Source organism: Leptopilina heterotoma, unplaced genomic scaffold, assembly GCF_015476425.1.
Source record: "Leptopilina heterotoma isolate Lh14 unplaced genomic scaffold, ASM1547642v1 Lhet_18, whole genome shotgun sequence".
Lineage (NCBI taxonomy): Eukaryota > Metazoa > Arthropoda > Insecta > Hymenoptera > Figitidae > Leptopilina > Leptopilina heterotoma.
In genome coordinates this window covers 2,478,888-3,055,603 of record NW_025110896.1, presented here as the reverse complement: position 1 = coordinate 3,055,603, position 576,716 = coordinate 2,478,888, and the positions used below count along the sequence as shown (strand labels likewise).

The 576,716-nt window shown below is 25.5% G+C and overlaps 7 protein-coding genes and 1 long non-coding RNA gene across 16 annotated transcripts; 4 read left to right on the top strand and 4 right to left on the bottom strand.

Moving 5' to 3' along the window:
- Window positions 1-13,383: 13,383 nt before the first annotated feature.
- Window positions 13,384-14,016, top strand: LOC122499918. Its single transcript, XR_006301403.1, has 2 exons — window positions 13,384-13,574; window positions 13,732-14,016. It is a non-coding gene; the product is annotated as an uncharacterized LOC122499918 (long non-coding RNA).
- Window positions 14,017-47,518: 33,502 nt separating this feature from the next.
- Window positions 47,519-48,382, bottom strand: LOC122499952. Its single transcript, XM_043608557.1, has one exon. It carries the CDS (start codon window positions 48,380-48,382, stop codon window positions 47,519-47,521), a length of 864 nt encoding a protein of 287 aa, XP_043464492.1.
- A 172,302-nt stretch (window positions 48,383-220,684) lies between these two features.
- Window positions 220,685-288,246, top strand: LOC122499951 (POU domain, class 6, transcription factor 2). The gene is made up of 11 exons (XM_043608556.1): window positions 220,685-220,753; window positions 256,536-256,701; window positions 258,517-258,672; window positions 259,510-259,704; window positions 263,601-263,759; window positions 268,076-268,359; window positions 271,596-271,788; window positions 274,325-274,505; window positions 275,848-275,967; window positions 285,664-285,800; window positions 287,865-288,246. The coding sequence occupies exons 1-11, from the start codon at window positions 220,685-220,687 to the stop codon at window positions 287,987-287,989; spliced, it is 1,785 nt and encodes a 594-aa protein (XP_043464491.1). The 3' UTR covers window positions 287,990-288,246.
- On the top strand, window positions 265,745-267,298 carry LOC122499932. Its single transcript, XM_043608532.1, has 2 exons — window positions 265,745-266,353; window positions 266,599-267,298. The coding sequence occupies exons 1-2, from the start codon at window positions 265,942-265,944 to the stop codon at window positions 267,270-267,272; spliced, it is 1,086 nt and encodes a 361-aa protein (XP_043464467.1). The 5' UTR covers window positions 265,745-265,941; the 3' UTR covers window positions 267,273-267,298.
- Window positions 288,247-301,447: 13,201 nt separating the features above from the next.
- LOC122499928 (UNC93-like protein) lies at window positions 301,448-401,889 on the bottom strand. Of its 6 annotated transcripts, XM_043608524.1 has the most exons (9): window positions 401,791-401,889; window positions 401,203-401,332; window positions 400,668-400,752; window positions 314,654-315,110; window positions 312,517-312,803; window positions 309,808-310,024; window positions 308,760-308,919; window positions 308,019-308,286; window positions 306,505-307,324 (listed from the first exon to the last, which is right to left on the bottom strand). In XM_043608524.1, the coding sequence occupies exons 4-9, from the start codon at window positions 314,911-314,913 to the stop codon at window positions 307,068-307,070; spliced, it is 1,449 nt and encodes a 482-aa protein (XP_043464459.1). In that variant the 5' UTR covers window positions 314,914-315,110; window positions 400,668-400,752; window positions 401,203-401,332; window positions 401,791-401,889; the 3' UTR covers window positions 306,505-307,067. The 6 variants fall into 6 exon arrangements, 4 of the variants coding, with proteins under 4 accessions (XP_043464460.1, XP_043464459.1, XP_043464458.1 ...); XR_006301406.1 differs by lacking the exons at window positions 306,505-307,324; window positions 400,668-400,752; window positions 401,203-401,332; window positions 401,791-401,889 and adding exons at window positions 301,448-301,801; window positions 304,617-304,970; XR_006301407.1 differs by lacking the exons at window positions 306,505-307,324; window positions 400,668-400,752; window positions 401,203-401,332; window positions 401,791-401,889 and adding exons at window positions 301,448-301,801; window positions 304,624-304,970.
- Window positions 338,181-552,189, top strand: LOC122499927 (metabotropic glutamate receptor 2-like). 3 transcript variants are annotated; one of them, XM_043608519.1, is made up of 16 exons: window positions 338,181-338,405; window positions 412,177-414,689; window positions 513,444-513,586; window positions 532,822-532,992; window positions 535,590-535,734; window positions 536,707-536,958; window positions 540,904-541,078; window positions 542,055-542,161; window positions 543,192-543,341; window positions 544,079-544,212; window positions 544,747-544,905; window positions 546,563-546,729; window positions 547,021-547,397; window positions 548,112-548,263; window positions 550,483-550,684; window positions 551,635-552,189. In XM_043608519.1, the coding sequence occupies exons 2-16, from the start codon at window positions 412,211-412,213 to the stop codon at window positions 551,859-551,861; spliced, it is 5,040 nt and encodes a 1,679-aa protein (XP_043464454.1). In that variant the 5' UTR covers window positions 338,181-338,405; window positions 412,177-412,210; the 3' UTR covers window positions 551,862-552,189. The 3 variants fall into 3 exon arrangements, with proteins under 3 accessions (XP_043464454.1, XP_043464455.1, XP_043464456.1); XM_043608520.1 differs by lacking the exons at window positions 338,181-338,405; window positions 412,177-414,689 and adding exons at window positions 444,418-444,530; window positions 459,934-460,681; XM_043608521.1 differs by lacking the exons at window positions 338,181-338,405; window positions 412,177-414,689 and adding exons at window positions 444,489-444,570; window positions 459,934-460,681.
- LOC122499949 lies at window positions 396,819-398,555 on the bottom strand. The gene has a single exon (XM_043608555.1). It carries the CDS (start codon window positions 398,553-398,555, stop codon window positions 396,819-396,821), a length of 1,737 nt encoding a protein of 578 aa, XP_043464490.1.
- A 3,616-nt stretch (window positions 552,190-555,805) lies between the features above and the next one.
- LOC122499930 (COP9 signalosome complex subunit 7b) lies at window positions 555,806-560,968 on the bottom strand. 2 transcript variants are annotated; one of them, XM_043608526.1, is made up of 4 exons: window positions 560,868-560,968; window positions 559,875-560,530; window positions 558,244-558,418; window positions 555,806-556,003 (listed from the first exon to the last, which is right to left on the bottom strand). In XM_043608526.1, exons 2-4 carry the CDS (start codon window positions 560,520-560,522, stop codon window positions 555,963-555,965), a joined length of 864 nt encoding a protein of 287 aa, XP_043464461.1. In that variant the 5' UTR covers window positions 560,523-560,530; window positions 560,868-560,968; the 3' UTR covers window positions 555,806-555,962. The 2 variants fall into 2 exon arrangements, with proteins under 2 accessions (XP_043464461.1, XP_043464463.1); XM_043608528.1 differs by having other exon boundaries at window positions 559,875-560,526; window positions 560,868-560,947.
- Window positions 560,969-576,716: the final 15,748 nt, after the last annotated feature.

The following is a 576,716-nucleotide window of genomic DNA, read 5'->3' as shown; positions in this document are numbered from 1 at the left end:
CTGGTTATTTAATTTTTCTTTTTTAAAATCGTAATGGTCACATTTTGGAGAGCAATACTTTCTCTTTAATTTCTGACAAAGAAAAAAAAATTGGTCAAAAATTGCTCCACATATGAATTTTTTTTGAATTTTCACATTTTCAGTTTTCTGATACGGGCGGATGGGAACGCAGGCTATTAAAAATTTATAAAAAAATTTCGAATGATCACAATTTGAAGAGCATTAATCCGTCTTTAATTTCTGCCCAAGAAAAAATATTTGATTCGAAATATTTGATTTCGAAAAAAGTCAAAAAAAAAAATAAACCCGCGGTTCGACAGGACCGCGGGTATACAAATGTACAGAAATAAATAAATAACACGAATAATTTTCTACTAATATTTTTCCTTTATCAGAAATTAAAGAAGGATTATTGCATTTTAAAATTTGACCGTTGTGAAGTTTTTAAATAAATTTTTAATAGCCAGCGTTCCCACCCGACCGGATCAAAAACAAGAAAAATTTGAAAAAGTAAAAAAAAAATTCATAACTCGAACAATTTTCGACCAAAATTTTTTTTCTTATGTCAGAAATTAGGGAGGAATTACTGCTCTTCAAATAGTGACCAGTACATATTTTTTATAAACTTTTAATAGCCAACGTTTCCACCTGCTTTATCAAAAAACCGAAAAATGTGAAAAAGTCAAAAAAAATTCATAACTCGAACAATTTTTGACCACATTTTTTTTTCTTTAATAGAATTTAAAAAGGGATTATTGCTTTTCAAATTATGACAATTGCGAATTTTGTGTGATAAACTTTTAATAGAAAGCGTTCCCACCCGCTCGTATTACAAAAACCGAAAAATTTGAAAAATTACACAAAAAAATTCATAACTCAAACAATTTTCGACGAAATTTTTTTTAATGTCAGAAATTAAAGAAGGATTATTGCATTTTAAAATTTGACCGTTGTGAATTTTTTAAATAAATTTTTAATAGCCAGTGTTCCCACCCGCCTGTATCAAAAAACCGAAAAATATGTAAAAAGTAAAAAAACCATAATTGGAACAATTTTTGACCAATTTTTTTTTCTTTGTCAGAAATTAGGGAGGAATAACTGCTCTTCAAATGGTGACCATTGCACATTTTTTTTATAAACTTTTAATAGCCAGCGTTTCCACCCGCTTTATCAAAAAACCGAAAAATATGAAAAAGTAAAAAAAAAATTCATAACAATTTTCGACCAAATTTTTTTTCTTTAACCCCTTCAGTGTGTAGCTAAAATATAACAAAATGGTCCCAAAATGTGTAAGACCTTCTTGTGAATAAATTTTCATGACACTAGGTACTAAGAGGTTTTTGGGGTCGCTGATTACGATTCCGGTGTTAGTTTTCAAAAATTCAAAATGGCGGATCCAATATGGCGGACACGATTTTGAAAAATCCATTGGATTCGCTTAAAATTCATTACTCGTGGGTTTTCGTGGTTGCTGATTACGAATCTGACATTAGTTTTTTAAAATTTAAAAAGGCGGATCCAAAATAGCGGGCAAGATTTTGAAAAATTTATTGGATACGCTTAAAATTCGTTATTCGGGGGTTTTTGGGGTCGCTGATTACGAATCTCTTATTAGTTTTTCAAATTTAAATGGTAAGAATTTTTAAAAGAATTTATCCACTTTTGAAATTTTTCAAAATTTTTGGCAGCCATTTTGTATAAAAAATTATTTATTTTGAAAATCTTATTTCAGAATTGTGATCAGCGACCCCAAAAACTCCCGAGTAAGAATTTTTAAAAGAATGTATCCACTTTTAAAATTTTTCAAAATTTTTGGCGGCCATTGTGGATGAAAAATGATGTATTTTAAAAATATGACTGCAGAATCGTGATCAGCGACCCCAAATCCCTCAAGTAACAATTTTTAAAAAAATTTATCTACTTTTAAAATTTTTCAAAATTTTGGCAGCCATTTTGGATGAAAAATTTTGTATTTTAAAAATATGACTTCAGAATCGTGATCAGCGACCCCAAAAACCCCCGAGTAAGAATTTTTAAAAGAATTTATCAACTTTTAAAATTTTTCAAAATTTTTGGCGGCCATTTTGGCTGAAAAATTATTTATTTTGAAAATCTGACTTCATAATCGTGATCAGCGACCCCAAAAACCCCCGAGTAAGAATTTTTGCGAATATACGTTAAGATGTTTTCTTGTTTGGGCCATGACGTGTATACACGTCATCCACTGTTTGGGCCAGTTTTTTTCATGACGTGTATACACGTCATCCACAGTCAAGGGGTTAATAGAATTTCAAGAGGAATTATTGCTTTTCAAATTATGACAATTGCGAATTTTGTGTAATAAACTTTTAATAGACAGAGTTCCCACCTGCTCGTATTAGAAAAACCGAAAAATTTGAAAAATTACAAAAAAAATTCATAACTTGAATAATTTTCGACCAAATTTTTTTTTCAATGTCAAAAATTAAAGAGGAATTATTGCTCTTCAAATGGTGACCACTGCGAATTTTTTTTTTATAATCTTTGAATAGCTAGCTTTCTCACCCGCCCGTTTCAGAAAACCGAAAAATATAAAAAAGTCAAAAAAATTCGTATCTGGAACATTTTTTGACCAAATTTTTCTTTCTTTTTCTGTAATTAAAAAGGGATTATTTCTTTTCAAATTGTGACCATTGCGAATGTTTTTAATAAACTTTTAATATCCAGTGTTCCCATTCGCCCGTATCAAAAAACTGAAAAATGTGAAAATTCAAAAAAAAATTCAAATGTCTATAAAATTCAAATCCGAGCTAATCTAGCAAAACTGAAATAGGTTTTTGCTAGTTTCGATAAGTACTTTCAGAAACTGAAGTCAAAACTTAGTGCACATTTTATGTGTTGCACTGTGTTACAGTACGTACATCTTGAGACATAGCAGAATTCTAAATAAAGGTATATAAACAAATGAAGTTAAACAAAAAACAACTACACGGAGAAAAATAATTGGATAGATTATACTAAGTATTGAATAATGTATCTATTTTTGATAGACTCTGGAGCGCGATCCGATTAGTTGGGTAGTGCGACCAATTTTATTGGATCCTTAAAAGTTTGATATTTTAACCAATTCCAATATTTAATTTATTATATTTAATAATTATTATTATAATTATTACACACAACCCCACACGACTTTTCAGCTAGAGGGTGAAGGAGGGGGGGAATTTATTTTTGGTGGTTATTTTCGGTTTCAGCGATCCAAAAAACATAGCAATAGACAATAGACTCGACTTTTCCTGAATATTGAAATTCCAACCCCTCCAGGGGGTCCTAGGGGGGTAAATAGACGAACAAATTTATTTTAAATGGTCTTTTTCGGTTTTAGCGACCCAAAAAAATAGGAATAGACATCCTACTTTACTTTTTTGAAAATTTTAGGAAAATGAATTAACATATTAATGCACATTATTTGTGAATCTGAGAATTTTTTATCGTATGGTTTTCGGTACATAGTCGTCCAAACTTTGTATTTTTCTTAAGGTTTGGACTGTGCCAATGACCGCCTCGAACAAAAAACTGACTATTAAAGTAGCGCAAAAATTCAAACAAAAATCAAGTTTACAAATTAGCATATCGCAATCTGCATCAGCTGTTCATGCAATAACTACAATGTTGCCACGTCGCGTCTCTAACTACGAAACACTATATATTTTCTTCAAACTATTACTATTTTTGTTAATTTTTTATTATTTATTAGTCATAACATTAAGAATATTATTTCAAAATGTGATTTTTATATTATAAAGTTTGTCTCTTTTTTAATTTTTTTTTTTTCGTCGTTTGTCGTTCGTGTAATTCCGTACTTCATCGTTCGATCGTTCGGCTTTTATAACTTATTTATCGTATCGTATGCATACATACTCATTGTACATACATATACGCATGCGCAGTAGTGTTCTGTGAATGTCAGGCATGCGCAGTAGTGTTCTATCAATGTTAGGCATGCGCAGTAGTATTCTATCAATGTCAGACATGCGCAGTAGTGTCCTATCAATGTTACGCATGCGCAGTAGTGTTCTGTGAATGTCAGGCATGCGCAGTAGTGTCCTATCAATGTTACGCATGCGCAGTAGTATTCTATCAATGCCAGGCATGCACAGTAGTGTTCTGTGAATGTCAGGCATGCGCAGTAGTATTCTATCAATGTCAGACATGCGCAGTAGTGTTCGGACAATGTTACGCATGCGCAGTAATGTTCTGACAATGTCAGCCATGCACAGTAGTGTTCGGACAATGATACGCATGCGCAGTAGTGTTCTGGCAATATTACGCATGCGTAGTAGTGTTCTATCACTATAACGCATACACAGTAGTGTTCTACCACTATAACGCATGCGCAGTAGTGTTCAGACAATGTTACGCATGCGCAGTAATGTTCGGACAATGTCAGCCATGCGCAGTAGTGTTCTATCACTATAAAGCATGCGAATAACAATCAGAACTTCAAAATTGAATTTTTTAATCCATACATAATCTAAAAATTATTTTTCTACAATACAAAATTTCCAAAGCTCAAAATGTCCAAAATATGAAATTTTTAAAATAAGATGTGTTGAATTGTAATGTAAGTGAAAAGAATTAGATTATTGAGTATTGAGATTTAACAATTCTATTTCTGTGTAAGATGTTTTTAAAACATCATTATTGTCAGTGTTTTACAAAAATTTAAATAACTTCTAAAAACATGAACACTTTTAATGATCTTAAGCTTACTTTAAAGATTATTTTCTACAGAATGGGAATTACTTGTAGACATTAACGTGTAATTTTTTCTTAGAAATTGCAGGTCGGCAAAATTATACACAAAAATTTCAATTTGAAATAATTTTTTTGTACAAAAAACTATCCTTCAAAAAATATAAAACATGATATGGCGTAGATTTTTCAAGAAAATTTAGTAAAAAAAATATGTTTGAATTTTAAAAATTATTCTTCTGTTAACCCGTTGCCTATTAACGACCGTTGGGTAGTAAACTTCTTAGCGCAAAATAAATGCAATTTCTTATGTAATTTATAAAATAAATAACGCATGATATTGTTTTTATATAATTATTAACACACTATTGATTGCAATGATCCTAAATTAAGTAATAAATAAATTATTATTTATTATTTTTAAATGATACACTGAGAGACCTTTGGGTCAGCAGCAGACTTTCGATAGGCTGCTACTGACCATTTTGGAGGAACGCTACAGGACTATACTTTTGGGTTGCTGCGGTAAAATTTTGGGCGCGTAACAGTCCCAAAGTTGTTCAGCTGCAAACCAAAGGCGGCATTTCCACTACTTCGGTGAGCTGCTCACCAACATTTGGGACTGTCACGCGCCCAAGATTTTACCGCAGCGCACCAAAACCATAGGGGAGCTGCTGTCACATACGTTGTTCCGCTACAGTCCCAAAGGTCTCTCAGTGTATAACAATTTAAAAACAAGTTATATTTATGAAAATTTATTTCTAATTTAAGTCACATTTAGTATATAAGGGTTTTTGGAGTCGGTGAATTTAATTAATTTTAAAAAATTCAAAATGGCGAACATCATTTTTTAAATTCATTTGGATTTTTATCAATTTCTGTACCTAAGGGTTTTTCAGGTCGCTGAATTCGAGTTTGACCATCATTTTTAAAACTTCAAAATGCAGGATCCAAATTGGCGGACATACTTTTTGAAAATTTTTAAAATTCATTTGGATTTTTATCAATTTCAGTATCTAGGGATATTTTGGGTCGTTAAATTTAAATTTGTCTTTCAAAATAAAATATTATGAATTCAAAATGAGGGACGTAATTTTTTTAATTCATCCCGATTTTTATCAAATTTTGTACTCTATTCTATATCCTTTCCATTAGCTGATAAAACGAATCATGACCCCAGAATGTGCCGCGTGGAGGCTGCAAAGGTTTTACATTACACTTTCTGTTCATTGTTTTTTTTTTGTTTATAATATCTGTTTAAAATTTAAAAATTTTGTCCGACATATTAGATCCACCATTTTGAATTTTTTTTGACGTCATTTTTATATTCAGCGACCCCAACAACCCTTGTATAGTAAGTTTCATAAAAATTTATCTACCAGGTTTTGCTGAACATTTTGGGCCAATCATATGATTATTTTTCCAAACAGCGAAGGGATTCAAGTTCTACAAAGTAACTTTATATTCATAATCTGCGACCCTAAAAGCCCCCGAGTAACACGTTTTAAGGGAATAGGATAAATTTGAAAATTTTTTCTTCATATTGGATCCGCCATTTTGAATTTTTAAAAAGTGACTTTAGACTACCCGTCAAAATTGAGAGACCACCCATTTTCAGTCGAATGAAAATCGTTTTAAAACATAAAATTTATTGAAACTAAAATTTTTTTCTGCTCATTTTTTTAAAGATGATAAAATTTTGAACAGAAGAAGATATTTCAGAAGTCGTTTGGCCAATAATTCATTTAGATATTTTTAAAAAATCGCCATTTTCAATGTTTTACAAAAATTTGAATAACTTCTAAAATAAAAACTTGAACCAAAAAAATATAAAAAATTTGAAACATTCTTATTTACAGAAAAATAATTTTTAAAATTCAAACGTATTTTTTTTATTAAATTTTCTTGAAAAATCTACACCACATAATGTTTTATATATTTTCTAAAATAGTTTTTAGTACAGAAAAATTGTTCCAAATTTTTTGAATTTTTTTGTTCCAACTTTGACAACCTGCATTTTCTAGGAAAAAATTACACGTTAATGCCTATAAGTAATTCTTATAGTGTAGCAAATGACCTGTAAAATAAGCTTAAGATCATTAAAAAGCGTTCATTATTTAAAAAGTTATTCAAATTTTTGTAAGACATTGAAAATGACAATTTTTTAAAAATATCTAAATAAAATATTGGCCAAATCACTTCTAAAAGATCTTGTTCTTTTCAAAATTTGATCATCTTTCAAAAAATAAGAAGCAAAATATTTTAGTTTCCATACATTTTATGTTTTAAAATGTTTTTCAATCACCTGAAAATGGATGGTCTCTCAATTTTGACCGGTAGTCTAGATTCGTAATCAGCGACCCTAAAAACCACCGAGTAACACGTTTTAATCGAATCTGATAAAATTTTAATTTTGTCCGTGCGGAATGTCCCATATATATTTAGTTAATTAAAAAAATTATTTTATTGATGCAAATAAATATTTATTTGAATTAAAATCCATGCATTACTGAATCAAGTAATTGACCTAATTGATTTAAAGCAATATTTATTAGATTCAATTATCCCATTCATTTGACTTAAATAATTCGAATTTGCTACAAATAACTATTTATTTGATACTACAAATTAAAATTTTTATATCAAGGGCAGTTCCATACGAAAAGTAAATGGTGGATCACCAATTTTTCTTAAAGTTTGTAATTTTGTAGTATTTGGGGTACTAAATTTTTGCAAGATATTTAGATTTGAAAAATTAGAAACTGAAAATAAATAAATAAATGTCAATTTTTTATAATATTAAAAAAAAGTTAAGAAAAATTAAATTTTCAATAATTTGTTTAAACAATAATTTTTTATTGTTAAAAAAATATGCTAAGGACATCCTGGAGTTTCCTAAAAAATTTTAATAAAATTCATTGTAAAAGTTCCATTATTTCTATAAATAACAAGAATTCAATTATATCCAACACAAGAATTCGATTATTTTCACAAATTTTTCTTAATTCAATAATTTGTATTTCTATTATATTTTAATAAAATTTCCAAAAAGAATTTAATTATCTAAAAACATTTTGACAAAATTCTACAAGAATATTCAATTATTTTCTAAAAGAATTAAACTTTCATAAGAATTAAAATATTAAAAATAGAATTTATCTAAATTGTTATTAAAAAATCAATTATTTAAAACTTTTTTTATAAAATCCTCGCAATAATTCAATTTTAATAAATTTTCTCGAAAAATGTAATTATTGAAATTATTCTTAAATATTATTATAAATTATATCTAATATAAATAATTTCTATTTGTTACTTAACATTGTTTGCAACAATTTAAATAAATTGTATTATACATTATTATTTGTCTGGTGGTCATGCTGGACTAATTTAAATTGATTCCAATCATCTGCAATGAAAAAATTAAAAAATTAACATGATTTTTTCTAAAAATATTGTAAATTGTTAACTTTGAATAACAAAAAAAATATAAACAATTTAAAATTCAAAAATTGGTTTAGAAGAATCTCTTAGAAATTTTATCCCCTTCAATTTAAGACCAAACCCATGAAAATCCGATAAAATTTGTAGGTTCCAGACAAAAAAACCCATATTTTAATTTTAAAATCCGTCATCTGGAACTTGAGAAAAAAATTTCTAAAAAATTCAATTGTTAATAACTTTTACAAAAAATTTTTTTTGCCTTAATATTTTCAGGGATTCTTCTTAACGATATTAAGAGTCAAAAAAAACTATTTTGGTTCAAAAAAAAATTTTTAGTTTCAGGTTTGAGAAATTCTGACCCTAATAGCAATTGCGAATGAGTTCATAAACTCATTCTTTTCCCTATGGGGAATAAAACATTAGGTACGTATTCTCGTTTCTTAATATTTTTGTAAAAAATTCTCAATTTTCAGAAGGAAATAATTTGCATCAATTCTTTTTCTTAATTTCAAATGTTTTAAAAAAATTCAAAGTCTTTTAAAAATAAAGGAAAAAAATGTTTATAAATTATATTTATCAATTAGAAAATTTTACTGAAAATGAAACTGAAAATTTTTGAATTTTTAGAAAATAAAGGAAAAAATTTTATTGAAAAAAATGTTCTGTTAAATTTATTTACGTGTATTCTTAATTGTAAAATTATTCGAAAACAATAATTTCTTTTTTAAATAAATATTTAATTATTATTATTCTTCCGCAGGAATTCAGATTTTTAAAAATGTCAAATTCAAAGCTTTTTGAAATTAAACAACTTATAAAAGTATTACACTGTAAAAAATTTAGGGAGTTAACGGACTCTGGAGTTGGGAGTGAAATTTTTCGAGTTAAAAATCAACTCCAAAAGAGAGTTAATTTCTAACTCCCTTCATTCAACACCCGCGCGAGTTATTTTTTCCTTGGGGAGTTAGCATTTGGGTGTGAAATTTTAACTCTCTTTATTTAACTCCCCTGGCATTAACTCCCCAAAGGATGCGACTTTTATTGACCCCCCGGGGGAGTTAAAATTTAACTCCCTTTTTCAGTGTATCATTATTTTATATTAAGAATATCTCGAAATATTTTTTATGGAGTTTAATGAAATTTACACATTTTTCAGGTAAAAGTATGTACTTTAAAATGCAAATAAAGTTAATAAAAATAAATAAATTTTTAAATAAACAAATTTTAAAAAATTTGTTTAAACAATTTTTTGTTTATTTACTCCTTTCTGAAAAAATGTTAATAACATATTTGGATTCCTTATAAATTCACCTTCAATTTCATAAAAAAAATTGATGGAGACTCAACTGGGTCCGGAGATATTGAAGTTTTTGTAAAAAAAGCGTCGCCGCGCCATAGCACCATACTGCACAAGTCGCGTAGTACGTTACCGCAGTCGTGCATTGCTGCTGCAATAAATAATAATAATAATAATAATAATAATAATAATATAATCTCCTATAATATTAACATATTCGTCGTCGTTTTGTCGTCCGTCGTTCGTGTAACTCCGTACTTCATCGTTCGGTCGTTCGACTTTTATCATTTATTTATCGTATCGTATATGCATACTCATTGTACATACATATACGCATGCGCAGTAGTGTTTTGTGAATGTCAGACATGCGCAGTAGTATTCTATCAATGTCAGACATGCGCAGTAGTGTTCTGTGAATGTCAGGCATGCGCAGTAGTGTTCAATCACTATAACGCATGCGCAGCAGTGTTCTATCAGTATCACACATGCACAGTAGTGTTCTATCAGTATCAAGCATGCGCAGTAGTGTTCTATCAGTATCACGCATGCGCAGTAGTGTTCTATCACTATAACGCATGCGCAGAAGTGTTCTGTCAATGTCAGACATGCGCAGTAGTATTCTATCAATGTCAGGCAAGCACAGTAGTGTTCTATCTGCGCAGTAGTGTACTGTGAATGTCAGGCATGCGCAGTAGTAATCTATCAATGTCAGACATGCGCAGTAGTGTTCTGTAAATGTCAGGCATGCGCAGTAGTGTTCTATCAATGTCAGGAATGCGCAGTAGTGTTCTATCACTATAACGCATGCGCAGTAGTGTTCTATCACTATAACGCATGCGCAGTAGTGTTCTATTAGTATCAAGCATGCGAAGTAGTGTTCTATCACTATAAAGCATGCGAAGAACATTCAGAACTTTAAAATTGAATTTTTTAATCCATACACAAACTAAAAATTATTTTTTTACAATACAAAATTCCCAAAGCCCAAAATGTCCAAAATATGAAATTTACAAAATAAGAAGTGTTGAATTGTACTGTAAGTGAAAAAAATCTTAAGCTTACTTTAAAGGTTATTTTCTACAGAATGGGAATTACTTGTAGACATTAACGTGTAATTTTTTCTTAGAAATTGCAGGTCGGCAAAGTTATACACAAAAATTTCAATTTGAAATAATTTTTTTGTACAAAAAACTATCCTTCAAAAAATATAAAACATGATATGATGTAGATTTTTCAAGAAAATTTAGTAAAAAAATATGTTTTAATTTTAAAAAATATTTTTCTGTTAACCCGTTGCCTGTTAACGACCGTTGGGTAGTAAACTTCTTAGCGCAAAATAAATGCAATTTTTTATGTAAATTATAAAATAAATTGTTTTATATCATTATTAACACACTATTGATTGCAATGATCGTAAATTAAGTAATAAATAAATTATTATTTATTATTTTTAAATAATATAACAATTTAAAAACAAGTAAAATTTATGAAAATTTATTTTTAATTTAAGTCACATAGTGTATATAAGGGTTTTTGGAGTCGGTGAATTCGAATTTGACCTTAATTTTAAAAAATTTAAAATGGCGGACATCATTTTTGAAATTTATTTGGATTTTTATCAATTTCAGTACCGAAGGGTTTTTCAGGTCGCTGAATTCGAGTTTGACCATCATTTTTAAAACTTCAAAATGCAGGATCCAAATTGGCGGACATACTTTTTGAAATTCATTTGGATTTTTATTAATTTCAGTATCTAGGGGTTTTTCGGGTAGCTAAAGTCAAATTTGACCTTCATTTTTAAAAATTCAAAATAGTGGACATAATTTTTAAAATTCATTTGGATTTTTTTCAATTTCAGTATCTAGGGATATTTTGGGACGCGTGGAGGCTGCAAAGGTTTTACATTACACTTTTTGTTCTTTGTTTTTTTGTTTATAATATCTGTTTAAAATTTAAAAATTTTGTCCGACATATTGGATCCACCATTTTGAATTTTTTTTGACGTCATATTTATATTCAGCGACCCCAAAAACCCTTGTTTACTAAGTTTCATAAAAATTCATCTAACAGATTTTGCTGAACATTTTGGGCCAATCATATGATTATTATTTTTCCAAACAGCGAAGGGGTTTATAAGATTGTTTCAAATTTTTAAATTCTTTTGGTCTAAGTTTGCCAACCTGCATTTTCTAAGAAAAAAGTTTCGTATATTCGCATAATTCAAGTTATTTGAATCAAATAAATATATAGATAACAAAATTATTTGAATGAGATAATTTTTTTTAGTGTGCTAATACTTTTACGTATGCAAATGGAAGAACATTAATTTATTTATTATAAATTTGGTATAAGGACTACATAAATAATTATTTGACGCAATTAAAGAGATATTGGCCTAAATTAAAATAATTAATTTTGAAAAATAATTGCATATTTGATATAAATAAGGAAAATTCCACGTCAACACGGAGAGAGCTCTAAACAAAAATTGCTTTGATGGATTTAAACGTTCTAGGGCTTAAAAGATTTCTACATTCATGTACTTTAAGATGCCGATGGGCGTTTTTTTGCAAATTTTCATTTACGATGCCAATAGAGCTGTCAAAAGTCAAAAGGTCCAAAAATCTCAAAATACTTTTATGAATTAAAAGCAAAAAACGGGGTAAATTATTTTGTAACTCATTCTTTAACAGTTTTTAGGGTCCCCGAATATAAATCTAAAGTTTTTTTTTAAATTCAAAATGGCAGATCCAATATGGCGGACAAAATTCAAATTTGAACAGATTCGATTAAAACTTGTTACTCGGAGGTTTTTAGGGTCGCTGATTACGAATCTGCACGGAGAAAAATAAATAGTAATAATTATACTTTTTTCGATGAAAAATTACTACTTTTAAGTAGTAATTTTGAAACTGCTCGAAAAATAGTAACTTTTGCTTCGTATTCAAACGACTTTTACTTTTTTGAAAAAGTATAATTTACTTCAAGGAATCTAAATTTTATTAAAAGCCGAGTAATATTTAAAATGTCCCGAGCAATTAATACTCTGAGCGAAGCAACATTTATTACGAATCAGAGCAATTATTACTATTTCGGTAAAGATTTTTACTCGTAAAAGTAGTAATCCGTACCCACACAATGACGCGCCTCACACCGACGGGCGAAACGAATGCCGGCGCGCCTGCGCGTCTGTCCACGCCGTGACGAAAAAAAAATGCTGGTGTAGAGAGCCTCGTTTTATTTTAATAAATTAAAATAAAATAATCAGTGCGTTCAAAAAATATTTTTTAAAGTAATTAACACTCTGCATGTGTATTATTATTCATTATTCATAAGTTTTACTTTTTTTTCACATTCTTACTTACAATTAACAACTTAACATATCGGAAAATCTTAACATCTATACAGTTTCGAACCCTACCTAACTTATATCTAACGCAACCTAAAATCGCACGCATTTATACTAAGCCTCTCGGCTACGCAATCGCTATGGAGAAAATTTCATGTTACCCGCATATATGTATCTCTTTTCGATAAAGTGAATCATAAATTATATTTATTTAGATAAGTTACTGAATTAAAATATAAACATTTATTATTATAATAATAATAATAATAATAATAATAATAATAATAATAATAAACAGTATTATTAATTTAAAATTACTTATTTTAATTATTAAATTATTAGATTATAATGTTAATGATTTTATTTGTTTATATATTTTTTATTAATTAATTAGTAATTCATTAAAAATTAATTAACTAATTATTAAGTGATTATACATGAATTGCATACTTTGGAAATTGATAAATAATTAAAATGCATATAGCAATTAATGATCGCACCCACGAAGTAGTATAAGGAGACTTAACGCCCATGTAAAGTTCAAAAAAACATGGCCCCAAAACAAGGCGAAGCCTATCTCAAGTTTTCCGGTGTTCGACTGTTCCGCGCGACCTCCTCGGGAAAATTTACAACTAAATAGTGACGTCTGCTTTTAAAGCACTGTGAAGTGTTTACATTTGAATGACATAAATAATAATTTAAATAATTACTTATTATTTAATTATGGGAGCAAAATAAGACTATTTGACAGTACGTATGAAAGCTTACTTTCTTTACAAATAATATTCAGCATTATTTTTTAAAGAGATCATGTTTTTTTGACTGTATTTACGTTTATTGTTTTAGGTTATATTTATGTAATTGATTTTCACAGACACGGAAATACATAAATAATTTTTGTTTTTAGATATTATTAATTATTAAAAAGAAAAACAAAGAATCATGGAATATTCGATGGAAAAACTTACATTTGAAGAGTGTAAGATCAAATTTAATAAATCACAATTACCTTCTGATAAGTGGTATCATATGACAAGAAACAAAGAATTTATTTCGTTTATAAAATTGGAATAAATAAAGTCAATCTTTGACATTTCTAACGGGCGCTCTTTAATTTGAAATTGGTAGCAGGCGAACCACATATACCACTTAGTTGTAAATTTTCCCGAGGAGGTCGCGCTGAACAGTCGGACACCGGAAAACTTGAGATAGGCTTCGCTTTGTTTTGGAGCCATGTTTTTCAGCCCGTCAAGTCTCCTTATACTACTTCGTGATCGCACCACTGATATAAACAAAATTGTCCAAAGAACTGAACCGTGCTTCACGTGCTTCTTGTAACCTAGAAATGTTGGATCACTTTGACGTCAGGTTACGGTCGCTGCGCATGACAGTAGTGACGTGATCACACACATAGGTGTGTAACAGTAGTGGTACGGATTACTACTTTTACGAGTAAAAAGTTTGTTCTGCAATAGTAAAAGTTGCTTCTTGCAGAAGCAATCTTTATTTTCCGCAGTATTAATTATTAGAATTTCTACAAGTAATATTTACAACATATCGAATGTAAAAAGTAATACAAAATTTAATAAAATTTACAATGACGATGTAAAAATTAAAATTCTTAAAGCAATTTTTAAACGTGACTACTGTAATAATTACTATTAGTAATTTTTACTACCAAAAATAGTAATTTTTACTTCATGCGAAGTACATTTTACTATGAATAGTAATTTTTAATATAAAAGTAGAATTATTACTATTCCATAGGAACTTTTACTAGAAACTCAGCACCATTTTTCTCCGTGTGAAGTCACTTTTTAAAAATTCAAAATAGCGGAAAAAATTTTCAAATTTGATCCGATTCCCTTAAAACGTATTACTCGGAAGCTTATGGGGCCACAGATTACAAATATGAAATCACTTTTTAGAAATAAAAATGCGGCGGATCCAATATGGTGGACAAATTTTTAAATTTGATTAGATATAATTAACGTGTTACTCGGGGGTTTTTTAAGGTATCTGATTCCGAATCTGAAATCACAATTTAAAAATTGAAAATAGTGGATCCCATATGACTGAAAAAATGTCCAATTTTGATACATTTCGCTTAAAGTTTGTAATAATAACAAATTGTTTAGATTATAGAACAGTATGAAGCTAGAATTTCTTAAAAGTGACTTCAAATTCGTAATCAGATACGCTAAAAACCCCCGAGTAACACTTTTTCATTAAATCTGATCAAATTTAAAAATTTGTCCACCATATTGGATTCATCATGTTCAATTTCTACAAAGTAACTTTATATTCATAATCTGCGACCCCAAAAGCCCCCGAGTAATTATATTATATTAATTCCAATATTATTATATAATAATAATTAGAGTAATTATATTTAGATTTAACAATTCTATTTCTGTGTAAGATATTTTAAAAAAATCATTATTGTCAATGTTTTACAAAAATTTAAATAACTTCTAAAAACATGATAATTATAAGCTTATAAGCTTAAGATCATTAAAAGTGTTTATGTTTTTAGAAGTTATTTAAATTTTTGTAAAACATTGACAATAATGATTTTTTTAAAAATATCTTACACAGAAATAGAATTGTTAAATCTCAATACTCAATAATCTATTCTACAAAATGGGAATTACTTGTAGACATTAACGTGTAATTTTTTCTTAGAAATTGCAGGTCGGCAAAGTTATACACAAAAATTTCAATTTTTTCATTTTTTTCATTTTTTATATTTTTTGAAGGATAGTTTTTTGTACAAAAAAATTATTTCAAACATGATATGATGTAGATTTTTCAAGAAAATTTAGTAAAAAAATATGTTTGAATTTTAAAAATTATTTTTCTGTTAACCCGTTGCCTGTTAACGACCGTTGGGTAGTAAAGTTCTTAGCGCAAAATAAATGCAATTTCTTATGTAAATTATAAAATAAATTTTTTTATATCATTATTAACACACTATTAATTGCAATGCTCCTAAATTAAGTAATAAATAAATGATTGTTTATTATTTTTAAATAATATAACAATTTAAAAACAAGTAAAATATATGAAAATTTAATTAATTTAAAAAAAATCAAAATGGCGGACATCATTTTTGAAATTCATTTGGATTTTTATGAATTTCAGTACCTAATGGTTTGTCAGGTCGCTGAATTTAAATTTGTCTTTCAAAATAAAAAATTATGAATTCAAAATGAGGGACGTAATTTTTTTAATTCATCCCGATTTTTATCAAATTTTGTACTCTATTCTATATCCTTTGCATTAGCTGATAAAACGAATCATGACACCAGAATGTGCCGCGTGGAGGCTGCAAAGGTTTTGCATTACACTTTCTGTTCTTTGTTTTTTTTTGTTTATAATATCTATTTAAAATTTAAAAATTTTGTCCGACATATTGGATCCGCCATTTTGAATTTTTTTTGACGTCATATTTATATTTAGCGACCCCAAAAACCCTTGCATACTAAGTTTCATAAAAATTCATCTACCAGATTTTGCTGAACATTTTGGGCCAATCATATGATTATTTTTCCAAACAGCGAAGGGGTTTATAAGATTGTTTCAAATTTTTTAAATTCTTTTGGTCTAAGTTTATTGCCAACCTGCATTTTCTAAGAAAAAAGTTTCGTATATTCGCATAATTCAAGTTATTTGAATCAAATAAATATATAGATAAAAAAATTATTTGAATGACTACATAAATAATTATTTGACGCAATTAAAGAGATATTGGTCTAAATTAAAATAATTAATTATGAAAAATAATTGCATATTTGATATAAATAAGGGAAATTCCACGTCAACACGGACAGAGCTCTAAACAAAAATTGCTTTGATGGATTTAAACGTTCTAGGGCTTAAAAGATTTCTACATTCATGTACTTTAAGATGCCGATGGGCGTTTTTTTGCAAATTTTCATTTCCGATGCCAATAGAGGTGTCAAAAGTCAAATGGTCCAAAAAAATTCAAAATACTTTTATGAATTAAAAGCAAAAAACGAGGTAAATTATTCTGTAACTCATTCTTTAACAGTTTTTTAACTGGAACAGATTCGATTAAAACTTGTTACTCGGGGGTTTTTAGGGTCGCTGATTACGAATCTGAAGTCACTTTTTAAAAATTTAGAATTCAAAATGGCGGAAACAATTTTCAAATTTGTAATAATAACAAATTGTTTACATTATCGAACAGTATGAAACTAGAATTTCTTAAAAGTGACTTCAAATTCGTAATCAGATACGCTAAAAACCCCCGAGTAACACTTTTTAACTAAATCTGATCAAATTTAAAAATTTGTCCACCATATTGGATTCATCATTTTCAATTTCTACAAAGTAACTTTATATTCATAATCTGCCACCCCAAAAGCCCCCGAGTAACACGTTTGAAGAAAATAGAATCAAATTTAAAAATTTTTTTCGCCATATTGGATCCGTCATTTTGAATTTTTAAAAAGTGACTTTACACTACTGGTCATGAGAGACCACCCATTTTCAGGCGAATGAAAATTGTTTTAAAACATAAAATTTATTAACACTAAAATTTTTTTCTGCTCATTTTTTTAAAGATGATAAAATTTTGAACAGAACAAGATATTTCAGAAGTCGTTTGACCAATAATTCATTTAGATATTTTTAAAAATCGCTATTTTCAATGTTTTACAAAAATTTGAATAACTTCTAAAATAATGAACGCTTTTTAATGATCTTAGGCTTACTTTAAAGGTCATTTGCTACACTATATGAATTACTTATAGGCATTAACGTGTAATTTTTTTCTTAAAAAATGCAGGCGGTCAAACTTGAACCAAAAAAATATAAAAAATTTGAAACATTCTTATTTACAGAAAAATAATTTTTAAAATTCAAACGTATTTTTTTATTAAATTTTCTTGAAAAATCTACACCATATAATGTTTTATGTATTTTCGAAAATAGTTTATAGTACTGAAAAATTGTTCCAAATTTTTTGAATTTTTTTGGTCCAAGTTTGACGGCCTGCATTTTCTAAGAAAAAAATTACACGTTAATGCCTATAAGTAATTCTTATAGTGTAGCAAATGACCTTTAAAATAAGCTTAAGATCATTAAAAAGCGTTCATTATTTTAAAAGTTATTTAAATTTTTGTAAGACATTGAAAAAGACGATTTTTTAAAAATATCTAAATAAAATGTTGGCCATATGACTTCTAAAAGATCTTGTTCTTTTCAAAATTTTATCATCTTTCAAAAAATAAAAAGCAAAATATTTTAGTTTCCATATTACATTTTATGTTTTAAAATGTTTTTCAATCACCTGAAAATGAATGGTCTCTCAATTTTGACGGGTAGTGTAGATTCGTAATCAGCGACCCTAAAAACCACCGAGTAACAAGTTTTAATCGAATCTGATAAAATTTGAATTTTGTCCGCCATATTGGATCCGACATTTTAGATTTTTTAAAAAAAACTTTAGATTTATATTCGGGGACCTTAAAAAACTGTTAAAGAATTAGTTACACAATAATTTAAGTTGTTTTTTGCTTTTAATTCATAAAAGTATTTTGAAATTTTTGGATTATTTGATTTTTGACAGCTCTATTGGCATCGGAAATGAAAATTTGCAAAAAACGCCCATCTCCATCTTAAAGTACATGAATGTAGAAATCTTTTAAGCCCTAGAACGTTTAAATCTATCAAAGCAATTTTTGTTTAGAGCTCTGTCCGTGTTGACGTGCGGAATGTTCCATAAATATTTAGTTATTTTAAAAAAATTATTTTATTGATGCAAATAAATATTTATTTGAATTAAAATCCATGCATTACTGAATCAAGTAATTTTCCTAATTTTTGATTTAAAGCAATATTTATTAGATCCAATTATTCCATTCATTTGACTTAAATAATTCGAATTTGCTACAAATAACTATTTATTTGATACTACAAATTAAAATTTTTATATCAAGGGCTGTTCTATACGAAAAGTAAATGGTGGATCACCGATTTTTCTTAAAGTTTGTAATTTTGTAGTATTTGGGGTACTAAATAACTGTGACAAACAGTTTTGCAAAAAAAAATTTTTTTTGCAAGATATTTAGATTTGAAAAATTGGAAACTGAAAGTAAATAAATAAATGTCAATTTTTTATAATATTAAAAAAAGTTAAGAAAAATTAAATTTTCAATAATTTGTTTAAACAATAATTTTTTATTGTTAAAAAAATATGCTAAGGACATTATGGAGTTTCCTAAAAAAATTATTTTCTCAAAATTTAAACCTTCTTTAATAAATGGTTAAATTTTTAAAGAAGTGCTTTTTGATGTTTTTGAGAAAAAAATTTTTGAAGTTTGCGCTACGAGTTTTTGTGCGTTGCGCTAACTAAGTAGCGCCTACATTAGTGTATTTTAAAAGACCTTTACTGCTCGCCTCTAATACATTTATCAATTACATACGTATATATTATTATTATAAACAGTTTAACTATATATTTATAACTTTTTTATAAACATTATTTTCCTTTTTTATTGTACACGGAAAGAAAAGGTCTGGAAGAGATATCCATAAAAATATTGTTGAGCAGAATATTGTTGTGTTATCCAATTCAATGGAAGAGACAACTTTCAGAATGGAAGCACATTCCATATTCAATGGATGAGGGAGCCATATTATATTGTTGAATCAAATATGGATGTGACATCCATAGGCATGGTTGGGCTTACAATTCATGCTATGGATTTTCACATATGGCTGCTTCATCCATATAAACTTTGGTTGGGAGATCCATAGTTAGTTCAAAATTTCGATACATGTTGCGCGCAATTCATTATCATGGCATCCATTTAAAAATGGTCGTCTCAATTTGTCCGTCGCGTCGGTTTCCTGTCACGTCTATATAATCACGTTGTGAGTTTATTGTGTATAAATAGTGTTATAATTGTTTATTATTTATTATCGTTATTGTCTATTAGTTTTTATGTAAATTCATTTTCATGAAATATGTGTAGAGTATATTAGGAATATTATATGCTTAAATATTGTAGTTGCGTGTATAGTGTAGTGGATAGCGTTAGTGTTTAGTATGCGTTAGGTCTAGGGTTCGTGTCTCCCCCATCGGTTAATAATTTATTTCGTAAATATGCGGTTATTCAATAAGTGGTGTGTATTAATTAACAAAAATGTGTATAAAATATCTCAAGTGACATTGAATTTAATTAATTGAGTGATTCCAATTTTTGTTTCCCATTTCCATTACTATGGATCACCCAACCATAGATCTTTTGTTGCTCCAACAATATACAGCCAGCCATAGAATATGGATGCAGCAACCTTAACTATGGATATCCCGTATTTTTCAATATAATATGGCTGTAATATCCATGTATCTAAATGTGTCAACTATTCCTTTTTCTCCGTGTGGTAATATTAACTATATACCCAGGGTTAATCTTAACCTAGTAAAGTTAATTAGGATTCCCAGTAAATTCAACCAGTTTCCCTGATCAATTCCATAAATTAAAACTTTGTAAATGTAACTCTGCATTCCCTGGTCAAATCAACTAGTAAAATTAGTTATTTTGAAATTTTTCTGAACTGCGCATGCGTCTATTTATTTTTTGACAGTATTCAGCTCTGTCTTTTGTGATTCATGATTATTATTTCGTAAAACGATTTTTATATTCGTTAATCGTAGTTATTGTTTGTGCAAAAAATATATATTTTCTGCGTATTTCACATTTGCCGTTTTCATTGAGTAAATCGAAACAGATAATTAAAATTAAGCTATTATACATTTGATAATTTAATTCGTTCAAACTTTATAGCTAACCTGAAAAGCCTAAAATTTCACACAAGAGGAATCAAAATTTTTTAGTATTTTAATGACTGTGCTTAAGGTATTTGTCGCGTAAATTCGTTTTCGTCAGATTTTTTTTAAATTTCACATAATTATTCTTTGGATATTTATCTACAAAATAAGGCCTATTAAAATAAAATTGACCGTCTGTCAGTCTCAAAAAATGAAATCAAAGTTTCGATTTTTAACATGTAAGGTATAGGAAAACCATATGAAAACCACAGATTTTTAATTTTTGCACTTATACTAATCGTCAGATTTTTTAGAAAAACTAAAGTTTTATCTATTGAACCAAAATGAACTTTTATAAAAAAAATGAAAATTTTTCACCGTCTTGTTTAAAAGATATTTAACATCAAACTTGAAAACTTATTTTAACATTTATTGTAAATGACAGGTGAATTCGTAAACGTGGCAATAGCGCTTGTTAAATACTGCTTGTTTGCTACTTTTGGCGCGAAATTTTAAAGACGGCTATACGCCAAACTTGCGACGTTGCCACGATCGTTTTTCATGCGAGAGGTTATGAATATACATTGAGAACATCTGTGTGTCAAACTGTACGTCCGCAAAAGTTTTTCGGAAACTCGCATTCATAATCGTTTCATAAGTACAGTCAACGGATAGGGGCCGTCCATAAACCACGTGGACAATTTTTCACCAATTTTTGACCCCCCCGCCCCCCGTTGTGGACAGTCGTGGACATTTGTCAAACCCCCTCCCCCCCCTATACAATTGTCCACGTGGATATTGCAAATTAAAAAAATAAGTTTTTTTTACTCCTGTATGTTAAAAAATAAAAAAGATTATTTTTGAACATATTTCAAAGCAAGAATGTCAGTAAAGTAAGGGAAATGTCAGGAAAAAATTTTGTCGGGGAAATTAAGAAAATTGTGACTTTTTTCGACTCATTTAAAATAATTGCGACAAAATACCACAATTTTTAGTAAAAAAAAGTACAAGTTATTTTGATTTTTATAATGTGAAAAATAACTATAATCAGGGTGGCCGCTGGACCGGGAAACCGGGAAAACCGGGAAATGACAGTGAATTTTGAACTTGACCGGGATTTTGGATTTTTTTTTAAAAACACACATTATTTTGTGAGAAAAAATCAAAATATTTATTTCAAGACTTAGGTATTAACTATATTTCATTAAAAAAGATTGAACGATCTTCTATAAAATCTATTTATATTTTGTCAGAGAATTTTATAAAAAGTACTATAAAAATATTCAATTTCTAGAATTTATAAGAAAATTATGAATTTTGCTGTCCAACGTAACAGATTTAGAAAAAGAAAATATTAAATTTAATTTTAAATTCTTTCTATTTCTAACAATAATTAAACAAAATATAATTTTAATTAAACTTGTCAAAAAAATTTCAATGAGAAAAAATTTCACATCCTATAGAATAGTGAAAAATAAATCAATTTAAAAATTCTTTTGCAATAATATTATAACAAAACAAATAAGAATTATTAAAAATTTGAACTAATTAGAACAAAAGTGATACGAAATTTATAAAAATTAATTTTAGAATAATAAATAATGTATATAAAAATAAATAAAATTTCTTTTTTTAGAAAATAAATTTTTAAAAAATCGTATTTTGCATTAATATCAATTAGTTTTTTTTGCAATTATTGATAAGCAAACTTTTCTATATTTTAGAATGTTAAATTAATAATTATTATAGATTGAATTTTAAAAAATTTCAAATTTAAGTTTTAGAAAAGTTGAATTTTAAAAGATTTTAATTAAAAATTCTGAATAAGTCAGTTTTTAAAAATATTTTTATTCACATTTTTTCAAATTAGTTATGTTTTTAAATATGTACCTAATATTTAATTGAAAAATTTTTAAATTATTCAAAATTTCATGAAATTGTCTTGTAAACAAGTAGATTTTAGACATATTTTAGTTATTTCTAGAATATAATTGAATTGAAATTTTGAAAATAATTGTTAATAAGTTACAGTAGCAATTCTTAAAAATTATTTAAATTTAAAGGATTTAAAATTTGAATTTTTTTTAAATTTGAATACCTACTATATGAAAAAATAATGGATAATAATTAAATATTTATTTCAAAAAATCTATTTAAGTTCAAAATTATTTTTAGAGTAAACTAAAATATTTTTAGGTTTTAGGAAAAAGTCAAAGTTTTGTCTAAAAATCAGGAAATTCTTTCAATCTTTCATGAAATAATTTATTTTCAGAGTTATTATTTATGACCGGGAAAAATAATTTATGACCGGGAAATGACCGTGAATTTTTTTTTACAAAAAAATGGCCACCCTGTATAATCAAATCTTTTTGAATAGTTAAAATTTTGTAAAATTTAATTGAAAATAATTAATTTATTTTAAGTCTTTCGTTACAATTTTTGTAGAATAAAAAATCTTTAAAGGTAAATTTAAAAATGAAAATTAATGAAAATTAGCTTCTAATTTTTTAAAATTCAATATTGTCAATTACATATTTTCAAAAATTCAAATATATACAAAAAAATAACATTTTAAAATTATTTTTAACATTTTAGAGGAAACAATCATGTTAAAAATTTTTAATTAAAATTTATCAATCAAATTCAAAAATAATTTTAAAATATAACAGAATTTTAGAAGAACTTTCGGAAAATTATTTAAATTAATTGATTCAAAGACGAAGGTTTAGTTGCCCAGTAAAAAAAAGTATTGGAAGAGAGCGAATAGTATTGGCGGTGAGTTTCTGCCAATATGTTTTCGCGTGAAAACCGTATTGGCAGAAACTCACCGACAATACTATTCGCTCTCTTCCAATACTTTTTCTTTACTGGGTGGAAATTGTAGAAAATAATTGAATTCAGGAAGGGTTATAATTGTCATTTTAAAAAATAATTAAAATCATAAATTTTACTCATTTTCCATAAACATTCATATTTTCCTGTAAAAAGAATTTTGTCAGGGAAATTAATTTTAATATCACTAAATTGTCAGGGAAATTGATTAACTGAAACTTATGATCATTCTGATTAAGCTTAAGATATCTTTTTTGGAAATATCTTTGATTATATGTCCACGTTGACATTTGCTTTAACACCCCCCCTCCCCTTCGTGGACAAACGTGGACTTTTGATTCACCCCCCCCCCCGCCCCCCAAATGTGTCCACGTGGTTTATGGACGGCCCCATACAAACTTTTGAGAGTGACCAGTCGCGCGACAAATACCTTAAGTGTTGTACCGTTATAATAATGCTTGCATTTTAATGTTATAATTTATTGTTTGTTAATTTTTTATTAATTACTAATGACATCTAAATGTCATAAATAAATAAAAATCAATAGTTCTTGATGAGTAAGTAAAATTGTGTATTTTCAAATAAATAAAATATCTGATTAAATATTACATTTTGACTGGAAATTCTAATATCTGATAAAAAATTTAGTACAACACGTGCGTGTTTAGTGTAGTGGTAAGCGTTCCGGGTTTTCAATGTGCGTATGCGTTAGGTGTTCGCGCCCCCCCCCCGTGTTAAAAATTTATTTTATAAGTTTGTGTTAATTCTAAGACGTATATACATATAAGGTGAATTATGCATGTGTTCCAAGCAATATTATTTATTTTTTTTATTTAATCTTTACGTTTTGTTTGTTATCGGATAATAGAAATTCGATTAAGAATCCTAGTCAATTTGACTATTTTTCTTATCCACATTAACTAATTTTCTAGTCACTTTGACTATGCTTGACCTCAGTCTTTTAACTAGGTTATCCTCGTGGATGCCTCTCGTAACCAGGCAAACTAGTCAATTCCTGGTATGTGGGTGCCAGAAATTTTTTTCAGTGTTTAAAATGACGAAAAATAAAATATTTTCATAGAAACAATCTTAAAATTTACATTTTTCAAAAAGTGCATTTGGCCATCTCTCCCGGAATGCCTGGGTGAGATAGCCAATACTTATAACTTTTGGCTTTCAGCTTAAACTTAATTTCTAATCGTTCACATTATTTTCTTCTTTTTGTGGTCGCATTTTGAACATTTTTAATGCAATTAAGTGATTTTTAAAGGGGTTTTCACGGGCTATAAGCTGGTGACCTTTTTTCTATGAGCCATGTAAAAATCAGAGTGGGACCATTAGAATTTTTGAGGAAAATAATAATTTATCATTATTTTACATATAAAATGATGATTTATAATTAATTTCTTCAAATAGTTCCATGGCCCTCTCTGATTTTTACATGGCTCATGTGAAAAAAGGTTAAGCTTTCGATTGGGATAGGCATTTTTTGTAACCACAAAAAAATAAAAAAACTCCGATTTTGAGATACAGTAGAACTTGGTTAATACGATTCTGTAGGGACCGCACTAAGAATGCGTCCTATGCGGGAAAACGTATTAGGCGGGATATAAAATGTATGTCTGTAATTGCAGGGACCACCATAAATGAGCGTCTTAAGCGGGAAATCGTATTAAACGGGATCGTATTAACCGGGTTCTACTGTATATTAAAATTAAGAATTTGACCTTGAATTTCAAGGAAAAATTGACAGAAAACAACTTTTTTTATCACCAGCTTATAGCCCGTGAAAACCCCTTTAAAAATCACTATTCATACTTTAAATTTGATTAATTTTACTTATCAATATATTAAATCGAAAAAAAGATATTTTCAAAAAAATCAAAGTTTTGAAACTCCATAACTCAAAAAATATTTTATCAAATTCAAAAAAAATTAATATTTACACTTCTACTAATAATAGTAACATTTTAGCAAAGTTTAGAGAAAATTCATTTTTTTACCTGGGCAGTTGAGGAATTTTGCCCCATATGTTCGTAATTTGTGGTTACGTTTTATTTTTTTACTCCAAATCCCTTTGAGATCCCAAGATGAAATTTACAGGACATGTAAAACACATTTGCCCTAACATTTAGTGAAATTTTGAAAAAAATCAAAGATGATGTTTTTTCAAAAACGGATTTTTAATTTTTCAAAATTTCAAAAAAAAATTTTTCGAATTTTTTTTTTATATTAATTTTAACTTAAGATATACTTAAAACCAAACAAATCCTTTTTTTAAAATCCAAAATCGGTTAATTAGAACCAAAGTTATAGCAATTTAAAAAAATCAGTCAGAGAAGCAGGCGCAATGCGCCTACATCATAGGGTTTCGTGGCCTAAAATGACAAAAAAATAAATAAATAATAATTTATTTAGAAATTTTTTTGTACTTAAGATTGAAATTTTTTTTATTATCATAGTAACGGTTGCCATGGCAACGGTTGTTATGTTGTCTTAAGACTTAAGACTTAAGACATAAGACTTGAGACCTTCTTATACCGAAGTTAAGTCTTAAGTCTTAGGACTTAAGACCTTCTTATACCGAAGTTAAGTCTTAAGTCTTAGGACTTAAGACCTTCTTATACCGAAGTTAAGTCTTATTAAGACTTAAGACTTATTACATAAGACTTAAGATGTAAAAACTACGGACGGACACCGAAGTCTCGCTATAAGGGTTTTGGCCCTTGGCCACGAAACCCTAAAAAAGACAAAAATTTTGAAAATGCCATATTTTTGGTAATTTGCAAAATTTTGAAAAATATTTGGTGGAGTTGTTTATCACTATAAAATTAATAAATTTACAAAATTACAGCCAAATCCCAACAAGTCATGAAAATAAGTGTGTTGAACTGACGTGGAATCCATCCATAATAAAATTAAAATAAAAGTCACTTATGGCCATCTTACCCAATAATACATGACAGAAGTAAACATCAAAATATTGAATAAATAAAATAATTTCTCCGTTAATTCTTTGTTTATATCAAAGGGTAGGTTATGTACCTACTACTCAATGAAATTTAAAATTTATAATTATCTTCAAAAATATAAATATATAGAGGAGGGTGGTCCCATACCGACCCCCTAAAGTGCAAAGGCTAAAAATGTGCCAAAAATGTGTTTCTTTGTCTTCGTCAAAATTTTTTTGAGTAAAGGAACTATTTTTCAATATTTTATGACGGTTGCCGAGGTTTCTGATTGTCATTAATAAAAGATCTAAAGAAAAAGCTAAAATTTACGTTTTTAACTTTTTCAAAATGAGTGGTCCGAAACCGACCCCCCCATGGTCTGAAACCGACCCCCCATTTTTTTGGGGAAAATCTCAAGAATAATCAAGATATCAAATTCTGATAGTAATTAAAATAAAATTCAACAGTCTTTAATGAACTGTTATTTAACAGTTCATTAAAGACTGTCAAAATAATTTTATTTTGACTTCATTTAAATACATTTTTGGACCTTTTTTTGAACAAAAAGGTAAATAAATGAATCATTAGTAACTTTACTCTGAGATTATTTATGTCTTTAAGTTATGTTGACTTAGTTAAACTTGAATTAATATTATTACTTTATTTAAATAAATTTTAAGGCCTTTTTTAAAATGATAATAAATATAAATTGTTAAACAGTGTCTAAATTTCCAATATAATAGCAGCAATGGTTTTGCCTGTTTTAATTTTTGCCCTATTTCTAGTAAAATATATACGAATTTTGTTATTAATTTTTTTTCGATTTCGTACTTAACTGCTTTCAAAGATGTCGAAAAGTACACCTTTTCTTAATTCATATCGCCTTGTCAAGAACATTTTACAACTGACAATGAATAAAATATTTAACCAAAAGAGACCCGTGTAGAAAAATTTCGGGTCAGTCTGGAGTCCAGAGATTGCCCTAACTAGACGCATCTGGACGGTCTAATCTGGACGGTCTAATTTAGACTTTCTAACTGTACACAGTAAAAAGTAAATCTTAATTTAAGAGCTGCCTTAAATTCAACACTGTCTGCTATAATGTTAAAGGATACGAAAAACGTGCGTAAATTCAACATTGACTGTCTTAAAAATGTTGCATCTTAATTTAAGGCAGCTTTCGTGCCTTAAAATAAGATTTTCTTTTTACTGTGTATGCTATATGGGACTTCATTGGCATCACTAGAATTCAAAATTTTTAAAGTACAAATTTTTAACAAGATTCTTGGCAAAATAAAATGTAAGCAAAAATTTAATTACTTTTATAAATAAAAAACCTTTCACAAAAATTCAATAAGTATTTACAAATTTTTTATAAGTTTCTTCTCAATAATTCAATTATTTTTATAAATAATAAAATTCTCAAAATTTTTTTATTATTCAAAATTTCTTAGTTAATCTCAGAATTTCTTAATTATTTTTAATACAATTTTAATCGAATTCTTCGAAAAGTGTATAATTATACTTAAGAACTCTATTGAAATTCGCCATAAGAATTCAATTATTAAAAAAATTTTTGATAAAACTGAAAGTAATTCATTAAAAAATGGTTAATGATTATAATTGTAGTAAGAATTATTTATTTAAATATTCATATATAATAATTAAAATAATTCGGATTATTATGTGTAATAATTTTAGTCATAGTTTTCACTTCGTCCTTATAAGCAACAGAATATATGACACTGGCATTGATACACTGAGAGAAGTCCAGGGCGTAATAGTTACCGCTAGACGTCGCTATAAGCTACTGTTCTTGTTGCGTTTGAGATGTTTCGAATCTAGGGCTCAGACGCCCCGAGTCTGTCAAACATTGTTCCCGCATGTGAGAGAACAACTCGTGACCGAAACTAAAAGTTGTAAGTAATCCCGCTTCGGGACGTTCCACGTTTTTTATCGGGGTTTGAGACGTCCCGATCGAGGGTTCACATAAGAACATTCAAAATTATCACTCAAGTCTCGCACGGGACGTATTAGTTCCCGGACTTCTCTCAGTGTATAGTAAATTAGGAGAGTTCACACCCAGACTTCAGTGGCCGTGCGGTTTAAATGCTTCGAGTCGGGTCGTCAAGGGTGAGGGGCGTGAGTTCGATCCCACATGCGAGCGGATATTTTTCATTGTAAGTGTTATATAAAATAATAAAATTACTATATTTAATCTGTATAAGTGTTATAAATTAAAATTGTAAACATGTTTGTAAATAATGTTAAAGGCCTGTTAAAGAATGAATTTAAAAAATGTACCAATTAACGCAGATTGTTTTTTTATTAAAATTATCTTTCAATATTACTCTTTTAAATAATATTTACTGCTAGTGCAGTATATTATTTATTTGAAAATAATATAATTATTTTAATAATAAGTTATTATCATTAAATACATATACACACATATATATGAATAACAATAATATTTATTTATTATTAATAATTCATATTTTCACATTACATTGAATAAACGTGAGAACCGAGTAAATTTGGGTAAATTATTTAAAATTAAAAAACTGAAATATTGAAATCGATCCTAAAATTTTAAATATTAGCACTGCTCATTGGCCCTGATTAGCTTGTCCAGTCTGGACCAACGCGTGGTTCGATCGTCACTGGTCTGATTAGCCCATGGTCAGACAGTCTTTTCAGCGCCCAGTTAGAGAATAGACTGTCTTTCTGGCACCACACTAGAACCCAACAATTTTTCTACACGGGGAATTAAAGTTAAGTAATAAGTGCTGTGATTGTTAGTAAAATATTTTATAAATTCCTAAAAAATAAAAGTAAATATGCAAAACCTATCCTCACTTCATGTGAACAACAAGGAAGAAGAGAATAAACAATTACAATGTAAAAATATGGGGGTCGGTTTAGGACCACCCCCACTATTTTCACAAAATGTTTTGCCAATCACTTATATCAATAGAATCAATTTAATTTGAATATTGAGCGTTGAAGTTAAGGTCATACACAATCAAAATTAATTTCGTAAAAATTTTCCTGTATTCAAAAAACACTGTTAGCTCGAATTCCGTATAGGTCAAAAATTAATTTAAACAATGCTAAAATTTTATATTGCTTGAATCTTCAAAATGAAATCAAACGCATTGATAAAACCTGTGGCCCAGTTGTTGGTGTTGTGAAAGTGTTCGACTGATGGTACTGACGAATTTTTTAGTGGTACCATCTTCAAAAAACATAAGGGGATCGGTATGGGACCACCCTCCCTTAACAATAAGAAATCTGAATTTCTCACATTTTTTTGTGACCATGCAAAAAAGTGAACAAGGTTTCTACTTGCAATTTTATTATTTTTCAACAAATTAATTTTTACATTTATTATTAGTCACAAAAGGTTGAGGAATAACCAATAATAAGTGCTATTTTTTTACAAATTCTGTAAAAAATTTGAATTGGCCATCTCCCCCGGACTTACCCTAATATTTTCGTTTACATTCATTTTTTCTTGTTTATTTATCTTATAATAGGGTAAGGCTTCCTGAAGTGAAACAGTAAAATTTCATATTTACTGTATTCAATTGACAACATTTGCAATGTAAACGTCATTATGGGTTTATTATACGGTTCAAAGGATTTTTTAAAAAAATTAAATTTCTCTGAGTTATAAACAATTGAAGTTTTTTACAGTGCTTAATTAAAAAATGCATATCTTGGAATATAATAAACGGATTTTAATGAAGCTTATATTTTTGTAAACCTTAAGGCTATGTCCAAGTTGTGAAATGTAAACAAACTAAAAGGTTACTACACCAGCACTAAAAACGCAATTTTGCGACAGCCAATTCTCCCACAAAAAATAACATTTTTACACTTTCTTTACGAAAATGGAAAATTAGAGTATCAAAGTTTCCAAAAAAATCATTTTTGAATATAAGCAATAAAAAGCAATTAGTAAAATAACTAATTATAATGAGCTGTAAAATGTCATTTTTGACGCGTCGCGAAAAATAAACTGTTTGAGTATATCAACCGCACTGACGATGAAGAAGTCTCATGTCAGCGATTGGACCTTCAACATGTGGAAAGGGAAATTTTTCCCTTTCCTCCTTGAAATTACAAGAGAAAGGGTAAAAACTTCTTCATCGTCCGTGCGGTTGATATAGTCAAACAGTTTAATTTTTCGCGAAGTGAACTCTGTTGCTCGCTGCGCGTGCGCAGACCGTACCAAGGTCGCAATGACATTGCCATGCAAAAAGGCACATTTTTTTTGACTGAATCTCAGTGGTTTTCTCATTTTTTCAGCTATGCAAGGTGTAGTTACCAAATTCGATACTTTAGTTCGCCATTTCCATAAAGAAAATATGAATTTATATTTATTTACGCAAATGGGAACCGCGAAAAAATGCTTCACTATTCGGTCTATAATGGGGCATTTTTTCGCTGTTCGCATTTGCGTAAATCAATATAAATTCACATTTTCTTTATGGAAATGGCGAACTAAAGTATCGAATTTGGTTACTAACCTTTGAATAACTGAAAAAATGAGAAAACCACTGAGTTTCAGTCAAAAACAAAATGTGCCTTTTTGCATGGTGATGTCATTGCGACCTTGGTACGGTCTGCGCACGCGCAGCGACAACAGAGTTCACGTCGCGAAAAATTAAAGTGTTTGACTATATCAACCGCACGGACGATGAAGAAGATTTTACCCTTTCTCTTGTAATTTTAAGGAGGAAAGGGAAAAATTTACCCTTCCACATGTTGAAGGTCCAATCGCTGACATGGAACTTCTTCATCATCCGTGCGGTTGATATACTCAAACAGTTTATTTTTCGCGATGCGTCAAAAATGCCATTTTACAGGTCATTATAATTAGTTATTTTACTAATTGCTTTTTATTGCTTATATTCAAAAATGATTTTTTTGGAAACTTTGATAATCTAATTTTCCATTTTCGTAAAGAAAGTGTAAAAATGTTATTTTTTGTGGGAGAACTGGCTGTCGCAAAATTGCGTTTTTAGTGCTGGTGTAGTAACCTTTTAGTTTGTTTACATTTCACAACTTGGACATAGCCTTAAATACTGCACTTTCAATTAAAAAAATAAAAAAAATTTTTGGTTGAAAATTACTATTTGTTATTGAAAAATTAATTGTTTAATTGTAAAATAAACCATGTTCTCAACATTTTAGGAAGTTCGTTCAAATTACATTGCAAAGAGAATTTTATAACGATTCGATACCCGTTTTGAAATCTAATGACACTCAATTACGAAAAAAGTTATTGCATTTTTTCTACTGCGCGGTACGTCTCTCTACCGCGTGGCTGGTCAACCGCCGCACAATGGTTCAGAATTACAATTTAGTGTTCATAATCACCTACAACCTACAATTTTTGATGAAATTTGACTTTCTTTTTTTCTAAATCTTCAGCGATAAATTCGCCAGATCGCCATTGAGCCGGAATTTCGAATTTAATTTCACAATATAGTTTATTTAAACAATTAAGTAAAAAATTTAACCTACAATTGCAATGTTTGTTAAATATTTTTGAAAAAAAATATTAAATTAACTATTTAAATATATTAACAATAACATGTATGTCCAAAGACACAAAACACATAATTAAAAATATTATTCCAATTGTTGTTAACAATAGTTTTAAACAAATACCTATAAATAATAAAAAAAGGAAATATTGCTTTTTTTGCTGCAATAATTTAAATAATGGTTTAAACAAAAGATAGAATAGAAAAATAATTGTGAATAATAATTATTATAAATAAATAAAATTAATTAATTAATTAAGAGTTTTTTTATGTACATTAAAAAATGTTATAAAAATACATTGAGATAGGAAATAGTATTGTATTGTTACTTATTTACTTTTAACTAGTTATATATATGCATTGATCGTAATTTCTTCTTTATATCTCAGGTATCATACTTCTGCTTTTTCGTAGAGGAAACTTTGCTTTGTTATCCTCCAAATTTTTAATAATTATTTAAACAAATTATCCTTAGAAAAACATTAAAAATTAATAAATAAATAACAATAATTTGTTTAAACAACTATTTAACTAAATGTTTATTTATCTAAAGATAAGTGAATACTATTTCCTATCTCAATGTATTTTTATAACATTTTTTAATGTACATAAAAAGCTCTTAATTAATTAATTAATTTTATTTATTTATAATAATTATTATTCACAATTATTTTTCTATTCTATCTTTTGTTTAAACCATTATTTAAATTATTGCAGCAAAAAAAGCAATATTTCCTTTTTTTATTATTTATAGGTATTTGTTTAAAACTATTGTTAACAACAATTGGAATAATATTTTTAATTATGTGTTTTGTGTCTTTGGACATACATGTTATTGTTAATATATTTAAATAGTTAATTTAATATTTTTTTTCAAAAATATTTAACAAACATTGCAATTGTAGGTTAAATTTTTTACTTAATTGTTTAAATAAACTATATTGTGAAATTAAATTCGAAATTCCGGCTCAATGGCGATCTGGCGAATTTATCGCTGAAGATTTAGAAAAAAAGAAAGTCAAATTTCATCAAAAATTGTAGGCTGTAGGTGATTATGAACACTAAATTGTAATTCTGAACCATTGTGCGGCGGTTGACCAGCCACGCGGTAGAGAGACGTACCGCGCAGTAGAAAAAATGCAATAACTTTTTTCGTAATTGAGTGTCATTAGATTTCAAAACGGGTATCGAATCGTTATAAAATTCTCTTTGCAATGTAATTTGAACGAACTTCCTAAAATGTTGAGAACATGGTTTATTTTACAATTAAACAATTAATTTTTCAATAACAAATAGTAATTTTCAACCAAAATTTTTTTTTATTTTTTTAATTGAAAGTGCAGTATTTAAGGTTTACAAAAATATAAGCTTCATTAAAATCCGTTTATTATATTCCAAGATATGCATTTTTTAATTAAGCACTGTAAAAAACTTCAATTGTTTATAACTCAGAGAAATTTAATTTTTTTAAAAAATCCTTTGAACCGTATAATAAACCCATAATGACGTTTACATTTCAAATGTTGTCAATTGAATACAGTAAATATGAAATTTTACTGTTACACTTCAGTAAGCCTTACCCAATAGTCAAATAAAAAAATTTAGAAAGTTTTAAAAGTTCTTGGACTTTTCTTTCATTTTTTTAGAAATTTACAAATTCGACACCTTTTCTATGATTTTTGGTTGAATTACAGACACTCCGTAGCGAGACATGAATAGTCAACGTACACGATGATTAGTATAGTTACACAGAGATTAAATCAATTCATCTAAAATACAATAATGGATTAAATATATCCAAAGTTGAAATTCCGGGAAGAAGGGACAAAACTTGTAATTTACCAAATAAGGAAAATCCAGTTTCAAAGACACCGCAATTCTGACACAAAAACAATGAAGAATATATATATATATATATATATATATATATATATATATATATATATATATATACAATAGAGTCCTAACCACGAGTTTTGATTTCAGTGTGTCAAAAAAAGGAATACTGGACCCGTAACAAGGCAGGCGCAAAAAAATCGTAGAATCGTGGTGGTAGGGAGGGGGAAGAAGCATCTTAAGAAGAGTGATCTTCAACCACTGGAATGAATGGCACCCGCGGCCTCGTGAAATCAGAACGAATGTGCTTTATAATAATAATAAGGGCAACACACAGTCACCCAGAGTAAAGGTGGATGGGTCTTTCTTTCTACATTTACGTACGTGTGTGTATATAGTTAAGAGATGCTGTAACCTTGCCAAGGTCATGACAAGTACTGGCCATTGCCGCAGCGAGTCGCCTTTATACGTGGACCCTATAATACCACGAGTAAACTAATGGCTCTCCCCTTTTATCGATAACGCTCTCCTCTTGGCCATCTAAAGACTTGGATCTTAGAGAGATAATGCTAGAGATAGAGTGCGCCATAAATGCCTCGAAGGACGTTCGGTAACCTTGATTAAAGATATCTTCAAATGAAATCTTTCATACTATTTTTATTCTGCCAATAAAACGTAATGTCTAGTTAGAAGTCGATTTAAGTCACCGACGCGACGACGATTAGATCAGTGTTGATTGTCGAGGAATATAGAAAGAAAGAAGAGGATATTCTCATGAGTCAAATCGATTTGAAATGAAATTTTTCGAAGAAAAAAAATATTTTCCATTCGAAATCAAGTTTACAGTCCTCCAATAGCCTAGTCAATAATATTCCTTACACTGTAAAAAAAGGGAGTTAAATTTTAACTCCCCAGGGGATTCTATAAAAGTCGCACCCATTGGAGAGTTAATGCCAGGGGAGTTAAATAAAGAGAGTTAAAATTTAACACCCAAATGCTAACTCCCCATGGAAAAAATAAATCGCGCGGGTGTTGAATGAAGGGAGTTAGAAATTAACTCTCTTTTGGAGTTGATTTTTAACTCGAAAAATTTAACTCCCGAGTCCGTTAACTCCCTAAATTTTTTACAGTGTATATTCCATTGAAATATTAGGAATATTTGTAATGAAATATTTCGATGAAATTCCACTGATTAAAATCGCGAAATTAGAGTCACCGACTCTCAGTCAAATTTCACTGATCTTCAGAGGAATTTCACTGATTTAGATTTAGAGAGCAATCTTACCTCAATATTGTTGCAGGCTTACAGGACAAACTTCCTTATGGATGGGACATTGAAGCCTGCAGCAATCTTGCGGTGAGCTTCCAAAATTTTTACTTCAAGCTTGACACAAGCTTGCTGTAATATTACTTACAATATCTGGAATATTTAATAACCAAAAAGTTTCTTGACAAACAACAAATTTCTAGTTACTCAAAAAATTCGAAGGATTCTTTCAGTTAATAAGTTTTTAAGTATAATACATTTTCTTAACTATGAAATTAAAAGTTTCTGTAGATAACTGAAATTATAGTTCAAAAATTTAAAAATCTTGTAACCACGGTGAGCCTGAACCAAATTTAAGTAAAAAGATTTGCAATATGGTATTTTTGTGGATTCCAATACTGGTAACTTTTCTCTGAGTATTTCACTACAAAAATTAAAATAATCCACCACTAACTCAAATTAAATTTCAGTTTACATGGGTATTTTAGTTTCTTGGGTAGCTGCAGGATCAGTAATTGATGTCAAATTTAAGGATATACGTTCACGTTTTTTGGAAATTAGAAAACACACTTTTTTTTTACATATCAAAAGTTTTACGTAAAAAAAAATTTCTTGCAAAGTTTGGTGTCTGTTTAGAGGAGAACGGCGCGAGGCAGCAAACGGGGTGAGGCAGCCAATTGCTTCTTATTTCTGCAAAATTTTTTCAAATCATGCGCATCATTATTATTATCATTATTGATAATGTAGACTGCTTATGGTAGTTTACTTTAGTTGCTAACAGATGGGCATTATTGCTGCAGCAGTTTAGCAATGACAGTATCATATATGAAAACAGACTTTTTCGATGTAACTTTTCTAAGAGTTATTTTGGTGATTTTAGTTAATAGAGTTACACGAATAAAATTCTTGTAAAGTGATTTTTAATGCAGAATTTAGTGCTGAAGACGATGGTGTTAATGAAATTGCGATATTTTTAATATTACGGGTTTTGTGGATGTTTTCTTAAAAAAGTACTCGTGGGCAGCCAACACTAAATTTTTCGTCCTTTTGTGTTGATTTTATTGGTTCTTCTAAATGTTTTCTCTTTTTTTCCTACTCCAATACATTTTAAACTTAACATTGAATTTTATAAACCATTTTTTAAGAATAACAAATTTATATTTCCTTAAAATGTTAAATTGAATTTAATTAATGTTATTATTATAATATTATTTAAACGTAAATTTTTGAAGTTTACTAACAAAATAAAAGTAAGTTAAGGACAACTACCTTGTTATGTTTCACTAACTGTAACTTTAAGTTATGTTTTTTTAAATATTAAAATAGTTGGCCGCCTCACCCCACGTTTTTTCAAATATGCCAAAATGTGGTCCTTTGGGAAAAGGGTTGTAGAAATTTTTAAGTGCAACCTACGTCAAAATGTTCTATGGCGATTTTTTAGCCAATAAGACAAGCTTTCTAACGCGATATTAAAATTGAAAAAACCTATTTAAATAATTGCCTCGCAAACCAAAATGTGCCATCTTGGCTGCCTCGCCCCGTTCTCCTCTACTACGGATTTTTTGAATAATACGAATTTTAAATTTTAAACTTTTAACATTGATTCTTATGGAGAAATGTAAAATTTATCCTTTTAATTGAAAAAAAATGTTGAAAGAAATCCAAATAAATTCATGTTTTTTAAAAAATAAGTGCATGGGGATATCACAAATCGTTTCAAATAAAAATTATGCCATGTTGCCGGAAATATATTAACAAATTTTAGAAAATAGTAAAAAAATTATGATCTGTTACCTTTTTTAAATAACAAAGAAAGAAGAGCGGCAACGTCACTTTTACTTGCGATATGAAACTTGTGAACAAAGAAACTGATATTTTTATTATTTTATGGTTATAAATGTAATGAAATTAAAAGTAAAATAGAAAAAGGTTTTTTAAAAAATTTTCTTCTCAACGATAAATTACATGCACTGACATTTTTCTGCATTAATAAAGAATATTTTAATTCTAACCAACTAATCATAAAACAATAACATTCGTGCTATTGACAGTTGTGAAGTTGTCAGATTTCAACACGACAGTTATAACATATAGTATTAGTTTATATACGAATATAAAATTTTTCTAGTGTGTGTGAGAGTAACAAAAAAAAGTTTTTTTCTGAAGTATGAATATATCCCATATGAAACATATCTCATTTTGAGGTTTATATTTTTGTCAGGGAAAGTCGTGCACGTACATCCTTAAGAAATTCGCTTGAATATATAGATATCAGGTTTTTGGGATCGATTATTATAAATGTGATGTTAGATTTTAAGAATTCAATATGTTCCCCAAAAATTATAGAAATTGATTAGACTCCCACGAGTATTGTTACTTTTTTACACTTTTCTCATCTCTTACAACTGTTTATCTCTATAACTAAATACTATTTTTATATAAATAAGTTACTAATGATACTTTTCCATTCATAAAAAATACATTGCAGAACTTTTGACAGCAAAGAGATTTTTCTAATCTAACAAATGTCACGTGTGTGTTATGACCAAACGTATAGTTATCGATGCAAATACAAAAGTGATTAGACAACTGTGCTTTTTACTATATATATAAATTAATTTTTTGACACGTTGAATATAACAAAAATGTATTTTTAAACATTGTTAAATATTCAACAAATCGAAGTGAATTAATTAAAATGATAAGTTCAATGCGTTTTTGCACAGTAAATATGTTATATTTTGTGCTCGAATACCAAGTATCACAACCATGTTTACAAGCAAATTTTTTTTCATGATGTTTCAAAATGATGGTAAAGTTTGGTTGTGAACACCTAAATTGATTCGGTTGTGGACACCACTCTTATTCTTGACAAATCGTGAAATATCGTAGTCGATATAATCATAAGTAATTCCTTACAACATTTAATAGTGTTTTATGAATTTTAAAAGTTTCGTAGTTTAGAACGGAAATTATTATAACAAGACTTTGATTTTTATGCGTCGTCTGTAGCTAGTAACTGTGCTGCTGAGGATCAGTGTTAAAAATCTTATATATGTCCTTACATGGGGAGGAAGTAATGTCAAAATTAGATAAAATCATCCTTACGTAGTTAATGAATGGTTACTTAGTTAATTTTTTTTGCATTTTTATTTGATTTTTCAAGAGTGCCTACAACCGAACCAAAAGTTTCTTTGATTGATTATCTGTCGATAATTTTACATTCGGATTATATTATTTGATGATAATTTATTTTACAAGACCTTTTCCGAAAATAGAATTTTTCTGAAAAAATTGAATCTCCGAACTCTCATGGTGGGAGTCGAACACCACATCCACTCATTTCCGGTGAGGTGCTCTAACCAATTGAGCTACACGGGAGACAGAAATTCAATTTAATCAGAAACCTCTTGAAAGAAAGCGACATTGTATCGCCATCTGTTGTTATTTTTGGTCAGCTATTTAATTGATTGATTATCTGTCGATAATTTTACATTCGGATTATATTATTTGATGATAATTTATTTTACAAGACCTTTTCCGAAAATAGAATTTTTCTGAAAAAATTGAATCTCCGAACTCTCATGGTGGGAGTCGAACACCACATCCACTCATTTCCGGTGAGGTGCTCTAACCAATTGAGCTACACGGGAGACAGAAATTCAATTTAATCAGAAACCTCTTGAAAGAAAGCGACATTGTATCGCCATCTGTTGTTATTTTTAATTGATTGATTATCTGTCGATAATTTTACATTCGGATTATATTATTTGATGATAATTTATTTTACAAGACCTTTTCCGAAAATAGAATTTTTCTGAAAAAATTTTCAATTTTTTTTTTTTTTTTTTCAATTTTTTCAGAAAAATTCTATTTTCGGAAAAGGTCTTGTAAAATAAATTATCATCAAATAATATAATCCGAATGTAAAATTATCGACAGATAATCAATCAATTAAAAATAACAACAGATGGCGATACAATGTCGCTTTCTTTCAAGAGGTTTCTGATTAAATTGAATTTCTGTCTCCCGTGTAGCTCAATTGGTTAGAGCACCTCACCGGAAATGAGTGGATGTGGTGTTCGACTCCCACCATGAGAGTTCGGAGATTCAATTTTTTCAGAAAAATTCTATTTTCGGAAAAGGTCTTGTAAAATAAATTATCATCAAAAGTTTCTTTGTTAGGAAAATGCCCACTTTATTGAATTTTTAATAAAATTTTTCTAGTCAATGGAATCAATTTAGTTTCTTCATCAGTAGTTAGCTAAGGTCCCTAGCTTTAAATACATATATATAAATACATATATCTACAAGGACACAAATTATGAGTCAAAAATGAAACTATTCCCACAACCGAACCTTTTCCCCTAATATATACCAATTTGCTTAATTTTTTATTATAGGATAAGTTCAGGGGAGATGGCCATATGGGAGAAATGGCCAGTTCAAATATTATACAGATTTTGTAAAGAAATATCACTTATTATAGGTGATTCTTCCACTTTTTGTGACTACTAATAAATGTAAACAACAAATTGTTGAAAAATAATGAAAATGTAAGTGTAATCCTTCTACATTTTTTTGCATGTGGTCTAAAATAATTTAAAAATTTCAGAGATCTTATTTCTATATTGTTATCTTATAACATATTTTTTAATTTTAAGTTTTATTGAGTAGTGCATAACTTCCGCTTCGATGTAAACAAAAAATAAAAGGAAAAATTATTTTATTCATTTAATATTTTGATGTTTAATTTTGTCATGTATTATAGGGTGAGATGTCCATTAATGACTTTTATTTAAAATTTGTATGTTAATGTTACATACTTAAGAAATATTAAAGAAAAACAAATTAAAAAGGTCTGAGAAAAAAATAATTCATTTAATTGACACAAGAGATGGAGATCTATTTGTAGGTTGAGTCGAAAGTTACAATCAAACGACATTGATTAAAGATTGGATTCAGTGCAGTATTTAAAATTTTTGGCTACATGAAAATTGCACTGAATCCCATAATAAATGCTCAAAATGTGACCAGAATAAGAAAAAAGTAATTTGAACGAATTAAATTTAAGCTAAAAGTAAAAAATTATAAGTATTGGCCATCTCTCCCGGACATTCCGGGAGAGATGGCCAAATGCACTTTTTACAAAATGTAAATTTTGAGATTGTTCTTATGAATATATTTTATTTTATTTTTTGTTACTTTAAAGTTAAGTGTTCAATGGTTAATTATCAATAAAAGTTTAGACATAAATCGATTTTTTATATATTTTTACAGTACTTTAAAAAAACTATAGCCATCTCCCCCGGACTTACCCTAAACCCAAAATATGCTCACTATTTGCAAATAAATAATGTGCAACCATATGAAAATATTACGAACATTCTTTATGACATTTTTTATTTCTAAATTCTGTTTATTGTAAAATATTCAGGGTAGCTACCAGTTGTGGAATTCACAAAAAAATCCTATTTCGCATATTTTTTTAATTTGAAACTAGTTCAAGCTCACCGTGAAATTCAAATAAATTTTTGGATAAATAAGAATCAGGTGATATTTAGTGTTTTACGCCACTGCATAAAATTCCGGTTCTGCAGACCGCGATCGATCGGTCCTCTCTTGCGGACCACACTTTATATCCTTCTCTCTCGCACAGACTAACAAACAAGAAGAAACTTCTCTCTTTCTCTCTTTTTGTGTTATCTTTCCGCAGTTTTTCATGTCGCTTGTTTTTGCAATCGTGCAAGTAAGGCGAGCCCGAAAGCGTGTGCATTATCAGAGGGCACTCCTGTTACCCGCGCGAGACCAATCATCGGCCTGTTTAGGGCTCGTGTCGATCGTCTAAAGTCGAAGACCCCATATACAGTGTGTGTGTGTACACAAATATACAAGAGGGGGGAGTGAAAAACAGTAAGAAAAGGGGTTTATGTAAAGTTTATATACATTAAACAAACTCATTACTTTACATACACGCGCACCAAGTTTATAATGGATTGGCAAAATTAATGACGGAAATCAAGTCACGATTCGTAATTTTCTACTCAAGTGAAAAAATGGAATGACATTTGATGTGAAAAATTATTATCATTTTTTTCAACTGATGGAGAATAAAATTAATATTGTAAATAATTTTCTTTTTTTTCTTTTGAATGTCACGAAGAAATGAAAGTAAAAGAATTTAATGTCTGTTTGGGTACTTTTTTGTAAAATCATTTATTGAGATTTCTGTATGTACTTATTTTTATTAGAAATTTTCAAAATTAATGTTAAAGTTACAGTTCACTTTGAAATTATCGCAAAGACTGCAAAAAAAAGTATCTTAGAACCCGCGTGGAAACAGAAAAATTACATAATTCTAGCAAACTATTGCTATTAGCAAATATATAAATTTTCAGATTTTAAACTAATATTTTTGTCTCTGACCATGGTTTGCTAGATTTTGGCCATGATCAAAAGTATATAAATTTTGTGGGTTTAAAATATTTTTGACTGCCAATACCAGTCAGGTGGCAGTGAGTGGCCCAAAGGCGCCCACTGCTACCCGACTGGTATTAGCGCTTACGATCCGAGCGAAGAGTCGGTTCTAGAATCCAGCTCCTAAATTTTCATGATTTTAAATATTTTTATAGTTAGTCATGATTCTCTAGATTTTAACCCTGATTAAAATATATAAATTTTCAGGTTCGTAAATATTTCTGTCGTTCGCCATAGTTTCCTGAATTGTGACCATTAGGCAAAACATATATAAATTTTCAGATTTAAACTTTGATTTTTCGATGGCTATGGTTTCCCAATGGGAAAAAGACCATTGGCGCATTAATTAATGGCCCAAATATTGGGAGCCAACAGTCCAATATTGTCCCATTATTGGCACTCAATAATAGACCACTAATGGTAAAATCGTGGGATGTCCACGCCGATGCCAATAATTGGCAACCATTTTTGGCCCATTATTGGGACAATAATTAAAAAACCATTTATAAAAAAAAATTTTTTATTAACTTTTATTAAATAATAAATTTATTTATTTAATAATTATTTTATTTATTATTAAAAATATTAATTTTTTTAATTATTATTTTATAGAAATGGTTATTATTTTCTATCACATCGAAATGTGAATAACCCTTTCGTTCAGAGTCTAAAAATGATTTACCTCACATCCATCAGTGCAAAAATAGGAGAGGACGGGCAGAATAAAATTCCACAAATATTCGTGAGAATGTGCCTCCTTATATACTTTTCAAGTTTCATGTTAGTTGCGAGAGAAATTTAAGCAACACCTCCTCGGAGCGTTGAGAGAACTACATACTTACCGACGCTGCGCTGCAGAAATTATCATGCGGTAAGTATGTAGTTCGCTCAACGCCCATAGGAGGTGTTGCTTAAATCTCTCTCGCAACTAACATGAAACTTCAAAAGTATATAAGGAGGCAGCATTCTCACGAATATTTGTGGAATTTTATTCTGCCCGTCCTCTCCTATTTTTGCACTGATGGATGTGAGGTGAATCATTTTAAGACTCTGAACGAAAGGGTTATTCACATTTCGATGTGATAGAAAATAATAGCCATTTCCATAAAATAATTAATTAAAAAAATTAATATTTTTAATAATAAATAATAATAAATAGAATAATTATTAAATAAATAAATTTATTATTTAATAAAAGTTAATAAACATTTTTTTTGCCAATTATTGGCATCGGCGTGGACATCCCACGATTTTACCATTAGTGGTCCATTATTGGGAGCCAATAATAAACCTAGAGAAAACCAATGGCTCCCAATATTGGGCCATTAATGCACCAATGGTAGACTAATGGCTATTTCCCATTGGGTTGCTTAATTTTCGGATATGGTCAAAATATGGATATTTTGAGGGTTCAAACTAGTTTTCCCGTTGGCCATGGTTCACTAGATTTTGCCCCTTTAGTCAAAATATAAAAATTTTAAGGTTTGTAGATGTTGGCCATAATTGAAAATTGTAAATTTTGAATGCTTAAAAGTATTTTTTTGTTTTCGGTTATTGTTTGCTAAAGTTTAGCAGTAATACATATTATTTTGTAGTACGGGAAAGGGTCATAAAGAATATGGTGTTTTAGTTGTTGGTCAATGTTTCAAAGTATGGCTCAGAACTTCCCAGGTAGAAATTTGTCAAGTATTACTTGTTTCCTTCCAGTAGCTGTAGAGTCGAGAGCAAGTTTTACTTGCCAAGACAATCTGGCCAGTCCTAAATAAAAACAATTCCCCTTTGTGAACAGTCCTTTTGTCAAGTCACTGACCAGAAAATTTGATCATAATCGTGACAAGAATTTCTTTCCAGACACTGGCCAGTCACTGATTTGAAGAATTATTCAAGATTCCACCTAGAAAAACTGGTCTGCCACTGATCAGAAAAACGTGCCGAATCTTATTAAAAGAATTATTCTAGATTTTTCTAAATCTCTAGCCAGAAAATCTTGACACTATAAAAAAAAAGGAAACTGCGGACACAGAAACTGACTAGTTACTAAGGGAAAAAAAGAACCAGTCCCATAAAAATACACTCTTAGTCAATCATTTATAATCAGATATTAAAAATAATTTTTATGTTCCATGCGGTCAAAAGCAGAAAAATCTAAAGTAACTTTATATTAAAGTTATGATCGTTTCACTGCCACATTACCAAAGTTTACATTTTTCTAAATTTTGACAAGATAAGCCGGCAAGTCTCTGACAAGTGACTAAACAGTTTATCTGGTCACGATTTCTGATCATTACTTCTGACAAGTCACTGGCCAGAAATTCTGGTCACAATCAGTGACCAGTTCTTCAGTTCTTAAACTTGTAGTTATGATAAGTTGCTATCCAGTCACCGTGGCTGCGTGGTAACGCACATGCGTTGCGTCTCCAGGGTCTATTGTTCGATCCCCCATGCGTGCGAATTTTTCATTCTTAGATTTAAGTGTTATTGGTAGAGTAATTGTTCATAAGTCTTAAATATTTGAATAAACACAAAAATATAAATAAATATGTAATTATGAACAAAATAAAAAGAGCCGGAAAAAATTATATTTTATTCTACATTTTGAGCCAGTTACTGTGAGTCCAGTTACTGGTGAGTTACTTGCCAGTCACTGGCTAGATAATCTAACCAGTGACTGCTAAAGCATCGCGTTACATTTCTAATCAATCACTTGCCAGATTTTCTGGTCAATTACTGACCAGAATCTAGAAAAACTTCATAGTAACTGGTAATTCCCAGGCGCGAAGTGACGCCGAGTTCAGGCTTTATAAAGATTGTCCGAGCATTGGTCAACATTGATTGAGCATGAGTGAATCAGCGAGAGCAGGAATGATCGAAGCTTTAATGTAACACCGATTCCAGACTGCAGCGCGAGCCTTGATTCAGCATTGGCACCAATGCTCAATCAATGCTGCAGACGCCTAATGCAGGACTGAAACAAGACTGCTTCCACTATTCCCAAATTTACTCGTTTCTCACGTTTATTCAATATAATGTGAATATATGAATTATTATTAATAATAATAAATATTATTGTTATTATTTTAATTCATGTATGTGTATATATACATTTAATGACAATAAGTTATTATTTGTAATAATTATATTATTTTCATATAAATAATAATATATTACTAACAATAAATATCATTTGAATTATTATTATTATTAGGAAGAGGGTTGTGGACTTAGGACCTTGCAGGTCAACGCCACTAAAGCTTGGGTAATCCCTTTACGTTCCCCATAACCACCCCTATATCCGAAGTCCTTTCCACAACAGGAGGACTTCAGCCAGGTTTCTGGTAGCAATAACGGTCTCCCCCAAAAAGAAGTAGCCCGTAATGTGTTCCCGCTCCTTCACAAGTGCAGGGCAGTGACACAAGATGTGTATCGGGGTTTCATATTCCTCTCCACACCTACGGCACTTCGGGTCGTCTAGGATCCCCATTTTGTGCCTATGATAGCGCAGATCACCATGGCCAGTTAATAGCCCTGTTATGATCTTTGCCTCTTTTCTATTTAATTTGCGGAATTCCGCTTTCCTCATAGGGTTAATACTACTTCCCATGAGTACCTTGGCTTGTCTACAGCCCTTAGTTACCTGCCATTCCCTTTGGTGTTCCGCAGCTATCCACTGTTTAATTTCCAGTGTCAGGCATTTGTTGGAAACACCAATGGGAGGTTCAGGTCTAATAAGTTGTTTTCTAGCCCCTTCTTTGGCTAGCTCATCCGCCCTATCGTTTCCCGCGAATCCACTGTGACCAGGGATCCACAGGAGGGTAACGCGGTTCGTTTCAGCTAGTTTGTTAAGTGCTTCATGACAATCACCGACCAGCCGTGATGTTGATACGTATCGTTTCAAGGAGAAAATGGCCGCCTTGCTATCCAAAAGGATAAAAATATCTTTGTTGTGACAATTTTTCAAGGCTTCAACAGCACCATAAAATATTGCCACAATTTCGGCTTGTAACACAGTAACAGTGGTCCCCAACTTAAAGGAGTGTCCCACTTGGGAGGTTACATGATAGATTCCTGCACCAACTCCATTCCCGCCTTTTGATCCATCTGTGTACCAGACTTCACAGTCAGCTGGAATACTTGTCAGTCCATTTATCCAATCTTCTCTACTAGGTATATTAATCCTATACTTTTTGTCGAAGAGGTACAAAGGGACAGTTCTGTCCCTAATCATACTTAGAAGGGGGATTCTCACCAATTTCTTTGGGAGACGCCATCTGCCCACCTCCCTGCGGCCCACAGGACCACTCAACCGCAGGGCAGCCTTAACCGCCGCTACTTTAATTGTAAGGTGTAAGGGTTCTAGCCCCAAGAGGGCACCAAGGGCAGCAGTAGGAGTTGTACGCACCGCCCCCGTTATGCCTCTAAGTACCATCCCGCTTACCCTTTCCAATTCTGTTTGTGCTGTTTTTAGCTCAACTCTACTCCACCAGACCACACAAGCATAGGTCAGCCTAGGGAGCAGAATTGCTTTATAGATCCACAATAGTGTATCCGGTTTGAGACCCCAGCTACCACCAATGGCCCTTCTACATTGCCAAAGAGCAGCTGTAAGTTTCTTACATTTTTCCTCTAAATGCTTTTTCCAAAGCAGTTTGCTATCCAGGATTACTCCTAGATATTTTGCCTGCTCTGTGTATTTGATCTCTTTTCCGGACAGCGTAAGTGAGCACGAGGCTTTCCACTTGTACCGTCTGGTAAAGATAACCGCTTCCGTTTTCCCCAGATTTACAGATAAACCCACCTTCTCACACCATTTATCTACCTGGTTTAACGCCTTTTGGGCCACTTCGAGTATAACTTCAAGGTGGGGACCGCGAACGATTAACAAAATGTCATCCGCATAACCAATTACATGGTATCCTGCTTCGGTCAGAATTCTCAGTAGTTCATCCACCACCAAGGACCAGAGCAAGGGTGAAAGAACACCTCCTTGGGGGCATCCAGAGTTGACTGTCCCTTTCAGGACCGAGTCTCCTTTAGTTGATAAGAGGTTCCTGTTTTTTTAACATATGACATGTCCAATCAACCACTCCTGTAGGAATATTAAAAGCTGTCATAGCTCTTTTTATGGATTCCGGAGAGGCCTGACTAAAAGCTCCTTCTATGTCCACAAAAACACCCACAGCAACGCCCTGATTCTGCAGTTGCCCATCAATTAGGTCTACTGCTCTAGCCAGAGCTGTTTCCGTAGAGCATCCCGCTCTATACGCATATTGATCCTTTTGTAGCGGGAACTGTTCCAAAATCTCACTGCGAATATATCTATCCACCAACCTTTCAACTAATTTTAGGATAAAGGATGTAAGGCTAATAGGACAGAAATCCTTCGGTGAGGTATAACCGTTCTTTCCCGCTTTAGGTATGAATACAACTTTTGTACCCCTCCACGCTATCGGGACATATCCCAGAGTCAGACTCGCCCTAGCAAGCCTTACCAATGGTCCAACAGCCTCATCTATCGCTCTTTGCAAGAGGACAGGGTAGACGCCATCAGGACCCGGAGACTTGTAAGGGCTGAAAGATTCCGTGGCCCATCTGATCCTCTCGGCAGTCACAATCCTGTTAGCCAACTGCCTCCGCGACCGGTAATCAGCCTGCGAAAGGTTTGTTGGCGGCTCAGGATCGGATCCGCCCTCCCCAGACCTCGAAAAGCCCGGGAAGTGTTCCTGGACCAAGCCAAGGTTCCATCGTCCGACTCAGAGAAAGTCCCGTCCGGCAACATTAAAGTGCCCAGAATTGCATCAGGGTTCTTAGCGAGCAGCTTATCTAATCTGGCCGCCTCTTTCCCTTTTTCGATGCTAGAGCAGAAAGCATTCCAACTGTCTTGTTTTGCTTTCCTTACTTCATTTCTATAGTCGTCTCTCATTTTCGTAAAATCAGAACAACCATTAGTTGTGCGCCTTTTCTTGGCACGCTTAAAGAGTCTCCTGGTTTCTCTCCTGAGATGTTCTAATCTCTCGTTCCACCAGCACACCTCTTTTCCCGAGAATACTTTTATCGGTTTTGCAGCTACTTTCATAAGCTGCCTTAATAGCCTTTGTAAAATCATTGGCCGCCTCATCCAGGGTCTGATAATCTCTTATCTTACCCGGTAAACCAGAAAGTGACCTTCGAAGTTCTGAGATATAACTAGCCCAATCCGTCCTTCTGGGATTACGAATCCACTTAGTTTTGGATCGGACCGCAGACTCCACCTCGAAGACTATCTGTGAATGATCAGAAAGAGAAGGTTCATTAGAAACTTTCCATCTTCTTACCTTATTTCCAATGCTTTTGGAGCAGAGAGTGATATCAATCACTTCCTGCCTAATCGCATTGCTAAAAGTCGGGGTCGAACCCGTGTTGAGAATATCTAGATTCGTTCCGATTAGATATTCCAGTAGCTCCTGTCCTCTCTGGTTGTCCTTTGAGCTCCCCCACACCGTATGTTGTGAGTTTGCATCGCAGCCCAGCAGCAGAGGAAGTCCCTTTTCCATACAGTAGTCCACCAACCTACGAACTTCAATTGGCGGATTATTTTTATTATCATATGGAAAATATGCCGATCCTACGACCGTCTTACCTATACCCTCCAGGTTAGTTACCACCACCATTAGGTCCCCTGAACACAGATCCAATAGTGGAGTTGCGTTGACACCCTTAGTAAGAATGCACGCTCTGGGTTTGGCAGCTCTGCAGTCCCTGTAACAAACTAGACCAGCCCCACCAAGCCCCCTAATGACACCTCTTACTAACCATGGTTCTTGGATTAGTGAGATGCCTGTGTGCAACTTAGCCATGCTCCTCGTCAGTACTGATGAGGCGCCTTTGCTATGATGCAAGTTAATCTGAATAGCGGAGAGCTTGCAAACAGTGAATTATGTTTGCTCTTCTCCCTCCTCTACATTGCTTGTGCCGCCACGATCAGGGACAGTTACCTTAAAGGTTATCCGCCCGAAGTGATAGTGAGGCTTAAATTCGAGGGCCTCTATAGCCCTCGCCTGACTTTCAGGGACTTGAGCGACAAGAAGAAAACTCTTGTCACCCCTGTTCGCCACCTGAGACCCATTAACATTCAGCAAACGCCAAGTCAATGTCTGCAACGTGGGGTTGAAAGCCTCCAAATGTCGCAAGACCGTCCGCGCGTCCGCCGTTTCTCCCGGGAACCACGCAGTAGCCTTTACCATTCTTTGGAGCATCTCAACCCCACCAATTTTCAACCTCGCTCCCTCCCAGGGCTCATGGTCGGCCACACATTTTGTCAGCCATTCCACAGCCTCCGGGTTGGAAGCGATGAAGATAAAGACTCCTTCTCTGCAGAAGGAAGTCTTAAAACGCGGCCACCTTTCGACCTGCTCGTCACAGGTGAGCGTCACAGCGGTCTTCCTAAGAAGTCCAAACTGCTCATCTGTAAGCGCCACATCTGGGTAGCCCTCGCCATAGACCACCATCGTTAGAGGATTTGTCCTTTGGGCCATTGTTAGCCCAACATTGTACCTCTCTCTCCTGGTACTCTGTTGGACCGACTTTGGCCTTTTTACACCCTCTTTTTTCCAGAGGTGATGCATCCTGGCCACTCTTTCTCTTCGACCCAGTAGCAACACCCGAGGAAACCGAGTTGTTTACACCGGCTGCTAGCCGTTCTTTCCTTAACCGTTTCTTTTCAGAACCGGTAAGACGCTTTCTTCTGATTGGGGCCATTTCTACAGCCTCCGAATCTCCTCCCCCACCTAAGACCACATTACCATCAGATCCCGAAGAACCCGAAGGAGCAGCCAAAGAGGAGGGGGATCATTTGAATAGTAATTTAAAAAAAATAATCCTTTCTTAAAAAAGACATGAAGTGGAAAGGTCGAATGTATCGAAAAGTATCGAAGTAAAGAATGGGCAATGAGAATGTAAAATCTTAATAGAAGGCTGTTTTTAAAATTGTTTGCACATGTGAAGGTGGCGCTGCAGTCGTATGTTATTTAAAAAGAGCGCGAATATATAAATTTTATTTTTGTTAAGAGAAAGTACTCATAATAAATCTTATTTTGCATTGTCAAAAAAACGTCAACATTTCAAATATAAATAAGCAAATTATTAACTGAAAAAATTTAAATATTATTATTAATGAAATAATGGACTTGGACAATGGACATATAAAAACTAGCACCGTAGACGGCCGCTTGCGGCCGTTGTTTTAGTAAAAAAAGACAATTTTTCTGTTAATCGTTACATTTTTTTCTTGATTTTTAACAGTCTTTTAACATTATTTATAAACATGTTCACATTTTTTATTCACGACACAACACACAATTTTATTATTTTATGTAAACGCTTATAACACAGAATGAAAAATATTCGCTCGCATGTGGGATCGAAACTCACGCACCCCGCCCCTAACGCATACCGGAAGTTCTCAACGCACGCATTTAAACCGCTCGGCCACAGAAGGCTGGAAGGCTTCTCGCCTAATCTACTATATCAATGCCAGTGCCGCCACTCAACATGGGACACCAATGTTCGTCCCATACTCGTTTCAAGTCTCAGTAATCTTGTTACAATATTCAGTTCCTTTATTGCCGTGTGCACTGTACAATATTAAATATAAATATTTATAAATTATTTAAGGAGGTTCTATCGCTTGACGCAGCTAGTCAAAACAGTGACAAATATTTAATGATTTGACTCACTTGGTAACGTAAAACGTTTGGCAACGCCGAATTATTTCTAACCTGTGATGAAAATTATCATTTAAATTTCGCGCTCAAATTTAATGTGTATATAGTGCATGCAACGTTGCCAAACGTTATAAGTGTTGTTTATATTATCAGATGAAACGTAAATTTTGTTTACAAATTGATTTATTGTAAATCTCACAGGTACCTATTGACAATTGTTTTTACAGATATATAATTATTGCATATGGTTTAGTATTTAAAAAATTTAGAACAATATCTGTTCATTTAATACTTTGCAGTATGTAAATATATATGACAAATTACTCAATTCCCATAAGACTCAATGTTAAATGTTGAAAACCAAAAATGTTTATAACTTTTTTCATAGGTACCTAGAGGTCACAAAAATTTAACTACGCCTTTATATTAACTTTATCTAGCTGCTCATCAAGTTTTATCAAAATCTGTTCATTAAATCAATTATCGATAGAACCTCCGTAACATTAAAATATTTTTTATGATAATTTTATAAGTTAAATTATATACTTTTTTTTTCTCACACAGTGTCAAATTATTATTTTCAAATTCAAGAGTTTCGTTTATCTGAAAAATTTTCAGTGAAAAAAAATGTTCATTAGGTAGTAATAAATATTTATGCCTAGTAGATTTACACTAGGATTAACTGATTACTGAATATTATCAAAAATATATTTTTCGTCAAAGGCGCGCGACTAAACACAAATAACCTTGAGACGTTGCGATTGTCGTGCTCCCACCATCCCATCTACTCAATGCACTCCCCGCCTGTGACGTCATGAGGGGAAAGCATTGAGTAGATGGGATGGTGGGAGTACGACAATCGCAACGTCTCAAGGTTATTTGTGTTTAGTCGCGCGCGTTTGACGAAAAATATATTTTTGATAATATTCAGTAAACAGTTAAACCTAGTGTAAAACTACTAGGCATAAATATTTATTACTACCTAATGAACATTTTTTTTCACTGAAAATTTTTCAGATAAACGAAACTCTTGAATTTGAAAATAATAATTTGACACTGTGTGAGAAAAAAAATAATAATATATAATTTAATTTTATTTATATAAATCTTATATAATTAATATAAATATTATACACTAAATAAATATTAATATTTATTTACCAATTGATATCTTAATAACAATAATAATAATAATAATACTTATTATATTATTTAATAATAATTAATAATAAGAATAATAATTTTTAAATAGTATAAAAAATTACTAAAAAATATCAGAAATAATATTTTAATATTAAATAATTTATAAATATTTATATCTAATATTGGTAAGTGCACACGGTAATAAATAAACTATCAAGATTGATTCAAGCTTGAATAAAGACGGGATGTTGAAGCTCCACTCACGAAGATTGACCGAGTGTTAAATTGAGCATGGGACGAACATTGGTGTCCCATGCTGAACCAATATTGAGTGACAATGATATAAAGACTGCTTCAACTCTGGGTTACCCACGCTGCCTGAAAAAATGCTGAGCCGTTGGCTGTACTGGTTCCAAAACAACCAGTTTCCCTTTCAACCAGCACGTCAGACGTCCTTTTTCAAGATAGTAGACATACTTTTTCAGCGCATGCGTTGTTCTGTGGATTAGGGAAACAGCTATCGGCACGGCGGTTCGCGCCTGGGTTATAGAGTTGAAATTTTCTACCAACTATTAGTTTTTGTGGAATTTCGTGTCTCGAGAAATCTTCACGAACAGTTACGAACTTACAGGAACAATACCATTTTGCAATATGCTCCCCTCTATCCCAGATATCGCTACAATGCCAACATTTATTAAGTCACCACTTTCACACAATGTCTACTGTAAATTAAATTTTGTAAATCCCAATTGAAAATTACGACTATAAATACACGTCACACATTTGTTTAATAACCAATTATCTTCATATAAACATAAAAAAGTCACTCTCCAAAGATCATAAAATTCTTAATGACATTATTATTTATAACGATCCAATCATTTTGACATTGAAAGTATACTTTTTGCCCCGTGTGATGAATCGTTACAAAGTTTTTTTGTTTTTAATTTCTGTCATTATTTTTATTGATAATATAAAATTTATTATTATTGTCGAAATTTATAACTCCAGAAAATAAAAGAGTTTTTAAAATGATATATAAAGAATGTAGGTTGTGGGGAGGAAATTTTTTTTTCTTTTTAACCTGTTGATTTCGACTTGTCCCCTCCCTTTCTCTTATTCTGTGCCGCTCTCCCTTCATGGGGAGTTTTTTCTTGTCTCTGACCGTATTTAATTACAGTTTAATCTTGAATCGAACGATGCGGCTTGGTTCGAAGTCACGCGCTCTCGTATTCGCTTTAACCCAGAGAGGAAGAGAGAAAGAGCTTGCACTTGCAAGCTGCACCGGATCCAATTCTTTTTATTCCTGATATTTTTTTTGTCCACGTTTCGTTCCGTGCTCGGTCGTTCTAGTTTATTTCTGGTGACTCTCTTGGGCCTTGCTGACCGAGACAAGGCCCTTTTGGATCCAGAGACCCCGCAAACGTCCCCCTATAGTCAGCATTGTTTCGTGCCTCAATGGCTTGGCCTTAGGAACACTCACCTCTCGTTCTCTCTCATCAAGGCAATAATCTTTAGCAAACTCTTAATTTAAGTTCTGTATTAAATGGAAATTTTTTGAAATTTCAAATTGAAACTTTTGGAAGTTCATTTATTTATGAAAATTATAAACGCAACTCTTTAAAAATTCAGTTAATAATATAGTTTATGAGGCAAATAAAAAAGACACAAAAATTCAGAATTTTCTAATGAATTCTAAAAATTTAATTTTTTTTAGTGCTTTTAATAAAAATCCCTGTCTTTTCCCTGAACTGTGGCAACCCTGTAAAAGCAATAAATTTACGATAAAAATATAAAGAATTACAATATTTTTTGCAATTGTTTTTCTATCACTATTCGAACGATTTACCTATATTTTAATTACTATTTTGTGAGCAAAAAAGAAATGAATCAATGAAAGTAATTTCACAGGTGAAGAAAAATAGGAATGAAGAGCGAGATAATCCAAATAATTTATACCTTGGTAAATATAATGTCCTGGAATAGAAATAATGAATGTCTTGGTATAGGAGAAAGAGAGAAAGAAGGAGATTGGGATGTAGATATAATATAATGTGTTAGGAAGGATGTTGAATTTCCCATACACTTAATAAAGAATTGACTCCCGTAGGTCTTTAGATCGTGAACTCGATGAGCTGAACGAAATCGATACTGATTACTTATTACACGAAGAATACTGTCCGATCTCCGACAAGAAACTAACGCTTTGTGTGTATATATAAATCTGGAAGTGAAGAAAAAAGACCTGAAAAATATTATCCACAACTAATTTTCTACTCTATAAGATTTGAAATCTATTTCAGATAATATACATTTTTTGATAGTCTAACGTATATGAGGCATTTTACGTGAAATGTCCTAAGTTGAAATTTCAACTTCTTGGAAAAAATTGAAACTTGGGGAATTTGTTGTTCTATCAAGTAGAAATGTGACCCAAAAAATATTTTTGATTTTTTCGAAAAATTGGAGGGGGCAGAGGGGGGTCAATTTGACCAATTTTGCCAACACCGGCTACTTTGTGAATTTTTTCTGAACATACTTCTAATAGGAAAAATTTTTTAGAATATGTTTCTGAAAGGTTTCACGCATAGAAAGGGTTCGCTGTGGCAGCGAACATTTTGCTGCCACAGCAAACCTTGTTCGTTGAAATAGGGACAGCGAACAAGTTCGCTGTGAGATCAAACAAGTTCGCTATGACAGCAAACTCGACTAAATTTTTACTAATGTTTGCTGTCACAGCTAACATGTTCGCTGCCACTGCAAACTTCTTAGCTGTGGTAGCTAATTTTCAGAGATTTTACAGCAAACATCTGTTTACTGCTGCAGCTAATTTCTTTTTTTCCGTGTTTTTCGTCCTCTTTCCAATGTTGAATTTTATTTTTTAATATTTTAAAAATTTACCCTAATTTTTGATAATTAATATTTAATTTTCAATTTCCCAAAAATCGGTCCGTTTTATTTCAAAATAAATCATTGCAAACGAAAGCTGAGGTTTTTTCCTATGGACACGTAAATTTTCAGAATGCCTTTTTTTTGTTTTTGAGTTATTAAATTTCAAAGAATAAATTGCGGCGCGCTGCAACGTGGTGGCACTGTGAGGCGAGGCGCCCCCGACACAATTTATTCTTTGGAATTTAATAACTCAAAAACAAAAAAAGGGCATTCTGAAAATTTACATGCCCATATAGGAAAAAACCTCAGCTTTCGTTTGCAATAATTTATTTTCAAATAAAACGGACCGATTTTTGGGAAATTGAAAATTAAATATTAATTATCAAGAATTAGGGTAAATTTTTAAAATATTAAAAAATAAAATTCTCCATTGGAAAGAGGACGAAAAAACCTTTTAGAAACATATTCTAAAAAATTTTTCCCATTACAAGTATGTTCAGAAAAAATTCACAAAGTAGCCGGTGTTGGCAAAATTGGTCAAATTGATCCCCCTCTACCCCCTCCAATTTTTCGAAAAAATCAAAAATATTTTTTGGGTCACATTTCCACTTGATAGAACAACAAATTCCCCGAGTTTCAATTTTTTTCAAGAAGTTGAAATTTCAACTTAAAACATTTCACGTAAAATGCCTCATATGTAGAACTGGAGAAATCTTATTTAGAATTTAGTGTAATTTAATTGAAACTCATAGAAATTTCAACAAAACTTGTAGCATTTTAATTATAACTCGTAGAAATTCCATTCAGTAGATATAGAATTTTACAATATTAGAATAATATTAGAACTCATAGAGTTTTGAAGGTTGAAAATTTCCAAGCTATTTTAAAATTTTTATTGACAATAAATTAAAAAAAAGAAAAAAAGAAAATTATTTGTAAAACTTTTTGTAATTACTCCAGAATTCTTCATAAACAACATTTTTTAATACTCATAGAATTTTAAAGTTTAAAATTTTCAAACTGCAACATGCTCTCTGACAAAATTTTGGGATAATTTTAAAAATTTCCATCCACCACTTTTACTATTTCCAGTTTATATACCGTAACCCTTTAAAGAACTCTTCTATATTGGCCTTTTAAATAAAACGTTTCGTATGTATGCACAAAAATGTTTGACGTGCACAGGTATTCCCTTAATGATTCTCAAAAAAGAATATTCCGCCACAAATGAAAGAGAAAATAAAACCCTCAAGTAAATATTAGTTTTTTTTCTTGATGGGTATTTTAGTGAATGGGTGGTAAAAAATGATAAAAAAAGACAAAAAGATAAGACTGTTAACTCCGAAAAAAATTCAAAAGGGATGTTTAGAGTTTAAACACGTAGCACATTAACTTCGGCAGAAACTCTTTGGTTCATCAACAAAACTGATTCTGCACCGAAAGAATTTTTTGTGTCTCTCTAAGAAAAGGAAAATTATTATTGAATTAATATTTACCACCAGCTGTTGCCTTTTCTTTTCCTTACAGTAATTTATACCGAGAAAAAAGAATACTAATAATGTTTAACTAAAGAATTTCTATTAACATTAAAATTTGTATCATTTAAATATTTGGCATTTAAATAGTTAACATTTAAATATTTGACATACAAATATTTATTATTTAAATAGTTTAATGCTAAATATTTGGCACTTTAATAGTTAACACCTAATTATTTACCATCTAAATATTTAACACTGGGATATTTAACAATATCAACAATAGTAGCAACTAAAATCTTCTTCACTTGAACATTTAGGTTCTAAATATTAAGCACTTTAATAGTGAACTAAAATATTTAGTGTCTATTAAATATGTAACATTTACGCATATACCTCCCTATATTACAAAAAGATATCGCCGTCGACGCTGCCGCCGCTGTTTTAAGATTTAGGTCAATTTTAAAAGCAGTTTTAACCTACAGATCAAAAATAGACAAACAATTCCCTCTGCCTTCATGTCGGTAAAGTAGAATTCTCTTTTAGTGCTCAAGTGCTCTCATTTAATATCTTCTCCCGTGTGGAAAAATTTTAGGGCGCTGACCAAGCGCTTAATAGACTGTCTAACGTCTTTCTAGACCCAGGGCAGACGGTCTTGTCGAGCGGCTGTTCAGAATTGAAACGAAACTTCCACGCTATAGTCTAGAATAGACCAGCGTTTCTGGTCTGATCAGCAGTGCTAGTAAATTCTAATCTACGTCTATTCAAAATTTCTCATTATATGTTATGACAACTATTCTTAGAATGATAAAACTTAATTATATTTGAAATAATTTTGATGACTTTTTTTTACATAAAAAGTATAAAAAAATATTTTAATTTTCTGTATTTTTCACTTCAACTTTCTTTAAGCGAAAGGCTTTGTGTCCCTCCCAATCTTTGGCATTGGAGATATAGTAGTCTTTTTGTAAAATAAAATTTACTGCAAATCAAAACAGCCGGATGAAACTAGCAGTCGTACTCAGCACCAATCTTTAGGCGCAATTTTACCACTAATTGATGAAATTAATAAATAAAAACTTACTAAATTTGCTATTTAGTGTACAATTTATTCTCAAATAACAATATTCGATGGTTTTTTAAATCATTAAGTATTACTAAATTTGAAGGAGAGGCATATTTGTAGATGACGCCTAAACATTGATGCTGAGTACGACTGCTAGCTTCAGCCGACTAGTCAAAACACATAGAAACACATCAAAATCTATTTTTTCAGTGCACATTTAAAATTAAATTATACAGAAAACAGCAACAACATAGCACATTATTATTCACATAAAACAGAAACCACAACGAATACTAAAATTCACAAAGAAAATGCACCATACGCTGACTGATCTAACGACGCCAAACGACGCGACGCCATTAGGCGCCATGTTACTTAACAGCTGGGCATACATCGACGCATGCGCATATAACATCCTAGACCAAATCTAGACGGTCTTAATAACACCGTACTAGACGGACATATTTGACTTAGATTTTTTCTAATAAGCCCATCTGTTAAGTCACTGATTCGGGACTTGATGGACCGTCTAGAATTAGACGGACTTGATGATTGCTAATCGGGAAATCATTGGACTCTAGACTGCCACAATATTTTTCCACACGGGCTGTTATAATTTACTCTAACTTATTACTATGCATTCATATTATTAAGAAAACATGATTTGAAAAATTAAAATAAATATATAAAATTGTTAGGGGTTGGCGCGCAGGGGGCGAAGCCCCCTAGTCTCTCCCTATTATATAAAAACATTTCGCCGCCGCCGCAGAGTCAGGATTTCTAAGGGCCCCTTATAGTAGAGGGAACATAGTCAAGGTTGGCCCACTGTTAAGGTAGGCCAATAGAAAGAAACAAGTTACATTTGACCTAATTTCAGGTCAATTTTAAGGGCAGTTTTAACATACAGGTCAAAAATTGACAAACTAATCCCTCTGCCCTTAAAATTTATGTCAATTTGAAGGGCAGTTTTAATCTTCAGGTAAAAATTGACAAATAATTCCCTCTGCCCTCAAAATGTAATCTGCCCTTTTTAAAAGCAGTTTTAATCTACAAGTCAAAAATTGACAAACAATTTCCTCTGCTCGCAAAATTTAGGTGAATTTTAAAGGCAGATTCAACCTACAGGTCAAAAATTGACAAACTAATCCCTCTAATCTTAAAATTTATGTCAATGTGAAGGGCAGTTTTAACCTACAGACGTAAAAAATTGAAAAACAATTCCCTCTGCCCTCAAAATGGAGGTCAATTTTAAGGGCCCAAAATTTAAGCAGTTAAAAGGGCTCTCAAAATTTAGGTCAAATTTGACATATTTTTTAACCTACATATCAAAAAAGCAAATTAATTAGGATCCTTCAAGAGCTCGTTACCTTATATTTAAATTTGACGAAATTTTTGTCCTCTAGGTTAAAAGAAGTTTGACCTAAATTTTAATTGTATGTTTCAATCAATAAAAGATGTTATAAACTGACATCTATTTTTAAAAATTCTATTAAAATTTATTTTCTTTCAGAGGGTAAACATAACCTCAAACTTAGTTCAAAAGTTATTATTAGGTTAAAATAATAGGTGGGAAAGCAAACATAACTTTAAAATTAAAAAGAGTCAAAATTTAATCTAATTTTTCACATAATTATAGGTTAAAAAAAGGTCAATAACGATTGTTTCATTACTTCAAAATCCATCTGTACTTTGTCATATACTTATTGTAATTTATTATGATGCATTCATATTAAAAAAACATTATTTAAAATTTATAAAAATTAAAATAAATATAAAAAATACAGATAGGGGGTTGTATGTAATTTATTATGATGCATTCATATAAGAAAACATTATTTTAAATTTATAAAAATTAAAATTAAAATAAATAGAAAAATAGAAATATGGGGTTGGCGCGCGAAGCCCCCCTAGTTTATATATATATAAAATTTTTATGCTAAATAAATAAATGTTAAATATAACTATGTGGAACATATTTAATAAGCGGTAAATATATAAATAGTACTAAATATTTAGAAGATAAATATAACGTAGAGTGTTTTCAGGACATTAATTTTTGTCAAATAAAATTGTTTATATTGTGGCCTTAATATGAAAAACAATAATAATTATATATATATATTAAAGGGTAGGTCTATGCCTAAAAAATCAAAGTTGTCCCCTACTTCTTTGATTTTGTTGAAACTTCGAAATTTTGCAGTGGAATACATGCCAATAAAGAGCCCAAAATCGTTTCGAAAAATTTTGGACTTACGAGTTTTTGAAATTTTTTTTTGAAATTTTGAAAATCATATATCTCAAAGAAAAATGAATACAATTTAATGAAATTTTCAAGAAATGCTTATTATTTACTCACAATTAAGAAAAATATTTCGTAAAAAAAATTATTTTTTTTAAAACAAGTTATTAAAAAAATTATTTTTAAATAAACAATTTTTTGAAAAGTATCATTTTTTTTTGCTTTAAATAACAATGATTCGATTCCCACTTATTCCACGAGTATTTTAAAAAAAAATAAATAAGTACCGATAAAAATTTAAAACATAATTATTATTATTTAAGCAAGACTTAAACAAATTATTATTGTTAATTACTAACTATTTATATTAAAAGCTTTTTAAAATTTAAATTCTTTCGGAGACATTAAAAACAAAAACACTTTATTAAGTTTACAAAAGTGAGTGAAATTAATTTTTGGAAAGCAAAATAAGACAATTAATATTAAATTAAATTGTTATTATCAATTATTTAAACAATTTTTTAACCAAGTTTGCTTTTTTGGAAAATTTTTTTTTCTAGAATCAGAAGTTTATTACACGGAGTAAAATGAAAATTCAGATTTCGGACTGAATATAAAATCATCTGAGTAATTTCTATTATCGTAGGGAGGAATATTAAATTCTGGATTTTAATCCCAAAAAGTTTAGGAATGATTTTCAATTAAAATCAGTTCTAGATATTTCAGCAAACGCTAATATTCTTTTTTGTGTGAGTACTTTTAGATTCCTTGATTTATTTTAATTTGTAAAGGAATTATTATTAAATAACATTTTAAGATGGTGTTCTATTCTTCAATGTGATTTTAACTAAATTTTGTATTGCCAGATACATTAATTGTGTAAATTTCAATTACATCAAAAAAGCAATAAATTCAAATATGCAAAGAATTAAGTATAGGGTCAGCCGGGGTAAATCCGAACGCTAATTATTTCAGCTTAATTAAAATTTTTAAAAATAAGTTAGACATGAGAATTTTTACCTCAGATCCTCTTCAAGAGATTCTAAGTATTATCCCATTTTTCGTTTGTTAATTAGCAACAGCATAAACAAAGATAACGAGTATTGCAAAAAAGATTGAAAATCAAAGATGACACTCTTTCAGTACTTTGTCTCGTATTTAAAGAAAAAGAAGCTAAAAATTCATTTTATTATTTATAATTGTTTGTTATGAATACTAGAACAAAAACTATTTTTGATTTTTGCCTTCTGTTAAATTTCATTAATAATATCAGACTGTTCGTATTTACCCCGGAAAATTGAAAAACCGGGGTAAATCCGAACGGTATTTTCAATAATTTTTTCTTATATCAGAGCCACACAAAATTGTTTTTATTTGATTACACTATTATTTTAACATTATAAAAGTACATAGAAAAAAGTTTTTCTTTCTATAAATGTATCCTCGTTAGTAATTAATAAGCAGAAACTTAATCTCTGTTCTCTCGAAGGAGTGTTCCACTTTTTTGGCCAAATGGTTTGTTGAAAAAAGTTTTTCAGGATCTTAATAAAATTTAGTATTCTAGGGTTTTTGGGGTCACTGATTACGAATTTAGAGTTAGTTTTTTAGAATTCAAAATGGCGGATCCAATATGGCGGACGAAAATTAAAAAATTCATTGGATTCGCTCGAAAACTGTTACTCGGGGGATTTCAGGGTCGCTGATTACGAATTTAGAGTTAGTTTTTTAAAATTCAAAATGGCAGATCCAATATGGCGGACGAAAATTAAAAAATTCATTGGATTCGCTCGAAAATCGTTACTCGGGGGTTTTCAGGGTTGCTGATTACGAATTTGAAGTCAGTTTCTCAAAATTTAAAAATCACTTAAAAATTAAAAGAAGCGGATTAAAATTTCTAAAACTGGAGGAATTTTTATGAAATTTGTGTATCATATTGTACCCGCCATTCTGAATGATGAAGCTCTGATGCCCAATTCGTCATCAGTGACCCCGAGTAATAAATTTTAAAACAATATAAACAGTTTTTATAAATTTTCTTAAGATACGCACATGTGCGTCATGAAGCACTTTTGACCAGTCTTTTCTTGCTGCTATTCATAACATTGACAGGCAAGGGGTTAACATTCCATAATATTGCACAGTGCATAGATCGCATAAGTGCGCAATAGAATCTCTCATACAAATCGGAAAGAGTAAATTATTTCTTAAGGATTTGAAGCGTCATGTGCGTCATAAAGTACTTTTGACCACCTTTTTCTTGCCGCTATTCATGACATTGACAGGCAAGGGGTTAATATTCCATAATATTGCACAGTGAATATAGATTGCATAGATGCGCAATAGCATCTGTTTCATACGCATCAGATAGAAATAATTATTTCTTCAGGATACCAGAACACAATAGTGGTAAGTAGTGTGGAAAGAAAGAGAGAGAGAGGGGGGTTAGGGGGAGAGGGTGGCAGTGACAATGTGTCAGTGAAAGTGTCAATGAGATAGTGTGTTAGTGACAGTGTGACAGTGACAATGGGACAGTGTGTTAGTGAAAGTGGGACAGTATGTTAGTGAAAGTGGGACAGTGAAACTGTCAATGTGATAGTGTGTTAGTGACAGTGTGACAGTGACAATGGGACAGTGTATTTCGAAAAAAGGATTCTATTCAATTCCTGCCATGTCGAAATTTGGTTGGGCTTAAAGTTTTTATTTGTTAAATTTCTAATTTTATTATGATAAAATTAATAATGTTAAACGATTATTTTAATATCAATTCTAATAAATATTATTCTTCCACAAAAAATTTAAACAATTTAAATTATCTTCTTTCTAGACCTTTTAACAGAAATGTTGATTTTATTTTTAAAATTTGTAATGTTTTTGAGTTGGATTCGCCATTTTGAATTTTACGAATCTGACTTTAAATTTGTATTCAGCAACCCTAAAAACCCCCAAGTGGGAAGATTTAATCACATTTGATCATTTTTAAAATTAAGTTTTAAGAACATCCGCCATATTGGATCCGCCATTTTGAATTTTAAAAATATGACTTTAGATTCGTATTCAGCGACCCAGAAAACCCCCGAGTAACGATTTTCGAGCGAATCCAATGAATTTTTTAATTTTCATCCGCCATATTGGATCCGCCATTTTGAATTTTAAAAATCTGACTTCAGATTCGTATTCAGCGACCCCGAAAACCCCCAAGTGGCAAGATTCAAACAAATTTGATCATTTTTAAAAATAAGATTTAGTAAAGTCTGCGATTTTGAATCCGCCATTTTGAATTTAAAAAATTTGACTTTTATTTTTGTATTTACATTCAATCACTCCAAAATACTTTCTGTACCAAGTTTTGCAAAAATCCGTTATGATTTGATAAAGTTATTGAAGGTTTTAATTGTGTAATGCATTTTAATTTTTAACCTGTTTGATTTTTGTATTTATATATGATGCATTATTACGTAATAGGTTTATTATCGTATTTTTTTTAGTTTTTATATAAGTTTAACAATTGCAATACTTTAAATTTATTTTCCCTAAGATTTTTCTGAAATACAATGACGTTCGTATTTACCCCGGTATTTTAGGAAAGTTGCAAAGTATCGGGGTAAATACGAACGCTAAGTTTCTTGCGATTGTAATTTATCAAAAATTTTTGCTACCCCATAAAATTGTTCTATGGAAGTAAAGCAACAACTTCATGCACCAGAATACCGGAAGTATTGTCTTTTAAAAGAAAAAACTTATGTTATTGTTGAAACTTACTAAAAGCGTTCGGATTTACCCCGGCTGACCCTAATTATTATCTTTACATTGATTTTAACTCAGCTATTCAATAATTAGAATATTCTTTCTTAAAAAAGACATGGAGTGGAAAGGTCGAATGTATCGAAGTAAAGAATGGGCAATGAGAATGTAAAATCTTAATAGAAGGGTGTTTTTAAAATTGTCTGTACATGTGAAGGTGGCGCTGCAGTCGTATGTTATTTAAAAAGAGCGCGAATATATAAATTTTATTTTTGTTAAGAGAAAGTACTCATAATAAATATTGAAAATTATTATTAATGAAATAATGGACTTGGACAATGGACATATAAAAACTAGCACCGTAGACGGCCGCTTGCGGCCGTCGGAGGAGCTAGTGTGTATAAACTTTCACTTGAAATTTACTGTTTAGTGCAAGAGTACTGAGATCCATTCCCAGACAGTTTAGGGACATTCGAAACTTTGGGGCGCGCCTGCGCCATCGTTAGTGTATAGCAGTGCATAGTGTCTTTGATCCTGTTTCGGCCGTTATTTGAAGTGCGTATGTTACTATTCTCGAAATTTTCAAGCGTTTAAAATAAAAAGTTATAGCGATTCAACTTGGAGTGTTCTGACATGGAAAAGATGGAAAAGAGTACGTTTTTAATAAGTGGATTTGAATTTAAGTTTTTTTTTCCTTATAAATTATTTTATGTTTAGTTCCTTTTTTCCAGCTACATAATGTACAATAAAAACTAAATAAATAAATAATTTAAACTTAAAATAATGTTCTTCTTTTAAACAATTAAATAGATATAAAATTAGACAATAAATTTACTATATTACAAATTTATTTAATATAATAATAATAATATAATTTACTATATTACAAAATATATTTATTTTTAATGCAAATTCAATTTGAAACTAAATATAAAATGCTTAAGTCATGTAAAACATTGACTTAAAATCATAACCTCAATTTGTTCAAATAAGTTCACCGGCAATGGCAAATAAGATCATCTTATTTGACTATGAATACTTGGCATTCTTAAGATGGGACTATGCATCTCAAAATCGAAGCATTTACTTTGTCAAGCATATGCTTAAGTTGCGGCTTAAGGGAATGCTTATTGCACGATTTGAAAATGAACGAAGCGACAGTTTATTTGATTTGAACTGAATTTCACTTTCTAGGTGGCAGCTTAAGTCGCTGCTTAAGAAATAAGTATCGACTATGAAATACCGACCAATATAACGCATGAATGGGCGGTGCGCGCGCGTTGGGGTCTGCCCGAGCATTCACACGTGCTCGACGATTGGTCACAAAATCTGATCTATCTTCGAAAACATCTCAAATTGGCCTCTAAAATTTTAAAGACATATTCTTGGATAGTTTTGGAATAGATTTAAGACAAAATAAAAAAGTCGATTTTTTTAAGCTTATAAAGAAGACAACTGCCTTAAAGAAGTTACCTTTTAAACAAAAAGGACATACATTCTTGTAATGAACTTAAATTAAAAAAAAATGTGGAAGAAAACCTTTTTTTTGTGGAAAGGAATCAATAACTTTTATTCATTTCCACTAAAAAAAGAAAATGTGAAAAAACTTTTTTTAGTGGAAATGAATAAAAGTTATCTATTTGTTAATTATTATTGTTATAACAATTTAAATAAGTTACTTTTTAAACAAAAAGGACATATATTCTTGTAATGAACTTAAATTAAAAGAAAATGTGAAAAAACTTTTTTTAGTGGAAATGAATCAAAGTTATCTATTTGTTACTTATTATTGTTTATAACAATTAAAATAAGTTACTTTTTAAACAAAAAGGAAATATATTCTTGTAATAAACTTAAATTAAAAAAAATGTGGAAAAAAAATTTTTTAGTGGAAAGGTATCAAAGTTATCTATTTGTTATTTAATATTGGTTATAACAATTTAAATAAATCATTTTATGTTAAATTAATTGTCTGGTGGTCATATTAGATTATTTTGAACTAATTTAGATCATGTGCATAGTATAACGAAATAAAAAAAATTAAACAAGTGCGAGTTGTACTCGCACTGCAATGGCGGGTTCCGTACACAAATATTAAAACAATACTTGCAACATTTATCGGTAATTGGTAGAATTAAAATAAACAATTAAAAAAATATTAAATACATTGAAGCCCATGAGCTTATCGAGATTTATATAAGATATTTAATTTATTTGTGTAGATTGATTCGGGAATATTGTTAACTTCTTCAAATTTAATATTTAATCACCGAATGATAAATTCACGTCCTTCAATTAAAAAAATATATTAAAATCATTTGATAAAAAAAATAACTAAAAAAATTAAATTATTGTATATATCTAATATTGTAAACAATAATAAGCAGAGGAACAAAATTTTCAAAATTATAGTTCCTCTGCTTATTATTGTTTACAATATTAGATATACAATACTTTAATTTTTTTTAGTTATTTTTTTTATAAAATAATTTTAATATATTTTTTAATTGTTTATTTTAATTCTACCAATTACCGATAAGTGTTGCAAGTATTGTTTTAATATTTGTGTACGGAACCCGCCATTGCAGTGTGAGTACAACTCGCACTTGTCTAATTTTTTTTTATTTTTAGTTAAGAAATTAAAGTCAGAAAACAATCTTTCATTTATTCTCTTAAAATTTCACTCTTCCTTAAAATATTTAATGCCACGTGTTTAAACTAAAAAAAATTAAAAAAAAAATTTTTTTGATTTTTTTTCAAAATGTTTTTTAAATAAATTTTTTGTCGTCAGACTGTAATAATACACTACACGGAAAAAAATTTTTACTGTGGGGAACAGCTAATTTCAAAAATAAATAACATAAAGAATCTATTCAACTAATTCAGTGAATAATTTTCAATGTAGTAGTCAAACTGTTTCTCTGATATAGAGAAAATAAATTTCACTGGTCATCCATATTGGAAATATTTGACAGTTTACCATTCTCATAGAAATTTCTCTAAAATCACAAATGTCAAATTTACATTTCTTACCTCTAAATACGTATTAATTTACTAATTTTACATTTTATTAGTTATAATATAAAAAATATAATTAATAGAATTTAAATATACGCTTTAAACATTAATTTAAAAATGTTTTCATTCAAGTGTTATTTTGAGGTTATGTTGTTTTAAAAAGGTAACGCAAGAAATATCATTTTCGCTAGATCAGCGAAAATGGATTATCGATGGAGCCAAATCAGTGAAACTTATAGCTATTATAGTGATTGTTATCTCTACTTTAGTAGAACTTTTTTTAGCGTGTAGGATACCAATTTTCAGCTCATTAGGTCAAATAATGTAAAAGTTAGGGAAACAAAATTTTTTTTTTAAATTTTTTAGTTTTTCCTTGACAACGCTATGGCCATCATTACATATCAAGTTCTCTATATTTTTCCTGTAATATTCGAGTAAAAATACACCAGCATGCAAAATTTCAGCTCTTCATGTCGAATAGTTTAGAAGTTAAGGGGGGGAATGGTCACTTTTTATGCATTTTTGGCCAAAAATCTTGTTATTTCCTTGACAACGCTATGACCATCACGTCCAATCACATTTGCTATATTTTTCCTGTAATCTACGAGTGAAAATACATATCTGGACCAAATTTGAGCTCTTTAGATCAAATAGTTTAGCCGCTAGGGGGGGGGGCACGATTTGGCTACGGACACAAGAGTCTCACGAATAGGGTTCCGCCGATACACCGAAGGTGTACGGAACCCTAAAAATGAACGTCCTGTTTCAAAAAAATTGTGTTAATTTGTTAAATTTTATTAAAATAAAAAATCAGAAATTTTTATTATTTTAAAAATCGGTTTCGAGGGATATCTTAAGAATTTATTCCCTTTTAATTTCAAATAAAGAACACTTAAATCGGTTAAAAATTGTAGGTTATAGACATTTTTGAACAGTAAATTGTAAAAAAAATTCTATTTTGCAGGAAGTAAATTTATAACTTTGTTAAAATTAATTTTGACTATTTCATTTTTATTTTTATACTAAATAATACAACTCTTTAGCATCAAGTTACACTTGATGCTTTATTTATGTGACTCTTAAATTAAATTTTTTTTAAATAAATAAATGAAAGATACGCCACGAGTCTACTCGGATTAAACCGTAGGGAGGTTAACTAAATGTGAGTTTTAATTTTATTAAATTAAGTAGACATTAATTATTATCAATTTTTATTTCAAAATAAAATTGTATAAAGAATTTTGTTTTTATTGTTTTGAAAATAATGTTCAAATAAAAAATTCCGAGAATACGCTTTTAAAAGTTGCGCGCAAGGACAAAAAATTTAATATCTCCTAAAGTTTCAGACCTTCCATCAATTTTTTTTGGAAAATACTCGTGATATTTCACGAGTGGGAATCGAATCATTATTATTAAAAGTAAAAAAATGACACTTTTCAAAAAATTGTTTATTTAAAAATTATTTTTAAAATAATTTATTGAAAAAAAAATTTTTTTTTACGAAATATTTTTCTTAATTGTTAGTAAATAATAAGCATTTCCTGAAAATTTCATAACATTTTATTAATTTCTCTTTGAGATATATCATTTTCAAAATTTCAAAAAAAATTTCAAAATCTTCGTAAATCCAAAATTTTTTTAAATCGATTTTGGGCTTTTTATTGGCATGTATTCCACTGCAAAATTTGGAAGTTTCAACAAAATCGAAGAAGTAGGGGACAACTTTGATTTTTTAGGCATGGACCTACCCTAAAGCTTTAAAATTTATCTTTAATAACCATCTGAACATTTAGTGCATATTAAATATGTAGCATTTAAATATTTAACATTTATATATTTTAGCATCTTAATATTATTTATTGGTTTATACACCTGTCTTCAGCCTTACATACTTGGCTATACAAGTGTTTCTCTTACAATTTCTCTTTACAAATATTTCTTATTATACATTTCCTAATACTTAGTTTTGCGTTTCTACAGAACGACTTTTTGAGATTAGGAGTACTCGCATTTGCCTGGACCACCCGTCTAATGGGTTTTCTCGCCAGTGGAGAGGGAAACTGTAGAAAACCTTTCCTGAGTACAACCGGTTTATCGACAGTCGAGTTCTAATGGTGTGTACCGGACAATAATCGACGGTGCACATCATTATGCCTCGACGTCAAACCTCCCGCTCAGATTGTCTCACGTGCCAGAAAAATTCCAAGCCAAATGGGCGCGAACCAAGGGGCAGGGACTCAGTTCAACCTTTTCTGATTACCCAAAAACTGATTCTACATTGCTGATTCTACAAACGAATATACTCAATTCAATATTACTCTCCCTGGACTTATTCTACACAGGGCGACTCTATATAATAATAATAAATAACACACATAACAAATGATCGATTCTCCGTTGACTGATTCTCCACAAATAAACTCTCCAATAATAAATAAAAAATTTGTGACTCTGCACAGACCGACTCTATACGAACTAACTCTCCAAAATTAATGAAAAATATTGTGACTCTCCACAGACCGACTCTACACGAACTAACTCTCCAATAATAAATAAAAAATTTGTAACTCTTTACAGACCGACTCTACATGAACTAACTCTCCAAAATTAATGAAAAATATTGTGACTCTCCACAGACCGACTCTACACAAACTAACTCTCCAATAATAAATAAAAAATTGGTAACTCTTTACAGACCGACTCTACATGAACTAACTCTCCAAAATTAATGAAAAATATTGTGACTCTCCACAGACCGACTCTACACGAACTAAATTTCCAAAATTATTAAAAAATATTCTGACTCTCCATAGACCAACTCTACATGAACTAACTCTACAAAATTAATGAAAAATATTGTGACTCTCCACAGACCGACTCTACACGAACTAACTCTCCAAAATTAATAAAGAATATTCTGACTTTCCACAGACCGACTCTACACGAACTAACTCTCCAAAATTAATAAAAATTATTCTGACTTTCCACAGACCGACTCTACATGAACTAACTCTCCAAAATTAATGAAAAATATTGTGACTCTCCACAGACCGACTCTACACGAACTAAATTTCCAAAATTATTAAAAAATATTCTGACTCTCCATAGACCAACTCTACATGAACTAACTCTCCAAAATTAATGAAAAATATTGTGACTCTCCACAGACCGACTCTACATGAACTAACTCTCCAAAATTAATGAAAAATATTGTGACCCTCCACAGACCGACTCTACACAAACTAACTCTCCAATAATAAATAAAAAATTGGTAACTCTTTACAGACCGACTCTACATGAACTAACTCTCCAAAATTAATGAAAAATATTGTGACTCTCCACAGACCGACTCTACACAAACTAACTCTCCAATAATAAATAAAAAATTGGTAACTCTTTACAGACCGACTCTACATGAACTAACTCTCCAAAATTAATAAAAAATATTGTGACTCTCCACAGACCGACTCTACACGAACTAAATTTCCAAAATTATTAAAAAATATTCTGACTCTCCATAGACCAACTCTACATGAACTAACTCTACAAAATTAATGAAAAATATTGTGACTCTCCACAGACCGACTCTACACGAACTAACTCTCCAAAATTAATAAAGAATATTCTGACTTTCCACAGACCGACTCTACATGAACTAACTCTCCAAAATTAATGAAAAATATTGTGACTCTCCACAGACCGACTCTACACAAACTAACTCTCCAATAATAAATAAAAAATTGGTAACTCTTTACAGACCGACTCTACATGAACTAACTCTCCAAAATTAATGAAAAATATTGTGACTCTCCACAGACCGACTCTACACAAACTAACTCTCCAATAATAAATAAAAAATTGGTAACTCTTTACAGACCGACTCTACATGAACTAACTCTCCAAAATTAATAAAAAATATTGTGACTCTCCACAGACCGACTCTACACGAACTAAATTTCCAAAATTATTAAAAAATATTCTGACTCTCCATAGACCAACTCTACATGAACTAACTCTACAAAATTAATGAAAAATATTGTGACTCTCCACAGACCGACTCTACACGAACTAACTCTCCAAAATTAATAAAGAATATTCTGACTTTCCACAGACCGACTTACATGAACTAACTCTCCAAAATTAATGAAAAATATTGTGACTCTCCACAGACCGACTCTACACGAACTAACTCTCCAAAATTAATAAAGAATATTCTGACTTTCCACAGACCGACTCTACATGAACTAACTCTCCAAAATTAATGAAAAATATTGTGACTCTCCACAGACCGACTCTACACGAACTAACTCTCCAAAATTATTAAAAAATATTCTGACTCTCCATAGACCAACTCTACAAAATGAATGAAAAATATTGTGACTCTCCACAGACCGACTCTACACGAACTAACTCTCCAAAATTAATAAAGAATATTCTGACTTTCCACAGACCGACTCTACATGAACTAACTCTCCAAAATTAATGAAAAATATTGTGACTCTCCACAGACCGACTCTACACAAACTAACTCTCCAATAATAAATAAAAAATTGGTAACTCTTTACAGACCGACTCTACATGAACTAACTCTCCAAAATTAATGAAAAATATTGTGACTCTCCACAGACCGACTCTACACAAACTAACTCTCCAATAATAAATAAAAAATTGGTAACTCTTTACAGACCGACTCTACATGAACTAACTCTCCAAAATTAATAAAAAATATTGTGACTCTCCACAGACCGACTCTACACGAACTAAATTTCCAAAATTATTAAAAAATATTCTGACTCTCCATAGACCAACTCTACATGAACTAACTCTACAAAATTAATGAAAAATATTGTGACTCTCCACAGACCGACTCTACACGAACTAACTCTCCAAAATTAATAAAGAATATTCTGACTTTCCACAGACCGACTTACATGAACTAACTCTCCAAAATTAATGAAAAATATTGTGACTCTCCACAGACCGACTCTACACGAACTAACTCTCCAAAATTAATAAAAATTATTCTGACTTTCCACAGACCGACTCTACATGAACTAACTCTCCAAAATTAATGAAAAATATTGTGACTCTCCACAGACCGACTCTACACGAACTAACTCTCCAAAATTAATAAAAATTATTTTGACTTTCCACAGACCGACTCTACATGAACTAACTCTCCAAAATTAATGAAAAATATTGTGACTCTCCACAGACCGACTCTACATGAACTAACTTTCCAAAATTAATGAAAAATATTGTGACTCTCCACAGACCGACTCTACACGAACTAACTCTCCAATAATAAATAAAAAATTTGTAACTCTTTACAGACCGACTCTACATGAACTAACTCTCCAAAATTAATGAAAAATATTGTGACTCTCCACAGACCGACTCTACACGAACTAAATTTCCAAAATTATTAAAAAATATTCTGACTCTCCATAGACCAACTCTACATGAACTAACTCTCCAAAATTAATGAAAAATATTGTGACTTTCCACAGACCGACTCTACATGAACTAACTCTCCAAAATTAATAAAAAATATTCTGACTTTCCACAGACCGACTCTACATGAACTAACTCTCCAAAATTAATAAAAAATATTGTGATTCTCTACAGAATATTTTGTTGCGGTAGCGATACTACACATATGAACTGTACATTGATGAACTGTTCACGTTCGATTGTATACAGTTGAATTGTATGCAAATATGTATTATAAAAATTTATCATTAAACTGTATACATTTTAACTCTACACAAATGATTTTTAATAATTTTATTTTTTCAATTTGTTTGTCAGAATACAGTTAGATTCTACACTATTAAATTTGGTAAAATAGTAACAAAAAATTGTACACAGTTTGATTCGATACAGTAGAATTATATCCCGCAAATTATGCAAAAAATTTCTATGTACAATACAACTGTATACAATTAATCGTATTTTATCTTGTATAGGGGAACATAGTGTAGGTCGGCCACCTTTTTGACTTTTGTTTTTAACTTTTTTTTAAAAATGAATTTGGACAATTGAAGTATATGGTTGGAAAGTCCTGTTTAATAGGAACATTTTTTCTGTACAAAGTAAATTGACAGGTTTAAAAATGAAAAAGTTATAATGATTTAAAAAAAAAATTTGCAGTCCAGGTTGGCTATTACAGTCAAGGTCGGGCATGTTTAAAATTCAAAGGGCATTAATCTTTAAAAAATAAAATAACATGTTTGGAGTTACGAAAATTGATTTTTCATTGTTTACAGCTTGTAACTTAATGAAATAACAAAATAATAACAATAAATAATATAAAAAATAAATATAAATAAAAAAAAATTTTGCACTAAAATATTAATAAAATTAAATAAAAATATTAATAAGTTGATCAATTATATTAAGAGTTATACAGAATTGCAGTTTTTGCAAATGAAGTAGCTCGTCCTCATCTTTGCGCATTTTAAACACATAGTGGCCGACCTTGACAGTAAGTAACATTACCGAATTGCTGTAACCATAAAGAGATACGTTTCGGGACTCGATTTTTTACTTTGTTTTCCTTTCAACCATGAGTCCCACAAATTTTCTGCATACTTGCCTTGACGATTCAATTTGTTTTTTATCTTTTATTAATGGTTTTTCACATTATGCACAAAACTTTTTTTGAGCTTTTTTTGTACCGACGTCACAGAAAACACAATTTTCGATTTTCCGAAAATGTAATTGAACAAAAAGTTAGATTTCACTAAGACAAGCTTCGACAAAAATGCGCGTAGGTGGCGCTAGTAAACTTGACAAAAAACGCGAGTGGCCTACCTAGACAGTAGACCAACCTTGACTACATTCCCCTACAATCTACCTGTCTGCAGTTCAACAAATAAAATAATATTTTGCGGTATATAATTTTACTGTGCAGCATTTTTTAGGGCGGTAGCTATACTACACATTTGAATTCTACATTGATGAACTGTATACGTTCGATTGTATACAGTTGAATTGTATGCAAATATGTATTATAAAAATTTATCATTAAACTGTATACATTTCAACTCTACACAAATGATTTTTAATAATTTTATTTTTTTAATATGTTTGTTTGACTGCAGTTAGAATCTACACTATTAAATTTGGTAAAATAATAACAAAAAATTCTACACAGTTAGATTCTACACAGTAGAATTATATACCGCAAAATATTATTTTATTTGTTGAACTGTATACAGGTAAATTGTATACAAGATTAAATACGATTAATTGTATACAGTTGTATTGTACACAAACATTTTTTGTATAATATTATTATTAAACTGTATACATTTCAACTCTACACAAATAATTTTTAATAATTTTATTTTTTAATATGTTTGTTTGCATACAGTTAGATTCTATACTCTTTAATTTGATAAAATAATAACAAAAAATTCTACACCGTTAGATTCTATACAGTAGAATAATATATAAAATTGTACTGTATAGAATCTAACGGTGTAGAACTTTTTGTTATTATTTTATCAAATTAAAGAGTGTAAAATCTAACTGTATGCAAACAAACATATTAAAAAATAAAATTATTAAAAATTATTTGTGTAGAGTTGAAATGTATACAGTTTAATAATAATATTATACAAAAAATTTTTGTGTACAATACAACTGTATACAATTAATCGTATTTAATCTTGTATACAATTTACCTGTATACAGTTCAACAAATAAAATAATATTTTGCGGTATATAATTCTACTGTGTAGAATCTAACTGTGTAGAATTTTTTGTTATTATTTTACCAAATTTAATAGTGTAGAATCTAACTGTAGTCAAACAAACATATTAAAAAAATAAAATTATTAAAAATCATTTGTGTAGAGCTGTTGAAATGTATACAGTTTAATGATAAATTTTTATAATACATATTTGTATACAATTCAACTGTATACAATCGAACGTGAACAGTTCATCAATGTACAGTTTAAATGTGTAGTATCGCTACCGCCCCGAATTATATACCGCAAAATATTATTTTATTTGTAGTATCGCTAATTCGCTACCGCACCAATATTTTTCATTAATTTTGGACAGTTAGTTCGTGCAGAGTCGGTCTGTGGAGAGACAGAATAATTTTCATTAATTTTGGAGAGTTAGTTCATGTAGAGTCGGTCTGTGGAGAATCACAATATTTTTTATTAATTTTGGAGAGTTAGTTCGTGTAGAGTCGGTCTGTGGAGAGACAGAATAATTTTCATTAATTTTAGAGAGTTAGTTCGTGTAGAGTCGGTCTGTGGAGAGTCACAATATTTTTCATTAATTTTGGAGAGTTAGTTCGTGTAGAGTCGGTCTGTGGAGAGTCACAATATTTTTCATTAACTTTGGAGAGTTAGTTCATGTAGAGTCAGTCTGTGGAGAATCACAATATTTTTTATTAATTTTGGAGAGTTAGTTCGTGTAGAGTCGGTCTGTGGAGAATCACAATATTTTTTATTAATTTTGAAGAGTTAGTTCGTGTAGAGTCGGTCTGTGGAGAGTCACAATATTTTTCATTAATTTTGGAGAGTTAGTTCATGTAAAGTCGGTCTGTGGAGAGTCAGAATATTTTTTATTAATTTTGGAGAGTTAGTTCGTGTAGAGTCGGTCTGTGGAGAGTCACAATATTTTTCATTAACTTTGGAGAGTTAGTTCATGTAGAGTCAGTCTGTGGAGAATCACAATATTTTTTATTAATTTTGGAGAGTTAGTTCGTGTAGAGTCGGTCTGTGGAGAATCACAATATTTTTTATTAATTTTGAAGAGTTAGTTCGTGTAAAGTCGGTCTGTGGAGAGTCAGAATATTTTTTATTAATTTTGGAGAGTTAGTTCATGTAGAGTCAGTCTGTGGAGAATCACAATATTTTTTATTAATTTTGGAGAGTTAGTTCGTGTAGAGTCGGTCTGTGGAGAATCACAATATTTTTTATTAATTTTGAAGAGTTAGTTCGTGTAAAGTCGGTCTGTGGAGAGTCAGAATATTTTTTATTAATTTTGGAGAGTTAGTTCGTGTAGAGTCGGTCTGTGGAGAGTCACAATATTTTTCATTAATTTTGGAGAGTTAGTTCATGTAAAGTCGGTCTGTGAAGAGTTACAATATTTTTCAATTAATTTTGGAGAGTTCGTTCGTGTAGAGTCGGTCTGTGGAGAGTCACAATATTTTTCATTAATTTTGGAGAGTTAGTTCGTGTAGAGTCGGTCTGTGGAGAGTCACAATATTTTTCATTAATTTTGGAGAGTTAGTTCATGTAAAGTCGGTCTGTGGAGAATCACAATATTTTTTATTAATTTTGAAGAGTTAGTTCGTGTAAAGTCGGTCTGTGGAGAGTCAGAATATTTTTTATTAATTTTGGAGAGTTAGTTCGTGTAGAGTCGGTCTGTGGAGAGTCACAATATTTTTCATTAATTTTGGAGAGTTAGTTCATGTAAAGTCGGTCTGTGAAGAGTTACAATATTTTTCAATTAATTTTGGAGAGTTCGTTCGTGTAGAGTCGGTCTGTGGAGAGTCACAATATTTTTCATTAATTTTGGAGAGTTAGTTCGTGTAGAGTCGGTCTGTGGAGAGTCACAATATTTTTCATTAATTTTGGAGAGTTACTTCATGTAGAGTCGGTCTGTGGAGAAACACAATATTTTTCATTAATTTTGGAGAGTTAGTTCGTATAGAGTCGGTCTGTGGAGAGTCACAAATTTTTTATTTATTATTTGAGAGTTTATTTGTGGAGAATCAGTCAACGGAGAATTGATCATTTGTTATGTGTGTTATTTATTATTATTATTATATAGAGTCGCCCTGTGTAGAATAAGTCCAGGGAGAGTAATATTGAATGGAGTATATTCGTTTGTAGAATCAGCAATGTAGAATCAGTTTTTGGGTAATCAGAAAAGGTTGAACTGAGTCCCTGCCGAACCAAGGGTCCTTAAACGACCGCCAAGCGAGGCATCTATCCGACTGAGCTAATCTGTCGGTTTTTTAGCATCTTAATATTTAACATTTAAACATTCTGAATATTCAGCAATGACAACCTAAATATTTAGCACTTTAAGATGTAACATTTGATAATGTTTCGCTTCTAAATATTAAGATTTTAATAGTTATAACAACAAAATATTTATTATCTAAATATTTAACGTCTAAACATCTAGCACTTAAATATTTAGCAAATTTAATATTTTGAATGATATATGGGTGATTCTCCTGAAAGGGACCCTTTTTTGGTTGAATTTCCAAAAAATCAAATTATTCTTTTTTTGTTACTTTTTTTTCATAAATAAGTTTAGAAAATGTTTAAAGATAAAAATATAAGTTGCGCAAAATTAATTTTCAGAAATAAGACCTCCAGGAACATTTTACTATCATGTGTTCTAGAGGTTAAGTATAATTAATTATAACTTTTAAATTAATTATTTTGTAAAAAAAACTCGGTAGGAATATTTTTTTTAAATAATAAATTGTTATGTTTTAATTTATTGCACTTTTTGCTTGTATATTTTATTTTTAATAAATTAATAATTTAATTTGAGGGTTAAATATTTCAAAACAATGATTAAAAAATTAAAAACAAAAGAAAACGCCTATCAAATATAAAAAAGGCTTCGGAGATGAATTGATAATTTAATGAAAAAATTCTCATTTTTTCTAATTTTAAAAATATTACAATTTTTTAAACAATATTTTTAGTTTTAATCACCAAATATTTTCACATCGATTACATATTATGTTTAAAACGTTAAAAAATATGATGTTATTATATAGAAAATGAGGCTTCGGAGATGAATTTAATTTTTACTCTCATTGATAATACTATTTTAATTAATAATTTAAATAACTTTTTTTACCTTATTTTAAACAAATGTAAGTAAAAAATAATCCTTATATTCTAAACTTTAATTTGATATATATAATAAATATGTTGAAATTGTTTAAATACGTTAAAATATAATTATAAAATATACATTCTGTTTAACCAAAATTCGATGACAAAATTAAATATGTTTTTTAAATAGGAAGAAATTTAAATATAAGCAATAGAAGATTATATAAAGATAGATAAATCTTCGTAGATTATAAATAAATTTTTCAAAAAATTTGAACTTGATAAAATATTAATGAAAAATTAATTTAAATAATGAACCTCATGTTGGAGACACGTGAAGTGGTTCCTTTCAGGAGAATCACCCATATAAATTTTCATATAATATATTCAATACAATAAATCTTTTAGTATACAATCTCTTCGATCGAAATGAATTTTTACTTTCAATTTGCAAACAATGAGCTCTTTCGAGTAATGTGGAATTTCTTGAAACTTCCCTATCAAAGTCTCCATCGACCTCGACTCACTGAGATCGATTTGTCAATCTCTTAATCAATTAAAAATCACTGCAAATGCCAGAAATAGTTTTGTTCAATTCGATAATAATTTCCGGCTCAATGAATGTACGAAATTCCAAAATAATTGAGATGAAAACCTTGGATCGATAAAAAAAGAAAAGAAACAAGTCAATAACACTTGTACACTTGTTTGATTTTGTACTTTGTTTGTATGTGTACACTTTAAGTGTACACATACAAACTGTTACGTGAGAAATGTAAAATAACACAGGCCTACAAATTTCAGACCCAGAAACGGGATAAGTCATTTCCGATGTAATTTGTCACCCTGAATCCAAAACTGGCAGCGAAATTGCTCTATCACGTCAGGATTCTGAGATATTCTAACCTAAAAGAGTAAAAAAGGCCATTTTTGGCAACATTCGACTCTCAATAAAATCTACAAAAATTTTTTTTTATCATTCGAACAAATTTTAAAGGAAAGTATAATTATTCACCTTTCAAAATATTTTACACCCGATCCGATCCGACTTTTTTTTCACTAAGGTACAACAATTTAAAGTTTAGGTTACACGACCTAAAAACTGAAAAAACGAAGAAAAGAATAATTGGAAAGGACTTTAACTTAAGCATCTGATTCTTAATATTTTGGGATCGTTGATTAGAAAACCGATGTCGGATTTTCAAAATTCAAAATGGCGGATCCAATATGGCTGCTGTCAAAATAAAAAATTGATCGGATTCGCTTGAAACCTTTTACTCGGGGGTTTTTGAGGTCCCTAATTACGAATCTGATGTCAGATTTTCGAAATTCAAAATGGCGGATGTAATATGGCGACATATTTTTAAAAAATTTAACGGATTTGCTTGAAACTCTTCACTCGGGTGTTTTTAAGGTCGCTTATTACGAATCTGATGTCACATTTTCGAAATTTAAAATAATTGTGGATCTAATATGGTATTATATGTTAGTAAAATCGAAAAACGTGAAATTCGAAGTCTTTGGCGTCCTTGAAAAAAAGATTTCCACACCCATAGATATCTAAATTGAGAAAAGATGTATTTACAGGTCTAGATATAAGCAAAGAAGTGATTCTGTATTATATTCTAAAAACGAAGCCAACTATACGAAAATCTTTTGAAGAAAAATGTGTAAAGGTTCATAAAGAAAAATAAAACTTTAAATTGTCTTTACTAAAAGAGTGTATAAATTATGCCCTAAATGTTCGAATTTTACGTTCTTCGATTTTACTAACATATAATACCATATTAGATCCACAGTAATTTTAAATTTCGAAAATGTGACATCAGATTTGTAATAAGCGACCTTAAAAACACCCGAGTGAAGAGTTTCAAGCAAATCCGTTAAATTTTTTAAAAATATGTCGCCATATTACATCCGCCATTTTGAATTTCGAAAATCTGACATCAGATTCGTAATTAGGGACCTCAAAAACCCCCGAGTAAAAGGTTTCAAGCGAATCCGATCAATTTTTTATTTTGACAGCCGCCATATTGGATCCGCCATTTTGAATTTTGAAATTCCGACATCGATTTTCTAATCAACGATACCAAAATATTAAGAATCAGATGCTTAAGTTAAAGTCCTTTCCAATTATTCTTTTCTTCGTTTTTTCAGTTTTTAGGTCGTGTAACCTAAACTTTAAATTGTTGTACCTTAGTGAAAAAAAGTCGGATCGGATCGGGTGTAGAATATTTTGAAAGGTGAATAATTGTACTTTCCTTTAAAATTTGTTCGAATGATAAAAAAAATTTTTTGTGGATTTTATTGAGAGTCGAATGTTGCCAAAAATGGCCTTTTTTACTCTTTTAGGTTAGAATATCTCAGAATCCTGACGTGATAGAGCAATTTCGCTGCCAGTTTTGGATTCAGGGTGACAAATTACATCGGAAATGACTTATCCCGTTTGTGGGTCTGACAAAATTCTAAATTTTGTAGGCCTGTGTAGTTATTGTATTTCTGTAATCAAACTGTACCTATTTTTGATTTTCAAAACAATGAAAATAATTACTATTAGAAGTAATTCGACTTGTTTTCTCCAATACATAAAAATTGTGATTGGGTAAAAATTCTCCAACTACGGAGAGATTTAGTGATATTTCAAAGGAGTTCTCACGTTTTTTTATTCTTCTTTTGCATTAGTAATGGCAAATGGTTGGTTGCTGAAATTTGTGGTTTCGTTTCTTTGAAGCGAATAAAGAAATCTACAGTCAGAAGAAAAAAAACACAGACATCCGAATCGGAGGAAAAGTAAAATTTTATGGAATTGGCCTTGTAGAAGAATCGACTCTCCAACCGCCTACGATGCGACAAAGATCTCAAGGTGAGGTAACACGATTTTGTTTACTCCCAACTTTTGCAATGTTCCAGATTTTCAATTTAGATTATAAATACAATGTACATTAAAAAATCGCAGACCTATTTTATATGTGTATAAAATTAAAATTTCACCAATTGAATTAAAAAACAAATATTTGTTTACATTTCAGGAAAAAAAGTGTAGGGGAGACTGGGGTAAACCCGCTCACTAGCGATTTGACGCTATGAACTCAACTTAAGATGGAGATATTGGTACTGTGAATAGTACTTAACATTCAATTTATATTAACGAACTTTCGTTTAGTTTTATGAATTCAACATAGAATCAGATGGTATATGTGTATTAAAAAGTTTCTCTAAGTAAAACTAAAAAAGATAAATCCAAAACTCTTTTTTATTTTCTCAGTAGAAATTATAAGCTTTCAAATGATATAAATTAACTTCGATTTAGAGAATAATTTCCTAGATTTTTACCGATCAGCATTTTTCTTACTCAACTTACCAAATATTATGAATTAATCAGCAAATGAATTTTGCTGGTAAATACAAGCTCATTGGGTGGATAATTACATAATAAATATATGAGTCACGTGTGAATGAACTTAAAACTAGAAAATCGGTGAACATAAATTTCTCGTATATAGGAGAGTAAATGCGTGGAACGGCTAACATTCTGGCTTGTTGAATATATACGTGCAGTCACACGTGCTCTTTGAGAGCCTTGAAAGGCAATAACTCGCGAGACGGGCGTAACTGCAAAAATCGTCAACGTCATTGGTGCTCAAGTATGTATATCTATTTCACAGACTCTAGAATATGGCAAAAGGTCGGTGTGAGATAATGTCTGCGATTTTGTTTGATCGTTTGGAAATTAGATGAAAAAAGAGAAGAGGAAAAAAGTGGAAGGAAAAAGTCCAGGTACTGTATTTTCTGTCAATTCAAAAATTGCAAATTCATTAATAAACAGCCCCAAGGAATTATTCAAGAAAGTATCACATCATTTATGGCTTTACGCAAAATCAATCGTAAGTACCCTAAAATTCTAGACTGAATATAATAACAAAGCAAATAATTTTACGGTAAGCTTACCGTAAGATTGTCATAAGCTGGTAAAAAGTATCCCAGGCGCGAGCTGACAGTGAGTTCAGGCTTTACGAAGCTTGATTGAGGGTTGGTCAGTATTGGTTAAAGCTTGGTGGGACAGCGAAAGCAAGGCTGCTTGAGTCCGGAATAGTAACACCGATGTAAACCTGACGCTCAGTCTTTGTTGAAGACTGGCGTTCAATCTTCAATCAATGCTGCGGAAGCCGAAAGCAGGACTGAACAAGACTGCTTCCACTGTTCCCAAATTTATACGCTTCTCACGCGTTCATTCAATATAACGTGAATATATTAATTATTATTATTAATAATAAACAGTATTGTTATTAATATATATGTATTTACATATTTAATGACAATAAGTTATTATTGTAATAATTATATTATTTTCATATAAATATTATATTACTAACAATAAATGGCATTTAACATAATAATATTGAAAAATAATTTTAGCAAAAAAAGACAATTTGTGATAATTTGTACATTTTTTAACTTCATTTTTAACAGACTTTTAATATTATTTACAAACAAGTTCACAAGTTTTTATTTACAACACTTATTAATTATACAGATTAAATAGTAATTTTATTATTTTATGTAACGCTTATAATGAAAAATTCCGCTCGCATGTGGGATCGAACTCACGTCCCTCCGCCCCAGACGCATTCCGGCAGTCCTTGACGCAACCACTTTAACCGCACGGCCACTGAGTCTCGATGAGACCTCGGACTAATGTAATATATTAATGCCAGTGCCGTATACTTTGTTACTTATAAGGGCAAAGTGAAAACTATGACTAAAAATTTTACACATACCAATCCTGAATTATTTTAATTATTAAAAATGAATATTAAATAATTCATAATAAAATTGTAATCATTACAAAATTCAACTTTTAAAACATTTTACAATTAAAAATATTTAATGGATAATTTAATAAACATCGATAAATAATTGATATTTTTTATTATTCAGTAACAAAATTATTAACATTTATTATTAGATATATTAATAATATATTATTTAAATAAATATAATTTGGAATAATAATGAATTATAATGTTAAATATTATAATTATTATTAATTATAATAATATTTATTAATTAGGTATAATAATATTTATTAATTGAATAATAATTATTTATAATTATAATAATTAATTAAATTAATATTAAAAGTTAACATAATTAATAAAATTATTAAATATGATGCAGTGCCAGGAATATTTATTGCACATTTTAATTATTATTTATTAATTATCTATAATAATTTTAAAAACATTTATAAAAAAAAATTTTCCATTTAACTTTTTTTAAATATGAATGTTACAATTATAATAATATATTTATACTAAATAAATATAAATATTCATTTATCAATTGATAACTTAATGTTAATTATTATTATTATTTGAAACAATTATTATAATTATAATTATTATAATATTATTTAATGAAGTGAACACGGTAATAAATAAAGATAAACTGAATATTGTGTAAAGATTGATTCAAGCTTGAATCAAGATTAGATGTTCGAGCTTCACTCATAAAGATTGACCGAGTCTTGAATCGAGCATGGGACGAGCATTGGGTCCAATGTTGAACCAATATTGAACTAATATTGATTGACAGTGACGTAAAGACTGCTTCTACTGTGAGTTACCCACACTGAGCGTTCAAGACTCAATCAACCTTTAATCTATCGTCAGCATTGGTCTTTCGCGCCTGGGATATTATCCCATTAATGCCCAAATGTTCAATTTTTTGTCACAAGGTTTGACACTATAGTTTAACATAAAACCTATACAGAAAAAATTCCGCAATAGTACCTAATTTCCTACTGGTCAAAAACCGCTCTTTCGAATGGCGTTTCAAAAAATTTTATAAATTTATAAATAAACAAATTAATATGTTTTTAAAAAAAACATGAAATTTTTAGTTTTTTTTTTAATTTTTCTAATTTTAGTACGGGTATTCGCATTGGAACACATCTAAAAGTCCAAAATGTCGCGTCAAAAATATATTCCCTATCAGATAGGGGTATTCCGAAAAAAAAAATTTCAAAATGTCGGACACAAAATGGCGTCTAAAGTGAATTTTTATTTACAATATCGTAGCCATGTGAACAAAATCGCAAAACTTGATAGATTTCTATGAAATTTGACAGCTAAGTGTTTTTGATGTTCCTGATCACGAAAACAAAGTCAGAGTTTAAAAATTCAAAATGGCGAACGAAATTCTTTGAAAAACTGTGAATTCGCTTGAAATTTGTTACTCGGGGGTTTTCAGGGCCGCTGATTACGAATCCAAAGTCAGAATTCGAAAATTCAAAATGGCGGATCCAATATGGCGGATAAAATTTAATATGGAGAATAAAATTGTTAAAAACTAATTGGATTCACTTGAAAATTGTTACTTGGGGGTTTTCAGGGTCGCTGATTACGAATTCAAAGTCAGATTTAGAAAATTCAAAATGTCGGATCCATTATGGCAGACGACTTTATTAAAAACTGATTGGATTTGCCTGAAAATTGGTATTTGGGGGTTTTTAGGGTCGCTGATTACGAATCTTAGACCCATTTTTAAAAATTTTAAATGAAGGATCCAAAATAGCGGATGGCTTTTCGAAAAATAGATTAGATTTGCCTGAAACTCGTTACTTGAGAGTTTATGGAGTCGATGATTACGAATCGGGAATCAAATTTCAAAAATTCAAAATTGCAGTACCAATATAGCAGATGACTTTTTTAAAAATGTATTGGATTCGCTTTTTTCTAAACAGTGCTGGGAATTCTTGTATAATGTTATTTTGTTTTTATGTAGCTTTGATTCAAGCTTGTGCTATTCGCTTGTATTTTAACAGTATTAATTATTTATGCATAATATTAATTTGTTTATGTCTTACTTTATTTCACAGAAGTTGTTTATAATTAAATTTTCTTTTAAAAATATTTTGATGTATTTTTCCACACGGGAACATCATTTTGTTTTTGTGTTACTTGGATTCACGAAAGTTACTTACAATTTTATTTTTCTTTCAGTAATCTGAGGAATTATCCTTCGTAGAACACATGGGGGTCTTTTTAACCCCATACTTTTTTACGAAAAGCTTTTTATCTTTTTTTAATATATTGAATAAGGATTTTCAAGTATACAGACTTATTCTACAGAGTTATAGTCGTTTGTTTTTGGACAGTGTTCAGCATTCTTGTATAATATTATTTGTTTATATGTTACTCGATTCCATAGAAGTTCTATATAATTATATTTTCTTTTTAAATATTTTGATGTATTCGAGTAGAGCAACGTCAGTTGAAATGAAAAAAACTGACGGCAAGGAAATGTTATTAATGATAATAAATTTCAAGCGAATCCAATACATTTTTAAAAAGTCATCTGCAAAATGAGAAAGCAAAATGTCCACTGTCTATCAAGCTTTCCTAATAATGATATTGTAAGCTTGCGGTGAAAGGTTCTCTCAATCTTGATATGAAATATTCATACAAGACTGGAGGAATTAATTGGTGTAAGCTTACTATTTAAGGTTTTTACAAGTTTGCCATCAAAAAAATTGTTACAAACTTACTAGTATATGTTGCTGAATGAATGCTACAAATTTCGTGCAAGATAGTTGCAGACTTGCAGCACACTTACTTGGATCTTTTTTTTACTTTAACAGAAGGTTGTAACTGTATATAGCAAGCTTTCCTTGAAAGGATGATGGAAGCTTGGGGTGAAAGGTTCCTGCAATCTTGACATGAAAGAATGCTACAAGAATTGAAGAAGTGGTTGATGAAAGCTTATTACGCAAGGTGTTTATAAGCTTACGATGAAAGATTGCTACAAGCAATGATTTGATCGGCTCGTTACGTCACACGATCTCACGCTAATGATCCCAACAAGGCGCCGGATATCTTTGATCAGAAAGGAGGACCGTCCTTTCACAGAAATGTGAACGCTCCTATCGAGAGTGTATATGGAATTAAACATTGTCGATATCATGTATGGGAAAATAAAACCTTGATTGATGTATGTATATAGTTTTAGAAGATCATGGACGTAATGATAGTTGATCAATGGAAACTTGTTTTAGATCTCGTCGATAAGTTATGGAATGAGTTTAATAGTCATCATCTTGATTGTATAATGTTGTATAATTTAATTTGTATCATTATGTGAATATTATTCATCTATTGGGGGATTATTTTTGCCTATACTTATCATAAACTAATGTTGCTGTTATTTAGTATGTTTCTGATACATTTGTGCTGTTTTTAGTCTTACTTTAGGCACACAAGAGGCAAACAGATGTGCTGCGAATTTCCGAAAAAAGATTGGATATAATAATAAAAATGCTGCTCTAAAAATATTATAGTAAACGCAATATAAACTTATTTCTTTAGTAGTAGATATGAGAAGCAATATGCTTTTTAGTGATATACTTATGTATTAGCTTTTACTACATAATCTACAAGTAAAAATCCCGCAAGATTTCAATTTTTGTACATATGTCCGATCGGTATACTGCCGTACTAAGGAAAAACTTACATAACTAACAATTTTGTAAAATTTTAGTTTTTGGTATTAATCAACTCGGAAAGAAAAACTGCATTTAACTGTGTTAATAAAAATCAAATATAATAATTAATGACTGCAGAAAACGATAATTAAAAATCGAGGAATATGAAAAAAATTAAGAAATACTTGATAAAAAGTGATACGAAGTACTTTGCGTGCTCTGAAAATCGTACGAATCATCGAACTCGAGTATCAAATCCGTAGGAAAAACTTACACAAAGTGATATATTTTCTTTTTCAATCGAACACATGGTCGAGCACGACGGTCGCGTACGAAATAAAAACCACGCATCTGCATTACTCGAAACATGTGTAAGTTCTTCTATCGTAAAGTTGGCCGAGGCACCACGTAACTGCACTTCGGTTACATTCGGCATTATTTGTCGGGTATGTTCGGAGAGGTACAATGGTATAACTACTCCCCACCAAGCGACATAGAAAATGTGTAAGCTTTTAATTCTGATCGTCGTGCCTAGCTCGAGTGCCCGTGCGAGAGAAACAACGCAAGTGACGATGTGTAAGTTTTTCCTTCGTATTTTCAAAAAGTAGACATCGTAAGTCACATTTTGCATAGAATTTGTTTAAATAATTAAAGTTTTTTGCAAAATTAGAATCAGCACATACAATTTCATTAGAGAAGTACCATTTAATTATTAAATTTTTATTTCTAAAACGGAGTTCTTGAAGCAAACAGTTTTTCTCAGTTTGACAGGGATTGCACTTATGTAAGTTTTTCCTTAGTACGGCAGTATACGTATACGTGACTGATTTAAATCTTTGATTTACTGGAAAGCTTCCCAAATAAAATTCTTTAATCGAGCCCAAAAATAGAAAACTATCACTCCCTTATTCAGTAAACTAACAATTGTTAATGGTATATTTTATCAGGTCAAAATTATCCCAAACCATAAAGCAAATATTATCTGAAAACTTTCCATAATGGTCATACCCAAATCTGAATCAGAATACAAGAAGAGAATTTGCATTATTCACAAGACGTGATATTGCATAAGAAATTATGGGGAAAGAATCGTTTGTCGCACAAATTACAAAAGCAATTCGACCTTTTTTAGTGTGTTTTTATCTTTCTTTCTTTCTTTTTTTGAAGGAAATCAAAAGCGATCTTGTTTAAAGAATGCGTCGTCACGTGAGATCTCTGGTGAGTAGGATGCATCCACAGAAGGAAACAAACGATGACAATGAAGAGAAGGATGAAAGAAAAAAGAGATCCGAAGATGAGATGGAATGGAAGAGAGTGCAATGGTTAAAAAAAAAGAAGAAAAAAAGCAATAGTTGTCCTGCAGCCATAGTGTAGTCTACAAAAATGTATGCCGCTGCTGTTGCTGCCGTACAGCATCGAACACCGTCTGTCCTTGGCTAGTATTGTCTGCCTCTTTCTACTTCTACTTGTTTCTTCTTTCTCTTTCTTCTTCTTTTTTCTCCTCTCCATCTACTTCTTTCCCACTATCCTTTTTTTTCATCGCTTTACTTTTTTTGCTCCTTCTCGCCTTTTTATCACCTTTATTCTCATTTCTCTAAATCACTATTCTTTATGCTTTTCTTTTACTTTAAAGTTTGTTTTTTGTTTTTCAATACTTTTCTTTTCATAAAAAAGTGAGTTTATTTATTATTATAAGTAGTTACATAATCAGGAAAACACTTCTACGACTATAGATACATGTTCAGAACTACACTGAAAAAATTTAAAGACAGATGCTGTCCTTGTAGATAGCGCTGCTTTCTTTTACGCGTGACAGCAGTGCACTTCTATCAAAAGGAACGCAGTTACTCTATTTAGGGTTAACTGCTAGCCCGAAAAAGAGAGATGCTCGCTTTTTGCGGTTAACTGCTAACCTTTATGGTAGAGCGCGCTGCTGTCTCGCATTGAAAGTAGCAGGGCGCTTTAAATTTTTTCTGTGTATGTATATTTAACAAAGAAGTCTAGTCAAACATACAAACTCCTAATATTTTTTTCCAAAAGTGTTTGTAACGTCATGTCTAGAGGAGACGGAAAAAATTTTCTAAAGAAACTTTTGTTGAAATTCAATTGAAAAATTGAATTGAAAACAAATTAGAAAATTTTTCAACAAAAATCATTTCTCTCTCATTGGAATTTCTGCGTGAAACCGAATCTCACCATATCAAGCAAATGAAGTGTATCCTTAAAGGATTTATATGGAAAAAGGAGACGCTTTCTCTTTTGAAAAAGCTCATGACTTGAAAGATTATTCTTATTCCGAGGGGAGGAGTGGGAGGTTATCTTTTCTCGAAATCAGTAATGCGTATATGTACCAGTCAAGACTCATTTCACAAATCTAAAAAAAACATTTTCAACTTCTTTTTTTGAAATGCAGAAAGCAGCAGAGATATATACATACTGATGAAAGAACATGTTATATATAGCTGAATTGTGAACTCCGTCCCAAACCTGAACCATTATACTTAAGGAGAAAGCTCTAGTTCTTAAAGAAGAAGAAGAAGACAAAATCCAAATGGGATAATTTCTCTAAGCTATTGATATTCCCCCAAGTGTATGTATATACTCTGGAATTTATCTACGAAATAGAATTTTATTTGATGTCTAGATTTTATAGAAGAAACAGTATTATTTTATGTAAGAAATTCAATTTTACGTTTTCAAACTTGATAAAGTGAATAATATTCTATATGTACAAGTTTGAGATGGAAATAGTCGCAGCCTACATAAATAGAAAGCTATTGATACAGTTAGAAAGTTTTTGAAATAAAACACAAGAATTCGCCAAACACTTTAGATTACATTTTGAATATTGAAAATTTCTTGATCATGATGAACATTAAAAGTTACTTCAGCTTCGAATGTAGATTTGGGTTTTTATAAAACTTTTTTATAAAAATTATTTTCCTTTTTTATTGTAAAAAGTCTTTTCCTCCACACTTTATCCAGGCTTATATTTCTAATTTTTTATTTTTATGGTCTTCAGTGGAACAAAAGTCAAACGTTATTGTGTCAAATTTATTTTCTACTAACTGCACGGAGAGACCCACATTCGTAAAAATTACTAAAAATGGTTGCAATGACCGGAAATAAGGGGACTTTTAGCATAATGTGCTACAGAATTAGATAAATTTACAAAAGAAATAGATAAATTTGCTACATTGAAATAGCAAGTTTTAATATTTTGTGTAAGAGTTGTAAATGTAGCAAAAATTGATTATAGTTTTCTCTAATTTAATTAGACAAAATCTGACAAATGAAAACATTTTCCACTAAAACCACGATCCACTGTAGTAATTTTTGGTGAGCAAGTGTGGCTAGCGAGTGCAGTCATATGGCGCCTGCATTTCTATTGGTTGCTAACTTCGTCAATCTCCGTAAATGAGCCGATGCCATCCGATCATTGACAGTGACTATGTTTCGCGTATGTAAAATAAATTTGGATATTATCTACAATAATTAAATATAAAGTGAAACGTAGGTCGTTCGGTATCTCAGAAATTGACCATTATAAATTAATAAACTTTGCATTTATTCCTGTCCCAAGAAATATGTCTTATAATAAGTTGTTAAAAGTAAACTGCTTTCTCGTAAGTGCTGTAAATTTTCATCATTCAATATATAAGGGGCCGTCCATAAACCACGTGGACAATTTTTCACCAATTTTTGACCCCCCCCGCCCCCCGTTGTGGACAGTCGTGGACATTTGTCAAACCCCCTCCCCCCTATACAATTGTCCACGTGGATATTGCAAATTAAAAAATAAGTTTTTTTACTCCTGTATGTTAAAAAATAAAAAAGATTATTTTTGAACATATTTCAAAGCAAGAATGTCAGTAAAGTAAGGGAAATGTCAGGAAAAAATTTTGTCGGGGAAATTAAGAAAATTGTGACTTTTTTCGACTCATTTAAAATAATTGCGACAAAATACCACAATTTTTAGTAAAAAAAAGTACAAGTTATTTTGATTTTTATAATGTGAAAAATAACTATAATCAGGGTGGCCGCTGGACCGGGAAACCGGGAAAACCGGGAAATGACAGTGAATTTTGAACTTGACCGGGATTTTGGATTTTTTTTTAAAAACACACATTATTTTGTGAGAAAAAATCAAAATATTTATTTCAAGACTTAGGTATTAACTATATTTCATTAAAAAAGATTGAACGATCTTCTATAAAATCTATTTATATTTTGTCAGAGAATTTTATAAAAAGTACTATAAAAATATTCAATTTCTAGAATTTATAAGAAAATTATGAATTTTGCTGTCCAACGTAACAGATTTAGAAAAAGAAAATATTAAATTTAATTTTAAATTCTTTCTATTTCTAACAATAATTAAACAAAATATAATTTTAATTAAACTTGTCAAAAAAATTTCAATGAGAAAAAATTTCACATCCTATAGAATAGTGAAAAATAAATCAATTAAAAAATTCTTTTGCAATAATATTATAACAAAACAAATAAAAATTATTAAAAATTTGAACTAATTAGAACAAAAGTGATACGAAATTTATAAAAATTAATTTTAGAATAATAAATAATGTATATAAAAATAAATAAAATTTCTTTTTTTAGAAAATAAATTTTTAAAAAATCGTATTTTGCATTAATATCAATTAGTTTTTTTTGCAATTATTGATAAGCAAATTTTTCTATATTTTAGAATGTTAAATTAATAATTATTATAGATTGAATTTTAAAAAATTTCAAATTTAAGTTTTAGAAAAGTTGAATTTTAAAAGATTTTAATTAAAAATTCTGAATAAGTCAGTTTTTAAAAATATTTTTATTCACATTTTTTCAAATTAGTTATGTTTTTAAATATGTACCTAATATTTAATTGAAAAATTTTTAAATTATTCAAAATTTCATGAAATTGTCTTGTAAACAAGTGGATTTTAGAAATATTTTAGTTATTTCTAGAATATAATTGAATTGAAATTTTGAAAATAATTGTTAATAAGTTACAGTAGCAATTCTTAAAAATTATTCAAATTTAAAGGATTTAAAATTTGAATTTTTTTTAAATTTGAATACCTACTATATGGAAAAATAATGGATAATAATTAAATATTTATTTCAAAAAATCTATTTAAGTTCAAAATTATTTTTAGAGTAAACTAAAATATTTTTAGGTTTTAGGAAAAAGTCAAAGTTTTGTCTAAAAATCAGGAAATTCTTTCAATCTTTCATGGAATAATTTATTTTCAGAGTTATTATTTATGACCGGGAAAAATAATTTATGACTATGTCAATTACTCTTTTTAAATCACTCAATGAAAATCTTTGGAGTCCTTTCGTGAGACTTAAAGGCAACTTTTGCCTAACTTCGGCTACTATGGCCAAACATACTTTGTTTCGCCAAAATTCACGGGCAACTGCCATGATTTCCCTTTGTCGATTCTTTTTATTGAACGACATTTTGGTGGGAAAGACCTACTTATTATTAAGTTATTACTTAATGATTATCTGCTACCTTGCAGATTTGTTTGAATGTCATTACCCAAGTTCTGTTGCTTGGATGAACCACTTTTTACATTGAGAAATATCGTAAGTAAATTCTACTTACTCTTAAAGAATATTTGACACAGTTTTGCACATTATAAAGTATCACAATCTTCATTTCATTATTTAGATCTTAATACAAAATTCCTTACTGAATGTTGTAATATGTGTGTTACAAAGTGTCATCATGTGTTAAAAGTGTGATTGTTACCTCATAAATCGACATGAATAAATGCTTATTGAGTTCATTTAAATACAATATGTTTTTTACTAAAAATATAAAAATGATACGAAGTCATACGTAACAAATGCCCCCCTTTTATTAGGTTGACGTCCCTTGTCAGCTGCTAAGAGAACTGTGTGTGGTTGTGCCGTGGTCCCGATGTATCCTTCTTTCTTGTAATGGTATTTAACTTTTTTGAGTTTTACAAAATAATATGTTCTTGATATAATTTTTACATAAATGTCTGTAAGATAAGTATTTTATTTTTAAAAAAAATCTTTCTCTGATATCAGTGATTTTCAATAATTGATATTTTGATAGTGCTTTTTGTAGTTTGCTAATTTTATAACATGCGAGAAAATAAACCCGTGGATGCTTATTTAATTGATTTTTTTTATATTAAGATCAGAGAAAAATTTTTATGTATAGGACAGGACAATAAAATTGTTGTTACTGCCCCCTTTTTATTAGGCTGACGTCCCTTGGCAGCCTTTTTTTTACAATATAAATATTTTCGTTGTTTTATGTTAACATTGGAAATGATTCTTTTAAATAAAGGCAAACTTTTTGTTTAAAAAATACTCGTTTCCTCTTTTTTTTGTTTTAGGAAGATTTTTTAGTATCTTAGTTTGCTTTTATTTGAATTAGTTTACAGCGGTAGAAAGTTTTGTTGTTGATTTGCACATTGTTTGTTTGTATTTAATACATTTTTTAGATTTAAAATTTTTAACTTTTTAGACATGCAGCGTAGAAAAAAATGTTTCTTTTTTTTAATTTAATTTTATTGTATTTTATCAAATGAAACTTTTGTTTTATTTCTAGATAAATGACCTTTTCTTTATTTTATTGGCAATGTTTATGGTTTTTATAATTTTAGTTAACGTTTAATTTCATCTGTTTAAATTTTTTTTTAATCGTATATAAATACACAATTTCTATTAATTTTAAACGAAGAATACATATGAAAATTATTCTTTGAACAAACTTAATAACCTAACTTTACAATATTTAAATTTAATTCTAATATAATTTTTTTTCAACTCAACAAATATTTTGCTTACAATGTTTGTTGCTATTTTACAAGATTTGCTTATTCGTTAGGAAAAATTATAATTCGTAGTGATTTTATAAGGTTGTTTTACCAAAACAAAATTATTTTTTTTTAACATTAGGATATTTTTTTTGTATTTTCATAATAAAATGAAATCTAAATTCCGTTACTATTTCCTTCTAAATTTTGTAAGTAATAATTCTGATATTAAAAACGTAATCAAAATAATCGCAAATTTTTGTATACATTGAATTATTATATCATAACATAGCTAGAAAAATTTGAATTTATTATAATTTTGAGAAAAAATATATTTGGTCTTAGTTTAACATTATTTTGTTCATAAAGTTTAGTAAGATGTATCGAACAAGATGCAAACCAAATTGAAAGATATAAAATTTGTTCCTTTAATTCCACAGAATGCAAAAATTTAAAGAAATAATGTTGAATTATTCTCTAACACTGTTTCTTTATTACATTTTTTTTCAAACTTCATTCCCTCTGTTTCATGCGCTGTCGTTCATTACTAGCTTTTCATAGAGAATGAATTTTAAATTTTGACAAGATACATTTTTATTTTAATGTTTAAGTCTTTATAGAATTTAAATGTACTTGAATTTGTAGAAATACTACAAAAAATTAGTTAAATAAGAAAATAAATTTTTAAAATTGTTTTTTTTACATTATACCGTTTACGTTTTAGTTTAATTGTTTAAATCTATTGTTTGCAGAATAAAAGTTTTGTTTTCTTAGCTATTTTGAATAAATTTGCTTTAGAAAAAATTTTATTTCAGTAAGTTTTCCGTTTTCATTAGATGCAAGCACAAAATGGCATTCAAAAAATTTTTTTTTTTTAGTTTTCAACAAGAAAAAAAATAAAAATAAATAAATTTTTTTTTTTTTAGAAAAATAATTTTATTTAATATTAAAGTTTATAAATTAATACTGTTAAACTTGTTAATTTATGTTATTGATAATATACAATAGTTTCATTTCTGCTGAAAATTTAAAGCATTCCTTTTAATATTATTTAATCCATCATAGTTTTAAGCTGTTATAATAAAAATAGAATTATTTAAAAATTACGATTTAGCATAATTTAATCAGAGCATATTTTTTTTTTTATTTTATTTTTTTTTATTTTTTTTTATTGTTTATACTCCTGCCCTATTGGCCTTACGCACTTCGACAAGACTCCCCGAGAAATACTTTTTTGGATTAAGCATAACCATTCTACTTTAGAAATTTTTCTATATATTAACCTAATTTTGCGTCTACAGCCGACTTTATTAGGAGTACTCGCATTACGCCTGGACCACCCGTCAATGGGTTTTCTCACCAGAGAAGAGGGAAACTGTAGAAAACCTCTCTGAGTACAACCGGTTTATCGACAGTCGAGTTCTAATGGTGTGTACCGGACAATAATCGACGGTGCACATCATTATACCTCGACGTCAAACCTCCCGCTCAGATTGTCTCACGTGCCGGAAAAATACCAAGCCAAGTGGGCGCGAACCAAGGGTACTTATACCCTTGATCCTTAAACGACCACCAACGCCAGGCATCTATCCGACTGAGCCAATCTGTCGGTAAATCAGAGCATATTAATGAAATATAATATTTAAAAAATATTTTAATTAATAATATACTTACTTTTTATAGAATAGTATAGTATTGGTATTTTTAAATTCATCTCGAATAAACTTTTGGTTAATTTTGTTAATATTAATAAAAAAACCATATATACAAATGTTTAAAACAATATTATAACTTTTTGTTGATTTTTATACATAATTGTAGAAAAATAAACATTTTAATCAGGTAATTATTTATTTTTAATTAAATTTTTCTGAGTACCTATTGTTAGCAAAGGTGTTTTTTTAGGTTTCCTGTATTTAGAGAAAACCATTATTTTAAAACTTGTTATATAAAAAAATTTGTTTCTTTAATATTCTAGTGCTTTGGACAAACTTTATTTGTTAGCAAGTGATTATGCAATATTATTCCAAATTAGTTTAGCAATTTGTACTATGTTAGTATTTAACTCACTACTTATTCTTTCTTGGATTAACTTTTTCTTTCAAGAAAAGTATTAACAAATTTTTAGTCTTTTGTTTCATTTGTTATACTATTAATTTTATATCCTATTTTTTCCCTTGTTATATATTGAATTAGATGTCATTTAATGTTCTCAATTTTAATTTTACTTTGTCTACTTTAGACGAGAATAAAATAGAATATAGAAAATTTTTCAACAGAATAAGAAAAGAATTATAATCTTAAAAAATTTATGATTATTTTACAATTAGCTTACGAGGTTTTTTTTATAGTAAATTTAATATTTTACCCAAGCAGATTGTTAAAAATATTTCATGCTTAAAATTACATTATGATCCCCCTGCTTAAGTTTACCTATGTCTAACCTATTCCTAACCTCTCTGATTTAACTCTTGTTTCTAGTTCCCTCCATGTTTTGTCTCGTAATTTTTTATTTTCCTCAAAATAAAACGCATTTAATTTTTGTTTCAAATGACCTTTCACATTTGACCTTTCTTTTTGGATTTTATGAACCCATTTTCTTTTAATATCTACTTTTAATTTCGGTTTTACTAAATTGACTTCCCATACGAATGACATTGACCCTGGTAAACTCAAATTTTTCTGAGTGGCACTGTTTAATGTCGTCATCTTTTCATTACTTTCCGTGTCCAGTTTATCACTTTTCATTTCAATTGTAAATCCATCTGGTACATTCTCTGTCTCATTGTCTTCATTTATTATTAGTAGCCGTTTTTCCTCAGAATAATCTTGAATTATTGATACAAAGTTGTCAGATTTTCTGTTTAAAGTTTGGACCTCTTCTAATATCTCTTGATTTACACACGTGACAGAAGAAATTGTCACATTCCTTGCAAAATTTTCGTCTTTATGTGATATTTCTATTGGATGCTTGGCATTTTGATTTATTGTTGCATCCCTAAATTCTTCTAATTTTCTTCCTTCTTCATTTTTGCTGCTTAATTGCTCTTGAGTTCTTTCTTCTTTCAGATTTTTTCTATTATTGATGTTAATAATAGTAATGTTTTCTTCTTTTTCGCTTGATTTTTCGCTTTCTGTTTCAAGTTGTGGTTCATTTACAGAGGGTGAGACATTATAATCAGACTGTTTTTCATCCTCTAAAGAGTTTTGGTTTGTGGACGAATCTTTAAAACGAATTGGTGGTGTTACGAAATCATAATCATGTATTCTTTCAAATTTAGATCTATTTTCTACAAAATTATTTACTTCGAAATAATTATTTTTAAAAGATGGTTCCTCCCAATTTATATACGATTCTTCGTAATTAGTATATTCATAATCCTTCTGCCGCTCTATTCTATAATCATCTTGTATATCGTTGTATCTTCTGTATTCATTTCTGACATTAAATTCTTGTTCTTCTTCCGCAAATCTATATTGTAAATTTCTTGAATCGATGTTATACTCTTCAAAATTCCTATCGCTGTTATAGAAATTTCCTTTTTCGTATCCCTGTGATGTCATAGTTTGATAATTTTTTCTGAAATTCATGTTTATGTTTTGGTTGTTGATACCGTTATTACTATAGATTCTGCTATTGAATCGTTGACTCTGTCGTTGATTTCTTTTTCGCCGTTGGTGGTTCCATGGTTGTTTGTAACTATTGGGCGTAACTTGTTCATACTCATTAAATTGTTTGTTTTCATTTTGGCAATAATATTGATTCTCGTAATCAGCCTGCTCTTTAAAATCATCAAAATATTGTTCATAACAATTTTCTTTCTTTCTATGATCCTTTTTTCCCAGGTAATGGTTGTCTTGATGTTGCTTTTCATACTCTCCATTTTTGTAAACATATTTACGATCCCTTATTTTAAAATTGCATCCTTCCGATTTCCATCTTTCTATGTCACCACTAAGTAACAATTTTGAGTACAATGACATTGTTCATTCTATATAATTTAAATATAATAGATGAATAGTAAATAATTCATTTCTTCATTTTTTTTAACGCATCTGTACTTCGTTTTTAATTATTTTAGCGTTCAAAATATGCATTGTCTTGATATTGTAACCTAATAACCATTCATCTTGAAAGTTTACACTAATTTTTCAAGATATTGTTTTTTAGTATTCCTATTGAAAAAATAAAAAATAGCACTATATTTTTTATTTTTTCACATTTTCCCGCGATAACGTTGAATTATAAGTGTTTGCTTAAAAAATAAATGTTTGACTGTAATCATTCACAGGTTTTTATTTTTTTTTGTTATGTCGTCTTGCGCAAATCTAGTAAAAATCAAAAATTTGAGAAATTATTAAATTAATTTTTAAAAAATGAATGTCAAACTATCTGTACTAAAGAATTTCATTCCTGCCCATTTTGCGTAAAAATGGCTTTGTGTCTGCAACATGATGCCGTACCGTATTACGACATTCTTAGGTATCTTTTATATTGTAAATATTTAATTTAATCCACTTCCTTAGTGACATATTTCTTTTATTAATATTGATATAAAATCCCTCAATTTACAATATTTTTTTTTTAATTTAATTTTACTTCTAAACTTCTTCTACTTGAACAAATTTCTGTTTAAACGTGATAAATGCTTCTTGTTTAGGCATATGGGAACGAATGTCAAACTCTACTAACAACGGTACGGGGAGACTATGGTCCGTTGTGAGATGTATGACTTATTTCAATATTAATTGGACGTTTATGTTTAATTAATATTGAATTGATTCGTTTTAAACAAAATTATAGAATACTCAATGCTACAAAAACTTTTAGTTTCGCTTAAAGAAATAAAATTCTAAGCGTACGTAAAAGTTGAGCTTATGAATGACACAATATGTTTTTAAATAAAATTTAAAAATGTATTGATTCTCACTTCCGTAATTTTGGGGAGGTGGATAAACCAAATTCTGGTATAGGTATCGGTATAATGAACATCAAACTCTGCTAAACAACGGAACGGGGAGACTGTGGTCCGTTGTGAGATGTATGATTTAATTCAATATTAATTAAAATTTTATATTTAAATAATATTGAACAGATTCATTCAAATACAAAATTACAGAATATTCAATGCTACAAAAACTTTTATTTTCGCTTGAAGAAATAAATTCTAAGCGTACTTAAAAGTTGAGCGTATGAATGGTACAATAAATCTTTAATAAATTAAAAATATATTGAATCACACTTCTGTACTTTTAGGGAGGTTTTTTTTTTAACCAAATAAAATAATATTATTTTTTTTTAAATAATATTTCATGAGGAACAAACAAAGATTTAAAAGAAAATTTTACTTTTAATATTATTTCTCAATGTCATTAAATCGATAGTCTAATTTATTTAGATAAATATTGTTTTTTTTAAATCTGTCACTTCTTATTCTCTTATTTTGTTAACTCGGAATTTATTTTTCAAGGCTGCCTTTAAAATCGTTTTCATGTATAATTTCGATTTATAATTCTTACAAAACAATATCAAGCTGATATTTCTCTTTTAAAGAAAATACTACATACAATATTCGGTCTTGCGAAATTTCATTGATGCTTACTACTCGCGTACGCTCGGCTTTGTGCTGTAACCTAACCCCGTTTCATATTTCGACACCTTGCTTAAAGTTCTTAATACTGACCAAATTTATTTCAGTTAATTTTTATTATAATAAAACTTGAAATCTTATAGATAACAGTCAAACTTAGAAAAAATAGAAGCTCTGTTTTTATTTTAACCCAAAGTATTATAAGTTAAATACAACTCCTTGTATCTGTGAAAATATTGTTCTTAAATTATATCTAATTTTTATTTTCCGCGAATCTCTATTTTATAAATCTGCAGCTTTATTTTGCGCAATTCTAATATTTTATTCCCACAATATTAACGCGTTAAAAATATTGTCTTTTATTTTAAATAATTTCTACACTACATTTTCCGTTAACTTATTAAATATCTTCTGTGCTACCTCCAATTTCTGCATATAAGAAACGTAAGGAAATAAATGTGTTGACAAACACTTTATTTTATTTTTAAATTCTTTTATCGCTAAACAAAATATTTTAAATTGTTCGAATCCGTAATAATTTTTTTTTAAATGTTAATCCCTTCACTTGCCCAAGTGGCTACACACTTCCGGCAAGGTTAAATCAGAGAAATCAACCGATTTATTAAAGGAACCAGAGCTTGCCGTCGCAAGGGTGGTTACTATTTTTAAATTTTAAAACACGCACTATATTTATTGTAATTTCCTGAAAACAATAATTATTTTAGTCTTCACATATAAAAATTCAACATCATTGAAAAAAAATCAGATCTATTAATTAGTATTTGTGTAAAGTGTAAGTTAGTTTGTTATACTCAATTTTTATCATTAAATTTTAATCCTCCAAAATAAAGAAAAGAAATCCCACCGCTGCCACCAATTTGTTAAGAATGAATTTATTTATTATTTAATAAATATTAAATATTTAAATTATTTCACCCCGTAGTGAACGTCAATGCTCTAAGGAAACAAATAATTTTATTTAAAGGTAGTGGATTCCTTTTCATTCTTGGTTATCATTTCAACCAATCGGGTGAGAGACCGTATTTTGGAAAGGAATGAAATTATTAATAGGATAATCTAATTTTTAAGTAAAATCAGCAATAAAATAATATTAAATGACAAACTTTTATTTGATATTGAAAACAATCGTTTATGATAATGAATTGTGTATGTGTTCTTTTTGTGTTTGCGTATTCAGTATACTCACTTTAACTGAGTTGTAGTGTCTGGAACCTTATATCAAGATTTATTTTATTATTATCTTTTTAACTTTTTTTAAATATTTTTCACATATAAAAATACTATGTCAATTACTCTTTTTAAATCACTCAATGAAAATCTCTGGAGTCCCTTCGTGAGACTTAAAGGCAACTTTTGCCTAACTTCGGCTACTATGGCCAAACATACTTTGTTTCGCCAAAATTCACGGGCAACTGCCATGATTTCCCTTTGTCGATTCTTTTTATTGAACGACATTTTGGTGGGAAAGACCTACTTATTATTAAGTTATTACTTAATGATTATCTGCTACCTTGCAGATTTGTTTGAATGTCATTACCCAAGTTCTGTTGCTTGGATGAACCACTTTTTACATTGAGAAATATCGTAAGTAAATTCTACTTACTCTTAAAGAATATTTGACACAGTTTTGCACATTATAAAGTATCACAATCTTCATTTCATTATTTAGATCTTAATACAAAATTCCTTACTGAATGTTGTAATATGTGTGTTACAAAGTGTCATCATGTGTTAAAAGTGTGATTGTTACCTCATAAATCGACATGAATAAATGCTTATTGAGTTCATTTAAATACAATATGTTTTTTACTAAAAATATAAAAATGTTACGAAGTCATACGTAACAGAAATGGTTATTATTTTTTATCACATCGAAATGTGAATAACCCTTTCGTTCAGAGTCTAAAAATTATTTACCTCACATCCATCAGTGCAAAAATAGGAGAGGACGAGCAGAATAAAATTCCACAAATATTCGTGAGAATGCTGCCTCCTTATATACTTTTCAAGTTTCGTGTTAGTTGCGAGAGAGTTTTAAGCAACACCTCCTATGGAGCGTTCAGCGAACTACATACTTACTACATGATAATTTCTGCAGCGTCGGTAAGTAATTGTATGTAGTTTGCTCAACGCTCCGTAGGAGGTGTTGTTTCAAACTCTCTCGCAACTAACATGAAACTTGAAAAGTATATAAGGAGGCAGCATTCTCACGAATATTTGTAGAATTTTATTCTGACCGTCCTCTCCTATTTTTTCACTGATGGATGAGAGGTAAATAATTTTTAGACTCTGAACGAAAGGGTTATTCACATTTCGATGTGATAGAAAATAGTAACCATTTCTATAAAATAGTTAATTAAAAAAATTAATATTTTTAATAATAATAAATAATAATAATAATAAATATAATAATTATTAAATAAATAAATTTATTATTTAATAAAATTTAATAAAAAATTTTTTTTTAATATTGGTTTTTTAATGGCAGCCAATAATGTGCCAATAATGGTTGCCAATTATTGGCATCGGCGTGGACATCCCACGATTTTACCATTCGTGGTCCATTATTGGGTGCCAATAATAAACCTAAAGAAAACCAATGGCTTCCAATATTGGGCCATTAATGCACCAATGGTAGACTAATGGCTATTTCCCATGGGGCCTAATGGGAAGTAAACGATTGGTTCAATAATGGGCCATGCTTGGCGAACTCCGTTCCATTATTGGAACATTAATGGCAACCATCATTGGACCACCAATGGTTTAAACTTGGGATGATCACGCTACTGCCAATGATCGGTAGCCAAGCATCGGGCCAATATTAGTTTCCAAGGAATTGACAAGGAAACAAAATTGATTTTCAAAAGCTTGATTTTTTATTGGCAGCCAACAAAAAACCAAGGTTTTGAAAATTTATTTTTTTTAATTATTAATTAAAATTTATTTTTTTTAATTATTAATTAAAATTTATTTTTAAAAAATATATTTTTCAAAAATTTATTTTAAAAAAATATATTTTTTAAAAATATATATTTTTTTTAAATTAATAGAACATATTAATTTAATTTGTCACCTCTGGTAAAACAAAGGTGAAAGACTGATAAATTCCTTCACTTTATATCTTACAGTGGAGGGATAACTGTGAATGTCTTTGCGGGAGAGGAGCAGGTACTTATAGAGCCAGTGTAACAGGTCACAAGCGAGAAGAAATCACTAGCATGCACTCTGGCGGCGCTTGTCGGAACTGTTTTCTGGCATGCATGCATATCCTGACATTATCGACACAGCGCTTGGCAACCAACGTTGCGCCACTTCCGACAAGCGCCGCCAGAGTGCATGCTAGTGATTTCTTCTCGCTTGTGACCTGTTTCACTGGCTCTATATAAGTACCTGCTCCTCTCTCGCAAAGACATTCACAGTTATCCCTCCACTGTGAGATACGGTGAGGGAATTTTTATCAGTCTTTCACCTTTGTTTTACCAGAGGTGAAAAATTAAATTAATATGTTCTATTAATTTAAAAAAATATATATTTTTAAAAAATATATTTTTTTTAAATAAATTTTTGAAAAATATATTTTTTAAAAATAAATTTTAATTAATAATTAAAAAAAATAAATTTTCAAAACCTTGGTTTTTTGTTGGCTGCCAATAAAAAATCAAGCTTTTGAAAATCGATTTTGTTTCCTTGGCAATTCCTTGGCAACTAATATTGGCCCGATGCTTGGCTACCGATCATTGGCAGTAGCGTGATCATCCCAAGTTTAAACCATTGGTGGTCCAATGATGGTTGCCAATTGTTTTGCCAAGAAAAAACCATTGGGTACCAAGCATGGCCCATTATTGAACCAATCGTTAACATTGTCAACTTCCCGTTGGGAATAAAGTACCACGTGTAATTTGAAGCTAAAGAGTTGTATTTAATATCAAAGTAAAAAAATTAAAAGGGAATTAATTCTTAAGAATAACCGATTTTTGAGATAATAATTATTTCTGATTTTTTATTTTAATCAAAGTTAATAAATTAATACAATTTTTTAAAAAAGGACGTTCATTTTCTTATTTTGTTATTGCATATGATTTAAATCAGTTCAAAATAATCTAATATGACCACCAGACAATTAATGAAACATAAAATGATTTATTTAAATTGTTATAACCAATATTAAATAAAAAATAGATAACTTTGAGTCCTTTCCACTAAAAATGTTTTATTCCACATTTTCTTTTTAATTTAAGTTTATGACAAGAATATATGTCCTTTTTGTTTAAAAAGTAACTTATTTAAATTGTTACAAACGATATTAATTAACAAATAGATAACTTTGATTCCTTTCCACTGGTGGATTCCACGTCAGTTTAACACACTAATTTTCATGACTTGTTGGGATTTGGCCGTAATTTTGTAAATTTATTACTTTTATAGTGATAAACAACTCTACCAAATATTTTTTTTTTAAATTACCAAAAATATGGCATTTTTAAAATTTTTGTCTTTTTATTAAAGTGCTATAACTTTTGTTCTAATTAACCGATTTTGAATTTTAAATAAAGGATTTCTTTGGTTTTAAGTATATTTTAAGATAAAATTAATATAAAAAAAAAATTCAAAAAATTTTTGTTTTTGAAATTTTGAAAAATTAAAAATCCTGTAAGTTTCATCTTGGGATCTCAAAGGGATTCAACTGCCCAGGTAAAAAAATGAATTTTCTCTAAACTTTGCTAAAATGTTACTATTATTAGTAGAAGTGTAAATATTAATTTTTTTTAAATTTGATAAAATATTTTTTGAGTTATGGAGTTTCAAAATTTTTAATTTTTTTAAAATATCTCTTTTTTGATTTACTATATTGATAAGTAAAATTAATCAAATTTAAAGTATAAATAGTGATTTTTGAAGGGGTTTTCATGGGCTATAAGCTGGTAACCTTTTTTCTATGAGCCAGGTAAAAATCAGAGTAGGACCATGAGAATTTTTGAGGAAAATAATAATTTATCATTATTTTACATAGAAAATGATGATTTATAATTAACCCTAGAAGGAGTACGTTAGTTTACTCACCCTCTAAGGAGTAACTGGGGTGTCCCGACACCCCACGCTTCAAACTTGTTTTATAAGGTTAATATTTGACGTAAAAAAAATTTATTATAATGAATTGATTGGTTTTTTTAGTAAGGAATACAATAATATTATTCATATTTTGATAAATTAAAAAAATTTTGAAAAAAACCATAAAAACCCAAAAAAACACCAAAAAATTGCAAAATTGACTTTTTTAACAAAAAACGTTGTAGTTTCTTAAAAATTTGACTACTTTAAAAACTATTTTAGGTTTTTAAAGTTAAATAGATACACTTTTAGGGGAAAAAATTAGTTTTGGTATTACTTCCAAAAAACATAATTATTTGAACATCTGAAGTGAAAGAAATTAAAGACAATTGACGAATAGTGAAAATAATAAAAATGAACTATAAAATGGACTTAAACAATTAATATTTACTAAAAATGGTGTTATAAATTTAAAATTTTACAAACTTAATATATCTTAATATATTAACATTAAAATTAATAACTTATGAAATGATTTTGTAAATTAATATTTAATAAGAGTTTTAATTAACAATTCTTAATACCTCTAATATATGTTAAAATATTATTAACAATATAGAATTTATAATTTAAATTTGACTGTCATATACTACATTTTCCTGTATTAGAATTTAATTTCTGATTGTAGAGAGAGCACAGAAATTTTTAATAAATCTTAACTCAAATTTCATAAGTTGTTACAAATACAGAATGTCTATTTTTTATAAAAATAGAATTTTTGTATAAAAATGTTTCTTTTTTATAAAATACAACTTTTTCATGCATAACCTATCAATTTATACTTAAACAGATAATTTTAACTGATTAAAAACGATTTTTTAAAAAAATTTGAATTTACTTATCTTGACAATTTTTCTAACGTTAGGGAGTAACTGGGGTGTCCAGACACCCCAGACGTATTTTAACACTAGATAGTGCTCTTCCTAGAGCAAAACTTTTGGCGGCACATACAGGTGTCAAAAGATAGAGGTTCAAACTAAATTATCAACGGATTTTGAGCGTAAAAAAATTATTGGTTAAGCCATGGGAATACTTTGAATTTTGCTTGGGGTGTCCAGACACCCCAGTTACTCCTTCTAGGGTTAATTTCTTCAAACAGTTCCATGGTCTTTCTCTGATTTTTACATGGCTCATGTGAAAAAAGGTTAAGCTTTCGATTGGGATAGGCATTTTTTGTAACCACAAAAAAATAAAAAAACACCGATTTTGAGATACAGTAGAACTTGGTTAATACGATTCTGTAGGGACCGCACTAAGAATGCGTCCTATGCGGGAAAACGTATTAGGAACGTATTTTCAATTAAAATCTTTTATCAAAATACTCGTGGTTTAAATTCAAAACAATTGAGTGTGAAATGTTTTCCAGATTTGTTAAACTATTCAATTTTTGTTATTACTGAGTCCTGGCTGAAACCACATATTAATTCTTATGACTATTTTGATTGTTCTTCTTTTTCATGTTTTCGGAGTGATCGGATTGATCGAAGAGGTGGGGGAGTGTTTGTATCTGTAAGTAATGAATATAATGTTAATCTTATCCAAGACCTAAATTTTGAAGCTTATAATATTGACATTGTAGGATTAACTATAACAAAAAATACGCTATCTTTTTTGTTGATAGCTGTTTATATTCCACCTGACATTACAATATTCTCCTTTACGTCCTTTTTTTCTGATTTACAAGAATACCAAATTTTTTATAATAAAAATGTAATATTTATTGGAGACTTTAATTGTCACTTAACATCATGTAACACTAAATCTACGGTTTTAACAAATTTTTTATCTTCTTTGAATTTAAAACAATGCAACTTTATTCCTAACTTTTTTTTAAGAATTTTAGATTTGGTTTGCTCCAATGTTAAATGTATTACTTCTAAAGCTACATATCCATTAGTAAAGGAGGATATGCACCACCCGGCTCTCTGTATTGAAGCTACAATCCCTTCGACACATAAGTTTTTGCCATCTATTTTTAATACCAGCCAGGATCCAGTAAAATTAAAGTTTAATTTTAAGAAGGCAAATTTTTCGGGCCTTTATGTATATCTGACATCTATTGATTGGTCATTTCTGTCACAGTTTGACAATGCTGATTCTGCGTGTTCAAAATTCTTACAAACTATTTACAGTGCGTTCGAACAATTCGTGCCTATCACTTCTAACAATAATTATCGTAAACGGCGTTATCCACCTTGGTTTGATCAATCAATAATCAATGACATCAATTTTAAAAATAAACTTTAAAAAAAAGATGGATAAATTCAAATTATTATAATTTACAAATAAAGATTCTTTCAGCGTCTATTCATAAAAAAATTAAACATAATCTTTACAACTATTCGAGTGCAATTGAACGTAATCTTAAAGCTAATCCTAAACAATTTTGGAGTTTCGTTAACAATAACAAGCCAAGGTCGAGTATACCAGACTGTATGTCATATGATAACTTTGTTATGGATGAACCACTAGATATTGTAAATGCATTCAGAAACCTTTTTTCCAAACATTGTCAATCTAATTATAATAATCCTGTGTCGTCGTTTAATTTTAGTAATCAGGATTATTTTTGTAATACTCCTTTTCAATTAACAAAAGAATGTGTCCTAAAGGCCGCAAAAAGCCTAAAGAATAATTCTACATCTGGTTTGGATAACGTTCCGAGTTTTCTGATTAGAGATTGTGCTTCTGTTCTATGTGAACCACTCATGTTTATATTTAATATTGCCTTAACAACCGGCATTTTTCCACAAGAATGGAAGTCAGCGAAAATATTACCAATTTATAAAAGTGGAGATAAGTCATTCATTAAAAATTATCGTCCTATTGCCAATATCCAAAATTTCGCAAAAGTTTTCGAGCGATCTATATTACAAACGATTCAGGCATATCTCTATCCAATTGTTATCGATGAACAGCACGGATGTATTAAAGCAAGATCTACAATTACTAATTTAACACACTTTTCACAATTCATCAATAATGCATTACAAAGGGGTCTACAAGTCGATGTTATTTATTTAGATTTTTCAAAAGCATTCGACACAATTAAACATGACATACTTTTTCGCAAAATGAAACTTTTAAATTTACTGAATAACTTATTACAATTATTAATGAACTACCTATCAGAAAGATCACACCAAGTGTCTGTCGGAAATTTTTTATCAGATCCTTTCATTCCTACATCAGGAGTTCCCCAAGGTTCAGCAATGGGATCTCCTTTATTTACGTTATATATAAACGATATTACTAAGGACATCTCATCTGAAGCCTTAATTTTTGCTGATGACTTAAAGATCTACAAAGTGATTAACTCTCTCGATGATATAAAAGTATTGCAGTCTGATATTAAAAAAATTGAATCGTGGTCAGAAATTAATAAAGTTTCACTAAATATTGAAAAATGTCATTTTATGACTATATCTAGATCCTCCAATCGAATCCTTTCTATGTATAAAATTAATGATATCGAGATAGAAAGAGTTGTAACAGTACGTGACCTTGGGGTGGTCTTCGATAGTAGATTCTCTTTTATAGACCACATATCTGATGTTGTAAGTTCGGCCTCGGGGGCATTGGGGTGTCTTATAGGATCATGCAAGGCTTTTAATAATATTTCTACACTAATTACCCTGTATGACTCTCTAGTGCTTTCGAAAATGAACTACGCTCTATTTCTTTCTAATCCTTATTATGATAAGTATAATGATGAATTAGAAAAAGTTCAAAAAAGATTTTTAAAGTACCTAGCTTTTAAAACTGACGGTATTTACCCTCCACGAGGGTGTGACTATGATGCTCTTTGTCGTCGTTTCAATTTTTTAACTTTATCACAGAGAAGAATCTATTTTGCAACATTACTTTTTTATAAGATTCTATCATCTCAAATTTACGCTCCACAACTTTTGCGCCAAATTCCATTTAGAATACCCAGAATTAATTCACGTAAATCTGAACCTTTTTATTTGACTCCTCCACAAAGTATAATTGGTGAAATTGCTCCTATTTATTTTTCATGTAAACATATTAACAACATGTACTCTACGTTAAAGCCAAATCTCGATTTGTTTTGTTCCTCTGACAAGGAGTTTAAAATAATACTTGAAAAATATTTACACACTTTGTTGTAATAATGTACTTAGAAGTGATAGATTTGATTAATTTGATGTGATTTGGTTTGATTGATGGTGTGAAGCAGTACTTGCGCACAAATTATAAATATGATTGTTACTTTTTATATTTTTTTTTTTATTTTAGTTTTCGTTACCCATGTATGGTCCAATTGGACTGCGGGATATTTTCATAAATAAATAAATAAATAAATAAATAAATTAGGCGGGATATAAAATGTATGTCTGTAATTGCAGGGACCACCATAAATGAGTGTCTTAAGCGGGAAATCGTATTAAACGGGTTCTACTGTATATTAAAATTAAGAATTCGACCTTGAATTTCAAGGTCAAATTAAAAGAAAACAATTTGTTTCCATCACCAGCTTATAGCCCGTGAAAACCCTTTCAAAAATCACTATTTATACTTTAAATTTGATTAATTTTACTTATCAATATATTAAATCGAAAAAGAGATATTTTCAAAAAAATCAAAATTTTGAAACTCCATAACACAAAAAATATTTTATCAAATTTAAAAAAAATTAATATTCACACTTTTACTAATAATAGTAACATTTTAGTAAAGTTTAGAGAAAATTCATTTTTTTACTTGGGCAGTTGAGGAATTTTGCCCCATATATTCGTAATATGTGGTTACGTTTTATTTTTTTACTCCGAATCCCTTTGAGATCCCAAGATGAAACTCACAGGACATGTAAAGCACATTTTCCCTAACATTTAGTTAAATTTCGAAAGAAATCGAAGATGATATTTTTTTAAAAACGGATTTTTAATTTTTCAAAATTTCAAAAACAAAAATTTTTGGAATTTTTTTTTTATATTAATTTTATCTTAAAATATACTTAAAACCAAAGAAATCTTTTTTTTTAAATTTAAAATCGGTTAATTAGAACAAAAGTTATAGCACTTTAAAAAAAAGACAAAAAATTTTAAAAATGACATATTTTTGGTAATTTTTAAAATTTTGAAAAAATATTTCGTAGAGTTGTTTATCACTATAAAAGTAATAAATTTACAAAAGTACGGCCAAATCCCAACAAGTCATGAAAATTAGTGTGTTGAACTGACGTGGAATCCACCCACTAAAAAAGGTTTTCTTCCACATTTTATTTTTAATTTAAGTTCATTACAAGAATATATATGTCCATTTTGTTTAAAAAGTAACTTATTTAAGTTGTTATAAACATTATTAATTAACCAATAGTTAACTTTTGTTCCTCTCCACCAAAGACTTTATTTTCTAAGTTTAGTTTTTCATTTAGGTTCATTTAAATAATATAAGAATATAAGTAAAAGTTCATATTTTAAAGTCGTAGCCAATTTAAAATAAGTAGTTATACTTACATTCTTATATTTTTTAAATGAGCCTAAATAAAAAAGTAAACGTAAAAAATTTTTTGGTGAAGAGGATCAAAAGTTATCTATTTGTTAATTAATAATTTTTATAGCAATTTAAGTAATTTACTTTTTAAACAAAAGGGACATATATTCTTTAAATGAACTTAAATTAAAAAGAAATTGTGGAGAAAAACATTTTTTAGTAGAGAAATAATTTTACAGGAGACTCAAAAAACTGTTTATTTAAAATAGCATTAATTAAAAGAGTTTAGCTTGTTTTCGTAGAATTGTCTAAATTTTCTTCTGTCATTGTAGAATAAATTTTTATTTTCCAATAAAAACCGAGATTATCGTTCGGTGTCGATCTATATTTCAGTACGATACGATATATAAAAAAACAAATGAATGAACGATTTTTACTTTTTTAACATTTTTTGAAAACGATCAATATAAAGTGAGATATTTGAAAATCTCGTATCGTTATGCATCACGTTAACGAAATTGAAAAAGTTGAAACAGGAGCGTATGTTTTGAGTGTTCCTTTGATAAATATTCGTTACGTTTAAGTATGGTAGTTTCGTTATTGTGGTTTTTTTTAAATAAAAGTTATTAATTATTATCCGACATCTTCTACACACTAAAAAAAAAGTTTTACTTTTAGCCTATTTTTGAGGCTGAATTTAAGGTGTAAACGGAGTCAGCCCCGTTAAACAAGGACAGACTTATGTGAAATATATGGGCTGAATTTAAGGTGTAAACGGAGTCAGACTTTTTTTTTCCTGTGTAGGTGCATAAAAAAATAAAATATATTAGAATGTGTATTAAAATATGCATTGTGCAAATAGACACATTTTTATTATTCAATGTACAATCCTGAGTGTTTTCAGTTCTCAACGCCAGGGGTGGCGTCAAGAACGAACTCCATAGAGAGGGCTAAAGACTCGGACTCTACTCTCTATAGAGTCTCCAGTGTACTGGCTATATTTCAACTAAGTCCTTAAGCTAGAAAAATTAGTTACTGCAACTAAATGGAGCAGTTTCTATGACTGAATATAAAAAGAATGTCCTCAAGTACAATACCAGTCATCGTAGCGTGCGAGCGTGGTTAGGTGGTTAGGTTATCGGTTTGCGAATGTTAGGGTCGTGCGTTCAATCTCCGGCGTTTGGGGATTTTTCTCTGTTAGGAATATAGGATATAAATATATCAAGTATATATAAAAAAGTAGGCAGAAAGAAAATATAAAAAATGGAACTTAATAATAATAAAAAAGAAATAAATAATTTCATTTTACTGCTTTAAATAGTTAATTTAACTATTTTTACAGTTGTTACAACTACAATTTGTTACGGGCGCCTATAGCAACTATGAAAATTTAGTTACTACAACTAAATGAAGCAACCCAGGCGCGAAGTGACGCCGAGTTCAGGCTTTATAAAGATTGGCCGAGCATTGGTCAACATTGATTGAGCATGAGTGAATCAGCGAGAGCAGGACTGATCGAAGCTTTAATGTAACACCGATTCCAGACTGCAGCGCGAGCCTTAATTCAGCATTGGACACCAATGCTCAATCAATGCTGCGGACGCCTAATGCAGGACTGAAACAAGACTGCTTCCACTGTTCCCAAATTTACTCGTTTCTCACGTTTATTCAATATAATGTGAATATATGAATTATTAATAATAATAATAAATATTATTGTTATTATTTTAATTCATGTATGTGTGTATATATACATGTAATGACAATAAGTTATTATTTGTAATAATTATATTATTTTCATATAAATAAGAATATATTACTAACAATAAATATCATTTGAATAGTAATTTTAAAAAAATAATTTTAGTAAAAAAAGACAATTTTTCTGTTAATCGTTACATTTTTTTCTTGATTTTTAACAGACTTTTAACAATATTAACATTATTACGCACCCCGCCCCTAACGCATACCGGAAGTTCTCAACGCACGCATTTAAACCGCTCGGCCACAGAAGGCTGGAAGGCTTCTCGCCTAATCTACTATATCAATGCCAGTGCCGTCACTCAACATGGGACACCAATGTTCGTCCCATCCCAGGCGGAAAAGTCGGACGAATGTCGGAATTTACAACCGGCTGGGATCCGCGCCCGTACAGACCGCAAGTACCGACGGTCTGTACCGATTCGGATCTGAAAAAGCAACCGGCGCGGTACAGATTATGCTCCGACTGTCGGAACCGTCTTCCCACTATTGTCAGTACTGGCTCGGTACTGGATTTCTTCCGCCGGCGAATCTTATTCTTCTGCGGCGTCGGAAGAATGACGGATATGTTTAGTCTGTACTGGCTCGGTGCTGGGCCGGATCCGACTGCGGATGTCGTCATTTATTGGCACATTATAAATCACATTATAAATTTATTTTCAATAAATGTGTCATAACTAAATAATTATTACAATAATTAATTGCATTATTTTAGAAAATAATGATTAATTAATAAATGAATTTAATCAAAATATTAAGTAATTATTTATTAAGAGTTTTTTCAAAATTAAGCAATTAAAAAAATTTGTTGTGCACTTATAGTTTATAATTATTATAAATAAATTTATACTATTAATATAAATTTATTATTATTGAGATATTATTAATTAATATTATTGAGAATTAATAATAAATTATTAATATTAATAAATATTAATATTCATGTTAATAATTTATTATTAATTCTCAATAATATTAATGTTAATTAATAATATCTCAATAATAATAAATTTATTATTATTGTGATATTAATTAAAATTTTTAATATTATTATGTTCAATATTATTATATTGAGATACAATTATTTAATATATTAAATAATAATAAAATATAGCTGTAGCATTGACGCGTAGTTATTCGACAAGTTTTATTTCAGCTTGTGACACTTGAGAGTATTTAAGATTTGAGAGTCCCATGCGAGCGTAGCATAGTGGTTAGCGTGCGAGATTTCGGTGCGTAAATATTCGGTTAGGCGTAGGTTCGTACCTCCAAGCGTTAGGATTTTTCAAATGTGTATGTAATAACAAATTACGTTTAAGTGTATAAAAAAATAAAAAAAATGTGTAAAGTGAACTGTCAATGAATTGTCATCAGTATTTATCTTTTGCAATTAATTATTATTTTTTTTATTGATATTTGTTGAAATTATCATTTGGATCCGATCCGGTTGTCAGTCGGTAGAATGCTAGCGCTCGGCTGGCTATTAAATGAAAAATCCACGGTCGGTAGAGTGCCAGGTCCCAGCCGGTTGAATTATACACGGAACGGCTTCTCCCGGCCGGTCAGCGGGCGGTAGAATGCCAGTTCCGAGCCGGTTGCCAGCGCGCTCCTGGCCTAGTCACTATTCGGTAGAATGCCCGTTCACATTCGGTTGGCAGGCGGTTCCGAGCCAGTACAGTTACACCGGCGTCAGTACGGGCTAGGATCCGCGCCGGTTGGAAATTTCCGCCTGGGATACTCGTTTCAAGTCTCAGTAATCTTGTTACAATATTCAGTTCCTTTATTGCCGTGTGCACTGTACAATATTAAATATAAATATTTATAAACTATTTAATATTAAAATATTTTTTCTGATAATTTTATAAGTTAAATTATATATTATTTTTTTTCTCGCACAGTGTCAAATTATTATTTTCAAATTCAAGAGTTTCGTTTATCTGAAAAATTTTCAGTGAAAAAAATGTTCATTAGGCAGTAATAAATATTTATGCCTAGTAGTTTTACACTAGGATTAACTGTTTACTGAATATTATCAAAAATATATTTTTCGTCAAACGCGCGCGACTAAACACAAATAACCTTGAGACGTTGCGATTGTCGTGCTTCCACCATCCCATCTACTCAATGCACTCCCCGCCTGTGACGTCATGAGGGGAAAGCATTGAGTAGATGGGATGGTGGGAGCACGACAATCGCAACGTCGCGCTGTAAAGTCTCAAGGTTATTTGTGTTTAGTCGCGCGCGTTTGACGAAAAATATATTTTTGATAATATTCAGTAAACAGTTAAACCTAGTGTAAAACTACTAGGCATAAATATTTATTACTACCTAATGAACATTTTTTCACTGAAAATTTTTCAGATAAACGAAACTCTTGAACTTTGAAATAATAATTTGACACTGTGCAAGAAAAAAAAAATAATATATAATAATTTAACTTTATTGATATGAATCTTATATAATTAATATAAATATTATACACTAAATAAATATTAATATTTATTTACCAATTGATATCTTAATAATAATAATAATAATACTTATTATATTATTTAATAATAAGAATAATAATTTTTAAATACTATAAAAAATTACTAAAAAATATCAGAAATAATATTTTAATATTAAATAATTTATAAATATTTATATCTAATATTGGTAAGTGCACACGGTAATAAATAAACTATCAAGATTGATTCAAGATTGAATAAAGACTGGATGTTGAAGCTCCACTCACGAAGATTGACCCAGTCTTGAATCGAGCATGGGACGAACATTGGTGTCCCATGCTGAACCAATATTGAGTGACAATGATATAAAGACTGCTTCAACTCTGGGTTACACACGCTGGGCGTTCAAGACTCAGTCAAGTTTCAACCCATCGTCAGCACTGGTCTTTCGCGCCTGGGAGTTAGTATGACTAACAGCAAATAGTTAAGATAACTTTTTTAGTAGTTAAATTTACTGTAAAAAATGGTATTTATTACTACATTTAAGTAAGACTAACTATTTTGTTATAGTTCTATTTACTAAATAATGTTACGGGCGCCTAGAGGAACTACAGGAAATAGTAAAAAAGTAGTCAAATTTACCAGGTTTTTTTGTGTGTACTTAAATTAATTTTTGTGAGATTTTCGATTATTTTTACAAATTGTTTTTATTTTACGAAGCATGAGAAAAGACGTAAAGGATAGGCAATGGCTAGAATCAATTTTTCTAAACTTTTTTACTTTTTTATAGAATTTGATACATTTTCTGAACTATGGGAAGAGTCTAGCAAAGTATGGGTGACGGCTAGAATCTTTTTTCCAAAATTTTTTACTTTTTCATCAAATTTTATACATTTTCCGAACTATGCGAAGAGTTTAGCAAAGTATTGGGCAACAGTTAGAATCGCATTTTTTCCGAAATTACTTTTCTATCAAATTTTATACACTTTTCGAAATATTGGAAGCCGTATAATATACTTTCGGTTGTTTATTCTTCGTATATTTATTTTGAAATGTTAATTTTCTACTCTTGGGTTTTTATTTTCGCTGGTTAGGAATCCAAGTTTAGTTTTTAAAAATTCAAAATGGCATGTCCAATATGGTGGACAAGTTTTGCAAAAAAGTATCCAATCTCATATTTGTAACCAGAGATATAACTTCTTTTTTACAATATTGGGACATTATTGACTAAAGATTTAGTTATTTAACCCCCTGCGGTCACTAATAAGCGTTATCATCAGAAATCGTCAGATTGGACGCCTGGTATATAAGAATTTACGTTCTATAGGCAATAGAGTACCCGAGTCGAACTTTTAGACCTGCTTACCTCCTGGTAAGTATAATTTAACCCTAACCTGCACCTAACATACCCTTGGTGTTTTTTTCCTCCTGCGTAAGTTCTATTTGACTCTGACAACTCCTTTTTAAGTCCTAATTGAACCTTAAACCCTGTATTGCTTCTACCACATTCTTACGCAATAGGAAATGTTACGCGCGGTACAAGATATTCAACTTATTATTGTTTTGCAAATTACAAAATTTTTTAATTTGAAAATTTCACGAAAGAATTCAATTATTTTCTAAAATTTTAATAAATCCTTCGAAAAAATTCAATTATTTTTATAAATAGTAAAATTCTTCCGAAGAATTCAATTAATTTTATAAATAGTAAAATTCTTTGCAGGAGTTCAATTATTTTCAAAACAATTTTAATTGAATTCCTTAGATGAATTCAAATATTTTAAAATATTTTCATAAATTGCAATTATTTTCTTAAACTTTAATAAATTCTTCGAAATAATTCAACTATTTTTATAAATACTAAAACTCTTTGCAAGAATTAAATAATTATTAACCCAATTAAAATAAAATTAAACGAAAGAATTTAATTATTTTCAAAAATTCCCATAAAATTTAGTTTCAACAAGAATTTAAAATTTTTGAAAAACAATTTAATTATTCTCAAAATATTTAAAAAAAATTCTATATAAGAATTAAATTACTAGCTCAATACAATTTTTGAATATATTCGTCAAAAGAATTGAAATAATTCTATTATTTTCGAAAAGTAATTAAAATTCTTATGATGAATTTAATTATTTTGAATATACTCAATTTTAATAAAATTCTTTAAAGAAATTCAATTATTTTCGAAACAACTTTAATTGAATTTTTCGAAAAAATTTCATGATTTTTAAAAATTTCTATAAAATTCTTCATAAACAATTTAATTATTTCTTAAAATTTTAATAAATTCTTCGCAAGAAATCACTTATCTTCAATACAATTTTAATAAAATTCTTCTTCATAAAATTCAATTGCTTTCGAAATTTTCAATTAAAATTATTAAAGAAACTCCACTAGTTTAAAAAAAAATTCAAAGAAATTTTTCAAAAAAATTTAATTAGGATTTTTAAAAATATTAATAAAATTCTTTGCGAGAATTTAGTTATTTTTCTAAATAAAGAAATTCTTTGAAGGAATATTCTATTATTATCAAATTTTTTGATAAAATTCTTTGCAACAATTCGAAGATTTTCAATACATTAATTTTAAAATTGAAAATATTTGAAAAGAAAAATTAAAAAAAGATTAAGAAACCAAAATGTAAACAACAATTAACTTCAAACTGCGAATAGGTTACCGAAACATGTACTTTTTTATTATTAATTTATAAATATTATTTTTAACTGAAATGTTTTGACATTTTTTTTAAATAATAAAAATATTAATTTATGAATGTTTAATGGTTATTATTATTAAACAATTTATTTATTTGCTGTAGTGTATTAGTGTCAATTAATGCTTTATTGAATCACTCAACAAGTCACTGAAAATAGAGCGTCTGTGTTCAGTTAGGTTCCGTAGCATAGTGGTTAGGGCGTTAGTTTCGTAGTCCGTAGTTCGTAGCTCGTAGGTTCAAGTCTCGCGTGCGTTAGATTTTATTTATTTCGTAGGTTTGCGTTTATTCCGATTTTTCTGTATTGTATAGTTATAGTACAGTCAAACTGGCATTTTTTTTGGAAAAAAATACCTTACTCGAGATTATTTCATAAATCGATAGTGAAACATGTGACTAGCTTGAAACCAAAAAGTTGGGATACCCCCCTTGGGGAGGGAGGAGAAACTGAAAATTTCTTTAGATTTGATTTTGTACGAAAACCGTAAGTCGTACTGAAAAATTTCTTAAATAAAAGTTTTAGAGAACAAATTTCTCTACATTTTATCTCAATGGGCCTTTACTGTACAACTTAATGTGCAAAAGCTAGAGGGCGCCAAAATTGCAAAGAATCAGTTTTTCCCTTTTCCGTATCAAAAAAACCATTTTTGCGTTTTGGTGTAAATAAAAAAGTTGTAGAGCTTAAAAAATCCTACAAAATTCATATACATAATTTTTTTCTACGTTGCACTCTTTCGGAGGTACAGTCTACTTATTAATTGTTACGTATAGGTAATCCATATAACACAAGACCACAAAATTTTTTAAATGAAATATTGACTGGACCATGTCTTTTATATGGGTGATTCTACAAACGAAGGACGAAAATCAAGAAAATTTGGACACAACATTTTTTTCTCATTTACCCAGGCGGAAATTTCCAACCGGCACGGATCCTAGCCCGTACTGACGCCGGTGTAACTGTACTGGCTCGGAACCGCCTGCCAACCGAATGTGAACGGGCATTCTACCGAATAGTGACTAGGCCAGGAGCGCGCTGGCAACCGGCTCGGAACTGGCATTCTACCGCCCGCTGACCGGCCGGGAGAAGCCGTTCCGTGTATAATTCAACCGGCTGGGACCTGGCACTCTACCGACCGTGGATTTTTCATTTAATAGCCAGCCGAGCGCTAGCATTCTACCGACTGACAACCGGATCGGATCCAAATGATAATTTCAACAAATATCAATAAAAAAAATAATAATTAATTGCAAAAGATAAATACTGATGACAATTCATTGACAGTTCACATTACACATTTTTTTATACACTTAAACGCAATTTTTTATTACATAGACATTTGAAAAATCCTAACGCTTGGGGGTACGAACCTACGCCTAACCGAATATTTACGCACCGAAATCTCGCACGCTAACCACTATGCTACGCTCGCATGGGACTCTCAAATCTTAAATACTCTCAAGTGTCACAAGCTGAAATGAAACTTGTCGAATAACTACGCGTCAATGCTACAGCTATATTTTTATTATTATATAATATATTAAATAATTGTATCTCAATATAATAATTTTGAACATAATAATATTAATAATTTTAATTAATATCACAATAATAAAAAATTTATTATCATTGAGATATTATTAATTAACATTAATTTTATTGAGAATTAATAATAAATTATTAACATGAATATTAATATTTATTAATATTTATTAATATTAATAATTTATTATTAATTCTCAATATTATTAATTAATAATATCTCAATAATAATAAATTTATATTAATAGTATAAATTTATTTATAATAATTATAAAGTATAAGTGCACAACAAAATTTTTTAATTGTTTAATTTTGAAAAAAGTCTCAATAAATAATTACTTAATATTTTAATTAAATTCATTTATTAATTAATCATTATTTTCTAAAAAAATGCAATTAATTATTGTAATAATTATTTAGTTATGACACATTTATTGAAAATAAATTTATAATGTGATTTATAATGTGACAATAAATGACGCCATCCGCAGTCGGATCCGGCCCAGCACCGAGCCAGTACAGACTTAACATATCCGTCATTCTTCCGACGCCGCAGAAGAATAAGATCCGCCGGCGGAAGAAATCCAGTACCGAGCCAGTACTGACAATAGTGGGATGACGGATCCGACAGTCGGAGCATAATCTGTACCGCGCCGGTTGCTTTTTCAGATCCGAATCGGTACAGACCGTCGGTACTTGCGGTCTGTAAGGGCGCGGATCCCAGCCGGTTGTAAATTCCGACATTCGTCCGACTTTTCCGCCTGGGTAAGGTCTGAAAAGTATTTTAACTTCAAGTTAATGGTACTAATAAAGACATCCATAAGTGGCCAGACAAAATATTAAATTTTACAAAAGTTATGGTTATTTATAAACAATTTATCCAGAGAATTAAAATCGTGTCAAGAAAATTCACATTAACATAAAAATTAATGAATGGATTTTTATAAAATTGGTTACTCGGGGGTTTACGGGGTTGCTGATTAAGAATCCAATGTCAGTTTTTCAAAACTAAAAATGGCGGATCCAATATGGCGGACGACTTTTGAAAAAACTGATCGTATTCGTCTAAAAATCGTTACCCGGCGGTTTTTGAGGTCGCTGATTAAGAATCTAATTAAATGAATTTTAACAAAATTGTTCGATTTTATTAAATTTGATTTTGTAAAATATATTTAAACGTTAAATAAGTTATTAACCTAGAGGAAAAGTTAGAACTAACAATTTACAAGTTACCACCATTATGATTATTATTATTATTATTATTATTATGATTATTAAAAATTATTTAAAATTTATTTATTTATTTTTATACATGTATGAACTATAAATATAGTAGTAGAACTAAAAAACATAATTAAATTGTTTAAACAAATTGTAAAAACAATGGTTAATTTGAAAAAAGTTAGCTATTGGATAACAATCTAAATGGTCAAATACACCATTGACAGATATTCGTGCCATTTCTCTTGGAGGGAAAATGAGTTTATAACAGAGGGACAAATTAACCATCTTGAGAAATCCCTTCCTTATCCGGCGCGAAATGAATAAATATGGCAACCTAACCCCTAAATTAAATACATAAAATGTCAGAAAAATAATTTCGCGCGCATCAGATCGTACACATTTTCTGCGCAACTTTTAACCCTCAGATATAATGGGAGAGAATATACAAGTAGATTTCCATTATCAATTCAAAATTTATTTTAGAAGGACTATTTAACTCTCTTCATAAGCAAAGGAAACATACACTTTTTGAACCTCTAAATTTGACTCTCCAGTTTTCTCAGTGTAATAAGCGAAACAGAAAATCACCGAGTAACGATTTTCAGACGAATATGTTAAGTTTCTCCAAAATCGTCGGCCATATTGGATCCGCCATTTTGAATTGAAAAATTTTAAAAACTGACATTAGGTTCTTAATCAGCAACCCCGAAAACCCCCAAGTAACGATTTTTACGAGGATCAATAAAAGTCATCGGTTTAATTAATTTTGGTTGTAATTTAATTAATAATTGTTTATAACAAATTACGGATGGTCTATTTGTTTCTATAAGCACAATTTCACAAATCATAGAATTGTAAAAGTAAGTTCAAGTGTCTAATAATAAAGAACTACTTTGATTTTAGTGGGCTAAACTTTATTCATATAAAAAAATACTTATTCCATTTGTTTGTTTATGTCAATATAATTATTTATGCGAAATGAAAATTGAAAATTCAGTTATAGCAATTTCTTGAAAATTTAATTAGGATTATTTTAAGACCAGAAAATCGAACAATAGTTGAAAATTGTTAGTTTTACGCTATTTTTAGTGATATAGTATACATCCTATTTAAAAGTGCCAGACGAATGAGAACCAGACGAATGAGAATTTGGCATTTTTTGTTTAAAAAATAGAAAAATAACATTAAATGAAAAAATCCTTCAGTACTATCTTATAGAGAATAATAATCTACAAAACATAAGTCTATAGAATAACCAAAAAATAAAATATTTTTTTAAAAAATGTATGCCAGACGAATGAGAATTTGTCTGGTCACAACACAATCTCCGTCACAAATTGAGAAATCTTGGTTAATAGATTAGAAGATTCAATAAAACCCGATTGGTATCACATTTAGTTTAGTTTGATTAACAACTACAACGAACAGTCACTTCATCAGAATGTTGATTTTTAATAATTTTTACATTTTTTGCACTGCCAGACGAATGATAAAAAATTCAGGGGACAAACTTCGCGAAGATATTTTTTAAATAAGATATAGAGAAACGTCATAATTATTTTCATATTAGTAATCTACAACTATTCAAAATTACTAATTCAGTATGAAATTTCCGCAAAACATTTGAAAAGTGATATTTATTCTCAATACGAACTGTCATTCTCCCAAAGGGACATGCCAGACGAATGAGAATTTAGCACTATAATGTGTATTTTTTGCAAAAAAATATTTTTTTCATCGGTTTTTTTTCTGTGCCATAATAGAAACCATTAAGATTTACAATTTCCATTAAAAGTAAAATTATTCTTTCCAAAATTAATATACAAAACATGCTTCAGACATCAAAATTCCCTCTTTTGTAGAATCACCCATATATGGATTACCTATACGTAATAATTAATAAGTAGACTGTACCTCCGAAAGAGTGCAACGTAGAAAAAAATTATGTATATGAATTTTGTAGGTTTTTTTAAGCTCTACAACTTTTCTATTTACACCAAAACGCAAAAATGGTTTTTTTAATACGAAAAAAGGGAAAAACTGATTTTTTGCAACTTTGGCGCCCTCTAGCTTTCGCACATTAAGTTGTACAGTAGGGGCCCAATGAGATAAAATGTAGAGAAACTTGTTCTCTACAACTTTTATTTAAGAAATTTTTCAGTACGACTTACGGTTTTCGTACAAAATCAAATCCACAGAAATTTTGAGTTTCTCTTCCATCCCCAAGGGGGGGTGTCCCAACTTTTTGTTTTTAAGCTAGTTACATGTTCCACTATCGATTTATGAAATAATCTCGAGTAAGGTATTTTTTTCCAAAAAAACGGCTTTTTCAGGCTAGATTGATTGTACTATTATAAGTATGCAATTTAATGATTATATACACCGTTAAATAATTTAATTAACAAATATTAAATTAAAATTTTTTTTTTATATATAAATGGATATGTATTAATCCCCACATATATACTAACATTATTTATGAATTCGCTATTGGTCACGATTAAATTAAGAAAAAAAAGTAAAAATCATTAAATAATAATGCCATTTATTAATAATTAAAGTTATTATAAAAATTAGTTAAAAATGATCTCAAATATGCTATGAGCAGTTTTTCCAGGGTTTTTGGAGAGGAAAGAATTCTGTAAGTAAGGGTCAAGCAGTATTTAATAAGGTTCTAGGAACACCTGCTTTCCCCCTTTTACCATCTAAATTTGTCGCTAACCAGGGGTTTGCAGGAGGTAATCAGAGTTAACTTGCAATGCAAATAAACTCTGCTTTCATCCTATTACATCCTTACAAACCCTCAGTTTTAAGGAGGTAAGCAGGTCTAAAAGTTCGACTCGGGTAAGGATAAATTTACAAACGCCAGAGCGTTAATACACAGCAAAAACAAAAATCCTTGTAGTATTCTCGTCATTATAGATATCTATCAATAAATTGTAAATGGATGTCATTGGAACATTTGCATAGACTATAAAATGAAACTAAATGTGATGTGTTATTTAGATCAGAACTAGTTTAGTATTTCAAGGAGGGGTAGTATGGTGTTTCAAGAGAAGTGTGCAAGTGACTTTTAGTGCCACTGGAGTTTGCGTGTTCACAACCGATGATGATGAGAAAAAAGGGTCTTCAGAAATCGACTTTACCCTCCAGTATTCCCCCGAGTCGTGGGTCGATGTATCAGGACATACGTATACGTAATCGATGAACACAATACATTTTCTGGGCGGGTATTATGTACCAGCATCTTAGAAGGAGACAAGTTGGTGGTTATAAGGACATCACGTACATAGGTACTATTCCTCTCTCTTTCTCTTACTCGAATCGAGTAACTCTTAGGGTATATAAACATTCGAGTCTTATAGTCCCAGAGGTTACCAATTGAGAGGAGGGAGTATACAATATATACGGAATCGTTGATTACCGTCACTACGTGGGCTTGTTATGGTTTTCCGGCTCGACAATAGTGTCTCATTGAAAATGATTCAAACCGTAAACCATGAAATACGTTGCAATCAGACGTGAATATATGTGACGATGAGACATCGACACGTGAGGAAATTGAGACTTCATGTTTCGCGAGTCAAAAGAAAATTCCATAGAAAGAAAAGCAAGTATCAATCACGAGCATACAATTTCATGTTTTAGAGTTGTTGTTGTTGTTGTTGTAAAGGGAAGAGACCGAAGAGGACGTGATGAGTTTGACGACTTGGCTATTTCAACGGTTCGAATGTCAGGGACGAAGGTTTCAAACCAGTCGTCGAGCGATTTATTGGCTTTAAAAGGAGCTGAGGTCTGCGGTCCTACTTGAAAGAAGACCATTGGACCCAAGGACTTACTCTCTGTATGCAATTAACCCTTTCATTGTGGAAAGAGGTCAACTTTTAACATTATGATGCCTCTTTTCTCATGCTTTTTAAGAAAGTAAATTGGATTGTTGTAGAATTGTACTTGCTGCATTATGACATGCGCAAATATTTTTCATCTATACACTCTGTATATCACTGTAAAAATAGGTGTCTTTTTTCATCTCTTACAATGAGATGTAAGATAGAAAAATTGTATCTTACATCTTTAACCCTTTAACGAGCAAATGTGCTGATTTTTAACTTCTATTTCAAGCTCTTAATACTAGAAGAAAAAAATTATTAAAAATTCTGCAATCACATATCCATATGTTTTTGGGGTCGCTCTTTCGAATGGCATTGTCAAAATTTTCAAAAAGTGACATTTACAATTTATTTTTTTCCGAAATACTAAAAAAATACAAAATTTTGGAAACTAATTCAACCGCTGATCGGGCGTAAACATATAGGACCGTACGAACTGTTTTATGATGGGGTACCATTACTTGACTACTGAATTTTTTTTTAAGGGGCCAAAGCGTCTTTAATGTATACGCTACTGCCACAACTTTTCGACTCCCTCATGGCCCCTCGCCCGCTCCATCTACAAACGACGTAAACAAGCGACCACTGATCGGGTGACCGCTGATCGGGCTTGCAGTGTATTTCCGAAATTCATGAGAGATAATTCCTTTTATTTATTCGGAAAAATTTCCACCGGTTGGAGTTCCGTCCTGTCCGTATTTTTTCGGAAAAAATTCCGCAAAATTTTTTACAGTGTACTCGTTATCACTATGTGAGTCATAAATTAAAAAATTTTCACCGACCAAAGTTTTCGTATATGTATCAGGCAAATCTTCCGGATTTTCGATGTTTGCAGGGTTAGGAGGCATTAATCGCTGGCGTTCTCGTCGAATCGTCTTATGTATATTAGGCATCTCAGGCAACTGTGCCTGCACAGCTTCTGGGACATTTTGCACTTTCCGCGCTACTGCAGAAGGTGGTCGTTCAGGCTGAGTCTGTGCTGCTCGCTGCACGTAAAAAATTTTTTACAAACTAAATAAAAAAATTCCTTTATTTCAATATTTTTTTACTGTATCCACATTTCCATTTTATTTTACATTTAGCATGAATTTACCTTTATTCTTGACATAACGCGAAGAGCTTCGACCTCTTCGGGGTTAGGTCCATGACCGATATGAGACTCGGCTGAACCACCCTTCCTAATCAACAAATTTCGCCCTGTATTTATAGTGATGAAGCGTGCTGAACAACTTTGATTATTTTTGCACTTCCTGTACTTCACATCACCTTTGCTATGAGACCCCACATACAAGAAGCCTTGAAAATGTCCATAAACGTTTCGACCTTTCATAATAATTTCTAATTGTTCTAAATCCATGTTATTTATAAATTTTGAAAATTATATACTTTAATTAAATTTGTACTTAATAATTTTGCTACTAGAAATGAACGTGTAATGAATAAATGTTACTAGATATATATTAAAATGACATAAAATTATAAACAAAAAAAGACAATCATTAAAATTAAAACAACAATTTCATTCAACGTAACTGTTTAAATTTTTTTTTATTTTTGGATTTTTGTCATTTTTTTGGTCTTTTTGACCAGGACAAAAAGTCCAAGAAAAGAAGTCCAAAGTTGAGCAATTTTTTTTTTATTTTGGATTTCATTTACTTTGGATTTTTCGGCTTGGACATTTTATTTTGGACTTTTTTGACCGGATACCAATATTTTTATTTCGTGCTTTTCAGATTAGTTAATTGCAAAATTAAACAGTTAACTATTCGGAGAAACAGGCTAACACTCAAAACCTAGCCTTCTAAGTTAGACTCTCCAGTTTTCTCAATGTGGGCCATCCCTGCTGGGGCCCACCTTGTACCCACCGTGGACCCACCTTACTTTTTCACATGGGTTGCCAGTACTGTTATACACTACTGCGCCAGTTGTTAATTTTTGCTTGAGTAGTAATACCTTATTTTTACACATAAATTTTTTTTAATTTATAAAAAAAAATTTTATAATTTCTTTTAATACTGCATGAGATAAAAATTACAATTGAAAAATCCCATCATAAAGAAAATGAAGATAATTAAAAACTTGTCTTTATAACTATACACGTATAGGGTAGATGTACCGTTTGTGGCCACTGCACCGGTTGTGGCCACTTTCAGATTTATTTTGGCATTATTGAAGTTTTTATAGTTACTAGTGAATTATAAATACTTTCATAAAATTCTAAAATAAGTAGGCAACACTGTGTTCACTTGTTTTTGACAGAAATTCAGCTGATTTAATTTAAAAACACACATAACTGTACAAATATTTTGACAGTGGCGAATAAGTACAATTTTTAGTAGATGAGTTGAAATATCACTGGGAAGTAAATGATTGTTTTTCGACATTAATATCAATATTTTCATATTTTTCTTTTTATACAATATTTCTAGGGGATAAATATTTATATAAAAACAATGCTTTTAAAATAATAACCTCAAATATTTGTAAAAAAGCCCGTGTCCAAAAACGGTACAGCAAAAATATAAAAGCACCGTTTTTGGCCACACTATATATTTTATCGGCAAAATTGTCATGATTTTAGTTTGATTAATAGTAGTTTTCATATCATAATTATCTTAATAAATGAATTCATTTCGAAAAATAATTTGAAGTATGACAGTATTTATTTTACTTCCATTGAATTAATAACTGAATAAAAATAATAATTTCACGTTTAAGTAATACATTTCTTGCTGTTGTATTTTCTAATTATTTATCCTCTGTAATAGTTAATTAATTAGTTTTTTAATTTGAATTATGCTATAATTATTATATTAAAAGTGTGGGTAAAATAACAAAACTTTTTTTTTCTTAAAGGCAAAAATGTTAATAAAAGGAAGAAGGAAGATTTAAAAAAAATCCAGTGCATGTTAAAAAAGTAAACTGTGATTTTAAATAAATTAAAGATTTATGGAATTTAATTAATTTCTTTTATAAATGTACTTAATTACTGTACAAGTTAGATTTACTAATTCTAATTATTTATTAAAAAAATATAATTCCTCAATATCCTGATAACACTTTTTTAAGCAGTGGCCACAACTGGGACAGTGGTGGCCACAAGTGGTGCTGGTGTGGCCACTACTGGTGAAACAGGTTTTTTGAAGCAATTTGTTTATTTTTTAATAGCAAATATAGCTAAAAAACTTTATTAAGTTTGAAAATCAATATAATTGACTCCAATAAATATGATATAAAAAAATTATAATAAAATTCAGTACTTTAATAAATCTATTTTCTTACTAAAAGACGACTAACAGCTTAAAGTGGCCACAACTGGTACATCTACCCTATATAAGAGCGTATATACAACAGAAACACTAATGATGTTTCCCTTGGGTATTAAATTTGAATTGATCATTACAATTTGTTTTTCTTTACGGCAATTATTTCTCTCGTTATCCGCCAGAAATAAAAAAAAACCTACTGCAAATGTATCTATACGCAAGAAAATGTAAAGTTTCGACATGATTTATAATCGATATACATATATAGATATTTGTTGTTGGAGTGGAAGAAACACACTGTAAATAGCAATAGACCGCTATGTATCACCTTTATATTGTTGTATAGAAACAAGTGAGTGGAATAAAGGCGTTCCTTTATCCTTCTTGGCATAAAGTTTCATCGATTCGAATAAGTTCAAGCCTAAGTTCACTGTGACGCAGCATAATCGCGAGAGCGGTGCTCCATTTCCCGTGAAGCAAAAGCGTCGCAGGATGCGAAAAATTTATAACAAGAGAGAGAGAGAGAGAGAGAGAGAGAGAGAGAGAGAGAGAGAGAGAGAGAGAGAGAGAGAGAGAGAGAGAGAGAGAGAGAGAGAGAGAGAGAGAGAGAGTGGAGGCTCCTATTACATGGTTTGCCGTTCTTGAAACTAGAGTAATGCAAGAACAGAGTTCACCAGGTCGGGTCAAGTTGGTCGCGACTGACACTGCGTCTAAATGCAACGGTTGTCAACCTTTTCAACCGAGAAACCGATTAGACACTTTTGCCCTATCTCACATCAACTTCCCAGAATCCGTTACAATCAACCATCAGCATCACCCACATTACAATTTTTTATTATCGCCTGGTATATATATAAAAACATTTTTTAAACTGATTTTAATAAATCGTTAGATGAGATAACAATTTTTTTTGAACAACATTGTTCTGCAAGGTAACTTGATAATGTACCTATAGAATAAATATTTTTATAGTGGACAAAAAAAATGTTAATTCACAAATTTTTTTCTCTCCTACTTCGCTTATATCTTTTTACAGTACTGACCTCTAGTTTATGTTAATTTTAACCCACTTGACTTGATAGATTCGAGTCACTGTCAAAAATAATTTTTTTAGAAATTTCTTTTATAATTGAAAATATCGTAGTTTATTAAATTTTGAGAGGAATTATATTATCTTTTAATGCTGAAATTGTAATCTCTTGTTATTTTATCAAGAAAGTAATATTATGACATACTTTAGAGTTTATTTTACTGTATGATGATTAAAAGGTTTAAAGCGCAAAAAAACGAAAATTATCGAATATATATTTTATTGATAAAAAAACAGGATTATAAAATTTAAAACCATTTTAAATATATTTTATTATTTTATTTAATAACCATCTTTGGGAATCAGTTTTTCGTAATAAAGGCGTACAAAGGCCATCTGTTTCTTAAGAAAGCATAAAATTAATAATATGGAAAAAATGGCAAATCTCCCCATCTTAGTGAGCCCATTGGCCGCAGACAGAACAAGCAGCCCAGCCTTCATTTGAGTCTAAAAATAATAACCATTACAATTTATAGAGACAATAGGTGTATTTTCCACTTTACCATCGCTAATTGATGATTTAACCTTATTTTTCTTTTTGTCACTCTTATTTTATTCAGTCTTGATTTTAGTAGTTTTCTTAACTTCTCTTATTTCTCTTTTCTTTTGCTTAATTTGTGTACCCCGTCTTGCCCCACTCTCCCCTACCCCATCTTGCCCGCACCAACGAAATTGAATAAAACGATTAATTACTACAATTTACGATTCAACAAAGAAAAAAACATATGCTTCCCTTCTTCTGTAACCCTTGCCAGTTATAAAAAATTTTATATAGTTCATTAACTGTTATTATTAAATAATAAACACCTTCTAAAAAATGTGAAAAAATGACAAGAAAATCGTCGATAACAGTTTTTTTAGTAAAACATATAAAAAATTTGTTCTCATGGATTTTAGGTTTTGTAAACAAGAAACTATCGTCTCAGTGCAGTATTATGTAAAATATAATCGTGATTGGTTAATTCGTTTGTTAAATAGGGCCGGTACCCCGTCTTGCCCCACTCACCCCTACCAGTCGGAGAGCAGTGAGAGCCACGGTGGTCCTAAGAACACTCGAACCCAAAAGTTTCTTCACTTTAAAATTTGTTCCATATCTCAAATCTGGACACTTTTCTGAGTATTTTGAGTAAATATTCAAAATATTTTATCGAGCCGTTTTTAAGAAAATCGATTTTTAAATAAAAAAATGAATTTTTCGTTTTTATAAAAAATATTGTGTAATACTCAGGTATTGTACAAAAACCTAAATCTATATAAAAATAATAAGTATTAGGGTCAGTGAGGGTAAATCGGGACAGGGGATAAATCAGGACAAGAGATGTTGGAGCTTAATTTACAAATTAAAAATTAAGTTCTACGTCAACATTTCAAGCTCAGATCACCTACAAGAGATTCTGAGTATTGACAAATTTTTATTTATGACAATTGGCAACAGGATAATTAAAGTTGTCGCTTAATGCAACAAAAGTTGACAATCAATGTTCAGACTAGTTCAGTATTTCATCTCGCATTTGAAAAATAAGAAACTTAAAAATCATACAAATATTTTTCATTATTTGAAAAATTCACTGGGATTTTTGATTTTTGTCAATTCAGTTAATAATGACAAGCTGTACTATTTTACCCCAAAAATTTGAAAACTCGCACAAATACTTTTTGCGTGAATGATTTCTTAACCTTTATGATACCATACACTACCGGTCAAAATTGAGAGACCACCCATTTTCAGGTGAATGCACGGAAAAAATTAATTTAGTACATTTTACGAAACTAATTTTGGAATAGCGGATACGGAGAGGAGTTTAGTATAAGATAAAACAGAATCAATAGTAATATATGATGACTGCGTTTCTCGAAAACTCAAAAAAAATTCTATGGAATTCACAAATGATCGGTTGGACGTTCTAATTCAAGAGTTTTGTAAAATGTTTAGCCTGAAGCGCATGCGCCACGGAAAAAAATATTCACGGAGAAAAAAACGAATAAAGCAGAAAAAAGAATTTCTTAATGTACCAATGAGCTCTCAAGACCATTTTTTCTCGTCTTCTATAGGAGATAGATGATTGGTTCGACACATGTGACTGCACTCTACAACGCAATGGTTCGCTTGGATTGGCTTATTTTATTCTGACACTAACTTAACGGAAATACGCATACATATAAACGAATTCTGACGCAACGCACATACAATATAACTCGCACTTGTAGATGAAAGAATTGAGTTTCTTTATATACTAACTGAGGAGATTAAAACTGCGCTTGTGAGAAATGTCAATATACTGAATATTAATTTTTAAAAAAATCATTTTTTTAAAAGTTATACAAAATATTTTATGGTTTTTAAAATAACATTTTTTGATTATAATTAGTTATAAAATCTCTATAAAATTTTTCAATTTTTAGAAAATAATTTTATTCTTAATTTTAAATTGTAAATAAATTGACAAAAACTTTTCAAAAATAAATTCAAACTCAAAAAATGTTTATATTAAATTGTCTAAAATTTGAAGTAATAACAGTTAAAACTTGAGAAATTAATATATATATATTGTCATCGGTAAATATTATGATAAACTATAAAATTTATTGGACTGTAAATTAAAAGAAATTAATAATAATTAAAAGTTTGGATTACAAAAGCACATAAAAAATGTTACGAATTTGGAACAATGAAATGTGAAATACGTAAAAGAAAACAATTATCCAAATGTTACCGGCAGGTAAAGCAGTTCTCTTTTTCCTTCCACATATTATATCTATATACAGCAGACAAGTTAATACCGACGCGACGAGACAAGCTTCAACATATCTATTTATAACGCGACTTTTGGTACACCCCGTATAGAATTTTACGAAACTTTGTGTTCGAGAATTCACGATAGACAGCGAAGTGGAAACTCAAACCACGCGTTTTTAGATTGCACGAAACATTTTTACCATTTTCTGATAAAATGTTCACCAGAAAATACGAAACATTTCTACATTCAAGCTTGTTTTATAAATTACAACACTGGTTGCAGTTTCTCGACAATTGTTCTGCTTAAAGTAGTGAAAGTTTCTGGGTTTTTGAAAAACTTCGTCTAGGAATCTTAAATATCCGCTAGTGCGAAATTAGTTTCGTAAAATCTGCTGAACTTATTTTTTCCGTGTGAAAAAGGTTTTAAAACATAAAATTTATTGAAACTAAAATTATTTTCTATTTAGTTTTTAAAAGATAATACAATTTTGAAAAGAACAAGATATTTCAGAAGTCGTTTGGCAAATAATTGACTTAGATAATTTTAAAAAATCGTAATTTTCAATGTTTTACAAAAATTTGAATAACTTCTAAAATAATGAACGCTTTTTAATCATCTTAGGCTTATTTTAAAGGTCATTTGCTATACTATAAGAATTACTTATAGGCATTAACCACTTGAGCGGCAGTGCGTCAGAATTGGCGTCAGCGTGCAAGTGACAGAAGCGGCAAAAATGCGTAAAAGGCGTCAAAATTTGACTACTATTTTCTCATTCTGTAAGGAGATTTATAATATCACAACAAAGTATTTTTCTTTTTTAAAGTAAATGAGCAGATCTTTAAACAAAAAAATGCTTTTTTAAATATTTCGATTTCGTGAAGAAAAATTGGACTTTTTGTGGTAGAAATTGAAACGCCACTAATATCAAACTATTAAATATTGTTAGCTTTGATCCTTGAAAACTTATTTAAATATTTTAAAAAACATTTTTTTTGCTTACAGGTCTGTTCTTTCACTTTAAGAAAGAAAAATACTTTGTTGTGATATTATAAATCTCCTTACAGAATGAGAAAATAGTAGTCAAATTTTGACGCCTTTTTCGCATTTTTGCCGCTTCTGTCACTTGCACGCTGACGCCAATTCTGACGCCCTGCCGCTCAAGTGGTTAACGTGTAATTTTTTACTTATCCCAGTCAAAAAAGTTCTATAGAATGACTCTATAGAGAATTCTATAGAGTATTCTGTAGAATATTCTATAGAGCAATCTATATACAATATTTTATATATGTAATTGCTTTAAAAAAATATTTTTTTTGAATTTCTGCACGAATTCTATAGAATTTGAAAAGAATTATTTTATACAATTAGTGCAAAAATTTAAAAATATATTTTTAGATAAATTCTACAAAATATTCTAAAGAATGCTCTACAGAATATTCTATAGAATACTCTATAGAATGTTCTATAGAGACATTCTATAGAATCATTCTATAGAACTTTTTTGACTGGGAAAAAATGCAAGCCGCCAAACTTGAACCAAAAAAATTCAAAAAATTTCGAGATCTCAGACCATATCAATCCGTTTTTTGATGCAGAAATAAAATCTAAGGAAGTTCTATGGAGTTTGAAAAAGTGCAGGGAAGGTAAATCTTCAGGGCCGGATAGAATCCCTTATGAATTTTTAAAAACTTACCCGATTCTTGCATTCTTTACCTAGTTGACTTATTTAATAATATCATGGAAAAACAAGAATTACCAAGTTCATGGGGTGACACTTTTCTCAGAATGATATTTAAAAAGGGAGACAAAAAAATTGACCTGGCGAATTATCGACCTACAGCATTGATGAACTGCGTTTTAAAAATTCTTATGCAAATACTTACGTACCGTTTGGAAAGGTGGTTGGAGAGTGGAGCCTTATTACCAGAGTGGCAGGCGGGATTTAGAAAAAATCGAAGTTGCCTTGATAATATATTCTCGCTAAACGCATTAATACAATCTTGCCTGTCTCTCGAAAGGGGAAAACTCTTTGTCCTTTTTATAGACTTTCGTAGTGCCTTTCCTTCGGTTGCTCATAATTTGTTTTGGAAAAAATTACATCAAATTGGAACCGGTAGTAAATTGATTAGTATATTAATGAATTTATATGAAAAGGCAAATATCTCAGTCAAAAATTCGCGAGGTATATCGAGGGAAACACAGGTAACCAGGGGGGTCTTGCAGGGGGAGGTCATGAGTCCTTTGTTATTTGCCGTATTTATAGCTGATTTAAAACAGTTTTTGAAGGACGAAGGAATCAGGGGTGTCTCGATAAACCACTTGGTGGAAATTATCTTGCTGGCATATGCTGACGACATCGCGATTCCTGCGGACTCTTGTATTAACATGAAAAAAAACCTTGAAAGCAATTAAAAAATATTGTGTTAAGAATAGTCTTGAAATAAATATTAAAAAAACTAAAATAGTCATTTTTAAAAAGGGAGGACATATGCTTATAACTATAAATACGGTCGCTTTACATATGGGGACAACCAGGAGGTGAAGGTAGTTTCTAGTTACGAATATCTTGGTGTACCCTTCGCAAATTCGGCAACTTTTAAAACTGCTACAGATTCTGCTGTAAGCAAAACTAATTTAGCTGTGCGTGCGACGTCGTCCTTGATCAATAGATTAAATCTTAAGACTTGGGAACCGGTGGACAAATTGTTTGTATCTTTGGTCACGAGCACATTGTTTTACGCAATTCCTGTCTGGGGATTGAGATATATGGAAGAAGTAGAAAAAATGCAAACCTCGTTACATAAAAAAATATTATTGTTACCGCAAAATACCGCTGGTTATGCGCTAAGATTCGAATTAGGAGCAACAAAAATATCTGCCACCGTTTTTAGATTAACTTTAGGTTTAATAGAAAAAATCCTCTTAATGGACGACGATCGATACCCGAAAATATGTTTCTTGCGTCCAAAAAGTCTAGCCAATGGTAAAAAATCTCACAATAAATATAATTGGTGCGAACAAGTCGGATATTTGTTTGAACTTATAGAAGAAAGTGTGAACGGTTGTTTAAATTAATTAACAAATTAAATGATCATTTAAGATGCCACTTTTCGTCCCGTATTTATCGAATAGAAAAATCATTGATATTGATAATTTTAACATTAACCTTTAGATTTCTCTACAATAAATAACAAATAAGTTATTAATAATTACCACACCAACTATATATTATATCAATTAATATATGATAATATATTACTATATATTAACATATATTTATCTAGAATTAATATAGTTGTATATAATTCCTAATATAGGAAACTTACATTGTTGTTGTTTATGTGAAGAAATCTTAATATTAGTTTAGTTACATTCTACTTCTTTTCTTAAAATATTAACCATAATATTATTTTACATAGGTTTAGGGCTAACGAGTACTTGCGACTTTCTCCATTTTCCTTTCACTTTTCACCATCCCCTTTTTACGACCTAGGCGTTCAACCCTACACGGAGAGAAAAAAAAGTAAACGGCTCTACCTGTCGGTAAGTAGAGTCTACATTGTATGAACGCGAACGTTGCCGTGCTGACGTCACCCATTTGAATAGCATGGGTGACGTCATACGTTCGCGTACATGTTCACGTTCGCGTACCATGGAATGTGTTCTCTACTGTAGAGCAGTTGCGTTAAATGCGAAACAGCCGTTCAACTTGAGGTTAAGCACGCTGCTTACTCTCGAGGGGAGAACGGTTCTCTTTTTTGGGGAAAGTGGGTACACTTTTTGGAAGGTAAGCGGCTCTATTTGTGTGGAGAAGAGAACCGATACTCCTCAAAAAGTATAACCGTTCGACGTTTGCGGCGCTACTGCTGTGCTTTATAAAGGGAAAACAGCGCTCTCTTGCCAAATCAAACGGCTCTCTTATTTTTCTCTCCGTGTAGTGTACAGCCAATTACCTGCCGCCTTCCACCTTTCTACCTACACTTTTCCAGCTTCTAGCAAGAATGCCGGATACTTTTTGGCCAACAAATTGTTATTTAACTTCGGAATTAGTTATTAAAAAAGAGCTGTTAGTACTTTTTAAGTAGTTTTTAATCCTATCGCTACGAGCGCTTTTTATATTTTCTCGCAATTATCTTCGCCAATCTTGTGTATAAAAGCATTGATGCGAGACCACCCAAGTTATCATTCTTGGACAGATCTACTTTCTTTAGAAATAAAGTTCTCTTTATATCTCAGAAAATATCTTTTACTCTCACCACGGTGAGTCTCCTGGGTCAACCCATTTCTTTTCAGCCGGTTCAAACTTTGCCGCGGTCTTGCGCCGTGTGAAAAGACGAACCGCCATATTGTATAGCCGAGTTCAAAACCATGAAGTAAAACTAAGGAGTATCATCTCCGGGAGTGGGGGTAACCCTGAAAATTTCCGAAAGTTCGAAACTGCACGCCAGATGCATGAATTGGGGATTCGAGTGTGACATGCGCATAACTCATTTTCTGTGTAGGCAGATTTGAAATAAATGATAGTCTCTTTTGAAAGTTACTCTCAGTAATTTTTAAAAATATTTATATCAACGAAGAATTTTAATTTCTAATTCCCAAATATATATTTATAAATAATTTTTTTATTTACATTATAAACTTTTCTTTATACTTATTTTTTCTTATTATTTACTCTTTTTTTCTTAATTGCTATTTCTTGCGATGGTAAACATGGTTGAGCCCTACGTTTTTCTATTCTTTCATTACATTTTGAGACGGTCAGTTTCGCTAATTTTCTACTCTCTTGAGCCTTTAATTTTTCTATATTGTCATTAATATTGCTTTGTTTACAAATAAAATGCATTCTCGTTGTAAGAAAGAATGAAATTACTTTTCTAGTTACTTCAACATTGTGCTTGTTGCAACCAACAAGAGTAATTGCAGGTAATTGTTCAATAGCCGCAGTTGCATGAAAAAGTGTTTCTGCATTAATATTGCCAAATTTAACCGTTTTCATAAGACCTTCTTCTAAGCGTGATATTAAGTTTAATAAGGAAACTGACAAATGTATTAATAAACCTCTAGACCTTAAAGTTATTAATTTATGAGTTTCAGGTACATCTGTGTTGATATCGAGAATGAAACTCTTATAACAGTCATCACAAGAAGTAGATTTTTTTTATATATGTAATTTGAAAATCTTCTAGCTTTATTCGATACAAATCCGGCAACATATGCCAAAACATAATCGGATGTTGTAAAGCGAAAGTGATCATGATCATCCAATAGCTCTGCAACGTCTGCAATTTCATTGCAGTTTTGCCCTTTTTGGATGATTTTATTTATTATACATAACCATTTCTCTTCTTTATCGTTTTTATTTGTGATATCCTTTAACTGTAAAACAGCATTCATAATTTCACCACTTGAAATGTTACATCCTGGAGGTGGTTTAACCAATAAATAAGTCGAAACCAAGCGAAACATTTGAAGAAAAAGAGTAGAATCAGGGTGGTCGTTTGAACCACATACCTCTCTCATAATCCAAAAAATCTCTAAATATACATTAGAATACTAATTAGTATTATAGGAATAATATAATTAATATAAATATTATTCAAAATATATTGCAGGGTGGACACTTTTTTCATAAAAGAAAATTCACGGTCATAAAAAACAACTTTGAAAATAAATTATTCCATAGACATTAAGATTTAAAAAATAATTCAAATTTTAAATCATTTAAAACAGAATAATTTTTAAGAATTGCTGCTGAAACTTATTAAAAATTATTTTTAAAATTTCAATTAAATTATTTTCTAGAAATTTTAACTAAATTTCTAAAATCCACTTGCTAACAAGACAATTTCATAAAATTTTGAATAATTTGAAAGTTTTACAATTAAATATTATATATTTAAAAATATAATTAATTTGAAAAAATGTGAATAAAAATATTTCAAAAAACTAACTTATTCAGAATTTCTAATTAAAATCTTTTACAATTCAACTTTTCTAAAACTTCAATTTGAAACTTTTTAAAATTCAATTTATATTAATATTAGTAATATTAATTTAATATCGCACGCACGGGGGATCGAACCCTAGACCTCGAGGACGCAAGTCGAATACACTAACCGTACAGCCACGCAAGCTTGGAAATGATTTTACTTAAACTTCCTTTTGAATTATGGGAAGGATATATACAGTGCTATAATAATGAATTCACTGTATATTATATTTATTTAAAGAAAAATTATTATAAATATATGTTTTATATATAACTATTTTAACTATTTTAACTCTACAAAAAATTTGTACGCATTCATGAAAACCGTTCTAGAAGAGAAAAAATCAGAAACTTAGCTATGTAACTTTGTAATTTAAATTAATCATTATTACTGCGACAACCTCTTTTTATTAGCTCATTAGCCACGAAACAAATAAATAAATCTATTTAATGTTTTATATATTTTCTAGAATAGTTTTGTACACAAAAATTGTTTGAAATTTTTTGGTCAAAGTTTGACGGCCTGCAATTTCTAAGATAAAAATTACACGTTAATGCTTATAAGTAAATTATGTAGTATTGCAAATAACCTTTAAAATAAGCCTAAGATGATTAAAAAGCGTTCATTATTTTTGAAGTTATTCAATTTTTTGTAAAACATTGAAAATGACGATTTTTTAAAAATATCTAAATAAATTATTAGCAAAACGACTTCTGAAATATCTTGATCTTTTTTATCATCTTTTAAAAAATAAAAAGAAAAAAATTTTAGTTTCCATACATATTTTATGCTTTAAAATATTTTTTAATCCCCTGAAAATGAGTGGTCTCTCAATTTTGACCGGTAGTGTATAATACTTAACTGGTACATCTACTAAATAAAATTATTCTATGAAACTCAAGGAAGAAATTAATGCAGTAGAAAACTGAAAGTACCGCTTTTTAATGTAAAAAACTTACATTTTTCGTGAAGAATAGGTATTTTGTCCCAATTTACCCCAATTGACCCTAAATATTTTTAATTAATTATAAATTTATTAAATTATACACATTTTGAGCTTAACATTACACAATACTTTTAATGAGAATTGAAAATTCAATTTTTACCTAAAAATCTGTTTTTTTTAAATCGGCTGGATAAAATATTTTAAATTTTTACTCAAAATACTCAGAAAAGTGTCCAAAGTGTTCAATTCCAGATTTTACGAAAAAAATAACAATTAAATTTTTCAAAAGTTTTGAACGTTCAAATAAATGACATATTTTTTTGTGCTCCAATACCAATAGTTTTAAAAATTGCTAATCTGAAATGGAAAAATATTGCAATTGAATATTTGTTTAGCTTAAAAATATTTTTTAATTTTAAGAAACAATTTTTATTGTAACTAAAATTGAGCTTAAAAGAAGTAAGAAAAATATCGTCGTTTAGTTGAACGTTCGAAATTTTAGAGACATACAATTAATATATATATAAAAAACATATAATATGAAGATAATAATTGGAGATAAAATATATATTAAATTTTGTAAAAGTATTTTACAATTTGGGTAAAAAGTGCAACAAACCGAAATTTTGACATAGAAAATACTAAACACAGAAAGAAATAATATGAAATTTAGTAAAGTTATATTAAAATTTAACTAAAATTCTTATATTTGATATAATTATACTAAATTTCACATCAGTTTTTCTATTAAAATTTAGTATTTGTTATAACAGAATTTTGCATTTTTCCCCAAATTGTGAAATACTTTTACAAAATTTAATATAATTTTCTCTCTGTGTATTATTCAAGAATTTTTAAAAATTTGACATTACCCAAAGGAAAATTAACCAGTGGCGCAATAATGGTCCTATATCGGGAGCCAGCAGTACCAATGATGGTGCAATAATAGCAACAAATATTGGTCCACTATTGCCAGAGTCTTGGGATGATCACGACTTTGCCAAGCATTGGCAGCCAATATTGGATCACTATTGGTTGCCAAGGAAAATGCCGGACTTTCCAAGCCTTGGATATTCATTGGCAACAAAGATTGGACCAATATTAATGACCAATTAATTACCAATGCTTTAAAATTAAATTCATGCTTGGTTATTTTTTGGTTACCAATACTGAACCAACGTTTGAAATCAATATTTTACAAATACCAACATATAGCAAAAATTTTACAAAAAATTAAATTACTAATCTAAGAAAAGAAAAATAATTAATTTAATTAGAACACTCTGTTAAAAACAGAATGTGATAAAAATCAGACAAAGATAATATTTGTCTAAGTTTGAGAATGCAAGCGTCTCTTCTTATATAGAACTGGTGAAACAACTTGCTAACGAGAGAAAGAAACTTTAACGCACCCTGGTGGCACTTATCCCAAGTAATTTCGAGCATATACTTTGAAGCAACGCGGGACATTTCAAAATCGAACACCAGGGTGCGCCAGAGCTTCCTTCACTCACTAGCAAGTTGTGTTACCAGTTCTATATAAGAAGAGACGCTTGCATTCTGAAACTTAGACAAATATTGTCTTTGTCTGATTTTTATCACATTCTGTTTTTAACAGAGTGTTCTAATTAAATTAATTATTTTCCTTCTCTAGATTAGTAATTCAATTTTTTTTTAAATTTCTGCTATGTGTTGGTATTTGTAAAATACACTGTAAAAAATTTAGGGAGTTAACGGACTCGGGAGTTGAGAGTGAAATTTTTCGAGTTAAAAATCAACTCCAAAAGAGAGTTAATTTCTAACTCCCTTCATTCAACACCCGCGCGAGTTATTTTTTCCTTGGGGAGTTAGCATTTGGGTGTGAAGTTTCAACTCTCTTTATTTAACTCCCCAATGGGTGCGACTTTTATAGAATCCCCTGGGGATTAAAAATTTAACTCCCATTTTTTACAGTGTATTGATTTCAAACGTTGGTTTAGTAATTCCTTTCAAAAAATTGATTCAGTATAACGATCTTCCAAAATGAAAACGCTTTCTGAATTCTAAATTGTTGATTTTTATATTCAATAATTTGAATGTAAAAATTCAAATTATTGAATTTGATTAGCGGACGGAAATGCGTCATTACGCGCAGGCGCGATTAGTTCGATTCTGCGCACAGTTTTACGTTATAACTAAATTCAAATTGGAAAAATGGTGAAAGTTGACGATCGTGTAAGTGCTTTTGCAAAATTTTTTTGCATTTAAACAGAAATAGTTTTAAAAAATTAATATAAAAATAATTAAGTACCTATATTTTAATATTTTTTAATTTATTTACCGTTTTCCAATTTCCAAATAAATACATTAGGGGAGAGGTACGCACGTTGAGACGGGTTCTGTTTTTCAGTTATAATTTTTATCAAACAAAATTTAACGAAAAATTCGAAATGCTTTCTTAAAAGTATTGCCCAGGGCTACAACATTGCAAAAGAAAGTTTTTTTTTGAACAAAAATGAAAAAATTATAGATGATTTTTTAAACATGTTATTTTTGACCAAAAAAGTGGTACGCACGTTGAGACACCTACACGGAGAAAAAGGAATAGTTGACACATCCAGATACATGGATATCACAGCCATATTATATTGAAAAATACGGGATATCCATAGTTAAGGTTGCTGCATCCATATTCTATGGCTGGCTGTATATTGTTGGAGCAGCAAAAGATCTATGGTTGGGTGATCCATAGTAATGGAAATGGGAAACAAAAAAATTAGAATCACTCAATTAATTAAATTCCATGTCACTTGAGATATTTTATACACATTTTTGTTAATTAATACACACCACTTATTGAATAACCGCATATTTACGAAATAAATTATTAATCGATGGGGGAGACACGAACCCTAGACCTAACGCATACTAAACACTAACGCTATCCACTACACTATACACGCAACTACAATATTTAAGCATATAATATTCCTTATATACTCTACACATATTTCATGAAAATGAATTTACATAAAAACTAATAGACAATAACGATAATAAATAATAAACAATTATAACACTATTTATACATAATAAACTCACAACGTGATTATATAGACGTGACAGGAAACCGACGCGACGGACAAATTGAGACGACCATTTTTAAATGGATGCCATGATAATGAATTGCGCGCAACATGTATCGAAATTTTGAACTAACTATGGATTTCCCAACCAAAGTTTATATGGATGAGGCAGCCATATGTGAAAATCCATAGCATGAATTGTAAGCCCAACCATGCCTATGGATGTCACATCCATATTTGATTCAACAATATAATATGGCTCCCTCATCCATTGAATATGGAATGTGCTTCCATTCTGAAAGTTGTCTCTTCCATTGAATTGGATAACACAACAATATTCTGCTCAACAATATTTTTATGGATATCTCTTCCAGACCTTTTCTTTCCGTGTATAATAATTTATTTTAAATTAAAACAAAATGAATAATTACCTCAGATTCTAATTGTTTGTTGTTTATTTACTTACTTTGATGGTCTTAGCCCAAAGAAAAAAATTAAAACATTAAAAATTAACTTAAAGAAGATAATCAAAAATTAAAATTTTATTTTGCACAAAAATTAATCCAAATCTTTATATTCGCAATTTTTACAGGTAAAGAACATGTAAAACGCTTAAAAATTGTAGATTCAAAATCAATTTTAATGACAGTACTATTTTCACACCGAGAGCGTTTTAACCTGCGTACCACAGTGTGTCTCAACGTGCAGACCTCGCCGCTATTTTTTTTGCCACTAAAGAATACACTTAATACACTAAACTAAAATCCTGAAAAACACTTTTTTTAACTAAAAAATTGGTTCGCTCTAGTTCTACATAAAACAAGTTGTTCATTTCATGACTATTTAGCTTCCTCAATATATAAATAGAGTATATCATAATATTAAATAAATTATGAAAAAATACAAAATTTGAATTTTTTGGGAAAAATAAGAAAAATATTTATTAATTTTATAAATCTTGATAAAATATATACTTTGTATACATCAATCAATTCGTCTTCATGTCAGGAATGTAATTTTAAAAATAATTAATGAAAATATTAACAAATAAAAAAATTATTTCAAAAAATACAAAAAAATTTTTTTTCTGAATTTTAAAAAAATTGTATAAAAAAAATTTTGTAGATATTTTTGAAAATCCTTGTGTCAGATTTTAGGTATTAATGACTGCAATAAACCTGCAAAATTTCAGGACAATCCATCAAAATTTGTTTGAGATAATTTGTACACAATTTTTTGTGACATACACACACACATACATCTAGACATTTGCTCAGAATTGAATATACATAATATGTTCTAGTTATCGCGCTTCTATTGAATAAAAAGTTTGGCATTAATGATACGACAAAATGCCAATAAACTTTTTGGTATTATCGCAGTTAATTATAATATCTTAGTGTCTCAACGTGCGGAACGTCTCAACGTGTGTACCTCTCCCCTACTTTTCTTTGGAAAATAAATAAAAAAAATTTTTTTAATTAATTAATTCAATAAATATGAATTTCAATGTATTATAATTAATCTATTATATAAAATAGATGAAGCGAAATCTTTATAATCAATACAAAATAGTATATTAAGCAACAAGGGTATAAAGGCAGCCATTTGTTCCCATGTTACTTACGATATTTTTTATTCCTAATGCACAAAAGTGGCGATTTCAGATAGCAGACGACAGGGAATAAAAGTCAGTCACTTGTTCGACTTATATGAAAATGGCGGCCGTTTTCTCCCTTGGACAAAAATAACGCATGGGATCAGCGGTTATGTTTGCACACGGGAGAAAATGGACGCCATTTTCATATGGTCGAACAAATGAGTGACTTTACTCCCTGTCGTCAGCTATCTAAAAGCGCCATTTTTGTGCATGTGGGATAAAAAAATATTTTATTACAATGATTAGGCTCATTTGAGCTAATTGGAAACAGCTTGTGTCACCTTGATTACAAAGAAAATGCAAATATGATTCGTTTACAATTACTCCTTATTTCTTATTACCCTATTTTGTAAAATATATATATTAAAAAAATATAACGTTAAATAAATAAATTAAAGAATATTCTTAGAAAAATAAATTGCATCCTGCCGGCAGGAGGGTTGCTGTACTGTGCCGTACTGCCGACAGAACCGCGTAACGTGCGGTGATATGTCCTGCTGGCAGGACGCAGCCGCCTGTCCAAGCGTCCTGCCGGAAGACCCTTCCGGCAGTATAGGCGCTTGGACGATCTATCATTAAGTCTTGCCCCACTCTCCCCTATTAGAGAGTTCGTTCACGCGCTTGGCGAGTTCTTTTTCCCGGCTCCTCAATTATCAAAGTTTTTATTATTTATTTTATTTATTTATTCTTACATTAATAAAAAGTTTAAACGATTTAATAAATTTAAGAAAATTAAAAGAAATTATCATACTAAATCGTATAGAATTTATTAATATTATATAGCTTTTTTGATTTTTTATATATTAGTTTAATCAGTGATTGACTCATATAAGTTATAAAAATTGTCCACTTAAAAAATTTTATTTCATTCAAATAACCGTTTTCTTGATTGTTATTCTTAAGTAAATATTTACTTGAATCAAATAAGTTTTATTGAAATCAAATATCATTTAATATAGACTTAAATAAGAATTATATAACAAAAAAATATTTTTTTGATAATAGTCAAGTTATCGTTTATCATCGAAGAAATAGTACAGGTAGAAAAAAATAGCTGGTCGTTTGAAATATTTTGTTAACAGTTGGGAAAAAATTACGTAAGATAAATTTATTTTGGATTGTCTAAAAGGATATAAAATTCCTTTTAAAAACAGACCTTTTCAAAACGTTAATATAGAAGAAAAAGAATTTTCCCCCATAGAGAGGAAAAAATTAAGTTTCGAAATAGAGAAACTACTAGCTAAAGGCGCGATTGAAGAATGCGTAGAGTGTGAAGAACAATTTGTTTCTTCTTATTTTTTGGTTCCAAAACCTGACGGCTCGTATCGTTTTATTTTTAATTTGAAAAAATTAAACAAATTCATTGATGCCCCGCATTTTAAATTAAAAGACATCCGAACCGTCTTGAATCTAGTATCTCAAAATGATTATTTAGCGACCATAGATCTAAAAGATGCATTTCATTTGATTCCGGTGCACAAAGATTATAAAAAATTTCTGAGATTTAAATTTGAAAAGAAATTATTCCAATTTGTTTGTCTTCCTTTTGGATTATGCACTTGTCCTTACATATTTACTAAAATAATGAAGCCCGTTGTTAATAAATTCAGAACACAGGGAATGTCTGTAGTCTTATACTTTGACGATTTTCTTTTTATTCAAAATTCAAGATTCAATTGTGAAGTTAATATTAAAAAAGCAATTAAGTTATTAGAATATTTAGGACTTGTTGTAAATTATGAAAAGAGTTCATTTAGTACCTAAAAAAAATGTAAATACTTAGGTTTCATTATTGACACTGATCGACCTTCCTTAAATTTAACAGATAAAAAGAAAATTCAAATTATAGAGTTTGCCAGTCACTTTAAAGAAGGAAAATTATACAAAATTAGAGAATTTGCAGAATTCTTAGGAATTTTGACAGCAGCATGTCTTGCTGTAGCTTATGGATTCATTTATTGTAAGCGATTAGAAAGACAAAAATTTTTGGCGTTAAAATTTAATGGCAACAATTATGAGGCAAAAATGTTAATAAACAGTTTAATGTTAGAAGAACTACAATGGTGGAAACTGAACGCTAAAATCGGAATAAATCCAATTAAAACACAAAGTTACGCAATTGAAATTTTTTCCGATTCTTCATTATCTGGATGGGGTTGTTTTTGTAATGGATTAAGAGCCTTTGGGTTTTCGACAAAAAATGAAAAGAAAAACCATATAAATTTTCTCGAATTATTAGCAGCTTTCTTCGCTATTAAATGCTTCGCATCAAATTTATCAAACTGTGAAGTTTTAGTTCGCCTAGACAATAGCACAGCTATTGCATATGTCAATCGAGCTGGCGGTGTGCAATTTCCTCATTTAAGTGAGTTGTCTAGAAAAATATGGGAATGGTGTGAAACGAGGAATATATGGTTAAAAGCATCTTATATTCCATCAACTGAAAATGTTGAAGCTGATAGAGCTTCACGGAATGTGAATATAGATACTGAGTGGGAAACTCCCGATGCTTTTCAAAGTATTGATAAAAAATTCGGTCCCTTTAAAATTGATTTGTTTGCCTCCAGATTAAATACTAAATGTAGAATGTTTTATTCGAGGTTTCCAGACCCAGATGCCACATCCATAGATGCATTTACTGTGTCTTGATCAGATATCTATTTCTATGCTCTTCCTCCTTTCGCACTTATCTTACGAACGTTACGTAAAATAGTTAACGACAAAGCAATTGGTGTTCTAGTAGTCCCCCTATGGACAACCCAACCCTGGTATCCTCTATTTGAATCTCTCCTAATTAAACCATTTATAATATTTGAACCTTATGACAAATTATTATTATCTCCTTCCAGGGACCGAAATCATCCATTAGCATCCCACCTTTCATTGGTGGCAGGCAAGTTATCAGGTCGGCGTATTTGAAGAAAGGATTATTGGAAGATTCAGTGGATATGATAATAAACTCCATTACCGAGTCCACAATTAAACAATATGAATCTTGTTTAAAGCAATGGTGGAATTATTCTTATACGAAGAGTATAGATTTATTTAATGCTAATACCAGAGAAATAATTAGTTTTTTAAATGAAAGATTTAAAGAAGGTGCAACCTATGGTACACTAAATACTACTCGTTCCTCGATCTCCTTGATTTCATCGTACAATATTAACGATGATGGATTAATTTCTCGATTTCTGAAAGGCGTATTTAAACAAAGGCCATCAAAACCTCGTTATTCTACAACATGGGACGTCACACCAGTTCTAAATTACATAGAACAAATGCATCCACTTAATAAATATAATCTTAAAGATGCAGGAGAAAAAGTAGCAACTCTGTTAGCGTTAACGACAGCTCAGAGATTACAAACGTTGTCCTTAATAAATATTGATAACATTGTTAAAAGCAATACCGGCGTGAGTATAAAAATTACATAATTAATTAAAACGTCGAAACCTGGATCCTTTCAACCAGAATTAATAATACCCTTTTATAAAGAAAAACCAGGCTTATGTGTTGCCTCTGCAGTGTTGAATTATGTTAAAATGACTAAGAAAATAAGAAATGTTAATACGAAAAGTTTGTTTATCACAACTATTAAACCTTTTAACGCAGCATCGTCTCAAACTATTGGCCATTGGATTAAAAGTTTACTTGAAAAAGCGGGTATAGATAATAATCAATTCACGGCTTATAGTACCCGTCATGCATCAGTATCGAAAGCGCATCAACGAGGTGTTGATATCGCCGCTATAAGAAGAACTGCCGGTTGGATAACTAATTCGGAAATGTTTTTCAAATATTACAATAGGCATATTCAATCAGCCAATGATCCCTTTGCTAAAACTATTTTGAAAGAAAAATAAAATTAATATTATAAATGTAAACTCAAAAATTTTCTTTTCGTTGTTGTAATAAATAAACTTGAAATTATAAATAAAATAAAGTTTAAATAAATAATTTATTACTTCCCAATGGGAAGTAAACGATTGGTTCAATAATGGGCCATGCTTGGCGAACTCCGTTCCATTATTGGAACATTAATGGCAACCATCATTGGACCACCAATGGTTTAAACTTGGGATGATCACGCTACTGCCAATGATCGGTAGCCAAGCATCGGGCCAATATTAGTTGCCAAGGAATTGCCAAGAAAACAAAATCGATTTTTAAAAGCTTGATTTTTTATTGGCAGCCAACAAAAAACCAAGGTTTTGAAAATTGATTTTTTTTAATTATTAATTAAAATTTATTTTCAAAAAATATATTTTTCAAAAATTAATTTAAAAAAAATATATTTTTCAAAAATATATATTTTTTTAAATTAATAGAACATATTAATTTAATTTGTCACCTCTGGTAAAACAAAGATGAAAGACTGATAAATTCCCTCACTTTATATCTTACAGTAGAGGGATAACTGTGAATGTCTTTGCGAGAGAGGAGCAGGTACTTATATAGAGCCAGTGAAACAGGTCACAAGCGAGAAGAAATCACTAGCATGCACTCTGGCGGCGCTTGTCGGAACTGTTTTCTGGCGCGCATGCATATTCTGACGTTATCGACACAGCGCTTGGCAACCAACGTTGCGCCACTTCCGACAAGCGCCGCCAGAGTGCATGCTAGTGATTTCTTCTCGCTTGTGACCTGTTTCACTGGCTCTATATAAGTACCTGCTCCTCTCTCGCAAAGACATTCACAGTTATCCCTCCACTGTAAGATATAAAGTGAGGGAATTTATCAGTCTTTCATCTTTGTTTTACCAGAGGTGACAAATTAAATTAATATGTTCTATTAATTTAAAAAAATATATATTTTTAAAAAATAAATTTTTGAAAAATATATTTTTTAAAAATAAATTTTAATTAATAATTAAAAAAAACCAATTTTTAAAACCTTGGTTTTTTGTTGGCTGCCAATAAAAAATCAAGCTTTTGAAAATCGATTTTGTTTCCTTGGCAATTCCTTGGCAACTAATATTGGCCCGATGCTTGGCTACCGATCATTGGCAGTAGCGTGATCATCCCAAGTTTAAACCATTGGTGGTCCAATGATGGTTGCCAATTGTTTTGCCAAGAAAAAACCATTGGGCACCAAGCATGGCCCATTATTGAACCAATCGTTAACATTGGCAACTTCCCGTTGGGTTAACTCTAAAAATCTACAATATTCTATCATCGAGAGCGAGACATTCAATATAATCGTACGATCAAACGAGCCCGCTAAAGCGGGCGAAGTTCGATCGAGATTATGTTGATGTCTCGCTCGAAGATCATAGTCTCCCTCCCATAAATAACCCAAAAAATAAAGAAAACCCTTTATCATCTTCACGATAAAAAGTGATAAATTTAAGGAGCAAACACAAAACAATATGAGAGCTAGAGGGCGGTCAGCAGCGTATGTAGTAACTGTCGGCCAGAAGCGCCAAATTTAAAAATTATTCAGCTTTAAACGTTGTGATGTTACGCATGACAAGCATGACTACAATATTCTATCATCTTCGAGCGAGACATCAACATAATCTCGATCGAACTTCGCCCGCTTTTAGGGGGCTCGTTTGATCGTACGATTATACCAAAAAAGAGTCTTACGTAATTTATGAACGGCGCCTTTGTTAACCTGCAGAAAGTTCGAGACCTGTAAATATTATTTTTAAATAACTGATTAATAAATTTCCTTCTAATAATACTAATAAACTCGTAATAAAAAAATTTTTTTTTAGTAAAATTTTTGAAAGTCAGTAAAGTCAATTGGTATTAAAACAAAAAATTATGCACAGTCATTTAAAGTGAGTGAAATTATTTGAGTTAATTAAAGACAATCAAAACAGTTACAGTCATTAAAGTCATCTAAAGAAATTTGCAGTAAAAGTTAAAGTTAATTACATGCAATTAACTTTCAATTTTTGTTGTAAAAGTCATTTGAAATAATTAAAATTGCTTTTAGAGAAGCAATCATTTCAATTTATTGAAATCACTGCCTTTAATATTACTTTTAATTATATTTAAAGCCGCGTGCGCAATTATATATATATATAACAAAAATACAGATGAATATATTTTTGTTAAAGTTATACATTTTATAAAAATACGTTTAGAAAAAACGGGAGAGAAAAATAATATTCTGAATTTACTTAATAAATATTAGACATTAGATATTAAATTAAATAGATTAAAAAAGGATATTAGAGATTTTTTTATGAATTTTCATATAGGGAACGGTGGTCCTGTAACAATCTAGTAACTTTGACCTATTCTCTCCCTCCATTTTGTTTTTTCCACTCTTTCTAACCTGTTAATTGAAGAAAGAGAAGGAAATAAAATTGGAGGGGAGAATCACAAAGAACAGGTCGCCACCAGATGGCCTATTGCTGTTTAGCCGTTCCCTATAGTGAGAAATCTTGTATTGTAAAAATGTTGGAAATAAAAGAAAAATACTATTTAGAGCGTATATATTTATAAAACATTAAAGTTACATAGTGCATACGTGTTTTGACTATGTCAGTTGGCAATTATCTAATCTCTTTGGTAAGACTGACAAGTCAGAGATGCGACAGGAGAATATAAACACAATCTTCAAGTGGGCGGTCCTTAGAAAGTTGCGGCTTAAACGCTACAGAGAGAAATACACAGTCCCTGGCAAAGTCACCTGCATTCGGTAATTTACCGGTACTTTCTGCATATTACATAATACGAGTTCATCACTGTAATTGTAACCGATAGTTCTCTGCAGATGCACATTTTTTTCTTTATTTAATTTCTAGGCAACGAAGTCATAGAACTTTTTTAATTTTTCAATATTGCAAAAATTCTTATTCTCAATAAAAAATTATTAAGGCTTGTAAGAAAATAAATTGTATTTAGATATAAGTATTAGTTTACAATATTAATTTAAAATCAATTAAAGAAAAAATGAATTTACAATATTAATATTTATTTTATCGCGATTCAAAATTTTACAAGAAATTATAGGTTCACACTCTGATCGGTATTAAATTAACATTTTGTACATCATTCACACATTTACAACTACACTGCAAGCCCGATCAGCGGTCACCCGATCAGTGGTCGCTTGTTTACATCGTTTGTAGATGGGGCGGGCGAAGGGCCATAAGGGAGTCGAAAAGTTGTGGCAGTAGCGTATACATTAAAGACGCTCTGGCCCCTTAAAAAAAAATTCAGTAGTCAAGTAATGGTAACCTATCATAAAACAGTTCGTACGGTCCTATATGTTTACGCCCGATCAGCGGTCGAGCACCCCCGGAGCTGACCGCTGATCGGGCTTGCAGTGTATACAAATTTTTATTACTTTACAATGAATCTGTTTTTCTTAAATGACATAAAATGAAATTAAATTTTTGTCTATATAACTGCGATACGTAAAAAAATGTCAAAACAGATTAAAAATTATTCGTGAGAATCTCGAATATAACAAAAAGAATTCAGATAACTTATCTTTTTTCGGAGTATGGTGTAAAAGTCTATTGCTTTTCGACGTCACGTCCTTGGAGAGTTGTACAATAAATTTTCGCCTGAATAATGCTCAAATCGGCATGCAGCGAATCGTCAAATTAATTAATTTATGGATCAGAATCCACCGTCTTCAATCAACAAATTGTAACTCCTGACCACGTCAAAGCGAGTACCACCAAATTATGCTCCCAGACACAAAAACTATTGAAATATAACAAAAAAATGCTTGTGAGCACGTGTACAAATTTAAGACAAACTTATCTCACACTTACCCCTGTCCAGGGTTTCGGTCCTCACTTCACGACGATTCTCACGAATGTGAAGAATTTAACATAACGAGGTGTCACATTTGACGAACGCATCCGAACATTCATACTTCACACGAATTTAGCCGAATTTCTCCTTCTCAAATTATAGTGAATTACCCGCTACAATTTAAATCGTTACATCATCCCCCTTTTCGGTGGATTAATTCATACATTGAAAATAACAATAATTTCGCCAATACACTCTATATATATGTACATATAAATTCGTCAAATTCACCTTCTACACATATCATACTCAGTCTTTTCGAACAAAAATGGTTTACTACAATTCGATATAATTTCAATCATATAATAAGACAAACAGAATTCACGTCGAGAACGAACGATTTCTCTTTTGTAAAATTCAACTGATCAACGACAGAAAAAACCAACTTGACAGATCACAAACCAAGAAGATCAATGACACAACATTCAGTTATCGCGAGCATGATATTTTTTCAAATGAAAACGATTAAACGTTCCCCTGATTTTTTGTGAGTCGGACAAATCCACCAGCACAAACGCGTTATTACCAACACATTTATCAATTTTAAACGGTCCTTCATAGAAATGAAAATTTTATAAATTAGACGTTCAGATTTATCTGACAAATGCGGCACTCTGGCTAAAACCAGATCACCCACTGTCAACTCAATACTACTCTTTTTTCCTGTAGCTTTATTTCTTTGATCAAAAGCTTTTCTCAATCGCTCATTTGTTAAATTAATTTGAAACTTTCTATCACATGGGCGAGGCTCTAACAAGGGAAAAAGACGATAAATTTTTTCGCGAACCGATCGACCATAATGCAATTCGTACGGAACCTGGCCGGTGCTCATGTGAAATGAATAGTTCAAACAATCCTGTAGTACAGTCAATCTGGCATTTTTTTTGGAAAAAAATACCTTACTCGAGATTATTTCATAAATCGTTAGTGGCACATGTGACTAGCTTAAAATCAAAAAGTTGGGACACCCCCCCTTGGGGAGGGGGGAGAAACTCAAAATTTCTTTGGATTTGATTTTGTACGAAAACTGTAAGTCGTACTAAAAAATTTCTTAAATAAAAGTTGTAGAGAACAAATTTCTCTCCACTTTATCTCATTAGGCCCCTACTGTACAACTTAATGTGCGAAACCTAAAGGGCGCCAAAATTGCAAAGAATCAGTTTTTCCCCCTTGGGCAAGAAAAATGCATGTGAACAGCTAATTTTCTTGCCCTTGGGAGAACACGGCCGCCATTTTCATACGGTCGAAGAAATGAATGACTTTCCTCCCTGTCGGCTGCTATCAGAAAGCGCCGTTTTTGTGCATGTGGGATAAAAAAACCATTTTTGCGTTTTCGTGTACATAGAAAAGTTGTAGAGCTTAAAAAAACCTACAAAATTTATATACTACATAATTTTTTTTCTACGTTGCACTCTTTCGGAGATATAGTCTATTTATTAACTGTTACATATAGGTAATCCATATAACACAGGACCACAAAATTATTTTAAAGGAAATATTGACTGGGCCATGTTTTCTAAATGTTTTTTGAGTCGCTAAATTCGAATCCAAACTCAGTTTTCCGCCATCACGTTAAGTTTCTTCAAAATGGCGGATCCAATATGGCTGTCGAATTTTTTTTTAAATTATCAGATTTACTTGAAACTTGTTACTCGGGGTTTTTTGGGGTAGCTGAATACGTATTTCACCTTAGTTTAAAAAATTCAAAATGGCTGATCCAACATGGCTAACGAATTTTTTAAAAATTTATCAGATTTTGAATTTTTGAAAACTAAGGTGAAATTCGTATTTAACAACCCCAAAAACCCCCGAGTAACAAGTTTCAGGCAAATTGGGTAAATTTTAAAAAAATTGACGCTTTTTCGGATCCGCCATCTTTAATTTTGAATATTGACGAGTTTTTTTTATTGTTTAACATTATATAATAATTTTCAATTGCGTTAAAGTTAAGTTTGGATTCGAATTTAGCGACCCAAAAAACATTTAGAAAACATGGCCCAGTCAATATTTCCTTTAAAATAATTTTGTGGTCCTGTGTTATATGGATTACCTATATGTAACAGTTAATAAATAGACAGTATCTCCGAAAGAGTGCAACGTAGAAAAAATTATGTATATGAATTTTATAGGTTTTTTAAGCTCAACAACTTTTCTATTTACACCAAAACGCAAAAATGGTTTTTTTGATACGAAAATGGAGAAAAACATATTCTTTGCAATTTTGGCGCCCTTTAGCTTTCGCACATTAAGTTGTACAGTAGGGACCTAATGAGATAAAGAGAAATTTGTTCTCTACAACTTTTATTTAAGAAATTTTTTAGTACTACTTACAATTTTCGTACAAAATCAAATCTAAAGAAATTTTGAGTTTCTCCCCCCTCCCCAAGGGGGGGTGTCCCAACTTTTTGATTTTAAGCTATTCACATGTGCCACTAACGATTTATGAAATAATATCGAGTAAGGTATTTTTTTCCAAAACAACGGCTTTTTCAGGCTAGATTGACTGTACTACTGAATAAATGTAACGTGTCGACCCCATGACGTGTGCTTTTCCGCGCAATATGTCCGGAACAAACGTCCAAACTCTCTCATAGTCCTTTCAGACGGATTTGACTGAGGATGCCTCACCGAACAAAACGATACTTTAATTCCTTCTTCCTCTAACGTCGAACGCCACGCGTGAGCGGTAAACTGCGTTCCGTTATCCGATAAGATTCTCTCTGGCTTACCGATTTCCTTAAAATAATACTCTTTTAATTTTTTCAGACAAATTTGAATCGTCGCTCTTCGAATAGTAACGTAACGTAACGAGCTTTGAAAAAACATCTTGCAAAACGAATATGTATTGAATCCCTGCAATTGACCTCAGTAACGGACCATAGAAGTCCACTGAAACCAACCCGTTCGGTTTTGTCGCGTGAATGAATTTATGCACACTCTCCATCTTATAATTTAGGTATTTCGTTTTTTGACAAACATCACAGGATCGCGAAAAATTTTTATGTCCCGGCGCATGTGTTTCCAATAAGAGAATTTAACTATATAGCTATGCATCTTGAAACTGCCCGCATGCCCCAATTGATCATGAATCGATGATAATAGTGTCGATATTAAATTGCAAGGGATCAGCAATTTCCAATTTTGGTCTTTCATTGATTTGCAGTATAGAATCTCAAATTCTACATGGAAATCCAATGATGAAGCCTTTTTCTCTCGAATACACTTTAATATTTCATCATTTGCCTGGTGCAACGCCAGTTCACGCAAATCGCCAATAAGTTCTTTTCTCATTTCTAAACTGGCAATGAGCCTAGTCTCGAGATCATTTCCCGACCCTGCTTCAATACAAATTTTTCCGATTTCACTAATTAAATAATTTTTATTATTATTCAACTCTTCCGCTGTTTGTTCTTTCACATTTCTGCTAAAGAAATCTGCTAACACGTTTTCAGAACCTTTGCAGTGATATATCTCAAAATCATAATCTTGCGCGAAAAGTACCCATCTCGTAATTCGGGCAGTGTGATGCGGCGTTTTTAACATAAACGTGAGTGCCTTATTATCGGTAAAAATCTCGAATTTTATCCCCAACAGGTATTTTCGAAACTTTAATAATGAAAAAATTATCGCTAACTTCTTTTTCTGTAACTGTATATTTAGTTTCATATTTTGTTAAAACGCGACTCGTTAATGACACTATTTTTATTTTACCTTCTTAGTCTACCTGTTGCAGTATACCACTAATCCCGACATCACTCGCGTCAATTTTGAGCCTAAATTTTTGCCCTGGGATTACATGGTTCAAGGTTATCGCTCACATGAAATTTTGTTTAATATTATCAAATGCAACATCGTGTTCATATTTCCAATCCCATCCGTTCTTTGACGACAAAAGATCTCGGAATGGTACCACATAATCAGCATGATTGTATACAAATTTACGCGAAAACCCACACACGTCCAAAAAACCTTGAAGCTGTCTTCTATCCATGGGTCGTGGGAAGTCTCTAATCGCCTCCAATTTTTCCGGATCCGCGTAAACCCCCGTTCTATCAATAATGACTCCCAAAAACTTTACCGATTTTTGGAAAAAACGTGATTTTTTTAGACTCAGTTTAAATCCCAATTCAATCAATCTTTCAAATAATAAAATCAAAACTCGAATATGTTCTTCAAATGTGCGCGTTGCAATAAACAAATCATCGATATAACTCTTTATAAGGCCATCAATTCGCTACCAAGACCCATGCTTACCGCACGAACGAAACCAGAACCCGCAGTTTTTAGCCCAAATGGCATGCGTTTAAATTGGTAACACATACCATTATACAAAAATGCGGTGTATTTTCGCGATTCTGGTGCAAGTGGAATCTGCCAGTAGCCGTTCACGAAGTCTGTTGTTAACATAAATTCATTTCCCTTAATATCTTGCAGAAGTTCCTCTATCGGAATCGGCGACTCATTATCCGACTCTATATTTTTGTTTAAATTTCGCGCGTCCAAACATACTCGGACTGTACCATCTTTTTTTAACACGACTCTTATTAGGTTCAAAAACTGCGCGACTGCCCGCTCAATGACATTCAACCCTTCCATCCTCTTTATCTCATCGTCAGTTGGCGGGCGCAATGACATCGGGACCGGATATGAACTTTTTACGTAAATTTTATCAGAAATAGGAACGATATGATGCTCGTAATTATTTGTACACCCGGGTACATCTGAAAATGCTTCTCGATATGTTAATAATACTTCTCCTACTTTTTCTTTTTGTTCCAAAGTCAACGTATCTATTTCATTTATATATTCGTCAACTTCTTTTTCGAACGCGTCTTCGCTTTGGCATTTCAAATTTTGAATTTTATACCCTTCGTGTCTCGTATTTTCTACATCGATATTTGCGCTACTATCCCCCTTTACATCAAAAGAATTTTTATTTAAATTACCCAATCTACGCAAATCCTCATCATTCTCGTCGTCACATTCGGTCAATGTAATCGATTTGCAACCTTTCGTTTCGTACTCTATTGCATTCTTATCCGTTTCAAATGACTTTTATCATCACTTGACCCATCTCGGTCCTGCATCAACATACAAATTCTCGCGCCCTCAACAACGGATCTTGCAAAAACCAACATTTAATTCGCGGTAACTCTACGCCTTGAAACACGATCTTATATTTTTCAAAATCAATTATTAAGTTAAATTTTGATTGCCAGTCCACACCCCCGATTAATTTTGTCGACAGCCCCGGCACAACCAGGAATGGGAAATTAATTTTCTGTTCTCCTATCTGAATCGTTAACTGGATTTGTTTTTTAATCTTGGTGGTCTTTATACTCACCGCTCCATATACCGCAATATTACTGACTGGCAACTCAATCAACTGTTTATCTTTTCTAAACTCGCTATAAAATTCTTCAGAAACGCAAGTTATTTCTCTCCCCGAATCTATTAACATTTCAAATTCAATATCATCAATCGCTACCAAAATTCTTGGACTTATAACACGCGGTATTTGATTTTTATTTTGCTCTTCAATCGACGGCTCAACATCTTAGCATAAAGTTTCTGTAAATTCAGATCTAGGCATAATTTGCATCGTTCTAATATTTGATCTCAAACTATTATTACCTTCTCGATTTTCGACGTTTCTGGTGTTTTCACTTCTATCCCCCTCACGTCTCATATCGCGTCGTGGTTCACGTTGTGTTTCTTGTTGTACTTCGCGTTGTGCTTCGCGGTTTTTTTCCACTTGCGGCCCGTTTCCCACATTCACTTCTCTTGGAGGATTATTTCGCTCACGCCAATTTGGATTTCTTCGAGTATTTTGCGATGATTCGCCTATCTCTGTGTATTCTCCCACTTGCGACATGCCGCCGTGACTTGCGTTATTTATTTTCCCAAAATTATTATTTTGGTGCCATTTCCGATCTTGTAGGCCCGAGCTTGACAAATCCAACCGTGCTAATGCTTGGGATATTTTATCTCTATCTGCATAATCTATTGTTGCCAAAATATCGCGAATACGTTGTAGAAATTAATTAACAATTATAAAATTTACTTCATGGGATTCCATTTTTGGTACCGAAACTTTCGCTTTTTTTAGTTGTTCATTATAGTATAATTGCAAGGATTTATCTTGTTTGCCATAACGACGCCCTTCCCACTCACATTTCGCTTTCATACGCGCCTCTAATGAAAAATTTTTTCTGAAAAATTGGATTTTGAATTTTTCATAATTAACGAATGGAATTGCGACCGTATCAAACCATATGCGTGCTGCCCCTTTTAAAGCATCCTCAATTATGAGTAATTTTTGCGTTTTGATAATATTTTTCCTAATACAATATTTCTCAAATTCACGTATAAAGTCATGGGGGTTTGTTTTATCCGTCTCGAAACTAGGCAACGGTATATTTACTTGGAGCGATTGAAAATGCTGTAATATTCCATGAATTAACTCATTATTTAAATTTAAATTTTTTGAATCGGAAATCGAATTATTATTTTGAATTTTATTTGCTTCTAACCCTCTATTATTGTTTGTACTACATTTTGCTTAAAATAAGACAAAAGTTAATCGATATTCAATTTTACACGTTAAAATTTTCAATTCAAAAATTCTCTGTTTAATATTTTAGATTTATAATTTATGTGAATATTTATACAAATACATATATTATTATTATTTTTTTTTTACCAATCAAAGATGCCCCACGTTGGGCGCCAACTTGTAAGAAAATAAATTGTATTTAGATATAAGTATTAGTTTACAATATTAATTTAAAATCAGTTAAAGAAAAAATGAATTTACAATATTAATCTTTATTTTATCGCGATTCAAAATTTTACAAGAAATTATAGGTTTACACTCTGATCGGTATTAAATTAACATTTCGTACATCATTCACACTTTTACAACTAAACAAATTTTTATTACTTTACAATGAATCTGTTTTTTTTAAAAATGACATAAAATGAAATTAAATTTTTGTCTATATAACTGCGATACGTAAAAAAATGTCAAAACAGATTAAAAATTATTCGTGAGAATCTCGAATATAACAAAAAGAATTCAGATAACTTATCTTTTTTCGGAGTATGGTGTAAAAGTCTATTGCTTTTCGGCGTCACGTCCTTGGAGAGTTGTACAATAAATTTTCGCCTGAATAATGCTCAAATCGGCATGCAGCGAATCGTCAAATTAATTAATTTATGGATCAGAATCCACCGTCTTCAATCAACAAATTGTAACTCCTGACCACGTCAAAGCGAGTACCACCAAATTATGCTCCCAGACACAAAAACTATTGAAATATAACAAAAAAATGCTTGTGAGCACGTGTACAAATTTAAGACAAACTTATCTCACACTTACCCCTGTCCAGGGTTTCGGTCCTCACTTCACGACGATTCTCACGAATGTGAAGAATTTAACATAACGAGGTGTCACATTTGACGAACGCATCCGAACATTCATACTTCACACGAATTCAGCCGAATTTCTGCTTCTCAAATTATAGTGAATTACCCGCTACAATTTAAATCGTTACAGGCTATAATCGACGCCAATATTCATCCAACATTCAGACAAGACTTGAAGCTAAGCTTCGAATTCAACAACTGGAACAATATTGAGCCAAGTATAAAGTACTGGCAGTGTTCTGTTTGTCCTAATGTCGAATATATTGGGGAATTATCATTGCTAGTTGCAAATTATAGTAATGGGCTATATCGCGACCCAAAAATGGCACATTCACATTCACCCTGGCAAAACTCTGGCTAAAAATACCATGGTCTGTACCCAGGTAAAACCTTGGCTACTCAGGTAGAAAAATTTAATGGAAGTCTAGATACATACTAGCGCCACCACTGGAATTTTTATGGCAGTTTATCTCGCCGACGTCTCACAGTGGGGCCAAATGTACTTTTTGTGTCAAAATCAGTCTAGAGGTCACATTTTTCATTCAAATTAAGCAATTTTTTTAAATCTTCGTTACTAAATTCTTTATCGATTCCTCCAGGCCGATTTTTATATGTTGTTATAAAATAAAGTTTCTAACATTTAAAAATTTTTTAAGTACATTAGAAATCATGTTCTAGTATTCCTGAAGTAAAGTTTTTTATATAATGACACTTTTATTAAATAAACAATACTAAATAAATATATATATATATTTAATTGAATAACTTTTGGAAAAAAGAACATGATTGAAAAAATGCAATTTGTAGTATATTTCTTCGAGTTTCTTACCCGAAATTTGATGGGTAATTAACATATAAACATTCAGTATTAATTTAATAAATTTTTAAAATGTTTAAACAATTTTTTATTGTTAATTGTAACTTTTTTTCAACATTAACCAAGATTTTTTTACATTTCTCAACATTTTACGCAGGAAATAATTAAATACAAAAATAAAAGGTATTGTGTAAGTATTTAACAATTGTGTAAACAAATTAATTATGTTTTTTTTTAATATTATTTTTAAAAAATTAAAATTTTGATTTTTTTTATTCCTGCAAATTTTTCTATTTAAATGAACTAAACTCAAAAGTGTGGCTTGCAAATGATAATTTTTATAATTATTTAAACAAATTATTAATATTTTTAACTTTTAATAGAATCAAGATACTAATTTACATTTTATCGTGATTTCTAAAACATTTATATTAAGAAATTGTAAGAATATGTAACTATGAAAATAGCTTCCTTATATCTAATTTAAAAATTGTTTAAACAAATTATTTTTGTTATTTTAAAAAATTTGAGTGGCTTAAAAAAAAATTTTCATGTTTTTCAGTTTTTATATTTTTTTCTTAGTTAAAACTCGAAATAAAAAAAGAATTTAAAATTTTTTCTATTTAAAGAATGTCACATGCAAATTTAAATTCTTTTTTTATTTCGAGCTTTAACTGAGAAAAAAATATAAAAACTGAAAAACATGAAAAATTTTTTTTAAGCCACTCAAATTTTTTAAAATAACAAAAATAATTTGTTTAGACAATTTTTAAATTAGATATAAGGAAGTTATTTTCATAGTTACATATTGTTACAATTTCTTAATATAAATGTTTTAGAAATCACGATAAAATGTAAATTAGTATCTTGATTCTATTAAAACTTAAAAATATTAATAATTTGTTTAAAGAATTATAAAAATTATCATTTGCAAGCTACACTTTTGAGTTTAGTTCATTTAAATAGAAAAATTTGCAGGAATAAAAAAAATCAAAATTTTAATTTTTTAAAAATAAAATTAAAAAAAACATAATTAATTTGTTACACAATACCTTTTATTTTTGTATACACTTGATATTTTCGTTAGTACAATACTTTATTGTTTTTTCTTTAAATTCTTGTGATTCTAATAAGCAGTGAAGTTCCCGAAGCTCATTATTAGCTCCGACAAAATTTGTTCCGTTGTCCGAGTACATATTTGTGGCTTTTCCACGTCTTGCAAAAAAACGTCTCAGACATCCAAAAATGCATCTGTCGTTAATTCTCCCACCAATTCGAAATGAACAGCTCGACTCGACATACACACAAAGACTGCAACGTAGACCTTGACTTTATTTTTGTTTCTATATTTCTTTTCTTTTACAAAGAAAGGGCCAAAAAAATCGCAAAAATCTACACCTGTATTCTCGAATGGTCGAACAGTACTTAATCGTATCTTTGGTAAATTTCCCATTTTATACAATTCTTCTTTTGGTTTTGCTCTAAAGCAAGGGATGCACGAATGTAGCACCCTCCTGACCACGGCTCTACCATCAACAATCCAATACAATTCCCTGACAGTGTACAAAGTTGCATTTATTCCGGCATGCATTAATTTTTCATGATTTTCCCTAATAACCATATCCGTAAATAAATGTTTTTTGGGTAATAATACCGGGTATCTCGTATCGTTGCCCCTATCATGAGGGTGTCATTTAGTGAAACTCCACTGCTTGTCCTGAACGAAGCGTCGAAGACCACTCTCAACCAGGTTGTTATACTGAACTCTCGAATTACTGCATGATGAGGCATATAATATCCCTCCTCTGGTCCACTTGATGTTCGCTCCATATGTCCTAAATTCTCATATTCTTGCATGAATTTTACGTAATCCTTTTTCATCTCTTCGTTTTTATCCAATTTTCTCTCCAGAGTAAAAAATCTTCTCCTTTCGTTTTCATAGCTCCGCCCAAGGTCTTGTTTTTTCTAGTTGAATAGTAGCTTTACCACATATTGACCAGAACTGTTGCGAGTTGTATGATTTTTGAAGTGTTCCTCACATGCAATCTCTTCCCTTGAATAATAAATTTTTTTATCTGTTTCTTCGAGTCTCCAAAATTTCTCTAAATTATTATCAATAGCGTTTCGAACTAAGTGGCACTTTACCTTGGTTTGATTCCAGGTTCCGCCTAGTTTTCCTGTAACGATCTACCCCAGTCTCGTGTTTTGCAGCATTGTTCCGGTTTGACTCAATTTTATTTTTCCCTCCATCAAAAGTTCATAAAAAACTTCTGCTCCGATGAGAGCCTCAATTGGTCTTGAGCAGTTGAAATCAGGATCCGCCAATGATATATGTTTCGCTTTATTGAATTCCTTCTTGTTGACGATATTAGTAGGCACATTTCCAGTGATCTGAGGTAAAATCAAAAAATCAAGTTCTGTTTCGTAATTTGAATTTTTTGACCTAACGCGTACGGTGACCCACTCCCCACAAGGTGTTTCCAAATTGTTTACTGCTTCTAATGCGATATTTGACTTTTTCTTATTTATTTTCAAATTATTAATAAAGTCCCGTATAATAATATTTGGCTGAGAGCCACTGTCAAGAAGGATACGACAAGCGTGCACTCTACCCCTATCATCGATGATTTCAATTAAAGCGGTTGATAACAATACTCTAGATGCATTATACAGTCAGGTCCCCATACTGTTAGATTCTAAACTGTTATGTCCTCAGTAGTGTTATGTTTTTGCATAAGCTCCAAATTCAAAAGTGTTAGGTGACGTCACGTTACGTCACCAATTTTCAGGGCTGTATTCTTAAGCCCAAAGAAAAGGTGGCCAAACTTCTAGGCCAAACTTGAGGTGTATATATTTACGTTCCTGAAAGGTGCGCAGTAGGCATACTTTGAGCAAATAACAGAGCTAAGTCTGGAGGAGTGGGAAATTTTTGGAAATGTAACAGTATGGGGACCCGACTGTAGATATGAAAAGTTTTGACATTTGATACATTTTCTACTATTACATTATTATCTTCTTTTTTGTCTTCTTTTGAATTAACATGTAATAGTGTGTTATGCCGACGATTACACAGAGTACAACTTCTGGATTTGCATTCGTTTACTAAATGTTTACTTCTAAGACAATTAAAACACAATCCTTTTTTCTTTAATACTTCTAAACGTTGAGGAATACTAAATTTTATAAATTCAGGACAAGATTGAATATAGTGATTATTTTGACAAACTGGGCAAGTTATTGTTGTTTGTGTGTTTAAAAATGTTTTTGCACTTGTGTTTTTATTTACATAAGATCGATTGTTTGTCGGTTTCGAATTTGTATCGTGTTTTGATTTTTCAATTACGTTAAAATTTATAGTTTCTAAAATTTGAAATTTTTCTCGCAAAAAATTACTTAATTTATCAAAAGTCAATGCTTCTACACCCATCATCGATTTTTCCCATTCTTTTTTCGTTTCTTTGTCTAATTTTGATACAACCAAATATATTTGTGGTGTATCCCATTTTTCAGTAGGTTCGCCTAACACAGTTAATGCACGTAAATGACGCAAAACATTATCTAGAAAATTTCTTAAATCAACAGAAGATTCCTTGGAAACAGAATCCAACTCAAAAATTGCTTGCATATGATTTTTTATTATTACTCTTTCATTATTATATCTTTTTTTTAATAGATTCCAAGCAATTTCATAATTTTTGTCCACTGTTTCCAAGTTATCTATAACTCGTGCTGCCTCGTTCTTTAAATAAGCTCGCAAGTATCTCAATTTTTGTATTTTTGGTATATTCTCATCTTCATGAATAATAGCCTTGAACGCGTCTCTAAACCCGAGCAAATCCTCATAATTTCCGGTAAAGATCGGAAGATTTAATTTTGGTAATGGAAAATGTGATCTACTTTGTTCATTTGCAGTAGAACACGATGCCGCTAAGTCCCTTAAATTTGCTACCTCTGCTTGAGGCTTGAGGTTCTCTTTCTTTTCTAATTTTTTTTGCGAATGCTAAATATTTATAATAATTTTCCTCAAATTCAATTCTTTCTGCCTCAAGTTCCGGAGAAGGAATTGCAATTTCTAAACTTGTTTGCGCGCTATCAAATTCTTGCCATACAATTTCTATTTTTTCAATACGTAAATTTATTTCTTCTGTGGAAACTGATTCTTTTGATACAAGACTAGCATAGTTTTCTAAAAAAGTTTTAAATTTAGTTAACCTTGTTTTACAAATTCTTTTAACTTGCTTTAATTTTTTTTCTTTTTCAGCTAATGACATTTTACTAATTTTTCTTAATAATCACAAATTTAAATAGTACAATATAATTTTCAATATTTTCAAATTTTCTAATTTAATTGATATTTTTCTTTGATGGATAATTTAATTAAATTTTATTATTACATTTGATTACTTACAATTGTTGACGATTCGAAGTTATATCAATTTACAGACCTTGAATTTGTGATTATAATACTTGCAGCTGTTGATGTTTTTCCAAATGATTTTGACGACCTCTACTGCCTTTGTGTACAATTTTCTCGTTGATGAATTCTCTGTTCGGTTCCTTGGTTGCGATTATATTAATTGAACAGACTTTATAATTTCAATATTTCTTCGGTCTTGGTAATTTATTCGCCTTCGTTGTTTTCTCTAATTAGAGCCTCGTTTTCAGTTTTCTTTTAATGGAAAGCCTTGTCAATTTGTGAATTACGAAAAATCCATAGTTGAGTTCCTGACGTCACTTTTTCACTTGTAAATTGTTTATTTAACTTTATATCCTTTATCCAGCTCGAAGGACCATGTTCAACCCTTACTTTAATTTTTAATGATTAAATAAGGGTGGCTGAATGATTTGAAGAAATAACTACAAATTCACTTTAGTTTGTTTTTTACTTTATTGTATAATTGTCACTAGTTAAAAAATGTTTAAGCAATCCACTTATTATAACAATTTAATTTATCTTCTCTTTTTTTTGGACACAATTTTGCTTTGAAATAAATGCTACAAAATTTTCTCTTAATTTAATTTTATATATAAAGTAAATATACGTGTTATTTCTATAGTGATTTTCATGTCCCTTCTTCCCTTTCCTTATAATTTAATCTTTATTTTGATTCTCTATTTCTCGCGATGCGACAGTAATTATATAAAAAATTTTACTTCAGGAATACTAAAACATGATTTCTAATGTACTTAAAAAATATTTAAATGTTAAAAACTTTATGTTATAGCAACATATTGATTTTTTCATACTTTGTTATAAACAAATAAATATAAATAAACAAAAAATAAAAAATCGGCCTGGAGGAATCGATAGAGAATTTTAGTAACGAAGGTTTAAAAAAAAAATTGCTTAATTTGAATGAAAATTGTGACCTTTAGACTGATTTTGACACAAAAAGTACATTTGGCCCCACTGTGTGTCGTCTGCTATCAGAAAGCGCCATTTTTGTGCATGTGCACGGAAAAAATTGCATGGTTGGGACAACCATATATGTTGAAAAATACGGGATATCCATTTTTAAGGTTATTCACATCCATTTTTCTGGATACCACATTCATTTTGATTGATACCACTTCCATTTCTTTAGTTGACACATCCATATAAATGGATGTGATAACCTTAAAAATGGATATCCCGTATTTTTCAATATATGATAATATGGTTGTCCCAACCATGCAGTTTTTCCCGTGTGGGATAAAAATTTCATTTAAAAATTATTATTTCGGTAATTTATGGAAATTTTCGCGATAATTCATAAAAATATGTGAAATTAAAATAATTATTAAAAATTTTGAATTTGGTAATTTATGGAAATTTATAGAAAGTTGTGCGGCAATGAACAGTAAATTGTTGCAAAATATAAAACAGAAAAAACAATTTTTTAATTTATTTCTTTTTTAGTAATTTACTTAGGAGAGTTTATTAATGCTTTTTATTAATGTTAAGTAATTTTTCGATTTGATTCTTTATGTAAATAATTCAATTTTACAAAGTGATTAGACCATGACGCGAAAACGGGGGACAAGAAATATCTACAAAAATATTAAAAAATAAATTTTTTTTCCACAAGTGTTTTGTTTTTTTCAATTCTAATAACTTAGACAATAAGAAAATGTCAATATTCATTATATTTATTATTATATTTTACTAAAAAAATAACATTTTATATATGAAATGGTAGTGGGGACTGATTAGACTATGACGTTTTGGCACCTTAAAACAGATTTTTAAGTAAAATTATAAACTTTTAAATGAGAACGACTATAGACTTTTATTTGTTATCATGAAAATAGGGTATCCACGTTTAATTTATTAGAACCCAGTGAGAAATTCCCAATAAACAATATTCGGTCCAATATCGGACCAATATTTGTTGCCAAGTTGGCAGCCGATTGACTCCCAATATTGGCTGGTGCTTGGCATGTAACGGGTTCGCCAAGCATCGGTTGTTAATATTGGTCCAATATTGGCAACCAAGAGAAAAACATTTTTTTTTAAATAAAATTTTTTAATTAAATAATAATAATAAATTAATGTTTATAATTTTTGTTTAATTATATTTATTTATTTATTTTTAATAATGTATATAAATAAAAAATTATTTATAAATTATAATTGCTTTTAAAATGCAGCACTGCTAGGGTAAATGCACCAGTTAATGAACAGTTAGTGATTTTCCTAACTTTGTCTATTTTTTACTTTTAAATACTAGTTCCATTGCACTTCTTTGAGACAGTGCTCTTTGATATATTATTCTTGGGGTTTGCTGAATATTAATCTAAAATCAGATATGCAAATTAAAAATGACGGATCCAATATGGCGGACATTGACATAAAAATTTACCAGTGATTCAACAGCTGAAAACTTTTAATAATATTAATATTCTGTTTTAAAAAATTTTTTAAATAAAACTTTGAAGGTTCAAAATTTTTTTGATACCATATTTTGCATATTTTATTAAATAATTTTATGTAAAATATACGTTTTAATTTTAGATGCACTCTCTATCGTGTAATTAGAATTCTTACCCTAGATCACAAAAACAGCAAAGTCCTTTAAAATTTATTTTATTATAAAAAAATGGTAATATAACTTTTCATAATTTTTGCATAATTTGATAAAAGAAATCATTTAAATGATTAATTTCCAATCTTTATATTAGACAATAGTTTTTAACCTCAGTTATTTATTTTTTTTTGCTAAGTGATTATTCACTGTTGAGTGTTCGTTCACTGGTGCATTCACCCTATTAGGAAGTAGCATTCTGCAAAAAATTCTATCATTGAAAAATCAATGATAGGCGAGAGATATCCGCGGCACTAAAGATATTTACAGATTACAGATATACTCTGCTCTTGCAACGAATCTCTTGATACTTATACACTTGAGTCGCCGTGTCAGTTGCGAGAAAGGTTACAGCGTCCCTCTTGCAGCAGAGAATGCAATTGTCACGCATCCCATTACCGACGGCCTTATTATACACGCAGTTTGCGTGATAATTCTTATCTCTGCCGCAAGGAGACGCTGTATGTTTTCTCTTTAAATGCGACGGTATTAAAATATGTGAGTGAACGAGATAGTGATATGATGTGATTTGACGCCAACATGGGACTCCACCTTTAAGATGCTTCCGGAAATATTGGAAACCTTGGAAACTAACGCTAAAAAGTGGTTTCCCGCTTGTCTTCTCGTTTTTAAGTAAGAAAAGATATCGAGCTGAGATTTTTTGATTTAATTAGAGAAGAACTTACTGATAGAGAACATCTTCATATTGATAAGTACTTTTTTAAAAAAATATTGAAAAACAAAGTTAAAAAGTTACTTTTTGACGAAAATGACAGACAATAATGGCGGCAAGCGCACAGACAATTGAATCTATGTGTCGTTGTCCAGAAGGTGGCGCCAATTCGAGCAAGTGCCCGCGGCTGATCTAAAAACATTACCCAACATCATATTACTCCACATTATTTCTTTATTTTTCCACACTTTTTCGCCAAATTCATACCCTGACCCCCCTGCAGGGTCACTTCCTCTATTAATTCTAAAAAATTCCAACCCAAAATATTTTTTTCTTTGTAAATTTGGTAAGTGTATTCTACGAAACTACTAGTTTTTCCTGAATGACATTACACTGAGAAAACATTATACATAATTCAAATAGAAACATAATTTTAATAGTGATTTTGTTTAATTGAAATTAGTTTGTAAGCTTAATCCCAATATATAGAAAATATCTGCTGCTTTGATTCAAAAATATTATTTGTTTTAATAATTATGTTTAATTTAAATACATTTTCTATTTTGATTTAAACAAAAATTATGTTTAAAATTTTTATCTTTAATTCAAACTTAAAAGTTGATTATAAAATAATTTAAAATCAACCATAATTTATGTTTGAATTAAATATATTATTTCTTTAAATGAACCAAAAAATATGTTTTATTAAACTTAAATATGTTTAAATGTATAAGGTGTAGTTTCAATTTCTTAAAACTAAACAAGATCTCACAAACTATTTATTTTGCCGCTCGAAGGAATTGTACAATTTTAAACAATTAATTCTATTAAATATATGAGATTCACCATTTTTATTATTAATTAATTTAGTTTTCTTTTAACTAAATATTAATTATTTTTGGTGACATTTTATGTTTGATTTTTAGTTTTGTTATTTTTTTCTTATTATGTTATGTAACATGTCCAGTCAAATTAGCATTTTTAGACTTTTTATCTTAGAACCGCAATTTTTTTTTGCTTAAACCCTTCATTTTGTAAAAGTAGTTATTATTAAAGAGAAAGTTTATAAAATTCTGAGTAATTTAAAAAAAAGTGAACCTTGTAGCTCAAAAATTGACCGAGATATGCTCTCCGCAAAAAACCCGTTTTTTCGTGATTTTAGCCAAAATTCGTTATTTTTCAGTTTAACTACTTCTAAAATAATGATTTTTTCTTAAAATGACTAACAGAGGACTTAAAGCTGAATAAATTCCTGACAATTTGCGACAAAGAAAAATAAAATAGCTTTAATAGTTTTAGAGATACAGTCCCTCAAAGTTGACCCTTTTTGAGGTAAAATAGCAAAAATTCTGTTTTTCGCAAATAACTATAAGTTTTTGTTATGTTTTTAATCTAAACATACAAAAGTTATTAAACATGATTAAATTATGCGTGGATGAACTGCAAAATAAACAAACCACTTCAAAATACATGACCGTTTAATAGTAAAATTTAGTTCTTTTTAGGGTTCCGTACACCTACGGTGTATCGGCGGAACCCTACACGGAGAGAAATTTATAGTAGTGGGTAACATAATTGTGGTTAGGGTGACCATCTTTAATGCTACGTATACAGACAGCTATCTAGATAGTCACCGTTACCATCAATATCATCAGGAGTAACATCTTGGTAGTACGGGGTAGCATAACTATATTTTTTTTAGCATCTGTGATGGTTGGCAGTAGCATAATGATAGTATCGTGTAACATCATCTTTTTAACATCAAAATCTGACTATCCATTTCTCTCAGTGTATTGGTGAGACTCTGTTGTCCGTAGCCAAATCGTGTCCCCCTCCCTAGCGGCTAAACTATTTGACCTAAAGAGCTCAAATTTGGTCCAGATATGTATTTTCACTCGTAGATTACAGGAAAAATATAGCAAATGTGATTGGACGTGATGGGCATAGCGTTGTCAAGGAAATAACAAGATTTTTGGCCAAAAATGCATAAAAAGTGACCATTCCCCCCCCCCTCTTAACTTCTAAACTATTCGACATGGAAAGCTGAAATTTTGCATGCTGGTGTATTTTTACTCGAATATTACAGGAAAAATATAGAGAACTTGATATGTAATGATGGCCATAGCGTTGTCAAGGAAAAACTAAAAAATTATTAAAAAAATTTGTTTTCCCTAACTTTTACATTATTTGACCTAATGAGCTGGAAATTGGTATCCTAGTGTATTATTACAGTCTGACGACAAAAAATTTATTTAAGAAACTTTTTAAAAAAAATTTAAAAAAAAATTTTTTTTTTCAAAAAAAATTTTTTTTTTAATTTTTTTTAGTTTAAACACGTGGCATTAACCACTTGAGCGGCAGGGCGTCAGAATTGGCGTCAGCGTGCAAGTGACAGAAGCGGCAAAAATGCGAAAAAGGCGTCAAAATTTGACTACTATTTTCTCATTCTGTAAGGAGATTTATAATATCACAACAAAGTATTTTTCTTTCTTAAAGTGAAAGAACAGACCTGTAAGCAAAAAAAATGTTTTTTAAAATATTTAAATAAGTTTTCAAGGATCAAAGCTAACAATATTTAATAGTTTGATATTATACGGATATTATAGGTGTCTATATTTCCTAGAGTTTATTTTTCCTTTCTTGTGACTTTTTCGACGTTTTTCTCTTTTGCTCATGTGAGTGATACTATTAATTCTAAATACATTTATCCTTTAGCGTATCAGGCAAAAATTGCCGCCAAGAATTTATCTTGAGGTTCCAAAGGAGATAATATGTCGATTTTGCATAGGAAATGTGGTTATCTCTACCCCTTGCCCAGGATGTAATGCACCCTACCGCCCAAGCTGTGCAAAAAAACTGTTCTCATTACTGGCGTTGGTTTTACTAAGTGCTGTGGCCCTGATGCTTCCCGGCCTTCTACTCCCACCGAGACACCTACAGATGAAAACAGTGCCATGCTTTCTCTGTCTACACCAGCTAATTCCATAGAAGCGCTCTCTATTCAAATGGCAACAATAGCGACAACACTAATGGACAGATTAAGGGGCACACCTAGTGTGAGTGACTGAAAAAAACGGTGATTTTTAGGAATTTTTTTCAGGGAAATTATTGCATCTAATTTTTTTTAAAGTTTTTTACATGTATATTTGTATAAATAGTAAACATTTTGTAATTTTTTCAAAGAAAAATATCTTTTTTTTAAAAAGTTATTCTCTATCTCCTGAGTATCCAAAAAAAAAAGTTCTCCCACTGCTCCAGTGATTGCGGCCTTCTCAGTGACCTAAATCAAAAAAACCAAAAAGATTATTAAACTAGAAGATATTTGCCGTACAATGACCCTCGGATGTCAAAAAATATTGAATTGCAACAAAATGGCGGAGTTTTGAAAAAAGCTTTTAAATTTCGCCAAAAAAATCCTATGGTTTTTGGCATCCCATAATTTTATTTTTCATCCAATCAAAAAACTGGAGCCTCATTGTACGGCAACTGTCTTCTAGTTTAATAATCTTTTTGGTTTTTTTGATTTCAGTCACTCAGAAGGCCGCAATAACTGCAGCAGTGGGAAAACTGGTTTTTTTTTGGATATAGCGAATAACTCTTTAAAAAAAAGATATTTTTCTTTGAAAAAATTACAAAATGTTCACTATTTATACAAATATACATGTACAAAACTTTTAAAAAAATTAGATGCAATAATTTCCCTGAAAAAAATTCCTAAAAATCGACGTTTTTTTCAGTCACTCACACTAGGTGTGCCCCTTAAATAAAATAGAAACTTCTGTAACATCACTAAATAATGATTTTTTCGAATTTGGACGTAGGATTGACAATACTGAATCCAATTTAAACATTTTAAATAACAATACTACAACTATTTCTGATAGAGTTGATGTTAATGAATCAAAAATTGCCAACTTAGAAACCATCACATCTCAATTCGAAACTTATGACACAATATTTGGTGAGTTCGAGGACAGATTGAGAAGAAAATTGAATTTTCTTATTTTTGGCATGTCTGAATCTATTAACCACTCTGGATCTTTTGATCAAGAGCATGACTCTATCACAGTAATTTCTAAAAAACCGATGCCAAGTTATACATTTTTATAATATTGGTGTTCATTTCATGAACACTTTACTTCCTCATAGAAATAATAATTGAAATATAAGAATTAATTTTTATAAAAGAGTTAAAAATCATTAAATCTTCGTCCAAAAAATATGTTTTTATATATTCTATAAGATGGTTATAATAGTTTAATAATTACACATAAGTTAATAAACAAGAATGTTGAAAAAAATATATTTTCCACAATTTTTGATTTTTCAAATACCAATTAACTATAATAATCTTCGAATTCTTTCATTCATTCATTCAGTCTGTCCACAGCCTGTATATTCTGTCCGCAGTGAGAAAGAAAAGTTGATAGAGAGAAAGAGAGGGAAGTATCGCCTGTCCTTTTAGTTTAGAGTAGGAGCGAAAGAGAGGCGAATATTATTATTATATCTATATATATTAAGTTAGTCTTTCCTTATATATTCTGTTCACAGTGAGAGAGAAAGAGAGGGAGGGAGGTATTGTCTCTCCTTTTAGTTTAGAGTAGGAGCAAAAGAGAGACGAATAGTTAAGAAAGTAATGCCCACTTTTTGGGATTAGAAGGGGGTATCATGTTTTCTCCATTTTCCGTGTCAGGTAGAAAGAGAGGAACAGAATTTGATAGAGGAAGGAAAAGTGGGGAATTTTACTTTCAAGCCAAAATACGAAATGGGCGTCTTATTTCCTTATTGGCTAATTATTTTTCTTTTTTCACTCACAGATAGATTAAGGAGTAAAAGAAAGGGAGATGGAGAACGAGGTATGAGTGAGAGGTATAAATTTTATCGTTGTTCCATAAACCAAATGGACAATTTTTCATCAATTTTTGACTCCCACCCCGCCTCCAGTTGTGAACAATCGCAAATATTTTAAAAAACTAATTCGTATAATTATTTAAGATTCAATTATCTTCGAACAATGAGTAAGGCTTTCTGAAGTGTACCGATGCTTTTTAAGCCTGTTACGCGCTGTAAAAAAGACATGGAGCGAGCAGTTTCGCAGGCGGTTGCACTGCCGCGTTACATGCGTTGAATTGGTTTCAATTTGTTAGTTGATGCTTTATTTATTAAGAATTTGATATATAATTTCGAAAACTTTAATAAAAATTGAATTCAAAATAGCGGATCCAATATGGCGGAAAAGAAAATTTTTTTATTTTAATTTTTTTTTCGTCCACCATATTGCATCCGCCATTTTTAATTTTAAAAAAATTATGTCATATTCGTAATCAGCGACCTCAAAATCCCCCCGTAACGATTTTCAAGCTAATCCAATGATTATAAAAAAAGAATGTCCGCCATATTGGATCCGCCATTTTGAATTTTTAAAATCTTTATTATCTTTATTATCTTTATCTTTATTTTTTTTTTTTATCTTTATTTTTTTTTTTAATATTCGTAAGTAGCGAGATCGAAAACCCCCGAGTAACGATTTTCAAGCAAATCCGATGATTTTTAAAAAAAAATTTCGAAACTTATGAACAAAAACTTAAAATGCGTTTTTCTCAAAATGTCTTTTTTTGATCTGGTAAGAGTGATATCTCGAGTTCTTCTGAAGCAATTTAAAAAAATCAAACGGCTTTTGTTTCAGCGTCATCATGCCTATAAGTGAAACCTCAAAAACTGAAAAATTTCCAACTCTCCTTATTTTATAAGAGAAATTTTGAATAAAAACACCTTTTTTGCATATTTTGGGAAAAAAGTACTCTAAAAAAGGGGGGGAGAAAATTCTACTTTTTTAAGGTTCCACACCTAAAGAAATATCTAACGAAGAGAATGTCACTTCGTTTTTGGTTTTATCTGTTATAGAAAGTTTGGAATCGATCTTACCACCGAAAATGGGCATTTTTGAAAATGGCGTATATCGTCGCCATTTTGAAATAAAAATGAAAAAATTTTTTTTACAAATTCTTAAATAAATTATTTATTACATGTAAAAGAAATTTTTTAAATAAATGTCATAGTTATTTTAATAATATATACTAAAAAAGACTTGTTTTTGCCTGTTTGGAACAGGAATGTCCCCTTAAAAATTAATTTTTTAAAATTATAACAAAATACATTAAAAAAATTAATTATTTTTCAATTCAATTTTACAAAATATCAACTATTCAGAAAGATTTTTATTATACATATATTTCAAAAATTTAAATATGTCTTAAAAAATGATTCAAAATTTTTTTTTTTAAATTTGTTTATAGTTACTTTTCGCATTATCAAAATCAAAATAACTTGCATTTTTTAAATAAATAAATAAAATAAATAAATGAACTAAAAAGAGTTGTAACTCTTTTAAGTTCATTTATTTTATATTTTGACTGACTCGATTATGGGATTGCAAACTTTTTTTTATATAAAGATACTAGTGCACCAATTGAACCTTTTGCGACAACGTCATTGAATTACGAAAAAAGTAGCCATGGTTCCTCAAAACGTCCAGATGCAAGAAAATTTTATATCTGCCTTGCAAGATGCCCCATACGCTCATTTTGAGTAGAAATGTTAGTTTAAAAATAAGGTATACTACACATGGTTGTTTTGAAATTCTAAACAACAGTTTTGACAATCTCGCCATTTCGGAGATATTAACATCTGGACGGTTTGTCCCACTCTCCCCAAATATTATAATATTATACCCATGTGAAAGGGTTTCCGGAAAATTTCCGGAAATTTTTTTCTGTACAAAAATTATTCGGAAATCTTCCGGAAATTTATTTTTTTGTACGGAAATCTTCCGGAAACTTTCCAAAAATTTATTTTTTTGTACGGAAATCATCCGGAAATATTCCGGAAAATTTCCGAAAATTAATTTTTTTTACGGAAATCTTCCGGAAATTTATTTTTTTTACGGAAATCTTCCGGAAAATTTCCGGAAGATTTTTTTTTGTACGGAAATCTTCCAAAAACTTTCCGGAAATATATTGTTTTTACGGAAATCTTCCGGAAATTAATTTTTTTACCCAAATCACTTTGAAAACTTTCCGGAAATTGATTTTTTTACGAAAATCACTTCGGAATTGGACCCTGCACAAAATACACGTAAAAAGTCTTCGAGTGAAATTGTTTGAAACTTCGTGGGAATGAAGTTTTAAGAATGCTAAACAAAATACTGAAGTCTAAAGTGCCCCACTAAAGGTCAGAAATAGGACTAGGAGAGGTTAAAATCAATTTGTAAATTGCCATAAATTTAATAAATAAACAAAATCTGTTGGGAAATTCATTGTGACTATTTTTGTATGATTAAACAAATGTTTTAATTAATTAATTAACTAATTAATTATAACATAAAATTAAATAATTTTTTGAGAAAGTTCTATAACAATTAAATTTATTATTAAAAAAAATCTAACCTAAAATAATACTGAAGTCCTCTTGTTTACAATTCAATTTTACGTAATTGAAATAATTTAAATTTAATTTATTATGTTCAGAAACATTAAATGTAAGTAAAATTTAATAAATTTATTGAAGTTGTTCCATATTATCTATTGTTCATGGTTGGTCAACCTGCAAAACTAAATTTTGAAACGTTGATATTACATCATTTTTAAAATTGTATGTAAAAATCTAATTTTTTGCTAATTTAAATTATCTATTGGGTCAAATTCGTACCTTTTTAGGTCCTCTTTCTAATGGTTTGTTCATATAAATTATTCTTTTTTTAGTTATGAGCAAAAAATCTTAGATGTGTCAAACTGCAAGCCTTTCCCCTAAATAATGTTTACTATAAAAAATTTTTTATTATATCTTTTATTTTATTTAGATAGCCCATTGAATTTCAAACATATCAAATTATTATCAAAGTGTACAAACTATAAAAATAATTAATTTCAAAGCAAACTAGACTTGCCCTTTTCTACAAAATGTACTCTTAAAAACTAAAAGATGCATACTAACAGTTTCGTCATGGTACTCAATCTATCTATGAAAATATTCCCAGGCTATACTTAGAATTGGTCAATTTTATGTGGGTAGGTATATCTTACTCAGATTCAGAACTCGTTTGAGAACAAGTTTTATGATCAGATTTAGGTCTTGTTTGAGGACTAGTTTTAGAATCAGATTGAGGATTTGTTTCAGGACAAGTTTTAAGATTAGATTCAGGACTTGTTTGATGATTACTTTTAGGATTATATTTAGGACTTAAATAAGGACTTGTTTTAGTATCAGATTGAGGACTTGTTTGAGGACAAGTTTTAGGATCACATCTAGGACTTAAATAAGGACTTGTTTTAGGATCCTATCTAGGACATGATAGAGGACTAGTTTTCATCATAAAACTAGTTCTTAATCTGATCCTAAACCTAGGCTCAAATAAGTCCTCAATCTAATCCAAAAAATAGTCTTCAAACAAGACCATAATATGATCCAAAAAACTAGTCCTCAAAGAAATCCTTAATATGAGCCTGAAACTAGTCTTCAAATAATTCCTTAATTTGACCAAAACGCAAGTCTTCAAAAAAGTCCTCAATCTAATCATAAAACAAGTCCTTAATTAAGTATTAGATACGATCCTGAAACTAGTCCTTAAACAAGTGCTAAATCTGATCCTAAAACAAGTCATGCATAATATCCTAGATATTATGCTAAAACTGGTCCTGATGTAAGTTCTAGTTATTATCCTAACACAAGTCTTGATTCAAGTCCTAAATCTGATCCTGATACTAGTCCTAAAACTACTCCTTAATCTGATCCTAAAGTAAGTTTTCGACATGATCCTAAAACTGGACCTCAATGAAGTGATGTGATTCAAAAACTAGTCCTTAAACAAATCCTAGATTTGATACAAAAACCACTTCTAAAACATGTCCTCAATCTGATCCTAAAACAATTTCTGAAATAAGTCTGATCCTAAATCCAGCCCTGACATAAGGCTTAGATATGATTCTAAAACTTAGTCTAAAACAAATCCTTATTCTGATCCAAAAATTAACCCTAGCCGCGTGAAGCTAGCAGACCAGCAGCGGTTCGCAGCCACACCTGGCAGCTGAAAATATGTGGCTGCGGACCGGTGTCGGTCTGCTAGCTTCACGCGGCTAATTAATCCTCAAACAAGTCCTGAATCTGATACTAAAACTAGTCCTTAAACAAATCCTCACTCTGATCCAAAAACAAGTCCTAAAACAAGTCCTCAATCTGATTCTAAAACAATCCCTGATTTAAGTCCTAGATATGATCCTTAAACTGGTCCCCAAACAACTTTCCAATCTGATCCTAAAAAAAGTCCTTATTTAAGTCCTCGGTGTGATCCTAAAACTAGTCCTCAACCAAGTCCTAAATCTCATCCTAAAACTTGTCCTCAAACAAGTCATAAATGTGACCCTAAAACAAATCATGCATTATGTCCTAGATATGATCCTAAAACTAATACTCAAACAAGTCCTAAATCTGATACTAAAACTAGTCCTTAAACAAATCCTCACTCTGATCCAAAAACTAGTCCTAAAACAAGTCCTCAATCTGATTCTAAAACAATCCCTGATTTAAGTCCTAGATATGATCCTTAAACTGGTCCCCAAACAACTCTCAAATCTGATCCTAAAAGAAGTCCTGAAATAAATTCTAGATATTATCTTACAACTTCTCCTAAAATAAGTCCTGGACTTAAAAATTCATGAATGTGAAAGTCTTTGGAATTTTTCGAAGTTAAATTCATTTCATTGACAAGGAAGATCATTAATTTTGTAGAGGTTCATATCTATCTTAAACGGCTGGGATGCTTGAGGCGCAGTGTTTTAAGCTCAAGGTATCCTAGTTCGATCCCGCAGCTTCGTAGCAATTTTTTCATTATTTCTCCACATTTTAGAAAAAGTAAAATTAAACTTAAAATAAATTTAATACAATATTACTGAGTTTCAACTTAGAAAACGTTATAAAAGAAATGTCTATTTAAGATCTGGCGAAAAGTAAAAAAGACGTCTTTTAGACGTCCCTTTTATGTCTTTTAGAAGTCCAAAAGACGTCTTTGAGACGTACTTTAGTCGTGCTTTCTTATGTCTTATAGACGTTTCTTTGACGTCTTTTGGACTAGACATAGAACGTCTTTTAGTTGCCTTTTTGATAACTCAGAAACATTACCATCATTGTCCACGAATAGTCCGCGGACAAAAAGGGACGTCTTTAAGACGTCCATGTGCCCGATAAGAACTTGTCCTAAAAAAAAGTCTTAGATATGATCCTAAAATTAGTCCTAAAACAAGTCCTAAAACTTCTCCTCACACAAATCCTTAATCTGATCCTAAAACTTGTCCTCAAACAAGTCCTCAATCTGATCCTAAAACAAATCCTGCATTAAGTCCTAAATATGATCCTAAAACTTGTCCTAAAACAAGTCCTCCATCTGATCCCAAAACGAATCATGCATTATGTCCTAGGTAAAATTTGTAAAGTTAACACAATAATGCAATAAAATAAAAGTACAATTGTAAGATATAACATTCTAAGACACTCTAGAGTGATTAAGAAAATAATAATTAAATAAAAAAAGATATCGACAAAATCCTTTGTCAGACGAGAGTCAATACTATGTAGAAGACAACCATATTTTGTTTTTTTGTTTTAGATCACCCAGACGTGAGATTTCATGTACACCGTTTGTGCACCTAAAAAAGGACGGGTTTGCGCTTGAAGTAGTGCCACGACGGCAATTTTGAATGTTTCGACTTAAATTTTTTTTTAAAAATACTTGAATATATAATAGAGATGACGGTATAATTTAATTTACTGTACCAGTCATATTTTGTTACAAAAAAAATCCGCAAAAAACGGCCTGTTTTTCCCTTGTCACAGTAAACTTCCCCCATAAGATAATATGCGTGAGACAACCAACAAACTAAAGACGTCTGTCACTCGCACGCTGAGGCAACCCAGCCTTAACCTATATGGTGTTATGTGTTCCTAAATTTTTAAATTAAATATAAATCTCACGCAAGAATTAAGTAGTTTCTCAAGTTTATGATTTAATTCTTCTGTTAAAACATTATATATAGCACAGCAGTAATCAAAATGGGGCAAAATAGGGAAAGTTTCCGAAGTGATTTCCGTAAAAAAATCAATTTTCGGAAAGTTTCCAAAGTGATTTCCGTAAAAAAAATAATTTCGGTGTACCTTTGGTTGCATTTATCAATAAATTGAGAAATCATATTTTCACGACTGTGGGAATTATATGCCAGCGTTTGCATTTGATTGTAATTAATACCTTTAGTACGAAAAGGATTTTCCCGTTTAAATAAATAAATAAATTTCCGGAAGTTTTTCGGATGATTTCCGTAAAAAAATCAAATTCCGGAAAGTTTCCGAAGTGAAGTCCATAAAAAAATCAATTTCCGGAAGATTTTCGGAAGATTTCCAATGTGATTTCCGTACAAAAAATCAATTTACAAAAAATTCCGGAAAGTTTCCGAAGTGATTTCCGTTAAAAAAAATAAATTTCTGGAAATTTTCCGGATGATTTCCGTAAAAAAAAATAAATTTCCAGAAAGTTTCTGGAAGATTTCCGTACAAAAAAAATAAATTTAGAATTTTTTAGAATTAGAATTTCTTTATTTTGTCCTAGGAAATCCACGAGGACAAGCATTAAAAATACAGTAAAAGAAAACGTACAATTCATAAATCATGTAACAAAAAGAATACTTTTAATTAATCTTTAACAAAACAAAAATAACAATTGGAAATTTGTATAGTTAACACAATAATACAACAAAATAAAAGTACAGTTGTAAGATACAACATTCTAAGACACTCTAGAGTGATTGAGAAAATAGATGTTTATACAATACTATTTTGAATGTTTTTTAGACAACTGATACTCGTTCTAGAGGAAGGAAGAGAGTTCCACTGATTAATTGCAGTTACAATAAAATTTCTTTTATACCGTTCAGTTCTACAGAGTGGAATTCTAAGCACATCTCAATTCTCTGGTAGTAATTTCATCTCTAAAAGTAAATTTTTCAAAGAAATAGGAAGGTTTTTTAGTTTTTAAGATAACATCCGTGAGACAACCAACAAACCAAAGACGCCTGTCACTCACGCTAAACCAACCCAGCCTTAACCTATATGGTGTTATGTGTTCCTCAATTTTTAAATTGAATATAAATCACACACAAGAATTTAGTAGTTTCTCAAGTTTATGATTTAATTCTTCAGTTAAATCATTATACACAGCACAGCAGTAATCAAAATGATTTCCGGATGATTTCCGTAAAAAAAATAAATTTCCGTAAATTTTCCGGAAGATTCCCGGAAGATTTCCGTACAAAAAAAATAAATTTCCAGAGAGTTTCCGGAAGATTTCCGGATGATTTCCGCAAAAATAAATAAATTTCCGGAAGATTTCCGTACAAAAAGAATAAATTTCCAGAAAATTCCCGGAAGATTTCCGTACAAAAAAAATAAATTTCCGGAAATTTTCCGGAAGATTTCCGTAAAAAAAATAAATTTCCGGAAATTTTCCGGAAGATTTCCGTAAAAAAAATACATTTCCGGAAATTTTCCGGATGATTTCCGTAAAAAAAATAAATGTCCGGAAATTTTCCGGAAGATTTCCGCAAAAGAAATAAATTTCCGGAAATTTTCCGGAAGATTTCCGGGTGATTTCCGTAAAAAAAATAAATTTCCGGAAATTTTCCGGAAGATTTCCGTACAAAAAAAATAAATTTCCGGAAAGTTTCCGAATAATTTCGGTACAAAAAAAAATTTTCGGAAATTTTCCGGAAGATTTCCGGATGATCTGGTATTAAAAGAAAAAAAATTTAGCACAGTTGTGACACGAAAACTTTATTTTGACTACACTGCTAAGGAGTTAAACGTGCGTGAATAATATTTAATTCTCATCCATAGAGGCCCAAAAATTGTATACTTTTAAAAAAAGTAAATTAGAATGTAAAATTTAAAGATGGCGGACCAAATATGGCCTAAAATATGAAGGAAACTTTGAAAGGGAAGGTCACTATTTTTTAAAATACCAAAATGTAATTAAATTCGCCAAAGTTTTCCTACTCGAAGGCTTTTGGGGTCGCTGATTACTAATTTAATGTTATTTTTAAGAAAATTCAAGATAGCGGATTTAATATATAGAACAAAAATTTTTAAAATTTATGCAATTGACCTTAATTTTTTCAGTCGCAAATTTTTGTGGTTGCTGATTACGAATTCAATTTTAGTTTCCCATAAATCAAAATGGCGGATCTAATATGGAACAGAATGTTTACTTTATGCAATTAATCTTAATTTTGTCACTCGGTGGTTTTTAGGGTCGCTGATTACGAATACGATGTTTGTTTTCAAAATTTCAAATGACCAATATACATAATATGGGAAAGAGAAATTAAAAAAAATTTTCTATACACGCTCGCTGGTCGTGAATCGACGCAAGTGCTAATATAATTGTCAGTGAGCGCTCCTATGACATTTACAGCTGATTGACTGGTATTAGAACTCTCGAGTAACAAAATTAAGGTCAATTGCATAAATTTAAAAGAAAATTCTGCCATATTGAATACACCATTTTAAATTAATGAAAACTTACATCAAATTCGTAAGGGGCGTCCCTAAAAACCACCGAGTGACAAAATTAAGGTCAATTGCATTTAAAGTAAAAATTTGTGATCCATATTGGATGGGGGGAGGGTCAAAAATTAATAAAAAATTGTCCTCGTGGTTTATGGACGGCTTATACCTCGACTTATATCATGACTATCAATAAATCTCGGTGTCAATGTTTTGACAAAGAAGGAAGAATACTTCAATAAAATAATTCATCTGATGTATAACACAGGACCACAAAATTTTTTTCGATAAAATATACATTGACGGGACCATGTTTTCCATACGTATTTTTACGCGCTGAATTCAAATTTGGGTCTGGTTTTGACCCAACACGTCACAGTTTCGAGATAAATTAAAATTTCCGAAAAAATAGCAATTTTTTATCATTATCTTTGAAACTGTTTAAAGAGGCACATTTTTCTGATAATTTTCTTTACATCTGTTGAAAATTTCATATTTGTTTGTGAGAATAGACCCTTAATTGCTCTGCAAATGTGTATAAAGTCTAGAACTTACCAAATAATTAAATGAAAAGCCTTCTTTCCCATAATTTCCAAGGAAGGTAGTTGTTTATTTTCAAACAAGGTAGTTTGTATCTCATTAATCTCCAAGTGTAATTAAATATCAGCAATGATTTCTGTGTTAGGTTAATCTTTTAATAGTAAATAATAAATATCATAATTAAAAAAAAGTTTGCCATTTTAACTTACCAAAGTTTACCATGGGAACAATCTAATTAATGATGATCATTTCTCTTCTTCTACTATTTCTTTTGATTTTCGAGTTTTTTTGTTCTCGAAAGACCTTCGAATTGACTTTCTTTTATGTTCAATTTCAGTATCGCGATTTAAACACAAACAGTAATCAGACATCATGTTTTCATCCCACGCTCCTTGATATCGCTTTTCCATTTCTTTAATGTCCTGATGAAATCTCTCACCTTGTTCTTCACTAAAGTCTCCTAAATTTTCAGGGAATTCATCAATGTGAGAATGCAAGAAGTGCTATTTCAAATTCATAAGACATCCTAAGTTTTTGAAATTCTTTAACATCTGTTCGACGATATTCTTGAAATCCGGATCTTTCTTGTTCCCTAAAAATTTGGTAATTACATTTCTCAAACTAATCCATGCAGCCTTTTCGTTTTCAGTCATTCTTTCTTCAAATTTATCATCATTGAGAAGTGCTCTAATTTGCGGACCATCAAGTACACCTTCCTTTATTTTTGCTTCTGATAACTTTGGAAACTTAATAAATAGGTACTTAAAGGCTTCACTAACATTAAGCTTCATGGCTTTTATGAATTGTTTTACTGCACCAAGTTTGATATGCAAAGGTGGAAATATTACCATTAGCCGATCGATTAACGGCTGACGTTCTCGTAGGCCATTCTTTTTTAATATAATGATGCTTCCTATCACGACTGTCCCATTCGCATAGAAAGCAAGGGTATTTAGTGAAACCACTTTGTTGTCCCAGTAGAATTGTGATCATCTTCAAATCGCTACACACTTGCCATTTATGTTGATCATATATCAGTTTTGCTAGCACATATTTTACATTCTCATATTCTTCTTTCAAAGTGACTGAATGAGCAAGAGGAATAGGTGCATAAATATTGCTATTATGTAATAAGACTGCTTTAAAACTTGTTGTTGATGAATCTAGGAAAAGTCGCCAGTCAGTGGATTTATAAGAATAGCTTCCAAATTTGTTTATGAGACCCTTAACATTATTACAATACACCAAAGAATTTTCTCGAGAAAAATATGGCCTAAAAGAAATGTCTCTGTTGCGATAAAAAGAAATTTTAGTTTTAGGAGCAAGACTTTTCTTTTCTTTTAACCTAGAGGCAAGAAGTTCAGAACTTTCCTTAGAGAGGCCCAGGTCTCGAACGAGGTCATTTAATTCCAATTGATCAAATGAAGTTTGCTTACTATTTACATCAAAGTCAGAATCACTATCGGTTTCAGTTAAATTTATTGTCTCGTTGTCGGATTCTAGAAAACCTGAATGATCTATAACTTTCAACTCTTCGTCATTAACATTCACATTATCTAATATTACTGAATTTTCAATGGTTGATGTATTTAAAGTTTCAATAGATTCACTGGTAAGAAGATTGGTTTTCTCAATATCATTATAACTAACAGGAAAAGTCACTGACTTAACTTGAGGGTATTTAATTAAATGCTTATTTTTACTATTATAACCAATAACTTTAGAGAGACAAAAGTAACAATCCATTTCATGACTTTCAGGTTGCCGCCAAATCATTGGAGAATAAAACCGTACCTTCTTTTTATCATCATTTTTCCATTGTCGGAGATCAGCAAAACACCAACAGCACGTAATATTTGGTGTCCAGGCATAATCCAAATTTTCTATTGAAATCTTATAACACTCTTCATACATTTCTTTCGCACATTGAGAAAATGATCTTCTGTTCTTCGAAACAACAAATTCTCCGCATATAATACAAAAAACATTCGGACTATTTTTACATAACGACATTTTGACGTAAAAAACAAACCAATCTTTCATAACTCCTGAAATTAGCACTCAAAAACAAAACCTTAAAATTTCATTTGTTTTTTTTAAACGATGTAATAAGTGCGTATTTTAAATATTACGTGTTAATAGGATTTTGTAAATTTACAAAAATAGAAAAATGATGATAGAAAGGATATTTTCAATGTGATAATATTATATTAATTTTTTAACATACGGGCGTAACTCTCAAAATCGTGAAATGGATGGTTACTTTGATTTATATAAAGTTACTGTCTAATTAAATATGCTTAAGATTTTTATGTCTGTAATAATATAATGTTTAAATGCAACCGACAGTGATATTTACTTTGATGAGATCTTATTTTATTCGAAACCTGTCAGGTAAATAAGTCAAATATATTGAATATATTTTACTTTATTTACATACAGTTTTTGTAACATTAAATACGTATTTAGAGAACAATAAAGGGTAAATAATTACAAACAAACATAAAATTTCTGACAAATGTGAAGAAAATTATTAGAAAAACTTGTATCTTTATACAAATTTTAAGAAATTTTTTTTTCAATTTTTTGGTTTATTTTTTGGAGAAATTTTAATTTATCTCGAAATTGTGACGTGTTGGGTCAAAACTAGACCCAGTTTTGAATTCAGCGCGTCAAAATACGTATAGAAAACATGGCCCCGTCAATGTATATTTTATCGAAAAAAATTTTGTGGTCCTGTGTAATTAATATATATAAAGTTTTTCTATCGCTTGACTGATCTAATCAAAACAAAATCCATTATTTTGTAATTTGACTTGCTTGGTACTTTGAAACGTCTGGCAACACAGTATATCTTTAGTCGTGTTTCAAATGCTTGGTATGACTTGTTTACATTTAGTTTTGAGTAGAAAATTGTGTGCAATGTTTCCAGATGTTTAAACAGCTGTTCAATATACTGTATAAAACATGAAATTTTTTTACAAATTAATTTATTGCAACTCTCACAGGTACCTATTGACACATTTTTAACAGATATTTAACCATTATATATCTGTCTCGTATTAAAAAATGTTTTATTAATTTCTTAATGTTAAGTACTTTGTGGTGAGTAAATATGTTTGAAAATGTACTCAATTTCCACAAAACTCAATGTTAAAAGTTAAAAACAAAGACGCTTATAACTTTTTTCACAAGTACACACAGGTCTAAAAAATTTAACTACAATTTTTAAAAACTTTTATCTAACAGTGGTACAAATTTAAATAAATTGGTAATATTAATTCTATTTGCGAAAAAACCTTTCTATTATCTTGAGAAAATCTGTAATTGCCTTAACGTTTTATAACCATTTTACAATATAGCTCAGTGTGTTAAATTTAATTTTTGGTTTTCGTGTTTTATGTTTTTTTAATTCTTCAAAAAAAAATTGTAATCTTTTTCCAATATTTCAGAAGAAAAAAACGGATCATAAGGTCTTAGTCACATTTTTATATACACACAATAAAATAAAATCTTGAGTATCATAAGACAGAAACAGAAATATCGCGCGCGCGTAGCTCTGCTAGTAATTTAATAATTTTTGACCGAATCAGGTTTAAAAATAGGTCAATCGAAGACTTTTTTAATGCTCTACAAGTTGGTAATGATACTTTTAAAGTTACTTTTATATTTTTCAACAAAATTTTCAAAAAATTGTTATTTTCGAAAAATTTAGATTTTTAAAACTTCAATATCTCTGGCTAATATAGACGAAAAATGTTCAATGAAAGCTCAAAAGATGCGTCTGAAAAAACTCTACAAAACTAAAGAAAAACATTTATAGGTGTCTTAACATTTTTTTAAGTTATAGCCAAAAAACGTTTTATTACAAAATGAAAAATGCAAAAAAATATAGTCAAACTTTATAAATCAGGCAGAAAATACTCTTACTTTATGTCCCCGGGGAGACCTACAATTTAAAAAAAATTGAGGCCTTTAGCTCTTTCTCGTTCTGAGATATTGAGGCAAATGTAATGTTAGTACACACACACACACACACACATACATCGGGACATTTTTTAAAATCCGTTTTTTGGACTTCTGAGATAAAATTACATCAAAATTTTTTTTTATTTATTTATAACATTTATACGGGCAATACCCATTCGTGCATAAAGTACTAAAAGATTAGGTATAATGAAAAAAAGTTTATAAATATGTCAAAAAATCACAATCGAAAATTTTGCTAATACAATCCTTCCTCTATGAGAAAGCAATTAAGTCAATCCTTTCTGAATCCTCCACGATATATGCTAACTCATTCAAAACAATAAGATTAGATAAATTCTCTCAGGCACGTATGTTTCCCAGGCCCATTAAAGTGATATGCGATTCAGCAGAATCAGTGACAATATTTCTATCCATGGTGAGGAAACTAAGGGCGGTATTCATAGTCGATACTTATTTCTTAAGCAGCGACTTAAGCTGCCACCTAGATTCATAGTCGTGCAATAAACATTGCCTTAAGCCGAAACTTAGGGTACGGTCCCATGTTGAGCAGAAAACACAATGCAAAGCAGAATTTCGTGAGAGTGGAAAGGATAGTGATATCTGACTATCTCTCTTGCACTCACGAAATTCTGCTTTGCATTCTGTTTTCTGCTCAGCATGGGACTGCACCCTTAAGCATATGCTTGACAAAGTAAATGCTTCGATTTTGAGATGCATAGTCCCATCTTAAGAATGCCAAGTATTCATAGTCAAATAAGATGATCTTATTTGCCATTGCCGGTAAACTTATTTGAACGAATTGAGGTTATGATTTTAAGTCAACGTTTTACATGACTTAAGCAATTACTTATTGTCTTTTTATAAATATTTATAATAAAAATGAAAAGATTTTTGATTAAAAACAATTTAATAATAATTAAAATTTGATAATTTAAAAAAAGGTTCAAAATATATAAAATTTTCACGAGAAATAAAAAGTATTTTTTTTTCATCGAAATGTTGAAAAAACATTTCGATATGCATCCACACACATATATCCGGAGAATATGTTTCCCATGTTGAAATATTTATATACACTATACTTGAAAATTTGTAAAAATAATTGATTCTAAGGAAATCGACACCTTATGAGGAAATAAAACTGTTAATCAAGATTCGCGGTAGAAAATCGCCGCTAAAGACGCTCTCACAGCTCTGCATGCATGCCAATACATGCATAGTTGTCATGGTAACACATGAGAGTAAGTAAGTCAGAAAATTCAAATTTCATGTTTTTTCTCTCTTACTCTCATGCTGGCAGTAGAGCTGTGAGCGCCTTAAGTAAAAAGCAAAAACCGCGAATATATATTCTCGAAATATCGGCTGTTTTTCGATAAAATTGAATACCTCGAGTAAATCTTAACCGATTTGGCTCATTCTTTTTTCGTTGGATAAAGAATAAAAAAATAAAGTATTCTGTTAAGTTTATTCAATATTTTATAAAGTTTTATAGAATTTAGGCTAGGAAAACCGAAAAAATAGCGATTTTTTTGAGATTTAGACAAACGTGGAGCGTAAAATCCTAAATAGATTTCTGAAATATTCTAGAATATTATTAATTAGGTTAAAATCTTGATATACATTTCAGGAAATTTTAATACACTTTGTATTTTTTGAAAAATTTTGATATTTCATAAAAAAAATGAATTTTTTGACATTTAGACAAACGCAGAGAGGAAACTTCTAAACGGATATGTAAAATATTCTAGAATGTTATTGATTGGGTTGAAATCTCGATATATATTGCAGGAAATTTTAATTCACTTTGTATTTTTTGAAAAATTTTGATATTTCATAAAAAAATGAATTTTTTGACATTTAGACAAACGCAGAGAGGAAACTTCTAAACGGATATGTAAAATATTCTAGAATGTTATTGATTGGGTTGAAATCTCGATATATATTGCAGGAAATTTTAATTCACTTTGTATTTTTTGAAAAATTTTGATATTTCATAAAAAAATGAATTTTTTGACATTTAGACAAACGCAGAGACTAAACTTCTAAACGGTTATGTGAAATATTTTAGAATATTATTGATTGGGTTTAAATCTCCATATATATTGCAGGAAATTTTAATTCACTTCGTATTTTTTGAAAAATTTTGATTTTTTATAAAAAATTGAATTTTTTGACATTTAGACAAACGCAGAGACTAAACTTCTAAACGATTATGTGAAACATTCTAGAATATTATTGATTGGGTTAAAATCTTGATATATATTCCAGGAAATTTTAATATACTCCGTATTTTTTGAGAAATTTTGATTTTTCTCAAAGAAATTTAATTTTTTGACATTAAGACAAACGCAGAGACTAAACTAATTGTTCTGGTAAAATTAAAATTAGAAAAAAGGATATAGTAAATATAAAGAACATGTTAATTATAAAATTTACAAAAGTATATGACATTAATGAAAGTAACAAATTTTAAACAAAAAAAAATAATGCGAGCGTCGGGCGAGTTATTGGATCCAAGGCCTCAATTTTTATATTTTATTAAAAAATAAAAAATCTAAATTCTACAAAATTGAACAAGATAAAAAAATATTAACTAAATGGCCCAGAGCATATTTTTACAACTAATTATTTAATTTATTAAAAAGTTGAGATGATATATATATATATATATATATATATATAACAAACTTAAAATATCAACAATATGTATGCAAACTAGACCAACTTGACAACAACATAAATGTAAAAATTAGAGTTATGAATTGACCAAGGATTTTATTTTTGGAAATGACTCCTAGTGAGTCTCCTAATCATCCTACACAATTTCAAAAAAAATCGCTGCCCGGAAACTCTCAATTTTTTGACCTAAAAAATTGAAAATGGTTTCTTTTTTGCTATGAAATCACCGAGAATTTTAATACAAAACTTTCAAATTTTTCTATTTCCGACAGTAATATTTCTTTTTAAATAACTTCATTCTTAAAAAACAATCATACAATTATTGTTATTTATAAATTATTTATTGAATAATTTTATTTAAATATTTCAATATTAATTGCCATTTAAAAGAATTGAGTTTACAATTTTCAAAAGTAGATGAACTTCAAAAGGCTTTAATTTGAAATTTCATAAACTTTCAATTTTTAATGAATGTAATTAGAAACTTTAAAAAACTTAGATTTTTTCAAAATTTTAATAGTTCAAATTCTTCTTAAAATTAGTTACATTTATCAATATATCGTCGGTTGGGTGCAGAAAGATGCCAATTCAGACTAATTAACAAATAGAAATTTTTTTATACAAAATTTTTTTTTCACACAAATTTTTGTTTATTTAAGTAATATATGTCGATTTTGGTAAAAATTATTTTGAATTTAACAATTACCATTGTTATGAACAATTACATGAACAATAATCAAGTTTCTTTGACATTTGTAAACATTTTATGCATTTTTTAAACATAAAATGTTTATATAATATGTATATTCTTTCAAAAACTTTAAAAATTTATTAGCACAAACAATTAATAATTTATTTATAACAAATGTAATTACATTTGTTATAAACAAATTATTTACTTTTTAAACAAATAAATGGCTCTACTTGATTATTGATAACTAGATTATTGTTCATGTAATTGTTAATAACAATGGTAATTGTTAAATTCAAAATAAATTTTACCAAAATCGACATAGATTACTTAAATAAACATAAATTTGTCTGCAAAAAAAAAAATTTTTTATAAAAAAGTACAATAGTTATCTATTTGTTAATTAACATTGTTTGCAACAATTTAAATAAATTGTATTATACATTATTATTTGTCTGGTGGTCATGCTAGACTAATTTAAATTGATTCCAATCATCTGCAACGAAAAACTAAAAAAATTAACATGATTTTTTCTAAAAATATTGTAAATTATTAACTTTGAATAACAAAAAAAATATAAACAATTTAAAATTCAAAAATTGGTTTAGAGGAATCTCTTAGAAATTTTATTCCCTTCAATTTAAGACCAAATCCATGAAAATCCGATAAAATTTGTAGGTTCCAGACAATTTTTAACAGTAAATTGTAAAAAATTCCAATGTGCGCGGGGCGAGTTTAACGTCATCATATAAAGCTCTAGAAAGCTGCAGTTTTTAATTAATAACATTTTTCTAATTGAGGTTTTTTTTTCTCGAAACGGTTTTACACTCGGAGACATTTAAGGAATAGAATAAAATTTTAATTTTTTTGTTAGGACGTGAAGAACATATTTGTTTATTAACATTTTATAAACAAATTATATAAAAAATTATAAAAAATAAAAAAATTTAAAAACAAAAAATATATTCAAATAGTACAATCCAAGACGAAAAAAACCCATATTTTAATTTCAAAATCCGTCAACTGGAACTCGAGAAAAAAAATTTTTAATTAAGCAGTACTAAAAAATTCAACTAATTAATTACTAATTAAATTTTGAAACTCTGCACTGCACTAATTATGGGACGATGATTTCTTGTATGTACGGGTGTCCCAAAATGAATGTACCTATTATGAGACATTTATTTAATTCAATAAGTAATTAGAATTCTATTGACTTATCTCAATAATTTGAATATTTATTATAAAGAATAAAATACAATAAACAAATTCTGGTTTAATAAATAATTATAAAACTAATTTTTCTGGTAGAAAATTAATGCGAAAATACTGAAAATATTTGAGGTTATGTTTGCTGTATATTTCCTGTGTGTCTAATAATAGGGACATGCAAATAATAACCCACACGCACATGATATTTCCTAAATATTTCCTGAATATTTCACTGAAAGATTGAAATATTTCAGTGCAAGGTTCTTGAAATATTGCTGCAAATTGAAAATGTCCGCCTACGTGAAATATTGATGTGAAAGTTTAGAAAATATTTCATTGAAATATTCCTGCAATATTACACATGACGATTCTGCAATATTCTGAAAATATTTCATAAAATTAAGAAATTTATTAAACACCTGAAACCAATAGGAATTTTCTGAAATATTTTAAAACCCATAGGATATAGTAAGCCAAAAACTACTGCGGAGCTCTACAGGCCATAGAAACTGAGTTCGACCAGTGCGCATAATTAAAGTTGGAAATTTCCAAAATATTTTCTAAACTTTCGCGTCAATATTTCATATAGGCGGACATTTTCAATTTGCAGCAATATTTCAATCTTTCAGTGAAATGTTCAGGAAATATCATGTGCTGTGTGGGAAGTGTACCTAATGTGAGACGGCAGTCTGACGAAAAACCTGGCTTACCTTAATTTAAAAGCTAAAATGCAATTAAACATTTCTTATTAAATTAAATGCTATACACAAATAATTTTTCTTATAACGTGTAAAATTTTTTGAAATAAGTAGAAATTTCGTATGACCAATTTTAATTGCACTTATTTTATTTTTTGTAATACTGTCTTATAATAGGGACGAAATTGTAAATTGTCCCATAATTGGGACCTCATCATTAAGTCTGCGCGCGGAAATTGTTTGACAAATTTTGACGTCTAGGTCAAAACTTCCCTCAAACTTGACCTAAATTTTAAGGGTAGCGGGAATTCTTTGTCAAATTTTGATGCGTAGGTCAAAACTGCCCTTAGAATTAACCTAAATTTTGAGGAAAGCGGGAATTCTTTGTTAAATTTTGACGTCTAGGTCAAAACTGCCCTTAAAATTGACCTAAATTTTGAGGGTAGCGGGAATTCTTTGTCAAATTTTGATGCGTAGGTCACAACTGCCCTCAAAATTGACCTAAATTTTATGGGTAGTGGAAATTGTTTGTCAAATTTTGACGTCTAAGTCAAAACTGCCCTCAAAATTGACCTAAATTTTGAGGAAAGCGGGAATTCTTTGTTAAATTTTGACGTCTATGTCAAAACTGCCCTCAAACTTGACCTAAATTTTGAGGGTAGCGGGAATTCTTTGTCAAATTTTGATGCGTAGGTCAAAACTGCCCTTAGAATTAACCTAAATTTTGAGGAAAGCGGGAATTCTTTGTTAAATTTTGACGTCTAGGTCAAAACTGCCCTTAAAATTGACCTAAATTTTGAGGGTAGCGGGAATTCTTTGTCAAATTTTGATGCGTAGGTCACAACTGCCCTCAAAATTGACCTAAATTTTATGGGTAGTGGAAATTGTTTGTCAAATTTTGACGTCTAAGTCAAAACTGCCCTCAAAATTGACCTAAATTTTGAGGAAAGCGGGAATTCTTTGTTAAATTTTGACGTCTATGTCAAAACTGCCCTCAAACTTGACCTAAATTTTGAGGGTAGCGGGAATTCTTTGTCAAATTTTGATGCGTAGGTCAAAACTGCCCTCAAAATTAACCTAAATTTTGAGGGTAGCGGAAATTTTTTGTCAAATGTTGACGTCTAGGTCAAAACTGTCCTCAAAATTGACCTAAATTTTGAGGGTAGCGGGAATTCTTCGACAAATTTTGATGCGTAGGTCACAACTGCCCTCAAAATTGACCTAAATTTTGAGGGTAGCGGATATTTTTTGTCAAGTTTTAAACGTCTAGGTCAAAACTGCCCTCAAAATTGACCTAAATTTTGGTCTACCTTAACAGTGGGCCAACCTTGACTATGTTCCCTTTCTAAGGGGCCTTTAGAAATGACTGAATCAGCGGCGGCGGCGGCGAAATGATTTTATATTATAGGGATAGATATATATATATATATATATATTTATATTATATTTTTTTATTTATACATCTACACAAATCGAATACTCAGGTATACTCACACATACGAATTCCTAAGAAAATTCTGAATTTTGGACGACGTTGAAGTCCACAACGTTTATCAACGAAAAATTTTTTTTTTTAATACAAGATTTAACTAACAGATATCAAAAGAAAAGTCACAAACACTACAGAAAGCAAATATCAAAACTCAAAATACCAACAATATGTATGCAAACTAGACCAACTTGACAACAACATATATGTAAAAATTATAGTTATGAATTGACCAAGGATTTTATTTTTGAAAATGACTCCTAGTGAGTCTCCTAATCATCCTGGAGAATTTCACAAAAATCGCTGCCCGGAAACTCTCAATTTTTTTGCTCTAAAAAATCGAAAAATTAGGTAAAAAAAGAGAAAAAAAATGGCAAAATTAGAGTTATCAATTGACCAAGGATTTTATTTTTGGTAATGGCTCCTAGTGAGTCTCCTAACATTCCTACACAATTTAAAAAAAATCGCTGCCCGGAAACTCAATTTTTTGCCCTAAAAAATTGAAAATGGTTTCTTTTTGCTTCCTCGTGAGGAAGCTTTGTAGTCGTTTAATTTACAAAATTTTTAAAAATCCTTTTAACAAATTTTCTTCTATATAGGACTATGTTATATTAGACCCTGAACAATTGTCCAGATGTATGTATGGATGTGTGTATGTGTGTGTATGTGTGTGTGTGTGTGGATCCCGATTTTTGTGAACACGATAACTCGAAGAGGTTTTAACGAATTTGGCTAAAATTTACCAGGTATATTTATCATAAAAATATCTCGAAATGGATTGATAGACTTTAAAAAATTCTCAGAAAAAAAATTTTTTTGGACTTTTTTCTAAAAAATTTTTTTTTTTTTAATTTTTTTAAATTGGTTATTGAAGTTAATATATAATAAAATTTTATTCTTTGCATCAAGACGAATCGATTGGTATATAAAAAGTATAAATTGTATGAGAATTTACAGAGTTAATCACAATTAAAGCTAAAAAATTTGCATTTTTATCAAAAAATGAGTTTTTTCCGCAAAATTATGTTGCCGTATAAGAAAATCTTACTCATTTATTTCTAAAATCTTCTTCTTTGCACAAAGACGGATCGATTGGTATATATAAAGTATATATTGTATTTAAATTTATAGAATTAAAACCAATTATATACAAAAAATTTGCACTATTAATAAAAATTCATTTTTTCTTAAAAATCATGTTGCTGTACAATAAAATGTTATCATTTATTTAAAAATAAATCAAAAATCTTATTCTTTGCATCAAGACGAATCGATTGATGTATATAAAGTATATATTCTATTGAAAATTATAGAATTAATTACGCAATCAAATTTGAAAAATTCACTTTTTTACTAAAAATTTTTTTGTTTATTTAGATTCAGATTACTGTATAAGAAAATTTTATTCTTTCTATTAAGACGAATGCACTTTATTTTATAAATGTTAAATTGTATTAAAAATGATTTAAAAATGAGATATATTTATCGTTAATGCTTCCTTCACGAGGAAGCAAATTTCTTTTGCTGATCGTAAAGAGGAAGCAAAATGTTCATGTAATGAACATCTGGATTTACAACTTGTTTGCTATGAAATCACCACGAATTCTAATACAAAACTTTCAAATTTTTCTATTTCCGACAGTAATACTTCTTTTTAAATAACTTCATTCTTAAAAAACAATCATACAATTATTGTTATTTATAAATTATTTATTGAATAATTTTATTTAAATATTTCAATATTAATTGCCATTTAAAAGAATTGAGTTTACAATTTTCAAAAATAGATGAACTTCAAAAGGCTTTAATTTGAAATTTCATAAGCTTGCAATTTTTAATGAATGTAAATAGAAACTTTAAAAAACTTAGATTTTTTCAAAATGTTAATAGTTCAAATTCTTCTTGAAATTAGTTAAATTTATCAATATATCGTCGCTTGGGTGCAGAAAGATGCCAATTCAGACTAATTAACAAATAGAAACTTTCTTTATAAAAATTTTTTTCTTTACACTTTATGTTTATTTAAGTAATATATGTCGATTTGGGTAAAAATTATTTTGAATTTAACAATTACCATTGTTATTAGCAAGTACATGAACAATAATCAAGTTTCTTTGACATTTGTATACATTTTATGCATTTTTTAAACATAAAATGTTTATATAATATGTACATTCTTTCAAAAACTTAAAAAATTTATTAGCACAAACAATTACAATTGTTATAAACAAATTATTTACTTTTTAAACAAATAAATGGCTTATTTCGGAAAAAAGAAAAATTATTTTTCGTATGTTAACGAGTTTAAAGTCATGTAAAGCTCTAATTGATTATTGATAACTAGATTATTGTTCATGTAATTGTTAATAACAATGGTAATTGTTAAATTCAAAATAATTTTTACCAAAATCGACATATATTACTTAAATAAACATAAATTTGTGTGAAAAAAAAATTTCTATTTGTTGATTAACATTGTTTGCAACAATTTAAATAAATTGTATTATACATTATTATTTGTCTGGTGGAAAAAATAAAAAAATTAACATGATTTTTTCTAAAAATATTGTAAATTATTAACTTCGAATAACAAAAAAAAATATAAACAATTTAGAATTCAAAAATTGGTTTAGAGGAATCTCTTAGAAATTTTATTCCCTTTAATTTAAGACCAAACCCATGAAAATCCGATAAAATTTGTAGGTTCCAGACAATTTTAAACAGTAAATTGTAAAAAATGCCAATGTGCGCAGGGCGAGTTTAACGTCATATAAAGCTCTACAAAGCTGCAGTTTTTAATTAATAACTTTTTTCTAATTGAGGCTTATTTTTTACGAAACGGTTTTACACTCGGAGACATTTAAGGAATGGAATACGATTTTAATTTTTTTGTTAGGACGTGAAGAACATATTTGTTTATTAACATTTTATAAACAAATTACATAAAAAATTATAAAAAATAAAAAAATTTAAAAACAAAAAATATATTCAAATATTACAATCCAAGACGAAAAAAACCCATATTCTAATTTTAAAATCCGTCATCTGGAACTCGAGAAAAAAATTTGTTAATTAAGCAGTATTAAAAAATTCAATTGTTAATAACTTTTACAAAAAATTATTTTTTGCCTTAATATTTTCAGGGATTTTTCTTAACGATATTAAGAGTCAAAAAAAACTATTTTGGTTCAAAAAAAATTTTCTTAGTTTTAGGTGATCCGTTTGAGAAATTCTGACCCATTGAGAAATAAAAATTATGCATAAAATGGATATATTTCCTATTTCTTAATCATAATTTTTAACAATTAACAATTTTCTAATATTTTTTATAAATAAAAAGCATACAAATTTGTATAATTTAGATCAGTCAAACGAAGTTTCTTATAAAAAGCGTATAAAAAACAAAATTTATTTGTTAATCATAACTTTTAAAAAATTTTTTAATTTTCCAATTTCAAATATTATTTTATTATAAATCATGAAAAATACCTGCATATTTTCTATTTGTCAAACAATATTTTCTAAAGAAAAAAAAACAAAACCATACGCAAAAGTCAAACTTCAGATGTGGACAAACAGAATGAATGAATTATTGATTATTATATTTAATAATAAGTAATATTATATTTAATTGTTGCATATTTTTACTTAAGAAATTGATATTTGGTACAAATAACTATTTATTTGATGCTATAAAATAAAATATTTATGTTCAGTAAACATTTACTTATCTCAAATAAATAAAAACAAATAATTATAAATACAACCGAGCGAGGATAATATCGCTAGTTAAAATTAAAATAAATATAAAAAATAATTAGGGGGTTGGCGCGCGAAGCCCCCCTAGTGTATATATATGTTACGGTTAATGTGCAAAGTTGGTGAATGTGCACATTACCCAAATTGGGCGTTAGTTGGATGGTGAATGTGAGAATAGCATAATTCATAAATTTTGTGTTTCTACGCACTTTAACCGGTGAATGTACACATTCACCAAATCGTTTTGGCCAAAGTGAAAAATTAGTATACCCCGAACAAATGGCAGGGTAGTGCAGGTATAGTCGGACAGTACTGGTGGTCGGACACTTTCATGTTTTTTGTCAAATAAATAATAATGCATTGCAATAATTACTTTAAAGTAATATACTAGACGAATATATGAAGTATGTATTTTATGAAAATAGTGTTATTTTACAAAATAATTAAACAAGAAATATTTTATTCATTATTTTAAAAATCATGCTGTCCCAATGTAGCTGCAACCATTTTCAAGTAGCGCAATGAGTAGCACAAAGTTTTGTTGATAATTAATCGTAAATATTAAAAATTATAGGATTCAAATATTATATTATTAACTTCTAATAAGCTCTAATTCAATTTTCCAGTAGGAAGCAATTACAAAATTATTTTTTTACTGTATAAATCCAAAATATCTGACAGATGTCACTGCAGAATGCAAACTAGAATAATAGCTGACGTTTAGAAAATAAACATTCAACTATTACAAATTTATTGTATTTGTAAAAGTTTTATTCTTAAACAATTGACATTTCAATTTCCATTTGTTACATTTGTATTTCTATATATTATTCGTTCCATTCATACCTTTATTTCTTTTTTAAAATTTATATTATTTAATTACTTATATTAAGAATTAATTTATTTATAATAATTCTTTACATTATCATATTTTATAATAATTATAATTATTAAACAAATTACTTGCTTTCAATTTCTACATTTACCAACTAACGTTAGTCAATGTGTACAATCACCAATTTACTTGGGAAATGTACATAATTTCTTCTGAGAATGATAGATTATTCACATTTACCAAAATGCCCGGTAAATGTGCACATTCGCCGGACTTCGCACTTTAACCGTAACTTCTTTAATTTTTATTTCAGAATTTTTTTTATATCTCATAGTCGCGATATAGTATTAGCAAATATATAAAAATGTGGGTTAGCAATATAGAAGCTTTTTGTGGCACATATATCTCAGAACCCAATTTGTCCCCATTTCGTGAGATTTTGCCATATATATATATTTAGACATGATAAACTAGACAAAAGAGGAAATCAAGTTCTTGTAGCGGTCAAAGGTACATTCTATGTTTGTGAAATTCCAATAACATTCCCTACTTAATATATTTGTTCAATTTTTTGATTGTATAAATTCTCATGCTCAAATTTTTTCACAACATTTAATTTTTTTAGGTGATTTTTAATAATCCTAATTATATGCAATATGACCTTTCTACAATTTCTTGTACATTCATACCCGATGATAAATCTCAATCTTCGGTTTTTTTTACTTATTTTGATATTAAGCAGTTCAATAATGTAAAAATAGTAGGGTGATGTGGGGTGATGTGAAACAAGGGGGGATTTGCAACACCACCGATTTCTGATCAACAGTTCGATATTGAACAGAGCCAAGTATTGCCATTTGTTTGTGTTCTCAGTAGCTTGTTTTTGATATAAAACTCACGAAACATAGCTCGCAGCTAGGTTTGCTCATTTGCTGTACGTAAATTGACTTAAATTTCTCCAGAAGGAAATATTTCTCGCGCTTTACATTTTTAGTCGTTTCGTGAAGGGTTTTAATTTATTTTGTAGATAAGAATGTGTTTATTGTTGATTTTTTAAGTGTTTTTAAATATCTGTTTATATTTTGTGTTTCCATTGCATTGTATTGCGTACAAATCATTTTTCGCAAAATATCATATTTGAGGTGATGTCCACCATTTTTTTTTTTTTTTTGGTGGACGTAACTACTTTTTACGTGCCATAACTGCGATTCACATGATAAATAAAAAATTCTTAGTTATTTTTAGAGCTGTGCAAAATAATTCGAACCGAACTGTTCGAATTTTTTCGTCTAGTTCGAATGTCGAAAATTCGACATTCGAGTTAGCTTAGTTCGAATGTCGGTTTTTCGACATTCGAACTAGCCCAGTACGGATGTCGAATATTCGACATTCGAGTTACTACAAAATTCGAACCGAACCGAGTTTTGTTCGGTTTTGGTACGCTAAAATGTCGAATTCTAAAATTCGACATTTCAGTCGCCCAGTTCGAATGTCGAATATTCGACATTCGAACTAGCCCAGTTCGAATGTCGAAAAACCGACATTCGAGTTAGCCTAGTTCGAATGTCGAATATTCGACATTCGAACTAGCCCAGTTCGGATGTCGAATATTCGACATTCGACATTTCGGCGCCCCAAAACCGAACTAAACTCGGTTCGGTTCGAATTTTGCACAGCTCTAGTTATTTTCCTTTAATTATATTCCTTACTAGCTGTCATACCCGTCTTCGACGGGTTTTAGTTTAACTACTAACATATTTGAAGAGTTGACTACCAATCGGGAATTTAATTTGACTGGGAAAAACTAATAATTAGTTACCATTAACTATTTAATTAGGAAAATATTACTATTTGAATCAGTAAATGACTTTTTCTATCAAATACTATTTTTAACTAATTCAGATTTATAGAACAGTATTTGTCAATTTGTAGTACTTTATGCGTTTGTAGTATTTCAATTAATGTATTAATAATTAATCCTAATTTTCCACCAGCGTTTGGAGTTATGTAGAGTCCAAATTGTATCGCAAGTAGACCCCACGTTACAAATACTAAAATCTAAAATAATGCCTATATTGTAGGCTGAAATTAGGTCTTAAATTTTGACAAAGGGAGCGTTCATAAATGATGTCACGCAATTTTTCGGGATTTTAGACCCCCTCCTCCCCCTGTCACAGAATTTCACATGTAAAAATAAATTATATCACGTTTAGTAGAGACCCCCCTACCCCCAAAAACGTGACATCATTTGTGAACGCTCCCAAATAAAAATATTACATAAATAGAAATTAAAGCAATTTTTTAAAAACGAATTAATATAATAAAATTTTTTTTAATTAGATAAGAAAATTTCCGATTTTTCCTGGTCTAATTAAATTCCTGGCTATTTCTCGGTTTTCCTTCGCGGTTGATAGACACTCTGTTAAATGTATTAGTAAAAACTGTAACACGTTTTCGATTCCCACATGGGAATCTAAATGGGATCCACTTTCATAAAGAAAACCATATGGATTCCCATGTAGAACCGTCCCAGCAAACACGTTATATAAGTATTCTATAACAGTGAGGTCACAGTGTTATAGAACATTTGTTCCTAACTAGTTATAGATCTGTGATATAACCTGATTGTAACAGAGTTCTAAAACATAGTTACAAGTTAGTTACAGAATAGTTCTGTATTATGCTTATGTCACAGTTCTATCACAATGTGATGTAAGAGTTACATAACTTTAATGTCACAAATTTTCTGTAACTGTTGTTCTAACCTTGTTCTATAACTGTGTAGGAACATTGTTGTGTAACTGGTCTAAACATATGTTGCAATGCAGTTCTGTAATATACAGTTTAACATTGTCCGAACAATGTTAACCACTTGAGCGGCAGGGCGTCAGAATTGGCGTCAGCGTGCAAGTGACAGAAGCGGCAAAAATGCGAAAAAGGCGTCAAAATTTGACTACTATTTTCTCATTCTGTAAGGAGATTTATAATATCACAACAAAGTATTTTTCTTTCTTAAAGTGAAAGAACAGACCTGTAAGCAAAAAAAATGTTTTTTAAAATATTTAAATACTAGCAACATATACCTCACTCGCTAACGCTCGTTCGGTTGTATTTAAACTTTTTAGTTTTTACTTATTTTTTTTTTTTATTTGAACTAAGTAAATATTTACTGGACATAAATATTTTAATTTATGGTATCTATTAAATAGTTATTTGAACCAAATACAAATTACTTAAGTCAATTAAATAGAATAATTTAATTTAATAAATATTGCTTTAAATCAATTATAAAAATTACTTGATTAAATAATGCATAGTTTTTAATTAAAATAAATATTTATTTGCATCAATAAAATAATTTTTTTGAAATAACTAAACTTAGAAGGTTAGATTTTGAATGTTAGCCTGATTCTCTGAATAATTAGTAAGAAAAGGGCGAAGATACGTCCATTCTTTTCTTACTAATAGGATTTTCTGTAGGTAATGATCAGGGTGTTTTTTTGAAATTTTTACTGCACTATTCTTACGCATGTCACCGTCACCAATATTGTTACAATATATATTGTAACAATATTGTTACAACAAAGTCTAGACTTTGGGTTTTTGCAAGTCTAGACAATATAGTTGTATAATAATATAAATTTTTCTTTCTAAACCAGAATTTGAACATTTACAAAATTAAAACCTTATAGTGGTTAGAAAATGTAAAAAATTATTAATATTTATAAAAATATAAATTATTTTATTTAAAATCATTGTGTAATAAGACAAAAATTATGAAGTGACATTTACAAAAAATGTCATTGTACATTATACGAAATGTTATTTTTACGTATTCTCTTACTAAACCTTTCATTTTCGTCCGCTATCCTGGATTCGCCATTTTGTATTTTTAAAAAGTGACTTTGGATTCATAATCAGTGGAATTTTACTGAAAATCAGTTGAAAAGTACTAAAATATCAGTCATTCTTCACTGATTATTATTTTATTGTGATTTATTTATTAATATTGTAAATTTCTGTCAAACAAATAATTTTACTAAAAGTCAGTTAAAAATTACACTTACAGTAGTGTTTCATTCGAGCAACACGATCCGAGAAACGAACAAAAAACGATTTTCTTTTTGTTTTGATAACCAAGCTGTCATCAGGGTGTCTACTATTTTCGTTTAACAAAATTCCCGGTTATTTCCCGGTTTTTCCCGGATATATCCTAATTTTTTCCCGGTTTTTTTTCTTATCAAATGTAAATTTAAATTTGATTTTAAACATAAATAAATCATTAAATTTTCTGAAAATAATGATTTTTTCAAGTTTTTAAAAATAATCTTGTCTCTTTATAATTATAATTGAAAATTGGATTTTTCAATTTTATTAAAATTACATTGATAATAATTGAACTTCTGCAAAGAATTTTACTATTTATAAAAATAATTGAATCCTTCCAAAGAATGCTATTATTTATGAAAATAATTTAATTTTTGTGAAGAATTTTATTAAATTTTTTGAAAATAATAAGCAGCAATAATTAATTATTTACTTAATATCTAATAAACATTTAATTTGCTCAAGAAATAAATAAATATCATTTATTTGAACATTCAGAAATTTAAAATGATAAAAATTTAAGAGAAGTTCAATAATTATAATTATTAAATAATAATAGAATAGTATAATTTTTAGAAGCAAAAAATTGATTTAAAACTGTAAGAGGGACTTAAAATTTTAAAAATAAAATTATAATTATGGTCACTAACTTCCCTTGATTATTTTCGAAAAATTTAAATAAAATTCTTTAAAAAAATTCAATTATTTTTCAAAAAAAGTAAAAAAATTTCAATGATTTGTTTAGAAAAATTCAATTATCTTGAAACAATAGAATTGAAAAATTACAACAATTTTATTTTTTAGATTTAAAAAAATTTTGCGAAAGTTCAATTTCATTAAACAATTTTAAGTATGTATATTTTTTTAAATTAACTAATAAAAATTTTAATTATTAATTTTCGCAGTAAGAAACATGAATACATTAGAATTTAACTCTTTATAATATTCAATTATTAATCAATTATTAAATTAAAATACTTTGAAAATTCTATTTGTTAAAAAGTTTCTAATGAATTTCTTTAACAAATTTAATTACATATTTTCAGTCGAATTTCACAATATTTCTATTAACTCCATAATTTTTTAAAAATTTATTTACATAATATATTTGAATTGGTAACTGATTTTTTATCATCAAATTAATTATTTTTAACTAACTTAAATTTAGAGAACAGTATAAATATCTATAAAAATTGAAATAAAAATTGATTTTTTAAAAACAAATTAAAATAATAAAACTTTTTTAATTTTTGTGAAAAAATTCCCGGTTCGGTATAAAATTTCCGGCTAATTCCCGGTTTTTCCCGGTCAAATAAAATTCCCGGTTATTTCCCGGTTTTCCCGGAATTCCCGGTTAGTAGACACCCTGTGTCATGTTCGCTCGTCTTATTGAAGTAAATTTTCATAAATGTTTATTTACATTATTCGAAGATAATTAAATCTTAAAAAATTACTATAAAAAAATTCTAATAATATTAGTTTTTAAAAATATTATAATGTTATTTTTCGAAAATAATTGAATTTCTTAAAATAATTCTTATATCCTAATTTACCTTTAAAAATTTTTTTTAAATTTTTGGTAATTCAATTATTTTCAAAATTTGCAATTAAAATTCTTCAAAAAATTGTAACAAAATACTTGAAATAAATTAATTATTTTCAATTAAATTTTGCACAATTTCAACTATTCAAAAAGGTTTCTATTGTAGACATATTTGAAAAATTTAATTGTGTTAAAAAATTATTCAAAGAAATCTAAGTATACTTATTTTTAATTATCTATAACTTAATCTATTGAATTTAGAAAAATTACATCAAGAGGACAAAACTTTGTTCTTTCGTCTACTTTTGAATAATGTTTAGAAAACTAAATTTTTATTAATGTTTATTAAAAAATTATTTTATACCTAAAAATGTTAAATTTTTTTAATTTAGGCATGATTACAATCACAGGCACACAAAAAAAAAGTTGTCTGTTCATTGAACAAGACCTACATGTCTTATAGTATTTTGGCCCCCTGAATACGAATATGAAGTCAGAATTGCTCCAGCACCCTCTGTTTTTTTTAAATCGAAAAAACTACCCTTAAGTCTAAAATTCAAGAATTAAAGTAAAAAAAAATAAAAACACGGCTTTCTTCGGAGTAGAAGAATATATTTGTGCGTTTTCTTCTTTCAACAACTCAAATAATGTCAAAATTGCTCCACCACCCCTGTTTTTTTAAATAGGAGAAACTACCCTTAAATCTAAAATTCAAGAACTAAAGTCAAAGAATGAAATAACCACTTTTTTGCGAAGTAGAAGAATATATTTATGCGTTTTCTTCCTTCAACCACTCAGAAATATTGTCAAAATTGCTCCACCACCCCTGTTTTTTTAAATGGGAGAAACTACCCTTAAATCTAAAATTCAAGAACTAAAGTAAAAAAATATGAAATAACCGGTTTTCTTAGGAGTAGAAGAATATATTTATGCGTTTTCTTCCTTTAACCTCTCAGAAATAATGTCAAAATTGCTCCACCACCCCTGTTTCTTTTAAATGGGAGAAACTACCCTTAAATCTAAAATTCAAGAACTAAAGTCAAAGAATGAAATAACCAGTTTTTTTGCGAAGTCGAAAAATATATTTATGCGTTTTTTTCTTTCAACAATTTAGAAATAATGACGAAATTGCTCCATCACCCCCTGCCCTTAAATCTAAAATTCAAGAATTATAGTAAAAAATGATATAACAGGTTTTTTCCAAAGTAGAAGAATATATTTATGTACTTTTTAAAAAAGCATCAGCATTGCTTCATCACCCTCTTATTGATTTATATTGAAAAAACTACCCCTTTAAGTATGAACCCAGAGTATACTAACAACAATAAAAACAATTAGTTTTAGACAAAAGCATACGTTCCTTTATTTTTGTCAATTATAGGACAAAGGTAAAATAAAGTCATAACATAGTAAAATTAACAACAGAAAACTTGGATTTATTTAAAATAAAACTATCTTCACTTAATAAAATTATACAAATATATACATATCGCCAAGTCCCGGGTACAACTGAAAACGTGGTCCCAAAGGCCAATTCGTCATGAAAATCTCAGTAAATTGCGCAAACGCAATTTACGGTCTATCCCTTCTCTAGAACCTTTATTCGTTCATGTCTTTCGTCCTACTCAACAATTTTTGTTCTCATAACTAAAAAGCAGAATCAGAGTTAATTTATCATTATTTGTTGTTGAAAGAAGAAAACGCATAAATATATTCTTCTACTCCGAAGAAAACCGGTTATTTCATTTTTTTTCACTTTAGTTCTTGAATTTTAGATTTAAGGGTACTTTCTTCGATTTAAAAAAAAGTAGGGGTGGTGGAGCAATTTTGACATTATTTGAGTTGTTGAAAGAAGAAAACGCATAAATATATTCTTCTACTCCGAAGAAAGCCGTGTTTTTATTTTTTTTTACTTTAATTCTTGAATTTTAGACTTAAGGGTAGTTTTTTCGATTTAAAAGAAAACAGAGGGTGATGGAGCAATTCTGACTTCATATTCGTATTCAGGGGGCCAAAATACTATAAGACATGTAGGTCTTGTTCAATGAACAGACAACTTTTTTTTTTTAATAATAAAAATTAAAAATAATTATTTTTAATTTTTATTATTTAAATACACAATTAAAAATAATAATAATACTCCGCAAAAAAGCCCAACTAATAGAAAAATAAAAAAGTAGGTTAATTTTAAATTTAGATCCAACTATTACAATGTTATAGATTTATTAAGTAATATATAACAAGTAATATTATATATATTTCTCTAAATAAAGATGTCTATTGACTTTTTAAAATTGATTTTCTTAAAAATTTCTTTATTAAAAGTATTAATATTTAAATTTTATAGTAATTGCTGTTTTAAAAAATCAATCCGGGAATATTTATTTTTGGTCCGGGAATTTAAAAATAATAATTCACTAGACACCTTGAATTAATTTTTAACTTGATATAATAATTTTAATTCACTAAAATGAATTTAATTTTAGTTTTTAATAGAATTAATAAAAAAGAATTTAAATGTTTTTGGATATCGATTTTTTTCAAAAAATAGGTTATTATTGTATTATTTTTAGTTGTCAGTTATGGGAAAGTCGAGAAGCAGTCGAGAAGTTCGGTCGATGACAATTAGAAAATTAGACGATACGATTTGACAATTAACAAAAGAATAAACAAGATGATCGTTTGAAAACCAAAGACGATAACCAAATAATCGCTCGAAAAAATGAAATTCGCGGATCGAAGTGAAACACTAACTTACAGAAATATAAGTCATTTTTCACTGATTATCCATTTAAAAAATTATTGTTGATGTCTGCCAAACAAATACAGGGTTGCCACGGACTTAAAAAACCTGGGAAACCCGGAATTGTCATGGAATTTTTTTTCAGTCATGGAAAACCTGAAAAATCTGGAATTGTCAGGGAATTTTATAAAGCCTGATACTAAAAGCTCAATTTTTTGTATTTGAGTCGTAAAAATTTCAAGTTTTCAAGTTGACATACAACTTTTTGATTTTAAATTTAGTGCTTACAATTGAAATCAATATGGCATTTCTAAATTTTAGTTTCTTTTGGTCTCTATCTTCCTTTAAATAATTTTTAAATTAATACATTTTAGAAACCCCAAAATGTTATGAAACTGAAGCTACCAACTTTTATGCAATGAAAATTTTTTCTTTTGCTAATTGTTTTTTAATGTAAGAAGCCCTTTAAAAAATTGCAATCGAAAAAAATTGCTTCTGAAGCAAGGAAATAATAATTTAGTTAAAATTTCGGGATATTTGGAAAATCTACGAAAAAATAATTAAAAATCACTAATTTCCTTGCCTTCCTTAGATCCTCTTACAATTTTTTTAAATGACTTGTCACATTAAAATAAATAATTTGTAAAAGAAAAAATTGCTTATGAGGTGAGGAAATAATAATTTTGTTTAAATAATATATGGATTTTTCGAATATCTGTGTAAAAAATCAAAATTAATAATTTCCCCGACTTCGATCTTTTAAAATTTTTTAAAAGGCTTCTAACATTAAAATAAATAATTAGCAAAGAAAAAATTGTCATTGAATAAACGTAGGTAACTTCAGTTTCATAAAATGTTATTAAAATGCTTTTTAAAATACTGGTTTAATAATTGTGAAAAATTCTAAACTTAACTAAATTTTTAAATTTAAAAAGATTTGCTCCTCATCTTTCTTCGGAGCGTATCTCAAATAACCTTACAAATTTTAACTTAATTTTTTGTTAATAATGAAATTAAAAATTAATAACTTATTTTGTTAACAATTTACTTAAAGGATTTTATACTTTTTGTCGTAATTAGCTAAAAACATACCAAAACAATTTTATTTCTGGTTTGGAATTTTTTAAGAAATGGTCTGGAAAACCTGGAAAAGTCATGGAATTTTAAAATCGATGTCTTGTGGCAACCCTGAAATAAATAAGTAAATACACAAGTAAATAAATAAGTTCCATTACAACACAGACAGCGCAGCATTAGCGAGTGAGGTATTTACGTATATTTAAAAAAATTTCAACAGACACTACGTGCATCAACGAACCTTAAAAAATTCAACAATTTATATTATCAATCGTTTATTAAATCTATACATATATGTGATTTGTGTATATGTAGGAGTTTATATCTGCATATGAGCAGTATACATGTGTATGTAATTTATGAACATGTGTGAGTATACATGTACATGTGATTAGTGTATATGTGTGAGTATACATGTGTGGGTGTTATGCGCGCATGCTTGATATTCATAGAACACTACTGCGCATGCCTGATATTCATAGAACACTACTGCGCATTCCTCACATTGATAGAACACTACTGCGCATGCCTGACATTCATAGAACAATAGTGCGCATGCCTGACATTGATAGAACACTACTGCGCATGCCTGATATTCATAGAACACTACTGCGCATGCCTGATATTTAAAGAACACTACTGCGCATGCGTAATATTGACAGAACACTACTGCGCATGCCTAATATTGACAGAACACTACTGCGCATGCGTGGCACTAATAGAACACTACTGCGCATGTGTAATATTGTCAGAACACTACTGCGCATGTGTAATATTGACAGAACACTACTGCGCATGCGTAACAGTGATAGAACACTACTGCGCATGTGTAATATTGACAGAACACTACTGCGCATGCGTAACAGTGATAGAACACTACTGCGCATGTGTAATATTGACAGAACACTACTGCGCATGCGTAACATGGACAGAACACTACTGCGCATGCGTAACATGGACAGAACACTACTGCGCATGCGTAACATTGACAGAACACTACTGCGCATGCGTAACATGGACAGAACACTACTGCGCATGCGTAACATTGACAGAACACTACTGCGCATGCGTAACAGTGATAGAACACTACTGCGCATGCGTAACAGTGATAGAACACTACTGCGCATGCGTAACATTGACAGAACACTACTGCGCATGCGTAACATGGACAGAACACTACTGCGCATGCCTAATATTGACAGAACACTACTGCGCATGCGTGGCACTAATAGAACACTACTGCGCATGTGTAATATTGTCAGAACACTACTGCGCATGTGTAATATTGACAGAACACTACTGCGCATGCGTAACAGTGATAGAACACTACTGCGCATGTGTAATATTGACAGAACACTACTGCGCATGCGTAACATTGACAGAACACTACTGCGCATGCGTAACAGTGATAGAACACTACTGCGCATGCGTAACAGTGATAGAACACTACTGCGCATGCGTAACAGTGATAGAACACTACTGCGCATGCGTAACAGTGATAGAACACTACTGCGCATGCGTAACAGTGATAGAACAATACTGCGCATGCGTATCATTGACAGAACACTACTGCGCATGCGTATCATTGACAGAACACTACTGCGCATGCGTAACATTGACAGAACACTACTGCGCATGCGTAACATTGACAGAACACTACTGCGCATGCGTGACATTGTGAATATGTATACATTTTTATTAATATTATTTTTAAAAGATATACATATATATACGGCTAGGGTCGGTCGGTCGGTCGGTCGGTCGGTCGGTCGTTCTTCAACTTAATATAATAAGAGATTTTTTCTATTTAATATTTTGTTTAGTTTTCTAGTTTAAAAAAAACTTTTTGTTCTATTTAAATAATTTCATTATATGTAATTGAAAATTATTTAAATTTTTTCTATTTAATATTTTGTTTAGTTTTCTAGTTAAAAAAATTTTTTTGTTCTGTTTAAATAATTTCATTATATATAATTGGAAATTATTTAAATTTTTTCTATTTAATATTTTGTTTAGTTTTCTAGTTTAAAAAAAACTTTTTGTTCTATTTAAATAATTTCATTATATATAATTGGAAATTATTTAAATTTTTTCTATTTAATATTTTGTTTAGTTTTCTAGTTAAAAAAGATTTTTTGTTCTGTTTAAATAATTTCATTATATATAATTGGAAATTATTTAAATTTTTTCAATTTAATATTTTATTTAGTTTTCTAGTATGACGTCTAGATGTAAAAACTAATTAATTAAAGACAAATATAAATATTTCAAAAAATACTAAACGCATTGAAATGTTCTCAAACTTTTTTCCTCATCCTGATTATAATTTTTCAATTACAGAAATTCGTAACTAAATGTTATTAAAAATATTTTTGTGAATTTAATAATTTTTAGAGTGATTCATAATATATTATTTTAGAGTTTTGAAAAAAGTTAAAAATTTTGTTTTGAATATAGGGAAAAGTTATTTATGAGACATAATTGATCTATCATTTGATAATATAATAACTGTAAAAAGTACTTTAATACTTATTATAAGTATAAACTATAAAGTAATAATTATAAATAAACTTAAATTATTTAATTAAAAATTATTAAACTAAAATAATTTTTTACTTATAAATATGATTAAGGTTTACCTTAATAAGTAAATTAATGGGTTCCCCCATTAATAGATATTTATTTTCTAATTTATTTACTCAAAAAATTGCTATTTTTCAAAATTTTTTAGATTTTTATAATATATTATATATTATATTATTATAATAAAAATTAATAAATAATAATAATAATATGTAGTAATAATGTTATCACTCGGTCGATAAATTAATAAAATATTATTATATTATTATATTATATATTATATTATTATATTTTTTAGATTTTTATAATAATTTAACTAAAAATAAAATTTTCATTACATTATAATTTCTAGCTTAAACAATTTTAATACATTTTAACATATTTCTAATAATTTCATTTTAATAAAATTTATAAAATTATATTTTAATTAAATTATAAATTATTATATATATATAATATATATGTAATAATTACTAATTCTAAAAATATAATTTATCACAAAATATTTCTTTTCTAAATTAAATCAAATTAAAGATGGAGAATAACAATAGATATTAGCCTTTATTATAATATTACTATTATGATTATATTGTTTTATACACCTTAACTTTATTTTTCGAGTGCTCTTTAAGGTTATAATCTTCAAAACGATTTTGTATTGCTGTTGACGAAAACGTATTTTGATTCAGAGTTTCAGAGTGTTATAAAATAAAATTTTGTGATAAATAAATAGAATTCTACATAAAACGTGAAATTGTTATATTATTATTATCTCAAGTAAGATATTTTAATCATATATATATATATATATATAATAAATACTTTTTATGAATGTATTCTTGATTTATGTTTATAAATATTTTATTCAGTAATATAATATTGATTAATGATATAATTATTGTAATTCAATTCTTGAATTTTTATTTTATTTATAACAGAGTAAATAAATAGAAATATATATTGTAAATAACTAATATTATAAATAACTTTTTGTTTTTTAAATTTAATTTTAATGAATTAATTTTGTTTCATTTTAAAGAAACAAAATAATATTTTATTTTATGACAGTGAAAGTCATATTCGGTAATAATATAATGAAAAAATAAAACGTGCTAGAATATATTACATTTGTGAAAAAAGTGTTAAAAAAGAAATTTCAGTGTGATAAAATTATAATTTTTATTTGTTTTCTTTAAGAAATCATTGTTATTACGTTTTATGAAAATGTATAAAAAATTTATAAATTAGGTATAATTAGGTATTTATAATACATTAAAAATAAATATTTATATCAGGTTTAAATTTTAATTAAAATTTAAAGATATTTTTTGCCTCTTTTCTATAAATTTATTCTGAAACTTAGCAGGTTTTCTCCATTATTATCAAAAATTACTAAATAAAAATAACTCACTTAATAATAAATTATTAATTTAAAATAATTTATTACTTATATTTATTTATTTAACATAGTTCATGTTTTTCGGCTTTGAACAAAAATTTATTACTTATAAATGTAATTAAATTTTCCACCTCGCCCAATTAATATATATAATTATTTCTTATTTTTTTACATATAAAAATTAACATTTATTGTTAAAAAATGTCACATTTTTCATTTATATTTAATTTAAAATTTTTTAATTTGCAATTTTAAATTTTCTACAAACTATAACATGGTGGCCACTGGTCAGGGAAAACCTGGAAGTCAGGGAAAAGTCAGGGAAAAATAAATAGGTCAGGGAAAAGTCAGGGAATTTTTAATTAGTCAGGGAATTTTTATTTATATCAAATATCCAATTAATTGAGTGAAATAAATAAATTAATTGTTTCAAATTACTAATTATTTGCATTAAATAAATTCGTTTATTAGAATCAATTAATTATTTAATTGATCCAATGAATATTTATTTGAGTTAAATAAATGTGATTCAAATAATTCAAGTTATTTGAAGCAAATAAATATTTATTAGATCCAAATAAAAATTATTTGAATCAAATAAAAATTTTGCAAATAATTTGAATTAATTGAATCAAATAATTTTTTTTCAGTGTATTTATGTCAATAGACAAGTACACGGCCGAAAAACGAAACCGCCCACGACAATTAAACCCATAATTTTGTTTTTTATTTATAAATAAATTTTAGTTTATTAAATTTATAATTGTTAAATGTTACAAAATCAATGTTTTGAAAAAAGAGCAAAACATTTATTTCACGCTAAAATATAAGAAGCTTTTTTATGAAATGTTAGTGAGGACAATGCCATATACAAGATTGATCTATTTATATATTTTTGCATCTAAACGGATTTATTGACTAAAAAACATCTTTTCAAAATATTGGTCAGAAAAAGTTGGGAAAAAGTCATGGAAAAGTCAGGGAAATTTTTTGATTGTTTTTAGTGGCCACCATGTTATATATAATTGGAAATTATTTAAATTTTTTCTATTTAATATTTTGTTTAGTTTTTTAGTTAAAAAAGATTTTTTGTTCTGTTTAAATAATTTCATTATATATAATTGGAAATTATTTAAATTTTCGCTATTTAATAATATTGTTTAGTTTTCTAGTTTACAAAAACTTTTTGTTCTGTTTAAATAATTTCATTATATATAATTGGAAATTATTTAAATTTTCGCTATTTAATAATATTGTTTAGTTTTCTAGTTTACAAAAACTTTTTGTTCTGTTTAAATAATTTCATTATATATAATTGGAAATTATTTAAATTTTTTCTATTTAATATTTTGTTTAGTTTTCTAGTTAAAAAAGATTTTTTGTTCTGTTTAAATAATTTCATTATATATAATTGGAAATTATTTAAATTTTTTCTATTTAATAATATTGTTTAGTTTTCTAGTTTAAAAAAAACTTTTTGTTCTGTTTAAATAATTTCATTATATATAATTGGAAATTATTTAATAATATTGTTTAGTTTTCTAGTTTAAAAAAAACTTTTTGTTCTGTTTAAATAATTTAATTATATATAATTGGAAATTATTTAAATTTTTTCTATTTAATATTTTGTTTAGTTTTCTAGTTAAAAAAGATTTTTTGTTCTGTTTAAATAATTTCATTATATATAATTGGAAATTATTTAAATTTTCTCTATTTAATAATATTGTTTAGTTTTCTAGTTTACAAAAACTTTTTGTTCTGTTTAAATAATTTCATTATATATAATTGGAAATTATTTAAATTTTTTCTATTTAATATTTTGTTTAGTTTTCTAGTTAAAAAAGATTTTTTGTTCTGTTTAAATAATTTCATTATATATAATTGGAAATTATTTAAATTTTTTCTATTTAATATTTTGTTTAGTTTTCTAGTTAAAAAAGATTTTTTGTTCTGTTTAAATAATTTCATTATATATAATTGGAAATTATTTAAATTTTTTCTATTTAATAATATTGTTTAGTTTTCTAGTTTAAAAAAAACTTTTTGTTCTGTTTAAATAATTTCATTATATATAATTGGAAATTATTTAAATTTTTTCTATTTAATATTTTGTTTAGTTTTTTAGTTAAAAAAATTTTTTGTTCTGTTTAAATAATTTCATTATATATAATTGGATATTATTTAAATTTTTAATATTTAATATTTTGTTTAGTTTTCTAGTTTAAAAAAAACTTTTTGTTCTACTTAAATAATTTCATTATATATAATTGGAAATTATTTAAATTTTTTCTATTTAATATTTTGTTTAGTTTTCTAGTTAAAAAAGATTTTTTGTTCTGTTTAAATAATTTCATTATATATAATTGGAAATTATTTAAATTTTTTCAATTTAATATTTTATTTAGTTTTCTAGTATGACGTCTAGATGTAAAAACTAATTAATTAAAGACAAATATAAATATTTCAAAAAATACTTAACGCATTGAAATGTTCTTAAACTTTTTTCCTCATCCTGATTATAATTTTTCAATTACAGAAATTCATAACTAAATGTTTTTAAAAATATTTTTGTGAATTTAATAATTTTTAGCGTAAATCATAATATATTATTTTAGAGTTTTGAAAAAAGTTAAAAATTAGAAGCTTTTTTATGAAATGTTAGTGAGGACAATTGCCATATACAAAATTGATCTATTTATATATTTTCGCTATTTAATAATATTGTTTAGTTTTCTAGTTTACAAAAACTTTTTGTTCTGTTTAAATAATTTCATTATATATAATTGGAAATTATTTAAATTTTTTCTATTTAATAATATTGTTTAGTTTTCTAGTTTAAAAAAAACTTTTTGTTCTGTTTAAATAATTTCATTATATATAATTGGAAATTATTTAATAATATTGTTTAGTTTTCTAGTTTAAAAAAAACTTTCTGTTCTGTTTAAATAATTTCATTATATATAATTGGAAATTATTTAAATTTTTTCTATTTAATATTTTGTTTAGTTTTCTAGTTAAAAAAGATTTTTTGTTCTGTTTAAATAATTTCATTATATATAATTGGAAATTATTTAAATTTTTTCAATTTAATATTTTATTTAGTTTTCTAGTATGACGTCTAGATGTATAAACTAATTAATTAAAGACAAATATAAATATTTCAAAAAATACTTAACGCATTGAAATGTTCTCAAACTTTTTTCCTCATCCTGATTATAATTTTTCAATTACAGAAATTCATAACTAAATGTTTTTAAAAATATTTTTGTGAATTTAATAATTTTTAGAGTGATTCATAATATATTATTTTAGAGTTTTGAAAAAAGTTAAAAATTAGAAGCTTTTTTATGAAATGTTAGTGAGGACAATTGCCATATACAAGATTGATCTATTTATATATTTTTGCATCTAAACGGATTTATTGACTAAAAAACATCTTTTCAAAATATTGGTCAGGAAAAGTTGGGAAAAAGTCATGGAAAAATCAGGGACATTTTTTTATTGTTTTTAGTGGCCACCATGTATAAATCTTATCCATTTAATAAAATTAAATTTACTTACATTATTTAATTTTAATTTATAAACATAAAATTTTCAAAACCTGTAACTATTATTTATTTAATAAAATTTAATTTAAAATATTAAATTTTCAACAAAAAATCTTTTCCATTAAATAAAATTTAATTTATTTACATTATTTAACGAGGTTATGTAGACAACAGTTAATTATGAAAATTGATAGAGTAACAGAGAATGGTTTAAAAAAGATGTATTTAAATGTTTAGGGGGTATAGGTTGATTGAGAGAAAAGATATAAATAATTTTCTATTTTCACATTTAAGATTTAACACTGTGTTTTATAAAAAATTGCATTTTTTGTTCTTTAATCTCAAATTGTGAAAAATTAAAATTTAAAGATCTTTTTTGTTTCTTTTCTATAAATTTATTCTGAAACTTAGCAGGTTTTCTCCATTATTATCAAAAATTACTAAATAAAAATAACTCACTTAATAATAAATAATTAATTTAAAATAATTTATTACTTATATTGTGCTCGGTACATAAACTCGGACGTACCTCCCTTGTTGCATAATGTACTATTTTCTAACACACGCACCGAAAGTACACCATTTCCTACGTGTCAAGCGGGAGAAAAGTGTATGATTCCCTGCGAGCGGGAGGGAATGTACATTCCCTCCCTCCACTCGTGTTTTACACTCGTCGGAAATCATCCATTTCCCTCCCTTGATGCACAATCTACTATTTCTAAAAAATTCCATGATGTCCTTTGCGTTTTTTTAACAATAAAAAATTATTGTTTAAACAAATTATTGAAAAATTAATTTTTCTTAACTTTTTTTTAATATTATAAAAAATTGACATTTTTCTACAATTTTGAATACATGACTTTTTCTTGTATAGAATCAATAGTTTTCGAAATAAAAATTCTCAAAAAAAGTCATTTTTTCAGTTTCCGATTTTTCAAATCTAAATATCTTGAAAAAAATTTTTTTTTGCAAAACTGTTTGGCACAGTTATTTAGTACCCTAAGTACTACAAAATTACAAACTTTAAGAAAAGTCGGTGATCCACCATTTGCTTTTCGTATGGAACTGCCCGTCAAGTAATTATTTATAGCATTAAACAGAATTCTTGAATTAACAATTCAGTATTTGGCGGAACTAAATATGTTATTATTTCAACCAAATATTTTACTTATCCGAAGTACTAAAAAGTATTGAATCTAGAATATTATGTTCTTAAGTGAAATAATAAAGTATTGTCTGGAGAATTCATGTTTCTTGAATAGAATCATTTTATTTGCTTTGAAACTTTTTTTTACTTAACACAATGCCGGTGTTCTTAATCCAAGAAAATATTTTTCTTCAAATGGTTATGCAACTTTAAAAATCAGTTTTTTAAAACTGTCCATTGAGGCTAGGATGGCATAGTGGTAGCGTGACGGCTTCTGATGATTTTAAATTAATATATTCTGCATTTCTTACATACTATTTAATTTCTTGATCGAACTCCATATTTTCTTGGATCAAGAATATCTGTTCTTCTCACAAAATAAATGTTTTCTTCATCTAAATCTTGAATTGCTTGAACGAACGTTACAAAAAATTGAATGAATAAAATAAAATAATTCAATTTACTATATATATTCTTAGAACAAGAAAATATTTTATTCATTTAATACGTTTCATATTAATTGCAGTACTACAAACGCATAAACTACAAGTCTAACTGAAAAGTTATTTTACACTTTAAAACTATACGAAACTCGATTCCTTTCTAGTCTTGTACAATTTATTTTACTTTTGTTTAAAAAATTAAATATTATAATCTTTGTTTAGCACTATTAAAATCTTCTTACTACTTTTGATTAATGTTATACATTATTCTACTTACATAAATAAAATATTATCTTTTCACTTTTAACAAATAATTTTTTTAAATAATATGAAAACATAACCTTAATGAAATGAAATCTCATTCTTTTAAAATTGCTATCATGTAATAAATAAAAAATAATAAATCGTTATTAACAATAAATATGTTTTTTACAGATTATTTTCGAGTTAACCAAAAAAAATTGAAAGTAATAAAAATCATTTATTGTAATAATTGAGTTATAAATATGGGTTTATCAATTGAAGATAAATTAATTGTTAAAGGGAAGGGAGAATATTCTTTAAAAAAAAGCATGTTACATGATACTCACATTGATGAATTTAATAAAATTTTAATGTTACATTCAAATTATTCAATGCAAACACCTTTATTATTACAAATACCATCAAATATTCAGAAGGTACCATTAAACACTGATTATGTTCAAATTCTTTTTTCATCTTTGGAAAATAAAAAAGATGAAGGGCATTGGATATGTATATATTATAGTTCAAATGTTGTTCATGTTTACGATAGTTCAAATAGTGGCTCATTACATCCTAACCATGAAATATATATTAAAAATTTATTTTCTGATTATAGAAATTTGAAAATTGTATTTGAAAAAGTTCAATCACAAGACAACAATTTTGATTGTGGAGTATTTGCTATTGCCTTTGTAACTGCAATTGTTAATCACAAATGCCCATGTTCTTTAACATTTTCGGTTAATAATATGAGAGAGCATTTGCTGCATATGTTTGAAACGAATACATTACAAATGTTTCCATTATTACCTACGCCTAGCATGCATAATTTCATTTCTTTATCTCTACCCTTTGAAAATCATAATATTATTGGACATGAATTTTTTAAAGTTTCAAGTCACAATAAGTATGACATTTCTAACCAAATTCAGGTGAAAATAAAGAGTGAAATAAATAAATGTAAAAATTCAGAGTTAGAAAATAAAGTAAAATGTAAAAACTATTATAGAAGAAAGAAGACTACTAATGCAGAAGAAATGCAATTAAAGAATAAAGAAAATTGTAAAAAATATCGGGATAATATGAAACATGAAAAAATTGTACAATTAAATAATATAAATAAATGTAAAAAATATCGTGAAAATTTAAAAAATAATGAGGAAAATAAATTGAAAAATAAAAATAAATGTAAACAATATAGAAATATTGAAAATGAAAATAACCAAATAGAAATGAAATTAAAAAATAATAACAAATGTAAAAAATACCGTGAAAATAAAAAAAAAATTGACAATGAAGAAATTCAATTAAAAAATAATAACAAATGTAAAAAATACCGTGAAAATAAAAAAAAAATTGACAATGAAGAAATTCAATTAAAAAATAAAATCAAATGCAAAAATTATCGAGAAAATCAAAGTACAGATGAAGAAATAAAACTAAAAAATAAAGAAAAGTGCAAAATATATCGAAATAATCTAAAGAAAAGAAAATTAGAAGCTATCAATAATATTTATGACGTAGAAAATGTAAATATAAAGAAGTTAAAAAATAAAAATGAAAATTTATGTGACAATAAAATTAAATCTAATGATGACGTTGAACTTTTAAAATACATTGCAATGTTAAAAGATGAAAATTTGATCGAAGAAAATTTTTTGGGAGAAATGAATATTATTTGCGAATTTTGTAAAGCTAAACATTTTATATTAGAAATGCCAAGAGATAAAAAATTTAGTTCCTGTTGTCATAAAGGTAAAATTAGTTTGACTGAAGATCCATTATATCCTACAGAATTAAAAGAATTGCTTTGTGGTAATTCAGAAGAAAGCATACACTACAGAAAATATATCAGAAACTATAATAATGCAGTAGCTTTTGCAAGCTTCGTTGCCACATATGTTCCACACCAGAATAAAGGACCTCAAGTATTTAAAATTTGTGGTCAAATTTACCACAGCACTTACTCATTACACCCTACCGATAACAGCAGAAGAAAATATGGTCAACTGTATATAATTGATAATGAATTAGCAACAGAATTTCGAAAGTCTGATAATAATAACTGCAGAATTAATATATTACATTTTTTAGAAAATATATTTAGAAGATGTAGCCCATATGCTAAATCATATAAAATGATGTATGAGGTAGAAAAGGAAGAATACAAATTATCTCAAAATAATAATACTTTTCCTCGTGAGATAAAAATGATTTTAAAAAGGCATTATACTTTGGATAAAAACAGATACAATTTGCCAACATCAAATGAAGTGGCAGTTGTATTTGTAGATGAAGATGGTGAACCTCCAATTGAACGTGATTTTTGTATATATTCTAAATTTGATAAACCAATTAGCATTCCTTCTATAAGTAGACATGTAGATCCAATGACATATCCACTAATGTATCCTGCAGGTGGTAATGGTTGGATGCCAAATTTAATCTCAAATGACAAAAAAAATAATATTACAGCATTACAGTTCTATTCATACAAATTTAGTGTTAGAGATGATTTTAACGTAATTTTGAATTCAGGAAAATTAACTCAACAGTATGTAGTTGATGCTTTTGTAAAAATTGAAAGTGGAAGACTTTATTTTATAAAACAACAACAACACGTTTTAAGAACTGAACTATATTCTGGATTAATGGACTATCTGCATAAAAAAAAAGAACAAAAAGGAAATATTCAAATTGGAAAAATGTTTATTTTGCCGTCTACTTTTACTGGCAGTCCTAGAGCGATACAACAAAACTTCAGCGATGCAATTTGTCTAGTTCAAAAATTTGGAAAACCAGATTTATTTATAACTATGACATGCAATCCAAAATGGAAGGAAATTACTAATAACATTAAAGAAACTGAAGATGTACTAAGTCGGCCAGATATAGTTAGTAGAATATTTAATTTAAAAGTTAAAGAATTAATAAATGAAATAATTACCAAAAAAATTTTTGGAATGTGTATTGCTTACACATATGTCATTGAATTCCAGAAGAGAGGATTACCTCATATACATTTATTATTATATTTACATAAAAATGACAAAATTAAAACAGCAGATGATGTTGATAAATTTATAATGGCAGAAATACCAGATGAAAAAATTAATACACGTTTATTTAATTTAGTTAAACAATTCATGATCCATGGACCTTGTGGCAAGCAAAATATGAATTCACCTTGCATGAATGCAAATACAAACAAATGTACAAAAAAATTTCCAAAGCAATTCACTAATGAAACGGAATTTAGTACTGCAGGATATCCTATGTATAGACGAAGAAACGATGGTAAAAATATAATATTTTCAAAAAATAGAATTGCTGATAATAGATTTGTAGTACCCTACAATCCATACTTGCTTTTGAAATTAAATGCTCATATTAACGTGGAACCTATATTTTCTTCATTACATTCAGTAAAATATTTATTTAAATATTGTTATAAAGGACATGACTGTGCTCTTATAGAAATGAAGAGTATGCCTAATACACCAGTTATTGAAAATGATGACAACAGTGAGGTAAATATAGTTAAAGATAATAGTATAGCATATGATGAGATAAAGCAATACATAAATACAAGATATGTATGTCCTCCTGAAGCAATGTATAGGATATTTGAATTTCCACTTCATGATTTGTCACATACAATTTACAGATTAGCTATTCATAATGAAAACGAACAAAATATATATTTTAAAGAAGGTCAAGAAGAACAATTTTTGAACAAGAACGTCCACACTACACTTACTGCATGGTTTGAATTAAATAAAATAGATGCATATGCTAGGAATTTATTATATCTTGACATCCCTCAACACTATGTCTTTAATAAAAGTACAAAAAAATGGACTAAAAGAAAAATGATAAGGAAACCTGTCATAAGTAGAATGTATTTAGTTAGTCCACGTCAACGTGAAAAATTTCATCTTCGATTACTACTATTGCATGTGAAAGGTCCTACATCCTTTACAGATATACGAACAGTTAATGATGTAGTTTTTCCAACATTTTTTGAAGCCGCTAAAGAGAGGCAATTGATATCAGCTGAAGATGAATGGGATAAATGTCTTGACGAAGCTTGCAAAGTACAGTTACCAAGAGCAATATGTGAACTTTTTGCCTATATATGTGTATATCATAACCCAATTAATGCTAGAGAATTGTATGAAAAGTATAAAATGCATTTTTATTTTCCTAAAATGCAACAGGATCAAGGGGAACTGTGGGCTTTACAGATAATTAATAATATTTTAACGATGAATTCCTTTTCTTTACAAGATTTTCATCTACCGACAATAAAAGATTTATCTGATTTTCGAATATATAACACTGACTTTAATTCACAACTTACAAATAATATCGATAATGGAAGAATTATAAACACTTTAACAAAAAGTCAGACATATATATTTACTTCTGTAACAAATGCAGTTAATAATAAAAATGTAAATAGAAATTTTTTTATTGATGGTCCAGGTGGTTGCGGAAAAAGCTATTTATTAAATGCATTAATTGGCTATTTTGAAATGAACAAGATTCCTGTTTTATCTGTGGCATGGACTGGAATCGCAGCAAATTTATTAATTGGTGGCAAAACTGTGCACACAGTATTTAAGTTACCGTTAACAATCAATGAACAAACAACGTGTAACATAAAGGCAAACACAATTGACGGTAATAAAATTAAAAATTGTGAAGTTATAATTTGGGATGAGATAACAATGACATCCAGATATGCATTTGAAGCTGTAGATAGATTATTAAGAGACCTATGTCATAATAATAAAATTTTTGGAAATAAAATTATAATTACTTCAGGTGATTTTAGGCAAACATTACCAATTGTTAGACATGGAAACAGGACTCAAATTGTAAATAACTGTGTTAAAAACAGTATTTTATGGTTGAATTTTAGATGCTTCACGTTAAGTGAAAATTTAAGACTATCTGATAATGACAAACTTTTTAACTCATGGCTCCTGCAGGTTGGAAATGGAAAGTTTAATAATCAATTTGAAGAGAAAAACCAAGCAGTATTACTGCCTAAAGAAATAATATGCAACAACGACATAATAACAGAAATATATGGTAATGAAATTAACCCAAACGATCATGACATCCACGAAAAAATAATATTAGCGCCACGAAATAATGATGTATTTGAATTAAATAATGAAATTCTTGAAAGAATTAGTGGCAAAAGTAGGGAATATTTAAGTATAGATTTATGTGAGGAAGATGAAGAAGATAATACATTAAATAAACTTGTGCCAACTGAAATTTTAAATACACTTACTCCAAATGGACTTCCACCGCATAAATTATGTTTAAAAATTGGAGCAATTGTGATACTCTTAAGAAATATTAATTTAGAAAAAGGTCTTTGTAATGGAGTAAGATTAAAAATTATAAAATTGGAAAATTATACCATTTATGCCCAAATACTTACCGGTAATTACAAAAATGAAATTGTAATACTGCCACGAATAACATTGTCACCTTCTAATGAAGAAATACCATTTAATATGTCCAGAAAACAATTTCCAGTAAGATTAGGATTTGCTTTAACTATAAATAAATCTCAAGGTCAATCATTTTCAAAAGTGGGAGTATACTTACCATCACATGTTTTTAGTCATGGACAATTATATGTAGCTTTCTCAAGAGTAACTTCTAAAATGAATTTAAAAGTATTATTAACTTCAAATTCATATATTCTTAATAATAATAAAAAAAATAAAGAACAAGAAACATATGTAAGAAATATTGTTTTCACTGAAGTCTTAGATTGCTAAGCCACAATCATAAACGTTTAGTAACGCGCCGAAAAATAACGGCTGCGTATTTTAATAACAACTATATGAAACAGATGAAAAGCAAAAAGTTAAGAAACTGACAATTAAGCAAGACAGCGCTAAATAATACTGGCAGCGTTTTTAAATATAACTAAATAATGACAAACATGATATAAAAAATAAAATAGCAAAATTAAAGTCAGCGCTATACTATATCAGCTGCGTCTTTAAGTAAAAAGTAAATCATATCTGAAAATAATAATAACTATTACAAAGAAATATTAAAAGACAGCGCTGAACAATATCGGCTGCGTCTTTTAAAAAATAAAGTAATTACAATATTTGAACTATCAATAAAAATGTCTAAAAAATAAAGTTAAATAAACAATAAATAACAGATGACAGCGCTGAACAATATCGGCTGCGTCTAATAATAAAAATTATTAAATTACTATGTAATAAAGTATTGACATAAAATGTTTCATATATTCTTAATATTAATAAGAAAAATAAAGAACAAGAAGCATATGTAAGAAATATTGTTTTCACTGAAATCTTAGATTACTAAGCCACAATTATAAACGTTTAGTAACGCGCTGAAAAATAACGGCTGCGTATTTTAAGAAAAACTATATGAAACAGATGAAAAGCAAATAGTTAAGAAACTGACAATTAAGAAAGACAGCGCTAAATAATACTGGCAGCGTTTTTTAAATATAACTAAATAATGACAAAAATGATATAAAAAATAAAGTAGCAAAATTAAAATCAGCGCTGAACAATATCGGCTGCGTCTTTAAGTGAAAACTAAATCATATCTGACAATAATAATAACTATTACAAAGCAATATTAAAAGACAGCGCTGAACAATATCGGCTGCGTCTTTTAAAAAATAAAGTAATTACAATATTTGAAGGATCAATAAAAATGTCTAAAAAATAAAGTTAAATAAACAATAAATAATAAATGACAGCGCTGAACAATATCGGCTGCGTCTAATAATAAAAATTATTAAATTACTATGTAATAAAGTATTAACATAAAATGTTTCATTGAAGCATACCGTGATGATAATCTTACAGGTAATAATTTGTAAAATAATTTATATATATTTTATTACATTAAGTTATAATATTGAAATAGTAATATTAAAAAAATTATTAAATATATATCTTTCTCTTTTTTTAATAATGAAAAGAAAATTTCTTTTTTTCAAATTTTACGCTATTCTTTTCCATTATTTTCTTTTAAAATTATTTTTATTAATTAATTAATTTATTTATTATTTTTATTCTATTTTTTCATTCAATTTCACCATTTTTATGTGGCTCTCTTTGTTTTCATTTTTTGTTTTCGTTTTTTTTATCTTCTGTGTATTTTTATTTTTTTTTCCTGTTTATTATAAATTTCCTTCTTTTTAATTTTTTAAAAATTGTATTTTTTATTTATTAAACAATAAATTGAGTCTATTGTTTAAATAATTTTTAATTAATAAATAAAAATTACATTATATAAATACAGTCGACTCTTGAAAATTCAAACCTTTGATAATTTGAAACACTTGTTTATAATTCAAAGCAAACTGTTGGTCCCTTGAAATCCAAATTTCAATTTCTTTGAAAACCCTTCGTTCAATCACGAGATATATTCACCTACTAACAGAAAATTTTTTGTATTTTGATTTAAAATGAAGCAGTCAAAAGATATCTTGACCACCGCAAAAGCAATTTTTTTGAAAGGGGCCCGAAGAACTGTTGCTACGGGCCTGATTTTTAATATTTTTTATCAAAAATTTAATATCTTTCTCATTTGATAGTGTACTTTCAGATACCAAAGTGTTCAAATAAAAAAATTTATTTATTTTATGAAAAAAAAATTATTAAAAAAACATACGTTTTCAGGTCGTTTTGACCTATGTAACCCCTTAAGAAACATTATTTATTATTCACTGTTTTATTTTCAGTAGTTTGAGTTTAAAGTCTCTTAATTTGAACCTCTCAGTAATTTGAAACTCTTGGTAATTGAAAGTTTTTTCTCAATCCTTTCAACTTTTAATTACCAAGATACGACTGTATTAATTGAATGGTTTCTTTTTATTTATTTTTTTTTATTTTTCTAGATTTTGTTGTCAATTGAAATTGATTATTTTCATTTCCAACGAATCATGAATAGTTTTCATGATGATGATGATGCAGAAGATAGGCCAAAATTAATTTTTTTTAATTTATTGCGGGAAGAAGATGGAGAATTTGGTCATGATGATGATGATGATGATGATGATGATGATGATGATGATGATGATGAACAAGTTGCAATGGAGCAGGATGAGGAACAAGTTGCAATGCAACGAGACGAGGAAGAAGAAGATGAAGAACAAGAAGGAGTAGATAAAGAAATGGAAATTCAAGAAGCAATAAGGAGAAAAGAAGAAGAAGAAGAAGCAGAAGAAAAAAGTTGTCAAGAGTACTTGGAAAATTTAAATGGACTTAATAATCATTTTGAAATTGGAAATGTTGATTAATTATGACACATGACATTTATAGAATTTTATATGTTAAAAAATTTAATTTACATTTAAATAAAAAGAAGGAAATTATTTGAAAAATAATGTATTTAATGGTAAATGAAATTATTCCTTTTTTTAAATCCATATCCTTCTTCTTATTCTCTCCCTTTTTTTCATTTATTATTGGAACTATTTTTTCCCTTTGATTTAGTCAATTTTTTTGTACCTCATCAAATTTTTCTAGGGAACTCTAGTAACAAGTTCATGCAAAAGAAATCCGTCCGTGAATATAATATATAATAAAAAATTGAATAAAAATTTAGAAACATTGATAAGTCAACAAGAAAATTTCTTTCAACAAATGGAATATTACATCAATAATTTAATTAACAATAACAAAACTAGAATTGAATAAATTCACATAGAAAAGAGAAAAATCCTCAAAATTAGAAAGGAAAACTTTAGTTCCCATATGTAAGAGGAAAAAATGCTACAAAAAGAAGAGAAATCCTCAAAATAAGAATTATAAAAAATTTTAAGTTTTTGTCTTAGACTAAAAATTGCGCAGTGTAGAATGTCCACCGTTTTCCCTATTTAAAAAAACATTATTTTCTAGATACGTAGGTTTTTAAATTGCACCATCAGCACCATTTTTAAACGAGATGAAAATAATGTTTCTTTGTCCCAAATATTTGCAGTATCAAAAGGTAATTAAAAATAGAGATTAGAAAATATTCCGATCTTACTTACATCTTTTCAGATTAATTCAATGATAAACATAAAATAATTATACAAAAATAATCATATTGAGAAATTGAAAATTGATAATTTTAATATAAAAAAAACTGGTAATATTTTTGAAATGTCGCGCAGGTCAGGGAAAATGCTCAGAGAATTTAAGAAATTTCATAATATGATGACATAACCTTTGATTAAAATTATAAATTTCTTATTATTTGAATGTATATATATTAATAATGTTTGCAAGAATTTTTTCAACTAGTTAATGGTTATTGTCTTTAAAAAAATTCATCATGCTACAGACGATATTATATTAATTAATGTTTTTGTAATTTTTAGATATCAGCATTTATGAAAATAACCATCATGATGACAGTAGCATTTTTATTTGCTATTTTTATAGCATTTTATTTTATTCCTGACATTGACAAAACATTACTGCGTATGCGTGATACTCATAGAACACTACTGTGCATGCCTAATGTTCATAGAACACTACTGCGCATGCCTGATATTTATAGAACACTACTGCGCATGCGTGATACTCATAGAACACTACTGCGCATGCGTGACATTCATAGAACACTACTGCGCATGTATAATACTCATAGAACACTACTGCGCATGTATAATACTCATAGAACACTACTGCGCATGACTAATATTCATAGAACACTACTGCGCATGTTTAATACTCATAGAACACTACTGCGCATGCGTGACATTCATAGAACACTACTGCGCATGTATAATACTCATAGAACACTACTGCGCATGACTAATATTCATAGAACACTACTGCGCATGACTAATATTCATAGAACATTACTGCGCATGTCTGACATTCATAGAACACTACTGCGCATGCGTGACATTTATAGAACACTACTGCGCATGTGTAATACTCATAGAACACTACTGCGCATGTGTGACATTGATAGAACACTACTGCGCATGCGTGACATTCATAGAACACTACTGCGCATGTATAATACTCATAGAACACTACTGCGCATGACTAATATTCATAGAACACTACTGCGCATGACTAATATTCATAGAACATTACTGCGCATGACTAATATTCATAGAACATTACTGCGCATGTCTGACATTCATAGAACACTACTGCGCATGCGTGACATTCATAGAACACTACTGCGCATGTGTAATACTCATAGAACACTACTGCGCATGTGTGACATTGATAGAACACTACTGCGCATGCGTGACATTCATAGAACACTACTGCGCATGTATAATACTCATAGAACACTACTGCGCATGACTAATATTCATAGAACACTACTGCGCATGACTAATATTCATAGAACATTACTGCGCATGTCTGACATTCATAGAACACTACTGCGCATGCGTGACATTCATAGAACACTACTGCGCATGTGTAATACTCATAGAACACTACTGCGCATGTGTGACATTGATAGAACACTACTGCGCATGCGTGACACTGATAGAATACTACTTTGCATGTGTGACATTGATAGAACACTACTGCGCATGCGTGACATTCATAGAACACTACTGCGCATGCGTGACATTCATAGAACACTACTGCGCATGTGTAATACTCATAGAACACTACTGCGCATGTCATACATGGGTAAATGTTTTTTGGACATGTGTATGAGTGAAGTGTTTTAGTAGATGTTAGACAGAATAGAAAGAGGTGTGAGTCGGTCGGTCGGTCGGTCGGTCGGTCGTACATTAACTTAATATAATAATAGAGGATGGTCTTAAAATGAAAGTGGCTGTAAAAAAGTAGAAATAATGACTTCTAGTAATTAAGTAAAAATATGAAGTTGATATTTATAATTTAATAATAAAAATATTACTAATTAATAAGTACTATAAAATAATAAAAAAAGTTATTGTCGAACACTTACAGTTTACTTATTAAAAATGTAAACAAACAGTTTATATATTATAAATTTTATAAGTTATAATAATATTTAATAACACAAATTATAAAATTATTTATTTATTTATTTAAACACTGTACGATTTTAATAGTAATTAAAAAATATATGGATTACAAAAAATTGTTCCAATTCAATGCCAAATGAATTCTCGAGAAAAGCTAAAATTGCATAAAAATCATAAAATTAAAACGAATCAAATTAACAATCAAAAAACAAATAATGAAAAGAGAAGAAAAAATTTTCATCACTGAAATGAAACATATACAGCAATTGAAAATTAATATTACAGGTTTTTTTCGATTAGGTAATTGATAGGTTGTTAAAGTTACGTAAAATATTATCGCAAGAATAAAATTGAAAAAGGAAACAGTAAAAAAAAAACAAAAAAAAAAAAAAAGAAAGAAAAATATCGTAAATCCGTGTACTTAAAAAGTGCTTGACGTAGCGTGCGGGGTTTACAGTTGGTATTAATTGCGCCTTGATTAATTAATTTATTCTCATTACCCTTCCGGGGAGTTAAAGATTGTCTCCAGACTCTCGGGTTTGCTCGCTCCAAGTCGAGTCAAGTTCGGTAGGTAATTACAATATGAAAGGCGCATAAATCAACGGCTTTAATTAACGCGTTATTATTATCATCCTGATACCCCAGCGAATTATAATATCTTGAATGTCTGGCAGGAAAGGAGAAAACTGTCGGTCGCCATTTTTCAAAGAGTCGAAAAAGAAAAAATATCCAACTCGCGCAAAGAGAGAGAGAGAGAGAGAGACACCCGCGCCTTCCAACTTATGCGGCATGGCTACTTATTTACTGAGAAATTCAATTCATAACTAATCCTTTTAAAAAAATTGTATTTTATATCTTTTTTTTTTTAATTGAGAAAATTTATTCTTGAATGTAGGAAATTTTATGCCCAGCGATCAATAAAGAACACATTATTGCCCTAGAGCATTAATAGTTACTTTATTGACCACTTTATTTTCCTAGGGCAATAATGGTCACTTTATTGACTATATGGAATTAAAAATTACTAATATTATTAATCAAACTTTTTTTATTTTTGAATTTCGCCGTTAAGATGGCGAGAAAATTCTCTTATAAAAAGCGTAAAGCTAATAAAATACTATAAAACTTTTTTCCTGCGTTAGTGAATAAATTTCCAATCTACTTTTTAAGTTTTGAATTTATTTCCAATTTCTTTTTTCATCGCTTTTAATTCTAAATTGACCAAAGCAGAGGTAAGATTTAATTACCTCTTTCAAATATAGAACAATGAATTTATAACAATATCAGAAATAAAAAAAATTGTCCTTTAAAATCTATTCAGCACTCTCTCTCTCTCTATCTCGTATTTGACAAATCTCTATACTGATAAATGTTGAAACGTAATTTTCCTTTTTCTTTGCCTGTCGCTTTTTCGAAGCATCAGGACAAAACAGTTTACGAAAGCACGATTTGTCTATTACGCTTGGATAATGGGGTTTTTTTTAACAAATGGATTGGAGTTTGTAAGCCTCAAGGGAAAAGTTTTTCTTTTTTTTTTTGTTTTGTTTTTTGTTCATGTTATTTGTTTTGACAAAACACAACAACAACAAAAAATGGGAGAAAAATTTACAAATGGCCTCTTGCTCATTTTTTTTTATTTTTTTTTTTTTTAGAAGGATCTCTCGTCCACTTAGAGCTCATAATAAAGTAATCACAGATGATATGGGAATATCGAGAGTCGTGTATGTATATATATATAGTGTACTCGGTATCAATTAATTTGAATTCGCATAGCACTCGGCGCGTCAGTGTCAGTGGTTCTCTCTGAGGCCACTAGGGGCTTATTTCCGGTTTTGTGTGAGTGTGTGGGGTGTTTTTTTTTTCTTTCTCTCTTTTTGTTGCGCGTATAATGTTGCGCGACTGTGGCGGGACCTTTTTGAAATAGAATTTTCGTTAGATACCGAGAGGCTGAGCGACGCTGGGAATATTTTTTAATTAATCGAATTATTGAACTGTATCGCAATTGAATTGAATTAAGTGCCGGGTAAGCTTGCTGTGTAAGTTGAAAGCGAGCAATTTTCTGTCATTATCGAGAGGGCGCATTCTCGTACGTCGTTTCATGTGTCTCTCATTTCACTGGGATTCAGAGGTCCCTTGAAACTTGTTTTCTCTCTCTTTCACTCTATCTTTTTTTCTCTTTTCTCTCTCTCTCTATCTCTCTATTTTTTTTCTCTCTATCTCTCTCCCTCTCTTTTTTTTCTCTCCTTCTCTATTTCTTTTTCTTCTACTTTCTCTCTTTTTTTCCTCAATCACCTCCCAATCACTCAATTTTAGAAAATTTTCTTTTTTCTGCTGCGATCACGAATCTTTTTTAGGAGAGGAAATTTTCAATTGTAAATATTATTTCAAATTTTTTTTTTAAAGCTACTTTCCACTTTATTTATTTTTGTATTCTTTTTCGAGGTTTGGGTACTATTTCCTAAACCGAAAATTTAAATATCAATTTATTTAGTGGAAAAATTAATTCTAAAACTAAAAAAATTGAAGACGATAAACATATCGATAAGGAAAGTAAATAAAAAATTGAAATCCGTTTATATTAATTGCCAAACTCGCTAAATTTGATTATAAATAAGAATAAGAAATACTAACGAACTTCTAGAGATTCACCCATTCTCCACCTGCGAACGCCAAGGTCACCGCTAGATGGCAGTTCAGTTTTTTCTTGGAATTTTCCCCGACCTCTGGTGGTGACCTTGGCGTTCTCAAGTGCGGAGAAATTAAACCAACATTTTATCCCTCAAGAACTTTTCTATAATTAATAAAATGCAAAAAATCTTACTAAAAAAATGAAAATAATTGAAAATAATAATTTCTTTAAAAATTATTATTATTTGACAAATCGAAAATGTACAGGTATTTTTTTCATAATTCATAATAAATTAATATTACAAATTAGAAAATTTAATAATAATTTACATCATTTCTATTTCTTAATTACAATTGTTTTAATATAAAATTCAAAGTTTTTTTTAAAAATAAAGAAAAATTTTTTTTATAAATTCTATTTGTCAATTACAAATTTTAATTGAAAATGAAATTGAAATGAATTTTTGAATTTTTAGAAAATAAAGGAAAAAATTTTACTCAAAAAAGTGTTTATTTATTTAGGTACAAATTTCTTTAATTGCAAAATTATTCAAAAACATCAATAACTTTTTAAAAAAAATGAAGAAATCAATCACTCCGAGTCTTTGACTCGAAGCAATCAATTTCTTCATTTTTTATAATAATCAAAGATGTTCGAAAGATTAAATAATTATTTTATATTATAAGAATATTCAATATTGTTATTGTAACTTTTTCCAAAATTATTCTCATATTCAATATTATTATCTAAAATTTTAACTAAAATACATTTTTAAATCAATTTTTATTAGAAAATTCTACGAGAATGAAAATATTTAAATACAAAAGTAAATAATTTAGTGAACAATTGCATGTTTTTTAAAATTGAACTCTTATTTAAAGAATTTTATCAACAAATTTTTAAATTTGTTTAAATTAAATTAAAATTCTTTTGGGGAATTTCAATAAAATTTTTAAGAATAATTTCATTCTTCGAGAAATTAGATTAAAATTATATTAAAAATAATTAAAATTTTGCGATGAGTTTTATTATTTCTGAAAATAATTGAATTATTGAAAAAATTTGTAAATAATTGAATTCCTGTGAAATTTTTATTATTTATGAGAATAATTAAATGTTTGCGTACAATTTTATTATAGTTTCTTAATAATTAAATTCTTTTGGGTAATTTTGTTAAAATAGTAGATATTTGAAAATCATTGAAATAAGGAAAATTTTTGAAAATAATTTAAATTTTGACAAGAATTTTATTAACATTTTTGAAAATAATCGAATTTTGAAGAAGAATTTTTTTCATCTATAATTGATAATTTTATTTTTAAAAAAGTGGGTTAGAAGTCATTATTACTAGTTCATAAACATTTCACAGTAGAGAAGAAGAAAAAATATTAAAAATATATTTGAATTATTAATTCTTATTAATGTTATGTATAATAAAAAACTGTTCTAGTCAGACTTTACTCTCTCTGTAAATTTTTAGAATTTGTTAAAAACTTGATTAAGTATTTAAAAAAAATGTTTAATACTTGAGTAAGTATTAAAATAAAAAAAAATTTATTATTAAAAAAAGTCTCAGTAGTACAGGTAAAATTTAGTCAGACAATACTAATTGAGATTAAGATACCAGTAGTGAAAGTCAATATCAGTCAGACAATTTTGAAAAATTATTTTTAACAGTAATCTGACAATTTTAATCCAAACAAATAATATTTTTGTAATTTTAGAGTAAAGCAGTAAAAAGCAAATAAGAGACAAAATATTATAAATTTCGTTAATAATTAGAAAAAAGTTGAAAGTAGATAAAAATATTCTAGAGAAAAAAAAAGTTCATTCACTTTAAGATTCATTAATAAAAAAGTTAATAAAAAAATTTTTTATTCAAAAATAAACTTCTACAAGACAATTCTAATATTCTTCCTTTCAATTTTTAATACATTCATCTTTTCTCAATTCTAATTTCATTTTTTTCCTATTTTTAATATTTTTCGCATTGTATTTCAATATTAGTTTCTATTTCAATATTAATTTCCTTTTCAATAAAAAAAGCTTTTCTAATTTCAAACATACAATATCATATTTCGAGTACAACACAATTCTAATTTTGCACTTAGCTATTTTATTAAACTTAAAAATGAGTAGAAACAATAAATGTATTGTTTCGGTTTTGGAATGTGAAATAATGCGTATATACTAATATATTAATAATTGCCGGGAGAGAGAACAAATGTCACGTACGTATATGTATGTAACGTTTTGATTTTGAAATTACGAAAGTTAGGGTCTATCGTGTGCTTATAATGAAATGTAGTTTAATATACTGTATTCCTAATAAATATTTTCATTATTGCATTAACGTGAAATGATGAAACAAGTAATATAAATGTAATTGAATGGTACTTAGAAAATTATGAATGTCATAATTATAAGTATACGCGTAAATTCTATGACTTGTGTTTACTGTATAACTAAATATTTAAAAAACACATTACAGCGTGTCTCTCGTTTCGCCATTATTTGTTCTCTCGCACTTCGCTATAGTCTACATTTCAAATGAATGTGAATTAAAAAATTAGTATTTAATAACTTTATCAGTTACTTTGTTATTTTAATGTTTTCTCTCGTGGTTCATAATTAATTTTTTTCTGGAGAATTAGTTTCTTTGTTGGCTATTTTTATTAGTTTTTTTTTTTTTTTTTTTATTTAGTTTTTTTTTGCCTAATTAATTCCTTTGCTACCTAATTAATTTGTTGTTGGCTAATTAGCTTCTTTAATCAATTATTTTTATTATTTAATTATTTTTCTGTTACCCAATTAGTTCCTTTGCTAATTAATTTTTTTTGCCTACTTAATTTCTTAGTTAACTAATTAATTTCCTTGTTAATTGATTCATTTTTTTATTGTCTGATTTTTTTGCTTAGGAAGTTTATTTATTATAATAAATAAATAAATAAATTTTTAGAAAAAAAAATCAGATAACAAAAAAATGAGTCAATTAACAAGGAAATTGATTTATTTATTATATTACCTAAATAAATTAATTAATTATTTCTTAACGAACAAAAAAAATCAGATAACAAAACAATGAATCAATTAACAAGGAAAATAATTAGTTAACTAAGAAACTAATTGGTCAAACAGAAAATTAATTAGCAAAGGAACTAATTGGGTAACAAAAAATAATTAAATAATAAAAATATTTAATTAAAGAAGCTAATTAGCCAACAACAAATTAATTAGGTACTCAATTTATTTTTTTGTTACCTAATTAGTTTTTTTTAGTTAATTAGTTTCTTTGTTACCCAATTAGTTGCTTTTCTACTTAATTATTTTTTTCGTTTACTAATTAGTGTCTCAGTTAACTAATTAATGTCCTTGTTAATTGATTCATTTTTTTGTTATCCGAATTTTTTTGCCTATGAAATTTATTTATTATAATAAATAAATAAATTCATTCATTATTTTTCACAAAACAAAAAATCCAGATAAGAAACAAATGAATTAATTAACAAGGAAATTAATTTACTTGTTATAATAAATACATAAATAATTAAGTTATATTTCAGGCAACAAAAAAAATCAGATAACAAAAAATAGAATCAATTAACAAGAAAAATAATTAATTAACTAAGAAACTAATTAGGGGAAAAAAATTAATTAGCAAAGGAACTAATTAGGTAACAAAAAAATAATTAAATAATAAAAATATTTAAGTAAAGAAGCTAATTAGCCAACAACAAATTAATTAGGTACTCAATTTATTTCTTTGTTGTCTAATAAATTACTTTGTTACTTAATTAGTATAATTAGTTAATTTGTTAATTAGTTAATTAGTTAATTAGTTAATTCGTTAATTAGTTAATTAGTTAATTAGTTAATTAGTTAATTAGTTAATTAGTTAATTAGTTAATTAGTTAATTAGTTAATTAGTTAATTAGTTAATTAGTTAATTAGTTAATTAGTTAATTTCATTGTTGTCTAATTAATTTCTTTGTTACCTAGTTAGTTTCTTTATTACCCAATTAATTTCTTTGTTTTTTAATTACTTTTTGTTGGTAAATTAGTTTTTTTGCTACCCAATTAGTTTCTAATCTACTTAATTTTTTTTTTTTGATTAATTAGTTTTTTAATTAACTAATTTATTTTATTGTTAATTTATTGCCTTGTTAAGTAATTAATGTTTTTGTTATCTGATTAGTTTCTTTATTACCCAAAAAATTTCTTTGATGCATAAAAAGTTTCTTTGTTACCCAAATTATTATTTTGTTACCGAATTAGTTTTTTAGTTCCCTTGTTAGTTTCTATGTTAACCAATTAATTTCTCTATACCTAATTAGAATTTTTTTAGCTACTTAAATCTGTTTTAAAATAATTAATAATTAATTTACGTATTGACTAATAAATTACATATTGACTAATTAATTTACATACTGACTAATTAATTTTCTTGTTGACTTATTCATTTTTTTTTGTTATCTGATCAGATTCATTGTTACTTAATTATTTGGATTTTTATTTACTCACCTGAAATTCAATAATGAATTAAATTCACACTTAATTTGTAACTGTTTTCATTGATAAATTACTATAATTTTAATGAATAATTATTAATTGAAAATATAGCAACTTTTTAAACTATTAAGAAACGAATTATTTATTGGTTTCTCCCCATTGTAAATAATTACTTTTTCATCGAATTATTTAAAAAAAACTATTTTTTCACCTGATTAATTACTTTTTCATTCAATTAATTATTTTTGCATCTAGTTAATTACTTTTGCATCTAATTAATAACTTGAATTTAATTAATCACTATTGAATCTAATTAATTACTTCTGCCTCTAAGTAATTACTCTTCCACTTATATGTGTTGCTTTATTATTCAATTATTTCGTTACTAAACTAACTGATGAGAAAAAACTACTAAGAATACATTCTTAATAATTTTTTTTCGCTTTATTTAGTTTATTTATCGATTGGTACTTTTAGCTAATTACATATATATTTGGCAATTAATTAGTCGCTTCAATGATTAATTGTTTCAATTTTCTAAATAGTTGCCGGGTAGTTTCCGAGTTTCGGAAAATTTTAGATATAAATAAATAAATAAGAAAAATCTATTTACCTATTTCTTGTTTGGGAGAATTAACTAGAAATTTCAATTAGCAATTTCGAATGTTATATTTATAGAGAGGAAAATTAAACAATAAGACATTTAAAATTCTAAAATGGATGAGCTCGAATTAATGTAACCTTGTTGAACTTTTCGATCTCTCGACCCTATCCCACTTTACTTTTGGAAACTGTGCGCATCCACGTGGTTCGACTAATTACCCATCATCCTCTTGCGCGAAAGTGTATTCTCTCTCCTTCTCTCTCTGTTTTTCTCGTTTCACTGTGAAATAGTTATATATACACGTGTATAGTATATAGTGGCACGCTACAGTGAGCTGTCGATATGCTATATGTATATAGAGGAAGGCATGATACGAGGCATTCAGATAAGTATTGGTTTGTGAGTATATATACGTATCGAGTACATAGAAACTCTGTGGCCCTCTCTCGTCGAAGTATTCCCAATGCGTTGCTACTTGACGTATTTCAATTAACCTTATTGCCGTGGGTAGTTTCGGCCGCCAAAATGTCAAACAAGCACGCCGATATTACGAGAACGTATGCTAACCATTGCTGGTGTCGTTGTCAACTAAACGGCAATGCCTATTGTTTCCCTCTCTTTCCCCCCTCTCTATTTTACTCGTATTCCCTTTCCTAACACCTGCTGCTGCTAACTAGACGTTACGTTCATAACCCGCACCAATCCTAGTGAGATGACGAGCTTTCAAGCTCGACTCTAATCGTGACATTGTAACGTGAAACCCAAACAAAAAGCTTTTCAAACAGAGCCAATTGTTTAGCTTTTAATCATGACATGTACGATGTCGTATACATAAACATTTCTTTCTGTACCACTGTCGCAACCATTGAACGGCGAGAGAGTATTCGCTAAATTAGAGGAAATTCACGTTAATTTTCATTCAATGACTGCAAGGTGCAGTTGGTTTTTGCTTTTATTTTTTCACTGGGGAAAATTTATTTAATTTTGATTTTGGATTTCAATTTAGTTTCTTTGTTTGTCTATTTTTTTTATTCTCTTTTAATTTTTATTTATTTTTCGGATTTTTGCTTTTCTTCTTCTATTTTTTTATTGTCTGTATTTTTGTTTTTATTTATTTTCTTCATCTTTCGGTGTTTTTTCTTCTTCTCTGTGTGCTTCTTTTTTTCTTCCTTTCGCTATCTTATTTTTCTCTTTCTGTTTTTCACTTTCTATATTTCTTCTTCTACTTCTTTTTCTTCTGCTTTTTTTTATCTTTTTATAATTCTCTTTTAATTTTTTTTCTTTTTCTACATTTTTTCTGCTTCTTTACCATTTTATAATTGTTTTTGTTTTTTAAAATATTTTTTTAGTGTTTTTTTTTCTTTTCCTTTTTAACCTTTTTACAATTCTTTTTGTTTCACTTTTCATTAATTTTTCACTTCTTCTTCTTTTGTATTTTTTATAACTATCTGCGCGTTTTTTACTTTTTCTATATTCTTATGATCCTCAAGTTTTGAACGTTCAAATGAACGAAATATTTTTTATTGAAGATATTTTTATAAATTACTAATCATAAAAAATTTAAAAACTGAAATATTTACTGTTAGAAACTTAGTTATTAATTTTTTGGATAGTGACGCAAAATAATTGCAATAAAGATTTAATTTGTAGAAGAAATAAATAAATTTCGTTCATTTGAACGTTCAGAACTTAAGGATCTTATATTCTTTACTGTTTTTTCTCCTCATTTTCTAAGTTTTAGTAATTATCATTCAAATAATAATTTTTATCATTTTTTTTACTGTTTCCTTTTCTTCTAGTTCTTTACTTTTATCAATTTTTAAAATATTTTTCATTTATTTAAATATAAAAGCAATAATTTTTATTATTGCAATATTTCTTTTTTTGTTTTTTTTTTCGTTTTCTATATATCTTAATGCTTAATCTTCTACTTTTCTTTTTTTTAACTTTTTAAAATTTTGTTACTGTTTTTTCTTCTTTCTGCAAAGTGCAAACTTTTAACTATTTCTTCCTTTTTTTCTTCTGCTTCGTAAACTTTTTATAATTCTCTTTTAGTTTTTTCTTTTTCTACATTTTTTGTATGTCCCGTTTATAATTCAAAATAAAATAAAAATTTGTTTAAAAAACAAATTAATGAAAAATTTGTTTCTTCTTCTTTTTTCTGCTTCTTTACCATTTTATAATTTTTTTTTAGTGTTTCTTCTTTTTCTTTTCCTTCTTTACCTTTTTATTCTTCTTGTTGTTTTGCTTTTCATTAATTTTTTTACTTCTTTTTCTTCTTTATATTTTTTGATAATTCTCTGTCCGCTTTTTACTTTTTCTATATTCTTTTACTGTTTTTTCTCCTCATTTTCTAAGTTTTAGTAATTATCTTTCAATTATTACTTTTTATCATTTTTTTACTCTTTCGTCTTCTTCTAGTTCTTTACTTTTTATCATTTTTTAAAATATTTTTTATTTATTTAAATACGAAAGCAATAATTCTGTTTTTTCTTCCGTTTTCTATAAACTTATAACTATTTCTTTTTGTTTTCTTCTTCTTTTGCATCGTAACCTTTTTATAATTCTCATTTAGTTTTTTTCATTTCCTATACTTTTTTTTGTCTTACACTTGTTTTTCAGATTCTTTATCTTTTTATAATTCTGCTTTATTTTTTCCTTTTTTCTGTCTTTTACTGTTTTCTTCTTCTTTTTTTTCTTCTGCTTTATTTCTTTTTATATTTGTGCTGCTTTCTTTGTATTTTATTAATGATTTTTTACTATTTCTTCTCTTTCTTCTTCTGGTTCTTTATCTTTTTATATTTCTTTTTCAGTTCATTTTTTTATATCTTTTCTGTTTCTTCTTCTAATTCCCCTTCTTCTTCTTCTTCGCCTTTTTATAATTCTCTTTTCGTTTTTCCATTCTTCTCTGGTTTTTTTTACTGTTTTCTTCTTCTGCTTCATTACCTTTTTACACTAATTTCTGCTATTTAGTTTTTCTCTAATTTTGTATTGTTAATTATTATTTATTATTATTTTATTATGATTTATTTTTTTTCATCTTCTTCTTCATTTCTTATTCTTTAACTTTTTTAGAATTCTATTTCAATTTATTCGTTTTCCTATAATCTATTAAATATTTCTCCTTTTTTTCTCCTGCTTCTTTACTTTTTTAATTCTATTTTATCTTTTTATTTTTTTATATTTTTTGTTTCTTCTTATATTTCTTTTTTTTTCCTTCTTTGTATTTTTATAATTCTGTTTAAGTTTTTTATTTAGTCTGTTTTTAATGTTTAATTCTTTTTCTACTTTTTTTAAAATATGTTAGCTTCTTTTTTTGTTTTTTATTAATTTTTCTTATTGTTCCTTCTTTTTCTTCTCATTTTTCTGCATTTTTATCTTCTTATTTTTTTCTTTCAATTTTTTCTTTTTGTATATTTTTTCTGTAACTTCCTTATATTTCTTTTTCTGCTTTTTCCCCATTTTATAATTTTGTTTTAAATTTGATGTTTTTCTCTGAATTTTTTACTGTTTTCATTTTCTTTTTCTTCTTTTTCTATCTTTTTATACCAATTTCTACTCTTTTTTCGTTTTTTTAAATTATTTCTTCTTTTTCTTCTTCTTCTTCCACTTCTTTTTTTTAGTATTTTACAATATTCTATTTTTGTTGTTTTTTTATTTTTAGTGTGTTTTCTTCTTCTTCTTCATTTTTCTAATTTATTCACTTCTTATTTTTCGCTTTTTCTATATTCTTTTACTGTTCCTTCTTCTCAATCCCCAACTTCTTTGCAATTATCTTTCAATTTTTCTTCTTCTTTTTCTGCTTCATTGCTATTTTCACAGTTTTTCTAAGGATATGAATTTGATATGCTTAGAAAAACTGTGTTACAATTCTGCTTTTATATTTTTTCTTAGTGTTTCTTCTTTTTCTTTATTTGAATATAGTTTTTTTCGTTAAAACCTACTTTTACTTTACTTATTTTTTACTAATAATAAAAATTACTCGTATCATTGAGTAATAATAATTATTATCTCAGTTTTCATTCTTAATTTCTTATCATTAATTTTCTTTCTGTACACTAATAGTCAATTCAAAAACAAAAATAATTTTAACTGATTTTGTTTAATTAAAATTATAGTTTATAAGTTTAATCCCAATATCTAGAAAATATCTACTGCTTTGATTCAAAAATATTATTTGTTTGAATAATTATGTTTAATTGTGTGAAAAAAATGTTATTCATATACCCATTTTAATATTACAAATTAAGAAATTAAATTTTTCCCACAAACAAAAAGAGAATTTCAAACAGGTGTTATGTATAAAAGCAACAAAACAAATGCGACAGATAATATACAAAGCGAGTGTATATACGAAATTTACGCGAATGAAGAAGAATATAACGACAAAATGTCCAATTGCCAAACAATTAGCATTATAATTGTGTGAAATCTCATGTAAATGAAAATTAAAAGCAACTTCAAAAAAGAGGGGAGTTCTTTGACGAAAGCGGTCATGCTTTTCTGACGGCTTATTTAGTTTCCCTCTTTCTCTTTCTCTCTCTTTCTCTCTCTTTCCCAAAAGTCCAGAATGATTCGAAACGGAGACGCGATTTGGAGCGGCATGGCAGTGTGTGCAGCGGAGAGGACGGTCTCTAACCAAAACTTAATTGAATCCCAGTCCGAATGTATAATATGTAGACTGCCTGCATAATGTCGTGAGGCTAACAGCGGTGCTCACAATATACGAAATCTCTCGCGAAATTCACTGGCAAAACCTTGAGAAATATATATATATGGCAATATATATATATACAAATATATACATATATATACAGATATACACATCCCTTTAGAAATGGAGCTACTGGGAAAATCGACAGAAATTAGGAGAACCTCTGCCGGAATTAGATATACAATAATGTAAGCAGAGCTCCGTTGTGGTGTAAGGGTTGGCGGGTAAGGTCATGTATATTCATACATAGGTTGCCCCCCCCTCTCTCTCTTACTGTCCTCTTCAAATCCTTTCCCACCTCCTTCCCCCCCCCCCTCTTACCCCCACCGCAAAACCCTCCTTTTACGTTATCGTCCTCCTTTCCAAACCCTTAGAGCAGACCGACACTAAACAAGAGGGTTGAAATAGATTTATGCCTCGTTTCCAGACTTTATGACTCGTGTGCATTACGTGTGCCTATAAAAATTTTATCGGCTGCTTCTTGAACGCGGTTTAATACGAATAGCGAATCGCGGATTCCAAACGCGCGCGATGAAAATTAAAAGGGCCTCAAAATTATTGCTCGCCATCTCACTCACTCTCACTCTCTCTCGCGCGCTCAATGTGTGCGCTCTTGCTTCATTAACCACTCACTCCATTACAATTTGAAAAAGAAGATATGACAGTTTAATTTACGATTGAATATAGATTGAGCATTATAACTTGCGCTTAAGCATATATACTTCGATATAATTGCGAAACATTAAAATTTGTTTTCTTCTTCTTCGCTTCATTTGGAAAAGAGAGGCGAAATTTCTTTTCTTTTTTGTTTTACATTGCCCTCGAGGCGAATTTCGGGCTTTATATTCGTTTAAGATTTCAAATAATGTTCTTTAGGAGAAAAATTGCTTTAATTATTTCGTGTTAGTGTTTTTTTTTCAATGAGGTATTTTCCTCTTGTTTTGAATTTTTCTTAAAATGAAAGTAAAAATAATAAATATGACATAGAGAAAGTGAAAATCAAAATTAAAGGGAAAATTAAAGTGAAAAAATAAAATTCTATTGAAATTAAGAAGAAAATGAAAATAAAAATCTGTTAATGTGAAAATAAAAGTTAAAGTAAAGTATTAGGCAGAAAATGAAAAAAGAAAAATAGAATTGAAATAAGATGAAAAATGGAAAAACAGAACTAGAAGAATAGTTTTCATAAAGTGAACGTTTACATATATTTATATATTCTCTATGTGGTGAAATGAAAGAAAAAAAAATATCGAAATATAATGAAGGATCCATTTACAAGTAAGATTGCGTCACGACTTCATTACCCGTGATTTTATCACGAGCTGTGCCACGCATTCTTAATGAGCGATGGTCATTCATTTTAATATCCATTAAATGCAAATCCCACGACACAAACGTTTATTCGTATTTCGAATTATTCCAGTGAGTCGTCGTAATTAAGTTTTCCGAGGGTCTGAATCGAGTTCGCGCATCACTGGAAGGGATCATACCTTCTTTCTCAGACTTTAAAACTTCATAAGTCAAATATATAATTATCTCCAACTGTAGTTTTAAATATAATATGAACCTCTTTATGCGCAGTCAATGAAAAGAAAAATGAAAAAGAAAAAATTAAATTAAATTAAATTAAATTTTTCCTCTCTTTCCGTGTAGAAAAACTAGATTTCTTTTCTGTTCCACTTAGCCTCATATTATGCCAACATTGCCCCAAAAATATCAAAATCTTGCGTTCAAAATACTGTGCCTAAAATTCCAAGTCGCAAAAAAATTGTTTTCCACCAAGAGTCGCAAATATTTAGTAATATTTATCGTTAAGTGATAAATTCACATTTTTTAAAAATTTATATCGTTGATAATAATTTTTCAACTATTTTTATTGTTATTTATTATTACTACTAGCAACACTGACTTCTCACTCACTTTTTTAAATAAAATTAGCAATTTTAAATATTATAGAACGTAAAAATTTTTAATTCAATTTTTTGTTTTATAAAAATAAAATATGAATTGGAATATATAGTTTTAAAAATATTATTATAATTATAATAATAATATATTTTGACATAGGGAATTCAGGGAAAAGTCAGGAATTTTTATTAAAAGTACTGAAAAAAATTAAATTTTTAGAATTCATAAGAAAATTTTAAATTCTTGTGTTTTTTTTTAATTGACTCGTAAACTATAAAATTACCACTAATCCTAATACAAAACCTTCAATTTTTTCAATTTCTGACAAGAATTTCTTTTTAAATACCTTAAATCTTGAACAACTATCGTAAAATAAATAAATTATTTAATAATTAATTTTACTAAAATATTTCAAAATTAATTCAATTTTAAAAAAGTTGTGTTTACAATTTTCATAAATAAATGAACTTCAAAGGGTTTCAAATTTAAATTTTATAAAATTTCAATGTTGAATAAATTTAATTAGAAATTTTAACGAACTTAGATTTTTGAAAAAATTTAATAATTCAAAATTTTCTAAAAATAGTTAAATTTGTCAAATATGTATTTAAATAATTATTAAAAATAATGGATTTATAGAAGAATTTTAATTAAAAACACTTAAAAAAATTGAATTTTGAAGAATAAATTACAAATGATTGCAGAAATTCAATTATTTAAAAAAAAAATAAAATTCTTGTCAAAATTTCAATTATTTTAAAAAATTTTCCTCATTTCAATAATTTTCAATATCTCTACTATTTTAATAAAACTACCCAAAAGAAATCAATTATTTAAAAAATTTTTAATAAAATTGTACGCAAACATTTAATTATTTTCGTAAATAATAAAAATTTTCACAGGAATTCAATTATTTACAAATTTTTTACAACTTTTTCTGAATAATTCAATTATTTTTATAAATAATGAAACTCATCGCAGAATTTCAATTATTTTTAACATAAAATTTGTTGAAGATATACTTGAATTCTCGAAAGTAATTTTAAAAAATTGAAATAATTGAAATATAATGTAAAATTTTATATTTTTAAGAATTTTATTTTGTCATCTCTAAAAATTATCTATATAAAGATAATTGTGTTTTTGAAAAAACATTATTTTATGAATTTACAAATATTATTCTATTTAAATAATTCTATTCTCGTCGTTGAATTATATATAGGAATTGATTTTAAAAACAAATTTCAGTTAAAATTTTAGAAAGTAATTGAATATTTAAAGCGTTATAACTGAAATTTTAGGAATGAATTAAATTTAAAAAAACATTTTAAAAAACCAATTAAAAAGTTTTGAATAATTTTATTCAAAAATTCTGAAAAAGTAATTTTAATTTTAGAAGAATTAGATTTGCAATTTTTAGAAACAATTAAATTTCATGAGGTTTTTCATTAAAATTATTTGAAATTTTAATTCCTGTCGAAAAATAAATAAGAAAAAGTATTTAAAGTTTTCTTTAACAAAAAGTATTGAAGTTTTGAATAATTTAATTGAGAAATTCCAAAAAAAATGTTTCTTGAAAAAATGTAATTACAATTTTCTAAAAATAATTGTATTTCCGAAAATAATTTTAAACAATTGAAAATTTTGTCAAATTTCATTAAAATGATATTTTAATAAATTTTATTTGTTTACATTTAAAAACTATTTTGATATATATTTGTATTTTTGAAAAATTCTAATTGCAAATTTGAAAAATAATTGAATTTTAAATAAATTTAGAATAAACTTATTACCGCAGGATTGTTCCAGTGGTACTTTTGAAAGTTCAATTATTTAAACAAAAATATCATACATTCAAATTGCTATTAGAAATATCTTTGCGATTTCTATACGAGTTGTTCAAATAATTAAATTTAAAGAAAAGCTGTTAAGATTTTAGACGAAAATGATGTTTTTTAAAAAATGAAGGATTTTTATTAAACTTTGAAAAGCAAATTTTTTTTTTAAGTTACAATGGTAACGAAAATTTCACGCGCGTTGTAATTTTGATAGTTTATATATAAATTCATATTTATATACATATAAATATGTATAATAAATTAAATTAATTTTTTATTTCATTTATAGTGAATATTTTTGAATCATATAAAAATAAGAAAATAAATAATTATGAAAATAAAAAACGACCACAATAGTACAATCACAGTCAGGAGGTGTGTTCATTCAAAACATGTGATCGTTTTTTATTTTAATAATTTAATATCAAAGGACGTTAAGGATTATTAATAAAATAAATAATGAAATGAATAATTAAAAAAATATGAGAAGTCGAGAATAATAGTGATGTGTTTTGTGTCGGTTTGAAATGTAAGAAAATGAAATTTGCGTGATTCGTGGAATTGGAAATAAGTCGTGAAGTTGGCACGCTCTAAATATCACTCTCCCCCCGCGGAGTGGCTCTTAGGCGGTTATATACTCAACATTCTCTGCAATCTACCCTTTCTATCGGTCCTAATTTATGTTGAGTAAGGTAGCAGCTAACCCGGCAGCCCGCCTTGGTGCACATAGGAAAGGCTCGGTAATGTTTCAAGTGGCTTGTCTGTTGTTAATTTACCCCGCTGGGGGCTTGATGGGGGTCTGTCTACCCGCTTACCCGACCGTTACGATAAATCGGTCACGGTAGATACGTTATAGTACGTATAGGTGAATATTCTCTATATAACACTCACACATGTCTTTATAAATGTATATCCTCTTATTGACTAGGAAGAAAACCTCTTCAGCAGTTATATTAGTCTCATTTCATTTATAAATCTTCCTCGTGTCCTCAATAAACGCCCTTATAAACACCTCCGTTTCCATTGACACTTTCGAACCAGTTTCATTCGACAAATTGAATATAATTAACTACCCAGAACAGGCGGGCAAAAGTTTTATTTTCATTATTTTTAATGTTGCGAATATGTAAAAAAAAAAAATAAATAAATAAAACTGATTAAATTTTAAATGAAAATATTCAATTTTGCAAAAATAAAAATATCTGTAATGCAAAAAATATTTTCTCTAGAACAACTATAAATTTTTATTACATCAGCGAAATTTTTAGTTGTTTCAGGAAAGACTTTCGCTATTCCAGAGAAACTTATCGCTGTTCCAGGTGAAATATTTTTTTTCGTTTTCTAATTTAGAAATAAATTTTTTATATACTAGTTAACGTCACTCGATAGTCGATATATATTTTCAGTTAATATTGCAAATTGTGATTTTTATTAATTAAAGAATTCTTTACAAAGATTTCTTAAAATCCTAATTTATTTTAAAGAATAATAATTCCAAGGTATCAATAAATATTTTTATTTTTGTTGAAACAAAGTGATACTGGTGATATTTTTGAATCGACAATAATAAATTATTCTTTAAACTATTTACATTAAAGCTATTGTCAATTTAAAAATTATTTCTAACAATAATACTGTTGAAAAAAATATAATGATACTAATGAAAAAAAAAAATTTTATTCAAATAATAGATTACTTGACTATTATCGATTAAGTATTTACTTGAATCAAATAATTTTTACTTTATAATCAATTTTAATTTAACTCATATTTCGTATAAATTCATGTTTGATTCAAATACTTAAATTATTGGTTCTAATACAATTTAATTTATTCAATAGAAATTATTTAATTCAAGTAAATATTTATTTAATAATAGACAAGTAATCGATTGTTTGAGTTAAATAATTTTTTTTATTATAAATAAATAAATACTTAAATTAATTATTGAAATAAATATATTATTTTCTAGAATAGTTTGTATTATTAATTAGAATAATTTATATTATTTATTAGAATAATTTTTTTTTGAAATTTTTTAAAAATTATCCACAAAAGAAAGGAAATTGAAAATAATTAGTATTTTAATTTAAGAAATTCTTGTTCAATTAAACGTAGGATTAGTATTAGAATAATTAAAAATTCATATTCAAAGTGAAAAAAAAATCAAAATTAATTTTTATTGATGTAAAAAGTTAAAGATTATATTTTTTAATTATATTTTTAAATTAAATATTTTTCAATTAATAATAATTATATATTGTTAAAAAAATGTACTTGCGTTTGTTATAAAAATCATTGCAAAATTTATCTTCTTCTGAAAGACAATTAATAACAATTTATAACAATTGATAACAATTATTGACAATGAATGACATTTAATAAAATTTTTTGTAAATTTACAGTGAAAATTTGTTGAAATAATTTCAACATGTATTCAATTTTTTGTATATATTTTGTTATATTAATTTTTTTATTAACGATAATTAATTAAATTTGTTAAAATAATTTTCAGTGTTATTCAATTAATTTGTATTTATTTTGCTGCATTCAGTAGCTTTTTGTTCTTGTTAATAATTTTAATAATTTTTTTATTTTAATGTTAGTTTTTCTTTTTAATTAAATTAAATTGATTTTAATTAAATTATAATTTTTAAATAATAAAAACTAAAATATTCAAAGAACTAGGTTTCAATGACTGAAATGAATTTGACATTATAAATATACTTCAAAATGAATAATATTTATAAAATTCCTTTTACAATTTAGTTGTCTTTGTTATGCAAAAATTTACAAAATTTGTCTTTTTTCTAACGAAAGTTAATTGGAATTTATAATTAATTAAAATTATTAAAATTATTTCCGGTTATTCAATTTTTTCTACTTATTCTGTTATTTTTAGATATTTTTATTCTTGTTTTTAATAATCGGTTTTTTTTACTTATTTTGTTATTTTTAGATATATTTTTTCTTGTTGTTTTTAATAATCACAGTTTTTCTAAGGATGTCAAATTGAGTATTTGGTTCAAATCAACGATTACTTTTCTATTATCAAATAAATATTTACTTGAATTAAATTATTTTTTATTAAATGCTATTTTCTTCAAATTTCAAATTTATTTGATTGAATAAATTTTGTATTTATTTGATTGAATAAATTTTGAATTTTTTTATTGAATAAATTTTGAAATTATTTGATTGAATAAATTTTGAATTTATTCGAATCAAATAAATTCCTTTTTAATATATTTCTAAACATAAAAAAAAATTTATTTGATTGATAAGAGACAATAAATAAGAGAAGAAATTTTTTTTTTTTTTGATGATACCATCATTGAGAGTAATCCCTATTTTAAATTATATATATAATAAGATTCTATATTAAAGAGGGTTGCATAAGCGGGTTGTAGCTCAGGCAATTTCAATGCTCAACCAAAAGCAAGAGCGAATGAAACGAGCGTAAGCATATGAACGCGAAACGAACCCTTTTCCGCGTATCCTCGCACCCTTTGGGCGCGCATCCCATGCTTCGGATGGGAACATTAATATCGCGAAATGAAGCTCATTTGCATATAAATAAGGTTGAGGATGGTGGAAAGGGGAGAGTGAGAGAGAGAGAAGACTATGGGAGACAGTGTAGGATGATTCAACCCTCCTACTTCAAAAAACCCCCCTTTCACGAATACCGAACTGGGAGAGAGAACCCCACCCTCTGGACTAATTACACTTACAGACAAAGCGGACCATGAGTCGAGGGACGGTCAGTTCTCTACTACTGATAACGCTGGTTTGCAATGACCACGTGATAATTGCGACCCACTGCTAACGTATAATGTTGCCAAGATTCCGGCCTGTTGAAAATTCATTGTTTCCTCAATGATTAGATATTATTTTTGACGAAAATGAGAAAAAAAAATTTACGCTTTTTTCGAGAATTTAATGTTTTGTTTCAATTTGAAGATTTTGTTGTGATTTTATTTATTTTATTGTTTTCGTTTTCACTTTGGATTTTTTTTTAGTTCGAAAGGTCTATTTAAAAATTCAATTTTTAGTTTTTTCATTTTGATTTTTGGAATTTTTATTTTCCTCTTTTCTTTAATTTTTACTTTTACATTCACTCTCTCTTTAATTTTTACTTTCACATTCATTTTCTCTTTAATTTTTACTTTTTAATTCATTTTCAGTTTCATTTTGACTTTCATTTTTATTAATAGATTTTTTTTTATTTTCTGTTTAATATTTACTTTAAATTTCAATTGAACCTTTATTTTGACTAGTAGTTTTTTATTTTCATTTTTTCATTCATTTTCACTTTCATTTTGACTCGGATAAATTTTTACTTTCATTTTATCTTTAACTTAAATGGGTATTTGTTTTTGCTCTCATTTTCTCTTTTTTTACTTTAACTTTCATTTTCACTTTCATTTTGTCTGATGGATTGTTATTTTTATTATTCTTTAACTTTAATTTTAACTTTTATTTTAACTTTGACAGATTTTTATTTTCATTTTATTTTTAATTTTAACAGAATTTTGTTTTCACTTCCATTTCTTCTTTAATTTTTACTTTCCTCTTCTCTTTAATTTTTACTTTCACATTCATTTTTAGTTTTATTTTGACTTTCATTTTTATTAATAGATTTTTGTTTTTATTTTCTGTTTAATATTTATTTTAAGTTTCATTTTCACTTTCATATTGACTCTGATAAATTTTTTCTTTGATTGCCTCTTTTATTTTTACTTGTTTTTTCTTCCATTTCTTCTTTAATTTTTACTTATATTTTCATTTTCACTTTCTCTGTGACAGATTTATTATTTTTATTTTTACTTTCAGTTAGTTAAAAAATTTTTATTTTCATTTTCACTTTGATCGATTTTATAAAAAAACTTGTGAAAGTAAAAATAAGAAATTGTGATAGTAAAAATTCATTCATTTTGACTTTAACAGATTTTTATCTTCATTTTCTCTTTAACTTAACAATTTATTGTTTTACTTTTATTTTCTCTTTAATTTACACTTTACTTTTCATTTTCACTTTCATTTTGTCTTATAGTAATTTTTTCTGATTAATTTTTAATTTATCCTTTAATTTTCACTTTCATTTTGACTTTGACTGATTTTTATGTTCATTTCTTCTTTAACTTCAATAAATTTTTGTTTTAACTCACATTTTTTCTCCAATTTTGTCTTTAATTTGAGTTTCACTTTTAATGTCACTTTTAATCAAAGTAGAAATAAAAGTATCAAAGTGAAAGTGATAATGAAAGTTATAATGAAAGTGAAAGTGAATTTCTATTAAAATGAAAATGAAATTGAAAATAAAAACGAAAAATAAATTAAAAATGAAAGTTAAATAAAAATTTATAGAGAAAAAAGAAGATAAATTCTACCAAAGTGAAAATGACAGTGAAAGTAAAAATCCTTTTAAAAAAAGAAAAAATGTTAAACTAAAAGTCGAAGTAGAAAGAAAAATACAGACTTTCTACTCAAACTCATAAAATTTCCAAGAACAATAATTAAATTTTTTTTTTATTTTAACAATTATTTCTCTTTCCACAAAACGATTCGTATTTATTTTCATTTCTCAAAAATTTATCATCCTCTCAAACGAACAATTATCCTAAAAGAATTAAATTTCTTTCATTTGTTTATATATAAATATATAAATTTAGTGAAAATTTATCCCCGCATTTCACATTTCTTGAATTTTTTTTTAATATTTTTCAATCTTTATCCAAATAATTTAAAATTACATTTGTATTATTAATTTAGTTATATAATGAAAAAAAAGAAACCCCACGAACGCAAATATTTAATCTACGTAAAATAATGCAACGTAAAACTAATTTTATTAAAAGAAATAACTTATTTAATTTGAATATCAATCCACTTAACTGGAAGAAATAAAATTTTTAAATTAACGAGTCCGACCTGATTCATTTCACACATACACACATACACATACATATATAGAAACAGAGAAAATTATTCTCTGGAAAAAAATGAATTTTTTAAATTAAAATATTTATCAATTTGGTCGGAAGAAATGTCTGTTCGTGTATGTGAAAAATAAATGAAATCGATTATTTAAAAATGAATATTTCTTTTGTCAGAAGAATTGTTTTTTTTCAGAGAAACATTTTATTTGAAAACATTTTTTTTTTAGGAATATATTTTTTTTAAATACAGATTTATAAATGAAATATTAAAAAAGAAGAAAAAAGCGAAAAAATATTTTTTGCAAGTTTTTGTAATTAATTTTTTTTCCGGTTGGGATCAATATCGTTAAAGTATAATTGCGAATAAGATATAAATTTTTAATAATTTTTTTCGTTTCTTTTGTTGAAATAAATTTTTTTCGAACTAATAGTTAACAATTTCGATTTTTGAATAATAAACAAATTTTTTCAATTATTTTCAAAAATAAAATATATTTTCGCTTTTTAAATTTTATTTTCCGGACGGATTGTTAAAAAATTTAGAATAAATAATGTTTTTTAAAAAAACTATTTTTTCTCTTCGGTTAATGATTGAAGTTGATGATAAAAGGCAAAAAAAAAAAATATCAGAAAGTATAAAAGTGTAGAGAATTTTTTTTTTTTTTTGCTCTCGTACGCATCTGGACAGATAAGGATAAATAGAGCTATAAAAATGAAAACGTACGAATGATAATCTCCTCAGGAATACTTTATATGGCGCGATTTCGACGTACCGTGCATCGTCCACGGTCTGCGCTTTTATCTAAGCTTTTATTGCCTCAACGAATCCCGATGTGTCGGAACGAATTAGCTTGTTTATATTCTGAATACAATGTGCTTGTTTACAATCTTCTTCGCTTAGCGGAGGCGTCTGCAATCGTTCCTCATTCTGTCATAAAAATAATTTTTTTCCAAATCTCACTATTTTGATCAAAACAAAGAAGAAGAAAAAAAAAGAAAAATAACCATTGGCCTCCGCAAATACAAATAATAAATATATATATAAGGGTATAATGAAACTCAGGTTCCAATTAACCTTTCTTTCAGTCGGAAAATAATGAGCAACAAGAGGCAATAAAATTAGACAAATAATTAAAAGCACACAAGTACCTCAATTCATTAAACTCCTGCTATACAAATTACTATTATGATAATAAGTCTTTTCTGTTTTAAAAAGCCGGTATTTTTTTAAGTTCTTTCTTTGCTGTTGTTATAATAACAAAAGGTGAAAGTGTTATTAAATTGATATTTTTTCTTCACTTTGTTTAAAACTGTTGTTAAATTAATAAATTTTTTAATTAGCTAAAACTTTTTTTGAAAGAATAATTTTTTTTATTTTTTCTCACTTATATTTTCTGCTTTTTATTATTTATTATTGATTTTTGTTATTTGTGTTTTTTCACAGAGTTTCAAAAAAAAAAGAAATAATATATAAAAAAAATTTAAATAGGGTAAGTGCGGGTATAGTCGGACAGTACTAGTAGTCGGACACTTTCATGTTTTTTGGCAAATAAATAATAATGCATTGTGATATTTACTTAAAAAAATATACTGGACGAATGTGTAAAGTTTATATTTTATGAAATTAGTGTTATTTTACAAAATAATTAAACAATAAATATTTTATTTAATATTTTAAAAATCATGGTGTCCGACTATAGATACAACCATTTTCGAGTAGCGCGATGAGTGGCACAAAGTTTTGTTGACAATTAATCATAAATATTAAAACTTATAGGGTTTAAATATTATATTAATAACTTCTAATATGCTTTAATTCCATTTTCCAGCAGATAGCAATTAAAAAATTATCTTTTTCTTTTTATAAATTCAAAATATCTGACAGATGTCCGACTATAGAAACAAGGAAAAAAAGTGTCCGACTACTAAAGCATTCGTAATTTTTCATTAAAATGTTTATATTTTATTAAATACTCAAGTATTTGTAACAAATTTACATGATTTTTAATCCTGAAGAACTCATTTAATTGATAATGTGCTTATAAACACAGTAGATATTTGCTATTTCAAGAAAAAAAGCATAATATAAGATCGTATCCTTAAGTGTCCGACTACTAGTGCATTTACCCTATAGGTAAATAAATTTTAGTTTAACACATTCGGTTTTTTTCCAACAATTATTTTTTAAAAATAAGAATTGAGTGAATTAAATCTTTTAATAATAATTTATTTTTTAACATTTACTTGAAAAGATTTTTTTCAAATTTTTTTTCCAGATTAGAAAAGAATTTACGAGTTAGAAATTTTTTCAAATTTTAAATTTTTGAAAAAACTTTGAAATAATTTTGAATTTTAGAAAAAATTTTGTAATAATTTTGAATTTTTAAATATATATTTTGAAAATATCAAAAGAACGAATGAATTATATATTGATTGCTAAACACTTGTTTAACTTTGAGTAATAATCCTGAATATACAAATACACAGTGTACTTTGTAATAAACCAGATCAATTTCATAATTGAATCAAGCGTTATACATCAGTATTTACAACTGACCAACGCTCATTTATTTATTCATTCATAACATTCTTCATCGCATATCAGAAACAAATAATGTTATTGACATTGGAATTTATTAACAATCGCGGAATGGGGAAAATGCTGGGGAAGAAATAAAATAAACAGCATTACTTGGAAATTTTAACAAATATTAAATAATAATCACTAAATGAAGGTAAATATTTAAATTTCTTTTATTTATTATTTGGAATGTTTGAAAATATTTTAAAAAAGCGAGTTATAAAAATCAATAATATATAATAAATAATAAAAAGCGGTAGATATAATCCATTATATTTACTGTTTTTTTGTAAAAACTGCAGGAAAATAAATAAATGCAGTAATTAAATTAGTGGAATAAACACTTGTCTGACTATAATTTATTTTTACTACTGAAACGAAGTGTTTGTTTAAAAAATTGTTTTGGTACTAATTCAGAAATCAGGGAACAGTTGACTTATACTACTGAAAAAAGTGTCTTACCTGTACTTTCTTTTACTACTTATATCGAAAAATTAAGTTCAAGGTTGATTTATACTTCTAAAAAAAATTGTCTGACCTGTACTTTCGTTTACTACTCATTGAAAAATTATGTCCGCAGTTGACTTATACTACTGAAAAAGTTGCTTGCCTTCTACTTTTTTTACAACTTTTAAAATATTCCGTGAATAATTGACTTATACTACTGAAAAATAATTATGTCTGACCCTTATTTTTTTTACTACTTATACAAAAAAATTACCGTCTTTTATAACATTGCCTGCCTAAAAATATTTTTTCTACTGACACAAAAATTTTTTTTAATTAAAAATATCAAAAAGGTTTTAAAAAAATATCAGCTTAATAAATTTTTAAACTAATTGAAAATCATTGAATTCTTGCACAGAATCTTAACAAAAAATTTGAAGAGAATAATTGAATTCCTTCGAAGAATGTTTTTATTTCTGAAAATAATTGAAATCTCGCGAAGAATTTTATTAAAATTTTTCAAAATCCTAATTAAATACTTTTAAAGAATTTCTTTGCAATTTTTTTAAATAATGGAGTTTCTTTAATAATTTTAATTGAAAATTTTGAAAGCAATTGAATTTTATGAATAAGAATTTTATTAAAATTCTATTAAAAACAATTGAATCCCTGAGAAGAATTTTATTATTTATACAAATAATTTAATTTATGCGAAGAATTTTACTATTTATTTAAATATAATTGAATTGTTCCGAATAATTTATTAAAATTTTAGGAAATAAATAAATTTTATGTAAATATTTGAAAATAATTAAATTTTTTCGAAGAATTCTATTAAAATTATTTCAAAAAAATTGAATTTCTGCAAAGAATTTTACTATATTTATCAAAATAATTGAATTATTGCAAAAAATTTTACTATTTATAAAAATAATTGAAATGTTTCGAAAAATTTAGTAAAATTTTAGGAAATAATTGAATTGTTTTGAAGAATTTTATAGAAATATTTGAAAATAATTAATTTCTTTTGAGAAATTCAATCACAGTTGCTTCGAAAATAATTGAATTTCTGTAAAAATTTTTATTAAAATTAAGTATATTCAAAATAATTGAATTCATCAGAAGAATTTTATTTGTTTTTGAAAATAATTGAATTCTTTCAATTTTTTTGACGAATATATTTAAAAAAAAAATGCATTGAAAGTAATTTAATTTTCATATAGAATTTTTTCTAATATTTTAAGAATAATTGAATTATTTTTAGAGAATTTAAAATTCTTGTTGAACTTGAATTTTATGGAAATATTTGAAAATATTTGAATTCTTCCGAGAGAAATTCAATTAAAATTGTTTTGAAAATAATTGAATTGCTACAAAAAATTTTACTATTTATAAAAATATTTGAATTCTTGGGAAACATTTTACTATTTATAAAAAATAATTAAATTGTTTTCAATGATTTATTAAAGATTTTAGAAAATAATTCAATTTATTCGAAATGTGTTAAAAATTTTTTTTTTTTGAAAATTAAATTCTTCTGAGAAATTTAATTAAAATTGTTTTGAAAATAATTGAATTCCTGCAAAAAGTAGTACTATTTATAAAAATAATTGAATTTTTGAGAAGGATTTATTAAAATTTTAGAAAATAATTGAATTCTTTTGAAATAATTTATAATGAATTGAGAAAAAAATGAAATTGTTTCTTGTACTACTTTGCAGAAAATTTATCTAAATAATTGACTTGTACTGCTGAGAAAAAATTGTCTGTTTTCTAGTTTCTTTAACTACTTACAGAAAAAATGAATATTTACTTGTAATATTGATAAAAATTTCCTTCTTTGTCCTTTTTTTTACTTCTTATATAAAAATTACGCGAATGGTTGACTTGTACTACTGAAAAAAAATTTGTTTGCTTCCTACTGTCTTCTGCTAATTAAGTTTCAAATTAAAGCAAATAAAAATTTTTTAAATCTAAACTTCAAATTAAAAGAATCTCAATATTTTTAATTTCCCTTCTAAACTTCGAATGAACCCCTAAATAATAAACTTCTATACAAAATGAGTAAAAAAATGGTTCAATTTGTTACGGTAAAATTTACGATTCATGGATATGGTTATTGTGCGGGTTGTATATAAAAGGATAATGGTAGAAAAAATGTATATATATAATATACGTTGGCAGTAAACATAAACGATGAATCGTCAATGAATACGACCCAAATCTAAAGGATATTGAGAGAGAGAGTGAGAGTGAGAGAGCATGAGAGGCAAAGAAGGGGGTGGGGGAGGGAAGAGGTATGCAGATTATCGTAAAAAAATGCGTAGATATGTATTAATATCAGAACAACCTATACTGCTGGAGCCATTAGTCCGAAAATCCAAAAGCGCGTGCACTTCTATCGTTTATTAAGCGCAAACAGATATTAATGTATTTTTACACGCGCGCCCACGAGTTTTCGTTTTTGGACGTTCACGGGGGCATATCAGTGGCGGCAACGATTCGAAAGAGTGAGAGAGAGGAAGAGGGGGTCGAAGCGCCAAATCCAATTACTTTTATTCGGACGAAATGAGTGCAGTAAGTCATTAATACTAATCAATGGACGAACCCGAACAACGAGAACGCCCATATACGAGTTATAACTCAACGCGGGGGTTAAATGACTTTATTGCAAAAAACTTGCGTTTTTGTGATCACCAAACGAGAATCGCGCAATGCTTAAAAATAAAAACAGCAAACAACAAGAAAAAAAAAAGAAGGGAACGAATAGAGCAAAGTCGATAAGCAATGTTTATTTTGTATTTTACATTGCGTAGTGTTCTTCTTTTTTTTGTAATTCTTATTGGTGCTCTTTCTTCTTCATTTGCAGTCTCTCTTTCACTCTTTTTTTTCGTTTTTACCTATTTTAGCTTTGTCATCATATTTTTATTCAGGGTTGCCACAAAAATTTAATTTTCTTTTTTCCTGACTTTTCCCTGATTTCTAGACAAAATTTTTACTTTTTCCTTGAGCCTAAGAATATTCTGATTCACTCTAAAAATTATTAGATACTCAAAAAAATTTCTATTACATTTATTTACAAATTTCTCTAAAAGTAAAATTATTCGAAAACATCAGTAACTTCTTTTTCAAATAAATATTTAATCATTATTATTTTTCTGTAGGAATTAAAATTAGTCTTCGACTCGGAGATTTGGTAATTCAATTTTAAATCAATTTTTATTAGAAAATTCTAGAAGAATTAAATTTTTTAAATTAAAAAATAAATAATTTATTGAATAATTGAATGTTTGTTAAAATTGAATTCTCCTAAAGAATTTTATGAACAAATTTTTAAATAATTGAATTCTTTTGACAAATTTTAATAAAATTTTTAAGAATAATTACATTTTTCGAGGAATTCGATTAAAATATTGTAAAAAAAATAATTAAAATCCTGCGATGTGTTTCATTATTTATAAATATAATTGAAATTTTCCAAAGAATTTTATTATTTATAAAGATGCTTAAAATTTTGAGAAGATTTTTTTTTATTTTTGAACATAATTGAATTTTTGCGAAGAATTTTATTATTTTTAAAAATAATTCAATTCTTGAAAAGAACTTTGTTAAAATTTTTTAAATAATTGAATTCTTTACTATTAATTTAAAAATAATTGAATTGTTCCGAAGAATTTATTAAAAATTTTAGAAAATAAATGAATTTTATGTTAATATTTGAAAATTTAAATTCTTTCGAGGAAGTCTATTAAAATTGTTTTGAAAAGAATTGAATTTCTGCTGCAAAGAATTTTACTATTTATAAAAGTAATTAAATTATTGCGAAGAATTTTACTATTTATAAAACTAATTGAAATGTTTCGAGAATTTATTAAAATTTTAAGAAATAATTTAAATTGTTATGAAGAATTTTATAGAAATATTTGAAAATAATTAAATTTTTTCGAGAAATTCAATGAAAGTTGTTTCGAAAATAATTGAATTTCTTAAAAGAATTTTATTAAAATTAAGTATTCAAAATAATTGAATTCATCACAAGAATTTGATTATTTTTTGAAAATAATTGAATTCTTTCCATTTTTTGACGAATATATTTAAAAATTTTAAATAGAAATTTTAAATAGAAATTTTAAATAGAATTTTTTAAAAATATATTGAGAATAATTGAATTACTTTTCGAAAATTTTAAATTCTTGTTGAAATTGAATTTATGGAAGTTTTTGAAAATAATTGAATTCTTTCGTGTAATTTTATTTTAAATTAGATTAAAAATAATTTAATTCCTGCAAAGAATTTTAGTATTTATAAAAATAGTTGAATTGTTTCGAAGAATTTTTTAAAAATGAATTTCTGCGAAGAATTTTATTATTTATAAAAATAATTGAATTCTTGAAAAAAACTTTGTTAAAACTTTTTAAATAATTGAATTCTTGCGACGAATTTTATAAAAATATTTTTAAATAATTGATATTTTTCGAAAAATTTTATGAAATTTTGCATTTTTTAAATAATTGAATTCCTGTGAAAATTTTATTACTTATGAAAATAATTGAATTATTTCGAATAAATTTATTAAAAATTTTATAAATAATTGAATTCCTGTGAAATATTGCCAAGAATCTTATTAAAATTTTTAAAAAGTAATTGAATTTCGATGAAGAATTTTATTATTTTTGAAGAAAATTGAAATTTTGACAAGAATTTTTTTTTTACTTTTTGAACATAATTAAAATTCTGCGAAGAATTTTTACAACTTTTAAAAATAATTGAATTTTAGGAAGCGTTTGTAACTTTTTCAAAATTCAATTTTTTTTTAGTATTTTTAACTAAAATTCTTCTATCAATCTAGTATTTATGAAAATTGTAAAAACTATTCATTAAATAATTTATAAGTCATAATTTAATGATAGTTCTTGAAAAATTAGTTATTTAAAAAGAAATTATTGTCAGAAATAGAAAAAAAATGTGTCTGACGAAAAACGGTATTTACTACTTAAAATAACAAAATTTACTTACCTGAAAGTTAAAAAAAATGTTATCTAATTGCGAAATTACTGTTTCGGCTGACTAAATTTACTGTTTTCTACTGAGACTGACGGAATTTACAGGAATTGAAAAATTTTCCTGTCTGACTGAAATTGACTTTTTCTACTAAATATAGACTTTTCTACTGCAAAGTGGACTTTGTGTCTACTTGTGAATCAGTAGAAGAAACTTGATTGACTTTTCTAAATAAAATTCACCTCTACTACTGCGATTGGAAATTTAAAGCAAATTTTAAGGTAGTGTCTGACTAATACTAACTTTTACTACTGGAAATTTATAATTACCTGCAGAAAAATTGCGTTTGGCTAAAAATAACTTTTGCTACTACTATCAAATTTCAATGATTTTACTTTAAAAGCTTCGGGAATCTGTCTGACTAAAACAGTCTTTTACTACTGATTCACAAGGTAAGTTTAAATTACTTGCAATAACATTAAGTAAAATTTTTCGATGAAATGAACTTTTACTACTAATTTCGAAAATTAAAGGAAATTATAAGATACCGTCTGAGTAAAATTTACTTTTTCCACTAGCACAAAATATTTACAATAATCTCGAATTTTAGTTTCAGTTATACTTCTGACAGAAAATTGTCAGACTTATATTTTCTTTTACTACTTATTAAAAATTATGTCCATAGTTAATTCATACTATTGAAAAAATTGTTTGGCTTATACTTTCTTTTACTACTTGTAGAAAAATATTGAGTTATACTACTGAAAAATAATTGTCTGACCCTTATTTTTTACTACTTGTAAAAAATATTGTGAATAATTTATTTACACTACTGATAGAAAATCGTCTGACATAAATTTTCTTTTACTACTCATATCAAAGAATTATGTCCCCAGTTGACTTAAACTACTGAAAAAATTGCTTGCCTTCTCCTTTTTTTACAACTTTTAAAAAATTACGTGAATAATTGACTTATACTACTGAAAAAACTGTCTCACTTATACTTTCTTTTACTACTTATTGAAAAATTACGTTATTTTCTAACATTGACTGCCTAAAAATATTGTTTCTACTGTCACAAAAATTTTTTTTTATTAAAAATATCGGCTAGATAAATTTTGCTTTTACTACTGTTAAAATACTAGAGAAAAGTCTGTCAATGTCTCTGAGTAAAAATTAGTTTTACAAAAAAATTTTCAAATTGTAATTTTTTCTACAACGGTATTTAAGTAAAGTAATAAAGAACAGGCAAAAAATTACAAAAACTCAAGACGATAATTTCTTCAATTATATACTGTTCTAGAAAATTTTCCCCAAACATCATCTGCAAGTGTTATTAGAAAAAAAATACCAATTCTTCTTTTTTTTTTTTTTGTTCTTTTTTTTCGTGCTTTTTTTTGCGAGTGAAATTATTGACGTGTTCTCGAGTGGAGAGATAACACATTATCCTCGGCACTTTTATAAGCAAAATCACCGAGGCTCGCGTGTTTCGTTAATCCCCTTGACTGCGGTTCCTATACCGTATGTATATGGGTGAATGCATAGTCTGCCTACCGGGCGTATTTACGAATTTACGTGAAAAAAAATTGAACCGCATTTCTCCGATGGAGGCGATTGTCGTTTGTACCGCGCTTTTTACCTATTTTTTATACGACAAAGCGCCACCACTCTTGTAATCCCCAAATGTCCTGCGATTTCCCCGAAAAATCGCCCTTCAATTTTAATCAACCATCCCCAACTTCCAAAAAAAAGAGAACAACCATTTTTTTTTCGTTGTCGCCTACATTTTTACAAACACCCACAGTTCGTTCCATTTTTCTCGTTATTAATTTATTATTATTTTCTTCAACGAAAAAAATATCCCACATAACTGATAAAAAATGTAATTTTACATTTTTAATACTTTTCTATTATTTAAAAATCAAAAAAAAAATACTCTCAAATATTTTCCATTTGATTTGAATATTTTATTTCTTTCATTATTATTAAAACAAAATTTTTCCAAGTCGAATATATTTAACAGAAGAAAATATAATCGAGTATTAAAAAATAGATTGAGTTTTAAAAAAAATATATATATTCTGTAAAATCAAATTTGAATGATGAAATTTTTGCAAAAAAAGAGCACCTTATTTTCCAATTAAATCAGGGCAAAAGCGTCGATAAAAAGGATAAAATATGCAATTCATTGAAACGTGTTCCCTTTTTTTTTTGCTTCCATCTTGACGAGATAAAATGCAATTTCTATGTGAATTTTTGTTGGTAAAAATTATTAAATTTCTATCAATGCTCATTCCACTTTTGCCTTTTCGCATTTCAAAATCCGACAATTCAACGAGTGTCGTAAATGAATATTAATCAATTTTCAGCGTTAAATTCGATACCGCAATAAAAAGCGACACACGTTAAACACGCACTCATGTTAATGCTTCCGCGCTCTCTTCAACCATTTAGACGTAAATTAAAGAAAATAAAATTCAATTTATTTCTGATTATATGTGAAATTTATTTCAAAGTCCAGATTTCTTTGGAATCAATACGATTTTTTTTTTTTTTTTTTTTTTGAAATGAAAATACGAATTTTTAATTGATGGGATTAAAAATATTTTGGTAGAAAATAAAAAGTTAACTTAAATTAGTTTTATGTTAATTAATGTAAATTAATGAAAATTAATGAATTTTAGGCAAATTTGATTAATTTAAATTTACATTGAATTAATGTATTAGAAAATAAAAAATAATCCGTACATTAAGTTTTTCATGTTAAATAATTTTTTTCTTTTTTCTATTTTTTTCAGGAGAGTGACAGAAGTAGCAATGGAAGTCCGGAACCAGCATCCGTCACTTTACATGAACATCAGATGATTTTGGAGTCACTAAAGTCTCGAAAAAGACGACGAAGTCCTTCCCCTGAAAATTTGGAACATGTGAAACGTGCGGCTCAAGCTCATCTAAATGGCACAAGTAAAATCTTTTTTATTTTTTAAATATAATTAGTAACTTTAATATTAAAATTAAGTAGTAAAAATAGTACTAATCGTAACAATAATGCTAATTAATATTAATAATTATTAATAATTTTTAATAATTAATCATTAGTAAATTTATTTTTTTATTTTTTTAATAAAACTAGTAACTTTAATTAAAATTGACTTGTAATAATAACAATAATAATACGAATTAATATTATTTATTATAATTAATAAACTTTTTTAAAATAAAAATAGTAACTTTAGTGTTAAAATTTACAAATAATAACTAATCAGTTCAATAAAATTTTTTAAATATTTATTTTATTTATTTATTTTACTAACAAATTGTTACGCGCGAAACGAGACATTCAATTTATTATTATTATGCAAATTAAAAAATTCTTTATTTTCAACTATAAATTTTTAAAATAATTTCATAATCAAAATTTAAAAAATTCACTTATTCAGTACAAAATTAGTTATTACTGTTCATATTTTCAAAAATTTTAATAAAATTTCACGAAAAAAATGAATTATTTTCTAAAATTTTAATAAATCCTTCTAAACAATTCAATTACTTTTTTTAAATAGTAAAATCTTTACAAAAATTCAATTATTTTCACAACAATTTTATTTGAATTCTTAGGAAGAATTTAATTTTTAAAAAAATTTTTAACACATTTTGAAAAAATACTTTTTTTTCTAAAATTTTAATGAATCCTCCGAAAAAATTCAATTATATTTATAAATAGTAAAATTATTCGTAAGAATTCAATTATTTTTATAAATATTAAAATTCTTCGCAAGAATTCAATTAATTTTATAAATAGTCAAAATTCTTTGCAGAAATTCAATTATTTTCAAAACAATTTTAATTGAATTCCTCGCATGAATTCAAATATTTTGAAATATTTCCATAAATTTCAATTATTTCCTAAAATTTTAATAATTTCTTCGAAATAATTCAACTATTTTTATAAATGCTAAAATTCTTTGCAGGAACTCAATAATTTTTATTTTCCTCGAAAAAATTTAAATTTTCAAATATTAACATAAAATTCATTTATTTTCTAAAATTTTTAATAAATTCTTCGGAACAATTCAATTATTTTTAAATAAATAGTAAAATTCTCCACAAAAATTCAATTATTTTCAATAAAATTTTAATAAAATTCTTCTTCATAAAATTCAATTGCTTTCAAAATTTTCAATTAAAATTATTAAAGAAACTCCAGTAGTTTAAAAAAAATTCAAAAAAAATCTTCAAAAGAATTTAATTAGTATTTTTAAAAATTTTAATAAAATTCTTCGGGAGAATTCAGTTATTTTCCTAAATAATAAAATTCTTTGAAGAAATTCTGTTATTATCAAATTTTTTTAAAAAATTCTTTGCTACAATTCGATGATTTTCAATACATTAGTTTTAAAATTGAAAATATTTGAAAAGAAAAATTATAAAAAATTTAAGAAACAAAATAGCAAACGACAATTAACTGCGAACAGATTACCTGAACATTTACTTTATTATTATTGATAATGATCCTAAAGAAGAAATTTATTTTTAAACTTTTCTAAATGTAAAATTTAAATTTTTAATTTTTATTGCAATTAGTAATTCATAAAAATATTTTAAAAAAAAATATTTCATTTATTTGAACCTTCAAAACTTGTGGGTCATTTTATTTTTTTTCTTTTTTAAATTGTCATTTGGTTTTGAATTTTTTTATTTCAAAATATTTTTTATTTATTAAAATTTTTTATTTGCTTTGAAATTATCGAGTAAAAAAAATAATCTTTGTAATTACAGTGGCTGACATGGCGACATTGCAAAATTTCCAAAATTTGGTTAATTTACAAAATTTACCTCAAGTCGCATCATTGGCGGCTGGTCTTCAAGGAATGGCAAGATTAACAAATAATCAATTAATTAATACTCCATTGAATCTCACTGTCAGTTCGTCGGGTGAGTTAATTATTTAAATAGTTTATAATACACTTTTCTTTATAGATAGAGGATTATTTTTAGCACATCTTCTCATTTAGTCAAAGTCTCTGAAAGATTTACTTAAATATTTAACGAGAAATTCGTTCTTCTAATTCGTTTTTTTCGTCTCAAGAAAATTTATCAACTCGACAGTTACAATTTTATTTGAAAGCTGTCATTTTAAAATTAGCAAATAATTCTATTTTCAACTAATAAAATTTGTTTGCAAATTGCAAGTGAATTACTTTTATTTATAAATATTATTTCACATTTGTAGACTGTAATCTAGTTTTGAGTTTAGATTTTGTGGACTTGATTTTGTATTTTGTGATGTATTTAATACATTTTGTATTTGTACTTATATTTGATTTCATGTTATTTTATTTACTGGATCGTCTTATATTCTATATTCAATTTTATATTTAATTCTATTCTTAATTCTAAATCAAATTCTACATTTAATTCTATAGTTAATACTATATTCAATTCTGTATTTAATATTATATTTAGTACTGCATTATATTCTATATTTAATTCTATATTTCGTTCTACATTATATTATATATTTAATTCTATATTTAGTTCTACATCATATTCTATATTTATTTCTGTAGTTAATTCTCTATTTAATTCTATAATCAATTTCATATTTAATTCTATATTCAGTTTTATATTAAATTCTATATTTAATTATAAATCTACTTCTATATTTTTGATAACCAAATGAACTGAATAGAAATATTTAAATTAAGTCAAATCTTTTCATCGAAAGTGGAAGATTTTTACTAATTATTTATTTTTGCATTTGTCTTTAAGCTGGAACATTACCAACTCCGTCAAGTACAACGGTGGCGTCTCACCTTTTGCCACCCCCAAGTTCGGCCCCCTTGGCGACACTTCCTCAACTTCTCTCTCAACCTCAACCGGTTACAGTGCCGACGTTAATTTTATTGTCTGGCCAATTCATTCAGAACGTTCAGCATGCCCAACTTCTTATACAAACTTCTCAAGGTAAGATTTAATTTTTTTCAATCATTTCCCTCCCGCAGATCTTTTACAGGATTTTAGGTTTTTTTTTATAAAATTATAAAATAAAATATCAAATATTTTTACACTTCTTTATTTCTTAGAGTTTAGAAAAATAATTGTCCTGTTTTTCTAAATTGCAGAAATGTTTCGTGGAGAATTTTTTTTTTTTTTTTAATAATTTTTACATTCATTGAGAAAAGTTAACAACTTATTTACAAAGCAAGACGAGCGATTGAAAATATAATGAACACGATTTTGTTTCCAATGCCTTCAGGGTGAGACTCTAATGCCATCCTTTTCAATCCGTCGTCACCCAACCAACGTAAGTTGGGATTTGATGGTATGAGTTGGGATAAAGTCCTAATCACACTTTGGGGGGAGGAGGGGGGGGTAGATGAAGAAGGGAAAAGGGGATGGGGGGGAGGTTGCATAATATTACACAATCGAGTTTGCGCCGTTATAATATCGGCTATCTCTGACCAGAGCTTGGACCATCCAGTGCGGGACCAAAACCGGTGCCGTCCTTCTATACTTAGTGGCCCCCTAGACTAGCTCGGCAAGCACAGGGCAAACTCTGCAACTAATTTCAATGTATAATTAACGTCTCACTACCATCCCCCTTTCTCGACTCTCGACCACCACCACTACCATCACGTCATCCTCCTCCAACTTCCATCCACCCTATCTTCTCTGTCCTTCACAAACCCTCTCGACCATTACTAACACTTGTCCAGCTAACCCTGGGCTAGCCTCGAACACAGCGAATTTTGCCTCCGCTATTATATTGATTGTGGTTCTTCCTCGCTAACTTCGTTTCTAACCAAGTTGCTGACTTCCATTCTCTGTCAATAGACAACAACTTCTAGGATTCCGGTTAAATGGATTCAAGTTATCACGAAATATAGGTGGGCTGCTGCCCCCCCCCCCTTTTTGCATGTACTTCAAGCAGTCCTCATGGACCGACGGAATTATAAGCTTCACAAGTAACACGCTTCGTCGATTGAATGGCTTCTCCTAACTCTTGAAATCAAAAGTTTTATTCTGAATGATGTTAAGTGTTGGTCACTATATAGAGATGGTTCCAAGTTTCATCTTGAACGTCAGGTTGTTGCCACCTTTCTAATTTGTACACTAGGGGGAAAGAATAATTTGCATCATCCTGGTCTGAATTTCAGATCTTTGATCTATTTCTGCAGAGGTCGAATGTTAAAATTTAAAGCATTTTAAATAAATATTGAATGGAATAGTAATCGAGTAATTGGTATTTTTGATAATAGACATTTGTTCAGTATCACAGTTTTTCTAAGGATATCAAAATGAGACAAAAGCGAAAGGAAAAAGAGCCACAAATTTAATCCAGAGATCATTAAAAAATCACAGTTATAGACAGAAAAAACAGTAATTTATAATTTTAAGAAACTTAAATAGGAACCATGAATAAAACATGGCACCAGTTTTTTTATTTTTGTTGCTACTTTTTGTTTTGATATCAATTAGAATATTTATTTTTCTTGAAATAATAATTAATTCCTTTGGAGTAAACTATAATAACCACTTTAACCTTCGGAGAACACACCTCTTTTTTAGGTCATTTTTCAATGCTCATAACCAATTTTGAACTGTTCATCTGCTTAACCAAAGGATTTTTTGCAAATATAGTTTAAACTCTGTAAAATAAGTCTGTGTACTTTAAAATCCTTATAAAAAAAATATTAAACAATAGATAAAAAGCTTTTCGCAAAAAATCTTGGGGTCAAAATGACCCCATGTGTTCTCCGAGGGTTAAAGAACATAATCATCAAAATTTAAAGCGCAGCAACAGTGGCGTTCTTTGCGGTAAATTCAGGAACCAACAATTTTTATTTGCCACGTGGTGTCGCACTTTGCGAAAAAGTTTCGAACTAATTCACATGTTATCGAATTTAATGTACATTTTAACAAACGTAAAATTTTATTTGTAAATCACTGTCATAAATTAGATGATTTTTTGGATAAAATTACAGTTACTATTAGAAAAAAAAATCGAAGTTAATAATTTCTCCACCAGGGTCGTCAGCTCTGCTCAATTTTAAAAAGCAGATAAAGATGGCGTCAACTTTTCCAAAATGGTGTCCCTCGACCACATGGTCGAGATTCTGTTCAGTGTTACTTTTTGTGCAACTCATTCTCGTGTTTTTTTTTTGTTCCCGATTATTTATGAATTTGAAATTTTTAATATTCAAGTATTCTACTTTTTAAAGTGGATTAAAAATACTGTATTCAACATTACGGATTTTTGTTGAAGTTGAAGATAACCTGAACGTAAGTTTCCTTTTTTTAACATAATTATTATAACATCTAGTCACTCATTTAATTATTAAAAAATTTAATTTACAATTTAATTATTTAAAATTATTTAATAATTTTTATTTTAGTTTCTTTTAGCTTATTTTTTTATATTATAATTTAGTAAATTAAAAAAAATAAAAAAGTAAATAAAGAAAGTAAATTCAAATAAATTAAAATCGTCATATAGATGTTGTAATGTAGGAAAATTTTTTAATTTTAACCGCAACGAGCGCCACTGTTGCTAATCTCTAAATTTTAATCATGGTCCCTAAAATGACGCCAATCATAGCTAATCATTTCTTATTTTAATTTAATTAATATTTAATTTAAATAGTGAAAATTTTGAATATATTATGACGTCAGTTTGTTCAAAACACGTGTTTGAAAACACGTGACATCATAATGGATCAAATACCCTTAATATATATTGAATCTAATAAAATATATTGTAAAATTAAATACCTAATAGAAATAAAAAAAAAAATAATAAAATTCTGGAGAAATTTAAAATGTTAAATTATTGATTTTTCTTTTTTCCTGAAATTAATTTTGGTTCTATTATTTCAAAAGTTTGATATCTAAGCCATTGTATATTGAAGGAGACGCTGAGGGTCAAACAAATAATAATATAATCCTCAAAAGAATTTTGAATAGTTTATACAATCGTACGAAAGGACCCAAACAAAGAGGATACACTTTCCTGAAAGTTTCTTAGAAAATAAAATATTAATAAAATATTACAAGAATAAATTTTGTTGTAAAGGTAGTAATAATTATTTTACATTTTATTATTAATTATTAATTTTTTATTTTATTATTAATTATATTTTATTCAATATGACAATTACAATTTAATTTAATCAATTAATAAGAAATAACAAATTTATAATTAATAATTAATTTTTACAATCGTTAAAAAATAAACTAATGCCAATAACAATAAAATTGAAATAAATAAAGAAAAATCGAAAGAAAAATAAATAAAATCGCAGTTTTCTCACAGCGGACTCGAATCCCAAGGTCGTCACGTATAACAAGAGAAAATAAACATAAACATTACCTCCCCCTTCAAAAAAAAAAAAAAAAAAAAAATAAGAAAATCGTTTTGCTAATGTTTCTTCTAATGAGATTTTGGCGAGAGTTTACGAGTTGTTGAGAAAACTGGATTTACTTAACGCAGATATACGTATATAACACAGGTGCCTTCTAAGGATCAGTAATCATATTAAGCGAGTGTATAGGATTATCAGATTAGCGGAGCTGGAGGTAATCCTGAAACTATTCTAAGTATGATTAGGCGTCCTTCTCGAAGCCCAGTACCTGTACCCGATATTAAGATGACGATAATAGTTTACGAACTATACGCCCCAGCCTATACCTATGCCCTATGGGTTTTGGCTAATAATCCTTCTATGAGACTCTGATAAGTTTACCAAAACCATTTTGAAATCAATAGTCCGTCACGGAAGGCAAGACACTTACAAATAGAATTTAGCAAAACAAAAAAAAAATTAATTTTTTTTTCTAATAATATTTCTTTTTTTTAACAGGCATTTCCACACAGACAATAATTGCAGCGCCCGTTAATCATGTGAATAATCAAATGGTTGACTTTCCCCTCAGTAATGGACAAGTTGTCTCCACGACATTGGCGAATTTACAATCAATTGCGCAACCTCAAAATTTGATGAATACACCGACTAGTAATGGTGAGTTACTGTTTTTTATTTATTAATTTATTTATTAAAACAATTTCTTTAAATATTCTAAATAAATAATAAATATTCTAAAACTATTTATTTTTTTTATTTTTCATAACTATAAAACATAAAGATATCGATAACTCCGAGTTCGGAGTGATTCGACACGGAGTGATCGATTTCTTCATGTTTTATAATAATTGAAGATGACCGAGTGATAAAATCATTTACAATTCAATTATTATTTACAAGAATTTTTAACTAAAATTCTTCTTTAAATCGATTATCTATATTCATTTTTAATAATTTTTGAAAAAGTTCTTTGACAATTTTCAAATCCATTTGTTTACAATATTCAATTTTACGAAATTTCAATTATTTGTAAATTCTTCAATTAAATAAATATTAGAAAATGAAAAACTTCAAATAATATTAAAAAAATCCACAATTAAACTTTTTCAAAAAAATTAATTTCAAAATTCAATTATTTTTAAAAATTCACGCTCTATTGCTTTTAATATTCCATTATTATTTCAAATTTTAACTGAAATTCATTTTTAAATCAATTTTTATTGGAAAATTCTACGAGAATTCAATTATTTAAATACAAATAAAATGCAAATAAATCATTTATTCAATAATTTCTTTAAAGGAATTTAATTAAAATTTTACTGAAATTTATTAAATTAAAAAATTGTATAACGATTTTCGAAAATAATTAAAAACTTTTTGAAGAATTTTATGAAAATTTTTAAAAATACTTGAATGCCTAAGAAGAATTTAAATAATAATTTATGAAAATAATTGAATTCATGGGAAGAATTTTATTAAATTTTGTTTAAATAATTGAAATTTTGACAAGAAGTTTATTACCATTTTTGACAATAATTTTATTCTTGAGAAGAATTTCGCTATCGATTCATAAAGATAATTTAATTCTTGACGAGAATTTAAAAAAAAATTTGCAAATAATTGATTTTCTGCGACAAATTAAAAGTTATTTATGAAAATAATTGAATCGTTGCAACGAATTATATTATTTATTAAATAATTGAATCGTTCTTAAATTTGAATTCTATCGTCAAAATTTAATAAAATTTTAAAAAATAATTGCATTTTTCGAGGAATTTATTTTTAAATATTAAAAATATTTAAAATTCTCCCGTGAAAATAAATGAATTCATAAATAAAATTCTATTATTTATAATGATAATTGAACGTTTTCGTAAAATTGTATCAAACATTTTTTTCAATAATTAAATTTTTTGATAAATTTTATGAAAATAGTAAAATATTCAAAACCATTGAATTACGAAAAACTTTTGAAAATAATTGAAATTTTGTAAAGAATTTTATTTAAATCTTGAAAATAATTGAATTTTTGGCCAAAAATTATGCTATTTATAAAGATAATTGAATTTTTGATGAGATATTCATCGAATTTTAATAAAATTTTTAAGAATAATTAAATTTTTCGAGAAATTCGATTAAAATTGTATTAAAAATAATTAAAATTCTGCAATGTGTTTTATTATTAGTGAAAATAATTGAATCCCTAAGAAGAATTTTATTAATTTTGAACAATATTTAATTTTTGCGAAGAATATTACTACTCTTGAAAATAATTGAATTTTTGTAATAATTTGTAACTTTTACGAAATTGAATTTTTTGTTCTTGTTTTTAACTAAACATTTTCTATAAATCTATTATTTTTATTAATTTTTCAAATAGTTTCTTTAAAGAATTTTCAAATTTATTTATTTACAATATTCAATTTTACAAAATTTCAATTATTCATAAATTCTTCAATTAAATATAATATTCGAAAATAAAAACATTAAATAATTTTAAAAAAAAGTCCGCAGTTAAAGTTTCTCAAAAAAAATTAACTACACAGAATTGTTAGTTAGAAATATGAAAAATTAAAATTTTTAAAGATTTTATATATGAAACCTTTCATATATATCAATTCGTCTGCTATTAGCTGCTAGCAACACGTGTTTTGTGCGCTCTCGTTCAATTTCCATTATTAACTGTTGTATTTTGAATGGAGCAGTTGTAAATAGTTGTGTGCATGAACTGTTTGCACTGTTGAACTTGTTAAAGTTGTTTACCTCGGTTAATATTGTGTGTTTGGTAATTCTGTGAGGATTTTTGGGTGTTAAGTGAAAGTGAGGTTAGGTATCAACAATGTCATTGACTGTTGGTAAGACCTTCCCAGGATGCAGAAAAAGAGTTATAAGAGAATCGACACCGTGCCCGGGCTGTGGTACCCTGTATCATCCGGCTTGTGCAGCTCAAACTGCAGTTCTTGATGACGATTCCTTCACAAAGTGTTGCAGACCACGCTCTCCCTCTCCTATTGCTGACTTACAATTGCAATCTACTTCTGCTGGCTCGAATGTGTCTGCTGACTATACTTTAACACCAATGGATATAAAAAATATTGTTACTAATATGACTGCTGCTCTTAGTCCGCAATTATCATTATTATCAAATAAATTAGATGGTGTAACCTCAAAACTGGAGGGTGCTATTACTAGAATTACTATTAATGAAACAAGGGTCGAGGATTTAACTGACAGAGTCAACAGCATAGAAGGTACTGTAACTAGTTTAATTGGTAGTCAAAATGTTGACACTGGTACAATAATGCAAAAGTGTATTGTTGAAGTCTCTGAGCGATTTAAACGTAAAAATAATTTTATTTTATTTGGACTTGGCGAGAACATTAATCGCAATGCCGACTCTGACAAACATGTAGTTGCACAAATATTATTATCCTTAAAAATTGAACCGGCTTCCCTTGAGAATATAAAGACTTATAGAATTGGTAAACCTCCACAGAACCAGCAAAGGTTGAGACCACTGCGGATTGTCTGTCAATCGGAAGCACATGCCAATCTTCTGTTTCAAGCATTTGTTGCAGCAAAGAAAATGACAGACTCTCCATTGGAGATAGAGAATCTCTGGATTCGGCGAGACAAGACACAACAGCAACTAGAGGAACTGAAAGTATTGAAGGAGCAATTAGAAAATCGACGCAAAAATGGAGAACAAAACCTGAGGATTGTTTATCGGAACGAGATTCCGACCATAACAACAGTGATGACAACAAATGTTCACAACCAGCATACGAGCACCGATACTTAAACATAACCACTCCAAGTTCATGTGAGCAAGATGCGCGCGCAACCGGTACTTCTCTCCATCTACCATCTGATCTCTCAATCTACTATCAAAACGTCAGGGGCGTAAGAACCAAACTTACACAGTTAACACAATGTATTCCTTTCATTGATTATGATATTATTGTTTTTACTGAGACGTGGTTAAATGAAAGTTTTAATACAAAGGAACTCGGTTTTCAGAATTATAATGTTTTTCGCTCAGATAGATGTTTAAATTCTAGTGATAGTTTGCGTGGAGGGGGGGTGTTGATTGCTACTTCGTGTGTATTACGTGCTTCAATTATCTCAACTACGATCACAAATATAGAGCATATTTTTATAAACATATGATTATGATGCTGCAGCCTAGCACTATTGTTGTTCTTATATTTCAATAATTACTAGTACATCTGTACGAAAGGGCATTTATTTTTTGTAAGCCCGTTTATTACTTAAATAAATAAATAAATAAATAAAAAAATTCAATTATTTCTAAAAATTTACCCTCTAATGCTTTTAAAATTCAATTATAATCTAAAATTTTAACTGAAATCCATTTTTAAATCAATGTTTATTGAAAAATTCTACTAGAATTCAATTATTTAAATAAAAAAATAACAATTTATTGAATAATGGTATGTTTCTTGAAATTTAATTCTTATAAAGAATTTTATCTATAAATATTAAATAACTGAATTCTTTTGACGGATTTTAATAACATTTTTAAGAATTATTTCAAAGAAAAAAAATTTTAAAAGTTTAAAATTGAATTAAAAATAATTGAAATTCTGCAATGAGTTTTATTATTTATAAATTATAATTATGTTTAATTTAATTATATTTTCTATTTTGTTTTAAACAAAAATTATGTTTAAAAATTTTATCTTTAATTCAAATTTAAAAGTTGATTATAAATAATTTAAAATCAACCATAACTTATGTTTGAATTAAACATATTATTTCTTTAAATGAACCAAAAAATATGTTTTAATTAAACTTAAATATTTTGTACTGTATAGCAAAGATATTTTAAGTTTGATTTAAACAAAATATGTTTAAATCAAATGAATCGTTTTCTCAGTGTGCCTTTTTTTTATACTATAGTAGAAAATATATTTATGGTTTTATATATGATTTTAATTTTTTTGTGCCAGTACCAAGTCCAAGTTTGGCGACGAGTTTGGCATTGAATCCGGCAGCGCTGCCGCATCTTCTCGGCAATAGTACAGCGAGTCAGCAATTGTTGATGCCGCAACAATTGTTGCAAGCTGCTCAGGCCGTTCAAGCCCAAGCTCAGGCTCAAGTTAAGGCACAAGCCGTTCAAGCTCAAGCTCAGGCTGCTCAAGCCGCTCAAGCTGCTCAAGCTGCGTCGCAACCACTCCTCACAACTTCACCTCAACATGCGCATCGGCACTCTACTCATTTGAACCACTACGGGGTAAGTTTCTACTTATTTACTTAAAATCCAATCACTATCAATTTGAATAAATAAATAAATAAATAAATTATCGTCGAAAAAAATGACAAAACCGTCGCTTTTCAATTATAAAAATTAGGCCAAGTTACCTTCAAATTCCTGAATTTTTGAGAAAGGAACTTTAATTGGAGTTATAAAGTACCCCAAAAATGTTTTATTACCGAAACGTTCGTTTTATTCGAAAATGAGTTTTCTAGATTGAATTTTTTTTCGTTTTTTTCAATTAGGGAGAGAATACCATTGTTTATTTTTTGGTATCTTAAAATTTTTTTTTACTTTTTCCCTCACCCTAAAGAATATTCTGATCAACTCTAAAAATGATTAGACATACTCAAAAAAATGTTGAAAGTATTAAAAATTCTAATTTTTAAAGACTTTAATTTGAAACCTTTTCAAAATTCAATTATTTTTTGAAAATCCATGCTATAATGCTTTTAGTATTAATTTATTATCTAAAATTTTAACCGAAATTCATTTTTAACTCAATTTTTATTACAAAATTCTAAGAGAATTCAATTATGTAAGTAAAAAAAAATAAATAATTTATTTAATAATTGAATTGAATTTAATTAAAATTTTACTGAAATTTATTTAATTAAGGAATTCTATCACAATTTTCAAAAATAATTGAAAACTTAAAGAATTTTATTAAAATTTTTAAAAATAGTTGATTTTAAGAAAAGTATTTATATAGTAAATTATGAAAATAATTGCATTTAAGAAAAGATTTTTATTAAATTTTGTTTAAATTTAAATAATTCATTTTTATTCACTCCTCGTAAAGAAAGTCCCCCCCCCCTCTTCTTTTAAGAAAGAGAGAAAAAAAAAGAGTAATGAGTACAGACTGTACGATATTTTTAACATTTAAAAAAAAAAAATATTTACCTTTACATTCGTAATTTTTTTCTTTATATTCGAATTCTACTGTAAAAGGTCTATTAAGATTTTGCAATAGCTACTGCGTTTAGAAAAAAACAAAAAAGTTAAATAAAGTACTAAATTTTTGTTTAATTATCGAAAAAATAATTTTTTATTATTATTAACATTGAAAATAATGAAAGATAATTGTTATTATTATTATTTTTTTACTGTTAATCGTAAATTATTTTTTCACTACTGAGAATCAGTTATTTTTTTACTGATTTCTATTATAACATTATTATACTTTCTATTATTGTTATTATTAGGTATTATTATTAAAATATACTAAATAAAATTATATTTTTTTTACTCAAGGTTGACACAAAAATTTAATTTTGTTTTTCTGTAATTTTCTCTGACCCTAAAGAATATTCTGATTCACTCTAAAAAAATTATATCCTCAAATAATTTTTTATTACATTTATTTACGAATTTCTTAAATTTAAAAATTTGTTTTATTTAAAATAAATATTTAATCATTATTATTTTCCCATAGGAATAAAAATTTTTCAAAAAAAAATTCAATTAAACTTTTTCAAAAAATTAATTCTACAGAAATGTTAGTTAAAAGTATGAAAATTTCAGATTTTCAAAGATTTTAGATTGAAACCTTTTCAAAATTAATTTATTTATAAAAATCCATACTATTGATGCTTTTAATATTCAATTATTATCTAAAATTTTTACTAAAATTTATTTTTTAATCAATTTTTATTTAATACTTCTACGAGAATTCAATTATTCAAATACAAAAATAGATAATTTATTGAATAATTCAATGTTTCTGAAAATTGAATTCTCATGATTTTTATAAACAAATTTTTAAATAATTGAAATTTTGCTAAGAATTTTATTAAAATTTTTGAAAATAATTGAATTTTTTTGACGAATTCTAATAAAATTTTTAAGAATAATTACATTTTTCTGCAATAAAATTAATTGAATTCTAAAATGAATTTTTATTATTTATAAGAATAATTGAATGTTTGCGTTGAATTGTATCAAAAATTTTTTTTTCAATAATTAAATTTTTTGATAAATTTTATGAAATTAGTGAATATTGAAAATCTATTGAATTGCGAAAAACATTTAAAAATAATTGAAATTTTGCAAAGAAGTTTATTCAAATTTTTGAAAATAATTGCATTTTCGGCGAAAATTTTTTCTATATTATAAAGATAATTGAATTCTTGACGAGATATTCGTTAAAATTTTTTTTAAGTAATTGAATTTCTTCAAAGAATTTCATTAGTTTCGAAAATAATTGAATTCTTGTAATGAATATTGTTATTTATGAAAATAATTGAATTTTGCAAAGAATTTTAAAAAAATTTTTGAAAATAATTGAATTTTTGGCTAAAATTTTTGTTATTTTATTAAGATAATTGAATTCTTAACGAGATATTCGTTAAAATTTTTAAAAATAATTTAATTTCTTCAAAGAATTTTATTAGTTTCGAAAATAATTGAATTATTGTGATAAATTTTTATATTTATCAAAATAATTGAATTTCAAAAAAAATTTTATTTAAATTTTTGAAAATAATTGCATTTTTGGTGAAAATTTTTGCTATTTTATAAAGATAATTGAATTCTTGATGAAATATTCGTTAATATTTTTGAAAATAATTGAATTTCTTCAAAGAATTTTATTACTTTTGAAAATAATTGAATTCTTGTGATGAATATGTTTATTTATGAAAATAACGGATCTTTGCAAAGAAGTTTATTAAAATTCCTAAAAAAAATTGAATTTCAGTGAAGAATTTTGTTATTTATCAAGATAATTGCGTTAAAACTTTTGAAATAATTCCAATACTTTTAATAAAAATAATGAAAATACCAATTTTGAAGTGGAAATCTAGTGAAAAGTAGCTTTTTTCCATGAATGGAAAAAGAAATGAGAAAATAAAAAAAAATTAAAAAAGAAAAATGGTAATAAGGGCAGAAATTTTCTTAATAAGGAAAAAGAATTTAAATGCTAATTTTGGAAAAGTAAAAATATGATGCAATTTGTAATTTTCGCGTACGAAAATGAAGTGAAATGAAATAAACGTCGAGGAAATAATTGTGACGGGCAATCTAGTTAAGAAAGTATTCGCGGGTACTTGTTTCGCTAATTAGACTGTAAAGTACCCTTCGCGACTCAGTTTCTCATATTATTAAGTGTGCATAATTGAAAGTTGGAAAGTGTAGGTTTGTCGTCGTCGCGTCCCGTGGTATAATTTTCTGAGATTATACACCACTCATCATTTTTGAAACGATGTTGTTTTCAGTCGACGGAAAAACACCACAGAGATAGACAGGAGCAATCGTCGCCTCTTAACGGTGCCGTGGTATCCGCTGCTTCCGCCCTCAATAGACTGGCCAACAACAATGGCGAAATAACGATGACTGTTGTTAAAGCATCACCAAGCAGTTTGCATAGTTCCAAGGACGAGGATGATGATCTTCTTAATGACTCGCCTAGTATGTGAACGTTTATTTTATTCTCTTTTATTATTCTATTTTTTACATTTTCTTTATTTCATCGAAAAGCTCATTTTTTGTATACTTTTCAATTTTTTGTGATCTTTTATAACTTTCATATTTTTTACATTTTTTAAATATTTTATATTTCTAATATTAATAATATTTTTTAAAACATTATTATATTTTAAATTTTTACAATTTTCGTGAAATTTTCGTGAAATTAGTAACGAGGAATTAAAAACAATATTTTTCGTGAATTTTCGGAAGTATATTGTTAAGAAAGAGTACAGAAAGTATTCTTAGGGAAACTTTCAGGAAATTACAGGAAATAAAATAGAGAATTTCTTGGTAAAATTTGGAAAATATTACATGGAATTTTTCGGGAAATTTTGCTAAGAATTTTTTGAGAAATTCCGGTTAAAATTGTAGAAAATTTCTCGGGAAATATTGCAGTGGTTTTTTTGGATAATATTACTGAGATTCTTTTGGGAAATTCGAAAAAAAGTTATAGGAAATTTCTCAGGAAATATTGCAGAGAATTTCTTAGGAAATTCTGATAAATATGGTAGAGCTTTTCTTGGAAAATTCCAGGAAATGTTATAGACAATTTTTCGGGAAATATTGCAGGGAATTTCGTGAAATATTCAGGGAAATATTATAGATAATTTCTCGGGAAATATTGTATGGAATTTCTTAGAAAATTTCGGGAAATATTGTAGAGATTTTCTTGGGATATTCCTGCAAATATTGCAGGGAAATTTTGTCAAAAATATTGCACGAAATTTCACGAGAAAAGTTCCAGGGATTTTTTTAGGAAATTTCGGGAAACATTGAAAGGAGTTTTTTGTGGATATATTGCTAAAAATTTCTTGAGATATTCCAAGAAATATTGTAGAGAATTTTAGGAAATATTATTATTATTATTTTGTAGGGGAAAATTATTGAGAGTTTTTTTGAAATATTCCGGGAAGTATTGCAGGGAATTTTGCTGAAAATTTCTTGGGAAATTCCGGGAAATATTCTAAAGAGTTTCTTGGAATATTCCAGGTAATATTGCTCGAAATTTTTCGGGAAAAATTCCAGCGATTTTTATTAGGATATTCCGGGAAATATTGCAGGGAATTTTTCGGGATGTTTTGCTGAGAATTTCTTAAGAAATTTCGAGAAATCTTACAAAAGGAATTTTTGGAAAATTCCACGAAATATTGTAGAGAGTTTATTGGAATATTTCAAGAAATATTGAAAGGAATTTCTCGGGGAAAAAAATCAGGGAATTTTTGGGGTAAATTTCAAAAAATATTGTAGATAATTTCTCGGGTGCAATTCCAAAAAAGTTGGGTAATATTCTCAAGTGAAAAACTGAAGTAATATTTTCTTAAGTTTCCTTAAGTTTGTTCTTGCAAAAAATTCCAACAATAATTTTATTTTATATTTAAAATTTTCTTTCTTCTTTTTAAAAATCTTGTTATCTCATTATTAAAATTATAAATTTAATTGCAGTTTGACATTTACATTCGTATAAAACTACCAAATATTGGAGAAAATATATTTTTGATAATTACGATTTCGATTTAATTTCCTCTTATCAATTTATCTACTATACTCTAATTAGACTTATCGGATAGTTTTATTCCTCTTTACTTGATAAACACGATAATGCTTTCTATCTTCTTAACGTTTACTTGTTTTTGGATTGAGTGCATTACTCGTTAATTAAACAATTAAATATGTTAATTAGATTGGAAAGTTATAAGATATTGAAGAAAACTATTTTTAAAAAACTTCTTATTCGTCGAATATTTCTGTATTATTTCTTTAAAAATAACATTCTTGAAATAGATATTCCAGGAATATTTCCTCTTCTTCAAATTCACAGAACAGTAATAATTACTATTTTCAATCTTCTAACTTTTTCTTTCAGTTTTTGTAATTTTTTAATGTTATCAGAAAATTTATTTCTTGAATTTCAATAATTAAATAGTTTAGAAATTAATATCTACAGGAATATTTATGGAATATTTTGTTTTCTTGAAAAATTACGAGTTTACAAGCAATTCAGATTAATTACTATAGAGAAACTACTTGAAAATTATTGAAATTGATAAGTATGCTTTGAAACTTTAAATTAATTATTACAAATTTTGCTTATAACTGTTTGAGATATCGTGTATGATTTTACTGATAAGTTTGATTGGAAATTAATGATCGAAGGACTTTGCTAGTTTATTACTTGAAAACGTGTTAGTCTACATTGAAAATTATGAGCGTTCTTTTTTATCTGAACATTTATATCATCGAATTTTGTATTTTAGGATTTTGTCTTTGAATTTTTTTCTTCTTTTCGTCTTAGAATAAAATTACAACTTTATTTAATAACATAATTTAATATTATAATGTAATTTAGTCTTTTGAATTAAATTGTATCTCTAATTTTTTATTTTAGAACATTTTTAATTAAAAAAAGGAATTTTTTTTTATTTTTGATTTTTGTTATAAAATTATTAATATAAAAATCTTTCAATTTTATTTACAGATCAACCAACAATTAATGAAGCGACCAGTAACATTATTGATGGTGTTGATTTGGACGATATGAGAGATTTCGCCAAAAGATTTAAACAAGAAAGACTCACTTTAGGATTAACGCAAACACAAGTAGGTCAGGCTCTCAGCGCCACAGAGGGTCCAGCCTACAGTCAGAGTGCAATATGCAGGTGAGTTTTTTTAAAAAGAAAAAAAAACAAAAATCAAAATTTAAATTAAGAAAAAAAAAAACACCTAAAAAAATATAATAAAAGCTGATTAGTGTCAGTCAACTAAAAATAGCATGAGAAATTTAGAATTTTTCCGATATAAAATATTAGTTTCAAAAATTAGTACTTTTAGATCAATTATATTTCAATTTTAGCAAATTTTTGTTATTAATTTAATTTTCCATCTAAAGTGGAAAATAAATATAAAATAAATTTTAATTTTAATTTTAATTTCAATTTCAATTTTTAAGTAAAGAAAAAACTTTAATTATTGTGTATTAAAGAAGAAAAATTAAAAATAACGAAAAGTTCAGAATTTTTTACCATAACGAAATTAATTTTAACTTTTAGAGAATTCTTGCTATAAATTATTATTAAGTACCCCTTAAAACTAATTCCAGTTTAATCAATACTGGATGGATCTTTAGCAGCATTTCATTTTTTTGTTTTATTTCTGTTTTTGGAAATAATTTATTAAAAGACCCCGAAAGTGCTCTATTTTAAATTATTGTCAGCCAACGAAGAAAAAGACAAAAAAATTCATTCAAATTTATTTATAAAAATATTTTTTTAAACTTTTATTAACACACTCAGTCATTTCGACCCAGATTAAGAATTAATAAAATTAATTTAAAGTAAATTTTGTTTGTAAATTTAAAAGAATTTTTCCTTTTATTCTATTAAAAATTAAAATTCTTTTTTAAAATAATAATAATAATAATAATAATAGGGATGAAATATACTCTTTAAATTTTTGTACATCACTAATTTGTAAACGATTTTTATTAATTGTTTTTCTTCACTAAAATTTTCAAAAACGATTTTATTAACTATTTTTAAATTTAATATTAAAAAATCATAGTTTATTATTTAGAAAGCATAATTATTAACTTTATTTAGAAAAAAATTGACTGAAGTGTAAAGTTTGGGTCAAACTGATCCAATGGGTCAACCAAAGTTTAATTTAATAAAAATTAATGAAATGAAGAAATTAAATAAATGAAAATTTTGCACAAATGAAAAAACGAAATTAAATAATAAATTAATTAAATAAATTAAGTAAGTCAACAAATAAAAGGATTCAACAATTGAAAAAAGTAAGCAAATGAATAATTGTACAGAAGCAAATGTACATAAAATGAAACAAATTTTGGCACAAAGAAGAAAAATTTTTGAAAATTTTCTTAAAATTCTCTTTCTTATTAAAAAAAAAAGGAAAGACAAAAAAAATGACATGCTACCAAAGAGCCATTCATTGTGTTAAACGTTTCGATTAATTGAAGTATTATTGATGATTGTTTAGCAATGACATGACTAAGCCTCCCAGTGCCCTGGTTAAACTTCCCAGTGCCCTGGCTTCTTTTACTCCCGGTGCCCTGGTTACCCTGGCTGCTGAATTCGAGAAATGTCGGCAGCAAGCTATGTACGTTTTACCCCTTCATCACTTTTTTTAAACACAATTTCACTAAAATTTACAATTTTCAAAAAAAAGAAAAAAATTTCAATCAATCAATTTATTTAAAATTATATCGAAGAAAAAAGAGTCCCTTTCTTTTCTCGTATCAGGAATACCGTCATCGTGACTAATAATTATAATACGTGATATTTATAATTAGCGTGATGCAATCACGCTAATTGGCCGTTTTGTAATAATTCAAGAAATTCTCCCAAAACAATTTTTTTCTCTCCTCCTTGAAGTGAAAATGGCTTTTGGTTATAGCTCCAAGAATCTCTTTCTCTCTTACTCCTACTCTTATTCTCTCACGAAAAATTGATAATTCAAAAATGAAAAAAAAAATGAAAACTTAATTAGAACAATAAATGAACGGAAATAATAATAATAATAATGAAAAAGGAGCACTTATGAAATAGAATTTTAACATGCTTCTCTGAGCCAGGGCATTGGCAAGCTTGGGCACGGTGTCGCCAACACGCGAAAGACTCGTATCCATTAACAAATTTTTTTAAATCTCATCTCAAAATACAACTTTTACTTTTTTTTCTCCTTTTATCTTGGATTCAAACACTTTTATTTTGAAAAAATAGTAAAAAAGTAACAAAGCACTAAATTTAGAGACCACAATTTACAATACAAAAAAAGTACAAAAAAATACAAAAATACATGAATACATAAATTCATAAATACATAAATACATAAATACATAAATTCATAAAGTCATAAATTCATGAATTCATAAATATAAAAATACAAAAATAAATAAATAAAAAAATATATAAATAGAAAAATACACAAATACAAAAATACACAAATACAAAAATACAAAAATACAAGTAGTTTATTAAAAAATTCAAAAATTACTAAAGTAATATTACGTTGGTTAAAAAATACTAAACACGCACTCAAATCATTTCCCAATCACCCTATAGATGAAGAGCGATTTTGCACGCTATCGAGTCACGTGTTGGCAACATCGTGCACCCCGGATCACTAAATAAAACACGCATGCGCGCATTGTCAATGTCCTGTATTAAAAGAAAATTAATTATGCATGCCTTTCTAGTGCTCCTTTTGAACAATTGTTTCATGAGAATATTGTTTTTTTTTACTACAACAATAGAATAAATTACCGAAAAAGAATTTTTTTTGTTTCATAAAACCTTGGAATATTCCATATTGGTGAATTATTACTGAAATAATATTTCAATATTTATTAAAGAAAATATTTTTATATTTCATGGAAATATCCTAATATTCCAAAGAATAAAATTTGAATATTCCAAAGAAATATTTTTAAATTTTCAAAAAAGATTTCAACATTCCAAAGAAATATTTGAATATTCCAAAGAAAATGTTGTTAATTTTCCAAGAAAATATTCTGATATTCCAAAGAAATATTTAAATATTTTAATGTTCCAAGAAACCAATTTAAATATTCCAAAGAAAATATTCTGATATTTCAAAGAAATACTTTAATATTAAAGGAAATATTTTAATGTTCTAAGGAAATATTTTAATGTTTCCAAAAAAGAGTTCAATATTGCAAAGAAAATTTTAATATTGGAAAGAAATATTTTAATATTCCAAGAAAGCAATTCGAATATTCCAAAGAAAATATTTTAATGTCCAGGAAAATATTTTAATTTTCCAAGGAAATATTCTAATTTTTCAAAGAAATATTTTCATCCTCAAAGAAATAAATTTAAATATTCCAAAGAAAATATTTTAATTTTCCAAGAAACAAATTTAAATATTCTAAAGAAAATATTTTAATTTTCGAAGAAAAAATTCTGATATCTCAAAGAAATATTTTACCAAGGAAATAATCTAGTATTCCATAGAAATATTCTGAAAACATTCTAACATTTTAAATAAATGTTTTAATGTTCAAAGAAATAAATTTAAATATTTCAAAGAAAATATTTTAATTTTCCAAGAAACAAATTTAAATATTCTAAAGAAAATATTTTAATTTTCCAAGAAAAAATTAAATTTTGAAGAAATATTTTAATATTCTAAGGAAATTTTCTAATATACCAAAGAAAATATTTTAATTTTTGCAAGAAAAAATTCTGATATTTCGAAGAAATATTTTAATATTCCAAGCAAATATTTTAATCTTCCAAGGAAATATTCTAAAATTCCAAAGAAATATTCTAAAAATATTCTAATATTCCAAAGAAATGTTTTAATGTTCAAAGAAATAAATTTAAATATTCCAAAGAAAATATTTTAATTTTCCAAAAAACAAATTTAAATATTCTAAAGAAAATATTTTATTTTTTCAAGAAAAAATTCTGATATTTCAAAGAAATATTTTAATATTCTAAGAAAATATTTTAATCTTTCAAAGAAATATTCTTATATCCCAATGAATATTTTAAAGCTCACAAATATTTCAACATTCCAAAGAAATATTTTAATATTCCAAGAACAAATTCAAATATTTCGAAGAAAATATTATAATATTCCAAAAGAATATTTTAATGTTCCCAAAAAAGATTCTAATATTTCAAGGAAATTTTTAATAGTCGTAGGAAATATTCTGATATTCCAAAAGAATTATTTCAGTGCTGCAAAAAATATTTTAATACTTCAAAGAAATAATTCAATATTCCATGAAAGTATTTTGATATTCCATAGGAATATTCTAAGAATGGAACATTGGAATATTTTAAACCCGAACGGACTTTTCTAAAGATGTTCATTCGTAAACACCAATTGAAAAATTAATATTGGTTTTATTTTCTGAAAATTACAATATTCTCATTTATTTATTAAAAAAAAAAATTAGCTTTCATTTTTTTACTGCAGCTTTTTTTGAAATATACCTTAAAATAGTAATTGCTAGAGAGAGAAAAAAAACCCAAAAACGTCATTTTCACCATAGGTTTGAAAAACTAGACATTACACCAAAGAGCGCGCAGAGGATCAGGCCTGTCTTGGAAAAATTTATAAATGAGTCTAAAAAGAGGTGAGTTACTTAAAACAGCAATTTGCTATTATCAGCAATTTTCCCATAAATTTTTTTCCAAAAATCAACCTTTATTTAAATTCAAATAGTAATTTACCAAAACTAATTATTTTGAGTCAACAAAATTTGTGAATCATAAAATTTTGTATGGTCATGAATGAATCTTATTAATACATAAATTACTTTCTTAAATAAAACTAAGAAAAATTATTTAAATTTTTTAATCCTTGATAGGTTTTTCAAAAATTCTTATAAAAATCAGTTGAAATTCAACACGGAGAAAAAATAATTGTTAAATGTTCTAACAACTTTTTTTTCTGTTATTACCAAATTTGTTGTTTCTTAAACATTGTAAGAACAATAAATTTGTTAGTTCTATATGATAACAATTCGATTTTCAAAATAATTTTATTTCTCACTATCTCCCTGTGCAGTTTTCAAATTTAAATTCAAAAAATGGGAAAAAAATTTGTTTTCTGTATTTTTTCGAAAAATAACATTTAAAGAATGAGAACAGACAAAAAATCAAAACCAAAGTAACAAGTAACAATATCTATAAAAGCGAAATAATAGTGCGAATGCATGCGTACTAATTGGTAAATTGCTAATTGAATTCACCTGATTAATTGCAAAACCATGTGTAATAAATACACGGAATGTTAATTAGAGTGACGATGGAGAGTAAGAAAGAGAGAGAGAGAGAGAAAAAAATAAAATAAAAAAAGAGATTGTGGGCAAAATTGCCGCGTAAAGATCGTGACCACGTATATCGTCTTGTGATCTTTGCACTACAATTCGATGCCTTCACGTAGTGTGGGGTCTTAAAATAAAATCCTACATACTTGAGGAAGAAATTCTTGAATCCTTCTTTCATGCTTATTAACACCGTGGTCTCGAACCGATACCGGTTTGATTAGCGACTACCACACGCTAACAAAACCAAAAACAAAAAATAAAAGAAAAACTAAAATAAATCACCTCTTAAAGAACTTTTTAGTTACTGAAAGATCTATCTTGAATTACTGGGTCATTAGGTCATTGTAAGATTGACAGTAACAATGTCTTGACAATTTAGAAACTTTTTTTACCAATCTCTATAGATTTTTAATTTTTTTGTATTTTTTCGAACCTGTGTACAATTTTTTTTCGAATTTGTGTACAATTTTTGTTTTTTGCATTTTTTTTTTTTGGGTACACAATTTCGAATACACAAACAGAATGTTTTTTTTACCAAAAATATAAATCACTTCTTTTAATTTCCCATAAATGAAAACTTTTACATCAGTCTAGATTCACTATTTAAGTACAAAATTAATTATTACTGTTCATATTTTCAAAAATTTTAATAAAATTTCACGAAAGAATTTAATTATTTTCTAAAATTTTAATAAATCCTTTTAAACAATTCAATTGTTTTTTCATAGTAAAATCTTTACAAAAATTTAATAATTTTCAAAACAATTTTAATTAAATTCCTCGGAATAATTCAATTTAAAAAAAAAAATTTAACACATTTCGAAAAAATTCAATTATTTTTATAAACAGTAAAATTCTTCGCAAGAATACAATTATTTTTTTAAATAGTAAAATCTTTACAAAAATTCAATAATTTTCAAAACAATTTTAATTGAATTCCTCGGATGAATACAATAAATATTTTGAAATATTTCCATAAATTTCAATTATTTCCTAAAATTTTTAATAAATTCTTCGAAACAATTCAACTATTTTTATAAATAGGTACTAAAATTCTTTGCAGAAATTAAATTATTTTTAATCTAATTTAAATAAAATTACACGAAAGAATTTAATTATTTTCAAAACAATTTTAATAGAATTTATCGAAAGAATTAGAATTTTCAAATACTAACATAAAATTCATTTATTTTCTAAAATTTTAATGAATTCTTCGCAAAAATTCAATTATTTTTATAAATACTAAAATTATTCGCAGGAATTCAAATAATTTTATAATTAGTAAAATTCTTTGCAGTAATTCAATTATTTGCAAAACAATTTTAATTGAATTCCTCGGGTGAATTCAAATATTTTTAAATCTTTCCATAAATTTCAATTATTTCTTAAAATTTTAATAAATTCTTCGAAACAATTCAACTGTTTTTATAAATACTAAAATTATTTGCAGGAATTAAATTATTTTTAATCTAATTTAAATAAAATTACACGAATGAATTTTATTATTTTAAAAGAATTTAATTTAATTTCAACAAGAATTTAAAATTCTCTAAAAATAATTCAATTATTTTCAAAACAACTTTAATTGAATTTCTCGAAAAAATTTCATTAATTTCAAATATTTGTATAAAATTCTTTATAAAAATTTAATTATTTCTTAAAATTTTAATAAATTCTTCGAAACATTTCAATTATTTTTATAAATAGTAAAATCCTTCTAAACAATTCAATTATTTTTTTAATTTGTAAAATCTTCACAAAAATTCAATGATTTTTAAAGCAATTTTAATTGAATTCTTTGGAAGAATTCAATTTTTTTTAAATTGTAAAACATTTTGCAAAAATTCAATTTTTATCTAAAATTTTAATGAATTTCTCGAAAAAATTCCATTACATACATTAATTTTAAAAATTGAAAATGTTTGAAAAGAAGAATTATAAAAAAGTTAATAAACAAAAAAGCAAACAACAACTAACTTTATTATACTTTATAACTATTTTATTATTATTAATTAATAATTAATTAATTAGAGAGTGGAATTAATCTTTATCGTGAATCCATAAATTTGCAAATGGAAATCATGAAACGTTTCCATTTTCGAATCAGTGGAAACAAGAGCATCAGTAGGGTCAATAGTATAGGTATATAGTGAAGAGGAAATCTTGGATTATACTTTAAGACCGTGGAATCAAGTGCGACCTACCTGTTAAAGCACGTGGGTCGTACAATTGCTTGAATCGCGACGCGCGCAAGACACATTCAAACAGAAAATTGTGTATTTATACATAAACAGATGAATATATATACACACACACACACATACAAATACCTATTTGCTTACCTATACTTGGTGAGGTGGCGCGCGGCGGAAAAATGAAAGCGGCTGGTTTATGCGGTGCACGTGCACGATTTATCTGCCGAGTAATTAAACTGTGGACTAATTAAAATCAGGTTTCTGATGTACCCTCTTTACTCTCCACTTCACCTTCTCTAGCACCATTTTCAGTACTACCTTTTACCCCCCCCCCTTACCCCACTCACACTTTCCTTCTCTCCTCACCCCTTCGCCATCATCCCCCATTCCTCTAAAACTTCACCGCTTCTCCACTCTCTTATTCACTTTTCCCTTATCCTCTTCTCCATTGCCATCTTTATCCCTCCAAAAGTGTCCTGTCGTCTCAATCTTCATCTTCACATTATCTCTCCTCTTCACCCGATAAAGTGATCCTCGTTTCGCGAAAATTCATAACAAATACTAATAATGATAATACTAGACTAAAAAAAACATTTCTTTGAATCAAATAAACAAATAAATAAAAATAATAAATAAATCAAATAAATTGTCTACCTTGCAATATTATTCTCATAAATAATAATATTTTTTACAGCAATTCAATTATTTTTAAATAAAATTTTAATAAAATTTACCAAAAGAATACAATTATTTTTAAAAAAACATTAATTAAATTCAATTATTTTCAAGAATTTTAATATAAATTCAAATATTTTTTTGACAAAATTTTGATTTGAAAATAGATTTTTGATTTTTTAATTGATATTTGATTTTTGACAAAATTTTTAAAAAATTTTCTTAAAAAAATCTTAATTATTTTCAAACATTCAGATAAAATTCTTCGAAACAATTCAATTATTTTGATGAATTCAATTATTTTCAAAGTTTTCAATTAAAATTAGTAAAAAAAAATTACATTATTTTTACGAATTTTAATGAAATTATTTTTAAAAACATGTAATTATTTACAAAAACTCTAATAAAATTGTTTAAAATAATTAAATTTTTTATGAATAATTTTAATATTATTTAATTGGAAAATTATTAATTACAATTAATGATAAACACGAAAAATTTAAAAGAAAAACTTCACAATATTCAATTACTTTCAAAATTTTTAATAAAAATTATGAAAAAATAAACTCCATTATTCTCAAGAAAATTGAAATAAATTCTTCAAAACAATTCAATTATTTTAAAGAATTTTAATAAAAATCTTGCCAAGAATTAAATTATTTTCAATACAATTTTAATTATATTTTTTCGAAAGAATTCAATAATTGAAAAAAATGTTAATAAAATTCATTGTAGACAAAACTTATTCGTAAATAATTAGCTAAATTAGTAGGAGATGTTAATTACTAAAGAAAAAAGTAACTGTAGGAAAAATAAATTACTAGTAAGAAAAACTTTTACTAACGGTAAAAAAAACTATAATAACTAATTATTAGTAGGAGAAATTAATTACTGCAAAAGAAACTAATTACTAGCAGAACAACATTTTACTATTCTTAAAAAATCTAAACAATATCCAATTATTAGTAGAAAATAAGTAATTAATTGTTAGTAAAGGAAATTTTATTGTTAATAAAAAAAATGTATAATAACTAATAAACAGTAAAAAATAACTAATTATTAGTAAATAAATAATCATTTATTGGTAGTGAAAGCTAATTACTAATACAAAAAACTAATTATTAGTATAAAAAAAATAATTATTAGTAAAAAATTAACTAATTAGCAGTAGGGAAATTGAAGTAATTATTAAAAAACTAATTACTAGCAGGAAAAATTTTACTATTAGTAAACAAAACTGTACAATAACTAATTATTAGTAAAAAACAAGTAATTAAGTAGTAGTAGGAAAAATTGATTTGTTAGTCAAAAAACTATATAACTAATAATTAGTAGAAAAAAATTAATTAAAAAAAATTATTAGTAAGTAAATAACTATTTATTGGTAGTAAAAGCTAATTAATATTAGGCAAAAATAATTCCTAGTAGAAAAAACTAATTATTAGTAAAAAAAACTTATAATTCGTAAATAATTAACTAATTATTAGTAAAGAAAACTAATTATTAGTAGGGAAAACGAATTACTAGTAGGAAAAACTAATTATAAGTAAATAGATAACTAATTATTAGAAAAAAAAATAAGTACAACAGAAAAAACTGATTATTAGTAGGGAAAAATAATTATTTGTAAATAACTAATTAATTATTAATAGGGAAAATGAATTACTAGTAGAAAAATATAATTATTAGCAAACGCATAACTAATTATTAGTAAGAAAAACTAATTAGTACAGAAAAAACTACTCATTAGTTTGGAAACTAATATAACACAATATTTTGTTTTTTTTATTTTGCCTAAAACTTTAAAAAGTTCCAAAAAGATTAAAAAACCAAAAATTGTGTATGATAAGAAAAAAAATTGAAAAAAAAAATTAAAAGCCGGATTTTTTTCTGTAATGAGAAGAACCACCTTTATTTACAGGCAATCGGTACTTTGCTATACTACTGGTTTCTCGCTTCTCTCCATTAGCATATTGTTTTCGCGAATTCGACGAAATATCACCGCGCGATGCTAATTTTGTTTCGTGCTATTTCCCCCTCTCCTCTCCTCCCTGTATAGTCGTTACCCTTCGCCAAAACCCTCCCGCACGTCCTCGAATGTCGCTCGACAGTTGGTCATTCAGAGTTAAATTAAAAACATAAATTTTAACCGGCAAACGACGATCTCCACCTCCCGAAAAAAAAACGAACGAAAAAATAAAACACTACACCAACAATGCATTATATATTTACCGTTTTGCCAAAAACAACAGACTCTCGACACTTTGCAGGATTAAAGATTATATGTTCCTCCCCTTTCGATAGGAGGAAAAAAAACATATTCTTCATAAAAATTTCGAAAATGTTTTTTTTTTTTGGTTTATTTATTTTCAACGAGAAAAAACATATTTTTTATCAAATGTTTAAAAATTTATTTTTTATTTAAATTAATAATTAACAATTAATTAATAGTTTTAATTAAAATTTTTATAAAGAATTTGAAAGAAGTAGAGAGTTTGAAAAAAATTAAATCCGAATAGAATTTACGTGAGGAAAAAATTCTTCGGAAGTTAAATATTTCTTCCAGTCGACTAATTCTTTAAGTGATCCAAGAAACCAAAAAGTTGAAATTGACAAAAATTTTGAATTCAAATTTGAAAAAATATTAATTTGTTAATTTAATCTCTTCCCTTACTAATTTCTTATTAGTAATTCCTTCACCTTATTAATAATTAATAATTACTAATAATCGAAAAAAGTTTCTAAATACGTAACTGTTAACCTTGTTCTTTAAGAGGTGAAAAATATTTCTTCAGAAAAGTAATGGGCTCAGTAAAAATATTTAATTTTATAATTTACTTAGAAAAATTATTAAAATTACCAAATGTAAGAATTGATAAAAACTACTAAATATTAGAGCTAATAAAATTTAAATTAAAGAATTAGTGAAAACTACCAAATATAAATAGGAATTAATTAAAATTTAGGAATAATTAATTAATTCATTCTCAAAAATTTCGAATTTATTAATAATTTGATTGATTGATTGAAAAAAAAATTTAAATCTCGCTTCAAAATTTATTTATTCAATTTAAAAATGAAGTACAGAATTTGGAATGAGATTTGTTCCCTTGATTATAGGAGCAAAAGCGGTACCAATCACCTCATGGATTTCATTGGAGTTGAGCCGAGCAAAAAAAGAAAACGACGCACTTCCTTTACACCCCAAGCTCTAGAATTGTTAAACGCTCATTTTGGCAGAAATACTCATCCAAATGGTAAGAATTACATTTTAGAAAAATAAATGTAGAAAATATTTTGAAAAACCCCCAAAAAAATAACACAAAGAAATATTATTGAAAACTTGTAATAGTATTATAATTATAATTCAATAAAATTAACAATAACATTAGTAAAAATAATGAAAATAGTAAAAAATATAACATAATAGTAATAATAATAATAATAATAATAATAATAATAATAATAATAATAATAATAATAATTGTAATTACAATTACAATAATTATTACAAAATTTTTACCTGGAAGTCGATTAAGTAATTTCATTTTTGCTTTGACTTTCATTTTCACTTTCATTTTAATTCTGACAGATTTGCATTTTCACTTTCATTTTAGTTTTGATAGATTTTTATTTTTACTTTTATTTTTACTATCATATTAAAAGATTCTTATTTTCATTTTCATTTACGCTTTAATAGATTTTTATTTTCACTTTGAAAGATTTTGCTGTTCCAGGTGAAGATTTTTGTCGTGTAATAATTATTTATTAATTACAATAATAAATTATAATAATAAATGTATTTTGATTGAAAGTTTTTCTTTGTTTAAATAAAAAATTCAATTACAAAGTTTAAATTTGTCTTATAACATATAATTTTAACTTTTCTCAAAAGCTCATGAATTATAAAGCTAATCGAATGGTAAAATTAATTATAGATAAATTTCAAAAATAAATAAATAAGTAAATAAATTAAATGATAAGTTCGAAAATAAATAATATAATAAATAATAAATTCTCATTATGAATAAGTAGATATAAATAAATAATAAACATAATAGAAATAATTTATAATAGTTTATTTTCGTCAACTGCACGAGAAATGGATAACAATAATTAATGAACAGGGAATAAAATAAATAATTTATTATTGCAAATTTTTCAAAAAAAAATCTTGTCTCCAATGATAAAATACAAACTTTTTCTTTCCCACAGTTAAATTTTCCTACTATTACACTGGAGACAAATTTATTTAATTCAAATAAACGATTTTTTTTCTGTTATTAAGAAAGGATTAAACACATTAAACAAATTTATTTGACTCAAATAAACGATTACTTGTCTATTATCAAAATAATTTTTTATTGTATCAAATAATTTTAATTTCAGTCAATTCAATTATATTTGCTTCAAATTCTGAAATTATTGGTTCAAATATGATTTATTTGAATGTAATAAAAATTATTTGAATCAAGTAAATATTTATTTCATAATAGACAATTAATCGATTATTTTAATCAAATAAATTTTTATTTTCAGTGCAAAATTAGAAACAAATTTATTTGATTAAAATAAACGATTACTTGTCTATTATCAAAATTATTTTTTATTGTATCAAATAATTTTAATTTCAGTCAATTCAATTGTATTTGCTTTAAATTCTGAAATTCAATGGTTCAAATATGATTTATTTGAATGAAATAAAAATTATTTGAATCAAGTAAATACTTATTTTGATAATAAACAAGTAATCGATTATTTTAATCAAATAAATTTTTATTTTCAATGTAACATTAGGAAAATTGAACTGTGTCAAAGAAACAAATGTGTATTTATTATATTGAGGAATAAATTAATTATATAGTTAAAATTGGCGTTTATAGATATGATACACATAAGTAGTTATGATACACGTAGATAGATTTAATATATACATATAAATATAGAGAATTACACAAAACAGCATTATTAATATATACAAAATGAATTTAAATCGAGTCTAAATAATCTACTTATCATGGGCTGACATTGACTAATTTATTTATCGCATAAATAATCTTGATTGAGTAATCAATAAATTTGGTTGCTGCAGTCAGCCCTGTAAGTTTGAAGTTAAACAATTACATTCTGTTGGCAGTATCCTATCGCCTGATGCAAATTCACACATATTTAATTATGACCTCTATTATAATATTAATTAAAATTTAATAACTTGCAAACCGCGCGATTCCGACGACGAAAGCTCATTAAAATAGCATATATACTCCTCTCATTCTACCGTCAATGAACTGCCGACTGACTTAATTAAACTTTGTTCCCAGGAAACGAGATCACGACGCTCGCGCATCAGCTGGGCTACGAAAGGGAAGTAATAAGGATTTGGTTCTGCAATAAGAGGCAAGCTCTAAAGAATACTGTACGAATGATGTCAAAGGGCGTTGTATAAATGTAAATCGATTTATATCTTCCATAATATTACAAAAATATAGCGCCAATAAGCTCCATTTTTTTTATTTTGGTGACGACGACTTATCGACTTTCGTCTCAGCGACAGTGTCGAGGGGTAAGTTCCATTTTATTCGAAACTTTTTTTTTAACCCCTTAACAGTCCATGGCCCATATATGGCCACGAAAAGTCGTGCCACCTTTGCGTCTGTGGCCATATATGGCCATCTCAAAAAAAAAATACTAAACATGATTTGATTTTAGTAGCGAAGTACATACTACTGTTTTTGGGGTCGCTGAATCCGAATCTGAAGTCAGATTTAAAAAATTCAAAATGGCGGACCCAAAATGTTGACTTCGAAAAATAAAAAAATTTCAAATTCGCTTTAAACTCGTTACTTGGGGGGTTTTCGGGGTCTCTGATTACAAATATGATGTCAGATTTTTAAAATTCAAAATGGCGGATCCAATATGGCGGATAATTTCAAGATTGATGCGATTCGATTAAAATTCGTTTCTCGGGGGTTTTTGGGGTCGCTGAATTTGAATTTGATGTTCGTTTTACAAAATTCAAAATGTTGGATCCAATATGGCGGATAATTTCAAAATTTATGCGTTTTGATCGAAATTCCGTTCCCGGGGTTTTTTGGGGTCGCTGAATTCGAATTTGATGTTCGTTTTTCTAAATGCTAAATTTTGGATTCAATATGTCGATCAAATTTTTTGAATGTTGACAAATTTGTCTAAAATGTTTACTCAGGGGTTTTTGAGGTAACTTCATATTTTTTTCGCATCAATCTTGAAATCATCCGCCATATTGGATCCGCCATTTTGAATTTTGAAAATCTGACATCATATTTGTAATTAGAGACCCCGAAAACCCCCGAGTAACGAGTTTTAAGGGAATCTGAAAAAAAATTTTTTTTTGAAGTCGACATTTTGGGTCCGCCATTTTGAATTTTTTAAATCTGACTTCAGATTTGGATTCAGCGACCTCGAAAACCCCCGAGAAATGAATTTCCCTTAAAACGCTTTAATTTTAAAATTATCCACCATATTTGGTCGCCATATTGGATCCGCCATTTTGAATTTTCAAAAATTAACCTCAAATTCGAATTCAGCGACCCCAAAAACCTTATATATGATTAAATCATATTTTTTTGTAAACTTTTTTTTCGGACCGTTTTTGGACCACAAGCGATTTTCAACTAGACTGCGAAGGGGTTAATGGGAAAAAAAGAAATGAAGCTTTTTATTAATTTTTTTATCGTTTTAAATACTATTTTGGTATTTTTTTTATTTCGGAAGTATTTCATTTCTTTTTAATTTCACTTTTTTATTTTTTTTATTACTATTCTTATTTCATTTCTTTTTAATTTCACTTTTTTTATTTTGCTATTCTTATTATTCTTAATTCTGTTCTTATTCTTATTCTTCTTCTACTTCTTCTTCTTATTTTATTGATTTGACTCTGAAAAATTAATAATTTTTTATTTACAAAAGAATTATTCATTTTTTAAATATTATTTTTATTATTTTACGTTTAATTATTTAAAAAAAAATAATCTTCTCACAATTTTGAAATTACTTTCTATTCTCTAAAAATTTTTAAATAGAAAAATTAAATGAAAGAAGAATTTTCAGGTGAAAAAAAATTCTACAAATTTGTAACTAAAAAATTAGTTGAAAAAAAGAATTTTGAGATAAGAATAAAATTTTGAAAAAACTTCGGGATTAAAAATAGTTAACAATTTTTGATTATTTTTAACTGTTTTCGTTTTCTTTTTATTATAAATATTGTTATGAAAATTCTTTTCCTGAAAGTCGATTATGTAATTAAATTCATTTTCACTTTTATTTTCATTTCCATTGTCATTTTCACTTCCACTTTCAGTTCCATTTTTATTTTTACTTTCATTTTCACTTTCACTTCAATTTTCATAAATTTTTATATTTATGTTCACTTTAACTTTAACAACTTTTTATTCTTATTTCCACTCTTATTAATACTATAATTTAGACAGATTTTTATTTTCTCTTTCATTTGAACTTTGAGTGATTTTTATTTTCACTTTGATAGATTTTATAAAAACTTATGAAATTGAAAATAAAAACCTATCAAAGTGAAAATGAAAGTGAAAATGAAATAAAAAAGGAAAAAAATTGTTAAAGTGAAAATAAAATTGCAAATAAAAACCTATCAAAGTGAAAACGAAAGTGAAAATGAAAAAGAAGAGAAAAAAAATTGTTAAAGTGAAAATAAAATTGAAAATAAAAACCTATCAAAGTGGAAATAAAAATCTATCAAAATGAATGTGAAAATAAAATTAAAAAAATTTGCTGAAGTAAAAATAAAATTAAAAATAAAAAACTATCAAAATGAAAATGAAAGTGAAAGAAAAAATCTATCAAATTAAAAGTGAAATGAAATTGCAAAAGAAAAATATTTGTTAAAGTGAAAATAAAATTAAAAAGAAAAAACTATCAAAGTGAAAATGAAAGTGAAAATAAAAATCCATCAAAATCAATGTGCAAATGAAAGTCAAAGCATAAATTAAATTACATAATCGTCCTTCTGGTGTAAAAAAAATCAGAAACTCGAATTTAAATTCCAAAGATTGTCCGATTTTGAAATTTAATAATTTTTTGATTCACAATTTTTTATTTTAATGAACAAAATTTTATTATTATTGTTAATTTTATTTTTCTTCTTTTTCTTCTTCTTTTTTACAACATGTTAATTTAAAAAAAAATTCTGATTGAAAATCAACGATTTTTATTAAATAGAATTTCAAAAGGAAACTTATAAAAAGTAATTTCAAATTTTCCTGAATTTTCAATTTTAATTTTTGGGTTTATTTTTCAAAAATTCTGTCAATTCCAGTTTTAAAAATAAAAAAAATTGTTTTTTTTAATTTCGTTCTTTTTCAATTAATATAATTATAGTAATAATTGTAATTATACCTATTAAAAAATTTTTTAAATATTATTATTGTCTAATAAATTATTTTTTTATCATAAATTTAGTAAGATATTTTTTTAATATTCTTTTTATAAAAAAAAATTTAAAAATCGACCACTCAATCGACACTGTCGACAAAAAATGAAAAAAAATAGAAAGTTTCATAAATTTTAGCCAAATTTGTCAAAAATGAAAAGTATAATATCAAAAAAAAAATACTCTTCATTTTCGACTCGACTTTTATTATTAGCTTTCAATGAAACTCGGAACGTTCCAACAATTTACAATTTATTAGTGAACGTAGCCATAACGACTGAAAGACGATGACGAATCGAAAGATTTCTAAAATCTCGACAGGGTAATTGAGAGGGAACAATCGATTCGTCTCGTGTAAGCATTGTGATCGCAAAACGTATACGCGTGTATTATCTGTAAATAGTTTTTAATAATTAAGAAAATTCGACGATATTGTGATGATCCCGCGACAACAAAAAAATTTAAAGCAGAAAACAAAAAAAAAACAGAAAAAAAATCGTCAACTCTGTAAATATGTTTCTAGATATTATAAATATAGCTTAAAAAAAAGATAAAACATGTAAATACCGATTCATAAAAAAATGAACAAATTACTTTTTTTCCCTTCTAACACAATTTGTGAATCTCGAGCTAAAGAGAAAAAAAAAACTTTTCGAAAAAAAGGAAGCAATAAAGTATACCATTTTTAAAATTAAATGCTGATGAAAAATTATTACTATTGATACCGTTGGCGTGAAAGTTATATTCTCTCTTTAGCGCAAGCAGAAATCGATTACAACTCGTGTACAAAGTTATTGGAGGGAAAAAAAAAGAAAAATTGAGATATTTCTCGAATTATTCTATTTAAGTTTCATGTGATCTTTTACTTACAATTAGCGGCAGTCAAAGTTGTTCTAAATTTCCATTTTTTCATACTTTTTTAATACTCAATCAAAGACTAATTTTTTTTTATCTAATAGTAAACGAGAATCGTTACTAAGCATTTTTTTTTATTACATATGTAATTTTTCTCGTAAAAAAAAGAAAAGCGCTTAAATTATAGTTTTTTTTAGTGAAATTTCTTAATTTTACTTCTACGCCTCTCGATAAATTTCAAAAAAATGTATTTTCTTCTTTTATTAAAAAGGAAAAAAAATATCTGGTCGAAATTAGGAACAGTCTAAATCTTGATTCGTGAAAGTTTGTGGGTGGATTGATTCATAGAAGGAACTAAAAGATAAAGAATTACGAGACACCTCGAAAGAGAAATCAATGGAGAAATCGAGTGAGGAGACATTACGTCCGATAGGCTTGATTGACGTTGATTATTTATTAAATTAATTAATTACTGCGAAATAATGTAATTTGGAAAATAATGTTTGAAAAATATTCGAAAAATATTTAAAAATAATATTTGCGAAATAATATTTGGTCTATTACTTTCATTTGAAAAAAAATGTTTCGACACTTGGAAAATTTTGCTCACAATCGCTCTCACGATAAAAATTACTGAGTACTTTTAGTAAATTTAATTATTTTACTAATAATTTAGGGTGTAATTATATGAAAAATAAATTTAATGGTAAATTTACCAATTTTCTTAATGGGAAATTTTTAATTATATAATCCAAGTGATAATCATTGTGCCTTCTCAAAATTACTATATATATATAACTCAATAAATCTCGATTCGTATTTTAAAAAAAAAATTTCGTCTACTTTTCGGTTATTTTGGAAAAATATAAAATTTTAAAAAATTTAAATTAGTTGATAAATTACGAGTGTGATTTGAGCAAAATTTTTAATGGAATAAAGAGTAAAAAAAACAAAATTGTGAATTTCGGAAAAAATTCTTTACTGATAATTAATGAAAATTTTTATATTTTTTAAATATTTAATAAGTTTTGAAAGTAAAAAAAAAGGGAAAATTTTTTCCAAAATCGAAATTTTTGGAAAATTGCAAGAAATTTGCTAATTAAAAAGTAATTAATTTCAAGAAAGGGTCAATCTCTTCGTTTTCTCCACAAACCTTGAAAAAAATGTGCACATTTTTTATACGACTTTATTTTTACAATGCTAATTAAATTATCTTATCATGATCATAATTGAGTCGCGAAAGTTAGGCCATGCAAATTTTGTTATCTGCATCTCTCGAGCGGATTGCAAATATTCTTTTCTTTGATAAGAATACAATAAAAAAAATACTACACATATTAAAAATATTCTCATTAATTTCATATTCACTGTTAATTATTTCAATTAATAAACAGAAGGAAAAAAAATCAATAATCAAAAAATTTTTTTTGCTTCGAAATTTTGCACTTTGAAATATAAAAATAAAAATATTTGACGATCCGCTAATTAACACGTGTGGTTTGCTGACTAAAAAAAATCATAGTTTTCAACCTGTAAATATATGAATAATGATAAATGATAGATAACGAGATAGGCGTATTTGCAATTGCTAAAGTAATAAAACTTATTATTAATCGAAGCTATAAAATAGCTAGATGCAAAGAAAATGTACATGGTTAAAAAATTTATTTGCAAAATGAAAAAAAAATTTGCAATAAAATTGGCAAAAAAATTGTAAAAAAAAGTTTGCAAAAGAAAATTGTTTAAAAAAATTTGCAAAAATCAGAGCGAATAGCAGAGTGAGAGAGAAAATATTTTAGCGAGTTTGTTCTTGAAAAAAAAATGTACTGTAATAATAAGCCCTTTTGAGAGGCAAAAATTTCAAATTCCAAATTTTCCTGTTGACATTTTGATAAAAGTGAACAAAGAGAAGCTAATTTACAAAAAAAATAATAAAAGTTTGTACAGAAATATTCTGGTTATTAAATTTTGTTATCGAAATTAGTATGAAGCGACACGAGCTTGATAAGAACAAAATAAAAAGTGATAGGAAAGAATGTTAAAAAAAATGCGAATGTGTACGAAAACTAGGAACAAAAAAGAAATTGAATTTAGCGAGAAATCATGTGTATTTTCTTCGTCAACTTTTCCATTTAACATTATGCAAAAAAAAAAAAAAAAATTCTTAATTACTAAGTATTTAAGAACATAAAACTGTAATCGTGTCATATTTGTAAGGAAGTCAAATCCACAAGGCAATGTTTTACAACAATTTCCAATAAAATAATATTTGAAAATTGGAAATTTTCTTTAAAAAAAAGAATTATAGTAAAAGAAAGTTTAAAAAGTTGTCGAATTAAATTTTTTTGCACAAACGAATTTAAAAAAATAAAAAACATAAAGAAAGAAGTAAATAAAAAAAAATAAATAAAAAAATGATGAAGAAATAAATTTAGAAATAAATGAAGAAAGAAATAAAGAAATAAATAAAGAAATAAATAAAGAAATAAATAAAGAAACAAGTAAAGAAATAAAGAAGTAAAGAACAAACGAAAAAATGAATAAAGGAAAAAAAAGAAAGTAAAAAATAAATTCATAAAAAATTGTAAAAAAATCTTAGTCCATAATGGAGGAAATTGTTCATAAAACATTGCCCAGCGAAACCAAAGTTCCTATTACGTTTTATAAAAGTAAAAAAAAATGCGATTAATACGAGCACGACTGTAAAGCCTCAAGAAGAAAATTTTGTAAATATAATACAGAGAGGTGCGAAGTTAAGTTAGAAATCTCACGCGATGCAATCAGATGATCCGAGACTGAATCAAGATCACTTGACTTCTTGATTCATTAAATCATCAAGGTCTTGACATTATCAAGATGCGTATACCGTTAGAAAAAAAAATCTTTTACACAGAAAACGATTCAAAAAAAAAAAAAAAAACTGTAGAAACAAAACTCATAAACTTTAAGATTCTCGACGATCTTCCTTTTCAATGAAGAGGAATTTTTTTTTATCGACAAAAAAAATAATTCATTCTTCTTCAAATTTTCATGGTCAATGAAAAGCATATTATTAATATTCTGTATTATCAACTGCCACGCGACTTTTTTTTTCTCCGTATTGAAATTAAATTCATTTTTCAATTGAAACTATAATCGAAGTTTCAATTATTAATTCAACTTCTTAATTTTTTTCCTTTTTTCTAATTGATAAAAAAATCGAATATTAAACATTCGTTATCAATTGTCAATTGTGTTAATTATTATTTTATCAATAGGTATAAAATTTCTATATTTCTCTAGATTTTCTATCAAAATATTACAAAAAAAAAATATATTTCGATTGATTGGAAAATGAATTTATTTTCAAAAAAATAATTTTTTTTCTTGTAATTTTTAAATATGTAAGATAAAATGCGCATAAAAATGTAGAGAGTGTTATTGGCTGTGTACAGCGTTAATACAGAGTGTGTGTGTTGTGAAATTTCATTGACCATGATTAGAGAAAGAAAAATAAAAAGAAATGTAAAGCAAAGAAGAAGTTGGAAGAAAAAATCATACATAGAATTAGAAAATAAGCGAAAAAAGTAGCTATAGATATGAATGTTAGCACCTAACCACGATGTAACATTAAACAACGTATTTAAACGAAGGAAGGAATTTAGAAAATAAGCGAATACCTGTGTAAAATCTTGTAGGTGTCCACAAGAATTAAATAAAAACATATATTGTGGTACAAATCATATAAAACTGAGTGATTATTCATTTTTATCTGTAGAAAAAAAATTTCCTGAAAAAAATCCTGAAAACTAATTTAAAGGTATCTTAATATTTACTATATTTTTAGAAAAATCGTTTTTAATAATTGATGATTGGATTTTTTAATTTTATGTATTTTTCTATTTTAAAAATGAAAGAATTTTAATAATTAATACTCCTTTTTTTATTTTAAACAATTAGATCAATAGATACATTATTTATTTTAACATCATATATAAAAATTACTTTCATTAAATTCGTTTTATTTTTTTTTCAGTTAAGAAAAAATTATTTTGAGTTTTTTTCAAGTGACTTAGAGACGAAAAGAAGAAAAAATACAAGATACAAGGGGTAAGTCAAAAATGTTTCAATATTATTTCTTTCTAAACTTTGAAAAAAAGTTGTATTTTAATTTAATAATTGCTTTTTTAACTGCATTCCTTTTAAAGTAGAATTTTTTAGAATTTTTTAGTATTTTTTTAAGCACAATATTAGAATTTTTAATTAATTAATTAAAAAGTAAATTAAAGTTTTTTTATAATAAAAATTGTTTTTCCATGTAACCAATTAAAATTTATAAGAAAATCTATTTTCATAGTTACTAGGAAAAAAAAAATTTTGAAATTTTGAAATATTTGGAAAAAGTTAGAAATATTTGATTAATATTTTAGATTATTTATTTTAGACACATTATCCCTAAATTAAAAAATACTTTTATAAAATTAAAATATTTTCTTTCGAGGTTAAAAAGCAGAAAAAATTATAACTAAAAGAAGTAAAAGTAATAGAATAAAAATAAGTAGGTACGAATTAAGAATAAAAAAATAAAAATTTAGATAAAAATTTTCTAATTTTTATTGCAAAATTTTATGTTTTTTTAGCAATTTTATTTAATAATTTTACTAAGCACTGAAAAAAAATTATTTGATTTAAATAATTGATGGCTTGTCTATTATCAAGTAAATATTTACTTGAATCAAATAATTTTTATTTTAATCAAATAAATGGTATTTGCTTCAAATAATGAATTTATTGGATTAAATAATAAAATAATTATAATAATAGTATTATATTATAAATAATATAATTAATTTTTTATTCGGTAGTTTAATAATTTTTTCTTAAAATTTTATTAAAAAAATTATTGAAAACTTAAGAAATTATTATTTTTAATAATTAATATTGGTTAACGAATTTTCAATAATTTAGAATGAGAGGGAGAAAGAGAGAAAAAGAAAAGTTAATCTCTTATTGTAAACAAGAAAGTTAACGACCTTGGGCATTGTTAGAAAATTTGAAAAGTGCAAAATAAAATTTCTTAGAAATTTGAATTTCAAATTCATTAGAAAAATATATAGAAAAATAAATATTTTAAAACAAATAAATTTTTATACAATTTAAAAAGCAATAAAATAAATTTTTATTGAAGAAAAAAGTTAGTATGAATGAAAATAAATTCAAAATACAATATTTAAAAAATAATTAAAAATCATAAAATATAATTATAATCATAAAATAAAAAAAATGTGATTTGAAAATTTGAATAAATTTCCGTATAACTAATAATAATCCTATGTAATAATTAATAAGTAATTATTAAGAATTGAAAATTCTTGAAAGAAAGAAAAATGCTCTTTTATTGAAAAAAATAATCAGTAATTTTTCACTAGTTTTTTTATTTTTTGTTTTCATTTCATTTCATATTTTTAATTTTTATTCTTATTGAAATCTCAGTGAAAAATACCGGAAAAATTAAAAAATTTGTTAATTTCAAAAATTATTCTATTTCTTCAATGACTCAGAATACAGAGATAATTCCTTACTATAAACAAGAAAGTTAATGACCTTCACCATTGTTACAAAGTTTTCGAATTATTTTGATTAACTGGAAACTTAAATTTCAAATTTATTAAAAAGAATCCAAATAATATTTGAAGACAAATATTTATTACTATTATTTTTTACCTATATTTTGTATTTACATGAGAAAGAAAATAAATAAAAAGTAAAAATAAATAAAATTAAAAATACAAAGCTAGTAATAATTAAAATAAAAAAAAATTAAGTCTATACAAATAATTATTAATGAAATAATTAGAAACAAAAGTCAGCAAACATTTTGAATAATTTTTCATTTAAAATTGTATTTTTTTATGTGCCTACATTGAAAAAAAATTTATTTGATTGAAATAACTTGTCTATTATCAAATTAACATTTACTTAAGCAAATAAAATAATTTTTATGAAATTTTCATAAATATTTTTATGTAATAATAATAATTCGTGTTTGAATCAAATAATTTTTTATTTTAAGTTTATTTACAATTATAATTTATTATAACTTATTTATAATTATAAGTTATTATAACTTATTTATAATTATAAGTTATTATAACTTATTTACAAATTGTAAATTATTATAAATTATTTACAATTTGAATAGTATTTGAACCAATAATTAATTTGAAACAAATACGGTTTAATTAATTTAATTAAAAATTATTTGATTCAAGTAAATGTTTCTTTGTTAACAAACAAGTAATCGGATTTTTAAATCAAATTTTTTTTCAGTTTTGTTTCAATTTTTTTTTTAAATTTTAATGGAAAATTAGAGAAATTTTTTGAAATAAATATATACTTTTTGAATTTAAATATTTAGTCGACTTTGCAATAAATGAAAATTAGAAAGAAAAGTTAATCCCCTATTGTAAACAAGAGAGATAACAACGATGGACAATATTAATAGAACTTGTTTTCTTTCCATCCTTGTCTATCTTTTCTTCAACGACATTAAAAGTACGAAATTGAAATTGAGCCCTTTCCCCTTCCTTCGTGGATAGTTCTTGCCTTCTACCTGAGTGGGTTTCCCTCAGCGTCGCAGTTCCTTTTCGTCCTTTGGTGGGGCAACTAGTTAAATGTAAATTTTATTTTCAACAAATAATTGTATTTTATTGATTATTATTAATATGTTGAATCAAATTAATACCTTGAATAAGCAATTTAAATTTTTTAATCAATTAAAATGTGAAAAAACTTTCTACAAAACAACGTTACTTTGGAGAGACGAATTTTTTTTTAATTTACTCGTCGTTTTTGATACATAACAAGTAAGTACCAAAAAGTATTTCAATAATTTTTTTATTCTTTGAAATATTATCGAAATTATGATAGTTAATGGTTGTTGAAATTAATAATTTGTTGTATAATTTCAAAATTACTTTTCAGTGTTTTATCACTCTGCAGTATTAGTGAACAAGACATCAAAGAATATTCAAAACCTGACCAGGATCTTCAATTTCAAGACGATAAGAAAAAAGGAAAACGCAATAAATGAACGGGGTAAGTAAAAAGAAAAATATTAATATAACAATATTCTTTATTATTTTCTACATTCAGAAAAAAATTCTTTTTACTTAAATTATTATTTCTTTAATTTATTTAAAATATTTAAAATTATTTAAATAATTTTTAATTTTTTTTTAATTAAATAGTTTAAATATTTCTATAGTAAGAAACAAATTCTTTTTATTTAAATTATTATTTGTTTAAAATTGTTTAAATAATTATTTTAGTTTTTTAATTTAAATAGTCCAGTGGCCACGTGTTCTCACAATAAAGAATATGAGGCACGCGGACACTAAATAAGATGTCCTGAACAGTATTTTTTATTTTAAATAGGATTTTTTTAAAAATTTCAAAAATATTTATTTTTAATGATAAAACATTTTTAAATCCAAAAATTGTTTTCAATACCATGTGGTTATGAAGTCACGTGATAATTTTTTTTAACGAAATGGAATTTATAAAATATCTCAATATCAAATATTTTGAGAAAATCAAAAATATTTTAAAGAAATAAATATTTAATGGAGATAATAGTTATTTATATTTTAAAGTAAAAAAAAATTAAAAAACATTGAAAATGAAAAATAGTAAAAAATCGAATTTCTTTTAGTAATCGTTCTGAATTTTTAGTAAACGAATTTTTGAAAAATTACTAATATGTACTCATTTAGATTTTTTTTGAAAAATTAGTTAATATAGATATCCCAAAAGTTCTGAACGTTCAAATGAACGAAATTAATTTTTTTCAAATTAAAATTTTATTGCAATAATATTGCGTTAAATATATAAAAAAAATTGCAAAGATTCTAAATGTTTAGATATGCTTTTGATTTTTATAATTTTGTTTACTTGAAAATTCAGATTTTGGAGAACATTAATATTGAAAATTCGCCTTAAATATATTGTCTTCTTTAAACTAAAAAAATAATTTTATACTACTGAAACGAAAGAAAGTTATAAAACATTTAAATATTTTTTTTAATTAAACAAAAAATTGAAACTAAAAAAATAGTATGAATTAAAAACAAATGATAGGTAATAATTGAAACTAAACAGAACTAGAGCAGTTATACAAGCAGTTATATCTTATAAAAATATTTTACAATTTAGGGACAATGTGATAACATAAACTAAAATTTTTGTAAAAAAAAATTATAAAACTACTCTCTAAATCCGAAATAGCGGTAAGTATACCACTGATTCCTATTAGCGTATAAACTTATCGCTGGGAAATTAGATCTTATATTAAATTTTTTTTTTCTTATATTAAAATATTATTTTATAACTCAGTATTCTATAATTGAAAATTCTATTGCAAAATTAGACAATTATGTTATTCTTAAACAACTATGTTATTCCATTGGGAAAGTAAATAATGAAATAATCAAAATAAATAAAAATAAAAAATAGTAAATAAAAAGATTATATATTATGATGTTTTTTGAAGTTTCGACTTGTAAATATATTATTATTTGGTTGAGTGTTAAATTAGTTTCCAAATTAGTAACCAAATAGTAAATAAAAATAATTGTCAAAAATTAGTTTTGTAAATTAAAGATTAACACTATTCAATTAATTTTTTACTAATTTTCTATTTGTTTTATTAGGTAGTTATAATTTTTTTTTCTTAAAATTTAAGTTGAAAATTGTCAAAATCATTAATTTCAATATTTAGTAGACTCTCAATCTCATAATTATTGTTACTATTTTTCATTAATAATGTCTTTTCTGATGAAAGTAGCAGTCGTTTTATAATTTTTTTTCTTAAAATTTTAGTTGAAAATTGTCAAAATCATTAATTTCAATATTTAGTAGACTCTCACTCTTAAAATTATTGTTACTATTTTTCATTAATAATGTCTTTTCTGATAGAAATTGCGGTCGTTTTCCACACCCTCCGATAGGTATTATTTCTATTTCTCAACAATGCTTCTCCGTCGAATTTAATAATACTCGATTTTAAAAATTATTTAATTTTCATTATTATTATTAAAAACTTTTTAAAAAATTATTAAGTATTTTCTAAAATTGACTAAAGGAGCATTGATGAGACATAGTAGTAATTGATGCCTATGAAACAGTACTGAGCTCGACTGCTAGCTTCAGCCGGTTATAATTTTTTACTTTTTAAATAAATTATATAATTGATGTTTTTCGCAACAAAAGTACGCAATTAATTTTAACAATTGTCTCTCATTTCTAAATAATTTAAATTAATTTTAACAATTGTCTCTCATTTCTAAATAATTTAAGTCTCTTATTTCTAAATAATTTAATTATTTACAGTGACGAATCTAACTCCAAGGAAAAAGAGAAGAGATCGTAGAAAAAACAGGATTAAAGGTGAAAGGGGTAAGTAAAAAAATATACAAATATTTATTTTCCTTTTTTATTTTCTTTATTCTTTACATTTCATAAAAATATGTTTTCATTTTCTTTCTTTAGTTTTTTTATTCTCTTCATTCTTTTAAATACATTTTCTTCTTTACATTTCTTTTAAATACATTTTCTGTCTTTATTTCTACAATCTTTACATTTCTTTAAAAATATGTTTTCATTTTCTTTCTTCATTCTTTACATTTCTTTAAAAAATCTCTAGTCTCTTGGTTTGGTATGGGGAGAGTATGACGACTTTCTCTCCCCAATCTCGCTAGTAGTAGCCTGAAGTCGTCCTCGAGGAAAAGTGACTTCTTTCTCCTTGAGTTGGGATGTTGGGATGACGAAGTTGTCTCCCCTTCTCAGAAAAAGAAGTCACCCTCAAGGAGAGGAGTTGTCGACTTCGCTCTCCTTGAGTAGGAAGAGGAGAAGTCATCCAAGTCATGAAGACGATGGATGGCGACTTCTATCTTCCAAGAAGTCGAATGGGTAAGAAGGTCACTGTGAAATAGAAAAAATTAACGATCTAGCTCTAGAAATTTAAAAAAAAAATTGACGTACAACCCCCCCCCCTTTTTTTCTCAAGGAGTAGTAAGGTCCTACTCCTTGACTTCGACTTCTAGTGGAACGTTGAGAAAGACATTTCCAACTTCCCTACTCGAGGAGATCGAAGTCGGAAACTCTCTCCTCGAGGACGACTTTGGTTTTTCACCAGTGGAGAGAGTCGTTAACTCTCCATTGGACTCGACGAATGGACTTTTGCTTGCTACTCTGTCAGGAGAGGACGGAGTCCTAACCTCCTCCCCTGGGGTCTGACGACTTTACTTCACTTCCAAGTAGGAAAAGTCGACAAAGCCTACTTGGGAAAGAACTTCTTTGAAAGGACTTCTTTTTCTCCCTAGGGAGAGAAAGAAGTAAAGTCAAAGTACTCCTTTCCTATGCCTCTATTTTCTACTTATCCTTTTCACCAAAAGAGAACAAACTCTCCGTGGGAAAAAAAAGTAGGAAATTAAGGGGGTAGAAAAATTGGAAAGTGGAAAAAATTGTGTAGGAAAAAAGTTTGGAAAGAAAGAGGAGTGTTTTAAGACAAAAAAGGGGAACAGACTTTTCCACTAGATGCCAAGAAAGGTGGAGTCGTAACCTCCTTTTTTTGGTTGACAATTTTCTCTCTCTACTTGTCAATATCAGTATTTACTGACAAGAATTATTATTACTTAATTTACAAGTAAAGAGAGAAAGTTCTCTTTGGAAAATGATATATATTGTTCATGTGAGTAAAAAACCTTTTTTTTGTTTCAGGAATGAAAAGGAAGACTTAGAAGAAAAGAAAATTCTATGAAGACTTTCATCTGCTAGTTACCAATATGCAAGGATTAATAAAGATATTTTCTTTTTTATACACTTGCCTCGCGTGCATTTATATTTTAATTAGAATAAAAAATATTTTAATTAGAATAAAAACATTGCCTAATATTTGTATACTACAATAAATATGTTATTAAAATTTTATATTTAAAAAATATATTTTTCATTGTCTTTAACTCCTTATCGTTAAGCTTTGAAGTTTAATTAATAAGAAACAATTATTCTACTTAAAGGCTCATTTACTCTCTAAATATTTTGAAGTGTAATGTGGATGCTGACAAATATTTCCTTTCATAAAGGAAAAAAAATACACTGAGAAAAAAATCTATTACACATAAAACTAATTTCCTTTTAAAACAAAACCTTAAATTGTAAACAGCATGTGACTGTTAAATTTCCATAGCTAATTTTTCAAACATTTCTCTCTTAATATATTGCATAAATTGAGCTTATATTTTAAAAAGTAGAATTCTTTTAAATATATTAAAAAAATTATTATTTATGATAACACAAATTTTTAATTCAAGAAATTGTTTCCAAGACTATGAAGTTATGAAATCACTTGATATCCCGGAAGTAATAATAATATTTTAAAATAAATAATATAAAAATAAAATAAATAAATAAATTTATAAAATATAAATATTTAAAAATATTTCCCGGAAGTCTAAAATATAAATATAAATTTTATTTAAATAAAATTTTTATTTAAATTATTTATTTTAGAACACTTTCTTGATAAAATTATAAAAAAATTGTAATATAAAAATTATAATTCCCACCAAACTAGTTTATAATAGATAATTTTTTAAATATTAAAATTTTCATACCTCCCTGACCCCTACCTCATCATACTTTAGTTTTATTCTCAAAAGATTAGCTTAATTTATTTTATATTTTAAGATAAAAATGATCGAAAAATTGACATTGGAGATCATAACAGTTATAAGAAAAGTCTTTTACTCACATGAGAAGAAAATTGCACCGATTACTGTGATATTCAGCCATAATAAACAATTAATAAATAATTTAATAATTAGTTATAATTAGTAATAAATAATAATTAATAATTAATAATAATTTTATAATAATTATTTATAGATAATAATTTTATAATAAATATTAATAAACAATAATTAATAATTCACAGTAATTGGTGCATAATTATTTTTTACTGCTATACTTAAACTAAGACCTACACCCAGATGTTTAATTAAAAACGTGTTTTAACCAAATTATCCGTAGATTATTTAATACTAGAATTAATGACTGACTTTTTCTTACAATTTAAACATTTGAGAATGATTCAAATTTTAGAGAGTGATTATGATAATTTTAAAAATACATTTGAATTTTTCGTAAAATTTCTTATGAAAGAAATTGAAATAATTGAAAATTATTATTATTAACTTCATTACATTTTAACCAATTATTTATGAATTTGTTCTGATATTATCATTTAAAAAAATACATACAAGGGTAAAGGAAAACAAATTTCGTAACAATACTGTACGGTCGTTAATTTTTTTGCTTACAAAAAAGTATTAAACTTTTTCTCCAATTTTGAATTATTGAAAAGTCGTCAATATTGAAAATAACAAATTTTTATTTTCGTTAACTTCGCACTAAAATTTTATTTAAAAAATATAAACTACTAAAAAGAATTTAAATTTTAATTATTAATTATTAATTTTAAATTTTATTTTTTATAAAATTTTATTTTATTTTTTTTTTTTAAAATACTCTTTAATCTTTTTGATTTTATTTCTTAATAAATTTTTTACCTATATCTTTAATTCTCACTAATTTATAAGGAATTTAAAAATTTGTAAAGAACATAATATTTTGCAATGAATATAATATAAATATGTATAATTATTGTAAATAAAATTATTTTTCTGGGCATAGGTTGCAATAAAAAAATAAATTATTTCAGTATTTCTTGACTTACCCCTCACCTTCGAATGATGAACGTTGTGAGTTGTCCTCTTATGTAATTATTAAAACTACTTATTTTACTAATTTCCTAGCTAATATAATCGTCATATCATGATTTCAGAATTCCTAGCTAAATAAATTACAGTACAATTTTTTACAGTATTACAGTACTACTCAACGAAAAAGACAAACTATTTTAAAGTATTGACAAATATTTGTTACTTTCGGAGAAAAATATCCTAAAGTATTAAAAGCTAAGCAGTATATGATGCTTTTCGAAGACTTCCCATAAATTTTGAATCATTCTGCGCTCCTTCTTCGGGACTTCTTTCCTTTTCCATCTCTCGCTGAGAAAATTTAAAAAAATCTGTAAAAAAAATTTAAGGACAAAAAAATTATAAATTGTCAAAATTAATTCCTACATTTAGACTGCTTTTAATAGAAAATAGTTTACGTATTTTTAAAAAATGCCAATTGTTACTACAAAGAAATAATTTATTACAACAGACTATAGATTTACTGGATTCAATGAAATAATTTTATTGCAAAAATTTTATTATTGAAAGTGAAATAAATTTATTAAAAAAAATTCTTTACTTTTTATTTAATGTTAATTAATCATTAATATTATCAAATAAAGAATATTAATCATTAATATTATCAAATAAAGAATATTAATCATTAATATTATCAAATAAAGAATATTAATCATTAATATTACCAAATAATACCAATAAAAATATTACCAAATAAAGATTATTAATAAAATAATTAATAAAATAATAAATTATTAACTAAAATAATACAAATTAAAATGAATTAACTAAATTTATAAAAATATTTCAAAATATAAAATAAATGTGACATAAATAATTTTGTTATTAATAAAACTAAAAGCGATAATATATATAAAAATATTACATTCATAAACAAATTTTGAAACAAATTTAAAATAATTATTTATTATTTTTGAAATTCTATAGAAATAATCATGAAATAGAAAAAAATTTGAAATTGGATTTATCTGTTGTAATAATTAATATAAATGTAAAAATGTTTTTTTTAATTACTGTAATGTTACTGTTAATTTAAAATACCATTATCTAAAATAAATTTCATATTTAAAAGCAACTTTGTTATATCTTTTGGTACTCACCCTGAAAAATCTTGCACATCCTTTTGGAATCGAAAAAAATTTTAATGTTAAATATTTGTGGCACTTAAAAAAATTAAAGTATTAGAAATATTTAAATAAATTTTATTTAGTGAAATAACAATTTATACTTGAAAATGTTGCCCCACTGAAGGACGACTTTGTACTGAAATTTTATGGGAGACTCAGGTAGAAGGCGATAACGAAAATAAATGAAAAGAGGGGGAAAGGGCAAAATTTCAATTTCGTACTTTTATTATCCTTCAAGAATAGATAGACAAGGATGCAAAGAATACAAGTATACTAAACAATGCCAATAGTTGTCACCTTTCTTATTTACAGTAGAGGATTAAATTTTCTCTCTAACTGTCAATTGTTGCAAAGTTGACTAAATTAAAGTAATGATTTTTAAAATTTTCTCGAAATTTTCAGTATTTTTTCAATAAAATTTTAAAGAAAAAAATATTATAACTTCTCCATTCAAATGAATAAATTAATTTAATTAATTATTAAAAATTAATAAAGAAAAAAAACATCAGTAAAAATTACTACTATTTTTTTAATTTTTAATAATTATTTCATCTTAACGTCGCACTTGTCTACTTTAAAGTATTTTTTTATTATTAAATAAGAATTTTTTTAAATTATTCTTTAAATGTAAATTATTAATTTAAATTTAAATTATTATTATTATTTTTTTCTTTTATTATTTATTATCAGTTCGGTAATTATAAATAAAATCAATTAATTAACTTTAAATTATTGTCTTTCTTTTTATTGAAAAATATATTATGTACAATAAAATTTACATAGTTTGCCTTGGTTCATTTCCTCATGTTCTCTTGTTAAGTCTTTCACTAAATACGTTTTTTTTATCAAAATTTTTAATTGTTCGCATGATCTTTGTAATTGTTTTAATTTTAATTATTATAAAAAGTGTAAACATACTGAATACTTATAAACAGAGTATTTTGTAATAAAATAATTAATTATGATTTTTATCACGATTTACATACATAAAATAGTTTAGTTTATTTTTTTATTTTATTTACTTTAAATTTCTAGTTCTTTATTTTATTTATTTATTTTGTAAATTTACCTAATATTTAAAAACTTAACATTTACAAAAACTAACAACTACAATATTATTTACAATAATTTGATACTTTAAAAATTAATGAATCTTTTTAATACTGTTTGTTGAAAGATAAGAAAATTTTCGCTCATTAAAAAACAAGTGATAAAATTAAAAGAACGTGGTTAAAAAAATTTTCCAAATTCTCAAGAGATTTTTAGATAAATCCAAAAATCTTACTTATCTAAGGATGCAACAAGTTCAAAATCGGGTTTATTTTGATCTTTACTAATTCTCCTCACTTGTCCTGTTTTTTCAATTACGCCATAACCAATCATACCAACACAGAGTATAAACATAAGTATATAAATTTTCTTAACAGTACAAAGATAAGGATTGTACGCATAGGCGATAACAGATCCTGTTGCCTCCCACAGTCGGAAGTTTGAATACGCGGCTTCTTCCTTATTTGGAAATAGCAAGCCGCAAAGCGCTGCAAAAATATAAATTATCATTGACTGATAAAGAAGAAATCCACGCAGTTTAATAAAACTACTTTCTCTTCAGTCGGTAAATTTATTGACAGATGGTAAATTACCATCGACTGGCAACTCTCTAAATGAAGAGATCTTTTTTATTCACTTTTCGAAAATTGTCCGAATAATTCCACGTGTGGCGTTACTTGTCATTTTAATTCAAACTCGATGAATTGTTAAAATAAATAATAAACTCCAATTCAAATAAATGAGAAAAAAAATTTTTCGATTTAAAAAAAAAATCCAGTTTATTGCAAAAAGTAGAAAAAATCAAAGTTCTATTATCCGACTTTAACGAAGTATATTGTTTACTAAAAAAATTTCCACTTTCGAATGGCTTCAATTTAAAAAAAAAGGAAACTTAATTTACTCACATATCAAATTTGAAACTATCCAATTATCTCAACATTCAATTTAAAAAATAAAAGAATTTTGTTTTGCTATTGATTTCCATTTTGAATGACGTTTAATTAATGAAGGAAAATACTTCAAATTCACGAGCGATAAAATTTTAAAACTATTCCTACCTCTATTTTTTATAAATAAAAATTCTCCACAGAAAACAATTCTATTTTTAGAAGAGAAAAAATATGTTTTGTATTATTTTTCACCTTTTTTTTTTTTTTGATAAATATTTTTTAAATAACTCACCATTGACTTGAACCAGCCAAATTGAATCGCAAATTCCCCAGAGACCGGATATAACAAAGAATATGGTGCCTTGTTCGGGCGAAGGTTTCCAAAGGATCAAGGCAATGAGAATTCCCATATGGAGAAAAAAAGCGAAGATCATTACGGGAATTCTTCCCGTCAGTTTCATTATTGAACCAGTGGCCAATGCTGCAATGGCGTTAGTCACACCAAAGCATATCATCACATATCCAATATTATTAATACCCCAGGCGCAGGAAACAAACGACTGAAAATTAAAATTAAATCTCATAAGCTTTCAATGACGGAATATTTTCAAATATTTCATTTTCGTTCTCTATTGAAAGAAAAAAATTTCCTTTTTTTTTTTTTTTTGCTGTTGTTATTTGAACAAGAATTGTCTGCGTTAAAATTGAGAATTAAAGTGAGCGGAGGAAAATCAAGTTCGAGAAATAATAACTCTGGTAAAATGAAAAAATCAATGTTGGAGAATTGGTCATTAATTTGAAAAAAAATAATATTTTTTTTAGTACTTATTGTAGGACAGATTTCAATTTCTTGCAAAGCATATCTTGTAAATAAATAAATTAAAAAACAAAAAACAATAAAATTGAGATTAAAATTAAATTTTTTTTATCTAATTTTAGAATCTAAATAAATTGCAATAATCAAAGATATTTTTACATAATTATTAATTCCCTTAATTAAATGAATTCATTAAATATTTTTTTTGGTACTTACAGCAGTGTAATCAGCGAAGAGAAAGGCCTGTTCGGCTCCTATGAATACAGTCAGTGGCAAAATTAATAATTGACTTTTCTCTTTCAATAATTTTAGTGTTACTGCCAACAGTTTTAAACCAGTCGTTCCACTTGTTGACCCCTTTCTACCCCTATCGTACCTATAAAATAAATAAATATTTAAATTTTTTTCCGAAAAGAATTTTCTAAAATTTTGTAAAAACTCTAAAGAATTTTCTTCAGAAACTACTAAATACTAAATAAAATATTAAACTAAATTAAATTAGTAAATATAAATTAGTAATATTAGTTAAAATACTAAAAGTACCAAAGATACTAAAAATACTAAAAATACTGAAAATATTGAAGATACTAAAGATACTAAAATATTAAAAATATTAAAATCGCAAAAATACTAAAATGATAAAATACTAAAAAAATAAAATAAAAATAAAATACTAAAAAAATAAAATAAAAATAAAATACTAAAAAAATAAAATAAAAATAAAATACTGAAAAATTAAAAAGTTCAAAATATTAAAATACAAAAATGATTAAAATAGTAAAAATACTAAGATGCTGAAGATACTAAAGATATTGAAATTATTTAAAATACCAAAAATTCTAAAATATTAAAATATTAATATACAAAAAATATTAGGTAAAATACAAAAAATAAAGATATTCAAAATACTAAAAATACAAAAAATATTAAAAATTCTAAAGATACTAAAAATACTAAAAAAATTCAAAATATTACAAATAATAAATTACAAAAAGTATTAAAATATTCCATATTTTAAAAAAATTATTCCGAACAAAATTAAAAAATTTACTAAACAAATTATTCATTTGCATATTTTTAAAACAATTTTTCATTCCGTTCAACATTAAATAAGAAGGAAAATAAAATAAATTATTTTTGTTGTAATTTGTAAAAAGAAAAAAGGAGATTGATTAGAAGCATATTAGACTTGGTCGTTAATATCAATATTGTCAATTAGCTATATCGTAAATTAAATATTGACATGAGAATATTAATGATTTACCTAGACATGGAATCCACGCCAAATGCAACGATGAGACATGCTACTATCATGCATCCTAAATAAATTCCGGAAATCATCCAAATCCTCTCGGATGCTGGAGCTTCTAAATTTGGATTCGCCTCGACAATCCCACAAAATTGTGCGCCACAAATTTCTGATACCACCGTACTATTTAATATATTCTCCGTTTCCTTTACCTCCATTCCATATGATAAAACTGAAATTTTCTTTTCATTAATTTCATTTCATGAAAATTTCTACTGCTATTGAATTTTACTACTGAATTTTAGAAATTAAAATTTTTTAAAAATTTGAATTGTAGTTGAAATAAATTATAAATCAATAATTATAAAATAATAATTTTTAATAAAAATAAATACCTACAAACAAGTTAATAACAACAACTATATCGTAAGGTGAATTGTTACCAAAAAAATTATAATTGTAACTATTATTAATATCTGGGTCATAAAAATTAATTTTATTCACAATTTATAAAAAGTAACCACATCCCATAATCAGCAGAAGATGAAAAATTATTTTGACCGAACTTTATCTTCTGATTACTAAAAATTTTTAGTCATAAAATTTTTTACTGGTCCTAACTTATCACAAGAACAATTCCAATTAATATCTGGGTCATAAAAATTAATTAAATTCAGAATTCATAAAAAGTAATCACAGCCGATAATCAGCAGAAGATGAAAAATTATTTTTGAGCGAACTTTATATTCTAATCACTAAAAATTTTTAGTAATAAAATTTTTTACCGGTCCTAGACTATTGCTAGAACAATTCCAATTAATATTTGGGTTATAAAATATAATTAAATTCACAATTCATAAAATGTAACCACAGCCGATAATCAGCAGAAGATGAAAAATTATTTTTGAGTGAAGTTTATCTTCTGATTACTAAAAATTTTTAGTAATAAAATTTTTTACCGGTCCTAGACTATTGCTAGAACAATTCCAATTAATATTTGGGTCATAAAAATTAATTTAATTCACAATTTATAAAAAGTAACAACAGCCCATAATCTGCAGAAGATGAAAAATGATTTTTGAGCGAACTTTATATTCTAATCACTAAAAATTTTTAGTAATAAAATTTTTTACTGGTCCTAGACTATTGCTAGAACAATTTCAATTAATATCTGGGTCATAAAATATAATTAAATTCAGAATTCATAAAAAGTAATCACAGCCGATAATCAGCAGAAGATGAAAAATTATTATTGAGCAAACTTTATCTTCTGATTACTATTAATTTTTAGTCATAAAATTTTTACTGGTCCCAAACTATTGCTAGAACAATTCCAATTAATATCTGGGTCATAAAAATTAATTTAATTCACAATTTATAAAAATTAACCACAGCCGATAATCAGCAGAAGATGAAAAATTATTTTGAGCGAACTTTATCTTCTGTTTACTAACATTTTTTAGTCATAATAATTTGTACTGATTTTAAACTATTGCTAGAACAATTCCAATTAATATCTGGGTCATAAAAATTAATTTAATTCACAATTTATAAAAATTAACCACAGCCGATAATCAGCAGAAGATGAAAAATTATTTTGAGCGAACTTCATCTTCTGTTTACTAACATTTTTTAGTCATAATAATTTCTACTGATTTTAAACTATTGCTAGAACAATTCCAATTAATATCTGGGTCATAAAAATTAATTTAATTTACAATTGATAAAAAGTAACCACAGTCGATACATTTTTCAATGTAAAATAATTGAAATAAAATTAACGACATAAAAGTATAATTTTTTTTTAAATTTAAATTTCAATTTGTAATTATTAATTCATTAATTGAAAATTCACGTTTTAATTATTATTCGTTTTCGTTAATTTTAGCTGGATTTAAATACCAACACAGAGAATGATATATTATATAGGTACCATTTGAGATGATTTGATATAATTTAAAAGTGAACCGTGAGTACTCTCGTTTTATATATCCGTTACCAATTGAACAATTCGTGCCATGGTTGCACGATAGATTGAATACATACATATATATCTGTATGCGGCATTATCAAGCAAACGTGAGAATTTACGATGTTATAAACGGATAGAAGAAGAAAAAATTTTATTGTTTTTCTAACAACTTGATAGGTATTCTTTTTACTGCACATTTGACCTCATTTTTTTTCGGGGGTGGAAATTTAATATTTTCAATCAACTTTTATGTCCGATTTCAATCAGTTATTATTTTTAATCCATATTTATTTATATACGGTGAAGCATTATTTTTTTTTTAAATATATATATTTATAAAAATAAAATTTAGATTGAAATATGAAAAGAAAGTTTAATTAAAATGTAAAAAAGAAAGTTTAATTGAAATGTAAACAAGAAACTTTAATTAAAATATTAAAAGAAACTTAAAAAAAATTAAAAGAAACTTTAATTAAAATACAAAAATTAAAATCAAACTATAAAGAGAATTTACATAATATATTTATAATTTATTTTTATATTAAAATTTAAAAAAAAAGATAATGAAAGAAGAGAAAATTATAATTAACTGTCAAAATGAATTATTATCCACATTGACATTTTGTTTGTCTATAGCAATGAAAATGCTATGGAAATAATAAATTAAAAATAAATGTAGCATGTGAGAAGTTAGAAGAAAAAGTCTTAAGTTTGAGAAAAATTATGAAAAATATTTGTTTTTTTATAATCACCTGCTGATGAAATGAGATTTCCCCAGACTTGTGCCATTTGATAGAACATGAAAAAGAGACCAAAGAATCTCGTGACAAGAATATCGGCACTTAAATCTGAGACACTGGCATAAGCCTCTGATACGACCGTCAAGTAAGTGCACTTTGCACACCAAAGTGGCCCTCCTCCAAGACCGACTGCTAATCCCGCAGGAATCATCGTATAAAATCTAGGGTAGAACTGAGCAGCAATGAATGGCATGTATGCAATGAAGGTCAATGAAATTGTCCACTTGCATCCTAACCAACTGAAAAAGAAAACAAAAATGATAAATTCATAATTTTCTACTTTTTGTCTGACTACAAATGACTTTTCTACTTACAAATAAAAAGAGTTAAATGAGTTTTTCTACTTAGGAAATTTTATTTAAAAAAATGTTTGTCTGACTTAAAAGAATTTTTCTACTTACAAACAACAAGAAAATAATTTTGTATTTAGTTAATAAGTATTGTCTGACTATAACGATTTTTTCTACTTATAAATAATAAAAAGGTAAATAAATTTGTCTGCTTAGGAAATTCTATTAAAAAAAATGTTTTTCTGACTTAAAAGAATTTTTCTACTTACAAACAAGAACAAAATAATTTTGTATTTAATAATTAAGTATTGTCTGACTACAACGACTTTTTCTACTTATAAATAAAAAATATATTTTTCTATTTCAAAAAAAAATAATTGTCTGACTACTGTAACTTTTTCTACTTAAAAAGAAGAAAATAAATGATTATCAACTAAAAAAGAATTTGTCTAACTTGTACGACTGTTTCTACTAAAAAGTACACAAGAAAACTTTTCTATTTAAATAATCAGTTTTATTTATCATCAAATCGTTTTTCCACTTAAAAATAACAGAGAATAAATTTAACTAAAAAATATTTGTTTTACTGCTCACAAATAACAAAGAAAAATAATATTTCATTTAAAAATAAATACTGTCTGGCTACAATGACTTTTTCTACTTATAAATGAAAAAAGATAAATGAGCTTTTCTATATAAAAAATTGCATAGAAAAAAATTTTTGTCTGACTTCGACGAATTTTTCCAGTTACAAAATTTTTCTACTTACAAAAATAATTTTGTATTCAATTAATAAATATTGTCTTACTACAGTGATTTTTTCTACTTATAAATAAAAAAAAGATAAATGAGTTTTTCTACTTAAAAAAATTTATTGAAAAAAATGTTTGTCTGACTTAAAAGAATTTTTCTACTTACAAAAATAATTTTATATTCAATTAATAAATATTGTCTGACTATAGTGATTTTTTCTACTTATAAGTAAAAAAAGAAATTATTATCAACTAAAAAAGAATTTGTCTGATTTGTAGGATAGTTTTATTTGTTCAATTTCTCTTCAATTTTTTGTTTACCTTTGCTCTGTAAGTCGTGTATATTTCTTAAAATTTCCTTTCTCTTCTAAAGCGAATTTTCCTAAAACGTCTTTTACTTTTTTAACTTCTAATCCCAACTCATTCATGAATTCATCGAAAACTTGTTTATTTTTATTCATTATTTCTTTTTCCTCGCCAATTAAATCAACTTCATCCTCACTTTCATCTTCATCTACTTTTTGAATTATTGTTTGATTATAATAAAAATATCAATAAAACCCCAATTTCTTTATTTCATTTGTTCAACTTCTTTTTTTGTTCTTGTCCTATAATTGTTTTTCTTTTCTATTTTATTAACTTTTTGATCTGAATTTTCATTAGATTTCGATATTTCCTGTGCATTTGAATATTAATTTATTTAGTGAAAAAATTTATTTTAAGACCAAAAAAAAATTAAAGACCATTAAAATAATTTTTTATTATTTAATTATGTTTATAGTGGTTTTTTCGTTAATCCCAAAAAATACGTTTAGAAATCAATTACAAAAAAATAATTTCTATTCAAAAAATAAATTATCTCACAGATGATTGATTTTCGAGAATTTCTACTTAGACAGACAGAAAATAAGCTACTCAAATTAGTAACTATCCTGGTGTCACTAAAATATTACCCCATTAAGAATAATCCGTTTGAATAAATTTTCGAAACAAAGTAAAAAATAAAAAGGAAAATTTTGCAAAATAAATTTTTTAATATCACTTTACCTTATTAGAACCACTGGCAGGAAAATATTGCTGAAAATAAGGCTGCCATAAATGGAAGCTAAAGTGAATGTCCCTAAAGATTCATCTGCATTGATCGAGCTTTGAAGGTTACTCGCCCCCATAAAGGCAGTGAAGTGTATCATGAATGCAAATCCGATCATTAAAATATTTTTTAATATTCTCCATTTTTCCGATGGTTCGAAATCTCTACCTTCAACTTTGACAAATTGTCGTGATGTATCAATTTTATCGACAGTCATCTTTTATATTATTTTTCATATGTTTCTAGTTATTTTTTTCTTTAATTTTAATAATTATTTTATTATCAAAGAAAATTTATTTCTGTTTCAATTTTTTTAATGTCGTCAAATGAATATTCTTGTTTGTTTTCTTCTTCTTGTTGTCACATTATTGTTGAATTATAATAATTATTCTTCATTTCCATTGTGACTGAAATCTGAAATCAGAAAAATAATTTTTTAATTAAAAAATACTGTCTGACTTAAATGAGTTTTTCTACTTAAAATTAACAGAAGAAAGTAGTTTTGTTTTAAGATTTTCTCGAAAAAAGGGTAAAAAAAATAATATTTTATTTAAAAATAAATACTGTCTGACTACAATGACTTTTTCTACTTATAAATAAAAAAAAATAAATGAGCTTTTCTACGGAACAAATTTTATTACAAGAAATGTTTGTCAGACTTAAACGAATTTTTCTATTTACTTACAAAAATAATTTTCTATCCAATAAATATTGTCTGACTACAACGACTTTTTCTACTTAAAAATTAAAAAAAGATAATTTTGTATTTAAAATATAAGTAACGTCTGGCTACAAAAACTTTTTCTACTTAAAAAGAAGAAAATAAATTATTATCAACTAAAAAAGAATTTGTCTGACTTAAACGAATTCTTCTACTTACAAACAACAAGAAAATAATTTTGTATTTAATAATTAAGTATTGTCTGACTACAACGACTTTTTCTACTTATAAATAAAAAATATAATTTTCTATTTCAAAAAATAAATATTGTCTGACTACAGTAACTTTTTCTACTTAAAAAGAAGAAAATAAATTATTACCAACTAAAAAAGAATTTGTCTAACTTGTACGACTGTTTCGACTGAAAAGTACACAAGAAAACTTTTCTATTTAAAAAATCAGTTTTATCTATCAGCAAATCCTTTTTCCACTTAAAAATAACAGAGAATGAATTTCACTAAAAAATATTTGTTTTATTGCTCACAATTAATAAAGAAAAATAATATTTTATTTAAAAATAAATACTGTCTGACCACAATGACTTTTTCTACTCATAAATAAAAAAAATATAAATGAGTTTTTCTACTTAAAAAATTGTATTGCAAAAAATGTTTGTCTGTCATAAGCTATTTTTTCTACTTACAAACAACAAGAAAATAATTTTCTATTCAATACCTAAAAATATTGTCTGACTACGACGAATTTTTCTACTTAAAAATAAAAAAAAACGATAATTTTCTATTTAAAAACTAAGTATTGTCTGGCTGTAGTAACTTTTTCTACTTAAAAATAAGAAAATAAATTATTACCAACTAAAAAAGATTTTGTCTAACTTGTACGACTGTTTCGACTGAAAAGTACACAAGAAAACTTTTCTATTTAAAAAATCAGTTTTATCTATCAGCAAATCCTTTTTCCACTTAAAAATAACAGAGAATGAATTTCACTAAAAAATATTTGTTTTATTGCTCACAATTAATAAAGAAAAATAATATTTTATTTAAAAATAAATACTGTCTGACCACAATGACTTTTTCTACTCATAAATAAAAAAAATATAAATGAGTTTTTCTACTTAAAAAATTGTATTGCAAAAAATGTTTGTCTGTCATAAGCTATTTTTTCTACTTACAAACAACAAGAAAATAATTTTCTATTCAATACCTAAAAATATTGTCTGACTACGACGAATTTTTCTACTTAAAAATAAAAAAAACGATAATTTTCTATTTAAAAACTAAGTATTGTCTGGCTGTAGTAACTTTTTCTACTTAAAAATAAGAAAATAAATTATTATCAACTAAAAAAGAATTTTTCTGACTTGTACGATTGTTTCTATTGAAAAGCACAAAAAAATAATTTTCGTATATTTTTCTATTCTTGTTTTTCGCTGTTGTCTTGAAATTAAAAAAAACTCGTCGCACAGAAACAGACTTTTTTCGCTTTAAAGTACCTAAAAAAGTTCTTTCAACAGAAAAATAACTGACTAGAATATCTTTCTCTACTTAAAACAGTCTCGCCAGTTAAAATACCCTTTTCCACTGAAAAATAACTCCTGTCTGACCAAGTCGACATTTTCTACTTAAAACTCCCCAAAAAAGGTATTTTTTAAAAAATTAAAATAAATAATAATAATATAATATTTCAATTTAAAATTTTAATTTAAAATTAAAATTTAAAATTAAAACACTACATTAATTTGTATTCGCCCATTAATGATTCTATCAAAGTATTAATTAAAATTTGTAATTAAAAGTTTAAAACTGTTTATTTTGAAGTATCATATTTTTTCTTACACTCAACCATGTTTATAATACTTTGAAAAATTTTCCAGTTAATTTTCATTAAATTAAAGTTCAGTTTAGAGGACTTTCTTTTAACAAGGGTATTGCAAAACAGATAGTTTCAAAAGTGTCATGAGGCACTCAAGAAATTTTTTAATTAGAGCATAAAATTTTTCTACTCCCACGTCTCATAAAGTGTTAGTACACCTTTCATCACTCTATTATATTTTTATTACTTAATATAGTATTAAAATACGAGTTAAATTCATGGAGAAAGAAATTATTTATGAAACAACTTGAGGTTACATTATGGTGTAAAATATATTACAAATATAAATTTCTCTCCAATCGATAATGGAAAAATTGAAAATAAAAAAAATGAAAGTACTATGTAAATAAGAAAAATTAACAAACGTTAAATATTAAAATAAATATTAAAATAAATATCAAATAATATTGTATAAATATTATATATTAATAATTTAATACAATTTTCAAATAACTATTCTGTGTTTGAAAATCAAATAGTGACACGTCATGAAAGGATAAAATGAGTTGTATTTTATCTTCAAGGCCATTTACACATTTCAAATGCATGTATCGAACATTTAGAAAGTAAGAATTATTCGTTTCAATAAAAAGTGTAAATAAAGTTCAGATTTTTTTAACTCGGTTTACAGGTAAATATAGAAAAAAAAATGGGATAAATAGATGTAAATGAACGAAGGTAAATAAAAACGTAAATAAAAATAGAAAATAGTGAATGAAGATGTAATCAAATTTACAAAAGTAAAGAAAGAAATAAATAAAAAATACGAATGGAAATAAATAAAAAATACGAATGTAAATAAATAAATAAAACGAAAATAAACGATCTCAAATAGAGAAATAAAAAAATAAACTAAAGTACGTAAAGAAGTTTAACAAAGTAAATAAATAAAACTAACTGAAGAAAAAAAAAATTTTTAAACTAATTAAAAAAATATGAATAAATAAATAAAAAAATAAAATAAATAAGAAAAAAAGAATATTAAAATACTAATCAAAAAATATGAATGAATAAATAAAAAAATAAAAATAAAATAAATAAACAAATGAAAAAAATATAATAAATAAACAAATAAAATAAGACACAAAATAATTAAAAAATAGATAAAAGGTAAAAATAAACAATAATAAATAAAAATAAACACCTAATAAATAAAAATACAAAATAATAGATAAAAATACACAATAATAGATAAAAAATATATAAACAAATTAAATAAAAAATTACAATATATATTGAGGAAACTTTTAACTCAGAGGATTTATTGAACTATTCAGTCAAAGGACTTGACGGGACAATAAATTTTGGGTAATACGCAACATTTAGGGTGAAATTCACAAATAGTAAGCGATAAAATTTTCACGCAGTACTTCACATTGACATGGAAAAACTTTTAGAGAACATTGCTAAAACAGCTTCCCTGTCAATTGGGATGAGGGTTCAACTTCTCTCGCCTTTCAAGTGCCTCTTTCACCGACAAACATGATATTTAAAGATGACGAAACTGGGGTAAAGTCACAAGCAAAAATTATTACTTCAATTTACTTAGCTATTAATAAAATACTCAAAATATAAATATTTAATTTCCCAAAGCATCAAAGAAGAGAAAAAAAATACCAAAATGAGATTTTTTTTCAATCTTTTATTTTCATCAGTAAATTAAATATAAAAAAAAATTCTTTTTAATTAAAATCATGGTAAATTAGTTGATAAAATCTATAGATTTTAAGAGATATTTAAAAGATATTATATAATAATAATAATATAATAATAATAATATTTATTTAAAAGATATATCTTTTTAATTAAATCACCTTCCTAAAGTTCTTTTTTTATTCAAAAAAGTTATAAAAGATATAAAGAAAAGCAGACAAAATTATTTGTACAAAGAAAAATATTTACAAACTTTTGAATAAATGATAAAAATTTATTTTAATCCTAAATATAAATTATGTTTTCGAAATAAAATTATTTATTAATTAGATTAATGGTATTTGTAAGTCACTTTGAATTGGAAATATATTAAAGTTATATATATGTGTGTACAAATTTTCTTGCGGAGAAAAGGACAAATTTTCTCGTTCAAACAGTAAGAGGGAATTTTAATTAATAGTGGAAATAATTGGTCCATTAGGAGACGTTATTAATTACATGGCGATCAATCATTTTGTAAAGCAAAGGACTCTAAAATATTCCTCCCAAACTTCATCAATACACAAAGCTTTCCCCAGAACTTTGTCATCCTCGTGCTTCTAATCAATTTTATTTCCTCGTTTTTTTTCGCATCAAAATCTAAAAGTCAATTTAGCCTTGTTTTTACCTTGAAATTAAAAAAAAACCAATGTTTTGTTCTCTTGAACATATAATTCATGAGACAAAAATTTCTATTTCCGGAAGAAATATCAATATATACGCGCATTGTTCATATAATTATTAATGTAGCTGTCATTTATAATTATTGTTATTAATCATTTATTTAAAAAAAATGTTTATCTCCCTTGTCTGTTACAAAGTTACTATTATTTTTTTCCATTATTTATTGCTTCAGTATTTATAAACATATAAACAATGTAAATGAGAATGTATAAATTATATAAAAACGAGAAAATGTGATATGAATAATAAAATAACCAAAAAATGTAAATAATAAATAAACAATATAAAATATTATATTTTTAAATAAATAAAAAATATGTTTAAAAAATAAATAAAATCACATAAATTAATAAATGAAAAAAACTATTATTTTGTTTTTAAGTAAATAAAAAATGTTAAAAAAAAAGAAATGAAAAAGAACGAAAAAAGAAATTTAAAAAAACGAAAAAGAAGATGTTACAAAAACAATTTTAGTTCATGAAAGTTTCATGTATTTCCGCTGCATTTTAAAGACAACATTGAGTCACATTTTTAATTAACATAACTAGATTTTGTCTAGAAAAGTGTTTTAAAACTTGTCTTGAATTTCATTTAAAGTCAAGGATGTTAGTCCTGGGTTTGTTTAATTTGTAAATTTTATTTTCAAAAAACAATTTTAACTTTTAATTTTTTACGAAAATTGCAAATTTAAATTTAAATAACAAATAATTTAATTGTAATAATTGTTAATAAAACAAATTATGGTTAATCTTTGCTCAAACTGTTTTTTGATTTGTAATAAAAAAGACTCAAGACTTATTAATATTACTGCAGTTATTATTAAAATATTGTAATTATTATTTTATTATTAGTATCATTTATTTAATTACAATTTTATTACAAAGCAATAATTATTTATTTTTATTTATTCATGTAATAAAAAGAATAAAAAAAGTAAATAAAATTTAATAGTAAAAAGAATAATAGTATTTATTTATTTAATTAAAGTGTTATTGTAAAATAGTATTTGTTTAAACTATTTATTACTATTATGTATATTACAAAATAATCGATTATTATAAATAAATTTTTTAATCAAGAAAACAACTGTTTATACTTGAGAAGCAAATTTTAATGTTTTTTTTATTATATTTATTTAATATTCGTATACAAAAATTTTCCGTTTATACAAAAGTTAAACCATGTAATAAAATAAATACAAAAAGCAAAAAAAAAAAAAAAAGAAAAAAAATTACTTTTCTTACTATTCGTTTTATTATTTTATATTTAAACATATAATAAAATAAATAAAAATTATTTATTTTATAAATAATACCAAGTTGTTTGAAAAAATGTAATTATAAAATAAACAAGCAAAATTCTGTATAAATTTCTTATTTAAAAAAAAATATGAAGAAAAATTCACTAAACTTACATTTTTACATGATGAAAATCACTATAATCGTCATCTATAGACAACTAACGACAAACTGATTATACATAAATATTGGGACTGTAGAGATCATATGTTTATTCCCCTCCACGTGCTTTCACATATATATCTCGAGGTTCTTTCAAGTTCTCCAATCAGACTCTCAATATTTATCCTCTTAATATAATTACAATATGCACAGGTAATTTTTTCCTATTTGTATTTTATATTGCATAATAAAAATAGTTTTTTTAATAAACTTAATATTAGTCGAAGTTAATAAATATGAAATGTGAATATATATATTTACATTTCTACATTACTGCAATAATATTAACTTCAACTAATATTAAGTTAATTAAAAAATTTTTCCACTGATTAAATATTTGCTTAGTAGGACGTTAAGCGTACATATAATGCCAATGATACACAGACGTATAATGTAATATACGTCCATGTCGTTTCAAATCTTTCATCAATATATCAATGCACAGCAATGAGTTGTCCCTCATAGAATTAATGATTGACAGGTGTTACATTTTTAAATTCCACATTTCTAAACAATGAATATTATTATCAATTTCCGTTTCTATTTTGCATACATATATGATTTAGAAAGATTTAAATTATTAATACTTAATTATTAATTTAAAAAATATATAAATAATAATTAAAATAATAATTTCAATAATTACCCTCTTAGTATACTTTTGAAAAACATTTCACTATTTTTATCAATAAAAAAAATGTTTTATAATTCTTGTTAATTTTTACACAGTTTTAAAGATAGGTGTTTGATAAGAGATAAGAAGAAGACAGATAAATGTTTGAATTAAATTTTTTATATGTTTTCTTGCGATTAGAAAAAATATTCAGATAGCTAAACTAAGTTTAGCTGAATCTTTATCTGATAATTAGGAGATTTCCTAGTTCTCTCGTTAAACAAAAAAAATGTTTACAATAATTGTATAATAAATAATAATAATAATAATAAGTAAGAAGTGTTTTTACTAATTACATTATAATTATATCATAATTATGTTTATTTATATGAATTAAAATTATAATAAATATATTAAAAGTTGATTTGCCATTCATTTAATTAATATTTATTCAATTGAGACACGTCCTTGCACTTTAGCGATAGATTACAGACTGACCTCTTAAATTAGTTTAGGCCCCCTTTCAACTCGTCACTCATACGCATTCGTTCTGTTATTTGATAATAAAATACTTCAATATTTACATTATATTTATATTAATAATTCTATTTGACATATAATTTAGAAACAATAATAATAATAATTTAATTAGTATAATAATAATAATAACTAGCAACAATTCGCGCAGCTAAATTCTTACTTCCTTTTTTAAATAAAATTAGCAATTTTAAAAATAATAGAATTTAAAATTTTTTAATTCAAATTTTTGTTGAAAACACAAAAAAAATTCAATTTAAGGGACCGTCCATAAATTACGTAACACGTTTTTAGTGAAATTTTGAACCCCCCCTCCCCCTATGTAACAAGTTGTAACAAAATCGTTTTACACCCCCCCCCCTCCTTATCAATGTTACGTAATTTTTAAAAATATTTTTTACTAACGTTTTTCGAAACAAATTTGTTTATTACTGTTATTTTTAGTATTTATATCGTACAATAGCAATACAAAATTAAGTTAAATATAAAAACATTTAGAGGAATAATTTTATTAATCATACTGAACAACCAAAAATATAACATTGATTTTTTAACAATAAAAATTGTATATTATTCCCAAGAATCGGTTCGCGAAATGATTCGATTTTTACTTATATTGAAGTGGCGGCAAGGGACAGCTTTTCAAAAATATATCCATTATAAAGAGATTAAGTTCCTTATAAATATTACGTAACAATGATGATTGACCCCCCCCTCCCATGTAACATATGATAACATTTTCTCGAACCCCCCCCTCCCCCCTAAACGTGTTACGTAATTTATGGACAGCCCCTATTAAGAGAAATTACAAATAATTTCAGAAATTCAATAATTATTTTCAAAAGTAATAAAATTCTTCTCACAATAATTCAATTATGTTCAAAAATTAAGAAAAAAATTCTTGTCAAAATTTTAATTATCTTTATAAATAATGAAATTCTTCTCTGAAATTCAATTATTTTCAAATATTTTAATAAAATTCTTTTACAAAATTTAAAATATTTTCAAAAATTATTTTCCTCAATTCAAGGATTTTCAATATCTAGGAAATTTCCCAAAAAGAATTCAAATATTTAAAACAAATTTTAATAAAAATTTCACAAGAATTCAATTACTTACCAATTTTTTAAAAATTTCTTCTCAATAATTCAATTATTTCAAAAAATTTAAATAAAATTCTTTTAAAAACGCTATTATTTAAAAAAATGTTGACAAAATTCTTTACTAGATTTAGTTAAAAAAAATTGCAATTTTAATAAAATTTTCCTATACAATTCAATTATTTTCATAAATAATAAAATTTTTCTCAAGAATTTAATTATTTTTTAAAATGCTTTATGATTTTGAAAAATTATAATAAAATTGATCATAGAAAACAATTATTTTTATAAAATGTGTAACACTCTTCCTAGAAATACAATTATTGTCAAAAATCTTTGAAACAATGAAATTATTTTCGTAAAAAATAAAATTCTTCTCTCTAAATCTGAATATGTGAAATTTCACTTATTGTACGTTATAAGTCGTCCTCTCGATCAATAAGTGCATATACACTTATAAATAAGTGAATTTTTCACTTATTCTGAGTGAAATTTCACTTATTATAAGTGTATATGCACTTATTGATCGAGAAGACGACTTATAACGTACAAATATGTGAATTTTCACATATTCAGATTTAGAGAGTTGGAAGCAATTCAATTATTTAAGAAAGTTAAAACTGTTCCCAGGAATTCTAAAAAAAATAAAATTTTTCTTATAAAATTCAACTGTGTTCAAAATTTGAAAAAAAATCTCCTAAAAATCCCAATTATCTTTATAAATAACAAAATTCTTCTCAAAAGTTCAATTATTTTCATAAATGTCAAAAAAATTCTTGTCCTAATTTCAATTATTTTCAAAAATTTTTCTAATTTCAATGATTTTCAATATCTATTATTTTAATAAAATTTCCCAAAAAGAATCCAATTATTTTTAAAAAAATGTAATAGAGTTGTATGCAAACATTTAATTATTTTGATAAATAATAAAATTTTTTTAAGGATTTTAATTATTATTTTCATAAAAAATAATTTAAGATTCTAGAAAATAGTAATTGAATTAAAATGATGAAAATAATTTTGATGATGTTACAGTAACAAAATTCTTATAATATAAAATAATGATTTTATCTTTCGGTCATCTTTCATTTATTAGAAAACATGAAGAAATCGATCACTCCGAGTCTTCGACTCGGAGCAATCGATATCTTCATGTTTTATAACAATACTTTTTTAAGTTGTTTAATTTAAAAAAATGTTTGAATTTGAAATTTTTGAATATCTTAATTCCTGTGGAAAATCCTGTTCCAAAAATAAGATTAAAAATAGGAATTGTGCAAATATTTTTCTTCTTTTTCTAAAACAAAATAATAATTTCGTTAAAAAAAATTGTGATTCATAAAGAAATATAATGGAAAATAAATTAATTTTCTATTTCTTAATCACAGTTGTTTAACAATTTTCTAATGTTGCTTAGAAGTAAAGAACAAAAATCTGCATAATTTCAATTTGAAAAAACATATTATTTAACAAAATTTTAGTCTTTTAATGAAAAGAAGTGAAAAAATTCTGATTATTTCTATTTGTTATTACAATTTTGAATTAATTATAAAATAAAAATAATCATAACATAATAATATTATATACTATCTATCTAAAGATAACAAAAAACAAAAGTATAAACAAAAGACAACTTCAGAGTGTGAGGGACAGAAAAAGTGAATGAATGAAAGAATGATTGTCTTTTTTTCTCAAAAAATATCAAACTTTTTATTAAATGAAAAATAATATTTAAAAGCAAATTTTTGTATTAATTGGACTAGAGATCCATGCCTCAATAAATAAAATATTATTTTTCTTATATTTTGTCAAGATTTATTAAATATTTTTTTAGAAAACCGGTGGGAATATTAATACATGTATTAATTGAAGTTGGCTGATTCCACATACCCTTAATTATAGCTAATTAATTCATTAATAATTTAGAAACAAACGAAGTATAATTCTCCATAAAAATTTTTTTAGACAACAAATATATTATTATTTATTTAAAATAAAATTCAACTAAATAGACAGAGGGTCAATATAATTTTAATTAAATTATGTTAAAATATAAGTTTTGTCTTAGTTATAACAATCATTTTATTCAAAATGTTGAAAAAAATTTTCACTTTTCCAAAATACAGAAATTCTTTTAAAAAAACTTTTGCATCCTTAAAAGAAATTAAAATACGAATCTCTTGCTGACAAGAAAGCAGTATTAAAAAAATACATCACACGCTACACTGGCTTAAAAAAAGGAAGATTTACTTTTAAATAAGTAACAATATGAACCTCATGAATAAATTCATTTGATAATATAACTCGTTTAATAATCATAAGACGAGACATATTTTTTTTTTTTGACAAGAATATCATATTAGAAATTTGATACTTAATATTTTATTTTTCTCATCGCGAAAAATTAGCATTATTTCTTTTGTCACAGTAATGACTTATAACACGGGACTTCATAATAAAGGCGCGATGTTACAGTATAAATTAAAAGGAAAATATCTAATATCCTTGAAATTTAGCAGGGCGGCATTTAACATTAATGTGACGCGATAGTGATTTCCAATTAAGATCGAAAGGGAATTTAATCTGAGAATAATACGATTTAGGTCTACCTAAAGGGCTAAGTGAAGATTAGATTATAGGGGAATGTAGTCAAGGTTGGCCTACTGTCTAGGTAGGCCACTCGCGTTTTTTTGTCAAGTTCACTAGCGCCACCTACGCGCATTTTTGTCGAAGCTTGTCTTAGTGAAACCTAACTTTTTGTTCAATTACATTTTCGGAAAATCGAAAATTGTGTTTTCTGTGACGTCGGTACAAAAAAAGCTCAAAAAAAGTTTTGTGCATAATGTGAAAAACCATTAATAAAAGATAAAAAACAAATTGAATCGTCAAGGCAAGTATGCAGAAAATTTGTGGGACTCATGGTTGAAAGGAAAACAAAGTAAAAAATCGAATCCCGAAACGTATTTCTTTATGGTTACAACAATTCGGTAATGTTACTTACTGTCAAGGTCGGCCACTATGTGTTTAAAATGCGCAAAGTTGAGGACGAGCTACTTCATTTGCAAAAACTGCAATTCTGTATAACTCATAATATAATTGATCATCTTATTAATATTTTTATTTAATTTTATTAATATTTTAGTGCAAAACTTTTTTTTATTTATATTTATTTTTTTAAATTGTTTATTGTTATTATTTTGTTATTTCATTAAGTTACAAACTGTAAACAATAAAGAATCAATTTTCCGTAACTCCAAACATGTTATTTTAGTTTTTAACGATTAATGCCCTTTGAATTTTAAACATGGCCGACCTTGACTGTAATGGCCAACCTGGACTACAAATTTTTTTTTTTTTAAATCTTTATAACTTTTTCATTTTTAAACCTGTCAATTTACTTTGTACAGAAAAAATGTTCCTATTAAACAGGACTTTCCAACCATATACTTCAATTGTCCAAATTCATTTTTAAAAAAAAGTTATAAACAAAAGTCAAAAAGGTGGCCGACCTAGACTATGTTCCCCTATATCTAAGTGCGAATTTGCTTACAATGCATTATTTACTTCAATTAAATGTGTGTATTGATCAACAAAACAAATTTATATAAAGACAGATAAAGAAGAAAAGCACAGGCAATTTATTTTTTCCCCTTCACCCAATGACAATATACTGATCCATTTGATAAATCACGAATTCAAAATAATTAAAGTATTTTGTCTTCATTTTTCTTCACTTTAGATAAAGGTATTTTCCTTCTTTTTTTGTATTCTCAATCGAAAATTTATTTATATTAATTGAAAATTCTTTTTATTAATTAAAAATTTATTCATAGTAGTCGATAATTAGTTTACAATAATTTTTTATCATCTTTTTATTTTTAATTAAAAATTTATTTCCACCATTTCAAAATTTATATTTATATTAATTGAAATATTCTTTTTAATTAAATATTTATTTACATTGAATGAAAAATATTTTTTCAATCCCTTTGTCTTTTTGAGAAATGAAAAAATGTGGTTGTAGAATTAAAATAAAAATAATAAATAATGTTAAATATTTTGTTTTAAAATTAAAAAAATTTTATTCACTTTGATTTTCATGGAGGAAAAATTTTTCTCCTCTTCTGGATTTATTTATATTAATTAAAAATTTATTCATATCAGTTGATAATTTATTTATAATAATTTTCTATCTTTATATTTTCGATTGGAAATTTATTTGCACAAATTGAAAATTTATTTCTTTCAATTGCAAAAATTCCTTTTATTAATTAAAAATTTATTCATAGTAGTCGATAATTAATTTACAATAATTTTCTATCATCTTTTTATTTTTAATTAAAAATTTATTTCCACCATTTCAAAATTTATATTTATATTAATTGAAATATTCTGTTTAATTAAATATTTATTTACATTGAATGAAAAATATTTTTTCAATCCCTTTGTCTTTTTGAGAAATGAAAAAATGTGGTTGTAGAATTAAAATAAAAATAATAAATAATGTTAAATATTTTGTTTTAAAATTAAAAAAATTTTATTCACTTTGATTTTCATGGAGGAAAAATTTTTCTCCTCTTCTGGATTTATTTATATTAATTAAAAATTTATTCATATCAGTTGATAATTTATTTATAATAATTTTCTATCTTTATATTTTCGATTGGAAATTTATTTGCACAAATTGAAAATTTATTTCTTTCAATTGCAAAAATTCCTTTTATTAATTAAAAATTTATTCATAGTAGTCGATAATTAATTTACAATAATTTTCTATCATCTTTTTATTTTTAATTAAAAATTTATTTCCACCATTTTTCAAAATTTATTTATATTGAAATATTCTTTTTAATTAAAAATTTATTTGCATTAAATGAAAAATATTTTTTCCAATCCCTTTGTCTTTTTGTGAAATGAAAAAATGTGATTGCAGAATTAAAATGAAAATAATAAATAATGTTAAATATTTTGTTTGAAAATTTTTAAAATTTTATTCACTTTGATCTTTATGGTGGAAAAATTTTTCTCCTCTTCTGGAATTCGTTGAGAAAAAATGCATTATGAGTTAATAATTAAATTTGCTCAGTGTGGATTTCATTATTAAAACTGTCATTCATTGGCATAAATTATCTCTCATCACAATACCTTTATAATCAAAATCTCATTTAACTACGTTTTAGGTAAATAATTAATAGTGTTTCTGAAATAATTAATGACAAGCATGAATTTCGCTTCAATGAAAATTATGATCAATGTAGTTTTGGCGAGCATTCATTCAATATAATTACCAACATTATTATTCAGTGGTAATACTTTCCTATTAATCGTTTTTGTATTATTATTATTCATTATTCTCCGGATTAATAATTGTATTCTATTAACAATAACGTTAGTAATAATAATATTTTTCCATATTCTTAATATATTTGTTAATTAACAAATATATTAAGAATATGGAAGAATATTAAATATTCTTTGAAAAAAATTATATAAAAATGAAAAAATTAAATAGCAAAAAATTATATAGAAATAAATAAATTAAATAGAAAAAAAAAATATACAAAAATAAATAAGTCAAATAGAAAAAAAATTATAATACAGAAATAAAAAAAACCAAGTAAAAAAATGTAGAAATAAATGAAGTGTAAAGAAAACAGGGTAAATAATACAAAAATTTGTTCTATTATTTCGATTCTGAGGAAATAAATAGAAAAATTTATACAAACTGTAAACTTTGGAAAAATTCGTTAGTTGAGTAAAATACTTCAATTTTGTAAAAAAAACAGGAGTTTGAAACTAATTTTAAATTGATTCTTAAGTGGAAGTGACAAGAACTTGTTGGCAAAGCTCAATGTCATTATGACCTTTACTAACTTTAGTTCTCACAAACCCTTAACGAACAAGGTCCTGTAGGAGTTTGAAGCTTGCGAACTTGATGGAATTCTTCGTCAAAGAAAAAGAGGTCGTTAGAAACACCTATGCATCACCATTTTCAGTCAAGTATTATTCATACCGGAAACTAAAACTCATTCCAGTCAAATAAATAAACTATTTTTTTTATAAATTGCCCTCTTGATTGAATAACCATAAAATTCATTTCATTGTTACAATTCTTGATATTCGTCTAATAATAATTAAAATAAATAAAAAAATTTAATTTATTAATTAAGGGGCCATTCAAGTATTACGTAAGCATATTTTTGAGGTTTTTAGACCCCCCCCCCCCCTCCACCATCGTAAGACTTTTTTCTAATGGAAATAAGCAATAGCTAGACCCCCCCCCTCCCCCTTAAATGCTTACGTAATACTTGAATGGTCCCTAATTTAATAATAAAAAAACTGCTGAAAAATATTTATTACTAATACTAAATTAGTAAATCATTAAAAAATATTTACTACTAATATTGAATTAGTAAATTATTAAAGAATATTTATTACTGATGTTGAATTAGTAAATTTTTAACAAATATTTATATTATTTTATTAGGATTTGTAAATTATTGTTAAAAAATAATTATTCAACAGTACTGAATTAAAAAGAAATGTTCAAGATTTATTTAAATTGTTTAAAGAATATTCATTACAAATATTAAATTAGTAAATCATTAAAGAATATTTATTACGAAAAGTTGAGAGAGAGAGCGAGAAGAAAGAGCGCACCAATCAGAAGAAAGGTAGTGGGGATGATGCGCCTCGGGAGGGGAGCGCACCTGTGAGTGCGAGAAGAAGAGAACATAGAGAAAGTATAACGCTCTCCCCACTCTCGTACTTTTCTTCCCTCACTCTTCTTAATACCACAGCACACAAAATATTCTTTTATCGTAAATTATTTTTATTTTTAAATTTTTATATTCTTATCACTTTTAAAAAATTCTTATTATAAATTTATTACTCACTTCCTAATGATATTTCGTCAAGTCTTCCATTTTCTTCTTTACTATCCCTTTTACAGTCACGATGACTATTACAATGATGAAAATTATTTTCCTGTGTTTTCTTGAGATGTTTTCCCGCTGAGTACGAATAACGAAGTGAGGTAATGAAGAGGGTCGCCGGCCGGGAAGAAGCAGAGTGGGGATTTTTGAAAATCGCTACCTGTGGTGCTGTAAACTTTTACCAAGAGCAATGGGCGTAACTTAAGGGAATAATAACTTATGAAAGACACAAGCGAAAAATAATAAATGTCCTCAATAAAAATTTTCAGTAATAATTAATAAATATTCATATGAATAATTATATTATTATAATTATAATATTATTAAATATAATTTGTTTAATAATATTATATATAAATAAATATTAAATGTTCTCTACTTTTCGCATTTATAGGCGCGCTCCCCTCCCGAGACGCATCAATCCCGCTACCTTTTTTTTATTGGTGCGCTCTTTCCTCACGCTCTTCATCAACTTTTCATAATAAATATTCTTTAATGATTTACTAATTTAATACTAATTTATTAATTATTTTACTAATTCAATATTCGTAATAAATATTCTTTAAACAATTTAATATAAATAAAAAAAATAAATTTTAATATAATTATTAATTAATTACCTATAATAATTTGAATGTTCTTTCATTCATTCACTTTTTCTGTCCTTCACCCTCTGAACTTGTCTTTTGTTTATACTTTTGTTTTTTGTTAACTTTAGATAGATTTGTATATTATATTATTATGTTATAATTATTTTTATTTTATAATTAATTCAAAATTGTAATGAAAAATAGAAATCATCAGAATGATCGAGAGATAAAATTATTATTTTATATTATAAGAATATTGTTACTATAACTTCATCAAAATTATTTTTAGCATTTTAATTCAATTATTATTTTCTAGAATTTTAAATTATTTTTTATGAAAATAATAATTGAAGTCCTTAAAAAAATTTTATTATTTATCAAAATAATTAAATGATTGCATACAACTCTATTAAATTTTTTTAAAAATAATTGAATTCTTTTTGGGAAATTTTATTAAAATAGATTTTGAAAATCATTGAAATTATAAATTTTTTGGAAATAATTGAAATTAGGAATAGAATTTTTTGACACTTATGAAAATAATTGAACTTCGGAAAAGAATTTTGTTATTTATAAAGATAATTGGTATTTTTACGAGAATTTTTTTAAATTTTGAACAAAGTTGAATTTTATAAGAAGAATTTCTTTTTTAATAATTGAATTTTTGCAATTATTTGTAATTTCTCCAAAATTAAATTTTTTTTTAGTGTTTTTAACAAAAATTTAAACTAGAAAATTCTTAAAGTCTATTATTTTTAAAATACGCTAATTTTATTTAATAAAGGTATTAAGAAGTTAGCCGTGAATTGTTGCTGCTTTATTTATAATTAATCATAATAATATTTAATAAACATTTTTAATAATATTCAACAAATACTTTTAATGTTATTTAATAAATACTCTTAAGCAATATTTCATAAATATTTTTCTCTCTTATCGACATTGTATTAAATTGATAATATTTATTATTTATTATTTTCAATATTTTCAATATTTTTTCTATTATATTTTCTTATCATATTTTCTATAATATATTTTATTAAACAATTTTGCAGAAGTCAAACTGTGACACGCTGAATAGTCTCCAACTGAACTGAAAGATTTCGTTTCCGATGACATTCTTTTTTTGCCCTGAAATTATTCAATATTATTCAAATAGAAATCCAATCTTATAGAAACCCACTTTTCACATAATAAACCGCTATCGTCAAACTCAAGTCTTAGAAACGGGTCGTGACATTTTTCTCGAATGACAAGCCGTAGCAGGCTGAAGCAAAAAAAAAAAAAAAAAGCTGAACGCACACTATCTGAATGAACCACTTTTATATAAGCTCTTTATTAGAACAATATATGTCTCTCTTTCCAGGAGAGACGAGGGAGAGCGTGCCTAATAATCTCACACAAATATTTCAATAATAAAAAAAGAAAGAGATTATCTATTTTTTCCAAATGCAAAAAAAATTTATAAAATAAGTATAGAATACTTTTTTGTTCTAAAATCGTAAAAATTGCCAAGTGGCATTTAAAAAAATTTTTTTTTTATTAAAAATAAAAAAATTTTTGTTAAAAATAAACTAAGAGGGTGAATATTGCGTGAATCGTAAAAGGGTATTAACACATTTACATGTGAAGCGTGATAACATGAGATTGGAGTGCACAGCAGCTTTGGTTCAACCAATAAACAGCTATCTAATAACCCAGTTCTTGAAAATGCGCTAAAGCGTGAAATCCATCAGTTGCTTTTGTACAAAGTGAGAGAGAGAGAGAGAGAGAGAGAGAGAAAGCCACGCGTATTCGAGTTTAAATGAAACCAAATACGATTGATAATTTACCTGTTAATTGGACATTTAAGGACACTTAAGCCTAATAGTGCTTTTAAATAATTGATCTACTTACCTATTTTCAAGAACATGGAAATTTCAAAAACAAGGGAAACAAACAAATTTTATTGAAAATAGAAATTCTTGAAATTTTTCTCTCCCTTCACAATATTTTCTCAATATTTTCTTCTTGAACTGAAAATATTTTTCTAATAATGAATATATAAATTTTCTTATTTATTTCCATTTCTATTTTTGCTTATTATTTTTCCTACTTATTTTCTGAATTTACTTCTCGAAATCAAAATATTTTTCTAAATGAATAAATATCAATTTTTTAAAATTATTTTTTAAATTTATTTACTAATTTTATTTACTTTCTTTTTAAATTTTTACTTCTTTTTACTATTTTTTCCTCTTCTCAATAGTTTCTCAATATTTTCTTTTTGAACTACAAATATTTTTCTAATAATGAATACATAAATTTTTTTATTTCTTTCTATTTCTATTTTTATTTATTAATTTTGTTTACTTATTTTTTATATTCTTAATTCTTTTTTATTTTTTTCCCTTTTCAATATTTTCTTCTTGAATTGAAAATATTTCTTTAATAATGAATATATAAATTTTTTCATTTCTTTATTCCATTTCTATTTTTGTTTATTTTATTTATTTATTTCTTATACTTTTGCTGCTATTTTTTTCCTACTCATTTTCTTAATTTACTTCTCGAAATCAAAATATTTTTCTAAATGAATAAATATCAATGTTTTAATTTATTTACTAATATTATTTACTTATTTTCTATATTTTTACTTCTCTTACTATTTTTTTCCCTTTTCAATATTTTCTCAATATTTTCTTCTTGAACAGAAAATATTTTTCTGATAATGAATACATTAATTTTTTTTTACTTTTTTCTATTTCTATTTTTATTCATATCATTATTTTATTTTTCAATTTTGTTTACTTATTTTTTATATTCCTACTTTTTTATTTTTTTTTCTTCTCAATATTTTCTTCTTGAACTGAAAATATTTTTCTAATAATGATTATATAAATTTTTTTCTTTCTTTCTTCAATTATTTTTTTCTTTTGTTTATTAATTTTACTTGTTTATATTTTATATTTTTACTTCTTTTATTTTTGCCAATATTCTTTTTTTTATCAATATTTCCTAAATATTTCCTTCTTGAACTGAAAAGATTTTTCTAATAATGATGATATAAATTTTTTTCTTTCTTTTTTCAATTATTTTTTATTTTATTTATTAATTTTATTTGTTTGTATTATATAATTATTTTTACTTTTTTTATTTTTTCCTCTTCTCAATATTTTCTTCGTGAACTGGGAATAAATATTTTTCCAATAATGAATATATATAAATTTTTTTTATTTCTACAAAAAGAAATTTTCTTCATTTGAGCTTTAAAATAGTTTTAATTTTTTATATAATTAATTGTATTAAAAATTTCACTTTGTGGAAAAATATTTTCTTTTTTATCTATATACGAATGAGTATTCTAGTCAATTTTTTTTTATAGAATGGAAGTTGTTGGTTTTACAACTACATAAAGCAGCTGTATTTAAAATGTCAAACAAGGTTTATAAAACCTTTGCTGAGATTTTATTGGTCACGACTTGAATACACTTTTACTGTAATGTTGTAATAAAACACACCTGAAATTGTTCGAAATTTGTAGCTTTTCCTCGCTGAATGTTTGTTCCAGATGTTTATGTAACAATCGTTATAAAATAAAATGATAATTTTAACAAACGTTTTTGAATTTAATGCCTATTTTCATTAGTATGTCGAAAAATGTAAATATAAAAATACAATAAATGTGTATTAATTATTTATATATAATTAATTAATTTTTGGATAAAATTAAAGTAATGTATTTATTTATTTTTCTATTTATTTTTATAAATAAAAAAATAATTAAAAAAAAAGAATGTAATAAAAATAAATATGTAAAAATTTAATAAAATATTTAAAATTATTAATTTAACGTAATTAATAATAATTTTAATTCTTTCATATTATTATTACTTCTTTCAAGAAAAGAATAATTTATTTTTTACGTAACTTATTAACATTTGTTATTCTTATATTAGTTGGATGATAAAAAATGAATGTAAATTGAGAATCGAAAGTTATTTTTTCAAAAAGTACGATTCTCAATTTTTCTTTTGTGATAAGTACACGGAAAAGTTCTTGGGCGAGTCGCTGTACCTGTTGTGGTGGCGCTGAGTGACCAGTACCTATGGTAAAGTGACAGCCCCATTTTGGTAGCTCATTTCACCCACAGAGACTGCTGCTTTCCTACTGTGGGGCGTCAGAGCTCTCTTGTGGGGCATCAGAGCTCTCTTTAGAGAGAAAGCAGAAAACCTTTTCTGTGGGAGGCGAGTGAGAGACGTCTGCTCGCCCAAAAACTTTTCCGTGTAGAATAAGATTTTCCTTTCCTCAATGTTATTATCCTTTCAATATATGTCCATTCACTCAACTCATCATCATCTCTCGATTTTCCGTCTTTATATTACCTACCTCAATATATATTTTTCTCGCAGAATATTTTTCTAAGGAAAAGTCACGTCTAAACATAGTTAATATTTTTCTCTCATTTTTTGACATTTCATCGTGGAAATAGAGGTGTTATTATTTTTATTTTCCAAAAAACTGTCTATGTCGATGTTCATAAAGATAGATTTTATAACGTGCTTTTTCAAAAAATGATGTAATAGAACACTTTTCTGCGCTCTCAGATATATAATATAAAAAGAAGATCGCAAAATATGAATCCCCGAGAAAAATAGAATTTCTTTTCAAAAAGTTGTGAAACTCTGCCTACAAAATGTGATTCACGCTAAAAGTGATTGAAAAAATTTTTTTCTTAACTATTATTCGTAAAGAAAAAAAGTTACAATATTTCTATGGAGAATACTTAATTGTCTATTTTCAAACTTTAATAATAAAACTAAGTTTATAAATAATAGCACAATTTTTTTTTCAAAAATAACTCTCTTAGGAAAAGAATTACAAACAGAAGATTCAGAATATTTTTTCACAATTCTTTCATTCACTTTAAAAAATTCACAAAATTGAGAGAAATTTTCTATCAGAGAAGAGGCGCACAAAAAAAAAGAAATAAAAATAAAAATACAAACTTCACCTCGAGAATTGAAGGTGAGCGAAATTTTTGAAATCCATTCCCTTCCATTATTTGAAAATATGCCGCCAATTTGCGTTCTTTGTGGTGGCAAATAATAGGTATCATGGAGCAATAAAAGCATAGAGATATACGCGAATAAAGTCAAAGAGTATTTGAAGCGATAACCAACTAGGTTAACTGAGATTTGAGACTCGAAATCAGCGCGCTTTTAGATCTTTGTCGCAAAAATTGCCGATAAAAATAAAATAAAATTTTCCCACCAATCACTTTTTTTTTACAATCAAACAAGAGGGGAGAAAAAAAGGTCTCGTCAAATATTTTTTCACACGTACCCATAAACACTAATTGCTAAATTACTCTCGAAATGCCTAAATATTTTTCAACTTTACACAATTTTTTTTTTGATAAATTAAAATTAATTAAATTAAAATAAAAACTACTTATTATTTATTTTTATTATTACTATTATTATTATTACAATTATTATTGTTATTATCTATAAGAATCGTCGTATTCTTAAAGTTAATTTGTAATTTTTTTTAATTATTCTTTATTTTATTTCTCAAAATATTCGAATTTTACCATTTCTTCTGAATATTTCTGGTTTAGATATAAATTACATTTACAGACCTCGAAATGAATTTAAAAATAAAAATTGTTATCGAAAGTGTTATCATAAAAAAGTGCTGTTTGCAAGTCCCCTAAAGTAACCTCCCCTCTTAAGTCGCAATAATCTATTTAATTTTATTTATTTAATTTTATTTATTTCATTAAATAATTTACGAAAAAAGAATAATAAATTTCGAAAAATAAATGTTTGAAGAAAAATCACTAAGTAATTTTAAACAATAATGCAACTTAAAAAAAAAATTTCCGAAAAGTGTTTTTTCTCCACTTTTCGTGATAATAAAGAACTGTTTAAAAATTATAGAGAAATAAAAATAACTTTTTATGAAAAAGACAAAAAAAAACTGGAACTATATACAGAATATGAGTTGGTGGAGGTCGTGAAGATAGGAAAATTGCGCGAGTCGAGGGATGCTGCGATAGAGGGGCTGTTAGAAACGACGCCCTCGCGGCAAAACCTGTTCAGTAAATGCGCGCAGCTACATTAGAGTGGACCTTGTAGCGAGCGGACCTTTAAAAAAAAAACGTTACGAAAATTCAATTTCGTTTCAAGTCCATTAAGAAATAATAATAAAAAAAAATTTTATCTACAAAATAAAAAAATGACAATTTGCTTTCGACAATTATAATCATATGCACGATAATTTAATACACATAATTATATGAAAAGTATATAAATTATAAAATTACATTAAGTACAAAAGTATTTAAAATATAAAATAAAGTATAAAATAATGAAATGAAAAGAGTATAAAATATAAATGTTTAAAATATAATATATAAAAGTATATAATGTAAAAGTATAAAATATAAAAGAATATAAAATAAAAAAGTATAAAACAAAAAAGAATAAAATACAAAAGTAAAAAAGATAAAAGAATATAAAACAAAAAAGTATAAAATATAAATGTATAAAATATAAAAGTATAAAATGTAAAAGTATATGAAATAAAAAGTATATAAAATGTAAAGGTATAAAATATAAAAGTATATGAAATATAAAAATATATGAAATATAAAAGTATTCGAAAAAAATAGTACATAAATATTAAAAAAACAATGAAGTACAAACAAAATAAATATGTACATGAAAAATAAAAGTCCTAATTGAAAATAATATTTACGAAACAGTATTAACAGTGTAAAAAATTAACACTATATTCTTACAACAAAATATTGAGAAAAACGAAAAGATTAACAATATATTAAATTAATATTAACAAACAATACTAATTTATTTATTTATAATTTTAATAAAATACTAAGAAAATAATAATAAAAAAATAATAAAATAATAATAAACAAATAATAAAATAATAATAAACAAATAATAAAATAATAATAATAAATAAATAGAAATAAAAAAATAATAAAAATCTAATTATGATTGAAAAAAATTGGATAAAATATTGATAATATAAATTGCAAAAAAATAAAATTAAAAGAAGAATACACAAACTATTTTATGAAAAGTAAACAATGAATCATCAAGTGAATAAAAACGATTACTTACTAATTAGAAAAAAAGTAACGAACACTTATTTTATAAAGAAAAAAAGTAATATTTCTTAAAAAGATTCCAAAACTGATTAAACAAATTTTCTAATTTAAATTCTAATTTAAAAGAGGACTTACTATTTTCGTGTAAAAAAAAAGTTTTTACCAATTTTCTTTAACTACATTATTAGGAATAATTTTTTCATAAAGAAATTAAAAAAAATCGTTCAATTCGCGGGGAAAAGTAAGAAAAAAAAACGAGAGTGAACGAGAGAGAAAGAGAAAGAAAGAGAAAATTTAAATTCCTTTTTTGTGCAACTAAATTGAGAGGCTGTATGTGAGGTGTGTACCAAAGCTGTATATGGGCGTTGAGAAAACGTGTTACCACACATAATGCCTGCATATGGAAGTGATTGTAGCTTGTAATGTAAGTAATGTTGTTCTACAAACTTACTTTAGTTATTACATTAAAAGCATAGGAAGTCATTTGCCACCTTCACAACATGAGCGTTATTTCATTTTAAAGTAACGACACACACACATACACACAAAAAAAAATAAAACGAAAAAAAAAATGAAAGTAAACGAGAAAAATTTTACTTTCTTTTGCCGCGCAAAAATATCTTGGGTAATTTTTTATCGTAAGCTTGTATAAAAGAGCGACTGAATTATTAAGTTAAGGAAAAAAAAATTTCCCCTTCGCTTCATATACAACATTCTTGCATTAACTCGAGCAATTTTTTCATCGAAAACTATTTTTTGAAAAAATCCTTTACCCAACCACTTTTTTATTATCGGAAAATTTAGAAAACTTTTAATTAATTTTTACATTCGAATCAAACCTTTTTTTTTATTAAGTAATTTTTATCGTTCTTTACTCTTAATAATTATCTTCTTCTTATGGTAAAAATTTTCTTCTAATTAAAAAAATTAAATGTAAAAAAAAGTAAATGCAAAGTAAATAGAAAAAAATATTCAAATAGAAAAAATAAGCAAATTAAAAAAAGCAAATAGAAAAAATAATCAGGGAAAAGAAGTAAACTGAAAAAAAGTAAATAGCAAAAATAAACAAATAGAAAAAATATTCAAATAGAAAAAATAAGCAAATTAAAAAAAGCAATTAGAAAAAAGCAAACAAAAACAAGCAAATAGAAAAATAAACAATTAGAAAAAAAGCAAATTAAAAAAAGGAAATAGAAAAAATAAGCAAACAGAAAATAAACAAATAGAAATAATATTTTTTGAATAGTGAAAACATTTAAATAGAAAAAATAAGCAAAGAGAAAAAAATTATAATTCAAAACATGCGAATCTAAAGCCGAAGAACAATTATCGTAAAAATTAATCATCCAAGTAAATAATTCCTCAATAAAAAAATTTTTTTTTCCCTCTTCAAATTCCCCTAAAAAGGATGAAATCGATATAACAAAAGGAAATTTTAATTTTCGATTAAAATTGAAATACACTGTACGATACGTATTTAACGTTTTTTTTCTATATATATATAAAAAGAAATAACTACCCTGACCATTCTTGCGAACAATTGAAAAATCTGTGAAGGAAAAATTGGAAATTTAATGAGGCGTAAGGGAGAAAAAATCACAAAACAAAGCAATTCTATTGTTGTGTTTTGTGTTTTTCTAAAGCAAAACAATTCGAAGCAAGAGACTCATTAGTGTTAAGTTTTAATGAATTCAGTTGCTTCTGCTGGTTTGCGGTTAAGAAAGTTGAAAATTACAGTTATAGGGGTAACGTACACATGCACACTAAAAAATAATAATAATAATAAAGAAAAAAGAGCGACCCTCATTAGGAACAATGTACTTTTCAGCAATTGTCATCAGCAAAAAGTTGGAGTTACAAGTTTTTTGAAAGTTTAAATATAACTAAATAAATATGTAACTATATATGACTGCATGTCACTTTATATAACTATATATGACTATATATAACCATTTATAACTATATATAACTATATGTAACTATATATAACTATATACATATAACTATATGTAACTATATATAACTATAAATTACTATATAGAACTATATATGACTATATATAACAATATAAAACTATATATAACTATATATGACTAATATATATGACTATATATAACAATATATAACAATATATAACTAAATGTAACTATATAGAACTATAAAGAACTTTACATAAATATATATAACTATAAATTACTATATATGACTGTATATAACTTTATAACTATAAATAACTACATATGACTATGAATAACTGCATATAACTGTATATTATATCTATACACAACTATATATATGGGACAATTCATTCACGCCCGAGATACATCGTAACCAGAAAAAAAAGTTTTAAAAGTTCAAAGACTTCTTTGCGCCCCGAGATCAATATAGTTTAGTCCTTTGCTCCTTAAACTAAAAAGTACTTCGTGACTTTCAAGATATGATAAAATTCTAACATTTCAAAACCTCAAAGAATATTATGAGATACAATTTCTAAATATAGAAATATTTTCTTTTTTCTTATTTACAAAATAATATTTATTCTTTTCAAAAAAATAACTATTTCAAATCTCATTTTTTTTAATTAAATTAAAATATGTAAATCAATTTAATTAGGAATAAAGGAAAAATTTTATTATTCCGCCTTTAATAAATCAATTTAATTTACTAGTAAATTTAATTTACTGTCTAAAGAATTCGACAAAAGTAAGAGATTTGATAGTCAAAAGTCAGTCACTGATTCTAAATCTAGTCACTGATTTTAAATAAATAATAAAAAAAATAAATAAATATTCACTACTTAATAATTTAATTTACTTTTAAATAATATCAAAAATTCAAAATAAGTAAATAAAACTTTTTGTTAGTAGTTCAACTAGTAAAATTTGACTAATTTTTGTTATTTATTTATATTAATAATTAGCTATTTTCTACTAACAATTGGTATATTTTATATAAAACAATAGGTAACTAATTATTAGTACAAAAAAACTAATTGTTAGTAAAAAATAATTAATTACTAACAGAAAATAAATCATTGTTAGCAAAAAAAATAACTAATTGTTAGTAAATATATAACAAAAATAATAATCAGATTTTACTAATTAAATTTCTAATTATTAATTTGTTAATTAGTAATTAGTAAATATTCAAGAATTTCTACTAGGTAATAATTTGTTATCCGCCACTATTAATTAGTCGTTTTACTAACTGCAGAAGCAAAATAATAGCAAACATCTTTACTAGCAATTAGTTATTTTCAACTAATTCAGATTTACTCTCTAAATTTGAATTAGTAAATTTTATTAACTATTCAGTCGAAATAACTATTTATTCTTATTGAATTTTTAATAACAAATTATCCATTGAATTAGTTAAATTTACTAATAAATTAGTAGATATTACTATTTATTAGTAAAATTTACTAATAAATTAGTAAATATTGCTATGTATTAGTAAAATTTACAAATTCAAAAGCAAAAATCAGTCACCAATACAAATTAGTAAATTTTTTTACTATATTATAATTAAGTAAAATACTTTAATTTTAAAATACAAAAAAAAATTTAAAGAAGTAAAAATGTTGACTATTTTGAATTAGTGATTATTTTCTTTTGAATTAGTAAATTTTATTAATTAATTAGTCGAAGTTACTATTTATTCTTATTGAATTTTCAATAACTAATTATCTATTGAATTAGTTAAATTTACTAATAAATTAGTAGATTTATCAGTAACTATTTATTAGTAAAATTTACTAATTTAAAAGCGAAAATGAGTCACCAATACAAATTAGTAAATATTTTTACTATAATATAATTAAGTAAAATATTTTAATTTTAAAATACATAAAAAATTGTTGACTATTTTGAATTAGAGACTATTTTCTTTTGAATTAATAAATTTTAATAATAATAATAAATAGTAATTTCTACTAATTTATTACTAAAATTTACTAATTCAAAAGCAAAAAGTCAGTCACTAATTAAAATTAGTAAACATTTTTAATAATAAATACCTAGTAATTTCTTCTTATTTATTAATAAAATTAAAATTTAATAATTCAAGAGTAAAAATTCAGTCGCTTATTGAAATTAATAAACTTTTTTATTACTTCTAATTTAGAGAGTAGAAAATAATAATTTAAAAAATGAATAAAAATGAATAAAAATTAATTACCATAGAGAAATAAATAAAAGATTGTAGGTATAAAATTAATTATATAACGTAATGATTTTGATTGATAAATAAATAATTAATTAGTATAAAAGTTATTATTAAAGTTATAATTATTATCATTTATTTCGCATTATTTTTCTTTGACATCACTAGATCATTTACTAATAATGAATATTGATTTTTAGCGCCCGAGTATTTATTTTACCTCTCTCTTTTATTTTTTTTTTTAGTATTGACGGTCATATTCTGCAGTTGATGTGAAACAAAATTAAGTTTCGAATTTCAATTAAGAAAATTGAAAAAATCCACTATTCTTATAAATAATGAACTTCTCAATTTCGTTCATTATTAAAAAAAAAAAAACAAAACCGAAGTATATAAATACTGATTTGTTTTAATTTCATTACATTAAATAAAAACAGACAACTAAATAAACACCATTATTTTGGATACCTATTATTTTATAGTGGAATAATATTCTATTTTAATGGAGTAAATTAAATTCAATGGAATATTAATTTGATGTTCTATTCAACAATTATTCTTTAATGTTAATATTTTAATTAAGTAAATTAGGTAGTAATAATATTAATAATAATGATAAAAATAATTAATTATCTAATTATCTAATTAAATAATTAAATTAATCAAGTTGAAAATTTCATAATGTATGTTAATAATATAATTTAGTTAACAATTTAATTAAATTATAATGATTATTCAAATGGAAAATATAAGCAATTTTTTACAATAACTATTTAATAATAAAATGAATTTATCATTTTATAAATTTTAACAGAGAAAATAATTAATTAATTAATAAAAGACTCTTCGTTCATTCTATACAATTGAGTAGAATATTGTTAACAATATAATTATTTAATTGGCTTTATCCAATTATAAGACTTTGTGAATTAAAAATAATGCGAAAAAAGAATGAAAATAATAAATGAAATAAAAATGCAAAAACAAAATAATGAAGAACAAAGTGAATAAATTTATATCATTTAAACTGCTTTTAATACTTTTTATACAAAAAAAAGTAGCTCCGAGTATTCTGTAAAAAAATTTTTCTCTACATACTAAAAAATATTATCAGATTTATATTCACTTTCTCTACAACAATGAAAAAATATTTAAAACAATAAAATTTTATGTAGAAAATAAAATAAATAGAATATTTTAATTAATTAAAAGAATTCTATGAAAAATTTTATATATAACAAAGAAAAGTATCTGATGTGTAAAAAGCAGGAAATTTTGCTATAAAAATACATTAAATATTTTCTTTTTTTTAAATATTTTTTTAATTTAAATATTTTATACTTTAATATTTTATATTTTTATATTTTTATATTTTTATATTTTTATTTTTTTATATTTTTATATTTTTATATTTTTATATTTTTATATTTTTACATTTTTTTTTATTTTATACTTTAATATTATTTAATATTTAATATTTTAATATTTATCATTACAAATATTTGTATTCAAAAAGAAAATTCAAATTATTATTTAAACGACAGAAAGTAAATATAATTTTTTAATAACAAAATACTTTCACAAATACAAATAATAAACGCTTTTTCCACAGTTTAATGCTTTGTTTAAAGTAGTTGATTAAATGCGACAGAAAAAAAATTGAATAATTTTTCTATAATTAGAATTGAAAGCAAATTTAATTAGCGAAGCACGAAAAGAAGTGGTGCCATTAATTAGATCAAAAGAGCATTGAGCATAACACAATATCAACTGCTAAAAAAGGAAATTAATTGACATTTTTACGTTCTATGTTTAAAACAAAATGTCAAGTTTTTACTGATTCACTTAATAGAATAATTTATATCACATTAAAAAAGGTTTAATATTGTTTATCTCTTGAATTAATTTTAAATAATATAAATGCAAAAAAAATTAGAAATTTATAAAATAAAAAAATAAAAAAAGAGAGAATTAAAAAAAAATACCTAAGTATCGAATGCGTCATTTATTTTATTCATATTTTTTTTGTAAATTAATTATTAAATAAATATCCGATTTAGTTGTTCGTTTTTCAGTTGATTGTTAAAGCAGTTTACATTCCGAATTAAATTTTCTATGTAATTTGAATGAATGTTGCAATCAGCGAAGCGTTTTATTCGTGAAATAATTGCATTAACTCTGACAGCTTCAATAGTTTCAATAGCTACAAAAACGAGCTTAGGATTTTTTTTGTATTTAAAAAAAACACACACACACACAGAAATCGTCACAGCACAATAAACTATACTTTATATCCGTTGCTTTGAAGTCATTGATTTTTAAAGTGCTGCGGATTTTCTTCAATAAAAGTGATTTTGCTACTTCTACATCCTGAAAAGTTAAAATCTCACTTCCAGGGTGATGTAACTGATAAAAGACGGGAGCTTTTTCGAAAGCTATACGGGAATCGGGTGGAAAAACCACTCAAGAAGGAAACCAAAGAACAAAGCTTTTACTCGAAACGAAATACAAACAGTGATAGAAAAATAGTGGAAGAAGACAAAAGTTTATTAAATTCTTTTTTGTAACAGAATATTTTCTAATAAGAATGTTTTCTGTTTGTAAACCTAAACTTGCTAGAGAAAAATATTCGCAAAAATTAATTTCGAAAAAAAAAATATTTTTCTCGTAAAGGAAAATTCTGTTTAACCCTTTCGTGCCCCCAGGAAACACAGCCAGTGGGTTTTATTAAAACTTGTTACTCGGAGGGTTTTAGGGGTCCCTGATTACGAACCTTAAGTCAGATTTTAAAAATTTTCAAAATTCAAAATGGCGGATCCAATATGGCGGACATTTTTTCAAAATTGTTTAAATTTGCACAAAATGTGTTACTCGGGGGTTTTCAGGGTCGTTGATTACGAATCTGAAGTCAGATTTTTGAAATTCAATATGTCAACCCTGAAAAACCCCAAATAACATGTTTCAAGCGAATATGAGCAATTTAAAAAAAAAATGTCTATCAACTTGAATTTTGAAAATTTTGAAAAACTGACTTTCGATTCGTAATCAGCGACCCCGAAAACCCCTGAGTAAGAAGTTTTAAGCGAATTTGAGCATATTTTGAAAAATTAAATTTTGCTATTTTTATAACAATATTATGCCTATTGTTTATAATAATTATAATAATACTATGTAGTTTTTTATTTTTTTATGAATAGTAGTGACGTTGGTGATTAAAAAAAGCTATATTAATTGATAATAGGTTTAAAATTATAAGAGTTTTATTTAATTTTGTAAGTGGTACATATATGTACCGGAGGTACGAAAGGGTTAAATGAAAATTTGTTTCAAATAAAAATTCTACGAAATGAAAATTCTGCCAAATAAAAATTTTCTTAAATGAAAATTTTGTTCAATAAAATTTTTACGAAATCAATTTTCTGCTAAATAAAAATTCGACTGAATAAAAATTCTTCTGAATGAAAATTCTGCTAAATAAACATACTACTAAATAAATATTCTCTCAATTGAAAATATTGATGAATAAAAAATCTTCAAAATAAAAATTCTACCTAGTAAAAATTTTTCTAAATTAAAATTCGTTCTGAATAAAAATTCTATAAGTATAAATAATTCTGCTAAATGAAAAGTCTCCGCAATAAAAATTTTCCACAATTTAAATTCAATTAAATAAAAATTCCGACGAAATAAAAATTCTGCCGAGTAAATATTTTTCTAAATTAAAATCCGTTTGAATAAAAATTCTACAAGATAAAAATTCTTCTGAATAAAAAATCTGATCAATAAAAATTTCCCTAACTAAAAATTTGGTTGAATAAAAATTCGAACAAATTAAAATTCTGCTAAATGAAAAGTCAGCTAAATAAAAATTCTCCCAAAATAAAAATTCTCTTCAATAAAAAAAAATCAACGAAATAAAAATCCCATCTCATAAAGTTTCCATTCAGTGAAATTTCTATACCAGATAAAATTTGAGTTCAATAGTAATTTGAATTAATGAATGTCGATAAATTGGAAAATTTTGTACTGAAGAAGTTTTGGAGCGTATTCAAGAGTCATAAGTGTTTCTTTTGAGAAATAATTAATATAACTGCCAGAATCAATTCCTGAAGTTAATATATAAAATCCATTACGTGGCTTTCCGTTCACGTATTGCAGAAGATGTAAATTATTCTTTATCCCAATTTCAATTGACGTTAAAGGCCATTAAAATTCATGGCAACATTACTGTCCAAAGGATATTGAATAGTATAAATGTGAAATTTGTGTTAAATTAATAAATAGTGATTTCTAATAGTAGAAAATAGTACAAATAAAGGAATGAAAAATTATAAATTAATATAAATTATAAATTTCATGTTAATTTATCTTTTATAATAGAATTTATTACTTACTATTAATTTAAAAAATAAATTAAATTATTTGAATATTAATTATGTACTATTATTGAATAGAATTTATAACAAATGAATACCTTGCTAAGTTGTTTTCAAGTATTTTTTAGGTTCTTTTTTTTATGTGCGAGTAGTAAAAGACAATTATGATCAGACAGTTCTTTAAGAGATTTTATATATTTTATATAGGTATTTATTTTCATAAAATTTTTTAAAAATTTCATAATTTTGATAAAAGATAGAAAATCGTTTTAAAAAATTAAGATTATGAAATAGAAACTATTTTGCATATTTTCTGATTCTCAATCACAATTCTGTTGACAAAATAATAAGTTTATTTTTGAAAGAGAAGAAGAAATTTTATAATTTATTTAGAAAATTTTAAAAATCTTTAGGAAAAAATCCCTATAATTTCTATTTCTCATTTTTTAACTAGATTATTTTTAACTTTTCTCAAAAAATTTACATAATTTCTATTTTTTATTATAATTTTTTAACGAAATCTCAAGTATTTTTTTTAAAGAATTAAAAAATTTTCGTAAATTTTATTTTTTAATCATATACCTATTTGATCGGCATTACAAAAATTGAATATTGTTAGAAAAAAAAAATTTTAAAATTACTTTTATTAGAAAAATAAGTTTTTAGAAAATGACCTTTATTGGAAGAGAAAAAAATTAGAAAATTACTTTCATTAGAAAAAAGTTTTTTAGAAATTCGCCCTTATTAGAAAAAAAATTTTATTCAATATTTTTCAAATTTTATTAACAGTTTCTTTCATTAACTAGTAGAAGACAGTTTTTCTATTCTTTCAGTCTTAAGTAGTAAAAGTCAGTTTCTGTCAGACAAAATTTAAGAATTTAAAAAAATTTAATGTAAAAAGTAAAATATAAATTTAATCAGATTAAAGTTTTGATACTCTTTTTTTAATATGAGTAGAAAAAATAGTTATGGTTAGGCAAATTTTAAAAAAATTTTCTAAATTTTAGTAATAATAATTCTTGTATGTAAAAAGCAATTATTGCCAGTCAGAATATATTAAAGATCTATTATTTTTCCGTAAGTAAAAATAACAATTTTAGTAAGACAAAAATTTTAATACTTCCCCCTTTGCTTCAAGTAGTAAAAGTCAGCGCTAGTCAGACATATTTAAAAAAATTTGAAATATTTGAAATAAGTAGTAAAATAAAGATTTAGTCAGACAAAAGTTTTAATACATTTCTGCTATTGTTTTAACTATAGTATAAAGCAATTCCAGTCTGACAAATTTATCAAACTTTTAATTAACAAAGGAAAATGGAAAATAGTTTTTTTCTTAACTGTTTTCACTACTAAAACAAAATAATTATAGATTTTTTTGTTTTAGTAGTGAAAACTGTTAAGAAAAAACTATTTTCCATTTTCCTCTCGTATCTGTAAGTAATCAAACTCTTATATTTTAGCCAACTTTGATTTCAGTGGTAATAATCCGTTTTAGTCAGACAATAATTTTTATTCTCTTTTGTATTCAATTCAGTGGTACAAAACATTTTTAATCAGACACAAAATTTGGAAAATTATTTTTTAAATTCTTTTTTTTCTCAAGTGAAGGTAGTAAAAGAAAATTCTGGTCAGCATTTTTTGAAACCACTCATTTTGTCGACAGTAGAAGGTAGCCATTAAAGCTCGACAGGAATTTTTATTTCTTTTCCCTTTGCGTTGAGTAGTAGTAAAAGGCATTTTTAGTCAATTATTTTATAATTTTTAAAATTTGATGTGCATAGTAGTAAATAAAATTACTGTATTGTTCTTTTTTTTCATTTGTTGTCTATAATCCCTAATCAGTCGGTTAATTGTTCAAAATTTTTGCTTTCAGTAGTAAAAACCTCTTTAAGTCAGACAATAATTTTTAAGCTCTTTTTACATTAAATTAAGTGATACAAAGAAACTTTCGTCAGACAATAGAAAATAGACAATTTTAATTTTTTTTCCAAGTCTAAGTAGTGAAGGACGATTTTATTCAGACATATTTTTAGATTTTCTTTTGACCTAAGTGGATTTTTAGTCAAAGAGGAATTTTTCTTTTTTTTTCTTTTCTGTAGGTAGTTAAGTTAAATTTTTGTCTGTCAGTTTTAAAAATCTATCAAAATTGATGCAAGTAGTAAGACAGAATTTTTAATATTTTCCTCCAAGTAATCTAAGTAGTATAAGAAGGATTTAGTCAAACGAATTTATTAAAAATTTGTCTACTCTCAGTTACGATTCGCTTGTATAAATAGTAAAATTAGTTATAGTCAGACATTATTGTTCAATTTTTGTCCCTTTGTTGAAAGTTATCAGACACTTAAAATTTACCCCCAACATTTATTTCAGTAGTGGAAACCCATTTCAGTCAGACTAGAATTTTCCATTCTCTTTTGTTTTAATCCAAGTGGTACAAAACTCTTTTAGTCAGACAATAGAGATTAAACAATTTTTAATGTTCCTGACAAGAATGTTCAGTTTTGTTTTGAGTTAACATTTTTAATTTACCATTTTTTATAAATTTTTATTTTTTCCCTTCGCTTTAAATTAATAAATTTAATTAAAGTTGGCAGACTTGGTGTAAGTAGTAATTTTATATAAGTAGTAAAAAGTAGATTCAGTCAGACAAAAGTTTTTAATGAAGATTAAAAATAAGATTTTAAATATTTTTCTCCTATTAACCAGGTATTTAATAATTTTTCCCAACACAGATTATGTTTAAGTTGATTTAATTTAAGTTATACAAATAATACACTGATATTTTCCATAAAGTAAACGAATCAGAATTTTTAAATTATTCCTCTGACGATTATATTTTACTAATAATACGTAATGATTTTTATAAATATTTTAATATATATTTACTTACAAAATAAACTCGACAGAAAACATGTTGTTCACCTCACCTGAAATACAAAGAAAAGAAAATACTTAAATATTATTAACAAAAAAAAAGGAAAGAAATAATGATTTCTGTTAGTAATTCTATTAAATTACTTCAATTATAGACGATATTAAATAATCATTTGTAAAAATATATTTTTAGAAGTTATAATTTGTCAATTATATTTATAAAATTCTTTTATACCTAATAATTTATTAATTACATTTCTAAAACTTTTTATATTTAATAATTTATAAATTTACGAATAATAATTTTTGTTCTCTTTTGCACTGAACCAAGTAGTATAAAACACTTTTAGTCAGACAATAAATTAAAAAATTCCTCATCTCCTAATATGCGAATATTATTAAATAATTCGAGTTTATCAATTTCCTCGAGACGTTTTTTGCAAAAGAGAATTTATACGCTCCGAGAGAACGGAAATACAAAATCATTTCTTCCCACCTTGATCACATTTTAGTAACAAAGTCGTTTTAATGAGGTTAAAAATAAAAAAAGGGGTAAATTGGAGGTGCACCAGCAAAGAACCAATTCCTCCTCGCAATGTGAAAAAGGAAAATTTCTCACTTATTTCAGAGAAAAAAAAAAGTAAGAGACGGAACATGCATTATAAAAGTTACCTTCGTGACTTCAAAGGAAAACAGTTATATATTTTAGTAATATTTTACCTAAATATCTAGATTTTTGAGTTATTTTAAGTGCAAATTTCAAAAAAATAAAAAAAAAAAATGTAGAGAAATGCCTGTGACATGAAACTGTTTGATGCGTCCTTTATATTATCAGAAATTAGACTCTCTATCTCAGTCTCTCTTTACTGAAGAGAGCTAAGAGGAACTAATCTTCTCTAAGTAGTAGAATATTCTAATTTTAGTCAGTCATTTCAAGCAACGAAAATACACGTCTATATTGATAATTATTCTCGATTAAACCTACAATTTCAAAATATATTCATATTACTTTTATGGTACGTAAACATGTATTTATTTCCTTTATTATTTATTTTTTAATTTTAATATTTATTTCTTAATTACAGTTTATTTTTTATTTATTTATTCATTTAGTTTTTATTCATTTTATTTTTTTTAAACTTTTTTTAAAAAGTGTTTATTTTATTTTTTAAAAATTATTTATTAATATTCATTAAATAATATTTAAATTAATATTCATAGTTTTTAATATTTATTTATCATTTCCTTCCTTTTAATTTATTTATTACAAAAAATTTTATTAGAAAAAATAAATAGTAGAATTTTTTCTAATAAAAAATTTTTTAAAAAAAAGGATAACAACTTCATTTTTAATATTCCTATATTTTATTTCTCATCTTTTTCTGTTTAAATCCAATTTTTAAAATAAGAAACTGCTTTGAAATGCAGGATTTACTTCGTATTTTTATTACAAGAAAAAAAGGATGCAACAAAAAATATCAGAGTCGTTTAAAAAACTTAAGAGATATAAAAGAGTAGAGTGTAATAATCACGGGACAAAAGATTACAATTGTATAATTTCTTTTTTCTTTTTTAATAAAAAAAAAAAAATAGGGGATATATACATAATATTTTCCGCTTCAAGCTGTAAAGAATCTTTTCAAAACTCATAAACTTTATAACTCGTCTTCTAAAAGTTTAAACGGCCACTAGAGTATTCTGTTAGACGCGTATACAGTTAGTCTGATAATTTTTTTTCCCCTAAAAGCCATTAACACTTTTTTTTTAAAAGTTATTGAATTCTTATTTCATTAATTATTTACTTTTCAAGAGGAAATAATACAAGAAACTGTTTCATGTTTATTATTTGTTTATAAAAACAAAAACGAATTTTAAAATAAAAAAATTGTAAAAAAAAGGAATTTTTGAATTATAAATTTATGAAAACGAAAAAGAATTTTAAAAACTTTATAAAAACAAAAAGAAAAAGTAAATAGAAAATTTATTTTTTTTATTTTTTTTTTCTAATTTTATTAGTTGTAACTAAAAAAAATTGTAACTTCTTATTATTTTATTTCTTTGAAACTTGGATATTGTTTACAATAAATGCTTATTAATATTGTCAGTAATTTGTTTAACGAAATGAAATATTTACAGCAGTTATGTAAGCAACTAGATAATAATAAATATTCATCATTAAAGAAGAAGAGAAATCGAAACTTTCCAAGAATAATAATTTCTCTAATTGAAACATCGTTATTACTTTGATATTTGCTTGATTGAATTCTTTAAGATATGAAAATAAAATCCAACTAATAAAATTCTCAACATTTGACATTTAATTTTCTTAAAATGTTAAAATATACTCTAATTACAAAAAAATATACTAGTAAATTAGTAAAAAAAGCTTTCGTCTAAAAATACTTTCCTTGAAGAAAATTACAATTTAAAAAATATTTTCTCTTTAAAATGTTATAAATTATTTGAAATTTTTTTTTAAATCCTATTTTAAAAATAATATTTAATATTTCTAAAGACCATTTTTCATGAAAATATTATCAAAAACATTATTTTAAAAATCATTTTTCCAAAATATTTCATTTTTTTAAAAACATTATTTTAACATTTTTAAAAAATCCTTTGTCAAAAATATTATTTACTTTTTCAGTTTATAAAAAACATTTCTTCAAGAACACAGTATCAAAAACATTTTTCTAAAAACATTACTTTGAAAATCCTTTCTCAAAAATATTATTTAATTTTTCTAAAAACATTTCTGCAAGAACATAATATCAAAAACATTTTTTTTAAAAATCCTTTTTCGAAAAAATTATTTAATTTTTCTAAATGTTTTTTTTTCAAAAACATATTATGAAAAATATTTTTTTTAAAAACATATTCTTAAAAACATTATTTTAAAAAACCTTTTTCAAAAAAATTATTTAATTTTAATACCATTTTTTTAAAAAAACATTATTTAAAAAACCCTATTTCAATAATATTATGTAATTTCTTTGAAAAGATTTTAAAAAAACATTATCTAAAAAACCCTTTTTTAAAAATATGATTTTCAATTTTAAAACATATAAAAAAAAATAATAAAAAAAGATTTTCTCAAACTTCCAACGTTTATTCTATAATGAGTTGTGTAATTAAATAAAAAGAAAGGAGAAGAAATTTAATGTAGAAAAAAATAATTAAAATTTTAACGATTATACCGTAACGATGAAAAATAATTAATGTTTGTCATTTTGTCGTTAAAGAAAAGATGAAATTTTCCTTTTTGGGATTCCTACTTATTTTTTTTTCTTTTTGCTTTTTTTTTCTTTTTTAACCTCGAACAAGTCATCTATGTTGACTCTCAACTCAAGATCCATGCTCGGTTGGAAGCAGATGAAAGTAGCTTGGAAATAACATTGAAAAATGTTCGCCAACGATAACGGTGGCCTTTTTACGACACTCGAAGGACGAAAGAAGTGAATGCTTATATAGCTTAACACTTTTGGTTTTTCTTATCTCCCGGGTTTCGTTGTCTCCATAAAAAGATGACATCATCCAACAATGCAAAAAGGATTTTCGTCAAGTTATATTCTTTACTTTCTTTATATATATATGTATACATCTATATAGAATATTACAGTGCAATTTATACTTAAATTCAGCATAAACCATTTTTATAATAAAAAATTGTATTTCGAATAAAGCAAAAAAACTTTTTTTTAAGAAATATATTCTTATTCGACAAATTTTTCTTTCAACAAGATTTTTCTCTACTAATGTATTTATTATTAAAATTATCATTATTATTACTAAATATTATATATTATTATTATTATTATTATTATTATTATTATTATTATTATTATTATTATTATTATTATTATTTATTTAGCAAATACGGAACTTGCCTTTTCGTTCAAAAATACTCTTAAAAACTAAACAGAAAAATTTATTAATTATTATTATTGTTATTAATATTGTTATCACTATTATTATTAATATTATAATTTTATTAAATTTCTTAGTAGTTAAAGTGAATTTAAGTCAGCCAAAATCGTTTCAAAATTTTTGGTAATTATTTTACTATTATTAATATTTTCAGTTCTGATAACTTAAAAACTAAAAAAAAATAATTTATCATAATTATTATAATTATTACTATTGTCATTAAAATAATATTCAATTTTGTAAATATTCTACTATAAATTTAAAAATGAACTTTAATAATTGAAATGATTTTCTAAAAGACAATTAGTATACATTTTTAGAGAGATGACAGAAATAATTTTCTTCCATTTTTTTTTACTATCTAAACCGAAGAACATTATTTTCTGTGCAAGGCGGAAAGTAAATATTGTTTCGCTCTGTTTCACGTTATACTACAATCTATGTTTCCGGACAAGTGAAAATAAAACACTCCTGTTGTGGCATTTCTTTTTTTTTATTACAAAACAAGAAAAAATGGAGAAAAATGTAAAGCTTGCTTTATAATAAAAAATTAATTTAAATTATTGCATGTGAATACATTTTTAAAAGAAAATTTTATTACAATTAGCAAAAATTATAATAATTATAAAGTAATGTCTGTAACTGAATTCAAATTTTTTTCTATTTTATTTACTTTACTTTTTTTGTTTTTTTTAATTTTTTATTCATTTTATATTTTTTATTTTTACTTTTTCAATTTTTTATTATATTATTATTTTTTCGATTTTTTTATTTCTAATTTTAATTTAGTATTTCATATATTAGAATTAAAAAGAAAATGTTTGGTTAATATTTTTCAATGTTTCAATTTATTCTAATGATTTCAATTTTTATATTTTTTATTTTTTATGAAAATAAATAATTTTTATGAAAAATGGTGAATAAAGTCTGTTTTCGAAGTAGTAAAAAGTAAATTCACTTTTTTAAGTAGTAAAAACAGTTTTAGTCAGACACATTTTGAGAAGTATTTTTTACTTCGACATAAGTAGCGACATAAGTTTTATTTTTATCGATGCAGTTAAACTTAACACAAATTTCACTTTAATCGAAGTAGTGAAAAATAGTTTTAGTCCGACATTGCATCTTAATATCTTTTTCACTTCAATATAAGTAGTAACAATCATTTTTAGCCAGACGTGTCACTAAAAACTATTTCTATACTTTTATCGTAAAACTTAAAGTAGTAAAACCTAAATTGGAGTCTTCCCAAGTAGTAAAAAATAGTTTTAGTCAGACGCACCACCAGAAAGATTTTTTTTACTTCGATTTAAGTAGTAACAGTAGTTTTTAGTCAGACACATCACTTTGAATCCGTTTTCACTTCAACAAAAGTAGTAAAACTCAATTTTAGTCAGGCACATCATTCCATGTGACGAGAATCAAAACAAAAAAATCCCCTTCTAAAGTTATTTAATTATAAAAATTCTTCTATAAAATTTCATTTCATGCATATAAAAGTATATGACTTAATTTTCTTCGCAGAGAGCAAAAAAAAAAGGAAAAAAATAAAGAATTCTAAACAAGAAATATGTGACTTCGTAATAAAGTATTTTCTTCGAGACTTGAAAGAATGTCAATGAAAAGTTTTCAACAATATTTGAACCAAGAGTCAAAGATTCACTTTTTTTAAATATAATATTTGAGAGATAGAGAGAAAAAAAAGGAAATCGTTTGTTAGAATATGTCCCCTGGGGATAAACAGAATACCTTCGAGTAAAGAGCTCCTTTCCTTTTTGAGGAAATGTTTGTATCGAGTTAAACTTGAATGAGATGTGTACTGAGTGCAACAAGGAATGTCAAAGTCTTATGACTCTCTTGGTGGGATGATACATATATGTTCGTATAAAGTTTTACGAGACTTTTGCAATTTTTCATCCAAATGTTTCACCCATCAAACGACAGAGAAACATTTGTTAGATATACATATATGCGATTTATATTTTTCTCTCTACAAAACATCAAAAAGAAAACAAAAACAAAAAGAAGGAAACAATAGAAAAAAAAAGTTTGAAATAAAACTTTTTTTTTCCTCTTGATTTCTTTCATGATATCGTTTCAAAAAGCGATTCACTCGTATGATTACACAGGAATTACAAAGTAAACTTTCATTTCAACTTCTGATGGAATATTTCATTTTTTTCTTTCCACGATTCCGAAATCGTACGATTAAAAATATTTTACGTTAATTAAAATTATCACAAAGCTTACAATTAGTGTTCGAAAAAGAAATAATACCTTCCTGAAATTAGTCATTTTTGAATATAACTTTATTTTTAAGTTTAAAGTTTAATTTTTTGAGGCTATGCTGTATTTATTGAAAAAAAAAGAAAAAATTATTAATTAACTAAATATTCAATTATTTAAAAATAATTTTTTCCAATTTTTAAATATTTTTCTGTCAAACACGAGACTATCTTTAAAAATTCTAATAAATTTCTTTAAAATATAAAATTTACTTCAATATAATTTGACGAATTTTGGAAATGTTTAAAAATATTTCAATTAATTATTTTTAGGAATTCTATTATCTTGAAGAATTTTAAATTAAATTCTTTAGTAATTTTGGCAAATTTTTAAAAATATTCATTGTTATTTATTTTTCAACAAGAATTACAATTTTTCGAAAATAATAATTTCAAATCGTCTGAAATTTAACATTTTCTAAACAATTGTATTTCTTCAAAAATTAAAAATGCAAATTATTTTTAGAATTGACTAAAATAAAAATTATTTGATTCAAGTAAATATATTTATTTGATAATAAACAACTAATCGATTATTTAAATGAAAGAAATTTTTTTTCAGTTCAAAAAAATTAATAATTTTCAAGAAATTACTAATTTTGTTGTATAAAAAAATTATTAGTGTTTGTATTGAAAAAGTAAGGAAAAATAGTTGGAGAAACATTTTTTGTCATCACTTGCAAACAATAAAATAAGATTGTGCAGATTCATAAATATGGAGCATTTATGTGAAATCACAATAGAAAAGCTGCATGACTTGGCAGTACAGTGTTTTATAATAGGCAAGAAAAATCTATTGTGAATAGGAAAAAGAAGATTGATTTATTATGTGTACATCATACATTTCTTTTCACCTCAACAAAAATACTTTTCTTCTCTACATGAAAGAATCTGAAAAAATATTGATTCATTTCAATATTTTATTAGTCCATTTCCTGAGGAATTTTACAATTGAATATTTTATTGTCGGTATAATAATTTAGGAGAAAATAAGCTCCTCATATGTTTATTTTCATTTTAAACAAATATTTCTAATCAATTATTAAATCTTCAAATATATTTTAATTTTTTGAAATTTATTTTCTATTAATTAAAAATAAATTTATTTTTCTATTTTAATTTTTTATTCTAATTTATTTGTTCAGTTTTTCGATTTTAATTTATAAACTAAATGTTAAAAATAACAAAAATAAAACAATGCAAAAAAACGCGCCGTTAAACGTCAATTTCCTGATTGAATAGAATTGTGTGTATATAAAAAGAATTTTATACCGAAAGTGGTGCATGAAACGTTCCAAACGATTTTCATATGTTGAAATAAAAATGCACCAAAAACAAATCCACTTTCTTCTCGTATACTGATGTGTGTAAAATTTTCCCTCACTATACGAAAATATATTATGGGAATGCACTGTTTTTCCTCAAGAAATCCATTATTCTCGATCTAGTGATTTATGACCATAAAGCGAAAAATAAATTTTTAAAAAAAGTCAACAACTATCGTGCAATTTAAATTCAAAGAAAAATTAGATTTCGAAAATTATACAATATTTAATGTTCTTTTTATGTTCAATTTTTTTTTCTCCTGCTTAAGTAGTAAAAGATCATTCTGGTCAGACATTAGAGAGAAAAGGGGATCTCTCATTTTCTCGTAAGTGGAAAAAACAATTTTAGCCAGACAATAAATTTTTATTATTTATTGAATTAAAGTAAGTGGTACAAGACACTTTTAGTCAGACAGTTGAGATTTACGAATTTTTTTTATATTGAAGTAGTAAAAGTCAATTTTGTTCAGACGGAGTCTTTATAAGAGATCTTTGAGACATAAGTAGAAAGAACAATTTTACTCGGAGAAAATTTTTTTATTATTTTCAGTTTGGTTTAAGTAGTAAAATTCAATGTTGGTCGGACAGATTTTGGGGAATTTTCTAAATATTTAAAGATCTCAAGTAGTAGTAGATAGATTTAGTCAGACAGTATTTTGGTATTTTTTTATATTCTGACTAAAGGCAATAATAAAAATAATAAAAATAATAATAATAATAATAATAATAATAATAATAATAATAATAATAACAATAAATACTAATAATAGAAGGTAATTTTAGTCTGAAATTTTTTTCTCTTTACATTGATGTGAGTAGTAAAGGATAATTTTAGTCAGACGAGATAGAACCATTCTAGCCAGACAGAAATGTGTTCTTCCTTCTCCTCTGGTTTAAGTAGTAAAAGGTCGTTTTAATCTGGCAAAGTTTAAGTAGTAAAAGGTAGTTTTAGTCGGACAGTGTTTGTTTTTCTCTGTTCTATAAGTAATCAGGCACTTAAATTTTTCCCAACATTGAATAGTGAAAAACTATTTCAGTCAGACATTAATTTTTTATTATCTTTTGTCTTCATCCAAGTGGTACAAGATAATTTTCGCCAGACAGTAGAGTCTAAGTAATAATTATATTTAAACCGGAATTTTTATTTTTTTTCTGTCCCAAGTAGAAAAAGGTACTTTTAGTCAGACATAATTTCTGAAAATATTTAATTTTCATGCAAGTAGTAAGAGACAGATTTAGTCAGACGAGAATATTTAAGTAGTAAAATATTTTATATTTTAAGTAGCAAAATTCTCTTTTAGTCAGACAATAGTTTTCTGTTCTCATTTGTATTAAGTTAAATTGTACAAGATACTTTTAAACAAACAGAATTTGGACAATTTTTTTTCTTTTCCTGAGTATAAGTAGTAAAGTTTAATTCTGGTCAGACAGGTTTTTTAAGATAGCGGAAGAGCAAGTGAAAGAAAACGATTTTAGTCAGACAAATGGATTTTCTTTTCCTTTCGCCTTAAGTAGTAAAAGATATGTTTAGTCAGACACAAGTTTTAATATTCTTTTCTTTTTCTACAAGTGATCAGTCACCTAATTTCAGTAGTAAAAGTCTGTACCAGTCAGCCAATATTTTTTTATTCCCTTTTTGCATTAAAGTAAGTGGTGAAAGAAACTTTCAGTCAGACAATACATTTAAAACTTTTTCCCTCACTCTAAATATTCATAAGCAATTATAAAACAAACAAACTACTGCTTTAAATATATTTTTCTTTATTTTCTCCCCACAATCTCTGTAAAATTGACTCATTGAAACTTGTAATAGAAAAAAAAAAATTCCCAAACCCCTGTTAATAAAAAAACTTTTATAAATCTCAGGATTGAATTTCTTCAAAAAGTATCCATGATACTGTGAGATGCAGTCAACTTTTTTTACTCCACCAAACTCGTTAACACTTGACGTATAACTTCAACCTCTCGATCATGTTATCTTAATAAAATAGTGAAACTTCTATGAGAAGTGAGGTTCTTTTGAGATTTCCACACTTACTCAGAAAGTGTACCTTCCTTTTTTTCTCTCTTTCTCTCTCCTTCTCTTTCAATATATTGCGTGCTCTATTTTTTTGCTTTTTTATATTTAATGACACTAATATTTTCTACTTAACTTCTTCCTGAACTAAAAGGAATTTTGAAAAATAGAAAAAACGGATTAAAGTTAAAAAAAACTCGACACACGAGACATATTTAATACGCGAAGACATTTTATAACCTTTGTAGAAAATCGGATTTTGCTTTTTGACAATTCGTTTGAAGTCTATCTCACCGAGATAATTTTTTTTACTCACTTTGCGACAATCAGGAGAAAGGAAAAATAGAAAAATAGAAAACAGGAAAAATACTACAAATTAAAAATAAAACAATTTTTATATATTTTTCTTTCTGCTTCTATTCACTAAATAAAAAAAATTTCCCAAGTACCGTAACCCTAATTTTTCAAAAAAGAAATTTTTCATTAAAATTTAACACCACTTTTACATTAACATTTCTAAGGTACTTTTTTTCTTCTATTTTTAAAAAAAATTCTCAGGTGCACTATCGTATAAAATAGTGACTATCTTTAAAATATATATAAAGCCATCAATTGGAAATTTCGAGTGCCATCTGCGCCCTATGGCTGTACAACTTTATCTTGTATTCAATAATCAATTATCAATTACTCCACTTTTCTTCTCATCAAAATATATTTTCCTAGCAATATTATTTTAATAAATCAAATATTTTCAAAATAAAAGGAAATAAATGAAACTGAATGAAATAAAATTAAGAAAATTTCTTTATAAATAAAATAACAGCAAAAAAAAAATAGTTACAATAAAAAATTACATGTATTTTCTATGTTAAAATACTCGAGATTTCCCGAAAAAAAAGGAAGAAAGAACAGATCGCATCTCGAGTTGAATGTGATTGGATCGAGAGTAAAAATAAAAGTCGGACACAAAAAAAAAGTGTTTCTTGGTTAGAGAAAATCCCAAATAAAAATAAACTATATTTCTCTTTCTTTGTCAATACATAAGCCATAAGAATGAGTCCACTCTTTAATTACAAAATAAATGAAAAGTTGTTTGAATCCAAATAGAAAATTAATTAATAATAAAAAAAACATTTAATTAATAAGAAAAAATAAAAAATAAGAAAAACTAATTAAAAAATGCGTAAAAAATCTGTAATTTTTTTTTGTAAAATTGAATGTTTTTAAAAAATCTAAATTTGTTGTAAGTAGTAAAAAAATCTTTAGTCAGACATAGTTTATAAAAAATCTAAATTTACCTAAAGTAGTGAAAGACATTTTTAGGCCGACAATTTATCACATAAAGTGTAAATTTGTCTTAAGTAGTAAAGGACATTTTTAGTCAGACATAGTTTTTAAAATAATTAATTTTTCATTAAGTAGTAAAAGGCATTTTTAATCAGACATAGTTTCTAAGAAAATTTTATTTCACTGTAGTAGTAACAGGTACTTTTAGTCAGACATAATTCTAAAAAAATTTAAATTTAACATAAGTAGTAAAAGTCATTTTTATTCAGACATATTTTATAAAAAAAATTTAATTTGACTCTAGTAGTAAAAGGTATTTTTAGTCAGACGTAGTTTCTATAAAAATTAAATTTATCGTAAGTAGTAAAAGGCATTTTTTGTCAGACATAGTTTTTTTTAAATTTGAGGTAAGTAGTATAGACATTTTAAGACAGACAGTTCCAAAAAAAAATTTAAATTCAATGTAAGTACTAACATTAATAAACAAAATGAATAAAAACATCTGTAATTTTTTTTTTCATAAAATTAAATAAAACAAAAGCCAATTTAAATTCTCCAGAAATTCTCCCGTCTGCATTAATGAACACAGACGAACGATCAAACAAGAAATAATTATTATCTCGAATAATATTTCTACTTTAAAAAGAAAACAAGCTAATAAACAAAATAAGAAAGATGTTTCAGAATTTAAATGAAAATTTCCAACGCCATAAATATCATCTTATGAAGTACAACACAACAGTTAGAATATTGTCTAGAATTGAAATTTATCAACAAACTACTCGGTGCTAGAAAAGTAATTAGAAGGTAACGGATGTATACTAACTAAAAGATAAATATATACATTTTCATCAAAAAGAAAGAGATCAAGAGCAAGAGAGAGAAAGCTTCGTTGAGAGGAAAAGTAAATCCAATTTAAAATGGACGTAGTGAGAAAAGTTTCACTCACAGAAAGTTTTAACCATGAACAAGAATTCAAGATAGTGCAACAACTCTTATCTCTACATGAAAAATTTATTTCTAGGCAATTTAACTACTTCGGGAAAGAAGTGGTTATTATGCATTTATAACTGAAAAGAAAAAACAAAAAAAAAAAATTTGCCGAAAGTCTTAAAAAGTCTATTCTTCTTTTAACAAATTGGTTCTAACTCAAAGTTAAAGTATCCGAATAATTTTCTTTTCCTCCATTTTTCACAACTTTTCTCTCAAGAATTTTTTTACATTCATTTATTTTTTCTTCTTCTCTTAGACAAAAGAAGATTTAATAAAATGAAAAGAATGAAAGGATTTCAGTAACATAAATATTAAGAAAAAAACTAAGCTATCAAGTTAAGGAATTTTTTTTTAACAAAAAGAGTGTTTTTTTAAAAATTATGTTTCAAAATACTAAATAAAAAAATTAACTAAAAAATAAAATTAACTATAATTATCTTCATATTCTTTCATTCATTCTGTCCGCAAATTGAAGTTAGTTTTTGTGTATGCTTTAGCTTTTTTTTTCTTTAAAAAATAGTTTGACAAATCGAAAATATGCAGGTATTTTTTCATTATTTATAATTATTCCAATTCGTTCTAATTCGTATTTTATTTTTTTAAAAAAATATTTGAATTAAACATTTTTACGTTCTCTTATTTTTAAAATTGCTAATTTTATTTTAAAAAGTGAGTGAGTAATTGAAATTAATTAAAAATAAAATTAACCAAAAAATAAAATAATTGAAATTTACTAATAATGAAAAAAATTCTGATAATGGAATTCGCAAAAATACTTTTTAGCCTCATCATCATCATCATCATCATCATCATCAAGTTGATGGAATTGTGACAAAAAAGTAGCTCAATTTTCTTCCACAATACACTATTGTATATCGGTAAAAGCAACGTACACGTATTTTAAATCAGTTCAGTTTATATACACGTGGGTGAAGTCGACACGATCCAAATGATACCTTTCTGCATAATCTGATGCACACAATCAGCCACTGTCGCATCAACATTTACAGATTCTGAAAGCCCGACACATGTACATACCTAAAGTGCACTGTAAAACAAAGTGTGCTTCTGTAATGCACTTAAGTAGATAACATTTATCCATTTAAAGTGCATTATAGAAGCGCATTCTTTTTATAAAATTTTAATTTCACATACAACAATAAGCAAAAAGAAAAATGGGTTTGCCAATAATTATTTTGTTTCAAACTTGAAATAAAACTTTTAGAATTTCAAAAAATAGATATTATGATGGAGAATTTTTTAACTAACAAATATTATTAAATAAACAAAAATAAACTCAAAAATAATTAACTATAATTAACTATAATAATTTGAATGTTCTTTCATTCATTCACTTTTTCTGTTCCTCACACTCTGAAGTTGTTTATTTTATAATTAATTCAAAATTGTAATGTCAAATAAAAATCATTAGAATTTTTTTCACTTCTTTTCATTAAAAGACTAAAATTTTTTTAAATATTATGTTTTGTCAAATTGAAATTATGCAGATTTTTGTTCTTTACTTCTAAACAAAATTAGAAAATTCTTAAACAACTGTGATTAGGAAATAGAAAATTTATTTATTTTGCATTATTTTTCTTTATGAATCACAATTTTTTTAACAAAATTATTATTGTCTTTTAGAAAAAGAAGAAAAATATTTGCACAATTTCTATTTTTAATCTTATTTATGGAACAAGATTTTTCACAGGAATTAAGACATTCAAAAATTTCAAATTCAAACCATTTTTTAATTAAACAACTTATAAAAGTATTTGTTATAAAACATGAAGATATCGATTGCTCCGAGTCGAAGACTCCGAGTGATCGATTTCTTCATATTTTCTAATAAATTAAAGATGACCAAGTAATAAAATCATTATTTTATATTATAAGAATATTGTTACTGTAACTTCATCAAAATTATTTTCATCATTTTAATTCAATTATTATTTTCTAGAATTTTATATTATTTTTTATAAAAATAATTGAATTACTTAAAAAAAATGTATTATGAAATAATAAATGTAGATATTTATGAAAATAATCGAATTTTTGGGAAATTTTTATTATTTACAAAAATAATTAAATGTTTACATACAATTTTATTAATTTTTTTTTTAAATTGAATTCGTTTTGGGAAATTTTATTAAAATCTTAGATATTCAAAATAATTAAAATTAGAAAAATTTTGGAAAATAATTTAAATTAGGACAAGAATTTTTTTAACATTTGACTAAATTTTCAAATTAACAATATGCAAACAAAATGTTTACTTTTAATTTACATTTTTCTCAATTAAATATTAAAACTTAAAAATTTACTATTAAAAAATATCAGTTCTACAATCAAAAATTAAAAAATTTTATTTAAACATTTATATTAGATTATTTATTTATCCGATATGTCTATTTATTTATTTTTCATTTATATATTTTTAAAAATAATAGAATTTAAAAATTTTCTAAATTAAATTTTTGTTGAAAACACTAAAAAAATTTAATTTTGGAGAAATTACAGATATTTGAAGAAATTCAATTATTAAAAAAAAATAAAATTCTTTTTATAAAATTCAACTATGTTCCAAATTTTAAAAAAATTACAATTATCTTTATAAATAACAAAATTCTTGTCCAAAGTTCAATTATTTTCATAAATCTCAAAAAAAAAATTCTTGTCCTAATTTCAATTATTTTCAAAAAATTTCTAATTTCAATTATTTCCAATATCTACTATTTTAATAAAATTTCTCAAAAAGAATTAAAAAATTATTAAATTATTAAATTATTTTTAAAAAAAATTTAATAAAATTCTATGCAAACATTTAATTATTTTCATAAATAATAAAAATTTCACAGGAATTCAATTATTTTTATAAATAATAAAATTTTTTTAAGGAATTCAATATTAATTTCATAAAAAATAATTTAAAATTCTTGAAAATAATAATTATTAATTATTTTATTACTTGGTCATCTTTAATTATTACAAAAACATGAAGAAATCAATCACTCCGAGTCTTCGACTATTATTTTTTAATATAATAATATTGTTACTGTAACTTCATCAAAATTATTTTCATCATTTTAATTCAATTATTATTTTCTAGAATTTTAAATTATTTTTTATGAAAATAATAATAGAATTCCTTAAAAAAAATTTATTATTCATGAAAATAATTGAATTTCTGTGAAATTTTTATTATTTATGGAAATAATTAAATGTTTGCATAAAATTTTATTACAATTTTTTTTAAATAATTGAATGCCTTTTGGGATATTTTATTAAATTCTTAGATATTGAAAATCATTGAAATAAGAAAATTTTTTGAAAATTATTGAAATTAGGAGAAGAATTTTTTTGACATTTATGAAAATAATTGAAATTTGGAGAAGAATTTTGTTATTTATAAAGATATTTGGAATTTTTACTAGAACCTTTTTCAAATTTTGATCATAGTTGAATTTTATAAGAAGAATTTTATTTATATATTTTATTCTATTATTTTTAAAATTGCTAATTTTATTTATAAAAAGGTAGTAAGAAGTTAGGGGCGCGCTTTAGTGCGCGAATTGTTGCTAGTATAAATAAATAAAAAATACTGTTAAAATTAAACTCGATTTTACGCCATTATAATCCCACAAATATCCTACAGATAGCGAAATAACTTTACACTCACAATCAAAATAAAATATACCCGAGAAATGCTGCCATTTATTTTTCAACTCCAGAAAAAGTCCAATTTCTCCTTTTTTTAAGTAACTCAGAAAACGGATTAATGTTCAGAAATTTTTCATAACCTTAAATATAATTTGTTTGGTTACTTTTATTTCCCTCATTTTTTTTATTATATTTACTCAGCCTTTTTCATTCTAAAAAAAAAAAAATTATAATCATCATTCTCCGTTAAATAAAAGTGTCACAAAAAGACGACGAATTGTCTCATCCTCCTTCAAAAAAAGACTGGTAAACAGAAAAAAAATAAGTAATTTTTTACAGTTCTCGAGCACTCCTTGAGATGAGTTACACATCTACTAAGATGAGGAAGCAAAAAAGAATTTGAAAAAAATCCCTTTGAAAGTGATATACATATAATATAACCGCAAAAACGCAAATGTTAAATTTCAACCGTGGGAAATTATTATATTGTATATGATGATTTTCTGTCCACTTTATGTTAGCTGCAACGCCTACTGCAATTGCGGAAGATTAAAGTGGATTACGTCTAAACCGACGACATTGAGTTCAGTAAGGATTTCACACGAGTTTACTGCCGTCTCTCTGTTTCTATTTATAGCTCACGTATGCAAGCTCTGTTGAAACAGTTTTGACAAAGTACAACACAAAACAACAAAATCCTGTGTATAGTTTCGTGGTCGAATTTATTTTACCCCGTAAACTAGTTGTTTTTCTTATTTTTCAATGTTTTTAAAAGCCATTTAAGCTTGAGGGCAAAAAAAAAATTTATATTTCAAATTGCAAATGAATGTGGAAAAAAGAGAAATTAATTACAATGTTAAATTGTAATAAATTGAATTATTTTTCCTTTCATTTCTACCAAAGTCTTTTATTCCCTTCACTTCAACTCTAAATGAATGTAAAACAATTTTAGTTATTAAACTCCGTGACATAGTTTATTAAATGGTATTTCAGAAGCAAAAAAAAAAAAAAATTACGATCGTATATTGGCATTTTCAAATTAATTAAGAATATCACGTATTAAAAATAAAAATGTCAGCGAAAGGTCGCTACAAGTAGGCAGAAAGTTAATCTCGGATTTTGATGGATAATATCGATTACCACTATTTTATCCCCATAATGTACTCGAGAGGAAAAACTTTTTTCACTCGTATTTCATTTTCACGAAAAGAAACTCAAACAAATTAAAAAAGAATTAAATTACTAACTCAATTTTAATTAATAACATTTTCCTATCATATTTTCAAAAATTAATCCATAAATTCCTCCAACAAAGTAATAAATTTTTCCCCTCTTCATTCTAATATTCAAAAGTAAAATATTTATCATCAATAAATAAATTAATAAAAAAATTATTCACTACATTTTTCATACATTTTGTCCAGAGTTAAATAAATTTTGAAATGAACATGTTTTCAAAACCTTGGAATGAATTTGTAAAGGAATGAAATGTTATCCAATAAAATGGAAAGACAACAAATTCCTGTCACAAAATAAACCAATGCAATGTCAATAAATGTTCGACACGAGGGACCGAATTCCGCTATAGTCAGATACTATAAACAGAAATCGACAAAAAAAAAAAGAAGATAAAAAAAAATAAAGAGTTTAAACTAGAGAGCAGATACAATTTGTATAGTGTTGAAGTGACAAACACGACAACAATGCAGAAAACGATAATTATCCACTTGAGTATTTTTATATTTAACGTAAAAAATTTCTTTTATGTCATGATCACATCGAACGTGTGGCACTTCAACTGTGATAATAATAACTGTCCATATAATATTTTTTCATTATGTGTAAATTTCTTCTTCATTACCAAACGAATGTCAGGTTTAATTCAACCGTACAAATTTTATAATGGAAAATAGTTGGGATTATTGATTGAATAATTGGTAAATAATTAGTGAATAATTTATAAATAATTGATAAATAATTAAAATATAATTCAGCGAAATTTAAAAAGTAATTATTAAATAATTAATAAATAATTAATCAATAATTAATAAATAATTAATCAATAATTAATCAATAATTATAAAATAATTAATAAATAATTAATAAATACCTTAAAATAATAATAAATAATTAATAAAAAAAAGAAAAAAAATAGTAAATAATAATAAATAATTAATAATAAAAATATTAAAATTTACTCTTTAGAGAATCGAACTCTTGTCATTAATTTTGCTGTACTTATGCTTATTTATTTGGTTGCCACAAATATTTAATTTTATTTTTCCCTGACTTTTCCCTGATTTCCAGACAAAATTTTCATTTTTTCTCTGATCTCAAAAAAATATTCTGATTCATTCTAAAAATTATTAAATACTAAAAAAAATATTCTATTACATTTATTTACAAATTTCATTAATTGTAAAATTATTCAATAACAAAATTAAAAAACAAATAATTTATTGATTAATTGAATGTTTGTTAATTAATTGACAAATTAAAAAACAAATAATTTATTGAATAATTGAATGTTTGTTAAAATTGAATTCTCATAAAAATTTTATCAACATATTTTTAAATAATTGAATTCTTTTGACAAATTGTAATAAAATTTTTAAGAATAATTACATTTTGCGAGGAATTCGATTAAAATATTGTATAAAAAATAATTAAAATCCTGCAATGAATTTTATTATTTATGAAAATAATTAAAATTTTTCCAAGAATTTTATAAACAATTTTCTAAAATAATTGAATTTCGAAGAAGAATTTTATTACTTTTGAAAAAAATTTAATTCTTCCAAAGAAATTTAATTCAAGTTTATAAAAATAATTGAATTTCGGTGAAGAATTTTATTTTTTTTTATAAATAATTGAATTCTTGAAAAGAATTTGGTTAAACCTTTTTAAATAATTAAATTCTTGCGACGAATTTTATAAAAATCTTTTTAAATAATTTATATTTTTCAAAAAGTTTTATGAAATTTTGTATTTTAAATAATTGAATTCCTGTGGAAATTTTATTATTTTTGAAAATAATTGAATTATTTCGAAGAAATTTATAAAAATTTTTAGAAATAATTGAATTCCTGTGAAAGTTTGCCAAGAATTTTATTATAGTTTTTAAAAATAATTGAATTTCGATGAAGAATTTTTATTATTTATAAAGATAATTGAAATTTTGACGAGAATTTTTTTTAAATTTTTGAACATAATTGAAATTCTGCGCAAAAGTTTTATAACTTTTGAAAATAACAGAGTTTCTGGAATTATTTGTAACTTTTCCAAAATTCAATTTTTTTAGTATTTTTAACTAAAATTCTTCTATCAATCTAGTATTTATGAAAATTGTAAAAATTATTCATTAATTAATAATTGATAAGTCATAATTTTATGATAGTTCTTGAAAAATTAAGTTATTTAAAAAGAATTAATTTGTTTAAAATTCTAGTTTATTTTTATTATTATTTATTTATTTTATTATCAATATCTTTATTATTTATTTATTTTATTATTATTATTAGTTTATTTATTATTATTATTAGTAATTTGTTTTTCCATTTTTAAAATACCATTTTTTTAAATCAGAAAAGCCAAATGCACTTTCATTAAGAGTTTTGAATTTGAGAAAATTTAGTAAGTTCCTATTTCCTACACTTCATTTCGTTTACTCTTAAGAGAGAAGTAATTAGAATGTACAATTTTTAATTTTGCAGTTTTAATTTACTACTCTTTTTTTTCTAATTAATCCTTCATTTTTTACTCTAAAATTCATTTTTTCATTTCGGATCAATTTCATTTTTTCAAAAAATATATTTGCAAACATGAAGGAAAAAAATTGTTTAAAAAATCTCCTGCAAAATATTTGTCAGTAAAAAATAATTGAAAGCAAATAAATCAGTCAAATAAAATAAAAAATAAATAAAATTTTATTTGTGTACAAAAGGGAATTGTCCATTAATCTTTGAAATAAATAATAAATAAACAATAAATAAAAAAATAAAATACATGAAATATATAAATAGAAAGAAAATAAAAAATAAATTTATAAAATACATAAAATGTGTAAATAAAAAGAAAATAAAAAATACGTAAAAATAGACGAAAAAATAAAATAAATATTGAATAAATAAGTAAAAATAATTAAGTTCATTAAAAAAACAAATATAAACAGGAAAGAAAATGAAAAATGAATTAATTAAAAAAAATAATAACAATTAGATTTACTCGAAGAATCTCAACTATACAAAACGAGAATATCTACGTGGTTATAATACTAAAAGGTTTTCGTCATATACAACTTAAGCTACATGGGCATATTTAGAATAAGAAAAAAAAAGAATGTCAGATAAAAAATCGAATAAACGAGAAGAAAAAACACGATGGTGGTAAATATGACATTTGAAATCGGAAAATGTTCAGAAAGTAAATTTTCTCTACCTTGACAACTTTCTACATAAATAACAAGACATCCTCCTTCTTTTCCATACCAAAGTGAAGAATTATTTCTCGTTGACCTCAATTTCTCGAGTCTTAAGAAATGCAGAAACATCATTTGACTAAAACTTCTTTTTTTCATTCAAAAATTAAATTGTTTCAAAGTATTTTTTTCTTTTAACTTTCACGAATCAATTTTTCGTTCATAAAAAAGTTGCAATGTCAAAGGATTTTTTTTTCGTATATTAAAAAGTACCCAAGTTTTTTATTTATTTTGTTTTCTTTAACCCTTAAAAACCCTGAATGCTCAACCTTTGCACTTCATGCTTTTTCAGATTTCGAATTTTTTTAATTATTATGTTTAAAAAAATGATCACGAAACCAATTTACCTCTGTGCAGAATAAAAATCATAAAATACTATTAAAAAATAAAAATTTCCTACGAATTTATTTTTAAACTTTGCAAACTGATGATGATATATGCACAGATATTTGGGATTTTTATTTTTAATACGCATTCCACTTTTATCTCATACGTTCTGAATGATTCATTAACGTCCACTATATGACTATAATACTCATGTGAATTTTTCCTTCATCTGAAAAATAAAATTTTACTCATTTTCTAATTAAAAATGATTTAATGGCATTATTTTCAACTTTTTCCTCAAACGAGAATATTTCAAAGTTTTTTAAAACAATTAGAAAGCATTCCAATGAAATTAGTTTTGGAAAATTAGAGATAGAAACTGACCCAGAATCTAATTCGAAGTAAATAGACGAAAATTACATTGTAAAATATAATCTTCTAACGTTTCGAGAGCATTTTAGATTTTAGAACTCGAGACATTAGGAAAGAATTTACGATTCACGTTGCATAAATGCAATTCTGTATTTTATTTTAATTGTTATCCTCAGAGAAGGGGAAAGATAGAGAAGAGGCGAAAAGAACCATTAAATATTCAACATTTAAAACTAATTAAAAGCACATTTGTTGAAATAAATCAATTCTTCTACTACTTCTTTTTTTTTGTTTAAAACTTTCTTTTTTATAGATCTACGCTTGTAAAACTTTTATCGAGTAAATTAAAAAGTGTAGCGAAACTTTTTTATTTTCCCTGAGGATAATTTCACATCAACAAAAAAAAAAGAAGGAGAAAATGTGTAGGATTTATTTCCTATTGAAGAGAAACATTTCTAGTATGCTTTCAAGCATAATACGTAAAAGTTTTGAAAACCGCAATAAGAAAGTAAAGCACGTAAAAGCAAATTTATGCTTTAGGCGTAACAATAAAATTTTTGAATACCTCTCATTAAAACTCGTTTCTTAATTCCACTTGGTTTCAATTTTCAGTATATTCTTGTCCTCATTATTTAATAGTATTTTAACTTTTTTTTTTTTGTTAAGTTTTATCTTTTGAGGAAAAGTTATATTCCCACAAGAAAATGTCGACTTAAGGTGATATTTTTTCCAGACACCGGATAAAACCGCTTCTTGAACTTCAAGAGTGTAATTTTCCTTATCCGGTAAATAAAGTTGCTTACAAGGCGAGGAACTTATACCAGCCCGATCTTCCAATTTACTACCTAACCTAAGCGTTACTTTATGTTGCTTTATGCCTTCTACTATTAATTTTAAAAAAAAAGTACACCAAAAGTTTACAATTCTAATCTATTCATAATTTTTCCTTCCATAAATATTAAAATTTAAAAAAGAAATATAAACATAAAAGTAAATACATTCAAAAAGAAGTAAAACAATAAAAATTTGCAATTTTTCACTTTCGTTTCTTTTACCGCTCAAAATGGTTTACAAGCGAAGCTACAAAGTATCGATTTCCCTCACAGACTTCACCGTATTTATTTTCCTTTTGTAATTTTTTTTCCTTTCCTTTTTTTCGGTATAATTGGCGACAGTTTACCATGAATATTGTCTTGTTGATTAAGTGACTTTAAAAACACTTGAATTTTATTTTTAAAAACGCCACGAAACTTTAGTTTCAATTCGTTTATGTCATGAAATTGAGACTACTTCTTTAAAAAAATTTATTCCTCCTCGTTAATTCTGAATCAGAGCATCACTAGTGCGGTGAAGATTTTCTAAATACCACTCTGCTTTAATGGCAAGAACAACTTTTTTTTCTAATAAAGAAAAAAAAGTTGTACGTGATTAAATATTCAGCCAACAGTTTGTGCATAAATCAAAAAAAGTCTTCAAGTCATTTTCATTCTCAAGAAAGACTTGATAATTTATTCAGAAATCGTATTACTACTCAATTATTATTTATCACATTTAATATCATTTTTTTTTCTTCTACTGATTTTTAATAAATTTTTAAAACAAAATTTTACATATGATCGCTTTCTGTTTTATTGGATTATTTTATTACATTACAATAAATTATCATAAAAATTATCTATTAATCAAAAAAATATTTATAATATTATAATTTTAAGAATGAAAAATATTTTTCATTCTCAAGAAACACTTAATATTTTATTAACCATTCGTGTTATTATTCGATTATTATTTATTACATTTAATAAACATTATTCATCTTTCTTCTACTGATTTTTAATAAATTTTAAAACAAAATTTTACATAGCATCATCTTCTGTTTTAGATTAGATTAAAAGTAAAATTATTTATTAAGTAAAATAAATAATAAAAATAAAATAAATTTAGTAAAAAGAATAAATAAAATATTAAATCACTAGTGAATCGATTATTTATTTAATCTAATACAGTCGAGAGAAGAATAAAAATATATATATTCACAAAGGAATTGAAATTCATTTTTGTGGGAAAAAGAGAAAATCTCTAAATTGCAAAGAAAATGTTCAATTGATATAAAACGGAAATAGGAAAAAATTTCTGAATTTTTATAAAGCGATTGGTGAAAATTGACACAGTGGGGAATGAAATTCGACTTTGGTGGCTCATTTATAAAGAAGCGCTTTTAAACCCCCCCCCTCCCTCTTCCTCTCGCTCCCCACTCTCCAAAGATACGGCCAATCACGAGCGTCTCTGTGGAGAACTGCGAGTATAAAAGAAAAACTTCTAAAACTTCCGAATCACTCTCCATTCTACCGCCGTACCGGAAAGTGTTTTAGTGCATTGTTTATTCTTTTTGCTGCATTTTCATTTTTAATCTAATAAAAAACAGAGAGCGATTCTATGTAAAATTTTGTTTAAAAACTTTTTGAAAATCAGTGGAAGAAAATTTTTTTAAAAAATAAAGTAAATAAAACAGAAATTTTATTTTACAATTGAATATAAAAAGCAAGAGAAGAAAAAATAATGTATTATAAATATATAAATAAGATATTTATGTAAATAAATAAGAGTATTTCAAAACAAATAATATTTAAATAAAAAAATATTTAAATAAATAAAAATAGAAATGCTTGTAATAAAATGTTACAAATAATTTCTTTGATTCTAAAAAATTAGCATTTTGTAACAAACGTTTTAGGTAATTAACAAATGTAAATCCTGCAAAATATTATCCTTTTTCAATATAAAAAACTTAATTGTTTAACAAATTGAAATTATGCAGCTATTTTTTCCTTTTTTCTAAAAAAATTTTTGGAAAAATAAAATTAGAAAGTAGAAAATATTTTGCACATTTTCTGCTTCTCAATTACAATTCATAAACAAAGTACAAGTTTTAAGTAAAAAAAATGTTATAAATCAAATTTTTTTTAGGAAATTTTAAATTTATTTCAGAAAAAATATTTACAAAATTTCTATTTGATAAAAACGATTTTAAAATTATTTGAAAACATCAATAACTTTTTTTCTAAATAAATATTTAATCATTATTATTTTTCCATAGGAATTAAAATTCTTCAAAAGATTCAAATTTACTGTATTTTTTTCAAAATTATTTTCATCATTTTAATTCAATTATTATTTTCTAAAATATTTAAATAAAATTCTTCTTTACCTAAATCAATTATTTTTAATAATTTTCGAAAAAATTCTTTGACAATTTTCAAATCAATTTGTGTACAATTCAATTTTACGTGAAATTTCAATTATTCAAAAACTCTTCAATTGAATACGTATTAAAAAATAAACAACTTCAAATAATTTCAGAAAAAAATTCAATTGAACTTTTTCAAAATAACTAATTCTACAGAATTGTTGGTTAATATAAGTATTCAATTATTTCTTAAAATTCATGCTATAATGCTTTTAATATTCAAATATTATTCGAATATTTAAATAATTTAAATAATAAATATTTAAATCTAAAATTTTAACTGAAATTCATTTTTTAATTAATTTTTATTAGAAAATTCTACAAGAATTCATTTATTTAAATTTTAAATGCAAAAGTAAATAATTTATTGAATAATTAAATATCTATTTCTTAAAATTCAATTCTTATAAAGAATTTTCTAAATAATTGAATTCATATAAAATTGAGGAAAATTTTTTAAAATAATTGAAATTTTGACATAAATTTGATTAAAATTTTTTTAAAAATTGTGAAAAATTGAATTTTGCCAAGAATTTTATTAAAAATTTTAAGAATAATTGAGTTTTGGAAAAGAATTTGATTACTTTTGAAAATAATTGAATTTATGCAATCATTTATAATTTTTCCAAAATTCAATTAAAATTTTCAAAAACCTAAGTAATCTTAAACAGCATGTGACTGTACAGAAATCAATGTTAATTTTTTCGACCACTTTTCTCTTAAAATATTAAATAAATTAAGCTAGTTTTTTGTGAATAACTCTAAAATATCATAAAGAAGAGCAGTGATGTGCAAAAGTTTTAATAATTCTAAAATAAATTATAAAAAAATACTTCGAAATCGGAAAAGACGAGAAATTGATTAAAAGTGATTTTGAGAACTGATAATTTTAAAGTTATTTTTTAATAAATAATTTTAAAAATATTAAAACTTTTTTACATCACTGCCCTTCTTTATAATATTTTAGAGTTATTCACAAAAAACTAGCTTAATTTATTTAATATTTTAAGAGAAAAGTGGTCGAAAAAATTAACATTGAATTCTGTAACAATCACATGCTGTTAAATTTCTAATGAAATTCATTGAAAATTCATCTATTCATGAAAATTGTAAACGCAACTCTTTGAAAACTCAATTAATTTTAAATTATGTATGCATTTAACCTTTTTTTGCTTATAATAATTTTTACTTTTATTTTCAAAATTATTATTAATATATAATTATATTATCTTTCATTATTTTATTTATTTTCAATTTTTGTTTTCTAATAGTTTCATTATATTAATATTTAATATTAAATCATAACATAAATTGAATTAGAAAATTAATAATATTTTTAAATATAATCATTTTTATTTTTCAACTAGCGCTACATATAATTTTATGTGTTCTAATCATATTAATTTGTTACAATAATAATTCTATGAAAATGGTTAATAGAAGATGTTTGAAAAATTAATTACATATACTATAATATGCTAATAATATTTGATTGTTAAAATATTAATTGTATCTAGAAAAAAATGATGATGTTTGAAAACTGAATGCAATGCTCACTAGTTGCAAAAATTACAATAATTGATAATAATATTAAATAATAATTGTTATAAATAAAATATCGAACACCTATCTCTCAAAAAAGTTATAACCTGCTAATTTTAATTTACGATAAGGTATTATATCCACTTTCTTCAAAGTGGTTGAAATAATAATTTCACAATTTCTGGTTTCATGGCTATTTCTCAAATATGATTTACAGCAATTTCTTTGTTTTCCAGGAAAAAGTTCTTGGAAAGGATTTAAAGTTGATTCAGCTACATACAGTGCCGAATGATAAAGTGAGAACCAAGTTAAGATTTCCCACTTAAAATTCAATCTTAGATCTTTTCACACTGTCTGCTGAAGATTTTTTTTTCTCACTAAAGAAAAGAAAAGAGTAAGCGTTTTTCCGGAAAAATTCTTACATAAAAGCCATGAAAACCTTATCACTGCAAAGACTCCTTACGCCCATCTTGAATTCATTTTTCAAGTTGTTTTTTTTTACCAGGCACGTTTCCTATCACTTCGTTTAATATTGAAAACGTCGAGTACATCAAACCCATTTCACTTCTTTTCTCCAATCTTCTCATATTCAATTATTCAATTTCAAATTTGTCTCTCGAACAACGCTTCATCGCACTGTGAAAATTAATCTTTTCACTTTACTCTCTCGAAAGCTTTCAGAAAGAAATTTGTTTAAAAACATATTAAATAGAAATCTCGAAGGAAAATTGCTCATGTAATCGATTTCTTGTGTATTTTATTTTTTTCTGAATTTTTTTTTCTGGATTTTTTTTTTTTTTTGAGTAAAAAGAATTTTTTTTTGTAAAAATTGGGTTCTATTTTATCTTCGTTATTCGCAGGAGTGAAAAAAAAACATTTAAATGTCTTGCGCATTACTGAAAAGCATCAATCACTTGAGAAATTGACATTCTCGTTAGAAGCGAGATGCATTTATTTTCATCCTTTGTCACTTCACGCCTCTTTTGTGTAAAAATCGTAACCTCCAGAAGACAAGGTAATATATGTGTATCGAATGACACTCAACCAGCAAGAGTTGAAAAGGCATTTCTCATACTCTTTTTTTCTTTTTTTTACTTGAAATTTCGCTTCATTTATTTCATCAAAAAATTTAAAAAAAAAAAGAAAAAAAGTAGAAGTGAAAAGGAGAAAAATCCAAACTACAAATTCTACACGGACATATTTATCTATTTTCAATTGAATGGAAAATTCATTCAGGTCCAAATATTTATTGTTTTGAAAAATCCTATTTTGAAAATTACCATTGTCTTCGAATATTTAAAGCGAAATTGAATTTTTCCTCTTTATCTCTCTCTCCCCCAATAAATTGAAAACGACAAGTACAAAACGAATCGTTGACCAGAATTTCAAGAGACGTCATTTTCAGTTCTTTACTGGCGAAGGATTTCACTTGTAAATTTGCATTTTTATCACAAGCTATACGTGTATACGTTTATTTAAAAAAAAAAGAAGAAGAGAAATTGATTTACAAATGTGTATAATTTTCAATTGGTCCGGATAGGGAGAAAATTAATTTATTGGAAAAATTGCTTTCTAATAGTTGAACATGATTGATGCAACTTAACTTTTTTTTTTTTTCAATGATAAATTCCCTAAAGACAGGAAATCATGAAACTATTCGGAAAGTTAGTCACGTCCTTGAAAGAAACTTGTAATATGATTTCCATTTGAACCTAGAGGGTAAGTCTATTCTCTGGAAATTAGGTTTATCCATTTCCACCATTCCATGTCGGAAGTGTTACTTCTTACCGACAAGTGGACGGGTTGAATTTGAATGAATTCCCATGACATTGTCACGTATGTAATTCTGATAAACGTCAACTAAATAAAGAGACAGTATATGTGTCACTGTAAACTAACGATAAATGAATTTTCTTTTCATTCTGTTCTAAATTTTCAAATTAACAATATGCAAACTACAATATGTAAACAAAATGTTTACTTTTAATTTTAATTTAAAACTATCGCAATTAAATAATGAAACTTAAAAATTTACTATTAAATATTATTTCTACAATCAAAAATTAAAAAATTTCATTTAAACATTAATATTAAATTATTTATTTATCCGATAAGTCTATTTATGTATTTTTCATTTATATTTTAACTAGCAACAATTCGCTAACTTTGCTAAATTCGCGGCTAACTTCTTACTGCTTTTTTTAAAATAAAGTTAGCAATTTTAAAAATAGAATTTAAAAATTTTCTAATTTAAATTTTTGTTAAAAACACTAAAAAATTCAATTTTGGAGAAATTACAAATATTTGCAGAAATTCAATTATTTAAAAAAAAAATAATATTCTTCTTTTAAAATTCAACTACAGTTCAAAATTTGAAAAAAAAATTCCAATTATCTTTATAAATAACAAAATTCTTGTCCAAAGTTAAATTATTTTCATAAACGTTAAAAAAAAATTCTTGTCCTAATTTCAATTATTTTCAAAAATAAAATGCATTTTTCTAACTTCAATGATTTTCAATATCTACTATTTCAATAAAATTTCCCAAACAGAATTCAATTATTTCAAAAAAAATTTGAATACAATTTTATGCAAACATTTAATTATTTTCATAAATAATAAAAATTTCACAGAAATTCAATTATTTTTATCAATAATAAAAATTTTTTAAGGAATTCAATTATTTTCATAAAAAATAATTTAAAATTCTAGAAAATAATAATTGAATTAAAATTATGAAAATAATTTTGATGAAGTTACAGTAACAATATTCTTATAATAAAAAATAATGATTAAATTTTATTTTTCTTCTTTTTCTAAAACAAAATAATAATTTTGTTAAAAATATTGTGATTCATAAACAAAAATAATGCAAAATAAATAAATTTTTTATTTCTTAATCACAGTTGTTTAACAATTTTCTAATTTTGTTTAGAAGTTAAGAAGAAAAATCTGCATAATTTCAATTTGACAAAACATAATATTTAACAAAATTTTAGACTTTTAATGAAAAGAATTGGAAAAATATTCTGATGATTTCTATTTGTCATTACAATTTTGATTAATTATAAAATAAAAATAATTATAACATTAATTAATAATAATAATAATAAAGTACATGTTTTTGGTAATCTGTTCGCAATTTGAAGTTAGATGTTGTTTGCTTTTTGTTTCTTAAATTTTTTATAATTTTTCTTTTCAAATATTTTCAATTTTAAAACTAATGTATTGAAAATCATCGAATTGTTGCAAAGAATTTTATCAAAAAATTTGATGATAATAGAATTCCTTCAAAGAATTTTATTATTTAGGAAAATAACAGAATTCTCGCAAAGAATTTTATTAAAATTTTTAAAAATCCTAATTAAATTCTTTTGAAGAATTTCTTTGAATTTTTTTTAAACTAATGCAGTTTTTTTAATAATTTTAATTGAAAATTTTAAAAGCAATTGAATTTTATGAAGAAGAACTTTATTAAAAGTAAATTGAAAATAATTGAATTCTTGCGAAGAATTTTACTATTTATAAAAATAATTGAATTCTTGCGAAAAATTTTACTATTTATAAAAATAATTGAATTGTTCCGAAGAATTTATTAAAATTTTAGAAAATAAATTAATTTTATGTTAATATTTGATAATTTAAATTTTTTCGAGAAATTCTATTAAAATTGTTTTGAAAAAAATTGAATTTCTGCAAAGGATTTTACTATTTATAAAAATAATTGAATTCCTGCAAAGAATTTTAGTATTTATAAACATAGTTGAATTGTTTCGAAAAATTTATTAAAATTTTAGTAAATAATTGAAATTTATGGAAATATTTAAAAATATTTGAATTCATTCAAAGAATTCAATTAAAATTGTTTTGAAAATAATTGAATTCCTGCAAAGAATTTTACTTTTTATAAAATTATTTGAATTCTTAATATTTACTTATTTATTTTTTATTTATTATTCCATTTTTCATTTCGTTTTAAATATTAAAGTTCCACAATCAAAAATTAAAACTTTTTACTTAAGAAATTCATAATACTTTTTTATTTAATAGTAAATATTAATTTTTAATACGATTTTCCCTTCGTGCTTCTTTGAAATGATACAAAAACTTCGTTTTAATATTTTCTAAGAGATGTTGAATTTTTTATTTTCGATCTTTAGGGAAAAAGTTTTTTTTATAGTACTTTACAGAGTTCATTAAACATTTTTCAAAATATTAATATTACATTTTTATTTTTAATAAAATATTTATTAATATTTCCAACATTATGAACTACTAGAAAAAAGTTTTTTAGAAATTCTACTTGAAAATTGTATTACGGTAGTCAAAGAGAATTTTAACTTCAAAACCAGTGACTGAGTCTAACCTTGTATGCATACTTGAGTCTCTCTATTGAAGAAAATGATATTTCTCTAACAATATTGAATTGTTAGAATCTGGTCTACGTGTTAAAAAATAACATTTTTTTTCCCTCATATGGGTAATACCATATATTTTTAAAATGATAAAAAAACTTTTTTAATCTGAAAAATATATTTTTAATCTCGAAAATATTCTTTGAGTCTAAATAATATATTTTTAATCTAAAAAATATTTTTTTAACCCCTTAACTGTTTGAAGAAAATACAACATGATTGTCCCAAACTGCCCAGCGGAATCTGATACTTTTTCAAATAGTATAATATATTTAAATTATAACTAATTATTCAATTATTTTCTAAAATATCATTAATGACCCTTATAATTTCTTATAATATTGATATAAAGAAAAATATCTATCAATTTATATACAAATTATATTTATTTTGAGTGATAGTGAACACGACCCACGGGTGGGTCGGAAACAGTTATGGCCATACTTTTTCACGACCCACCCGTGGGTCGGAAACAGGCAACGGGTTAAACTGAAAGAAAATTTTCTACTTCTAAAAATTTATTTTTCTATTAGAAAATGTGTTTTTAACCTAAACAATATTTTTTTAACGTAAAAATGATTTTTTTAATCTAAACACTGTTTTTGTAATTTATATAATGCTTTTTTATCTAATAAATGTATTTTAAAACTCAATAATATTTACTCAGCTTTTATAGAATATTTTTTTCCACTTCTAAAAAATTTATTTATAATTTAAAAACAACTTTAATTTAAATAAGACATCCTTAATCTAATAGATATGTTTTTAACCAGAACACATATTTTTTCAACTTCTAAAGAATCTTAAAGAATATTTTATTACTGAAAAAATATAATTTAACATAAAAAATATTTTCTCAATCCAGAAATTTTTTTTTTAACCTAAACAATATCTTTTTACTTTAAAAAAACATTTTCAAAAAATTTTATTTTTAATAAAAAAAAAAATTTGTTTAACAATAAATATTTTTTTATCAAAAAATTTGTTTTTATCTTTTACAATAATTTTTCAAGTTCTAAAGAATATTTTTTAAAGTGAAAAATATTTTCTTAATCCAAAAACAACTTTGTTTTATGTAAAAAAAAAAATTTTTCATCTGAAAAATATTTTTTTTATTTCTAAAATGCTTTTTTTACTTCTAAAGAATATATTTTTTTATATTCAAAAAATATATTTTTAATCTAAAAACCATTTTTTTATTTAAAAAATTATTTTTTTAATTTTAATAAATTTTTTGTTTAATTTTAATAAATTATTTTTTAATCTCTAAAATATTTTTTTAATGTAAATAATATTTTTTTAAATTAAAAAATATTTTTTTTCTTCCAGAAAATATTTTTTTAATCTAAAAATGGTTTTTTTAATTAAAAAAAATTTTTTTTTTAACTTCTAAAACAAATATACTTTTTACCTAACTGAAAAAAACTTGCTGCATAAAAAAGAAAAGCTGAAAAAGTTTAAAAACTATACTAAAATTCTCCTAATGAAAATACTTTTCAGCAGTAAAACTAAAGGAAATCAGTAGTAATTGTCGTTTTACGTAAGACACACCACTTTCGACTTAAACTTTTCCGGAACTGATTTTAAAATTCGTATAGAGGTCACAGCCAACAATAAACCATGCTAAAGGAAAAAGCTTTTCTCCTTTCATTTCTTAAAATACTAATAAATCACTATATTTCTTTAAATAAAACATTCCTGGCTAAGAGGAAACTAGAAAAATTATTCAATTCAAAATATTCTGTATTTTTACTAATATTTATGAAAATAATACATAAAATATTTTTTTAAATTTATTTCCGCTTAATAATTGACAACTGTTGAATTTTTTTTAAATATCTTTTTCAAAAAAATTAAATAAAGTTGACAACATTTGAATTTCTATTTTATATATTATTTCCAAGAAAATGAATTTAGAAAAAGTTAAAAAGTTGTCAATACTTATCAAATAGAAATAAAATAAATTTTTTTTTAAATTATAGGTTCAACTTATTTTTAAAATTTATTTTTTAATTAATTTTTTTGAAATTTTCTTCTAAATATTAATTTAAAAAAAATTGACTTACAAAAAAATTAAAAAATTCTCTACACTTATAAAGTAGAAAACAGTTAATTTTCCTGATGACAAGAGAGATATTTAAAATTATAATTATTGTTAAATGACTGTTATTATTGCGATATACTATAGTGAAAATAATTTAACAGTAAATTTTCTCCTCACACAACTCTCTTCCTTGTTCCATTTACTCAAATTTACACCGGAAGACAGTAATTCAATTTAATCCATTCTCCTCTCGTCAACCCCTTATTCATGCTTACTCTTCAGTTTTCATACTTTTTTGTCTTGCCATTTTCTGGGAGGCCTATTGTTCTCCGGCATTTCATTGTTTAAAAAATGCAAGCTTCTTTCGAGAAATTACTTAATACACTTTTTAAGTACTTAAAGGGAGAAACCGCGTTTCCATTAATCACACAGAAATTTTCTCAAAAAATTTAATTTCAAAATTAAAAGTAAGAAGAATTTTAAATTAATATCCATTTTTCAAAAGGAAAATTCTCCTCCTATTTTTTCTGCTCTTCAAACAATTCATGTAGAGGGAATCAAAATTTCTTAAAATTCAAATTAAATGACTAATAATTAATTATGAAAATTTCTTAAAATTCAAATTAAATGACTAATAATTAATAAAAAAAAAATAATAAAATAAATAATAAATAAAAAAAAAATAATTAATAAATAATAATTTAAAAATTAATTTATTAATTAATAAATAATAATAATTAATAAATTAATAAAGATAATAATTAATTATTAAGATAGTAATTAATTATAAAGGTAATAACTAATTATAAACTTGATAATGAATGATAAAGGTAATAATTAATTACAAAAACAAATAATTAATTCACTTTTCAAATTAATAATTACTCAAAAAATTTTCCAAATTTTCCAATTTCATTGTTTCGATTAAAAAGTATGAAATTTTTTGCAAGTGAACAAAAAATATTGATTAACTGCAAAAATTGATAATGTAAGAATGTAAATTATTCATTACCAACTTCATTAGGTGAATTTACATCTCACGTATATGAATAAATCATTTGTTGTAAATACGAAATCTACACAAGTCATGTTCACTGAAACACAATATAATTAATTTATTCAGCCGACTTACCTCAAATGGGATTTCTACACAAGAGGAATTTCTACACGAGTCTATTCTGATATAGTGCATCTATGACGTGCGCCAAGTCGTGAACCAAGATCGTGTAATTATTCATATACGTAAATATATATATTCGAATAAGGAAATTCATATTATTTAATAAATTTCGAAAATATTTCATTTGCATTGTTGTAAATTTATGCAATTTCCCTAATTAAATTTACTGTAAATATATTTAAATATTTTTCAATTAAATATAAAAATATTGTATGTATATGAATCAAAATACCAGGTTCATTCCTCAGCAATCTTAATTTCAAAAAAAAAAAAAAAAAATTTTATATAATTTAAAAATTAAATTAAAAAAATTCATTTTCATTCAAATGAAAAAAATTTATACGAAACTAAATTCAAAATTTTTCAAATTCATAAATTTTTCTCAGGAATTCAATTATTTTCAAAAATAATTAAATTCACGTTGATATGAACTTGTTTCAATTGTCAGAATAATAAAATCGTTTTTGGAGCTCAGTTCATTATGATCACTATTCAATTGTCAATTTAATATAATCTCGCAAAAGTTTCCGTGTAATCTAATCTTAACTCAAATTAATTTTAAATTTACTTAAGAAATAAAATATTAATTCGTTTGTAATATTATTTAATATTTCATAATGATTAAATAATGATTAATAAAATTAAATATAAAAAAATAAATGAAGGAAATTATAAAATATAAATGAAAAATAATATAACAGAGTGGCCCCATTTTTTCGTAAAAAAAAATTCACGGTCATAAAGAATAACTCTGAAAATAAATTATTATTCCATGAAAGATTGAAAGAATTCCCTGATTTTTAGTCAAAACTTTTGACTTTTTCCCAAACCCTAAAAATATTTTAGTTTACTCTAAAAATAATTAAAACTCTAAAATAATGTTGATAATACATTTTTTAATAACTTTGACTGTAAAATCATTTGGAACTTAAATAGATTTTTTTTTAATAAATATTTAATTATTATCCATTATTTTTCCATCAGAAAAAAATATTTTAAAAAAATTCAAATTTTAAATCCTTTAAAATAGAATAATTTTTAAACTACTGTACACGGAGAAAAATATAAAGTAACTTTTACTACTTTTATAGTAAAAAATTTCCAGTATTTTTCAGCATTTTTTCGATTTGTTATAAACAATATTTTTTAAGGTATTATAGTCGCGCTGCTGGCTCTGGCCAAAAGTTTACCGGGCCGCTTACTAGAGTGGGGCAGTGAGAGTGAGAGAGATAGTTTAACTCCCCACTCTATTCGTTCGTATGAAAATTCATATAATTTAGTTATTTTTTTAACTTTCTGTCAATATATTTATAGTTGCATTGTGTGCTCCCTCCATGCAAAATGTATGAACTTTGAATTCATTTTTTGAAGCTTTGAAACGGTCAAAATTAATGAAATTGGTCTCTTTCTGTAGATAAATACTTCAGGAATAAGTATGCAAAATTTGAAAAAAATCTGACGAAAACCATTTTACGCGACTAATACCTTAAAGAAAAAGAAAAAAAAAACAAGAGCATACACAAAAAATAACTTCAAAGTGTGGACAGACAGAATGAAATACAAAGATTATTATAGTTAATTTAAGATGAACGTAAATTCTTCAATTAAATAAATTAAATATTGAATGAAATATTGAAAATAATTTTAAAAAAGTTACAGTAAAAAGATATATTGATGTTTTGAATAAATTTTACAATATTGAAAATATTCGAAAATAAATGTAATAGAACATTTTTTTTGAGTATCCAATAATTACTGGTGTGACTCAGAATAATAATTTTTTAGGGTCAGGGAAAAAGTGAAAATTTTGTCTGGAAATATGGAAAAAAAATTTAATCTTTGTGTTAACCCTGAATTATGTGTTAATAAAATTCCACTTATTGTTGAATTTATACAGACAATTTGTGATTTTTCTGTTACATTTCATGTATTTTGACTCATATAAGAAAAATATTAAATAACTATTCCATAAGAGGAACTGAGGAAGTGATATAAATATTGAATAATAGAAATATTATACATATATAAATATTCTATAAGGGAAATATTATATAAATATTCTATAAGAGAAATATTATAAACATATTCTATAAAAGAAATATTATATAAATATTGTATAATAAAGATATTACATAAATCTTATATAAGCGAAATGTAATATAAATATTATACAACATAAATATATATTTCTGCTAATAAAAATAAAAACTACACACATTAGTAATTTAACATTCACAGAGGACGCTTATTTAAGCTCGAAACGTAAGTTTACCTAGTGGAAAAGCGTCTAATGTATATTTAATACAGCGACATATGAAAACACATCGTCCACTTTAAGTCGTCGAGAATCCTCGTAATTATTTATGTCGCAACCAACGTCCTTAACATTAACCCACCATATATATATATATATATATATATATATATATATACTCCACCTTAAGCTTAACGATCCGGATGGTTAAGAATCCCAACTTTAGATCATCATTTACATACAAGATTCGAGAAAAAACGTAATGCTACTTCCCCTTTAGTAAATTCATACACCCAGAAACAATTTTTACCTTCTCCATACTACTCTAAATCATTTCCCTTAAAAAAAGAAATATTGATTCAAAAGGAATTCAATTCTAAAAACAATAATTTTACACTCATGACTTATATATTGCCTTTCCGCACATAGAAACTATTTCTTTCTTTCTTTTTTTTTGTTCTAAAGAATATAATAAACAAACGGAAATAATTTTTCAGAGTAAATTGAAAGAAAATGTTTGTGCATTGAAAATAGAATTTCATGTATCAAAGAAAAGCTTTTTTCCTCTGTTATTTTTTTTTCATTTTATTTTATCAATTATACCTTTTTAATCCTAGTTTGACATTTCTTTCAATTGAAAATGCACCCTTTTTTCATAGAGCAAAAATTCAATAATACATATGGAACAAAAATGGTAAACGAGGTATGGAACAATGGAAAAGTAAAACAATATGCCAATGCAATTTTAAAAAATTCGCCTCTGACAAATGTTCCCCGAGATATTGGAAAATTCCATATAATCAAGAAAAATAAAAGATAAACATTACGACATTGTTGTTGGAAAATTTTTCAACCAAAAATCCACACTCTTATATTTATTATTTTCAATATAGATATATACTAGATGTGTATATATATATATATATATATATCTCTGAATATATATATATGTGTTGGAGTTACTTGAAAATTACGAACACACCGGTTCACGTAATCTCCTCAAATCACTCTCCTAAATCAGAATTAGCAGAATTTTGTTCATTTGTCAGCTCAGCTCCCATACAAGCTGACTCAAATCGATTCATGCACTGTGATGAATCAATGAAAATAAGCTGGTAAATTTCTCATAACTCTAATAATGGAAATTCTCCATTTTCAAGTGCTTATAGTTCATAATAATAATTAATATTATAAATATTTTTTTACGTCTTGAATACATAAGGTAAATTATATTAGTTTGATTTAATAATTCATTTTCAAGTCTCGATTTTATTAATTAAAATTTTGTAAGTGAGAATAAAAAACTAAAGAGAAAATAGTGAGAAAACTCATTAGAAAAAGGGCCTACAATTTTTAAATAATATTTAATTATTTAAATTTTATTTAAATACTTTTTTAAATCAACTGAAAAATTGTAAAATGGTGCTTCAAGTCCACGTCGAAAAATTCCATGGAATTTCCGTTATGATAATTTCTATTATGATTAGTGTCTAATAATAAGCTTTGTTCCAATTTATTTGCAAAACTTTGAATGACATACGCATTTTGCAAAAAAATTTTGCAACAAAAATAAAAAACTTATAGAATTTTCCTGACTTTTCCCTGATTTCCAGATAAAATTTTGAATTTTTCCTTGACCCTAAAGAATATTCTGATTCACTCTAAAAATTAGATACTCAAAAATCTATTCTATTACATTTAATTACGAATTTTTTTTAATTGTAAAATTATTACAAAAAGACCAATAAATTTTTTTTTAAATTAATCAATTATTTTTACAAGTAATAACATTTTTCACATGAATTCAATTATTTAAAAAAATTGTAATAAAATTCGTTCTCAGAATTCATTTACTTTAATAAATAGGTAATAAAACTTTTCATAGGATTACAATTATTTTTAATACAATTTTAAATAAATTTCTCGAAAAATATAATAATTTTCAAAAATTTTTTTGAAAGAATTCAATTACATTTTACAAATAATGAAAATCTTCGCTGAAATTCAAATAGGTATTTTCAAAATCTACTATTTTAATAAAAGTTCTCAAAAGAATTCAATTATTTAAAAAAAATGTAATAAAAATTCTTTACAAAAATTCAATTATTATCCTAAATAATAAAATTCTTCACAGGATTTCAATTATTTTTAATACAATTTTAAGTAAATTCTTCGAAAAACGTAATTATTTTCAAAAATATTCAAAATTCAATTATTTTTGAAAATTCATGCTATAATGCTTTTAGTATTTAATTATTATGTAAAATTTTAACTGAAATTCATTTTTAAATTAATTTTTAATAGAAAATTCTACGAGATTTTTTTAAAATAATAATAATAATAATAATAATAATAATAATTTTTAAAAATAATTGAAATTTTGTCCAAAAATGTTTCTTTCCCTTAATAAATACTAAAATACCAAATTCTCATTTTAAAACCAAAAATAAAAACTCTCAAACAAAGAAAAATTCAAAAAGATGCAAATTTCCCTCAAGAGTTGAGAAAGAAAAAGAAATCTTTCGGCACTTAAATAAATTGTTTCACTTAAAAGCAAATCTCACCTTCTCATCTTATATGCATGGAAAAAATACATTTCAGAAAATTACAGTAGATTTACGAAAAGAAAAGAGAAATATCACCGTATCAATAAAAATTAACTAAACTTTTTCATTAGACAGGGAGAAGCATTATTGGAATTTAAAAAAAAAATCCAACTTAATAAAAAAATCAAGAATCACAGCGAGTAGTGTCACAATTTCACCATAATTGAGATTAATTCAACTTTAGAAAAAGAAAATTTCTAAAAAAAAATACAAAAAGAAAAGACTAAAATAATTTTAAATTACGAAACTATTAATAAATTCATAGCAAACTCGTAATTTTTGTATATTTTATTGAAACAACAAATCCAGGTTAAAAACCATCTTTTACATATTTTTTAAATATTTACAATAATGAGAAGCAATTTTAAATTAATGAAAATGAAAATCAACAGGAAAATGATATTAAATTATAATATTACTAGGATTACATGATGAATTTGAAATAATCCAATGATCTCTATATGGAACGAGGAAAAGCGCTATTATAATTAAATTTTTGTATTAAATATTAAGCTCTTAAAATATGCAATTTTCCACCATTTATTCGTTAGAAAAATCAAAATCCGATTAAAAATAAAAAATAAAAGAAGTACAAATACTTCAATGTAAATTAAAGTATTATATTTAATAATATTTAAATAAATAAATTATTAAATAATAATAATAATAATAATAATAATAATAATAATTTATATGAGTATAAATATAATTAATAATTTATATTATTTCACTAATTATAATTATATTATATTATATTATATTATTATAATTATATTATATTATATTATATATTATATAATTATATTCACTAATTATATTTATATTATTTCAATATTTATTTAAGTATTTATGTAAACAATTTATAAAACAATTAGTTTGTAATAATCATTTTAATTATAATTTGAAAAAAAAAACAAACAAAATTTCCCAAAAGAAACTGTTTCATTACCAACAGATTCGAGGGAAATTTCAATTCGTTTCTTCTTTTATGCTTTGACCGTTTGGCAAAAAACGAAAGCAGTTTTCAATTAATGAAAATGTAAATTGACAAGAAACTGACGAAATTACATTAGCGGATTTACATTACGTGTTTCGAATTCAATCTCCATGTTTTCAATACTAAACTTGTTTTTGATACAAAATTTCGTTATGCATAATACAGAATTAATCAAGTAATTTCACCACCATGTACATTCAAAAACCAATAGAATACAAAAAAATATTCTTAACCAAACTTTAAAGTTTTAATTGCAATTTTCGTCAGTTTCAATATAGAGGCAACTTCCAAATATTTGCTAATTATATATTATACATTGGGAACTGAAAGCTGGTAAATAAACTTTGGGTACATAAATTTACTGCCATTTTAATGTTTCAAGAATATAGAAGAAGAAAATAAAAATTTTATTTTAAACAAATATAAATTATTTGTGTTAAATAAAAGTACATTTGTCTCTGATTCAACTAGGTTATTTATTTGTTTTAAATAAAAATTTTATTCGAGAAAAATAAAACTTTTATTTGAACCAAAGAAAATTTTATTTAATTTAAATAAAATTTACTTGAAACAAATAAAAAGTATAGTTGGCTCTGAGCAAAATATATTTTTTTTCTGGATGTTTTTCTACTATTTAGGAAAAATAGTATTTACAGTAAGTAAATAATAAAATGTTAACATTTTATTGCTTTTATTACTATTTACACTAAAATATTGCTTTTTATGAATAAGAGAAATTTTCTGACATTTCGAAAAAGTATTTGATTTTTGTACTTATTTAGACTATCACTACTTTTACTATTTACTTTTTAAGAATAAAAAAAAAAATTCTTGTATTTAAAAAAAGCATTTGATTTTTTTTCTACTACTATTTCTTTTTTTACAATTTATACTTTTTATGAATGAAAAATTTGTGAATAAGAAATTTATTTTTTAATCTAGAAAAGAAGAAAAAAAATTGATAAATAGAAAAAACATATCACAAGGACAAATTTATATTTAAATGAACGAAAAATGTATTTAAGCTTTGACGAGTACACTTGAGAGCATTAAGTAAACTTCCTGTTTCGACTTTTTTGTCTGTGGGTTTGTCTTCCTTTGAAAAATTTCTCTCAATGTATAGAATAAACTTTTCGTTTTACATCAGACCAATAAACAACTAGGTTAGTAAGCAATTTAAAGTAACTGGAGCAGATAAATGTTTTATCTTCATATACTTACATGTATATAGATACATATATATATATATATATATATATATATATATATATATATTTATGCATGCGGAAATTTACAATAAAATAAAAATACTATTACAGGAAAATTTCAAAAAAATTTTTCTATATAAAAACAATTATATAGAAACTTTATATAAACAAAAGGAAAATGTTATATTTCGCCGCAAGGAATTCAATTTAATTTTAACATTCAACTCTCCGAGATATTGTAAAATAATGTATATTGTAACCAGCGATTCAAATTCCATTGTAGTTTTGATTGAAAACCATCAACTCTCTGGGAAATTGAAGTTGCATGTCAATTGCCTTAATCTTTTTACAAAGTAATCCTCTTAAAGAAGCCTTATAATTTGAATAGTATAGAAACAGAGGCCAAAGATCACACTGATAATAATGATGATAATAATAATGGACATCTTTTAATTCAAGGGAAGATTTAATATTAAATAATTTTCTACTATAATTAAAAAAAAATTAAAAAAAAAAAATTTTAATATAAAAAATTTAATTACAATAGAAGATATGAAAGAATCTTATTTATAATGTTAAGGTTCTGTCAGATTAAAAGTAGGTATACCTTTTATGAAGCAATTATGAATAAGGGCAGTACAGAAAAAGATGGAAATATAAAAGTAAATTTTAGAACAAAGTAAATTAAATCAAAATTAAATTTTATTTTTCATTAAAATTTTTAAAACATTTTGTCATTTTAAATTTTTGTAAATAATATGCAGAAGTTAGGTCTGACCAAAAAGTTCTTTGACTACTGACATAAAGTGTAACAAAAAACAATAACAAAAAGAAAATTTAAAAAACCTTTTGTCTGACTATAATTATTTTATTTTTACCACTTTTCTAGAAAATTTCCAGAAATTAATTTAAAATTAAATTTAAAAACTTTGATACATTTTGTCTGACTGTAATCTACTTTTACTACTTTCGTAAATAATATTCGGAGGATCGTTGTGACAAATAATGTTGTAGAATTTATAAAATGTTAAAAAAGGAAAATGTTAATTAAAAATTAATTTAAAATTTTTAAATTATGAAAAATTTTGTCTTACTGTACATTACATTTACTACTATTCTAAATAATATTGAAAATAATAAATAAAAGTTCTAAATAATACCTTTTATCTGACTATAATTTACTTTTACTACTTTTCTTAAAAAATTCCCAGAGATTCTGTCTGACTAAAAAGGCATTAAACTACTAATAAAAATAGTGTCAAAAAAATAAAAGTAAAATTAAAATTTTAAACGTTTTGTCTGACAGTAATTATTGCTTTTACTACTGTTTTCGATAATACTCATAGGTTCGGTCTGACCGAAAAAGTCTTAGACTACTGACAAAGAAGACTTTTGTCTGACTGTAATTTACTTTCACTACTTTTGTTAATAATACCCAGAGGTTCTGTCTGACAAAAAAAGGACTTGAACTACTTAATAAAAAGCGGAACAAGAAATTAAAGAAAAATTTGAAATTAAATTAGTATAAAATTAACTATAATAATTTTAATGTTCTTTCACTTTCATTCACTTTTTCTGTCCCTCACACTTTGAAGTTGTCTTTTGTTTATACCTTTGTTTTTTGTTAACTTTAGATAGATTGTATGTTTTATTATTATGTTATAATTATTTTTATTTTATAATTAATTCAAAATTGTAATGACAAATAGAAACCAACAGAATTTTTTTCACTTCTTTTCATTAAAAGACTAAAATTTTGTTAAATGTTATGTTTTGTCAAATTGAAATTATGCAGATTTTTGTTCTTTACTTCTAAACAAAATTAGAAAATTGTTAAACAACTGTGATTAGGAAGTAGAAAATTTATTTATTTTGCATTATTTCTGTTTATAAATCACAATTTTTTTAACAAAATTATTATTTTGTTTTCGAAAAAGAAGAAAAATATTTGCACAATTTCTATTTTTAATCTTATTTTTGGAACAGAATTTTTCACAGGAATTAAGACATTCAAAAATTTTAAATTCAAACCTTTTTTAAATTAAACAATTTATAATAATTAAAGATTACCAAGTAATAAAATCATTATTTTATATTATAAGAATCAAAATTAAAATCAAACCAAAATTATTATCATCATTTTAATTCAATTATTATTTTCTAGAATTTTAAATTATTTTTTATGAAAATAATAATTGAATTCCTTAAGAAAATTTTTAGTGTTTTCAACAAAAATTTAAATTAGAAAATTTTTAAATTATATTATTTTTAAAATTGCTAATTTTATTTAAATAAGGCAGTAAGAAGTTGCTAGTTAAAGTTTAAAACTTATGTCTGACTAAAAATTACTTTTACTACTTTTTTGAGTAATACCTTGAGATTCAGTCTGACTTTAGAGGCTTTAAATTACTGCCACAGAAGAGATTTTTGGAAAATAATTTTTTAGACCAAAATAACGCATGATTGAAAATATTTTGTACGAAATTAAAAATAATTCCATATCCGAAAATGCATTTTGCGATTAAATTTATATTTCAAAAAATCACTTTTGTTTCGTAAACAATTCAGAGAAAAAACATATTTTAATTCAAAGCTTTTTCAAATATAATAACCATCACTTTATTGTCAGGAAGTTGAGAAATTAATTTTACTTCACCGTAATTTAATTTTTTAATACAACTTTTTATATCAATTTTCTTTTTCATTTAACTAAAAATTTAATAACATATTCAACATGCCCTTTCAACCGTTCTAAAATGCAAATTACATTCATTCAATTATTATTCGATAGCACGTTGTGGATGTATTTAATAGCTTCTATTCTTGCCACAATAAAACATATATTTCAACATAAACTACAAATTCTAATTCTCTAAACGCAACTGCAATATTTCATAGTTAGAGCGAGTATTTAATTTATGTGAAATTAATCTTCCAGTATTGATGAGTGTGTGTTATTGTAAATAATATTCACAACAAACAATATGTTATTAATGCTAAAATTTATCATGTTACCTGTACGTTGATTAATGCGTCTAAACATTTGAAGCCAAAATGTTAAACTAGTTTCAGTTCATGGCTAAAGTTCTTTTTCAAAACTTTCATAAAAAGTGTTATTTGAAAATATTTTGAAACTAAAAATATAAAAATATTTGCAAAAATGCCAAAAGTCGTGATTGTAAACAATTACCTTTTGGTAATAATATAATTTTTATTATTTTTGGAAAAAAAATATTAAAATATTTATAAAAATATGTCTATAAAAATATCAAAATATCTATAAAACTATTACCTATAAAAATATGGGAAAATCTAATTTAACCTAAAAACGTTTATTTCGATATAAAATGAGAACATAAAAATAATATTTAAAAAAAGTTTTACGAATATTGACAAGAAACTAATTTGTTTTCGCATAAAATTCAGTGTCGATCTGTGTATATAAACCAAATGAAAATTTAATCATGTCTGATTTCCCAATAGTACCTTTATTTCCGGTACATATTTTCGTTTCAAGTCTCGTACAAAAAATTCAAATATTTCTCCCTTCAAATTTAAATCTAAAAAAATGTTTTACAAACCTTATCTTAAAAATATTTTTTTTACAACTACAAACTTCAACCCAATTTGAATTTACGTTTTAGTTTATATTTTATTCATGTCTATTTTTTTATTTAAATCTATAGATTTATATTTTATTCTACTTTTACTAATTTATTTATAAATCACAGTCTACAATCACCTTCTTATTGCAATTATATAAATATTACAATATTAAAATACTCTTTTTTTATTTATAAACTTTGTCTAATTATTTTTTTTAATTAACAAACTTAAACAAGAAATATTGTGAAATAATCAATACTTTGCAAATAGTAGATGATAATTATTTAGAAATAAACACGAATACATAATTCAAAACTAATTATATGGCAAGAGACATAACAGAGAGTAGTGAGTAATTAGTTTATTACAACTCGGAATTCTCTATGAGTTGCACAAAGGGTGCTTTTACAGTCAGATAACATATTTCGTAAACTATACTTTTACTGTCCATAGTTGATAATTGTCTCTTCTGGGATATGACGTTTATACCGTTTTAAATTTAGTTCTGTTTCATCTATTTTAGAGACAACAATGAAAATTGTTCATTTCAATCTAAATATCTTTATAGAAACAATAGAAAAAACAAAAAAAACATTTAATACAAAAAAGAAAGAAATACGTAAAATATAAACCAGGAAGTAAAAACAAACAACCTTTTTATAGGCGACAATCACTTTTACATAATTTAAAAATTTTTTATATTATATTATATATTTATTATAATTTAATTATAATTATATTAAATTTGATGGAAGGGCATTGTTAAGAAATAGTAGTGGTTGACGTCTATACAAGGGAGCTGAGCGCGACTGCTAGTTTCAGCCGGCTTAAAAATAATGATAAGAAAAAAAAAGTATGAAACAACAAAATAATATAAATACAAAGAAACTATTTAAAAATTTTTTTAATTAAATTGAATGCAAACATTTAATTATTTTCATAAATAATAAAAATTTTACAGAAATTCAATTATTTTTATAAATAATAAATTTTTTGCAACACTAACCTGTAAAATTGAATTTTACACACAGAAAACTGTGTGTAAAGTACTTCTTTTTATAGCGGTGTGTAAAGTGTTACTTTACACACCGCTAGCAGTGTGTAAAGTGATTTTCAGTGCGTAAAAAGGTTACTTTACGCATTCTTGTGACTGTTTGATGAGAAACAATGAAATAATGCTTTTAATTAACAATTTACAATCACATTTTTTTATTTTAGCTTCTAGAAAAATTCATTTAACAGTTCCCCACTACACCTAAAGTTACAGTAATATTGGCAATATTGCTGCAAGTTTAGTTGTTGTAGTGTTGCAAAAAATTTCGTATGGCACTCGTGCGTAAATCAGATTATACTTGTGTGACTTGCAGCACTCGCCTTCGGCTCGAGCTGCAAACGTCACACTCGTATAATCAACGATTTTACGCACTTGTATCATAAATAACTATTTTTAAGGAATTAAATTATTTTCATAAAAAATAATTTAAATTCTAGAAAATAATAATTGAATTAATATTATTAATATTTTTCTTCTTTATCAAAAATAAATTAATAATTTTGTTAAAAAAAATTGTGATTCATAAACAAAAATAATGCAAAATAAATAAGTTTTCTACTTCCTAATCACAATTGTTTAACAATTTTCTAATTTTTCTTAGAAGTAAAGAACAAAAATCTGCATAATTTCAATTTGACAAGACATAACATTTAACAAAATTTTAGTCTTTTAATGAAAAGAAGTGAAAAAAAGTCTGATGATTTCTTATTGTCCTTACAAATTTGAATTAATCTCTCTATATTATAAAAAGATTTCGCCGCCGGATTCAGTGCCCTGAAGTTGGCCACAAATGGTCAAAGGTCATCGCTCTAAAGTTGGCCTCAGGTCACAGACGTAGGTCAAGAGGTAAACATAACCTCAAAATCAGGTCAAGGTTTATCGCTCTGAAGTTGGCCTCAGGTCATAGACGTAGGTCAAGGAGTAAACATAACCTCAAAATTAGGTCAAGGGTCATCGCTCTGAAGGTCAAGAGGTCAAGAGGTAAACATAACCTCAAAATCAGGTCAAGGGACATCGCACTGAAGTTGGCCTCAAATAGCTATAGTATATTTAACATAATTTCAGATCACATACGTAGGTCAAGAGGTGAACATAACCTCAAAATCAGGTCAAAAGTTATTGCGGTCACATACGTAGGTCACGAGGTAAACATAACCTCAAAATCAGGTCAAAAGTTATTGCGGCCACAGACATAGGTGGAGAGGCGAACATAACCTTAAACTTAGGTCAAAAGAGGGCCTATGAAATCGACAAATTTCCTTATATCTTCTGGAGTTAGATCAAAATTTAGATCAAAATTGACCTATTTATTAACTTACACATAAAAAAAGCCCTTATTAAGGCCTTCCAAGGGATCAAAATTTAGATAAAATTAAACCTTTTTTTAACTTAAAGGGGGACATTAAGGAGTCGTTATCGTACGTCACAATTAATGTCAACAGTGTCAAAAATTAAATTACATTTCTACGTACCTTCCATATTATTTAAAATCGACTTCATATTATTACAAATTAAAATAAATTCAAATAAATTTTATTTTCAATTTACAAACATTTACAAAAATAATATTAATTTTTGTAATATTATTAATTAAATTAATTTTCCTGCTTTATTGTTTATTAAACAATAAAGTTTATTATTTCAACGTTTTTTTCGAAGATATATTACAGGGAAGAAACGAATTTTTTAACTCAAAATCTAAATAAAAAGAAATTAGTCATGTCTTATATTTCGGACCTAATTTTAAATACTAGAATCTGAATCTATAATTTTGAGATACAAAATTGGTTATTTCCCCGTAGTGTATCTTGAAAACAAATTGAATAATACAAATAATTTCAACAAACACTAATTTTACTGAATCTGGCTAAAAACCAATATTGATAATAAATATTATTAATTAATTCTTAATTTAAAAATTAATTTTAAAATAAAAATAGGGGGTTGGCGCGCGAAGCGCGCAGGGGGGCGGAGCCCCCCTAGTTATAAAATAAAAATAATTATAACATAATAATAAAATGTACAATCTATCTAAAGTTAACAAAAAACAAAAGTATAAGTATAAGTATAAGTCTGACTATAATTTTCTTTTACTACTTTTCTAAATAAATCCCATAAGTTTGGTCTGACTAGAAAGGAATTAGACTACTAATAAGAACAGTGTAAAAAATAAATAAATTAAAATTTTTTAAATGTTTAAACATTTTGTCCGATTGTAAATAACTTTCACTTCTCATTATTTTTAATAATATATCTAGAAGTTCGGTCTGACGAAAAAGGCATGAAACTACTAATATCAAATGTAAAACATTGTAATATAAAGAAAAATAAAATTTATCTTTATTTACTCTCCCTGCTCACGCAGGGTTCGAGACTCCCTAATACACATCCTCTACTTAAAACTAAAATACATTTTCACTTACAACTAAACTTAATACGCTCTACTTATATCTACTAATCGCAATCCGCCAGTGCACCGGGTTTCCGTTTCCCGTTCCAATTTGCCCTTTTTGGCTTCGTCAAAATTTAAAAACTTTACAAACTACCTTTTATATTTAAGCATTACTGCCTTACCCCAATACAAAAAACCCCTCCCTTTATCGGCCCTAATACATTCTCTCTTCTCTCATTCTTTCTAATCTTTCTATCCATTTTTCCCCTTTCCCATTCTCATCCAAAATCCACTTAATTTTATCCCCTATCCCTCCCTCCACCCCTCCCACTTCAATTTCCCCCATACATTCCTCCAAAACATGCTTCCAATCTTCTACCTGAAACCCACACATCCTACACATTTTCTCTTCATCATCCATCCAATACCTACACTCTTTCACTCCTTCACCCATTCTAAACCTACACAATCTATTCCAACTTTCATACTTTTTCATTTTTCCTAAATACCCCGGCTCCTTCTCTCCCCTCACCATCCTATACCATCTATTATATTTTGACTCCACTATCCTGCTCCACCTCTCATTCTCATCCTTTTTCTTCCAACCCTCCATCACCTCCCTCTCATTTCCGCCCCATCTCCTTCCCTCCTCCAACGCATCTCCTCTTTCTCTCTCCCATCTTGGAATATCTTTCCTTCTCATTGCTTTCCCTTTCTTAACCATCCTCAAACACTCTCTCGCGATGTCACTCCCTCTTCCCAGCTCCAACTTCTCCTCCAATCCCATTGCCCTCTTCCTTTGCCTCAATACAACCTTTTCCCTTCCCAATTCCTCCCTTAACATGTATCCCGGACAATTCCTATCTACCCCCATAGTCCATCTTAAAAACCTTTCATGCAAACTTTCAACCTTTCCAATCTCACCCCACCCCCATACTTCCACTCCATAACTAATCACCGCCCATACCAAAGCATCAAACAACCATACACGCTTCTTCCAATCATTCTTAAATCTCCTCTCCCCAATTCCCCATACCTGTCCCATCACCCTTCCCCCTTTTTCTATTCTTCTTTCAATATTTAACTCTTGCTCCCCGTTCCAATTAAACCAATAACCCAGATAACAAAACTCATTCACTTCTTCCACTCTTCTTCCATTTAGCTTCCATTCCACCTCCTCCACCTCCCCTATCCTTCTAAATCTCACCACTTTTGTCTTCTCCACATTCACACATAAATCTTTCTTTCTGACGTATCCTTCAAATTCTTTCATCAACAGTTTCATCCCTCTTTCATTCTCAGCCATCAACACTACATCATCCGCATACGCTAGTACATACACACGTCTTTTTCCCAGAATCACTCCCCCTTTACCTTTTCTTTCCATTTTCTCCTCTAAGTCAGCCATTAACAAATTAAACAAGATTGGACTAAGGGGGCAGCCCTGCCTTAACCCCCTACCCAACCAAAACTCCTCCCCCAACTCTTCCCCAATTTTAACCTTTTCCCTGGTGTCCTCATAAAATTCCTTAATTCTCTCTATAAACCCCTGCCCTATACCAAAATCTCTCAAAGTCTTCCACAAAATCCCCCTGTTAACCGATGGGAAGGCCGCCTTAAAATCAACAAACACCGCCACTAATTTACCTTTCTCCTTTTTAATGCTTCTGTTTACCAAAAAATTTAATGCGTATATATTATCTACCGTCCCCATCCCTTCCCTAAATCCTGTCTGATTATGCGGAATTAACCCCATTCTTTCCACCACTTCTTCCAACCTTTTCCTAACCACCTCCGCATACACCTTATACCCGACAGGCATCAGAGTTACCCCCCTATAATCTTCCACCTTCCCTCCCTCCCCCTTTTTTACAATTGGAACTATTAAGCCCGTTTTCCACTCTTCTGGCCACCCTTCCCCCTCCCACACCAAATTCGCAATTTTCCACATTTCATCCCTCACCACCTCCCCCCCAAGAAAAATAAAATTAAAGTTCAATTCAGAATTAAAAAAATTTGTAACATTTTGTCTGACTATAATTTTCTTTTAATACTTTTCTAAATAATACTAAGAAGTTCGGTCTGACTAAAAAGGAATTAAACTACTAATAAAAACAATGTCATAAATAAATTAAAGAGTGTCATTATTAAATTTATAATTAAATAATTTTGACACCTTTCATCTGACTTTAATTTATTTTAACTACTTTTTTTTTTAATAATTCCTAAAATTTTTGTCTGACTAAAATTTCTTCTTACTACTAGATATAAAAATCAACTTCGAAGTTTAAAAACTTTTAGAAAAATTTTATAATTTCACATATTTAAAGAAAAAATAAAATAAATAAATTTTACAAATCAAAACTTGTTAGAAATTTTTTGTTTAGAAATCAGAACTTATTAGAAAAACATTTTTTAGAAAAGTGATTTTATGAGAAATCGCTTTTTTTAGAAAGGAAGGATTAGAAAATACTTTTTATAAAAAGTTACGAACTACCGATAAAATATGTCTCTGATTTTTACCTGTCAACTAAAAATAAAATCAGAAATTTCCAATATCAATATCCTTGAAATATTTTACAAACAATAATTTTCGCGTCTTGACTAAAACTTTCCCATCACAATTTAAAATCAAAAATCGATATCATCATTAATATCCTATTGACATGAAATACAGTAAATGTAATTTCTCTCTAAAATATGAAAATAATCTCATTCTCCAATTTTGTGACAATTCAAAGTAAATGTTCACTTAACAAAATTAAAATAAAATAGAACGTAATCTTTGTGCGCGCGAAATAGTGCATTGAGACAATAAAATTAATAGAGTCATATATTCTTTCGTTCAACGAGGGATTTTTCACATTTTATCCTGTGAAATCCACTAGCAAGTTTCACAATGTACGGGGAGAAACAAATACGAAAAGTGGTTCTTCTTAAAGACGAGATAAAAGTTCCGGATAAGTCAGAGAAGGCAGTAAAAGTTGACAATAACAAACGTCAGTCCTGTAAATGCACCTAAAGGTGTATACGAGTCTTCTTTGGATATATTGTACGTGTATATATATAGAACGAAACATTTAGAAACCGCTCAGGAGAATATTTATCGACATATAAAAGTATGGCAATCCTCCAATAAATAACAGCAATTGAGTTTTATCCAATTCAAATATATTTTCACCCTGTCTCATTGAATTCGCAACGAATGTGAATCAATTCTTAATAGAAAGTGTATAAAATGCAAATCGCACCACTCCATTTAAAATGCGACAATTCGCAAATTTTATGTTTTTTTATTTTTTGAAAAAATAGTGGCGAATTTCAACTACTACGCTTTTAAGTTCGAATTAACATAGAATTATGGTCGAATTATTTTTCAATAAATTTCATACGTATTTTGAATTGTATTTTAATTTTCAAATTAATTTCGAGTTAATTTTGAATTATTTTTAAATGTATTTTCAATTATTTTTGAATTATTATTAAATTAATTTCGAATTATTTTTTAATTTGCAAACTTCGAATTATTTTTTTATTTCGATTTTTTACAAATTAATTTCGAATTATTTTTTAATTCTTTACAATTAATTTCGAATTTCTTACGAATTTTTTACAAATTTATTACGAGTTATTTTTTAATTATTTTGAAATTAATTTCGAATTTCTTCAGAATTTTTTACGAATTAATTTCGAGTTATTTTCGAATTTTTTAAATGTATTTTATTAATTTATTTCAGTTTTATTTATTTATTTTGAATTATTTTCGAATTAATTTCAAGTTAATTTAGAATTATTTTCCAATTATATTTCCAATTTATTTCGAAAAAAAGAATTTACACCACAAACGAAATTGAAAGCAACAAAACAAACGTAATTTTTTTTATATTTTTATATAAAAGGAAAATTGTAACAAACGAAAAAATTGAAAATCGGAAATTGAGGTAACAATATCAGATAATTTCAAAAATAAAAACAGGTGCAATTTCGTTTGTAGCGTATATTCAATTTTAAGAAATAAAAATAAATATTTAAATTAAATTTAAATAAAAAAATTATTATTAACCTGGAAAAATCCTGCGAAGCAATAGTTCTATCGCCTTTTACGTGTTTGATTATAAGAACACATCCTCTTGCCTGTCGATCACACTCTAAAAAATTTTTTAAAAAAATATTTCGAATTTAAAAAGATATGGAAAAAATAAAATTTTACGGAAATAATTATCAATTAGAGAATTATAAAATTCTAAAAATCTTTCTAGTAAAATAATATTCAGAGTAAATTAAATAGAATTATTAAATTATAACAAGTTTTATTCTTTCAATATTAAGAATTAATTATTATTAATTATTAATTATTAATTATTATTAATTATTATTAATTATTATTAATTATTATTATTACTAAAAAAAATTTCGGAATCCTCTTTTATTGATCACTTTTAAACGACTAAGAGTTATTCAAAACTTATTTGAGGATTATATTATTATTTATTTGACCCTCAGCGCGCCCTTCAAAATACAATGGCGTAGATATTAAATTTTAGAAATAATAATGTAAATTAATTTTTGATAAAGAAAAAAAATTATTCAAAACTCACCGTTAACAATAAAAATTTGTGCTCGATTTCGAAGAAAATTTTTCAAAATAAAACTCACACAGACAAATATTAAATCACAAAAGTAGACATTTCAAACACTCGTGAAAAAAGAAAAAAAAAACCTTAAAAACTGAAAAAAAATAAAAAAAAATAAAATTATAACAAAAAAAATATAAATAAACTAAAATGCTGATAAAATATATATAAGTATAAAATATAAATAAAATAAGATTTAATGCAATAAACAATAAAATAAAACACAACTATAGATAAAAAAGAAAAAAACTATAAATATGAATGAAATATAAATGCAAGTCAAATAGAACATAAATAAAATATATAAAAATAAAATATAAAACTCATGAAAACAATCGATCAAGCCCGAAACCACGTGACTGATAGAATCGAAAAAGAAATAAATAAAATATTAAAAAAAACATGAAACACATCAATAAAATCGCGATTCAACATAAATTCATTAACCTCAAAAATAAAAATATTTTTTTAAAACTAAAATGAGAAAAATATTTTAAAAAAACGGAAAAAATATCCATAATTTTTAGAATAAATACAACTCAAAGCAAATACATTTTGAAATCAGCAAAAATTTAAATATATATCAAATTTTAGCAAATTTGTGAACACGTGGCACAACCGAAAATATATTCCCGAAGAGAGAATTTAATTTACCTGTTAATAGAATGATTTGCAAATTGAAACTGAGATTAAAATGTATTATTTTCTACTTTAAGTCAATTTAAATTCTCATTCATTTATGACTTGCTAAACAAACCTGATCCCTTGTTTACAACCGAAGGTTAACAAAGTTCGAAGACAATAAACGACAAGAGAATGTGGGGATAATATTTCTTTTGTTACACTTCCTGGAAAAGTTATATAGTCGCCACCTAATACTACGCATTTTCTATTTAAATAAATTTTTCTATTTAAATTTAAATTTTAAATATTTCTAAAAAAAATTCGAAATTTAAATAGGAAAATTTAATTATCTTCTCATTTGAACAACGTACAGCTTATAAAAAAAATTAATTGTAATTTAATGGAAATGTATAATTGAAAAAATTAAGGGGATGCAAAACGTCTACAATTTTTTTTAGATGTTCCTGAGTAAGAAAACAATTATAAACAATATTTATTAATGTAAATTTTTCAAAAATGGATAATTTAAAAAAATTTGTGGGGTAAAAAATGCTCACAGTTTTTTTGGTAACTCAGTAGATGTGCCGGAGTAAAAATGTAAACAATAATTATTGTTATTTCTAATGTACAGCAGTTGGTATTATTACTTAATAAAAAAAATCTAAATTTTTATAATATTAAATTATCAAAAAAAATGTTAAAATTTTTTATTATTAAATTATAAAAATAAAAACACATTACGTTGAAATAATTTTTTTGAAATGTATGTATATTTAACATATTTTCAAAGACTTTAATTATATATGGTCCTTTTATTTTACACTCGTGCTCCTTTTAGCCAAACTAACACTTAAAAAGTTGCACGACTTATAATAAAACCCAGTTTCGCGGAACTTAAATACTAAATTTTTTCATTTTTGAGTACCTCACGGATCATAATTTTCATCTGAAAGGGGGCTGGACTCGTCGTTTTTAAATTATTATCAGATCAGTGAACAAGTAGGTAAAGTATGCAAGAAAACCAACTTTCCACTTAGGCGGACTTAAACTTTTGCATAAATATTACAAAATATATTTTTTCTAGCGAATATCGACAGATATAGATATATGTTTTATTAAAACAATAATAATAACAATATTAATAATTATTATTATTATTATTTTCTAATTTTCTTAACCAAGTTCTCGTTTACCAAATTTCTTTCGATTTTTTTTTTATTAATTTCACAGGCCGACAAAATTTTATTAATTGCATGTTGACTAAAATGTTATAGCCGATTCTTATATGATTTTGTCCGTAGAATCCGAATTTGACCTTGAAAATATTGGATTGGCTCTAGTTTTCAATCAACTTACGTTTCAATACGCCAAATACGCATTTTTTTTTGCATTTTTTGAATGGATGTAAAACCATACACTAAAACAGTAAATTTTTCCGCGTAGGACCAAATTAAAGCTTAAATACTGCTCTTTAATATCCAAAAACAAAAATTTAATTTATATACAAATTTAACCTTTAATGTCTAATTAGACATACGCTGTTCCATAAACGTAATAAAAATTACATTACTTTTGACCAGGTAAGTCAATTTAAGTAAAAATTAGTCTCCCTGGGGCTTTTTGTGGTCGCTGTTTATAAATCTGCTATGAAATATAAAAATTAAAAATGGCGGACCAATTTTAAAAAATAGTTTACACCTTTATGATAAAAATGTAAAATTAAAAAAGAAATTCGCCATATTGAATCCGCCATTTTGAATATTAAAATCTGAATACAGATTTGTAAGCAGCGACCACAAAAACCCCCAGAGAGACTAATTTTTACTTAAATTGACTTACCTGGTCAAAAGTAATGTAATTTTTATTACGTTTATGGAACAGCGTATGTCTAATTGGACATTTAAGGTTAAATTTGTAAATAAATTAAATTTTTTGTTTTTGTATATTAAAGAGCAGTATTTAAGCTTCAATTTGGTCTTATGCGGAAACATTTACTGTTTCGTTGTATGGTTTTACATCCATTCAAAAAATGCCAAAAATGCGTATTTTGCTTATTAAAACGTAAATTGCTTGAAAACTAGAGCCAATCCAATATTTTCAAGGTCAAATTCGGATTCCACGGACAAAATCCTATAAGAATCGGCTTTCATTGGTTGAGCCACAAAATTTTGTTGGCCTGTGTTTTGATTAAAATATAAAATAAAATAAAAATAAAAATACTATTTTTGAAAAATAAGAAAAACTATTTTCTCTTTCTTGAAGAAAAAGTAATTAATTTTTTTAGCTTTAATTTTCTTTTACTATATATATATATATATATATATATATATATATATATATATATATATATATATATAATATAGAAATATTTTTTGTTTACGAATCTTTTGTTTGTACATTTCTTTTTATTTAACAAGAGGACGTCTTCTTTTATGCAACGATGCGCTCTGCCACTGTTATTAAAATGTATCCAAACAAAAGAATGTGAGACATTCACTGTGAACCGAAATGGTAAATGTTTTCCTCCGGGAAAAAAAAGAATTTGAAGATTCCTTAATATATAACACTGAGTGACTTATAGAACCGAGAGACATTCACGAACTTACAAAAGAGATTGGGATATTGCAAAAGATATTCTGAAAATGTTTTTTCCAACAACATTAATATTATGTGGTTGAGCCAAAAAAGAAATTCAAGAAATATTTTATTAAATTTCGTCATCTATTTATTAAATATATTATTATTATATTTCTCAATTTCTTTTGAATTAATTTTTCTATAATTTTATATTATTACTTATTCTTTTTTTCAGATTAAAGAAAAAAAATTTACTATTTTTTTGTGTCAAAAGTATATTGGATTATATTTCTTTAAATATTCTTTTTATTTTTCGAAACCAAAAAATTATTAAGGATGTATTTTATTTTTCGCTTTATATTTACCTTCTAAATTTTTTATTATACTTTTTTTTATTTATAAAAAGCAAAATTATTTTATTATATTTTTATTTATACCAAAAAGCAAAAATGAAATTGAGAAAGTATTTAATTAAATTTCGCCATATGTTTATTTACCTTATTTATTTCAATTTCTTTAAAAATAAATTCTATCATCAATTTTAAGTACATAAAATATTATATTAAATATTTAAATAAATATTTTATTATTAAAAACAATTTTTTCCCCTCTCCCAAAAAAGAATGAAATTTGTTATTTAAAAAACTATTTATTGTTGTACTAAATAGTACAGTGATACTAAAACGTAGGGGAGAGTGGTCCTAAGTTGTCCGCCTAAGCAAATTGGTCGAAACTAGTAACAAAATGAAATTTAATCACTTCGCCAAGTATATATTAGTGTTCAGAGATCGTTTTTGTTTAGAAAATGAAGCATTGTTTTATTTCATTTATTTGCAGTGGTGGATGGCTGTGGAGACAGGCGTTTTTGTACTATGTCTTTTCTAATGTTTTTTAAACCATTTTTTTGATTTTTGTCTTTGTTTAATTCCTACGTTACACTTTTACGGTCTTTCTCGTGATGAAAAACACAAAAAAAAAGTAAAACATAAATAAAAACAAACAAAAACAATAGGTGGCCAACTTAGGACCACTGTAGATTTTTACAAGTTTCAAATTATTACGCTAATAAAAAAAATTGAATTAAAAAATCAACAGAACCTCTTATTACAACATTAAATAAAGGAACTAGCGCACACACTCATTTATAAATTTTTAATTATTTATCTCTTGTAGCTGCTCTCGAAAAAACAAGAAAAATCAAATTTTTTTGGTCAAAAACAAATATTATTGTCCTCACAATGCGTAGAAGAATCTTAGATTATAATTAGGTCCATAAATTATATCATGGTTTATCAATATATCATACCACAAAATTATAAATTCGTCCAGTATACCATCTCTGAGAAATGCAGGGTGGCCAACTTAGGCCCACGGCCAACTTAGGACCACGCTCCCCTATATAATATTTGCTTTTGAAGAAGTGGGTATTGACTTAGAAGTTGAGGAAGTTCACTGGGTTGTTTATAATCGTTATACAATGCCTGCCAACATTGAATAAGAGTACGCACAGTGGATGGTATTCTAACTTCATTTTAAACAAACAGAACTGAGTTCAAGCTGAACATTAAAGGAAACTTCAAGTTTTGCCATGGACACACAGCTTTTGATGCAATTTCCTTTCATCTTCTCTCATTCAATATAAAGGAAGCCACAAGAATAGAAATTCAAGAAAGCAAAAGTAAAAAAGTAGAATATTTTATTAACGAAACATCCACCTTATTATTCTTAGAATATTCAACCATACTATGAATTGATAATTAAAAATTTATCATTCCAAGCAAAAAAAAAAAAAAAAAGAAATAAGAATTGTCTCAACTAATTAAATAATTAACGAAAGAAATGTAAATAAAAATTTATCATTTATTTTAGTATACCATTAATTTCCGTATTATTATTATTACTATTATGTTTTTTCATTATTTTTATTATTTCTATTACTACTATTATTATTAATTATCATATATGTGTAATTATTATTATTTGCTTTTTGCTATAAACCGTAATATATATATCTGTAAATTCAGATAGCTGGATTAAATTCATGGTTATTGTTGATAATTATTATTATCAGTTTGCATACTAATTATTATATCCTAAAAAAAATAAACAAAAAATAAAAAAGTCACAAAAATTAATCATGAACAGTACTAACAACATTGACACAAATAAAAAATACATCAAAAAATTGTTTTGATAAATTCAATATCTAATTATTTAATTTTTCTTTAATCAAAATTTGTCATACAATAATTTCGCGACATTATAAAAAAGAAATAATTACAAAAATAGCTAAATATAAAATTAAAGTTTTTAACTTTAAATATTATCTATAATTTATTAAAATATTTTAAATAAAAAAAAATTTTTTTGAAATTTTATAATTATTAATAATTATAAATTTTTTAATCTTCTATATTAACAATTTATTTATTTATTTAATGTATATACGGGCTCAAAGGCTCTTTGAAGAGTAATATATAAAAAAGAATACAATGTTGACTTAATCCTAAACGTACTCTTACGTCGGTACTTTATCGGTTGAATACCGATAATTTGTTCGCAGTTTAATGATAGTTGTATGTCTTTATATTTTTATTTTTTATTTTTTTTTGAAAAATTTTCACTTTAAATATTTTAAGTTTAAAAATTAATAAATTGAAAATCATTGAATTTTTGCAAATAATTTTCTCGAAAAATTAGAAAATAATTGAATGCCTTCGAGGAATTTTATCAAACATTTTGAAAATAATTGAATTCTTTTGAGGAATTTCATTAAAATTTCATTGAAAATAATTTAATTGGTTTTGAGGAATTTCTTTGAATTTTTATAAAATAATTGAGTTATTTTAATAATTTTAACTGAAAATGTTGTAAGTAATTGAATTTTATGTAGAATTTCTTTCAAGTTTGAAAAATAATTGTGTTTTTATTAATAATTGTACCTAACTAAAAATGTTATTACTGAATTTTATTAAAATTTTTAGAGAATGATTAAGTTATTTTCAATTTTTTTTTCTTATAATTGAATTCATTCCAGGAATTTTATTAAAGTATTGAAAATAATTGAGTTTTTTCGAGGAGCTTTTTTAATTTTTTGTATATATTCAATTTATGCATATTAATATGTTAATAATTGTAATTGAAAAAATATAAATTATAAATAAATAATAAATTATCAAATATAAAATATTAATTCGTTAGTAAATATTATTTCATACTTTTTAATGAATGATTAAAAATACTATATACCTAGTAAATAAACTATAAGTAAATAAAAAATTGTATATTTTTATATTATTGCATGTCTTCGCTGGACAATAAAAGAGAGAAAAATAAAAAAAAAAATTATAAATTTATAAATAAAAATAATATAATTAATAAAAGACACTGAAACTTTTGCGAAATTATATGAAATTGACAATTGAATAGTGATAATATTGAACTGAGCTTCAAACGATTTTAATATTCTGACAATTAAAATAAGTTCATATCAACGGGAGAATAATTTATTATAATATTTTTAATAAAAAATATTCCATAAATTTGAAAGTTCAAAACTTGTCAATTTTTAATTGTATTATTATTATTATTTATTATATTATTTTATTCACAAGTTTAGACCACCACTTTTATAATATGAAAATTTGATAATTTATTCTAAAGTTCAGAGTGCCTCTTTTTTACAATAAAAGTTTTCTCCATGAAGGGAATATTGAATTAAATTTTTTCCAATTGAATCTAAAAACAAACAATTTGATAAATATTTGAAACCCCCAGTAAATTTCTTTTTACTTTAGTATTTTGAATTATTTTTATATCAACATTCTGAACATTCAATAAGTTTGAAACATTTTTTTTTGTATTTTTTTTTTGTTTTGTTTTTTATTTTCGATATTTTTAGTTTAAAGAAAAAATTTTTTCAAACAATCTAATAAAATGAATGTATTTCAAATTTAATAAAATAAACCTTTTACATCTTTTTCCAATAGTTCCTGTTTGAAACAATAACATTTTTCCCGCTCTAAAATGGTATTTAATAGCTTTCCTTCCGCGCAATTAATATATTTATTCATAAACTCTCTTATAAATGAAAATTTAATCATTAATATCGTAACACTCTATTTCTTATAAATGAAAATTTAATCATTAATATCGTAACACTCTATTTCTTTTATTTTTTCTCTCTCTCTGAGTCAATAAACTGCCATCGGTTTTGGCTTTATATTCATATTTGTTCAAATATTCCATGAATCTTGATCCCCAATGTGGATGGAAAGACAAATAGTTGGGGATCGAAAATTTGTTTACCACTGGGAATAAACCAATAATACACAAGTAAAATACAGCTTTAATTTTCCGAGTTAAATATATTTAATTGAAAAATAGAAGAGAAACAATTTTGTTTAACATATAATAGAAAATTATATTCTTTTATCTATTGAATGTAAGAGGTAATTTCACGTCTACATAAAGAACAAATGTGCCCTCAGGGTATAATTAATTTATCACTTTAGAGTCAATCCTGAACAACAATCAATTTCCGAAGTTAATACATTAGATAGCACAATGGAAATCAAAATGCATTGAATTACAATCATGTAATAATTAATTTGCAATTATAATTTACAAATTAATTCTGTACTAAAGGGACTTACTTTTTTTATTAATTTTATAATTATTTTATACCTACTTTAAATTTAATCATAAATTGAATTTTATAATTAATTTATTTATTAAATAACAAATAAATTATTAATTAAAATATTTATATGTAGTAACTTTTAATACTTTCGCTAAAGATTTATTTGATGTTTACAATCTTTATCAACTAATAATAATTTTTCAATAATTTTCCGATTCATCAAAAAAATGTTATTTTTCCCTAAAATTAAGATTCATTTCAACGACAAAACAATTAAGAATTTTCAGTGAATAGACATCAAATGGGCGCTTCATTTGGCACAATTCCAAACTATCAACAATAAATTTCACGCACTTCTGAACATATATATATATATATATATATATATATTAAAAGTAAAACATTTACCCAAAGTGTATAAAACTATATGTTCACTTTGGACATTAAATTTCAATTGTTTTGTTTTCAAATTATTAATTATTCAAAATTTTCATTTCTACTTTATATAATTATATACAAATGCTTATTGAAATGAAATTGTTATTCCATCAGCTATGGGACATAATTATTTCACATGAATAACATTCTAAAGCTTTAATAATGATTGTAGCACAGAACTATCAAATATGTAATTTCATGCATAATAGTAGCAAATATTTCTTGTTCCAATATTTGTATCACATCAAACACTTTTGTAATTAGCAGCTAATTAACAACATACTAAATGTAATTAAGATTAACTAAATGAGTTTATATGGAATTTAGCATTTTTTTTATTAAATTGCATAATATATACACGTTTATATCGTGTAAATAAAATATAAAATAAAATAATTCATTCAATTTAATAAAATAATAAATTAAAATATAAAATAAAATAAAAAATTTTATATTTTAATTATATAAATTTTTTTAATTTGCAACATACGTAAATATTATAGTGAATAGAAAGTTTTGAGAATATCGTTGCTTGAAAATGGTATATTGCTTCCGAAACCATGACCTACATTTCTGAAACCACTGTCGTTGCTTCACAAGGTTTAACCACTGTTGAAAAGGGAAACTTTGATATATTAAATATATTATATGAATATATATATATATATATATATATATATATATATATATATATATATATAAATTATTAAAGTCTTCATACTGCATAATATTGGAATCTTAGCAGAAGAGATCACAAAAATATTTTTCTAGAATTATATAAGCATAATTTTATGAAATATTTTAATAATAAATATTAAGAGGAATGTCTCTCAAAATTAAAAATTTTTTCCTTATTCTCGAGAAACATAAAAAAAATATGTCACATTTTTATAAAGGAGTAAAAATTGCTTCGGAAGCAATACTGAATTTTCAAGAAACAATATTCTTGTACTATAAATAAATATACCTAAACTGTAAATAATTATAAAATTAAAAATTATAGATAACTTATAGATAACGAAAGGATTCAATAATGATTTTTAAAAATTTGTTAGAAAATTTTTTTGAAAGAATTAAATTATTTTCTAAAATTTCAATAAAATTCTTCGAAACAATTAAATTATTTTTATAAATCGAAAAATTATTCAAGACAATCAAATTATTTTTATAACTCGTAAAATTATTCACAAAAATAAAAAAATTCTTCTTAGGAATTTAATTGTCTTCAATAAAATTTTAATAAAATTTCTCTAAAGATTTCAAATATTTTCAAAAGTTATCATAAAATTCTGGAAAAAGATTAATTAATTTCTGAAAATTTTCATAAAATTCAATAATCTAATTTTTGGTTCCACTTATTAACATACACGATTATTTTAAAAAATTGAAAGAAATTGTTCGTAACATTTTAATATTTCCATAGTTTTCAATTAAAACTATTAAAAAAAAACTATTACTATTTTCAAAAAACTTAAAGAAATTTTCCAAAGGAATTTAATTATTTACGAAAACTAGTAAAATGGTTCAAAAGAATTTAAATTTCTATCAATAATTTTAAGAAAATCTATATTAATAATTTAATAATAAAATTATTAATTATAATTATTAACACAGTCGATTATATACAAAAAATTAAAGAAGCTCTTCGAAAGAATATCATTATTTTCAATATTTCAATAATAATCCTTGAATGAATTCAATTATTTTCAAAAATTTTGATAAAATTCTTCGAAGAAATTCAATTGTTTTTAAATTCTTTCATAAAATTCTTCGCAAGAATTTAATGATTTGCAATGAATTAATTTTTAAATTCAAATATTTAAACTGAAAAATTATTTTAAAAGTTATAGAGAACAAATTATAACATTTTAAAAAGTTCTAATTTGCGATCTACAAGTTTTTAACGTTCAAATGAAAGAAATATTTTCGATTAAAAATATTGTTATAAATTACTGATTGGAAAAATTTAAAGCTGAAATTTTACATTCAGAAACTTTATAATTAATTTTTTTTATACTGACACAAAATTATTGTAATAAAATTTGAAGCAGAAATAATTAAATTTCCTTTATTTCTAAGTTCAGAACTTTTGGATAATTTTAATTTTTCCATAAAATAAAATTTCACATTCAAAGCATTCAAATATTTATTTAAAATTAAAAATTTTTAAATATTTCTAAGTCAATTCATATTTGTAAGCCCTTAAAGAGTTTACATAAATAAATAATTATTACAAAAATAAAGATTAAATATTTGTCACATTTAAAAAGTACTTTTCAAACAGATAAAAATATAAGAAGATTTAAAAAACAGCTTTTTCAAAAATAATACAGTACAAGAATAAATAATATTCTTTCACAGATAAATTGCTTCTCTGAAAGAATATGAAAATAAAATATCCTTCCGTATAAAAGTTAAATAATACGTTTGAACTTTTTTCATATAGCAAAAATGCGCTCGAGCAAATATGGCGTTCACAAAAAAAAAAGAAAAAAAACGCCTTTAATGAAAGTTTGCTTTAAAAAAAAAATACCTTTACACATAGAAGAATACAAAAAAAAACTTTTTTCCGCATTATTTTTTAATAAAAAAAATTCCACAATAATAATTTCAAAAAAAAAAAATCACTCATCCATTTTTTTCCTTTATTGTTTCAGAATTTAAAAAAATGATCTATGAATCGCCAAGCTGATGAAGCGATTTTATGGCCTCACGGCCCTGGTGGCCTCGCTGATTATTCTTGCAAACGGTTTTACTCAACAACCTATAACTTATTCGACTTCCTCGCCAAATTCCCCAGCCACTGTTGGAAATTCACTCGAGCGAAAAAGCATCGGCGAAAGAAGAGCAGAAACTTCCATCGTCGTCGAAAACCGAAAATCTCCTTCAATCCTCCATAAAGATGAACAGAAAATGATAAATCGAAAATCCTCTAAAACAACTTTCATCACTCGAGAAACTAAATTCACCACTCCACTAACAACACAAGTTCCAACAACTCAATTATTATTAATTAATGTTTATTCAGTTACAAATGCTCAAAGTGCAAATTTAACCACAAAACAAAATTCAAGTGAAATTTTCCCCAAATTATCAAAAACTAAATTAACCATCACACTCGATGAGCATCAAAGTCAAAAAGAGATTAATGAATCAAATAGTCGCGAAATTTCTAATTTTATTATCACATCGAAGGCAAATTACACTAATGTTCATTTAACCAATTCGAAAACAAACTTTCTCCAACTACTTCCGCAAAGCAATAAAATTACCAAGAAATTCTCCAACAATTTTAATCAAACCCCATTACTTGAAATTATTGCCAAAAAAGATAATTCCGAAAAACAAAATAACTCCAAACAAATAAAAATTGATCAAATTAAAAATGTAAATATTTTCAATTCATCAAATTATCGGACATTTCAAGAATCAAATACCAATAGTTTCTTAACCGATGATTATAGTATCAATTCACAAAGAGCTCAATTCACAGCCAAATTAAATCAATCTCTATTTACCATTAAGAACTTTTCCCAATCAAAGTTTCCAACTCGGAAAGTTTCATCAAATAGTCACCAGACAACAGTGAATTCTGTATTAAATAAGCAAATTAAAAGTGATAAAACTTTTTCCCAGATAGTAAATCGAAATAGTGAAATTCAAGTCAATAAAGATTCAACGACTCGAGAAGTTTCAAATTTATTCCACGAGGCAAGTGAATTTCAATCCGAAATTGGTTCACCGACACGTAAAGTGAATTTATTCCAAAAAGTTAAAGACAATTTCAAATCTGAAATAAGAGCTCTAGAATCAAAAAATCCATTATTAAAATCATTACCACTCGAGAAAAATTCGACAGACAGTCAAAAAACATTTCACAATAGTAACAACAACAACAACAACAACAACAACAACAATAATAATAATAATAACATCAATAATAATAACAACAACAATAATAATAATAACAAAAATACGAGTAAATTAAAAAAAAATTCACCCGAAACATTAAGAAAACATAAAAGAAAAAGTTCCAAATTCCAACGAAAAATGCGAATAACTTTATTTAAATTAACAAAAAGACGAGTAAAAAATTTCATTCCCGAACAAAAGAAAAATAGAAACAATAAAAGTAAGATGGAAATTCTAAACGAATCATTAACTGTACAACTTGAACCAACGATAATGAATAAAATAAAGGACAATACAAACGACAACGAAGAAGAGAAAGACGACACTTCGAATGATATTTCAAGAATAATGAATAAAGGACCAAAGGGTAAATTAAATTATTCCCATGGAAAGACGAAGAGAGGTCAAGTAGTCAAGAGTCCTTTAACGTCAACCAATAACGTAACTTTTCATTCATTAGAAAATCAAATTCCCCCCAAAAATTCAAAAAACTTATTCACTCAAACTTCTCTACTAAACAATAAATCGCAAAATTTTCCCACCGATTTTCATAAAATACCCAACTTTTCCCCTTTATCTTCAAATTCCAGTGACTATTCCAAAAGTGAAAAATCACAAGAGATAAATTCTAATTCAAATTTTATTGCCAGTGAGATAAGAAATCCCCTCGATAAAACAACAATTCTCTCAAATATTCACGATTCTATAAAACCATCAACCATTCCATCATTAAAAATTACCACCACCCCCTTTTTTGATATTCCCCAAAAATTATCAAATCAAAAAAATGAAGAGAAAAATTCCACCTTGAAAGGAGATAATAATAATGAAAGTTTGAATTTGAGTAAAAGTTTCGATAAAATTGCCGCATTAAATTCGAGTCTTATCTTGTTGAAAATGAATCCAAATGAGAATTATTTTAATCTGAGTTTAATTAGAGAGGTAGATGAGGATGAAAATGGAGAAAATTTTACGAAAATTGCCACGCCCGTGAATTTGTGGCCAGTGAAGCATAGTGCAGTGGTGGAGGGTGATCTTGTTCTGGGCGGTTTGATGATGGTCCATGAAAGAGAGGATACAATTACATGTGGACCAGTAATGCCACAAGGTGGAGTTCAAGCTCTAGAAGCTATGCTCTACACACTCGATCGACTTAACCAAGAAGAAATTGTGCCTGGCGTAAAAATTGGTGCACACATTCTCGATGATTGTGACAAGGACACGTATGGACTCGAGATGGCTGTGGATTTCATTAAAGGTGAGCTAGAGAGAAAAAAAAAAAGTTTTTTTCAATTTTCCTCTTTTTTTTAGCACATCTTATTTGATAATTTACTTCAATTTCTTTTATTATTGTTGAGAGAGAAAAAATTCAATGGCGGAGAATTTTTTTTCAATTTAGTGGAAATTTATCCACCCAATATTACCAAACTATAAAAAGAATGTTCTTCTATAAAATAATAATAAAAATAAATAAATAAATAAATTATAAATATATTTATACTAGCAGCAATTTTAAAAATAACAGAATTGGAAAATTTTTACTGATAGATTTTCAATAGAATTCAAAAACTTACTGCCTTTTTTAAATAAAATTAGCAATTTTAAAAATAATGGAATTAAAAAATTATCTAATTTAAATTTTTGTTAAAAACACTAAAAATATTCAATTTTGGAGAAATTTCAAATAATTGCAGAAATTCAATTACTTTCAAAAAAAAATAAATAAAATTCAACTATGTTCAAAATTTGAAAAAAATTGAAATTCTCGTAAAAATCCCAATTATCTTTATAAATAACAATATTCTTCTCCAAAGTTCAATTATTTTCATAAATGTCATAAAAATTCTTGTCCTAACTTCAATTATTTTCAAAAATTTTCTAATTTCAATTATTTTCAATATCTACTATTTTAATAAAATTTTCCAAAAAGAATTCAATTATTTGAAATTTTTTTAATAAAATTCCATGCAAACATTTAATTATTTTCATAAATAATAAAAATTTCACAGGAATTCAATTATTTTTATAAATAATAAAATTTTTAAAAGGAATTCAATTATTATTTTCATAAAAAATAATTTAAAATTCTAGAAAATAATAATTCAATTGAAATAATAAAAATAATTTTGATGAAGTTACAGTAACAATATTCTTATAATAAAAAATAATGATTTTATTACTTGGTCATCTTTAATTATTATAAAACATGAAGAAATCGATCACTCCGAGTCTTCGACTCGGAGAAAAAAAATTTAATTTTAAAAAAGTTTAATTTAAAAAAGGTTTGAATTTGAAATTTTTGAATGTCTTTATTCCTGTGGAAAATCATGTTCCAGAAATAAGATTAAAAATAGGAGTTGTGCAAATATTTTTCTTCTTTTTCTAAAACAAAATAATAATTTTGTTAAAAAAATTGTGATTCATAAACAAAAATAATGCAAAATAAATAAATTTTCTATTTCTTAATCACAGTTGTTTAACAATTTTCTAATCTTGTTTAGAAGTAAAGAACAATAAAATCTGCATAATTTCAATTTGACAAAACATAATATTTAACAAAATTTTAGTCTTTTAATGAAAGAAGTGAAAAAAATTCTGATGATTTCTATTTGTCATTACATTTTTGAATTAATTATAAAATAAAAATAATTATAACATAATAATATAATATACAATCTATCTAAAGATAGTTAATTTTATTTATTTATAAATTTATTTATTAATTTACTCTACACGCAGAGAAGAATTTTATTTGATAACTGAAAAAAGAAATTTATTTGATTGAAAGATACGATCAATTATCTAGTATCAAATAAATATTTAATTGTAACAAATAATTTTTATTTAAGTCAATTAAATGGTATTTGGATCAAATACCAAAATTAATGGTTCCAAACACAATTAAATTTGATTCAAAAGTACAATTATTTACTTTAAGTAAATAATTATTTGTCGATAGACAAGTAATCGGTTTCCTATAAATAAAAAATAAATAAATATTTTTAAGTGGAAATTAGAAAGTGAAATATGATTTTCAGTAGTATAAGACCGCTTTAGTCAAACATAGATAGAAAATCAAAAAGGTTTTGAGAGATTACGACGAAAAAATACTGAACATTCGTTTTGTATTTTTTTCGTCCCAAACGGACGTTTTTTGTGTCTGATTAAAAATTTGTTTACACTACTTAAAAGAGAAAAACTATTATAATTATTTCAGTAGTGTAAGAAACTTTTCTTTAAACAGAAGTAATAATAAGCATTTTAAAGATATAATTACTACAAACAAAGCGAAAAAAATTAATTTGATTTCAATAAACGAACAGTTATCTAATAGCAAATAAATAAAAAATTTGGTACAACTAAATGTTTCGATAAGACACTCTCTAAATTTTAATTAGTAAAAATGTTTACTAATTCTAATTAGTGACTGACTTTTTGCTTCTGAATTAGTAAATTTTACTAATAAATAAGTAGAAAAGACTATTTATTAGTAAAATTTACTAATTCAGAAGCAAAAAGTCAGTCACTAATTAGAATTAGTAAACATTTTTACTAATTCAAATTTAGACTACAATTTTTTTCAAACTACTCGAGGTAAAAAAATACTTTTAGTCTAACACGAATAAATTAAGATATTAATAATAAATAAATAAAATAAATAATAAATTAAGATAAATAATAATAAATAAAGATAAATAAATAAAGATAATAATAATAATAATAATAATAATAATAATAATAATAATAATAATAATAATAATAATAATAATAATAATAATAATAATAATAATAATAATAATAATAATAATAATAATAATAATAATAATAATAATAATATTAATAATAATAATAATCTTAATAAATTAAGACATTTTTAAAAATTTTAATTTTCTTTGTCTTTAAGTAGTAAAAAATCTATTTTGTCAGCCAAGTTTAAAAAATCCACATTCAAACAAGGTTTCTATAACAAGTCAGTAAAGTAAATAATCTACGGTCAGACCTATCATAGATAGGTGGAATATGTTTTAAAGAAATCGTCTTTAATTAGCAGTAGTGTAAAAAATTTTTAATCAGACAAAAAGATCTGTAAAGTCTAGAATCATAATTTTCATTGGATGTTCTACTAAAAATTTTATAATTCTACTTTTTTAATAGTAAAATTAAATAAAATGATTTATTTATTTTAAATTTTTTCGTCAGTTTTTTCTGTCTGACTAAAATTGGTTTATACTACTGATTTTTGAATAGACTTTTCTCTCATCTGAAGTGTCATACAAAAATTTTTGTTGAATCAGAAACAAATAATTATTAACGCTTCGAAAACTATTTGAGTTACTCTAAATATCAGTAGAACAGCGATAGTTTTGTCAGACACAAAGTGGAGTAAAATGCCTTTGGTCAGACGTGCATATCGATGGAAATTCTTTTAAAGAAAGCGTTTTCGATTTGCAGTAGTATAATAAATTTTCAGTCAGACCTAGAGGAAAATCTATGGATTTTAAATTAGTGTCAAGTATTTTTTGTCTGTCTGACTAAAACTTTCTCATACTACTCGTAATAAAAAACTTTAGTCGTTATTAATGTTATCTACCCTCTGGCGTTTGACCAAACTTTGTTTACACTATTTCGAGCTAATTGTCCGACTAAAATATTTGTTAAACTACTTGTGGTAAATAAAAATATATTAGTATAATACAAATTAAATTAGGTTTTTTTTCTAAGTAAAATTTGTTTAACTTTAAGTAGTAAAAACTCTATTTGGTCAGACGTTCTTAAAAAAAAAACACATTTAAATAAGGTTTCATTTAGATGTCAGTAAAGTAATTAGTCTTTGGTCAGCCATAGATAGAGTTAAAATATCTTGCAAAGAAAGCGTCTTTAATTAGCAGTAGTATAAAAAGACTTTACAGATCTTTATCTCTAATTAAAAAATTAGACAAAAAGATCTTTAATTTGAATTATGATATTCAGTGGATGTCTGACTAAAAATTTTTCATACTATTTTGTTAACAGTATAAATAAATAAAATAATTTATTTATCTTACATTTCTTTGGCAATTTTTTCTATTCTGACTAGAATTGGTTTATACTACTGATATTTAAATAGACTTTTCTCTCAAATGGAAGTGTCATCAGAAGGTTTTGGTTAAATCAGAAAAAAATAGTTATTAAAATTTCGAAAACTATTTTAGTAATTTCTATTCTAATTAAACTAATTTTTCTATCTGTTTTTTGTCTGACTAAAATTTGTTTACACTACTGATATCTGAATACTCTTATTCTTTTAACTGCAATGACATAGAAAAGCTTTTTACCAGTCTCAAAATATTTCATAATATTTTCAGTTTATCGAAAAATACTTAAATATTTCAGAAAATGTTTCATTTAGTCCAAATAGCAATAGAATACCAACACTTTAGTTGGGCGCGAAAAAAGTACAAGAAAAGTAAAGTAAAGAAAGAAAAAAAATAAAGTAAAATAAATAACGCATAAAATGAAATTTATTTGACTTGAAGTAGTAAAAGCGCATTTTGGTCAGAGTTGCAGAAATAAAAATTCACATTCAAACAAGTTTTTACGTAAAGGGAAGTAGAGTAAAGAGTCTTTGGTCAGACGTTCATAATGGTGGAAAATTTTTTAAGTAAATAAAGCGGCTTTGATTCGCAGTAGTATAAAAATCATTTAGTCAGACTGACAAAAAAATTTATAGATTTAAGAAAATACTTAAATTTTTTATGTCTTCTGTCTGACTTAAATTTTCTTACACTACTTCTAATAAAGATGCTTAATTTGTTTATATTTTCCATCTTTTCAGTGTCTGACCAAACTATGTTTATACTACTAATATTTAAAATAAATTCTTTTTTCAACTAATTAATAATTCAAATATTAAGATTATAATTAAATTATTAACCATATTAATGTATTAATTAATTAATATAAATATTTATTTATCTATTTATTTATCTATTTATTTATTTACTTACTTATTTAATTATTTATTTATTTATAGAGATAAATATTTCCATTCTCTTATGAAGCAATAAAACGAAATCAAGTTTTCTTGAATTCTCGGGAATGGAATTTTTAATACAATCGCATATAATTTTCTGCCCCGACATATTATATAGAATGCGAAATACATTCTTTTCTATGGGTAAGTTAAAAAAGATTACGAGAAAAAGCGAATGAGATTCTCTTCTTCAAGACTAAGTCTCTTAAAACGAGATTAAAACGTTACAAGAATCCTAAAAGATACTTTACAGACTCCAAATCTTAAGACTTATTGGATTTTGCCGACAAAAGTTATTTTCCCTTCTGTCTAACTAATTGAAATTTAAAACTAATTATGCACTATTTTTGAATTACCTCTAAATTATCTCTAGTTTAAATTAATTTCACAATCAAAATTAAATTCTTCTCAATTTTCTTCTAAAAAAAAAGTTTCCTTAATGAAAAAAATTAAATGAACAAATTTTTGTTATTATTTAAAAAATGTTCTATCATTTTAGAAATTTTTTCCCATTTTTTCAAGAAATTTCAATTTTATTTTTTAAAGTCAACTTTTAATTCTCATGCGAACGAAAAAAATTCAACAAACTGAAGAAAATATATCATTACCATATTTTAATTCAAGGGGTCATTTTTCGTGTAAATGTGTCTATGTCTTTGTGTGTGTGTTTTAATCTCAGTTTAATCGTAGAACTGCAATGTTCTCGTTGAAGCATGAAATGATAAAAAAAACATCGTTTTGTTGTGAAGATAAGTTATGTGAAAATTTAACGAAAACGGGGAAAAAAGAAAACTAAATGTGACTCAAAATCTTGTAAAAAAAATTTCGTTTACCACTTCCTCTTTTTAATTATAATTAAAATTTTTAATTACACTTGACGACTTTTTCCTTATTCCTTAATCTGCGTTTAAATAAAAGTAATGTCAACCATTGGACAAAAAACTGTACAAGTTAAATGTTTTCAAAAAAAAATTTCCACTTTTCTCTCCTTGACAATGATATATTCGTTAATTAATTTTCTCCTATTCTACGATTTAATATCTGTTCGCTTTTCTCTATTATTTTCCACTTGTCCAATAGGTGTTCACAGCATATTATTCTTCCTCTATGCGCAATGAAGCATAAATTCATAAATAATAATCACAAAATAATTTGATGATGAATGTTCGCCTTTTGTAACATTGCAGTGGTAAATTATTTCCATAATTTGCATATTTTTCACGCGTAAAAATTTTTATAATATTTGCACAAGACAAAATTCAAATTGTAGGGGAGACTGGGGCGAAAAGTTAAATTTTGCATAAATGATTTTTTTTGGCAATATAATCCGCTTAGATGCAAATATTTGTATATCAATATTGTAGGGCAAGTTGTCCTCTACAACTTTCAATAAAAAAGTTCCTGATATTTTCGCATAAAATACATGTTTTGTCCTTTTTTGAAAATTTTGTTTTTTTTTAACTTTTCGCCCCATGCTGGGGCGAAGAGTTAAATTCTATTTTTAGCCTACTAAAACTATTTTCTGATAGGTGATAAGTAGTAGATAAGTTAAGGTATGCGTAAACAAGTAATTTAGTAAATAAAAGATCTTTGTTTATTTAACAAAAGCTTTAGAATAGTTGTAAAGTTAAAAAATTAAAATTTCAAAAAAAAAAATTTTTTTTTTGGTTTATTTTATGTGAACGGTCTTGTTTTTCGACAGAGTACTTGCCCAATGTTAAATAAATAATTTTTAAACAAATAAACCCAAAAAAACGAAAAATAAAAAAAAAATTTTTAACTACATGTAAAAATACATTTAACTTTTCACCCCAGGGTGCGTTTTTGGCTTTAACAACAAATATAAAAAATCTGACTAAAGATATTTAGGAAATACCTTTAGGTATCTCTTCAGGGGACCCAAATAATGGAGTAAAAAAATCGCGGTGAGGATAAATGCAAAAAATATACTTAAAAGTTGATATCTTCTTTTTCGAAAAAATTTTCAAAAGTAGGTTGAAAAAAAACTTTCAATATAGACACCACAAAAATTAACAGAATTGCACACAACTCCGAACATTTATTTAGGGTGATAACACCCTTCTATAATTAAAATTGCAATGCTCTAACTATTTCCGTTCGAAAGATAATGAATTTTAACTGTTTTCACAATTTAACTTTTCGTCCCAGTCTCCCCTACAATTTTTGGGAATTAAATTTCGAAAATTAAATTTTGACAATTGTCGGAAATTCAATTTCGAAAATTAATTAATTCTCGGAAGATCAATTTTGAAAACTAATTTTCTAAAATTGAATTTGAAAAATAAATTTTCAAAATTAAAAACAGTTAATTAAAATTAAATTAACGCAAATTAAATTAATTTGCAATAGTAAAAGCTTGTTTTGACAGAACTATTATAATAGTTAAAGTGAGTCCTTACAGTTATAATGAGATTTTAATTGAACGTCAGAAGTGTAAAGAGGTTTTGGTCAAACGTTCGAAAAGGTGGACCATTTTATAAGTAAATATCGAATTATTGATCGGCAGTGTTACAAGAAAATTTTAATCACACCCCTGCGGAAGTCGTTTATAATTTAAAATTTTTAATTTCCCTTCATTTATTTATTTTTTTTACTTTTTTCAATTAAAATTCAATTTTTCGTCGGCTTTTTCCACATAAAACTTACTTTATTTTCTGTGTCTCGACTTTCAAAAGCAAAAAAAAATGGATATTTGAATCGAGAATTATTTACCTTGATATATAACACCATTTGCCATTTTCGCACACAGGAATTTGAAAACAAATTGGCTGCATGAGTGTGTAAATCGATTCGATATCATATGCAAAACTAAAAAAATCGATAAGAACTTTTTTCTTTATCACCGTACACACTTCAAAACTACAAATTTCCCAAAGGAATATAATAATACATTTCTATAAATTTTCAAAATAATTGACAATTTATTGAAAGATAAGAAACTTGAGTTGAAATTTGAATGTAAAGGAAATTTGAAATTTGAAGGTAGAAGAAAATTTTTTTTTCTGTATTTACATTTGAAGTATTGACTACTGCTATTGTTGAAAAAGAGTTCAGATAGCTCGAAATAGTGTAAACAAATTTTGATCAAACGCCAGAGGATAGATGACATTAATAACGACTAAAGTTTTTTATTACGAGTAGTATGAGAAAGTTTTAGTCAGACAGACAAAAAATACTTGACACTAATTTAAAATCCATAGATTTTCCTCTAGGTCTGACTGAAAATTTATTATACTACTGCAAATCGAAAACGCTTTCTTTAAAAGAATTTCCATCGATATGCACGTCTGACCAAAGGCATTTTACTCCACTTTGTGTCTGACAAAACTATCGCTGTTCTACTGATATTTAGAGTAACTCAAATAGTTTTCGAAGCGTTAATAATTATTTGTTTCTGATTCAACAAAAATTTTTGTATGACACTTCAGATGAGAGAAAAGTCTATTCAAAAATCAATAGTATAAACCAATTTTAGTCAGACAGAAAAAACTGACGAAAAAATTTAAAATAAATAAATCATTTTATTTAATTTTACTATTAAAAAAGTAGAATTATAAAATTTTTAGTAGAACATCCAATAAAAATTATGATTCTAGACTTTACAGATCTTTTTGTCTGATTAAAACTTTTTTACACTATTGACTAAATCTCTCTTCTACTACTGCTAATCAGAAACGAACTATTTACTTATTAAATTTTCTATCGTGTCTATACGTCTCATCAAAGTCTGTTTAATCAACTGATATATAAATAAAACATTGATTGAACAAGAAAAATATTTATATGAGTCTGACTAAAATACGTTTTTACTACTAAAAATTTCCTAAATTTTGTTTTTAACCAGTTGTTATTCATTTTCATTCTATACTTTTTTCTATTTTTTATAAATCATGTCACAGAGTAACATTAACAGTAAAAAATATTTAATTGGCATAAAAAAATAATGTCTAAACAATTTAATTTATTTCAAAAGTTTCTAAAATAAAAAACCTTTTTTTCATATAGTTTTATTCTATTCAAATTATCTGAATTTTAATTTCGGTACTAAAAAGATCAAATCATTCGTAAAAAGCATTCTTTATTGAAAATAGTGCAAAAAATTGTTCATCAGACATACACAAATATAAAATAATATTTAATCCTTATTGATTTTTGTATCTTTTTGAGTTAAAATTTCCTATACTATTAATTATAAAAATCGCTCTTTTTACATATAAAAACTTCTCTTTTGTGTGCGTCTGACGAAACTCTGTTTATACTACTGATACATAAATAAAAAATTCAGTATTATAAACTGAAAAAGAATAAAAAAAAATTTTAGTCAGACAGCACGAAAAAATTAGAAGACAAACCATATTTTAAAAATCTTGATTGTTTTCCAAATATATGTCTGATTAAATCTTTCCCACACTACTTTCGATCTAATCGATTCGATTTCATGTAAAACTAAAAAAATACCTATGAACTTTTTTCTTCTATCATTGCTCGTCAAACTTCAAATTTCCCAAATGAACCAACGTCAAAAAATTTCATGGAAAAGTAGAATCGGTTAAGGAAAAGTCAGGGATTCTTATAAAAGTACTGGAAAAAAGTGAATTTAAAAAAAGTTACAAATGATTGTAGAAATTCAATTATTTTCAAAAGTAATAAAATTCTTCGCAAAATTTCAATATTATTCAAAAATTTTCCTCAATCCAATCACTTTCAATATCTATTAATTTAATGAAATTTTTCAAAAGATTGCATATATTTAAAAAAAGTGTTAATAAAAATTCTAAGTACACATTAAATTATTTTCATAAAAAATAAAAATTTCGAAGAAATTCAATTATTTAAAACACAATTTTCATAAACTTCTTCTCAAGAATTCAATTATTTATAAAAAAAAATTAAATAAAGTTCATCGTAAGAATTCAATTATTTTCAAATGTAATAAAATTTTTCGCAGAAATTCAATTATTATGTTCAAAAATTTTTAAAAATGACACGTCAAAATTTCAATTACCTTTAAAAATAATAAAATTCTTTTCCAAAAAGTAATTATTTTCAAAAATTTTGACAACATTCTGTGCAAAATTTCAATTACTCATTCAAACATTTTCCTCAATTCAATGATTTTCAATATCTACTATTTTAATAAAATTTTTCAAAAGATTTCAATTATTTAAAAAAAATTGTCGATAAAATTCGTCGAAAAAATTCAATTATTTAAAAATTTGTTGATAAAATTCTTTATGAGGATTCAATTTTGATAAACATTCATTTATTCAATAAATTACTACATTCTTTAAAAATAATTGAATTCATTTAAGAAATTTTATTTTTTGTAAAAATAATTTAATTCTTGCGAAGAATTTTATTAAAATTTTTGGAAATAATTTAATTGTTTTTTTTGGGAAACTTTTATGGAAATTTAAATTATTATAAAACACGAAGATATCAATCATTCCGAGTCGAAGAGTCGGAGTGATCGATACCTTCATGTTTTATAATATAATAATTCAATGGAATAATAATAATGATTAAATATTCATTTAAAAATGAATTGATTGATGTTTTCGAATAATTTTACAATTAAAAAAATTCTTAATATGTAAAAAACTTCCATGATATTTTTTGTCGTGGGAATACGACAATATATTTCTATAAATTTTTTATAATAATTGACAGTTTATTAAAAAATAAAAAAATTGTCTTAAAATTTCAATATGGAAAAAATTTTAATTTCTAAAATAGATGAACTTTTTTTGTAGCTTGAATATTAATTTTTAATAATTAGTAAAATTAATTTTAATTAGTTAAATTAATTTTAACGATTGACTATTATGAAAAAAAGTAATAATTTATTTGCTGCGAGATATTTAGTGCATGAATATATGGCAAATGAAGCTTTAACTTAGTAGAGGAACTTTACTTGTTGAGACCTTCTTCATGATATCGTATCGATAAAGTACAGCATATTTTATATTGTACGACATCTAAACTCTCTCAGTAGAAATAACAGTGAGTCTTTCAAGTATGGAACGCAGGTGCTTTCTATAAACTCGTGTCTGTTATATGCGCGGTATGAAAGTAACTCCTACATCAATCTATGATATTGACAATATTCTTTTATAAAATAAAAATTTTCAAATATTAAAATATCAAAATTTTCTTAATTCTAAAATTATTTCCCCCAACTGTATTATTTATTATAACTCCAGATAAATTTTATGAAAATTTAAACTACTCATCAATATCTTTTGTTTTCCCATCAAAATATTTATAAAAATATTTATTATAATAAAACAAATACTAAAAATAAAATTTTATTTTAATAAAAGTTATTTATTATAGGGTAAGTGCGGGTATAGTCGGACAGTACTAGTAGTCGGACACTTTCGTGTTTTTTGGCAAATAAATAATAATGCATTGTGATAATTACTTTAAAAAGTATACAAAACGAATGTGTGAAGTTTATATTTTATTAAAATAGTGTTATTTTCGAAAATAATTAAACAAGAAATATTTTATTTATTGTTTTAAAAATCATGGTGTCCGACTATAGATACAACCATTTTCGAGTAGCGCGATGAGTGGCACAAAGTTTTGTTGATAATTAATCATAAATATTAAAACTTATAGGGTTTAAATATTATATTAATAACTTCTAATATGCTTTAATTCCATTTTCCAGCAGATAGCAATTAAAAAATTATCTTTTTTACTTTATAAATTCTAAATATCTGACAGATGTCCGACTATAGAAACAAGGGGAAAAAGTGTCCGACTACTAAAGCATTTGTAATTTTTTATTAAAATGTTTATATTTTATTAAATACTCAACTATTTGTAACAAATTTATATGATTTTTAATCCTGAAGAACTCCTTTAATTAATAATGTGCTTATAAACACAGAAGATATTTGCTATTTCAAGAAAAAAACCATAATTTAAGATTGTATCCTTAAGTGTCCGACTACTAGTGCATTTACCCTATTAAAATAATACTAAGAAGAAAATTCTATTTTTATAAAAAATTTTCATTTTAATAAATATTTTTATTTTAATGAAAATATAACTTCATTTTCATAACAAATCTTATATGATTAAAATAATAAATATTAAAAACGAAATTTACTTAAAAAATATATTAAATTTTTTACGATCTTATTATGTCCGATAGATTTGAAATATGTATATCGAGATATTTGAAGAACTTAAAGAATTCCGCACATTTTTATTACAACCTATTGTCCTGCTATGAGAATTTATCGATTCATTATCTTCAGTGTATAAAGAAAAATATTTTTTTTTAAAACATTAAGTTAATTATTTTCATCTACTTGAGAAACAAAGTAATACAAAATTTTAATTTAAAGAAAAACAAAGTGTTTAAATTTTCAAGAATATTCTTTTTACATAATAATATGCAAAGTAAATAAATACAAGAAAATATTTTTAAGTTGTTATAAGAAAAATATATATAAATTTAATGTATTTTTATTTAATTATTTAATATTAAGATTAAACAAAAAGTAAATGAATAAAATATGTAAAAAATAAAATTACAATACTATCAAAAATACGTGAGTAAATTTTAAACGCAGTAAGTTATTTTTTTAATACCTAATAAAACTATTAGATAATAAATCGAGTATAGTTTCAAAAAAAGAACTTTTCTAATCTATCGAATTTTTAAGCTGTTTTGTAATAAAGTTGAAGGAAACGATAATTTTTTTTATGGAAAGTATTGCGAACCGATAGCATGTAATCTTCCCAGGCTGTATATCGATTTTATGTTGCCAATACATGTAATCAAAGTAAGCTCTTTTTTAATGTTACTTTACATATATAAGTGTCAACATGATAGTAAAAAAGACTAAATAAAAAAATAATTTATCTTCCAAATAAAATTATCTTCATCTATAAAAATATTATTTATTAATATTCACCGTTATCTAAAAGCAACATGGAAAAATGTAAATAAAATATTTCTAATATAATAATATACAATATTAATTTTTTTAATGTAGGTATTCATTAATATTAATATTTTTAATGTATTAATATTTATATTTTTAATAATAAAAAAATCCACATCCAATAATCAAAATAGAAAAAATATTTTCTATTTTAAAAATAATTTTTTATTTTTATTAACTTGTCCCACATTTTTATAAAGAAATAATTAAATAAACTTTCATTTAATTGCGGTTCATTATTGGAACTACAACTTTGACATATTTAAAACTTTTTCAAGAACTAAAAATTAAAATTAGATCAAAAATTAAATATAAAAAATATATCAAAATTTAATTTAAAAAACATCGAATAATTATAATTTTAAAAATATTAAAAATTAAGTTTAAAAAATAATACAAAGAAAATATAAAATTTAATTATTCTTACTTTTCTTTACCATTAATATAGAATATAAATTAATATTTATATTTTATTATTATTATTATTATTGATGTTATTACACGAACTAATTTTCAGTGATTTATTCATTTTAATATTTTCAAAATTAATCCCTATCAGGAAAAGATAATTGATTTATTAAAATTCATTAAACAATTCATTGGCCAGGGATTGATTTAACAAACACTATATATATAGATAATAAATCCTCCGAAACTTTGTATCACGTGAAGATAATATGCACCTGATCTGAAAAGTACACAGAGAAGTTTGCTGTGGTTCTGTATATATGTCGCGTCGCCTCACATTATTCACTGTCAACTTTGAAATTCTAATTTCAGTCTCTAAATAATCCGAATGTAGGTGAGAATTATGCGGACAGTCTGCTTCATAATATTAGTTTCGCGTTGTAAAACGCGACAAGCTGAAGAAAAAAAGAATATTTAAACATTTTTTTCTTTTAGAGAAAATATATTAAAACATCGGTGACACTTTTTTCTCCTGTGTCACTGCGAGATGTAAGTATATTGACAAATTCAAGGCAAAATTGAAAAATCGATTCTTGTTTAATAAACATTATTCCATAAATTTTTTAAAACTATTATTATCTATTACATGAACTGAGAATAAATTTTAAATATATTCCCAGCTGAAAAAGTTCTATAGAATTCCACTAAAATCATTCTATATGAATTCTAGTGAATTTTCTACAGAATTTCTACATGAATTCTACTAAATTTTAGTATCTCAATTTTAGTGATTGTTAATTAAAAAAAATTTTAATTCGTAAAATAATATTTTTCAACTTTATATTATTGTGTAATTAAATTTTACATTTGATATCTATGACAAAATTTAGGCAAAAATTGTTTATATCATTTAAATATATATTTAACTTAGTAACAGGGCTTGAACCAGTGAAAGTATTTAAAAATACGGACCAAAAAAAATTATTTTACTTAAAAGAATAAATTAAATTTTTTCATAACTATAAAACATGAAGAAATCAATCACTCCGAGTCTTCGACTCGCAGTAATCGATTTCTTCATGTTTTATAATAATTAAAAATGTCAAATTAATAAAATAATTATTTTATATTATAAGAATATTGTACTTCTTCAAAATTATTTTCATCATTTGAATTCAATTATTATTTTTAAGAATTTTTCTTTAAATCAATTCATTTTCGAAAAAGTTCTTCGACAATTTTCAAAATCCATTTATTTACAATATTTTATTTTACAAATTTAAATTATTCGTAAATTCTTCAATTAAATATATATTAAGAAAATAAAAACTTCAAATATAAATAAATTCAATTAAACTTTTATAAAAAAATTAATTTCAAAATTCAATTATATTTATAAAAATTCACTTTATATTGCTTTTAATATTCAATTATTATCTAAAATTTTAACTGAAATTTATTTTTAAATCAATTTTTATTAGAAAATTCTACTAGAATTCAATTATTTAAATACAAAAATAAAAAATTTATTAATGAATTGAATGTTTCTTAAAATTCAATTCTCATAAAGAATTTTATCAACATATTTTCAAATAATTCAATTCTTTCGACGATTTTTAATAAAATTTTTAAGAATAATTACATTTTTCGTGGAACTCGATTAAAATTGTATTAAAAATAATTGAAAATCTGCATTGAGTTTTATAACTAAAATTTTTTTATAAATCCATTATTTTTAATAATTTTTGAAAAAGTTTTTTGACAATTTTTAAATTCATTTGTTTTTAACTGAAATTCATTTTTAAATCAATTTTTATTAGAAAATTCTACTAGAATTCAATTATTTAAATTTTAAATACAAAAAAATAATCTATTGAATATTTGAATGTTTCTTAAAATTTGTATTCTCATAAAGAATTTTATCACCAAATTTTTAAATAATTGAATTCGTTTGACTAATTTTAATAAAATTTTTAATAATAATTACATTTATCGAGGAATTCGATTAAAATTTTATTAAAAATAATTGAAATTCTGCGATGAGTTTTATTATTTATGAAAACAATTGAATTCCTAAAAAGAATTTTATTATTTAGAAAAACAATTGAATCCCTGTATTAATTATATTTTTTACAAAAAAAAATTGAATAATATTGCGAAGAAATTTATAAAAAATTTGTAAATAATTGAATTTTTGTGAAATTTTTATTATTTTATGAAAATAATTAAATATTTACGTGGAATTTTATTAAAAAAATTTTAAATTAATTGAATTCTTTTGGAAAATTTTATTTAAATAATATATTTACTAAAAGTCATTAAATTGAGGAAAATTTTTGAAAATAATTAAAATTTTGCAAAAAATTGAATTAAAATTTTTTTTAAATAATTGAATTTCGGAGAAGAATTTTATTATTTATAAAAATAATCGAAAATTTGAAGAGAATTTTAAAAATCATCTTAATATAATTGAATTTCTACGAAAATTTTTATTAGTTTTAAGAATAATTGAATTTCTGCAAACATTTGAAATTTCTTTTTCAGCTTCAAAAAATCGTCTTAAAAGTGTTGATACGCTTTTTATCTCAAATTGATATCCTGAGAAAAACTGAGTTTATAAGAAATTGAAAGTTCACTAATTTTTAACGACTATTTCTTTACAGTATTATTATACTTTTTATTTAACCGTCAATATTTCTAACATTTTTTCCCAGTCCGACTAAATTCACCTTATACCTCTAATAATTTAACTTCAATTTTGTTTTTTAACTTTTTTTTTCACGTCTGACCTATATCTCTTTGCACTACTGATATCTAGGTAGAATCTGATTTCAACTATTTGATTGCCGATTATCTTTAAACACATCTCACTGAAATACTCTTTTATAACTGAAAATCAAAATTTTATTTTTAAAAAAATTGCCTTATGTTTTTAACGTCTGACCTATGCTTTTTTATACTACTGATGTTAAAAAAATTCACACATTATTTGAAATCCTAATAATGATGCATTTAATTTACAAATATAAAGCTTTTTTCGAAAAAAGTAGCATAGTAAAGTTTTAGTCAGACAAACACAACATACTTGACACTGTATTTTAAAATCCGTAAATTTTTTGTAGGTCTGACTAAAAATTTATCATATTACTGCAAATCGAAAAAGCTTTTTTTTAAATATTTTATACCAATATGTACGTCTGACCAAAAACATTTTTGTACATTGTATCTGACTAAATTATTGTTATTCCACTGATATTAAGAGTAACTAAAATAGTTTTCGAAATATTAATAATTATTTTTTTTTGATCCGACAAAAATTTTCTTATGACACTTCAGCTGAGAGAAAAGTTTAATTAAATATCAGTAGTATGTATAAACCAATTCAAGTTAGACAAAAAAAATTTACGAAAAAGTTTAAGATAAAAAATTTTCTTTTGTTTTTTAATTTTACTCTTAACAAAGTAGAATGGGAAGTTTTGAGTCAAACATCGACTGAAAATTATAATTCTTGACTTTAGAGATATTTTTGTCTGATTAATACTTTTTTATAGTAGCACTATACTAATTAAATACGCTTTTCTTTGAAACATTTTTCACCCATCTGTATGTTCGTCTGACCAAACACTTTTTATTCTACTGGTTTTTAAATAAAACCTGTTTAAATGTTATTTTTATTAATGTTTGACCAAAAAGCGACTTTACTACTTAAAGTCAAACAACTCTCACTTGTGGGAAAAAAATACTTCAGTCTAAAACAAAAAAATTAGGATATTTTTTTTATGTCAAATTTGCTTAAACTACCACAAGTAGTATAAAAAATATTTAAGTCAGACAGGCAAGATAATACTTAACTAAAACTGTGTTTCAGAAATTTCTATTGATTTTCGAGTTTGTCTGACTAAATCTCTTTTACACTACTGCTAATCAAAAACGAACTATTTACTTATTAAATATTCTATCGTCTCTATCCGTCTGACCAAAGTCTGTTTACTTTACTGAAATCTAAATAAAACTTTGATTGGACAGGAATAATTAAATATGCTTTTACTACTAAAAATAACATAAACTTTATTTGTTCCTGTTATTTTTCATTGCTATTATATATAAATATAAATATATTCTATATAAATCAAACAAATTTAAGTTACAAAAAAATATAATATTTTTCTCATGAGACTAAAACTAAAAGGGAAAAATATTTGCAATTTCTTTGTGAGAAAATAAATAAAATGTTTTATAGAAAATTTTGTATTTAGAGTTTTTTTCCAAAGTACTAAAACCAAAGCACTAAAACCTGTGACATTTCAAAAAAATATTACCCTTTCTTATAAATACATTTACTCGTATTTGTCAAGGAAAATGTTCAATTTAAGTCTAGAATACTGTCCAGCTTTAAAAAAGCACAATATATATGTAGTGTTCTTTTATCGTTCAAGAATAAAAATACTACAATAGTTACTTCATTTTTTATTCATCTACTCTAATCGGACAATATCGTAAATTATCTCCAAGTCCACTGAAAATGAATGTTCCACTCTCTTAAAGAACATAATTTTTCTTTTGTTTCAGAACTTTTATTATACACTTCCATAAATACTTGTATATTTAAATATAAATATATAAACATAATTTAATTTCAAAATAAAATATATAAAAATTAAATAATAAATAAATACTAATAGAATAAATAATAAAAATTAAAAATAAATAAAATAAAAAAACCACATTTATACATAAATTATTGCATCTTTTCCAAGGGTATAAATTTCAAAGATTCTATCTCAACATTTTCCCCGCAGATGCTGTTGCAATTCATAAAATTATTCAATGAAAGCACAGGAATCCACTGTCGGTAAAATTGCTACCTCTAGCTTATTATGGTCGATAAATGAAAGCTTTTCAAGCTCGCACAAAACTGTCGATAAATCACCATTCAAAGATAAGAAACTTCTCCAAGATTTCTACAATTTTTATCACCATTTTTTTAATTAACATACAAAAAAAATTTTTTTAAATAAAAATTCATTTTTTTTTCCTTTTAATTAAACAAAAGTAAAATCACAAAAAGGGAACTATTAAATTCTCCCAATTATTTTGAAATCAATCATATATAACAATGAAATAACCAATATCATATTGCAAATAATTTCATATGTTTCCCGTCGCTTTTATGTGTAAATTGCTTTGCAATTATTCATTAAATAATAAACTTTTCAAAGGATTTTCTCTTTTTATTTAAATTCACAACTCTCAATTTGTATTTTTATGTTATTTTCCATGACTATTTGTCAGATCAAAACGAAATATGTTTTGTATAAATAAAAATGAGGATTCTCTGCTTTCAAAAAAAAATCCGATATAAAAATGATAAATTTTTTTTTTTAATATTGAAGTAAGAGATACTTTTTTATTTTAATATTCTAATAATAATGAAGAAAAAAAATCTATAAATCAATTAATTGAAAGAAGAAAAAAACCATCAAAGAAATGTTCTACATACATTAATGATTTAGTTCAAAGAATGTTAATATTTTGAATTTTATTTTGCTTTTATAAAAAACAATAAACTGTGTATTTTTATAAAAGATGTTTACAAATAATGTATATTAAATATATTTTTAAACAGAATTTATAAATTTTAATTATAAACAATTATAAAATTAATACAAATATATTTATATATAAAATAAATTTTAGTAAATTTATAAATTAGATATAATTAAATTGTAAATTATTAAAATTCAAAGAAATTTTAAAGAATGGAGGTAATATTTGAAACTAGAACAATTTTTAATAAAAGCATAAAATGAAAATATTCGAATTAAGAAAATTGATATCTATTGATTGGCGAATATTTACGTAATTCGAAAAGTGCCTATAACATACGTATCAATTCTTATTGATGAGAGAGAAAAGTAAATGACATCTGAAAACTTATACACTGCAACGAAAACAAGGGAAACTTTAGTTATTTGTTTTCATTTCCTATTCCCCCCCTCCCTTTCTCGTCGTGTTATACATTAGGGCAAAAAATTTTCCAATATCCAGATAAATTCTCTTGAGATTCTTATTCCCTCATGAAATCTATATGTCGTTAAATTTTAAGATTGATTCCGAATTTCTTATATATAAACTCACCAAATCTCAAACTCACTTCAATCTTGTAATTTATTTTTCAGATGTGTGTATATATATATACGATTTCTATAAACAAAAAATTATTATTAATGAAGCAAAAATATATCGAACTGAAAACATAAATCATGTTTTGAAAACTAAAAATAGATGAAAAAAATCAAATTCCGAGGAAAGGTATATTTTTATTTTCCAGTGCAAATAGAAATTTATTTGGTAGAAATAAAATTTTTAAGTTAAAGATGGAATATCCAACTGAGAGAATTTTTGAAACATTGGAAAAAATAAGAAATCGAATCTTCAACTCGTAGAATGTTTAAAACATTGAAAATCTAAAACCTCGAATCTCTAGATTCGTAGAATGATCAACATCGAACCTCTAAGTAGTATAAACAAATTTTGGTCAGGCGACAAAGAAATAGACAATTCTAGTAACAAATAATGCTTTACCTTTTTTGTAGAAATAATATTTATTGTAAGTAGTACAAATAAAAAGTTTACCAGACAGACATGTAAACTATATTAAATCCTTGTAATAATACTTTTTTCTGTACGACTGAACCGTTTCCCTACTACTATGTGTTTAAGAAAGTCCATTTCGATATAAGTAATCTAATCAAATTTTGATCAGACTCCAGAGAGATAAACAATGTTTGTAACAAAAAATACTTTTCATAATAAGTAGTATAAAGAAATCGTTGATCAGACATACAAAAAAAAACAAAACAAAAAAATCATTATTGAAATTTTTCATGATTTTCGTGATAGTCTGACTAAATCTCTCTTATACTACTGATTACTCTACTGATACATAAATCAAACCTTGATTAAACTAGAATAATAACATGCGAGTCTGGCTAAAAAATACTTTTACTACAAAAATTAACATAATTTATTTTTTCGGTTCCCATTTTTTTGTACTTTAAATATTTTTTCACACTTTTTATAAATTACATCAGAAAGAAATATTAAAAGTACAAATATATATAATTGTTAAATTGGTATCAGACACAAAAAATAGACAATTATATTAAAAAATACAGCTTTTGCTTTCTCATAGACTAGGTCTTTATTACAAGTAGTGTACAAAAATTTAAAAAAAAACTATTTAAAATTATTTTAATTTTCCTTCTTACCGTCTGACTAAAGTTTATTTCTACAATTCTACTACTATTGTTGAAAAAATCTCATTTATATATATAAGTAGTGTAAACAGATTTTAGTCAGACACATTTTTTCTTAACAAAATAAATAATTAATACAAATTTTCTATTCTTTATATCCATAAAAGTTCTAATTTTAAAAAAAGTAGGTTAACAAAAATGAACAAACAAAAAAATGAGATTATAAATTAAAGAATCCCTTTTTATTAAAAAAAACATCCCTTTTTGAAATTCAAAACTCTTAGTTTCAAAACTTGAAAAGTATAAAATTTCAAAGAAGCGTCGTCCTCTCTAAGTAAGTCAAGTATAATATTTAATTCTCCACGTGAAATTCGACTCCGAAAAAAAGGGCTTAGATATTACATTTATATTTTTAATTTCTTAATAATACAAGGACTCCACAAAAGGCTCATCATTAAATACACTCTATTAATTTATTGATGAGGGTTCTAAAAGTATCCAATTACAGATGGCTTAAAGATAGCTGTCTTTTATCAGGTGGGAAATCGTATCTTTTGTTAACAAAATCCGTGCTAAAGTTACTCTCTGCTCATTTTCTGATTTTAGATAAATCCCCAACATATAAGATAAGACATGAGAATTTAATGGATCATCACTTTCACGATCCTATCTTCTAAAATATCTTCCGTCTTCTCGAATATCAATCATACAAATACAGAGCCAAAACTTGTTTATTAATTTTTTCTATTTCATACTATATATTTATTTTATTTCATATTCTATACGAAACAATTTTTATTCTATACTATATATTTATTCCATTTCATATACTACAATATGTAATTTTTATTCTATACTATATTAATTCTATTTCATATTTTATATTGTATATATAATTTTTATTCTCTACTTTATTTATTCTATTCCATATATTCAATACTATACAATTTTTAATCTTTACTATATACAGTCTATGCAATATTATTATATTCCATATTTTAGTAAAGAATTTGTTACTAGAATTATCTATTACTCTGATGCCTCACCAATTTTGTTTACACTACTTGATTATTATCTATCTATTAAATATTTACTTGAATCAAATAATTTTTATTTGTGTCAATTAAATATTATTTGCTTCAAATACTATTTAATTGATCTGAATAAAAATTATTTGATTCAAATAAATATTTACTTCACCAGTAGTAAAAATCATTTTAGTCAGACAGAAAAAGAATTATTATAAGGATTTCAAATGCAGTTTTCGAGTCTGTCTGACTAAAATCGGTTTATACTACTTATAATTTAAAAATCATTTTTTGTTACAAAAATTGTCCTTTTCTCTGGTGTCTGACTAAAATAGGTTTATACTACTTATAATTTAAAAATCATTTTTTGTTACAAAAATTGTCCTTTTCTCTGGTGTCTGACTAAACTTTCTTTACACTACTTATGTGTAAATGAATTCTTTCTTCAACAATAGTAGATTGTTTTTTATTTTAGCAGTAGTATAAGAGAGATTTAGTCAGACTATCACAAAAATCAAGAAAAATTCCAAAAAATATATTTTTTATGTTTTCGCGTATGTCTGACTAAAGTCTTGTTTATACTACTTACAATGAAAAGCATGTTTAGTTACTAAAATTGTCTGACTAAAATATGCTCATACTACTTATAATAAAAATTGTTATTTGTTACTAAAATCCACTTTCTCTCTGAAGTCTGACTAAATCTTTTTCACACTACTTACATGCAAACTAACAACAATTTTCGCTGCTAACTTCTTACTACCTTTTTTAAATAAAATTAGAATTTTAAAAATAATAGAATTTAAAAATTTTTCTAATTTAAATTTTTGTTAAAAACACTAAAAAAATTCAATTTTGGAGAAATTTCAAGTAATTGCAGAAATTCAATTATTTTCGAAAAAAATAAAATTCTTCTTATAAAATTCAACTAGGTATGTTTAAAATTTGAAAAAAAAATTCTTGTAAAAATTCCAATTATCTTTATAAATAACAAAATTCTTCTCCAAAATTCAATTATTTTCATAAATGTCAAAAAAATTCTTGTCCTAATTTCAATTATTTTCAAAAATAAAATGCATTTTCTAATTTTAATGATTTTTAATATCGACTATTTTAATAAAATTTCCCAAAGAGAATTCAATTATTTAAAAAAATTTTAATAACATTGTATGCAAACATTTAATTATTTTTATAAATAATAAAAATTTCACAGGAATTCTCAATTATTCTCAAAAAAATAAAAGTTTTTTAAGGAATTCAATTATTATTTTCATAAAAAATAATTTAAAATTCTAGAAAATAATAATTGATTTAAAATGATAAAAATAATTTTGATGAAGTTACAGTAATAATATTCTTATAATATAAAATAATGATTTTTATTACTTGGTCATCTTTAATTGTTATAAAACATGAAGATATTCTTCATGTTTTACAACAATTTTTTATAAGTTGGTTAATTTCAAAAATGTTTGAATTTAAAATTTTTGAATGTCATAATTCCTCTGTTAAATTCTGTTCTAAAAATAAGATTAAAAATAGAAATTGTGCAAATATTTTTCTTCTTTTTCTAAAACAAAATAATAATTTTGTTAGAAAAATTGTGATTCATAAACAAAAATAATGCAAAATAAATAAATTTTCTATTTCTTAATCACAGTTGTTTAACAATTTTCTAATTTTGTTTAGAAGTAAGGAACAAAAATCTGCATAATTTCAATTTGACAAAACATAATATTTAACAAAATTTTAGTCTTTTAATAAGAAGAAGTGAAAAAAATCTGATGATTTCTATTTGTCATTACAATTTTGAATTGATTATAATATAAAAATAATTATAATATAATAATAAAATATACAATCTATCTAAAGATAACAAAAAACAAAAGTATAAACAAAAAACAACTTCAGAGTGTGAGGGACAGAAAAAGTGAATGAATGAAAGAACATTCAAATTATTATAGTTAATTAATAAATTAATTACATGTAAATGATTTTTATTTAATAATAGTAGTAGAAAAAAATGTTATATATAAATAAAAATAAAACTGCATATTATTTTTAAATAAACGAAATATTTCATACAATTTCAAATATTTGATATTTCATATTATTATTCTTTTTTTCTCAAGATATTCATTCATTCTTCTCTTGCATATCTTAGAAAAAAATAGGGAGTGGGAGGGAGGGAGGGCAACATTCATATTTTGTGGATGCGGGTGGATAACTATGTAGGTAATAGATGGTTTCAAGTGATCGCATATTTCAAGCATTACTTTTCAACTCGATATATCTACTAAAGGAACGCGATGCATGACTTTTTGAATGCGGGCCAATATTAAAGAAATGCATCACGTATCAAATATATTCTTAAGCATGAACATTGAATACTGAATATCCTTTCATAGAACTCGTCGAATGGACTATTATTGTACAAAGAAGCAGATACTTTAATATAGATCGTCGATCAAGTTTTTTCATTCCTCGAAATCAAAAAAGAATTTACCACACAAATTTTAACGATGCAAAAAAAAAATAAAACAAAATCAAGTTTCTCTACCCATTAAAATCTCGAATTTCTAATTTTTTTATTCAATTATTCCAATTTTTCTTCAAACATAAATAATAAAAAATATTTTAATAAAAAAAAATTTAGACAAAAGTAAAATAAAAGAAAATTAATTTAAATAAAAAAGGACTTCTAAAAATGAAAAATTTCCGTCCTGGCAAAAAAACATCCATTCAATAAGAAAAATAAAAAAAAAATGTGTGCGAATTTTAATTTAGATAAATTATTTATACAAAAAATGCCATGCAGTTAACTTAAAAGTATCAATTTACAACGATACAAAAAATACGGATGAAATCAAAAATTGATTCAAATTTTCATCATCAATTTGATCCACTTCAATGTCAATTTGATACTTTCAAGAAAACTGTCAGATAAAAATACATTCCGTGTTCGATAAGAAAATATTTTACTAAGAAAAAAATAATTGACAATTTTTCCTCTAGTTTATTTTGTGTAACATTATAACGAGTGCAATTAATTTTCAAAAAAAGAAAATACAAAAAAAAAGGAAATTCATTAAGAACACTTCGCGTTGTAGAAAAAAAATTCAATTGCAGGTTTGTCATAAAATGAGTAACGTGAGTTTTCTTGTTGAAACGTGTGTAGGTGTACAATTTATCATTTTTGCTAACGACAATAAGCAGGCGTACCTGTTGTGCATTTTATATTCACTTCTTTTCCGGCGGCTGTCCGAGATAGTTAAAATGTACAAAGTTTGTTCATTCTAAGCATGTATACATATTTCATGTTACGAGAATTTAAGGAAGCGAATTATAATTGTCTCCCTGTCCTCCATGTGTCACCTATATATTCACTATAGGTAAATGTATGTACAAAATTGTAAATATTCATGTAGCAAAAAAAAAATATATTTTCATTTTACGGCAGAAAAGTCGCGAAAATATTTTATAAACTTTGTGGTTTAATTTTGTTTCCGTTCGCTTGAAAATAAAATAAAAAAAGAAACTAAAGTATTAAAATGATGCAAACTGTGTTTGAAAAAAAAAATTCTATCCATTAATGGATTGAAGATTAAACCATCAAATAACGGTGAAATAAATTTTAATGTTGGCATAAAAAATGCACGCTAAAAACTATTTTCGGTTCGAGAACACTAGTCGAGTATTTAAAAAGGAGAATGTTTGCAAACGATTCGTTTTATCTTTTTATATTCGCACAAAGAAATTAGAAAAATTCAGTAAAAAATTGTATAAAAATAAATTATTATTTTTTTAATTTTTAATTATTTTATTTCATTATTATTTTCCTTAAACTATTTTTTTTTATTTTTTCTGACTAAATTTTTCCCTACTAATATATTTCTTCGATTCTTTATTTATATTTGTTTATTTATCTGTCTAAATTCTTTATTATTAAAATGTTTGTTCCTCTTGAACGTTGAACGTATTTTTAATTTTTCATCAGTAAGAAAATTTTTAGTCTGTAATTTTGATATTTAAATCCAAAAATTATTACGAGTAAAAAAAAAACAAAATACAAAAACAAAAAAACAATTTTAAAAAATGACAAAATGAACAATCAAACAAAAATTATGAATTAAAAAATAAATGCAATACTCTAAACATTTTTATTGACCATGAAAGATAATTATAGAAAAAGAACTAATCTTCATAATACATTTTTTCTACTTCACAAAAGAAAATATTTGTAAAATAAATATAAATAAGGGTGGTATTTATATTTCAAAAGAGAAATATTAACAATTCAAGCTCTAACATCTTTTTCCGCTTCCCCCAGGCTCATCAATTTCAATGTGCGTGCAAACTTTATACATCATCCATGTCCTATTTTATATCTTTCTTCTTAAAAGGAAATTTTCCAGAAAAATATTTTTCATTTATAAATATTAACATAAATATTTACCCTAAAATATATATTTGCATTACTTCATTTACATTACTTAAAAATTTTAAGTGACAAAAAATAAATAAAACTCTAAATTACTAAATTCTCCATTCCTTTCCTCTTAATAAAACATTTTCATTTGAAAAAAAATTTTTTTTTTGCAGAAAAATATTTCGGTGTATATATATTTTTTTTATTTATACTAATTAAGTTCCTACTGCAGGATATGAGCTTTCTACTCTTCTAGCCTAATCCCTTCCGTAAAATGCAGAGCAAAAATGATAAACTGCTGTGGACTTTTCGAGGCACACATTCCTCTTAGTGTGCATAATGAAGATGGATTAAAACCGCACATAAAATTTTCTAAAGGCATATTAAAACACTGGAGAAACTGAAAAATTTAATGCGAACAATATGATGCGCGCCCATGAAGAATCCAGTGAAAATGACCAACAAATTTAACTGAAAAAGCTTTTAATAAGAGCAATTTAAGGGTCGAGTGAAATTCAATTCTTTCCAGAAATAATGAGTTCAATTAAAAGCTTTATAAAATTTCTTCCATTTTATTATTTCAAATAAATTTGAATTAATTAGAAAATACTTTCCATCCGTAAATCAAAACAATTCTCGAAATTCAAATATTTTCAAATTCAAAACATAAGAAGAAATTTATATTTTAAATTATAAAGATATTTCAAATTAAAAACATTTTAAATAAAAAAAAAATATTAAAAATTAAAAATTAAAAATACAAAAAGAATTAAAAATATAAAAATATAGAAAATAATTAAAAATATGTTAAAAACTAACAGTAAAAATAACATTACAAAAAATTAGAAATACATTCTCTGTGTTTGAATACTATCGCAGAAACCTATGAAAACGAGGGTAAACTTTTTTTCTATCATGTCAGTTAAATGAAAATTTGTTGTTCGGAAAACAAAAGGAAAACTTTACGTCTAGTCTGATATGAGTTTTTAGCGAGAGAGGCAGAAAAAAAAGTTTTACTTCCTTCTTTCATATTTTTTTTTTGCCTTTTTTTCTTTTTTCTTTTTTTTTTTTTTTTTTTTTGATGGAACATTTTAAAGTTTACAGAAATGAAAGATAATATAACAAAAATATTAAGCGAGAGACGGCAATCATGCAAAACAATGTAAAGTCTTAATAAAACCTAGAGTCCAATGGAATTAAACTTGCAGAAACAAAAGCTCTCTTTCCCTAAGTTTAAGAGCCTCTCAACTGCGCTCTTAGTACCTATTCAACTTGCAGATTCCTTATTCACTTAATGAAAGCTAAATGAACTAAAATATAAGTACAATATATTCTCTTGATACTGATATTTTCCCCCTTTTTAATAATAGAAAATGAAGGTTTTAAAATATAATTCTCTCTTCCAACAAAAGCAATATAAAAAATATTCAAATTCCACTTTATCATATTCTCTTGTTTATTTCATATTAAATGACATTTTTCTAAATATTCAAAAATTTGTTTAAATTTTATCTTCAATATTTTTATTTTCTCTACAGAAACAGAATTTAAACAATTTTCCAAAAATTCAAAAGAAGACTTTTCATTTGAGATTTTTAACAATTATTTTAAATACTGCGCGCGTACAAAATAATTTAAAAGAATAATATCAATAAATAATAAGAATAAGTAATAATAATAGTAGTAATAAATAATGAAATAATAATTATTTATTTTTTTAACAAATAATCTTAAGAGAAAAATAATAAATTAACAGAGAAAAACTGAAATTTCTCTTTCACTCTCATTTCTTCTTTGCGCTTGCGCTCTGCTTTTTCTTGGTAAGCATCAATTGCCACACAAAAGATATTTTTTTTTTTATTAAAATTATAAAAACTTTTAAAATTTTATTTTAAACATTTCAATTAAAAAATCCAATAAATTTCGATAAAAAATTTCTTTAAATTTCATTTAAAGAACTCAATAAACTTTATTTTAAAAACTCAGTAAGTTTTATTTAAAAAAAATCAATAAATTTCGTTTATAAAGAATTCAATCAATTTTGCTCAAAAAAATTCATAAATTTTATTTTAAAAATTAAATAAATTTTCTTTTAAAAGAACTCAATAAATTTAATTTAAAAAAACAATCGATTCTGTTTAAAAATTTTTATAAATTTCCTTTGGAAAAAAACTCAATAAATTTCGTTTAAAATAATAAATAAATTTCGTTTAAAGTAATAAATAAATTTCGTTTAAAATTAACTATAATAATCTTCGTATTTCATTCTTTCATTCTGTCTGTCCACACTTTGAAGTTAATTTTTGTGGATGCTTTTGTTTTGTTTTCTTTAAAAAATATTGTTTGACAAATCGAAATCAGGTATTTTTTCATGATTTATAATAAAATAATATTTAAAATTAGAAAATTAGAAAATTTTTAAAAATTATGATTAAGAAATAAATTTTGTTTATTATATGCTTTTTTCTATAACAAATTTCGTTTGACTGATCTAAATTATGCAAATTTTTCTCCTTTTTATTTATAAAAAATAGAAAATTGTTAATTCTTAAAAAATTATGATTAAGAAAAAGGAAATATACCCATTTTATGATTAATTTTTATTCCTCAAGCATCATTTCTATATTTCTTAATTACAATTGTTTTAATAAAATTCAAAGTTTTTTAAAAATAAAAGAAGAAAATGTTTATAAATTCTATTTGTCAATTACAAATTCTCATTGAAAATGAAAATTTTTGTATTTTTAGAAAATAAAGGAAAAAATTTTACTCAAAATAATGTTCTGTTACATTTACTTACGAATTTATTTCACTGTAAAATTATTCGAAAACATCAAAAACTTCTTTATTTAAATAATTATTTAATTATTATTATTTTTCCACAGGAATTAAAATATTCAAAAATTTCAAATTCAAACCTTTTTTAAATTAAACAACTTATAAAAGTATTGTTATAAAACATGAAAAAATCGATTGCTCCGAGTCGAAGATTCGGAGTGATCGGTTTCTTCATGTTTTATAACAATTAAATATGACCGAGTGATAAAATTATTATTTTATATTATAAGAATATTTTTTTATTTATTTTTTTTTATATTTTTATTTATAAAGATAATAAAAATTTTGACCAGAATTTTCTTTTATATTTTTTAACATAATTTAATTTTATTTGTACTTTCGAAAATAATTGATTTTCTGCAATTATTTATAATTTTTGTGAAATTCAATTTTTTAGAGTTTTTAACAGAAATTTGAATTGAAAATTTTTAAATTCTATTATTTTTAAAGTTGTTAAATTTATTTTAAAAAATAAGTAAGAATGTAGCCGGGCGCTTTAGCGCGCTTATTGTTGCTAGTACTAAATAAATTTCGTTTGAAAATGCTACATAAATTTCGTTTAAAATACTAAATGAATTTTATTTAAAAAAAATTCACTTTTTAAAACTATCAAAAAGTAGAATTATTTTTAAAAATTCAAAAAGTATTTTCACTGCTCATTGTACAAAAAATTTTTCCTTTCACAGTGGTGTAAAATTTATTCAAAATAGTATAAAGCATTTTTTTCTCATTCATATCTTTGTACATATTGATGCATGCAATTAAAAAGCGCAATTAAAAAAGAAAAGAAAACCAAACTCATTCAAATATATGGGTTATTTCAAAATGCATTGAAACGCTAAAATCTGTCTGAAAAATCTGATTTTCAGGTTACGTTGCCTGTGAATAAGAGAATTGCGCGGTAGCAATGTACGATCATTCACTATTGTGGGTGGAAAGAGAGAGAGAGTGAGAGAGAGGGGAAGAGGAGTTGATCCATTTTCCAGGACGCTAGTGTTATGGAGACGCGATGCCTCAGTGGCTTCTCTGACACTGAGTCGCGCGCGTTGTATACTCAGGAAAAGGGACGCTCAACCATGACGCGTAAAAATGGACAAACTAATCATTTTAAGGAACACTAATCACTATCTAAAAATTCGGTAAATTTAGTAAACAAATTTAAAAAAATTATTACAACCGGTAAAAAATTTTTTTGTTTGATTAAAATTAAAATTATCCATTTTCTTTAATTTAAATTTTCAATTTTTACAATTTTAATCAAATTTTCAATTTTTACAATTTTAATCAAATTTTCAATTTTTTAAAATTTAAATTCAAATTTTCAATTTTGGTTAATTTAAATTAAATTTTTAGTTTTGTTTAATTTAAATTAAATTTTCAGTTCTGTTTAATTTAAACTCAAATTTTCAATTTTGTTAAATTTAGATTTCAATTTTGTTTAATTAAATTAATTTTTCAATTTTGGTCAGTTTAAATTCATATTTTCCATTTTGTTTAAATTTAAATTAAATTTTCTGTTTTGTTTAATTTAAATATTAATTAAAAACTTTGTTTAATTTAGATTTCAATTTTCAATTTTTTTCAATTAAATTTTCAATTTTGTCTAACTTAAAATTTCCATTTTTTTTTACTTTTAAACGTACGAAGAAATTTTTTTTCTAATTCGTTTATTAATCAAAAAATTAAATGAACCATTTTTTTGACTCCATTTTTGACTATTATTCAAGTACGAAAAATTTTTTGTAAATTGTTTTAATTTGAGAACTTTAACTCTGTATTACTGTTCTCTCTCTCCCTAAAGATTAATCATAGTAAGTGGTTAATAATTGAGTGATAATTGTCCATTGTCATAAACAACTTTTACTATTAATCATTTATTATTATTAATTATTCATTTCTATTCATAATTTAATTACCAACTTACAAAGTATCATATATTGAGACGTCAGTTCTAAATTAATATAGATTTACATTATTTATACTTAAAACGTTTTCTTACTATTTCTACTTAATATATTTTTTATCATTATAAAATTATAAATACAATGAATTAAAATTAATAAATAGTATTAATGTTAAAAAATCCATTAAGTAGAAATAGTAATATTAGTAAATTAATTTTCAAATAAAATAGTAAATCACAATATTAACTAAATTATATTTTAATTAAAAATATTCTAAACTATAATAATAATAATAATAATCCCAAAAATAACGCTACGCAATTAAATTTTTAAATTACGGTTAAATTATCAAAAATCAGAGAAAATTTCAGAAAAATTTTAATCAGACATAAAAGTTTGATGCACCAATAAAAAACAAGTATCATAAAAAAAATTACGGCGAGAATTATGTAAGAACAAGACAAATAATTAATTTTCGATTCGATCATGAAAGAAAAATCGACTTTATGAAAATAAAAAGAATTGGAAAGTCCGTAAAAATAAATACAGGCACCTCGCGCAACAGCTGCTTAGGAAAGCAAACTAAATTTATGATTCAAAAGGCGCTCGTAAATCAGTCCAAGCTGTTATACTGTGAACGACAATTTTTTGTAGTATAAACTTCAAAACCAGTACTTAGCAAAAAAAAACAAACTATTAATCGCGATATTTGCGCTAATTTTTTTGCTTCTATGGAAAATATGTGCCAAAATTTTAACAGAGTCCCAAAAAAAATTGGTTATGGTTCAAAGAAAAGTTTCCAAGAATTTTCTTTTCAAATAATATTTTTTATAAAATAGCATTCACGAAATAAAATTAAAAATAAAATAAAATTTTAAACTAAATAGTATTTTTTCGAAAATACTATTTCTTATAAAACAGTATTTTTTACAAAATAAAATTTTATACAAATTAGTATGTTTTCAAAATGATATTTTGTAAAAAAATAATATTTTTCTTAAATACTATTTTATTTTCTATTATTAGTATTTTTTTCAATATAGTAATTTTCTCAAAATAATATTTTTTAGAAAATAATTGTTTACCTAAAATACTTGTTTATGCAAAATACTTTTTTATTTATATTAGAAAAAACTATTTTATTTTTAAAATACATTCATTTTTTTTACAAAATAGTATTTTTCTCGAAAAATTTTTCCCATAAAATACTTTATACCAAATATTATTTTAGTTTATATTAATAGTATTTTTTCCAAAATATTATTTTATGCAAAACACTATTTTGTTTTACTATTAGTACCTATTTTTCAAAAAAAAAAATTTACAAAATACTATTTTACAAACTAATATTAATACCAAAATAGAATTTTTGAGCAAATAGTATTTTGTCAGAAAAAATACTTTTTTACAGAAAAGAGTCTTTATTTCCGTCATCGGAATCAGTGAAAGTTAATTAAAAAATATCAGTAAAATTTGACTGACAACAGTAACTCTACTTTCTTGATTTCATTTAATAAAATTTCACTGAAAATCAGTAAGAAATAATAAAGTTACCTGTCAATTTTTTCTGATTCTACAGTTAAAAAAAATCAGTGGTGTACATTGAAAATTACAGTTATTTTTAAATTAAAAAATCGTTCAAAACTGACTGACAATTTGATCACATTAAATTAATTTTCAGTCAAATTTAACTGACTCTGAGGATTAATTAAAATTTTAAAACTAATAGAATAACTGAAAATCGGTCAATTTTAACTGATTTCACCTTTTTGACAGCAAAAAATGTTTTTTAAAACAAAAAAAATATTTTCATTTACAAATATATCATAATATAGTGAAAAAATTAAATATATTTCGCTTCTCTTCAAGTACTTTTATAAAAAAAAAATGTCAGTAAATTTATGTCTCAGTAAAAATCACGCAGAATTATCATCAGTCAAAAATTATGAATAAATCCCTTAAAAACCAAGACAATAAATAAATTTCTTACAGCAATTCTTGCAGTTAATAAAAATTTTAACAATTCATATTTATACGAATTGAAAATTATTATTTTAATGAATATACTCATTTGGAAAATTTATAGAATTCTGTATTGAGCTTATTGGAAATATGAATAATACAGTTGATGCAAAATTAAATACGACACTTTTTCTTTTAACTATTTTTAAATAATTTTTAATTTATTGAAATTTACTGCTCCCATTTTATGTCAATTTCATTTAATATATTATTATCATTAATTTCAACTGATTTTCCTCACATTTCATATTATATTTTATATTTTACTTTATATTTTATATTTTATTTTACATTTTATTTTATATTTTATTTTAAATTTTACTTTCTATTTTATTTTTTTCATTTTATATTTTATCTTTTCAATATTTTACAATTAGACAATTGCGAATCAAAAGATAAAAATTAATTAAAAATGCATAGAAATTCCCTGTGCAAAAAGAAACGATGTTAAAAATTGTCTTCTTGGAAATAAATGTCAAGAGGCGTCAAGTAATGGAAAAAAAGTTCCCAATTCAATGTAAATCGAGGAGTGTAATCGATATTCAATAGATGCCTAAATCGGAGGATGAATATTCGGTTTTTCAAACCAAAATGAATATTTTATAATCTACACACTGTGTTCTACTCAATAATCCATTTCACGATTAATAAAAGTATTTAAAAGAAAATAAACATTTTGCAATAATGCAAAAAATTTGAAAGTAAAAATTAATATTTACAAAAGTTTTTTTTTTACATTCAACACGATTTGAGTAAATAGTATAAAAATTTTCACCAAACAAACTCTTTTTCCATTCTTCAATAAGCCACTTTTAGTTTATTTTATGTATTCAGATGAACAAACGGTGATGAAAATTTATCAAAAAATTTTCTATAATAGCACCAAAATAAAGGAAAAATGAAATAATATTTTTTGATAAGTGGAAAAAAGGAGAAAAATTAGACATTTTTTTTCATTTCTCTCTCTCTCTCTCTCTCTTTCTCTATTTTATAATTGATATAAGTTTTAGCGAGGTAAAAAAGATCATTCCTTTTTTTCTGCTTTTTTTGCAGTTCTCCTTTTTACGTTTTATCGGCCTAATTTATCTCTGGCTCAGTATCTTCTGACAGCTAAACCCTTCATCATGTTATAGTCGATCTCAGCCATTAAGACACGAAGATGCCTTTTACAATTACTGTGAAAATCTGACAAAAATCTCTTTTTCAACTAGATTTTGAATCAGCTCTTTCCATTTCATTCCATTTCTTATACAGTAAATCAAATTCACTTTTAATTTGCATTTTCTGAACAAGATATTTCGCTCGAAAATTTCTCGCTTTTCGTTTGCATCCTTTTTAATGAAACGAAAAAAAAAATTCGTCTGCGATAAAATATTTTTCCCAATTTGCATGCAGGAAAGTGCATTGAATTTTTTCCTTCCTTCTCCAAAATTGATAAATTTGTAAATATACACGAATGCATGAAATACATGAAATGGATCAAATTAAAACTTGATAATATTTAAATCACCCGTAATTCTAAAATAGAAAAAATTAACTTTTTTTTCAAAAAAAAAAGGTTACAAAGGAAAAGACTACGTTTAACAGTTTCGAAAAGAATTTCTAAACTTCTCGGAAATTAAACTTTTTTTTATCATTGATTATAAAGTTTACTTCTTTTTGACAAAGTTTCCCCAAGATTTCTTGTACAAAAGTTTAGAATTTTCTTATACTCTCAACATTTTCCTTTTTATTCTCTAATGGTTAAATATTTCAGTGACATAAATTTATCATTTTTTCCCTTCACATTTTCTTTGTCATCAGCAATATAATTACTAAAGTGAAAAAAATTTTTCAAAGCAAATAATACGCGACACAATTTTTTTTCTTTTTTTATTTCCACGCCACTTTATGAAAATAAATTTCAAAAAAAGTTAATGAAAGTGCAAGCAAAAGAAAAACATTTTCCCCTGCGTGTTTAAAACATAAAATTCACACTCTAAAAAATTCAGTAACTTAAATATAAAAATATTTCTTTCCTTTCTATGGAAAATAACGAGAAACATTTCTCGAACAACAGCAAAAAAAAAAAAAATAAATAAAAAGATAAATTCTAATTAATAGCCAATATTGGAAAGACAATCTAAACGAAAGGGGAAGGCAAGAAAAAAATCGTAATTTCTAAAAGTGCAAACTCCCATATGAATGCGTTTTAATAAAAATTGATTGAAAGAATTCTGGTGGAATTTTAAAATTAAACGGATAGTCAAAGAGTGCACATATACAATTCTCACAGAAACTTTATTGACCATTTCAAAAGCATGTAAACCATTGAAATGTAATTGACGCCAAGGCTTTGTATAGTTTGATCACGAGTTCAAAATTCATTTCTAGCTCAATAGCTGCACATGACTTCAACCCTAACAGGCTTCCATGCACGTTTAATTACCCCCCTTCATCGTTCGTGTTGAAATAATAATTAATCCTGATTCTTCTATTCATCACCGCGTGACAGTTTCATTTAAAAATAATTTTTTAAATTCCACGTATATGTGAAAAAAAGACCGCACAAAAAAAACGCATTTTTTTGCTAAAATTATACGAAAAAACTTTTTCAAACAAACGTGAATATTTTAAATTAAAAAGAGAGGAAAATTTTTATTCGTCTAGAAAACATTAAATTTACCACATTACATTCCAAATTTAAATTAAACTCAAAGTTAAATTAAAAAATATTTTTTTATCCAAAATAAAATTCAATTCAAAATTAAATATTAATATTTAAATTTGTTAAAAATAAAATTTTCGTTTATCCAAAACCAAAATTAATTCACAAATTCCACGAAATTCAAAATTACATTAAAATATATTTTTATTTATTAAAAATAAAATTAATTCAAAAATTAAACAAAATTAAAAATTAAATTCCAATATTTTTATTCGTTACAAATAATTAGTTGAAAAATTAAATTATTTTCAGAGATAAAATTCAAATATTTTTATTCTTTGACAATAAAAATTAGCTCAACAATTAAATTCAAATTCAAATATTTTTATTCGCTAAAAATAAAATAAGTTTAAAAATTAAATTCAAATATTTTTATTTGTCAATAATAATAATATTAGTTTAAAAATTAAATTAATTTTAAAATTCAATTAAAAAGAACTTTCGTTTATCCACAATCAGAAAATTAATTCAAAAATTGGACGAAATTCAAAATTATATTCAAATATATTTTCATTTGTTAAAAATAAAATTAATTCAAAAATTAAACGAAACTCTAAATTTTAATACGAATATTTTTATTGCTTAAAAAGAATTAGTTCAAAAACTAAACTAAATTCAGATTCAAAATTAAATTCAACTATTTTTTGTGTGCAAATTAAATTTAATTCAAATATTTTTATTCATTAAAAATTAAATAAAATTAAATTCAATTTTAAATTAAAATTCGTTAAAAATAATGTTAGTTCAAAAATTAAAATTAAATTCAAACTTGAATTAAAAAATTTTCGTTTATCCAAAACCAGAATGAATTTAAAATTACATTAAAATATATTTTTATTTGTTCAAAACAATCTTAATTCAAAGATTAACCGAATTTCAAAATTAAATTCTAATATTTTTCATTTGTTATAGAAATAAAATAAAAAATTAAACGTAATTAAAATATTTTTAGTCGTTAAAAATAAAATTAATTCAAAAATTCAATTTAAATATTTTTATTTGTTCCAAAATAATATTAGTTCAAACATTAAATTAAATGCGAACTTGAATTCAAAAATTTTCGTTTATCCAAAATCAGGAATTTTAATAATAATATTTTTATTCTTTAAAAAGTATTAATTCAAAAACTAAATTAAATTCAGATTCAAAATTAAATTCAACTATTTTTTTCTTTACAAATTTAAAAAATTCAAATATTATTAGGTACCTATTAATTAAAAATTAAATAAAATAAAATTCCAAATAAAATGTAAATTCGTTAAAAATAGTGTTAGTTCAAAAATTAAATTAAATTCAAACATGAATTCGAAAATTTTCGTTTATCCAAAACCAGAATTAATTCAAAAATTGTACGAAATTCAAAATTAAATTTAAATATATTTTTATTTGTTAAAAAAAAATTAGTTCAAAAATTAAAGTATATTAAGAAATAAAATTCCAATATTTTTTATATGCTAAAAATAATATAAAAAATTAAACGTACCTAATTAAAATATTTTTATTCGTCAAAAACAAAATTAGTTCAAAACTTTAATTTAATTCATCAAAAATTGTAATTCGTTAAAAAGTAAAAATAAAAATAAACACCCTCCAAAAAATACTTTCTCTTTGAAGAAGCAAAAGTGACAGAAAATTGAAAAATTAAATGAAAAATGTCACTTATAAAATGCTTGAAAGTGAAAAATATTTTGAAATATGTATATGTTTCTGATGCTCTTGTAAGTGATTCAAGTCAGTTTTCTGTCACACAGTTTCAACCAATTTTAAAACCGCAATGCAAGAAACTGATGAGAATACTTTCAGTAGAAAATCTTGGATTATCTGACGTCTTAAAGGAAAAGAAATCGAGTATTGGAGTGGAAAAAAAAGAGAGAAGGAGAATAAGGGGGTGAGCGATCTTGAAAAGTCTTGCAAACTGAATGGCAGATACATGCACTGAAAAAAGAAAAAAAAATGGGGAGAGAGATAAAAAAAAGTGAACGCAAGAGAGAAAGAGAGAGAGTGAGAAAGACTTGTGGAAATTCATATATATGAACGCCTTTAAGGAAATCGACATTAATCGAGATAGTGCAAGCTTTCCACACTTAAAGATTTGTAGCAAAGCTTCTTAAGAAAAACTATCTACTCTTGATCAATCTAAAATGTCCAAATCAATTAAATTCTAAATTTGAGAAAATCGATTTTTTTGGGGGGGAGGGGTAGGAGGAATTCAATTAAATTCGCCTTCTTCGTTTCAACGATTACTACAAGGACAAATTTTTATCGCTTTAATCTATTCTTTTCACTTTTTAAATTCGAATCAGTTAAAATTTCAAGTGATTTATATCTCTGACTGACTTTTCGCTTTCAGATCAGTTAACATTTCCTGATTCGTCAGTAACAATAATAATAATAAAAAAATATAATTATTTTTATTCAACTTCATTCTTTTTTCCCTTTAATTCTTTTGTTTATTATTTATTATTATTTTTTCCATTTTATAATTATAATTAAATTTTTGAAATGAACTTTTTCCACTACAATTCAATTCAAAATTAGAATTATAAAAAAATATTAAAAATAACAAAAATAAACAATAGAAAACAATTACAAAATTTTCTATTTAAAAATAAGTAAATTTCAGCTGATTAAAAAGCAAAAAGTCAGTCACTGATTTGAATGAGTTAAAATTTTAACTGATTGCAATTTTAATTTAGATTATTAATTAATAAATTTAATTAAAATTTTCTAATTTTAATTTTAACTGACTCAAATTTAGAAAAAATATTAATTATTGTTAATAATAATATTAGTATTAGTAACAATTTTTTATAATAAATGAAACTTGTTAAAAATTTAAAAAAGACTTAAAATAATAAAAAAAAAATAATAAATAAAATAAATCAAAATAAATATTTACACTCAAATGAATAATAATAATTTTCAAAATACTCTCTTTTGAATAAGCCAAAAAAAATTTAATTAACATATTTTTATCGTCAACTCCACGTTAGTTAATTAACATTTAATTAAACTTTCCAAACACCAGTAACAATTGATAATATTCATGCAAAGTTAAACTTTTACCAGTGTAAAAGATAAAAAGAAAAATTTTTAAAATGAATAATAAGTCTCTCTATGGAGATATTAAAAACCAAATTGTCAGAAGTTTAAAAAAAATGTTATCATTCTCTTTTTTTTTCTAACTTTAGAGTATTTCTGTGTTTACTTTTTTTTATGATTACTATAAATTCCATACATACTCAAAAACTCGGTTGCAGGTTACAATGTAAAAATAAGTTTATCGGCGAAAAATTTTCTCATAATATAGAAATTTAAAGTTTTGGCAACAAACGTCAACTATTATTGTATAACGCAAATTTGCTTTACGTGTTTTCAAGCCTTTCTGTTTCCGACACTTGAAAGTTATACGATTCAATATATATACATATATACAAATTACACTCTAAAATTTCTAATGTGCACACACTCCACTCGACAAAAATAAAATCATAATTAGACTAATTAAAAAATCTTTTCCCCTATTGTTCCATTTTGCCATTCATGACGAAAATAACTAAAGTTTAGTTACTGTTAAAAGTCACATTTTTCCCGAACAATAAGTAGATAATCTTTCTTTTTCAATCTTTATTTTATTTCACAAATATTTTCCATTTATAAATATTATCAAAAATTTAATTTATTAAAAATTTGATTAAAGTAGCAATTTTATTAGCTATTTTATTACTTTATTGTCTATTTTATAAATTAACTTTGAATTGTATCAATTAATTTTCAATTATAGAAATTAATTTCCGTCTAGATAAATTAATTTACAGTTATATAAATTATTTGTCAATTATATAAATTGACAATTATGTAAACAGTCAAGAATATAAATTGACAATTATGTAAATTATCAACTGTATAAATTGTCAATTAAATAAACTAATTGGCAGTTACATAAAATAATTTTCACTTATATAAATTAATTTACAATCATTAATTTACAATCAAATTAATTAATTTTCAATTCTACCAATTAAATTTTTTTCAATGAATTTATACCTTTTTAACTATATCGACTTTTTATTAATTTTTCAATAAATACGCAAACAGTTTTTAATAAACTATTTTCTATTTTCTTCTTCTTCGTAATTTTTCTTCGTCAATGTCGTTTTTTAGACGAGCATTCGAAATTGAAATTTTCGGAATTTAAATGATATTAAATTAACTCTAACGAATTCGAATAGAAACCCACTAAATAGATTATCTTTCAAACTGCTACATACAATTACAAAGTTCAAACAGCAATCAAAGCATAAAATTCTTACGCTTGGCATCGCTCGATGAGACCTTTGAAGTGGGTTTCTGATTTCAATTTAATGGATAGAAATCAAATTTGAAACATTTAAATATAACAACATATCTAACGGAACTTAACAATTATTACTACAAAAGAATTTCAATTAACTTTAGAGATTTGAAACTTCAAAATTAAAATTGATTTTTAAATCAAAATATTAATAAAAAAATAATTATCAGAAAAAAAGAAAAAATAGAAAAGTGAAATAATAACGTCTATTAATTATTTTCTTGAAAAGAATTTAATTACATTTCGTATTCTTGGAAAAAAATTTTAATTTATTTTCAAATTATCATTATTTATTATTTGCTAATAATCAATTTCTGTTTATGAAAATATTAATTAAAAATAATAAAGTAAAAAAAGTTAATTATTTTTTGTACTAAGGAGAATTTTATTAAATTCTTTGTAACTTTTTACATTCTTCTAAAATTCATTATTTTATTTATTTATTATTTTTAAACTGTTATTATTTATTACTATTTGTTATTGACATTTATTTATAATTATCAAAATATTAATAAAAAATAAAAAAAAATACGTTTGATAAATGATTTAAATTTTATTAGGTTCAAAATTCCTTTTATGTGAAATAAGAGAGTGGAATTTTCAATATTTTATATTGTTGTCAAATAATTTAACAAATACTGACCACAGATAAAGATTTAGTCTTGAAAAAGCCATTGAATGTCTATTATTAAAGAAACCTCTTCAAAATTCTCCTTTAATGTTTTTTATTAGATTTAAGTAGTATTCGTGGCTGTCTCCAGACCGAGAAATCCCACAGAGGATCGTGCACATGTTGCAAAAGTAATTTAAACTTGTGATCGGACTTCCCCTGACTGTTAGAGTAAATCCAACTTGTACCAATGTATAAACGGAATTTTTCAGAAACTAAACTTTCTTGCACTCCATTCATTTTAAATTTGCATTCTTTTTATTAATTTTAGAAGTTCAATAATTAAAAAAAACTAATAAAAGAATAATGAATTTCAAAAATGGATTGAATTAAACCAAATTAAAGGGCCTATAGCGGAGTAAGCATGCAAAATCTGCCCCCACTCAAAAAAATTTGAAATTCTTGTTACATGTTGGCAACATTAAGATAAAATTTCTCACCAAATATTTTTTCAAAAAATGTATTTTTGTAAGAGTTATGGAGGGGGAAAGAAAAATCAAAAATTTGTTTTTTCTCGAAAACCACTAGATCGATTTTAATGAAATTTATATGTGTTTTATAAATTAATAAGAGGAATTTAAAAAAAAAATTCAAAAAATTTTGCCCGAAAAAAACCCCAAAAAAAAAATTTTTTAATTTTCAAAAAAAATTTTTTTGGTCTTATTTTGGAGATACTACTTTGGAATTTGTACAGAAAATTCTCCTAAATGTGTTCTTTTAAGAAATATTTTTGACGATTTTTTTAATTAGGTACCACATAGTTAAAAAAATTAAAATCCTAGGTGGCGCATCATTCTGGCTGAAGCACAATGTATCCAGTAACTGATTATTTTTAAATTTTCTTGAAATTTACTAATTATGCGTTTCTGGGGTCACTCAGTACGAATGTAATATTAAATTTTCAAAATTCAAAATGACTTGGTACATTGTGCTTCAGCCGGAATGAAGCGCCACCTAGGATTTTAATTTTTTTAACTACACTGTAAAAAATTTAGGGAGTTAACGGACTCGGGAGTTGGGAGTGAAATTTTTCGAGTTAAAAATCAACTCCAAAAGAGAGTTAATTTCTAACTCCCTTCATTCAACACCCGCGCAAGTTATTTTTTCCTTGGGGAGTTAGCATTTGGTTGTGAAATTTTAACTCTCTTTATTTAACTCCCTGGCATTAACTCCCCAATGGGTGCGACTTTTATAGACCCCCTGGGGGGAGTTAAAATTTAACTCCCTTTTTTTACAGTGTATGTGGTACCCAATTAAAAAAATCGACAAAAATATTTCTTAAAAGTACACATTTAGGAGAATTTTCTGTAAAAATTCGAAAGTAGTATCTCTAAAATAAGACCAAAAAAATTTTTTTTGAAAATTAAAAAATTTTTTTTTTGAGGTTTTTTTTGGGTTTTTTTCGGTCAAAATTTTTTTAATTTTTTTTTTAAATTCCTCTTATGAATTTATAAAATACATATAAATTTCATTAAAATCGATCCAGTGGTTTTCAAGAAAAAACAAATTTTTGATTTTTCTTTCCCCCTCCATAACTCTTACAAAAATACATTTTTTGAAAAAATATTTGGTGAGAAATTTTATCTTAATGTTGCCAACATGTAACAAGAATTTCAAAGTTTTTTGAGCGGGGGCAGATTTTTCATGCCTACTTCGCTAGGCCCTTTACACTCAATACCCGTGAATAAATACATAAATATTAAAAAATTTTATTTTTTAAATAAAAAAATAGAAAGAATTTTTATTAACTTTTAGTCACTAACTTTTAGTAATTTTTTACTACAAGTTTACTAAAAGAAAATTGTAATTTCCCAAAAGCTAAGGAATTTTCATTAAATTTTACATATTTTTTACCAAAAAAATTAGTAAATTTTCATCAACACTTTAGTAAAAAATAGTGTGACTAGTAAAAAAAAGAATTTATATTTTTACTGATTTTTAGTCATTTTTAACGAATAATTTAGTAAAAAAAATTATAACTATACTAAAATAAACTATAAAACTTCAAACTCTCAGTCATTTTTAACTAAAACTTTAGTTTAATGTAACTACTAAACTAAACTAAAGAATAGAAATTCTTTTGTTAGTTCAGAATCAAAATTTAAACCTTTAGTAATTTTTGACCCAAAAATCAGTACTAAAATTTTAACTACAAATTAAACTATGGATCTTTTTATAACTTCTTTTCATTTTCAACCAAAATTTCAGTAAAAAAAAAACTACGGAACTTTTAGTAATTTTTACTAAAACTGTAGTTAAAATATTGTGACTAATAATTATATGAAAGTATTTTTACAAAGTTTCAGTCATTTCCACTAAAAGTTTAGTAACAGAAAATTGAACCTACTTAAAAAATTAAGGAATTTTTTCTAACTTCTAGTCATTTTTCACTAAAAGTTTAGTAAAAAAATTAGAACTACTAAACAAAATAGAAAAATTTTTCTTACAATAAGTAAATATATTTACTAATTTTTTCTAAGAATATTTTCTAATTTTTAATCATTTTTTATTTTTTTAATGAAGAAAAAGAATTTTTGTTTAAGAAAAAAAATTGTAACTACTAAAATAAACTTTGGAACTTTTAATACATTTTTACTAAAACTTATTAAACAAATGGTAATTTCTATGTAAAGAATAAAAATTCTTTTACAATTTAAAATAAAAATTCTAACTTTTAGTAATTTCATCAGAAAATAGATAATTATTTAATTTATTCAAAAATTATTTAAATTATTCATAAATTATTTTAATTAATTTAACTGTTATAATAATTATAATAATAATAATAATATTTTCTACGAGAAATTATTTTCACTACGAGAATTATTGGACAAATTTTTCTCCGAGTTTAGAGGCAAGTATTTCAACAATGTACTTGCGTGCTACAGTTATCATCGAAAATTAAATGTCTAGAAAGTCATTTGGTTAATTCAATCTCAGAAATTGCATCACCACCTATACCGGCAATTTTAAAATAAAACGAGAGGGAGCAGTCACATTAGAATGTTAATTAAGGGGAAAAAAGCGTTATACGGAACTAATCGAGTTCCATTGCAAATTTTAAAATTAGATGATCCAACAGGAGTCATTAAAAATGTTGAGAAAATCTACTTTTGACAATTCAATTAAACATTGGAGAATATTGTTTTATTTAGTGACTCTACTTGTTGTTAATTAACTTTTTTCAACTATTTGTCCTACTGATTTTTACTTATTATAAAAATTGTTTATTTTCTTTATGTTGCCAAATTATTTTTCAAATAACATTTCTGTTGTTTTATTCCTCTTTATTTTTTTCTTAATAATTTATAGAATTTTTTTTTTAAATATTGTTCATTTTTCTTCCAATTTTACTCCGAATGAAACAATAAATACCCGTATAAATAAATAAGTAAATAAATATTACGAAACTATTCTACAAATAAAATTCTTTTTCTTTTTCTATTTAATTATTTCACGATTTCTTTATAATTCATATACCAAAAAATTGTGTTCAATTTTCTACAAATTTTTCTACAAATAGACAATAAATACCTAATTATTAAATATTACCAAACTTTTCTTCAAATAACATTTCCCTTGTTTTTCTCTTTCTATTCATTATTTTTCAATAATTTATTTGTAATTTATATAAAATATACTGTTTGGTTTTTTACAAATTTTTACTACAAATGGAATAATAAATGTCTGAATAAATAAATTATTAAATATTACCAAACTTTGTTTCAAATAACATTTCTGTTGTTTTTGCTTGAATTATTTTTATTGATATTAATTTCTTTGTTAATTAATTTTTACAAAAACAATATTGTTTTTTGCGCTTTTTATTATGAAACTATTTTTCAATTAACATTTAGGTTTTGTATTTTGTTTCATTCATTTTTTTATTTATTTTTTATTAAATAATTTCGTTTTGTAATGAATAATGAATAATGAATAATGAATAATGAATAATGAATAATGAATAATGAATAATGAATAATGAATAATGAATAATGAATAATGAATAATGAATAATGAATAATTATGTAATATTTATAATATTAAAAAAATATCGTTCGACTTTCAAAAATTTTATCACCAAAATATTTTTCAAATACTTGTTGTTTTTTCTCCTTTCCAAAATCTTATTTCTTTTATTTTGCTAAAATATATCAAGAGTACCTAACCGGAAATAAAGATATTTTAAGCATCTACTCATATAATATGGTTTAGAGGACACTTAAAAGTTCTACTTTTTACCTCGTTAAAGACACTTTTCGTTAAAACTTTTGAAAATTTTTTTTTTGAAGGATTCTCTCATGTTTGTTCAGTAAAAGTTGACGTATAAGAGAATAAAGTTGGACAAGAAAATTCAAGTGAATGAATGTCATTACCATTTTTAGATTATGTCTGATAAACAGAAAAGGAGAGAAAAAATCTTATTTTTCCCATAAGATTTCATCGATTTCATGTCATCATTTTTTTCAATTTCTTCTTTTTTTTATTATAAAAGAAAAAAGAAAAGATAAAATTGAAATACATCGAAATCTTGTGAACTGATATTTCATCAAGATCGTAAAGTGAAAAATAAATTCCTCTCAAGGTATAATTTTTCTTTATGAGGTTTCTTTTGGGTCTCTCTCGATATATACTTAGTAAGATTGTAATTAAAAATTAATGATGCACTCCTATTTTTCTGAAGTTTTCAATTAATTATAAAAAAATTCCACTTTTATTCATTACCCTTCTACCCCATTAAAAAGATTTTCTCACATTCTTAAAAAAAAATTAATTTACTACCACCCTTTTTTTTTAATTAGCAGTAAAATTTTTGTCAAAAATGGTGTCAAAATAATACAAAATTTAAAGATGAAAATATGAAGACAAAATTTTCTTTATTCAGAAAAAAGATTCCAAAACCACTGACAATGGTAAAATGATTGAGAAAAATGAAGAAAGTAATTAAAAAATGAGTACAAGAGAAAAATGCGATTGAACAAATCATGGATCATTGTACGACAATCGTAACAATGTTCTCGACATGAGGATCCTGTTTCTCGTCCTTCTAATCAGCTTTTGTCGAGGGGAGGGACGAAGATCGAAATCTTCCCTCGCCTGGAATTGGGAGACCGATTCCATTGCTGCTGGAACATTCATGAAATCCAAAGTCTTCAACGATCAGGTGAAATCTTCTGATTCCATACAAGAGGAAATTCTTGACATGATGAAATTGTCTTTGCTTGAGTCACAAACTGAAATAGCGCAGACAAGTCGAAATGGATTTCGACATAATCGTCATAATCATCGATTAGAAAATCCTGAGACACATCATCCAATCAGACACAGTGAAAATTTACATTATCGAACAGTAATGAAAATTCAACCAACATGGCCAGTGAAGAAGGAAGCTGTTGTCGAAGGAAATTTACTGTTGGGAGGATTAATGATGGTCCATGAGAGAGAGGATTCAATTACATGCGGTCCTATAATGCCTCAAGGCGGAATTCAAGCTTTGGAAGCAATGTTGTATACATTGGATAAGCTTAATGAGGGAGAGGGCATTATTCCAGGTGTGAAAATTGGAGCGCATATACTTGATGATTGTGACAAGGATACTTATGGCTTAGAAATGGCAGTCGATTTCATTAAAGGTAATAATATCTTCCTTTTTAAAAACATTATTTTTATGAGATTCTCAAAATTATTCTCAACTTTTTAACCAAAAAAAAAAAAAAAGGAATTTTTTCTACTAGAAAAAGATCATAAAAATCTTTATGTAAAAATAGATTTTTTTTAATACCCACATTTTTCTAATATTTTTACCAAAGATGCCAAATAACGGATGTAAAAAGTTTCCATCTGTTACCTAAAACATAAATGTGGTTTTCATTGAATTTTAATTTTTTTTATTATTTTATTTAAAAATAAATATTTTTATTAATAAAAGAATTTATAAAGCCATGTAATTTAATATAAACCTAATTAACAAAAATCAATAAAAATAGTGAATTGATAAAAAATTTTAAAAAAAATTAATTTAATTGTTAATATTTTATTATTTATTATTATTAATTATTACTAATAAATAAAATTAGCAATTTTAAAAATAATAGAATTTAAAAATTTTTTTAATTTAAATTTTTGTTGAAAACACTAAAAAAATTCAATTTTGGAGAAATTACAAATAATTGCAGAAATTCAATTACTTAAAAATAATAAAATTCTTATAAAATTCAACTTTGTTCAAAATTTGAAAAAAATTCTCGTTTAAATCCCAAATATCTTTATAAATTACGAAATTCTTCTCTAAAGTTCAATTGTTTTCGTAAATGTCAAAAAAAATTCTTGTCCTACTTTCAATTATTTTCAAAAATTTTTCTAATTTCAATGATTTTCAATATTTACGATTTTAATAAAATTTACCAAAACGAATTCAATTATTTAAAAAAAAAAATTTTAATAAAATTGTATGTAAACATTTTATTATTTTCATAAATAATAAAAATTTCACAGGAATTCAATTATTTTCATAAATAATAAAATTTTTTTAAGGAATTCAATTATTATTTTCATAAAAAATAATTTAAAATTCTAGAAAATAGTAATTGAATTAAAATGATGAAAATAATTTTGATGATGTTACAGTAACAATATTCTTATAACCTTCGCGCTACCGGATGGCCACCCAGGGTGGCCAAGCAATAAATAATGTTGTAAACCTGCTCGATTTTTGCATCAATCGAATCGCGATTTTAAGTCACTGAACAAAATTTTATTTACTTTCGAAAAATAAAAAAAATAAAATTTTTTTTACATTTCTTCTTGTTTATTTATAACAATTAAAAAACTATGTTCAACACTACGGAAAAACGTTCGGATTTTATTTTGTATATTGCAAGAAAATAAAAATGAAATCATGAAAGTTTCACAATAAAATTGTTTTATGTCAATAAATACAACATATTTTGATGTTACAATGAATTTTCTATTTGTTTAAACAAATTATTGTTGTTATTTACCAACTTTTTACAGAATGCACTTAGAAAGTTGCAGTTTTTTTCTAATTTTGCAATTTATTAATCTTATATGATCACAAATAAAGAGTAAAAATTGAATTATTATTTAAACAATTTTTAAACAAATTATTGTTGCTATTTACCAACTTTTTACAGAATACACCGAGAAAGTTGCAGTTTTTTCCTAATTTTGCAATTTACTAAACCTTATATGATTATAAATAAAAAAATCAAAATTGAATTGTTATTTAAACCATTTTTAAACAAATTAATAATTCGTTTATAAATTGTAATATGTAATAATATAAGGTTTAGTAAATTGCAAAATTAGGAAAAAACTGCAACTTTCTAGGTGTATTCTGTAAAAAGTTGGTAAATAGCAACAATAATTTGTTTTAAAATTGTTTAAATATTCATTCAATTTTTACTGTTTATTAGTGATCATATAAGATTTAGTAAATTGCAAAATTAGGAAAAAACTGCAACTTTCTAGGTGTATTCTGTAAAAAGTTGGTAAATAACAACAATAATTTGTTTAAATAATTTTTTACTAATATTTATGATTCGTTTCAATAAATATTTTCTTTAATTTATTGATTTAATACTAAGTAACGTAAAAAAAAGAAAAGTTTTCAAAAATTTTCTAATCTCTTTGTTTATTTGAAAATTATATGTTTTTGCAATAACAAATTTTTTAAACAATTGCAATATGCATAAAACCTTTATTAAAATACAGCAATTGTATTAACATATAGTTATTTACAAAAAGTTTGATGAATTTTAATCGTTTTTGGAATATAAAAATAAAAAAGCGTTTGGCCACCCCGGGTGGCCATCCGGTAGCCCGCGTATACAAAAATCTTTGGTAGCGCGAAGGATAATATAAAATAATGATTTTATCTCTCGGTCATCTTTAATTAATAGAAAACATGAAGAAATACTTTTATAAGTTGTTTAATTTAAAAAAGGTTTGAATTTGACATTTTTGATTGTCTTAATTCCTGTGGAGAATCCTGTTCCAAAAATAAAATTAAAAATAGGAATTGTGCAAATATTTTTCTTCTTTTTCCAAAAAGAAAATAATAATTTTTTTTAAAAAATTGTGATTCATAAACAAAAATAATGCAAAATAAATAAATTTTCTATTTCCTAATCACAGTTGCTTAATAATTTTCTAATTTTCCTTGGAAGTAAAGAACAAAAATCTGCATAATTTCAATTTGACAAAACATAATATTTAACAAAATTTTGGTCTTTTAATGAAAAGAAGTGAAAAAAATTCTGATGATTTCTATTCATTGTCATTACAATTTTGAATTAATTGTAAAATAAAAATAATTATAACATAATAATAAAATATTCAATCTATCTAAAGATATCAAAAAACAAAAGTATAAACAAAAGACAACTTCAGAGTGTGAGGGACAGAAAAAGTGAATAAATGAAAGAACATCCAAATTATTATAGTTAATTAATAAAATTAAACAGAAAATAAATAAAATATTTTTTTTATTATTAATTACCATTAATAATATTTTTATTGCTTTCATTGCAAATTAAAAATATTTTCATCTATTTTCTCATATCAGATATACTTTAAGTCTCGAAATTATTGTTCACTAATGCTTCAATATTCAATTATTAAATTGCGAATGAATAAAGGGTAAATATTTAGAGATATATTGTATATAATGCATCCAAGTTTAATATTTATTAAAGATTATCGTTTATCAACGATTTTTTAAAAATTCATAGCATTTTCTCCATGAATTTGAAAAAAAGAGAAAATTGCAAATTACCCTCTAAATGTAAATCAGTGAAAATTGAGTCACTTATTCACGTAGTCGGAATTTTGATTAAATTTTGGTCATTTTTTTTACTAAATCTTTATTAATAAAAAAATTGTAACTATTAAAGAAATAAATAATACTAACTTTTAGTCATGTTTCACTAAAAATCTAGTAACAAAATTGAAACTCCTAAAATAAAGTGAAGAATTTTTATCAATTTTTTAAAATTTTACACTAAAAGTTCTGTAAAAAAATTTGTAACTAAAAAAATAAACTGTTACTAAAAAAACTAAAGAATTTCCAAGAACTCTTAGTCATTTTTAACTAAAACTTTAGTCAATTGTAACAACTAAACTAAACTTAAGAATAAAATTTTTTTTTTTTTAACTTAGAATGAAAATAAACTATGAAACATTTAATAACAAATTTTTTTAAAAATTGCAAAAAAAATAGTAACTATTAAACTAAAGTGTAAAAATTTTCTTCTTAATCAGCAATAAAAATTCTAACTTTTAGTATTTTTTCACTAACACTTTAACAAAGAAATACTGTAAGTACTAAAAAACTAAAGAATTTTTACTCTTAGTCATTTTACTAATTACTTAAAAGAAACTTGTAAAAAACTTAGTAAAAACGAATTAAACTTCTAAAGTAAAGAATAAAAATTATTTTAGAATAAATTAATTACTAAAGAAATTACATAAATAAAATTAAAAAAAATAATATAAATTAAATTCTAAATAAATTAAATAATTTAGAAAAAAAATTTTGACATTTATAAATTTTCCACTAACACTTTAGCACAAAATATGGTAACTACAAAAATAAACTATAGAACTTTTACTAACTTTTAGTAAAGAATAAAAATTCTGTTATAATTTAGAACAAAAAATTTTAATATTTAGTAATTTTTCACTAACACTTTACTAAAAGTTAAAATTTAAAATGACTCAGATTCAGGAAACAATATTGAGATAATATTTTGCTGCAATATTTTTCCATTTTTTTCAAATTTCTTTCCAAACAATATTTTAATGATCGTTTTTCAAGCAATTTTCCTCCCGTCTCGAGAGAAAAAAAAGCCACCCCTCCCCCCTTTCTCTTTCTCATCATCGACTGTTTTTCTTTTCCGGAAATAGTAGAAAGTAGATATCGCGTGTCAGTTCTTCGTGAACGCTGGATGAACACGAAACATAAAAATCCGCATTTCAATCTTCCCTGTGATTTTAGAAAAGCACTCTTTTATATTGAAATCCATCAAGTGTGCAATATTTACCAACAATAAATATTAACATTAAAAAAACGCAACAACTTTATTTCAATTTTTATCTATAAATATCCAATTTTAATTTTTGTTGGTACATAAATATAAAATTATAATTTTTGTAGGTATATAAATATAAAATTATACTTTTTGTATATAAATATAAAATTATAATTTTTATATACAAATAAAAAATTATATTTTTCATAAATAAATATATAATAATAATTTTTATGTGTTAAAATAAAATAATAATTTTTATACATTAATGCCGCACTTGGTGTTTAAAATATGTTAAAAAAATATTATACTCGCAATTTTTTTTCTCCACGTTTTGAAAATTTATTCAAAATCAATATTTTTATTATAGCTCTATAATAAAAAAAAAGAAAAATGGTTGAATGCATCTGCGCTATAAGTATTAAAACAAAAATGAAAAAAAAAATATATTTGAAGAAAAGGAAAGAAAAAAAAGAAAAAACAGTGATGAAAAGGTCAGTGTGCATCGTGTTGAAATACATGAGTTTCTCCAAGGGGCAATTGAAGATGGTACCACTGGGAGCTTTAGCCGCAATTTATTAACTTAGTCTTTGGGTTTTAGGAAAGATATTTTTCCAACTTTCTTTTTTCTTAGCGAGCTTCTTTGTCATTTTTATTAAAATCATATACTTCCTGCACGTAAATGTAACTGTGCGAAAATATTCCAACTATATTTGAACATTAATTACCTCTAAACTAAATTATCTCTAGTGAAATTTTTAATTACATGTCAAACGTAATTATACACTGGAAAAAAAATTTAATTGATTCAAATATAATTGATTAATTGTCTATTATGAAAATAAACATTTGTACTTGAATCAAATATTTTTTAATTGAAACGAATCAAATATTTTTTATTTAAACCAAATCATTTTTATTCAAATCATATCATTTTTATTCGAATCGAATCATTTTTATTTGAATCAGATAATTTTTATTCAAATCAGATAATTTTTATTTGAATTAACTTTTCCAGTTCACAATAAATTGATGAATTTATTTAAATTGTACAAAAATTATTTAGTATATTATTTATAATACTAATAAAAATAAAAAATAGAAAAATTAAATTAATTGAATTAATTAAATAATAAAAATTTACAAAAAATTTGAATAGAATATTCCCACGATATTTTCAAGGAATATTCCAGAGAAATACTGTCAATGTTCTAATGGAATCTTCCAGGAATGTGAATTAAAAATATTCCGTGCTTTTGGGGTAATAAAAATAATTAAAACAGTAATAATAAAAATAAAAATAGTAGTGATAATAATGGCAATCATGATAGTAATAATAATAAAAATTTTGCTAACAAGAAAAAATTTTCCACACGCGACGAACACCTGGAACAATTACAACATTTTCTAAAACTGAAATATATTTTCTCTCTCTTTCTATTCAACATCGAATATATATACGTTCGATGTTAACATAAAAAAACTAAAAAACTAAAATTAAGAGTGAAATTGAAGTTAGACATGGCAATTTTTTTGCATTGAAAAACATAGTTTGGACCAGAGGTTAATTCGAATATCTATGTAGGTCATCAGTATTTATGCGAGTGACAATTATACCCCATTTCGTGACAAATCCAATGTCGAAGGGTGCATATGTTATGAAAAACGCAAACTTATTTTCCATACAGGAATATTGAATACTAAATGTCAATGTGAACATAGAAAGAGAAACTGAAACCAAGAGAAAGAAGGAAAGACAAAGAAAAAGAGTGAAAATTTTTTTTCACTTCAATTATTTCCATCCAATTTAATACCCATTTAAAATTATCACACAGATTAATCACATCGACTTAATATTAAATTGATATTGAAAATGAATTGCTTGGAACAGTCAAATCGACACAGTTTTACACTCATTTTTATCCATGGAAAATGATTTAAAAGACATTTTATAAATTTTACAACTTTGACAAATTATATGCTAAAATGAATTATCAGAAAAATCAACGTGAATAGATAAATGAATTTTATTCTTCAATTATTCAATTAAATTTTACAGACAGTGAACCAAATTTTATCTTTCACTCAGAAGAAAATTTGCCTGAAACAACCAAATTTTAGTTGAACCAACCAAATAATTAAATCCACGAAATAAACCAAATTTATAAATAACTTCAACTGCATAATTACCATAAAAAATAAAAATTATATTTAAAAATAAAACTACTAATTTGCTACAAATTATTAAGTTCTTTCTTCGAATGAAAAATTTATGTTAAACTGAACCAAATGTTTATTTAAGTCAAATATTATTTATTTAGATTAAATAAACTTTATTTAGAACCAGCTACCATTCGCACGCTAAAGCGCGCGGCGAACTTTTTATGATAAAATTAGCAATTTTAAATTATCTTTATAAATAATAAAATTCTTCCCCAAAGTTAAATTATTTTCAAATCAATTTCAAATTCCCAAAAATAGTACGCAAACATTTAATTATTTTCATAAATAATAAAAATTTCTCAGGAATTTAATTATTTACAAATTTTTTATAAATTCCTTCGCAATTATTTTCATAAAAAATAATTAAAAATTGTAGAAAATAATAATTGATTTGAAATGATGAAAATAATTTTGAAAAAGTTACTGTTATAATATTCTTATAATATAAAACAATGATTTTATCACTCGGTCATATTTAATTATTATAAAACATTCTTATAAGTCATTGAATTTAAAAAGATTTAAATTTGAAATTTTTGAAATTCTTAATTCCTATGGAAAAATAATATTGATTAAATATTTATTTAAAAAGAAAGTTATTGATGTTTTCGAATAATTTTACAATTCAAGAAATTCGTAAATAAATGTAACAGAACATTTTTTTGAGTAAAATTTTTTTCTTTACTTTCTAAAAATTTAAAAAGTTTTAATTTCATTTTCAATTAAAATTTGTAAATGACAAATAGAATAGAATACGTAATGTTTCTTTTCCAAAAGAAAATAATGAGTTTCTGAATAATATTGTTATTGAGAAATATAAATTATTCATAAAATGGGTATTTATTTTCTATTTCTTAATCATAATTTTTTAACAATTTTCTATTTTTTATAAATAAAAAGGAGAAAAATTTGCATAATTTAGATCAGTCAAACGAAATTCGTTATAGAAAAAAGCATATAATAAACAAGATTTATTTGTTAATCATAATTTTCTTATATTTTCTAATTTCAAATATTCTTTTATTATAAATCATGAAAAAATACCTGCATTTTTTCAATCTGTCAAACAATATTTTTTAATGAAAAAGAAAAAAACAAAAAACAAAAGCATACACAAAAACTAACTTCAAAGTGTGGACAGACAGAATAAAAGAATGAAATACGAAAATTATTATAGTTAATAATCTAAAAGTAAAATTTATACAACATTGATTATTTGATATTCAAAACATTTTATTTTAGTGTTCCTTTTTTGCCTCTACACAGAAAAAATGATTTGTTTTAAAGAATCGTTTACTTTTTTAGTATTAACTAAATATATACTTGAATAAAATAATTTTTAATCGAGTCAAATAAATTTTAAATTTTAATCGAATCAATAATTTCCGTAAAGGTTTTTTTTCATACCAATAAAATTTCTATTTGTACGAAAAAAAATTCGCCTGGAACAACTTTCAGTTTCTATAAAATAGCAAAAGTCTTAACTGCAGAAACTAAAAATTTCGCTAATTCAGTGAAATTTGTAGCTGTTCGAGGTAATTTTTTCTCCGTGTGAAATAAATAAAAAGTTTAGTAGTCTTCTAATTTTTTATATTTATTTTCTAGGCAAGAATAGCTAAAGTGTAAAAATAGTTAAAGAATATGTTAGATATTTAATTTATTATCAAAATAATAATAATGCAAACATACTTAACAAATTCTTTAGCAACTGAACGTCCAATACTTAATTTATTATACATACTATACAAATTTATTGGATTTTCTTATCAACTGCAAAATATATATAAATATACATTGTGTATATATATATTTAGATGAAATATATCAAATTACCTGGAAAATTATACAGAGAGTACATAGGAATTTTGAGAGAGAGATTCATAGAGTACTTGAAAGCCATTTGAACATCTGTACGAACTGAAAATTGACAACAATGATACGCAATTATTGTGCAACTGTCCCGGACAGTTTACCGCATAACGAAGTTTAACTAAAGCATCTGGTGTTCAAAATCGAAACTTTCACTTTATCCACCTTGGTTACTTTGAATGTAAGTAACAAAATGAACATTCGTGTTAGAGCCTTCCAATGACAATGGAATATTCCACACAATGAAATTTAAAATTATTTCTCGAAAATCCGCTCAAAAATAATATAAAATTAAAATAACTCTCGAATCATTACTTATTCCAATATATTATATTATTGGAAAACACGAAATATATATTTCTGCAATAGTTGTTCTACTCAAATATTGGAAATATTTTTCTTTCAATACTTTAACCTTATTCCAAAAATTTAAATTAATAAACTTAAAAAAATTTAATTTGATTAAAATTACCAATTAATAAATATTTACTTGAACCAAACAATTTTTTTAAATCAATTTTTTTTACTCAAGTATAAAATTTAATAATTAAAATTTATTAATTATTTACAACTTCTAATTTATATAATTTTAAATATAAATTATTTGTTGTAATCTAATTTTTTAAGTTCAAGTTTCCAGAAAACAATTCATTAAATAAAATTAACAGATTTGAAATAAATTTATATATAAAAAAAATTTGTCAATATTGTCCATAGTTGAATTAATTACACACAATAGAGACGAACAGAAAAAAACAAAGAAAATACAAGTTCACAAATTTCTAATTTCCTCTTGATTAATTATTTGTTCTATACATATATAGATATATACACACGTTATTTATCTTGTCCACCTTTGGTTCCAGTGCAGCAGATATTGACTGTCATTCTCGGACATTTAATTAACTTGTAGCTATTGAATTTATCATTCTAGAGGAAAATTCATATTAACTTTATTAATATTAAAAAAGAAAACTTTTTATTTCTCGCAGTGATAGAAGAATAAAATAAAAGATCAACAATAAAGCAATGTAGAAAAAAGTATAGTGTTACACTTTATATATTTTTCTTTCTCCTTTTTATTCTCCTGTTCATCACGATGAAGAACATTTTTAATACTCCTCTCCTAAGTGATTCGAGTCAGTCACCTGTCAGGCAGATTCAAGCCAATTTTAAACCAAGCAAAACGATGAAAATACTTCACCAAGAAAAGAAATATTCTACAATTTTTCTTTATAACATTTTTTTTAATATTTTCAAATTCAATTTCGTATTCTTATCTTTCTTTTTTTCTTTGTTTTCTTCCTATTTTTTCGCTCTCTCTTTCGTCTCTTTCTTTTTTTTCTTTTCTCTTCATTTTCTTTCTTTTTTTCTCTTTCGTCTCTTTCTTCTTTTCCTTTTCTCTTCATTTTCTTTCTTTTTTTTCTCTTTCTATTCTTGTTTTTTTTTATTTTTCTTCTGTTTCCTAAAAATCGACATTCCTAAAATATTCCACTTTTCATACTCTATTTTTTCTTTTTCTCTTATTTTCTTTCTTTATTTCGTTTTCTCTTTCTTTTCACTTTTTTTATTTTCCTTCTGTTTCTGCATTCTTAAAAAAATAACATTTCTAAAATATTCCACTTTTTTCTTATTCATTTTTCTCCTCCTTTCCTATCTTTTCCGATTTTTCCGAAAAATATTCCAAAAGTTCAATTTAAAAAATATTGGTGAATAATTCTGAAAAATATATTATGAATATTTCTAAAGCACTCGACTTGCTACTCTTTTAGAAATATTGAATATTCCCTTTAGCGAAAGTCTCATCATTTCGCTTTATATTTAAGTTACATATTTGCCTCGTGTTTAAGTTTTAAAAAACTATATTAAACTTCAGCTTCTTAAACCAAATATAGTTAATTACTAGCAGTGAATTAGCATTAAAGGTTCGAACTAATAATATAGATCAGATTACAATTATCGGAGAATATTATAATTAACACTAATAATATAAGCATTATATATCATAATACAGACAAACAATAATGACTCCAACTAGAGCTAATTTTATTTTTTTTCAATTCATAGTCTGAAATTAATAAAAAATTCTAATAAAATTTCAGCTTTTCTAAGAATATCAAATTGAGACACTATAAAAATCGATTAACTAGTAATTTTCTACCGATAATTACCTATTATTCACTAATAAATTTACTAATAAAGCGAAAAATCATCCAATTTTTCACTAACAATCAGTAATTTTTAACTCAATTCAAATTTCGAGATTAATGCTAAACTTAAAATAATTTAAGCTCCTGTCACAATATACAAAGCTTTGAGTGTTAAAGGAATATCTGAATATACGCCAGCATATGTGCTTTAGTAATATTGATTCGAGCAATCTGTTGCCAATATTTCGTCCCATCAATATGAAGATAACATCGTGAAACTGAAGTGACATAATTATAAGCAAACAGAAACCTCTTGTTAACAAAAGTGTTCTCTCGATCGATGAATTATTTGAATATCAAGTAGGGATCTAAATAAATACGTCGTAATAATAATGATCGAAAATCATCACACATTTTGACAAATATGTGTCACTAATTACAATATTGTTTAATTAATCATTTACAAATTTCAATCATTTAATCACTATACAACGTCAATATTTCGATTTTACTAATATATATATATATATATATATAATCCCTATGTCAAAATCTGAATCGAAAATACTTAGTCACACATTATTTATAATAAAATTATTCGATACCCAAATTATTTTTTATAAATAATTATATTATATATATTTAAAACATAACATTCATTTATAAATATTTTTTATATTTATATAAGATATTTGCATAATTTGAAATGCTTGTATTCACGCTCTGCCAATCGCAGAAACATGTCCTCAGCATTATATATGTTGAATTTAGTCGATGTTACATCCCAGTCATGATACACGTGTTTTAGGCTGATGCTAAACTCAACAATAATCAATTTTAAATCATGCACATGATGTTTTCTCGTATATTATGCAATTTTCTCATTTTCAAACCCTAATTGTTATTAATTTGTAATTAATATTATTATTGATATTATTATTGATATTATTATTTACTAATAATATATTGTATAATAATATTATATATTAAAATATACTATTATTACAATATAATAGTATAATTTGTTAAAAATAACAATTTCTTGAAAATAAGGTATACTAATTAATACATTGAAAAAACAATATATTTGAATTAAACATAATAATTTCCATTCAATAAAAATTACGTTTAATTCAATTATTATAAAACATGTTTGATTCACAGAGTTGCGACAAAACTTTAATTTTGTTTTTCCCTGACTTTTCCCTCATTTTCCAGATAAAATTTTCACTTTTCCCCTGACCCTGAAAAACATCAATAACTTCTTTTTTAAATAAATATATAATAAAAAAAATATATATTTATTTAATTTAATAAATATTTAATTGTAGCTATAAATTCAAATTTTCAAAGATTTTTATTTGAACCCTTTTCAAAATTCAGTTATTTACATAACAAAATAAATAATTTATTTAATAATTAAATATTTCTTAAAATTGAATTTTTATTAAGAATTTTATCAAAATTTTTAAAAATAATTGAATTCTTTCGGTGAAATTTAAACAAAGTTTTAAGAATAAATGCAATTTTATTTTCTATCATTATATTTAAAATTGTATAAAAAATAATTGAAATTCTGCGATAAGTTTTGTTATTTATGAAAATAATTGAATTCCTGCAACGAATTTTATTACAAATTTTTTTAAAGAATTGAATTCCTGTAAAGAATTTTATTTGTAAAAAAATTTAATTCTGGAGAAAAATATTATTATTCATGAAAATAATTAGTTTCTTGTGAAGAATTTTATTCAAATTTTTTTTAATAATTGAATTTATCAGAATTTTTTAACTCTTTTTAACCTTTAAAGTGCTATGCCGGTCTGACAGACCGCTATAAAAGTTTTCTTTGCTTGTAACTTTTTTTCAAAGTAAGATACGAACTTGAGCTTTTCAGTAGCTTCATATTTTATAAAAATCTGTTAAGTGACAACTTTTTCAAAAATTGTTTTTCTTTAAATTTTGTATTGTAAAATATGTAAAAATAAAAAAAATTGAATCAAATTAATGTAGAAATGACTTTTTTATGTTAAAAAGTGAAAAATATTTACAATAGTTGTCTTTATAAAATTACAAATTACTAAAAAACCGTAAAAAAAGGAATAGCGGTCTGACAGACCGGGGGTAGCACTGAGCGTGATTTTTCGGCACATAGAACTTTAAAGGTTAAAAATAATTAAATTTCATCGAGAAATTTCATTAAAAAATTGAAAGTAATTAAAATCTGAAGAAGAATTAAAAAAAATTCTTTTTTAAATAATTGAATTCCTGAGAAAATGTTTATTTTTGAAAAGAATTGAATTCTTGAGAAGAATTTTATTAAAATTTCTTAAATAATTGAATTGCTTTGAAGAATTTTATTTTTTACGAAAATAATATTGAATTCTTTCGAATCTTACAAATATTTTTGCCAATAATTGTATTCCTAGGAAGAATGTTTTATTTTACAAAATTAATTTTATTCTACGACCAATTTTATTATAATTTTTCAAATTTATAAAGCATTTTATCAAAATTTTTTTAAATAATTGAATTCTCAAGAAAAATTTTATTATTTATAAAAATAATTGATTTCTTGAGAAGATTTTTCTTGAAATGTTTTTCGAAATAATTGAATTTCTCAGAACTATTTAAAATTTTTTTCAATTCTCTGAATATATTTGAATTCTTTGGAGAAACATCATTAAAAAATTTAAATTTAAATTTAATTTTTTCCAGTACTTTTAATAAAAATCCCTGACTTTTCCCTGATTTCCCTGACCAATTTTAATTTCCCTGAATTCCTTGACTTGTGGCAACCCTGATTTAAACATATATTTTTTTGTTTGCTATTTATTTTTGGATTAAACAAAATTTGTTTCGCAGTGTAGTAGAAAATTATTAACTTTTAGTAGAAAATTGCTAATCATTAGAAGAAAATTAGTAATTATTAATTGCAAATAACTAATTACTTGTAGAAAATTACAAATTATTAGTAGAAAATGAATAATTATCAGTAAAAAATTACGAATTATTACTAATAATAAAAATATAGCGAACAATGCTGTCTACTTTATAACTCTACTTGAATAAGAATTTTTAATTCATACACAAAGAAACTTGTCTTTGTACTTAATTATTCTCGACTTTGTGAAAAGATCTATACACCAACGGTGAAATTGAGCTTCTTGAAGCACATTAAACGAACATAACCCCAAGCTTAATTCGTAAAATATTTCCCGATAGTAACAGACATTATAGACGAACATACAACGTTAACATAACACGTTCACGAAACAAAAATTGATTATTTACTGAAGAAAACCAAATAAAAAGAATTTCTCTGATTGTTCTCTAATTCCATTACAAAAACGAAATAAAGAAAAAATCGAAAATATTTGACCAAAAAAAAAATTGCAAGAGAAGAAAATTCTATTAAATTTGTCAACATGTAATTTTCCTTTTCTTTGCTCTTTAGGATTTTTCGACTTATACAATCATTCTACAAAAGTCGATGAAAATTTAGATCCGCAAGAAAGCATTTTATGTACACAAGTCTGTTAAAACAAGAAGTCGACTGGTACGATTCGTTCGTTTTTTGTCGTTTCTTTTTTTTCTACTTTATTTTTTTTATCTTTCTGACAATTCATAGCAGTGTAACTTTACATTACTCGTGGTTGCACTATACTGTTCTTGATTATTTTTCCTCTATTTGTTTACTCCCTTTTTCTACTTCAAAACAATTAAATTTTTTTGCCATCTGACTATAAACTCGTTTAGTTTCTTGTCAGCATATACAACTTTCCTTTTAGTATATATGCCAGAAATATACATCAATAAAATAAAGAAATATTGAAAAACAATATCTGGGTGAATTCAATCAAAAATTTTTTTTCTTTTTCCAGTTAGTTTTTTACACATTTTTTAATCATTTTGATAATTATGAAACATAAAAACCAGTATGTGTATGCATTCTGATTGTATTCTTTTTCACAAAAAAAAGGAAACAAAAATCTTGTTACTGACGTAAAAATACGAAATGGAAAAATTTAATAAACGTTATTAAAAATAACAAACATTTACAACATACAGATTAAAAATTACAAATAGAAAACGTAACTCTTTCCAATTGTAACATGAAACTCAATTTTTTAAATTAAAAGAAAATATTACAAATAATATTTTCTCGTCAAAAAGAAAAAGAATAATGATTGATCAGACTAAAATTGAAGCTATAGTGTGAAAATTAGCAAATATTATTTGACATTTGGCATACTAATAAATAATTCTATTTGCATTGCAACTTAATTTTACTTGCATGAAACTAATTAAAATTTACAATCAATGGGAATTAGTTGGACAAATACAATTTTTATATATACACACTGAAGTGTCTACATCTCATTTTATAATTCTCATTTTTCATACTTTCAAGTAGTGAAGAAGCGAAATATAGAAATATGAAATTCAAAAAGATGTACATACATAATATCAACATTTTATCATACGTAATTGAAGCTATCTTTGAATTATACTACGGAGTTTGTATGAAGTTTACTTTGTGCATTCAGAGCGATACTTTAGTTCATTAAAATTTGTGCTAATGAGTGTTCACGGGAATAAAATCATCATTACACATCTCTCACTTGACTTTTTATTTTTGTATAAAAAAAATTTCTCACTGCTTTTTCAATTTTTCTAGTCCATGCAACTTTTTAATTCTTTTAGTTCCACTGAATTATTATTATTCTTATTATTCTTATTTTTATAATATTAATATATTATGAAAATTAATATTATTAATAAAAAAAAAATCTTACTATTATTTATTTTCAAAAATTTTAAATAAATTATTCGCAAAAGTCCAATTATTTTTATAAATAATAAAATTGTCCACAAGAATTCAATTTTAAATAAAATTTTATTAAAATTTCTCGAAAGAATTTATTTGTTTTTAAAAATTTTAATGAAATTCTTTATAAGAATTCAATTATTTTTCTGAATAATTAAATTCTCCGTAGGAATTCAATTATTTTCAGGAACATTATTAAAATTGTTCGAAACAATCCAATTCTTTTTATAAATAATATAATTCTTCCCAAAAATTCAATTACTGTATTTTCAAAAATTTTAATAAATTTTTTCTCAGAAATGAAATATTTTCAAAAATTTTAATAATTTCTTCATGAGAATTTAATAATTTACATAAATAATAAAATTTTTTCTAGGAATTAAATTATTTTCAAGAATCTCAATAAAATTCTTCGAAACAATTCAATTACCTACATTCAAAATGTTTGATTAATATTTCGAAACAATTTAATTCTCTTTGTAAATAATATAATTCTCTCCAAGAATGTTTTTATAATTTTAATAAATTTTTACGCAGAAATTCAATTATTTTCAAAAATTGTGATAAAATTCTTCGCATGAATTCAAATATTTCTATAAATAATACACTTTTTCGCAGGTATTCAATTACTTTCAATACAATTATATTGACATTTTTCTAAAGAATTTTAATTGTTATAAATTATAACAAAATTATTTGAATCAATTAAATTATTTTTCTTAATAATTCTTACCAGAAATTTAATTATTTTTGAAAATTTTAATAATTTTTTTTAGGAATTCAATATTTTTCAAAAGTTTTGATAATTTTTCCATGAGAATTCAATATTATTTCCATAAAAATAAATTTTCCCATAAGAATTCAATTATTTCCATAAAAAATAAAATTTTTCACAAGAATTCAATTATTTTAAAAAATTGTAATAAATTTCTTCGAAACAATTTAATTATTTTCATAAATAATGAAATATTCTTCGTAGGAATTTATTTATTTTCAAAATTTTTATTTAAATGCTTCGTAAAATTGAATTATTTTTAAAATTTTTGATAAAGGCTATTTTCGTCAAACTTCAAGGCAAAAAAACTTCATGAAAACTAGGCTAATTTTCATAAAAATGTATTAATGAATTGGTTATTTAGTGATTCAGAATAGAAAAAAATAGTATATAGATTTTCGGAAAAGCCCACAATTTTCATATTTTTTCAAAAAACTGACAAAACTTTAAAATAGACTTTTCTTGATTGACACAAACTGTATAATTTCGATCTGCCAAGCAAAGGATTTTAGAAAAAAACTTCAGACAGAATAAATCAAGGATTACAAAGATTATTATATAAAATAAAATAATAGTAATTATTATTATAGTTTTGATACAATTTTTTCTTATTAGTAATATTCTTATTTTTATTATTATTATCATCAACATTATAATTACTGTTAGTACTATTATTATTATTATTGCATTAAATAAACTGAGATAAACATAGAGTGAAAATGTCAAGTACCTACTCATTCGATTCATTAAAATATAAAAAAAATAATTTTACATATTTGAGAGATTATAAAAATATTTTACGAGCCCCGGGAGAAATAAAAAGAGGAGAAATAAAAAGTATATAGAAGAAAAATAGCGAAGAGAATAATAAAGAAAAGTAAAAAGAGAAGAAACACTTGTATATAAAGTATAAAAAGAAGACTATTTGGAAGATAAAGAAAACTATTATAAAGATAAAAGAAAACTATTGCACGTATACAGAAAACTAATGCAAGATAAAAAAAATCGCATGATGAAAAAAAAAGAATATTTTTATCAAAGTGAAGAAACTGAAGCTTCGTTTCTGGCTTTTTTTTTCTTATCATGCATTGTATCTCTGTACTGGTAAAAGCAAAAGTGTTTTATATCCAGAACTTTCTAAAGATTAAGTCTACGAGGAGTGTTGCTTTCTAAGAAATTCTCGTTATTGCTTGAAGTATAGAGTAATCAAGAACCCTTTTATACCTGGTCGTTTCATTAGACGAAAGAGTATCCGCAGTCCTTATTTTCTCAGAGTTTCCTAGCAAAACTATATCGACGCTTTGTCTATGTAGCTCGAGAGTTTTAAAGAGAGAATTTTCAATAAAAGGCATTTTCAACTCCTTCAAAATAATGAGCTAATATCGTCCCAAACAGACACTTGCCACATTAAACTTATTTATATTCCTATACAAAATGCAATTCAGTCGCCTTATAAATTGGCGCTACAATATTGTTTAAAAGTTCAAAAGATAATGCATTTTAGATAATTTAATTTTCAACTTCAAAAGATTTTAAAATACGTTCCAAATTTCGCGCATAACTCTCGTCCTTATTTTTCATAAATTACAACAAATTAAAATTTTTTTCCCCCAACTTTAATTACAAAATAACATAGTTTCTCAATTTTTAATTATATTACTCTAATTACAAACGTTTATAATTAAAACAATTTAATTAGAATACCATTTGTAATTTATTAATAACTAAAATTAAGAAGCTAATTGAAATTATACATAGAAATATTAAGAGGAATTTTAATTAAAATATCCATGAAAAACATTTTAAATCGAGACATATTTTAATGAGCAAAAAAAAAAAATTACAATTAAGAAACAAATTCTAATTAAAAAAGTAATTATGCATTAGAAAAAACAAAATTATAATCAAGAGGAAAAATGATAATTAAAAATTTGATTTAAATTTGTATTTTAAAAAAAGCACTAATTACTTAATTCGAAAAGACATAAACATAAATAAAAATAAACTGTAATAAATTAAAGAAAAAAATGGTCTATAAAGCAGGATGATAATAATTTGATAATAATGAGAAAATTAAATAGAAATTACGAGAAAATTAAATATAAAAATGAAAATTATAGTAAATAAAAATGCAACACAAAGAAAAAAATATTCATTTTCATTGAAACATTCCCGTTTTACTTCAAGTAAGAAAAAAATAGGTCATTGTGAATAGATTTGAAAGATTTCTTTTTCAATGTTAACTTGATTGTATTCTCATTTCAATTCATTTATATGAGAAAATTGAAACTACAGGGACTTCATTTTACAGACGAATGCTTTTTATTGTTCAAAAAGCAAAAAATAAATAAATAAATAAATAAATAAAGTGAAAAAAAAATAAAATATAAAATATATTTGCAAAAAATAATAAATTCTGATTGTGCATTCTATGAAACCGCAAGTTGCGGCTTTCATTTGCAAAAGTTCGTTTAAACTGAACGTTAACGAGTCTTGTGGTTCCCAGGATCAAGAAGCATTTTCTAGCCAATATAGAGGCAAAGTTTTGCATGCAAATGTAATAAAAAATTTATAATTCTTTAACAATAATAGAAAACAGAATATTTATATTAGCTCGCATAAATATTCCGCAAATATTATTTGATATAAATCCGTTTAAAATAAATTTAATTTGACATAAAACTCATTTAACATAATTTCGATTTAACGTAAAATTCACTTGCCCAGAATTAATAAATAAATAAAAGACATTTGACATTAAAGTTCATTTGACAAAAAAATATCGGCGCGAATTTTAAAAGTAACTAATCATTTTTATGTCAAATGAAATTCATGTTAAATGTATAATGTTATGTCAAATAAGAATTCTGTTAAATAATTTTTATGTCAAATAAAGTTACGTCAAATGAGATTCATGTTAAATATATATGTTTTGTCAAAAGAATTTTAAGTGAAATAAATCTTTATGACAAATGAAATTTATGTCAAGCGGATTTTACGTCAAATGAAATTTTTGTCAAATAATTTTTGTGTCAAATGAAATTATGCAGACCTAAAATTTTAAAATCATTCCATATCTAAAAGTATTTTTTATTTTTAAATTTTATTTCTTTAAATAAAATTTCTATTTTTTTACAAGCAGATCATAAATTTTTCCCAATAAATATTATTTCAAAAATTGAAAAAATTCCCAGTTTTCCTTTTCAAGAATAGCTACCAAAGTATTTCTGCAAAAAAATTTTTTACCATTGCCTTAAATTCAACGTGAAGACAGTTGAAAAATAAAAATCTCAGCAACTTGTTTATGATAATCGTAAAATTTCAAATGCAAATTTTCCCTGCGCAACTTCTTATAAAATTCTCTATCAGCAAAAATTTCATTAAAATGTCCTTCGTATGTGAAATAAACTGAAAGTTCTATAAACATAAATTTTTTTCCTCCCTTCCAAAAGAAAAAAAGAGAAAAACAAAACAAAAAAAAAATAAACTAGTCGGAAATTTCTATAAAACAAAGACAACGGAAGTAAATAATCCCGTTAGAAAAGCCACATGAATTCTGTGGGTCATGATATGCTAATTATAACTACTGTAATGAATAAACATACATGACTACATAATTCACGTGCGTTCAAAACAAATAAACAGCTTATAGAGCTTTCTATTTTATTAAAAAACTTTTTTTTTCTCCTACCCTTAAAATGTTTGCCATGCTTAATAAATGTTAAATTACTAAAGAAAAGCAACTGTACAAGCAAGTAGTTACAGTGAAAAAAAGTTTTACAGAAAACTCCTCATCTTCTGCTGATCCTTTGAAACAAAGTTTTATTAAAACACAATTTTCATTTTAAATCATCTATAGCGAAAGATTTATTTTAAATTGTAATTTTCTTGCTGCGCCGAATTATGAGTAACAACTAACTATTAAAAATAAAAATAACTAAAATTTAACTAATAACTAAACTGTATTTAATTAACAAGTGAACTATATTTAAGAAATTCAAAATTTGTAATTCAAAATCCAAATCAATTTCAAATTCCCAAAAATAGTACGCAAACATTTAATTATTTTCATAAATAATAAAAATTTCTCAGGAATTCAATTATTTACAAATTTTTTATAAATTCCATCGCAATAATTCAATTGTTTTTATAAATAATAAAATTTTTTTTAAGAAATTCAATTATTTTCATAAAAATTAATTAAAAATTGTAGAAAATAATAATTGATTTGAAATGCTGAAAATACTTTTGAAAAAGTTACTGTCATAATATTCTTATAATATAAAACAATGATTTTATCACTCGGTCATCTTTTAATTATTATAAAACATAAAGAAATCGATCACTCCGAGTCTTCGACTCGCAGCAATCGCTGTCTTCATGTTTTATAAAAATATTCTTATAAGTAATTGACTTTAAAAATATTTGAATTTGAAATTTTTAAAATTCTTAATTCATATGGAAAAATAATATCGATTAAATATTTATTTAAAAAAAAAGTTATTGATGTTTTCGAATAATTTTACAATTAATGAAATTCGTAAATAAATGTAACAGAACATTTTTTTGAGTAAAATTTTTTCTATTTCTTAATTATAATTTTTTTAACAATTTTCTATTTTTTATAAATAAAAAGGAGAAAAATTTGCATAGTTTAGATCAGTCAAACGAAATTTGTTAGAGAAAAAAACATATAATAAACAAAATTTATTTGTTAATCATAATTTTTTTATATTTTCTAATTTCAAATATTGTTTTATTATAAATCATGAAAAATACCTGCATTTTTTCGATTTGTCAAACAATATTTTTTAAAGAAAACAAAAAAACCAAAGCATACACAAAAACTAACTTCAAAGTGTGGACAGACAGAATGAAAAAATGAAATACGAAGATTAATTAATAACTAAACTATTTTCAACTAAAAAATAAACTGTGCTTAATAGTTTTTAACAATTAATTTATTTAATTTGCCAATAAAAAAGAAATAACAATTTTAGTAATAAAAATTCATACTAATGCACAATAAATTTCATTATTGCTCAATTATATATAATTAAGAGGTTAAGTAAGATCAATTACGTATAACAACATCAAGTAAGATTTATTATTACTAATAAGAAAGCAAACTAGGGTTGAGGAACTCAATTACTACCTAAAACACACCAAATCGATTAAAATTTCCTAAGAGTAAATTGTGAATGTTTCCAAATTTTTTTATTTAATTATTTATTCTTAAAAGTAAATTAAAAAAATTAAAAAAGCATAAAATAACAATTCAGCCAAAATGATAGCTTTATATAATTAAAAAACAATTTAAAACTCATTATAAATTACATAAGTTACTGGTAACATAATTACAGAACTTTTTCCACCTTTGATAATTAAAAAAATTTATTTTTCTAAAACTATAGAAGGAAGAATAAATTTTTTTTTTAAAAGTAGAGAATAATAAAATTTTTTCGAAAAGTACAGAAAAATAGATTTTTGTTTTGAAAGTATTGAAGTGTCCTGCATTCTATGTCATTATATATGAATAGGAGTTTTGTTGGAAATTTCTAAGTGGACGGATTAGCTAAACTTGACATCAGAATTTCTATTAATTAGCTATCCAGTAAAGGTTAGACAGTAGACTATCCACATTGCATGTATAAACAAGCGTTTAGCTCAAACTCTGAATGTGCATTAATTAACATGAGTTTTCGACGAAGATACCCTTTTGATAGGGAAGTTTCTACTATTGCAAACAAATTTCAAAGCTTAATCACTGAATCAACAACATATTTGTGATTCAATGAATGACGTTTTAACTTTTGTTGAAATATCCTCACTCCCACGTAATTTCAATTAGGATAAAAATAATTAATCTCATGGCAAATATGAAGAAAATTAACTTTCATTATCATAATTCTATTTATGTTATCATATATACAATTTATGAAAATTATTCTCTAATTTTATTTATCCATTTAATTTTATTAAAATTTACTTTAAAAAAATATCAAACAACACAAACAATAAATTGAAAATAAAAAAAAATAAATTAATTAAAACTAAAAATATAAAAACACTAAATTTCAAATTAAGAATTAAAAATTGAAACAAAAATACGAAATCAATAAATAAGAAAAAATGAATGAATCAAAATTCATGGAAAATTTTATAAAAGAGGAAAAAATACGAAGAAAAAAATCAAGAGAATGCATATTTCAAAAAATGATTAAAAATTCATAAGAATTTTGATATCAGGGGAAAAAAATCCTCTTTTTCCCCCAGAAATATTTCAAAATGAATAGCAAACGCAGAATGGGGGAGATGGAATCTTATTGAACAGAAGAGAGAGGTTTGATTTGAATGCAAATTTTTTTTTCCCAGTGTGATGTGGATATCTCTCGAAGGCCTTATACACGAACCAATTGAAAAAAAAGAATATCAGTATTCCTAATAAAGAACTGGAGATTTGAGATTTTACATTTAAGACTCGAAATTATTCTCAAATACGTATCGCATTTAATGCTTCACTGCCCTTTTTTTCTATTTTATGCGGACTATTTCATGGAAATATATTCTCTTATTGCTCAACTTTGGTGGAAAAAACAAAAAAAAAGAAGGCAAAACACGTACGCGAGAAATTCCAGCATGAATACAAGTGATATTTGAATAAAAATACACCGTTATTGTATATGCATATAAATATATTTACACTACACGTGAAATAGGGATTTTAGCAAAAGCAAAAATTTCAACATCGGAAAATTTCTCGAAAAAATTCCCAACTTTGGAATAATCTAAATAACTTAACAAAATCAGAATATTTTCTAAAAAATCTAAAAAGAAAATTTAACTATCAATGAAATCTCCTTTTTGCGATATAATCAAGAGAAAAAAAAACTTAACCAAAAAGTATACAACGCAAGCTTTGAGCAATATAACGAATAATGTGTCTGATACTTTGAATTTTCAATTGAGCCAACGAGACCGAAAATATACTCGAATTTCAAATCCGGCTAATGGAATATCGAGCCATCTCTTCCTATTGCAATTCGACACTGAAGTGATCTTCAATTCGTTTTCAAAATTCGATTTCCAAGTAATACAAAATAATCTACACTTCACGATGCAATGCATACAAATGAAAACAAAGATTGTTCGTGCGAATTTAGGATCAACTTACAAAATATTTCTCATTTTTTTTTCTATTTAATTTACAACACAAGGCAAATAGATTTCCCAAGTGTAATTTATACTTCCGCGCTCTATCTCTCTCTCCCTTCCACACGTGTGAGATTTCAAATCATAGAAAAATAATAAATTGACAAGAAAAATAATTTTTATTGTTTCCTTATAAATTTCCCCATTTTTCAAGAAAGAAAAAAAATTCAAACTGAAAATTCTAGTATAGGTACTGCAAAAGGAAATTTAAAACTAGTACATAGGTACTATAAGTTATAAATTAAATAGAGCAAAAAAAAACTATCTTTTTCCAGAACACTGACTCTACAAACTTTATCCAAAAGGGAACTGATAACAAATGCACTGGAAACATTTAAAAAAAGCCCTTCATTTTAATGCTAATCGTTCATGTGCACCTGAAAAAAGCTCCATAAAAAATAAATGCCAACAAAAAGAGAAAAAGTTGATTTATACTTCCAGAAATTATAACGATTATGTCCCTGAAGATTTCAACATTCAAATATATGAACGAATTTTTCTCCTCAAATTCAAATTTTATTTTCATAAAACATTGCGTAACGTGTAAAAAATAAATAAAATCTCAAAATGTTTAATTTACAATTTTTCTTTATATATTGACCATAGTAATTTTTTTAATAAAATTATTTTTTAAAGCGGATTGTCAAAAAAAAAAATTTTTTCCCTCACTGAAAATTGTAAAGTATTATTTTAATACCAAAATATAATTTTAAAAAATCTGCTACCCTTTAATCCATAAAGGATTAATTTTCCAAAATCATTACGAATAATTTGGTTTTGATTTAAAGGCACTTTTCTGTCATGGAACAAATGAATCCAAAAATAAATTTTTTTAAATATTTTATGATGTAAATTAAATCTGCAAAGCTTTTTAATACCTCATAATTTACGATTTTTAGACAGAATTTTGACTTTTTACCTCATCCCAATAAAAAAATTCCAAAAAATCTTCAATAATAAAAAAAAATAATTCTTCAAAACGAAAAATTTATTAAAAACATTAAAACATTAACATTACTTGTTTTTAAATATTCATTTATTTTAAAAAAATACAACCGAAATATTTTGAAAACATGATTTTTCAGAATTTAATAATAAAATTTTCCGAAAATTCAATTTTTCAAAAAAATATTTAAATTTATATTTTCAAAATTATCTAAATAATGAAAATTAAATTTAATTAAAATTAAGTTTTAAATTTGTTTCGGTAGAAAAGTAAAAAATTTAATTTTCAACATTTTAAACTATTTAAAGTTGCATTTGAATAAAAATTATAATTTTCTGTCATTAAGGAACGATTTAGGTACCTAACATATCCTAAAATTTAAGAAACATTTCTTATTAATAGAAAAATTTTTATTTAAATGCAACTTAATTGAAAATTAAGTTCTTTTCACTTCTACCAAAACAAATTTAAAATGTAATTTCTCTTTTTTTTAAAATTACGAAATTATGACATTGGACCAACTTTTGTTTTGTTTATTGCACTAAAAACCAGAATTTTCGTAGTAATTCTTTAATTTTGATATTTTTCCACTACTTTTGATAAAATGTCCCCAAATTCCCCTCAATTTTAAAATCAAAATAATTCAATAAATATATAAATTATTCAATTTTAATTTTTCCCAATGAATGTTAAAAAAAGAAAAAAAAATATTTAGCAAAATATAAAAGTTGAAAGCATAACAAATAATAATTTTTATTTAATAAAAGAAGTTGTCGTTTATTTGAACGTTCAAAACCTATGGATTACATACGATTTATAAAAGAATCCACCACAAAAAATTTCGAAAAATTAAAAAATATACAAAACTTTCCCGAAACTGAGAAAAGTTATACAAAAAAAAGAAAAGACAGACGAAGAATTAGTTCTCTGCAATCGTGAAAAATTCACACGAATCAAATTTCCCCAATGAATGTTAAAAAAAGAAAATAAAAAAATATTTAGCAAGAAATAAAAGTTGAAAGCATAACAAAAAAATATAGAGTTTTAAAAGTATTTTACTCCTCAACAAAGATCAAAGTTTTGTGATAACTATAAAGTGTAAACGTTAAGTTAAACCCTCGTTGTTAAAGTACAATAAACTTTTTTTATGTCGAACTTTAAATCTCGATTACAAGCCGTTGATATTTTTTTCCATTTTAAAACTTAGTTTTATCATCACTGTAATTCCAATTTTAAGCAAAACCGTTATTTTTCTCTCGCGAATATAAAAATTTTTCCCTAGAAAAAGAAAAATGACAAGAATATTTTATTCTAAAATATTTTCCAATCATAATATTTTTTCGTTATAACTCATTAATACCAAGAATATTCTAACAGCTGATACATATCACTCCATAATTTTTATTTAATTTTTCCGACACAAGTAGAGGTACTAAAAAATTAACACAAAAAAAATTTTTGATTGAAATAAACAATTACTTGTCTATTATCAAATAAATTTTTATTTGTATCAAATAATTTTAATACGTATCTATTAACTTCAATTTATATCAATTTTTATTTGTATCAATTTCTATCTATATCAATTTCTATTTATATAAATTTTTATTTGAGTCAATTAAATGGTGTTTGATTCAAATACTGAAATTATTGGTTCATATAAAAATTATTTGGTTTAAGTAAATATTCATTTGATTCAAATAAATATTTGTTTGCTAATATACAAGTAATCAGTTATTTGAATCAAATAAATTTTTTTTTCGTATTGTTATTATTTAAAAAAAGTAATGAAACCTCTTACATTCATCTTACTCTTTCATCTGTTTTCTCAAAATCTCTTTAAGTAATATTAAAGAACCATTTAGTGAAATAAAATTTTAAATATTACAGTCAAGTGTAATGTATACCTACTCTTTATGAATATGCGAGGTAAATTTGAATGTCACAGTCGAAACTGTTCTTTATGACTCCCAACAGTCATAATCATAACTCTTTATACTCTAACGAGTTTCATAAGCATGTTGGTACTACATTAATTTTGATGATGCAAAGTTTGTACTTTAAAATGGTGTATACACAAATATAAATATATATAGATATATATATATATATTTAATTATACGAGAAGAAAATCTTATTCAATTAAACAAAAATGACCAGCACACAACGTAAATCATTGCAGTTTTTTAAAAGCTCATTTATAAAACACGAGGATAAAAAAAATGCAGTCAAAATGTCATGGAGCTTTAAAGAAACGCGTATTTTACGTAATACCAGTCATAGATGTATCCTCCATATGTAAATCTTGATGTCTTTTCTCTGTAAGCTATACTTTTCCAACAAAACAGATATAATCTTCAGCATGTATTCATTTGATAGTATCACTTTAATGATGAATTATTATCTCATTTTTCTGAATATTTGAAAAACATTCTACTTCATTTCTCACAATAAAAGATGGAAAATATTTTCGTGGGAAAAAATGTCGAAAGATAATCACAATGTAAATAATATGATGAGAATTTGAAAACTCAATTTACATTAAAAAAAAATAAAATAAAAATTAATTGAACAAAGAGGGCAAAAGATTTTGACTGAAAAAACAATTTATTTGTTTAAAAGAAATTTTTCTTTTTAATTAAAGAATTATTTCTTTTGTCCTATTAAACTTCTTTGACTTAAAGAACAATTTTCTTGGATTCAAAGAAAAAATGTTTAAATCAAAGAAATTTCCTTCCAAAAATTTTTTTTTAAAATAAAAAAGAGGTTTTTTTTAGTACATTGTACAACTAGTGGCGAAAGAATGATTTTTCGAGAGTGATTGCTGCTCTCGCTACGCTCGAGCCGCAAACTTCACTCTCGAAAAATCACACTTTCGCCACTAGTTGTACAATGTACTATTGTTGGAAGAAAATTCGTTTATTTGAATCAAATAATTTTTTTCAGTGTCTGTAATAATTTTTTTCTTTTCTTATTAAAAGATTTTAATACTAAAATAAGCAGAGAAAGCAAGTAAAGAAAATATAAATAACTAAATTTTAGGATTTTAAGTAGTTAATTAACTAACGTATTCCATATATAAGTAGATTAAACAAAGTTTAGTCAGGCGTAGAAAATTACTTTTAATCTAACTTTCTACCCTCAAAAATAATGTTAATAATGAAACTATAAATATTCCATAGAATATCAAAATTTGTTTACTTTATATTTTTTTAACAATATATTATTATAAAATATAATTATTCAAATAATTTTTTTTTTCCAAAATACATAAACATCTTAAATATTTCCTATCTTTATTTAAATTTTTTCTCAAGATTCTTCAGCGAACAATACGAATAACTTTAAATTATTTCTTTCAGTAAACTTAATAAAAATCTCCATTCAAAGGAAAAAATTGCTTTCTCTAGGTCCATGAGGAGGAAAACGGTTCAAAAAAGATTAATTTTGAAATTGTAGAATCGTTAAAAGCGGATATTTTTTTCCATAAACCAGCTTGTTATTTAACTTGTAGTATCACTTTTGAAGAATGAAACCTTCCATAAATACATTTCTTTTATGACAACTTTATCTTACAATCTCACGTTATTGTTTTATTTCCAGATAATATAATTAAACCTAAAAAATAAATAAAGAACTTATTTTTATTTAAATAAATAAATACGGTTTTATAAATTCATTTATTATTAAATTAATAAGTTTAATATTAAAATTTAAATATTGAATAAATATTAAATTTTAAATTTTGAATTAAAAACAAATAAAATCTTATTTTAAGAAGATATGAGAAAATTAAATTTGTCAACTGTAAAGAGTCAGGAAGAAGAATTAATTAAATTAACTGCGGTTTATGTTAATGTAAGGTAAAGTTACACAAAAAAATAAAAGAAAATCTAAAACTAACAAGTGTTTTTTATTCAGGCGGTAAACGATAAAAAAAATACATACAATAATAATTACTCAAAACATAAAATTCATTATATGTTATCTACAATCCGATAAATAATTATACACTTTTTAATTATTTATATTACATTCAAAGATAAAATATAATTTGCAGTTGCAGAGACTTAATAATTCATTATTTATCATATTGTCAAACGCATGCTAATAAATAAAAACTTTTATAATTTGCAATATTTCGATTCAATTTCCACTAACATTTATACTAAAACTCTAAATTGGAAAAGTTTCATAATTATTTTCAACTCTAATTAATAAACTTATTAATGTAAATATATTGCTCTTCTTCAAAAATGAATTCTTTAATAAATTATTGATAATTATAAATATTGAAGTCTTTAAATTATTTTCAAAAGACCATATGAAAAATTTTTATCCTAATTATTTCTTTCTCATAATTCTCCATTTCCACCATAATCATGTTCAATTATTTATATTATTTTTTTTTACTTTACGAATGCAAACTATTTTTACATTTTTAGTTTAGTAAAGAAAGTTTAATTGGAAATATTTTTTTTGTTTTAACTAAAATTTGTAAAAACAAATATTGTTATACATAATTTGTAGAACAATTTGTAAAAATAAAAGAATTAAAATAATTAAATTAACAAATTACAGTGAAAAAAAATAAAAAAAAAAGGTAAAGAAAATTTTCTCTTCTTTTTTGACTAAAACTTCTCGAATCAAACTTTTTCTACTGAACTAAAAAATTGAAAAAATTACAATTTTACTCATTTTTGTTATAACTGTCTTCTTGCTATTGAATTAGTAAATTTTGATGATAAATAGTAATTTCTACTAATTTATTAGTAAAATTTACTAATTCAAAAGCAAAAAATCAGTCACTAATTCAAAATGTTTACTAATTTAATATTAGAGAGCAACAAAAATTATCCTCTTGTGATTCAAAAAAGTTAAGCTGTCAAAATAAAAAAAATATATTTTCCCGTGTAGCAGATTTAATATAAGAAGAATTTGCATTATAAAAACATGAAGAAACAAATACTTTCAAAAATTTCTCTTTTATATGAAATTATAATACATAAAAAGAAGAAATAAAAAGACAAAAAGGAAAAGACTTGACGAATGTGAGGTTAATGGTTCTGACAGAACCATTTCCTATTACATTTTCTTCCATCATGACACAAAGAGAATGGAAACCGTGGAATACTCAAAATGAAGTTTCCAGAATGAATCTTTCATAAAGTCAATAAAAAGTAAATATTCTGTTCATTCTGGGGTTTCAAATTAACTTACAACTTTCAACGAAATTATCACGCAAACTTTAGCTCATATCTATTCAGGACAATTTTTGCGTGTTGATTTGAATGGATACAGCGGCAACTAATTTAGAAGTTAAACATTTTAAGATTAAAACTTTTGTTGTAATCTTGCAAAACCAGTTTTATTTAACTAGATCTTTCTTACTTATCCAACAAAATTCTAACGAACCAACGAGACATTTTTGTTGGTTCCTATTTTTTTTAATTACAGTCAAATAAAACAATTGTAAATGTTAACAATTTTAGTTATTCTTCTTACCAACGAGAAATTTTTTTTTATTTCTGCTTTCTTTAATTACAATCAAAATAAATTAAAAATGTTAACAATTTCAATTGAAAAAAAAAAATGTAGAAAAATCGCTAATTAAAAACCCTCGGAGAAATAAGAATTTTTAATTTACACTGGAAAAAATATATTTTATTCAAGTAAACAATTACTTGTATACTATCAAAAAAATATTTACTTGAATCAAATCTTTTTTCACTGATATGTTAGTTCTATTTTAACAAATTTAATAATTTATTTTTACAATCCGAATAATATAGAGTTTTTCAGGAAGTTTGCACAAGTTTACGTCAAACTTTCTCAAAAATACATATTATCTTTAAAATAGAATGTACAATATTTCAAAATTAAAAAAAAATATATATATATAAATACATAAAACATTATTAAAATTTCTCTTTATTCTGCACGCTAATAAATACATTGTATATGACGTTAGCGTGCATTGGAAAAATTCAATATGATAAATCGATTCTCGTCTCAATTTCATCTTAAACTTTTGTTTGAATAATCCGAAGACTGAAAAGACGTGTGAATTCTGATCCCACAGGGCAATGAACAAGTTGAATAGAAAAACTTTTCACATAACGCAAATATTAGTCAAAGTCACCTTTTCTCTGACAAAAGTAAATCCCAAAATATATATACATAAAATATTGAAAATTCAAATCGTCGAATAAATTTTGCATTTTGAAAATTAATATTTTTTGATTTTACACTTTACATTTTATTTACAATTATTAATTAGAATTAAAAATTTTTTCAATTCTTCGTTTACGTTTCTAAACATAAATATTAACATATTAACATTATTTATATTTTCTAAATATTTACACTGAAAAAAATTGATAATAAAATTTATTAAATATTTTATTTTAAATGATCATTCTCAATATGTACAGATTATTGTAGTCTTTCTTTTTGTTATTAACCTTCATTTATCATATTTCACGAAAATTAATAAACTCGAGTGCCAAGCGTGTTTACAAGTAATATTTCATTTTAGAAAATGGTCATAAAGTCAAACACCTCATTAATAATTATAACAGCAGTTGTTTAAATTGTAATTAGTAAAAAAAACTTTTAGCACTTTAACTTTTATAATGAATCTCAAAATGTAAAAAATTATATTACGCGTAATAAAAAAAAAAATAAAATTCATCCCAAAAGTCAAAGAAGCTGCAAAACGGTCTTTAATGAAGAGAAAAAAAACACTTTTTTAAAAAAATATTCCTCATTTACTTTATTTCCAGTCAAATAAATTCCCTTGATTACGTTAGCATAATATTCTTTTTCAACTCAAAATTATTATTATTATTATTATTATTATTATTTTATGCAGAAAAAACGCACTCTAATGAAACTAAAAAAAATATTTTTCTAAATTAAAAAAAAAATAAAATACTTTTTTTTTTATTTTTCAGGGCATATTTTCATAGCTAATTATGACAAACTTTAAAGCTTTTTTATATATTCATTAAAAACTTATTCAAATATTTAGTTCACTAAAAAAATTACTTTCAAAAAACATATCAACCCAATTTTCCACACTTTTAATAATAACCTTAATTAGTTCACATTCCATTTTACAATCAATTAATTTAATGAAAGAAAAAGTTAATCCAGTGCACATTTTTTTCCCTAATTTTTCAAAAATTTGCAAAATAGCGAGAGATGCAAAAATTTTTCTAGTGGAATGAATTGTTTTTCTATATAGTTACTCTAATCAAATTGGAATAAAGCCTGTGGCTAAAATCCAACTTGTACATTTCCGTTGTATTCAACATGACATTTTTTCATAACTAAACAAGACAAACAGTGTATTACAACCTTTAAAAGAATATACTCTGAAATAATGACATCAAAAATATACTTTTAGAATACCCGATTTCCCTAGGCAATTCGGGTTTTGCCAAGGCCGTTTTAGGCAAATTGAAAATCAAACTAAATTGAATTAAATTAAATTAAATTTATTGCAAAAAATATTACTATGACGCAATTGATTTCAACTTCATAAAGTTTTCAAATACGCAAAGATACATGGGAGACAAATATTACTCACGGAACATAAACTTAAGTACAAAATGTACCGTCCAATAGCGACACATGTTTAATTTTTGCAAATATAAACGATATATTGGTGTAAAAAGCAGGAATATGGGTGTCGCACACCCAGGGTGCGGTTTAAGGGTTAAAATATCATATTTCTCTTGCACAATTATTTTATAATTTGCAGATTTATTTACCGCCGCATAAAAATCGCTTTTCCATTTTTGAATAAAATTTTCGTTACTCATTTCGAATGGTATGTACAATTTAAAGTCAAAAGAGACACTAATTAATAGTGAGCTATAAAGAACAGTTTGTTTACTATTTGTTTACATCAATGCATGACTCAATACAAGCCATTTGGTAAATTGAAAAAGAAATTCTTTCAACTAAGACTATTTTCTTATGATCAATTGCGTCATAGTAATATTTTTTGCAATAAATTTAATTTAATTTAATTCAATTTAGTTTGATTTTCAATTTGCCTAAAACGGCCTTGGCAAAACCCGAATTGCCTAGGGAAATCGGGTTTTGCCTAGGCAATTCGGGTTTGGCCTATGAATCTCTAGGAAATTCGGGTATTTCCTAAAATCATAGGCAAAACCCGAATTGCCTAGGCAATTCGGGTTTTGCCTGCACTTCGGGTTTTGCCGGTAACATATATATATAGACGTGACTCTTAACTAAATTTTAATGTTAACCATATTTTTTTCGACTTCTTTTTACCCCCGAGGAAAAGTACATTTATCACAGAGTTAAATAATTTTTTTTTTGCATCCAAAAAGCTTTTTAAATGAGACAAATAAAAATTTCAGTTACACTTTACACTAAATAAAACTTTTATTTTATTTAATTTAAATTATTTTTTCGAATGCTATAGGTAGTTAATAAATTCAAATTAAAAATACAAAAAAACACTTTTCATTTAAAAATTTATATAATACTTTTCGAAACATTTAAGTATATATACGAATTACAGTGAGCGATTAATCGCGAATAAAATTTAAGGTCATGCGAATTTAAACAATTATTGCTCTACATACCTGACCAGAATGTAACAGACAAAGAGTAGTTAAGCAGGTGCTAATATCGTATTTATGGTTCTATACATAAACGATGATGAAGCTCACACGTAATCATCAGTGTAATAAACTTTAATTACATCAAAAGGTTTCAAACTTTATAAATATACTGCTCAATAAATTGCCAATGGATGCAAATGAAATCGAGGTTAACAAATTTTTCTCTTTTTCCATTTTATTGGAAAAAATAGAGAAAAGGTAAAATTCGAAAAAAATACCTAGTACTATTATTATTATTTTTATTTTTAAACAACAGATATTTGTTTTAATTTAATGTTACAATATTTAATAACTGCTCTAGAAATTTGAATTTATTAAAAATAATTAATTGTTAGTAAAAATTGACTGACTTTTTAGCAAATTTTAATTTTTGCTAATTGCTATAGCAATTAGTACAAAAAAACTTACTATTAGTAAAAAATGACTAATAAAAAGTAAAAGATTATTAATTAGTCATACAAAATTACTAATTATAGGCAGAAAGTAACTAATTGTTAGTAAATAAATAACTAATTGTAAATAAATAAACTAAGAAAATGAAAATTAGTAAAACAATTAATAAATAGTAAACTAATTATTATTAACAGTTTTAGTCACTAAATTTAAATTAGTAAAAATTGTTTACTAATTTGAATCAGTGACTGACTTTTTGCTTTCGACTTTGTAAATTTTACTAGTAAATTCGTAGAAATTACTATTTATTTTTAAAATTTACTAATTCAAAAGCAACTAATTCAAATTAGTAAACATTTTTACTAATTGAAATTTAGAGAATATTATTTAATAAGAACAATAATAATATAATATTTGATAGTATTAATAATAATAAAAATAATAATAATAATAAAAACTCCTGAACAATGAACAGTTATAAATGATTTCCACCTTCTACAATGGAAAAAGAAGATTTTTAAGAGGGGATTTATAAGGCCTGGACGAAGACGATAAGTACATGATCCTCACACATTCTCACACTTGAATGATCAACAAACTTATAGTCAAAAGAAAATTGACAATTTTCAGATGAAAGACTTTAATTTTCAATAGACGTTACGCAAACCACTCGTTTCTACCATCGCTGTCAGGCACTCAGAGAGAAAAAAAATAGTTAGGGTTGTCAGTTATTATTATTATTAGTTATAATTATCCCATGATAATTTTTAGTTAATATAATATATTCTGCTCTTAATTTATTGTTTAGGGTAACAATTTTCATTCTAATAATTAGTTAGTTTAACTATTTATTTTGTTTTTTGGCACCTATACCTATCTACCCTCTAAATCTGAATTACTTAAAAAATACTAATTATTAGTAAAATGCTGGCTGACTTTTTACTTCAGCAATTAGTAAAATATAACTAATTATTAGTAGAAAATAACTAATTATTGATAAATAAATAACTATGCGAAAAAGACAAATTTCAACAATTTAATAAGTAAACAAAAATTTTAGTTATTTTTACAAATAATCTAAAAGTGAATTTTATTAATAATAATAATCAGTCATCATTATCTATTTAATTAGTAAAATATTACTATTTGAATCAGTGACTAAATTTTTCCTATCAAATTAGTTATTTTTAACTAATTCAAATTTAGAGAATAATTAGATTCGTTACTAACAAATTGATTAGAATAACGAACTACTCTCTAAATTTGACTTAGTAAAAATGTTTACTAATTTGAATTAGTGACTGACTTTTTGTTTTGAAATTAGTAAATTTGATTAATAAATAGTGATTTATACTAATTTATTAGTAAAATCTACAAATTCAAGAGCAAAAATTCAGTCACTAATTCAAATTAGTAAATATCTTTACTAATTTAAATAGTAGAATCATTCTACTCTCCAGATCTGAATTTATAGAATTCTACTAACAAATAAGAAAATTTCACTAATTGTTAGTAAAATTATACTAAGGATTAGAACATTTCTAATAGCATCTAGTAAAATTCTACTAACAATTAGAAAAATTTTATTAATTGCTAGTAAACTTGTTACTAAATCATTTGTTATGGACGACTTTTCATCATTTCATTAGTAACGTTCTACTAATTCAGATTTAGAGAGTAGTGATAAAAAAATTGTATAGAATTTTTTTGACTGAGTAACTAAAAGTTAATTTAGCAAAAATTATAACCGCAACTAATAAATTATAGCGGCAGCATATTTTATTAACTAAAAATTACCCTAGAACAAGTTACCCTAACCAATAAATTAGTAGCAACATATTTTACTATAACTAAAAATTATCCTCGAAAAAATGTAACCCCAAATAGTTTTTTCTCTCATTGGAAAAATATTCGAAGGAATATTAAGAATATTAAGAGCATAATATTAAGAAGATTTTTTTCTCAAAAATTCTATTTTGAGGCTCATAATCCTTTTTTCTAAAGAACTACAATTCTAACACAAAAGGTGGGACATATGTAAATATTTATCTGTAAAATACGTGAATGAATTTGAAATTTCTATGCATTATTATATTATACTTTCCCAAGTTTCCAAGGAAGAATACTCCCGCAGGAATGTCAGTGACATATTAAGCGCCTTAAAGGGGAAGTTTATAGAAATATTAAAAGTAAATTCCTCTCATGAATTATGAAAATAGAACTTTATATATGTACTTGAATATTTCAAAAATTACTTTCCGTAAAAATGCGTACCTTCTTAAGTGGAAATTGCTTTATGATTTCCAGGGAGGTATATTTATTTTGATTTTTTCTCAAACGCGAGTTAAAAAAAAAAGAAAGAATAGGTTTCTCTATATAATAGCCTTTGGCAATTTTTGCAAGTACATGCGTTTAAAGTAGGTTCTTTACGTCACGCTATATTCATCCATAAGAAGTGAATACACAAACATATATTTATGTATTGTATATGTAAAAATTTTTATTCTCAGATAAGCAACGCTTGGGTGTATTCCTCACATTTAGCTTTTTGTTATCAAAAGAATGAAACGGGGTAGTATAATATTAAAAAAATATTCTGTATTCCTGAAAAAAAGGATTTTCACAGAAATTTTAGAAACGAATCATACCATTGAAATTAACACGATCGATATAATTGTTCTATAAAGCTCACAAAATTGCTTTGTGATGTAAATTGAAGATAAAAAATTTTTTTTTTATCAATTTCTGGCTTGTTTGGCAAATTTACAAATTAATCATTGTTATATGCATTTTTTTATGAATTCAATTTTATACAAATTTATTGACAGCCTTTTGAAAAATTTTCAAAATAATTTTAAAAACGATAAAAAGATAAAAAAAAACAAAAGCAAAAAATGGAATAAAAAAATTAAAAAAATAGAACAACAAAAGAAAAAAACGATATTTCTCTGAAAACAATTTTTCGTTCTGTACTGATTTTTACTTTTCTTCTTTTGTAATTGGCGTTTGAAATTTATACGGTAATTCGAGTCAATAAATATTTTAAAGGCGCGATTTAGAACAATGAGATTAATTGTTAATTTACTATCGAATTAACTTGTTACAATCCCGCGCTTCTAATGATTAAAATTATAGTTGCCTTTATTTAAATTATCGCTTTGTTTAAAAATACATACCTAGTTAAATTTGTGCGTTAAAATTACACTTTACATTATTAACACCATAATTTACCCACTTTCGAAATTAATTCCAAAATTTAATTATTTCTTTTACAATATTCTAATTAATTTTTTTTTTTTTTTTACTAAAAAAATGTAAAACATTACATTACATTTGATTCTCGCTTCTGAAACGTCAGAAAGTGTATTTGATAGTAAAAAATTTTGGTTGAACGAGACAAATTTCCAAGCAAACATTTTGCTGAGTACAAGCATCGTTGCAAAACTTGTGAAGAAAAGTTTAAGAGCGGAAACAAGATATTGCGCGAGGCGAGTTAGGGAGCATTATTTCTTTTGCTTCAAATACTGCAACCCCAGCACTAAACCTGTTTTTCAAGAGTAACACAAAATTACATTATCGTTTAACATAAATACATTTTATGAAACTCAAAATCGTTCAACTTTCTCTAATTTTAATCATTAAAAAATAAAAAATTGTACACTAAAAAGAAAAAATTATTTTTTACTAAAATTCTAGTAAAAATATTACTAAAACTTAACACTATTTTTCTTTTTTTTACATCTTTTTTTCGTAATAAAGGGTGATTACCCGTAAAATATTCAAATAAATAAATAACTAAAAACTTGGTAAAAGTTATATAGATTGCTAATTAGCAGTTTAGTAGCTTTTTTGTAATTATAAGTTTTTTTTAACAAAGATTTAGTATAAAATCACAAGGTAGATTTAGTTTATTTTTTTAAATATTCTTAAAAATTATTTACTAATAAAAACTATTTATTAATTTACATTTATAAGAATAGTCACTATTTTTGAATACAATATTACTATTTTGTTTCGTAAAGAAAATTTCTATTTACTGAAATTTTAGTGAAAAATGACAGCAAGTGAGTAAGGTTTCTTTACGTTATTTTATCAGTTTCAATTTTTTTTATTCAAGTTTTAGTGCAAATAGACTAAAAGTTAATATAATTTATTTGTATTAATAAAAATAGTCACTAATTTCTAAAAGAATATTTTGTAAATATAATTACTAAAAAAAATATCAATATTCTACAGGAAAATAGTGACTATTCTTATTAATATAAATAAATATATAAAATTTATACATTTTTAATTATTTCTCAGTAAGATTTCAATTAAAAAAAGATACTAAACTGCTAACTACTGAACTATAGAACTTAAAATTAAATTTCAGTCAATTTTTTGTAAAATTTTAGTAAAAAAATTATAGCTATAAATAAATTTTATAAATTAAATGCGTAAAAATTATTCATTTTTTACTAAAACTTTATTTAAAAAAATTGTAATAACTAAAAAAGCTACTAAACTGCTAACTAAATTATAGAATTTTTATTAAATTTTAGTAATTTTTTACTAAAACTTTAGTAAAAAAATTGTAACCACTAAAGAAGTAAAAAATTTTAATATGTTCAACAAAAACATTTCTAATTCTTTATTAAAGAAAAATTGAAACTACAAAAATTTGATAGAAAATTTGTACTAAGTTTTATTAGTTATTTTCACTAAAATTTTATTAATAGTCATTGTAACTACTAAAAAACACTAAAAAAAGGTTTACTCTTTTTTAGGCATTTTTCCCAAAAACTTTAGACTATTCTTACAAATGTTAATAAATAAATTTTTTTTAAATTAACTTTTAATCATTTTTCACTATAAATTCAGGAAATAAAAATTCTATACAATGTGTATTTTATAAATTTTTACTAAAAAATTACTAGAAGTAAGTGACAATTCTTTAGTTTTTTTAGTAGTTACAATTTTTTTACTAAAATTTTACTAAAAAATAACTAAAATTTAATTAAAATTCTATAGTACAGAAGTTAGCAGTTCCGCATTTTTTTTAATATGTAATTACAATTTTTTTTAATATAGGTTCAGTAAACAAAAAGAAAAAGTTAATCAAAACATTTATTTATTAACATTAGTAAGAATAGACTAAAATTTTTGTGGAAAATTACTAAAAAAAATAGTAAAAATTGTACTTCCAGTTTTTATTAATAAAAATTTAGTGAAAAATGACTAAAAGTTAGTAAAAATTCTCTAGTTTATTTTCTTAGTTACCATTTTTTTTACTACATATATTTAGAAAAGTATTGTAAAGTTTTTAAATTTTTTCATTAGTTACAACTTTTTTTTTACTAAAGTTTTAGTGGAACATGACTAAAATCTAGTAAACGTTTTAGAGTTTAGTATTTAGTAGGTAATTTAGTAGCATTTTTATTAACAATGTTTTTTTACTAATCTTTAAATGAAAAATGACTCAAAATGAATAAAAAATTCTTACAATTGTGAATTAATCGCTCAATTTTCATTAATTCAATAAAAAAAATTTGGAAATACAAAAAATCCAATATTTACTTCAATAATATACACATTCAAATATATAATCAAATTTGTTGTCAGTAAGGGATACATCACATATATAAATATACTTGAGTAAAATGCAATTTCCCCCTGTACTGGCTGCTGTCAGGCCAAGATACAACTTCCGGTAGCGTTAAATACGCGAATAATTCGAGCAAGGTAAGTTAAATTATGGCAGTAGTTATTATGTATATAAACTTGGCAAGGTGCATGCTGACAGGTTTAAAAAGGAGATAAAAAGTAACTCCTCTCTCTCAGATAATTAATTAATAGTCCCGATAAATGAAACTCAATCGATATAATTCAGATCGAGTGCATTTGAGTGAAAAAAATAAAAATCTCCGTTTAAAAAGCACATTTTAATTCTAATTAAAGGAACAGGACCTCCGTCAGATAACCACTGTTGATCGTTTTAGACTGGCCATTCCCTTACAAAAACGAATAAAAAAAAGAGGGGGTGATAATTAGAAAGGTGACTTTAAACGGAGAAAATGGGTCGAGTCTGAAAAGTTTTAGCAAGCAAACACGCATCATTACTCAAGACCGCAACTCTCTTTAGAAGAGTCTGCACACACTTGACATTTAGCCACCATAAACAAATTGCTGGTAAAATTCTTCTACAACAAAATTGCACAGACACAAAAAAGTCCCATGACAAGAAAAAGGGCTTTTTCTTTGTCAAATGAAATCTCCTGCTCTTTAAATTTACTGAGAGCTTTGATTTAAAAATATTATTTGTTTGAATCATATATTCTGCTTTGTTTTAAACTAAAACTATGTTTAGAATTTATAAATTTGATCTAAGAACTTAAAAGTTGATTATTAATAATTTAAAATACCTTCATTTCTTTTTATTATTTTTTTAAATTTTATTTATTTACTATTATTTTTGTTATTATTTTTTAAATGTATATGTAAAATATAATAATAATATAAATATAATATTATTATTATTATTATTACTTGAATTTTTCTTCAATAAATAAATAAATAAAAAACACATATATAAAATGGATAAGACAAATTTAAAAACAAGAAGAAGTTAATCTTCTTATTAGAATTTTAATAAGATTATTTCCTCATTTTCCACTGTATAAATTTTATGATTTTTCTGCAAATGAAAGTGCACGAAATATAATCTCGATCTATTACCCAGAATTAGCATTGTATAGTTTACGTAGAAACAAGCCATTATTTGCAATTCCGTTACACACGTAACGTTTAATTAACACTTATACATTGTAATCTACTATACAACTGTATTTATTACAATAATGCATTTTCCTAAGAATAATATGCTAATGATTAACTATTATATTATTAAAGTACATTAAAACTCGACTAAAAGCAATAAAAAAAGGAGAATTTGGAATTTCGAGAACTGAAAAAAATAATCCCATATAACTACTCTAAAAGAAGTAATTTAAAAATTTGTGCGACAAATATTAATAATAATAATGAAGATACCAGGCATAAAATTCACTCCCTTAGAAAAATATGAATAAAATACGCGTATACAAAAAATACACACATTCATATATAAATGAATATGAAGAAAAATTTTCTAAACCACATTCTAAACTCAAACCGCAGCGAGACTTCCATCATTTTTATTAATATCAGAGAACATTGTAGAGTGAGAAAATGTGTCTCAAATGCATAAAGGGCGTGTTAATGGCATGACAGGGGACAAATGATCGTCGCCAAAAGAAACTACTTCACATTTATCAGTTCTCTGACATAGTTGCAAAAGTACTTTTTCTTCAAACTATAACAAAAGCAAATCTGCCACTCGAATAGAATTCCAAAAAGAAAAAAACCACTAACGAACATAATCGATAGTGTTCGCTCTTGACTGAAATTTATTAGTCATGAAGGTAAAAAAAAGTCTCATTCTCATAGTTTAACAACAAAGAGAAAGAGAGAAAGACAAAGAGACAGAAACCACATACCGCACTCATCAAGCCAAAGCTCAGATTTTCTTTCCGCGTCAACGGAAAAGTTTTAATGAAATTAAATCTCAAGATAAATCTCTGTATTTTTCTCTCGTAAGAAAGGATAAAAAAAGAAGTAATTTACCTTTTTAAATTTCATTATTTAAGGCAATACTTTTTCATATTACGTGAAATTTCCCGAGGAAATTTCTCTATCAAGGAAAATCTCTCTAATGATGAAGATCAAAATTAAGGTCGAAACGTTATCTAATGTAACACAACAAATCATTATTGATTTTAATAAGATTCTAATAGTCTACATGATATCAGTAATTAATAACCTTAATTAAATTAACATTTTTCTTAAATTGACAGTAAGTCTAGAGTTTATCTAACAATTGTTAGATATAATTAATAGAAAATGTTATTGTTCCAATAATTTTAATAATTAATCTGACAGAAAATATTATTGCTTTCTTGTTGAAATATTCTTATACTCTTTAAATTTGAACTAGTGATTGACATTTTGCTTTTGAATTGGTAAATTTTACTAATAAACTAGCAACAACTAACTTTTTATGATAAAAATAGCAATTTTAAAAATAATAGAATTTAAATATTTGTAATTCAAGTTTTTGTTGAAAACACTAAAAAAATCAAATTTTGGAAAAATTAAAAATAATTGCAGAAATTTAATTAGTTTCAAGAGTGATAAAATTCTTCTCATAAAATTCAATTATCTTTCAAATTTAAAAAAAAATTTTCGTCAAAATCCCAATTATCTTTATAAATAACAAAATTCATCACCAAAGTTCAATTATTTCCAAATCAATTTCAAATTCACAAAAATAGTACGCAAACATTTAATTATTTTCATAAAAAACAATTAAAAATTGTAGAAAATAATAATTGATTTGAAACGATGAAAATAATTTTAAAAAAGTTACTGTAATAATATTAATAATACTGTAATAATATTCATATAATATAAAACAATGATTTTATCACTATCATCTTTTAATTATTATAAAACATAAAGAAATCGATCACTCCGAGTCTTCGACTCGGAGCAATCGCTGTCTTCATGTTTTATAATAATATTCTTCTAAGTTATTGAATTTAAAAGATTTGAATTTAAAATTTTTGAAATTCTTAATTCCTATGAAAAAATAATATTGATTAAATATTTATTTAAAAAAAAAGTTATTGATTTTTTCGAATAATTTTACAATTAAAGAAATTCGTAAATAAATGTAACAGAACATTTTTTTAAGTAAAATTTTTCCCTTTATCTTCTAAAAATTTAAAAAGTTTCAATTTCGTTTTCAATGAAAATTTGTAATTGACAAATAGAATAGAATATGTAATGTTTCTTTTCCAAAAAAAAAAAAAGAATTAATTTCTGAACAATATTGTTATTGAGAAATATAAATTATGCAAAAAATGGGTATTTATTTCCTATTTCTTAATTATAATTTTTTTAACAATTTTCTATTTTTTATAAATTAAAATGAGAAAAATTTGCATAATTTAGATCAGTCAAACGAAATTTTTTATAGAAAGAAGCATGTAACAAACAAAATTTATTTGTTAATCATAATTTTTTTATATTTTCTAATTTCAAATATTGTTTTACTATAAATCATGAAAAAATACCTGCATTTTTTTGATCTGTCAAACAATATTTTTTAAAGAAAAAAAGCATACCTACGCAAAAACTAACTTCAAAGTGTGGACAGACAGAATTTGTTTATCTGTATTTACTGTGATATTGCATTGAAATTTACTGCATTATGATAATAATATAATGTAATTCTGAACAGTATAACTCAATTGTTATTCAAACAACCATTACAATATCCTCTATAAATAAATTTGCATTGTTAACACTATTGTTATTAAAATTATTCTAATTATAATAACAATATTAATTAGTCGTCTGACATTAATACCTAACACTAAACATTCGAAACTTAGATTATCAATAAAATTCGATTTGAGAAAAGTTCCTAAATTTTTAAACTGTCAAATGAACGACGATATTTTTTAACTTCTCTCAAGTTATTTTTTTATAAAAAAATAATTTTGTATAAAAAAATGAGTACCTAAAAAATTAATTCTTAAATAAATGTTTAATTTTTAAGAATTTCAATTTTAATTCTCAATTTTTTTCTGTACAGTAATTTTTAAAAATATTCAAACAGAAATAAATTTCGCTAATTGGAACTTAAGAAGAAATTAAAGAACTTAAGGATACTTAGGAAAAACTTAAGAAAAAAATAAAATAATAGGTAAAAAAACTAAGAACAAAAACTGATACGTAAAAAAATGATTCGCTCAAACTGTAAATGTGTTCTAAAAAAAAATTGCAAAAGTTCAAAAAAATATTTTATCTTTTATTTGTGTACCTTTGTAGTTTATAGTGTCATTCTATTTTTTTATTTTCGTCAATGAAAAACAAAAGTTCGATCCATTAACAGTTTGCAAACGTGTGATTATTAAGTGCGATATTGTCCTCTATATGTACTTGTGAATATTAAGCTTAAAACGACGTAACTTAATGGAGTAAACCGCTCTTTCGAATAAAATGTAATCGTAACAACACTTGCAAAAAGCATTTGTGAGGTGCACATAAAATCTGAAACGTTCGTACGCTTAACACTTACACCGTAAAAATAAAGTGTTGGAATATACTTTCAACAATTCTAAGCAAAAGTAAAGTAAAACGTGATATTTTTCTCCCTCTAAAAAAAAGAAGAAAAAAACGAAAAATAAAAATCCCTTTGGTTTCATTTTTCTTATTCTTTATACACATGGTTTATTATTTTTTCGTTTTCAAAGTTTTTATCTCTCGTTAGAGATACTTTTCTCTCCTCTTTTACTTTTCTCTCTAAATAATTAAAAATACCATATAGGAATTTTTATATATAATTTTCATCTACCATTTTAATTATTTTTCCCTTTACTCCTTACTTTAAAAAAAAAAGAAAATACTTGAAACTATTTCTGAAAAATTTAATTAAAAAAATAAATAAATATAAATATAAATAAAAATAAATACAAATAAATATAAATAAATATAAATAAATGAAAACAAATAAGAAAATAAATAATTTCTTACTCATGTATTAAATTGTCATCAAGATTGATTTCAAAATCAAAATATATTCATTTGAGTTTGAAGGAAACCTAATTTTAATTTAAGATCAATATCTTTTTTTTAGCAAAAAACGGAAGTTTGCTAATTCTTGACATTTTCAATTTTTCTTTAAATATCGTCATAAAAATCAGTACGAAATTCTTTTAAATTCTATTTGGAAATTTTGAAGTAAACACTTTTTTCTTTTATCGGGAAAGTAAGTAAAATTTCTTTATGTGGGAAACAGGAGATTAAAAATATGGAAGATGCAATTTAAAATCATTTCCTATGCTTCGAAATGTCTTCTACAGAAAGCAATCTTTATACTGTTTCTCTAATGAAAAATTTCCAGGAAACTGTCAAAGAAAAAAAGCCTGTATTAATTTTTAAGAATTTAAGAATTATTCCACAAGATTAAAAACTTTCAATATTAATTTATTTTCAAAAGAGCAATTTCTCTATTTTCTCAAAGTTATATGCATCTGTATACGGGAAAAAGGTCGCTATGCTTTGGGAACTCTTTTCAATTCCATGAGAACTCGTGACTAAAATTGAGAAAATGTCCCTTTTGAAATTCGAATTGAATAAAACAAAGTTTTCTGCAAGTTTGGGGAAAATTTAAATTTCTAATAAAATTAGTATAACCTAGACAAATGTAGATATATACGCCATAAGAATAAGTTTAGAGAAGAGAAACTATTGAGAAATGTGAAATATTTGATGAAACTCATGCTCAGAGAGGCGCTGTGTGTGATCACATCCGTGAAATGAATCTTTTGTTCAGTAAAAGGGATGAACTGAACCGAATGAGACCCGGGTTTCCTTTATGAAAAAGAGTAAAAAGAACTAGCATCGATCGAAATATGGACCTTGAAACCATGCCAAATTCTTATCTTATCATATATTTTATACCTTGTGCAAAACCCTTTGCTTTGGTGAGAAAAACTTTAGGGCCACACGAGAGAGGAGTCACTAAATGAAAATGAAAGAAAAGGAAGAAATAAAAGATAAAAACTCTTTCTCTATTTACCCCTTCTATATCGAAACTATATATCTAAATCGAAAATTCTCTCTATCGAAATAATAAAATCAAGAATAAAATTTAATCAAAAAAAATAAACAATAAAAATTAATAATATAATATTAAAATAAAAAAAAGTTAACAAAAAATATAATTACTAAAAAATTGAAAAAAAATAAATAAAAGCTAAATTCCCTATACAATAAATAAACTAAACTCAACCATCAATTTAAAATATTTAACATTTATTATAAATTAATATTTAGCACGTTTCGTGAATACCGCAAATTTCTTATTCTTATTTTATATTGCAGCAGAAGGAAGAAATTATTATACTTAAAGCTTAACGAAGTTACAAGGATGACATTCAGCGTTATAAGATTAAATTGAAATGGTTCCAAGAAAGTAAGCTGCATATTGCGACTCATAGTTACTATCAAGGGATCAACACATTTCGCACTTTCCAACGTAATTTAATTATTAGTCACAGAAAAAAGGGAAGCAATAAAGAACTACAAAAACTAGTTTGCATAAAAGGATAACGACTACCTAATTTTATTTACTAACTTCCCGGAGGCAATTTGAGAATTTTCTCCAAATATTATTAAACCTATCTTGAATTAGAAATACAATTTTATGTTTTAAATAAACAATTAGTTTTTTAATTCAATATATTAACCTTTAAAGTGCTATGCCGGTCTGACAGACCGCTATAAAAATTTTCTTTGCTTGTAACTTTTTTTCAAAGTAAGATACGAACTTGAGCTTTTCAGTAGCTTCATATTTTATAAAAATCTGTTAAGTGACAACTTTTTCAAAAATTTTTTTTCTTTAAATTTTGTATTGTAAAATATGTAAAAATAAAAAAAAATTGAATCAAATTAATGTAGAAATGACTTTTTTATGTTAAAAAGTGAAAAATATTTACAATAGTTGTCTTTAGAAAATTATAAATTACTAAAAAACCGAAAAAAAGGGAATAGCGGTCTGATAGACCGGGGGTAGCACTGAGCGTGATTTTTCGGCACATAGCACTTTAGAGGTTAAAATAAATATATGGGAGACGCATTCTTATTCTCTAAAGTGAATTTGTTAGAAGTTCCATTATACAGAATTTTAAGTGGAAGTAATGTCCATTATCAGTATTTTTATTTATCTTAGTTATTAAATATTTTACAGTGTAGATATTCAAAATATATAATAAAAAAATTAGAATTTAAACAAATTTGCAACAGTATTAATTTGTAAATTGGATAAGTTTTGTTTAACAGAATTTAATATTTCAGAATTTTATTTTACTGGAAATTTCGATTTTGAGAATTTTTATTTGCTGTGATTCTCATTTAAAAGAATTTTCAAAGTACATAATTTATACTTAATTGAATTATCATTATACAGAATTCACATTAGAATAAATTTTGTTTTCTCGAAATTTTCATTTGCTAAAATTTATATTAAATAGAATAGTTATTCAAACAATTTTTTAATTGATAGAAGAAATGATAGAATGAATTCTTTCTTAGCTGAATTTTCATTTTTAAAAATATTAAGTGGCATATATTTTATTTGAGAAACTTTTTATTTGACAGAAATTTCAAAAAGCAGAAATTCAATTAAACAGAATTTATGATTAGTAGAATTTCCATTTGTCAGAATGTTCATATGCTGTATATTTTATTTTATAGAATTTAAATGTGACAGAATTGCAGTATGCACGAATTTCTAATTCACCGATATATCAAGCACACGAAAGTATAATTAACAGAAATATAATTTGTCCGAAAAGACTCCATTAGATAGATTTGTTGTCTCTCTCTAACTAATGGAGCATTGTCGGGCACATTAAATTTTTGTCAACTAAACTTTCGTCAGCTTTAGATGTCGGTAAAGTAGAAATTCGTGCATATGTCAATTCTGTTACATTTAAATTCTTTAGATGAAATTTCTAGCATATGAACATTCTGACAGATGGAAATTCTACTAATAATAAATTCTGTACAATTGAATTTCTGCTTTTTGAAATTTCTGTCAAATAAAAAGTTGCTTAAATAAAATATATGCCACTTAATATTTTTAGAAATGAAAATTCAGCTAAGAAAGAATTCATTCAATTATTTCTTCTATCAATTAAAAAATTGTTTAAATTACTATTCTATTTAATATAAATTTTAGCAAATAAAAATGTTGAAAAATTAAAATTCGATCTAATGTGAATTCTGTTTAATGAAAGTTGGATTATGAACGAATTTTGTGTTATAAAAATTCGTTGAAATGAAAATAAATGTAAATAAAAATTTGCAAAAACGAAATTTCGAATAAAAAAAATTATGAAACATAATAATTCTTTCGAACGAAACTTCTACTATTTACAAAACAATATTTTTGTAAATTTATTTAAATTCTAATTTCTTTATTAAATATTTTGATAATCTACTCTGTAAGACAATTATTAACTAGGATACATAAAAAGACGGATAAAGGAAATTTCTTCCACATAAAATTCTGTATAATGGAACTTCTAACAAATTCACTTTAGAGAATAAGAATGCGTCTCGTATTTGGTATTAAACATTTTTTAAAAATTTTATTTGGTTTAAATAAAAGTTTTATTTGTGTTGAACAAAATTTCTATTTGAAACAAATAAATAATTTAGTAGATTCTTTCACAAATTTATTTTTAATTAACTCAAAAAAATTATATTCGGTTCAAATAAAATATTTCTCTGGGTGTAGCATAAAGAATTAAGTATTTCCAATTACACCCAGACAACAATTTTATTTGAATCAAATATTATTTATTTGAGTCAAATAAATATAAATTTGTCAAAAAATTTGTTAAATTATTTATTTGTTTTAAATAAAAATTTTACTCAACACAAAAATAATTATTTTTAGGTCAAAGAAACTACTAAATTATTTATTTCTTTCAAATAAAAATTTTACTCAACACAAATATAATTAATTTTTGTAATTAGAATTACTTCATTTTTAATGCTACACCCCGGCAAAAATGTTATTTTAACCAAATATAATTTGTTTAAATTAAATAGAAGTAAATTTTTCAAATATTCTACTAAATTATTTATTTACTTTAAATAAAAATTTTATTTAACACAAAAAAATTTGTATTTGAACTAAATAAAATTTCTTTGAAACTAATTAAACCTAGACAAAAATTTTATTCTAACCAAATATAATTTGAGTTAAAGAAATGTAAATTTTTCACAAAATTAAAGAAATTATTAATTTGTTTTAAATAAAAATTTTATTTGTCATAAATAAAAGTAATTATTTCAACCAAAAAAAAAAAATTATTAGCACCGATTACCTAAAGTTTATTTGTATCGAACAAAATTTATTTCAACCTAACAAAATTTATTTGAACCAAATAAAATTTATTTAAACGAACTAAAATTTACTTAAACAAAGCAAAATTTATTCGAAACAAATAAAAAGTAAAAGCTCAGTCAAATACATTTTCATCCATTTCATACATTTTTCATTTTTCTCAAGTGGTACTCAAAAATATTTGTCAAAGATTTATTTTTACAATAAGAACATTTCTCGTCAGTGAATAGCATTAAACAGATTATACAATATTGAATCCTTCTTTCGGCTCTAATAAATTTAAAAGATTTTCACAAAATCATTGTTTCGACAAAATATATAAAAACGTGAGATTAAAAGAAAACTATTCCCCTCCTGGAGCTGCTTTTCCTCTCTCTCTCTCTCTCTCTCTCTCTCTCTCTCTCTCTCTCTCTCTCTCTCTCTCTCTCTCTCTCTCTCTCTCTCTCTCTCTCTCTCTCTCTCTCTCTCTCTCTCTCTCTCTCTCTCTCTCTCTCTCTCTCTCTCTCTCTCTCTCTCTCTCTCTCTCTCTCTCTCTCTCTCTCTCTCTCTCTATAGAACAGGCGCTCTATAGCGCAAAGTCGATTCAACAGGTGCTACAGTGCATTCTTTTGTACCACGCAAAAATATGATACGAGAGCCAGAAAAAGAAGTTGTGCACACGTAAATTTTATAGTGTAAAGCCCACCTACACGTAATCAGGTTGTTTAAAAAAAGAAAAAATAAGGAAAAAAACTGTCATAACGCCATAGCAAAAATTCACAACGAAAAAACAGCTTTTTGTGCGTATATACACTATACATACATACACCGAAAAACAATGAAAATTTACGCTTATTGACGCGAAATACATATTCTTTTTCTTTAAAAAAAAAACTTTTTCAAATGAAAAATATTCCACTACAATTTTTTTCTCTTCATCAAAAAATAAAATCACCAATAAAATTCATAATCAAAAAATATTTCACATTTTCTGAAAAAAAATTCCAAACACAAATATTAATTATATACGAACATATAAATACAGAGCAAATTTCTTGTATTGAAGAAACAAAATGAAATTTGTCAGCGAGTCAAAACGTGAGAATATTTAATTAATACAAAATAAAATCTACATTTGCGATAAAAATTTCATTTTCTACATGGAATTGTTCTGAAAATTCTTTGTAACTTTTCATTGTTGTCGAGAATATTCCAAGCACGTAAATACTGAGTAATTCATCAAATATGAATACATAATAGTTGAGTTTAACTATTCATGAATAGCTGCGTTACGAATTGACAATGCTTCTGATTGGATCTCAGGGAAAAATCTATTCTTAAAAAAGTCTAGGTCCCTTCAATCACAGTTTTTTCTTCTCCTTCAAAGTTCAAACAGTTCTTAAACGAAGAGGGCATAATTTTAACAGTATATACAAGAAGAAAATATTGCATCAAACTCAAATAAATTAGCTATGTAAATTATCTAATTAAGCTTATTGTAGTTTCTATTATTCATTTTATAACTGAAAAGAAACAATTTTATATCATTACCATTATTTATGTATACTTTATTCACTACACGTCGTTTATGAGAGAATTTTCATGCCCTCTAGACAGGAATTTCAAAAACTTTATTGGCGCGAAATTCAAAAAAAGAAAAATTTAATCAAGAATACATTAATTTTAGGATAAACAATTAATTAATATCAATAAAGAAATAATTGTCTATATACCTAATATTTACTAGAATTTACTTACAAATTCTAATGAATTGTTCTAGTAAAATTATATTTTTTTACTACAATTCTAATAATTTTTTGGGATAATTTAAAACAAATTTTCAATAAAATTAACAATATTCCACTATAATGAAAAATAACATGGAAACTTTATACAGAATTGGGAGAAAAAATTTAAGAAATAAATTCATTCCCCCTCATAAATCATAATTCACAAACAATGCAAATTGAGGCAATTATTTGTCGTTAGAATTTGTCATCATCATTCTGTAAATTTGAAAACACATCAATCCACCTGTTTCGTGCACGATCAATCACCTTTTTTCTTGGTTTCATTTATGAATATGCCTGGCAAACAATTCTCTAAATAGCAAAAACGATCTTAAAAGTTAGCTATTTTTTAATTTGACATCCCTTTTTTCGAATTTATTTCAAAATATGCCATTCCTATCAAATAAATTTGCTGTTTAACAAAACCAACCAAATCCAATTATTAAAAATTTTAAACAAAACGATATCTTTAAATTTTTATATATATATATTATTTTTATATATTTTATTTTATTTTTGACAATTTTTGAAATAATAAAAAAAATTTTTTAACATAAAATTTATAAAAACTCAAATTTTTTTGGTTTATATTTTGAAAGACGATAAAATTTTGCAAATAATAAGACCTCACAGAAGTCATTTGGCCAAAATTAGTAGAAGATATTCTTAAAAATCGTCATTTTCAATGTTTTACAAAAATTTAAATAACTTCTAAAATAATGAACGCTTTTTAATAATCCTAGGCTTATTTAAAGGTCATTTTCTACGGAATAAGAATTACTTATAGGAATTAACCTGTAATTTTTTATTTAGAATAAGCATGACGTCAAAGTTGGACAAAAAAATTGGAAAAATTTGAAATAAATTTTTTGTACTAAAAACTATTCTAGAACATATATAAAACATGATATGGTGTAGATTTTCCAAGAAAATTTAATAAAAAAATATGTTTGAATTTCAAAAATTATTTTTCTTTTAATAATATTATTTCAAATTTTTTTGTCCAACTTTGACGTTATGCTTATTCGAAGTAAAAAATTACAGGTTAATGCCTATAAGTAATTCTTATTCCGTAGAACATTTTCTACGGTTAGAACCTTTAAAATAAGCCTAAGATTATTAAAAAGCGTTCATTATTTTAGAAGTTATTCAAATTTTTGTAAAACATTGAGAATGACGATTTTTAAGAATATCTTCTACAAATGTTGGCCAAATGACTTCTGTAAGGTCTTATTCTTTTCAAAATTTTATCTTCTTTCAAAATATAAACCAAAAAAAAATTTTAGTTTTCATGAATTTTATGTTAAAAATTTTTTTTCATTCCTTTAAAAATGGGTGAACTGACAATTTCGGACGGTACTGTATATATCTTCTTTTTTTACATTTTTCATTAACTGAATTAAAATATTTACAAACTGAACAAATATCCTTTAATTTCATTTTCATTGTTTGTTTAAGAATTTTTATTATGACAAAAGATCATCATTTTATTAACATAACTTGCACTGATTTAAATTTAAGGACAGTAATTAACTTTGTGAACAATAAATCAAAGAGGTTAAGTCTGGCATAGAGAATCCAAGTGACTACTACATGGTAATTAGGACTTTGTTTAGTAACTTCGAGTTTTCATGATGAACGTTTAGAACAAGTTTCAAACTCTCCAGTTGGAAAATCTTCACTTTATCTCAAAACTTATTTTCTCCTCTTAAATATACAATAGAAATTAGCACAGTTATCATTTACTTTAAACAACAGAGTAAAAAATTTCTACTATTTCTTTACAAAAAGAATTTTCATTCACATTGGAAATTTTTTGGGTAACTTGGTGGTACTATCTAATATTTATAATTTATAATTAATTTAATTATTATATTACTACTACTATTACTATTATTATTATTATTTCTTATTATTATAATTATTATAAATATCAAGTACTTAAGTATAATAATAATAATAATAAATCGTATTAATAATAAAAATAATTTTAAAAATAGAAGCAATAATAAACAAAATGGGGTATAAAATAATTGCAGCTTTAAAAGTTTCTTATGATGAGCGTTTAATGTTTGTTCACGTTAACAGAACTCAGAATATCAAGCTGCTCTAACCAAGTTTCAAGGATATTTTTCAAAGTAATTAAAGTCATATAAATCAAGAGATAAAATAAGAGAACTTTAAAGCTAAATATGTTAACTTTATACATGTTTATTATAAAATATAAAACCAAGAAAACGATCTTAAATCACATTTCAAATTCAGACATGCAATTCAATCTGTAACTGACACTCTCTTTTCAATATTTCCTTCTACAGTAACTTATTACGAAACTCTAATATAAATTTCCTTTCTTTTTTTCTCCTTCCCTATATGTATAAAATATGAACTATTTCGATATATAAAGCAGGTAATTTTATATTGTGAAAGATTGAACTTATCTAAATTTAAATTATATACTTCATAAAACTCTAAAATAAAAAAAAACAATTTCTTTGATTTTTCTAGGATCAATAAGCAATATCGATGGAGCTGAATACCACTGCAATAAAACTACAGTTCGAAAAGTCATTAGTGGAGTCGTAGGAGCTGCCAGTTCTGTCACATCGATTCAAGTTGCCAATCTTCTCCGACTATTTCGAATTCCCCAGGTGAGAATAAGAGAAATTTTATTTATCGTAAACAATTTTACTCTATAGAGTCAATGAAAATTTTCGACAATCATTCCTCTATTCTACTGGAAAAAAAATTAAATAGAAAAATCCATTTTTCAAATTATTTACAAATTTTTAATGTTCACGAAAAAATTAAAAATAAATCACTTAATAAATTTCTTTCTCCTTTTGTATTTTTCCAATTCTTCTTTTACTATCCTATAAAAGAATCTTTTCATTTCAACTTTTCTTTTTTTTCAATCGTAAAAACGGAGAGTAAAAAGCTTTTTATACGATATTTTCTTTTCGCAATGAATTTCGACCATCACAGTTTAAAAATATCTTTCTATATAAGACCATTCACGTAAACAAAAAAAAACAGTTGGGACATTTCATATGAAATTTAAAGTCTCACTGTTTCTCTATAAATTTGGTTATAATAAGTGATTAGTGTGCTTAGTAGGTGTGCAAATTAAAATATTACAATTTTAAGTTGAATTGGAAATAAAGGGCTTCATCCTGCGCCCCTTTACAGTGAGGTACAATTTTTTTTCTCTACTTTTAAATTACGTATGTGGTGAATAGAGTATTTATCACATATGTTATTCAAAAGTTGCTCATTTACCTCCCCTTAAGTGAAGGATGCAAGGAAAATGGAAATAAAATATATAATACACTCTGAAGTTGTCTTTTGTTTATATCACTTCCTCATAGAGGAAGTATTTTTGTTTTTTGTTATATTTAGATAGATTCTATATATTATATTATTTTATAATTAATTCAAAATTGTAATGAAAAATAGAAATTATCAGAATTTTTTTCACTTTTTTTTTATTAAAAGACTAAAATTTTGTTAAATATTGTTTTGTCAAATTGAAATTATGCAGATTTTTGTTCTTTACTTCTAAGCGAAATTAGAAAATTGTTAAACAACTGTGATTAAAAAATAGAAAATTTATTTATTTTGCATTATTTTTGTTTATGAGTCACAATTTTTTTAACAAAATTATTATTTTGTTTTAGAAAAAGAAAAAAAATATTTGCACAATTCCTATTTTTAATCTTTTTTTTGGAACAGGATTTTCCACAGGAATTAAGACATTCAAAAATTTCAAATTCAAACCATTTTTAAATTAAACAACTTATAAAAGAGATAAAATCATTATTTTATATCATAAGAATATTGTTACTATAACTTCATAAAAATTATTTTCATCATTTTAATTCAATTATTATTTTCTAGAATTTTAAATTATTTTTTATAATAATAATTAAATTCTTTAAAAAAATTGATTATTTATGAAAATAATTGAATTTCTTATTTAAAAATATCATCACTCTCTTCAGTGTTTAAATGTATTTAGCAAACTTTTTGTGTATGGTTTTTTTGAGTTAAACTCCTTTAGAGTATTGTGATTTATTTCTCAAAATGACATTTTGTTAAGCAAAAAATGTGTATAATACCCTCCTCATTTTTTATGTTACTCTTTGAATTTCTATATATTCTTACAGTTTCTAGACCGTTTTTGTCATTTATTAATATTATTTTGATATTCTTCTATTAAACTGTAAGATTCACTACAATAACTAACTTTCTAATGGACTTAGTGGAAAAACAAAAATGTCTAATTATATTACTTTATTTTCATTATTACACTACAACGGTGTTTACATCTATACCGAACTTAAACTTTTGAAGCGCCAACCTTCATATTGTATATGTTTTTATATGTTACAAATGTAACTCTTAGAATTAGGGAGTACGTAATGTACGAAAGGGCATGTCCCGTTATGTTATTAAATAAATAAATAAATAAATAAATTATTTATGAAAATAATTAAATGTTTGCAAACAATTTTATTAAAATTTTTTTGGGAAATTGTAGTAGATATTGAAATTTGAAAATCATTGAAATTAGAAAAATTTTTCAAAATAATTGAAATTTATACGACAAGAATTTTATTACAAAATTAGAAAATTTTTAAATTCTAGTATTTTTAAAATTGCTAATTTTATTTAAAAAAGTCTGTAAGAAGTTAGCTGCGCGCTTTGGCGCGCGAATTGTTGCTAGTACTATATATTTACAGTGACGACTTAAAACAAAATTTTATGTAAGAAACCTTCTGAGTCCTCAACAAATATTTTTGTTTTTTAAATAAATAATTGAAATATCAACAATTTTTAGTTAAACAAAGTATTTTTTAAAATAAAATATAGCATTTCCAGACAAAGAAAGATTTATAACATTTTTTGTATTTCTTAATAAGAAAAAAGTTATGAATAAATAAAACAAAAAGTTACTTTTTTATTATTGCAAATATCTTAAAAAATGTAAACAATTTAAACACTTACTAAGCACACTAAACACTAATAATTATAACCAAATTTATACAGAAATCTGGGACTTCAACTTTAAATTTCACATAAAATGCTACTCGAATAAATTTTACAACATTTTCTTCAATTATTCAAGAAAAAAAAAATTATTTTGAATATAGTTTGCCATTAAATTCCCTCAAAGTATAAGAGATTCTATATATAATACCCACCCCTCGTTTAACTTCCTTTCGGGTGTCCTTATGTAATTGGTACACCGCTTGAGCAGAGTAAATATTATAATATTATCTGCAGATTAATAATGGTCTGAAATGTGATATTTGCTAACTGCCCCGATTGTATTCGAAGGGAGCAAGAAAATGGGAAATCCACTAAATGCATAATACCTGCAGTTTATGACATAAACGTGAAACTTTAAGCTTCCATGCTAGTCATGTTCGAACGTAAATTCTCCTGTCTTTAATACTTATATTTGCATAGATATCACAATTAAAAAAAATTTCTACTCCTTCCCCCCTCCAATCTTACTATCAAATTATTTAGCTTAATGCCTTGAAGGAAGAAAAAACTTTTGTGGAAAAACGAATAAAATAACAAAAGAAATAAATAAATAACAAAAAAAAATAAATAACAAGAAAAACAAAAAACGAACAAAAAACAAGTAAACAACGAATACAAAACTAACGAAAAACTACAAAACAACTAGAAATAGATAAGGCACAATTTTTTTAAATTAAAAAAGCCCCTACCCATTTTCAGCTTTAGAGGAGAATATGTGAATAATAATAGTAAAAGGGACGAGCCCCATGGCTTTATTTGTTTTCGAGAAGAAAAGATTTTTCTGAAAATAAAAGTTTAATAATGAAATTATGAAGTTGGAACAAAAGCAGTAGTTGTATGCCCCTTTGGTCCGACAATTTCTTCTATGAAGTTAATCAACGGTCTGGTGTATATAAAACAATATATACAAAGTAGTATAGGAATAATTCGGTCAGACGCGCTGTAATGTAACAAGTTTGCAGGTGAAAAGTTTTCAAGTATTTCAGTAGAAAAGGAATACATTAATCGGACAAAACTTGTACATAAAAAAAATACTAATCCATCTCGAATTTCACAACAAATTACTCAAACACAGGAATATAAAATCCCTTTGTATTCATAGTAAAGACTGATCAGAAAAATACTATATATAATTTCTTAAATAATTGCTCTAATGAGTCTAATTATACTATTGTAAAATTACTGCAGTACAACCAGAGACAAATTTTATTTAAACCAAATAAAATTTATTTGAAACAATTAAAAAGTTTCGTTGGCGCTGTATCAAAAATATACTTTTTCTTAGTGTAATAAATATAATAATTTAATTTAATATTATTAATAATAATATTAATATTCTTAATACAATTATAAATAAATAAAAACGAATACAGAACTAAATGTAATAAATATTATATTACGATGTTATTTTGTTTGGATTAATAAGTAATAAATATTGTCAACTATACCCGTGTAGAAATTTAACCATGGCCCAAATCGGGGCCAGATCTTTTGATCATTGTGTAGGCCATATCATGGCATGAAACACCTTCCCAGATCGGGCCCAAGTCTGGCCAGACTTGGGCCCGATCTGGGAAGGTGTTTCATGACATGTTATGGCCTAAATATGGCAATTTCTACACGGGATAAAATAAAATATCGAATGAAACAATCAATCATTTAATAATACCAAGAATCATAAAAAAATTCGTAAACATTGAGAAGTGAAAGAACACATTAATCAAATAAAAACAAAATGAAGATAAATTGAATTCTAAATCAATTAAAATTTCGCCCAGAATTATTACAGTTTAGTTAGACTTTAATAAACGTAATTAAGATTTATCTGCATTTGAGTAGCGTAAGAAAACTTTAGTCATACCACACAATTTATTTGAAACCAGAGAATAGTATAAGAAAACTGTGATCCGACATTAATGTGTGGTTGGCAAAAAAAGGGGTTGAAGAATTTCACTTGAATTTCCAACTGAAATTAGCAGAGTTTAGTTAGACTTTTACATTTAAAAAAAAAGTAATAACTAAATCAAGATTTATCGCTAGTGAATTTCCACGTGCAGCAAAAAGAAAACTCTCCGAACAAAATTTATCGACAATTGAGTATAGTAGAAAACGACAATGGCCAGACGTTTAAAATTTAAAAAAAAACTCTAAAAAGTTGAAAAAAACATCACTTTTCTTTCGCCGAAAAAAAGAATAAACAAGATAAAAAAAAATCCCTCATTAGTGATGAGAATACAAGAAAGGAAACCTTCAATCAGACAAAAGACGAGTGGAAAAAAAATTTAATAGAATTCAAAGATCCTTAAATTTTCAAGAATACATAGCACCGCTTTATTTAGACTTTTCTTTTATAGAGCTCATTAGTGGTTCAGTAGTATAAACCGGGATTTGCATGTAATTCAGTAGTTAAAGAAGGCTTTAGTTAAACAACCACTCGTGAGGAGAGTTTAAGTACAAAATTTTTTCACTTTATCCAAAAAGTAGTCTCGCTTAATGATAAAAACGTCCAGCGCCTTTTTTGATAGGGCCAAAAGAAACTTAGGTGATTCCTTTCAAACTGAAATTATTAAATTATTTTTAAAAAAATGAAAAAGTTTAAATCAGAATAAAGTACATAGTACGCATAGATAAAAAGCTAATTCTCTTCGAATACAAAAATCAGTTAATTAATTTATTACTTTTATTATTATTATTATTATTATTATTATTATTATTATTATCAATTAATTAAAAAATTTTAATTAAGATCCTTCTTTTGGTCCCTTAAAAAAGACGCTGGTTGTATTTATTTTTAAATTAATTTTTAATTAATTAAATGATTTATTCACATTCAAATTGAACTACTAATTAATTATTTAATCCAGCTATCAATTAGTTAATTCAGGAATCAATTAATCAATCTTACAATCAATCAATTGATTGATATAAATAAATCAACGGACAAGCCTCTTAATTAATCCATCTGTCAATTAATTCATCAAATCACTTAACAATACAAATTATCATTTTATCTACCAATCTACTAATCAATCCACTAATCATAGCGTTAATTAATTCACAAATTAATTCATTTAAAAATCAATAAAACAAAAAATTGTAAGTAACAGTTGGGAAATTTAGAAATCCAATTTGTTTACACAATCAGGGTTACCACAAAAAAATAATTTTGTTTTTCCCTGACTTTTTCCTGATTTTCAGACAAAATTTTTTACTTTTTCCCTAAGCCTTAAGAGTATTCTGATTCACTCTAATTCACTCTCCGAGTCTTCGACTCAGAGTTATCGCTATCTTCATGTTTTATAATAATTTAAAACTTACATAAAATTTTTCCAAAAATTGAATTATTTACAAAAATTTTAATAAAATCCTTAGCAAGAATTCAATTATTTTTATAAGTAATATAATTTTTCACATCAATTCAATTATTTTAAAAAATATAAGTAAATTCGTTGCAACAATTCAATTATTACCATAAATAATAAAATTTTTCCTAGGATTTAAATTATTTTTAATACAATTTTTAATGAATTCATCGAAAAATGTAATTATTATTTTCAAACATTTTTTGCAAGAATTCAATTACATTTCACAAATAATGAAATTCTTCGCTGAAATTCAAATATTTTCAAAATTTACTATTTTAATAAACATTCTCAAAAGAATTCAATTCTTTAAAAAAAAATGTAATAAAATTCGTTGTAAGAATTCAATGATTTTCATAAATCATAATATTCTTTACAGGATTTAAATTATTTTAAAAAAATGTAATAAAAATTCGTTACCACAAAAATTAAATTATTTTCATAAATAATATGAAGTTCTTTGAAAAACATAATTAATTTAAAAAATTTCATTAAAATTTTTCGAAGGAAATAATTGAAAAATTATTAATTATTTTCAATAATTTTTGCAAAAGTTTCTAAAGAATTTTCAAATCTATTTAAAATTTAATTTTACGAATTTTGATTATTCAGAAATTCTTCAATTAAATTTAAATATTTAAAAAATAAAAACTTAAAATAATTTTTTAAAAAATTGAATTTTTCTTTTTCAAAATACAATAATTTCTAAAAATTCATGCTATAAAACTTTTAATATTCAATTATTATCTAAAACTTTAACTGAAATTCATTTTTAAAACAATTTTTATTAGAAAATTCTATGAGAATTCAATTATTTATATACAAAAATGAAAAAATTATCGAATAAATAAATGTTTCTCAAAATTTAATTCTCATGAAGAATTTTATGGACAAATTTTTAAATAATTGAATTTTTTCGACGAATTTCAATACAAATTTCAAGAATAATTACATTTTTCGAGGAATTCGGTTAAAATTGTATTAAAAATATTGGAAATTCTATTATGAGTTTTAATATTCATGAAAATAATTGAATCTCTATAAAAAATTTTATTATTAATGAAAATAATTGAATTATTGCGAAGAAATTTTTATAAAAAATTTGTAAATAGTTTAATTTCTGTGAAATTTTTATTATTTATGAAAATAATGTAATTTTGGAGAAGAATTTTATTATTTTTAAAGATAATTGAAATTTTGACGAGAATTTTTAAAACATTTTGAACATAATTGAATTTTTGCAAACTTCTTGAAAATTAAATTTTTTTTAGTGTTTTTAACTAAAACTGTTCTATAAATCCATGAGTTTTAATAATTAATTAAATATACATTAAAAAATTAAAGAAATCTAATTATGAATCCTGCAAATTTAATTTTTTCCAGAACTTATAATAAAAATCCCTGACTTTTCCCTGATTTCCCTGAATTCGGTTTAGTTAGCCTAATAGTTTAGTTGCTTAAATTACCGATTAATTTTGTTTTAATGATTATAACAAGTTAACATTTTTTTTATTATTATTACTTGCTATCAATGCACTCAATCGCATTGATTTATTCAATGAATCATTAATATAATCAAAGTGCAGATACATCTAATAAACTTTTCCGCGAGTGCACCAAGCAGAAATTAATCTGCAAGTTACATTTATTATAAATACACCACTCTCTTTACGGTATATAATTAAATAAAATCGAATTAATTCACCTGAATTTTTAAAATGTAACCTTTTTCCCTTTTAAAATACAAGTCGCATTTATTAATTTAATTTTCAGAGAGAATAGACATTCCCTCTTGAAATATTTAAATCATAAATGAAATAAATCGAACCGTGTGAACTGAAATCGGTTTTCTTAAAATACGCAATTGAATATCATGCAATTTACTTTACAAGTATTTTACAACTAGCTAAAATAACGGGCGCGGCAAGTTTCTTATTTTTTTATCAATACATATTTAAGAATAATGTCCCTAAACTGTATATAATTTTTTTTTAAAATACATATTAAAACGAATTTGATTGGAATCTACTTCCAAGAAATATTAGACTTTAAAAGAAATTTGTTAATTTGTTAAAACATTGTTTTTAAAAAATTTACTAATTTTTTTTAGAAGAAAATAAAAAATAGTAATAAATAAAAACAGTTAAATTAGTTTTTAATGTATAAATTACAGATGGAAAAATTGTCAATTACTCCAAGAATTCGCTGAGAAATATGACTTATTCTGTATTTGAAAGTTTCCTTTTTCCTTATTTCCACTCGACTATAAACTATACTCGTCCTAAAACAAAAATCGAATACGTTCAAACGTCGAACATTTGTCGTTGAAAGGTCTGTTTGAAAAATATCGAAGAAATTCGATTTTTCTAAAGGATTCCTGCCTTGTGGATAAAGTTCTGAATAAATAATTCAGTCGACAGGGATTTGAATAATTCACAATATCAAGAAAAATTCGAAAGAATGGAGAAATGCTGGGACAAAATTTCCCTAAACATGAAATATTCACAGACAAATAATATATATATATATATATATATTTATTTATTTATTTATTTATTTATAAATAAATATGAAAAATATTTACAAAGTATTGAAGATTTAAAAAATCCATAATGTAAATTAATTATATTAAAACTGAAAATAACCCTATTTTGTAAAAAAAATAATTCAATTACAAATGATTAATAATTTATAATTGGAAAAATTCGAAATATTTTTTAAAAGCAAGTACTTAAAAATGTAAATCTAAATAAAAAAAATTCTCTTATCGATTGCAATTTGATATATTAATATTATTTTTATATAAAAATTCTAAAATTTCTCCTTGGAAAGCAAATCTCAGATAATCTTATGGTAGGGTGTCAAAACATAAATCTATGAAAAGCCTCGCGAAAGCTTTAATTCTACTCTACCCCGGGATACATTGCAGTAGAAATTATCCATTTCTATGCAAAACATGAGCTGAAACGAAGAATCTTGAGAGGAAGTGACTGTAAAGTAAACGAGAAGGTTGACGGTGAAGGAAATAAAAGAAATGTGCATGTACATATATATTGCATGACCTGCTGCTTTTTTATGAGTTAAGAACCTTTAAAAATTCTCAAACTCTGTAAACTCTATTAAAACTCGCGCCTCTTGATTTTTTATTAATTGTAAAAATACCTGAATATTTCTCACGTTTCGAATAATTAAATATTTTTTACGTTACTTCGTTTAAAAAAAAATGCTCTCGAGGAACAAATTTTTTTTGTATCTGCGGAAAATTAAACAAATTAATTTTAGTTGATTTATTAATAACTTATTAATATTAATTATATTAATTAATATAACATTAATAAGTTATTAATAATCAATTAAAATTAATTCTCTTTGGAAAAAAATTAATAAAAAAAATCCCTAAAACTAATATTAATTATCAATAAATATTAATATAATTTAATTATTAATTAATTAATAAGAAATATTAATTTGGAAATTTCTAATTAACAATTAGTGATTAATTATTAATAAACAATTGATCAATTGTTAAACAATAAAAATTATCGCTTTCTAGCGCACAAAGTATTTCATTATAGTTTTCAGGATAAATAAATAATTCGTAAATACACTAATTGCAGAATTATTATCAAGATTAACAAGTTTTTCGAGGTGGAAATAGGGCGAATTGATGTGGGAGTTGATTTGTTGAAGCGAACTCTTTCACTGCTCTTGATTGATGAGAGCAAGAAGGAATTAGGTTGTTTTTTCTCAAGTGCCTAGACCGAATTCCCACGGCTGACGAAGTTTCTCCTGAAATTTAGCAGAAATTCTTGCGACTTTCATAAATTGCCTGCAAGTGAAACGTGCATTTGACAACTATATCTGTGGTGTGTAAAAGGGAATCCAGATTTACACTCAATACAAAATATACTTTTTTTTCAAAAGATGCGCTTTAAATCGCAAAAAAAGGAAATAACAAATGTCTCTATAAAGATTCGAACGTTCAAATGAATTATTTTTTTTATAATTTCATTAAATTTTTAATTTTTTATGACTCTATTTTTTTCTTAATTTAAAAAATTAATTTCTTTCCTGAAATTGTGGACTTCTTCTATTTCTAATTTTATTCTATTAATTACTGAATCTATTTTTTTCTTAATTTAAAAAATTAATTTCTTTCCTGAAATTGTGGACTTCTTCTATTTCTAATTTTATTCTATTAATTACTGAATCTATTTTTTTCTTAATTTAAAAAATTAATTTCTTTCCTGAAATTGTGAACTTCTTTTATTCCTAATTTTATTCTATTAATTACTGAAAATATTTAAATAAAAAAAATATTCGTTTCAAAATAAAATTTGAAGTTTCAAACTAAATTTTTGTTAAGTTAAAAAATTTAATTTAGTTTTTATTTATTTATTAAGAAAAGAGTAAGTTCCTAGGGCTAACAAAAGCCTTCAAAAAAATTTTATAATTATTAAATTTGTTTTATTTTTTATTCTCGTAAATTCTGAAAAAAAATAAAAAAAATATTCGTTCATTTGAACTTTTAAAACTTTGGGAAAATTAACAAAGAAAAAAGGAAAAACTGCTACCACAAAAATAAAAACTATCCAAAAACTTACATTTTCTTAAACATCTGGAGTAATTACTGCGAGTGTACCAATTACTGGAACTTTAAGAAAAGTATTATTATTATTATTATTATTATTATTATTTATAATTTAAGAAGTTTTAACTATTTCAAAGTGTTTGAGTGTTTATAATATTTAAAGTATTATAAATTTAACTAATAAATTAGTAGTAATATTATATTTGATGAGTTTCTTTAAATTTTTGAAAATAATGTTTTTATAATAATTTTAATTAAAAATTTAAAAAATAATTGTATTAAACAAAGAATTTTTTTAATTTTTTAAAATAATCTTGTCTGTTTATAATTATAATTGAAAATTTGATGAATTCAATTTTATTAAAATGTATTGATACTAATTGAATTTCTGCAAAGAATTTAACTATTTATAAAATTTTTCCCAGTAATTGATACACTTATCCTAATTCATCTTTTCTCTCTCTAAAAGAAAACAATTTTTTTCTAAAATCTTCTTTTTAAGTTTCAAACAGTCATTAAAGGTAATTGTTTCTCATCATCGTGAAGAACGAACTTTATCAATAAAACGAGAATTCTTTATATAATCAAAAGATGATACGAATTTTATTTTCAACAGTTGAACTTCAGTTTGATTTGCTTTTTTTTCATCATCATCATTTTTTTTTTACTTTACTTTCTTGGTTAAAGTATCTCTGGGGAGTAGAACGAAACGTAATGGACTTCGCTAAGGGCAAGTGAGGTGGTTTTTATACAACCCTCTCGATGGACTCCCAAGATCGTTTCCAACTATCAGATTATCCTGAAAATTCAGTAGCCGAATGCTTTGGCGATTCGAGAGGAATTTCAATGACTTCTCGTTATGTTTCAAAGATATCTCATCACTTGAAAAATGTCATATAATATTGGTTTTTTAGTGTCAGCGAATAGCTCCTTAAATTTTTAATAAGATCTTGTTAACTTTATGTACAATTGAGAGAAATAGTTCCGTGTAATTTTTTATAGCCAATAAAAAGAATAAATCTTATTTTTTTTTTGCTTATTAAAAGAAAAGGATTACCTAATTTTTTCACATTAAAAATATATATTAATTAAAGCAACTTTTTTCTATATATTCAAACTAAAAATTGAAAATATCGGAAAGAAAATTCAATTGTATTAATTTTTTAAAAACCCTCTAATTGAAAAGGAAAAAAGTACCTTAAAAATATTCTCTAAGAGCCTGTTATAAATATTAAATTATATTTAACAAGTTTAAAAGTCTCGACCTAAAATTAAATTTTAATCAGATTATTACTTTTAAGTTCTGAATAATTCAATGAGTTGAAAATTATTTTAATGCAAAATAAGTAATTTAATTAAATAGTAATTAAAAATTAATTTCCATTTGTATTTATGAAACACAAAGTTATGTTATACATTAAATTGGTATTTAATTTGTATTAACCTAATTATTCCATTTTTTCTTTAATTTCAACTTTATTTAATTGATTATAATTACATTTCAAGCACGAAACTCTAAATTATAATACATGCATTATTAATGTAGAAGTTCTCACGCTTATTTATTAATAATATTGTATTTTCTGGATTCAAAATAAGATTCAACAATATTAATTATTTGCACTTAAAACTTACATAAAATTAATTGACCTTTTCTAAAACCACTCAAGTATGTTGAATTATTTTTCTCACGAGAGTACTTTCCATTAATTAAATTCGATATTCTCCATATTATTATATTTTGACGGTGGTTCAAGCACATATTTCAAAATTACCGTCAAAGATAAAATCTTATGATTATGATAAAATTAACCGCCAAATATAATGCACCAATTAGAGCACCAATCATTATGAAGACACTAATTAATATTCAACGAAAAAATATAGAAAGAATATCATTAGTCCATACTATAAGAGAGAAAAATAAAATGACAAATTAGAATTTCAAGAGGAATTTATTCAATTCTACTGTGATAAATAATTATAATTAGTATATCGAAAGTGAGTATGTCGAGTAGATATTTGATCATTCAGTAATGTAGCTACCGATGCAAAACGTATATATATATTTGGACAATGCATCTCTCTATGTGGTAAATCCACTGAAACAATGAGCTCACTAAGTTGAATGAATATTACATAATCCAAGTGGAGCCCTGCTTCTGATAATAAGCATTCACTATCGGTGAATATAGAGAAGAGAGCTTTTGGGTCAATCTCTAAAGTACGAAAACTATTTTTTTTGTTTAACTAACAACTAAGCAATAACTTTCTTATTTTTTTCATAATCTCTATTTATAAATACATTGCAATCGTAATAATTATTAGAAAAAATCTGAAGATCAACAAACAAAATAACCTTAAAAAAAAATTCTTAGCAGATTTGACTACTTTTCAACAATTCTGAATAATGCAATAGTTCCTCAACTGAATTTAAAAATTAACAATAACCAATAGTAACTAAATAATAGTAGTACGTACTAGTTACTAGTAAAATTATTACTAAATCATTTGCTAAGACTACATTCGAATCCTAGTATTAGGAATCGAACCCCGAGCACACGATTAAACTCAAACACAATTTTTTTTATGACATTTATGCAGAATCGTGACTTTTCTCTTTTTATTTTTTGTGTTTAGAGCATTTAAGATAAGTGCAAATAAATACGCACTAATAGTCAATGAATCGAATAGATTTAATCGATTATTATTTTCATTACGATGCATAGTTATCGTTCATAAATGATAAACACAACAGCACAGCGTGGCGAGTTAATTCCAATTATGGCATTTAACGGAGTTAATCGATTTGCCTTTAATGTACCAAAAGCGTCTCGAAGCGATTTCGGTAAACAAGGATTTAATAATTCAAACACGACCGATCACACATAACTTCAGAACCATCTGCTATTGGCTTCTGCCTGCCAAATTCCTACTCTATACATACGGACGATCATGTCCAATCACTAAACGAAACCCTCATCAGCCTCTTCATTCACAAATCTCTATATAAATCTATTATTCTTCACTTTTTTCACCATTCTCCATCCATTTTATTTTCTTTTTTATATTTTTATAAATCCTATACATATTCAACTCTCTTTTTCTCTGACAACTAAAAGTCGGTAATTTGCAAAAAATTTTAAATATAATTATATATTTTATATATAAATGTCGATATATATATATATCAAATATAAAATATAAAGTATCAAACTTCAAAGTTACCTTACAAAAAATATTTTCAAATTAGAGATGCGATTGTAATTATAATATTTATAATTATAGAAATTAAAATTTAAAATTAGAAATTTAAATTTATTTAAAAATGTTATTTCACTGTTTTTTAATTCAATAAAAATTTTAATTTCTCCAAAAAAGATCATTAAAATAGTAAATAAATAGTTAAATATAATAAGATCAAGGTTAATTATTAATTATTATCAAGGTTTACATTATTAATTATACAAAAATATAAATCAATAATGAAATAAATAATATAATTAAAAAAATCTATTAACTTAAACGAAAATAAAATGAAAAGTTTGAATATCAAAATTTCAACAGCATTTGATTTAACTAATAATTTAAATTCAGTACGAGTTAATAATTTTTTAAACAAATAATTATTTCAAATTCACTACACTGAAAACCGAGCAGAAAAACCAACTGCAAAGCATTGTAAATAAAAATTGTCGAGAAAATCAATTTTACAAACTACTTAACTGGAAATTTTTTTAATTTAAACTAAAACTTCCTTTTCTGATTAAAATAAATATTTCCTCATTCAATGTTTCATAAAATAATATGTACTTTTAATAAAAGAAGAAAAAAGTAGTTGCAAACAGAAAGATTTTTTACGTGAATAATTTGAAAAAACGTTGAATGCTTAAAACTCAAATCATGGAATTCAAATCCCCCGAGGATTGTCAGTAATCTTTAAAGCAAAAGTTTTACGGGTCATTTATATCGTCAGTAATCTCTTTGGGTAGACTTCAAGAGCCCTCAATATTTTAAAACAACGTCATATTCAAAATAAATAACAAATATAAATGTCCGCAAAAAATAAAATTTTAATTAAAACTTTTAATTATAATATATTTAATTTTAAATAAAGTTAATTTTTTTTTTAGTTTTTATGTTTCGAAGAAAAATTATAAATATAATTGGTTGAAAATAACTAATTGTTTGTAAAATCTTGACTGATTTTTTGCTTTATCAATTGGCAAAAAGTAAATAATTACTAGTAAAAACATAACTAATTGTTAGGAAATAAATAAATAGAAAAGTAGTCAAATTTAACTAATCATGGTTGCCACAAAATGATAAATATAAAATTCCAGGCTTTTTCCAGGATTTTCTAGGTCAATACTTATGAAATTACAGTCAAAAATTAAAAAAATTTCTGGCCCAATAACACATCTTCAGCTATAAAATTTTTTTTGAACTTTCAAATACCAAAAACTTAATAAGAATAATACCAAACCAAAAATTAATATCTGGGTCATCGAAATAAATTTAATTCACAATTAATGAAATTATCCACAACCGATAATCAGCAGAAGATGGAAAATTATTTTTTAAGCGAACTTTATCTTCTGTTTACTAACAATTGTTAGTACACAAATTTTTTACTGGTCTTAAACTATTGCTAGAACAATTCCAATAATTATCTGAGTCATCAAAATTAATTTAATTCACAATTGATATAAAGTAACCACAGCCGATAATCAGCAGAAGATGAAAAATCATTTTTTGAGCGAACTTTATCTTCTGTTTACAAACAATTGTTAGTATACGAATTTTTTACTGGTCTCAAACTATTGCTAGAACAATTCCAATAATTATCTGAGTCATCAAAATTAATGTAATTCACAATATTCATAAAAGTAACCACAGCCGATAATCAGCAGAAGCTGAAAAATTATTTTTTGAGAAAACTTCATCTTCTGTTTACTAACAATTGTTAGTCAAAAACTTTTTTACTGGTCCTAAACTATTGCCAGAACAATTCCAATTATTATCTAAGTCATAAAAATTAATTCAATTCAAAATTAATAAAAAGTAACCACAGCCGATAATCAGCAGAAGATGAAAAATTATTTTTTGAGCTAACTTAATAATTGTTATTCAAAAAAATTTTTACTGGTCCTAATTTATTACTAGAACAATTCCAATAATTATCTGAGTTTTCAAAATTAATTTAATTCACAATTGATAAAAAGTAACCACAGCCGATAATCAGCAGAAGATGAAAAATTTTTTTTTTTAGCGAACTTTATCTTCTGCTTACTAACAATTGTTAGAACAAAAATTATATACTGGTCCTAAATTATTGCTAGAACAATTCCAATAATTATCTGAGTCATTAAAATTAATTTAATTCACAATTCATACTTTTCCATTATTTCCAGGCTCTGTCCCAATCATGCTAATTGTATAAGTTTCTAAAAATTTTAGTTATTTTGCCATACCCTAATAATTAAAATTGTCAAAATAAACTTTCGACACAAGAAATTCTATTTGTACATTTAAGGAATATTGTAATGAAATTTTCGAATAACTATCAGGAACATTTCAATAATGTTCCTAAGCTATAATTATATTGTGGAATGCTTATGAATTATTCTGATATCCAAGATTGACTCCAATCAGTGAGAAATATTTCGCAAATACTTTTAATCACATTTGAAATATTTTGAAGAAAATAAAGAATTTTCGATGAATTCAAAAATAAAAAATCATTTCAATTTATATACAAAAATATTACAAATTGCAAATTAAATTAAGATTGATCTTATTTTAAGGTCAAATTCAATTCGAAATTTATCAAAAAAAAATAAATAAATTTTCATGTATCAGGTAAATTGTTAATTACCAAGCAATGAAATTTCAACAACCAACAAGTTTACATGTATGTAATTATATTTGGGCTATAAAACTAAATGATCATGGAAATTGTTTGTCGCCACGCACGTGTTCGTTTATGTAGCTCTGCTAATTTCGGTTTATCGATACTGACTCCAATTTAGCGGTATTTGCGGAACACTGACGGTTGCCTTCAATTGTGAAGGCAGCTTCAAAATTGCCAATCTATGAGGTTTGTCACATGCTTCTATATTTAGATAATAAATTCTCCACATAATATCAATTCTCTTCAATCACCTCCTTTCAACAATCATTTTCATATGACATTATTAAATATTTTCCCAAGTCATCACAGAGTATTAAATATTTTCACATGTTATTAAATATTTTAACAAACATTAATTATTTTGCCAGCCCGCTCATATAATATTATCAAAATATCCTTACATATTAATTATTTTCACGGTGTATAAATAAATATATTAATAAATATTTCCAATATTTTTAAAAATATTTTTCCATACATCCTAAATCGATATTTTGCTATAAATTTAATTAAAAATTACTTTTAAAATCAAATCAAGCGAAGTGTAATATTTTTATTTATTAGTATATAAATTATATAGCCCGAGGCTTTCTACAAATGCGAGAAAAGTTATTATTTAATAAATTTAATTTAAATATAAACGCTCTTTTCAGTATTTTTAAATAAATGTAGTTATATATCAAATAATTTTTAATTATTTAAGTTGAATTTGCTTCAAATACGAAATCAACTTTATTTTATTTCAACAAAAAAATATTTTTTAAATAAAATACAAACGAAATCTACTAACAAAAATAGCGTCCTTTATTTTAGCGTTTCTTTTAGGAACAAAATAATTGAGAAAAATACAAAAAAATTAACTAGGAAGAAGAAGAGAATTAACGAAACTTAGGAACAGAAGACAGATGGAGAAAACTCAGTTTTTAGAAATAATTTTTGACATTGGTTCATGTTTCAGAATGCGAAAAAAATGGGGCAACAAAGTCTGACAAACCATGATAAATATATCTGTTGCCTGAGGTAGAATGACATTAGGTGAAAAAGCGAAAGATAAAGCGAAACACCAGTGCTTCGAGACACACGATAACACACAAAACTTATTTTTCACTACATAAACTAGTTTTACCCTTTATAAAATATAACATGTTTCCTCATCATGTTTAAACAATTATTTTAAATAAAATTTTTCTCTATATAAAGTAAATGCATTTTATATTTCAAAAAAAAGCTTCTCAGTTACTTTTAACTTAATTATTACAAAATCCCATTTTCAATTTAAAGTATAACCTACATTATCTATAATACCATTAAATTACATTTATACGTTTGAAAACAAACATCCTTAAACTACAATCTAAATTTTTTTTTTTATTTTCATACATTAAATTCTTATATAATTAATTAAAAATTTTTAACAAGTTATAAACTTTTTGCATATAAACATTGAATACACACCACCTATTTTCTCCTTTTTTCAATGACAAAGAAACTCAGGGACGAAATAATTACGTTAGTTGGTTCCCAAGTGGGAAAAGAAATCGAATTACCAAGGCCAGATTGCTTCCTAATTGTAAAGCATCTCGTTACTGTGCAAAAGAATACCTGCAATTCGTTAAATTTTACATTCAAGACGTAAAAACATAGAAGATGCAAATATATCACAGGGGTTTAAAAACATAAAACTGAAATTACCTCTTCAGTTTTTTAATTGAAAAATGACTTAACTTTTTAGCATTAAGAATCTTTGTAATTAGATGGAGATCTATCTCTAACCAAGGCGGCGAAGTGTAAAAACTTAACTTTTTGTAAAAGATTAAATAACTTTTAAAATGAGGTAATTTACGTGAAAAAAATAGGTGATGTAATAAAATAAATTGATACTCTTTTAAATCTAAATTTTTGTGATCTAAAAAAATATGATTTTACATTATTTATCCAAAGTAATTGTTAACGTTTATTGATTGAAATTATTTTATTTATTGAAATTATTTATTAATTGAAATTAATAAGAAAATATAAATATTTTAAGAGAGGATTAAATTAAATAAAGTTTATTCGAATTTTTTAAATATAATATTTTTGCATTTTCAATGAATTTAATTAAACGTATATCAAACATTTAAATTTCTGTTAAACTAAATATATACATTAACTTCATAATTCACTTTTTATAATTATTTATATTCATTTATTAAATAATTTTTTCATAAATTCCCTGAAGTGGAAATCATTTAAATTTTAAAATGTAGGAATAATTATTTTTTAAAAAACCAAATGCCAGAATGTTATCATTTTATTTTAACCTCGCGATTATAATTTAATTAAGTTAATTTCAAATTTGACTATTTCTATAAAGAAACAACTGCAAATATTTCATAGACATAAATCTAGTATTTTTTTAAACATTTAAACTAACTAAAATTATTTTCATCCGATTCGATATTAAAGAACATTAATTATATCTTATTTTTTGAGAAAACTGTTCCAAACATCAAGAATAGCTAACTTAGAAATTTCACAACTGATAACAAAACTATCTTAATCCTTTAATAAAAGATTCTCTATACCTCACTATTCTCTCTAAACTAAAGAAGCATATTTTAACCACCCTCTCGATTCAAATTCATACAACTCTGAGTTCTTAAAAAACACTAAATTAATGAACTGTAAAATTCGCAAGCTTTTCAAAATTCTCTAATGCTTGAGTAAAAACAAAAATTAAATAAAAATAAATAGAAAATCTAATTTTAAACTTTGGCACGTGATGTTACAAAAAAAACCCTTCCTTTTGCACTCTTAGTATTCTGAAAAGTATTTCTTTATATGCGATCTCACGAGGGAATCAAGGCACATTGCCAACGGTTTCCTGCCAAAGTAAAGAAATCTCAAGTATAAAACTTTTGAGACATTTCAAATTTATTTTTTTTTCCTTTTTTTAACACTTTTTTTCTTTCATGTATGTTTCAGGTGTCCTTTTTCTCAACCAGTCCTGAACTATCAAATAAACAGCGTTTTGAATATTTTACAAGGACAATACCAAGTGATCATTATCAAGTGAAAGCCATGGTGGATATCGTGAGAAAAATGAATTGGAGTTATGTATCTATTATTTACGAAGAGAGCAACTACGGAATTAAGGTAGCAAACAACTCATTAATTTTACTAATAAGCGAGCAAACAATATTTATATTAATTATTAGGATTTTCAGTAAGCAATTTTTATCATCACAATTAAATTTTTACCCAAAAATTAATTAAAAATTAAATAATTAATTAATTAAAAAGATTAAAATCTCATTAAATTAAAAAGAACTCAATGGTATTTTAATTTTTTAATTTCAATGGACAAAAATTTTTTCTATGTTCATAAAGTTCTGGAGATTTAAACAAACGAACAAAATTTATTTCTTCTTCCAATTAAAATTTTATTACAATAATTTTTAGTCACGTAGTAAATAAATAAATTATAAATACAGGGCTCGAATCGTCTTTAAGACTCAAAAAAAGTAGCTTTAGTCGCATAAATTCACAACAGAAGTCATGAAAAATCGCATAAAATTTCCGAAAAAGTCGCATGAAATTTTAGAAAAAACGACAAAAAAGACACCCGAAATTGTAAAAATTGTAAAAAAAATCACATTTCTCGACAACACATACTTCAATTTCAAACAATCAAGAATACAATTTTAATAAAATTCTAATTAGATGTTTTTAACATTTTTTAAAAAATTCTCTTTAAAATGTCAATTATATTTAAAAATAATAAAATTCTTCACCGAAATTCAATTATTTTAAAAAATTTTAATAAAATTCTTCGCAGAAATTCAATTATTTTCAAAAATTGTTTTAAATTTCTCGTCAAAATTTTAATTATCGTCATAAATAATAAAATTCATCCTGTAAATTTAAGTATTTTCAAAAGTTCTGATAAAATTTCCAAAATTTTTTTTTTAAATTCTCATCAAAATATCAAAATTCTTCTGCAAAATTCAATGATTTTTAAAAATTTTAATAATATTCTTGTCAAAATTTCAATTATCTTATTATATATACCTAATAAAATTCATCCTAGAAATTCAATTATTTTCAAAAATTGTTTTAAATTTCTCGTCAAAATTTTAATTATCGTCATAAATAATAAAATTCATCCTATAAATTTAATTATTTTCAAAAGTTCTGATAAAATTCTTTGCAAAATTCAATTATCTTCAAAAGTAAGAAAATTCTTCGCAGAAATTCAATTATTTTCAAAAAATTTTTTTTAATTCTCCTCAAAATTTCAATTAACTATAATAATCGTGGTGATTTATCTTTATAAATATCGAAATTCTTCTGCAAAATTCAATTACTTTTAAAATTTTTTTAAAAATCTGTTGAAAATTTCAATTATCTTTATAAATAATATAATTCTTCTCTGAAATTCAATTATTTGCAAAAATTTTAATAAAATTGTACGCAAGCATGTAATTATTTTCATAAATAATGAAATTTTCACAGGAATTCAATTATTTTCATAAATAAATAAAATTTTTTTAACGAATTCAATCATTTTCATAAAAAATAATTTAAAAAATTTGTTTTATAAAGTCTTATAATATAAAATAATGATTTTATCACTCGGCCATCTTTCATTATTATAAAACATGAAGACATCGATTGCTCCGAGTCGAAGACTCGGAGTGATCGATTTCTTCATGTTTTATAACAATTTTTTATAAGTTGTTTAATTTCAAAAAGGTTTGAATTTGCATATTTTAAAAATCTTAATTCCTATAGAAAAATAATTATAATTAAATATTTATTTAAAAAAGAAAGTTATTGATGTTTTCGAAAAATTTGAAAGAAATTTGTAAATAAATGTAACAGAACATTTTTTTGATAAAAATTTTTTCCTTTATTTTCTAAGAATTTTAAAAGTTTTAATTTCATTCTTAATTAAAATTTCTAATTGACAAATAGAATTTACAAAAAATTTTTTTTCATTTATTTTTAAAAAACTTTTAATTTTATTACAGCAATTTTAATTAAGAAATATAAATGATGCAAATTATTTCCTTATGAAAATTGAGAATTTCCTACAAAAATATTAAGAAACGAGAATATGTTATGATTTTTTTTCCCAAAGAGAAGAATGATTTTGTGAACAATATTGTTTACAAAAAAAGATTTCTGCTATTTAAAATTTAAGTCGAAAAGTAATTGAAAAATTATTTTTGCTAACACATTGTTTTCTTAGAAGAAAATAATAATTAATTAAAAAAAAAAAAATATTGAATTATTTTCTTTAAATTCCATTGTCAAAAAGAATACTCTAGTAGTCTTCATTTCCATCTCTATCCAGAGGATTTAAACAAAGTAGAAAATTCTATTTCGTCAACTATTTTAAAAACAAAAAGCACCAACAGAAAGGAAAATATTCTGTTTGCCAAATGAAATAAAAATAAAAAATTTTGAATTATGCATACCTATAACAGTTTCCCCTTTTTTTTGTTGCATTATTTAGAAAAAAACGCTGAAAATTTCGCTGATAAATAAATCATAACAAAGATAAAGTTGAATGTATATACACTTCCTCTTACATTATACATGATTCAGTACGCATGTGTTTAAAGAACAATACCTCCTAATGGGAAAAGCCTTTTTTATTTTTGTTTTTCAAAAAAAAAAAAAAAGAAAAATTTAATATTCCTCTGTACACACATCCCTCTTAATGTTCTACTTTGTTTCCTTTAAAGGCTTTCGAGGAACTAGAAGATCTGTTGGCGAAATATCAAATTTGCATTGCTGTTAAAGAAAAACTAGTGAAAGATTCAGGAGTAGCAGAGGAAACAGCTTATGACAACATTGTACAAAAATTATTAACTAAACCACGAGCAAGAGGTAAGTTTTTGAAAGCTTTCATAAATTCCATAATACATAAATCCCTGCGAAGAACCTTGAATCAATTTTAATGTAAAATAGTAATTGGAAATATGTTTCAATAATAATGAATTTTCATTCATCATTATGAAATCTTAGGGTAAAATAATTTTTCATCTTAACTATGTGATTCATTTTTCTTCTCGACTTATCATCGAAGAAGAAGGCATTTATCTTGTCGCTTTGATCCACCTGTCTTCGCCAAGTAGGAAAACTTTGGCAATTTTTTCAAAGTTCACTTTTTCAGTGAGTATTACGGCATACTTTAAAACTCGAAAACGGGAAAAAGAGGAATCCTTGAGTTATATGTTAAGATACAAAAAAAAAGAATTGCGGGTGAAACTTGACAAATTCAAACTCTTCTTCATTTTTTTTTCCAACAAACTATACGTTATCTTTTAATAAAAAAAAGATGAAAACGAAATAAATATAAAATCGAGAAATCTTAAGATGAAATTCTTTTCAAATACCTCCAAATATATTTAAAGAATATTCTACAATAAAGTTTCAAAAATAGTCGAACTTGTCGAAAACGAAAATTCACGATTTCTTTCTCATTGTCCAAAACTTCCATTGAAATGATTTAAATCTTTCATCAATGCACTCTCCACTCGAATATTATTTGTATAAATATTAATTCCAAAGTTTTAGTGAAAATACTCGAGGAATAATAATGACCAGTACAATAATACATAAACGAAAGTTGATGAATGTTGATTTTGAGCTCTCATGAAAATTAAAACTCGTATATTAACCAACATTCTCTAAACAATGTAGAATCATGCGAACATAATTTTGACTAGATACGAAACTAAAATACAGAAACGAAAATACACAATACCACATGTTTGCTAATTATTCAAGCAACTGAATAATAAAATACAAGAGAGGTAAAAGTAAAGTCTCAACTAATGGAAATGATAATATTTTTAGGTTGTATAATTTTTGGCTCAGACCAAGAAGTTGCTGGGGTAATGAGAGCAGTGAGACGTTGTAATGCCACTGGAGCATTTTCTTGGATTGGGAGTGACGGGTGGAGCGCTCGAGGGCTCGTAAGCAATGGAAATGAAGCCGAAGTTGAAGGTACACTATCAGTACAGCCCCAAGCAAACCCCGTTCAAGGTTTTGAAGAATACTTTCTAAACTTGACTGTTGAAAACAACAAGAGAAATCCATGGTTTGTTGGTAAGTCAAGAAAAATGTTATATTTTATACATTCACACACAAAAATCCATAAACTATTTTTATAACACAATTATAATTATTTATTTTAAACAGCAAACAATTTATACCACAAACATTTCCAACTCCTTTAAAGATGACGAACATTTCTCCTTCGAAGAACATAAATAAAACTCAAAATTAAATATTCAAACGAATAAATAATTCTTGGAAATTTAAATCTTAAATGAATAGTAACACCAATAATAGAAACTCTAAAATTACTAAATACTAATTGTAAAATTGTAATAATTGTAGTGTAGAAAAATAACGAAAACGGATACAGGGTTCCCACAAAACTGTAATTTTGTTTTTCCCTGATGATTTCCAGACAAAATGTTCACTTTTTCCCTGATACTGAAAAACATCAATAACTTCTTTTTTAAATAAATATTGAATCATTATTATTTTTCTATAGGAATTAAGATTCTCAAATTCAATAACTTATGAGAATATTATTATAAAACTTGAAGAAATCGACCACTCCGAGTCTTCGACTCGGAGTAATCGGTTTCCTCATGTTTTATAATAAATTTAAGATGATAGAGTGATAAAATCATTATTTTATATCATAAGAATATTGTAGCTATAAATTCAAATTTTCAAACATTTTAATTTGAACCCTTTTCAAAATTCAATTATTTCTAAAAATTCAAACAATAACTCTTCTAATATTCAATTATTATCTACAATCTTACCTGAAATTAATTTTTTTAATAAATTTTTATTAGAAAATGAATTGCTTTGAAGAATTTTAATTTTTACGAAAATAATTGAATTCTTTCGAAGATTCTTACAAACATTTTTGACAATGATTTTATTTCTATGAAGAATGTTATACTTTACAAAAATAATCTTATTCTACGACCAATTTTATTATAATTTTTCAAAATTATAAAGCAGTTCATCAAAATTTTTTAAAATAATTGATTTCTTTCGGTGAATTTTAAAAAAAACTTTAAGAATAAATGCAATTTTCTATCATTATATTTAAAATTGTATAAAAAATATTTAAAATTCTGCGACAAGTTTTGTTATTATTTAAAAAAATAATTGAATTTCGGAAAAAAATATTATTATTCATGAAGATAATTATTTTCTTGTGAAGAATTTTATTTCAATTTTTTTAAATAATTGAATTTCTCAGAATTTTTTAAAACTTTTTAAAAATAATTAAATTCCATCGAGAAATTTCATTAAAAAATTGAAAATAATTGAAATTTGACAAAGAATTAAAAAAATTCTTTTTTTAAATAATTGAATTCTTGGGAAGAATTTTATTAAAATTTCTTAAATAATAATTGAATTACTTTGAAGAATTTTATTTTTTACGAAAATAATTGAATTCTTTCGAAACAAACATTTAAGACAATAATTGTATTCCTAGGAAGAATGTTATATTTTACGAAAATAATGTTACTCTACGACCAATTTTATTATTATTTTTTAAATTTATAAAGTATTTTATCAAAATTTTTCTAAATAATTGAATTCTCAAGAAAAATTTTATTATTTATGAAAATAATTGATTTCTTGCAAAGAATTTTATTCAAATTTTTTTAAATAATTGAATTCCCACAAAAAAATGTATTGTTTGTGAAAATAATTGAATTGTATAGAAAAATTTGTATGTATTTGAATTTCTGTGAAATTTTAATTAAAATTTTGTTGAAATAATAGAATTATTTTGTAAAATTTTATTAAAATAATAGATATTAAAAATAATTGAAATGAGGAAAATTTTTGAAATTTTAACAAGAATTTTATTAAACAAAAAATACCAAAATTCAGAATGTTCTTATACATTCTGGAAATTTAATTTTTGCCAGTACTTTTAAGAAAAATCCCTGATTTCCCTGACCAATTATTCTAATTTCCCTGAATTTCCTGACTTGTGGCAACCCTGGAATATCAAAATGCATTTAAAATGTATATCAAAATATATAAAAGAAAAATCGCGTTCTATAGTTTTTGGCAAAAATTAAAGTACGGTGTGAAATTTGGTGAAAGCCTCTTCAATCTTAATAGATCACTAGAATGAATGGGCTTCGACCGAACAGAGGACTGAAACCACAGGGACCTGGTCGTACTGCCTGTTCGATTTATACGCATCACGTTTAACAGGATGTTCCTATAATGAGTGGAAGGGTTACCTATAAATCGTTTGTAATCTTGTATCCCATTATACACACAACCAAACTGAATTACGCGCTTGTTCCACCAATACTCTCACATACATGTAAACGTAACGAAACTGTATATATATATATATATATATATATATATATATATAACCACTCTCACACACACATGTATCAATTCGTCTACAGATAACCGCAAAATATGCATTTTCATTTATCACGTTTATTATACATTTTTGGATTATAGCCAGACAAGTGATATTTGATAATAATACATTTTGCCATTTCGATAACCCCACAGTCATTAGAGAGCTGAACAACTGTCACTTTTGCGATCAGATATATAAAAATTTACGTCGCGTTATTCACTACTGTTCTTTATTTATATACTTTTATAACCTTTTATTTTCTTCACCGACAATTATTCAATTTTTTTCATACTCCTCTCATTTCATTAAAATTGAATTATTTGCGCCGATATATACAGAAAAATAATAACGCTTCGATATTTATTTATTTCTATTGTATAAGATTTTCAAATGAAAATTTTAAACGACTATTTTATCGTGTACTTCTTTTTATCCGACATGTCAAACAAATAATTAGCGCTACATAATTAACGAGTTAGCATAAAATTATTAATGATCGTGAGATGAAGTGATTAATGCGATCGTAAAAAAATTTTCACAAGTGATTTTAAATTCAGCTAATAAAGTTGAAACTTTATTATAGCTCTTTATTACTTAAAAAAAAAATAAATAATTAATTATAGTAATAATAAATATATTATAATTATAATAATTATTAATATTATGTGATAGGGGCCGTTCAAAAAATACGTAACGCTATTTTTCGGAAATTTGGACGGCCCCATACTGGTCGTATTAATAAAATTAATATAACAATTTTAATTAATTTTCTATATTTATATTATTATTATTACACTATAATAATAATAATAATAATATTATTATTACATTTTCATTAATTGTAACATTAATATTTATACAATTAATATTAGTACTAATAGTATTAATATTAGAATTATACTTATTATACAAATATACTAATTAATTATACTAATATTGTACTAATACAATTATTAATTAAATCTCACTGCCACACTAAAATAATGTACACCGTTAATTAAATTAGAATTAAGATATGAAACTACTCATTAAACTAATTACAAGAGGTAAAAGTATTTTTAAAAATTTTTGACTTTACTTGAAATGTTAATTTTCTAAAAATGTTGAGCCAACAAAGGAAAATTAAGTCGCTACATTGAAAAAAAGCAATTAGAGTTTGATTATAAAGTTAAAAAGATTAAAAGTTACGTTCAACTTTTAAAGTCAGAATATTTGCCATTTCCATTATAGGGTACACCGTTTTCACTTTATTCCATTCATCTCTTTGACGTTTCTATAAAATTTTATATAATATATTTCTGTAAAATTGAGTACCAAACTTTTCTGGGATTAATAATTCTATATATATAATATTTTTTTTCTCAAGAAAAATATATTCGAATTCAGAGGTAGAAATAAAATAGGAAGTGAAGCCAAAACTTTTTTCTTATTTTTGTCATCTTTCAAGGGTTTTTGAGAATATCAAGAGAATTTCATGTCTACTGAATAAAATTTACATTTAAGAATTTCACTTTCCCATTGACATATTAGACATATTTTCATTTTTTTAAAACAAACATATAATATTATTATTACTATTATTATTGTGAATTTAATATAAAAAGAATATTTTTATTTAGAATTCTGGGAAGATCATTTTCAATGCCGTTATCCAAATGCATCTCTAACACCGTACAATGAAAAATATACTGAACCATGTACAACGCAAGAACGGCTTACAAAGCAAAATACAGCATTTGAAGATCAGCTTCAATTTGTTTCTGATGCAGTTATGGCTTTCGCCTATGCCTTTCGGTAATTTCAATTCAAAAAATTTCAAAATAAACCCTTTAATAATTTTATCCTTTTAGAATATTGCAAAAATTTTAATGGAATACTTAGAAAATATATATTTGGTCTCTAAGTCTGAATTAGTAATTTTCGAGTAAATAAAGAATACGGAATTCGTTTATCAATTAAACTGTAAGGATTTTACTAATTTTTAGTAGAAAACTACTGTTGATACTACTATTACTATTAATTGCTGTTTATTACTTTTAATCTAAAATATAAAATGTCTATTAATTGAAAAATTAAAACTTTTCTATTTCAATTAATAGGTATTTTACTAAAAAATTAATCGTTTCTAACTAAAAATTAGTGTTTTTCTAGTTAAAATTGGTAGATTAAAATTAGTAAATTAGTAAACCACGCTTACGAATTTAATTCATAAATGAAACCACGCTCTTCTCTCTAAAATTAAATTAGTAAAAATATTTACTAATTTTAAGTAGTGACTCAATTTTTGCTTTTGAATCAGTAAATTTTACTAATAAATAGTAATTACTACTAATTTAATAGTAAAATTTACTAATTCAAAAGCAAAAACTCAGTCACTAATAAATTTTAGTGAACACTTTTACTAATTCAAATTTAGAGAGTTTAACAACTAGAAAACGACTGATTCGAATGTAGAGAATAAAATAAATTTGTAAAATATTGCAGAAAAATATCAATAATCACACATACTATTAAAATAATAATAAACAAAAGAAAAAATCTCGATGCTTCCAAAATTCCATTGAAAACATTTTATGTTGGAGTATTGAAATAAATTATGCATATATCATTGTGCCATTATCTTTTTAATAAATTAAATTCAATGTAGTGTAAATTTTACTGACTGAATAATTTAATTCCACTTTCTGTGAAATGTATACCTACAATATATGTTATACAAATTTATAAATAAAAAAAACAAAATATTTCTAAATTAAATATTTATTTACAGAAATATGCACAAGAAACTTTGTCATGGCAAGAAAGGACTTTGCGATGCTATGAGACCCACAAAAGGCACCGAGCTCCTACAATATTTAAGAAATGTAGAATTTGAAGGTTAATATCAATTTAACATGTAAATAAATAAAGCGAATTATTTGCAAATGAATTATTCATAGGAAAATTATTTATTTACGTATAATGATAAATTGATTTTATATAATTTTCAATTTGAATTTCAATTATTTTAATAAAATATAATTTTTTTTATTTTTCTTACTTTATAAATCTGAATTAGTTAAAAATAACTAAATGTTAACAAAATGTTGTCTGACTTTTTAAATCAGAAATTAGTAAAAAGTAACTAATCAGAAGTAGAAAATAACTAATTACTAGTAAATAAATAACTACGAAAATAGAAAAATTTTACCAATTGAATTAGTTACCAAAATTTTTAGTTATTTTGACATAGTCTAAAAGTAAAAACCAATATTTAGTCATTATTAACTATGGGATCAGTAAAATATTACTATATTTGAATCAGTGACTAATTTCTTACTATCAAATTAACTATTCTTAACTAATTTAAATTTAGAAAGCAGAATTCACTCTAATTAATTTAATAGAACCATGAATTTTGAATTAGTTAAAAACAACTAATTTAATACTAAAATGTCTGTCACTAATTCAAATTTAGACCATTTTTGATAACTAATTCAATTAGTCAAATTTTACTATTTTATTTTCTACTACAGTAAAAAAAATTTATTTGATTCAGATAACCGATTAATTGACTGTTATCAATTAAATATTTAATTGAATGAAATAATATTTATTGCAGTCAATTAAATGTCATTTGCTTTAAATACTGAAATTGTTGGTTCAAATATCATTTAATTGTCTCAAATAAATATTATTTGATTCAAGTAAATATTTCATTGATATTAGTCAATTTATCGGTTATTTGAATCAAATATATTTTTCTCTCAGCGTAATACCTAATTACTTATTTTTTACAAATTAATAAAACAAAAAGTTGGACAAAATTTTACTAATGATTCGTTATTTTTAATTAATTCAGATTTAGTTACATTTATTAATAAATTTAACATTTTTACATTTTATAAATCATTTTATAAATTTTAAGGTTTAAGTGGAGATGAATTTAAATTTGATTCAAATGGGGATGGACCAGCAAGATACAATATAATACATTTTAAACAAATTTCTCCAGGAGTGTACAATTGGATTAGGGTTGGAAAATATCTCGATGGCAAATTGTTGCTCAACATGTCCGGTACGTTTAATAATTATTATCTTAATTTTAACTATAACAAAACAGTTTAAAACAATTTCAAACACTTTAAAAATGCTTCAAAAAAGCTAAAAAATCATGAATAATATCCTAATTGGAAAAATAGTTTCATAAAAAAATAAATAATACCCTTTTTCATAATTAACGACTCTAGTAAATTTATGTACACAGTTCATTGGGGAGAATAAATAGACTTTAATAATATTAACTTAATCAACTTTAACTTCAAGAGAATGTTTAACGGCACGAAAAATTTAGATCATTATGCAGTATTTATTTACACCTCTAATTACTCGCTCTTCGATTTTAAACTTCCAAACTTTCGGATACTTTACACCTAATTAACAAATTCAATTTCTTTCCTCACAATTTTTTCATTGTTTTTAAATTTAGGATTAAATTTAGAATCAATTCATTAATTTAGAATTAATACCTCCTTTACAATTTTCATCCAATAAATTTTCACAAATATAATCGAAAAATAACGAGACAAATGCCGTACATTTTATATTTACATTATAATACAAACTTATCTCCCCTTAAAAGCAATCAAACTTTGAAATTGAAGTAGGTTATAGTATAGTTCTCAAAATCATGAGACAGAGGCAAATCGATGCCTAAACCAATTTCAATTCTACGACTTGCCATTGTTATATTGTCTAAAGCATTGTATATAACATTATGTGAAATTTAACAAATCCAATTCTCTAAACTTATAGAGGTGCAATTTAAACTTGGACATCCTCAACCACCAGAAAGTGTATGTTCATTACCCTGTGAAGATGGACAGGCAAAGAAATACGTTGAGGGAGAAAGATGCTGCTGGCATTGTTTCAATTGTACCCAATATCAGGTCAGATCCTTTGTAAACTGATAAATTGGTAAGCTTCCTGTCCTCTAGAGATAAGTCCGAGAATTTCATGTATACATATATATATGTATTATATATATTGGAGAATATCGTTAATCCTTTGTTCTCCATTGTTTAATCTATGATCATCTCTGTAGCAATGTAAAATGTAATTTTATTTTCGAGAAAAAGAAGAAACTTTATTTCTCCATTGACAATAAAAAATTTGTCAATTCGAATTCACAATGAAAAAATGTTCAATAGATGAAAAATTGTCAAAAAAAGAAATGAACCCTTTTCTCCGTGAATTAATTAATTCTAGTAATTAATGCTAGTAATCTCCCCTTGCAAGTAAATAAAAAAAGTTCCCTTCAAATAATAACGTTAGACAATGAAACTGATATTAAAGATGATCCAAAAAGGTTGAAAATCAGTAACTAAAGTCAAAATGAGTATAAAAATGAATAGTGGAGTATTCAAACCATTCATTTTAGTATTAAAAAATTCTAAGGTTACAGGGAAAATATTTTTCTATAGATACGAGATCCAGTAGATGAAACACAATGCGTTATGTGCCCTCAAGGCACAGTTCCTGATGAAACTCATTCCTATTGTCGTGACATACCGGAAGAATTTTTAAGACCCGAAAGTGCTTGGGCCATTGGCGCCATGTCATTCTCTACTACAGGAATATTGGTAAGCATAAAAAAAAATGCTAAAATAATTATGATTTTCACAATAGCACAACAAAACAATGATATATTTTTTTACGACTCACGAATTGATTCAAATGATTTCACAAGATTGCTACAAAAAGAACTGTGTTCTTCCCTAAACCTGTCCTCGATTTACAGACAGAAATTTTCCATTTTTCCTAATCCCAATAAAAGAAAAAATTCAAGAGGAATTCAATTTTAAAATAATAAAATAAAACAAAAATGTTTTTTAGGAAATTATAAATTGAAATTATACTAGAAGCAATCAGCCGCTTCGGACAATTGCATAAAAAGTTATAGCAATTCTAAGATGATGTTCCTTAAAATGTAATAATTTTGAATTTTGGTGTTTGCAGAACTTGAACCAATGAGTATTTTAAAACCAGTATTTTTAAATACGGACTTTTCGCACCAAAAATGAAAAATTACGGACCAATTACTGATAATTTTCAAAAATTTTCGATTTTTAACCAAAGGGTGGAGACTATTAAATAAGTAAAGTATTTTTAAGAGCACAAAAATAAAGAAGCTAAATGCCATAAAAAAGACGAAAAAAAGTTCAATTTTAAGAAATTCGGTTTTTTGAATTTTTTGATAATTTTAGATTTTTTACCAAAGAGTGGAGACTATTAAATAAGTAAAGTATTTTTTAAGAGCCCAAAAATAATGAAGCTAAATGCCATAAAATAGAAGAAAAAAAATAGAATTTTAAGAAATTCGTTTTTTTGAATTTTTCGATTTTTTGATAATTTTAGATTTTTTACCAAAGAGTGGAGACTATTAAGTAAGTAAAGTATTTTTTAAGAGCCCAAAAATAATGAAGTTAAATGCAATAAATGAGAAGAGAAAATGTTGAATTTTAAGAAATTCTGTTTTTCGAATTTTTGATAATTTTTAATAATTTTTGATTTTTTACCAATGGGTGGAGACTATTGAATAAGTAAAGTATTTTTGAAGAGCCCGAAAATAATGAAGCTAAATGCAGTAAAAGAGAAGAAAAAATGTTGAATTATAAGAAATTCGGTTTTGAGAATTTCTGATAATTTTTAATAATTTTTTATTTTTTTGCAATCATTTGTAATTTTAAAATTCTCCAAATTATATCGTACAATTGACGAACTTTTCGTCTTTTCTTAATAAATCAAATTACGGATTTTATAGACCTTTTTTTAAAAAAAACCTGACTTTTTTAAGTAAATTTACAGACTTTTACGGGATTTACGGAACTAGTTCGAGCCCTGTGTTTGCCAAAACTGTTTTTAGACACCAATTAGCAGAATTATTTAGTAATTTTAGAAATTTTATATTTTTAATAAAGTTCCCTGAAATTTCCCTAATTTCCAAGAACAATTTAATTTTCCCTGATTTCTCTGACCCTGTTTTTTTCTTTTTTTTTCTTTTTCTGCAACCCTGTTCTTTATGTACAAATAAGAAAGGAAATAATAATTATTCTGATTTATAATACAAATAGATAAAATAATTATTGTTTTAAATAATTTCTTCAAACACAATATACAATTTATTCGATCCGAATAGAATATATTTATTTGATTCATTCGATATTATTTTTAGTACGAAGCTAATGGAATTATTTAAAATCCAACTTTAATCAATAATCCAAAATCGTTTCTTTACAGATGACACTATTTGTTGTTGGTGTATTTCTCAAATTCAACGACACGCCAGTTGTTCGTGCTTCCGGTAGAGAATTATCCTACATTCTCTTGTCAGGAATTTTATTATGCTACCTAGTAACCTTCACTCTAATCCTACGACCATCCAACATTGTTTGCGGAATCCAACGGTAAAACATTTGAAGAAAATCTTTTGTTCCTTTGGATTTTAGTGACATGTCCAAATTCTAAATATTAAAGTGTACGAAATCTAAAAAACTTCCTACCGAATAGAATTTTTTCTGTATAAAAAAAAATATATAAATCATCAAATGAATAATTTCCAAAACTAGAAAACTTCAATTAGAAGGGATTTGGATTTGTCACTAAAATAAAAATACAAAAAGTGCAGAATACACTAAAATCAAATTGCACCTCTATAAATAACTCTAAAAATAAAAAAGTTTCTTTTTTTTAATCAGATTTACAGCTGGATTTTGCTTCACTGTCGTGTACGCAGCTTTACTAACAAAAACAAACAGAATATCAAGAATATTCAATGTGAATAAGCACAGCGCAAAGCGACCATCATTTATATCACCAAAATCACAATTAATAATATGCTCGGGTCTTGTAAGTGTGCAAATTCTTATTAATGGAGTTTGGATGATTATTGATCCAGCAAAAGCAATGCATCATTATCCAACGAGAGAAGACAATTTACTAGTTTGTAATAGTTACATTGACGCGAGCTACATGATTGCATTTACCTATCCCATTATACTTATTGTTATTTGTACGGTATACGCTGTTCTCACCAGGAAAATACCGGAGGCATTTAACGAGAGTAAACACATCGGTAAGTCCAAACTATTAATAACATTTCAAAACAAATACTTTCGACAATATAAAACTATTCTCATATCTATTTTATATATTCCTCTATTAGTCTATTTTCAAACTGGTTTGTTGAATCATTTCAATATCGCAACATATATATATGAAGTTTAGAAGCTAGACTATATACAAGTAATAAATTCTTTGAGCTTCATATGTGATATAAGCGGAGTAAATACATAAATTCATGTATCAAATTCCTTCTATATGTTCCATTCGACAATTTTTTTTTTACTCTCTACAATATTTTTTCTACTTCACATATTTCTGCTTTTTCATATATAAAATTTCATCAATTCCCAAACGCAGATTTCGTTAATTTAAATATTTGTAATTGGAAATATTTAATATGTGGAATTTATATGAACGAATTCATTTAATTAAGTATGAATAGTTTCTCCTTTTCATAAATATACGCAACTTTCCTCGCATTTATTTATATGAATTCCTATGAGGACATAAATATAGAATACGATGAAAAAATATTATTTTTCATAAAAACACTGGTTTGAAATTTAATTTTCAATGGTGCACGAATGAAAAATTTGATTTTATGAAAGAAAATGAAAAATGCGATTAAAAAAAATGAAAATATGATTTAAAAAAATGAATAATTTGATTTGAAAAGAAGAGAAATTTTTGATAATCAAAATGAAAGATTTGCTTTTTAATATAGGTTTTACGATGTATACCACATGTGTGATATGGCTAGCGTTTGTCCCTCTATATTTTGGTACCGGAAATCACGTGGCTCTAAGGATTACTTCAATGTCGATAACAATCAGCCTTTCGGCTTCCGTGACTATAGCTTGCCTCTTCAGTCCAAAGGTAAGGCGCATTCTACATCCGGAATAGTCTTTAAACTTTCGTCTTCCGCAAGAAGTTTCCTGACGGCCAAGAAAGTTTTGCTCGATGCTAAACTCCAGCAATCATTGACCCCCTTGATTGCTATCAAATTATACTTCTAACTGAATATAAATAAGGCAATTTACTTTAGTTTATACTTGGTAACCAAGAAACAGGATACTTCAAAGTATCTTTACACCCTGAAAATGTTTTCCCCTTTGCATTTTACAATCAAAAAATAGATTTTTAATAATTTTTTTTCTCGTTTAAAGGGAATTAAGGTTTATTATTAACTAGCAACAATTTGCGCGCGGCTAACTTTTTAATCTCTTTTTTAAATACAATTAGCAATGTTAAAAATAATAGAACGTAAAAATTTGTAATTCTTTATAATAATAATCATATCTTCCGACACAGGAAATTCAGGGAAAAGTCAGGGATTTTTATTAAAAGTACCGAAAAAAATTAAATTTTTAGAATTCATAAGAAAATTCCAGAAAATTCTAGATTTTTGTTTGCTTCACAAACTATTAAATTATTATTATTATGTTCAAAATTTTTAAAAAATCTCGTCAAAATCCCAATTATCTTTATAAATATTCAAACTCTTCTTCAAAATTCAATTATTATCAAAACTTTTAATAAAATTCTTGTCAAAATTTCAATTATTTTCAAAAAATTTCCTCATTTCAATAATTTTAAATATTTCTACTATTTTAATAAAACTACCCAAAAGAAATCAATTACTTAAAAAAAATTTAATAAAATTGTACGCAAACATTTAATTATTTTCATAAATAATAAAAATTTCGCAGGAATTCAATTATTAAAAATGTAATTTGCATAAATTTTTTCGAAAAAAAAATCAATTGTTTGAAACTTTATATAAATTTCTTGGCAATAATTCAATTATTTTGTTAAATAATAAAACTCATTGCAGATTCAATTATTTTTAATACAATTTTAATCGAATTCCTCAAAAAATGTCATTATTATTAAAAATTTTATTAATATTCGTCGAAAAAATTCAATTTTGAAAAATAATTCAATTCTTGCAATGAATTTTATTACATTTTTTTTTAAATAATTGAATTCTTTTGAGAAATTGTATAAAGATAGTAGATTTTGAAAATATTTAAATTTCAGCGGAGAATTTCTATTCTTTTTAATACAATTTTAATCAAATTCCTCAAAAATTTAACTTTTCTTAAAAATTTTATTAAAATTCGTCAAAAGAATTTAATTATTAAAAAATTCGGTAATTAAATTCTCGTAGAATTTTCTAATAAAAATTGATTTAAAAATGTTAAAATTTTCGTAAAAATTTTAGATAATAATAAATTGAATATGAAAATAATTTTGAAGAAGTTACAGTAACAATAATTTTATAATGTAAAATAATTATTTTATCTCTCGAACATCTTTAATTATTATAAAAAATGAAGAAATCGCTCACTCCGAGTCTTCGACTCGGAGCAATCAATATATTCATTTTTTATAACAATAGTTTTAAAGTTATTTAATTTTAAAAAGGTTTAGATTTAAAATTTTTGAAAATCTTAATTCCTATGTAAAATTAATAATAATTAAATATTTATTTAAAAAAGAAGTTATTGATGTTTTTGAATAATTTTGCAATTAAAGAAATTCGTAAATAAATGTAACAAATTTTTTAATTTTTATTTTTTCAAAAAACATTTTCTTCTGGTGTTATAGAAAATAGACAAAGGCAAATCAAAAAGTTTTTCAGAAAAGTGCAAATACATCTTTTGGTCACAGCAAGAATAAAGTTTCCATTTTAGTCAGTTCCTCAGAATTTCATAAAACTTTCTCTAATGTATACTGTTTCAAAAGAATATTCAAAGAGGAAATTACTCAAAACTCATGGACATTACATGAAAATTTTTCTTTTCATTAAAACATTTTAATACCAAGAGAGAAACTTTTTAATCAAGAGAAGGAAAACGCTAAATTACTCCCTTTGTCACTGTTACATTCAAAACTATGAATAAAATTTTCCCACTCTTAACTAGCAATATTATTTATTATTTAGCATTTTTTGTTTATTATTTATTTCTTAGTATATTTTCTATTTAGTATTTTATTTAGTATTTATTGTTTGTTTTTTATTATTTAGTATTTATTGCTTATTATTTATTAATTAATATTTAATATTTATTTCCCTAAACATTTTTTTGCAGCTGTATATTATTTTAATACGACCAGAGAGGAATGTGAGACAGAGTATGATGCCAAATCGACATAATACAACAAAAAGTTCAGGACTCACTAACGCATCAAATTTAATGGCACCTGTCACTTTGACAGCAGTTACCTGTGATCAAAGTAAAGCTGTCAAAAGGCATGTCACTACAACCACAGATTGTTCCACTCAAAGTGAAAGTAAGATTTCAAATTATAACAAAACCTCATCGCTTTTGTTTAATAAAATTAAAAACAATAAGTTAAAAACAAAACTGAATGAAATTTACCTTTTAATTTTTATATTTATAATTTAATCCATTAAATTTTGTTTTTAATATTTTTCTATTATTCTCCTAATACGAAAACATGGTAACAAATAAAATTTTGAACATTCAAATGAACGAAATAAATTTTTGCATTTCAATATTTTTAAAAACTACCAGATTGAACTTTAAAAAAATTGTAATTGAACATTTAGTTAAAAATAAATTTTATAATTATAAAAAAAACAATATTTTGTAATAAAATTCAAATTAAAAGAAGTAATAAAGATATCGTTGTTCATTTGAACTTTCGAAACTTTACAATGAAATTCACAATGTTTATGAGATCAACAATTGGAAGAAAAAATATTTTTTACGCAAAAAATAATATTTTTTGTTTACCAAAATTTTTTTTATTAAATTATTAATCAAAAAATACTCTCTAAATTTAAATTAGTAAAAATATTAATTAATTTGAATTTGAATTAATAACTGACTTTTTGCTTCCAAATTAGTACATTTTGCCAATAAATAGTAATTTTTACTAATTTCTTAGTAAAATTTACTAATTAAAAAGCAAAAACTCAGTCAATAATTTAAATTAATAAACATTTTTACTAATTCAAATTTAGAGACATGAGTATTGTAAACGTTTCGTAAGATGTTTATTTGTTGTTAGACAAAAATTTCAAAGGAAAAATATTTTTTCAATCCAATCGTTGACTACAAACGTCGTGAACTTCACCAACTTAATATAATGAAAAATGAAATGAAATGGAAAAAATATAAAAATAAAGTGAAAAAAATATGAAAATAAAAATACCTGAAATACATTTTACCTCTAAACTTTCACTTTGAAAAATTCTAATCTTACAAATGTTTTAGACTACGAAATGGAAACAACAAATAAAAAGAATGGAAAACCACCGCCATCATTGATATCGCGTTCAACTCAAACGTTAGCAAACCACAACGAGAGTGATACAAATTCAATAACATCAGTGATATCAAAGGAAGCGAATAAAAATTCTAAAGATAATTCCGTAACTACAAAGGAATTGAATACAAGGATAGGAAATGGACCTGTAAGCCAAAATGACGTTTCTTTATAGCAGGAATACGCTTCGGAAGATATCTCGTTGATAGAAGCAAATCTAACGCCAATATCTAAGGAACCAGTGATCGTATAGAAATATTCAAATCGACATAATATTATGTAGAATTTAAGAATTAAGGTGCGTACTATTCATCGTTTCTTTCGAAAACTGCAAATTTTATTTGTTTCATCTAAAAGTGTAACTTTAATTTGTTTCTTCTAAAAAGTGCAACTTTAATTTATTTCTTCTAAAAAAAAATGCAAGTTTATAATTTTTTTCTTCTAAAAATGTGCAAGTTCAATTTGTTTCTTCTAAAATATTCATTTCAATCTATTTCTTTTTAAAAAATGCAAATTTAAATCGTTTCCTTTTGAAAAATTACAAAAAATCATAATTTTAAATTTACAATAAGCATTTTTCAGAATTTTCGAAATACATATAAATACATATATAAGCTATACACAAAAAAATATTGAAAAAGAAAAATACGTACTGAATAAAATTTATTCCTATATATCGCTATAAAGTGTTACACAAAAAAAGATAACATTTTTTCTGTTAATAAAAAATGAAAGTTAATTATTAATTAAACTAATAATACAAAAAAATACAAAAATGGAAAATATTTTTTTGCAAAGTATTAATTATTTTTAATTTTTAACACAAGTTGAACTAAATTTTTTTCCTTGGGAAACATTATCCACAAATATTTTTCAAACTTTCAAAAAATATTTTTGAAAACTATTTAAAACAGAAAAAAATATGCAGAGGAAGACTATTGTGAAATGTTAAAGTAGTTATAATGAGATTTAATAAAAGTTTATAAAAGTTATGTATACAAATTTAGTTTTCAAAAATATTTTTTTGAAATAAAAATAGCATTTTAATTTTATGAAATCCTTTCTCTAATTTCATGGCAGTTTGCTTTGAATAAAATTAATTAATCACTAATATGATTAAATTTACGTTTAATCATACTTTTGTAAATTTGAAGCAAACATATCAATAATTACTTTTTCAAAATTTGTTTTCACTCAACGTAAATAGTTATTAACTAATTTTATCCTTTCCAGTAATATTTATACTCATTATAAATTTACATGATTGAGAATAATTAATAATCAGTTCCATTTTTTTAACAAAAGTTTCAAACAATTAAAGAAATCAATTATACAGGGTAACTCATAAACAAACTCATAAATATAATTAATTTTAATTTAATATTTGTATAAAATAATAAAAAAAACATTTATTATTAGAGATTATTATTAATATACAATATTAGGTATTAATAATAATTTCTGATAAAATATATTTAGTAAAAAGAAACAAGAGACATTGGCAATTTTGCAAACTTCCTAACGGCTTCTTTTATTTATTTTATAAATAATCTCTGTTTAGATTTAAATCTTTTTAAATTTTGAATCAGTATTTTTTAAATGCACATTTTTTATAACTCTGTATAATCGAAATTCTACTTATCTCTGTGATGAAATTATCATAAATTATTATAAATTAATGCACTAAAATCATTAAAATAAAGAAAAAAAAAAATTTACGTGTGCGTTATGAGAGCTCTATAAAAAATAAATTATTTTGTATATAATTGAATATTGTATTTATTGTAATTAAAAATGAAATTGTATTTAAGCATTTTAAAAGAGAAGCAACCGTTTAAGATTACGGAATCATTAGATAATGAATTTTGTAAATAAAAAAATAATTGAAAGACAGCGTTTATATATAAAAATATAGAAAATACATCAAGTACTTTAAATTTGTTGTAAATAAAAAAGTTCACCGTGCATTTAAAAAATCATAAATAAAGTTTAGACAGAATTTTTTAAAACAATATCCCAATATAGTTTTTATTTTTAGAAACATGGCCTGCACTCAAATTTTCAATATTTTTATCAACTGACTTCAACCAAAAAATATTTTTAATTATCCAGTATAAACAATTTATTAACAAATTAGTTATTAATTATTTAATTCAAATTAATAAATAAATTAAGTTTCTCTTTAAATTTGAATCAGTGACTACTCTCGTGATTTGAATCAGTGAAATTTAACTGAAAATTAGTTTAAAATTACTGAAACAACAGTAATTTTTCACTGATTTTGATTGAAATTTCACTGATTCAAATCACGAGAATAGTCACTGAAAATAAGTCAAATTTTCACTGATTTAATTTTAGAAAATAATTTTCAATTAAAAACATTACTTCAAATTCTCCAAAAAAAATAAGAAAAAATAAAAAGTAGAATTCAATAAAATGAAATAATTGTAGAGAAAAAAAATGCGTATCAATGAATTTATATCGTCATAAAAATTGTGAACTAATTATTATAAGTATAAATGCATTATTTTGTAACTGACAAGAAAAATCGAACTTTTTTAAATACTTCAATAGCAATTTCCGATCCTCTAATCTGCAGGCTGGTAGGAATTGCGAAACTTAGAAATATGTGATAAAAAAAGGAGGTATTTATTGAAATTTCTGATGAAAAGAAAAAAAAAATGTTATAAATAACGACGATAAAACCGCCTAATTAATAAATAATTATAAGAAATTCAATACATGTCTAACGAAATGTTTTTAATAAATTAGTTTATTGTACATACGAAAAACACACATGAAGTGTATAATAGAAAATTAAAGAAACCTACTCAAAACTATAATTCTAGACATAAATTAATTTAAGAATTAATACTAACATATCGAAATTATCGAAAAATAATAATTTCATTTCATGTAAAAAAAAATTGTATCAATAAGAATTGAAAAATCTTTTGTTAGTTAATAAAGTCTCAATTTATAAATTCAGGCAATATTCTGATCATTATTTGTAATTTTGTTAAAAATTTAATTATAATTTAGTTAAAAAATTTGTAATTTGTGTTATTTTTATAATTTTGTTCAAAAATTTTTAATTTTGATCACAATTTTATAATTTAAAAAAAGATTCAAAGTAGGCTTCTAACAATATCTGAGCCCAATGATATAAGCTTACTTTGACTCTTTGAATTTAATTTCACAAAATTTAAATTGTCAATATCTTGAATTGTAAATAACAAGAATATATTTATTTTGTAAATAGTTTTCATTAATAAAAGAAAACAATGCATAATTCATATGGCATACACAATCAACGAGTGATGAATAATAAAGAGAGTAATTTAAATTTTTAAACTCGTACAGTAGAACCTTTCATCGAATTGTACTCCAAGTTACTATTTCATTTTACTGCTACAATTATTACTAAAAATTGAAAGGTACTACTGTATTTGTTTTCTGTTTATTTTAGTGAATATTAAATAATTTTACGAGAAAGACCAACAATAGGTTCTTAAATTTAATTGCTAGTTAAAGTTTAATTTTAAAAAAATATATAATTAAACACGCGTCTGTAAATAAACGATTTATATTGTTCGAAACACGTCGATTGTTTCAAAAAAAAATTAAAATCTAAGACTTCGAAAGCATCGGTTAATCATTACACATGTTTAAAAAAAAAAATAATTTTCCTATAGATTTTAAGATGTAGCAGAATATCTCTTTGTGTTTTATTGTATTGAAAATAAATTTTCATCGAAATGTGTTCTTGAACTATTGGATATTTTAGATATATAATGTATATTTCAAAAGACCAACACCAGGTCTGACAATGAAACTAAAAAATGTATCAGAATAATAAAAATAATATGCAAATATTTAAAGGAGGTTTTAATTTCATTCAAAAAATTATTAAAATTATTAATGGGGATATTTTTTGAGAAAGTATTGCAAAATATGCAAAAAAATTAATCTCTCCGACCATAAATTTATACTTAATGGATAAAAATTAAATACTAATCATTAAACAGACAATAAAGAAATAAATAAAGAAACAAATAGATAAAAATAGTAAATAATTGTTTATTACAAATAAATTTTCACTACAAATAAATAGAATTGTTCGGAAGAGATGAACTTTATTTTCGAAAAATACAAAAATTACATATAGAATGTTGATGTCGTTAACACCATTGTTATTGTAGACAAAATCCATGCCATTGCCACAAAGTATTCACTTTTAATATCGATCCCAGATCATCCACAATTTTTTGATCAATCATTGTAAGTTCATGATGTCATCAATCACATTCGAAGGCCCTGAAAATCCCGATTAGTCCAATAATTTAAGACTGATTTGATCATTAGAAAATTGTAGAAAGAAATTTTCAGAACACCAAAAAAGATTAAATATTCAAGAAAGAATTGCATCAAACTAGTCTCTATTTGTAAAATTAAAAAAAAAATCTCAAATTCCTCTCTAAAAACAATTTTTATGAAAAATACCAAATTTGTAATTTCTTTTACAAAAAATATAAATTTCATAAATATTCCAAACTAAATTAATTTCAATTAATAACCATAATGTTATTAAGAAATTAATTCCTGATAATATAAAAAAAATACGAATCAAACAAAAGAACACTTTTGTTTCAATTTATTCGAGAATAATAATTTTTCGTTAAAAAGGATGAGGCATTAAGGGGACAGAGAAATATAGAAGCCTCGCTAAAATAAGTTAATTTTTATTACATTAGCAATTACATCTCTTTAATCAAACAATTTTTTTCTTTCTTCTCTCGGCTAAACTAAGTAACTTCCATAAATGTCGAGCATAAAACAATTATTTTTAATTAAAAACAAACTATTCTTCCTAGAAACGTGAAATTCTTATTCGATTCTCTAAAATGTACTTTTTAATATAAAACATATTCTTTTTATATAAACTTCGATACACAATAATTATTAGAAACCTATTAATACTGATTGTGCAATTATGCACGAGGAACTAAAGTATTTTTAATAAAATGAATCTAATTATAATTTTACGAAAACTTACATTTGCAATTTAAATTACTTTAATTCATATTAAAATCATTATTTAAATTATTGAAAATACAATTAAAATTATTATTTATTATTATTTAAAATCGAAAACATAGGTAATTCAAATTATTATTTGAAATCAAAAATATAATTCCAATTATTATTTAGATTCGAAAATATAATTCAAACTATAATTTAAAATCGAAAATATAATTCAAATTATTATTTAAAATCGAAAATATAATTCAAATTATTATTTAGAATCGAAAATATAATTCAAATTATTATTTAATATCGAAAATATAATTTAAATTATTATTTAAAATCGAAAATATAATCTAAATTATTTGAAATTAAAAATATTATTTAACAATATTAATAATTAACACTAATAAAAATTAAATTAATTGTAATCTATTATAATTTTTTTCGAAAAAACTTTAAATCTAAAAAAGATGAAAGACGTAAAGAAAAAATAATTTCCAAAAGAAAATATAAAATTGTGTTAAATAGACAACTATAATTTTTCTTTTCATTTAAAAATTAATCTCTATTCTAGGAACTAGGCATTTTTTTCTAGAGAAATACAATTTACTTCTTTGGTGGAGAAAAGCAATATCTAATCGACAAAGACGATATCGTCATAACCTTTTTTTCTTTCTATAATTATTTTATTACTTTAATTTAATTATCGTATTTTAGTACCTTTCGATGATCTTACAAATATTTCGAATTATTAAATAAAAAGCGATATCAATATCACAGGGTAAAAATCACAAGTTTGTTTATTGTAAGTTTTAATTCGCATCCTAACATGCGAAATATAACGTGTAAGGCAAATACTAACGACAACAAAAATGAAATTGTACAAAAACGCAGTCTGAATTGTTACGATTAAAATAGCAATAATAATAATTAACTTTCAAGTCTTTCAAAAAAAAAAAAAAAATTCTTTGAAATTTCTGTGCTTGAAATTTCATTATACACCCTCTGTTATATATAACTTAACAGTAATGAAGATTTTTATCTTCCACCCTGATTAATTTTTACTTTGCAGTCTTAATGAGGCAAAACACTATCATCGAATATATATTATTATAAATAACTAAGGGATCATTTAATGAATTTCGTTTTAGTTTTTAATTATCTCATACAGAGAATTTTCTCCTGTTTTACCTATTAAAAAATGTTCACTATTTTTCGAGGTAATTTTATATTATAATATTTCCGAATAATTATATTATAATTATATTATATTATATATTATTATAACTATATATAGTTATTATATTATAACTATAATTATTCGTGTATATTAAAGTAACAGTATTTTTAAATAAAATATTAGATAATATTGAAATATGACTTAAAACACTTTTTAGAAAACTTTTAAAGTTCAACAAATTAGAAAAGAAAATATTAATAAAGTATAATGAAAAGCCTGAATTTTAATCTCAAAACGAGCGTGAAAAATCTTGAATTTTTACTAGATTTCTAAGGCTTCCAGAACTTACCGCTTCCTCTAAAACCCTTCGTCTTCTGTTGTTTTTTCTTCGCATCTGGAGGAACCGGTAATGCCTCTCTACCAGATTCACTTCCTCCTGCACTTGTGCCACTGCCGGCCATGTCGGCTTCTTGAACACCACCTCCACCAGCTTGAGCAGCAAGAACTTTCTTAATATTCACAATCTAAAAAAATTTTAATTCCATTTTATTCAAATTCACTTTGAAAAAAGAAGTCAAATGTAGGGAAAAAATCACTGAATAAAAAAAAATCATTGTATGAATATTTGTATAAATAAATAAATAAATCATTGTATAAATATAAACAAATAAATCATGATTAAAATAAGATAAAAAGAATTAAAGCTTCCATTGCAGGGCTCGAACCAGTGAAAGTATTTAAAAATACGGACTTTACGGACCAAAAATAAAAAATTATGGACCATTTAAGGATCAATTACTTTACAAAAATAATTATAAACAGTAAGAGTCAAATAAGAGAACATTTTACTTAAAACTATAAATTAAATTTTTCATAACTATAAAACATGAAGATATCGATAACTCCGAGTCTTCATGTTTTATCCACAGAATTGTTAGTTAAAAATGTGAAAAATTCAGATTTTTAAAACTTTTAATTTTAAACCATTTCCAAATTCAATTATATTTTAAAAAATTCACGCTCTAATGATTTTAATATTCAATTATTATAATCTAAAATTTTAACTCAAATCTATTCTTAAATCAATTTTTATTAGAAAATTCTATACTAGAGTTCAATTATTTAAATTAAAAAAAAACTATTTATTGAATAATTGCATGTTTCTTAAACTTGATTTCTGATAAAGAATTTTATCAATAAGTTTTTAAATAATTGCATTCCCTCAACGAATTTTAATAAAATTTTTAAGAATAATTACATTTTTCGAAAAATTCGATTAAAATTATATTAAAAATAATTGAAATTCTGCAATGAGTTTTATTATTTTAATGAAAATAATTGAATTCCTAAAAAGAAATTTATTATTTTCGAAAATAATTGAATCCGTGTAAAAATTTTATTATTTATGAAAGTAATTGAATGATTGCGAAGAAATTTATAAAAAATTTTTGTAAATAATTGAATTCCTGTGAAATTTTTATTATTTTATAAAAATAATTAAAGGTTTGCGTAGAATTTTATTAATTTTTTTTAAATAATTGAATTCTTTTGAAAAATTTTATTAAAATAGTGTATATATATTAAAAATCATGGAATTGAGGAAATTTTTTGAAAATAATTGAAATTTTGCGAAGAATTTTATTAAAATTTTTGAAAATAATTGAATTTTGGATAAGAATTTAATTATTTCTAAAAATAATTGAAATTTTGACGAGAATTTTTAAAAATTTTTGAACATAATTGAATTTCTGTGAAGAATTTTATTACTTTTGAAAATAATTAAATTTCTGCAATCATTTGTAATTTCTCTAAAATCCTCCAAATTATATCGTACAATTTACCAACTTTTCGTCTTTTGTCAATAAAATTAAAGACTTTACGGACCTTTTTTTTTAAAAAAACTGACTTTCTCTGACTTTAAACAAATTTACGGACCTACTTCGAGCCCTGCCATTGCTATCATTCAAAATAATTACTCACTTCTTGCTGAATTTTCTCTTTATGATGCGTTGCTTTTTGCTTTTCAAGATTCGCCTTTGCAACTTGTTGTTCAATGCAGGCCAATATTGTATCACAAGCCTGTCCCCAAGCCGACAGTGTTTCAGCAACAGTTCCAGCATCGCCCGGTCTAACATCACGACCAAGTCCAGCAAAATCAACTTCGAGCTGTGAATTTCTTTGATCCAATTTACCATTAATAATATCGGCATAAATTGCTTCTATAATTAAATCTTCTAGATCGCGAACATTTTTTATATCCAATTCCTCTAAAAGAACTGAATAAGGTATACACTTGGATTTTGTCGCTAATGTAACAATTGTCAAGTGTTGAAGTTTCTTTTTTTGCGTTGCCGTTAATTCCAAAAGATTATCTTTATTTTCTAAATATTGTTTATAAGTTCCATAGGCAAATAAATTAAGTGTATTCCAATATGCAGCGTGTGGTCCATTTTCAAGTTCCTTGATATTTGGCATATCCAATAATTCACCAAATACATTGACACCTGGTGTTTCAATTGCCTGTTTTATTAATTCAAGGGCGGCAGCGCCTTTCGCTGTTTTCGCCAATAATACAAATTGTTCTAGAGGATTATTTGCTGTCTTCTCTGTACTAGAGGCTCCCATCATAATTCTTTCTAAAAATGATAAAAATAATCAAGAAAAATTATATAACCTAATTTTTATAATTAGCACACTATTATTGATATTAAATAATAATGTAAAAATAGAGAAATAGATAAATTGCTTGAGGAAATTATACTTATTTTTCCTACAAAAAATAAACACGCAGTAATATTTTATTTATAAAAGCCGGATTTTTATTTTTGAGGTTAGGAATCAATAATATTTTACTACGTCAGTCTTTCTATTGATATTATTCAAAACTAAGATGAATTAACATTGTCTATAATTCATAAATTAAAAATTCATCTCTTAAAAATAATAATATTCAAATTGATATATAATACTCACTAAAAATCTTATAATATCACAAGTTTATTTTTTACAAGTGTCATTGATTAGAAAACTCGTACAGTACAGCACAAAAGTTTCCAAACAATCATAACGCGCATGACTGACGAAAAGTTACTGCTACTTGGTAAATTAGGCGCGAACTATTTAAAATATGTTATAAATATTTTTGTCAATAATATCAACAAACAATATAAAAATAAATAATTCACAAGCAATTTATCTATACCTCTATAAATAAAAAGTAAATAATTAATTAAATACCTTAAGTTAGCATTCTTTACAAAAATTAAAAAAATAATTAGGAAAACTTATTTTTAAATAAATAGAATGTAATAATTTAATTAAAATAAATAAAAATATATTAATTAAATTTACTAACCCTTTTCTATGAATTTTTAAAATTAACACTGATATATTCACTTGTTATTCACAATAACAGAATCAAAAACATTTTCGTGAAAAAAACGAATCCCGGATATTTAATATTTATTTAAGTTTTCGCGAAACAAAATTTAATTTAAATTTAACTTAAATTTTTAATTGTTATTTGTTATATATTCTGCTTTATATAAATAATTATATATATTTATATAAATATAAATTAGTAAAAATGTTTACTGATTTGAATTAATGAATGACTTTTTGCTTTTGAATTAAGAAATGCTAGGTACTAATAAATAGCAATTTCTACTAAATTTTTAGTAAAATTTACTATTTCGAAAGCAAAAAATTAGTCACTAATTAAAATTAGTGAACACTTTTTCTAATTCAAATTTATAAAGATGCAATAATAATTATTTTGTAATAATTTGTTACAATTTTGTTATAATTATCACAATAATTTTTTGCGAAACAAAATTTCGCAAAAAATGCGATTTAAGCATTTAATTAAAAAAAATAAGATGTTTATAATTTTAAAAAATAAGATGTTTAATTTAAAAAAAATAAGATGTTTAATTTAAAAAAAAAGTTGTTTAATTTAAAAAAATAAGTTGTTTAATTTCAACATTTTCATAATGTCAAAAATAAATGTGACTTAATGCATAATATATAATGTCTCTAAAATCTGCAAATTAACCATTAACTTATAATGAATTAATTATTCAATTATTGATAATTAAAAAATTAATTATTTAATTTTATTTATCTGACTATGTATTAAAAAAATATTTACTGGAAACAAATAATTTTTATTCAATTTAATTGACTAGTATAAATAATTAATGCAAATATCTTTTTATAAAATCAAATAAATTGCACTAGCAAATAGCATTTGATTTATTCTAATATAACAAATTTTTGACAACTAAATATTTTTTTATGACACTCAAGTTATTTAAATAAAACTATCAATTTATAGAATTTATTTGAATTATAGAATTTAATTTCATGCAATTTTTTAAAAAAATGTTCAAATAGAGAAAAAAATTATTGTTTAAATGAAGAGTAAAATTTTAGAGACATTATATTATACATAATAAATCCAATAACATGGATTCATATACATATAAATATATAGAAATAAATTTCTATAACACAATTATATCAGTTTGATATAATGACAAATAAAATGAACATGTACATAAAAAATATTCAACAGGGTGTCTAACGTGAATTGAGAAAAAAATTTCCTGAATTTTATTGACTTTTTACTTTATAAAAAAGATTTATTAATTTACAAGCAAATAATTTTTTAATAAAAACTTTATAAAAACTTCATTGAATTTTATTTCTGCTTTCTTTGGACAAAAATATAGTTACTGAGATATTTAACAATTAATATTTAATGATAGTAACAAATAATAATATAAACCATTCAAGTCTTTAAAAAAATTTTAAATTCACAAAAAATTTAAATTTTTTTAATAAATTTATATAATGCCCCCTGACTTTAAATTAAATACTCTGACATTTTCTGTCTTTTGTGACCGTTAGACACCCTGTTATTTACCGTGGATGTTCCAGTAACCGTCCATTTTTTTAGATTCTTTTAAAATAATGTAAATTAATTTTTTAAAATTGTTGTCTTGGAATAAAATTATTAGCTTACAAATAAATAATTTTTTTATAATTGTTATTGTTATACTAAAAGTATACGAAAACTGTGGCTTAAATGGATTATAACTAGGACATCCACAGTAAATAGTGAATAGATGAAAACTTAAATAGTTTTATTTAAATTCCCAACTATCTTGCGTACCCTTTACAGAATTCTACAATAATTAATTTATATAAATAAGAAAAGTCATAAGAGTTAAAAGTTTTAACAGTTGAGAGTAAAGGCAAAAGAAAAACGTTACTTCAATTAAAAAAATTACAAAAACTACCAATAAAAGAAATAATTATGTAAATATAAAAAAAATAATTCATCTAAATATTTTAAAAAAAAGCTAACGACACTCGTAAAGAAATCTGTAAAGAGTACACGACAGTAAAAATTAAATCTTATTTTAAGAAAGAGCAGAGATTAATGGAGTCTTGAAAATGAAATTTAGTTTTAATTTTAAATTAAACTTGTGTAAAAATAATTTTAATATAAATAAATAATTATAAAAGTATAAATAAAAAAGTATAAAGTATAAATTTTACAAAGAACGTGAAATTTAGATTTAGTTAGATCTTAACTAAACAGGTATTGTTTTAAATTCAGCAGAAGGCTAATGATTTTTGTAGAAATAATTGTCTTAAATTTATCACATTTGAAAGAGCTACAAATCAACAGAAAAAATGTATTCTAAAAATCAATAAAGACTATCTTTAAAATATTGCAAAAAATTTAAAATGTTTAAAATGTTGCAAGACTCTTTTCTACCCTTAAAATAAGATTTCCTTTTTACAAACAACAAATATATACAATATAACATGATATACAAAATATTCATAAAGAAACAAAACATTGTAAACAACATGGTGACTAAAATAAATTTCATGCAAAGTACTCACAATTTTACTGATAAATACAGTAAAATATGACTCAAATTATGAGTCGAAAGGATCCATCGATGCTGGTAAATTCCAGTAATTGTGGCTCAAATTATGAGCCGAAAGGATCAATCGGTACTGGTTACTGCCAGTAACTGTGACTCAAATTATGAGCCGAAAGAATCCATTGGTAATGGCAAATTCCAGTAATTGTGACTCAAATCATCATGAGTCGCAGATATTCCCGATTTTCCCTACAGAACTAGTTCTACCTGCCCGATTTCTACCTTCCCGATTATTTTTCGTTTATCTAAGCGTCTATTTATTGAAAACCTATTTCTAATTCACGAACCGCACCTGAAAAAAAAAAGAACAAGCCTGCCTACCCGATTTCTACCTGCCCGATTCTTTTTTCGTTTATTTCATCGTCTATTTAATTCAAACCTATTTTTAATTAACCTAATGACGTTAAATACGAGCAAACGTCATAACAAATAGAGCCCAGGTGCAAAAGACCTAAACTAGGGATAGGCGAAACCACACAACTTTAGCATGTGGAATCACCGTAACGTCCCGGGACGCATCCGTCACCTGAGCTCATTCCAAACACTAGCAATATAAATACAAACATGCACAAATATAATACAAATTACATAAATACTACACTGGAACCTCTATCGAGTACACTTTTTTTAAAACTATAGTCTACTCGATAAAAAACAAAACAATCAGTATCGTATGTAAACTTTAGTGACCATTAAAGTTTAAGTTTTAATATTTTTTGTTATCTGAATTTTTATTTGCAATAAGTGATCAAATTAAAGTTAATAAAAATTAAAAAATACTAAAATAGTAAAATAATTATACTCGTATTAAAAAGGCCGTCCCTTTGCAAAAAAAGAAAAAAGAAAAAAAAAGATAGAAAAAAGAAGCGATACTCGATCGAGGTACCAATGCCAAAAGATAATCATAGAAAAATTAAAATAACACTGACAAAAATATTAATTCACGTAGAGTAAATTTAGTAATTTATCAAAAGAAAATACTTCAAAAAATTACAAAAATATTAATTTACGTTTAGAGTAAATTTAGTAATTAGGCGATAAAAAATACTCTCTAAATTTTAATTAGTTAAAATGTTTACTAATTTGAATAAGTGACTGAGTTTTTGCTTTTTAATTAGTAAATTTTACTAATAAATAGTAATTTCCACTAATTACTTGGTAAAATTTACTAAATAAAAATCAAAAAGTCAGTCACTAATACAAATTAGTAAACATTTTTACTGATTCAAATCTAGAAAGAAAATTTACTAATTTTTTAGTAAAATTTACTAATTAAAAAGCAAAAAGTCGGTCACTAATTCAAATTAGTAAACATTTTTACTAATTCAAATTTAGAAAGTACTACAAAATTAATATATTTTGTCAGTGGCGTCACCATGTTGTTAAAATACCTTCCCTGTTTGAAGAAAATATCTAAATTTAATTCAACTGAATTTAATTTATTATAGTTTACTTTAATTTAAGTTTTCAATCCATCAATATAAATTTTTAATTCACTTTTTAAAAATAATAAAAAATATTCACGAATTTTATAACTTCAAAGCAATAATTAAAAAATTTATTTTTAATTCTCAAAAATTATTTAATCTACTAATTTTAATTCAAGAAAATAAAATGAAAAAGCTCGTCAAACAGAGAAGGTTGAATAATAAAAATTTGCAATATTGAGCCGATTGTTTAATCGACTCACTTTTTTAGTGGCATCACAGTTTGTGATTGACCACTTTTGCGATTCCCCCGGCGGATGATGAGCCCACGTTGTGGCAATGGGAATATCCTGCGACATCGCCCGTTCTGGGCCACCCCTGAAGATCCCTGGCTCTTGATCGCACTTCTGCGCCAGGTCAGGGGCCACACGGAACCGTGAAATAAAAATTAAGAAAAGAAAGAAAAAAATAGACTAAATTAACTAATAAAAAAATTAAAAAATAGACTAAGTAAACTACAAAAAAAAATAAAAAAAAACACGGCAGTGTGCTGGGACCTCTTTTCTTCTCCACATCTTCGACAATTTTTGCATTGTCATACCCTGAAAAAGAAAATTGATTAGAAACATAAAGAACTTTAACCCTCCACCTCCTTAGTTGACCATTATCGAAAAAAAAAAATTGGGAATTATATTCAAAAATATCAGAATGGGAATTAGTCAGCGTAGGCAGAGGGTTAAATTTGAACTAAAAAGATGAATTGAAATTAGAAAAAGTTCCTCATTAGCTTCTAAAAAAGCTGCATTTTACTCACTCCGGGTGTCTGTTACTATAAATTCACAAAAACTAAAAAGTTACAAAGTTTTTGATTAAAACTTATCAGTAATTTCAGAATTAATTTTCAAAATCTAATTTTACCAAAAATAAAAAAAATAATTTCAAAATCTGATTTTACCAAAAATAAAAAAAAATATACTCACTATTAAGAAGTATGAGCGTCATAGTGGAAGATATACGATGACTGCATTTTTCTCTTTCAGTAGAGAAAACTTCCTCCTTGTATAGGGCATCTAAAACAAAATAAGAAAAATATTTGTTTGTTAATATTTCATTTTTTCGTTCCAACTATTATTAGACACTGTTGATCAAAATTTTCATAAATTTTTACCTCTACCGTACAAATACCAAACCTTTGCGAGTTTACCGGATTGTGATAAAAATACAGTACCGCTTTCACGATGATAGTATTCGTAATGAAAGAATTCACCATAAATGACCAATTCTTCCTCTTCTGGGCCAATGATGACCAATCATGACATTCTCTTCCTTGGAAAAAAATTATCCATTGAACTGCGCTCAACTATGTCCGATCTTCTCCAAAAGAGTAGCTCCGCAAGAAACTTTCATCCCTCAAGAAATTGACTCCTTTAAATAAAAAAAATACAATTTAATATAACATCCCAAGTAATATTTTTATTTGTTTTTACTCGTCAAAATGGAATTTTATTTTGATGGGTAAAAACAAATTAAATTAACGATCTTAAGATTAGTGATACTATGGATTATTTTTCAAAGAACAGAAAAAACAATTTCTGTATTTTTTAAACTCTTTAAACTTCAAATTTCAGAAAATCGCTGCTGTGTGGGTAATCAACTTTTTCCAGCGATGAACCACTTCGAACGATCCTTCATTTTTCCTGTACTTCTGATAGTAATGTGTTTGTCCCAGGCTGAAACACAAAACAAAATATGAAGAGAATTTTACTAAAAAAGTTGGATATTAAAATATTACTAGCATAATAGATTCATTCTACGTATAAATTACTGAGTATATTTGAAAGTCCGAAAGTTTAACTCACGAAAAAGGCCATCATGAAAAATAAAATAAAAATAAACCCTGAATTTGAATTTTCGAAAACACAAACAATTTTCATCTATTTCAGAAAAAATATCTAAAACTGTAAAGACTGCATTTTTTGACAAAATTCATAAGACACTTCAAAGCCAAAAATAATTACGAAGACCACAATTTTCCGAAAAATCATTTGTTTATTTAGTGATACAGAAATGAAATAAAATAGTTTAAATTTTCAGAAATTGCAACAATTTTTGTCTTTTTTTAAAAAAAACAGGACAAAAATTAAAAAATTGACTATTTTTAAGACATTTCAAAGCCAAAAATTATTACAAAGACCACGCTAAATTTCCAAAAAAATTTATTAATTAAAAAGAAATAAAATAGTTTAAATTTTCGGAAATTACCACAATTTTCGACTTTTTTTAAAAAAAGCAGGCCAAAAATTAAAAGATTGGCTATTTTGAAGACAATTTAAAGCCAAAAATTATTACGAAGACCACGCTAAATTTTCAGAAAATGTATTAATGAAAAAGAAATAAAATAGTTTAAATTTTCAGAAATTGACACAATTTTCGTCTTTTGCTAAAAAAGCAAGACAAAAAATTTAAATTGGCTATTTTTAAGACACTTCAAAGCCAAAAATTATTACGAAGACCACGCTAAATTTCCAAAAAAATTTATTAATGAAAAAGAAATAAAATAGTTTAAATTTTCGGAAATTATCACAATTTTTGACTTTTTCTAAAAAAGCAAGACAAAAATTTTAAATTGGCTACTTTTAAGACACTTCAAAGCCAAAATTGAGGGGCCGGATGTATCAACTGCCGCTACGCGCCATCGTAAAGGACTTTACCAGTCAGTGAGCAGTGAGAGGCCCAGAGGCGCTCACTGCTCACTGACTGGTATAGTCCTTTACGATGGCGCGTAGCGGCAGTTGATACATCCGGCCCCTCAATTTATTACGAAGAGCACACTGAATTTCCAGAAAATGTATTAATGAATTTTTTACTTAATTCTGTATAATAAAAATAAAATCGTTTAAAATTTCCGGCCAAAAATGATAAATTAATTATGTTTGACAAATTTCAAAGAAAAAAAACTTAATGAATGTCAGGAAAAATTAATAAATATATTTATGAATTATTAAGTATTTAATTTAGATTTGTAAGAGAATATTTTTTAATGTTGATGTGTGAATTTGTATTATTTTATTTATTTCTTTAGGCGCACATTTATATTATTTCAAACTGAAACAAAGTGATTTAGAAAGAAAACAAAATATATTCAAAGGAGAATTTCAAATAAAAGAAAACGACAAAATACGAAAATTACTACAGGTAATAATAAAATAATATATAATAATTATTATTATTATTATTATTATTGAAATTTTATAGAAACTAAATTTATCATTTTTAAAAATTTTGTTTTTCATTGTTAACTACTTACAATATCGATGATCTTTTTCCGATTCCACTCTTGGCCATGATTGACACCTCTCATATATATTTTGAAGAAAAAACCAGACAATATTCTTCAATTCAATGTGACCTCATTGAATTTGTAACCAGCTCTTCATAAAGTTATCGAATATTTATCCCAGTTGCCCATTTTTTGGAATCTGTTAAAAAATTATTTTCCTTACAAAATTTAATTGAATGACATTTTTGTTTTGATGTAAATATTTACTGATATTTACTACAGAAAATATTTTTCAATTTTTTAAATGAAAAACAAGTCATCTGTCGGAAATAATATGAAACTTCATATATGGTTATTCTATTTTTGCTAGATGGCTCTAATGTACATTTCTGAGGTTATGTTGTGCAATGCTATCATGTCGCACATTTATGAAAATATTTTTTTCAATTTTCACTACTATTTTACGAAATATTAATTAAACGAGCAAATATCATCTCGATTATGCAAAAATAATAATAGTTAACGTTAAAATGTGCTCGATTCATGTAAAAATAAAGACGACAAAATTGACATGGGACAATTGACGATTTGATCTGTTTCTTCAAAAATATTAATATTTTTATCTTTTCGCTGCAAACTTTTACAATATATTAATTATTTAGGTTATAATAAACTTAATTACCGTAAAATATTCATAAAACATATTAGGATTTACACCATATGAAAAGATAAAAATGTTGTCCAACGAGCGTCATCTTTCTACTTCTAGCGACGCCATGACAGTGAAAATGTACGGTACCAACCATGTAAAATGAAAACTTGACTCTTTGCTTTTGCCAACATAAAAAAAAATAATGAACAAGAAAACTAACCTCTAAATATATAATGGCAATGGTGACAAATATTTACGAAACTTTTTTTTAATTTTCATAATTATTTTACGAAATATTAATTATATGTGCAAATATTATCTCGATTATGCAAAAATAATAAACGTTAACGTTAAAATGGACTCGATTCAAGTAAAAATAATTACGACAAAATTTGCATTGAACAATTGACGATTGGATCTTTTTCACAAAAAATATTAATATTTTTATCTTTTTGCTGCAAACTGTTACCAAATATTAATTATTTAGGTTATAATAAACAAAATTACCGTAGAATATTCATAGCACATGTTAGGATTTCCACCATATAAAAAGATAAAAAATTTTTTCCAACGAGCGTCATCTTTCTGCTTGTAGCGACGCCATGACAGTGAACTGCCGTGAACATAGCAGTTGATCAGTACTATTACCATTACCAACCATGTAAAATGAAAACTTGATTCTTTGCTTTTGCCAACATAAAAATAATAATGAAACATAAGAGCAATAGTGGCAAATATTTACAGAATTTATTTTTAATTTTTCATTATTATACGAAATATTAATTATATGTGTAAATATTGTTTCAATTATGCAAATATATTGATAATTAATGTTAAAATGTACTCGATTCAAGTAAAAATAGAAACAACAAAATTGACATTGGACATTTGACGATTTGATCTTTTGCTCCAAAAATATTAATATTTTTATCTTTTCTGCAAACTTTTACAATATATTAATTAATTAGGTTAAAAGAACCATTTTTACCGTAAAATGTTTATACCTGTTATGATTTACACTACATAAAAAGTTAAAAACTTTACCAAACCTGCGTCGCATGATTGCTGCTTCTACTTCTATGACGCCATGACAGTGATATGCAGTGAACATAGCAGTTGATAAGTTTTATCAACAATACCAACCGTGTAAAATGAAAATTTGAATAGGGTAAGTGTGGGTATTCCTGCGAGTGACACAATTATTGCGATTTTTAAAAAATTATTATTTTTATTTTGAAATACACGCCTAATTTTTTCAAAATAATTACAAAAATTATTTTGAATCTTACTTGATAGAATAGCTCATAAAAATGTACATTCCGACAATTATTTATTTATTTATTTAAATTTGAAATATATGATGACAGAATTCTGTGAAATTATCAAATATGGCAGTCATGAATACATATTAAAAACCATTGATATTTCCAATATTCACTATAGTATACACGTTTCAGTGTTACTAATCAAAGAAGTACACTTTATTATTTGAAAAATATAATTAATTTACCCATATATTATTGATTTTCAATTAAGAATACTTAAAACTATATTAGTAGCAGAATTTTTACTGCATGTTAGTATTATTGCGATTTTTAAATACGTTTACTGCGCAACGCATACTAAACATAACCTCTTTTTTGACAACCAGCGCGCTATGCGACACCTGATTTTCTGCAATAATGCTCGCACAATAATTGGTGTTTCCTTGATAAATGTCACACAATATTAATCGCGAGTCAACAATAATACATGTGTTGACAATTAGTTTTTAATTTACTTTTTTAAATACAAATAAGTAACGAAATTTGATTGAGTTTAATGATTTGGAAAATATAATAATTGAACTTTAATTTGTAATTGAAAAAACTGCATTTTATTTTTTCGTAAACTTAGACGAGCTTCGCAAAGTTAACCTACACTAAAAATTCGCAGAAATACCCACACTTACCCTAATTGTTTTAAAAACTTTTTTAATTATAATTAATTATTAGATTTTTGCTTCAATTTATTTTTCTTTTCAGAAAATAATAAACAAGAACAATATATTGTTCTAACAATATAATAAACAATAATGTAATTGTTATTCACTCGTTAATTTATACATAGATTGTTTAAAGTTTATAATAAATAAAAAGAAAAAATATTATATTTTAATTTCATTTAATAAAATAAAATTCTTTTAATAAAATGAAAGAAAATATTTTTACTCCTTTTTCCAAAAAAGAATTTTGAATTTTATTATTTTGCAATGAGATTATAATAAATTAATTATTATTTACGTAAAATTTATGTTTTTAAATTAATAAATAATTAGAAAAAATGTAATTAATTTAGAATTTAGTAATTTAGAAAAAAGGAATATTTCTGTTGAATAATAAATATTCTTTTTAATTAATTAATTAAATTATTTTAAATTGTTAGACTAATTAAATTAATTAACTTGAAAAACATTAATTAAATTTAAATTAGAATAAAAATACTATTACTTTTCAAAATTTATCAAAAAATGAATTTTGGTAAACGAAAATTTAATTATTGTTATTTTTCAAGAATCTTGTGAAAATATATTTTTATTTGTTTAAATATCTTAAAAACTAATTTAATAAATTAATAAACACTTACAAAACCCAAGAATTGATTCCAACGACGTTAATAATGGACACATCTTCATAATTATTTGTCCATTGTACCTTTTCCTTTAGAATAAACTGAATATTTTCATTTGCTTCAAAAAAATTTAAAAATATGCAAATGATTTTTACCAGTAAGACAAAACTCTAATATCTTATATTTCTTCTCTGGCTCTCGAATACTGGACTTGCTTCTACGTGTAATGGTCAACGAATAAAGGGTTCTGAAAAAAAGAAAATTAATTACTAAATAATAATTTTAAGTATAAATATTAATTATGAAACAATAAAGTAATAAATAATTTTGATAAATTATTTCGCTAAAAATTATTAGATGCTTACCTCAGTTATCAATTTGTCCATATAATTACAACGTAAATAACTGCAATTCCGTAATCTGTTTACAAAAATATAATTTCATAAATATAATTTTTTATAAATCTAGATTTTAATTTTTTTCTTATAATTCAGTAATAATACTTGTAATTATTGAGAAAAAGCATCATATAATAAACAATATTGTTCTCACTATACAATATACAAGTATATTATTTAATTTGTTATTTACATCAATAAGCAAAATTACTTATTTGTTAATTTATAAACTCTACAATAAAATTTTTAATAAACAAATAAAAACTAGTATTCTATTTTTATTTAATTAATAAAATAAAGCTTAAAAGAATTAAAAATTTGATTATTAATTTGTCCAAAGAACGATTATTTGTGTTATTATTTGGAAAGGTGATTTTAAAAATGAATAATAGTTTATGTAATTTTTACATTTTTGAATGAATAGAAAAATTGATAAATTTTGAAGCAAAGTAAAATATTTATTAAAGAATAAAAATAAAATGTAAAGAAAATAATATTAAATTTTAAAAATAAAATGTAAAGAAAATAATATTAAGTTTTAAAAATGGTAACATATTTAATTTTGCTTATTGAGTATTTAGCAAATTTTGTAACTATTGCAGAATCTATACTCGGAGAAAAATTTGATTTAAACCAAATATAATTTATTTAAATAAAATAAAATTATATTTGTCTTAGAGCCTACTATATTATTTGTTTGTTTTAAATACAAAATTTATTCAGCATATGTAAATATAATTTTTATTTGAAATAAATAAAATTTTATTAAATCAAATAAAATTTATTTAAAACAAATAAAAAGTCAAATTGGCCCTGAGTAAAATTTAGCTTTTTCTGACTGTTATGTAGATTTTTATATTTGTTTGAATTTTTATGAAATTATTTCACAAAATTAATAAATACTTACAAAACAAATAAATTAACTGCAACAAAATTGATCACGTTGCATAAAGTAATCTTGAAGACATTTGACAATCAAGACTTTTCCTCCAGATTAAATACTTTTATAAATTACTGGATCACAATTTGGAAAAAGTATTTTTCTTCAAGAAAACAGGATTCCAATGCCTTTGAATTCTCCTCCGGCTTTCAGATGCTACAATTTTTTCTTGTATATCATGGTCAATGAATAAAGTGTGCTAAAAATAAATTTAAGAATTAAATCTTAATTTTTTGTGAAAATATAAAATATTTAATATTTATAATTTTGCTGCATCTTGTAAAGAATTTCTGTAAAATTTCTTACATTTATGATACATTTTAAATTGAGACGTACAAATAATTTATCTAAAAAAATTAATCACGTTGAATACTTACAAAAACCTTTTTTTTCGAGAAGACAGAGTTGTAATGTTTATTGTAACTTCCACTCCAGCTATCCAATGTTGGAATTTTTCCTTGTCAACGAGTGAAGTGTGCTATAAACAAATTTAATAATTAAATTTTAATTCTTTTGTAAATATAAAATATTTAATAACTAAATAATTCATTTTGCCCCATCATATAAGGATTTTTTGTAAAATCTCTTACATTTATGAAATATTTAAAATTGAGACGTATTAATAATTTTGCTAAAAATAATTAAGCACTTGGAATATTTACAGAAGATTTTTCTTCAAGAAGTCAAAGTTCCATTGTTTGAAATTTCTCCTCCAGCTTTGAAATGTTGTACATTATCTTCCTTGTCTGAAGTTGTTAATAAATAAAGAATGCTGAAAAAGACAAAATTAATTTAAACAATATTAAACAAGTAAGAAATAAATTTTTAAAAAAGTAAGCACGTTGAATATTTACAAAAGTTTTTTTCCAAGAAAGCAGAGTTTTAATATTACCTTAAATTTCTCCTACGCCTTTGAAATGTTGAACACTCTTTCTTGTATTTAGTGGTTAATGAATAAGTGTGCTAAAAACAAATTTAACAATTAGATAATGGATTCATGTCTAAATATACAACATTTAATAATAAATCAATAAATAATTAATTTTACTGCATCTTATAAATAATTTTTGAGAAATAATATACATTTAGTTTGACAAAATAATAAATAGATTAATAATAAATTTTATAATTTTTAAGATAATAGATCAAACATATAATTTATTATTTATACCAATTAAGCAAAATTATTTAGTTGTTAATTTATACATTGTACATAAAAGTTTGTAATAAATAATTATAATTGTTTATGTAATTTTTCAAAATGAGAGAATAGAATAATTTAAGGAAATTTCATTATTAATTTGTTTAAAAGAGAAATTTACATATTATTATTCTAGAACGTAATTATAAAAATTAATAATAATTTATGTGAAATTTATATTCTTAAACGATTAGAAAAATGAAACTTTAAAACAAAGAAATATGTTATTTTTAAAAAATGAAGTTTAAAACACAAAATACTATTACTTTCAAAATTAGTCACAAATTTAATTTTGCTTAATTTCTGATGCAGAAATGTATATTTGTTAGAATTTGATAAGAAACTATTTTATTAGATTAATATAGATACTTACAAAATGAATAAATTAATTCCAACAAAAGTAAACGTATAGTAATTTAGATGACATTTGACAACCAAGACGTGTCCTCTAGATTAAATATTTTCATAAATTGGAGGGTGAAATTTTGCGAAGAATTTTTTATCAAGATAAAACAGATTTGTAATGTTTTTATCTTCTCCTCTAGTTTACAAATGTTGGACTTTATCCCTTGCATATAGTGGTCAACAAGTAAAGTACGCTAAAAACAAATTTTATAATTAAACAGTAATATTTTGTAACATATTTAATTATAAATAAATAATTAGTTATGAAATTGTTCAAATGAACGACAAAATTAATAATTAATTTTGCTGCTTCTTATGAGGAATTTCTGTAAAATCTTTTACATTTATGAAATCTTTTACATTGTGACGTATAAATAAATTCGCTAAAAATAATTAAACACGTTGATTACTTACAAGAGAATTTTTCCAAAAAGACAGAGTTCTAATGTGTAAAGGGTGCTGAAAAAAGAAAATTAATTCAAATAATTGAAAAGATAACAAACAAAATTGTTTAATAAAAGTAAATATTTTAATAAAATAAATAAAGGAAATTTATTTATTGAAATTTTTAAAAGAGAAATTTGCATCTCACAATTCTGCAATGGGATTATGAAATTGAATTCTAAATGTGAAATTTATATTCTTAAACGAATAGAAAAATGAAACTTTGAATCAAAGAAATAATGTTTGTTAAATAATGAAATTTAAAACAAAAAATAATATTACTTTTTAAAACTATTCCCAAATATAATTTTACTTAATGAGTATTTAACCAATTTTTCCAGAATCTGTTGCAGAAATTTACATTTGTTTGAATTTTGAAACTATTTCATTAAATTAATAAATACTTACAAAACCAATAAATTAATTCCATTAAAATCGATCACGTATACATATAGTCATCTTCAAGACATTTGCTAACTAAGACGTGTCCTCTAGATGAAATATTTTCATAAATTGCAGGATGAAATTTTTCGAATAATTATTTTTCAAGAAAACAAAGTTTTAATTTTTTTAACTTCTCCTGTTTTTAAATGCTGAAACTCTCCTTGCATATTGTAGTCAACGAGTTTGCTAAAAACAAATTTAATAATTAATTATGTTTTTTTGTAAGTGTTACATATTTAAAAATGAATAAATAACTATAGTTAAAAAATTGTTGAAATAAACGAAATATCAATAATTAATTTTGCTGCTTTTTATAAAGAATTTTTGTGAAATGAATTTGTGAAATACATATTATATTTATGAAACATTTTAAATCGAGACGTGAAAACAATTTCGTTAAGATTAATTCAACACGTTATATATACTTACAAAGGACTTTTCTCAAAAAGGAAGAGTTCTCACGTTCGTAAAAATCTCCTCTGATTTCGAATTGCTAGACATTCTTCCTTCTACGTAGTACTCAAAGAATAAAATGTGCTAAAAACAAATTTAATAATTGAATTATAATTTTTTGTGTAAATAAAAAATATTTAATAACAAAAAAAAAATAATTAATTTTGCTGCATCTCACTAGGAATTTCTGTAAAATGTCTTACATTTATGAAACATTTTAAATTGAGACGTATAAACATATAAGTATTATCCTTAAAAATAATTAAACACGTAGAGTATTTACAAAGGACGAAGCAATTTCGTTAAAATAAATTAAACACGTTGAATATACTTACAAAGAACTTTTTCCAAAAGGAAGAGTTCTTATGTCCGTAAAAATCTTCTCTGACTTTGAAATGCTGGTTATTCTTCCTTCTACGTAGTACTCGAAGAATAAAATGTGCTAAAAACAAATTTAATAATTGAATTATAATTTTTTGTGTAAATAAAAAATATTTAAGAATAAATAAAAAATTAATTTTGATGCATTTGATGAATTTCTGTAAAATGACTTACATTTATAAGTCATTTTAAATAGAGACGTATAAATAATTTTGCTGCATAAA

Coding starts and splice junctions, on each gene's coding strand:
- LOC122499932 (XM_043608532.1), top strand. CDS start 265,942: ATGTCATTGACTGTTGGTAAGACCTTCCCAGGATGCAGAAAAAGAGTT. Junction 266,354..266,598: donor CAGAGTCAACAGCATAGAAG/GTACTGTAACTA, acceptor AAACCTCCACAG/AACCAGCAAAGGTTGAGACC.
- LOC122499951 (XM_043608556.1), top strand. CDS start 220,685: ATGGAGCAGGATGAGGAACAAGTTGCAATGCAACGAGACGAGGAAGAA. Junction 259,705..263,600: donor TCTTATACAAACTTCTCAAG/GTAAGATTTAAT, acceptor TTTTTTTAACAG/GCATTTCCACACAGACAATA. Junction 263,760..268,075: donor GAATACACCGACTAGTAATG/GTGAGTTACTGT, acceptor TTTTTGTGCCAG/TACCAAGTCCAAGTTTGGCG.
- LOC122499928 (XM_043608524.1), bottom strand. CDS start 314,913: ATGACTGTCGATAAAATTGATACATCACGACAATTTGTCAAAGTTGAA. Junction 308,920..309,807: donor GGCGTGGATTCCATGTCTAG/GTAAATCATTAA, acceptor TTTATTTTATAG/GTACGATAGGGGTAGAAAGG. Junction 307,325..308,018: donor TTGGCTGGTTCAAGTCAATG/GTGAGTTATTTA, acceptor ATATTTTTGCAG/CGCTTTGCGGCTTGCTATTT.
- LOC122499952 (XM_043608557.1), bottom strand. CDS start 48,382: ATGGCTAAGTTGCACACAGGCATCTCACTAATCCAAGAACCATGGTTA.
- LOC122499930 (XM_043608526.1), bottom strand. CDS start 560,522: ATGATGGGAGCCTCTAGTACAGAGAAGACAGCAAATAATCCTCTAGAA. Junction 558,419..559,874: donor AAGAGAAAATTCAGCAAGAA/GTGAGTAATTAT, acceptor AAATTTTTTTAG/ATTGTGAATATTAAGAAAGT. Junction 556,004..558,243: donor GAAGGGTTTTAGAGGAAGCG/GTAAGTTCTGGA, acceptor CGGGATTTTCAG/GGCCTTCGAATGTGATTGAT.
- LOC122499927 (XM_043608519.1), top strand. CDS start 412,211: ATGAAGCGATTTTATGGCCTCACGGCCCTGGTGGCCTCGCTGATTATT. Junction 532,993..535,589: donor AGAGCAACTACGGAATTAAG/GTAGCAAACAAC, acceptor TTTCCTTTAAAG/GCTTTCGAGGAACTAGAAGA. Junction 546,730..547,020: donor ATTGTTTGCGGAATCCAACG/GTAAAACATTTG, acceptor TTTTTTAATCAG/ATTTACAGCTGGATTTTGCT.
- LOC122499949 (XM_043608555.1), bottom strand. CDS start 398,555: ATGTGGAAAATTGCGAATTTGGTGTGGGAGGGGGAAGGGTGGCCAGAA.